The sequence below is a fragment of the Lampetra planeri genome, chromosome 38, assembly GCF_965212315.1.
Source record: "Lampetra planeri chromosome 38, kcLamPlan1.2.h2, whole genome shotgun sequence".
Lineage (NCBI taxonomy): Eukaryota > Metazoa > Chordata > Hyperoartia > Petromyzontiformes > Petromyzontidae > Lampetra > Lampetra planeri.
The window spans coordinates 2,620,356-3,197,071 of NC_136144.1; the positions used below are offsets into that span (position 1 = coordinate 2,620,356).

The window sequence follows — 576,716 nt, forward strand, 5'->3', positions numbered from 1 at the left end:
GCAGAAATAAGACTGTGGTGTTGCAGCGGTTTCTCATATAAAAAACTTAAAATATTATCTTCACTAGGCAATTCACGTTGAAAGAATCATATATTTAAACACAACAAAACTATTAATAGAAAAGTATTTTTTACGAGATAAATAATTTCTCATCTCCAGCTGCTTGGTGGGGCGGCACCTCAACGCCCCTACTGGACATCTGTAAAAAAGAGCTTTATAACTCATCAGATTCCTCTAAATTGAATAAATATTATTCTGATTGCTCGTCTGAGGCGTGGTGTGACTGTTACATGCAATTAAACAATTTGGGGGTTGATCCTCAAGTCTAAGCCAAGCTCCCATGGCTTGAACACACATTGCAGCTTGGGCACTTCTGCGTTAAATGTATTATGATTTGGTGCTGAGCACAATGCTTGCTGATTTTGCAGTTCTGTTTTTGTTGTTGTGTACAGCAGCTTTGGAGCATAGTGTCACAAAGTAGATGCACACAAGAGATAATTGGCTTGAGTGTATGAACAAAATACATTGGGATAGATTTTATTTTTGGTAATGTGCAAGATCACTACAGTATATCTAATAATATTTTCATCTTGTTTCAAATAATAACCACATCCATATCTCCTTCCATGAGCATGATTTAATTCGATAAAGTATGCCAATGTCTTCACCAGCATAGGGGAAAATTGCCAAGGCAATGCATTTTGGTTTTTGCATCAACACAATGTGGCCAATGAGTGCCAGCCCTGTTGTGATGATAATGCAGACTTTTCCATCACAATCCACTTCATGCAGGAGTTACAAAGATTGCTTGACGTTTGCCATGCAATTAGTGAAGAAGCAAACAACGCTAAATACATCCACAAACAGGGGAATGGCATAAATACAGATTTGTTTTTGTTCCTCACAATTCTGGCTATCGCCTGATGGAGCTGGTTATAATCGCCAGCAAAATGTCATAGTACTCGAATTGTAAATGTTGTGGGTTTACTCCCCAACACATCGGTGTGCTGAAGTAGTAACCAATTGGCATGTTTTGTTTACGTGACAAACCTTACTAATTGGCTGTGTTGGATGGTAGCGGGTTTAATGACGCATTTATGTTTACGTGATCTTAGCCCAAATAAATCCTTTATTATGGATAATATTGGTCGCGAAAACCTATGTGTTAAGCTGGGGAAGGGCAACACATCATCTACGGTGAATAGATTCCACCCTCCGTGCATATATCAGTCAATTCACAGGTATCGGCTCAATGGCCCAATGAAGTGATGGGGTTGCAAAATTCAAACAAAAATCCGAACTGAACTCTGGCGCCTCCAATAACCCACTTGGTCTCATTAACATTGACATTTTGTATTGACAGGTCACAATGTCCTGTGCAAACGTATTGGCAAAAAGCCTCTGCCCATGACACTTGAATCAAGTGCAGTTTGTACACTGCTGTGTACGTTGTGCTGGTCAACAGTTGTCCACAGCGATGGAATGGTGCTTTTAACTCCCAATTATTTGGTGATGCTGTTGCGTTGCCAGTGGTGCATAAGGAAAAGGAACAAAATACTCAACACATCCGTCAATAACACTGCCTTAAAATGAAAAGTATATGATTGGTGACGTGTCAGGCAATGGCCCTTCTTCACAGCACATAAATAGAGGCCAAAAAGACGATAAATAACAAGAGTTCCAGACCGCACTTTACACCATGGGGTCTAATAAGAAATAAAGTTTTATATATGCTATCTGACGACCAGCTTTTGAATTGGCGTTTGAATAGTTATCTAATACAGTCGTAAGCTATTGATTAAACGTGTAAAAACATAAATCAAACCAAATGTATACCTCATGTGGTTACAACTGTTATTAGAGGGCGGTACGCACTGTAATAAAATAATATATATATTATTTTATTATTTCCCTTCTACGTGACTTGACCGAAAGAACCAAGAATATGATGAAACATAGTTATATAATCGGTTTATGTAATAAAGTTTCTGTATATTTTGTATAATTAGAGCAATGATTGTAAAGGAGACATAATTAGGAATACATTAATGTGGAAGATGTATTCTTGCAGGCAAATGTATCTTATTAGACCATCCTTTGAGTACTTTGAAGTCATCTACCAGTAGGCTCGGTGTTTCTAATTTTCAAACTGTCCCATTGAGAAAATGCCATAATGATCTGGGTGCGAGACACTGCAATTATATAGCTTTAATAGCCGAGCCGTGCTGTGTCAAAAGTGATAATTACTTAAATGCTGTATGCAAATACATGCGTTGAGACCTCCATCCATGCCTTCATCACATCCCATGTCTTGACAGTTGTAACACTCTCCACTACACCTCCCCACGTCCTTCATCTCCAAATTCCAAGATATTCAGAATGCTGCTGCCAGTCTTCACGAGCCCACATCACACCAATGCTCCAGTTTCTCAACTGACTCCCAGTCCAATCTTATATATATTTCAGGATCACACTCATCCTGTATTTAAAATCCTTGATGGACTCGCCCCTATCTACCTGTCATTATACTTCCCACTATCCGCTCCAACAACCAATAATTTTCTTTAAATTCACCCAGTCAATCATTGCTCAGTGAGGGTCGCACGTTCTCCTCTGCTGCCCGCATGGTCTGAAACTCCCTTTTCTCAATCATCTGTTCTGCGGCTCCATGCCCCTGTTCATGTCCAGGCTAAATACCTTACTTTTTTCCTCTGCCTATGACTGACTTCCTCTCTCTACATTTCAAATATATGCCCGCTTTAAACAGCGTATTGAGATGTAATTGCATTGGATGTTATTTAATTCAGAGTTGTACTGTAACAGTTGTTTTAGTTTAAAAATGTTGTAGCTTACTCAAAAAATATCCTATAATATATGCATGCATTGTCTTTTATTCTCATTACACTATGGCCTGTAATCTGGAGTAATGAATATGTGGTGTTATAAATGGTTAAACACGCTGAACAAATACTCCACTGTGGAAAATAATTTATCAAAGGCCTTCCTAGAAAACCCAGGTCGAAGACTGTTTATCTTAAGAACGTGAAGTTACTGCTCTGAGCTCTGTAAATGCATAAATGAAACACTGGGAAAGCAATTGCCAAGTGTGTGTCGTGCATTACAGGAATGTAATTATGAGAACGATATATAGAATAGGTTGTATAGGTGCATCCCTGGAAATATAGTCATCCTATAAACGTGCAGAACTACGATACTTGCTCACACCGCACTAGAGGGTATTTGGCTAACTCTTCCACACTAACCAGATATGTTGGAAGAGGTATGAGTACCCACTATTCATGCCGACACACACGACCTGCTGATTGACTGTGATGTGCCCATTTGTACTGCTGGGTGGATAGAGGTGAAGGGGGTGATTTAAAAAAAACTTGCAGCATTGTTTCAACAGCAGAAATTATAAAAACCAATACATACATTGTAAGTATTAGTAATCAAATTATTAAATAGATTCCCACATTAATACAAATATTAATTTAGATTACAATCAAGGAAAACAGGAACATCACTTGAATTGAGTTTCAAACAATTCAGAAGTTCATAAGAGAAAATAGCAATAGGTGTTGGAGAACATGTGTGCAGAATGAAGGAGGGCTGGTTACTAAGACGAACATTGGAGTGCTTTCCATAAGTCCGTTGTCCAATGGCAAGAGCCCGTTGTCCAATGGGAAGACCTAAGATTAAATGATGGGAGACTGTTCAGGCAGATCATGGAGGTGGCGCGTCTACTGGACTTCAGATGTAGGATCTGGCAGAGGGAAGAAAGCGTCCGTGAGGTGCGGTCGCATCAATCAATCTTCAAGAATACAATAAGTGCCTAAATTTAATTAGTTGTTACTCAGTTGCCTGAATTTTTGTTCAAAGTGTAGGGTTACAAATATTGCACATTTACTAGGTAAATAGATAGTAGGTGCTATAAAGTGCAAATGTTACCAGTAAAAATTGTAATTGCACTAAACACATTTAGAGCTTATGTACTGGGAATTCCACTGAGACAAGAAGATTAACGCGTGGATTAGAGAACAAACTGCAAACTCGAGGCATCATGTTGATTAATCGACACATCGTGAGCTGGGATGACAGCAGGTGGACAAGATTGGTCATGGAATGGCATCCAAAGGCGGTAACTCACCAGAGTGGATGACCACTGCTGAGATGGGGTGGCAAAATTAGCTGATGCCCACGAGGGAGATGGATTGTGGCATCGCAAGAACTCCGATGAGCACGGTTGGCTTTGTACGGTGTGAAATAAGTTCAACATACATACAGAGATGGTCATGGAATGGAGAAACCTTCATCCAGCAGTGGATAAAACATGGTGAATTATAATAATGATGGGTTATGTTTTATGATAACTCATACTTAGCCATGACTGATGAGACAGTTTTTAAGTGGATTATCTGATGTAGTCTTGCAGGTTTGTGCGGGTGCTCTATCTAGTGAATACAAGCACCTGGTCATTGTTCTTAATGATACGAGGTGACAGAATGTTAACAAGATTGTCTGTGCAACATAACAAAAACATGGATCGATGCAGAGGTTTGAAAACATTTGCAATGTTGCTGCTAATCCAATTGACTTCATTTGTATTCATTGAAATTTTAACAGCAACCTGTAATGCATCAACCACATCGATCGCGCATGCAGAGTTCAATTAAAATGCATACTGTTGCAAAATGCTTGTCATATGATTTAAAATGTCAACCTGTCTTAAATGTTCTTATTATGCTGATTACTTGTCGTTCCATTGTTATCAATACTAAGTCCGATTAAGGCTCTTGAACAAGAGAACGTGGCACGTTTGACACGTTTGAATCTAAAGAATTAACAGTGTGTTTAGTCATTCTCTCATTAGAATGCCGTTATGTCCAGGGGTTATATAAAAAAACAGACTTTTACACAAAGTAATTGATGCGGCATAAAATAGTATGTCATTCATATTCACATGCTCTCGGGGAGAAAAGCACACTGAAGCTTTTAACGTGAAAACATTTATTTATTGTAAAGCAAAAATACAGCAATTTACAATACAGTGCAGTATTCCTCTTCATCTCTCCTAAATCCTTGCAGAAAAATGCTGAGTAAAACCTAATAAATATATACAATCCTTAACAGAACAATGGGAACCAAGTCAGTACATGGTTTCTCAAGTATATAAATGCAATATTCATCATCAGCCACTCAATCCACTGCTGGACGAATGCCTTCCCATGCTGCCGCCTCTCCTCACGACCCTGCAATGGAATTTAGCCACCCAGAACCTGGACGCAAACTGATAGAAAGGTATATTAATTAACATAAATATATATTTATTAATGTGAACACTAAAATCAATGTCACTGAGATGAACTTCACCTGCAGAATAATGATTATTCGAAAAAGCAAACTTTCTACAGCATGTGTGCATTGAGAAAACAGCTATTTGGATATCTAGAAGAAGATGCAGGAATAGGCCGGCAGCTATTCGTCTCGGCAATCGTTCACGTGCGCCTATGTCACGTGATGTAATTGAGAAAACGTATTCTTTGGATTGCAAGATGCTCCACAAAGTAAGATGCATCTCAAACGTGTGCCTTTTGTACTATTTCGTGAAATATTGTATAAATCTAGTATCACACGCACACTCATTGCCACCCCTATTTTTTATATATACAGCGGAAAAAATATGTCATTCATGAGAGGATATCGTGTTTTATTTTATAATCCCCATTCGAAGCTCTATAAAGAAGTGCAACACATGCTCCCATTCTGTGTACCACATGGGAAGGGCAAGCCGAGATGTGTTACACAGGCTCACCCTGTTGCTTGTCAGCTCTGTTTTGCCAGACGGTTTGTTAAATAATTGCGCAAGGTGTTAATGGCACCCTAATGGGGAATAGCCCACCAGAGGCACTCTCAAGTATTTGTCTCAGGGCTATGAGTGTTCCTACATTATATGGTTTGCAATTGTAATAACCGAAAAATTACCCCAAGCCAATATGCAGCCAAACGGCTATTTGAAAATAAATAAAGGTCTCCGATTGGTAGAAAAAGGCCTCCACGGTGATTGGTCGGGAGGCAGACTTTTAAAGTGATTTAAGGAATAAGATTTGAGCGAGAAATCGGAAAACAGAGAGTATAGCGATTGGCTAAAGGAAAAAAAAACACGGACAAGAAGGTTTGAGAAAGGGGTCTGAGGAATATTAAAGGGGAGAGCACGAGGAGTGGGGACATTCGGAGGAAGTTACAAGCTGGAAGAGAAGCACGATGCCTCGGGTTCTTTATTCTGGCTGTGTCCAAATAAAAGTTTCTCTTACTACTTCGTCGTCCGAGTCGTTACACAATCAGAAGGTATAAGTAGTGCTTCAAGCAGAATATGTGTCTTAGTGCTTCAAGCAGAATATGTGTCACCAATGGCCATTTTGATGGGGAAGCAACTTTGACTGGTCATTCTTAACTTTTTTTAGGGCTCCCGATTTTCAATAATTAAATAAATCATTGATGTTAACTTTAATAGTAATTGAAAAAAATGAATCCTAAACTCGAGTGATAATCAAGAGAAAGAATAAAAGTTATTTTTACCTGATTACATTAAATTTATAACATTCAACGATTTAACTGTCCACACCTTGTTAAAATAAACCGGTGCCTTGTCGATTATGGGGGGTTCTTGATCTGTGTAGGTTAGCGAAGGAAGGCACTCAGGACTAGTTCAGATATTATTCGCCACTGATGAAAGCCATGACCAGGATTTGAATTCTGCTTGCCATGTTCATAAGACTGCGCTAACTGCTGCACTACCTCTCATCCTATACTAAGTACTGTACATCCAAAAATACTGTCCAAGGTAATTGAATGAGGAATAGTCAGTTTATAGAATATGGGTGTTTTGTGAAAGCCCAGTATCTACAGCATTTGGATTTCCTATATTAAAGACCATTTCCATAGTAATATATACACTGAAACGATCAGTACTACTGTACTGTATTTAAATACAATTGCTTTAAAGTGTTATTATTTTGGGACGCCTAACGTTATTAAATAATTGTCAGTGTTGTGATTGAAACAAGTATGTGTTAATAAGGCACAATCTCCATGAAATTATCCAAAGCTCACTCAGTGGAATAAGACCCCTCCGAAGTTGGAAATGCACAAGCAATAGCAGAGCGGACTATGGTACGTGCGATTCTCAAGACAAATTGAGATATGGCTAAAATGAAGAGAAAAATCGGTATAAGATGAATTGCTTTCAAGATTCCTAAAATCCACAATGAAATGCCATTACATTTTAAAATGAAAGCTTTCGGTCAATTTGCACAGACGTCAGAAATAAACCCTTCAGTGCTGAGGCGAGAGGATGCAGCAGCACATAATTTTTATCCGAGCGACATTGTATCAACGAATTACTAATTTTTAACAGTAGTATTGATTGTCAAATGCATGCCTTTAGTAAGACTTTAATTGTGCATTGAGAAAACAGCTATTTGGATAATAAGAAAACCCATACAGCCACTTTGGTAAACGTGTCATACTGGGTAATTTAAATATCTTCTATGAATAGTAATTGCATCATGAATAATCAGAGCTGTATTGTCAACCGTGAGCCGTAATCAGCAGGTAATTGAGCATCCTATTGTGCTTTCTTTTAAACACCTTATAGTTCACAATACATGGGTAAAAGCTGTTTATTTATAACACTCTACATTATATCTTGACTTAAAGCTTTCGTGACTGCAGGAATTTATATTCTTGGGTCTTTCGGTAAAGTCACGTAGATAGGATCAAATAAAATAACAAACAAAAAAACGACGTTTCGATCGCAACACAAGCAATCGTCGTCGGGAGAAAAAATAGCGGGAAAGCTGCTGAGGTAGGCTGTTTTAAAGGTTTGAAATAGGTGTAGCCGTTTCAAAGCCCAAGGGTCATAAACGAAGTGGGCGGGGCTAGTGATGTTAAAGTGAGAAATTTGCATGTAAATGTAAGATCAGAGAGCTATCTCCACGACGACGAAGCTGTGGAGGTGGCCATTGTTTTGTGAGAGATTAGCATGTCAATGGAAGATCGTAGAACCTTTAAAACAGCCTCCCTCAGCAGCTTTCCCGCTATTTTTTCTCCTAATGACGATTGCTTGTGTTGTGATCGAAACGTCGTGTTTTTTTTGTTATTTTCTTTGATCCTATCTACATGACTGTACCGAAAGACCCAATAATACTCTATATTATGTTTGACTTTATTCACCCAGGAACGCCTCGCTGATTTTCAAGACGCTTTCCAGGATGGTCCTGTTGAGTTTCGCAGTATGAGGTAACAATTTCTGTTTCCCAATTAAGTAATTTGCCGATAAATATATTTTTTAAATGGCTAATTTGGACCATGACACCAGCACCAATGGCCTACTCCTCGGCCTCATCGCCACCCACAAGACTGGCCATCGGAGATTAACTGTGTGCCATGTATGCATAGAATGGCATACAACAAGCGACAACAGTGACATAGGATGCAGTAATTATTTTACCTAACTTCACTGGAGAGTCGAAGGTGGCTTGTTGTGGTGGTGCTGGTGCCACCTTGTGTCCAGTGTTGGTCTTAATAGGGGAGTGGCAGTGTAGCTTTTAGGGTGGTGACCTATGAACCCGGCAACCCAAGTTCGATTCCCACTTACGGCCAACACCAGTGACGATTATCTAAACCGGTCCTGCGCTTCCCCTAGGTCGACTCGGCCTCAAATGAGTACCTGGTGCGATGTGTAAAAACACTGCCACTAGAGAGAAACAAAGGCGGCCGGGCGTGGTGCTGGCCATCCACCTCTTGTGTGCGATTCTGGCCTCTATAGGTGCTCGCTAAAAGCACTTACATCAAACGTCTTTTAAGGCTATACGGAGGATCTTTGTTGTTTGTTTGTTATGAACAGCACTTGCCTCAGGAGTCGATATGCCTATGTAACGACAGGGTGCCACCTGTCGGCTTGGAATGGAAATCACGGGTATGAGCAAGGTTATGTAACAACTAATCAGAAGGGAGGCATTTCTGGGTTAAAGGTAAATGGTGGGGTTAGTCGGGAAGCTCCGGGAACCTGCTCGAAGGTTCTGGAAGGGGGCGTGGCCAGAGGCGAGGTATGGCCACGCCGAGAGGTATATAAGGGGGATGGAACTGAGGGTTCAGGGTTGTTGCAGGGTCCCGTGTCCTGGGTGCGTTGCTGCTCGCTGTCATCTCTCTCTGTCGTCTGGCCACATGGAAGATCCTCTGCACGGTTCCCATCGCTGTCATCGTCACACTAGTCAGCCAGCTGTGTGGTTGGATGTAGGCGATGGGACTATGTAGAGAGGTCGGCTGTGTGTAGCTAAAGTAGAAACGTCTATATATATATATTACCCTGTATTGTACCCAGTGAGAGGAGACGTATATATATTTATTGGCCTGTGTTGTGTGGGAAGCCGTGGTGTAATGGTTATCAGACTGCATTATGAAACTGGTTACCTGAATATCATTCCAGTCTTGTCTGATGTTAAACGGCAAACACAATGGCGCCCGAGGCGCCATAGTAATGCACATGGCAAGGTTGCTGTGTTGCTTTAGCCTGGGGCAGGAAATTAAATGCGTTAAGGTTTTGAGTTCATTTCTCAGGCCAGGTGATATTTACTTTTGTGTTACCCCACCTTAAAAGTGAAGTGATGCAGTTTGTTGGATGTGGGTGCTTTTATTCATTAAGACTGAATGTTATAGATGAATAAATAAGAGAGTAAGATGTAGCCAGGGGACTCAGGTTTCTTTGGTCGTTTTGACTCTTGAAATGGAGTATCATCGGAATGGTTTGTTAAACTTGTTGGGAGAGCTTTGAGTGCAAAGGTAATGAGCACAAGGAAAATCAGTCTGTCGGCGAAGAGAGTGGTTCAGACACTCCATTGGCTGAAAGTGCACACTTTCTCAATCAAGGCATACCCATTGTGTGGAGAAGAGGGAATTGAAGTTACCCCATTGGCTCTTCCTGCACATGTTGTCAATTAAATTACAATAATTGTGTGACTTATTTGGGCCCTGGAGTATTTTTAGACCAAAGACAGAGCATGGGCCACGCCAACAGAGTTTGCTGGCTGCCTGGAAGCTGCTAGACTTCGTGGTGTCCAGTATCTAGCAGCGGTAGGATGACCCTGCAATGCATAAACTGACCTCTGTGTTACTGCATGGAAAGGTCTAGTCATACCAAGCCAGAGACGGACCTCGGTATAAATGGGCGAACAGGAGGAAGGAGCGAGCACCCAAACAGCCGTGGTGGGTTCTGTGGGGGCTGCCTGGGGAGGTCATGGCGTGCATCTGCGTATGCAGGCTGAAGAGGTGCAACCGAGCTACAAGGGCACACGCGAGGGGCGACTGGTAAGTCCATTGATCTTCTGCCAATGCCTCGTTGGGACCTTCGGGTAAAAAGTGCACACAATGTAACCTGTGGCCAATGTAATGACTTGGGTGGGAAGCGCGGGGAGGGGGTGGGCAATGTACAACGCACAATGTCGCCTGCAAAATGTGAAGTATCATATGCATTATAACGTGGCTCGTCATCGTGCCAAGGGATTTAAAAATTATTCTGGACTTAGTTTTGGCATGTGTCTGCGCACACTCTGCACGGGTGACTTGGTAGTGGCTTTTTGTCCTTTATGTGAGGAAGTCATTGCTTGTACCCTTAACACCTTGCATCTAGGCATTGGCAAGGTAAGGTAATTTACCCTTTTTACCGGGTAAAAGGGTAAAGGGTAAAGGTGTCGACATGCCATGGGGTAAGGTAAAGGGTAGGGTAAAGGTAGCTCGGAAGAATTACCCGGTAGGGTAAAGGAAGCGCGAAGTATTACCTGGTAAATACGGTACCTTGTTGACCGCTAAAAGCTCCGTGGCGCAGTCTGTGGCCTCCATTTAATAAGTAATATTTAAAAAAACTTTTTTTTAAAACACGCTTTTATTAAATGTTACTAGTAATGGCAGAACTTCACGACTCCAGGAAGTGGCCCCGAAGCTTGCCGTAACGTAAGGGACCGTGGCCAATTACAGCCAACGTCAGTTGAGATTGGACAATTAGACCCAAGCCGAAACATAACATATACAAAATAATGTTTACAAATATATAATTTTTTTATGATATAATATATTGTCATCAGTATGACATAAGTATACCAAGTTTGCTGTCGATACCACATTAGGAAGTGGGTTAAAATTGAGTTACAAGATTTGAGGATGCAACAATGACGACAACGACAACAACAACAATGACAGCAACAGAGTGAGTTAAAAGTAAGTGTGTAAAATTGGAATAATCGAGAGTATTCTATATGAATAAAGCGCTCTACCTAGCATTTGCCGTTATAATCATTTTTCATGTGTAGTAGTACCCCAGTAATTACCCTGTAATCGGGTAATTTGTATGGGGTAAGGGTAAAAGGTAGGGTAAAAGGTAGGCTCGTTGCTTTTTACCTATTACCTTTTACCTTACCTGCTAAAGGGTAAAAGGTAGGGTAGAGTGATTGTATTGTGGTAAGGTAAAAGGTAAGGTAAAGGTAGGCTCGTTGTTTTTAACTTTTACCTTACCTTGCCAAGGCCTACTTGCACCCCTACCCTGTGACTTTCCTGGTGTTGTTTTGCCCATTGCCTTATTGCGTCACACCACGAACTACCTTTTAGTTCAAGCAGGGGCACAACTACCAATTTCAACGGGGGGGAGGTGGGGTTGTGCAAGATAAAACTGTCAGGGCCCCCTTTTACTGAAATCAGTACGGATGGGTTTTAACCCATATACAATAATATGTAGTTCTATAACTATATATATTATTTTAGTTGCACCGTTTCTTAGGTTTAGCGGAAGACAGTCTCATAGTAACAGTATTAGTAAAACATATTTAAATGTCTTGCTTTCATGCGTATGTCAGTTAGCAAAAAAGCTTGGTGTTCAGTAACAAACACGAGTAGTGCTAATATATTTAACGCTCGGAAATATTTTTTAATTTGTAAAATGTTTTTGGGCATTTATGGTTAATTGTTGGAATAAATGTTCTTCACACGTTTTGTTTATGTTTGATTGGGGCCCCAAATTGTGACCGACTGGGCCCTTATGCGTCGCATACGCTGCATACCTCACAGTTGCGACCTTGCGTGCAAGCCGTACACTTGCATCATAACCACAAATATCGGTGGTAAATGGTATTAGACTGTATTAGGCCTCCCTTAGGTCAACCTGGTTGCAAAGTAATTGTCATACTTGGTGTAGTGATAGTCATACTACCACAACCTGTACTATTAAGGAGTTTAAGCCAATTTCAGTACGGTTATTGCGATTTATTTTGGAAAGCCTCCATGAGTCTCAATACTTTCAAAAAGGTTCTGCATCGAAGTGTTGATGCTCATAATCCTATGACTATATGATCGTCTTTGCGTCTGTTTAATTAGGTAGTGGGTGGGAAGTGGTGTTTTAGTTTGTGCATGAGCTATAAACCCAGAAACCTGGGTTGATTATTGGCCATTGCTTACATTAGTAGCAAGTAACCTCTGAACCTGTCCTGTGTCCTAGTCATTGCCTAGGTTGACTACTGTAAACGAGTACATGGTGTGGTTTTTAAACATTAGTTCTGGGAAGATAAGCGTGGCTGGGCATGGAGCGGTCCACACTACCCGTGTAAGCTGTGTTGGCCTTCATTGGTGCTCGCTAACAGCAATTGCCCCAATGGCCTATGTAGACGACTAATATGTGTGTTAAGGTGGAAAGATGGAGGTGGGTAAAGAGATGCAGAGCTCATAAGTACAAGGTGTGAAGGAGGGGCCAACTGCTTGGTGCCATCTTTCAGCAAAGGAAACACAATTCACATGGTGACAAGAAAAGAGATGTGCCAGGTCGCCAGACGGCAAGGTACACTAATGAGAGACTCCAGAATATAAGCGACCAAAGAAGCGCTGGGTAGATAGACAGTCAACTTAGCAACGATGAGATGGCAGAGGTCGCAATCGGGTACCCGATACCCGTGCCCTACCTGATACCCGGTTTGCGACCCTGGTGCGGCCGGGTACGGGTAAGGAATCAAAACCCGTTTGCGACCTCTGTGAGATTGTGACATAAACTAGGCTGGCTTGTCAATAGGGTGAATGGCTTTTGATTGTATTGACTTCAATGCGATGAACAATTGTAATAGGCTTGAGAAACTGAAAACACTTTGCATATTACTCATCGAAAGAATAGTGTAGCGAGCACAACTGATGAAGCTCATTTTAACACATAGGCTGTCGCGACCAATATTATTCATAATAAAGTTTTTCGGATTAGATCGCGTAAGTATAAATGTATCAAAACCCCCCACCACCCGACACAGCCAATTAGTAAGGGATTTGTCACGTAAACAAAACGCCAAATACAATAGTTACTACTTAAGCCCACCGGTGTGTTGGAGAGTAAATCCACAAAATGTACTATTTGAATACGACGTTTCGCTGGTAATTACATCGAGTATCATCGGGCTATTTGCCAGAATCGTGAAGCAATCCACCTGCTTCCGGTCTTAAATAGAGCAGGACGACGTCATCACCTGAACCCAATCAGGTGCAGAGGCGGATGAATGGGGGGGGGGGGGTATTGTAATTATATAATAGGTTCTGGCAAATAGCCCGATGATGCTGGATGTAATTATCAGCTAAACGTATTCAAATTGTAAATGTTGTGGATTTACTCTCCAACACACCGGTGTGCTGAAGTAGTAACTATTTGGCGTTTTGTTTACATGACGAATTCCTTACTAATTGGCTGTGTCGGGTGGTGGAGGGTTTTGACGCATTTATACTTACGCGATCTAACCCAAAAACCTTTATTATGAATGATGAAGCTCACATCAGAGTTTTTGCCATGGTTATTTGGAAATATGTAAATTCCATTAAAAGGGTAAAACATTTTTAGATATATATTTAAAAAAATCATCCGTCAGCACAAAAATGGACCTTGAACCACCCCAGGAGAAGGGGGGTCCTGAAATGTCAGGCTTTTTACTGTGGTCCGACATTAATAGTAATAATACCGTTCATTCAATACGTTTTTCTCTGCTAAGCAACAATAAACTACCCATTTTTGGGATTTCAATGGGGGTAGGGAGGGCAATTGCCCGTATTCATACCAAACGTTGGAATTACCACTGTGCAGGCACATGAATTAGCTTCAAATTTATTTGCTTAAAAAATCTGATCCATTCTGACAAGATGCTGTAACACTTGACAGCCACTCATTTACAAAAATAACTCTGTCATCAGATTTTGGTGTATACAGGGTTCTTAATGTATATTGATCATATAGCTATGCTAATAGCATGTTATTCATTATATCAGTAGACAACATGAATGAAATGTTTGATTATATGGAGAAGTAAAGTGTGCTGGTGCTGGTGTACGTCAGTTCCAATTAGTCTTGGAGCAGAAGCACTGCTCTGCTCTTTCACTTTCCCGAGAATATTCAGCTTTGCGTTTACCTTTCTGCCCCTGTAGGCATTTAGGGTGCCTTTCCAAAACAGGCCACCCTTTGAAGAATAAACCAACCACACGTTCACAGGGACGGAAGGTGACGTGTTTATAATGCTTTATTTTTTCCAGCAGTGTTATTCATACAAAATTGCATCCCCTCAAAAAACTGTGGACACAGTTTTACATGGAGGCATGGGAAACCACAGACAAGGGGAAGGTAGCCAGAACTAGAGCCAACAAATGTCCCAGCTCTCTTGTCCAATATTGAGATGTTTGTGTTGCACTGCTTTCACACCTTACGTAGCCCACCGTGCTAATAAAACAAAGTGAGATGAAGCGGTGGCACAATAGTTAGTGTACAGCACAGTGAACTCTGTGGCATGATTTCAATTCTTAGCCATGGCTAACATCAGTAGTACGTCATATCTGAACCAGTCCTGGATCCCCCTTTCACCGAAGTGGCTTATCACGTGGAAATGTATAGCTGCCAAATACTCTAAACACATGTTTTAAAATGTGGAGTAAAAAACCGAAGGACCTGGAGAAAATCCATGCGACCATGTAAAAAAACATATAAACTCCATATATACATACGCTTTGGTTATTTCGGTAAAGTCACGTAGATAGAACATTAATCGATCACGACGTTTCGATCACAACACAAGCAACCGCCATCAGGTGGGTTGTCTCCCCATGGTTGGGGAGACAGCTTTGCCTGAGGGCTTGGTGTAACGTGCTCCAGCTCGCTGGCTAGGTGGTGCTAGTCGGAGATGCAATGGGCCCTATGGTGTAGTGTTTTGATGAGGGAATTCTTCTGGGCTGGATGGTGGTGGGAGTCAGGCTTTAGATAGGCATCTGTGTGGGTGGCTTTCCTGTAGATAGTGTCTCAACGAGCCATCAGGTCTCTTCTCGATCAAAACATCTAGGAATGGTAACTTGCCATCCTTTTCCATTTCCATGGTGAATTTGATGGCTGGGTGCATAGAATTAATGTGGTTGAAGAATTGGTTTAGTGCTGGCTGGCCATATGGCCAGATGAGGAACGTGTCATCTACGTATCTCTTCCACAAGGAACGACGTAGGGTGGATGTCTGGATGGCATCTGTCTAAAATTTCTCCATGAAAACATTTGCTACCACTGGCGATAAGTGAGAACCCATTGGGGTACCTTCCTCTTGTTTGTAGAATGTACCATTCCAGGTGAAGTAAGTGTGAGTTAGGCAGTACCTCACCAAAGTTGGCACATCAGAATTCAGTCCCTGTTGGAACAAGCCTTCAATGATTGTAATGGTGTCAGGCACAGGTACCTTGGTGAACAGAGAGACTACATCGAAACTAACAAGCACATCATCTGGAGACAGTGAGATGTCTTTGATTAGAGAAACCAAGTGAGCTGAGTTAAGTACAGCTGAGAAGACCACTGGCAAGAGCCAGTGGTCTTCCAAATATACAGGCGTCTGGTAAGGACCGAACCCACGACCTCCTGTATACCAGGCAAGGGAGTTAACATCTCACCACCGTGGCACCCTCTCGCCACCGTGGCGCTGTGGTTACCAGCGTGGTGAAGTATGTTCTAACAAACACCATGACTGGCATAGGAAGACCATCATCCAGTAGTAGATTGACAGAGGGCTGTAATTCTAAGACAAAAGACTTTCATTTAGCTTCATTAACTTCTGAGCAAGTGCTCCTGCAGGCTAGATGCTTACTATCTGTATGCTTATTTACCCAGCAAAGCCTTGCTTTGTCTCAATACTTTTTCAGGAGGGTTTTGCCAAGTTTTTGCAGTCTGGGGCAATGTTGTCAAGTACAATCCTAATTGTATAATTGGCAGGTAATTTTTAGCATTTGGATGTTTGGCGAATATCAGTTACCCCACTGGCTCAGATAAGAGTTATACTGTAATAATGAAACTTTTATTGACTCGGGAAAGATTCACTAAGTCTTAATAGTATTTTCAGTAGGATGCTACGTTAAGATGTCTGGGTAATCCCCTTAATGAAGGGGAAACAATCAGGGGAAAGAGTGGACCTGGAGAAAACTATGAAAGAACATTCAAAACTGGATTAAATCCACCTGCTGTACTGCCATTTCCTGGCCATCTGGCAGCACCTAAAGGTATGGGAGCTTCACAGATTGCATGATCCCCCAACCCCTTGCCTAAAAAATGCTGGAGTCCTGGCAGGTGTCGCCACACTTGCCTGATTAAAGCACAAGGGGAGAAACTACGCTGCAAATGTGATCCGTTTAGCATTGTTGATATGGAATAAGACGTATTTTTCAGCCATTTGTCAATTCACTGCTGGGTGAAGATCACCCCAAACTGTCAGTCATGGGGCTTGTTTTAGCCTGCTTCATTATGTTGGTCGGTGCTGGTTTGGTGAAGTGCGACGGAGTCCAGTATGATTTCAGAGATCACTCGCCACTGATGTTCGCTATAGCTGGAAATGAAACGTATCTATCTAGGTTTATAGTGCAGTGTTCAAAGCACTGCACCACCGCTCCTTCCATATTCGTAGCAATTCATATTCAGATTAAGGATATGCATGTAGACCTATCTTACTAAAAGTATGGCATACATGGCCTGCACAAAGTGCTCGTACAATAACGGCTTGAGAATTGTTTACCGTGTGGGGAAATTCCATGTCACCTTGTTATGGTGACTGCTTGGCTTTCATAGTGCCGCACGTTTCCAATTACCAATATATTTAGCCGGTCATCATCTCCAAACGGAGATGTATAAGGGGGCCTGTACGTACAGCGGAGTTAATAAGCTGCTGATACAGCTTCGGATGTCGGTGCCTGTGACATGTATGCCTGTGTAAATTTGTTCGCACTGTACGTGCATGCACACACGACTGCCTGTGTGTGGCCATAAGCCTGTTCAGTCATGCGTGAATGCATCTGTTGGGCGACGTGGCAAACCACGTTCTCAAGTGATTGTGCATTCTATCCCTCTCGTAATTCCACTGGGAACTCGTGCATTTTATGGTGGAATCATCACAAGCAAGAGAAATGAAAAACAATTTGTGTGGTATCCTTTTTGCCGAATACAGAAAATGCCATTTTGACGCATGAAATGTGGGTACACAAATGACAATGAGTGAATATCTTTCTTAAAGAAACCTGACAACTGCAATCATTAAAATAATTACTTTTGGCTCTTTGTTAATCCAAGGTTGGATGAAGGCCTCCCCACCCAGTGTTGGTTATAGGGGTCGTTTGACCATACTTTACAATGATGGTCAGTTCTGGTTGGTGAAGAGGTACGTATACATATTATACTAACAATTACAGCTCTGTCAATACACTGCTGGATGAAGGTCTCCTTATGCCGTGTCATTCATGGGAAATGCTTGAGTGCCATTGGTAAGGGGAGGGCGGCTCAGGACCGGTTCAAATACCACTCGCTACTGATGCTAGTCATGGCTAGGAATCAAACTCGGATTGCAGGGTTTATAGCTACGCCATATATTGCAACTGCAATACAGTCCATGGTAAGAAATCGTTATACAGTTCTGACACATTCCTCAAACAATGAGCGATGAATAGACCTCGGAGTGTGTACTATTTGTGGCTCGCCTATGCAGTGAATAGGTTCATTGCATTGAAATTTTGTGATCTCAGTAGTTGTGCGAAAAATCAAAGGAAGCTCGGTGTGGCGATGTGCGTTCCGGCACAAGCATGTCCGAGCTGTGGCACTGCTGTTATTGAGAGAGCCTTTTCCTGCACCCCACCCCTTGCCTTTTAATCAATATGGTATTGGCTTGCAGCAGAAGGTCGTGAGGGGCATCATGCATGCACATGTGCCATTTCCCTAATTATTTAACCCATGCTCGCTATTTATTTTCCCATTTTCCATTTATTTGGCTGAAGTTTGAGGGTTCATAATTGCATCATAAATCCATCGTAATAATTAATCTAAAATTCAGTGTGTGCATGTGTGTGTGTAAATGTGCTTTGATATGTGGTTCCTGTGCATTCATTTTCATTCATAGGCCGATTATTTTCTTGATGCAGTTTGAGAAAAAACTATCCAATCCTCACTGGGCACACATTGCTTTTATACAATAGCACAAACCATGCGGAGGTGTTCAGGTTATCTTCATATAAATGTAGTGACCGACTTCCGAGACAACGTGTAGAGGGCTTATTTATTTCTCACACTTCAGGCACAATCACTGGGCGACACATATATATATACATGTGTAGTAAGACCGAATTAGGTGCACACACACGCAGCTTGGAGGCAACACTATTTATTAAACGGTAAATAACATAACGCTGTACATGAGGTGGTGACCACCTTCCTCAACTCACTAACACTCTGGAACGCGACACAGACTGGACCAGGCAGGCAACGGCCTGCCTGGCCCAGGACGACGACTCGGGACTTGACGACCGATGATGTCTTCACTTCGGAGTACAGTACAACAGCCTCGCTCTGCGTTCACACCACGCTTATATCTGGTTTGGCGTGGCTGGCTCCGCCCCGGCGTGGCTGGCTCTCTTCAGGCCACGCCTCCCTTCCCAGGACACGCCTCACTTCCCCCACCTCTGGGAAGGTCCGGATCCCTCCACCACGTGACCCCCCAGGCACCCCCTTGGGGCCCCCAGCCTTCGTACAGGCCGACACAGTAGTGACCATTCTATGTCACTACATCACCCCCCCCTGTATAAACACACAGCCGTCCCCGGCTGTAACACAACTGTGAAAAATCGAAAAGGTGTGCCTCCGAACCAGCAACATCAATAAATGACCGGCGACCGATAAGAAATACAATCACGTAATATATACAGAATCGACGAGAGTAAAAGGGAACCGCATAGAAAACGGGGAATAAACAACAAATATACATGAAAACTGGCTAACCCACTTACGCTCCAGCACAGCCCCCCCTCGTTAGAATCACGCATGCAATGACAGTCACCCGTTAGCACCCCCCCGCCTTTCCGACGTGGCGTCACAACCAGTAGCACGCGTCGGCCATATCGGTGGGATTTTAACCCAGTCTCTCTCCAAGACTCGCATCGCAGCATATAGCTGTACCGACCGAGCTGAGACGACCCAGTCTCTCACTCACTGCACAACATGCACCCTAACAACTGAGGGATACAGTCTCAACGTAACAGGACAACTCCACTTGAACCTTACGAATCTCCAGCCCACTGTTTCAACGCGCCTCGGAGGGTCTCAACCTCCGAGCCGTCAGGTCAAGCTGTCAGCCATAGCATGACGGGACCATACTCCCCGAGCCATGTGAGCGCACAGCCCACAAGGCTAGACAAGCCACAGAGTGTCTCGATCTCCGGGCTGTCAGGTCAAGCCATCAGACACAGCATGACGGGACCACACTCCCCGAGCCATGTGAGCGCACAGCCCACTAGGCTAGACAAGCCACGGAGTGTCTCGATCTCCGGGCTGTCAGGTCAAGCCGTCAGCCATAGCATGACGGGACCACAACGTTCATGTTAGACACGCAACACTCACTGGGCCATCCTGGTCAGGACCTGCGCCCCAAGATAGGTGACAGCCAGCAGCACAATTCCAAATCCCTGGCAGCATGTCACCATCGCAATTTAACACCATCACAACACATACAATTTGAATTATGATCCCCCACAGAACTGATCCAATGCCGAACAGGTACGCACAATTTGTGACGATCCCGAATATTCAATGGTCACAACAATACACCTCACATCCCGTATCCGTACACATCATCTCCGAGACTCGCATTGCAGCATGCAGCTGTACCAACCGAGTGGAGAGAGCAACGCAATTTGACGGCAATTAACGGAAACGCACCCCCGATCCACGTAGAACACAAGGAGCATTCCCGCACAAAAGACATCATCTGTGCAACAACGGACAGGAACCAACCAGTGAGTTTGAAACAAACCGAACCTGTCATTTCAAAATCCCCTTCAACATTAACGTTGGGACTCAGGGCATTCGAATTTTGAGAGCAAAAAAAAACTAGACACAAATGTCCAAAATCGCCGAATTGATTAATACAGTATATGCAGTATACGAAGTTCGTACAGTCAATCATTTGGCGCAATGCTCCATCCAGTCCCCACATATAAACAACAACAATCCTAGACAACCGCAACAACAAACCAATCCTAAACCCCTACGCCAAGCATCAAAAACGCCACACAGCAACACACCACAACACCAAGCACCCAACTAACATCCCTATGAATAGCAAACCAAAAGCCCTAAGCCAACCTCTTCCTGGCCACAACATCACAACAACAATATAACACCAAATAACACTCGCACAATCCAAAATGCAAAAAGAACAGAGGGAAAAACCGTCCGCGAGGAACACAAAACCGGAGAGTCAAACTGAAAAAGTCCCTCCCAGCAGTGTCTCCAACGTCGAAACCCTCTGTTCAATCACGGGCCCCTCTCGCTCTCACCACCGATGCCCTCCCCCGCTCTTCTTACTTCAATGTGGGGAGGGAGGCCCGAAATCACAGGGCTGCAGCGGCGCGCCGCCAGGCCGGCGCAGCACACAAGGCGCAAAAGGCCGGAACGCCGCCACTGCGAAACCACTGCCGCGGTGAAAATGGCGGGAACGCGGCTGTGGGAAGTGCGGGAACGCCAACACGTTGAAATGGCAGGAACGCCGCCGCCGCGGGAACGCTGGCACGTAAAAAAATGGCGGGAACGGCGGCACGTTGAAATGGCGGGAACGCCGGCACGTTGAAGTGGCGGGAACCGCCGGCATGGTGCAAATGGCGGGAACGCCGGCGCTGTGAAACTGGCGGGAACGCCGCCGCAGTGAAATGGCAGGAATGCCGGCACCGCCGAAACGGCGCGAACGCCACAACTGCGTCATCTTGCAATTTCGCCATCACTCACCAACACCCGGCCACTCCCTTGCCACCAGCAGCTGGTCGAGTTGACGAGCGACGTCGCTCCAACTCGCCGTCGATGGCAACCAGCCTGGGCCCGCAGCCTCCTCCCATGCAGGCTGCAGTCGCCCATCCCCCGGGGCACACCACCGGGGCCCCGGACTCCGGGGTCGTCGCAGGGAGAGGCCAGGTGCAACCCACACCGTCCATCCGCACCTCCGGTTGGGTCTTGCACTTCGCTGCCAGCTTTTACACCATGGCAGCGAAGGGTACAGCTTCTTCAAATTAATCAGCGAAAGTTCGATGACCACTTCTACACCAAATGTAGTAAGACCGAATTAGGTGCACACACACGCAGCTTGGAGGCAACACTATTTATTAAACGGTAAATAACATAACGCTGTACATGAGGTGGTGACCACCTTCCTCAACTCACTAACACTCTGGAACGCGACACAGACTGGACCAGGCAGGCAACGGCTTGCCTGGCCCAGGACGACGACTCGGGACTTGACGACCGATGATGTCTTCACTTCGGAGTACAGTACAACAGCCTCGCTCTGCGTTCACACCACGCTTATATCTGGTTTGGCGTGGCTGGCTCCGCCCCGGCGTGGCTGGCTCTCTTCAGGCCACGCCTCCCTTCCCAGGACACGCCTCACTTCCCCCACCTCTGGGAAGGTCCGGATCCCTCCACCACGTGACCCCCCAGGCACCCCCTTGGGGTCCCCAGCCTTCGTACAGGCCGACACAGTAGTGACCATTCTATGTCACTACACATGTCTACGCATCGCTGACCCATCTACACAGCCCCATAGTCGGCGTCTAACTGATGGGAGCCGTGCAGAGGATCGGCTATGCGGCCGGACAATGAAGAGAGATGACGACGAAGATAGCGATGGCAGCCAAGACCCGAGACCCCACGACACCCCCGAACCTTGGGTCACGTCCCCCTTATATACTTCCCGGCATAACCAGGCCCCGCCTCTGGCCACGCCCCCACCTCTGGCCACACCCCCTTTTAGAACCTTTGAGCAGGTTCCCAGAGCTTCCTGACTGACTCTGCCTTTTACCTTTAACCAGTTATGCCCATTCTAGTTGGTTATTATATAACGCACCCATTCTCATGATTACCCATCCTCGTCAACAGATGGCACCCTGTCATTACATAAATATCAAGTGGATATATGTATTCACGAACAACTTTGCATGATGATAGCTGAAGCGGAGTGTTTATATGGTTGACATATATACGACTGCATGTTATCAGCCAGCAATGCATTCCAGGAAACATCAGATTCACATAGAGGCTTTTGCTGTTTGTCCCATTGTTCGCATATCCGAGTAAAAGATAAACGGTGTACATAGAAGCATGGAGAGAGTTGCACGCTTGGAACTATGTTGAGAGATAGAAAGCAGAACGCATGTGTAGTGTAATAGCGCCGACTGTTGTTCAGCAACGGCAACTGTGGTGGACGAACAGTACACACGACGGTGAGCATATACACGGGTGTGTGGGCAGGGCGGAGGAACTGGGGCAAGGGTCATGGAAGACCCCATCTTGAAGCCCCTGGAACCTGCTAGTGGGTTTGAGAAGGGAGGCATGGCCAGGGCAGAGCCAGGCCGCGCTGGGTAGCATTAAAGCAGCTGAGAGCGGGAGCTCGTGGCTGCCGGTTCTAGGAGTGGACTCGTCTCATCGTCACCTTTGTCGCTGCCGTCTTCACTAGATATTGCGCAGGCGGATAGTTGTTGGCTGTCTCGGTCGGAGCCTTCGGTGTTACACGGTGAAGGTTGAGTTAAGGCTAGGCTAGATGACGAGGGAGAGTGCAAGGGCGAACCTGTGAACCTGTAAAGGCGTTAGTAAAGAAGAAACTCCTTAAAAACCTTGTATCCCGCTCCGCTGACAATACACATGGATCACAGCATGTGTAGTATGGTTCCAGGGGGACTTGACACGTAGTTGGAGGCACACGCTTATTTATTAACACCAGCACGTAACTCGGAAGCTTACATTAACTGAAGGGGTATCGGCCCCTTCACCCGTTTAGCTACGGAACACAACAGCCTAGCTCACAGCTAGCTTACACCTAGGTTACGGCACCCCGAATACCCAGACCCCGCTCTTAGGAGAGCGTCGGTTCTGGGCTCTGGGGGCCACACCGCTGGCTTGCCTGGTCGGTCCTTAAAAGGACAGCAATCCCAGGGAGTTCCAGGGCCGGTCTAGCTGGTCTTCTTTCTTCACTGGTTACAGCTTAACACTCGACCCAGAGCCCTTCGGCTCACCGCCTTAAATAGCCATCTCCCCCCGAGGGGAGGGGCTGTGGGGGATCCCAGCGTACGGCGAGGACGTCGCTGCGAGCACCTGCTCCGCGTACCGACGTAGCCACGCCCATTGTGTTTGTTTGCCACCCGTGGCAAGTCTAAATCAGGCCGTCTACAACGGCTACAACGGCTCTACATCACCCCCCCCTGTACAGCTCGCAGCCGTCCCGGCTGCAACAAAATAGCAATAAAGATGCATCCCCCCCTTTGAACCCGTGTGTGCCTCACAAATGTTTAACAACAACAACAAGAAGAACAAACCAACACGACGCACCCCGACCGAATAAATACCCCATCCCGTAAAAACAACATATATACAAGAACCGAGGGCGGTCGCTCGCAAGGGTCGCGTTGGCGGCCGGCCTCACAAAAGTCTACGCATTCTGGCGGGCGTCCTGGCAGCGGGGCCGTCACAAGGGACCCCTATGGTTTGGCCAGTGGCGGTTGTTAGCAGTCCGGGTGTGAGGGTGTCCGGCTCTGCTGCAGAGCGACCCCCGACCCCCCCGGGAGGGGTTGGCGGTCGTGAGCGTGTCACTCCTGGTGCGCCTGGAGGTGGAACAGACGGTGTTAAGTCAGATGACTGCAGAGAAGTCGTACTCCGGGAGTCGGTGGACCCCTCACATGATTGGCCACGCGTGTGTGAGGTAGGAACATGGGGTGCAACGAACGGTTTTAACCTGGAGGGGTGCACAAACCACCGACGTTTCCCCCATCGGATACGCACACATTGTGGGCGCAAAACCTGCACCACCTCCACGGGCCCCCGCCACGGCTGCACCAGTTTAGACGAGGTTGCTAGCGGGACTTGGGGACAGTGCAACCACGCCTGGTCACCCGGCTTCCACTGAAGCACGTGCACCCGAGCCAGCCTGAGCCTCTCATTTGCCTGCTGGCGGAGTTCAGAGTTCTGCATGGCCGCCTCCCGCGCCTCTGTCAATTTAGCGACGTTGAATTTCACATGTTCGGCCAATTTGGATTTACTATGCGGCGTGGAGATCCGCAGCTGAGTCGGAACAGGTGGGTTAGGCCATACATCAGGAAAAAGGGCGAAAACCCGGTCGCCGCATGGGGAGCCATCCTGTATGCTGCCAAAACCCCCGGGATATGAAGGTCCCAATCGGTCTGGGATTCAGACACCTGCTGGGACAGCATGGGCGTGATGGTCCGATGCAGCCGCTCCACCATTCCGTCCGTTTGCGGATGATATGGGGAGGTACGAATCTGTTTCGTTCCCAGGAGCTCGCACACCTCGTGGAGAAGCTTCCCCGAAAATTTTTTACCCTGATCGGTCAGCAGCCGCTCCGGAGCACCTTTGTCGAGGACATAGCCCTGGACAAAGGCCTCCACGATGGCTGCTCAGCAGCAGCTGATTGGCGAGGGCCCAGGCCATAGGCCATCTCGTAAAATATTCTACCCCGGTTAACAGGTATCTATTCCCCCTAGGCGTAGCGGGGAATGGGCCCAGAATATCTAGTGCGACGAGCTCGTTAACTCGAGAAACTTTTACGGACTGTAAGGGTGGGTTAGACCCCTTGGCTGGTGGCTTCCTTTGCGCGCACTGGGTGCATGACCCCAACAGGTCCTCCACATCCCTTGCCATGCCCGGCCATGAAAAATCTAGTTGGAGTGTGGCAAGGGTTTTGTGGGTCCCTAAGTGGAGGAGTCGCTCGTGCGCAGCCCACACGACCCTCCCCCGCAACGCAGAATGCACCACCAGCCGGTGTCGACGGGATTTGCCGTCCCAGTGCATGAGAAGGCCCTGGACCAACCCCCAGGAGTCGACATTTTCACCCCCCCGCACAATTCCCCCGATGCGACGGCGCAAAGCGAGGAGGAAGATGTCCTCCATTTGGAGGCGCCCCCACTCCGCAACCGACAACCCCAGCAAGGAATCCCTCCCTTCTTGCTCGAGAGGACCGGCAACGGAAGGCGTATCGGCGGCGGCTGCTAAAACCGAATTAGAGCTGACATTCGGAGGTCTGCAACGCCCCGAAACCAGAAGGCAAGCGCACTCAGAGGTGGGTGGTAACCGGGACAGAGCGTCCGCGTTGGTGTGGCGAGTGCCCTTACGATAGGTAGTCGCAAAATCGAAATCCTGAAGGATTTCCAACCATCGAGACAATTGTCCCGATGGCTGTTGAACCCGCAAAGCATACTGCAGCGCCACATGATCTGTGCGGACGGTGAAACGCCGACCGTACAGATATGGGCGGTATTGTTGAATGAAGTACACGATTGCCAATAGTTCCCTACGGGTAACGCAGTATCTTTGTTCCGCCGGAGACAACACCCGACTGCCGTACGCAACCACATGTTCCACGCCCCCAATAACCTGGGAGAGAACGCCCCCGATGCCCGTGTTGCTTGCGTCTGTATCGAGCAAGAAGGGTTTTGTAAAATCGGGGTAACTCAATGGCGGAGCCCCGACTAGGGCGTCCCGGAGCGAGTGAAAAGCAGCGTCTTCCTCCTTACCCCAATGAAATTTGACTCCCTTAGCTGTCATGGCATGTAAGAGTTTTGCAATGGTAGCGAAATCAGCGACAAACCGGCGGTAGTATGATGCGAATCCGATGAAACTCCTGACCTCACCCACCGAGGTGGGAGTCGGCCAGGAGCTAACACATTTCATTTTGGCGGGATCAGTGGCAATTCCTGAACGGCCCACAATGTGACCCAAATAGCGCACCGATTCGCGGAGCAAGAAACACTTCTGGGGCTTGAACTTCAAATTAGCAGCCCGCATCTTGAGAAAAACGGCACGCAACCTCTGGAGGTGTTCCTCGAATGTTCTACTAAAGACGATGACATCGTCTAGGTAAATCAGACACGAATCCCACTGCAAGCCAGCCAGAACCAATTCCATTAATCGCTGAAAAGTTGCCGGCGCGGAATGTAATCCCATCGGCAAGCGATTAAATTGGAAAAGGCCCTGCGGCGTACGGAAAGCAGTTTTCGGTTTTGATTCGTCATCCAGAGGGAGCTGCCAGAACCCGGACAATAAATCCAATGTGGAGAAGAATCGCGCCCCTGCCAGGGCATCAAGCGATTCATCCATCCAGGGAAGCGGGTATGCGTCGGCTACATAAATTTTGTTAAGCCGACGGAAATCCACACAAAAGCGCAATGATCCGTCGTGTTTTTTAACCAGAACGATCGGCGCGCCCCAAGGGCTGGTGGAAGGGGATATGATATCCGCAGCTAGCATGTCGTCAACGGCCGATTTAACATGCTCCTTTTCGGCGGGACTTAACCGAAAGGGATTTTGGCGGATTGGCGCGCTGTCACCCGTGTCAATATGGTGTTTCAGCAATTTAGTACAGCCAATATCGTATTTATTTAGACTAAAAACGTCTGAAAATTCGCGAAGGAGGACTCGAAGCCTCTCACGCTGTGGACCGGACAGGTCCACCGATCCCACGCAAAGCGCATCGAGCCACCCCTCATCACGATCTGAATGCGGTAGCGAGGGAGAACCGGCGCTCACCTGAGCAACAACCGGTTCCTCATGAGGCACCGGCGTCGCGTGCGCGAGCACGGTCCCCTGAGGAACCACGGCCGTTCGCGACCCCACATTGAGGACCGCGATGAAGGGGTCCTCGTCCCCTTTTACCAGGGTCTGGGCCGCTACCAAGTCGGGTCCGTTGACCCCGGCCCTCGATGGTCCCAATAGAACCCCCCGATCCCCGACGCCCTCCGCAAACGGCCGGCGCAGCCTAAGAGGTACGAGCATTTGAGCTCCCGGTGGTACGCGTACCGTCCTCGCGACCAGCGCCGGTACCGTTGCAAACGCCGCATGGACAGTGGTAGCGGGGGATGACAAAAAGGCCATACGTCGCCCTGACGGGAGTTCAATGCATCCTTGGTCGATTAGTATACGAATGGGCATTTTGGCCAAGAAATCCGTCCCCAACAGGCACGGAACCGCCAGCAAGGAGGAGACCAATATCGGGCCGGATAATTTAATGTCCCCAATATAGATTTGCGCGCGGATCTGTCCGATAATGCCCAACGAACCCCCATTAGCAGCGTAACATGGGACATCAACAGGGAGCAAGGGACGACTTTGAATGGGGAGAATGTTGTAAATCAAATCGGACACAATAGTCGCCGATGCTCCCGTATCAATCAAGACCCGTACCTCGACCCCATCAATATGTCCCACAACAACCGACGACCCCGACGACGCGGCAACAACACGATGAGCCAACTTGGACCACTGGGTCGGTTGGATCGCACACCCCCCGGAGGTATGTTTTGGCGTGACAATGGATAATTTCTGACCCCCGTTAGTTGCGGTGTGTGAGTGAGTGGCAGGTGTGTGTGTGGGCCAATCATGTGGGGTGCCACGACTCGCCGGATTTTGCTGGGGAGACTTGGGTCGAGGCGCGACGTCCTGGCGAGGCGTCGCACCACGCTGCCGAGGAGCCCGGCATCCCGAGGCCACATGGCCCCGGAGGCCACAGTTGTAGCAGCGCGTGAGTGCTGCTGATGACTTGGGCTGATCGCGGTGGCTCGGTCCGTCCCGAGCTGGCCGTACTCCGGACCTCCACTCCGTCGGGCGATCCACAGCGCAGATGTCTTCCGCTGGGAGGGCGGACGCAGCCACGGTATGGCTGGCCGTCGCTTTGCTGGCCTTCCGACGTTGGGCCAGCAGGTTGGCATGAATGTGCCGGGCGGCCCTCAACTAACACATTTCCGCGTCGTCCTCAGCCAAGACGACGATGTCCAAATCATCGGCCAGCAGCAGCAGCTTCTCCGTGACCATGGCGTCCACCCCATCCTCGTCCATCCGTGGAAAAGCCGTTTTCGCCAGGGCCAGGAGAGCCGTGCGGTACGCCAGGGGCGACTCCTTGGCGCCCCGCTGGCGATCGTAAAACAGCTGACGACAGTCCGAGGGTGGTCCATAGACCGCGGCGAGGAGTTGCAGCGCTATTTGCAGCGTGGCGCGCTTCGCCCTTGGTGCCGAGGTGAGAGTGGCGAGGGCATCGTTGTCAAGCATCGCCGGCAGCGCACGCAACGCCTCGTCGTCGGTCCATTTCGCCATCTCTTGATGGGCGAGGAAGCGCCTCTGGAAGCCACCCCAGTCGCCTTCTCCTCCCACGAATTCCTTGAGAGGTGGCAGTCGCTGTTGCAGCGCAGCGTCCGTAGGCGAAAAACGCTCTCCGTCACTCCGTGCAGCTTTGGCGGGCTGGTCGCGTGGCAACGGCGGTTGCTGTGGTGACGTTTCGCTGTCTGCCGCTGCCGACGTGGCTTGTGGTTGGTGAGTATCGGCCACGTGACGTAGCCCCGCCTCGCCGTCAGCCTGCACTGTACTTATGGCGGGAACTTCAAACTCAGCGTCCTTGGAAATGGCGGGAAGCGGCATCTTATGCCGGCCGCCATCGGCCCGCGCAGCTCCACCCGCACCCAGCCGGGTAATTTCTTCCAGCGTCGCGGCTGCAGCATACAGCAATTCGGCCAGTCGAGAGTGTGCCAGCCGCAGTCCTTCAGGCGACGGTCCCCACTCGTCCTGACGCTGCGGTGTAGGTGGGCTTGGCTCCTGCTGCTCGGGTCCGCCCGCAGCCATCTCTGGCTCGAAGTCGGCCGTGGTTTCCTCCGCCTCCGTCTCTCTGGTACGAGCTGTGCGTCGCGTCTCCATCCTTGTAGACCCCACTTCTGACACCAGATGTAGTATGGTTCCAGGGAGACTTGACACGTAGTTGGAGGCACACGCTTATTTATTAACACCAGCACGTAACTCAGAAGCTTACAGTAACTGAAGGGGTATCGGCCCCTTCACCCATCTAGCTACGGAACACAACAGCCTAGCTCACAGCTAGCTTACACCTAGGTTACGGCACCCTGAATACCCAGAGCCCGCTCTTAGAAGAGTGTCGGTTCTGGGCTCTGGGGGCCACGCCGCTGGCTTGCCTGGTCGGTCCTTAAAAGGACAGCGATCCCAGGGAGTTCCAGGGCCGGTCTAGCTGGTCTTCTTTCTTCACTGGTTACAGCTTAACACTCGACCCAGAGCCCTTCGGCTCACCGCCTTAAATAGCCATCTCCCCCCGAGGGGAGGGGCTGTGGGGGATCCCAGCGTACGGCGAGGACGTCGCTGCGAGCACCTGCTCCGCGTACCGACGTAGCCATGCCCATTGTGTTTGTTTGCCACCCGCGGCAAGTCTAAATCAAGCCGTCTACAACGGCTACAACGGCTCTACACATGTAGAGATTAAATACGTAATTCAATCTGTTAATAAAAAGGAGGTGCGCTTGGGCAGGACAATTGCTGGAAGGGATGGCCGATGGCTAAAAATAATAACCGAATGGTAACCAAAAAATGTATGCGTCCAGGATGACGGAGCAATGAAATCCACTGTGTAACCGGCTAGCCCTATTTTTCTCCTCCCATGATCGTAACGAGGGGACAGGCTGGTTATTAAAAAAAACAATAGATGAGTTCAAAGGCAATGAGTGGATGCTCTGCGTTGTGTTCTGTCCTTGACACCAGACGGTTGTGGAACTGCAACTCTTTATTTCAAAGTGTTCTTCTGAGGAGTAATTTGTGCATCTGTAATTATGACCAGATGCACACAAATCGACCAAGTTACACAACACCTCACTGTTCAATCCCAGTACAGCGTCCACCCGAATCTGAATAGGTGCCCTGTACACTGAATTGATTATTCTAGTGGTGGGCGTGGCCTACTGTGCAGTCACGTGAGTCTATCAGTCCAATCCATGGTCATCATTAACTCCATTCATAATTATACGTGTGATTCATAGCATTAAACCCATACTGGCTACACGTGCTAGATGTATTACCTCAGGATCACGAGGGATGGTGGAGTTTTGTTGGCCTTCATCCAGCAGTGGATTGATCATGGCTCATGATAATGATGCATGAAAAATAAAGGTCTCTACTCAGATGAACGTCGGGTGAAGCTTTTTTCATTGGTGGCCCTGAGCTGGTGGAGGAAATTATACATTTTTATGGCCGGGATAACACTTACCTGCCCTCAGGGTCACACTCATTTTATCTCCCATGAAGGATAATGGGATAAGTCAATGTATAGGCAACCTAATGAATGGACAAGACATTGTCTCAACTTAAAAATCCAATAACAGTTTGTAATAAGCATATAGGCATGTCCTAGCAGCATTTGTTTAAATAAGAAAACTCTGGACTGGTTTCAACTTTCTGAAGCTCATGAGCAGGGTCTAGACTATTCATTGCTTAATTGCAGAGATGGGCTTTTTCTGTATTACCTATGGCCCTTCACGGCAGTGCATCGTGACTTTTACGAGCAAACATTTAATATTGGCTGCAATAGCACGTCGTTACTTGGATGTTCAAACTGATGAATGACCTGTTCGATAAATTCTCACTGCTACTGTGTCATGGGCTGCACTCAAATACCAAATCAGATCTGACATAATTACAGTCCAGCCCAAGGGGAATCGCTTGGCACTGGCCTTCTCCTGCTTGACTACAAACCCTATTATCATGGGACTGTTTGACTTCCCGTCTTGGCAATGCCAAATAAAATGTATAGGTTCTGTCCAATCACAAGCCGAGAGAGATGGTAGTGCTTGAGTGGCTTAACCGTCGAATGTTAGCACCTCCTGAGATCCTGGCTTCAACCCCCCAGTTTACATTTGAGGTACAATTTGTTGCGTGTGGTATGCTCTAATCTCGGCTCAGTCACCAAAGGTTCAACAATCCATTTGTCTCGGCCTTGCTGTGTGCTGCGTTGCACCACTATCTAAGTAGTTAACCTCGCATTCAATAAACCTTCAGAGCCAGGGTGAACATCTGACTCCAACGTATTTAATGCATGAACCGAGGTATAACTGATGGAAAAAGACAACACAAAATACAGCATCCATTAATACCTGCAATATCAATACAACGAATTAACACTGCAGCATTATAACATTCTTCTTGGTTCTTTCGGTAAAGTCACGTAGAAGGGAAGTAATAAAATAATAAAAAGAAAACATAATAAAATAATTCTCACGACGTTTCGGCCACAACGCAAGCAGCCGTCCTCAGGTGAAAACCAGGTCCGTCGAGGCGATAGAGTCTGAATGAAACAGCACACAGGACGGCTGCTTGCGTTGTGGCCGAAACGTCGTGAGAATAATTTTATTATGTTTTATTTTTATTATTTTATTACTTCCCTTCTACGTGACTTTACCAAAAGAACCAAGAAGATGAATCCCTGCAGTCACGAAAGTTTTAAATCGAAACATTATAACATTGTTTTAGATAACATGAATCTCAACTATAGGTCCTGGGTGGACACAACACCTACATTAGCACTGAATAGTTATACAAGAGAATAAGCTACTGTGTTAAATAAGGTCACTTTGTGTAATCATCTTACTGCAGCCTGTATGTACAGTGCTGTATATAATACTGAACTGTGGATGAGATACTTCTTCATCCTTGCTCTCAAGAACACATTAAAGTTACATGGGCACAAGTCGGGCTCGACTTATCCAACTACAAATAACATTCACGATAATGAAAGTGACAGGCTTCATTGTTAACTAGGCCCAATGATCATCATAACACTTTAACAGCATTATAAAGGCATTTACATCATTATAACGGCAATACCAACATTATAACAGCATTCCTAGTATTATAAAACATAAACGAACTTACAGACAATGCTCCTTAAAGTCCCGCAATGAGCAGATGCACCCGTCTTCACTGAGACGCTAATTGTGCCTCCATGTTGTACTCTGTGTAATGGCTGACACCCCCTCCTGGCCTCGTGACTTAGAGACTCTTAACCCAGAACTTCCTGGTCATGTGACCAAACTCAGCACCATTATATCAGGAAGTTCTTGTATAAACACACCCCATATCTGCTGCGGGGCAGAACAACATTTGTAATATACAGGCACTGTAAAGGTATATCCCTGCAATTGGCAGTTCATGCATCTGCTGCTGGAAGGGCCTCCACTAGACCTCTGGATAACCCCTTTTATATGGTATTTGGCCGACTCTTCCACACTGATGAGACATCTTGGAAGAGTTTAGAGTATCCAGACTTTACCCAACCTGCTGTTCAACTACTATTGTACATCCATAATACAGGTTTTTTTTGGGTTAGATCGCGTAAATATAGAAATGTGTTGTTTAACCTGCCACCACCCGACAGCTAATTAGTAAGGTTTGTCACGTAAACAGAACATGCCAATTCGTTACTAGTGTAGGACTTGAAATATGGCACGCCACGCATTCTCTTGTGCTGTTGCTATGCAAGAGAGCAGTGTACAGTGGGAGGTATTTGAGGACGGTGTTGTTGTTGTTGGGCGTGAGGGAGATGCCGTTAAGAGGTGCGACAGGTGTTAGGGGTAACCGGGGGACACAAGCCGGTGATTGGTTAAGAGGGTGAGTGCTTCATGACTGGCGCCGCTCAGGCGGGAATAACAAAGTGACGTGGAGCTGGGGGCCTGAGGGCGAGTGGTAAAGCGGGGGGGGAGATAATTGATTGGGACTGATTGGTGTGGATATAAAAGGATAGCGTAACGTAGAGACATGAGTCTTGGTTGAAGCTGGAGTGATGGTGGCCGGTGATAGATAGAGCAGAGAGTACGGTAACGGTGATAGATAGAGCAGAGAGTACGGTAACAGTGATAGAGAGAGCAGAGAGTACGGTAACGGTGATAGAGAGAGCAGAGAGTACGGTAACAGTGATAGAGAGAGCAGAGAGTACGGTAACGGTGATAGAGAGAGCAGAGAGTACGGTAACAGTGATAGAAAGAGAAGAGAGTAGGGTAGAAGAGGAGTGTACGGACTTTGGGAGAGACGGAGAGAGAGCGGAATCGCGGAGCGGAGCGAGCGAACGGGGAGACAGGGAGTGTCGTTAATGACAGACGGTGGAACGGAGCGAACGGGGAGACACGGAGCGGAAACGATGAGGAGGTGAACTCTAAGTGTGAATAAAGCGAACGGAAAGACAACCCGAGTATGAGTCCTACACTAGTACAGCACACCGGTGTGTTGGAGAACCAAGCCAGAACATTTACAATCTGAGTACGACATTTCACCAGTAATTACAACGAACTTCATCAGGCGACAGCCAAATTTGTGAAGTCCACCTGTTTCGTTCCTTAAATAGACATAGATGTGATGACAACACTTGCGTGCTCTTCTCATGCGAAGTGGGGGGGGGGGGGGGTAGTTAATGAATGCATATAAATGACTATGGGAATCCTTGGCTGTTTGGGTTAATTATATGGTAACCAATGCACATTATGCATGCACATTATGCGAGCCCATTGTTTTTGTCCTTCCTGTCGATTGTGTGTACTAAAATAGCCATACGAATGGTAATCCCTATTGAAGTATGGTGGTCTGTATAGGCATGCATTTAAACAATGTATTATTTGATTATTCACTTCCAAGTAGCACTAAGTCTGTCGCTAACCGAACTGTTAAAATAAAATGTATTTTTCTCAAGTTCGAGAGATTATCTAATTAGTCTTGGCCAGTAGTAACCAGTTTTGCGGCAGTTGAGAGAGGACAAGGTGGCTGCTACAGCAGTGGCTGTGATGCCGCCCATAGCGCCCGCATCGACACCTCAACTCGCCCAGCCGAGGAGCCCTACATTCGATAGGCAACCTGTGTCCGAGACGTCGCAGTCAGCAACAACTACCACCGTGGTCACCGCTCAGGGGACGCCAGGAATGGAGGAGCCAGTGCCGCTGACTGGTGAGAGCGGAGCACCACCACCGACGGGTTTCCATTCTCACAGGGCCAGCGGGTCCATTGAAGGCTCCACAGCCACAAACGGCAGCACCAGAACCGCAACCAATGAGATTGGAACGTCTGCGAGGTGAGGGCTTCAATCAGCCACATCGCATAGGCCATGTAGAAAAGTTCGTGGCTAAGGGAGGAGACTGGGGGGCATTTGTTCATTTGGTTGAGGCGGCATACACATATTTGGAGTGGACGTAACACGAGGCACTTAAGGCCCTTCCCACATCCCTTAGTTACGACGCTTTAAATGATATACTCCTCCATATTAGCGGAGAGAAACAACACCATGCAAGCAGCTTACCGAGAGATGCAGAGATTTTTTTTATCCCCCATCCAGCGCGAAAAGGCAATTCCAAAATCGCCGGTGGGAGGAAGCAGATTCAACCTTAGCATACCGAAGCGCCCTAATGGCTCTAGATTTGAAGCTTTCGTGACTGCAAGGATTCATATTCTTAGGTTTTTTCGGTAAAGTCACGTAGGTAAAACATCAAAATTAATAAAAATAAATTAAAATAAAAAATCACATTTTATTTATTTTTATTAATTTTGATGTTTTACCTACGTGACTTTACCGAAAAAACCTAAGAATACGCCCTAATGGCCTTGTCCCAAGCCGTCTTCCCAGGTCTGGATGCAGTGGCCCTGGACTTCATGGTGACTGATTGTATACTAGCGCTGGCACAAGCTTTAACAATAGTCTTGCCAGTCACGGATGAGGACAAGCAGACCTCCCTGTGGATTGCAAAGAGTATCACGGCCCATTAGGACGTGATGAGACCTCAACATATGGTCGCACAAGTAGTGGAACCATCATCTCATTGGGGACCAGAGGGGATTTAAGAGACACGAGGTATGCGGGAAGACGCTGAGATTGGGGTGGACGCTGGGCTGACTGGGGGAAGGAATGTTGGTGGCTGTGAGGGGAACATTTCGGGGACCTGCTCAGAGGACGCATCGTTGGGCGGCCCGTGAGCACCAAGCCAGGCCCGTGATCCCGTGACCTGTCACCGATGTGGCCACACGGATCATGTCGCACGAGGATGCCATATTGATACTGCTCCACCGGAAACCCCTCCACCAGTAAATATAGCCAGCATATTTCGTAGTGGCAATTCGCATCGCAGACTTTTCATACACCCTAACAACCGATATACTTGTCACTATTCAGCTGTCGCAGCCGCACTCGCACTTCCCACATTTTTCACCACAAAGGTGGCCGGCTTCAGGCACATAATGGTGCAAGTTGGCTAGGAGAGTGGTGGCAGCCAAAGCTGAGACGTCGGTAGTGGCGGGCTCGGTAGGCGAAATTAAGATTTGGATGCTGGTTGATACTGGAGCATCAGCGATTATTATATCCCTGAACGTTTTTGACATGTTTCCCCACAGCCCAGCGGTTGTGCCCTGTGCCATCGTCATACGTAGCAGCAAATGGGAGAAAAAATGGGGGTTTTGGGACAGGTAGGGACCCAAATTTGTATCGCAGAATTGACCATATCAGGTCCCGTACTCAACTCCAGCACATTGACGATTCTCTGTTTGCTGGGGACAAACTATTTGAATCAAATCCCTATCAAGATTGTAACTGACCAATGTTAAATTGAAATTCCGTCGGGAGAACGCATATATTTCTTGCGACCAGAGAACGATGCGAGGACGCTATCTCAAGTGCAGGCGGTCGTCAAGGAAAGCTCAGTACCTCCAGCTGCTCAGATCTTGATTCCCCTGTGATACCGCACACCCCTGGTGATGGCCCAACCCGACACACCTATTTTATTGTCACCGGTGATGGCGATCATGGATTGACATGTCTTAGCAGGTGCGGACACCATCCTATGTCGTCATTAGAAACTGTTTATTCAAGGTTTTGACCACAGCAAACACACCTATAACAGTGCATGGGGGACAGTTTTAGTGCATATATGGCCCATTCCAGCAGGGGGCAGGGAAGTCCAGACAGGGGTAATGGCAGAAGAGATTGATCCTGCATGTGAGGGAGGCTACACCCTGGCTGGACGCAATGACAGCACAGGATGCCAACTTATCCAAACCTCAATGTCAGACCCTATGGGAACTGTTACATAACTTTTGAGACATTTAGCAATGGACTGTATGATTTAGGCCGCACAGAGTTAATGTCACACCACATAGAGATGGGAGATATGTGTTGCACACTCGAGATGAAGGACGTGGGCAGGTGCTCCAAATCGAGGGCAAGCACATTTATTTATTGTGGTTCATATGAATCTTGGGAAGAACAGCACCGGCACTGTAAAATGCAACAGCGCGTGTTACACGCAGCAATCCTTCCGAGACGCCATTAACCATGTGGCTGGTCTTCACGTGCGGTTATTCATTAACCCTTTCTCTTAAACCTAATTTTACTACTGATAAACCATCCTTATCTTTGACAATCACATTTGCACATCACTATTCGAATATTACTTTAATCCTACGCTGTATGTCTATCTATACCATCCACTTCTATCGGTATCTTACACCTATTATATGTACTGTATGCGTACAGTATACGTACTGTATATCACCATTGTACAGCTTACTACTTTACATGTGTTCTATGCTCAATAGCATTGCAAGTAGTCATACTCTGGGTACATGGGCATGGTTATAGAATAAACAGTATTAGAGTTAGAGAATTACAATGACAGTAACTAATTACAGTGCGTCATCCCTTTACCATGCACAGTGCTAAAACGCCTCTAATTGCATAGATCACAAACGAACAATATAAAGCCAAGCTTAAAGTCTAAAACAAGTCTAGAACAAATCTAGAACATTTATGTAACGATCAAAAACAAGCTTTGGGTCCTTTACCTGTAAAATGCAACAGCGCGTGTTACACGCATCAATCCTTCCGAGACGCCATTAACCATGTGGCTGGTCTACACGTGCGGTTATTCATTAACCCTGCCAGCCACCTACAGGCCCGACTCAGACATTACATGCTGCTGTACACACATGCAGTGATGCATTGCGCAGCTCATCAGGACTTTCACAGAACCACACTTTACTCCCTTGCTGTACAAGGACACACTTAAAAGAGTGATCCATTCCTAATGTGCCACATATGCCGCCTATCCTTAAAAATTCATATCGTATGGGGCCGGTGGAGAAACCCCACATACAGAAGGTGATTAACGAGATGCTAAGGGCCGATATTATCTCGCCCTCCACGAGTTCATGGGGGGCACCCATCGTCCTGGTGGACAAAAAGAAACAGGTCCTTGCAGTTCTGCCTGGCTTTCACTACCTAATGCAGGTAACAATGGTGGATGATATCCGTTACTGTGGATTTATGATTCGTTGGACTAGCAGGAGTCAAATATTTCTCCACTCTAGATGTATCATCAGGATTTTGACAACTACCGCTTGACAAGGACTCTAAACACAAAACGGCCTTTCGGACACCACAATGATTGTTTCATTTAACCCCCCGCCCCCTTGGGATTACAAACATTCCAATTGCTGATGGAGCTAGTGCTAACGGGCCTCCAATGTGACATTTGCCTAACATACCTGGATGACGTATTAAATTGTATTTAGACGGTCCTTCCAGGATTACTTGCAGTGTTTGAGACTCTTTTTTCACGTATCAGAGAGGCACATATGAAACTGAAACCCTCTAAATGCCACCTTGGACAGCCCTCCGTGAAATATTTAGGTCACATAGCACGGCAGGGGTAACTACTTACCCTGATAAGACCCGGTGTGTAATGGAATGGCCCACTCCTGTATCTCTATCATATATTAGGAGATTTATTGGCTTTGCTTCCTGTTACCACCGATTTGTGCAAGATTTTGCGGCCATTGCAAAACCGTTACATGCACTCACAGCTAAGGGACAGACATTTCACTGGGGTTTGGAGGACAGGCCTTTTAAAAATCTGCAGATACTCCTTATGGAGGCCCTCGACAATAGACACAGGTGCGAGCGATGTGGTAATCAGAGCCATCCCATCACAGGTGCAGTCGGGCTGAGAAGTCGTTATTGCGTATGGCAGTTGGGTACTAACATTGGCTAAACAACGCGACTGCGTTATGAGGATAGAACTCCTGGCAGTTGTACACTTTCTACATCAGTTCCGCCCATATTTATATGGATGGAAATTTGCAATGCGAACCGATCACGCAGCATTGTAATATTCTATACGCATTGACTAACCTTCAGGACAAATGGCCAGGTGGATTGAGAGGTTGCAAGAATTCTGCTACGAAGTGGTCCATAGGAAGGGGGTACACCATGCCAACGCAAATGCCTTGTCGCAACTGCCCGAGGCTGTGGCTTGTGTTTGTGCTACGGGCTGACCCAGGTGTAAACCACCCTCACCGGTGTATACGCGGATAAGTGGCCCGGAGGCTCCTCTACTGATCAGGATTTAGGACTAGGTCAGGAAGATTGGATGATTGCAGATGGAGGATGACACACTGTGCCCCCCTCCACACCCTTGCAAAGTCCAGCACACCCTTAGACCGCCCCCTGACAGCTACGCCATTTGTAGACTATAAGGGGCTGCTTATGCATTGGGAAGTCAATACACACCTGTATTTTACGGTCATGCTGATTTCCATATGGAAACAGTTGGTGGAGGAGGTCCATGGCCGCTGCCTCCTACATTTGGGAGAGTGGAAAACACTCTCGATGATTAAGAGTCACTTTATGGCCGGGCATGATGGTGGATGTTTGTGCATAGACTGCATCGTGCTGAATGTACTCGTCAAAACCGCTGGCACACCCTATGAGTGCCCATACAGTCGGTAGAGGTTTCACGGGTCAATGAGCTGGTGGCCCTGGATATATTGGGACCTTTTCTTCGTACTGAGGGGAGTTGAATATTTCACACTGATGGCATGGTCCCTAGTAAATCAGACTGCTCAGTCGGTGGCAGAAGGCTTATCTACAGAGATATGTAATGGACAAGGGTGCCCCGGAAAAACATCTGACAATCAGGGTAGAAGGATTTATTTGAAATTGCTGCAGGAACTTTCCGACATTCTGGGCACAAAGAAAATATGCACTTCTCTATACCACCCTCAAACCGATGGGATGGTAGAAGAATTGAACCGCACCATCAATTCTATCTTATGTCAAGTGGTGAACGAGACACAAACTGACTTGGAATTTACATATAGGAGGGGTCCTTGCGGCAAACCTATTGGCTCCACACGTTTCGATGGGATATTCTCCCTTTTATTTAATGTACGGTCAGAAACCCGACCCCCCTATCAAACGCCAGATTTTGTACCTCCCAGCTAGGGATGCCAAGTGGCCAGTGGTTGTACGATGTGCCATGCAACAGTGGGGAAGGGCGAGAGAGGCGGCACAGGCCGCGGCAGCCTCCTCCTGTTCTGTGACACCCTTCCCTTTCAAAGTGGGTGACAGCGTGTGGCTCCGCTGCCCACAGGCCCCCTTGAGGACTTCGCCCAAACTGCACCGCCCGTGGCAGGGCCCTCTGAAGGTGGTTGAAGTTCACAGGCCTCAATGTGTGCATGTCCAATTAGGACGCCGGCGGTAGGACGTGCACCCTGCCCGTCTAAAGCTGGACCCGTCGAAGCCTGCCATGGGGCAGCCACCACCCGTTGACGAACACCCACTACATGTGTAGTGCTGAACTTTACACGGAAAACTTCTTCGTTTTCTGTCGTCACTTTATTTGATCAAACTCAGCACATTTCTTCACCACTCTCCAGCGCGTTCTCCGCTCGCTCGCCGCGCTCCGCCGGCCTCGCTCGCTCCATTCCTCCCTCTCTCTGTCTCTCTCGACTCCCCTTACGTCTTCTCCATCTCACTCCTGCCGTCGCTCTCTCTCGGCTTCTCCGTCTCACTCCGACTGTCTCTCTCGTTCCCGTTCCTCTGCTAGCCTATCCGTCCTCTCGTCACCTCTTCTTCCCCTGCTCCACCGCTACCCTATTCTACCTCTCATATTTTCCTCGTCTCCGTCTCTACTGCTACCCTATACTTCTTCTTTCACTCCACTGCTACCCTATACTTCTTCTTCCACTCCACTGCTATTCTATACTTCTTTTACTCGACTGCTACTCTATACTTCTCCCGGGCTGTCTCCATCTCACCCATTGTCCCCCAGCAACACCAGCATGTCCCGATATGACCCAACCCGCACGTGTTTACAATTACCCCCCTTGGCGCGCGTTAAACCAATACACATGTACCAACACACCGGACGCCGCCAGCATCTATGCCCCCACCTTCACCTATTCACTCTCCTTCACCACTACTGCCAAGGTCAGGGAGGTCACTTGCCACGACGAACCAACCTCTACTGTTGTGGTCATTCGTTCTGTTACACTGTCCTAAACTCCGTCTGTATATACATGCATATTGTCCAAATTGTACCGCCCATTGTCACTCGGAATAGCATAGTCGACATCAAAATGAGACGGTGCGAACGGGTATATTTCTACATGATACACATACACACACAGAAACAGGACTCCAGTTGAGCTCACATTGGTTTTGTTTATTGAGCAACAGGGATGACGTACATAGTCTTTTCCTCATTTGTTCGCGGTTACCCCTGATCCGTCGGGTTCATTAGGGTTAAGTGAAGTCGAAGACGACTTTTTCTACGGAAGGGGGGGGGGTGTCATGTAGAGATACACACAAGAAGTAATGTAGAGATACTTACGTGAGAGGAGGTACCCATGAGAGGGTGATGTCATGAAGGAAAAGGAGAGAGAAGGGGCGAGAGAGGAAGGAAACTTCCCGTGAAAGGGGGGTAAAGTGAGCGGAAGAGGTGGGGGCTCGCGGCGCTTTCTCAGCGGGAATTGAAGTGAGGACGCTTTCCACGTCAGAGCAATGTGAATAAAGTAACGTCGTGTTCACCCAACCCTGGACTGGTCATCTCTTTACACGTGTTTGTGTGTTGTTTGAAACACATTGTCATTATTGTGTTGATACACGTTTAGCTTCTTATTAGGTGTATTATTTGAGACATCAGGGGGTGGCTGAAGTGGTGGTGCAGAGGTTATCAATACTGCATTTTATCCCTAGTCACCTGAGTTTGAGTCCTGGCTGTGGATATCTGTGGCGAGTGATATGTGAACTGGTGCCCTCTCCTTTCATCAACCAGCACTGAACAGCATGGTGAAGTATGGTCACACAACCCCTATGACTTAGACGGCATAGAGATGTCTCATTCAGCAGTCAATTGACAATGAGCTGTGCATGATTGTTATTACTACTACGTCCTCCCCATTTGCTGGATTAAGTGATTAAATGTGTTTCGTAAAGCGTAGCGCCTCCTGTAGTGACTTAAACAATTGTGCAAAGAAAACCATCTGCTCTGGAGGCGGCACATGCCTGGCATGCAGTGGTTCGGAGGGTAGTTGGACCGAAATGGCTTGGAGGCCTTCATCCAGCAATTGATTTTTAACATTAACTTCATATGTATGATTATAACGTTATCTTTCGACATTGATATTTTATTGTAATGCATCTCCTTTGTTTCACGTCCCAGGTCTGCCCTGCAAAGGGACGTCTTCGTGAGCTCGGGTAAAGATAAATGTGCTGTAAAGATAAAAGTACAATTGCGACTCATAGCACTGCTAGTAAAGAGATACCTCTGGAAAGCTCCTCTATTGAGCTCTTATGCACATGCGTCTGTGTTGCTTTAAGGGAAAAAAACAAATGTGGACATTTACCCAAATGTAATGATACAGTGCTAAGTCATCGCACTGTCACGTTTCACTATCTGTATGTGCACGCATTCATATAGTGCAAGAGAGAACTGGTCAGGAGAGTGATAATGCTGCACTGCTGATAGTGTTATGCAAAATGTCCACTAATGGATCAGGCAAAGTGGAATGACGCCATGGATAAGACAATAAATAATAGCAATGCACAGAAAACATAATTTGCTGTGTTGCAGATAGCTCAGCACGTGGATGGTGACTTGGTCATGATTTAGCAGGTGTCCAGCTGATAATGCAGTCCCCGATATACCATTAACATCGCAGAGCCACGACAGCTCTCGTAATGGACGGAGCAATCGCATGATGCAATATAGTATCTGACAGCCTGCTGCTGATGAGCCTCATTTGATTATTGGTGTTTTGGTCACATCACATGCCACCATGCAATGTCAATTATTTGCTGGCTTGGCAAATTTGGCGTGTTAATTAGCACCACTTGTTCAATCCATCACCCAGATTGTTCAATGTCATGCTTGGGTGTGTGTGAATATAAACCTTAAGGATAGACATGTTAAGGTGTAGCCCAGAATTTGCTTGGGCATACCACTGCTAGCAGAAGTACTAATGCTATAGGGTGTTTTAGAGAGCCCCTCTAGAGTATATTTTGGCCTATTCTTTCATGCTGGCCAAATATCTTGGAAGAGGTGAGAGTACCCACACTTAAACCAACAAGACGCAAGCTGCCGATCGACAGTGGCATATCTACTTATACTGCTGGGTGGACATGTATGTGTAGTGGCAGAGTGCTGGCTGCTGACGAAAAAGGGGAACTGCGGTGTGCGGCAGTATTGAATTCAGCAGGCGATGATAGACACGAGAGGGGGACATCTAAGGGAAAGGTCACAGGTGGGGGCCCATCGCGAAGCCTCGGTGAACCCAATCGTAGGTTCCAGAGAGGGGCGTGGCCGGGGCGTGTTGTTAGAGTGGGATCTCCGTCGTGCTGCTCAAGTTCGTCGCATCGTTGCTGTCGTCTCGTCGCCATCATCGCTATCATCTTCACTCGATATTGTGCTGCTAGATAGTCGTTGGCTGTCTCGGTTCAGCACCGTCAGTGTTAGACGGTTAGTGTTATCTATAGGCTAGCAACAGTAACAGTGTGTACCCATGTAGAGTTGTGTATAGGCGAGCAACTGTAGAGTGTGTATCCACGTAGGGTGTGTATTATACCGATTGTGTTCGTTAATAAAAGTGCATCCAAGTCTTATCGTCTCCAAGTTAGTCACTACATATGTAAACAAGGTATGAAAGGTTGGGGAACAATATGAATCAGACTGTCTTCTAAATAGATTTATCTGTTCACATAAATACGTTTTTTACACCCAGGGGTTCCTGAACTATCAGTGTAGCCAGATCATTGTCTGGGGCCCATGTTCCGTGAGGCAGTGTTTGGAAAACAGTGGTGGCTGCTGGTGACGTCCAAATCAGGGGAGGCCCAAGAACAAGCCCTTGCAAAGAAACAAGTTAGTCTTACACATTTTTGAAGTCACGTTAGCAACACAGGTATCTATCAAAGGTGCCTACCTGTGTAGCAGTGCATCTCAAAGGGTGATAATGTAGTTGGGCAGACAGACAGACATGAGATTGGAGACGCTCACGCAGTTTTACCAATTATTGTAATGATTTTGGGAGCACTAGATTTCTTGCTTCTCGGAATGCGATTTCCCACAGCCACAACTCATTCCCACGCACTCACCCACGCCCAGGCCGAGTTTTTGGTTTGGTGTGCTGCGAAGATCGAGCCAGCTCAAATGTGCGGTGTCGTGGAAGCAAACGGGCTTAAGTGTTACGGTACACGCCACCACCAGCAGAACTAATATGCGCTCACCACAATTTTGGCTCTGTTAGGGAATTAAACATATGTTGCTGATTTTGCAGCCACATATAACACAAAATAAGAAAAAAACACATTTTTAGATGCGCAGTTCATTGTGAAGAAGCTCTCTGGGCAGGTCCATTTTATGTAAATGTAAACTTTATTTCTAATGTAACGTATTTATAATTCTGAGTGTGACAACCGTTCCATTCGTAATTACTATGGCTATCTTCAGCCCCGATGGTTTCCACCTAGTTGTTCCACGAACAGTCAGCTCAGATAGTTTCCACCTAGTTATTCACGAACAGTCAGCCCCGATGTCCATCTTGTCAATTAGTCCCTGAGCCAGCGCCCCGATCGGCACCTCGTTCCCCTTATATATCCGCTCGGCCCTGCCCCTATATCAGGTGTGTTCTTTATTGGATAATGAGTACAGTGCCTTCTGGCCACCTGACCCTAAATATCTCACCGCGTACCTTCTAGCACTTTTTCTGTACAGTCGCCTACATTACTACATGTGTAATAATCCTTCAGGAGACGGCTTCGGAATCGGTCCTTTTTATTTCACTTCACGATACACCTTGCTCACTCACTCTCCGTTGCTGGCAGACAACGGAGAGAGGACAGACCACCCACTAAGTCCCCGCTGCGCACGTGGCAACCCCTGGCCCCGTCCGCGCGTGACCCTGCTCTCCTCCTGCTCCAGTCTGCTCCCGATCGTTCTCCTCCCCTCGCTCTTAACACCTCCGTCACGTGGTTCCCCCAGCCAATCATCCATGGACAGCTCCGACCATTCTCGATGGTTCCCTGTCAATCCCGGGACCACGCCCCTCATCCGGCTCCCCATTAGCTGGGGCCCCGAATGGCTAAGCCCATCCCCCTGATGGCCTGTCATGATGACGCATGGGCCATGGTCCCTATCTCAACCCTTATTGGCTACAAGCAGGACCGGCAAGCCAATCCCCACGTGAACCCTCTGTGGCTGTTATTACATCACCCCCCCCCCCCCGGTGAAAAAAATTTAGCCGTCTCGGCTGGAAAAGGGGTGAAGAACCAATTCCGCAAAATCTTATTAGGGCACCAAGGTGCATTTAACAATTTGAGGGTGAACCAGCGTTTCGGCGCCTAACAACATTCAACAGTCACCCATAACAATAAAAAAAATCACAACATACATTAGGGCGCCCCTGCAGCGCGGTAACGACAGGGAATTATCAAAACGATCAGACGTTAACGAAACGGAAGAGATCTCGACCGCGTACGCGACGCGGGACCCTCTCCGCTCCCAGCGCAAGGTCGCTTTGCCTCCGGATGGACAGGAGGTGGCAGGCTCAAAGAAGAAGTCGGTTGTTGGTGCTCGGTCGCGTCCAGGGTGGGCCCCGTTGGAGGGGGCGCAGCGGGGGCTTCCTCAGCCCTCAGAACCTGTTCATCTGCAGGAGGCACAACACAATCCCCCCTGGGATCAACGGGCGTATCACGCGGCGTAGTCGGCCCAGCAGAACCCGGCAGGTCAGCTATTGGAGATGAAGGACCGACGCGCGCATCAACATAGGGTTTAAGTCGCGAGGAATGAACGTACCACCGACGTTTGCCGTATTGAACATGGATACTTTGCGAGTTCCGAATATCTACGAGCGTCACAGGCCCCCGCCATGGCCTGTGCAGTTTAGGGGACGTGCCCGCAGGTACTTGGGGGCAGTGGAGCCACGCCAGGTCTCCCACCGACCAAGGCATGCGAGTGTGCGATCGACGCGCGTACTGTTTGTTCCTTGCCTGAGCACGGCCCGTCGCACACCGGGCGGCCTCTCGCGCCGCCGTTACTCGTTCAAGCGAGTCACGCACGTGGTCAGGCAGGGAGCGGGACGGTTGTTTAGCCGGCGTACCCAGTTGCACATCGATGGGTGGAACATTTTCACGGCCATACATAAAAAAAAACGGTGAGTATCCCGTGGACGTGTGCGGAACCATGCGGTATGCCGCCAAGACGCCTGGTATGTGCAAGTCCCAATCGGTTTGCTTTTCACTGACCGTGTGACAAAGCATAGCGGAAAGGGTACGGTTGAATCGTTCCACCATACCATCTGTTTGTGGATGGTATGGGGAAGTGCGAACTTTCTTTGTACCCAGCGCGTCACAAACTTCCCTAAGCAATTTAGAGGAGCAATTCCGGCCTTGATCTGTGAGCAGCCTTTCAGGTGCCCCCTTGTCCATGACATACCCGTTCAAGAAAGCGTCGGTGATGGACGCCGCCGTTTGGTCGGGCAGAGGCCAGGCCATCGGCCATCGAGAAAAATATTCCACCCCGACCAGAAGGTACTTATTGCCCCTAGCCGACGGGGGAAACGGCCCCAGAATGTCGAGAGCCACTAATTCGTTAATACGGGACACTTCAATGGAACGCAACGGTGGTACATAGTGGTTCCGAGGCGGTTTCCTTTTCGCACAGTCATGGCACGAGCGGACAAAATCATTGATGTCCGCCGTCATACCGGCCCAGAAAAAATCCTTTTGCATCGCAGCCACAGTCTTTTGGACACCGAGGTGCATCAATTTGTCAGCGTGCAGAGCACGGAGCAGGTCGTAGCGAAGCGAAGTAGGCACCACCAAGCGTGGTCGGTCAGACACCCCGTCTGTGCACATTAGCAATCCCGACTTACCCCGAAACATCTGCCACTTCCAGCCTCCCAATCGCGATTTCTGTTTCCCAACCAATTTACGTAGTGGAGACAGCGAGGCGTCGGCCTCCTGCTCGCGCAACCAGACCGCGTGCGGCAACCGTAAGGTGTCATCGGTGTCCACCGACACCTGCTGGTCCTTCTCTTTCGCTTTCACCCCTGCGTCGTCCTCATTCGCTATCGCCCCCATAACCGGGCAGGGCGACGTGGGCGGAACGGCGCAGCGGTGCGTGCCCGTCAGGCAAGTGCAAGGAGGAGCGGGCGGCAGCCTTGAGAGCGCATCAGCATTCGCATGACGGGCTCCCTTTCGGTACGTTATATCGAAGGAGAATTCCTGTAACGATTCCAACCACCGGGCCAATTGGCCTGATGGCTGATCTAATTTGAGGGAATATTGCAAAGCCGCATGATCAGTGCGGACTAAGAATTTCCGTCCATACAGGTACGGTCGGTACAATCGAACAAAATGAACAATTGCCAAAAGTTCTCGCCTTGTCACGCAATATCGCGTTTCCGCAGGGGACAGAACCCTGCTGCCATACGCCACCACCCTCTCAACCCCGTCTTTGCGCTGCGACAAAACGGCCCCTATGCCGATATCACTAGCATCCGTATCAAGGATGAACGGCTGTGAAAAATCAGGGTAATCTAACGTAGGTGCCGTGGCGAGGTGTTCCCGAAGTGCCTTAAAGGATTTTTCTTCCTCCGCCCCCCATTTAAACCTTTGATTTTTACCAGTCAGAACGTGTAATGGTTTTGCCAACGTCGCAAAGTTCTTAACGAAGCGGCGATAATAGGAAGCGAATCCAATAAACCGCCGAACATCACCCACTGAAGTGGGTGTGGGCCACTCACGTACACACTTTGTTTTCAGAGGGTCAGTAGATACACCGTCCGAGCTGACAATATGACCCAGGTAACGGACGGAGTGTTGCAAGAGGTGGCACTTCCTCGGTTTAAACTTAAGGTCAGCCGCACGCATTCTTTGAAAAACTGTCTCAAGTCTTTGGAGATGTTCCTCGAACGTGCGGCTAAAGACAATTATATCGTCCAGATATATGAGGCACGTTTCCCACTGCAGTCCCGCCAACACCAGTTCCATTAGCCGCTGAAACGTGGCCGGGGCCGCGTTCAGGCCCATCGGCAGCCGATTAAATTCAAAGAGGCCTTGCGGTGTGCGGAATGCCGTTTTGGGTTTTGACTCGTCATCGAGGGGAAGCTGCCAAAAGCCCGAGGACAGGTCAAGGGTGGAAAAGAATTTAGCACCCGATAACGCATCCAATGAGTCATCCATCCTCGGTGAGGGGTATGCGTCCGCCACCGAGATTTTATTCAACCGGCGGAAATCAATGCAAAACCTCGTACTACCATCTTTCTTCTTAACCAAGACGACGGGCGCGCCCCAAGGGCTATTGGATGGCGAGATAATATCCGCCGCCAGTAATTCATCTACCGCCCCACGCACGTGTTCCCTTTCCGCGGGGCTCATGCGGTGAGGGTGCATACAGACAGGTGGCGATGCACCGGTTTCAATATGGTGCGACAAAAGCGATGTGCGTCCGAGGTCCAAATCATTCCTGCTGAACACATCAGCGTACTGCAGCAACAGCGAACGCAAGGCGTTCCTCTGTTCATTAGACAAGGACGAATTCTCTCCGCATAAATCCGCGATCCAGCGTTCTTGTGAACGATCATGCGAAGATCCATGAGCAGGCATCCGCACGCGCGGCGGTTTCTCACAAGAGGCGAAATCGGTAGTGGCGTGAGCCAGCACCGATCCCTCCGGAACAACAACGCGATCAGGTCCCCCATTCAAGACTTGCATGAAAGGCGCCTGACCCAGGCGCACAATCGTTTGTGCTGCCGCCAAAGAAAAAGATTTCGATACGGAATTCGATGGGGATAACAGCACGCCTTTCGCACCCCTTCCCATTTGAAGCGGTTTTCGGTAACGTAGCGGAATGAGCATTTGCGCTCCCGATGGAACTTCCACGGTAGCCGCAACTACAGCAGTAACTGCGTTACCTGTAGGCGCCTTGGCCAGCAGGGAAGGCAGGAACGCCATCCTACGACCCCCCGGCATTTCCAAACAGTCCTGGTCGACCCGTATTCGCAACGGCATCCGGCGGAGGAAATCCGTCCCCAACAAGCATGGAACAGCTAGCGAGCGAGAAATCAATACAGGTCCTGCGGCGGTGATATTCCCAATAGCTATGCTCACATCCACCTGTCCGCAGATACCCATACTCCCACCATTGGCGGCAACACACGCATCATTAACCTTGTGTATTCTCGACGCAGGAATGGACAACAAATGGAAAATCACATCCGAAATGATGGTAGCCGACGCGCCAGTGTCCACCAAGATACGGACGTCAACGCCGTCGATGGTACCACGTACCGTCGACGAGCCCGACGCCGCAGCCACAATCCTGCGAGCCAATTTCTTCCACTGTGTCGCAGAGCATGTCAATGGAGCAGAAGTAAAATTGGCTCTAGGAGTGTACGAATGAGTGCAAGTGGATGAATGATGTGACACGACCTGCCGGGTGTCCGTATTGTGCCGACTCGCCCGAGGTTGTTGCAGCTCCGCGGCAGGTAGAGGAGATGGAGGTCCCCTTGGCAGAGGAGGCGATAGCAGAGGTCGGCAGCGGCAATCACGGGCGAAGTGGCCCCGTCTACCACACTTGAAACACGCGGCCGAGTCGGCCGGCGGTCGGACGACCCGGCCCTCGCACGCGGTCGGCCCGTGTAGTCGCCCCGCTGGTCGCGCAGCCGGCGGCCTGGAATCCTACGCGGAACAGCCGCTGCCAACATGTCGTCGTTGCCCGAGTCGTCGGAGCAGTGGACCACCAGTCGCGGAGACCACCCCAGCGGCGGCCCGTCGATCTCGGGTTTCCCCGTCCACGCCGCCATCTGGTCCCATCGCTTGATATTAAACTTAGCGTCCAGGCAGCGCGCCACCCACCGCGATGAAAGCGGTTCGTGGCCGCACACTGGTAGCGAGATGTTGAGCTCCTGAGACAACTCCAGCATGCGGGAAAGAATGAGTGGATCCAAATGCTCGGCCGTTGCGTCGGGGTAGGCGGCCATGGCCATCGCCATTAATGCCCCCCGATAGGCCAACGGCGATTCCTCCGGTGCCCGGCGACGCGACATGAATTTCCTGGTGGCCGATGTCGGCGGGTCGTAAAATTCTGCCATCTCTGTGAACGCATCCCGCAGTGTCTTCTTCTTGGACGCCGGAATGGCGCGGAAGACCCCCAGAGACACATCATCGAGCAGCGTAGGTAGCGCTGCCAGCGCTTCTTCCTCCGTCCAGTTGACAGATCTAAAAGCCGACTCGAAGCGCCACGTAAAAGCACTCCAATCACCTCCGGCGGTGAATTCTTTTATGTGTGGAAGGCGATGTCCACGGTGGCAGGCGCGCGCCGCGGGTGTCTCCGGCCGCCGTTCCCGCTCTCCGCTCGGTGCAGGCAAAATGGCGTCCGGCGGCCGCGTGGTAGCAGGCGCGCCTAAAATGGCGGCTGACGACTCCGACGCAGCCGCCCCACCCAAGACGACGGTGTCCTCCCGCGTGGCAGGAGCAATGGCGGGGCCCGATTCCTTAGTAGGACCCTTTCCCGCGGCGTCCAGTTGATCGGCGATCTGGCGACCAACGGCTGGTGAGGACGCCACCGCGGTCACCAAACTGAGCAGAATTGCGCGCAGCGACTCAATCTGCTCCGCCATCAGCCGCCATTCGTCTCTCGATCCCGCAGTAGCCGCATCTTCTCCCAGTCGGTGCTGAGAGGCGTCGAGGCGAGCATCGTCGGCCGGCGGCACCAGGGCTGTAGCTCCCAACAGCTCATCTTCGTCCGTCTCCGCCTCTTCCTCCGACAGAGGCACGGGCAGGTTCTTTTTTCTGAGGTGTTTAGACATCTTGACGATCGTCCAAACAGTCACAGAATCACTTCTGACACCAATGTAATAATCCTTCAGGAGACGGCTTCGGAATCGGTCCTTTTTATTTCACTTCACGATACACCTTGCTCACTCACTCTCCATTGCTGGCAGACAACGGAGAGAGGACAGACCACCCACTAAGTCCCCGCCGCGCACGTGGCAACCCCTGGCCCCGTCCGCGCGTGACCCTGCTCTCCTCCTGCTCCAGTCTGCTCCCAATCGTTCTCCTCCCCTCGCTCTTAACACCTCCGTCACGTGGTTCCCCCAGCCAATCATCCATGGACAGCTCCGACCATTCTCGATGGTTCCCTGTCAATCCCGGGACCACGCCCCTCATCCGGCTCCCCATTAGCTGGGGCCCCGAATGGCTAAGCCCATCCCCCTGATGGCCTGTCATGATGACGCATGGGCCATGGTCCCTATCTCAACCCTTATTGGCTACAAGCAGGACCGGCAAGCCAATCCCCACGTGAACCCTCTGTGGCTGTTATTACACATGGATAATGAGGGTAACGGAATTAATCTATGCGCTGCTCCACCCCCATGAACCGTGATTACATCATATCCCATTCCTGTGGTCCTCTATTGAACTGCATCTGGACTTAAAATATGTAAGCAATAGATGAAAAGGAAATGATCATATCAAACGACCCGTTATCGGGGATTCTGAGGATTTTGCAGGCATTCATGTACACACAAATTTATTCCTCTACCATAAACATGCCTATCCTGGAGTGTTTAAGAGAAGTAAGCATTATTATTGTTGGTACTCATGAATGTATCTGTCATAAGGTTTCTAGGAGAGTTTTTGGTGCCGCTCATCTTCCTTGAGGGGTTCTGCGTTAGTGGTGGAAAATTAATATAGCACGGACCATTATCTCTGTAGACAAGCGCCAGCTTAGTTGATGCCTGACCGTAATTTTAACTCATGCTTGCGAGCGAGTCAGGTACCCTGCCACAAGCAAGCATATTTATCTGCCAAGCATTCCTTAAAAAATACAGTACAACAATGTACTGCTTACTAGACTTAATGTGCCGTTGCACACAAGATAAATAATCTGTAATAATTAAGCCCAAACATGCTTTTCGACCATCGTCTCTACATTTCCGTCAACTGTGTAATCTTGGCTGTCTACTGTAAGCTCGAAAGATAATATTGCACTGATGGTTAACAACACCACTGAGGGATATAGATTGCTTCATTAGCAACACCATATTACATCACTCTCGCACCATGCAATGAACATCTATAGTGATGTACTTCATCACACCCATTTATTGGCTTCTATTGCAGCAAGACTAAACGCCAATATAATAATTGTCCAATCAGTGAGAGTGCTATGATCAGGTGACCACATATTGTGGTTATAAATGTGGTGCAGTTGGGGACCGTCCGTAAATGACGTCACGCACCTGGGGGGGGGGTCAGACATTTGTGACGATGTGTGACAAGGGGGGGGGGGGGTTGAGAAATGTGACGTCACATCAAAATGTGCAACTTTAAATAATATAGACGACACGTTCTACTTGATTAAATAGGCGTTTTAATTAATGGTTTCTCCTACAACATCAGATTGCAGTGCCACATTAAATACGCACTACAATGACAATAGTTTAAAGCGATTTGAAGCATGTTTTTTTTGGGAGGGGGGGCAGAGCTTTGTGGCGTCATATTTGAGGGGGTCTGACTTTTTGTGACGCCGTGTGACGACGGGGGGGGGGGGGGGATCAAAAATCGTCCAAAATCGCGTGACGTCATTTATGGACGGCCCGTTGAACGAATTGCGTGTGTGAGTACATTTGGTATTAATGCCTTTCTGAGAGCAGAGGCTGTATCTGAGGTGCTTTGTGGTTATGATTTGTGAGCTTTACAGGAAAGGAGTAGGCAGTCTGCTTCATTTAACCAGGAGATCAAATAACCATTGAGCCTCTAAAACAACATTGCCTCTTTATAAGTGCGACCTGGAATACATAGACACTCAAAGCAGTCGGGATAAGATTCAGTACAGTGGGCAAACTACTATAATGCCACTTCCACATGTAATAGAGAACTTTAAGTGGAGGAAACTGTTTAATCTCAGACAAACCCGTATATAATTACTGCACGGTAAAAGATAGACAAAAAATCTGACCACCACAAGACATTCACAGCTTACTGATGGCCTGGCATAGGGAGCAGTATGGGCAAATGGATGAGGAATTGGAAAACGGGTGTTCGTGAAAAAAAGAATAATCACGCCACACTTTTTCTTTCTCCATGTTTTGCATGTATTATTTTCTTTACAGCTACTCACGTTTCCACCAATTCACTCACTGTTTTTCAATTTCCTAACTAAGGGATGGCTCTACATATTTGAACATTTTTACACTGCTAACTTTTGCTTTACTCGCATTGACATGATTGGGGAAATGTTTTATTTGCGATTTACATATCAATATAGAGCACAATCTAATCACATTTTAATTCGCATGTGTGAAAATAAATACACGCAATTTGTCTGCAAACTGCTTAATCCCTCTCACGCATTTCATCTGCAGATCACAAATATGCAGAATAGCAAGTGCAATGTGGAAGTTTATTATTGAAAAAATGTAATTGATTGAGAATATTGTTTTGAAATCGGTAATCTACCCGAGCCGATTTGTGCTGTAGCGAATGAAACATGTATGTTTGGATCGATTTACTTTGGCAATATTTTTCATTCCTCATGTGATAGTGCTTTTGTTTGTTCAATGTCTTTACACCATGGCGATATTTTGTTTATGATGGCCATTTTGGTTCCCCAGGTCACGCTTGCAAATAATACTATCCTGGTTTCCTCAGTTTTCACCTGGTTAAACAAAATAAATTAGAACTTGCTATGACTCTACCCTCAACGTTGCTGTCCTTCCCCCTCATGTTTGCCTTTGCAGATTCATGCTAATTTCTCCTTGTCACATTGATCTTTGAAAGTTTACTTTCTACCTTTGACTGACATTTTATTTTCATCTTTTATCTTTAAAGATCAGTTTCCAACATCTGGCACCATCTGGGAGCCTAACAAATGAACTTCACGCCAGACGAGACTACTTATAAATCTTGATCATGTTTGAGGATTCCCACTAGCCTTACCACGTCTACCAGCTGTCATCTGCTGAGTGACCTCACAACCTGATTTATCTATTGGGAGCAGTAGAGCATCAGGGGAACCACCCTCCATCCTTCTGTGGTCGTTTGATCTCGCTTACTTTCTGATTAGAAAAGTCAAAACATTTTCTGGATAAATATATTGATGATAAAATTCAAAGTAATAATAATACATCAATGCCCACACTTTACACCAAAGCATCCTCAAAGGTCATTTAACAAATTTGCATATTTGGTCTTAGAGATGAATCAGAATGTTAAACTATTTTCACGTAAGACTGTTAGGAAATATTTTGTATCCCATCAAAATCCTCCAGATTATTTGCATGCATTTTGATACAAACTGATTGTAAGCTATGTGGTGCTGTAGGTACCAAACTTACTCTCATGATAATTGTGGGAAAGTCCAAAGAACACCAGATAATATTCATGATATTTCAGTTTAACTCCATGATTATCAAGTAACATTTGCATCAAATAAAGGAGCTCACAAAAGTATGCTTTTGGCATTGCATCATTAATAAGCAATAACAAATAAGCAATAATAAAGCATCACTTGCCAGAATTTAGTTGGATATTCAAGATAACAATTGTGCTGTTGGCCTAATTAAAAAAAAAGTTCATATTTTTTTTAATGGATTCGTTTGTTCGTTAATTTCTCAATCCACTTGTCCTGATGAGGGTTGCGGCAGCAGCATGTTGAGTCTGGCAGTCCAGACCTCCCTTTCCCTGGCGACAGACTTGAGCTCTTTCTGGGGAATTTCCAGGCATTCCTCGGCCAGCCGAGCGACATAGTCCTGCCAGCGTGTCCTGGACCGGAACCTGGGTCTTCGCCCATTGGGACGTGCCCGCTAGAGTTCCAGGGTGAGTCTATCGGGGGGCATTCTTACAAGGTGCCCGAACGACCTCAACTGGTTCCTCTCGATCCGGAGGAGCAGCGGCTCAACTCTGAGGCTCTCCCAGATTACGGAGCTCCTCACCCAATCATATAGACTGAGTCCGAGAACCCTGTGGAGAAACCTCATTTTGGCTCCTTGTACCTGCAATCTCATCTTTTTGGTCATTACCCAAAGCTCATGACCATAGATGGGAGTGGGAACGTAGATCGACCTGTAAACTGAAAGCTTTGTTCGAAAACTCCACTCCCACTTCACTAGCACGGAACGGTACAGTGCCCGCAACACTGCGGATGCGCAACGATCTGCCGGCCGATCTCTCGCTTCCACTTACCTTGACTCGCGAAAGATACCCCTAGGCACTGAAACTCCTCCACGAAGGGCAGCTGTTCCCCCTCACCTGGAGAGAACATTCTACCATCTCCCAGGATTGAACCATGACCTCAGATTTGCAAGCGCTGATCCTCATCCCAGCCGCTTCACACTTTGCATCAAATCGTTCAAGTGCATGCTGGAAATAACAGACTGACAAGGCAAAGAGGACAACGTCATCTGCAAAAAGCAGCGATGCCATCTCCATGCCCCCGTATTCGATACTTTCCATACCTCGGTTTCGCCTTGATATCCTGTCTATGAAAATTTCAAACAGGAGTGGAGACAAGACGCACCCTTGGTGGAGTCTAACACCCACAGTGAACGACTTTGATTTAACACCAAGAATACGAACACAGCTCTCACTCCAGGAATAGAAGGACCGGATAGTGCACAAAAACGGCATCGGTACATCATACTCCAGCAGCACCTCCCACAAGATATTGCAGAGAACATGGTTATTTGCTTTTTCCAAGTCTACAAAGCAGAGGTAGACTGGAGAAGCATACTCCCATGACCCCTTACATATCTGGGAACTGAGCTGGTCCATTGTTCCACGACCATGACAGAATCCGCATTGTTCCATCCTGAATCTGAGGCTCGATCACCGGGCGGACCCTCCACTCCAATACTCTGGCATAGGCTTTACCTGGGATGCTGAGGAGTGTGATTCCTCTGAGTTGGAGTGCACCCTCTGGTCTCCTTTTAACAAATGGGAACTACTACCCCAGTTTGCCAGTTGAGAGGTTCTGTACGCACCTTCCATCTGACATTTTAGTGACTGGGCAAATCTCATCCACTCCAGCAGCATTGTCGCTATGAAGGCCCTTCACCACCGCAGCGACTTCAGCAAGTGTGATGGATCTGACCCCCCCCCCCCCCCCAGTTGTTTCCAGGGCTGCCTTCTGAAAGGAGGGCATGTCCACCGAGTTGAGCTTCTCAACGTGTTTCACCTCTTGACTATCTCCTGAGTTGAGGTCAATGTTACGCCACCCTTACTGAAAACAGCCTGGGCTACGTCCTGTCGACCCCTCCTAAGGCATCGGATGGCTTGCTAGAACATCTTTGAGGCTGCCCCGTAATCCCTCTCCATGGCTTTTCCAAATTCCTTTCAACAACTGATGCAACTGCTGCCCTCTTGGCAAGCCGGTACCTCTCCATCGAGTCAGCAGACCTTTTTCCGAGCATATCTCGTAAAGTCTTCTTCAACTTGACAGCTTCCCTCACTACTGGTGTCCACCAGCAGGTCCTAGAGTTGCTGCCATGACAGCCACCAACTGCCTTCAAGCCACAGCTTTGCACAGTTGCATCCACAATCGAGGTCCTGAATATCTTCCACTCGGACTCAATGTCCACGACCTCTCCTGGAGTGCAGGAGAAGTTTTCCCGGAGGTGGAAGTTGTCATCTTTCTGCACTGGGTCTTCCGCCAGACGTTCCCAGAAAACCCGCACTTTGTTTGGGCCTTCCACATCTATCTGGTCGGTACCCTAAGTGTCATATCCAACTTACCACTATGTGGTGATCAGTTAACAGCTTTGTCCCTCTCTTCACCCGAGTTTCCAGAATGTACGGCCTTTGGTCCGGTTCTCTGGTACCAAGTACACTTATGGGCATCCTTGTGTTCGAACATGGTGTTTGTTAGCAACATCTCACCATTCGGTTTCAGATCAGGGAAGTCATTCCTCATAATCACGCCTCTCTAGGTATCTCTATCGTTTCCCACGTGAGCATTGAAGTCGAACAGTAAGACTATGGAGTCAGTCGGTGGCACTCTGTCGAGCACTTCACTCACTGTCTCTAAGAAGGTTGAATACTCTGAATTGCTGTTTGGTGCATAAGCACAGAGACTCGAAGTCTCATCGAGGCGACCCTCTCATCCACTGGGAAAAACTCCAACTGAACACACCCAACCGGGGGCTTTTGAGGATCCCCACACATGCCCAGGGCCTCTCACCACGGGTTACTGTGGAATAAGAGAGAGACCAACCACGATCGAGAAGTTTGGTTCCAGTGCTCATGATGTGTGTGGAGGTGTGCCTGACTATATCTCGTCGGTACCTTTCCACTTCCATCAGCTCTGGCTCCTCCCCCCCCCTTAGTGATGTGACATTCTACATCCCAATAGCTAGTGTCCATCACCAAGATCCAGTCTGTTTGAGACCAATGGGTGGGTTTTATAAAATATAAATTTGAAAGTGCATTTTTTTTCAATTGAATGAGCTAAACCAGGGTTTGTCAACCAAAATTATATTTCAATAGCACTAAAACACGTCACAAAGCAGTTCTTAAATAGCCGCATGTTCCTCCGGAGCCGCAGGTTGCCGACCCCTGAGCTAAACAAATGCAAAATCCCATTTGATGAGAACACTTTTGACTGCGGTCAACATTATTTTGAAAAATCATCAGCTCAGGCACATAAATGTGCGACCTTTTTAAAGTGATAAGTATGCAGAATTTCAGCTAAAATAACCTTACCAATACAAAGAGTTGACAAAAAGTTTAAATATATAATTCATATTATAATTAACCTGAACCAAATAGAACATTCTTGATTAAAACATTTTAATAAGATGGTACATTTGTTTGCTTAATTAACGGCACAATTGAAACATTTCATTGACGAAATTTGTTTGTATTTGGTTAATTTGATTTGGGATGCTAAGATGAATTTGAAATTTTGCCTTTAAATGTGGTTAATTAGTTCATTGTACCTTAAATGATTGACCAACAATTGTGTCATTACATTGGAAACTAGGAGATTGCATTTTAATTGTTTAACGTCTCTTTGCCTCTGGTACTCTCGTCAAGTGTGTTTAAAGCAATATCGAGTGTTAGCTCAGGGATTCATATTCAAAAGAATCCCCGATTCACCTTTGAGCCTCATGAGTCATACACACTGCTTTCATCATCAGCCATCTTCTATCCACTTCTGTATGGTCTCTCTACTCTGTCAAAATCCCTCTTTGCCCTGTGGTGCCGCAAACCATCTCGAACTGAAACAAACTAATCTCATCGCCTCTATGAGGTAACATCTTTGTCTACCATCCTGTCACCACCTTTGACCATCAGCCATAAACTCTTCTGGCAATGTGTCCTGCCGAGCCATACTCACGGATTTATTTCTGATTTTGTTTGCTTCCTGGCTTATTCAGGCCCTTCCAGATTTTACCGAAAGAACCATAGAATACGAAATATAATCATACGGCAGTGGTTTAATCAACGGATTTCTATCACAACGGCAAGTGAAAAGCCAAACAGCTGCCGAGGAAGGCTAATCTCGTGAGAATACAGCATTGGTACATTTTAAGGATGCAGGTCTACATTACAATTACCCCCCCCCCCCACCCCTGAAATTGCTATCAGAATATAACACTTTAAGTGGAGGTTGTTGACTCCGTAAACTGGAGTCACGAGCCACCACTAGTAACAATCTGTGATACCAATACCTGCTAGAAAGTCACCTCTTCCAGAGTAAGCACTTTGCTGTGTATCATATCCACTGTCAGTGCTTTAAAATGAGCAATCCACCAGTGGTTGCGTGAACTAGAGGTCACGTGCTGAGCTGGCACGACGAAGATAATAACTGAATCCTAAAAATCATAACCATAGATGGTACTATGTTACATTTAACCCATTTTTATATTAACACAAGCTGATACAAGACTGGCCTATGAACATGGCAATTTCTGTCCTCTGAGAATCTCATGGTTGTTTGGGTCTTAATTTGTTGTGTTCAAGGTATTTTGGCAACGGACAAATTTTCGTGACATCCCCTTAAATAATATTTAATAATAAATGAAAGAGTTCGTGAGAAAAAATCTATTTGGATACTATTTTTATCTGACAGTGTTTGAATATTGTCAGTTTATACTATTTGTGTACTGTTGGTTTAAAATTCCATCATCCCAAATGTTCATATAATGAATTACAATTCAATTCAACAAAAATGGGGATTGGCCGATACGCCATTACACTGTCAGCTATACACATTTGCAGATTTAGAACATATATTTATGTCCAGTATTACAATTCAGGTATAACCATTTATCAATGTGTTTCTGAAAGGCCTTCCAACCTTTCAGTCACGGATTGTTGACCATACTTGACTATGCTCGTCAGTGCTGGTTGTTCAGAGGGAGAGCTCATGACCAGGTCATATCGCTCACCACAGTTAGCTGTGACTGAGTATTAAACGCAGATCGCTGGGTTCGTAGTGTAGAGCGCTAACCACTATTACTCTGCTCTCTTCCTGCACCCTAATGAAAATGAACACGCCCATGTTCATGAAACATGTATTCAATTGACTACCAACCATTTTTAACATCCCTATTAAACCATTTGAGCTGATTGTATATTTTAATTACCAATGCCACGTTAAAACAGCAGCACATTAATGGTACAAAGCATGCCTCTTTCATATTTGACATTGCCAAAAATTCAAAACTGTTCTACAATGTTGTGAAATATGTAATGCTCTTTATATTTTCTCTGAACAGCTTAAATTTATCTGCTCAAATAAAAAAAACATCTGTCAGGATTTGGAAAATTCGTATCTACTAAAAAATTGAATGGTGATATTTCAAATGCTCGGAATATTATTTTGTAAATTTCTTGACTGTATAGCCTGTTCTCGCAGAGTGTTTGTGCTAATAGATGGGCTGTTCTCCTGGTCAGCACCCTGTGAAGTTGTTGACATGATTTAAACAAGCTTGTGTTTTCATACAGCAATGTATTATACATTTGTCTGCTTGGTCACTTTTACAGGCACAATATATAAACATTTTATTTAGAAAATAAACAGCAAATGTAGATCAGGGGATAACGCTATCATCAGACTATGAAGCCAACACCTCAGAGAATCCAGTTGATTGTACATTGTAGCAAACGATAGATAAATTTAGCATAGCCACCTTGATATGAAAAGGTTCCATTGGACATTTTTGATGGGTTTAGGACACTATTAGATGTATACAACAAAGATTGCCACATATTACTGATTGCCATCTATTTTGCAAGATGGCATTTGCAACGAGAGTGTTCACCAATACCCACCATTCGCCACTAAGTGACAATGACCTCACCATGGCGCCTGTGCCAGACCAGGTGCACTTTTAGGCAACATGAAGTGTCGAAGGCTCGCTGACAGGAGGTTACATGACAGACCCAAGTGCCATGGGCTGGCTGACTGGGTAGATGCACCAGCTGTACCCCATACTGTGCAAACTTGCTGAATTTTAGCCGCCCCGCGCTCCGCACATTGTTGTGAGTGTTGCTCCTCTCCCCTCAGTTGTTGTTGGAGGGGCGACTGCCTCCAACTGCTCAGTAGCGTCTTTCACGAGCCTCCTCCATAGAGGCCAATCTTTACACCGCTGGTACCAGTCTACGGCAAGTCTACTCAGCTCCACATCCTCCCGTAAAGCATCCATCCATCTTTTTTCCAGCCCATGTCGTGCCCATTTAGCCCCCTCTATGTGGCCAAACATAAGCTTCTTGGGCATGCGGTGGCTGGCTTGTGGGCTACATGACCCAGCTAATGCAGCCTTGCCGACCGGAGGAGCGCACTGATGGGAATGTGTCCAGATCTTTCAAGGATTTGTGAGCTCCTCACAAAATCCAGCCTGGTTAAACCCAGAATGGATCGTAGGCAGGACAGGCTTAATGTTTCTAACTGGCGCAGATGTTCCATTATAGGGGTCCACCTTTCACAAGCCTAGAGAAGGGAGGGCATAACTGTGGCCGAGAAGACGCAAAGCTTCATGCGGCGCTGCAGACCAGGTAGCTTCCGCACAGCATTACGCTGCTGATGAATAGATTATGCTCTTCAACTAATTCTGAGTGAGACCTCTCCTCTTAACCGAAGCTGGTCATAAGCATACTGTAAAGGTATGGGAAACTCTCCACTCTCTCCAAAACTGCTCCATCACCAATGGGTAGCTGTGGGGTGGAATGTTTGATGGCACAAGATACTCAGACAGGTGCTTAGGTTTGGTGGGGCTGTTGGTAAGACCCCACCTTTTAGTGGCACACTCCAGGTTCAGCAGCAGCGCCTCCAACTCCTCATCCGAGTGAGCCGCAATCCCCAGATCATCAGCAAACATAACATGGTTGACCAATACGGAACCATCCCTTGACCACACCCAGGCATCGATCAGCCTCCCATTGTATCTGTGTAGTAAGTATTCAGGAGGCTTTGACGACGGGGTCGGAGGCACACTTATTTATTAATACCAACTCGTGTACAGTAACGGGTACACACACTTGAAGGGGTATCGTCCCCTTCACTCGTCTATCAGGGAGACACGACATCTAACCCCGCTAGCCTACGCCCGAGTCCTCCACTACGGAGCTATGGGAGGCTACCTATCCCAGCCCTGGTCAAGCTGGGATCCCGGCACCCTGAGTCTCCAGACCGGCTCTTATAAGAACGTCAGTCTGGGCTCTCGGGGCCACGCCACCAGCTTGCCCTGGTCGGTCCTGACAAGGACAGCGAGCCAGGGGAGCTCCGGGGCCTATTCTAGCTGGTCTTCACTCTTCGCTGGTTAAAGCTAATACTCGACCTCGAGCCCTCCGGCTCACCACCTTATATAGCACTCGGCCCCCGGGAGGGGCCCGAGGGGGATGTAGGTGCGGACGTCGGTGCGAGCACCTCCTTCGTGTACAGCCCTAACCACGCCCCTTGTGTTTGTTTCCCATCCGTACCCATACATCTACACAATTACACCTCTACATCACCCCCCCCTGTACAGCCCGCAGCCGTCCCCGGCTGCAACAAAACCACAATAAAGGTGCATGACCCCCCAAACCCGTGTGTGCCTCGCGTAATTTAACAAGAACAATGATAACCACAACAACAACAACAGGAAACAGGAAAAAAAATAACCCGACGCACCCCCCCCGAATAAATACCCCATTCCGCAAAACCAACATATATACATGCGCCCCGGACGCCTCCCCCCACCTTCCGCAAGGGCCCCCCAACGGCCGACCTCACAAAAGTCTGCGCGTTTTGGCGCGCGTTCTCGCGGCGAGCCCGTCACAAGGGCCCGTCCCGGCACGCTCAGTGGCGGTTGTTGACGGTCCGGGTGCGAGAGAGTCTGGCTTCGCTGCTGAGTGACCCCCGACCCCCCCGGGAGGGGTTGGCGGTCGTGGACCCGTCACTCCTGGTGCACCTGGAGATGGAACAGTCGATGTCAGGTTAGGCGAAAGCAGCGACGTCGGGGAGTCGGCGGACCCCTCACACGTTTGGCCATGCGTGTGTGTGTGCGAACCACGGGGCGGCGCAATGAACGGTTTCAACCTGGAGGGGTGCACGTACCACCGACGCCTCCCCCATTTGACGCATACACATTGCGGCCGCAAGACCTGTACGACCTCCACGGGCCCCCGCCACGGCCGTACCAACTTTGACGAGGTCGCCAGCGGCACCTGGGGACAGTGCAACCATGCCCTGTCCCCCGGTTTCCATTTGAACACATGTACCCGCCCCAGCCTAAGCCTCTCGTTCACCTTCTGGCGGAGTTCAGAATTTTGCACGGCCGCTTCCCGTGCCTCAGTCAATTTGCCGATGTTAAATTTTACGTGTTCGGACAATTTAGACTTCGCCTGAGGCGCCGAGAGCTTCAGCTGAGTCGTCACAGGCGGGTTAGCCTCGCGGCCATACATTAAAAAGAAAGGTGAAAATCCGGTGGCCACATGGGGAGCCATCCTGTAGGCTTGTAACACACCGGCAATGCGAAGGTCCCAATCTGTCTGGGATTCCGATACCTGCTGGGACAGCATGGACGTGATAGTCCGATGCAGCCGTTCCACCATCCCGTCAGTTTGTGGGTGATATGGGGAGGTCCGAATTTTCTCCGTACCAAAGAGGTCGCACACCTCGCGGAGGAGTTTCCCCAAAAAATTCTTACCCTGGTCAGTCAGCAGCCGTTCCGGAGCACCCTTGTCGAGGACATAGCCCTGGACAAAGTCCTCCGCGATGGCTGCTGCCGACTGGTTGGCCAGGGGCCAGGCCATGGGCCATCTCGTGAAGTATTCAGCCCCTGTCAACAAATACCTATTTCCCCTGGGTGTAGCGGGAAATGGCCCGAGAATATCCAGAGCAACGAGCTCGTTAATCCGGGAAACCTTAATGGACTGCAGCGGAGGGTTGGACCCCCTCGCTGGTGGCTTTCGCTGCGCGCATTGCGTGCACGACCCCAGGAGATCCCCCACGTCCTTTGCCATGCCCGGCCAGAAGAAATCGAGCTGGAGCATGGCAAGGGTTTTGTGAGTCCCCAAGTGCAGGAGCCGCTCATGCGCAGCCCATACCACCTTACCCCTCAATGCTGCAGGCACAACGAGCCGTTGGCGGCGGGATTTCCCGTCCCAGTGCATTAAAAGCCCCTGGAACAACCCCCACGAGTCAACGTTCGCCACCCCCTGACCAACCCCTCCGGTGCGACGGCGCAGAGCGAGGAGGGAGGTATCCTCCATTTGGAGGCGTCCCCACTCCGCAACAGACAACCCCAGCAACCAATCCCTCCCTTCTTGCTCGATAGGACCCGAAGCTGAAGGCGCATCGGCGGCGGCCACGAGGACCGAATCCGTGGTCACGTTCGGGGACCTACAACGCCCCGAACCCAAGAGGCAAGCGCACTCCGAAGTGGGTGGCAACCGCGACAGGGCGTCAGCGTTCGTGTGGCGGACGCTCTTACGATATGTGGTGACAAAGTCGTAGTCTTGGAGAATCTCCAACTATCGAGACAACTGCCCCGATGGTTGTTGAACCCGCAGGGCGTACTGCAGAGCCACATGATCTGTACAGACGGTGAAACGTCGACCGTACAGATATGGGCGGTACTGCTGAACGAAATAAACAATCGCCAATAATTCCCGACGGGTAACGCAGTACCTTTGTTCCGCCGGAGACAGTACCCGACTACCGTAAGCCACCACATGCTCTACGCCACCAATGAGCTGGGACAGCACGCCCCCAATGCCCGTGTTACTTGCGTCTGTATCGAGCAAGAAGGGTTGTGAGAAATCGGGATAATTCAACGGCGGAGCCCCCACCAGGGCATCCCGGAGGGCGCGAAAAGCAGCCTCCTCCTCCGGCCCCCAATGAAACCTGACCCCCTTGGACGTCAAGGCATGCAATGGTTTCGCGATTGTAGCGAAGTCAGCCACAAACCGTCGGTAGTACGACGCGAACCCAATGAAACTCCTGACCTCTCCCACCGAGGTGGGAGTTGGCCAGGAGCTGACGCATTTCGTTTTGGCGGGATCAGTGGATATCCCCAAGCGACCAACAATATGACCCAAATACCGCACCGATTCGCGGAGCAAATGGCACTTCTGCGGTTTAAATTTCAAATTGGCAGCCCGCATTTTGAGAAAAACAGCACGCAACCTCTGGAGGTGTTCATCGAATGATTTGCTAAAGACGATGACATCGTCCAAGTAATTTAAACACGAATCCCATTGCAAGCCCGCCAAGACCAGTTCCATTAACCGCTGAAAAGTTGCCGGCGCAGAATGTAAGCCCATCGGCAAGCGGTTAAATTGGAAGAGGCCGTGCGGTGTACGGAAAGCAGTCTTAGGTTTTGATTCGTCATCCAGAGGAAGCTGCCAGAATCCAGAAAGTAAATCCAGGGTGGAAAAGAATCGCGCCCCCGCCAAGGCATCGAGCGACTCATCCATTCGAGGAAGCGGGTACGCATCTGCCACAGAAATTTTGTTCAATCGCCGAAAGTCGACACAAAACCGCAGTGAGCCGTCGTGTTTTTTCACCAAAACGATCGGTGCGCCCCACGGGCTGTTGGAAGGGGAAATGATATCGGCGGCTAGCATGTCATCAACGACCGATTTGACATGATCCTTTTCGGCGGGACTCAACCGAAAGGGATTTTGGCGGATTGGCGCGCTGTCACCCGTGTCAATATGGTGTCGCAGCAATTTAGTACAACCAATATCAAATTTGCGTTGACTAAAAACGTCGGCAAATTCTTTCAGGAGAACTCGCAGCTTCCCACGCTGTGAGTCGGACAGGTCCACTGATCCCGCGCAAAGCGCATCCAGCCATCCGTCATCACAGTCCAAATGCGGTCGCGACGGAGGATCGGTGCTTGCCTGACCCACGAGTGGTTCCTCATAGGGTGCCGGCGTTGCGTGTGCAAGCACGGTCCCTTGAGGAACCACGGCCGTTCGCGATCCTACATTAAGGACTGCAATGAAGGGGTCCCCATCCCCTTTCACCATTGTCTGAGCCGCTAGCAAATCGGGTCCATTGACCCCGGCCCCAGATGGTCCCAACAAGACCCCCCGATCCGCAACCCCCTCAGCAAACGGCCGACGCAACCTAAGAGGGACGAGCATCTGAGCCCCTGGGGGTACGCGCACAGTTTTTGCCACGAGCGCCTGCACGGTCACAAACGCCCGACTCTCCGTGGCGGGGGAAGACAAAAATGTAACACGTCGGCCCGACGGGAGCTCGATGCACCCCTGGTCGATCAAGATACGAATGGGCATTTTGGCCAAGAAATCCGTCCCCAACAGGCACGGAACCGCCAGTGAGGAGGAAATCAAAACAGGCCCGGATAATTTAATGTCTCCAATGCAAATTTTGGCGCGGATTTGCCCAATGATGCCCAGCGAGCCCCCGTTAGCAGCATAGCATGGCACGTCAACGGGGAGCAAGGGACGACTTTGAACGGGAAGGATGTTATGAATCAAATCAGATATAATGGTCGCCGATGCTCCTGTGTCAATTAAAATCCACACCTCTACCCCATCAATATGACCGACCACGACCGACGATCCCGCCGACGCTGCAACGACACGATGGGCGAGCTCCGACCACTGACCCGATTGGAGCGCTCGCCGCATTTCAGAACAATCCGACACAACGGCCGTCGATTTGCGAGCCCTGTTCGTTTCAGCACGTGAGTGTGTGTCGGATGTGTGCCTGGGCCAAACGTGTGAGGTGCCACGACTCGCCGTATTTCTCTGCTGGAGCTTGGGTGGAGACGGCGCGGCGTCCTGACGAGGTGTCGCCCCGCGCTGACGGGGAGCCCGGCATCCTGAAGCAACGTGGCCTTGAAGGCCACAGTTGTAGCAGCGTGTGAGCGCCCCAGATGGCCTGGGCTGCTCCTGGCGGCTCGGTCCGTTCCGAGCCTGTGGTCCCGCAGATCTCCATTCCTCCCGCCGCTCCACCCCGCAGACCTCCACCGATGGAAGGGCGGGAGCCGCCATGACATGGCCGGCCACCCCTTTGGCAGCCTTGCGATGCAGGGACTGCAAGCCCCCGTGGATGTGGCGCGCGACCAGCAGGGAAGACATCTCCATGTCGTCCTGAGCCAAGACGGCGACGTCCAGCTCATCCGCGAGTATCAAAACTTTTCCGCCACCATAGCGTCCACCCCCTCCTCGTCCATCCGCGGAAAAGCTGCTTTCGCCAGGGCCAGGAGAGCCGTCCGGAAAGCCAGAGGCGATTTGGTGGCGCCCCGCTGGCGATCGTGAAACAGCTGCCTGCAGTCCGAAGGCGGGCCGTAGACAGCGGACAGCAGCTGCAGCGCCAAGTGCAGCGTGGCACGCTTTTCTTTAGGCGCCTGGGTGAGGGTAGCCAGGGCGTCGTTGTCCAGCATCGCTGGCAGCGCGGGTAGTGCTTCACCGTCCGTCCAGTTCGCCATCTCCTGATGAGCGAGGAACCGTCTCTTGAAGCCACCCCAGTCACCGTCCGCGCCCACGAACTCTTTAAGAGGGGGCAGTCGCTGCTGTAACGCGACGTCTGTGGTCGTGGATCGCGCTCCGTCGTTCCCTGCACACGTTACAGTGTGGGTGGGCTGTGAGCATGGCATCGCTGGTCGCATCGTTGTTGACGCGCTGGCCGGTGTTGATGATGTCACGGCTTGTGCTTGGCCCTCAGCAGTCACCTGACGTGGGCCGGCCCCGCCCTCTGCTCCCACTGTAGCGATGGCGGGAAATTTAACCGCGAGCCGCATCGGGGTGGCGGGAAATGGCGCCGCGCGTCGGCTGCCATCGTCGTCCTGCACAGCCCCTCCAGCCCCCAGCCGCGTGATCTCCTCCAACGCGGCGGCCGCAGCGTAGAGCAACTCCGCCAGGCGGGAGTGAGCCAGCCGAAGTCCCTCGGCCGATGCATCCCTCCCTTCTTGTCGTAGCGGCGTGGGTGTACTCGGCCCCGGCTGCTCCGATCCGACCTCGGCCATCTCTGGTGCTGATTCGGCCTAGGTGTCCTCCATCTGTGACTCCCTGGTACGTGTCGTCCCTCGTGTGTCCATCGTTGAACGATCACTTCTGACCCCAGATGTAGTAAGTATTCAGGAGGCTTTGACGACGGGGTCGGAGGCACACTTATTTATTAATACCAACTCGTGTACAGTAACGGGTACACACAACACTTGAAGGGGTATCGTCCCCTTCACTCGTCTATCAGGGAGACATGACGTCTAACCCCGCTAACCTACGCCCGAGTCCTCCACTACGGAGCTAGGGGAGGCTACCTATCCCAGCCCTGGTCAAGCTGGGATCCCGGCACCCTGAGTCTCCAGACCGGCTCTTATAAGAACGTCAGTCTGGGCTCTCGGGGCCACGCCACCAGCTTGCCCTGGTCGGTCCTGACAAGGACAGCGAGCCAGGGGAGCTCCGGGGCCTATTCTAGCTGGTCTTCACTCTTCGCTGGTTAAAGCTAATACTCGACCTCGAGCCCTCCGGCTCACCACCTTTTATAGCACTCGGCCCCCGGGAGGGGCCCGTGGGGGATGTAGGTGCGGACGTCGGTGCGAGCACCTCCTTCGTGTACAGCCCTAACCACGCCCCTTGTGTTTGTTTCCCATCCGTACCCATACATCTACACAATTACACCTCTACATCTGTACCAGATGGAAATTCCTCCTGTACAGCCATGAAAAGCTTCTCGAACTACGTGGTCAAAGATGTAAAATAATATGGGAGCCAGAGGAAATCCCTGTCGCACCTCAAGGTGAACAGGGAATGTCTCCGACTCCTGGCCACATAGCTTTACCTGGACCTGCCATCCATCATGAGGGCCCTTAATGATTGTGAGCAGAGAGTTAGGGACTCCAAAAGCAAGAAGAACTGCCCACAGTCCTGGCCTGTTGATGGTATCATAGGCCTTGACCAGGTCAATAAAGCAGAGATACCTCTGCTTTAGCAGATGGACAGAGAATATGGCATCCGTGCAGGACCGCCCTGGTATGAAACCACATAGGGGCTCCGCAAGCCTCTCCTCAGCATGCCTGGCAAGGGGATGTTAAATAATCCTTACCAGGACCTTTCCCGGCACACTAAGATAAGAGATGCCTCTATAATTGTTACAACTACGATTTCTAGGGCTGCGCTACCACTGCTATGCAGATGACACCCAAATCTACCTCCAGCTAACACCAGATTCTACATCAGCAATATCTTTGCTTTCATCTTCTTTAACAACTGTAATGAGAGAGCGCCACCTAAGGGACGACGAGGGGTTGCATAGTCACTGTTGGGTTACTTATAGCCAATCAGAAGGAAGGGTTCCATCTGGGCCAAAGGTAACGGGCGGAGCTCGTGGGAATGTACGGGAACCATCTGGAAGGTTCCAAGAGGGGCGTGGCTAGAGGCAGAGCATAGCTCCGCCGAGAGCAATATAAGGAGAGGCAGTGAAGGGACTCGGGGTCGGTGTAGGAAGCCTGGAGTCCGGACTGCATCATCGCCTACCTCTTCTCGCCACCTGCCATGTGGTGGGCTCTGCCAGCGAAGCCCGCTTCTGCATGTACATTATGCATGTACATTATGCGAGCCCTTTGAACTTGTCCTTTCTGTCTATTGTGTTTATTAAAATAGCCCTACCAACGGTAATCCCTATTTGAGGCGGTAGCTATCTGAACGGTTAAAGTTATTTTTTATTTCTTTCAATTTCGATAGATTCTCTAATTAGTCTTAGCCAGTAGTAGCTAGTTTTGTACAAAACTTCAACATTATCCAAATCAATTGAGTGTCCTTGTTGGAACGCGTGTTCTGCTACTGCTGACGCCTATCTGAATGCAGTCACACCATCACCCCGCACAGAAATCTGCTCTTATCAAGACGCGCATTCATCGAGCTAAGAAAGTGTAAGATGGCGACAGTCTGACTGAGAAGTGAAATTCGACATGCATGTGTGTCTGCCTATGCTGTTCCCGTGTCTGTGTTTTATCATTCGTTATTACCTGATGATGGTTGCTTGTGTTGCAACCGAAACGTCGTATTCTATTATTATTTGATTTTATTTTCTACGTGACTTTACCGAAAGAACCAAAGAGTAATTCCTGCAGTCACGAAAGCTTCGAATCTAGTTTATAATGTACGCCCACATTGTGCAAGAGCGCAGAAGCGTGGTCACCACATCTATGCCTCTATATAAGGAAATAAACAGTAAGACTTCTCCACAAATCTGTCTGTCGCCTGATGAAGCTAGTTGTAATTACTGGCAAAACGTCATACTCAGATTGTAAATGTTGTCGCTTGGCTCTCCAACACACCGATGTGCTGTACTAGTGACGAATTGGCATATTCTGTTTACGTGACAACCCTTACTAGTTGGCTGTGTCGGGTGGTGGTGTGTTTTAACGACACATTTCTATATTCTTTGGGTCTTTCGGTAAAGTCACGTAGATAGAAAAATAAGAAAAATAATAAATATATCACGACGTTTCGATTGCAACACAAGCAATCGTCATCAGGTTAAACATATAGCGGGAGAGCTGCTTATATTTTTCACTTGATGACGATTGCTTGTGTTGCGATCGAAACGTCGTGATATTGTTATTATTTTTATATTTTTTCCATCTACGTAGCTTTACGGAAAGACCCAAAGAATATGAATTCCTGCAGTCACGAAAGCTTTAAGTCAAGATTTGACACTTAAATATTTAAGCGATTTAACCCAAAAACCTCTATTATGAATGCTTATGATTACATTTTTTTAAAATTATTAGTTAATTATTTAATTGTTTATCACAAAAATACATAGTCATGTTGAACATACTTCTTGCATCGTATTGAAATGTTATGCCACACAATGGCAATTCATTGTTAACTGTTACATAATTGTATTGCTTTGCTTTTCATACTTAAATTCTAAAGCTTTGTTTCTATTATTACGAACAATACTTTAAACTTGTCATTCAACATAGATAATATATTTATGAGCAGAGCCATGCATCTACAGCTCGCAATAATAATGCGAGTTCCATCTGGGAAGCCGGTGCTTCTCCATGACTCATTCGGGAATTATATTAGATCCACATTCAAAAGGGCCCTGAATCAGAATCTTTATTTCGGCTGGAGGAATCCCGATGATCTTTGAAGCTCGTATTCACTGATGTCCAGTAGGGGCGGGTCAGCGAGCTACAACAACAACTGATCCAAAAAACATCTGAAAATCATTTGATATTTTTAAGGAAGAAACAATCCGTGTTGGATTGTTCTTAAACGAGAAGGGTAATCACGAAGTCTATTTCATGAGCACTGATTTTCCACTTGACGTAGGGTGACACATCTCTGTTGTGAGCCTGAAGACGCATACATACATATATTATGTAATGAAAATGAATCAAAATCTGAAAAATATCTAAAATGTTTCATAATTTTTTTAAACCAAAGCTCATCCCTAGCCCACTCCGTTAAACTTCAATCGTTTGGCTACACTTGCTGTCGATGACAAACGAGGAACATACAGCAACGCTTCCCCCAGAGAATATTCACAAGGCAGTATACTATAATAATAAGAATTAGTATACGTGCAACTATCTGTATACACTCATGTACAATTAGAATGCAATCTTAGCCTCACAATTCATTTGTCAGATTGCGGATATAAGCATCAATAATTGAGATAAATTACATTCCCATATAATGAACAACATAGAAAAAAGCAACAAAAAATACCAATGCAACAGTCCAACATTTTTATATTTTTATTTAATAGTCACTCTGAATCATGAAAATCAAATTAATTGATAAGAGGCAGAGAAGGAAGGTCACATGAGAGATTGTACATCTGTAACACATTGGTACAGATGTGTCTGTATCAACACGTTTCCGTGTGCAAATTAGTAAGTAAATTAATCAATTGGGATTAAAGATAGCAGTCCTTGACCCCCTGCTGGCAGAATGAGGGGGGTACCCTTTCAAATTCTGAGGATAAGATGTTAATCGCTCTGAGACACCAGTGTACAGAGCACGATTTCAGAATTGCTTTGTAGAGAAAATCGCAAACTGCTAGACGGTTCATTATATATATCTTTCTAAACCAGTTTACAAAGCTGCATGTCCTTATGCCGGTGTTGCTGCCTCTCGCTTCTTCCCATGGGGTGAGATTGAATTGCCGCTGTCATTGCCGCACAGCTCCGCGTGCCCTAAATTGAACATGTATTTCAGTCTGCCCACGCGGGCCGCTTTGCTTGGGCACTGCCAAATGAATGGAATGGCGGTGGGGAGCGACTGGGCACACATCCTCCCTTAACGCTCTCACATTGTGCCTCAGGGCTTGCCTTGTCAGCAGTTTTTGAACTGCTAAAGAGGATTTTAGAAAATGAGACGTTGTTAAGCAAACGCCTAGATTTTTTTTACAACTCAGTATTGTAGGAGGTAAAGGGGCAGCCCTGCATTTGCTTGCTCTTCCTATTGCTGTCGAAGGGCCTGCAATTGATGGAACACTAGAGAGCCCCTCTTAAGGGTATTTGGCATCGTTTTCCACATTAGCCAGACTTCTTGGAAGAGGTGGATGAACTAACACGCCCATAAAATACTGTATGGAGTATTGTAAATAAAAAACAACTTCCATTTTCTGTAATTATATTCTCCACGAGTTCTGCTATCCTGCATGTCTTTCTCATTTTTATAAATCCAAGTAAAGACCCTGTCTGTGGAATTATGTTGGTGAAGATCTACAGTATTTGAGTTGCATCCGTTTTTTTACGGATATAATTTAAAGTGTATGCAATAAAAACGATCCCTTGGAGGACAGTGAAACTTATTTCCCGCTAGAAAATAAATTAGAAATATCCTACCCTTGAAAATGATTGGGAAATTATTAGCATATTGCATAGTAGCTGACATATTTTAATTAATAAGTACATCTATTTAGCTATTTTACATGACTAAGTCACACATTTGTAGTGACGTAAATACGGTCACTGTGCTGTTAGCGCCAGCCACTATTCAGAGTGCTGCTGAGCACCGGGAACCTTCCTGAGAGGCTTGATGGACACGTGACCGGAGGCGGGAGCCCTTGCTTGATACTGCAAGATGCGTGGCCGAAGGCACGGCTGAGGGCGGAGCGAGGCCGCGGCTCGGGAAATAAAGGGGGAGTGCCGAGGGGATTCGGGGCTCGTTTCTGGCGATCAACTGGAGAAAGCTTCGCTCTCCGCTCCTCGTTTGTCCTGTAGTTTAGCTGGGATTTGTGGGTCAGGTAGCATGTGTGCTACCGATCCGTCCATACAATTTAAGCTCACATACACATTGCGACAGATAGCCACACCTAGCTAGAGAACCCGGAGTGTTACGTAGTTGTGTTGCCTACACGTTATAGTGTGTGCATCCCTCTGTACATATGTAATAAACGACTTCCACGACACGTTGAGACTTGCGTCCTTTATTGGTTATGACTGCTTGGCTCCGCACTCTCTTTCGATGGTCACCCTCTCTCTCTCTTGCCGCATGCACACGCTCTCTGCTCTTCCTCGCTTCCCCGTGCACCGCTGGTCGTCAGCGCGCCGGGAATCGGGAGAGCTTCGCTCACGGCTGCCACGTGGTCGGTGGCTGACGAGATGGTGGAGAAGCAGGCCGGACCCAGGCTTCCACACCGACCCCTCTCCTTATATCCCCCTTCAGAACCTTCTCGATGGTTCCCGCATGTACCCCTGAGCTCCACCCATGAACTTGGGCCCAGATTGAACCCGTAGCCCTGATTGGCTATGACCGATGCGGCAATGCCTATGCAGCTCTCCGTATGTCGGTGTGCTCTCTCATTACACATACACTACACATTGAACAGATATACATTAATACAGTACTAATGTAGTGCTCGACTCGACACGACAGCTTCTTGTCTTTCCTCTTCACTTTATTTCTCGTATTTCGATCAATACTCCTCCATCCAACATCGCTCAACGTTCCTCCAGCTAACACCGGTCCACGGTTCTCCTCCGCGCTCTCCTCTCGCTCGCCGCGTTCCACTGGCCGCAACTCGCTCCCCATCACTCCTCCGTCGACTCTCCTCTCCACTCTCTCCGCCACAGTTCGGCTGCTCTTTATCAGCTCTGCCGTCCCACTCTGTCGTAACTACATCAGCTTCTCTTCCCACACTCCAGCCGCTTTCTACTGGCTTTGTCGTCTCACTGCTACTCTGCACTTCTCCACTGCTACCCTACACTTCTCCACTGCTACCCTACACTTCTCCTCTGCTACCCTACACTGCTATTAGCTCTGCTGCTCCGACTCTTCCATCCTCTGTCTCCTCCGAGGCGCGAAATCCCGTCTCTTCCAAAAACCCCTCTCTTTATCCCCGAGCCAGTGAATCCCCAATTAATCTGGGGCATCCGCCGCGACGCCACTCGCCCCCAGTCCCTGTTGCCACCTGGCATGTTTTTCCCGATAATGCGGCGCCACTCCGCGACAACAACACCCTCTCTGCCAATCAGCGCCCTGCGTCCTTAATTACTCCCTGCCACCTGCTACCATCTTCAGACAGCGCGGCCCCACATCTCGACAACAACAACGACCAGCCAATCGGCGCCCCGTGTCCTTATTTGCTCCCACTGTATGCCGCGTGCGCGCACACCTACCTCAGGGCGTGACGCATACTTTCAGGCACTACACTAATATAATAGTTCAAAACCTTGTTATAAATATCAATGCTCTGTTTCCATTCTAGATTTGAAGCTTTCGTGACTGCAAGGATTCATATTCTTAGGTTTTTTCGGTAAAGTCATGTAGGTAAAACATTAAAATTAATAAAAGTAATATAAAATAAGAAATCACGACGTTTCGGAGGCAACACAAGCTTCCGTCTTCAGGTGGAACCGTCACAGCCACGACAGCTGTATCAAGTAAATGAGAGATTGCAAGAGCTACCACTCCGTATATATAATGGTTGGAGAGGGGGGAAGGGCCAAGTACGGCACACTTTTTATTCATATGGCAAGGTGAGGCTTAAGAGGGTGAGCCTTTGTTATGGAGAGGTACGGTTTGTGACTAAGCTTGGCCTACATAACAATAGTGTGAAAAAAGAAACAACCAAACATGGTAAAACAAGCCTGGCTGTCTATCAATAACCTGTAATAGTTGTCTGTCAAATAAGATTGGCCAAATAAGTGTAGTTAAATCTTTTTTGCATGGTTAATCACGTCTTTCCAATGATTACTCAGTTTGTAACTGTCATCACGGTTGAAATTATGTCTGTGTTTGTATATTTGTATGGCTTCGTGTACAAACCTTTGATGGTAACCAGGAGGTTTGCAGAGAACGTTGGTCTCGGAAAAGACAATTTCATGAGAGCCCACCGAGTTGTAGCAATGATCGGCAACGGCCGAAGAATCAGTTCTGCCGTGTTTCAGATCTGACTTGTGCTCGCGGACACGATCAGAAACATGACGTTTCGTTTCTCCAATGTAGCAATCACCACAAATGCAACTCAATTTGTAGACTCCAGGATACTGTAAGTCAGGAACGACATCCTTCACAGATGGAATCAGATCACGGATTTTATGCACTGTACTGAATCGGACTTGGATCTTATGATTGTTTAGAATTTTGGAGATCTTTTTGGTCACGCCTGCTATGTATGGTAACGTGATAGTTTTGGTCGGAGGTTCATGTGGCTGTTTCTGTGTGGTGGGAGAAACAGCTTGGCGGATAGTGCGGTCAGAGTATTCGTTCATCCTGAGGGCCCGGTTAGGCATTGCCTCACCCACACCTATTTTACCTGGAATGGCACCTTCTACAAAAAGAATGAGGATACCCCTATGGGCTCCCCCTTGTCACCAGTTATAGCCAACATGTTCATGGAAAAGTTTGAATCAGACGCCATCCAGACATCCACCCTGCGTCCTTCCCAGTGGAAGAGGTATGTGGATGACACTTTCGTCATCTGGCCACATGGCCTCCCAGCATTGAACCACTTCATGGACCACATCAATTCTAGACACCCATCCACCAGATTCACCATGGAAGTGGAGAAAGATGGTAAACTACCATTCTTGGATATTCTGTTTGAGAGGAGTCCTGACGGATCCTTGGGACATTCTGTCTACAGGAAAGCCACCCACACAGATTCCTACTTGAAACCGGATTCCCACCACCACCCATCTCAAAAGAATTCTCTCATCAAAACGCTATACCACAGAGCCCATGGCATTTCTGACCAACACCACCTGGCCGGTGAATTAAGACATGTACATCGGGCCCTCAGGATGAACGGATACTTTGACCGCACTATCCGCCAAGCTGTTTCTCCCACCACACAGAAACAGCCACATGAAACTCCGACCAAAACTATCACGTTACCATAAATAGCAGGCGTGACCAAAAAGATCTCCAAAATTCTAAACAAACATAAGATCCAAGTCCGATTCAGTACAGTGCATAAAATCCGTGATCTGATTCCATCTGTGAAGGATGTCGTTCCTGACTTACAGTATCCTGGAGTCTACAAATTGAGTTGCAGTTGTGGTGATTGCTACATTGGAGAAACGAAACGTCATGTTTCTGATCGTGTCCGCGAGCACAAGTCAGATCTGAAACACGGCAGAACTGATTCTTCGGCCGTTGTCGATCATTGCTACAACTCGGTGGGCTCTCATGAAATTGTCTTTTCTGAGACCAAGGTCCTCTGCAAACCTCCTGGCTACCATCAAAGGTTTGTACACGAAGCCATACAAATATACAAACACAGACACAATTTCAACCGTGATGATGGTTACAAACTGAGTAATCATTGGAAAGATGTGATTAACCATGCAAAAAAGATTTAACTACACTTATTTGAACCATCTTATTTGACAGACAACTATTACAGGTTATTGATAGACAGCCAGGCTTGTTTAACCATGTTTAGTTGTTTCTTTTTTCACACTATTGTTATGTAGGCCAGGCTTAGTCACAAACCGTACCTCCCCATAACAAAGGCTCAGCCTCTTAAGCCTCACCTTACCATATTAATAAAAAGTGTGCCGTACTTGGCCCTTCCCCCCTCTCCAACCATTATATATACAGAGTGGTAGCTCTTGTAATCTCTCATTTACTTGATACAGCTGTCGTGGCTGTGACGGTTCCACCTGAAGACGGAAGCTTGTGTTGCCTCCGAAACGTCGTGATTTTTATTTTATTTTACTTTTATTAATTTTAATGTTTTACCTACGTGACTTTATCGAAAAAACCTAAGAATATGATCTGTTTCCAATTATATAAACGTCAAATAGATAAGGTAACATTTTGATCAAATGAGCAGTGAGGCATTGCTAATCTCCTGTTACAGCTCGGACCCAATGGTGGAAATTCCACATTTTTATGGCATGGGCACATCTCTTCATAGGACAATATGTTGACTTTATCACAAAGTGGTACCTCTTTTATCGACTTCAGAGTGATGATGAGCTGAGTCAAACCCCAACCATGAGTGAACTCGCAACCGTCCGATTGTGAGCCGCTCGCTCTGCCACTGAGCCACATTGCAGAATTATAAATATGGTTACTGCAGGTTAATGTTGAGTCCTTCCTCTTCATATATCTATGAAGTGACTGCCATGATAAGACAAATACGTCTTAAAGCATAGGCGCTCTGGCATATACAGTACTCATTTCTAAGTCAAGCTGTGTCCATGTAAATACTCTTGATGTATCGTATGCCATGAGTAAGGATATAATTCAGTCTTTTATGAACCCAAGCAACGTGATATACCTCCACAGCTTACGGGATCGGGGATCGTGAATCTGCAATGGTTTATGCATGTTATACTATTCCCGTGTGTTTTGTCTACTTGACCTGCAGCATGTGAATGCAAACGTGGCCCCATTTCCTTCCAAATGGTTCAGTCCTCAACAGCTTGCTATAGCAAGATGGAGTGGTGGTGCAGCAGTCAGGCCACCCGAGTTAGATTCCCAGCCACAGCTAACACCAGCGTTGTGTGACGCCTGAACTGGTTCATACCCCCCCCCACCCCCCGTTACCAACCCGCACTTGTCACCATAGAGAAGTATGGTCAAACAACCTCCATGACCGAAGCAGTGGATAGGCCTTAATTCAGCAGTGGATTAAGAAAAGGCTGTAGATTATTATTATATCAATACAGATGCACATGTGGCATTTCAAAAGCTAATGAGCTGGAAGTGTTCCAGTATGTTAATGCATTATGATTGAATTCCTTCAATTTAAAGTAATATAGTTTAATGAGGCAAATGTTTACATTAAACATAACTCAAGAACCAGAGGTGGGACAAAGTCATTGTTATGCAAGTCCAAGTCGAGTCGCAAGTCATCAAATTCATGACTCGAGTCTGACTCGAGTCCAAGTCACATGACTCGAGTCCACATCTCATAGGTGGGACAAAGTCATTGTTATGCAAGTCCAAGTCGAATCGCAAGTCATCAAATTCATGACTCGAGTCTGACTCGAGTCCAAGTCACATGACTCGAGTCCACACCTCTGTCAAGAACTATTAACAGGATATTACAAAAATGGTAGTAAAACGACGTTACCTGTGGGTCAAGAATGTGTGAGCCAAGGCTCCCATAATTACATAGATTCATAATCTCGTATTTCATCTGTATCCTGTTCAGTTTTACCTTGAAAATCAGATTGCTTTATATCATTCATGTATGTAAATAAGTACAGCACTGTACTTCACATGTCGTTTTCAAAACATTAATATCTTTAACCCTCCAATTTCGCATAACCTTATTGCAGCAACTTTTGGCTAACCATCGAAAAAAGACTCACTGCATCGTGCAATTCCAGATGCGCTTCTGTGTCCATCTGAAATGCTCTTCCTTCCGATATTAGGAAGCCACTTGAGCTATGTACTTTTAAATCTTAATTTAAAACGTATTTCTTTCGAACTGCCTTTTGTGTTTAGTGTGTTGTACTTAACCTGCACCCCTGATTAGCACGGTTGACTACGGATGATGCAAAATAAGTTCAACATATATGTAGTGAGCAACTTCCGAGACACAACGTGTAGAGGGCTTGTTGCTCACACTTCAGGCACAATCACTGGGCGTGCAGAGGATCGGCCACGAGGCCGGACGATGAAGAGAAATAACGGTGAAGACGACGACGGCAGCCAAGACCCGGGACCCTATGACAGCCCCGAACCTACGGTCACGTCCCCCTTATATACTTTCCGGCATGGCCAGGCCCCGCCTCCCTCTAGAACCTTCGAGCAGGTTCCTGGAGCATCCCGACTGACCTCGCCTTTTACTTGTATCCCAATTACGCCCCCTGTTCTAGTTGGTTTTTGTATAACGCACCCATATTCGTGATCATCCCTCCTGGTCAAAAGATGGCACCCTGTCATTAGACATACATATGTGTAATTACAACTGATTTATTTCTGTGACATTCATAATGCAATGGTATCTCCAGTCACTCTACACCACCATAATAAATAGTGAAGGGTCAATTATAATTGAAAATGAATAGTCATGAACATTGCCACGTGAATGTGGCAGGGAAAAAGATCTTTCTCAAGAGCTTCCATTATCCACTTTGATGTTTGAATTTTGCTCACTGAACTCGGCAGAGGCAGGGTGCTGCTATATGAATTGAGGCAGATCAATATGGGGAACCCATTTCATTTGAGAAAATATATATTGCTATTGTTTGGTTATACTTCAAGATATACTTTGGCACATGCTCTTAATTTTTTTCATTTTGATAATTACCGGATTAAGATTTGAAGTTTAGACTTCACGTATCAAAGGTACGTTGCATATTGAATAAAATGTTTAATCTAGAATACACCACGATTCAATATGACTCAAATTGCAATGTGTGGTGAGATATACAGCAGGTTGTCAGACAACAGCTGACAATTGTGTGGTATAATTTTTAGTAAAATCCATGAATGCGAGCCAAGCACGGTGACACTGGGCTGCAAGGTGGCCAAGATGTGGAAATACAACAAGCCGATTGAATCCATATGTGCGACGCTTTTAGCGTGAAGCCCTATTATGTGCAGGGTTTCTCAGTGTCCTCCAGCATCCTCCCACAAAACACTCACTGCGTTAGCCGAACGTCCAAATGCAGGGCCACCCTCCTAAATACGCATTAATATTCAGTGAGGCTTTCTTGGAAAAATAAGTGACATCACTACATACACTATGCAGCAGAGGTGGGACAAAGTCATTGTTATGCAAGTCCAAGTCGAGTCGCAAGTCATCAAATTCATGACTCGAGTCTGACTCGAGTCCAAGTCACATGACTCGAGTCCACATCTCATAGGTGGGACAAAGTCATTGTTATGCAAGTCCAAGTCGAGTCGCAAGTCATCAAATTCATGACTCGAGTCTGACTCGAGTCCAAGTCACATGACTCGAGTCCACACCTCTGCTATGCAGTACTCTAATGCATAGCGTTTTAAATCTGTAGTGACATCGCGGGATGTCACTGTGTAATGCCGGCCCTAGAGAGGCACGGCGCGCGGTGTATTGACATCACGGACACCACTAGGATGTGGTTGCAGAACCGGCCCTAGAGAGGCACGGTGAGCGCTGATCGATAGCGCTGGATGGCACCACGCTTGGCGTGCAGTGCCGGCCCCTACAGGATGGGGTGTGGGAGTGCCGGCCATGGAAATTGGGTTACTAAGGGCCGTGGCACTCTGGTTGACCCCAGAGGACACGTGACCAGTTAAGTCTACACAGGGGCCCCAAGTGGGGGCTAGGGGTGGTCACGTGTCAGGGTCGAGATATCTGCGCGAGGATTCTGGAAGGTGGTTGTGGCTAAGGCCGGGGCCAGCCACGCCACAGAGGATATAAGCCGGGTCCCCCAGAGGGACCGGCTGCTGTGGTTCATCCTGAAAAAACCTTCGCCGATGTTCTACGTTTTCCGAGTCTCCAACACGTTTACCTGGACCAGAGCTGTGGTGTGGTCCATAGTAGCAGTTAAGTTGTAATTAGTGCGGTTAGCCTGATGGTCACCACCATAGGTTGCTATTCTGTTAAGGGGCAGTTACCCCGTGTGTTGGTGTTAAATCAATGTGTTGCCTCCAAGAGTACGTCTGCGACTCAGTTGAACTCACTACAAATGTACAGAAAAACCCCGCCATATGTTGCTGCATTATGTATTGTTTCGCATCGAGAGGTAACTTCATGAACATTTAGACTTATATATTCATCAATTGAATCGATTGTTGGGCACAACTTTGCGAAGTCGTCAGCACTATAAGTTGCGTCACGCTGGGCATGGCTTGAAGCGGGTTTCCCCCCACGAGGCACACGATGTTCCTTAAGTTTTCAGCGCGTTGGGATCTACGGATGAAATGCGCCTTACAAATATGAATTATTATAATTAAGTGCTATTGCCACCTAAGTAGTGAAACTCTTTCATTTCTTCTTGCCGACAATCATACTATTAATTTCCATCTTCTTCTCTTGATGCCCTACTTTACTTTGTATTAAATTATCTTTAACGAGGAAGCAGAGCTAATCGATCCCTGACTGTATAGGGCTTTCTCCATCCAGACTTTCAATTTACCAACCCCCACTTACAAGGTGCAGGATTACCAGTGTGCGCTACAAAACCTGTGTGCCACCGTATATTTTGGCAGACGTTTGTTTATGGATCACAGCACAGATCATTTGCTTAATCTGTTTAAGCGCCTGTGCTCACAATCCGTATTGAACTACATGCAGTTTACTGAAGGGTGAGCTGGCCTATTTCACTTGACTATTGAATGAATTGCTCTAAGGCGGCATAGCTGCCTGAGCAGCTTACTTGCTAATGCCAATACGATTGAATCGTGCTGCATTTCACTATTCAGATTCTGTGCCAAAGCAAGACTCCCAACCTTCCATTGGCGTTTTGACATCTACAGTTCCACAGTGGTTTGTCTGAAGGGCAATTCAACGTTCACAGTTGGTGGTTTTGAGCTCGGATGCACATGACGTGGTACTCCTCTCCGCTTGGCAAACTCAATCGAGTTGTTTAAGATGGACATCGCTTTGGCAGGGGTGAGTTTATCGATAGGACAACTACTGTTGTCCCCCCCTTTACTGATCCCAAAGAGATGAAGGGCTATGATAAATGTCCACAAGAAAAGCCACTTCATTGAGCTATCACTTGTGGCTAGGTCGCTTCTGAAAAAGAGCTTTATAGCTCAGTGGGCCTTACCTTGAAAAAGAAAAAGTAGTTTTTAGTCTAGTTTAGCTTTAGTTTGTTTGTTCCCTTCGCCTAATTGTAAATAAGCATATAATTTGCATACATCAAACATATGTACTGTATCCTTAAACACACGATTCAATCTAGGTGTCTTGAGCCTTTAATAATTAATCAACATTAACCAATACATCGATGCATCTATACACCCCGAATATACTATATACGTCATTGCACGTTCATGATGGGGTGGTGGCTCAGTGGTTAGTGCACTGCACTGTAGGCCCATTGTCCTGAGTTAAATTCCAGGCCACAGCTAACAGCAGTGGCAAGGGATATGTGAATCAGTCCTGGATCTCTCCATAACCAACCTGTCCTGATCAGCGTGGGGAAGTATGGTCCAACAACCCCCAGCATTGGGAGGACTTCATTCAGCAGTGGATTGACAATCGGCTGAATTTTTTTTTAAATCACAGTTGTCAACGAGTGCCCGTGAAGTCTGCGTAGTGTTGTGCGTGAATTTGAAGGTGTGATGTGTTGTCATTTTGTTATTTATATATATTAAGTTAAGAGAAATGGGCCGTTTCATTAAAACTATTAATATCTATACTCTTTGGTTCTTTCGGTAAAGTCACCTAGGTAGAAAAATGTAATTAAATAAAAAATAATATATCACGACGTTTCGATCGCAACACAAGTGCTCGTCCTCAGGCGGAAAAAATAATCCAGCAGTGGAACTGCTGAACCAGCGAGAGAGCTGTTACAACAAGAGGTTATTTACGTGGTGGAGGGCAAGCAGTCGGGGTCTGAGCTGCAAAGGAATTCCATCCCCGGACGCAAGCACGTCAGTTGTGTTAATGGGGGAGATTAGGGAGAGAGAGTTTAGGGAGAGAGATTAGCATGAAATGAGCTTGCATCACCGCATAAGAGTATCGTCCCCGCATATGCGCACAACAGCAGTGTTAATGGGAGATTATCACTATGTTGATGGGAGAGATTAGGCAGAGAGATTAGGTGGATTAGCAAGTTAATGTCATGTCTATGTGTAACATGCTGCTGCGCTACCAACTGCAATGTGAGAGGCAAGCGCGTCCACGCAAGAGAACCACCGCAATGGTGGTCGCACCAGTGAGACACACAGCCCATCACACAGCCAGAACCATCGATACATCGAGGTTAAGGGAGCAGAAGTGGCCATTGTTAGTGAGACCCCAGCCCATTAATGCAGGGGCACCTAACAGGGCAATGCAACTCAGAGAGTCAGAGATAACAGCCAAACAGTAGGGAAGAATGGAAGCACCACAGCAAGTTACGACTTTGCTTGGTTAATGACGTCCTTACAACGATTGCTCAGCTTATACCCATCTTCTCGGTTGAAATTGTCTCTGTGTTTCTATATCTGGATGGCTTCATGGACAAATCTTCGATGGTAGCCCGAAGGTTTGCAGAGTACCTTGGTCTCGGTAAAAACAATATCGTGCGAGCCCACTGCATTATAACAATGATCAGCCACGGCATTGGTTATGCCGTGTTTCAAATCTGCCTTGTGTTCGCGAAAACGGTCCGAGACATGTCGTTTCGTTTCCCCAATGTAACTGCTGCCGCAGACACAACTTAGTTTGTAGACACCAGGGTATTGCATGTCAGGAATGACATCCTTCACCGATGGGATCAAATCACGGATTTTGTGTACTGTATTGAATCGGACCAGGATCTTGTGTTTAAGATTTTGGAAATATTTTTGGTAACACCTGCTATGTATAGTAAGGTGATGTTTTTGATTGGATCCTCAGGTGGTTGTCTCCCCATGGTTGGGGATACAGCCTGCTTGCCCTCCACCACATAAATAACCTCTTGTTGTAACAGCTCTCTCGCTGGTTCAGCAGTTCTACTGCTGGATTATTTTTTCCGCCTGAGGACGACCGCTTGTGTTGCGATGGAAACGTCGTGATATATTATTTTTTCTTTTATTTCTCTACCTGCGTGACTTTGCCAATTTGCAAAATGGTGCAGCTGTTTATTATTTTACATGATGATGCCTCAAAATTTATAATAATGATAATAAATTAAAATTAACATGCTTTTAAATCTAAATGTCACGGAATCATGGATATTTTAAGATTGTTGATAATTTTTCGCATTATACTCTTTGGTTCTTTCGGTAAAAATAATAGATCACGTGATGTATTATTTTTCTACCTACGTGACTTTACCGAAAGAACCAAAGAGTATGGATTCCTGCAGTCACGAAAGCTTCAACTAAAGATTTTAATATCTAGTTTTAAAATATGTGAAAGTGCCCTTAAAATGGATTTAATCTGAAACTTAGTGCAATGTTAAAAGATTTCACTCAAACTTTTACAATGTCTCTGCAAATGCGTTTAAAAAAGTATTGCACTGAATGAAATCGTGGAAAAATTGCAAATTTGTCAAGCACAAATTAATCCATTTCTCGTATTTCGTTTTACAATTTTGATCAATTAGTTGATATACCAATGATATTTTCTCAAAAATATAATAGTTTTTTTGCAGGCTTTTAAGTATTAATGGTAGTATGTGCATAAAGCACATCTACAGTGATACACTCATACTTCTGTATTCTTCTCCAATTACATTAAAGGCAAGTGTTAGACTTGTACATTACGCGAATCATCGCTTAATATGCACTGGCATGAAAAAAGAAAGGAAACTTGTAATGTTAAACCGGGTTTCCCATTTAAACAAATGTACTGATATCAGTCAAATGGTCGAAGATGAGCTATAGAAATAAGTTGTGTCAAAAATGTTCTCATACTCTTAGGTTTTTTCGGTAAAGTCACGTTGGTAAAAATAAAAATAAATAATACAGTAAATCTAGCTGTGGCGGTCCCAACTGATGACGGAGATTTGTGTTGCCTCCGAAACGTCGTGATTTATTATTTTATTTCTACTATTTTTATTATTTATTTTTATTTTTACCTACGTGACTTTACCGAAAAAACCTAAGAGTATGAATCCTTGCAGTCATGAAAGCTTCAAATCTAGAAAAAAAAACATGTTCTCCATTCAAAAATGTATGAATGTTGTATGTACGATGAACTTATTTTATACTATACGTAGCCAACCCAGCTAATAGCAGGTGAATGAATGAATGTCCGACACTGGTGAAAGTCGTAATTCACCTCATGGAATTAAGTGAATGCAGAATATTTGTAGTTGAGGACATTTTTCTTGGAGGTGTAATGTTCATGTGCACTAAGGGTGCTAAAACAGTGAGAATAATAAAATATACGAAATGTACCATAATAATACATAGTGTTAATTTAATAACAATATGTTCATTTATGTAAAATGACAGTAATGTCACATTATGATTGCATTTTGGGGTTGAATGGCTGTGTATCGTTTAGCTCACTGCACTATGAACTCGACACGGCTAACATAAGTGACTTTATTGGTTAAAAATGGTCAAATAACCCCCATAACCGACACTGCTTGGGAAGGTCTTCATCCAGCAGTAGATAGAAATGGGGCTGCAGATTATTTTATGAGCTGCTATGAATTGGATTTCACGATTTGTAGTTTTAACCAAAGATCATATATATATCTGTTCCGAGTAAAGTATCTTGGTGGTTGTGGTTTATTTCTAAAAAATATTTGCTGAAGTTTCAATACGTTTTTTATTCTAGTATTATCTATATAATCAATATTAAACTAGGATTATTTAAACCCTGATCAAATTATCTCTGCCGTATTTAAATTGACCAACTGGATGTCTCTTGCGTTGTACATTGATTACATGTGTGCACTTATATCACCGTGAACCGAGTTTATTTTACAGTAAACATGACACAACCATAGACTAAACAGTGTGATTCATAAGGCATTGTTAAAGCGTTTACGGTGGGCTGTAAATCAGCATTATATAAGCCCAAAGTTATTAGCCAGTCCATCTTTCTCTTCTGTTTAAACATGTTTTTTATGATCGTTGCAATCTCTCCAACCCATTTTTTATCAGTAAAGGAAAACACAATGGTATTGTTTATATATCACACCATAGTTAATATATTTTTCATTTAAAATTTGAAAAATAAAAAATAATGACATCCCTTTGTCTTACATTGCTAGATACCCCCACCCCATGCTGTGCCGATCATGGGGATTTTTTGGTCATACTTCACCACCCTGGTTGGATAAGCCTTTGTGGGAGTGGTGGTCTGGGGCAGTTCAAAGATTATGTGGCAGTGATGTTGGCCCTGACTAAAATCAAACTGAGACGGCTACGTTCATGGTGCAGAGCACGAACCATTGTGCCCCCACTCCACCCAAATAATGTCTTGGCTAATGAAGCCAAAATGTGTGTCTGCTCCAAGTAATGAAATGAAATGAAGAGGAAAGCTCAACATGGGATAGGTGAGTGAATTTGAGCCAAACTTCTGTCCTTTGGCAGAGGACTAATGCAGACGAATGCTTTCACAGTGTGCAGAATGGCTATCTACTTTACAGGTTGTCGAATCCTGTCCATGACATGTGGAGGACTAGGGAGCCAGAGGAGGGAAGCACAGTTTAGATCCTGTCACATACACAAGTAATTCACAGGAGGTCTAAGAATGTAGGTTTACAAGTTTAGAATGGCAGTGGCATAGCATTCAGTGAATGGGGTTAAATGTTTACACCCATTTTTTTCATTGTCACGCTTGACTAGGTGTTCACTAAAACCACAAACAGGGTAGACGCCATTAAAAATAAGCCACCGAAACACTTATATCTAAGAGAGCATATGGGTGATGTAGGTTTGTTAACTGGGACCTATCACTCCCTAAAGAGGAAGTTTAATAACGACTTTTCACCACAACATAAATTGCATCCAGTGTGTTTGTGTGTGTTTGGGGGAATGCAGAATACTAGAATGCATGCTGCCCTTTGATCATGGAGGCCTTGATTTTATCTCCTGGTAATACAAAACACCTGAGGTAGTTGCTATCTTGTCCTTTTCCTGTGACTTCTATACAATGTCGGTCATTAACATTGGCAGTGCAGAAAGCAAAAGCAGTCGGGCATTGTTGGCCACACCAGACCTTAATGAGCAAAGTAAGTCTGACTAGATGCTTGCTAAACAGCTCCGGTGTGACAACAGAGGTCTATCTCCGAATCAATCGGGCAGCATTATCTTTTCATCGGTTGCATAATGCTGTGTGGAAGCTACCTGGTCTGTCGCTCCACATGAAGATTCGGGTCTTCTCGGCCAGTCATGTCCTCCTTTCTCTATGCTTGTGAAACGTGGACCCCTCTAATGGAACAGCTGCGCCAGTTTAGAAACATTCAGGCTGGCCTGCCTACAATCCATCCTGGGATTAACAAGGCTGGATTGTTTGAGGAGCTCACACATCCTTGAAAGATCTAGACGCATTCTCATCAGTGAGCTCCTTTGATGGGCAAAGCTGCTGTGGCTGGGTCATATAGCCCGCATGCCCAACCATCACATGCCCAAGCAGCTTCTGTTTGGCTGCAAAGAGGGGGCTAAATGGGCGTGGCACGGGCTGGAAAAAATATGGACTGATGTGATACAGGAGGATGAGGAGCTGAGCGGACTTGCCAAAGCCTGATACTAGCGGTGTCAAGATCGGCCTCTGTGGAGGAGGCTCGTGAAGAACGCTACTGGGCAGTTGGAGGCAGTCACTCTCCAGCAACAACGGAGGGCAGAGATGCGACGCTCACAACAACGAGCGGAGCGCCGGGCAGCTAAAGTGTCTCAAGTTGGTGTAGGAGACACTTCACGTGCCTTCAAAGTGCACCTGGCCTGGCACAGGCGCTGTGGTGACCACCATTTACTGGCAAATGTCGGCTGTTGTGGCTAAACATTATTTGTTCAACGGTACTGTATGCAAGGTTAAATGAGGGATCGTTGCCTTTTCCCTTTGTATGAACAGAATACATAGATATTCCATGACCTCCATCTGACATGCATCAATTAATCACACATTTGAGTTGAATATGCTGTATGTCATGATTTATTTTCCTGTGGTGTGGTTTTGTAGTGGGATCTACCTTGTCTTTTTGGCCAACTGCAGCCTAAATGTCAAAGGCTGCATGTGTCCACATCATAAAATCCCAAACACGATCCCTAAATTATTACATATTGTCCAATTTAATTATGATTTGGTGTGAATGCAATCTTTATAATGGGTCTCCAGTCTCAATTTGCAGTGCAAATCCGATATATTGGCATGAATCATATGCATAACCATGGTGCAAACGGTCAGGCTAATTCAACGTCATAGGGTAGTGTTTGGTTTGCATGTGCATCCCTACCCATTGGGATCCGAGGATGGAATGCACATTATAAATTTGAATTATTATTATTACACAGATGTAAATTGCATAACTGACATGGGCTATTTATTGAGGCTTGCTATATTGTGGGCATGCTTGAGCAATGGCTAAAGAGATCATTTTGTGAATTTATGCTCTACTCCTAATACCAAGGTTGCCGTGGTGTAATGGTCAGTACAAATGAATTGCAAACCCAGAGATCGCAAGTTCGTTATACTGGCACAGCAGTTTCAAACAATCAGAAAGTTTGCTATATCCCTCTGCCTTTGTTAACCCAACAGTACAATTGGGTATGCCACAGTTAGTCAATTGGCATGTTATATGTGGTGGGGTCATGTGTTGGTACTCTCAGTTCTTCAAAGACGTTTGGGCAGCATGGAACAGTAGGCACACACCCTCTAGAAGGGCTCTCCAGAGCTCCCTCCAGTTCAAGCCCTTCTGCTCGCAGTGGCGAGAGCAATTGCAGGGCTCCAACTTTACTTTTACCCTTTGACTTTTATAAATGCGGTGGTCCTGCCTGGATCCCAATGTTTTGGCAGCAAGGATTGATGGATCACATAGGTTTGTGAAATTCCCAAGCCTGCTGGACTGCGAGGTGGCCAATAATTGGCAATAAAGTGTTAATCCACCTGTGCAGACCTTGTTGTGTGTTATCTCATCGTATGTGTGTGGTTTCTCTGGGTACTCCAGTTTCCTCCCACTCAAAATGGAATTGGCCGATCGATATAGGATCCTCCTGAAACAACGTTCAGAATTGGTGATGTCTCCTTGATAAGTATAATATTTGATTGGTGTAATGTATTGTAAGAAAAAAATTGCGTTTACGATTTATACATTGGAGTGACTACAGGTGCCAATTCTGCACAAATATTGAATGCATATTTGTACAATCTTGTGTTGTATACAAATTGCTTGTGATGGCTATAATAAATGATCATTATATGGTCAAAAACACCCCTATGTGAGCATGGCAAATAAAATAGCAAAATAATGTAGGTTTATATATACTCTATATAAAATAAATCAGAATGCAACAACATTACAAGGCGCTGTGAAAAGCCAGTGGGAAAAGCGAATGTATTACGGGGGGGGAAGGCATGTGTACTGTAGATGTGCATAGGAGAAGATGCCGGTCTTAGGCCTAGATTTTTACAGGGTCATGGAGACAAAAGCAAAGGATAACTATCTGGAGTATGTTCCAGACGTCAAGGGCACCAGAGGAGTTCTGTCCCACTCAAAAATTTGATGAGCCAACACCCAGGAAGTGTTCTAGTTGGGCAGTGATGTACTGACACCATCAGGGAGTGTCCTAATTGGTCTGATGTCATGGACATACACTCGAAATTCCAAAAGGTTTGGCCCAAGTACAATAAACATGAGTAGCGAGCGATATCTGAACCGGTCTTGGATCCCTCCCTTCACCAACCCGCACTGGCCAGCGTGATCGTCAAACACCACCTATAGTGGATATAGTATGGAGAGGTTACCATCTAGGAGTGGATTAACAAAGGGATTTACATTTTTTTTTATAAACCCGGCTTCAAACTCAGGATATCAGAGGTGCTGACTTCGACCCATGATGTGGGCATTAGCAGCCTGAGTGACCCGACACCTCTAAATCATTGTTCCTGGAGATAGTAGATACTGAAACTTTTGAAATATAGGTCCTATTTCAGCTCCAATATGCACACAGTCAACAAAATATAACTACTATCAGTGGGCACCTGTGGTCATGACCAGGATCTCTCACATACATGAAACAAATATCCCACATATAGCCTGAACAGACTATTAGGGCAAGTGCTGTTAGCGAGCCTCTATGAAGGCCGGCACGGCACATGAAGGGAGTGGGTGGCCAGTACCACGCCCGGCCGCCTTTGTCTCCCTAGTGGCAATGTTTACTGCATACTGCACCAGATACTCATTTGAGGCTGATTCGAGTTCGAGGAGGTCCAGGACGGGTTCATATAATCGTCACTGGTGTTGATGGCCAAGAGTGGGAATCGAACTCAGGCCATCAGGTTCATAGCAGAGCGCTCCCCACAACACTCCCCACACATTTGCACCTTTGATTAGCATGGTTGGCTACGTACGGTGTGAAATAAGTTCAACATATACACACATTTGTCTAAAATTAATTGTAAATGTGTACATATACGTTTAAAATGATACGAGTAGCATCATACTTGAATAGGGCATTCGTTACAATATGAATGTTGTGATATAGCACCCTTTATTTTGGGACTTGTATTACATCTCAAACATTTGAAAGGGCACCCCCAGTGGCAGATATCCCTGGGTGGCACAAGGTGACTAAATACCTGGACTTTGAGAGGGCATTAGTCTGCTGGGTGACGTTACTATGTGTAATCTCAACTGAGTAATTTGCTGGCAATTTTTTTACATTTGGAAAAATGGGGCCATGACGCCAAGACACAATGGCTTCATACTGAATTGGAGACGGTGTGCATTAGTGATTTTGATCTGAAATCACTCAGCTGCAGACTGAATCATTGCATTAATCAACTCTGAATTTCAATGAATTAATTTGGGTTGCTGTTTAGCAATTCTTACAGGATATTACAAACCGGTGAGCATCTGTTTGTTAAGTGGACATAAAAAACATTACGTGACATTTGCAATGCTGGCCTCTTTTAATTCCATTTACTAACTACAAAATGTAAAATATGATGAAAATAATACAAAACTAATTTTGGTCACTGTGCAACTGAATCGAACTTAATTTGAAGCTTAATTAATTCGACCAAGGCACCCCTTATCTTTTACTCAGTTTTAGTTTAACACAGTTTTAGTTTTTTTTATAGTATGTATGTATTACGTTGCACTTTTTTGCACTGTATGCAGCCAACCGTGCTAATCGGAGGTAATATAAAGTTTGAAAATGGTAAATTTGTAGAGTGTCGAGTACATCCCTTATATTTTGAACGGTAAGAAAGCCACATTTTGTGACAATCCAAACAGACAGGTCCACGCATCCTGCTTTCTGCCGTGTATCGGGCCAGATGCTGCTGGTGTTCGAGTACTTTGTGGGAAGTCACAAGCGGTCCACTTGTGGACAGATTGGCTAGAAGAAAGGGCAATGTGCCATTCGCCACTGGATCAGGGCTGACAAGTCTCACATTTAGTAAATTTTATCTTCACAGCCACAACTTTTTTCCTAAAAATCTTTGACGTCCCCTTTAAAAAAAAACCTTTGATATTATTTGTTTCATTAGTTAAACAGTCTTTTTTTATTCTCAGAGCTGTAATTTGGTCAAATGAAATGAAAAACAGAATTGGTCAAATGATGGGCTTTTTTCACAGTTACTTTTGACCCAACTTAGATCATTCTCATGCTACACTTGAGAAGCTGTGGCTGAACCTGGAATCAAACCTACCATCGGTGGTGCTAGCTGTGGGCTCTGACCTCTGAGCCATCTTGCCTTCTAAGTCATTAACAATAACAGTAATATTTATTTCTTGGTACGGCTCAGCATAGAAAATACAATACAGCACATTTTACTATTATCTCACTGATATTTATTTTGTATACACAAATGACGGATGTGGGAATCTTATGAACAATGATGATAAAAACTAGAATAACTGTTACACGCCCATTCCTTAGGCAGCCTATTCTTTTTGGTGTTCATCACCAGCATAGCTGTTGCTTAATTGGGTAATATTTCATGCTTTACAACAGAGGCCATCTGAGTCACGAGGGTGTACATATATTATTTGGTACAAGGAGTACCGGAGGACTTCGGAGCATTGGGATTAGATGTGGAAGCTCCGTTTTCAGATGGATGTGATTACGCAGCACTTGTAAGAGACTGCATGCTCTTTGCAGTCATTACTGAATTAATTATTCATATTTTCTCTCCACTCCACTTGTTCTGCTGGCCAAAAGAAGTCCTGTACCCAAGGGGAGTTAGAATCTGCACAGTGCCCTGCCTAAGCATGTGCACACTTAACACAAGGCACACATGTACACAGCCCTGTCGAGATACAACATGCCCCCTTGGTGGGGAAGAATGTATAGGTATAATAATTAGCATAGGTATCATAATTGTATAACATTTCTCGAATACAACTTCACTGATCTCTTGAGATTCTTTTAGGAGAGTCCTGCATTGAGATGTTCGGTCAATTCCATTACTGAGTTTTTTGCATGTGAAATAAACCCAACCAGGCATAAGAAGGGATCATTTTCAAAACAGATGGATTCAAAACATGTATTTTTCGTACTAAGAATACTTGGCCAGCCTATAGCCCAGCAGGTATTTGGGGGTTTCACATGTCGGTATGAGCCACCAACCCTTGTTTCCAAAGTACTGGGTCATTGGGGTACACCACCACACCCAGTTCGTGCTACTGGTGAAGTTATGGACAGTCAAAACATGTACTTGGTCTAATTCAGTATCTCCATGTTGAACGATCATTGAGATGGAGCTCATCTGCATTGGTGGTCCTCAGCCAGTGGTAGAAATTCCGCATTCCTCTTGTTGGGCAATAGCCATTGGGACGACTGCTCTTGATGTCTCACAAAGTGAAGCTTGATTTGTTGACCATGAAGAAATAATGTGCTTAGAAATAATCACTGCTCAGATTTAAACTCGCAGCCTTGGGTTTATGTTTTATCAGTGCTGCCATGCAATATTATATACAGGGTGATGCATTTATAGATACCCCACTAAAATGCTGAGGAAAAATTACTTAATTATACATTGTGATTGAGGGCTGCTAAGCACGGCATCCTGTAAGTGCAACATGTGCTCCCCATCTTTCGCAGTTTTTGTTATGTTTTTCTTTACACTTTTATTCGAACCTGTGTCACAGAATTTGTGAAACAATTTGTGAATTCGAAGTTCTCCTGGGTGGGTGTGTGAGCCCACGTATATTTGAATCTCTATCCATGCTGCCACCTTCCTTCTTTGGTCCTCTAAGATATGGAGCCATCGCATTCACAAGAGACAAACAGTTGCTGAGAAGAAAGTAAGGGCTATCAGTGGGATATCTCCTAATATTTTAAGGTTGAAAACTATGAATTTCAATTTGGCTAAACGTTCATCAATTTTATATAAGATTACAAACAATTACTGCGACGAAATATCCAGCAGGAAATGGGCAACGGTGAGGTATGATGGCATGAGTGGTTGATGGCCTCTTGACCTTGACTGCAAGTAAAATACAAAGGTTATGAATGATGTTTTAACTATAGTTACTAATGGTCACATTTCTGACAGGAAATGCCATTACAATCTCCCATCGGGTCTACGTTAAAGTGCACTTTACCAAAGTGAATCTTAACGCGTGAGTATATGCATCTTTTATTTACATAGGAAGGTTTGTTGAGTTTTAACTCTCTTTTTCCAGGAGGTTCCTGCATTGGGGTATTTTGACAAATCCATTAATGGGTTTTTTGTGGGAAACCAAACAATACATACAACCCCCATAATACATGAGGGGTAACACTTAAAACCCTTCATAATCAACGTTTTTGGGTTTTTGGGTTTAGATCGCGTTATTTATATAAATATGTATATAAATAACGCGATCTAAACCCAAAAACGTTGATTATGAATAATATTAGTCGCGAAAGCCTACGTGTTAAACTCAAAACCCTGCACAGAAGAATTTGCCGGCCCTCTTTCAAGTACTGTCTTCTGGCCCAAGCCTACAACACCTGGTATTCTTAGGCAGTCTACAACTGTGTTAGCTTATAAGAACTGACTAGATCGGGAGCATTCAGGGTGCTTTGGTCATTGGCAATTATACTGTAATTTCCAAAACAGTAAATGTGTGCCATGCATGGCTCAAGAGCTCTGAAGAGTGTGGGATGTGGTGCATTATTAGTGCCACATATCAAACATGACATCGTAGAAAGATGATATTGTGGACTACAGGAAGATTTTAGCACAAATATTATCTCACCTGTAGAGATGAGACAGACCATCACTCTGTGCCAGGGGTCGGCAAACTGCAGCTCCAGAACCACATGCGGCTCTTTAATGACTGCTTCGTGACGTTCTTTATTTCCGACCACAATCTCGTATTCACCACAGTACATTGCGGCTCTTGAAACATTTCGTTTTTTACTGAATTCGAAAAAAAAATGGCTTTTGTTATTTTGTTTGCCGACCCCTGCTCTATGTAAATGTGGCTCTTCCCAAATAAAAAGTTACACTCTCCGTGAACTACTGTATTTGTAAATACTTTAACGTTGCCTTTAATGAGCGATGTGTCATTAATGCTTGCCATAAATAACACTGGCACCTTGGAAGCTTGGAGCCCCTAATAACAAACACAATAACGTAATCTTGTTCATGATATTGTAAACATGGTGGCAATTTTTCAATGACATTATATACATATCTTAGGGGTCAGTTGGTAATGGGAATACATATTGTGTGGTTGGCTCTTTTGTAAAATAAAGGTCAACGGAAATATGTTCATAGATTAAAGGATTCACTGTGTTTACTGCGTCGTGTTTATTGTGCTTATGTAACCTCCACTTGACCTTATCAGAGCTTGTTCAGTTCCATAACTTGTTTTGAACGTGGACCAAATATACGAGTTGAGTGGCGATAATATTATTCATTGTTTTGGAGGTTTGTTTTTTGGGCTGCAGGGTGGTGCAATTGTAACAGTTTTACACCACAGCAACAAAAGCCTGGGTTCAATCCATAATTTGGGCAACTTCCTCTTTGTATGTTCTCCCCCTGCTCTGCAACGGATTCTCCCGGGGTCTCTGCTTTTCTCCAATTGCTGAATATCAGACAATATAACCGATATTGGCCAAACATCCCAATGCTGGAAAATTACCAGAAAATAGCTCAGTAGGGATTACACACGACATCATTACCTCTACTGCTAAAACTTGGCAGAACCCTCCTGAAAGAGTCTTGAAAGTTGGTGAGGCTTTTCTGGGTAAAGAAGCATATAATAGTTTCCGTTTGGGATTTAGGCCATGATACCAGCATACAATGTTCTGCTTTTCATAAATATTGGCACATGGTCTTCAGCATCCACTTTACAAGACTCAACACATTTTGGTTAATTCCCCGTGCAAAAATCACTGAAGAGCAGCCATGTGATTTAAGATATTGAATTATCCCAAACTAGTTCGGTAGCAAGCACACTGATAAATAGGCCATCTTCCCACAATATAAATGTACTACTGTATATTCTGCCTTATACAGCAATGTTGCCAATTATGAAATAATTACCGAAAATGAAATGTCTTTGCAAACTTGAGTGCACTGTCACAGCAGAAGAATAACTTCCTAATCTGAGGTGTGATTCACAACCAAAATTTTAAAATAATTCCTCCTTGGTTTGATTAAAATTTGTGCCAATTCTGGAGTTTTCCCTTTTTACATTTGCAAGTGGTCAGAACGTTGTCATGCCCTACTCAGTACTTTGGAATCAGTACAGATTTGGCAGAATTGTGTCATTTCACAACTCCCCTACATTCCTACGCCGAATCTACACAATGTGTGATTCGCACCCTTAATACGACACTGGAAACGACTGCCAGGGGCTGGGCCTGAAAAGCAGTCTGTCCAGAGAGTTTTGAGATAAACTTTGAAGGCCCCGGAGTTACTTTCCGATCCCAAAGGAATGCACACATTGTGGTGCATGGCTGGTGTTCATTGGACACCGAACTCGAGGGAATGCAGGGGTTGAGTTATGCCACCTTTGAAAGGGGGCTGTAAGCCTTCTCGCATAATGCGTTTGCTCTCCTGCAGCCCAGCCGATTGACACTTGGTAAAAGTTACAGAGTGGTTGATTTTGGACACTGTATTCACAAGCATTGCAATGCTGGTTCAGGGAATAATCGATGTTTGAATACAACATTTCCCATGCGCCATATCCACACACCCTATACACACCAGAGTGCCGAACTGATTGATTTTAGGGTACGGTTCCGAACCGGTGAAACGTCACCCAAACCTAGTGGGTAACTCTCATCTCTTCCAAGATGCCTGACCAGCAGGGAAGAGTGGACCAAGTACCCGATAGAGGGGCTCTATAACTCTCCCTTGTGGACGCCCTTGTCAGCAGTGGCATGAGCAAGTGCAAGGCTGCACCTTCACCACCTTTATGTCGGTAAAGTGAAAATAAACATTTTTGCAGCCTGCGATGATGCGGTCGTTAAATTTAAATTCAGGGTCGAGTGATGCATGCGTTTTATAATGAAAGGTTTCCACTTGAATTTTAGATCACCGAGGTTCACCAATTTTATTGGTGCTTTAGCTGGCATCCATTTAGCGCCCAACACTCTGACCTTAGTTTTGTCAGAGATTAATTGCAGAACATTTTCCAGAATCAAGTTCCTCCTATTCATGATAGCCTGACAGCCTTATTAACGTTTAAGAAACTGGGACAGTGTTGTTTGTTAATGTAGCGGTGGAAAACACTTACATTTATGAATTATCCAGTGTTTTTACTTGGCTGATGAAAAGAGGAGACTCATAACACGTGTCCATTGCTCTTAAAGGAGCCCAGTGCTTGTAATGGTGTATGGTGGGCTCGTTTTAGGGGCTCTGCAATGTTTATTCAGATGAATGCATAGCAGCAAGTGCATTTATAATCAGGTTTATCATCATTATTATCAGCCATTATCTATCCGCTGCTTGTCATCATCATTCCGTTCAGTCAATGTCGCAATACATTTTATTGCTATGGGTCGAAATCCATCTTGCTCCCACGCATGAGCTTATCTCATCACTCCATCTCCTCGGCCCTCGTACTCACTGGTGCATCCTCGCCTTTGGCATCTTTGCAGCGATCCAAAGGAGAATCAGAAGGCTCTAAATCAAAACCCGACCATATTGGTCTTGGGCTTGACTATGATTGTCATCCCTCATGGCTTGATACATTTAGCAACACTTGATGTTGCTCATCCTTTCAATGAACAGGCCCCTGTCATGGTATTGTGGATGTTTAGTGTGATGGCGTTTTTGGGAAGTCATTGGTGACCATTCTTTACACATGAGAGCCCAGTTAAATCACAGGCTTTTGCATGGAGTTGTACCCAGTGTCTCAGCGGTACCAGCTCAGTGCCCTGACCTCTTAGCCACCTGGTCACTTTTGCTAATATTGATTCTTCAGGCTCACGATGACGTATTGAATACTGTAAGACTGTTTTTTTATGTAGCAAATATTATGTTAGTGTTACATTTCGGCTTATCGAGCCAACACGTGTACAAGTGAGACAAATATAATGAGAAACAAAAACAAATATTAAGGTAAAAATAACCAATTTAAAATCTAATCATATCCCTGCATCAGTTAATTTATTCTCCAGGGTGGTTAAACATCACACACTGCTATTTATTGTGGAGGGCCACATGAAATGAAATAAATGTTTCAAGCCTTGCTTTGTTCCTCCATGTGTTCAGAACCCCAAGTGGGTTCTTGTTAAAACGACCATAGTGAAGTGCTCAATGCCTGTTTGAAATTTTAAGCCAGTGGTGGAAATTCCATGTTCCTATGGCATGCGTGATTTAATCTACAAGACAATTACTCTTGACTTCTGGCAAAGTAAGTTACAATAATTGTATCACCACATGCTACGTGATTGGCTCTGGTCACTCTCTGGCTGAAATGTGAACTAACAATGTGCAGTGCATTGAATTACAGGACGTAGATAGCATTGTATGTATGTTGAACTTCGTTCACACCGTACGTGGCCAACCGTCCTTGCCTTTCAGACTTTCCGGATGAATGTTCCCCACGAGCATTTGTTTAAAATAGTCAACCTTGGGTCGGTATTCACTTTATTAATTCACATCTTTATAGTGTGGCCTATTAAACAAAATGCTCCTTCTTGTCCTGATGTTATAGGCATACATAGCCATCCATGAATAATGTGGGGCTCAATAGGTAAGATGTAGTATTGCATAGTCAATTATCCGTAGGCGTTTTCACTGCTTTAGTAAGTAGTTTAACTGCAACATATATCATTAAGTGGACAAACAAATAGGCAAACGAGTTGTGTTATCACTTAAATACTTTTAATGTATAAGCCTAGGGAACTTTGAAATTTACTTTTTTTGCATCATTGGTTAATTTACTGTAGCTTGGACCAATTTCAACATCAAAGGATTCCATTAATACAGTAATGCCAATAATCTACGGAGGAAACTTTCGCTGAGTCTCAAGTGGGAGGATATCTGAGTACCCAGAGAAAACACCCACACATGAAAAGTGACAATCCGAATTTCCATCTTCCCGTAATCTCACTGCACCATGATTACAACACCTGGTAAGCCCTGGTGGTTATTCATCCAAATACTAACCAGCTTCGGTCATATGTCGCTCTAAGATCAGGCCATTTTAGATAGATTTTGTGGAAGGGTTTAGTGAGCAAACTGACAGAACCCATTCTCTTTAGAATACATTTTACAGGAAATGTCACGTTTTGATGACTTTAGTGACCATCATCAATGGTCAATCCACTGCTGGAGCAAGGACTTTTCAAGTCACGGCCATCTTCAACTCAGTGATGTGACCGTTAGTGATATTGTGATACTTTATAATATATATAAAACATGTAAAATACAATTTGCGATACAAACTTTTATGTCTTAGTGCTGATGTGCATGTTTTGATATTTCTGTTCCACTCTTGTATAAATGAATGTATCTGTCCCCATATATTAGGTTTGCACATTAGGCCTGTATTGAACTGTGCATTTGGCACTCACTTGACCCCCGTCGTTCCTGTAAAATAGATTTAACGCCTCAAAAGGTTCTTACCTGCTGAAATAGCATTGGTAATGATGATTTTTTTTCTGTTGAAAGGCAATGCTAATGACGTTTGCACTGCATTGGCTTTGCTTTTGCCTGAGCACCAGTGCCAATGCTGACTTCCCTTATCTCGGTGTTTTAAAAAGAAAATAACTATTATCATATTTTGGTACTGGAAAAGGAGGTCCCATGATGTAGATGCTCACCCGAGCTCCCATTACTCTGATAGTGCATTGACTTTAGGCTGTACGCCTTTTGGCATCCTCTATTCTCACACAGTAGACGAGGCTCAAAATAAAGCTGTCTCTAGTGTGGACCAATCAGTTTCAAGGACAATGCATATATTATCATCAGAGTATCAATCTTGATTTCAAGCTTTCGTGACTGCAGGAATCCATACTCTTTGGTTCTTTCGGTAAAGTCACGTAGGTAGAAAAAATAATAGATCATGACGATTCGATCGCAACACAAGCAATCGTCATCAGGTGAGACAACCACAGCAAAAAAACTGCTGAAGAAGTCGAGAGAGCTGCCGTGACACGAGCTTATAAAGGTATCAGCGGTATTTGGGAGAGAGAAGGGGGGAGAGAGGGGGCAGGGCAGAAAGTGGGGCTCTAGAGCTCGACGTGAAACACTGGGGGAGATTAGCATATCAATGTGAGAAGGCCCAGCCACCGGAGGTGTGCCAATGACAAATCCCTAAGAGCAAGAGGTACACATGATGAGAGAGATGCACAGAGAATGAGAGACACAGAGAGTCGGAAATAACTGCTGACATATGCAGGTAAAATGGAAACATCACAGTCAGTTAAGACTTTACTTGGTTAATAACGTCCTTCCAATCAATGATTGCTCAGTTTGTACCCATCTTCTCGGTTGAAGTTGTGTCTGTGTTCATATTTTTGGATGGCTTCTTTAACAAATCTCTGATGATAGCCGGTGGGTTTGCAGAGTACCTTCGCCTTGGAAAAATCAATATCGTGTGAGCCCACAGCATTAAAACAGTGATCAGCAATGGCAGAGGTATTGGTCCTACCGTGTTTAAGATCTGCCTTGTGTTCGCGTACCCGGTCCGAGACATGTCGCTTAGTTTGTCCAATGTAACTGCTGCCGCAGCCACAACTCAGTTTGCAGACACCAGGGTATTGCATGTCAGGAATCACATCCTTTACATATGGGATCAAATCACGGATTTTGTGTACTGTGTTGAAACGAACCTGGATCTTGTGTTTGTTTAAGATTTTGGAAATATTTTTGGTAACCCTGGCTATGTATGGCAAAGTGATGGTTTTGGTTGGATCCTCAGATGGTTCTCTCCCCATGGCTGGGGAGACATCTTTGCGGATTGTACGGTCAGACTAACTGTTCATCTATTCTTATTATAGCTGTTGGTTGACAGTCAATGGATATTGGTTATCCATTTGAGTACAAAAACAAACATTGCATAAATGAACGTGGTGTTAAAAAATGACTTTGCATATTGAAATTGTTTATGTGGGCGTATACATGTGTAATAACAGCCATCGTGGGTTCACGTGGGGGATTGGCTTGCCGGTCCTGCTTGTAGCCAATAAGGGTTGAGATAGGGAGTGTGGGGCCGGCGTGATCACGGCATGTCAGCAGGAGTGATTGGCCCAGCCAATTGGGACCCCAGCCAATGGGGATCCGGGTAAGAGGCGTGGTCCCGGGATTGACAGGGAACCATCGAGAACGGTCGAGATTGTCCATGGAGGATTGGCTGGGAGGACCACGTGACGAAGGGATTAAGAGGGAGAGAGAGGAAGGATCGAGGAGGAGTCTGGGAACTGAACGGGGGCGAGAGCCACGCGCGTACGGGGCTCCGGGTGCCACGTGCGCGGTGGGAGCTGGTGGGAGTCCGCTGACGCTACGTTGTCTGCCAGCAACGGAGCGTGTGGGAGCAAGTGTACCGTCAAGTGAAAATAAAGAGGACTGATTCCGAATCCGTCTCCGGAGAATTATTACATTGGTGTCAGAAGTACTTCTGCGACTGTTTGGACGATCGTCAAGATGTCCAAGCACCCCAGAAAAAAGAACCTGCCTGTGCCTCTATCGGAGGAGGAAGTCGAGACGGATGAAGATGAGCTTTTGGGAGCTACAGCCCCTATGCCGCCTGTTGAAGATGTACCTCTCGACGTCTCTCAGCGTCGACCGACGGCAGATGCAACCGCTGCAGGAACAAAGACGAGTGGCGGCTGATGGCGGAGCAGATCGAATCATTACGCGCCATTCTGCTTAGTCTGGTGACCGCCGTGGCGTCCTCACCAGCCGTGGGCCGCCAGATTGCCGATCAACTGGACGCCGTGGGAAGGAGTCCGGTGAAGGAACCTGCGTCCGCCATTCCTTCTGCTACGCGGGAGGACGCCGTCATTCTGGGTGGAGCAGCTGCGCCGGAGCCGTCGGCCGCCATTTTGGGCGCGCCTACCGCCACGCGGCCGCCGGCCGCCATTTTGTCTGATACGGGTGGAGAGCGGGAACGCCAGTCGGAGACGCCCGCGGCGCGCGCTTGCCACCGCGGACATCGCCTTCCACAAATCAAAGAATTCATCGCCGGAGGTGATTGGAGTGCTTTCACATGGCGCTTTGAATCAGCTTTTAGATCCGTCAATTGGACGGAGGAGGAAGCACTGGGAGCGCTACCTACACTGCTCGACGATGTTTCTCTGGGGGTCTTCCGTTCCATTCCGGCGGCCAAGAAGAAGACACTGTGGGACGCGTTCGTGGAGATGGCGGAATTCTATGACCCACCGACGTCAGCCACCAGAAAATTTATGTTACGTCGCCGAGCATCGGAGGAATCGCCGTTGGCCTATCGGGGGGCATTGATGGCGCTGGCCATGGCTGCCTACCCCGACGCGACGGCCGACCATTTGGATCCTCTCATCCTCTCCCGTATGCTGGAGTTGGCTCAGGAACTCAAGATTTCGCTGCCAGTGTGCGGCCACGAACCACTTACATCGCGATGGGTGGCGCGCTGCCTGGACGCAAAATTTTATATCAGGCATTGGGACCAGATGGCGGCGTGGACGGGGAAACCGGAGATCGACGGGCCACCTTTGGGGTGGTCTCCACGACTAGTGGTCCACTGCTCCGACGACTCGGGCGACGACGACATGCTGGCTGCTGCTGTTTCGCACGAGAGTCCGGGACTGCGGCTGCGCGACCAGCGTGACAACTACATGGGCCGTCCGCGTGCAAGGGCCGGGTCTTCCGACCGCCGGCCGACGTCGGCGGCTTGCTTCAAGTGCGGCAGACGGGGCCATTTCGCCCGTGACTGCCGCTGTCGGCCTCTGCTGTCGCCTCCTCCGACGAGGGGACCTCCATCTCCTCCACCTGCCACGGAGCCGCAACAACCTCGGGCGAGTCGGCACACATCGGACACCCGGCAGGTCCTGTCACATCACCCATCCATTCGCACTCATTCTCACACTCCTCGGGAAAAATGTACTTCCCCCGCTACAGTTACGCGCTCTGCTACGCAGTGGAAAAAATTGGCTCGCCGGGTGGTAGCTGCGGCTTCGGGCTCGTCGACGGTACGAGGTACCATCGACGGCGTTGATGTGCGCATCTTGGTGGACACGGGCGCGTCGGCCACCATCATTTCTGATGTTATTTTCCATCTGTTGTCCATCCCTGCGTCGCAGATACGTAGGGTTAATGATGCGTGTGTCGCCGCGAATGGGGGAAGCATGGGTATCTGTGGCCAGGTGGATGTGAGCATCGCTATCGGTAATATTACCGCCGCAGGACCTGTGTTAATCTCTCGCTCGCTAGCTGTTCCATGCTTACTCGGTACTGATTTCCTGCATCGGATGCCGCTGAAAATACGAGTCGACCAGGACTGTTTAGAAATGCCGGGGGGTCGTCGTATGGCGTTCCTGCCTTCCTTGTTGGACAGCGCGCCTACAGGTAACGCAGTCACTGCCGTTGTTGCTGCTACGGTAGAAGTACCGCCGGGAGCACAGATGTTGATACCGTTGCGTTACCGTAAACCCCTTCGAATGGGGAAGGGTGCAGAAGGCGTGCTGCTATCCCCATCTAATTCGGCATCTAAATCATTTTCTTTAGCGGCGGCGCAAACGATCGTACGATCGGGTCAAGCACCTTTCATACAGGTGTTAAATGGGGGACCTGACCGCGTTATTGTTCCAGAGGGGTCGGTGTTGGCTCACGCCACTACCGACTTCGCCTCTTGCGACGCAGCGCCGCGCGCACGAATGCCCGCTGGTAGGCCCCCACACGATCGCTCTCAAGAACGTTGGATCGCAGATTTGTGCGGAGAAAATTCTTCCTTGTCGAACGAACAAAGGAACGCCCTGCGTTCATTATTGATACAGTACACTGATGTTTTCAGTAAAAATGATTTGGACCTCGGCCGCACGTCGCTTTTGTCGCACCATATTGACACCGGTGCGACGCCTCCCATCTCTATGCACCCTCATCGCATGAGCCCGGCGGAAAGGGATCACGTGCGCGGAGCGGTAAATGAATTGTTGGCGGCGGACATCATTTCGCCGTCCAACAGCCCCTGGGCCGCGCCCGTCGTTCTGGTAAAGAAGAAAGATGGCGGTACAAGATTTTGTGTTGATTTCCGCCGGTTAAACAAAATTTCGGTGGCGGATGCATACCCCTTACCGAGGATGGATGATTCGTTGGACGCTTTATCGGGTGCTAAGTTTTTTTCTACCCTTGACTTGTCCTCGGGGTTCTGGCAGCTTCCCCTCGACGATGAGTCGAAGGCAAAAACGGCATTCCGCATGCCGCAAGGTCTCTTTGAATTTAATCGGTTGCCTATGGGCTTGAATGCGGCACCGGCGACGTTTCAGCGGCTCATGGAATTGGTGCTGACTGGACTGCAGTGGGAAACGTGCCTCATATATCTTGACGATATAATTGTTTTCAGCCGCACGTTCGAAGAACACCTCCAACGTCTAGAGGCGGTTTTTCTAAGAATGCGTACGGCTGACCTTAAATTTAAACCTAAAAAATGCCACCTTCTGCAACACTCTGTCCGCTACTTGGGTCATATCGTCAGTTCGGACGGCGTATCCACTGACCCGCTGAAAACGAAATGCGTACGAGAGTGGCCCACACCCACTTCGGTGGGAGATGTTCGGCAGTTTATTGGCTTCGCTTCCTATTATCGCCGCTTCGTTAAAAATTTTGCGACGTTGGCAAAGCCATTACATGTTCTGACTGGCAAAAATCAAAGGTTTCAATGGGGAGCGGAAGAGGAAAACTCTTTTATGGCACTTCGGGACCACCTCGCCACGGCGCCAACGCTGGATTACCCAGATTTCTCACAGCCGTTCATCCTCGATACGGACGCTAGTGATATCGGCATTGGGGCCGTTTTGTCGCAACGTAAGGACGGGGTAGAGCGAGTAGTGGCGTACGGCAGCCGGGTTTTGTCCCCTGCGGAAACACGCTATTGTGTGACAAGACGGGAACTTTTGGCAATTGTTCACTTTGTCCGTTTGTACCGGCCGTACCTGTATGGACGGAAATTCCTAGTTCGCTCAGATCATGCGGCTTTACAATACTCCTTGAAATTAGATCAACCGTCAGGCCAATTGGCCAGGTGGCTGGAATCGTTACAAGAATTTTCCTTTGATATTACATACAGAAAGGGGGCCCGTCATGCGAACGCTGACGCGCTCTCAAGGCTGCCGCTCCTTCCTCCGTGCGCTTGCCTGACGGGCACGCACCGCTGTGCGGCACCGGCCGCGTCGCCTTGTCCGGTTATGGGGGCGATAGCGGATGACGATGCAGGGGCGGAAGCGAAGGAGGACAACCAGCAAGGGTCGGTGGACACGGATGATATCTTGCGGTTACCGCACGCGGTTTAGCTACGTGAGCAGGAGGCTGATGCCTCGCTGTCTCCACTACGGAAATTGATAGGGAAACAAAAATCTCGATTGGCGGGTTGGAAATGGCAGATGATCCGAGGCAAGTCGGGATTGTTAATGTGTACTGACGGGTTGTCTGATCGGCCACGCTTGGTCGTGCCTACTTCACTTCGCTACGACCTGCTTCGTGCTTTGCACGCTGATAAATTGATGCACCTCGGCGTCCAAAAGACTTTGGCCGCACTGCAGAAGGATTTATTTTGGGCCGGTATGACAACAGACGTCAATGACTTTATTCGCTCATGCCAGGACTGTGCAAAGAGGAAGCCGCCTCGTAACCCCTATGTACCACCGTTACGTTCCATTGAGGTGTCCCGCATTAACGAATTGGTCGCGCTCGATATTCTGGGCCCGTTTCCCCCGTCGGCGAGGGGCAATAAATACCTTCTCGTCGGGGTGGAATATTTTTCTCGATGGCCGATGGCCTGGCCCCTACCCGACCAGACGGCAGCATCCATTACCGACGCTTTCTTGAACGGGTATGTCATGGACAAGGGGGCACCTGAAAGGTTGCTCACAGATCAGGGGCGGAATTTCTCTTCCAAATTGCTTAAGGAAGTTTGTGACGCGTTGGGTACGAAGAAAATTCGCACTTCTCCTTACCACCCACAAACAGATGGTATGGTGGAACGATTTAACCGCACCCTCTCGGCTATGCTTTGTCACACGGTCAGTGAAAAGCAAACCGATTGGGACCTGCACATACCAGGCGTCTTAGCGGCTTACCGCATGGTTCCGCACACATTCACGGGATACTCACCATTCTTTTTGATGTATGGCCGTGAAAATGTTCCACCCATCGACGTGCAATTGGGTGAGCCAAGCAAACGGCCGTCCCGTTCCTTGCCTGACCACGTGCGTGACTCGCTTGAACGGGTGACGGAGGCGCGAGAGGCTGCCCGGTGTGCGACAGCCCGTGCTCAGGCGAGGAACGAACGTTATGCGCGTCGATCGCATACGCACATGTCTTGGTCAGTGGGGGACCGAGCGTGGCTCCACTGCCCCCAAGTACCGGCGGGCACATCCCCCAAACTGCACAGGCCGTGGCGGGGGCCTGTAACACTAATAGATGTTCGGAACTTGCAGAGTATCCGTGTTCAGTATGAAAATCGGCGGTGGTATGTCCACTCCTCACGGCTCAAACCCTATGTTGACGCGCGTGTCAGCCCTTCATCCCCATTAGTTGACCTGCCGGGTTCCGTCGAGCCGACCACGCCGCTTGTCACACCTATTGATCCCAAGGGGGACTGTGTTGTGCCTCCTACAGATGAACAGGTTCTGAGGGCTGAGGTGGCCCCAGCCGCCCCCCCTCCAAGGAGACCTGATCTGGACGTGACCAAGCATCCACAACCTACTTCTTCTTCAAGCCTACCACCTCCTGTCCATCCGGAAGCAAAGGGATCAGGCGCTGGGAGCGGAGGGGGTCCCGCGTCGCGTACGCGGTCGAAATCTCTCCCGTTTTGTTAACGTTTTATCGTTTGTTTTATTCCCTGTTGTTACTGCGCTGCAGGGGCGCCCTAATGTATGTCGTTGTTTTGTTGTATGGGTGACTTTTTATATGTTGTAGGCGCAGGGACGCCGGTTCACCCTTATATCGTTAAACGCACCTTGGTGCCCTAATAATATGTTTTGGAATTGGTTTATCACCCTTTCCCAGCCGAGACAGCTATTTTTTTTCACCGGGGGGGGGGGTGATGTAATAACAGCCATCGTGGGTTCACGTGGGGGATTGGCTTGCCGGTCCTGCTTGTAGCCAATAAGGGTTGAGATAGGGAGTGTGGGGCCGGCGTGATCACGGCATGTCAGCAGGAGTGATTGGCCCAGCCAATTGGGACCCCAGCCAATGGGGATCCGGGTAAGAGGCGTGGTCCCGGGATTGACAGGAACCATCGAGAACGGTCGAGATTGTCCATGGAGGATTGGCTGGGAGGACCACGTGACGAAGGGATTAAGAGGGAGAGAGAGGAAGGATCGAGGAGGAGTCTGGGAACTGAACGGGGGCGAGAGCCACGCGCGTACGGGGCTCCGGGTGCCACGTGCGCGGTGGGAGCTGGTGGGAGTCCGCTGACGCTACGTTGTCTGCCAGCAACGGAGCGTGTGGGAGCAAGTGTACCGTCAAGTGAAAATAAAGAGGACTGATTCCGAATCCGTCTCCGGAGAATTATTACACATGTAATTGTTCAGCTCATTATACTTCATTCAGCCAGTATGGTTATTTTTGAAAAATAATTTTACGTGGAGAATATTTTGTACTCATGAGAAAAGATGTCACTTTCAAAATACGTTTGTATTAATAATCATGTTCAGTTATGGATAATAACTAGGCCTCAATCGTCGACATCCGCATTTGGCCTAGGATAATCCGAGGGGTGAACATGTGCACAACTCATGAGGGTATGGAAAGTGTGAGACATTCCTATCAATACGCCGAGAGCGAAGATAATGCACTGTGTAGCTTCTGCTGTACAGCTCTCTGTTGTGTTTTCGGGTTGTACCGTCCATTGTTTGGCACAATATTTTGCTCCACTTGCTGGGAGCTTCAGGAATTGAATGTCAAGAACTAAATGCAGTTCAGTGATATTAGCGTCAGGAACTGAATTTAATTTTCTGAAGCTCTCAGAACGTGAAACGAAACGTCGGACATTACGTCGAACAACATGCCGTCCAACTCGAAAACTTTAAGAGCAACGTGCATTGTTACAGTTTTTTTTTTAGAAAACATTAGCAGCCCGTACGTCCTTTGGAAGTAACTCTCCCTTCCCTCCCACCAGCCAGCATTTTCTTTCCTAATATCCTATGCACTTTTTATAGCGTATAGCAAGTACATGTAAATTATACATCCAGATTTAAATTTGTGAGCCATATGATAGCTTCGGGAGAAGTGCAATTATTACTGCCCAGTGCGTGCATAGAATGATGCAGTTGTTCGCGATGTGGTCTATTGTTTGGTTCGGGCGGCCGCAGTGACACTGTATGTCATTTCTAATTTTCTAGTTGTTGAAGAGGTGTCCACAATGACCAGTTGCTGTTCTGAGGTGGTTGATGCAATACAGTATGAGAGTAGAATACGATCGTATGATTGCGTATCGTGCACATATGCCTGGGATTGACGGATGACGCTTGAACCTGTCTCAACTCTGGTATGTGGTTGACATCATTACGCAGATGTGCGTGGTGATGTTACCACTTGGCCGTGCGCCAGGCAGGCAGACAGGAATCCAGGCAGGAAGCCACCTAGAAAACTCTTTTAAATTTAGTACGAGTGATTGACCAGTAAAATCGCCTCCTGCTGGCAGACCAATGCCATAGGCTGCGCTTGCAAATGACTCATCCTGGTCTCTTGAGTTCTCACCTGGTTAAACAAAATAAAGATAAACACCTACCTTATTGTTTTGATTCATCACCCTCCAGAACCAATTTTCACAGGGAAGACAGTGCGATTGCTGAAGATGTTAACTAAATTAGACTTTATTAGTTAATTGATTACATCATAATGATGATTAGTCAATTACTTCTTTGTAATACTGTACTTTCTTTGCTTGTATACTGTATTTGGTATATTGGGGATCCGGGTTACTCTTGCAAATTTAGACTATCGTTGTCTCGTGAGTTCTCCCCTCGTAAAACTAATAAACTTTAACAGTAACCCATGAAAACGAGTCTTGAGACTCTGTGAGGTTTTCCTATATTTGCAAAGGCCATCACTCTTTCAAAATTGGACGGTTGTTTTCTAAAATGTAAATGTGCTGGTTTTGTTTCTTGCTTTCACCACATTCCCCGTCAATCTGTGACACTTATATCAATCACACATTTGTAATGATTCCCAAACTTTGGTTGTGTGCAGTGCTGTCATAACAGGGTAGGATACATTTGGGCTTCGGGCACTTGGCGGTTCCAAGATGCTTCAGCGAGGCATCCAATACCCTGAGTGTCAGCGCACCAATTGATTTTAATCTGTAATCGCACTGACATATTGTTCATAAGTGGCCTTAAGGGACTGCAACACTCCTTTTGTTCATGGAATGTATTGTATAGAGCTATACTATATGGTACAGCTACTGCTAATAGCAAGGTCCATACTTTCTCGAGGGAGGTAGGAGAGTGGGGAGGTGAGGGGCGAGGGGGAGGGATGCAGGGGTGCACAGCAATATAATTAGAATGAGACTTGATGGATACAATTGTATTACTCCAGTTTGGCGCATGCTCTAAATGGAATACCATCCACACACTCACTGTGTTGCATTATGGGTAAACATTTATTTATGTAGAACTCTGTTCAGTGTCCACTTGGAAATATTTTAGACCATATGCCTTTCCCCTTCCAGACCAAAATCATCGAGCAATATTTCTCTAAAACAGCAAAACTCTAAAGAGGCTTACATTTTCCAAACATCTTCGATCAGCTCGCCATGCAGACGCCGTGTCCACACCAGTGGCTCGTTCCTTCAACAGCGGGGACCAGAGCCGCCGTGGTGACGTAGGCACAGGGCCTCGTCTTGGCCTCTGCTGGGAATGAGGCCATAAAGAGGACAGAAGGCCGCCTCACATTCAAACCGAATACCGCTCAACTGGCAGGAATGAATTAATGCACCGCCTTCATCATTAGACCTCCTTTGCCAGTACCAAAATATAATAATAGGGGGTTTCCCCTTTTTTTCTGGCAACAAAACGGAAACCTTTTACAAGGAATCATGTGTGCATTAACCACAATACTTGTGGTCAAAATGCAGACAAAAACACACACTATGATAATATATGCATTGTCCTTGAAACTGATTGGTCCACACCAGGGACGGCTTTCTTTTGAGCCTCGACCAAATTGGTGCTAGACCAGAGGACGACAAAAGGCGTATATTATCATGCATATATTATCATAGTGTGTTTTTTGTTTGCATTTTGACCACAAGTATTGTGGTTAATGCACACATGATTCCTTGTAAAAGGGTTCAGTTTTGTTGCCAGAAAAAAAGGGGGAAAACCCCTATTATTATGCCCCGCCTTCACTTAATCTTTGCTTTATTATTGAGTGCCAGACAAACCGTATGCCTTTTTTTCGTTTCATTTAATTTACTTTAGTTTCATAGTTGCACTCCACATTTTATTTTTCGGACTTCTCTGCCTCAGGCATGTATGACAATTATAGCCCTGAGATGGTGATGCATTACTAGTTCGATGTTGCCGTGTGCTCACAATGCAGTGTGCCAGCAGCATTGAATAATATCGGGTGAATTTAACTGTGATCGCGAAAGCGAAAGCATTTAGACGCAAGAGGGTTTCCAGGCTTGCATTAGGGTGAGAGGCACGATCTCACTCATTGAGCAGGTCGATCTGTGAGGTATAACAAGTAGTTTGTTTTAGTATACTTAACATCCGAACTTCATCGGAATCGGCATGCTCCTGCTAAGTTTTCTTCAAAGCCGTAAAATGAACCACATTGCTCCATTTCTCATGTCCTTACCCTCGATTCTCATTCGCCTGCTCATTGACTGCAGCATTTGTCATTTTCTTTCAAATAATTTGCAGTTCTACTTTTTATTGCTTCTTTGTCGCCATGTCCTCATACACCTTCGACCCCACGACCTCCGCTGCACTTCACACCGTCATCTCGCTCCTCGCTAACCGTGCATCAGTGCTTGCGGAGTGATGAATTATGGTGATGATCGTAATCCCCTCCTCCTCAACTGATCCTGTAGTCCACAATGGAACTCTCTTTCCTGTTTGTCCCTTCACTCTCTCCTACTCTCTAAATACAGACGAAAGACCTATGTCTTCTTCATTGCAAGTGATTGTGTTTCTGTATTTCCCTTAGCTCTGCCTGTTTGCACACTATGGAAATACTGGGTAACATTTTTGTATATACTTTAAATCAATATATATATCTCTTTATCTTTATGATAAACGACATCATCATGACTTGACAGTGTTCATAAATGCCGTTTAAATTTCGATACCATAAAAAGTCCAATTGTGTTTCTCTAAATGTTCTCCAGTCTATTGAATGACATGCCACACCTCCGTGCATGTTGCGATGCCTTCACGATTGAATTGCCTCATTTATCTTGAGTTCAACTTGTTAGCCTTTTTTTATACAGTTCTACTATTTTCTTTAGGTCATTTCCATTAGTTGCATTATTACTATGTCATTATCAAAACTGATATGGCTAACTCCGAAGTATGGTAAAAAAAACGATTACCAACACAATGTGGGTAGTCTTCATCTAACAATGTATTGACAAAAGGATGAGATTTGTTCTATCCCCTACCCACATCCATCCGACTTTGACGACCAATGTTAATCAATGTATGTTTATATTATACTCTTTGGTTCTTTCGGTAAAGTCACGTAGGTATAACATAAAATAAATCACGTCGTTTCGGGCGCAACACAAGCGAAACGTCGTGATTTATTTTATTTTATACCTACGTGACTTTACCGAAAAAACCAAAGAGTATAGATTCTTGCAGTCACGAAAGCTTTAAATCAAGATTATGTTTATATTACTTCAGGCAACTCGCCAATATTATTTTTCACAGGCCACACCGCTGATGAGAGCCAAAAATTGTAAAGTTCTGACTGCGAAAAGGCTATTCGTTTGTGCATCTTATACGCTGATTTTATATTGCATGGTGCAAAAAACAATTGTCTTATTTTATTGACTTACCCACAATCCACCACAAACACCCTATCTTTTGTACCAGCATGACAGGCGCACGTTTTATCCTGACAGAAAGGATTCTGTGTAAGGGAGATGCATTACAGCTGGAAGGCAAGACAGGGGGGCTGTAATTGCAATGTAAGGCTGCTCATGTGCTCTACTTTTTAGGTCCCCAAGTTTTGGTGTCCCTTGCACGGAGTGGTGCTTCCATCCATTGGTGGCTGTGAGCCAGGGGTGGGAAATTCCAAATTCCTGTATTGGGGAAAGACAACCACTGTTGACTTCGAGAAGTGGCATGTATATAAACACACCAGGAGGAATCATAATTAGAGTTGACCCCTTACCGGGATTTGAACTTGCAACCTTCCGACTGTGAGTCGAGTACTCTGCCATTGCCACAAAGCTGGAGGGCTAACCTCCCTAAAATGTGTCACTCTTGCACCCTTTCTATTTCTGAGGTTTCCTAACTATAAATCCAAATCATGTCATGTTAGAGATTGCTTTAAACATTTGGCTGCCTAAATGTTACGATTGATATACTTTGCACAGTTTAAATATCCAACACCCTCTCTTGAAAACGTCAAAATTTTATCACTTTGTGTTTCTTCCATCAATGATAGGCTTCCTGTTGATCGCTGACGATAATGCTTGAAGATAAGCATTTGTGTTGCCCTGTAACACTTGTTCGTTCATGTTTCAATTAATATGTTGGCATCAATTTCAAAGTCTTAAGAAAAAGGAAATGTGTTTGGTTGATGAAATGGTTAAGCTGTGCAAAGTACTTTAAACATAAAAGGCAGGATTTTTTGCTAATGTCTGTCACTTGATTACAATTGATGATGGATTAGACGGAAATGGTTTGCCAAAGTGGTTCCGCCTTTCCGTCAGTAAGAGTCCCGGTCTTCATTGTCCAATTGATCAATCGTTGTATATCGATACTGAAACCATGATCATCCAACACGAAGATATAATCAATGGCATAAGAAACAATAGCACAAATCAAGCGATTGACACAACAAGCTTCGGATTTAACCGTTCGTGCGGTTGGCAAAAATCCAGACCGATTGGCTGCTTCCCCGATTCCCACAAGGTCACATGACTACACCATACTACAGAGCGGCGCATCAATGTGCATTTGAGGCCACGGCGCACACATCCGACCCCCCCCCACATCCGATTTCCCTGGGACTGCGCGTCTCTTTGTTAGTATGCAGGCGGCTCGGCTAAATGGAAAGGGCTGGCTTAAGCGTGGAAGCAATCAATATTTGAACCGCTGACCCTTCTCCCCCGTAGCCTCGCAGATGGACTGTTCCGCATGAAACATAAACGGAGCTTGCGTGCGGCAGCGCTCCCAGTGCAGCCGTTCCGTGGAGGCAGCGCGCTGGAATATAACCGCCTCGCGCAGCCGCTTCTCTTGTGCCAGGTAGGGGACTGTGCCGGATGATTCGATAGAACGCGGTGTGATGCGGCGACGTGACAGGAGGCAAGCGACGGCTGTCGTGCGCACATGAGCATTGTCTTGAATATAACGTGATGTGGAATTAGTAAGTAATATGGGCACGGAGGAATATTTCATTGCAAGTTATACACGTCAACTCTGTGTGGGTGTGTGTGATCATCATTACGCGTTGGTGTGTATGTGTGTGTAAGTGTGTTTGCAGGTTTGTGGGTGAGCTCTAATGTATGTATCTGTGTGCATGTGATTATTGCGTTATGATACGTAAAGCTTGTGTATAGTTTAAGCAATGATAGTTTTTTTAATGATTTTTTTTGTATAAAGGAAGTAATGATGTCTCAGCAAGCTGGCCTTATGAAGCATATGACATGCATCATAGATGGCAGGGTATTACATTATTTTAGTGTTAGTCTATGCAGTATACACTGTATTTAATATATTTAAATTATGATTAACAAGCATAAGCACTTTATGTAATTGCATTGCTGTGTTTTTAAAACAGTTGCACTTAGTGATTTCACAAAAATGCAGAGTAAGTGTGATATCTGTATGCACAAAGGGCTGCTAATATGAAAACTGATTAAATAGTTTTTTTCCAGAACACTGGCATCCTCCTGTAATTAACCGCAGATAATTCACTTTGGTGAGAATTTTGTTTTACTGTTATCTCCGTTTAAATGTAACTGTGGACATAATGACGACTGTACTGCACGTGATTCAAGTGCTAGGTAATAAGCATTCATCGCCTCTGTTGAGACAATAAAGCGAGAAAAGTGGGAATAATAACAATGGTGTCATTATCCTTGGACATGCAATGACTGCTGCACTGCATTACATTAATGGTGATTAAGCGTAAGCTTGCAAATAAATGGCCATCGTAATGCAAAGAGAATTCATTTGTTTTATTGGCAGCGTCACACCTATTATGCTGCATTTCATATGCACCAGTGATGATTTTGCTCAACATTTTCCACAATTGCTCACAGCATGGAGCAGTGCTCCTGAGAGCAGTTCTGTAACCCGCGTGCCAGACCGTGTAACTCGCATCTCAGAGACAGCGATTGCTCTCAGCGCTCTGCAGATAAGAGAATGAGGACAGTTGTTCGGCACCGCCCGTTCTGTAAACGGATTAAAGGAATGAATGTAAGACAACACAGTAATGTGAAGCATTGAGAATGAACACAGCTCGAAACCAGCCACATGTAACTTGAAAAAGAATATATATTGACAGTTATTATTTTCCATAAATTTCCTGAATGCACTTTTGCAGGGAGTACCGTATGCCCTTCAGCATATGCAAGTGTGTCGTGTTTATATATTTCATGAGAGGTGGTATTGGCTTATAGAAGCCTTCATCCAGCAGTGGATTGACCATGGTTGCTGGTGATGATATATACTAAGTCTTGTATATATATTTGTTTTCAGTCATTTCATGTTTGCATCATCTGTATCACTAAGAAAAGTGATACATTTTAATTGCAAAACAAATGTCAATGTTTTAAATCGTCAAAGTAAATCACAGCATAAAAATATTGGTTCTAATATTTTAACCAGATGCTGAAAGGAACCCACATGCATGATCACACTCACTCCATGCACAAACGCACATTCACTCATGAAAATTAGCACACTAATATATGCACACTCACACCTACAAATGGGAGTCTCAACACTTTAAACAACTTTACGTTTTCGATCGTATCGAAAGTATAATAATTAAATGAGTAATCTTCGCACTTAATCCAATGATTGGCTTTCTGTACTAGTTAGTAGCATTGTCGACCAAACAATACTCGTACTCAGTCGAATACTGCACGGGGTTGCCTCCCTGTCACCATCAAGGCCATGTAGAGAGAGCTGGCCCGATATGACAGACACTCGTGCAGATGCATGAAAGCATTTACATGTAATGTGCTTCGTAGGTTACATTGCTCACACTGTGCTTAAAACATGAAATTTAAAATAGTGTAATAATTTCATACAATAGTTATATAAATACAGAAAACTCTAAAGTGTCGGTGTAAATTGGAAACCATGAAATTGCTACATTTTGGGATGTCTTTAAGGCAAAGTGATAAACCATCAAATATAAATGATTATACTAAAATGTTACCTTTAGCATCTTAAGTGGTGGAAATTGCACATTCTTACGGCAGGGGTGAGTTGATAGGCCAATCACTGTTGACTGTGCATCTAGTGTTGCTTATTTTATTCACGCTGTAGGGATGAAGGTCTGAGATGAGCCTTGACCAGGGCATGAACTCACAGCCCTCTGATTGTGAGTCACGTACACGAACCACTATTACCCTCCCAGATTAATACTCAACGCACTTCAGCATATGTCACTACACGTAGTAGACGTTTGTTAGAGGTAGTTGTACTGGGACATAAATATTGCTATATGCGCTATATTCATACAGAATTTTGAAATAATTGATCACCGCTGAAAGCTAACATTGCAGCCTAGCTTATGACTGTTGTGCTCAAGTTGTCTTGTGCTGTGGAACTGCCGATACATGCGCATGGTGTTCACCTGGCTGTCTGAAAAATGTTTAACGTGCTCAAATGTCCTAATCATGCAATGCTTAACATTGCCAGTCCAGGCTAAGCTTAAAGGTTAGCAATGAGCATGTAATAATTAATAATATAAATCATAATAATAATTTATAGAACTTGGTCACTGCCAGATAAGGCATCTCCATGCGATGTTGGCCAAGACGGTTGATTGGTCATACTTCACCACACTGGTCAGTGTTTGTAGGTGGTCGGTAGGGGGGGATGGCCACTGATGTTAATTCTAATCAGGGTTGTGCATCGTGCTCAGGTTGGTGGGTTCAGAGCGCAGAGCATGAACCACTCTCCAAGATCCACCCCTATGAGCGTAGAGTGATTTTAGCTGCAATCACTGCGTGCCCATCTATACCATACGAAATAATCCCTCACGATTAAAAATCATTCACTCTGCCACAGTGACACTGATACTGTCCATTTATATCGCCCTGGGCATTGTTGAAGCGCCTCCTGTTCACGCATGCAATGTGTCTCTACTGTCACAGGTCTCAAAGAGCCTTTGAGGCAGCTGCAATATGCAAATTAGCGAAGCCCATTCAAACGTGGTCCAGCAAGAGAAAACAATTTAAATATCCATTTCTAAGCTTCCACATCGCAGCTTTAGCGATGGAGGATATCTGCGAGGGTGGATCGGTGTGCAGGGCTAGGACTTTAAGACGCATTTGCCGTTGGGTTGATTTAAATCGGACCCTTAAACATAAAGGCAGTGATCCAAGGCAAGGGAGGGCCGGTTTTATGCTGATGTTGTCTGAGAGAATGACAGCTCCATCACATTCAGTCTACACCTGTATCCTTTATACATTTATGACACTCATAAGATGTGGGCACTGTGGCTTGTTGTACGTTTATTTGCTGAAACTTCTGGAAGATGAAAGCCATGATTTTCTTTAAAAATGTACAGTATTTGAATACAATCGTCTATTTTTTTGTGAAACATGCTCATGGGACAATCATGCATGACACCACACGTTAATGTCCTGTTTAGAGGTGGTTATGTGGCTGATGGATGCTGCCATGGTGTAGTGGTTAGCACACTAGACTTGCAATCCAGAGGTCGCCAGTTCGATCATTCCATCTTCCGACGCGGCATTCGAAATGATGCGGCAAGTTTATTAAACCCCGTCTCCTCCGTCCACCCAGCAGTATGGATGGGTACAGCACAATCGACAGGTCGCATGTGATGGGATGCAGGCAGGGTACCCCGCCTCTTCCAGCAATTCTGGTAGGCATTATAGATTAAAATCCAAATACTCTCTAGAGGGGATCTCCAGAGCACCGTCTAGTGGAGGCGAACCTACCTGCTGTTGTGCGAGTGTGCCGTTGCCTACGGGCGAGATGTTACCTGTGGTCGAGATGTTGCCTAATTTGATCGACCCCGGAGAGATGAAAGCCGGAGTCAAGAGCGACTGAGATGTAAATTCATGACCTTCCAATTGCAAGACTCGCGGTCGTAGCACAGCATCACCAGGCCAGATGTGATTCTGTTGACTGCACAAACACAACGACATCCTGTAGATTTGATTACGTGTAAAATTTTCTTTTATGTAGGAGTATGTATGGCGGTGGAGGAATGGTGGATTTCATTCTCACCCATGGCTAGTTTCAGTGGTGAGTATCTGAATTGTTTCAGGGCTCCTCCTTCAACGAACCACACTGCCAGCATAAGCGAGTTTCGATTTAAAGCTTTCGTGAGTGCAGGGATCCATATTCTTGGTTCTTTCGGTAAAGTCACGTAGAAGGGAAATAATACAATAAAACATTTCTTTGGTATTTTATAATGTTTTATTTTAATTATTTTATGATTTCCCTTCTACGTGACTTTACCGAAAGAACCACGAATAAGCATCAGTGAGGTTTAAGTGTTATATGCATGTCGGGAACGGTGGCTCTGATATGGAGAGCCTGGCTCCAACCACAGCATTGTGGAGTTTACAGAACTTCGGTGGAGATGAGCATCACCTTTGAATATAATCGGCACGTTGGTATGTTTGGCATTGAGACAAAGGTAAAGCTGTGCTCGTAACAACAAATGCCAATTGAGTTTAGTGCCGAGGCTTCTAAATACATGCCATTTCTCAGTGTGGGGTAGGTATGTGCTCTCTGTGTTTGTGTGGTGTATATTTGTGATGACCACTTAATCCTCTGCCTTCACATTGAGCTCACAATTCTGATATATATACATGTTGAAAATAATAATAAAGAATAATATATCTAACTGCTTCTCCGTGATTTGCAATATTAATACACGGCCTATTTGTGAGGTAATTACGTTTTACAAAGCATGCAATCCAATTTGCAAAGTGGTACAGCTGTGTATTATTTAACATGATGATGCCTCAAAATTTATAATAACGATAATAAATTAAAATTAACATGCTCTTAAATCTAAATGTCATAGAATCATGGATATTTTAAGATTGTTGATCATTTTTAGTATTATACTCTTTGCTTCTTTCGGTAAAGATAATTGATCACGTGATCTATTATTTTTCTACCCACGTGACTTTACCGAAAGAACCAAAGAGTATGGATTCCTGCAGTCACGAAAGCTTAATTTTTTTCCATTTCATTTATTTGTTTCATTTATTTGGTATAGCCCTGTGAGCCATTCGGCTCTTGAATCGGGTGCAACCGCAACAAACAAAAAACAAAAACATGAACAAGAAAACATCTTAAAGTGACTATGCGCAAACAGAAAATTCAGGAAAAAACTGCAAAGTCTTCCAGAAAAAAAGCACTGTTCACCAACGCTGTGTGCAAAAATGCCAGTGGGATGTAAGTCAAACAACAACAACAACCACAAGACAACTTAGATTAAAGCCATCATTCTAACTCCGTACTACAACAAACAAACATGGCCAAACCAAAAAACTTTTCGAAATCACCAAAATAAAGCCATAAGTAAATCAAGATAGCATTTTTTTATTGTTTGGTATTCATCTATGCCAATATAATAGTAAAGTTAAGTACAAGGCTACTCTGCATTGCAGCTAAAAGTGTGTTTTAAGGGTCAAGACCTCTAATCATGCGTATTTGAAGTGCAACGATGTTAGTCATTCACACTTCATTTGTGTTACAGCACTAATTGAAAGTAGGACAAGTCAGAGACTGCCATAGCTATCACATAATGTGGCATTCAGTAACATTTTAAAGGTTTTTAGTGTTTCCATATTACTGCCAATTAACTTAACAAAGTAGAGTATTACACATTCAGAGGGCACTGCGTTAAATCGTAAAGTAAAAAAACACAATTACTAAAGCTTTATATTCGCTGAAGTGGGTATTGTCATAGAAACAATTAATGCTAGAGGCAAGGGATTTTGGGTAATTGCCAATTAGCAACTGATGAATAATTTAACAAAATTGCAATACAGTGCATGAATAACCCCCAGTTTTGGTAACCTTGTAAAATTTTAAAAATGAAAATGTCTTTTTTCACTTAAGGATGAGTATTTTTGGTACTTACCAACCACAACTACTTTCGTAGGTGTTGCCATTGCATTGTATAGCTCATGTATTGTACGGTTGTGCTCTGTGGGAGATTCCTCAGTACGTGGAGCAAAACCTCAGACATTGTGCTGAATTACAATCGGGAAAAATCCGTCGACACATCGGAGAGCTACTCGACTCTTATCACTGACATGGAGCGCAACACAACCACAACTCACGGGTGGCTAAAATGAGATGCCTTCAAAGCTGCTTTTGTTTTTGCTATGTCAGTCATCTTCACTGCTGCCAGTTGCTTGTATTGATGAAGTAGCAGAATAAATATAACAGAAAATCAATGTAATTGCACTGCACCTCGAAGTAGTGTAAATCTAGGTCTGGCAGCCTGGCACAGGATCGCCAGGGAGGGGGGCTGCTTCCCAGAGAGAGTCTGGCAGACACGACGGCTCGCGCGCTCAACGACCAAGTGTCACGTGCACTTATTGAGCAAGTCGGGGGATTAACAGACACCTTAATGTCAGTGGTATCAAAAGGTATTAAAGTTAGTGTACCCATCATGGCTGGGATGCTGCCATGTGTGATGGTAGAACACTGGAATTGCAACCCAGAGGTTGAAAATACGATCTCCTGGCATGTCAGTTTAAATAATGGTAACGTTTATTGAGTTCCATCGCCTCTGTCCACCCCACCCAGAAGCATAAATGGGTACAATGCAATTAGTGAATTGGCAGGTTGCGTGTGGTGGGGTAGAGTGTGGGGACTCCCACCTCTTTAAATATGTCTGGCCACACATCGATGAGTCAGCCAGAATATCCTTTCGAGGGCATCTCGAAGAGCACCTTCAATGGTGTGAGCGAGTGATCGCAGAGCGAACTCTGACCTCTTTACGTGTCGTGGCCAGGCATCTACCCAATTGCAAGGTGAGCAACCTATTAAGAAGATTACATGACGGTAATACAATTTTTGTGGAAAAAAACAATATCCCTCGCGTTAATGTTTCCAGGCGTGTGTCGCATTATGCAGACTTCTCCGCTCATCATTGTAAGGTTGTACATTGCAATTATGGTTGGCGGTCTTTCATCGCTTTGTCGCCATGGGTTGATAAAATAAGTACCACTTTGTGGGAAGATGATCGTGAATGCAATTTGAAGCCCCTGGCCCTTGCACTTTTCGTGTGTATTGTTTCCAATTGGGATGAAATCCCTCCCCATCTTGGTTTGAGAATGGGACGGTATCTATTACCGCTTTCATTTTTATGAATGATCTTAATGTATTGTTTAAACGTGTAATGGCAAATCCTTGCCATTATATTCACTCTGCTGTCAATAAACTCCGTCATCGCCACTTGGTCACCCTTCTCTTTATTCTCTCCTTCATCCCCCACAGCTTCTCGCCAAGTCTTGTAATTAAGCATTCCTCCATCACCAGCCCCTCGTTCCACTCCCACCCATTCCCCTCACGCCCTTCTCTTAAATGCCCTCAGCCCATGTCCCAACTCACCCCATTCTACGACTGCTGCTTCACCCAATCCATACACAATGTATGCCAGTGTCGTTATTTGGGAAATTCGCCAACTAACTACATGGAGAATGAATGAATGAATCACGAGACCAGGGGAGATGCCTTCATCTCGCAGTGGGTTGACCGTGGTAGTTGATGATACCGATGACCAAATAACGACCACATCCAGCTACAGCTACCTTAAAAATTTTAAATGAGTCGACATTTGCATTTTTGCAACAGTAAATCACCCATGGCCCTGCATTCACATTTTCACTCATCCCTGTTAGTAATCATCATCATCACTGCAGAGCCATGCTGCAATGTGGCCTCATGATTATTCCTAGAGCGAGAATGTATCGAACAACCCTCATATCTTTCTGTGAAGAATTGTCACATTTTTAGGTTCTGAAAAGATGTTAAATGATTCAGATCCCATTCTGTACCTCCTCATATGTTTGTCTATCAGCATATTAGCCTTCCAAATGTATGTATGTTGAACTTTTTTCAGACCCTACATAGTGAACCGTGCTAATTGGAGGTGTGGTGGAAGGAACGCGGAGGCGCAGGGGAAGGAACACGTATATTGATTGGCATAATTTGTCTAATCGGTTTCAAACTTTTAGGGTGCATCAGCAAAGCCAGGTTTGTTAAACCGTCGGAGCAAATGAAAAGTATTGTATGAAACCTTAAAGGTGTGGTGGCATGTTCTGTGTAATAAAATTAATAGCATTCCATTCCGTATTTACTCGTGTAAATGAAATATATTGTGTTAGCTTGGTCAAAATACTTTAGGCTTTTTCATTTCCTCTTTTCATGGATATGTTGATGTAGCCTATGACTAAACCACCGGGAAAGCAGCTGATCCATTCTCTTCTCATAAGCCAAGCAGAACGGGCCCTAGATTATACTTAGCTGGGTGATCACCATGTCTGTACAAATAAAAAGCCCATCCTGACCAGCGTGGTGAAGTATGTACAAATGGCCTTCATTGCCTGCCCAGCGTAAGGGGGAGGCCCTCATCTAGCAGCGTGTTAATATAATTCATTTGGGCATACCCAGCCAATGCAAGAGGAGTAATCTACTCCTTCAATTCTGCTGGATTGCAAAGGCAATGTGATTAGCTTTCCAGTGGCAGCACCGAGGGTAACAATGAGTAGGCGATGAATTACGTATTTTAAATGTTTTTCTTGCATTGTCAGGTGTTTACTGACGATAATGTATTTCTGTCATTGGCTGTCTCGCTTAAACGAGGTTTAAAAAAAAACATTTACTTGTATTGCAACTTAATTTAGTACTTTACCCACAATGTCTCAACAAGTTATCAGACGTGCTACAGAAACGATTTAATATAGTTTACTACAAATGCATTCATTATGCATGAAACACCCAGATAACTCAATTGTACCACGGAAAAATATATTAATTCTACATTAAACCCCTGGAAATGCTGTAAAATGAAACCAATGTTGTTAAAACAAGTTTGACGGATCACATTTTTGATCGATCAGGTAATATAGTGGAGATTTGTGTTTCTTGAATGAGCGTTTTACATTGTCTCAATGCATTTTGGCAATGTCAATAATAGGAGTTTCAGCACTTTGTAATGTGTATGGATACAGATCATTGTGAATGTTAATCCTGGCCAGAAGCAACTGTGGATATCAGCCCTTGCGCACCTCTCCAATATAAAGCACAGAGACGAAAGCTGAGCCAATGTCATGCTGCAGTGTCGTATTTCACTTTTTTATCATTAATCTCATTCTAAAATTATTTCAATCTGGATGACTTTGCAACCCCTTGAACGAATTTGATTTGTCTTTCCATTATTTTAACATTGTTTTCGTGAACTGCCATTGATCCTTTGTACAATTATTTAAGACTCTGTCTGGTACTCAACGGCTACTTTGAGGTAGCTATTAATAAGACGCCTATTAAAAAGAAACTGGTCGTCAAAAACTAAACATTTCAATATTTAATTCCCGTAAGGCCCCATGGTGTTACATCCAGTCTCCCACCCTTATTAACTCTGTTGCCATGACCTTTCTCTACGTGTGTAGAGTATTGTGAGTAACCAATGAGGGGGCCACTGCACTACACGTGCTACGAACAGGCACCATTGTGTGAAACGTCATCCATTTAATATATTTTGTTTTAAAGGAGTTTTATTGACCAATGTAACCAACAAACACATCCACGAGAATGAATGCCATGGAGATGGAGCGATGCGATCCGCTCGTGTGTAGGAATGGGATGGTTGACAGCAGCACTGCACCACGAGGGCTGCTGATGGCGTGGGGAGGCCTTCATCCGGCTGTGGGGAGATGACGACGATGGCTGATCATGATGATGAACCAAGACTTAAAATGTACTTTTTCTCGGAGATAGGTGCCATCGTTTGGGTTTTAGCAAGGGAGAGGAGAGTAATTTATGCTTAAAATTGTTCATATTGACTCCTATGCCTCAATTCTCAGTCATATTCTTAAACCATTCAAAACGAATATTATTGTCTTGCTAATTGTGGTGTTTATCTTTGCAGCTGTGCTTGCGAAGTGCCCATTCGTTCAAACTGAGTTGTGGTCTCTGCTATAAATGTTGCATATTTAGCAGCTTTGGTAAAAGAAAAATTGCCATTTAAGCCGGCTGCAAGAAATTCAGAAAAATATTGGCCATCTGCTGTTCCGACTTTGCGCCTAAAATACACAGTAAAGATAGTGCCGTCGAAGAGCCATTTCCAGAATGTGTCTTTACATTTAACTGTGGCCTATATTGCCATAGTGAGAAGACTAAACGAACCCAGGGCCACAAGCAATTAAAATGGAAATCTTATCTGTTTCTGTCTGGGAGTGCGATATGGCACTGAATAATTATGAGATAACGAGAATATTTACCAAAGTACAGTCGCATTCATATTTAATGCTTGATTTCCATGATAATTGAATTTGCCTACACATTGATTATCTTAGGTATATATAACTGCAGTACTAAGTCACATCAATGGCATAATCACAAAATAAATAATAAACAATACAGCGGCATGGTATTTCTGTGCAGTGTGGCATTTTGCTCGGTAGCGATGCAATGCTTGATGGTAGAACATTGCTAAATAGGTCTCTTTGCATAGCCTAGAGTGGTGTATTAGTGGTGTGTTTTTTAAAGGGAAGCTCAAAGTTAAACGCGCAGTGAGGCGGTGCTTAAATGCCATTTACAGGTAGCGCATAACGTCAGATTCTCCAGGGACAAATCCCCAATGTAAGTAGCGGACTTACCTTAGACAAAATAAAAAATCGTTAATGAGGAGTTATTATTCTATTATCCAAGGAAATAGCTCAGTTTATCCAAAACTAACGTCTAGATAAATTAGAATAGTGAGTGTCACGCGACTGCTATTATCCATTAAAAAAATGTTAAATCTGAAGGTGGAATTTGTGCAATTCACTGATTTTGTACGAAAAGCAGTGGAGAGGTGAAGGGGAGTAGTGTGGCAGTGTCGTGTTTTGTGTCTAGAAGAAAGTCTGCCTCGTATTGGAATGACTAAATAAACACGTGCAAAAACTGCAATGTAGTTCATCACTGTGTGGCTCTGTGACGTGTTCTCGGGTTGTACCGCGTGTTGTTTGGCACGATGTCCAATGTCTCGCTCCACATGTTGGGAGCTTGTTCAGGAACTGATTTTTCAGCAACTGTGTCTGAAAAATGTATTGTAGAATCTCCCAGCATGGCTATCTGTAAAAAAGCTTTATAGCTCATCAGATTCCTCCAGTCTAAATAAATATTCTGATTCTGATGCTGAAATAAAATGCGGTACTACCTGAGAACCGATCAGAGCGCTATACAGTACAATCGTGAATCTACTTAGCCATAATACATCACTGATATAAAGTTAATCTGTGTGACAAGAACACGCGTATTGTGCTGATGGATCAAGGTCATCTTGCATTCTGAAAAATTAAAGGATCTAAAAGATGTGATGATGTATTCCATCCACTTCTAGGTGAAAAATTCAGTCGTTATATTAAAGAGGCAGGGTGCCAGTTTTCAATCTGTGTGTGATGCAGGTTGAGTCAATAATTAATACTTGCCCATTAGTTTGTTGTTTCTCTTCGGGTGAGTAATGCAGATGATAACGCACTTGTAGAGATGGCTGGCGCGCACAGACGTAGTGAGCACATCGGGAGTGAAGCCTAACTCGATTCCCAGCCACAGTTAATGACAGTCACAAGTGATATCTGAACCAGTCTTAGGTGACTGCTTCATTGCCCCATACTGACCAGCATATCTAAGTGTGGTCAAACGAACAATGCTACCGACATGCTATAGGGAGGCTTTCAACCGGCAGTGAATTGACAAAGTGCTACATTTGATTTACTAACACACGTGCATGTATGAATATAATTTATTTTAGCTGCTATTTAGAGATCCAATTAAACATTGTATGCTACATGCACCAACCGAGAGAAAAATGAACACTAAACCATCACCGTCATTCACAATCCGTTTGATCATAGTCATCAGCAAGAGTCACTTTGAGTAATTATTTTTATTTTAGGACAACTCGGTCTTAAATGAGTGCCTGATGCGGTGTCTAAACCAAGGTCGCTGGGATGGTGATGGCCACACAACACCCTCGTGTGTTATTCCAATAAGATTACATAAACAAAACCCAGACATACTGTATTTATCAGTCAGCTTACGTCTATAAAAAGTGTGCAGCATATTAGAGGATAAAATTCAACACAATACTGACAGATCTCAGTACAATCAGTTCCTGCCACCTGAACACAGATGTCAGTTCCTGGACTGTCGTGGTCAAACTCAGACAGGTCGTAACACTCCATTCCAACCTTATCATGTGGTCACTAAAAACACTTGCTCAGCAATCTAAAAGGCAAAATGGGGGAATGGCTTTCTGTGTATGTGTGCACAAGTGTGTACATTCATGTTTATGTGTGTGTGTACGCATGCATGAAATGGCATAAAGTGCAGATTTGTGACCTGTTTTCCACATTCAAAAGGCTTTAGTGTGGGTGTCTGTTTAAACAAAGGACTTGCGTTTTGCTTTATCGATGTGCTGCAAATGTACACATCACTGCAAATGGAATATCCCAGTTGGAGTACACCAAAGCCCTGCACGTGCTGTATGGTGAGATAACACCATGGTGAACAAGGTTGCATGCTGGCGCTTGAAGTGGAATTGTTCCACCGAAACATAATGCGCGAGGGTTTGCCACTCATTTAGGTGTTTGTATTACAGCCGGCCAGCATTCATAGATTTGTGCAATAGCCAGCACCACTCCTAATAATTGTTCTATGGCAACTTATTGCTCTGGTGTGATCATTATGAATGTGCCTCACTCGAGCGGTGAATATGGTCTAGTGGTTTAAATTCAACAGCCGCCCTGGTGAATAATGTGGGTGCATTTACCAAAAAATACTCGCCGTCCGATTCACAGCGCATGTCAGAAATCCCACGACATTATTTGCAAGAGTAGGCAATTGTGTGCTAGTGTAATGGTCCAAGTTTGGGATCATACATAGGAATCATCACCCTACTTGGCAGAACCCTATTCTAAAATTGTCATGAGACTTTGTAAGGCTTCTTGGGTATACAAGCAGAATGATAATTGTAACAATGCAAGGCTATAAGGCTCCGGGATGGCTCAGAATAATTCAGTTGTGTTATTTGTAGCACTGAGCCAGTACTGCCGAGATGCTAGATTAAAAACATATTGGGATTTCACGTGCTCAATTTCATTGCACATCCACCATTACCATACTCTGGATTGTAAGATGCACAGTTTTCCCTGGATAAAAAAAACAAGATGGGAGTGCTTTTTATAATTAATCCATATCTGTCTAACTTCATTCACACTGGGCACAAGTTTGGGTTGGGTCATTCTTTTTGGAGCATCTTATAACCTGGAATAATCGGTATTAAAATGTGTTGTTCAAATCTACACAATAGAATACTTTATTGACATTCATCAAACCATTCCTTATAGAATGTGAAGAAGCACTGTCGAGTATTTATGGATAGAGGACTGTTGACTTGATTCCACATTAAGATATATGGTGTCATCTTCCAGGGCCATTCCCTTACGTGATGTTACTCTCTATTGACCAACAGTATATTTAGTTAACTGGGATATAGTAATTATTCAACTCGGGTACTTGGGTACATAGTTCAGTGCACTAACATTGCTCAGTGCACTAACATTGGCGACACCGCTGCACATTGCAATGTGACCGATTTGATAACATGAAAGTAGTTCACGTTTCAAGATGAAACCATTAAAGGTGAATCACGTGACTGTTGTTATCTCCCAGCAGCCATTTATTCACAACTTGAAAGTAGTTTATTTAAATGCTCTCCATGTCAATTAAATAGGCACCACTTAGAGTGAAGCTAGGGCTGCTTGCCCTATGAAGAAAGTGAACCCTACCATGAGAACATGAAATATCATGGGCACAGGGCTTCAGTGCACGTGAGCACTGGTGAAGTGTGAATTCAGTGGTTCACTGTTTGTGTCGGCAGTTAAATTCAGTGGTTCACTGTTTGTGTCAGCAGTTAACTATTCTCTTCCAGCTTGATTGGTTGAGAACAAAATACCAACTAAATGTATTTAAACAAATCAAGATAAAACAAATTAGTTATAATGAATAAACACAACAGTAAAACAAGAAATGCGTAGAGTAATCCAAGCTCAAATAGAAGTTGTCCTGGTGAATGTGAGATTGGTTTGAGAAACATTACATGTGGCACCGGTTTGCAGGAAACACTCACTGGCAACCCTCTTTTCCAAGAAGATTACTTTAATTCTGTGTGAGTGTGTGTTTCGTCTGAAGCGTGCTTTCAATTTACGGTGTGAATACACCGCATTAGGAGCCCGGGTGACTCATTGGGCCAAATTATCTCTTTATTGCCAGCCAAGCCTCATGTGACCCTAGCTCTTACCTAGACCAGGGAGGGGTGGCCCAGAATGCAAACCATGAAAGGCATTGACAGATCTCTTCTGCGGTAATCTTGACAGTCTGAGCCCAGTCATCCATAGCCCTTAGTTGTCCAGCACAAAACTATGTTGGCCATTTATTTATTATTTTGGCTCTTGCCCACATAAACACCATTGCATTATGTATTCCAGGCATGATATCTCGCATCTTTGTATTGTGATTCCGATACTGCATTATGCAGCCAACTCCATTTAAGTTGAATAAAACTATACCACATTAATCACCATCATCACGAACATCAGCCATGGTCTACCCACTGCTGGATGAAGGCCTCCTCATGCCGTCACCATTCCGCATGGTCCTGTTTGCCCTTATCACTCTGTATTGAGCACTGAAATGCATGACATTGAAGGCAAGTTTTAATCGGTCCTATACAACATAAACTTCGATTTAAAGCTTTCGTGACTGCAGGGATTCATCTTCTTGGTTCTTTCGGTAAAGTCACGTAGAAGGGAAGTAATAAAATAATAAAAATAAAACATAATAAAACAATTCTCACGACGTTTCGGCCACAACGCAAGCAGCCGTCCTCAGGCGAAGAATGAGAACATTATCAAGCTAGGAGCTTATATAGGTGTAGCGAGGAGGAGCGCCTTAACAAAAGAATGTGCATATGAAGAGGAATTTAGCTTACCAATGGGCAATGCATAGGAGGTGGGCGGAGGGGTTTCAAAGTCCCATTATGCCCATGCATTATGCAGGATCAACAGCACCACGGGGGGGCGCAAGGAACAGCGTTACCGAAAGAACCAAGAAAACATAAACTTCATTACCTTTAGCTTTGTTTTGATGACAATTATAAAATTTAATTTTCATTAAAAACAAAACACATTTTTTCGTACAAGAGTTGTAATCCTTTTCACAATAATAATGATTTCAACTCGTAATGTGCACAGTATTTGCTCTCCCTCGAAGAGAGAGAATGAATTGGAGGCATGCGAAAGGCAGCCACACGGTGAGCCGGTGCCAAATTCCCCCCAAGATCTGCAGTCCTCTTTGATTAAGGTGTAGTCGGCCAAATAATGAGTCTTCTTGGTTCTTTCGGTAAAGTCACTTAGAAGGGAAATAATAAAATAATAAAAATAAAACATAATAAAATAATATTTTATTCACAACTTGAAAGTAGTTTATTTAAATTAAAAATAATAATAAAAATAAAACATAATAAAGTAATATATTATAATGTTTTATTTATTATTTTATTATTTCCCTTCTACGTGACTTTGCCGAAAGAACCAAGAAGATGAATCCCTGCAGTCACGAAAGCTTTAAATCGAAATTCAAATAATGAGTGTTTACATTTTCATAGACACATTCACAAGGTGGTGTGATGACATAGTGGTTATCACGCTGCCCTGTACAACCCGAGTTTCATTTCTGACAATGACCACCAATTGGTGGCGAGTGATCTCTGAACAGGCCGTGTAACTCCCCATCCCCTTTCACACGAACCGACACTGACCAGCATGGTTAAAGTATGGTCAAAGAACTCGTACGGTTGACAAAGCATGGACTGGCAAAAAGGGCAGTCTATTTTAATATTATTATTCATAAACAGAGTTGTTTAAAAAATGTATTTAGTGCAAATTGCAGCATCGGGCAGTCGTGACAAATTGACAAATTTGCGCGAGATGCAATGCCGCGATTATTTTTTTTGCTGGATTTTTCTTCTGTATGTACGTGTAACTTTTTATCACATCGCAGCCTTTCTCACAATTACAGGAAAGCTTATGTTGATCGTGCATCAGCAATGAAGCCCATGCTTTTGTATGAGAAATGCAATGCACATTGTATGCCTGATGCACCCATCAGGCATGCGCTTCGTATATATATTTTCAGATTGTTATGTTTATTTCGAAGGCCACAGTGTTATTGGCATGTGAGCGTTACGTTATGGATGCTTGTGCATCAGTGCCCACGCAGTTTCACCAAATAATTTAATCAAATAATTGGTTAACCGATTGGGTGTTGCCAAATGTTGGAAAATAAAATTATGATAATCATACTTTATTTGAAGCTTTCGTGATTGCAGGAATTACTCTTTGGTTCTTTCAGTAAAGTCACGTAGAAAGAAAATAAATTAAATAATAGAATATAACGTTTCGATTGCAACACAAGCAATCGTCATCAGGTAGAACTAAATTTGAGAGAGAGACAAGACAGACACGTAGACACACATACAGACACACAAGCAGAGAGAGACAACACAGAGACACACAGAGAGAGACACACAACATAGACACACAGCCAGACACTCAAGCAGAGAGAGAACACAGAAACACAAAGAGAGACACACAACATAGACACACAGACAGACACACAAGCAGAGCGAGACAGCACAGAGACACACAGAGAGAGAGACACACAACATAGACACACAGAGACCCAATGCCTCTGTGTCGAGGTCTTAAATAGAGAGAGAGGGGGCAGAGAGAAAGGTGGGTCTGCTGGGGCAGCTGTTGGAGCAGCTGCTGGAGCAGAGAAATTAGCATGTCAATGAGAGAGCTGTGTGGAAATCCACCCCGCGGCGGCCGGGGGAGAGAAAGACCCAACAAGCCTTGTAAATTTTAGAGAGAGAAATTGGCAGTTTGAGAAAATAAACTTAGCACATTTTTGGAAATGTAATGCAACACAGATAGTCGGCTAACACACAGTTAACGCATAGCCTGGTTGATTACGTTCTCCAAAGATTGCTAAATTAGAAGTTAAGTCTGAAATTTGACAAACAGAGACATAGAGAGAGAGAGAGAAAACAAACGAGCGTCCTCGCCATAGAGGTGGTTCAAGTATTATTTGAAGCTTTCGTGACTGCAGGAATTACTCTTTGGTTCTTTCGGTAAAGTTAAGTAGAAATAAAATCAATTAAATCATAGAATACGACTTTTCGATTGCAACACAAGCAATCGTCATCTGCCTATTTCTCTCTCTAAAATTTACCAGGCTCTCATAGGTCCAGCAGAACCACCTTTTCTCTGCCCCACCCCCTTCTCTCTCTATTTAAGGCCTCGACACAGAGGCATTGGGTCTCTGTGTGTCTATGTTATGTGTCTCTCTCTGTGTCTCTGTGTTGTCTCTCTCTGCTTGTGTGTCTGTCTGTGTGTGTCTCCGTGTCTGTGTTTTGTCTCTCTCTCAAATTAAGTTCTACCTGATGACGATTGCTTGTGCTGCAATCGAAACGTCGTATTCTATTATTAAAATTATTTTCTTTCTATGTGACTTTACCGAAAGAACCAAAGAGTATGATAATCATGTCAAAATATTTTGCCAAATCGATGATTCGATGATCGTGGCTATTATACCATTTTATACATTGTAATGTAACTCCGACATAGCAACCCTACGTTTAATGCCTGTTTGTGTTAGCTTATGTCATCCCAAGATTATGTTTGTGATTTTTTAAACCTTTAAAAAATGTCGTCCCTGACGGTGACCTTTGCAAGTCTCTGCTATATTGACCCTGTGGATGTCACGGCTATTCCCGAGGGTGGCCTGGCTGACCGTGGGTGCCTCCTTGGCAAAGTGGGTCACTAACTGGGCGGTGTGGTCACGCTGCAGCTCGTCTAGCTGGCTGAGGCTGCCATGGGAACCTGGAACAAATCCACACTCCCGGTTCGTGAATGGTGCCGGCCTTGTTACAAATGTTTATAGGAACACGGCAAAGCAAGCGCAATACGCGAATCGTGGGACTGTTACCCTTCTATAAATGCTGTACTGTATAAGTTAATTGATTCATATGCATGTTATACTCGCTCACCTGCAGTTGACAAATCTCTGCTTGCCGATATTTGGCCCCAACTTCTCGAGGTCGACTTGGCCTAGACGAGTGAGCCAGCATCAGCACTGGGGAGACAGATGGCCAGGCATGATTTTGCCTAAACCGCCTCCTTGTATGCTGCGTTATCTTGAATAGCTGCTCATCAATAGTACTTGCCCCAGCAGTCTGTGTGACTCGACGGATTCTCTCTCTCTGCTGTGTGCGAGTCGTCGACGTCCGCTGGGGACGTCGTGTAGCGCGCACGCCACTCGCTCCACCGCACGCTAAGAACGCGAGTGCAATGTCGGGAGATTCGGGAAGGTAAATACATAAATTATACAGAGACAACAGGTGAATAAAACATTGCCGAAGAAGTCAAAACATCTATTTCACTGTTTTCAGAGACCACAATCAAGTGAAATGTAGAGTAATTAGTGTAATCTGAAACACATTTATTGCTGCTGTATGCCTGTGTTGGCCCCAAGCCCAGTGGGACGTGTGTTGTGACAGTCTTTAAACAACACAAGTGTTGTCTGATTACATTGCAGAGTGAGAATTAATACTATATATAGATGCATACCCTGGTTTGTAAGGCACACCGCCTGCAATCTGGCATCCCTTACATTTGAAGAAGCGATACGCTTTTCAATGCAAACATTTCCATTACATTTCCAAAATAACTTTCATTCTATTACAAACCTATCAGCCTAATGCTATCTAATATGATTGCAAAGAGCTACACACGGTTTGTACTGCAGATGCATTCATTTAGGCTGATTAATGACCAGCCCACAGGGGGAATGGGGATGTGGGAATGAGGTTGGAAAGGATTGGGCTTAAACACACACACACACACTTATGTTTGGCTACGATTTCGTTATCTTGCACTCAATTTCTATCTTTATACTCGTCCTTGTGATTCTCCGTCCTTGCTGTTCTTATTTGCACACTATCAACTCCACGTCCAGATATCTCCACGTTTCTGGAGCTCTTCCTTACGTGGCCCATCTGTCATTTCTCCTCTGCCCGCAATGTCGTCTCCTTCACACCTTCGCTTTCCACACTCTCAAATGCTCTCACTTGCTCTCACTTTATATTTCTCCATCTCTCCCTGTCACCCTCCCTCTTGGAATTAAACGGTATCCCATTTGACCCCTGTGACGTATCAGTTGTTGCGAGGCCACTTTGTGAGTCATATCCTCAAGCCAGAATTTCGATCTGCTTTGCCATCAATAAGCTGCACCAATCGGTTAGAGTGAACTGAGCACTCTTACTTAGGATGTAGGGTATGTTCATACAGTGGATGGGGCTGTCAAGATTACCTGGTGGGATCGTGAGAGTTGGCGGTGGCTTCGGGAGCCCTTCGTCCAGCAGCGGATTGACCATGCTGATGATGATCATTTTTCTATAATCAAACACTTTCACCAATTCGAGAAGCAAGTAAACCTTCTTAAAATTACGAGTATATAAGAAACGAATGATGTATGTCCAAAAATATGTAATCAACAACAACACATGACAAAAATCCCAACATGCATTGCATGCCAAGATGATTTCACCATTATTGCACACAATTTTTGCTTGGTCTTGTGAAAACTACAGGTTAAAAATGGCAGTAGAAGAAAATGTTGGCTACACTCCACTCATGAGTCCTAATTAGGATGAAACCCGTCTGCAGTTGCTTTGTTGCCCTGCTCTTCCGATTAGCACGGTTGGCTAGGTACGGTGCAAAATTAGTTCAACATACATACAGTACATACATGCTGCAGTGACGTGCGGTGAGGTCAATGGCTGGGGAGGCACTGGCTAGTGTCAGAGCCAGATTCACACACTGAGGGGGGCGTGGTCTCACGGAGGGGGGCGTGTTAGACACGCCCTCCTCAGTGAGGCAGATGTGATAGCTGCCTCCCCTGGTGCTTTTTCATTACAGTTTCATGACAAGACCAGCGAGCCTAAATATCTTTATACACATACGTTAACTAAGTTACCTGGAGTATGGAAGGCGAGGACAGGAAATGAAGGGGTTTACAAACATTACATTGGTGACATACTGAGATAGTAACAGGCACGCGCTTATTGCCCGCGCTCCATCCAGTTACTGAGGGGTTGTGCAATCGCTGCCTCAGCTCTCGTCTCTTCCTGTATTTGCAGCGGAGCTCCGCAAATTTGGCGATTTTGACTATCAAAGTGATTGGAATCGTAGAGAAATTACATTTATGAAACAGAACAGTGGAACAATCTTAATATTTATTTGATTTGATTATTTTTTTTACTTTTAGTAACAGCTATTTTCATTGGAGTATGGCAGGTGAGGCTGTGCCTCCCCTGCCTCCCCTGACCGCACGTCCCTGACATGCTGTACATACATAGTGCTGCATGCCTCAATTGCTGCCTCAATTACAAATTAGGCAATCTCAGCCCTTTTGAGTTGGTCGCCATAATAATTCCGCGTGCAGACCGCACAAGAACAAAGTAATCTTGACAAACAAAACATGATCAGATTCCTGTTCCATTTTGTTTCTGGTCTGCACGCATTTTCTGGCTGTTGAATGACCACTTCAGTTAGAGAAAGTGCTGCCACCTATGTTTTTGTACAGCTTTACTGTGGCACACTCAAAGGGGTGAATATATTTACCATGAATATTTATGCCAAAACACAGGTTACTGGACACAAAGAGAGCACATTGAGGATTTGACACTACTTTATACAACATGCATCATTTGACTGGAAATGCAAAACCTTGTTGGACTAGAGACATCATTTGGGGCACAAATTGGCAACTTTATCACAGAGGGAAGGATCGAGCCTCTGGGGAACCGAAGTGTTTTAAATTTTAAATTTAGCCGACTTGTAAATGACAGTAAGACACCATGAAAACACAAGAGATTTCAAAGCTATTGTAGGTAATAGAAGCAGAGATGATTGATAGATTTGTAATTGGAGAGAATGACAATACGGAATGTGTATGAGAGTTTACAGCAGCAGGGACATGGAGATTAACACCCTTTCAAACATAAGTCGAGATAATTAATGTGAAGGATACCTATGTATGTTGAACTTCTTTCACACCGTACGTAGCTAATCGAAGGTGCGATTTTACTTTTCCCACCTGGTGTAAAAAGTTCCATTTAATTTGATTGTCACAGATAAACCCCAGATTGTCTGAACCATCTCTGTGCCCCCACCAAAGGTAACAGAGGAAATGACAACAGGCTACTGCAATCCCAGTTATACTTCAATGTCGCCAAATAGAGGACGGAGCTAATTGCAGGCAAAAAATAGACCGTGAACATGAAACCAGTTCAGGATGTGGGAGAATTTAGACTGATATGAAGCGAGAGATCAAAATCGCAATAAGAGACAAGATGAAGAACAGGATGTCACCACTGTAAATAATCGTGCAACTCGCATGGCAATGAAAAGTCTGCTGAAAGTTGGGGTTAAAGTGGAAAAGCAAAGATGAAGCAAGCTACCTGAAGCTACGACCAACATGATGTGAAAAGTACAGCTATGTCAGAGGTGATGATGCAAAATACAAATAAACGTTGAAACACACGGAACTTTGTAAAAATACGAGGCAAAGAATGATATTACACGTCAGAAGAACACTGGAGAGTGCATATATTACAATCGCCAATTGGAGCATGAAAGCAGAAAAATTACCCTGATGATTGACAAATCACCAATGCTCACCCCTAGAGAGCAACATGGAACCATAACGCACGATGGAGATAGACCAGACAAGTGTTTCACGCCAACATGCCGGCAGTTGTCCTCCTCTCATCATTTGGGTCTCGGTCCTATACATATGTCGCTATTCATACACTTATATAAGTGTACACGTTGGGTCTCTGTGTGTTTATGTTGTGTGTCTCTCTCTGTGTGTCTCCGTGTTGTCTCTCTCTGCTTGTGTGTCTGTCTGTGTGTCCCCGTGTCTGTGCATTGCCTCTCTCTCAAATGTTCCAATCTTTGGAAGAACGTAATCAACCATGTAAGGTGCTGACTGTTGTGTTAGCCGACTCTCTGTGTTGGATTGCACTGTATTGTATTTCTAAGTTTTGTTTTCTACCTGATAACAATTGCTTGTGTTGCAATCGAAACGTCGTATTCTATTATTTAATTTATATTCTTTCTACGTGACTTTACAAAAAAAAGTATATCTATCTATATATATGAAAGTCAAAAATTGTCTGTTTGTGGGTTTGTTTGTGGGTTTGTGTTCGCGTGCTTGCGAACGATTTGCCTCTATAATGGTGGGGTTTACGTGAAAATAAAAATAGCCAGGTACCACGCCGTAAACCCTGCGGTGAACAAGCGCTATTCCTTTTTCACATCCGTCAACTTTTAATTAGTTTAATTATCGATTTAGTGCGATTTTTGTGCATTTACCTTGTGTGTATTTATTTATGACGCGTGCATGACCATACCAACTCACGTGCCTTCGATGGGAGTGAGGGGGACATTTTCTTTCACGTTAAAATGCTATAAAAATACACTAAAAGCTCAAGTTAATTCTTCACTGTGTGATGTCCCCCCCACCTCAATGCGTGCAGTAATTACTACTATACATACTCTTTGGTTATTTTGGTAAAGTCACGTAGGTATAAAATAAAATAACCAAAGAGTATGGATTCCTGCAGTCACGAAAGCTTCAAATCTATATTACTACTATACAGTCGCTAGATGCTACCACTATAGGCTGTATATATTACTGCAGAGCGGCCGGGGAGATCGTGGCTGGGGGGAGGGGGGGTCAGTGGTAGCAGCCCAGCCGCAGCCTTCCAAGGTGCCACCTCGGCCAGCTGGACAATCTAGGCGAGGCCGGAGGCTCTGCACGGGACTAGGCCTCACCACGTCACTCTGTCAGGTGAGTACTTTGTGTTATAGAGTCGATAAATACTGCTATAGAGTCAGCATGTATTGCTGTAGTGATAGCAGGTACCATCACAGTCGGTATGCACTGCTATAATCATAGCAGGTACCACCACAGTCAGTACGCACTGCTGTTAGATTTTTAAGAGTACTCTTGAAATGTTTCTTTGGCCTGGGCAACGCCGGGTACACAAGCTAGTTTAATATAGTTTCGAAAAATATTCGTGATAAAATAGCTGGGTGGTACATGGGGCCAATCTCATATCGGATCACTAAGCTGGCATGGCTGGGATTGTGAGATCAATTTCGGGAAGCCACCCAAGATTAGACTGCACTCATCATTGCCGTGAGATGATGAGCTCAGCCTGAAACCAATGACTGCACAAAATAACGACATTATTAAATAATTTTTTTGCTAAATGCAGATTATATCAGCTCTATGGTGTCATTGACATGACATGAACACTCTTTACAAGGCATTTAAAACGTGCCCCATGAATATCATAAACATCGTCCTCTTATTGTCTGCTAAAAGCTCTCATTAATATTGCAATATGTTGGCGAGTTTCAGTAGGGACTACGATCACTACTCAACATTGTAAAACATGACAGGAAAGCATTGTGCAATGTTATATACTGCAGTGTTTCAACAATCGCAATTATTATAAACATTACGTGAATCACGAACAATAACTTGCTACATTTAAATGCAATTACATTTACTTTCCAGTCGAGTATGAGTCCCTATTGCTAAATGTACAAGTGTCGTGCATGCATACGTGGAAGGTGTACCACTGCAACCTAAAGCTGTATGACTCCATACCCAGCACTTTTATGAATTTGAGGATCACGTGACATTTTGTTGAAGCATCTGGAACAATGTTCACTTCATGCATGGTCCAATATCTGATATGTTGTTATTAAAGCAAGTAAGACACACACATCCTTTTAATAAGACTCCTTATGGCTGTTGTTCCATTTTATGTTTTAAAAATAATGTGTGGGTTGTAATGTTTGGAGTCCTGAAAACACTAAGCAACATTCCTATTTTATAAATACTCAGCGGAATGGACCCTGCTATATCAGATCCTTTGCGACTGACCCCCAGATTGTGTTTATTTATACTCTGAAAGCAGAGCAACACATTTATTGTTATCACACATTAGAAGCATTAAAACCTCTGTTATGAGATAAGTAGCCTTAATCTTCTTGGTTCTTTCGGTAAAGTCACGTAGAAGGGAAATAATAAAATAATAAAAATAAAACATAATAAAATAATTCTCACGACGTTTCGGCCACAACGCAAGCAGCCGTCCTCAGGTGAAGAACAGGTCTGTTGGAAAGCATTCAGACGCTGTTTTATTTTTATTATTTTATTATTTCCCTTCTACGTGACTTTACCGAAAGAACCAAAAAGATGAATCCCTGCAGTTACGAAAGCTTTAAATCGAAATTTAAGTAGCCTTAACTTTGTAATGTTACGCTGATGTGTATGACACGTGAGCCTCGGCGAGGTTGGCTCATTAAGCCTCGGGTTGGCCTTAACCATATATGACCACAGGGAACTTCCATGGTTGACGTGTTGAGGCCCCCAATTTACACGCTGGGCAGGATTGTTGATTCTTTTATCAAATTTTACACTGCTGTCCACGCTGACACAGCATGTATGTTGGCTTAATAATGTAGAAATACTCTTGTATATTGGCCCACAGAGAGATTACAACACAGAACCCAACACAGAGGACTGAAACGAGCCACTACCATTATTCAGTGCACATTTGTCTTTTATAAAAGCGGCATACTGTGCAACCACATCTGGACGGGTAGTGCTATGGTAACCGGAGGGTTATAAGTTCAACACCCAATCAGGTGTAAACTTACCCTCTCACCCCACTGGCAGAGTAGTATAGTATGGCTGGCCCTGGTCCTGATGCAAGGAATGAAATGGGGTCCCCTGTCCAATATCACTTGGCAGCCCAGCACCCTCTCCGGCCCATCTGTCCCAGTGCAGTTGCACTGCCTGCTCAGCCAAAAACTTCATCACTGCACTGAGGTCGATAACGTTTGTTCCACTTGATGTGAAATTAGAAATACTTTCCCTTGTGATTCAGGGTGGAGCATTGGTCTGGTGAAGAGGTGTGCTGACGGAGTAACTATTTGGCATGTTTTGTTAATCATCATTGCTATCCTCAGACGGAACAAACAACTGATGATAAGTTAAGAGTTGGTGATCCCCGGAGAACAAGTGGGATCCCGCCCTTAACACAGTTACTGCTGTCGCCAAGTTGTGGCCCTCGCAGCGTAGCTGAGTCACAGAAGAAATCCCAGATGTGTTGGTGAGGCTGCTTCCTTTGTAAGGGGACTTATGTTAAGTTAAATTGTATAACTGAAGCGCTTCTGTGTGGAGGAACACGTTTTTCCATACAGATAAATACAAACATATATTCTAAGCATCTGTCTTGTCTTAGTTTAATTGGCACTTTTTGACAGTGGAGTGTTTGCTATGTATAATGCTGCTGTGGATTAATTGAATGGGGCTCTTTCCATCAAGTACCATCATATTATACATGCATGCAGACGCTTGGCTTAAGATATACACAGCCTCAGCTTAATTCTTTGCGAGGCCATATAAATGGGAATCTAAGGCCGTATGGTGGTCAGTAAAACATGAAGCCAACCGTTATTTATAGCAAATTCTCAAAGAGCCAACTATATATTATCACAGTCCAAACATCTGCTATTATTATATTTTCAAGTTTTGTACATTACTCATGGGCAGCAATACAGACGTGTATTGAAGCATTATGAATCAAAACCGGCCAAGAATGGGATGTGAGTGTTAATTATGCAAATGAAACAGTGGATTAATGGTGTTCATGAATTTAGCAGAGTGCTTATTTTCACTGATTATGAACAGAATACAATAAACAAACAGACAATGCCACTTTCATGGAGGGAATTCTATTTGTGCTCTTCTGATATCAAGTAAAGCAGTATTTTTATGGTTAATACATCCATAGAATTAATCAGGGCTGCTGCTGGACTTGAACCGTAAACCTCTGTAACAAGCAGTGATGTGCCCTATCGCGGGGCCATGTCACGGCCCGAATGAATGACAATGGCAAGGGGAGACCTCGTCCATTGTTATTAGATGGACAAAGAGCCCAAACCTATTATTCACAGTATGAAAAAAGCATGCAAAAATTGTTGCTCACTTTTAACACTTGATTTTACATATAATAGTTTTTCTTCTCTTAAAAATGTAAATTATACTTCACTGAAATATCCACAGTCCCTGTACAATCATTATATGTGGCGTGCCGCTGTGTCGGGAAATTTTTACAAAACAGGCATGGACACGATTGCTATCTCACCAACAGTCTCTGCAGCTTTGCAATGCTACACACAGGTACTATTTACTGCTGTATAATCGTAATGGGTTCAACTGAGTCGCAGGCGTAGACCTGGAGGCTACACCTTTTATTTAGTTCCAACACATGGGGTAACTTCCCCTTATCAGAATAACAACCTAAGGTGGTGACCACCCAGCTAACTACACTAGTTACTACACTAGTTACTACGTAACTGTTACTACGGACCGGGCCCGACGACTTCGGCACAGGTCCACGTGTTTGAGACTCGTTGAACGGAGATCATAGACGAAGAGTTTCTTCCAGGATGAACAACCACCCCGGTCCCTCTCGGGACCCGGCTTATATTCTACGCGGCGTGGCCGGCTCCGCCCTTGGCCATGTCCACCTTCCAGAATCCTCGGGAAGAATCTGAGTCCCACTTACGTGACCCCTCTAGCGCCTTGTTGGGGCCCCTCTGTCAACTTAACTGGTCACGTGTCCTCCCAGGTCAACCAGAGTGCCATGGTCTCGCACAACCTTATCCTTCGGTCGGCACCCACACACCCTGTCCTGTAGGGTCGGCACTGCACTTACAGCGTGGTGCCATCCAGCGCTATTATTCAGCGCACATCGTGCCCCTCTAGGGCCGGTACTGCAGCCACAGCATGGTGACACCCAGCGATGTCACTACATAATTATTCTATGTCAGGAATGCAATATATTTCCGGATAAAACATATATTGCGTTGAAATGCAATGTTAGTCAAAAAGTTGACCAATAAACAGCGTGTTGTTCTAACTGGACAAGTTCCACGATTAACGTGAACAATGAGCGGCGCCTTGCATCAAGCAGCACAGACGTCACCGAGTCCCTGCGTGTAGAAAGTGCGCCGCACAAATATACTGGTCCTTTTAGATTTGAAGCTTCCGTGACTGCAAGGATTCATACTCTTAGGTTTTTTCGGTAAAGTCACGTAGGTAAAAAATAATATTACAAATTAATGAAAGTAATAATAGAAATAAAATAAAATAATAAATCACGACGTTTCGGAGGCAACACAAGTCTCTGTCATCAGGTGGGACCGTCACAGCTAGATTTACTGTATTTACTTGATACAGGGTTTCTTGATACAGTAAATCTAGCTGTGACGGTCCCACCTGATGACGGAGACTTGTGTTGCCTCCGAAACGTCGTGATTTATTATTTTATTTCTATTATTACTTTTATTAATTTAATTTTTTACCTACGTGACTTTACCGAAAAAGCTGAGAGTATGCTGGTCCTTCTCTTGTTAAACAACCCAAACTGACCCTTGCTGATATTTTACAAACTAAAAATGAATAAATGTAACCAACCATGCTACTGGATGCCTGGAAAAACGGACACAATTTAATGGTTCAAGGTTTTCCTTAATGAGAACATACTTTAACGTCATGCAATGCAAACACGTAATGTATTAAATAATCCACAATAGTTTATGCGACTTTTTAATATAGCTAGGTATGCACCTAATTTAGGATATTGGAGATGGGGTTTGCGAATCACGAAGAGGTGGAGTCGGGTGCTAGGAGGATTTCTACATCTGATTTCAAGCTCAGGATTCCGTAGGGAAGGAAACACCAACACATTGTTCCTGCCTGTCATGAGCCCAGCGCAGGTCCATCGTGAGGCCTCATTGGTCACATTTCCATTGAGCACCATCAACCTTGACGTTTGTCCTCTGCCCATGTTTTGTGTTAATGACATCACAGCATTATTAGCATAATTTTTGCCACACACATTTAACCTGTGATTTTCACGCATGGCCAAGCATGGAGGTGGTTTCGTATGTTGGGCATGGCAAGGTGAGGTGGGTAAATGGATCGGTAATGATATTCCACAGACGTGGGCAAGAGGTAATTATGTTGGCGATTATAAATGCACTTTGTTAGATAAATACGCTATGAATTACTTAACCTTTATAAAGTACAGTATATCAGTAATTTAAAAAATGCTATTAATTTTTAATTAATGTTAAATTTACGTGATTTATTTATGTGATGGATGACTAAACTAAAAAATAACACGATTGTGATTTCCGCAGGCCGTTGGTAAATCGTATGCTGTCGTTATTTCAAGCTACGGAGATTTCCTAAATTAATCTGAAGATGCACTACATATTAAACTAGTTTAAAGAAGTCACGTGGTCCAAAATGTGTGCTTTTTACAGCCTGCGAGTGGAGAATCGTGGATTTGTTTTCATTGCAATCTTCCACACACCGTCAAGCCAAATCAGCTCTGTATTTCTCCGTGTAAAATAGGTTGCCGTAATGATCTTGTTGCCAAGTCATGATACGCCTTTGGTTGAGTCATTCTTGGTGTCAGGCATTGTGAAGGTCATTAGTGTTGGCTCCTGGTTCCCATTGTCCTCACCGCAAGGTTCAGCTTTAGCTTTCTCGCTTCTCAGAATTACCACGGGGGAACGAAGCACGGCATTGAAGCCTCGGTGAACATGAGCACCTGCACGCAAACGCGGTCGTTGAGACCAAAATATAATTGAAACAAATAAAAAAATGCGATGTAACCCTTGGGTCCTGTATCTTCTGTTAGAAGTGAGAAATAACAGTTTACACCCGATCGGCGGAGGAGAGTTGTGCTGTCCATTTCTACTCCGCAGCCTTGGCCAACTGCTCAGTGTTTCATGGGACCCGTGGTGCGGTAAATACAGTCGCGTGAAGCTCCTTTACCCTCATCGTGCATCCGGCCTTCCACCGCAACCACAATGCTTTGAACAACAGAGCATACACGACCTTATAGATGGGTCTTGGCAGTGAAGCATGGCTCAGGAGCCATCAGTTGAAGATTTTTGTTGCAACTGATAAATAACAAATGCAGCTGTGTTAGTCAGCCAAACATGACGGACAGAGTGCACCGTGTTTGAATGGTGCGGAGAGAAAAGTGTCCAAATGTGGACATTGTTTTGTTGGTCCACGGCTAGGGTTGTTAAAAAAAAATTTTTGCATTACCGGTATGCCCGTGAAAACATTTATAAGAAAATGGTTACCGGTTTCCCACACACAGATAGAAATGTCCCTCAATAAATACACTTTTTATCTGTTAACATTTTAATTGAGAAATGAAGGGCGTTGCATTTCTTTAACGATTAAAGGGTTTGTACCCTGCGGACCCTCATCTCTTATGTCCTGTGGAGGGCTTGTGTGCCTTCAGGCTTTAATTCGAATGAGTAAAATCTAAACTATTTTCAGTAAGAAATTAATATACAATAGCATTAAGGAACATTTTTTTTTCAAAAACAACTTTTTACCATTCTTCATGCTACCACATGTTATAAAACAGTCCCCTAGTGCTATAAATTAATAGGCCAAGAGTGGTACTGAATTTGAAATTGACACGAAGCAATTTTTATAAATGTTAAGAATTATGTATTCGTATCTTGTCCTTATCCTTCCTCTGTTTAAGTGACTTTGCCTTTTGAAAATTAAACTCACTGATTTTATACTACGTTTCATGGTAGAAACGTCACTGTTCAAATGTGTTCAGAGTCATGCTGGATGGTGGGTCGTAAATTAAGTTTCTGTGTTGGAAATCAATCTCTGGTGGCCGTATATACACGTGGTATATGTGTGTTGCAAATCTGATTGTCATAAACCGGTTGTAATATTTGCCAATTTTTATATCAACATTTTTACAGACATTGGGGAAGACATATTCATCATTTAATTGAATATAAATGCTTCACAAACGTTATGCTCTCAAAAAATGGGCTTAAAAAAATTATCCAGATAGATAAACAGAGTAACAGACTAACTCACACTTGCTCCGTTATAGTATAATAATGATGGTTTGCTTGCTATCCAGAGGGTGATTAGTTTCAGTCAGTCTTTTAGTGCAGCAGTTGACACAACGCACAAGGTTCATAATTCCTCAATGTTTGTCAACCCAGCAGTATGAGTGTGTACTCCAGTCGACCGGCAGGTCACGTGTGGTGGAGTAAAGTGTGGCCGCTTCCACCTCTTCCAAAAGGTTAGATCAGCATGGCAAAGTAAGCCCTCTGTATGTATATTGAACTTCTTTCGCACCGTACGTAGCCAACCGTTCTAACCTCTAGAGCTATCCTCTTGTGGGTTCCCTTCTGCCCATAGTGGCACAGGCAAGCAAATTGCAGGGGGGTGCGTCTTTGCATTTTCAATGAGAGTCGAGGGGGAAATTTCTCATGCAGTTAATTTTTGCTGCTGGCACCTTGAGATGGCATGCCACTGACCAATGAAAGTTTCACGCACCGCGTTGTTGGGACAGTTTCACGGAAATCGACTTTCAGAAATGGAAAACGATTCTTAAAACGATTACCGTTTACCGCTTGCACTTTAACAACCATACCTGGTTGAGAAGACAGCGGAAAAGCAAAATGCTTACTTTCTTTTCCTAGCCCTGCCAGCACCAAGAATGCATTTCACGTTACATCAACGCATATGCTCGCGTAACTTCTCCCACTTGACCTCAAAGCATTCCTCTACCTCCCATGACCCCTGTGCAAACCTCTGAATGTATCCACACAACTGGACATTAAAGAGTGCTGTCAAATAATTAGTCGATTGTGGGGATGAGATGAATCAACAGCAGTGGGAGGAACAGACTGCATCATTAATAAGCACTGCATCTGATAGCGAATAGCATTACCAAGTAGACATTTACAAATCACGTGCAATAATGCTGTAATTATAAGGTGTGTTTCCGGGGTTTTAGTCTGGCACAATACCAAAGTGTGGACATCAGTTCAGAACGGCCATATTTCTATGTTCATTGGCATGCACAGTCATCCTGTTGTGAGGATAATGACAGCAAACAGAACACTTATTTCTAAGTACGTGTCATGCTTTCCAGGTTACGATTGTATTCAAGTTGTTAACCATTTAAAAACCAGAGTCAAAGTATTAGGAGGAAGATTCTGGCTCAGAGCCAGTCGTGAAAATGTCTCAACACGATGGCATGGGCCAATCCACTGCTGGATGAAGGCCTTCCCAAACCATGTCGGTCATGGGGGCTGTTTGACCATTCTTCACCACGTATGACTTGGTGAAGGTGGTGAGGCGGGGCTAACACCCATGACCCTTTTCAGATATTGCACGCCACTGACGGTAGCCCTGGGTAAGGATTGAACTCGGGTCACCAGGTTCCTGGCACGACATACTCACCACTATTTCACCGCTCCTCCCCAACAAGCATTGCCTTAATAGCAACCGCATTTATACAGCTCCTAAAGACATGAGCATCCCGAAGTGTACAGGGCAAGCATATAACATAAATACAAGATTAATGAAATATAAATATTTGAAACTTGATATTTTAAATTCCCTGTATATTTTAGAGCATAATCTTTGCAATGCAGTGAATCTACAGGTAACTGTACAAAGTGTGATTAATTTGTTGAGTTTTGCTTTTGCTCATTTTCAAATGTGAGACTTCAGCCATGACACAACAATGATTAAATGTTGTGGATATTTATTAAGGATATTAATATCCCAATTCATAGCAATGAGTGCCCCACTCACAATCATATCATCGGTTCAAATCTATTTCAGTCTTGGATTGACTGTCTCCATTTCTCAAGCATGTCATGTCGCTATTTCATTATACCTGATGATGATTGCTTGTGTTGCAATCGAAACGTCGTATTCTATTATTTAATTTAATTTATTATTTTATCTTTAGACGTGACTTAACCGAAAGAAACAAATAATAATTCCTGCAGTCACGAAAGTTCTAAAATTAAGATTTCTCAAGCATGGTTGTTAAAAATGAGCACGGCTCTGTCATTTCCTTACAGAGAGGACATGAAGTGTTATAGGATATTATCGGGTGACTTGGAGCCTCCAGCACAGATCTGCAGTTATTTGAAGTGTTTCATTTGCCCGAACGCTGCACGTTGGATGTGTACTGAACTGTGCTGCTGCTTTCACGTCAATGTCCAGGGTCACCCTTGCAAAAGTTATCTCTGAAGTTCCAAGGGGTTCTCACCTGGCGAAATGCATTTTATTAATCAATGGTTGGCACTTGAAAACTGTATTCCCCAATAAATACGTATTCTACTTTTTAAATAAAAGTAAAATTTTTTGGCATTCTCTTCAGTTTTCATACCAGAGCTGGCTACGAGTTTGATGTCACGGCTCAGCAGGTGAAACGATCGGCAAGTCTCTTAAATCTCCCACCTCTATCCACCCAGCAGTATAAATGGGTACACCACATTTGGTCAATTGGCAGGTCTCGGTGGTGGGATCAAGCGTTGGAATTTCCACCTCTTCCAAGAAGTCTGGCCAGCATGGAAGATGAGGCCAAACCGCCCTGTCGATGAGGGCTGTTTAGAGCTCTCTAGTGCAGGCCTTCGTGTCAGCAGTGGAGTGCGCGAGCAGTTACCGAGCTGCACCTTCACATTTAAGTTTTTTTTAGAGCTGGCAAAAAAACAAGGGAATGAAGTGAGTTGGTACAAGCCTGTGTTCGTGGATGAGCTGTGAATGTCCATCATTAAAAGAGCAGGTATTGTAGTTTGTGAAAGCTGTTTATGCCAAATATCTCTAATTGTGCATTTGGGTAATGCGAAAGGAATCATCAGGGTGCTTTCTATCTCTCAGTTTTCACATAAAGCCAGGAAAGGTCACAGCCTGTGAGATTCAATAAAACAACAATCCTGTTTGTTCAAATGGATCCACCTCTGCTGGGTATTTACTGCTTTGGTTGAGGAGGTTAATGTGAGTCGTCATTATGCAAATGCGAATGAACACTATGGCTGAAATGCCGTTTTACAAAGCAAATCGTGCACTGCACTCGGAAGATATATGATCTTTGCATGATACTCGTAAACAAAAGTTAGCATTATCAGAATAGTGTTGTGTGATATTACTTGAAGTACACTCGACAAAATGTGTGTTGATAATTGGTTTTTTACCCTTCTATCTGGCAACAAAACTGACACCTTTTTACAAGGAGTCATGTTTGCATAGACCGCAATACCTGCAGTCATAATACAAACAAAAGAACATAACTCTGATAATGTGCATTGTCCTTGAAGTTGATTGGTCCACACCCGAGACAGCTTTCCTTAGAGCCTAGTCTCACATGGGTTGGACCAGATGACGCCAAAAGGCGCACAACTCAAAGACAATGCACCATCAGAGTATGAGAGCTCGGGGCAAGCATCTACAGTATGGGAACCTCATTTGCCAGTAAAAATATGATAATTGGTTTTTTACCCTTATATCTGGCAACAAAACTGACACCTTTTTACAAGGAGTCATGTTTGCATAGACCGCAATACCTGCAGTCATAATACAAACAAAAGAACATAACTCTGATAATGTGCATTGTCCTTGAAGTTGATTGGTCCACACCCGAGACAGCTTTCCTTAGAGCCTAGTCTCACATGGGTTGGACCAGATGACGCCAAAAGGCGCACAACTCAAAGACAATGCACCATCAGAGTATGAGAGCTCGGGGCAAGCATCTACAGTATGGGAACCTCATTTGCCAGTAAAAATATGATAATTGGTTTTTTACCCTTCTATCTGGCAACAAAACTGACACCTTTTTAAAATGTGTGTTTTCACGTGTTTTAATGACATGCACGGTAATATTTACAGCAAGAGGTTTTTGCCGTTAAAACTTAAGCACTGTTGCATCCCTCAGGCATTGAGGCGTTAATAATAATGCAAAGTGTGTGTCACATGGTACAAATAAGTAACAAGGGAAATAATATGGGGAGGGTGTGGTCCGTTTGGAAAGAGAGTAATTGAAAATTATAAAAGCGTGCAGCAAACAATTGAATGTGCCCAGCTTCCTATAAACCGGGACCCCCCCCCCCACACACACTAGTGGAAGGGGGAATGGAGGAAGATCCCAGCCACAAACATCTCTGTGGTCCAGCGCCAACCAGCAGTGAACAGGAGCAGTCCCAGGAAATGTCCAAGCTGTAGGCTTGGGCACCCGCTGGGGAGCAGGGACTGGCAAAGAAGCTCGAACAGAAGGGAATGGAAGAGGAGCACAAGAAGACTGCCTCTGACACCACCCGAAAGTAGGAAGGAGCCAGCAGGCGCCGGCTCGCTTCCTCTGCTCTGGCGACGGTGTCCGGCCGATGGTGGTCCACGATGTGCAGGGTCGAGCTTCACCTGAAGGCAGCTTGCTTGTGAATGTCGCCCAAAGCGGGTGGTGAACGCCAGCTAAGGCTAAAAGTGCCTTTTTATTTAAGGGTATGTGAGTGTTTAGGAATGCGTAGGCTTAGGTGTGGATAAAAGGGTCATCCTGTTGCATATCGTCAGCCCACCGTGTTGTCCCAGAGATATGCTACTGTGTGAAAACTGGCAGGGTGGCTTGTCAAAAAATTAGAGACCGCAACCCGATTGAATCCCCTCAGGTGCATGGTCTCGAATGCTTTCACTCGACTTGACCCACGATATACACGGGAGTGATCTGGCTGACAGAAAATATAATAGTGGCGCTGACAAAGGTGAGCCTGGAAAAGCAGGCAAGAGACTAGGTGCCACATGTGCAAATGGAAAATAAATATCATTGCAACATAAAGATAAAAGTTCGCGTGATGTGCCATTGAATCACGTGTAAATCAGTGCTCATCTGTGAACAGTCCGGAGCCAACTATGACGGAAATTCCACCTTCCTATTGTGGAATGAGCCCATTTTCTGGGGCGCCTACTGTTGACTTCTGGATAATGAGATGCACCCCAAACTCTGGCATTAAAAATAGAACTTTATTTAGCCAGTGCCAAGTCACGTGATGGACTCCATTTAAAATCTCACCTTGCAGTGTTGCCCCCCTTTGTGTCAGAGCTGTCCTTGGAGGTTGACCATCGGCTGTGGACATGCACAGTCCTTTTGTAAATCCACCGCTAGACACCCATAATCCGTGTGGACTATGAGATGCCACTTGACCATACTTCACCGTGTGGGTTGGTGCAGAACAGTATATCAGTTGATTTTGCGAATGATTGTGCAGTGAATTCAAAATCAGACGGGCTCGAGACTCGGTGAGGCTTTCATGGATAAATAAAGTCATTGTTGCCTGTGAGAGGTCACATTTGGGCTTCAAACGCACAGATACATGCAGAGACGTGTGCCTGAGTTTCCAAGGATTACTAACCTTTTCACCTGTGGCTTATGTGATACAGGGATGAAATGGGGTCATCAGGTTGGCTTGTAATACTGTTTTCCTAATGCTGTTCAATACACATCAAGAAGGGCATGCGTGCCATGGACTTCATGTTTGTGGCAAGTCCATTTTTATTTTGCCATCTCCTCAATAAACAATCTAATCAAATTACCTTGATTTTTTTTTTAACCTAGGATTGTATTACCCCAAATTCAACTCATGTCAATGGATATTGGAGGCTAAGCAGGTTTGAGCCTGATTATTACTTGCTAGGTGTTGTAGACGTTGGACTGCAAGGTCTGGTCAGGATATATCAGTGCTGAGTGTCACCCTCTCATATTTGTGTCCTCTGGTTGACACCCACATGCCAATCACTCACGAATGGAATGGCCAAACATCCAAATGCTGTACCCTCACGGAAATAGTTTTGAGACTCAATAAGGTTTTCCTGGGCAAATAAAATACATTCATGTATGTATGTATGTCGAACTTTTTTCACACCTCAGGCCTTCTAAAAATATTAATCTCGATGGATTCCTCACTTGGCTTTACATAAATGTAATTGAGTTGTGCATTTATATGCATGTTTGTCTTTTTTCATTTATGTATTGGAATTAGTTTTAATCTTTGTTACTTTTCATACAATTTGATTTTACCAACACATTTTTGTGATTTTTGTTCATATTTAATGTGAGTTTTTTTTCAATGCTGATTTTACGTTCACAGTACATTTTTGTGCTTTTATTTCAATTCCAGGATTCCCTTTTAAAACGGACTCGTGTCACGATCGATTCGTACACAGTTCTAAACAAATCTGATTGACTGTATTCAGTCTCCTGTGTAAGAAAAGCAATGAAAACATCACCAAAGGTTGTTCCTCTCGGAAAAAAAAACCACCAAGTCACTCGCATCACAGAGGATATTAAAAAGAAAAAAGAAGTTACCTCTAAATTGTTCATTAAAAGCCTCTGAGACGATTTCTGGCCTCGATGGAGCGTTCCGCTTGCGTGCAAACGCCTGAGTCAACGTCCCTTTCGTGGACATCCCCGCACACGGAGGGCGATTGACCCTGGCGTGCGGATGCATTCGGAGCTATTCATTCGCCACGTTAGCCGTCGCGTGCTTCCGTGGCTGTGCCCAACGTGAACGCACCAGAGGAGCAGCATTGTCAATCGCTTTCTCATCACGCAGCTTTGTTTATTTTTATAATTATTATTTTTGTGCATGTTCAATCTGACTAGAAGCAAGCATGAACAATTATTTGGGTAAAAACGTGTACATCCATACAAATCAGATTATTCCACTATCACCCGGGCCAAAATGTCCATAATTTTAATTTAAAATTGAGATGGATTGTCACATCATAGGGCTGTGAGGGATGCAGAGTGCATGTAGAGGCTTCATCCAACAGTGGATAGACAATGGCTGATGATCTATATATATAGCGCACACATTGCACTGAAGAAAAATAACGTGCTCGTGTTTAAAAATATAACTTCTTGAAATCATATTATATAATAATGCTGTAATGTATCGAGGTCTCTGCAATGGGATGTTTGGCAAATTACATAAATAAGTGTTTGCTTCATATGAGAGGAAATGTAATGATGAATTTAATTTTAGTTGTATTTTCATACATATATAAATTAATAGCTCCACGTCATCGTGAATTTGTGTTGCAGGCATCATGTCAAGAAGCACGATTAAATAAATACACATCCTGCTATAACTGCAAGAATGAGCAGTGCATTCATCTGTGTCGAGGCAAATCAACATGCTTCAATATGCCCCTCTTTAAGAATTGTAGAGTGCTCGCACCACAGTAGGGAAAATGCCCTTACACGGCATTAATTTCCTGTGCCACTCGGTCACCTCGTTCATTAAAAGTGTTTAGAATGTGAGTAATGAGTAGAAAGAAAAAACATACATGTGATCAATTCTGACCAGTCGTAGGTAGCACTTTTCAATCAGGGCACATGTAGCCATTGCTCAAGTGGTCGCTCTTTAGACAATGCCACTCATTTTATGAAATGTAATATTACGTCCAATATATAAATAAATATAACATATCATTGTATTATAACAAATTGTTTAATTTTTATCCATATTTTAATTTGAATCCTGGGATACATTAACGACGGAGAATCCCAGTGAAATCCTGAGAAAGCCTGCAGCTTTTTTTGACAAACTTAAGAAGATGTTTCCTTGAGAATGGGGGGCCCATAATGCAAGGAGAGTAGTGCTTCTTTGAAAATGATTCAATCAGAGAATGATGGCACTTGGGTAAATGTGTCCAGTTATTGCATAAGAACAAATATGACCATGTGCCCTATGAAACTATAAATACTGTGATTGAACGCCTTGGTGACAGCAAAGCAGTGATGCGGTTTGTCAAGTTGAGAAATGGCTTCACGGTTGTTTGCGGCAGAATTTACACAATCTGCTATCGTGACGAGCTTGCAGTGTTTCCTGGTCATGGAAGGGACTGTGACACAAATACTCGCAGTCAATTATTTTGTGTGGATTGATTCAAAGACAATTTTTGTATCTATCCCCGCTGGAAATAAAGTGCAGTGGGAAAGTAACGTAGTGTGCATGAAATGATAGGCACGGGTGCCGTCATACGCAGTGTGTGTTGTTAGATGTATGGTGATTTTGGGGGAGCGGTGGTGTAGCGGTTGGGACGCTGTGCTACAACCCTGGCTACCAGAGTTCGATTCCTGCTCACGGCCGACATTGGTGAAGAATATTTGTATTGGTGTAACCTTCTTACTCGCCCCTAGAGCTTCGTAGCTCTTTGGATTTCCCAGTCTAAATAAAGACTCTGATTCGGAACCGGTCCTGGGCCTCCTCTAGGTCGACTCAGCCTAAAACGAATACCTGGTGCGATGTGTAAACATCACCAATAGCGGACCAAAGACGTGGTGCTGCCCACCCACCCACCCCCTTGTGTGCTGTGCCGGCCTTCGTAGGTGCTTACTAACCAGCACTTGCCCCAACAGTCGATTAAGGCAATACGAAGAGTTTTTGTCCTGTTTTGGTGATTTTGGCAATCATGTTTGCTTTTGCATGAGATGTGATCAAATTGGATAAATATTTTGCATGGATTCACAGGAATAACTGTTTATTAAGAATTAAGTAATACAGTATTTATGAAAATATATCTTGGTGAGCATATTTATATGCAAATTTCTGTATTTTAACAAAGTATACGTCACTGAAGATCACTGAAGATTGGAAGTGACCTTGCTATACTTGGATGACATACTCTCTGGTTCTTTCGAAAGAACCAGAGAGTATGCAAGGTCACTTCCAATCTTCCTATGCAACATGCTCTGGAATTGTCCACCATTGCCGACCCCAGCTTAGGCTGGACACATGCGCATAAGAGCTTCACAGCTGATGGGATTCTTACAAGTTAAATCAAATGTCTATGTTGAAGTACTCTAACCATATTACCCCCTGGCCAGATAAACACATCTGATTATATAATGTAGTCACTATTCAGTCATGATCTATACACTGATGGATGAGGGCCTCTCAAATTATCTGCCATCCCTCGTGGTCTAACGATGCAAACGGAAGGGGAGTCAGGTTGTTGACATGAGAACATTTCCAAAATTGTAATTGGACAAATCAAGTTATAAACATTAATGGAAAATACAAAAAGCATTTTAGATTTACCAACGACGAAGTCTTTACCACAGTCAATGGACATGAATTGCAGGACATTATTGAAGAATAAAAAATTCATCAGCAAAATTGTATTGAAGATAAATAACCAAAAAAAGTATAAATAACCTCACGTACAACAAGTTCACTGAATAAAATAGGATATCTGTTGGAGGTGCACAATTAGGAAACACAATAGAAGATGTTTACCTCGGCAGGGGTCGGCAATCAATATAACAAGAAGAGCCATTTTTTCGAATTCAGAAAAAGAATTCAATATTTCAAGAGCTGTGATGCGTGTGAATACGAGATGGTCCTTGATAAATAACGTCACGAAGCAGTTTCTAAAGAGCCGCATGTAGCTCTGAAGCCGCAGGATGTAGACCCCTGACCGAGGGCAATTATTGAAGGTGATCCCGGTTCAAATCGATAACATAAATAGGTGAGCAAGAGCTGGTTGGTGTTTTTCGGAATTTTTACTTGAAATTAAAAAGCATTGTCCCAATGTGCCCACAAACCACCTTTAAAAATGTATATTTTAAAACATTTAAATAAATAAATGCATCACTTATTTTATAGGCAAGTTATATGTAAATACCGAAAGCACAAATTGGACATGAGCCTCACGGTTTTGCAACGTATATTTAATATCCATAAAACTAAGACAAGCAACACACAATGCAAAGGCATTATTAAACGGGATTGTTGTATTGAAGTTGAACAAAGTAAGCTACACAATTCAGATCAAAAGATTTATCAGACAAGGGGACATGGTCCAAATAAAGTCGCGTACATAATGCGACTTAAATACAACTCACGCCATATGTCTCAAAAAGGTATGTTAATGAGACACATCAGAACAAATGTGTGTGCATGAAAAGGTTGACTGATTAGGGCCCTGATGTGTATGTGTATTTAACTTTTTTCGCACCGTACCTAGCCAACCATGCGAATCATAGTTGTAGATGTTTGGCCAATTCCTTTACAGTCTATGCATGTGGAGAGAAACTGCGGTATCTGGAGAATATCCACCCATGTCATGATTAATGGTTAATGTAATAATTACTGATTTGCAGTCCCTTGCCAATCCACTGCTGGATGAAGGCCTTCCCACCCATGCCAATCATGGGAGTTGCTTTGAGCATACTTCACTATATCACCACACTACTTTGTGTGAGTTGGTGAAGTGTTGGCGGAAGAAATTGCAAGAACCAATTCAGATTCACCACTGATGTCAGCCATTGCCAGGACTCAAACTCTATATTGATAATGCAGAGTGTGAACCACCACTGTCTACCATGGGCGGCAGGGTGGCACAACGATAACAACTTGTGCCTCACAGCAACAATTCTGGTGTAGTGGACCACCCCGATTAGAGTCCAGCATTGTCCAATTATCTCTTGAGCCCAACGTGACTAGCGTGTGGCTTTATTATCTAGATGAAGGTTTTGCAGAGATAAAGATATTTTATATTGGACTCCAGAGATATTATTTTGCACTCAACCTACTCTCCAGAGGCATGACCTCTGTAGAGGATGTTCACCCTGCCACTTGCACGTTTGGGGGGAGGCTGTGGTGGGATGGTCCTGCGTATCTGAAGGCAGCCACCTCTCACTGCTGAGTTCCCCATGCACTCCTCTCAGTGCGCACATCACTGCCAAGGCGACTGCGCACTCTTACACACCACCTCGCTGCTGATGGTCTCCTTTTCGTCCATTTGCATGGCTCCTGCAGCGTGGGGAGAAGCTGAGGTTTCCTCACTTATTTACATCTGGCAGTTTACTATAATTTATGCAAGCGTGCCTGGTTCCGCTGATGAGGCACTGTATGTCAAAACCGGCCCAGAGTTTTTCTTGCACTAAATCAATGCTGCTGAAATGATGCACTCCTAGAAGGCCATGGGGGCGATGTGTTGTCTAAAAAAAACCCTGATATGTTGATGTGGAGAGACAGATGTGAGATGGAGGCGTATTGTCTGCTTATCTCTTGAAGATGGATCAAACCAGAGCAGACCTGTCCGTACTGACTGGTCCACGTGAATGAGGCACATACGGTGGCACGGTAGTGAATGGGGCATCCTTAGCCTGCCAACACTGAGTTGATTTCGGGGTTACTTTTATACTCCGGGTAATTATACCACGGCAGTTGAAACAACGGGGCACGTCTCTTAAATCCCCCTGCTTCTGTCCACCCAGCAGCAAATATGATTACGAATAAATGTGGGACATCACAATTAGATGATCGGTAGATCATGTGTAGTGGGGTGAAGTGTGGATATTCCCACCTCTTCCAAGATGTCTGACCAGTGTTGACGAGAAGATCATGATACCCTCAGGAGGATCTGGCTCCCTAGAGCTCCCTTAAGTGGGGGCCTTTCTGCCTGCAGGGCCATAAGCAAGATATTTCAGGGCTGCACATTTACCTTTTTAGCTTTTAATGTGTTTACGTAGATGCGTCTCCTATCTGCGTTTATGTTGGGGAGGGTGCACAATGTGAGACAGGGGTGTGACACATGCAAGACGCCCACGGCCTCCCAGCCTCTTGTGGATTGAGTCCAGGTGGCGAGTGTGCTGCCGTAAGGCCGGCCCTGTCACTTCACCGCTCGCCATCTGTAGATGCCGACCTCCGAGTGAGCGGGATGCTCTCCATGCTAGTCCCTCCGCGTTTTTGAATGCAAACGTGCAGTGAGGCGTGAAACCTCTAATTAAACAATTACACATTGTGGGATGAGCACAAACCTTTGGAACAGATTGCAAATTATAACGTGTATTCTGTAATGTATTGAAGGAGCAAGTGTGTATGACATTTCATTATTCAGGAGACAGCTGTTTTATTTTGTTAATGGCGAGAGTAAAAATGCTGCTGCAGAATGACGATACCTTTTTATAATTGCCTAAATAAAAAACCAAACGTCAGCATATTACAGAGAGATGTCATTAATCCAAAACAACTGAGAGAATCCCACTGGGCACATATTACTAATGACACTTCTCTTATAAGTATGCAGCTAGTTACTGCACTTGCTGCTGAGCCAGATCCCCCACTTCCAACTCCAGCATAAACAACTCAATGCCTTGGGCACTAACAGGAAAAATATATGATAAGTGACGTTTTTGGTAATGGCCATATTTCATGGCACTTCATAGCACCCCCAACCCAGAAACATTGTCACAATTCTGAGTATAGATTTGATTCAAGAATCAACATTTTTTTTGTCTTGCTCTTATCATCTCATGTATTGTGTATATATCTAATTCTACTATTAAAAGTAATCTATGCCTGCCTCGCATTTCCTGGCTGGCTGCTGGGTCGGGTCCTCTCCACCGCAACTGTAACTCCTTTGTTGGTGGCTGCTGCGACCCATTACCACGTGAACTAGCTGGGCAACTGACTAAATGGGATTTTCCACGTAACAAATCAACATTGAGTTCAATTGAAACAGCGGAAGCAATTCGTAAGACGTTTCATAGATCGCGGCACCGAAAAAGTTGGAGTATCGAACAAAGACAACTGACCCATGGTTCATTTGAAATTGCCAACACTTTAACATTTGTGCTCCTATTAATGTGATTCTTTCACCAGTATATTCTTTGACTTGTAAAGAATATAAAAACAACCTCAATACATATTGTCTTGGCATTTAAAATTACGTAAAAATAAGATTACCTTTAGTGCTCCGAGTACAGAATTGATCTACCGATAGATTCACCCAGACCACAGGAATGTGGAATTTCCACCGCTGGCTCACGGCTCTAAATGGGAGTCGTGCACCACTTCAATGTTCATATGAACAATAAATATGTTTGACTTAAAAAAAAATCCTAAATGTAACAGCATTTAATATTCATGGTTCTTAATTGATTCCCGCATGCACAATTCGTATTGTGGGTGATGGATCGATGCATCGTTGCGTCATTTCCTGAGAAACCAGAGGATTTACTGAAGGGCAACATCTGTCCTAATGTAGACATTGCACCATCTGAGGTCGTCATGGCAGGTGTGGTGGCACATGCCGTTAATGAACCAATTGGGAGTGGGGTTGGTGCACCATGTGACAAGAGCTATCATGTGGCACCTATCTACGGGATCATAGATAATAGTACAGAAAGTAGGTTGCCCATATGCAGTATTTAAGTGTTGACACTCCTATGTGTGGGTTTTCACTGGAGACTGGAGATTTCTGAAAACTCATAGATTATTATTTGGGTTATAATTGTAGATGATTATCATCCGTAACAGTTAAACATGTCAGATTAATGATAGTGACATCTAGATAACAAAATATATTGTAGAACGTAATAAACAACAGGTTTTGACCATACTTCACTCCACTGGTTAGTGCAGACTGGTGGAGGATGGGTAGTTAAGAGAGGTTCAACTCTCACCTCCCACTGTTGCTATCCATTTGAACTCGGCTCACCAGGTTCAGCACACACTGTGATACCTGCTGCACCACCAATCTCCTAATTGTATACCTGATGTCAAATAATGTACGGTCATTGCATTACATCTGTGGATATACGTGAGTAATAGTAGAAGTAGAAATAATAAGAATCGGATTCGTAGAGCGCTGTTCTGTGCTCGCATCGCTGAACACGGCCATGAACACTATCGAGGCGTGCTGTTTATATGCCTTCAACTACGCATACATCACACACGCATTTATTTTCAAGCCCTATGTGCTACGTTCACTGCTGCGTCATCCTAATCATCGTCATCGTTAGCATGATCATCATTTGGTGAGCAATCAGCGACATCTGTTATTGTAATTAGCCATCACTGCCGCGTCGCCGTGATTTTTTTTTAAAGTGGTTGTGAGTGTCGTTGATTTCCCTGCCACTACTGTTGACAACATTGCTGTCATTTGTGTCTCAATTGTCATGCCTCCCGAGAGGTGCGTTATGCACAAAAGTGCAAGGCCGCCCGCAATTACGCCCGTACGTAATGCGTGCACTTCTGTGCAGTGCCGCAACCCAGGAGTGCTCAGGTTCTGGACAAGTGAGTGGAAGGATGTAAACCACTCAAGGGCTCCACCACCAACACAGCCCAATTCCTGCCAATGTGTTTCACATCCCACCGTCCGGATGTACTTCATCAAACAACCCACAAGATTTTTCGATTTAAAGCTTTCGTGACTGCAGGGATTCATATTCTTGGTTCTTTCGGTAAAGTCACGTAGAAGGGAAATAAAAATAAATAAATAAAACAATAAAATTCTCACGGCGTTTCGATTGCAACACAAGCAATCGTCATCAGGTGTGAAAACCACAGCAAGAAAATTTGAAAAAAAAAACGCCACTTTCTTACCGAAAGAACCAAGAATATGAACCCACAAGATCCCAGACCTTCACAGTATTTGATTTGTTCAGGATTTATTGTGCTTTGCTGTAATATTATTCCATGAGCCAGAGAACCAGCGAGTCGTACCAGAGGTCGGTGAGTGGAATCGAAACATTCCTATGTATATATGTTGAACTTCTTTAGCACTTTACGAATCCAGCCGTACGCAGATAACCGTGCTAATTGGAGGTGCAGGCGAAGAACAACAAACTAAACACAAAGTAGATCTTAAGAAATTAGTTTTACATCTAGATTTCAAAGTGCATAGCTCCAGTGACTTCCTAATATCAGAAGGAAGAGCGTTCCAGACGTTCGCAGTAGCACATCTGAAAGCACACGATGCAGTGACCGTCTTTGCTCGATGGCGAGCCAAAAGCCATTGCGAGGATGACCGGAGATCACGTGATGGTTCATTCTCCTTGACGAGATCAGCGAGGTATTGTGGTTACTTTGTGGCAAGCACTTTACTTCGACCTTATAATGTATTGGTTCGGCAACCGAAATCCATTGCAGTTCGGCAACCAGAAGCCAATGCAGCTCAGCGAGCATTGGACATGGTCGGATCTTGCAGTACCTGTCACGACACGTGCCAGACGTCTAGTAAAGTAGTGAGTTGCAAAAATAGAGCCTTGTCGATACTATCTAATTAATTATACGTGCCTGGTGTTGTGCTCTATGCAGAACACACTTCGTGTTATTATCCAGGAGAAAGCTTACAGCATCTTGGGACGTATCTGCAGTAGAGCCCTATATTCGGATCTTTGGCACATTCCCCTGTTAGGAAGATGTTACATGTGGAATGAAACCATTGTACTCACAGAAAACCCACGCATGTAAGGGGACGATGTTGAGGGTCCACAGAGAGTTCCTAAGCACATTACCTTTACTGCCATCTTGCCACCTTACAGCACAACTGGCCACCTTAGGTTGTAGATTTTCACGAATAAGTGCTTGATCCACCAACCCTTGTCTCCCAAGTGCTGGATTCCAGGCGTGCAATTGCACATCTAACTATGAAGAGTGCACGTCTTGAATTTAGGCTTCTTAACACCCGTTTTTATTGATGTGCTGTTTTTGCCTTTAGTTCTATTACATTTGCTTCGTATAGGTGAAGATCGTTGTGTGCGATTCTGCTCTCTTCTCTTTGATTGTGCCATGCATTGCCGGCATATTTTTAATTTATATTCTTAGGTTTTTTCGGTAAAGTCACGTAGGTAAAACATCAAAATTAATGAAAATAAAATAAAATAAAACAAAAATCACGACGTTTCGGAGGCAACACACGTCTCCGTCATCAGGTGGGACCATCACAGCCGAATCAGCTGATCAGCTGATCAGCTGATTCGGCTGGTCCCACCTGATGACGGAGACGTGTGTTGCCTCCGAAACGTCGTGATTTTTGTTTTATTTTATTTTATTTTCATTAATTTTGATGTTTTACCTACGTGACTTTACCGAAAAAAATCTAAGAATATGATTCCTTGCAGTCACGAAAGCTTCAAATCTAGAAATATTTTTAATTGTCTTGTAAATGCTGTAAATGGCTGGATTGCTTAACAGATGGTGGTTTGATTCCCATTTCTACCTCATATATTCTTTGGGAATTAGCATCAAATTTCCAGTGTGTTGGCTGCTAATAAGATGTTAAAGACCCTTGGTAGTATTTACACAAGTGCCTTTGTCATAATTTGAATTCAAAGCGTGGCATTTTAAAACAGATAAATTGCTAAATTATTTGTCCACATGCAACCAACGATGTCCTTGTCTCCCCTAAAAGAAAAAAAAAAGATGATCTGCTTCATGTGGCTTTAAACTTAATTGTTGAGGAAAACAATAATGCATTATACTGCATTTGGCTGCCATGTGTAGACTGCCCCCCATCATAGGAATGTGGAATTCGAGCACTCGGAGCTACCACTTCCTGGGGCGAGGCGTTATCTCCCTTGCCTGCTACGCAGGATGTCGTGGGTTCAATCCTAACCCTGATGCCTGTATATTCGGAGTTCGCGTTGTCTCTCTCCCCATAGTTGCATGGATTTTTCTTTGGGTCCTCCGGTTTTGCCCTGCACATTTAGAAACATGCGCTTAGATTATTTGGCTGCAACTATAAATTCCCACGTGGTGATATCAACCACATCGATGAGCTATCGTGTGTGGCCAGGTTCCCTCTGAAAATGAGCTCATAGCTCAGCGGGCTTTACCTGGTCAATAAAATAGTTTCGTTTATCTAGGATGTGCACTGACCCACACTTGAAGGAAAGGGTTCGCAATATCACGGTGTATATTGTCTTTTTTTTTCCATAAGCATTACAAGATGCTATATTTTGGATGGAGGAGATAATCTTGTAGAACACTTTTTGGATTAATTTAGTTGGGGACAAGATGAGTATTTATGATGGATTACAACGCAACACAGATCAATGAGCATGGAATGAAAGTTTGTGTGTAAAACGCTAAATTATTGAGTCTGAAAACACTGCGTACAAATTATATAGGTGTACTGAGAGTAGTATGTGAACTGCAATGCATCTCAGATGAGATATTGCCTGCTGACTCATATTATTTAAACTCCAATCCACACAATGAGGAGATGTGATACAGTGGTTAGCACACTGCACGATGAACCCAGTGATCCGAGTTCAATTCCCAGTATTGGCTAACATAAGTCTTTATAACCTGAATTGGTTTTGGGCCCTTCCTTGACTTTGGCGTCTATGGTTAGACAACCACCGTGACTGATCCAACGTGGGAAGGCCTTCATACGGCAACAATTATAATTAATCATTACGTATTTACCCAGGAAATACAAATAATCATTTTCAGGAGGATCCTGCATTGGAATCTTTGGCCAACACCAATGACATTGTTTGTGTTTTAGTTGTGAAAGGAGAATGGATAACCTGAAGGAATGTGATAACTATTTTAAATAAGTGAGATATGAAATAATGCACTTGTCATGACCATGTACGGTTTTACTATGTTTAAACGAAGAGCCTGCTCTGGCCCATGGACTGACAGAGAGGCGCCTGAATTGCGAATCAAACCCTTCTTCACACCCTACTATCCAGCATATTGACAAAAAGGGAGTGTATAGTATTACTACTCCGATTGTTTACCCCACAGAAAATAAAGTAGAAAAAGTATAATTTAAATTAGCACAGAAAACACGAGTTAGGAGAAAAAATTGATTCGCAATAAAGAATGCAAATGAACCTGGGCATGGAAGATCACTCTAAGGGCTGATGCAGTTGTTTTACAAAGCTTGTGACAGCATAGCAGCGGAAAGAGGGAACATGTGAACGGTTCCCTGAGGTGGCGTCTCAACGATAAACCCCTGGCAGAAGTGGTAGTGAAGTGAATTGTGACTACAAGTGCATTGTGGTACGGCGCATAAACCTTCTCACAACAGAGGAATGAAATTGACTTGATAATATTGATGATGATGAAAATATTTCATAGTGTAGTTATTTTATATTTGGCTTTCAGAGTTCCAGGTACTATATATGAAATATGTGCATCTGAATCATTTTTGGCAAACAGAGTGCAATGCTGCGAAGATAATATTGCGAATTTCAAACACTCCTGAAATAAATGGGCTGAAATCCAAATGAGCAGCAAGTCCTTTATGGAGCCATATAAAGGCCGTTTTCAGATAATATTGTAATAATGTTACAGTTGCCTGATAATGTTTGGCTTCTCTATTCTAATTGAAAACAGTATTCATAAAACATGCAAAACATAACATAATGCACATAATATCCATACACAGCACGAGAAAATTGGCAAATGTAATACATTCCTCATAAATGCTATTGCGTAAAAAAGTTAAACGCCAACAAGAAAGCAATCGCCGTGCAATATTATGCACCTTGTTTTACGTATTGCATATGACATTGAATAAATATACTGTAATTTGAATACATATTTGTGGTAATATATTCATGTTGTTTAACAGCGGGCATCCGTTTCTGAAACTGATTTGAAGCATTTAACTGTGTAAATGCACTACATTGCACAAATTTAGTTGCAGGAGGACATACCGTCAATTTGCTAAATCATGCACACTCGAAAATAATCATTTATCGAAATTAGACAGCTCTCCAGATGGTTACCTTGAACCATTTCATCTTCTATATTACACAACTCATCTTGTTGGTCATTTACATAAACTTTTAAGAGAAAATGTAAAGTAACTCAGTATTTTGGGTAATGACATTTCTTCAGGGCAGGCTGTCTCACATTAGCTTACGCGGCATCGCGTCTCGTGCGAGCAATAACGGTGGTGAGGGTTTCTTGGGGTCAGTGCTCGCTCGACACAGGGTCCCTCGGGGTGCAAATTTCACCGGTCAGCAATGATAGTTATGTTATACCGATGAGCACAAATAATGATGAAACCACAACACGATTTCTCTGTCCTTCTGCTGCCTAAATTGAAAACTCCGCAATCTCAGCTATTTCGAACTGGTCACTGTGTGCAAAATGTGCACAAAAATGATGATGTCATATTGAAATGCAAAGCATGCATTGAGTCCTGTAATACACAGCGTTTCAGTTAGACACATTTTTTGGTGTCGCCTTTTGCGTGTATATTAGTTATCCATTGTTGTTTCTGTTGCATGTTATCAATGCGATACATTTACATGCGATAGTAATGGGGGCTTTTAAAATGGTTGTCACTACTTTATCGAATGAGATGGCTCACATTGTAAGAAATAGTGACGTTTCCATGCGTGTGAGTTATCATCGCTGAGCCATACGGCAGTGAAGGGAAAGTGGGCGGCGATGTAAAATATCAAATGGAGCTATCTACAACCACAAACTTCATGCAGACAAAGTTACGAAAATGGATGGCAATGCCTCACAAGCCAAGACGCTCGTAAAAATATTCATACAGAAAAATAATAATTATGAAAACAATTTATAAAGATGGAACAGCTAGACTATGATTTCAAAAATCATCTTAAAACCAAACATAATCGTTGTAATTAATTTAAATCAAACCCAAGTGTAGATGCTTAAGTGTGAAATTAATAATATCTTTATGCACACAGATGACAGTCTGATGATCTGAGTTTGAGTCAGTGTTCATCTCCTGTTTACAGCCATGAGCCAGTCGTGGATATTTCGCATTCTTATTGTGTAGTCGGTTTCCTTATTACACAGCAACTTTGGAATTCCCACAAAGTGGTACTGCTTTGATTTTCCACTTAAGGATGATCGGTTGTGTCAACGCTCCATCAGGATATTAACTCATAACCTTATGAATGTAGTTGAAGTACTCGAACCAGAGCTGAATGGATTTTACATTTCCATATCACTTCTGAAATTAGGGTAGTTGTAGAAAAATGTATAAAACAAAGCAGATGGGGCCTGAAACCAAACGGTGCATCAAATCACCAGCATGCATTAGTACGAAGCTTTAACATCACCGCGAGGAAGACCATCCTGGAAAATTGAAAACATCACGAACATCCCTCTTGGAAACTGCGGCACAACACCCTTTGCACCTCCGATCAGCTCAATTGGCTACGTACGGTGCTCAAGAAGTTAAAACATACATAGCCCTTGCAGGAATGGAACATCTTAGCCATAAGCTTAAGGGCAGGGAGCGTGAGTTTGAGGCCAGATGGTCACCCGCTCGTATTGAGCCCGGCGTGAAGGTATCACGCGGAGGGGGCCAGGGGGAGGAGACGGACTCTCGGTGCATCACTCCATGAGGTAGTCAAAGCCGTGCAGGATTTATATTTATGATAAGTTCACTCGACGTGTGTACGTTATTTGATTTGATTTTCTTTCTTTGTGTGCATTCTCCGCGCCTATCTTCCTTCCCCCCCCCCATGTTTATCCCTCGCCTTCCCTTCCCCTAAAATACCATGCTTCCGGTCGTTGTCCCCTACATTAGTAGGGTAGCGAGCCCACTTCTCTCGTTTTTCCCTGCCCCCTTGAGTACCGGGCCCCCGGCCCTTGTCTGCGGAAAGTTTGTGCCCCCCTTTTTTATCACTCGCGCTCTGTGTTGGGCTCCCGTTAAAAGAAAACATCCAAGGGCCTGTTGTAGATTGAATTGACAACATTGGATTGGATGTTAGAGGCGTGTGTGTTTACGCACAGGCATTCTCTAGGTTCCAGTGCATCATGGACTAGATTTATTTATGGAGTTGCATAGTGTATTGAGAATTTTAGATATAACATTTTAAGTAACAGAGAACTGCAACCAGCATTACCATAACACTGGCGCTGTGGCAGAGTGCTCAACTTTACATACTCCAGTCAATTATATTAAGAGCCTATGAAAGATAAATGGAGAGACTTCGACATTAGAAATTATAACTTAATGGAAAATAAAACGGAAATGAACTTAATGTCAAATAAGCGCATACATCAACAAACACAAAAGCTAAACACTTTTAACCTAAACTATACAAGAACAATTTTTAAGTATAATAATATCATATATTGCGGCAATTCATCACTTGTCGTGGCTACAAAGAGCTTAAATTCAGGTGTTATTCTCTGGCTGTAGAGATGACAATATGGCAGAGGGATCACCCCAATATTGGATGATTCAAAGTTTAAAAGTTAATGAGGGATCTACTCAGCCCATCATCCCTCCAGGGTCAATACAATAATTACCACTTTAAAAAAGTCAACATTGGTTATCCCATACTGGATAGACTGAACCCACCAGAGGATTGTGGATTTTTTTCTACTGGTTTAGGGGAGAAGAGCCCCATTCCACATACTGACGTTTACACAAATTAAAAATCACGATGTCCATCATTAACACTGCATTGAAACGGAAACATATTTACCACATGGACTATGATACCAATAAATATATAACAGGCTAACGTTTTAAGGATTGGCCAGTCTTCAGAGTAAAGGGCCATCGTGCAAAACATTTGTCCGTTACACACGTTAGTCTTTTTGTAGAGCAGTTATGAGTACAAATGGTGTGTATACAGCACCTGAATTCCACTGCGTCTCAATACTTTTTTGCAAAACAGCAGGGACGTGCATTGTGGGGAAAGAGAGCGGAGCGCGGTGTGAAGAGCGTTCGTGTCTAATGTGGCGAGTCGCTCTCGTCTGTGCCGGTGCACAACCACTGCCACCACGAGCGCCACCACTGCCGCCACCATCGCCGCCACCATCACCACCACCTCCACGACTGCCGCTATCGTCACAACCACCACCGCCAGCACCGCCAGTGTGGCCTCTTTCCTCAACTTTGTAGATACGCGGCGTGGTTAATCTACGCGGCTTGTCTCCACTGAATAGAAAGCACTTTGAACAGTGTGGTCATGAAAATCACCACCGGGGAGACAAAGTTTGCGAGGGCTTGGTTTTAGGTATTCTTCATGCTTGTTTGCAGTTCTGACTTTAATAGATACTCTATGAAAACACTTGCCCCAACAGTTTAAACAGCGTAAATCGTGATCTGTGTACGCCTGTGTGTGCAATGTGTCTTCTAGATACTCGCTGACACCACTTGCTCCAACAGTCCATATGTGGCACATTAGGAATGGACAAATCTTTTAATTATTTCCTCGTGCAGCAAGGGAGTAAAGTGTGGTTTTGTGAAGGTCCTTATGTGCTGTGCAGTACATCAATGCACGTGTGTACACCAGCATGCGATAACTGAGTTGGGCCTGTGGCTGGCTGGCAAGGTTATTGAGTCACCTGACCTGTACACCAGTCACGTGGTTAATGGCGACTCGATTGACGATTGCTATGTGTGACACACCTGCTGTTGCATTTTACAGGTAAAGGACCCAAATGTTGGTTTTGAAAGTTATAGAAATGTTCTAGTCTTGAATACTGTTTATTCTATAACCATGCCCATGCACCCAGAGTAGGACTACTTGCAATGCTATTAAGAATAGAACACATGTACAGGAGTAAGTTGTACAATGGTGACAAATACAGTACATATACAGTACAGATAATGGGTGTTAGGTTTCAATATATGTAGATGATATAGATAGACATACAGCTTAGGATGAAGGTAATATTCGAATAGTGAAGTGTAAAGATGATTAAACACAAAATGGTTTATCAGTATTAGGATTGAGTTTAAGGGAAACTGTTGTTGAGTAACCTGACCTGTAAGCCAGTCACATGGTTAATTGCGACTCTGTATAGGATTGCTGTGTGACACACGTGCTGTTGCATCACAATAAATGTGTTTGCCCTCGCTTTGGAGCACCTGCCCACGTCCTTCATTTCGAGTGTGTAACACATGGCTATAGGAGGATCTTTGTTTATCTTTTGTGTTCTCGAATGAAGGGAGCTGTGCTTGAGGCCTTCTGTCACCTGGAGTGGAGGTTGTGAAGACAGACATGGGAGTCCACTGGCAAGGAATGCTGTCGCTGTCCCTCATTGCCCTCATCACAGGTATGTGGCCATTGAGATTGTGAGCTGTTTTGAATGAAGAATTGAAACTCGGTGAGCCTTGCTGGTCGATGTATATTGTACATTTGATATTTTTAAAATAATGTTTGGTTCTGTATAAGTAGGCCTTAATTTCCACCGCAATATTGACGTTGAGTCTTCATTTGAGTGAGACGTATTGGGTTGCTAACCCCTCAAGAGACCCCATCACTTGCCTACGCCACTAGAGACGGAGGGGTCTCCGCTGGAGGGCACGCTAGAGAGCCCCTCTGTACGGTATGTTGGCCCACACTTCCATGCTGGCCAGATCTCTTTGAAGGGGTAGGAGTACAGTACAGGTAGTCCTCTACTTACGATGGAGATGCGTTACGACGACCCCATCGTAAGTCAAAAATATCGTAAGTCGAAGATGGCCTAGCCTACCCAGGAGTCTTAAAGAATGGTGATAATTTAGCAAAACAGAGCAATTTACAGTACCGTACTATATAAACTATATACTGTGTGTATTTATTAATTACAATACTGTATTGCACAGTAAAATGAAAAGTAAAAAAACAAGGTAAATTCTTAGCCTACCGATATGAACTGCAATTTAATAGAAAGTTTTTTTCAGGAAACAATCCTATCTGCATCACACAAGGCGGGAGATACATACAGTACATCCCGGCAGCATCCCAACGTACAGCATCGTACCTCGTACGCCGCTGCGTTTGCCTGCCGCGCGAAATTTTAAATATTTTACAATTTTGTCGTATCGCTATTGTAAGATCGAAATATCATGTCGGACCGTCGTAACTCGGAGACTATCTGTACTCGGATTTTCCCACGTGTAATGGCTGGCAGTTTATGGTCCTTCCTATCGTGTAGGATCAGCGGTCGTACAGTAGACCTGAAGCCAAATGCGTGGGTATCTGTGGAGAGAGGTGTTCGATGTGAGGCTCAAGATTCTGGAGTTGGTGTGATTTATGTCACATATGCTTGATTAAAGTGAAAAATAACAATGTTATACAGTTCCTCGATGTGAGTGCATTTCCCAAATGCATACCTATAAGTTTGCAACGGGTTATTGGGACATCTAGGGCAGTGCGGGCTAATTGAGGCGAAAGATTCTGCATGGTACATTTCCATTTCATCAAGTGTATTCCTTCAATGCATTTCCATGGCATGAGAGGGGGGGGGGTGGTACAAACCCCCCTGCTGAAGGTTCAGCTCACTCATAAATGATTATGTTATTGTGGTAACGACTGTGTTCCACACATTGAAATGACTGCTCGCACACACGTCCTGATCTGCTGTGGTATCCTTTTAATTTGCAAGCTTCATGTGATGATACACACACGGTCTGCGATAGTTGGAGGGGGCTGGACAAAGTGCATGAAAATTCGTACAAATAAGTGATGGGCATCACACCCTTATCTCGAACAGGCAGGGATGTGAAAGCTAGGACAGAATGCAAGAGAGACAAGCAGATCCTACCGTGAATCATTATTTTCAGCAATTAAAGTTCATTTAAATAGTTTACCATCGACTGTGTTTTTCTCCCACGACAGAGTTGGAATCTGTAGGTCTTCTTTGCTTTGTTTGCTTCTGCATATGTACATGTACCCAACAGAATGCCATGTGGGGCCCCACTATTCATTAATGACAAAACCAGGCCAGTTGTGGGGGGGGGGGACCCTCTTTTATGTGAGGCCCAGTGCAAATTGCCGATTTTGTTCCCCTCTGGGCTGCGCTGCCACTGTAGCAAAGCCTTCCAACAGCTACTGCACGTTTCAAGTTACGTGTCGCTAATAAATGTTGATATTTATTAGCGATAAAAACAGCAATAAATGGGTTCCTAGCCTGCGTGCACAGCGGACAGCGATTTTAGTGCTAAAACATCCATTCAAGACGACTTCATGGGGCGGATTCACCAGGACCAATAAAAGAAAGTGTTTGTTCCATAAAAACAAATGTCTGCTGCATTGCCAGCCATTTGGTCGCTCATGCTATCGTCAATGCTGTCTGTGCACTAAACTATTTATCAGCTGATCACTTGGTGATCGCACCTGACATACAGTGTATAATTACTGTGCGTATCGTTGTGGAGCACTCATTTCAAGGGATCGCAGATGGTGTTATAGGAGCACAGATGTAATATAGTCATAGGAAGTAAAATACGTATTATGGTTTCGATTTAAAGCTTTCGTGACTGCAGGGATTCAAATTCTTGGTTATTTTTTTTCTCTTCTACGTGACTTTCCCCTCTACGTGTTAAAAATAAAATGTATATGAATGTACTACAGTGTAGCATTGATGTGATGAACGAGTTGAGACCAAAGAATAATTTTACACGAACAGCTGTTCATTGTTTTCATGTGTGCACCTTATACAGCCTAATGGCAATCAGCAATACCTCATCAAATAATGTAATTTAATTACAATTGGGGGCATGTTTTGTGAAAGTGACAGCTTATGAAAGAAGTGAATTGAAAATAAGGATGTTAGAGGTATGTCAACAGATAATTGAGCTGTTAAAAGGATGTGTTCATGAAAACATCAGTGAACTTGATTATAGTTAAAACATCAGTTGCAGATCATTGAAGAATGCAAATTTCCATCCACGGATATAATGTGGAACTGCCACCTCTTTAAGAATTACAGATATCACACGATTAGAAAAATATGCAAGGTTTTTGATACACTGGATATGTTACCTTTAATTAAGACGATGTAAGAGCTAATTGAAAGCAGAAGATCATTTTTAACGTATTTGCATATAATGTTGCAGTCACATGTGAATCCTGTGAGCATCTCATGACAAACGTCACGGGATCCATGCACCACTCGCATGGTCGGCTAATATTGTAGATACAACTCAGTCAGATGAGAGACGTTTTTATCACCCATTCTCAAAATGGGATTTTATTCAATCTGACATCTGTGGCCTAAAGCTACTTAAAAACAACAATGGTGATGATGAAAACTGTTTAAGAGGAAAAGATGATGACAATGATGATAGTTGTAATGAAAAAAAGATAATGTTTGTATGTACGTAACCAACCGTGCTAATTGGAGGTGCGAGGGAAGAAGAGCAACATGATATAATGGTCATGATATATGCATTTAATGATGAATGATGATGACAAAATATATTATAACACTGCTGCTGCTGCAACTACTTATGATCTACCAACCCCCAAAACCACCAACCTGCCCTTATGCCATATTCATAAAGTTGAGTAATTGGTATCAATGTGATTCGTTTTATATCATGAATGAAGCATCACACTTACACGGGACAGCCTGGAACACACAGCCTGCGCACGAGTCTATCGATGAAATAGGAGCGATGCGTTTTGTGAGTTGCATCTTCCTGAAAATGCGTTGTGTTCACTCATAAACTTGAGCCATCAGCTGCAATTAAGTTATAATTAAACATGCACTGCAGCAGTGGAGGCTGCTCCGGCCCGGCAGTCAATCTCCCAATTGCCATTCATCATCGAGGTATGTTTCATAGAATCCCTGGAATGGCCATTAACACAAACTCATCTTTAAGAAATATCCTCGTGAAATATCTATCTTGATTCTTAATTAAAATCCTTGCACAAATCATCAAATGAAAGATGAATTTAGCTAGAACTCTACGGAGACATTATATTCACATCACAAGGAATTAATTCCTGGGTTTGCAAATGCGAGATATGGTGACTGACGTTGATGTAATAATCTTTCAGTTGATTTTAACAACAGTTTATGGGTATGTAATTGCAGTATTGTATGTAACTTTGTAGTATTAAGATAGTTAATATAGTTATTTATTTTATTACACTTTTGCTAAATATAAGTTTGAGAAAGTGGCTTTTGTAGAGCAACATGAGCTCAAATTAGTTTCTTTAGAAACCATTGGTTTGTTCTATTCTAGAGATGAAGACTTGTCTTACATGTTAAGTTATGATATTATCTAACACTATGCTTCAAGGACATAAGATGTACTCGGGCATTTCAGAATTTTTTGTGACGGGATATTCTATTTTAAACATGCTATGCTTTCAATTCTAATTCATAAGAGGTTATCATAGCCAAAGCCATTGATGTTACCACACCTTCCAATGCCCCCTTTTGCCAGATCTCACATCTGTATGTATGCTGAACTTTTTACGCACCTTACATATCCATCTGTGCTAATCCGAGGTGCGGGGAGACTGTTGCAAAATTAACTCCCATCCTCCAAGCTTTGCTCTTACCAGGGTCTCACCATCTGACTTCAATATCTACCCCTTGATTGCCACTTATAGGCAACCCACCTCGATTGGTTGTCTCATGCTGCATTTCTATAATCGAGAACCTGAGCCGTGCCATGAGATCCCAGATGACCCGGCATGACCCTGGTCTTGTCCTAACCTGTGGCTCTTAGCTCAGATTCTCCCCTCTGTCCCTCCCTCCACTGCCCGAAAGAGAAGCAATTGTATGTTTTATGCTCAGCTAAAATATATAATTTTTGTATTCCATATTCTTCTAGTTAAAACACTTCCCCAAAGTTGACCAATTTAAAAGACACCCTTAATGTGAGTATATTGAACTTCTTTCGTACTGTACGTAACCAAACGTGCTAATCGGAGGCGCGTTAATGGAACGCCTCTCCTGCATGTTGACCCTGGGACATCACGACTGTTTCTGATAGTGGCAGAGCTGAAAATGTGTGCGCCCTTGACAAAGAGAGGTACACATTCCTTAAAAATGTGGACCAGCGGCCAGAGTAGAGCTTGCAGACAGCCGAGGAAAACTAAGCTTGCCCCACTTGCCCTGTTTGTGAACCGGGTAAGCGGGCTCTTAAGTGGATGTAGGAACGCAGCGTCAGTAATGTGAGTTTTGCTCTGTTCTGTAAATTTGCCCCATCCATTAATATAATAGGCACAACATTAATTTTGCCGCAATGTCTTTGCAATGATGCTACTGGTAGTATTATGTCACGAGACGAATACAAAGGAACTCCAGCAGTGCAGTGCATCACCACATGACAGGCAAACTGATATTTTTAATTCTCAGAGATGGATTTACACCAAATTAAAAGATATCCCACGTTTTACGTGATTGGGTTTGTCGTGCAGTCATTGGTAACTGGGCTACGACGGTCAACTCTTGAAACCCAGCCTGATCTCAAGCGGTTGAAACTCAGATAAACACAGGATCTCAGCAGTGTCGACTCAGTGGTCTGACCCGCGGACCCTCCGGTTATCTTATTTTTAATACATGTTTCAAATGCTAACCATAATTATATGACACTTTAGGAGGAGGGGATGCAATTGCAAAATAGAGTAACGAGTGACAACCTAAGCATATGTTTATTAACCCAATCTCAGAACGTGTTGACTGCCCTTATGTTTACTTGGTAATTATGGGATCTCATTATCGGCAGCAGAGACACTTTCAGCAAGGGTCTAATTGGGGGGTTGCTTTCATTACGAGAGGCGGGTGGTGGCTTTTAGGAACGGACAGTTTCGCAGCCTCACGTAAGTGGTGCTGTACAGTAACGATTGAGTGGCTGGATTCTCATTCGCAGCACAACGTGCGATGAGCTTTCAGCCCTGTGCCGGCGTGCTCACTGATTGCACCTTATATTTTATTCGTGTGCATCAGTCCAGGCCTATACTTTAACATTTCTCTTGATAACACGGTATCCTCGGTAAACTGCTCGGAGCTTGCAGCCGTTTTCCTTTCCTCAATGGCTCCGTGGCAGCATTTTGTGAAATTTCTCAGCAATTGTGCGATGTATTTTGTCGACCGTTCAAAGTTCAGTCACAAGCTTATTTAAAATCTACGCTGAGGAACAGTGTATTGACCAAGTGTTGCCGAAGCACTTTGGTTGACTACATTGCTTTTGCAAGTGCTATGTAATGAATAAACACAATTTTTCTTGGAGACTAAAGGAGCCCGAATGGGTTCCATAATGCAGACTCGTGCAATTTCCATTCTCTCTCCACCTTTGTGCATACCAGCATCTTCGACAGTGACTTGTGACACAGTGCTGTTACATCTGCCAGCAGATTTACTTAAATTTCATTTATATAAAATAATGATTTTAATAGAAACCCTGAAATTCTAAATGCAATACTGTACTTTATTTTTCATGGAAGGGTAATTATAAAGTAATCTTTTTTTTAATTGTGGTTAATTAGTCAGATTTGTAATTCAGGTCATGCCACCTTTACACAATGGCTTCGTCTTGTGAATAATGTCATAGGATATTGAATGTCAAATGCAGAAAAGGGGGTGCATTTGGTAAAGCCCTACCATATTACGAGGCAGCTCTCGAAATCAAACTGATGACTGCAATTTGGCACAGCGGTGAGCCAATTAATAGGCTATGCAGCTGCTTACATTATTTGAGGAAATAAAGAGAAGTCATAGAGACTATGACATTTGAACACGAGAGATTGCATTCACATAGAATGTATCAAGGCTGGTTTGTTCCCCCTGTCTAAAGGGATGCATGTATGTGGAACTTCTTTAGCACCTTACGTAACCAATTGGAGGTGCAGGGGAAGGACAAACTAAACACAAAACGCAGTTCTAGAGAAATCAGTTTTCAATTTATATTTAAAAGTGTGTAGCTCTAGTGGCTTCCTAATATTGGAAGAGCATTCCAGATAGCCGCAGAAGCGCATCTGAAAGCGTGTGATGCAGTGACCATCTTTGTTCGATGGTTAGCCAACAGCTGCTTTGAGGATGACCGGAGTTTGCGTAATGGTTTATGCTTCTTTACGAGATCAGCAAGGTGTTGTGGTTCAACACCTTCCACCGGAACACTGGGCAGATGCTAAGTACAAATTATATTATTTACAATAATAGCTTTTTTTTATTTAAAGCTTTTTTCAAATTTTCTTACTGTGGATTTCACACCTGATGATGATTGCTCGTGTTGCAGTCGAAACGTTGTCAGAATTTTTATTGTTTTATATTTATATTATTATTTCCCTTCTATGTGACTTTACTGAAAGAACCAAGAATATAATAATAGCTTTGCCGGGAAGCTTTCTTATTCCCTCTACATTCAAGGAATGGCTCTGCTGCTCTTCCCACGTTGTAATCTCCTGGGTCATTACCAGCCATCACTCCACTGCTGGATGAAGGTTTCTCCGAGACTCTGTTGCCATCTCTCACGATTGTGCGAAGTAACGATTCGTCTCGCCACCAGCACGCGCGAGGACCTGATGTAATCGCTCTGCTTCCTGCATCTACCACGAATTATCACGTATTTTATAACTGTTGTGTTGCCTCATCGGCTCATGTGCTGCTTTACATCACTCCCTCAGGCACAAATGACAGCAGTAGACGATGATAGCAGCGATGCTGATGAGTGATATCAAGAATGGAACTGATATAATTTATGCAAATGCAGCCAAAAAAATGCATACGTGTGTTCATTTAGGAATAGCGTAATGGAGGGATGTGCTGTACGATCCCACCCTGGTGTTGAGGTGGTATTGTGCAGGGGGGCTGCAAAACTCTGCGCTCTACTCGCTAGTATTGTATTCCAGAGCTCACGACGAGTGCTGAACATGACCTGGCTGCGTAGTTTGGACTGTCTCCTATGTGCGTGCCAAGTCCCGTGAACGCAATATGCCGTGAGCTTGTCATTTCACCTCATTAGTGTGGGATAAGCTCGACTTTTTCAGCCACCGGCATTTCCACTGAACTATAGCCACACATTTGCGGGTAATTGACAGGCAGCGAACCACCACAAGATGCAAATGCCTTGGGCAGCATTTCCCTGAGCATCTGTATACTAAGAAATGCCCTCAATGTCATCGGGACACCAGCACGAGTCCCTGTCTACCGTTCCCACACTGGTTATGGGTCTGCAGAGGATGAGTGCTGAAACTCCCATCCCATGTTCTGGCAGTGTACACACAGCAGCTTTAATCTGGCGCTTTAATATTTAGGTCAGCATTTGTGAATCGTACACAGTGTTGAAATAAATAAATGCGTCCAATTCACGACGTTGATCACAAGCTGAGCTTTAATTTACCAGCACGGTACATGCAGGAAACAAAAATGGTGAAATAATATTTTTAAAGAGCTTTTTCCAGCTTACATTTGTGAACGTTTAAGTTTAAGGGGAACGTTTGTTATCCATTTGCTCAAGTTTAATAAAGTTATAATTTTGTTAACTATTTAATAATGCATGTTTTTCTAACCTGCTATTCTCATATTTTACAAATAACTAGCAATATTTATTCTGGGGCACATTGCGATGACTTTCAAAATGGCCCCGAGTGAGTTAGTTGATTCATTTCGTGTTATGTATTTTACACGTGCTCATCTGATAGCACACCCCTTGAGGAAATGGAGTGATGCAATCAGCTTGTGTGCGTGTGCTAGATAGATTTATATATCGCTGGAATGTGGCGGCTTGGGGAGGCCTTCATCCAGTAGTGGATTTATCATGGCTGATGATGATAATGATTTTTAGACACCAGTGAGTTTGTAGACAATCGATGCATACGAGGAGATAACACAAAAACTCCGTACAGACAAGCAAGGATTATGAGGGGGTGATCATAACATTTGTGTTTGCAATGACTAACCTTGATTAAAACGGTTCAATTTCTATATATTCTGGTGATGCACAGTTTTGGGTCAACCAATGGTGTACAAGGCTTCAATATTACCCAGAATATCTCTTTGTCTAGTTGTTTGAGAACTTCTGGACACTTAATTTCACAGTCACTAGAAAATGAGTTTCCTCGCAACTGAATATGTTGATAAGAAACACATTGGAGTCGCTGGGAACTCTGTCTGCAGAGTATGGGTTTATTTTTGTTTCCTCTGGCATATTTATAATGATCAATTTTTACAGCACGATATAACGATATTTTCCAAAAACAGTTTTTACTGTGAATCTTACATTATACGATATATAGCAGTATGGCTATATTGCAGAAACTGTGTCCTTGATAAAACCCGGGTTTATCAAAATATTTTAATTGAAATTCTGCATTGAAGACATCTTGAAGTAAACATCACTTTCCCAACTGCACAGATATAGCTTCCGATCTGCATTTGATGCACCGTTTGTTTAAAACTTTTTTCTTAAATTGTCTCCATGTGGAATACTGTGCTTTTCACATTCTACTCGTGATATTTCCATCGAAAGCATTTCATTATATCACCTCATTATTGGTCGGGGAAAAACTCCAGCAATCCTTGACAATACTATATCAACAAAACCAAACAATTCACAAATCCAAACGCACATCACACGTGTATTATGCTGACACACATATAATACATTAAAACAGATATATCCCCCACAATTCAAATAAATATCAGGGTCACGATAATAATGATTGATAATTTTTTTATGTCATTTCTGGTCTCATTCCTATTGCCACATGTTCTATTCTGTTTGTTCAATGAGCCTAAAGGTAACCTTTGCATATAATTTTCATAACGCCATGCTAATTGAATTTCACAGGAATGATTAAGTGAATGTATAGCAAATTCATTGCCTTCGTGAAAAACCTGATTGCCAAATGAAAATAAATTTAGTTCAAAATGTTACGTAAATGGGCAATGTTGCAAGACACACTGCTCACAATGTTTAACCTGGGAGCTGCACAGCTGATATAATGAATAGCCAATTACAGTCTTTCTTATTATACCTAATAGGTATTTATTGTTAAGTCAATCTCCCGTACGTAACAATGTGACCCATAAAATGCAAATGTGAATGGTGCCGTAATTACCAATCGAGAAGGCGGTAAGATTAGTGAGCGGGAAAGGTCGTGCGTTTGCGTGTGGTGATTTGGTTGAGGAAAATTGTACACTGTAAATTGGAAGTACTTGCACTGGGTAGTGTATGCCCACTTTTAACAAGATGAATATGGGGCATAAGTTGCAGGTGTATTTGGAGGGGAGGGCACATTTGTTAGCACTGCGCTGTCAAATATTTTGTCATGTACTTTTATGCAGTAGAATGAAGACTATGAAGTCAATATTGGTATCACATGACTGTACGGTGTTAAATTAAGTACATACTGTGCACAGTCTATTCAATTTATATTAAGGCATCTCTTAGGCTATTTATTGCAGCACCCATAAAATGTTGCACCCATAAAATGTTGCATCCATTTTCTGAGAAGTCTTAACGTTTTTCACAATAACTGCAAAACTCCTCAACAAATCGCGATACATTGCGACGCACATCTTTACCAGCATCAATGCCCCTACCAGTAACTAAATATGATTCCTTAAAATGTATTTATTTATTACAAAGTTACTATAAAATGAGGACAAACGTGCAAGATTGGCCTCCTATGTATGCGTGTGTCTAGTTTGGTGTGAAACGGGGTGCTGACGATGCTGGGTGGTCGTGCGGCCTCCTGCTTATTGCAGAGGTTGCGGTTCGAGCCTGGTGGTCACACAGGTTCATGCTGCGTGTGTAGTAATCAATATATATTTGCCATCTGCTTCACAGTTGACGTTATATATCTCTTCGCATCATTCAAAAAACAGTAGGCTATATGCACCGTCGTCACGGGACAAAATTTTACTAATTAGAAAATGTTCCACAAATTACCTTCTAAATGAGATAAAACCGCAAAAGCAACACATCACAGCCTTACTGGCAGACCTTTTCAATCTTTGAAATATAGCGCCTTTGTGATGGCCTTCTGCTATTAGAACGACACAAATATCCAATATCTTATCTTGTAATAAAACTATGATAATTATTTGTGCACATTTCCTTCACATTTGAATCCCTTTTTAAAATGAAGGCTCTCATAATGGACTGTCTTGCCAGCTATGTTTCACATACACTGGTACACAGTGTGGTGGATTTTTAAAATGTACGCTATTGAATGGGCTGGCAGCAGGGGTTTATCTGGTAAGACACCTGCCTGAAGGAAGCTCTGATCAAAGCCTAGGACTGCTGAGCAGGCCAAGTCTGAACTGATCAACATGCCTAAGGAAGATCGATATTTGAGATCGATGTCAATACTCTGACCTTGTAGATATCAAACACAATCAAAGATGTTGCATTGTAAAATACTTGCCTTTAAGTTTTGGCGGCCATGTTATGCTGTGAATTAAACTGGAATGGGGATTGCCAATTATTTCATACTTTCAGGAGGAAGGAACTATTCTATGAATCATTACAGATATATAAATAGAGGGCCCTTTGGAAAATGTTAAATAATTTCACGAGGTCACATTAGATTTATGAAACTGTCAATTATCATGGCCCAATCTGCCAGCATGGCATTTCATTGTACCTAAACCACCAATGTGTCATTTACTTGTGTCATTAGTGAGCTGGGCATAGCTTTAATGAAACATAGTTAATTCTCCCCTGAGCGAGTGAGACTTGTACCCATTTACTTGGCATATATCTAGTGGCTTTGCAAAAAATAAACAATCTGAAACGAAAATCGATATGTGGGTTGGTAGGTGTAGTCTTATTATGAGCGGGTGCCTTTCCCTTTCGACAAAGAGAAAACCCTTCGTTTGTGCTTCCTGCCAAGCAGAAAGATTCAATTTTAAACTCTACTTTCTGCCTGGTGGAATATATTGCTGGCACAGTGCAGAAATATTCCCCATTATTTTGCCAACTTTGACAATTTTACTATGGAGCCTCGTGAGAAAAACATCTTATGACACACAATTTTTGCCCACCACACTCCATGTAATTAAAGGAACTGTTCCACACATTCATTATAATTCAATCGCTGTTACCGTTGACAACCAGAGGACGTGATGGATTGATTGTGACACGTTATGGACACAATGGATCGCGATTATAGCAACTAAACAAATTTGGGATCCGGAACAGTTTCTCGGAAAATTAAGATTTTACTGAAGATTAAATTGCCACTGTTTCTGCAAGCAACAGTCATTAATCATTTCAGACTTCCAGCCCTGACACATTCATCAGAAGCGTGGGCAATGACTAAGACATTGATACAAAAACGTAAAGGTTTCCAAATAAGCATACACAGATGAATGTTTAAGTAGCACGGTACAACAAGGCACATGGGACATGTAAGTAAAAATACAAATCCTAATATTCAAAGTGTATCTGTGCATAATAAATGTGACTCAAGCAAAGGACCTCTATCTTGCACATACATACCATCATGAGTGAAAGGATTCACCTTCCTGGAAAATAAAATAATTTAGGGTAACGATTTGATGAAATAATAATTTCTGTTTTAACATGCAGTGAATCGCAGGCTTCGGGGGTTGAGAGAACTCAATACATGTAATGTACATGAATCTTACAGCATGCATTTTTACACACACAGACAATTTAACGTGTATGTTCTGAGCTGAACAATCAAATTACATTCATCAATGAAGCCGTGTGGTTGTACCCTAAGTACCATGACATTTTGATATTTGAAATATTACACATTTCTGGAAAATACATTTTTTGTCATAACATCTGGTGACCGCTTTTTCTCCGGTATTGAATTATGATGTAGAGTTCCATTGGATAATACTGTATATAGACTCATTTTTACGATCCAAATTGTCTCGGACCTCTGCTTATTAAAGTTGACACATTTCCCATTTTAACAAGCTTCTATTATTTAATGTGATATCAATCTAACACAAATGGATATGCTGGTAGATATTGGAATATTCTGCCCATTTTTGACATCCTTCCGAATCACATTCAAGAACTTTCTCAAGCTGAAGAGGCAATTACACAACCGGGATGTATGTGTGGAAGCTGGAAATAAATAATCGTAATCGCGCATTTTACTGAATCCGGCCACCTGGGCTGGACTCCTGGCCATGGCTGACATCAGTGGTGAGTGATATCTCAACCAGTCTTGCACCGCGCACCCTGCCTTTATCAACCTACACTGACAAATGTGGTGAAATATGGTCAAGCAACCCTCCATGGATGACACGAGACCTTCATCCTGCAGTGGATGAAGGTCTGTAAGTCATACGAACAAATTATTGTTATTACACTGCACAAATATGTCTTCAATGGTAAGCTATTATCATAGTCCCAGGATACTTGCCACGTCAAGATGACTGACATCAACCATTCTTACACAGATTTTGCACGAGGATGTGTACACAATTGCAGGTCATTCATGTGCAAGACCATGTTTCCTGTTATAGTTTTCTGTTGAAAACACCATCTTCTTATTCTGAACCCGAATATTAAGCTTTAAGCCCAAGTGTCGAATTGCACCATTAAGCAAAATGTGCTATCCCAAATACTGAATAATATTACCATAATGCTCCTTAACGACATGAAATGTTATTTACCCATAATAATACGTTAAATGGCTTATATTGCCTAACGTATGCTATTCATTTTGCAATGTAATTTTTGATAAGTACTTTAATGTGTGTGTTATTATTTGTGGGTCATAGCATAACAGTTTCAGCAGAACTGGGATATACATTACTGGGTTATGAACAGGGTGATTTGGTCATTGGGAAAAATAAACATATATAATCCAAGTTACCTTTGCCGTATTTTGCTTTGTTAGTTTACATTGATGTTCTGTTTTACTGTTGGTGCTGTGTGGGAGATAGGGATGAGTGAAGACTTGGGAACGAGTGGTGGATGTCACGGAGCTCAGACATTGGTGATGGCCCAAGTGGCCAGAGATGATTAACGTGAGAGTGAGCTGTGGTGGAGGTACAGAGGCGGCTGGTTTATTGACCGAGAAAACCAATTGGGTGTTTAGACATTGGTGTTCTTGGCTACATCGGCTACACCCCTCTTCGTCCACGGCAGGGTTTATGAGAAAGGGTCCCCATTTTATTCTGAGTGGTTAAATGAGATTAGTAAATCTAGTTGACCAAGCAAAATCGCAGGTCATTTTTCAGCACGGTAGACAAAATTATTGGATAATTAGATTACAGAAAATATGAGCCCTCATCTTTTTATGTTGGGGACTGGTGACACAGCAGTTAGTGCACTGTGGTATGGACCCATCCCTTTGCGTCCAATTCCTGGATTTGTTAGATGCTGATATTATGTTTGCATCCCCCAGGGTTAACTCACACTTAAATATAGGACGAGTATTTTGTATAAATATCAGCTCTGGGGAGACAATAGTAGCCAGGCATTTTGCTGGCTACACATTCAATCCAGTTCTCTTTATGAATGGCCAGGTAAAAGTATGTCAAGATAATACGTTTTTTTTCTTTTAAAGGGATACTTGAGTAATTGTAACACCGAGTGTTGTATGTATGTTGAACTTCTTTCAGACCGTACATAGCCAACCGCATTAAACACAGGTGCGGAGGAAGGACAACAAACTAAACACAAAGATTGTTCTCTTTCATGCAACGAATTAGAGTGCTGACTGAAACACCACAATCATGAAACGGGGTTGAGTGCAACTAATTAAATTAGTTTAATAATTTAACAGCAAAGCTCATAAAAGGAACATTCTGATTTAAACATCATGAACATTAACATCATAAAGCAAGCTATTTTCAAAGTGTAACAAATTAAAATGCAGAAATGAAAAAAATGAGAACAGAACCAACAAAATTAATTACAATGTGTAATAAATGACAAATTTATTATAAAATGAATGTCTCAAAGCATTCACATTTATATTGTTCGAAAAGTTAATCCAACGACCTCTTCATGTGCATTGCTTCCTTAAATAATGTTCACCAGTAGCCTCTACAGCTATGTGGGGGATCTTTGTCATCCGTGTAGCAAACAAAATAAAATGAACTCAAACTCCAGGCCAACTTGGCCCCAGAGATTGTCCGCTGACACATTTGTCAGTGCTCGTGAAGGAACAAGTACAAACCGAGGGTCATCGTAGCTTCTCGCCCTTGCTGGGGCACGTGACTTGTCACATTTCTCTGCGTGGTCCGTCAGGAAGGCCAACATTGTTCCAATTTGTCCATTATGCCTTGATCTCACTGTCCAGTTAGTAATGTGATACTTTACCTTGAAGCAGAAAGTAACCCCAGCAAACAAAACAAACAAAATTAGAAAAAAGAAACAAAAAATCTTTGACAATGTTTTACAATTGTGTATAGCCTTTTGTCAGTCCACTGCGAGATGAAGGCATCCCCACGCCGTGTAACTCATGAGGCATTGTTTGACCAAACTTCGCCACACTTTTCAGTGTGGGTTGGTAAAAGCAGGATGTGTGATTCGGGACTGGTAGAGATATAACTCGCCACTGATGTTGACCGTGGCTGGGTTTAACACTCAATTTCCCAGTCATAGAGCAGTGCAGTAACCAACCACCCTCCCATTCTCTTTTACCTTCGAAGTAGTTTCTGGATGAGCAGAACTCTTAAGTTTAATGTCCTTGAATATGCATTAACATGTACGTATCGAACGAGTCCAATTTTACTTCGACAATGTTAGCAAGTGCTTTAAGTGAATGAGTGATATTTGGTATTTATACAAAGCGACAATATTTAATTTGTTGATATGAAATAAATGTATGCACTAACAGCTTCGCAAGTGAGTCTCGCGATTGGGATGGTTGGCCAAGATATTCAATTTCAAGAAAATTAACGAGTTCAGGGAGGACACTGAGACGGCGCTGTAGACACAGGTACACACACGCCCACGTGATGTACTGTCATCCCTTGGTCAGCCCCCTCGGAGCCCAGTGTGTTGGTGAGTGTTGCAAATCTATGCGATCCACCTGGCATTGCCCCAAAAGTGTGAAATCACATGCTTTGGATCATGACCATCCTTGAATAGAATGGTGTTCCCGTCTCGTGAAAAATCCGTACTAGGCATGAGCTTTTCTCGTGCCACATAAGCTCACACTGTGGTCATTCCTAAAGCGTATTTCTTTTCAAAGTGTCTGCTGAAAGGCCTTTGATCACTGGCCTGCTTCTTAGCTAGGGGAACGTTTTGGCAGTAGAACTCCGCGAGTACAAACTAGAGCAGTTTACTCACAAATGTGTTTTCTGAATGTGGGAATTCTTGTGGGTTAATTTTTTATTTGAAATAATAAATATTTGAAAGTTAGTAATGCAGTATTCTTTACTCATATGCAAGAATGACTGCAGGAAGTTTGGCTCCTCACAGTGCATATCCATTTTGCATGTTTGGCTAGGCGCCCACCCCCTGCTCTATAATTTTTAGATATACCACTGTGAGTAGAATTCATTCGGCAGATCTGTCCAAGCTGTCAATAAAGCCTGTAAGATATCCAATTAGTGTCTAACATTTCTGAGGTGATGTGTTTACAACCATTACTGTTGGACTTGCCAATAGTGGTCAGACTCTTTTCACTCTGAAGACACGTACTAATGTTTATGAATACAGAATAACCTCGCACATCTTACTTGCTGGGGACTGAGGTATAGGTGGATTCGTGGACAGGTCGGATATGTGAATGTCAATGGTGAATGAGTTGCACTGTTCACCAACTCTGCACGGGGTGCAAGTGTTAATTGGTAAGTGCAGATATGTGATGGTCGGATATACGACGTTGTGCTCCATATTATATGTAAATCATGGCAATATGATATTTTTCAGTGAAAAAAGTTTGCTTACACTTTAAAATGCCTGTGAGATTATGGCAGCGTGCATGCGCATCAAGGCGCGCATTTGGCATGCACCATTCGGACACTAATAACGAACAACTCGTTGAGAGGCATGCACCATGTTGTGCTTTCCCAGACGGAGATTATAATTCTGTCATTATTATTCAGCTGTGTGTCTCATTACAGAGCTCAACTGACAGAAGGTGACATCTTCAAAGTCTAGTTGGTGTGTCAGCTCAGCTCATAGTACCCGCAATGGTTCGTAAATGAATACCACAAAGTTGGAAGACAGATGGTGGTTGGCATTTAGAGAGGGCTCATATCCACCATGGGAATATGGAATTTTCACCACTGGCTTAGAGACAGCAATGGAGGTGACACCACCAACAGCTTATTTTGGCCAGAAGAGACTTTGTCTTTTTGACTTTGCAGAAAAGACTCATTCATTATTTATTTTTCCTACAGGATGGCCCTGCTCTGCATGTGTGGCCAGTTCTCTTTTATATAATAGTTTTTACTTCAGAGGAATTTAGATTTTTCTGGATAAAAACGCTGAATATAAGGGTAGAGCTCTCTAAGCTCTTCCTGACCTACTGGACATCTGTGAAACCTGCTGAACATCTATGAAAAAGAGCTTTATAACTCATCGCATGCCTCCAGTATAAATAAATATTTTTATTCTGAGATTTGTGAACAGAGGCAGGGCCATAACCCAGGTCTGATGGCCCACATAACTCCGCAGCAACCAATTGTTCAATTCCTATTTGACGTATCCATTGTAACTACCACAAAAGCCCTATACTGTAAAGTTGATGCATGGCCAGAGGGACAATAATCTTGGGCTGAGCCAGGTTGAATGAACGTGGTCATGAAAGCGTTCGAGTTGTATAATTGTGGCTTGCTCCATAATCAATAAAGGTGATTTCTATGCCTGAAGCAGCTGTAGTTACCCGTTTTGCAAGGGTAATATACATGCCATTGCCTGAGCTAACACCCTTCTGAGAGCATTACTGGAGATGGATGAATGGCATAAATTATTTTGAAATGCCCCTGGCAAATCACTTAAGCTGGCTGCAATAGTGAATGTGCAGGTGGCCAGAGCACTTGGATGGGTCAATTGAAATATTTCACAATGTAATAGGCAATGAATATACTTAACTGTAACTCTCTGTATTGGGCCATTCATTTTTACAAGAAGTCACGTAGCGGGATACATTTATGGAAATGGAACTTTTAGCCAGAGCTGCAACTAATGATGGAGAACAGAGAATGGTTTATGTTGAAAGGGAAGTTCGGAGACAATGATGCCGCGTCTTCCTTGAAGACCGCGCTTCATTCATAAGGAGGCTTCCCATTGCCACCCATTGGTAATCTTGCCTGAGCCACCAACACAGCCCAGAAAAACAACCGGCATGGTTTGAGAAGCTGTCAAAATCCGCTCGATCCAGAGCTCTCCGCTGGGTTTTTGGGTTGTACCACTTCGCATGCTGGGAGCTTCTTCAAGAAGCTCGCAACACATGGAGCAAAATTTTGGACATCTCAGATAGGCGTCAGAGTCACACCATCATCCCGCACAGAAATCCAGATGTTTGGAAAAACAAAACATCCGAGTCAGATTTGGCATGGTACATGAAATACAGAAATTAATATCTGGTACAAAAGATGTATTACTGAAGCTATCAACAAAAGGTGTGTACAGGATTAACTGCACGTCTGGCAAATGTTATGTTGGGCAAACAGGACGAATGATCAGCACGAGACTAAAATAACATCAGAGAAATATTAAATACTCGCAAATGCCACTGTCAGCAGTAGCAGAACCCACGTGCCAACAAGGACACTAATTTGATATTGATAATGTTGAAGTTATGTGCAAAACTAGCTACTACTGGCCAAGAATAATTAGATAATCTATCGAAATGGAAAGAAATAAAAATAATTGTAATTGTTCGGATAGATACCGCCTTAGTGCTGCATGGAAGCGAATCATCAAATAATACATTGTTTAAATGCATGCCTATGTAGCGCCATTGACAGGCTGTATGAAGGAACTTACCTGTAGTAGCGGACATGTGGGTCAGCAGGGGGCGGTATGCAGGCCAGGAGGGATGAACAGGGCCGTTGGGCCACTAGCGTTCCCAGACCCCAAGAGAGGGGTTGGGGAATATTCCAGGGCCCCCTAGAACGTTCCAGAAGGGAGGCGTGGCTAGGGGTGGAGAGACCCTGGAGTGGGTATAAAAGCGGGTTCGACAGTTATCGTCAAGCCGAAGACCCGAAGAACCAGCTTAGAATAGGACCCTGGGAACCCCCAGGACCCGCCGTCCTTCTAAGGGCCGGGACCGAGTGGGCCAGTGGCCGGGACCTGAGGACCTTCCTTGGGTCGGGTCAGATAGCCTCCTCTAGCTCCCCCTAGCCGGAGGGTTGAGATAGAGAGTGGTCCCAGTGATAGAGGCCACGATAGCCCAGAGGCTGTACCTCCCCAGGTATCGGGTGGAAGGGGCCGTTACCCCTTTGTATTAGGGACCCTGTGTTAAATAAACGTGTTGCGTCTGAAGAACCGTCTCTCCTCGTCTTGGACCCACTACACCTATAAAGGGCACCATACTTCAATAGGGATTGCTGTTGGTACAGCTATTTTTATACACACAATGGACAGAAAGGAAAGATCAAAGGGCTCGCATTATGCACATGCATAATTTACGTTGACTCATTAATTAACACCCCTCCCACTTTGCGCAAGAGCGCAGAAGTGTCGTCACCACATCTACGTCTCTATATAAGGAACGAAACAGGTGGACTTCTCCACAAATTTGCTTGTTGCCTGATGAAGTTGTAATTATTGGCGAAACGTCGTACTCAGGTTGTAAATGTTGTGGCTTGGCTCTCAAACACACTGGTGTGCTGTACTAGTAACGAATTGCCACGTTCTGTTTACGTGACAACCCTTACTAGTGGGCTGTGTCGGGTGGTGGTGGGTTTTAACGACACATTTCGATATTTATGCGATCTAACCCTACCCCGGTCAGTTATTTGGCCAAATTGGTTAGAGAAGAGAAGCAGTCAGAAGGTGATGTAATGAAAAATACCTATCCAGAAATAAAATTACCACAGCATTATAGTGCGAAAGAAGTTCAACATACATACATTGTGTATGATTCCAACTGGTGTACAAATTAAATGTTTGCAGTTGTGTTATATATTTAAAAATAGGTTCGTCCCGCCTGATCACGAATACTATGCCTAACACTCTGATTACATCTATAATAACAAAAATTTTAAGTAGTTTGCATTCATTTTATTTTAGTCAATGGGATGAAAAATTACTTTAACTGCTTGATGTTGGCCCAGAATGAAGCTCTGTGCAAAGAGAAGAGATAAGAAGGGGATGTTTAAATTAGAATCGTGTACTTCCACAATTTTAATTCACCAGACATTCTTCTATTACAACTGTCTCACTTGTAAGTGGAATTGACTTGTTGAGTAAGGAATGCCTGTGCCGTGTTCTTCATTGCTTGGCCCTGAGCCATTTTCCCCTTCTCTTTGAATAAGAGGTCAAGGCATTTGTGTGTAGAAGATTTGAAATTTTACAAGCGAAATAATTTGTGTGAGGGTTCGGTGTTAAGTAAAATATAAGTGGGTATGTGGATTAAAACACATTGGGTATCCGCTGTGTTGCCCATGGGATAAGTGTACTTTGATTTCACTTTCCTAAACAATCGGTTTGACAGTCGGCTGTTTTGAAATTGAACGATCAAGGCATTCATCATCTTTAAAGTTGGGTCTGCTTCAATGTATTATTAAACAGAGATACCACAATGCATATTTAGTTAAATTTAAATTTCAGTTATTCTTCACATCAAGATTTTTAATTGGATTCGGTGTACACGTAATACAAAGATATGATACAATTGACAAAGCGAGAGTTTTATATTACAACTGTCAGAATAAAACACACTTGTTGAAGATGTGCTCTATGCTAAATTCAACGATTTAACGCAGACGCACATCAATCACATCAACACGGTCACTTCCAGACCCCACGTTAATCAGCTCACATGCACACTCTCTGTAGACGAGCACTGCCTGCGATTTTTCACATCCATAATGAATAAAATATTGCACCTCTTCGTTTGTCCAACATCACTGAGTAACAAACTCTGCATTCGGAAGGGTCCTGCATCGGAATTTTTTTGCCATTTGCTTGTTTAATATTTTTGTCGGGAGCAGTCATTTAAAAATGTATTCATAAAAATATGTAATCTGGAAAATCCCTTGATGGAGCATCTCGTTTGCAAATGTCCGCGGTGTCAATTCACACATACATAGCAAGCACATAATGACATGTATACACAACAACAGCCGTCATTCACCACTGAGTGGCGGTGACGTCACCGCGGCTCCTGTGCCAGGCCAGGTGCACTGAGGCCATGTATACACATACATATATACACATACAACAAACATCATACATAGTGAAATACATCCATACATTATATATACACATTAATAATTAAATGGTGCCCAGCATAACTTCATGTGGAATGTAGTTTATAGTTGTATAGTGACTAACTTGGAGACATAACTTCTTTGGAGGCAATTCTTTAAACACCGAGCACACTTTGTACACTTTAGACAATACACGTACCTCTCGCAGAGATAGAGAGGGGACGTGCCAAATCAGGGGAGTGAAGAGAGCCTGGAAACGGGGGCCCCGGAGGACATGTGACGCTGGCTCCGGTTCCATCGCGAGAGACCGAGGGGGCGTGGCCGGAGGCGGAGCGAGGCCACGCTCGGAGGATAAAATTGACGGGGGTGAGGCGATCGTGGCTGTCTGGCGGGGGAGCTGACCGTGCAGCATTGCCTCGGGGGTTGAGAGTTCAGTTTTACATAGAGACCCCTTTGGGGGTCTAGAGTAACCCCGAGTATTGTTAACCCGTAGCCCTGTTCATTTGTTCATAAATCGTGGTGCCTCCAGACTTCTGTGTGTGCCTCGTGAGACACACACTACGCATGCATGCATTGATGCCGAGACCTCAACATTCGTAATGTAGAGGGCGCCGGTCTGGTCCCCTCCAGGGCAGTGTAAATAATGGGCAAGTTTTACAATAAACGATCGCACCGCAGTTAGTCAATTGGTAGGTTTCACGTGGAGGGGCAAAGTTTGGGCACTCCCACCTCTTGCAAGATGACAGACCAGAACGGAACAGTAGGCCAAAAACCCTCTAGAGGGGCTTCCTAAAGCTCCCTCGAGTGGCGGCCCTTCAACAGCTGCGTGAAAGAGCCATTGCAGGGCAGCACCCATATTTCTACCCACTTACAATTAACCAGTTTAGAATCAGATGTCCGTTGAGCAAACGCCCAAATGTGAGGGGTGATCTACACCCCCCCCGCCCCCCGTGCGCGCAATTGCTCCAGTGACCACCCTCAGTCAACCATTGCTCAATAAGATGTCGCTCCTTCTCTGCTGACATCCATTTAGTCTGGAATTCCCTTCCCTCACCCGCCTGTCCTGCCGAGTCGCTGCCCCTGTTGACGTCTCAGATAAATACCTTTTCCTTCTCCTTTGGGCATGATTAAGCACTCTAATATAAACATAGATTATGAACAACAACAAAACTGAACAATAACTGAGAAGCGCACGACACAAAATGTGAGATGCATCTTTGGAATTACATTGAGACAGAAAGAGCAAAACAAAGATCAGAAAACACACACAAGTTGATGATATAAACAGTGTCATGGAAACTATGTTTCATGTCACGCCACAATTTTAAATGTTCATGAGAAACTCTTGCAAGGCAGTGCAGAATCTCATGTTAAAGGACAGCCCTGTGTAAGGTAAAATCCCCGAACTACTTCTTAGTTCCAATCGAGTGATCTCTTATCCAGACAGGGCATGCTGCACTTGTTCACGTGTGTTGAAATCAAGTCAAGTGGATTTGCTTTAAGCAGATGAGAACTCAAGAGATTAACCCGCACCTCCGATGAGCACGGTTGGCTACATACGATGCAAAAGAAGTTCAACACAATAATATTATGATTATTTACATTCATAAAGCGCCCTTAAACAATCGTTCTCAGGGTGCTAACATCCATACAGAGATAATGATAGCCTGGGTGCCAACATGACAAGAGCAACACAAATACAACTACAGCTATGAAGCAAATAGAAATCTGAAACAAGAACAACCGTGCACACTGGAGGGATAAAAAATATTGCACGAGAAAGATGTTTGTCGCATTGCAGTAAAAGATTAAAAAATATAAATATCTGCGGAGCTGAAAATTTTGCCAAATTTAGTGAATAGCAAATGTAATACGATGGGATTGTTTGTGCAGTTAGTAGTGGCTGAACCAAGACAGTCATCTCGCTACATCTGGGAAGCCAGCTTAATCACAGGCAGGTGAATCCAGAATCTCAGGAGTGCCGGCTCAGCACTCTGACCCCTGAGCCACCTGGCCACCTCCCCTCTGCACAAAACTAAACGCTCAACCCTTGTGTGCTCAGGAGTTGGGTAACATATTTAACCAGGCCCGGTGCTAGTGGTGCGCTGGCCTGGGCCCTGCACCACCAAAACCTTCCTTTGGCCCCCCACCCACGCTCATTCTGCTTAACGGTGAAGCGCGGTCACGGTGGCCCCCCACACAGCCGCTCTACTGGCCCCCTGATCCGAGAGGAGCTGGATCTGGGTGAATAGCTTATAATTGAAATACAGTATTTAATTAAACAACACTTGCACAACAGTTACAAGTGTAGTGACATAGAATTGGTCACTAAGTAGCATAGAGTTGGCTGCTTGCAGGGAAGGGAATCTGCAGCTTGTAGCAGCCCTGACTGACAGCAGGCCATGTGAAAGACCCGAGTGGGATCTAGGAAAAAGGTTACGGAAGGAACACGTTGAGAGCCCGCTCGTAGGTTCAGAAGGGGGGCGTGGCCGGGGCGGAGCGAGGCCACGCTAACAGGTTAAAAGGGGACCCCGAACGGGAGCTCGGGGCTGTCGTTTGGAGTGGGATTGTCGTCGTCGTTGCTTTTGAAGGTCGTCGCCATCGCCGCTGTCGTCTCGTGCCTTCGTCGCTGTCACCTCCACTTGATAATTGCGCTGCTAGACGAAGTTGGCTGTCTCGGTTCAGCGCCGTCAGTGTCAGACGGCTAGCGTAGTGTGTAGGCGAGCAACCAGGATAGAGTTGCTTATAAGCGAGAGACACGGAGTGTGTAACAGTGTACCAGTTGTAGTTGTAGTCGGCATATACGCCGTAGATACGCTATTTACGTCTCTACATCTGCTTGGTCTACTCCAGAGCGTGCACTTTTGAGTGCACGCCGGCCATCACCTAACGATCTATAGAGAAAGGAGATTTTACTCGTAGCCTTGACTCTCACTTTTGCAAGAAGCAGGTAAAGTTTTCTATCCATACTGTTATTTCGCATTTCTTTGCCACTTCATCCGAAAATAAATTATGCTTTTATACTTCATTAATGTTCTCACTGCTCACAGCAAGTACATTTTATTAATAGTTTGAAAATGTTCTAAATGTGTGTTTGTAATGAACATCTTAGAGAAGTAATGAGATGGATTACAAACACCTGACGGCTAGACTTAAATATTTTGTATCACTATTATTTTGTATCACTAATACTTTGTATCAATCTAATTTTGTGTCACTATTATGTTGTATCACTATTATTTTGTATCGCTATTATGTTTTATCGCTAATGTTTTGTATCACTATTACTTTGTATCAATACTATTTTGTGTCACTATTATTTTGTATCACTGTTACTATTCCTCTCAGACTGCGGTGCATGATTCTCACTGTATTTTAGACGTGGCCAATTTTACATGTTGACAAAACACAGAGTAGACACATTTTTAGATCAAAGAACATCCGCTTATTAAGATCCTTAATTCCTCCTGTGAATTTACACAAACATCAAAGTGCTTTTGAACTCTTCTGATCCCTTGAACTCCAGTATCAAACTTTCATTCCTAAAATCCTCGCCTCTTCATAGCTAGTAAGTTGCACAGTGGCACGAAGCAGTAACCTGGGTCACTCAACCTTAATGCTGTTCACTCATCTCTCTGTGACATTCTATGAGAGCACATCTGCTGTTGTCCATTCTCCTTCAGAACGTCAACAACAATGTTCTGTCTCTTAATTAACACAAAACAACCATTAGTGTCATCGTGGAGAATAAATGTCTCTCCATATGAAAACGTATCTTTTTTTTTACACATCCCACCGGACACACGGCCTTAGGCAGTAAATATTTTCAGCATTATTGGTTTATTTAATTAGAGATAACTCTGGACAGGTTTCGACACTCGGTGCCTCATCAGCAGTCAAGCTTCCTGAAAGCAATGCTGGTAACTGCCAAATGTTTACAGACAAGGACCATCTATGTTAGATAGGTGCAAATTTAAACATCATTATTATAACACGAAAAAATAAATTTTCATCATATTTTTACGTGGAGAGACGAATGTGGGAGGGAGGCATATTTGCTGTGTATTTTTTTGTCTCATACTCAGTCTTTTTTCACCCTCAGGTGCTTGTTACCAGGGAACTACTACACACCCTAATGCTATCGTTGAGAGGATGAACGTGGATTTTGGAGATAAGAGTGCTGAAAACGTAGTTGCAGTTACGAGGACACAACACTTGGCAAAACCCGATAGCACTTGGCAAGATGTCTTAAACTGAGTTCAGATCAGCAGAATCCTTGACCTGCATTTTCCCTGTCCATCACCACGTTATATCTGTTTATTTCCACATTATCTCGTGCCCTTTGGCAACAAGATCAGCACACATTCACACCTCAGGGTCCTACAGTTCTGGGCAATAAAGAGGAGCTGTTTCTGGCCCCTAACAGAACATAAAATTACTTACTCGTTTTACATTGCACAATGCTTTGAAGTTGTGGAAAATAACAAATCCAGTTTTCAAGTCGGTCTTATCATCCTTTCTGAGACTTTGGAATGCAGGTATGTGTGTGTAGCGGTTAGCGCGCTGTACTACGAACCTGGCAACCCGGGTTCGATTCCCACTCATGGCCAACACCAGTGACGATTATCTGAACCGGTCCTGGGCCTCCCCTAGGTCGACTCAGCCTCAAATGAGTACCTGGTGCGATGTGTAAACATCGCCACTGGGGAGACAAAGGCGGCCGGGCGTGATGTTGGCCACCCACCCCCTCATGTGCCGTGCCGGCCTTTATAGGTGCTCGCTAACATGGGGGATTTTTGTCTTGGGGGATCTTTGTCTATGTCAACATCGCCTTGCCAGGCACGCTGAGCAGAGGCTTGCGGAGTCCCGGTGTGGTTTCAGGAAAGGGCGGTCCTGCACAGATGCCATATTTTCTGTTCGTCTGCAACAGCAGAGATGTAGAGAATTCCAACAAGACCTAGATCTCTGCTTTATTGACCTGGTCAATGCCTATGATACCATCAGTAGGCCTGGGCTCTGGGTTGTTCTTCATGCTTTCGGAGTCCCTGACTCTCTGCTGACAATAATTAAGGACCTTCATGATGGTGGACAAGCCCTGGTAAAACTACGTGGCTTGGAGTTGGAGCCATTTCCTGTTCACCTTGAGGTGCAACAACGTTCTCCTCTGGCTCCCACATGATTTGACATCTATTTCGACCACGTAGTTTATGAAGCCTTAGATGGCTGTACCTGAGGAATTTCCATCTGGTACAGATACAATGGGATGTAATTCAAAGGGATCAATGGCTGGGTGCGGTCAAGGGATGGCTCCCTATTGGTAAATCATGTTATGTATGCTGATGATCTGATGATTGCTGCTCACTCAGAGGAGTTGGAGGAGTTTCTGTTGAACCTAGAGCTAGCCACTAAGAGGTTTGGCCTTACCATCAGCCCCACCAAAACTAAGCACCTGCCTGGGTATTTTGTGCCATCAGACACTCCACCCTCACAACTCCCAATTGGTGATGGGGCAGTTGTGGAGAGAGTGGAGAGTTTTCCATACCTGGGCAGTATGCTCAAACCGGCTCAGTTTGACACCAGAGGTCTCACTCCGAATCATTCAAGCGGCATTATATTTTCGTTGGATGCGTAATGCTGTGTGGAAGCTACCTGGTCTTTTGCTCCACACAAAGCTGTGGGTCTTTTCGGCCATGGTCATGCCCCCCCCGTCTGTATGTTTGTGGAACGTGGACCCCCCTAATGGAACATCTTCGCCGGTTAGAAACATTTTGTCTGGCCTGCCTATGATACACCCTGGGTTTAACCAGGCTGGATTGTGTGAGGAGCTCACAAATCCTTGAAAGATCTGGACAAAATCCCATCGGTGAGCTCCTCGGGCAGGCAAGGCTGCATTGGCTGGTTCATGTAGCCCGCATGCCCAGCCACCGCATGCCTAAAAAGCTTTTGTTCAGCCAGATAGAGGGGGCTAAACGGGTGCGGCACAGGCTAGAGAAGATATGGAGTGATGTGGTACAAGAGGTAGTGGAACTGAGTGGATATTGGCCTCTGTGGAGGAGGCTAGTGAAGGACGCATCTGGGCAGTTGGAGGCAGTCACCCTCCAGCAACAACGGAGGGCAAAGGAGCAATGCTCACAACAACAAGTGGAGCGCCGGGTGGCTAAAGCACAGCAAGTTGGCACAGTAGGGGGCACATGTTTTGCATCGGCCAGTCATCTCAGTTAGTCAACTCATGGCACCTGGGTCTGTCCCATGACCTTCTGCCAGCGCGTGTTCGACACTTTACGTGGCCTTAACCTGCTTATAGCCTGGCACGAGCCCCGTGGTGACGTCACTGCCACTTAGTGGCGAATGGCGGTTGTTGTTGTCTGTGGGGAGCGGTAGTGTAGTGGTTAGCCCGCTGTGCTAAAAACCTGGTAACCCGAGTTCGATTCCTGCTCATGGCCAACATCAGTGACTATTATTTAGTACCGGTCCTGGGCCTCCCCTAGGTCGACACAGCTTCACATTAGTACCTGTAGCGGTGTGTAAACATCACCACTGGGAAGGCAAATACAGCCGGGCTTGGTGCTGGCCACCTTACTCTCTTGTGGCGTGCCGACATTTATAGGTGCTACTCGGAAACAGGACTGACCCGAACAGTCTCTAAAGGTTATGGGGGAATCTTTGTCTTTTGTTTGCAAAGTCGTAGGATACTGGTGATTGCAGTGTGCTGCTGTCTTGGCTACTGGAGTTTGATTCCCAGCCATGCACTTCAGAGATTGGTATGAAATTGCGAGATTCATAGCACAGTGCAAGAACCACTGTCAACTCTCCTATAACCTTTGGCAACATTTTACCTGCTCAGGCAAAAATGTATCTCTTCTCAGCATAAACCGATTTAAAATGTGCCTTCATTTCCACCATGCAATGCATCGTAGCAGTTTTAACGTCTATTATCTTCATCCAAGTCGTTGCGTACAACACAAGGCTGTGAAGGGCACGTTATCGGAAACAAGAACAAATAGGGGGCAGAGTGTGCTTACTGGGCCGTGATTTATCAATGGCCAAATGAACCAGGGTTTCTGTTTGTTAGTAGCAACGACCAAGTGCAGGTAAACATTGCATATTCGCACGTAAACTATTCACAAATCCAGATTTGTATGGCATGGATTTGTGGGCACAGGGAAAGGGCGGAGTGAGGCAGCGAGATGCGTTCGAGATGTGGATTTGGTGCACAGAGTGAGCTGGACAAATAAAAGGCAAATTAATAAATCTAGAATGATAGTGAAGCAAGAACGATAGTGGAAATTATCAGAAGAAGAACGAAGACTAAATTGGAAGCACTGGACGAGGGCATGGGTTGGTGAAAAATGATGTCAAAGAAGGAAGAGCAGAAGGGAAAGGAAGGGGGGAGCAAGTCGGAGGATGGGGATGCCAGAGGAGCCGAAGGAAATGAAGAGGAGGACAGAGAAGAGAGAGGGATGAAGAAGCCACATCCCTGCTGTGAAGATGTCCACTTGTTCACATTTTATTTAAACATGCTATGGAAGTATCAGTTTGTGTTTAAAGTAATGAATGCTTAAGCATCTCAAGACACTGCGAGGCAAGAAAATGGACAGCACATTCTCACAAAATAAATGGTGGTACAAACTAACAACAAACGACACAAGCTGAGGGATTGAGCAATGGCGCGACCCCACGTCCAAGCCGTCTCGGGCAGCATGACGTTCATCGATCAGCAGGCCACGTGTCGTCTGGGTAGTGTGGAAGAGGAGTCCAAAATAGACTCTAGAGGGTCTCTCTAGAGCTTCCTCTAGTGCACGCCCTTCTGTGAGCAGTGGCAAGATGAATTTCAGGGCTGCACCTTTACCTTACATCTGGACTTAAATAAGCAGTGGAGACCACCAATGGAAGTGCATTTTAAATATTTGGGGCAGCAGAGGATGAGTATATACTTGAAAATGTATTTACAAGTAAATTTATTTATATTCTTTGGGTCTTTCGGTAAAGTCACGTAGATAGAAAAAATAATAACAATAATATGAAATGAAAATAAAGTTAATGAAAATTTATGAAAAATATCACGACGTTTCTATCGCAACACAAGCAATCGTCATCAGGAGAAAAAAAGAGGCGGAAAGATGCTGAGGCAGGCTGTTTTAAAGGAAAACCGCTTGGTTGGTTCGATTAAAGATGTCGAATCAGTGATGATATTGTTTTCCTTGAAACCATCTGCTGCTAGACCACCCAGATTGTATGCCTTACCAAAAATCCAATTAAAAGGTACACCACTTCGTCCTATCGTCTCCACCATTGACTCACCTACCTACAAACTGGCCCGATTTCTGTCTGAGACTTTACAACCATTTACTGGTAAGACCACCTTAGTTGTACTTAACTCAGCTCACTTGGTATCGTTAATTAAGGACATCTCACTATCTCCAGGTGATTTGCTCGTCAGTTTAGATGTAGTATCTTTGTTTACCAAAGTTCCTGTGCCTGGCATCATTGTAATCATTGAAGATTTGGTCCAACAAGGACTGAATGTTGAAGTACTGGCCCTGGTTAGACACTGCCTCTTGAACACTTACTTCACCTGGAATGGAACATTCTACAAACAAGTTGAAGGTGCCCTAATGGGTTTTCCCTTATCTCCAGTTGTAGCCAATGTATTCATGGAAAAATTTGAGACAGATGCCATCCAGGCATCCACTCTACGTCCGTCCTTTTGGAAGAGGGACGTAGATTACACATTCGTCATCTGGCCGCATGGCCGACCAGCTCTAGGCCAATTCCTCAACCACATCAATTCCATACACCCAGCCATCAAATTCACCATGGAGGTGGAAAATGATGGCAAGTTACCATTCTTGGATGTTTTAATCGAAAAGAGACCATATGGCTCAATGGGACACTCTACAGGAAAGCCACCCATATGGATGCCTACCTAAAACCTGACTCCCACCACCATTCATCCCAGAAGAATTCCCTCATGAAAACTCGACACCATAGAGCTTGATGTATTTCTGACCATCACCACCTCGCCAGTGAACTGGAACACGGACACCAAGCCCTCAAGATGAATGGATATTCAGACTACACAATCCGTAAAGCTATTACCCCAACTGTTGGGAAAGAACCAACTGAGGACCCAATCAAAACCATCACCTTGCCATACATAACAGGGGTCACCAAAAAGATTTCCAAAATCATTACCAAACAAGATCCAGGTTTGATTTAACACCATACATAAAATTCGTGATCTGATCCCATCTGTGAAGGATGTGATCCCTGACATGCAATACCCCGGCGTCTACAAACTAAGCTGTGTCTGCAGCAGTAGTTAGATTTGGGAAACTAAGCGACGTCTCAGACCGTGTTCGTGAACAGAAGGCAGATCTGAAACACGGTAGGACCAATACCTCGGCCGCGGCTGATCATTGTTTGAATGCAGTGGGCTCACGAAATTGATTTCTCCAAGATGAAGGTACTCTGCAAACCCACTGGCTATCACCAAAGATTCATTCATGAAGCCATCCAGATATTTCGACACAGACACAATGTCAACCGAGAAGATGGGCACAAACTGAGCAATCATTGGAAGGACGTTATTAACCAGTTTAAGTCATAACTGGCTGTGATGTTTCCATCCTACCTTCCGATGTTGGCAGTTGTTTTCGAACAGGGTAAATGTCTCACACTTACACAGCCGCCGTTGCTCGTGTCCTCGATGTGACGGTGGCGCTGGGATCTTACATTGACATGCTAATCTCTCCGATCTTACATTTACATGCAAATTTCTCACTTTAACATCACTAGCCCCGCCCACTTTGTTTATGACCCTTGGGCTACACCCATTTATTTATTGTTTATGACCCTTGGGCTACACCCATTTAAAACCTTCAAAACAGCCTGCCTCAGCAGCTTCCCCCCTCTTTTCTTCTCCTGATGACAATTGCTTGTGTTGCGATCGAAACGTCGTGATATTTTGTATTATTTTTCATTCACTTTATTTTTATTATTTTATTGTTATTATTTTTTCTATCTACGTGACTTTACCGAAAGACCCAAAGAATATGAATTCCTGCAGTCACGAAAGCTTTAAGTCAAGATTTTATTAATTTAATTCTTGCTTCAAGAACGAATATACATTCATCGTTGTTATTATGTGTAGCTGTAATCAGTTGTAGCCTTGAGGAGTCTCTGTGCCTGCATGGAGAAAAATGCATTTCACTACGTAATGCAGTAATCTGTCAAATATTCCTCCTATTCATGGAGATATCCTCTGGCATTTGTGGCAATAGATGAGGTTTGTCTCTTCATTCCAGCACTGCAATGTGATGTCTTCTTCGCAGATAAAGTCCAGAGAAGGGTTTTGTGCCACAGCATTGCTTTGTCTTGGCACTGTGGCCAGGCTGTCGCTGCTTCACTTTCACGCTGTGCTCAGAGCTCAACCCTGCGTCGCTGTGCCTCCCTTCTCTCTGAGAAGTCCTCTGCGTGCATGTTTGTGCTAACGTGGAAATCGGCAGCATCATGGCACAACGGGCACACCGTTGTTACAGATTCATTCTCACATTGCATGCTGGCTTCCTTCATCCTGCTGTGTGCTTTTCTTTATTCTCACAATTTCATTCATCATCCAACATTTAACTGAATAAATGTTTTACTGGGATGCATTATTTATTTTGTGGGTAATAATTAATGACATCTGGGTAACGGTCTTAGCTGGTGATGTAATGATTCACAGATTGATATCGATTCTTACCATTACTATGCATGCAAGGAATTCTGCATGTAAAAATATTAATGGTTAAAAATATCAGTGCACAATACCAGCTGTGAATATGTTTCAGAAATGTGGTCGTTGACAAAATAAATGAAGCAAAAACTGAGAAGTGCATCGCTAGAAGGAACGATGGCCGATGGTCAAGAGCACTGATGGAGTGGCAGTCGAGGGACAGAATGTGTACGAGGGGATGTATACTGGGGAGATGGAGCAATACAATCTGCTCGTTTGCAGGTGCTGGGTGGATTTTTGCATTGTAGGATCGTGAGTGATGGTAACATGTGGAGGACTTTATCCAATAGTGGATTCATCATGTATGATGATAATAACGAACTCGACTAAAAGAAGTTCACTGCAAAAAGGGTCTCATGCACGGAGGGGTAAGGAGTGACTTGACTGTCACATTTCATTGGCAGGTCTAGTTTGCATTCTCACTCTCTTACTTTTGTACTTCTATGCGAATGACAGCAGAACAAATCACTATTCTGTTATCAAAACGCTGCTACCATTAGAACCCACACATCCTGGCAAGGAGAAGCGGCTTCTCAATGAGCCAGCACGCCCTTTTCGTAGTCCTGAGATTCATCTTCATGCAGCAAGCGCACATGTTCAGGCCACACACATTCTCCGTGTCTGTCACTATTTGTTTTACTCGATGTGTTCGTGTCTCTCTTTTTCTGGTAGATAGATCTTCTTCCACCGTCTGCACAGGGCCCACGTAGTTTTACAAAGCAAAACAAGTCATAGAATGTTTGAGTGAAACCGTATATTATGGGGTACATTTTGTAGAAAATTTTGACTTGGACATTTTTTTATAAGATAAAAAAGTCATAGGCAGACAAGAAGCAGATTGTCTTGAGTCCAGACTTATATAGGGGTATGTAGTTGACAGCGCACGTGGCTGATAGGAGGGCCGTCCAGATTAGGGAGGCAGCAGGGAACAAGGAGCAACTGAGCAAAGGTTGACTGGGAGTTCCCACAGAAGGCCTCGGTTTGCCGGAGCGGAGATTACATGAGGAGGAGGAGGAGAGTGAGGTGAGAATGGAGCGGTCCAGCCTGCCACGGTCGTGGTAAAGGCAGCGAGCATATACGTGGGATCATAGCAGTGCAGCACAGCATCAGATTTGCCAAACTACCCTCTGCTGTCCACAACATAGCCCCGCAGCCTTTAAAACATGTTATGCATGCTGTTCACACATCAAACCACCAAGCTAAACCCCACTTTGTTTCTAATATCTTAAGAGATGTTTGAATGCTGAGTGATGTGGTCAGATGTTGGAATATTCCCACTGGTGGTAAAATGCTAAAACTCAGCAAGGCACAGGGAGGATCTTCACTACTTTTTTGAGTCGGAGGTCACACTTGTGTGACCTCTCTTTGTGGGTAATATCAATTAGGGATCCAGCGCACAACATATACAAATGCATCTGATTTCGTTCCAACATTTAGATGTGACAGTAAAAACGTAGTGCAGTTTTAAAATGAAGGTGAAGTGTTCATGTATGAGATTTGCTTTTGACTAAATCACGCTGAATGTGCCTGATCGCATTGGATCTCAAAAGCTCAGCAGGTTGTGCCTGGGTAGCGCCTGATTTGGTGATCAACTACATACCAGGAGGATTGAATCTTTCCATCCTATCTTTTGAGTGTTGTCCCCTCATGTATGTAGGGTTTTTCCACGTACTCCAGTTTTCCTCCCACAAGCCAAACCACTCATTCAGAGGATTGGTCAAATATCCGATTGCAGGGCTCTCCAGACGACGACTCTTGATACACCTCAAGACTTTTCTCAATAGATGACTATTGACGAATGTGTTGAGTTTTCTTGAGACTCGAGTGAACTTTCCCAAGGAATGAATTGACGTCATTATATTGTATGCAATCTGCCAAAGTGGAGCAGTGAATCGTGGTTAGGCCAGATGTCATACTGATTGGACTCAAAATCGGAAGGTTGTAGATTCAAATCCGGGTCGGAGAGCAGCACTACTTCCTTCATGTTGGCTAAACAGCATGAGTAGGACATTCGCTGTGATGGTTCTCTGTAGGGACTGCCTTCTGCCATAAAAATCTGTGATTTCCACCACTGGTTCAGGGCTGCCAACATAAATAAGCATCCTCCGTTTAAATATTGGAGCACTTTTACTTTGACCGTTTTTACTGATACGCACGCACCATGTAAGAAGATACAAGCCAACCTGGAAATGTACTGTACACTGGGGTGCTGGATTCCGAGTAAACAGCCTTGGAAGGTTTTCTGTTGTGTCTCGAGTTGAGTTGTGTACCTAAAATCAATTGCCATTTCCAATGTTTCACCAAAAGACTTTCAACAGCTTATTGGTGGAGTTCCCTGGGGATGATTTACGTAAAATGCAGCTGCTGTTGGATTTCGGTTTATGTAACACAATTTGTATTTAGAAAGCATCTGCATATGGCTGGTCCCAAGGTGCCCTACTTGGCTATGTGCATAATGTTCGGAGCATGTGTTCCCATTACCCTGGCTGCCCGTGGGACCCTGTGATTCAATTTGAGTTGTTGGTCTCACAACTCCAGGTTCACCGTGGATTCCTTCGTGACATTTCCTAAAATTCAGACTGGCCCGCTTCCAGCGACTATTGATCAGGTGTCGGCTGTGACAGTAACCTCGTGCTATTATAGAGGTTCACAGAGGTGGCACCCCCAGATTTAGTTACACCTTAAGTGATTCAGCTAAAATCAATGCCAGACAGAACATTCAAAGCTAATTTAAAATAAGCATTCTCTGCGCTATGTTTGTAAGCTCTCGTTGACAAGTTTTGTATTTAGCTGATAAAGATGACTGTGTACATCTGTTTACCAATAGCTAGCACTCTAGCGGTGGATAGTTCCTGCCACAATATATATTTTTCGGAAAGTTCCTACTCAAATGTCAGCTGTGCACGTCAGGGCGAGCAAATGTGTCGTGGAACAAGCGTGCAGACATCGCCCGTCACGGCGCAGCACTTGGAGTGCACTGCACGACCTGCCACTGCGGACATTGCAGCAGCAATAAGATATAATGGGAATTCTCATAAACTATCATGTTGGCCAGCGGCTGTGTGGTTTGTAATATAAAAACACATGCAGAGGCAACCGGGAGACGCGCAGGTCACGGCGCTCAGTTGGTAGCGCTCAACACTTGTACTTGAATCTGGGTTCCAGCCACCCGTCATAGAATTGAGTTCTCAGGTTTAGCAAGTTAATAACAAAATGAATACAACTTATAACATGCACATATTTCCTGATTTAGGTGAAACTTATTAAAAACAATATTCTACATCAGTGTAAAAACTCATTGTACGTTATTTTAAGCATTGTGGGTAATACATTAAATAAGGTAATATTCATTCTTCTGTCTTTTGGTTGAATGTGCGAGTAGAAAATGGGTAAAAGGTGCAGAGCCAGTGCTTAGCAACCATCACTAGAATTACAATAATTACCGAGCAATGTTGAAGCTGTCGGCATAGCTGAGAGCTGAATTCAGCAGTCACTAGGCACTAATATCTACAGTATCAAGGGTGCCTAGCACGGTCCTTCATATTGTCTTGCAACTAGAAATATTAACCCTATAAGCAGGTCAGATATAAAAATAAATTACATCTAACCTGGAACGTAATATTGTGATGAAAGTGAAGTGTAAGTACTGCATAAATAGTTGAAAGTTCACCGCTTCTACAGTAAAACAGTTCAATGTTGGAGTCCCTATCTATTGGACAAATGACAGCATCATTTCAGATCACACTAAATTGCCTTGGGTGGCAGTAATGAGATGGGGAAAGAGTTCCAGACACAATTGCATCTCAGAGGAAATAAGTTTTTAGTAAATGTGGGTGCCAAGGTATGGAGGCAGATTTTGTGACAGGATTAATTTCAATGACAGCAGAAAGACATTTTCTTACAAAATTACAGTTTGCTCTGAGCACATGGCACTGCTGAAATTTTAGATAAAATCTCAATTATCAAGGTTTACTTGGCAGAAAAATTGTTACATTGGGAATTGAAGAGACATGTATCCATTTCCAATCGGCACTTGTTTAAATATGTGGGTAGTGGTGGCGCAGTAGACGGCTCACTGTGCGACCATCCAGGCAAACAGTTCAATTCCTCAGCGGCAAGTGGTATCTGAACCTGCTCTGGGTCTTCCCGAGGTCAACCACCTCTGAAACAAGCACATCGTGAGTCGGCCGAGCCTCATGGCCATACCCACCCCCCGTGTAAAATACCAGTCTTATAGGACCTTTAATTATTGAAAATGTATAATTCGCTTAGTTCCATTAAAATTTCCATAACTCAAGGTGGCCGGTTGGCTCAGAGGTCAGAGCACTGAACTGGCATAGCTGAGCTCCTGAGTTTGAAGCTAGGCAGCCAACCGTGACTAAACCGGGTTATCTCGTGCTGTGTGATCATTGTCTTCACCCGGTCGATTAAAGAGATTTCAGAAGTACGTCTGTGCAATATTTTGTGGACTGTTCTCTAACATGAGGTGATACAGTGCTCTGCCAGATTTTTTTTAGTAAATTCGGCGTCTTACTACTGATGCTAGATACAATGGATTGAAGGATTGAGACAACCGAGAGGTAGTTTTCTATCAAAAGCTAAATGTGGCGCATTCAGCATTGAATGGTTTTAAAATACAAAAATTATTTAAAAATACTTTTTTTAAACACGCTTTAATGAAATGTACTGTCCTAGCTGCCCCTCCCCCTGCCCCCTTCCCCCATCGCCCCTCCCCTCCTTCCACATCCCCCGCCCCTGGGCGTGGCTCCCCGAGGCTTGCCGTGACGTAAGGGACCGTGGTGATTTACAGGCAACGTGAGTCGAGCGTCGACAATTAGAGCCGTAAAAAAGATTGTTTAAAAATACATATTTTTAATTTTCAATGATAGAATATAGTATTGTCATCAGTATGACATAAGTATTCCAAGTTTGCAGTCGATACGACATTGGGAAGAGGGTTGAAATTGAGTTACAAGATTTGAGGATACAACAGTCGGGAATGAGTTAAATAAAAGCGTGTAAAATGTAAAAAAAAATTCGATTTAAATATACGCTCCAAGCTTGGTGGTGTTTCATTTTTCACCTGAGGACGGCTGCTTGCGTTGTGGCCGAAACGTCGTGAGAATTATTTTATTATGTTTTATTTTTATTATTGTATTACTTCCCTTCTATGTGACTTTACCGAAAGAACCAAGAAAATGTAAAAAAAATCTATATATTTTTTTAATGATAGAATATAGTATTGTCATCAGTATGACATACCTATACCAAGTTTGCATTGGGAAGTGGGTAAAAATTGAGTTAGAAGATTTTTTGAGGATACGACAACAGACGGAGTGAGTTAAATATAAGCGTGTAATAATAAAATACAAATCAGCTTCTTCCAGCATTGTTTTAGCCATGGTTCAGTGGTTTAGTGATTTGGTGCTTTGAGTGGCAGATTTGTGCCAGAAAAGGTGCCACATGTGTAATCAAAATTAACTTGACTTGACTCTATTTGATCGATTTGGCGTGGAAATACTCAACTGTTAATGGAAACCCAATAAGTAACTGGACACCTAATGATAGCCACAATTTTACACTGCACACACCGACACGTGTTTGCATAGTTTCCTATATTTAACATTGTTACTCATTCACAACGTAACAGCCACCTTACTCTGCTGCAGGTATTTCTTGGTTAGAGAGAAGCATGTCATGTCATTGGGCTCTTGCCTGGTCTGACATCAAAGTTATTGATAGCTCGATTCATTATTTAATATATTGAGCAGATACCCTTTGAAAACAGGGCTCCTTCTAGATTTGAACTTTTCGTGACTGCAAGGGTCCATACTTTTTGTTTTTTTCGGTAAAGTCACGTAGGTAAAAAACGAAATAAATTAAAATGAAAACAACTAAATTAGATCACGACGTTTTGGGCGCAACACAAGCATCCGTCGTGATTTAATTTCACAGTGCTCCTGCCGATTCTGTGCCGCCACATTCTCTCGGAGCCAGCTTGCCCACTCTACCATAGCCGGCAGCATTAAATACTTGCCATCCCGCCTTTCGTTTGTACGTCAGTGGAAGCCTCATACTGCATGCACAGGGCTCCAACAGCTGTCAATTTGGTTGTAGACTTGGCAGGTGGACAGCGCTACGGGTGTCATTCCTGCCGTACCATTTTGTATGAATACCTCCTACGCTGTACAGTGATCATATTGTGCAGGTTATTGTACCATCACCTACAGTTCTATGAGGATGCTGCCACAGTGGTGTGATGGTTAGCATAGCTGGGATTGCAACCCAGAGGTTGCCAGTTGGAATCCATGTTCTGGAGCAACCATTAAAACAATGGTGCAGGTTTCTCAAATCAACCCACCGCCGTCCAAGCAGCGGTATACATGGGTGCGTTTGCGATTTTCATCTGCTTATTTTCATGGTTTGTATATTTTACTGCGCAGGCTCTACTGACAAGTGTGCATTTGAAACGTGTGAACTGTTCACGAGTTTACTTCTGGCAGCCAACTCTGTGCCATCACCATGTGATATTTTGTCACATTGTGATGGCTATGCCTATTCATAGCTATAGCAGCTTCAAATATACAAGCCGTGGATCGTGTCATTTCCACGTCAATAGAAGGTGAGCTCAAGATATGTTGAAAAGAGGATATATTGTCGCACAGATAGAGATGTGTATGTGGCAGAAGGATTCAATGCATCTGTGGGAGCCCTGAGCCAACGCTGCTGTAGGCCCTGGATCATTTCTAGGCAGTGTTCGCAGCCAAATTTTCGCCGAATCTGCTTTAATAATCACAGCAGTGTGCTTTTTTAACCAGCAATGCCTCAATGAGTTTAAATACATTTTCAGAAGGAGCTTGTTTTTTTATGTTTGGTCAATAGCTGCTAAAAAGTGTTTGGAGAAGATCACAGGTGCAGGGTATCACGCTTCAAAGTCCACACGGGCCGGTGGGAAAACCACTTCTCATACGCTACCTGGCCCCCTCACTATTTGACGTCACCTTTTGGTTTTCCACTAAATTAGGCCGAACAGCTTTCGTAACTAAAGTGAATAAACACTTAACTTGAATGTGGCGGAACACAATGTACGATTGCGAAGTAAGGTTGCTACAAGATGCGTGGTAACTAATGGAGTAGCTTGCAATGCAAGGTGTTCCAGAGCTGTTGCTTGGCTAAATGAGAGGCAATGCTGGCAAGGAGTTCCAGAAGGACTTTGCTTCATCATTTCACTGGCATTGTCCAAACATCACGATGCTGAAATATTACCTAGAAATTACTCAATTGTGGGAGTCTTAAGACTCAGCGAGGCTATCCTGGCTAAACATTAGTCATCCACTAACTGCTTAGTTGTTTCCTACATTAACATTAGTTTAGTTGTTTCTTACATTAACATTAGTTGTTTCCTACATTAGCTGCCCTGCCCATGCTGCTGACATACTTGGGCTACGCCCATCTCTAAACCTTTATACACAGTTTGCCTTTAGAGGCTAACCCCCCTTTTTATTATAATTATTCCACGCTTTTATTTAATTCACTCTGTTGTTGTTGTCGTATCCTCAAATCTTGTAACTAAATTTTAACACACTTCCCAATGTGGCATCGACTGCAAACTTGGTATACTTATGTCATACTGATGACAATACTATATTCTATCATTAAAATTAAAAATATATATTTGTAAACATTTTACACGCTTTTATTTAACTCACTCTGTTGTCGTATCCTAAAATCTTGTAACTAAATTTCAACCATCTTCCCAATGTGCTATAGACTGCAAAGTTGGTTTACTTATGTCATATTGATGACAATACTATATTCTATCATTAAAAATAAAAAAATAAAAATTTAAACATTCTTTATTATATGTTATGTTTCGGCTTGGGTCTAATTGTCCACGCTCAACTGACGTTGGCTGTAATTGACCACGGCCCCTTACGTTGTGGCAAGCCTCGGGGCCACTTCCTGGAGTCGTGGAGTTCTGCCATTACTCGTACGGTACATTTCATTAAAGCGTGTTTAAAAAAAAAGTTTTTTTAAAAAATATTGCTTATTCCTGATGACGACCACTTGTGTTGCGATCGAAACGTCGTGGTTTTTATTTTTATTTGATGTTATTCAGGTTAGAATCAGGCTACAGTCTACATTATAGACTGCCAGTAGACTCACCCAGCTTAATAACCAAGCTACAGTCTACATTAGTGTTTTTTTTATTCACTTAATTTTTTATTATTATTTTTCTATATACGTGACTTCACCGAAATAACCAAATAACAATAATACGTAATTTTAACTTAGATATATAAAGTTAGAATATAATTATTATTCCACGGTTGCACATGGCGATATGTTCAGACGCTAACTGCCAATGTTGAGGTCTGCTCTCCCAAACCGAGAGGGCTTTAGGAGAGAGTTTGAGTCGTTTTTCTCTTCCTCTGTTGAAGGAGCGCAGACTCCAGTGGTTTACTGTTGGGTCCATAGTTAATGGTGTTCTTCAATGTACATGTATAGTAACATGGATGTCATCATCAATGTACATGTAGAGTGACATGGATGTCTTCTTCAATGTACATGTAGAGTGACATGGATGTCTTCTTCAATGTACATGTAGAGTGACATGGATGTCTTCAATATACATGTAGAGTGACATGGATGTCTTCATCAACGTACATGTGGAGTAACATGGATGTCTTCATCAATATACATGTAGAGTAACATGGATGTCTTCAATGTACATATAGAGTAACATGGATGTCTTCAATCTACATGTAGAGTAACATGGATGTCTTCATCAATGTACATGTAGCGTAACATGGATGTCTTCAATACACATGTAGAGTAACATGGATGTCTTCTTCAGTGTACATGTAGAGTGACATGGATGTCTTCAATGTACATGTAGAGTAACATGGATGTCTTAATCAATGCACATGTAGAGTAACATGGATGTTTTTATCAATCTACATGTAGAGTAACATGGATGTCTTTATCAATCTACATGTAGAGTAACATGGATGTCTTCATCAATGTACATGTAGAGTAACATGGATGTCTTCTTCCCCGGCAGTGAGAGTGGCAGGGGAGAGTGCCGCTGGGCACAGTCGGCGCGTGCATCGCAACCACCAAGCCAGCCACTCGGCGTCCCACCACTCGCACCCCCACGGGCATCGCGCCTCTCGGCCACAGCAACACCACTCCTCTCCCTGCGACAACGGCACGGGACACCCCACCGGTGAGAGGGCCCACCCTCCCACGCACGCACAGGGACAGAACGCAACGCGGCCAGCAACTAAGAGCACGGTCGCGTTTATAAGAATGTTATAAGGACGTGAGAGAAGGGACTAAGGGAGGGAATTCTAAAGTGGAGCAGTGCAAAGGTAGAGGCTGAAACCCAAATTTCACGCGATGGGTTTTTTGTGCAATCATTTATTTTATGTTTATGTACGTATGTGTATCTGTATGTGTGTATGTATGTGTGTCTTTTGTATGTATGTGTATATCTATGCATGTGTATGGGGAGCGGTAGTGTAGTGGTTAGCGCGCTACGCTTAACCGGTCATGAGTCTCCCCTAGGTCGACTCAGCCTCAAATGAGTACCAGGTGTGGTGTGTAAACATCACCACTGGGGAGACAAAGGCGGCCGGGCGTGGTGTTGGCCGTGCTGGCTTTTAGAGTTGCTCGCTAACAGCACTTGCCCCAACACTCTGGTCAGGCTATACAGGGGATCTTTGTCTTTGTATGTTTCTATAAAGTGCATGTATGTGTATGTGTGTGTATCTGTATGTATGTGCGACAGCGATGTCCTCTGGCTCCCACATTATTTAACATCTTTTTCGACCACGTAGTTCGTGAAGCCTTTGATAGCTGTACCAGACGAATTTACATCTATTACAGATACAATGTGAGGCTGATTGATGCCCGGATGCGGTCAAGGGATGGCTCCCTATTGGTCAACCACGTTATGTATGCCGGTGATCTGGTAATTGACGCTCACTCAGAGGAGGAGTTGGAGGCGCTGTTGCTGAAACTGGAGCGTGCCACTAAGAGGTGGGGCCTTACCATCAGCACCACCAAAACTAAGCACCATCGGGCACTCCACCCCCACAACTCCCAATTGGTGATGGGGCAGTTGCAGAGAGAATGGAGAGTTTCCCATACCTGGGCAGTGTGCTCATGACCGGCTCCGGTTTGACAGCAGAGGTCTCACTCAAAATCAGTTGAGCGGCACTATCTTTTCGTCGGTTGCGTAACGCTGTGTGGAAGCTACCTGGTCTGTCGCGCCACAGGAAGCTTAAAGTTTTCTCGGCCATGGTCATTCCCTCCCTTCTCTATGCTTGAGAAACATGAACCCCCCCTAATGGAGCATCTTCGCCGATTGGAAACATTTAGGCTGTCCTGCCTACGATCCATCCTGGGTTTAACCAGGCTGGATTGTGTGAGGAGCTCACAAATCCTTGAAAGATCTGGGCAAAGTCCCATCGGTGAGCTCCTCCGGCAGGCAAGGCTGCATTGGCTGGGTCATGTAGCCCGCATGCCCAGTCACCGCATGCCTAAACAGCTTTTGTTCAGCAGGATAGAGGGGGCTGAACTGGCGCGGCATGGGCTAGAGAAGAGATGGAGTGATGTGGTACAGGAGGATGTGGAGTTGAGTGGACTTGCCAATGACTGGTACCAGCGGTGTCAAGATCGGCCTCTGTGGAGGAGGCTCGTGAAAGACGCTGCTGGGCAGTTGGAGGCAGTCGCCCTCCAACAACAACGGAGGGCGGAGGAGCAACGCTCACAACAACGAGCGGAGCGCCGGGTGGCTAAAGCACAGCAAGTTGGCACAGTAGGGGCCACAGGTGGTGCATCAGCCAGTCATCTCAGTCATCTCAGTCAGTCAACCCGTGGCACGTGGGTCTGCCCCGTGACCTCCTGCCAGCGGGCGTTCGATACTTCACGTGGCCTCAAGGTGCGCATAGCCTGGCACAAGCGTCATGGTGACGTCACCGCCACTTAGTGGCGAATGGCGGTTGTTGTTGTTGTCTGTATGTCTGTATGTATGTATGTGTAAAAATGCACCTGGCCTGGCACAGGCGCCGTGGTGACATCACCGTCACTTTGTGGCAAATGGTGAGTATTGCTATTGATGTGTATGTATGTGTATGTTCGTATGTTGAACTTCTTTTGCATCGTACGTAGCCAACCATGCTAATTGGAGGTGCGGGGGAAGGATAACAAACTAAACACAAAAAGCAGTTCATTGATGCCCAAGCTGAGACCATCGGCTCACTCACTACACTTGAGAAAGTGGTTAATTCACTGAGGCTGTACGGTTTAAAACTCAGGAGGTCAGAGGTTATGGCTCTGTACTCAGAAAAGTGCAGTGGCTCCCATTGTCAGCTGCCAACTTAGGGTCATGCCAGTATTTATGGAGAAATCTGTAAAAAAGTAATAAATCAAAAACATTTATTCCACGTAACTGTACGAAAGGTTAAAACAAAGGAAATGTATATTGTTTGGGTCTTTCGGTAAAGCCATGTAGATAGAAAAATTATAAAAAATATCACGATGTTTCGATCGCAACACAAGCAGTCATCATCAGGTGAAAAATATATATAATAAGACCCAAAGAATATTAATTCCTGCAGTCACGAAACCTTTAAGTCAAGATAGGAAATGTAAAAAACAGAGAGCAAGACAGGTAATATACAGAGAGTGGGACCCACTTTAATGTGGCTGGAGTTATCAGCAAGTGTGGAAACCCACTCATATTCACGCTTGGTATTTTAGTTCCAAATGTGATTTGAATTGGTGCCACAATTCCAAATCCAGCACCTAAAATAGAGGGCATGCAGTCATGCTTTGAACAGGGTTTGCGCACACACTCCATGGTGTATGATTGTGTTGGGATCCTGGACAGGCACAGGCATTCTGGCAATCCAGAATGGATATAAAACACATTTTACGAAGAAATATTGGCGGACATTATAGTGCAAATATATGTATTCTTTGTAGACATATACACACATATATACATAAAGGTGAGTGTGAACCGTGCTATGAACCCTGCGACCTATGAACCCTGCGAGTTCAATTTCTGGTGAAGACTAAAACAAAGTTTGGGGAGGCTGTCATCCTGCAGCAGATGGACAGTAATTGATTGAAAAAAGTGTGTCCACTGAAACGATCAAGGGGTGGTACCTATCTTTGTTGGTGGCCCTGTGGCAGAAGTAGTGGAGATTCTTCATTAAAATGACAAGACCAGTCTCTCCTTAAAACAATAACTGTTGTGACTTGATTTTCAGAAAAGTGGTGCGAATTTTATTGTCTTTGGAGAAATGGTGGGCTAAGTCGACCGATGAGAGTGTTTTGTGCCATCTTATACCATACATTCCGTTTACTTCTGAAATTGCAATGTAGAGATCATTAGTGTTGGTCTGATGCAGTAAAGAGGATCTTTTAATGAAGCCCTTTGTGGTATGGACACTGACTCCCAGGGTCATATCGGTGTGGTGAGTAACTCCACTTTTGATAGGGTGAGGAGAGGGGAGCAAGTCCCACTCCAGTCTACCGTGGCACCCGACTAAATTAACAGTCGCTGAAGACCAATGTAGTTATCTCACATGGCACTGAGGTACTTTAAATAGTGAAAGGATTAAGTTTCACAGAAGCCCATTAATTTCTGTCAACAGTTTCCAAATACCATTGTGGAACTATATTCATGGGAATGAGCCATTGTGTGTTTGTGCTTTAGTCTGAAATTCATATTTAAACGCTGCATATTACCTGCAGGTTGTAAAAATGGAAAACATGGTTTTTTTAAATCTATAATAGTCGATGTCTTGCGCAGAGGAGAGCTAATGAAATGTAATGGTCTGTCACCTAGTTAAACAAAATGCATTCAATTTAATTCTAATGGAAAAAACTTGCAGATTTCAGAAAACAACAGTTTTAGCATTCGGCAATAATCTACAACTGCTTTTGACAACCTAAAGTGCAAAATAACGATTGCATAGTGCATGGCTTATAAACGCACACAAGATAACATGGCTGGTGAAACCAACCCCCTTTGTTCACCCACTGCTAATGCTGTCCAAGCCCCAACGATGTAAACACAGCCAGTGCAGCTTTGGTAGTGATTATAGATGAGGGAGGATCAACTTGAATCCTGGAATGGACATGATACCCATTCATTCTTTTGTCTTTGATTATTCCAAAAAATACCAGCAACGGTTGGAAGTTTGAATGTCATCTTCATCATCATCATTATCATCAGCAGCAACCATTGTCAATCCGATGGTGGATGAAGACCTCCCGAAGCCATCCCCACCCCTCACAGTCCCATATTGCAGCGCTCCACCCAGCACCTGCACACAAGTCAAGCTCATGTCTCCATCTCCACGGTGGACGTCCTCTCAGGAACATTCCCTGCTCAGCCACTCTTCTCTCCCACTGGCGATCGTGCCTTTTGGAAACGGGTCTAGGGATGGCGTTTAATGTTTTTGGCAGTCACTCGGGTCATTTAAGCTTAGTGTGTTTTCTCATCGATGTCATGATCCTCATTCTATCGCTCGGTGTAATCCCATGCACACATGTCTCCATTCTTATTTCCTCACTTTTGAGCGTTTTATTCCGTATTCTTTGTCAATGTTCATGTTTCTGATCGAGATGTCAAAGCAGCTAAAACAGATTGATTAAAACATTTTGTTTTTGCACACTTCCCATCTCTACATCGATATTAATTGAATGAACGTCCCCCAGCTGAGCCCGGCGATCACTAAAAAAACGTGGAATGTTCCCCATTGGCTCAGGGCCACCACCAAATGGGAGGAGCAAGACTCCAATGCTTGAGCTGTGAGAATTATCCAAGTGATCCAGACATAAATCTGAACGTAGCTTTCTTCCCAGACATTACTGGTTGGCACTTCTGTTTCAGTGCAAAACGCCAGTAGGATGCTATCAAGCATGAAATGCCAATGGATGATAGGGTTCAATCAGTGCCGGCCCGAGCCTCTTGGGGGCCCTAAGCAGAATTTGATTTGGGGGCCCCCCTCCCACCATCATTTATTCATTCATTCATTAATTCATTTATATCACTTGTTTAAGTTATTTAATTGTAAAAAAAAACGATTCGGGGGCCCCCTGGTGGCCAGGGGGCCCCAAGCAGCCGCTTAGTTCGCTTATGCCTCGGGCCGGCCCTGGGTTCAATAATGGATCATCGTGTGTTTTGTTGTTGTTGATGGATAGAGTCAAACCCAGGATAAACATTTGATTTAAGAAAAAAACATGATCTTTACCTTTGAAAATACAAACATGTTACAACTCACCAAAAAAATTGTCTGGTCTTGTAATAATGCCCATCTTCTGCCTCACACCCCAATAATAATAAATAATGCGATTTACAAAGCACACAATATTTCACGGAAATAAATGACCACGACTCAGAGGTGTGGAGCCACGCTCGTTGCCACTCGAAAGCCAGGCATGTCTCTTGAAAGTCGGTGTGGATTGAGTGGATAGGGATGATGGCCACGTTCCAGACTGAGGGGACTAGCGTGGATAAACAACGCCTAAGCGGTCTCCATGTGTAGAGAGCAGGAACTCGGGAGTTGCGCTGCCGTTGTGGAGGAGGATGAGGAGGAGAGTTCCACTGTGAGCTGTAGCGCTGTGCGACAGCAGCGAGGAGAGATATGGGGGACAGCTGAGAGTAGAGGCACGGTGGTGGCGCAGGCAGGAGGAGGGGGGACCTTGTAGCTGACCCTGCTGGCGATGGTGAAGGGAGGTGAAGGAATCTAACCGAGAGTGATCGGCACCGAGGACAATGATTGTAATTAGTTGCTAATTTATTCAAGAAAGATACATCTCAGTAAAAAGACAAAGTTTAATACCTGGACATGGCTGACACCAGCGGCAGATCACATTTGAACCTGTCCAAGGGCTGCCCTTCACCATCCTGCACTGCCCAACATGAAGTGAAGCAAGCACCAAGACTGCCTGCATGAGAGGAGGCCGTTGTCCGGCAATGGATTGACAGAGGGATCTAAGTCATTATTAGGTAAATATCTCATTCTTAATACCACCCGATTTTAAATGGCTTAGTGCTGCTCTGAGGAAGAGTTCAGAATTCTGCTATGGAGATTGAATAAAATATTCAGAATGGGGGTTTTAAGTCGCATGCCTCTTCATCATTCATAGGAAAATTGCATTAACGTCAGCCTGCCTTTATTACATTTCCACAAAAATATTTTTGGGAGAAAAAGTAACATCCAAGGTGTGTAACACTGCTTTTAATTAAATGATATGGTGTTATTCTGCAGATTGTCGATTCAAAGAATGCATTTGTAGTTTAAAATAAGAACAAACACATTGCAATTACCATTAGAAACATTTATGGGAGCATATATTTATTCCTTTTCACTCCTCACACAGCCGAGCTTGGGCTATGTGCACTCGTCCAATTCCTCACTGAATGTAATGATAAACTGAAAAATAGTCATTCCATTGCCTGCTGCATATAAATCACAAAAGGCTAACATTAACATCCGCATTACAATATTATAAATTAACTCTTGCAATGGTTTGATAAAAAATGAAGTTTGGTGGTCGGGTAGGTTTGTTGTAATCCTGTGCTTTGGAGCCAGGGTTTGTAGATGTGCAGATGCCATTTTGTGTGTGTGTGACTCACAACATGCAGGTCTGTGAGGTGGCCTCCTATGGGCAGTACAGGAACAAGGTTGCTGACCTATTTCTGTCTAACTTTGGTTGTTATCGCTTCATATGTCGGCTTCCTCGCTAGTTGCCTTCTGGAACATTCTGAAAAAGACTATTGAAATCCATTGACCCTGAACTGTCGATATGAAGGCCATGATTATACTACGAGAATGTATTTGTTTTACATGATATAACTACGGTGGTGCAGTGGTTGGTCGCAGTGTTTTGAGCCCGGTGATCTGAGTTCTCGACTAAGACTATGATTCAACTAAGCATTTGGACAAAACTAACACTGCCTGCCCTCATCTAAATGACCTATCCACTGACAGTCACACTTTTACGCTTGTTCTGTCTGTCTCTGTCCCTTGCTCCACCCTGCCATGGCAGACAAGGGCCATCCCCTGGGTCCTGTGTTCCAAGAGCAGCCGGTGGACACGGAGTTTTTCGAGGAGCAGCCCGACAGGACCGTCACGCTGCACTGCTGCGCACGAGCCAACCCGCCCGCCTCTTACAGGTGCCGTCACGGGGCAGCAGCGCCGCCTCACACACACAGCCATGCACGGCACGCGCACGGCGTGCACTACAACGTCAGCAGCTGCCGCTGCTGCTGCCATTCGGCACGAAGTGGTGACGTCAGCACAGAATTTGAGCCGGACTCTGCACTTTGAGGCAATGTGAAGTGTTGAAGGCTCTCCCGCAGGAGGTCATGGGGACAGACCCAGGTGCTATTGTTTGACTCAAGATGACTAATAGATCCACCACCTGCCCTTCCCATTGTGCGAGCTTCTTATGTTTAGTTTTAGTTGCCTGGAACTCCGCTCGTTGTTGTGAGCCCCACCCCTCTGTGCTCCATTATTGCTTGGGGTTAATTGCCTCCAAACTGCCCAGTAGCATCCTCCACGAGCCTCCTCTACAGAGGCCAACCTTGATGCTACTAATCAGTCATCTGCAATTTAATTCATTTCCAAAGCCTCCCATAAACAAATCGGCCCGTTTTGTCTCGAGTCAGTGCCATGTCCATATCGCTCCCTCTGTCTGGCCAATGAGAAGCTGCTTGGGCATGCGCACATAGAATGCATTGGCACATGTGGTGCATGTGAATTGATCAAGTGAGCAAAGATTGTACGTGTGGTCCACAAAAAAGTGCCAGTTAGGTGTGTGTGTTTAAGGCACATGGAAAACGTGGCATAGGGTTAACGCTGTCAAATGTAGAGCGTGAGCTTGAAATATTCCCGTCAATGAAAATAATGTTTCTTGTGTGACCTCACACACATGGGGAAAGAATGTATGGATGGAATATAATCATATTTGTTATCCTGAGATGATTTAATCTGCTATGCACTGTAGTGGATTATTCCAGGTGAAAACACGCATAAATCAAGTTATATTCTGGAGCTTCTCATAAAAATTAAATATTTTCTGTCTTTGGTCGACTGGACTTCTAGTCAAGCTCTTGATCGGTTTCAAACTTCTGGGTCTCATCAGCAGTTAGGCCTAACAGCCTGGTAGCTTTACTGTGTCAGCACAATGTGTTTCAACACTGTTCTGTAGCAACTTCGCAGCCCTCATCAGTGTTCAGGGAATCTCTGTTGCAGCAAGCCTGCTTTTAACAGGAGGTGGCTATGGTCAGTAGATGTGTAAGTCACATGACTAGAATCAGCATGGAAGCCCATTTTACTGTATCACATTTCACCACCCGTAGCACATGGAGACCAACTGTGATCATTAATGCAATCCTTTTTTACGCAGCTAGGATAGATATCAAAATATTTAGACATTGTAGAAATGACACACACAGCTCCGTTGGTGCAGTAGACCAGTTTCCATCAATAGGAACATAAGTTTTACTTCCAGCCTGGACGACTCATCCAATTCTGGGTCAATGCAATCAACACCTGTGCTTGTAGATGCTTGTTTGTGATAATATCAGGCGACGCTGTCCGGTAGAATCTCTTTGATAACCTGCTGATGAGCCTGGGATAGATCAAAACCAATTGCTATTTGCTAACATTGGTTTGCAATGCCTATTAGTGAAAGGAATAATAGTTTTTTTTAAAATTGTGGTGATGATTCTGACAACTCACATTTTTGTTTATTATTTTACAATTATATAAGCTCTGTGTGTGTGCCAGGTATTCAACATTTTCCATGAATACTGTTGTAACCATTATATGATTTTAGGGGCCTAAGGTACCAATGTAACTTAGTACTTGTAAGTTGTTTTAAAATGCATACTTTACATATTTCTACCTTTCATCAGCCTCATGATCTTTATGTTTGCAATGTCTCTATAATGAATTACAGTTCTCAAAGCACAGACAATATTTCACAAGTAAAACCATCAAAGGCAGGCACAACACACAGAAACATTACATATGCAGTACTTAAAATTATGAAAACTAAATTAAGGATGTCATAAGCATGAAGGAAAACAACTCATCCCGATTCTTCAATATCAACGATGGCAACCGAGTTATGCTTCCAAAGTCGATCGCTATAAATGATGTTTCTCGTTCCTTTCTGCAAGGTCAGCACATCCTGATATTTGTTGTTTAACTTCAGTTTATTTTGGAATAGGCTTATTTTTGTTATGATTTTGCTTGTTTTCCTATGAAAGGCTCTTTGAACATCAAGACTCAATCAAGACTCATTCCAGGAGAATCCTGCCATGTTTTCATAGTAGGCGGGTAATCGTGTGTAATCCCGACTGAGTAATTGCAGGTATTTTTTAGCATGTTTTGCCAATACCAGTGACATCGTTTTTTAACCTATGTGAGGACATTGGAGAAATACATTCCGAGGAAGGTGAGAACATAAAAAGCCCAAGTCAGGAATCGAACACAGGGCTTTCTTGTTGTGAGGCACGAGTATCACTACTGTTCCACCCTGCCGCCCTCCCAGTGCTAATGCAACGGCAGTGTGTCACATCTTGGGAATATACCTCGTGTTGGCGCATGGTCTCTTGAAAGCTGATTATAATTATACGTTTTGGAGAAAACACTGATAGAATACAATGTGGATTATAGAGATGATAAATGCAACCACATTTGAATGTACTGTACAAAATAATGGGACATATGCATCATGAGAATGGAGGGATATATTACACTACCGTGGTTTCTTTTTAGAAGAGACGGTCACTCAAATGCAGCTGAGATGAGAAGGTTTTAAGCCTGGACTTTAACAGGGGCAGGGAATTGACAACACAGATGGCTAGGGGAGAAAGAGCAATCTCCCACAGATGAAAGGTTGATTGGGGGCTTTGACAGAAGGCCTTGGTTGCTCGAGTGGCGAGCGCATGAAAGGGGTTAGATTGAGATGAGAGCGGAGAGCTCGGCAGGGGCGAGTGCATGGAGGGTCTTGGAGACGGTGAGGGCAGCCTTGTTGACGTGGAGCTGAATCGGGAGCGAGTGCAGAGATTTGAGTATCGGGGGGTTTGGGGCGGGGCGGTCTCCTTTATGGGTGCAGCAGGTGAGGCGTCAAGCACCTTGAAGCAGGCTGCGGGGGTGACTCTGCATATTCCCATTGGACTTTCCCTGGAGCCGTGCTGCCTCACAGCCCAACTCATTCCAGGCACTAGCCAATTGAAGTCAGGATTATGGTTAGACCAGAAGTGAGACCCCCTCTCTCCACCGGGTCTTTTAGGCTACTATTCAATGCTGGCCAAACGTCTTGGAAGAGGTGGCAGTACCCACACTTTACTCCACCGCATGTGACCTGCTAATCACCTAATTAGTGTACCGTATACACTGCTGAGTGGAGAGGTGGGGAGCAGGGGGGCGGAAGGGTTAAGAAACTTGCCCCAAGTGATTGTTATAACCATTTACATCGAGGCAGAATCTTTCGCTTAAATTGAAACCAAATGAATTAGTTCACACAACACAGCAGCAAATTACTTATTCTGTGAATACTTCTCTACATGATGGCAACTCGGCAATATTTTTAAATATGCCATTTAATAGAATAGGGAATACATCATTAGACCTCCTTTTCCAGTACCAAAATATAATAATAGGGGTTTTCCCCTTTTTTCTGGCAACAAAACTGAAACTTTTTTACAAGGATTCATGTCTGCATTAACCACAATACTTGTGGTCAGAATGCAAACATAAACGTACTCTGATAAAATATGCATTGTCCTTGAAACTGATTGGTCCACACCAGAGACAGCTTTCTTTTGAGCCTCGTCTCAATTGGTGCTCGACCAGATGACGCCAAAAGGCGTACAGCTCAAAGACAATGCACTATCAAAGTAATGAGGGCTCGGGGTAAGCATCTACATCATTAGACCTCCTTTTCCAGTACCAAAAGCAGTCTCTGGTGTGGACCAATCAGTTTTAAGGACAATGCATATATTATCAGTGTGTTTTTTGCATTTTGACTGCAAGTATTGTGGTTAATGCAGACATGATTCCTTGTAAAAAGGTTTCAGTTTTGTTGTCAGAAAAAAGGGGAAAAACCCTATTAGAATAGGGAATGTCCAGGCATCCCACATGCCGTTGTTTCCCAATGCACTCCTGGATTTAAGGCCATTTCTCAAGACGAGTGTTTTGGGTTTATTTTAAAATCGGTAGAAATAAAACTTATTTTGTTTCAGCTTGTATATTCATATACTCACGCGTTGCCTCTAACATACTTTTGGGGTAAGGGCTGTGAGTGGGCGCCTACCAAGGCCTACACGGATTAGGAGTAGCTGGTGTGGCCAGAACCACTCCCACGCTGCCCTTTGCCTCCCCAGCGCTAGTGATTACCACTCCGGTTGAATTACTTTCTGACAGAGGCTTGGGACAGGCCCCAAAAACTATTTTATCTGGTTGTTGTTGATGAACAGGTATTGAACATCAGGTTCATAAAACTGTGTTGTAGTGGATATTACATTGTTCTTTACATTCACTCACAGGAAAGATAAATATAATTGAAATAGCTTTACAGATTGTTGAGGCAAGTGCTGTTTGTGAGTTTCTCGTAAGACTGGCATGGCACATGTGGGGATGGTGTGGCCAAAGCCTAACCACATTAATCCCCCCATTGCTGATGTTTACACATTGCATCAGGTATTCATTTAAGACTGAGTCCATCCAAGAGAGCCCAAAGACTGATCCTTACATCATTCACCACTTGATGTTAGCAATGGCTTGGAATCAAACTTATAATTGCCAGGTTCACAGTGCGGTACACCAACCACTATCACCGCTCCCGAGCCACACCACGCTTGTACGCACACACATCTACGCACGCACACGCATATTAAGGAGGAGGCTACTGGCTTCCATCCCTTTTTCATAATTAGATCTTTGCTGAATCAGTCAGACAAGCAATGTTCATAAATGCAGAAAATTTACTTTTTTCTGGGCTCACTGATGCAGTTCAGGACGTTGTGCTCATCGGGATTTTTTGGCAGAGAGTCGCTGCATGTTGTTGTACAGACAAAACGGTTGGCCAATCTCTCCGTCCTTTTGAAGGACACATGCACACATGGTATAATCATCATCAGGTATGAGTGTTTGCCAAAAGTCTGTCACTCAAAGCACGAATGGGTACACCAGTGCAAGAAAATGAAATCAAAACACAAAAATACGCATTAAGACTGCTTTTCCTAAGTGCTGTTAGCGAGCACCTATTAATTCTGGTATAGCAGGGGTCCCCAACCCGCGGGCCGCAGACCGGTACTGGTCCGTGGCCTGTTAGGAACCGGGCCGCACAGCAGGAGGTGAGCGGTGAGTCCGTGCTTGGCCCTCCCATTATTATATTTACCACTTCCATCCGCGCCTCTTTCCCGCACTGCGCACTTGTCTCAGTCACCGTTTTGGTAAGCCCACAAGCCAACCGGAGCCAAAATGAGTAAAAAAACAAACGTCGTGGGAGAGCTTCTTTGAAAAGGGGGAAAGACCCAATGATGAAACCCCACCCCCCCCGGGTCCGTGAAAAAAATAGTCTTCCACAAAACCGGTCCCTGGTGCCAAAAAGGTTGGGGACCGCTGTGGTATAGGACACAACGGGATGGCATGGCCAGCACCACGCCTGGCCGCGTTTTTCTCCCCAGTGCTGATGTTTACACACTGCATCGGATATTCATTTTAATGAGTCAATAGAGGAGAGGCCCAGGACAGATTCAAACCCCACCTGCCCACTTTTGTGAGTGCATCATAGCATGACATGATTTCAAGAAGGGTCTACCGAGACACTTGGTGAACTGGCAGCAATACCTTGTGAGCCCAGCCTACTTTACATCGCCACGCCCACTCAAGCACTATCGCCGACCCACACAGCGAGTGGATTCGCTCTCTCTGACGTTGGCCCTGTCGGCTCCTCGACGAGCCCCACCCACTGCTCAGGTAGCCCCGCCCTTTGGCCATACCATCAGTCGAGCGTGAGACCGGGATATTTTAAACTGGGAAATAAAATTCCGACTTTTTCATAAATTCTTCAGGACACGGGAAAACCTGGGAGCTTTAGTATCGCGTGAAAGGCATTCACTAAGAAAAAATCAACCACCTATAAATGTTGGCGTCGCTTGTAAAGACTGTAATGGGGCCAGTAACACACGCGTCTGTCATTGTCTCCTCAGTGCAGATACATCACACCAGGGTTACTAAAACTATAGCACAATGCGCTAATGCTACAGCAGCTCCCCCAGCACATAGAGCTACAGTGACAAACACCCCTAGATAGCCTCAACAGACTGTTGGGGCATGTGCTGTTAGAGAGCATCTATGAAGGCCGCCATGGCAAAACGAGGGGGTGAGTGGCCAATGCCACGCCCAGGTGCCTTTATCTCCCCAGTGCTGATGTTTACAGATTGCGCTAGGTACTCATTTAAGGTGAGTTAACCTACACGAGGCTCAAGCCAATTTCGCATATCGCTTCCCACTGGTGCGCACGACCGTACTGGGTTTGTCGCGCAGTGCACAAACCACTCTTTCATTGTTCTCTATGTGGGGACACGCAGGCAAAATGTTATTTGAATAAGTAATAACGTTGGATGTTTATTCAGGTATTTTCATAAAAATTAATCCACTTTAATATAGTGTGTGTGCACATGGTACTGTGCAGAAGGAAGGTTCACACAGGCCCAGTGACATCTCCATAAAATGATAAAGGAAGGAATTAACGAAGCGTCCGGGTGATTCAGTGGCCAGGGCGCTGAACCGGTACTTCTGAGATCCTGGGCTCGAATCCTGGTTTTAGTAAGTTGGCAGTCTTAGCCTGGTCACTGATGACTGCACATAGAAGATTTATCACATTACGTTTGGGATTTCACTTGATGTGGATAATTTTCCAGCTCTGAGAGTTATTCCATAAATGTGTCTGTAGCAGGGTGTGTGGTAGAAACTGTTACTTAAAGGAATCTCAGAAACAGTTCTGTGATACCGCTTTCCACGGACCATTCTCTAACATGGGGCGACACACCGCTCTGGAAGATTTCCAAATGGCTACTTTGATTTATGACATCAACCGAACAATTGGAACACAACTGGGAAGAAGGCTGAAAAAAAGTTTAAGCGTGGCACTTTAATATCCACTGCCATCCAATCACAGGCCACTCTTCAACGTGTGAACTTCATAACAAGAAGTGATCCGCGGCTCTCAGAGAGAGCCCTTGCCCTTTAAGCGCTGACTCCGGGGCTTTTCGCCGTGAGAGGCGGCCCGCCGCGCTGAGATCGCCCGAAGGCGCCGTACCCCCACCGTGCGTGCGCTCGTGCTGCTGCCAACTCCAAGTGACCTTTCAAAGTGACCCCTCTCTTACTTTTTGACATCTCTTTGTTGGCACTGTAATGCGCAGCGAGAAAGCTTGGAGAGATGAATAATAATGCAATGGCTATGGATTTTAACTCGTTTTGGCCCCACTTAGCTGAGCGGTTGGTGTTCCAGATAGCACAAAATAAATACCTCAATACAGTGCAAGTGTAGTCTGCGATGATGTTTTTTTGGTCTGGAGGAAGGAAACGTGGAAAGTAAAGTTCCAGTTTTTTAAGTTTCCCATGCGTTTGTCAGTCGCTATCTTCTCTAAGACATGAAGGGAGATGCAGCAGTAATTTGGGAGCAATCACGATCAACATTGGCTGGGTGGCACCGTGGTTAGAGTCTCCAACTCACAATCAGAGCTGGGCACCTTCAAAAAATGAGGTTGCTAAAGTAAGTACTGAGTTGTGAGAAGTCAGCAGTGGTTGCCATGGTGAGTCAACTTCCCATTGCTCAGCACCATGGGAACTGGCCGACGCTCGTTTGTGCACGAGACACTCTGTCCTTTGACTCTGAGACAAATTAAACTTCGATCACGGTTAAATGCAACCTCATGTACATTTGACTTGAGGGGGGAGCTGCAGTGCAGGGGTTGGCTCACTGCACTCTAAACCCGGCAAGCTGAGTTCAATTGAAGCCCGCAGCTGACATCAGTGGTAAGCATTGTCTTATCCAGTCCTTGTTCCCTCCTCCGCCAGCATGGTGAAGTATGGTCAAATACACCCCACGACTTAAATGCCATGGGGAGATCTTCCTCCAGCGGTGAATTATTGAGAGGTGGCTGTCAATGGTAATTTTCTACTATGATTCTCCACGATTTGTTTGGCAGTATAGTTTTAATGAAACATTTGAATTATAATCATTGAAATACTTGGCAATGTTGCTTGTAAATTGCATAATGTGCAAAGTTAGAGTGCTCCAGTATTATTACGACAACGCATTTATCAGGACATTTAATTTTCTTTGCTGTGTCGATAAATTGAATGAAACATTTGCCGAGATTTTTGTTTGTGCCAACCATGCCTCGGTTGCATGAAATATAACATTGTGTTGTTACGCTTCAACAAATCTGCAAGTACCTCTTCTTACCACTGACTGAATCAATTATTGGCATTAATATACAGTACATGTGTATTGATTCAAGGTCTGTTCAGGCCATCAGCTTTTCAGGGATAATTAATTAGGCCCGACTTTGCGGGACTTCAACAGTTGTTGTTGAGACTGGCTCCCGTCACAGGAATGTGTCATTTCTTGCCTCTAATAGAGGTAAGCACTGCCTTACACTCACTTGAGCAGAGAGACACTGACTTTGACAAAATCACTTCTACTTGCAGAATGGTTCCTGTGGTCTGAATGAATGAGCTCTTACCTGATGATATAAATTGGCTTCATGATCGACTGACTGAAAAGTTTATTTGAGGATTTTCGTGCAGATGTGTTAGATGTAGCTTATTGCACATCCGCTGTTTCCCCATACAGAAGTACGTGCACGAGTCAATAAGTTAAAAAGCAACAATTCTAGGAACAGCATAAGTCGCCTGGTGAATATACCTGATCATACATTGGAATAACGGTCACACCCCAGAGCATGTGCTCAAATGTCAATAGAATGGGTGCCAAGCAGTGGCTCACCAACTAGAGAGACAGCTGCTGTGCTAGGCAATCAGAGAAGTTGTCCGCGCTACATATTCCATGGCTGATGAGAACACTCAGTTGGATATAATGTGCCCACACCAAGATAAAACTGTAAAGTGATGCACGCCAACGTGAAAGGTATAATATAGAATTTACACCAAACATAAAAGCCACAATTCCCAAACAGGATCGTGGGATTCCAAACCCAATCATGCCTGGTGTCAGCGAGTGGCCTTGCAAGGTCAACAGCTTTTTACAGCCAAGATCACAGCAATATATTTAAGTGGCAGCAGCGTGACTCACAGCTGCGAGAGACACCTTGCCAAGGGAGATGTTGTGAGTTCTCTATGGACAATGTTGGCTATGATCTCCCGATTGAGCACACCTTAGTTGTAATTCAGAGGTCGCCAGTTCGATCCGATCTCCTAGCGTAGCAGCGGAAACAATGGCCAACTTTATTCAACATCTCCAACCCCGCCTCTTTCCATCAAGCGGTACCAATGCACCTCAGGTCGTTGCGTGGTGGAGTAATTGTGGCTACGCCTACTGCTTCCAGGAAATCTTACCAACGTGGAAGAGTAGGCCCATATATTTTCTAGAGCTCCCTCCAGTCGAGGCTTTTCTGTCTTTCCGTTTATTTATTTACTCATAACCCTTGATGGCCAAGATTCGTGGAATCAGTGGAAAGCCTCTGTTGGGGGTCTCAACTGGGTACACATGAATATCTTGCTCACACTAATCTGTGCAATGCATGCTTGCATCTTTACCTTCGGCAATTGCCATTATTGAGGAGACTTGCCAAACACTGTGACCTACTATTTACATGGTATAAGGCAGCATTAATCGTGAAGGTGGGAAGTGTATGTGTTTTTATTGTGCGTGTACATCGCTGCCAAAGTAGTGACTTATATTTCTATTTTGAAGAAAATTGTGCTGCATGAAAGCCTACTCGAATATTTTAGGCAACACTTGAACTATTCTGACATTAATCAATTCTACATCGTCATGATCATCATCATCATCTCATTTAACCACAATGGGGCCACCACTGATGTCTCCTCAGGCGTCAGCACTCTCCACGTTCGCCTGTCCCCCACAGTCTCTGTCAGCTGCTGTGCCGGGTTATCAGTCCGTGTCATCACATTTGTCACTTAATTCATCTTGAGTTGTCCTCTTTCCTCCAAATTGTCCATCTGTCAAGGAATAAACGCCTCGATTATTTTTGAGCGAAAGTAACAGAAGAAAGTAGTATTTGAACATGTTCTCACTGTAGTTTCACAATTTGTGGCAGGGCTTCTGATAGATTTAAGTACAGCACCATGCTCAAGTGGCTTTAAAACTATCGTGCTTTCAAAAAGTAGTTGATGTCCCAGTAAGCTCTTACTTGGCAATATAAATTGATGACTAAATGATGGACTGACTGACATTGCCTCTCTTAGGATGTAATTGCATGCTCGATGATGTGCGTGATGTAGTTGGTTGCAGATACTCTGTTTGACCTTCTAGGAGCCATGTGCACTTATTAAATATTAAAAGTAAATATCAATTGACACTTTGTATTGATTACCTGATGTGACAGTATTGATATAGGGTTGGGGCAGTGGCAACGTGGGGAGCACAACACGTTATAGTCTGACAAACTGAGTTTAAAGCCCGACCACTGACATTTAAAACGAGCGAGAGTCCATTGCGTACAGATCTTGTACTGGATTTTGAGAAAACTGCAGGCACAATGACACAGTTAATACAGTCGGCACAAATAGTAAACTAGCAAATATTCGTGTGCGTTCGTATATGTAAATGTGTTTCTGCGTGCAATAATAAAAAAAACATAGCCACATTTTTTTAAACTCGCAAATATTTCTGCAAATAGTTTTTCAGTTGTAAATAAGTAAACACGCGATTTGTAACGCACGCAATAATTCGTATGGGCGAGTGGTCGTGCGGGGCGGGGGGGTTGCCAAGCCCAGCGAGTGTCGCGACAGAGCCGGGGGGCCTAGAGGTGGTGGGGGCCTCGGGGTGGTGGGGGCCTAGAGGTGGTGGGGGCCTCGGGGTGGTGGGGGGCCTAGAGGTGGTGGGGGCCTCGGGGTGGTGGGGGCCTCGGGGTGGTGGGGGGCCTAGAGGTGATGGGGGCCTCGGGGTGGTGGGGGCCTAGAGGTGGTGGGGGCCTCGGGGTGGTGGGGGCCTCGGGGTGGTGGGGGCCTAGAGGTGGTGGGGGCCTCGGGGTGGTGGGGGCCTCGGGGCGGTGGGGGCCTTTGTGCGGTGGGGGCCTCAGGGCGGTGGGGGGCCTCGGGGCGGTGGGGGCCTTTGGGCGATGGGGGCCTCAGGGTGGTGGGGGGCCTCGGGGCGGTGGGGGCCTCGGGGTGGTGGGGGCCTCGGGGCGGTGGGGGCCTTTGGGCGGTGGGGGCCTCGGGGCGGTGGGGGGCCTTTGGGCGGTGGGGGCCTCGGGGCGGTGGGGGGCCTCGGGGCGGTGGGGGCCTTTGGGCGGTGGGGGCCTCGGGGCGGTGGGGGCCTCGGGGCGGTGGGGGCCTCGGGGCGGTGGGGGCCTCGGGGCGGTGGGGGCCTCGGGGCGGTGGGGGGCCTCGGGGCGGTGGGGGCCTCGGGGCGGTGGGGGCCCTCGGGGCGGTGGGGGCCTCGGGGCGGTGGGGGCCTCGGGGCGGTGGGGGGCCTCGGGGCGGTGGGGGCCTCGGGGCGGTGGGGGCCTCGGGGCGGTGGGGGCCTCGGGGCGGTGGGGGCCTCGGGGCGGTGGGGGCCTCGGGGCGGTGGGGGCCTCGGGGCGGTGGGGGCCTCGGGGCGGTGGGGGCCTCGGGGCGGTGGGGGCCTCGGGGTGGTGGGGGCCTCGGGGTGGTGGGGGCCTAAAGGCGTCCCTGACGAGCGGTGCGGGCCACCGCTGCCATGGCAACCAGGAGAGAGGGTGGCGCTCTGGATGGCAGCGGCTGGATGTTTATTTTTACACGTTTGGTATCGTGGCCTTTCACAATGAAGACAAAAGTGTACACGGTCTTTTATCTGCCCACGGCTTGGTAAAGCCCTCCCCACACCGTGTCACCCATGTGGGCTGCTTGACCATACTTCACCCACCACACACATCCGTGTGGGTTGGTGAAGGAGGGGACAAGGACGAGTTCAGATACCACTCGCCACTGATGTGAGCCGTGCTGAGGAGTTAAATTCAGCTGAGGTTCATAGCAGAGTGCTAATCTCTATGCCACCACTCCATCTCTCTGTGGTTGTAGTGTGCTATACAAAGTGTAAAAAAGAACATGAGCATCATATAAAGCAAATGTCAATTTATAACTGTCAGTGACATTCATGTCTGTAAAAATTCACCCCCTGGTGATTAGATGAAATGTTGCAACTTAGGGCTCTGATTTGATTAAAGGATTGGCTCTTGTTTGGATTATATTATTGCTCTTGTCTTTGTATCGTTTTATTTGCTCCATATAATTTGCATATTACGGGAATAGACTGCCAACGATTACGCTTACGCAAGCGGTTATGTGCATGTAAATTGTGACTTGAGAATCGATATTAATTGGCGAACCGATGCAACGCCTTACCCCCCAGTTACTCGCTAGGGTTTCGGAGCCCACGTTTATGCAGCGAGTTAAAGCGGCAGGCAGTTATTTTAGGGCAGCACTCGTCCACTCCATTAAACACTCGGAGCGAGCAGCCTACGGGGCGGAGTCATCCGCCACCCAGTGCACGCGGAGGGTCAGAGTGGACGTGACGTCAGCAAGGTCATGAAGCTCATCACATCAAACTCCATTTGTGCCAACACCTCGCCATCGCTTCCTTCCTTTGGTAGATCGTGCAGCTGTTGCACAGTTGATGCCCAACCTCCAGGGTTCAATCTTGCAGTCTCACCTCTACCAGCTTGCTGCAGGCCATTTGGTTGCCGACCTCTGTATTGGCCTGTCATGGTAACCTGCCCTCCTCTATGCTGCATACATGTGTAGCAAGGCCGTAATTATAATATATATTGGGGGACACACATCCCCCCCCCCAATATTCAAATATGCTCAAAATGTCCACCCCCAATATATTGCTATGAAAAAAAATTGCCATGTTATGTAAATAAAAACAACAATTTGCTATACCTTGGCCACAATATCTGGACTCGTCTTCATATAAATAAATGCGTAGATTTCTGTTTATACGATTGTGGTTATTAATCCCTAATCTCTGCCATTACATACAATGAAACAAGAAAAAAAGAAAAAACAGAGCAATGTAATACAATACACTATTCGACATTATTGTAAAAAATAAATAAAAAGTCCATCCCATGTGTTAGTGAATTTTTTAATATTTTAGGCAGGAAATGAGTTTTCAAATTTAGGTCTTTTTCTGGGTTGGGACCCCCAGACACCCTGGAAGATTTGGTCACCCCCAATGTTGACTCCATGGCTACGGCCTTGATGTGTAGTGAGCTCAACTGAGTCGCAGACGCGCTCTTTGGAGGCAACACATTTATTGATACCAACACAAAGGGGTAACTGCCCTTCACCAGATAACAACCTATGGTGGTGGACCACCAGGCTAACTACACTAACCACACTGGGAGTAGCTACAACGGACAGGACCCCAGCTTGGGTCCAGGTCCACGTGTTGGTGACCTCTTCTCGGACGTCGAATGGAGATCTTCAAGATGACAACAGCAATGCTGAACCCCGTTCCCTCTGGGGACCCGGCTTATAGCCTCACTGGGCATGGCTGGCTCCGCCCTTGGCCACGACCACCTTCTCGAATCCTCTAGCAGGATCTCGCCCCGACACGTGACCACCCCTAGTCCCCACTTGGGGCCCCTGTGTAGACTTAACCGGTCACGTGTCCTCCGGGGTCAACTAGATTGCCATGGCCTATAGTAACCCCATTCCCTGGCTGACACTCTCACACCCTTTCCTGTAGGGTTCGGCACTGCCACTCAGCGCTATGACTTAGCGCTCACCGAGCCCTTCTAGGGCCGGTACATATACGTGGTGTCCGCGATGTGAGTACATTGCACGCCGTGCTTCTCTAGGGCCGGCATTACACAGTGACGTCCACGATGTCACTACACAAGCATGCCTCACTGCTCAGGTCTCATGATTACCTCTGCAATACTTTCCTGCCAAGTTGATGAAGTCGTTCACCCAATGGCAAACTTAAACGCTCTTCGTTCACGTTATCAAGCAGTATTTGTATTTTTATGCCTCATGGCCTCTTTTCCAACACCTACCTTCCAGAACTTCCTTCAGTCTTCATCATTGCTTGATCAACTTCCTTCATCACTGCTTATTTTATTCTGCTATTTAACATTAACTTCGGTATGTAGCTATACTAATAGGCAAGACACTTATTTTCTACTTACTTAGTTTAAGTTTGGTTCTTTGACCCACACATTAACATGGCCATTACTCCTCTCTTGTACATTCATCTCTTAACGCTAAAGTTTGCAACATCTCCTCTCTCGGAGCCTTTGCGAGTTCAAGAAGAGGTTATTGTGAGTCTTCTCTAACATCGTAAATTTGAAAGTTACCGACAAGCGGATTATATTTTTAAATAAAATAACTTACAGACTAATAATGCCTTCACCATTAAACAGAAATATGTGCCGGTGCAGATGAGTAATAACGCAATACAGTGTCAAGCACAACAGTTAGCCGCAAGAAACTTTAAGATGAACTCACAAGGCCTCATATCCTTAGGTTGTAACAGGTTATTTTTCTAAGGAGTCCCTTCGGTGTATGGGGGGGGGGGGGAGTTTTGTTGTTTCTTATACAGTAATGGTGTTGAGCAAAATTGTGGCAATTACCAGGCAGGGCTTTTCATGTATGCCAACACCAGGCATGCAGGGTATTGCATATTTCTCCCATCATTTATTGTGGCTATGTTGGTGTCAATCTCTCTGGTATTTGTGCAATAGCGAAGTGCGATTGCCCCAAACCTCTCCTGCTATATACTTTTCCCTTGCAGGCAGTGTTGTTAATGAATGTTTTACTGGTAGGAACCCACTGGTTCCACCAGCCCACAGGAGATTATTGTGTCCGTCCGTCGTGCAGGGAGGGGCTGGGTGGGGATGGAGAGGCTGGGTGGGGAGGGGAGCGTGGGGAGGGGCTGGGTGGGGAGGGTGGGGCTGGGTGGGGAGGGGAGGGTGGGGAGGGATGTTGGGTGGGGAGGGTGGGGAAGGGAGGTGGGGAGGGGCTGGGAGGGACTGGGAGGTGAGGGTAGGGCTTGGTAGGGGGTGGGAGGGGTGGGGCTGGGTGGGGAGGGGCTGGTCACCCCGTGGTGTTCTTATAAAACTCAACGTTTAACCTACTCATGCCGGCTTGTGCCCGCCCTCACAGTCGGCCATATTTGCGGAATACACCATGCCGCCGTTGACCCTGGCCATTGACCGAGCAACCCAACGTTCCTACCAGCTCCCTCCGCAGGAATGTGTTTTTTTTATTTATCGGATACTTAAAGTATTTGTATTCACCAAAAAAGGTCTGAAAATCAGGTTTAGGTATGAAAGAATAGTTTGGGACAAATTTGAAAAATTTACGTCACAGGAAGTGATGCTTCTGTTATGGCGCTACGTCCGAATGTCACTTCGTATTTTCCCACCAATTGTGACGTCATGTTAATGTCACATGATGGACATTTTTTACGTGAAAATGTGAAATTGTTTTAATGAGGAATAATTATTATTTAATAGATGAAACTTTACATTAAATTAATTTAGTCACTGATCAGATTTTAAATTATTACAGTTAGTGCATAAACAATTAAGGTTATTAACATTAAAATCTAAAAAATACAAAATAAAATTGTTTGAGTTTAAAAACTCCATAATCTGAAACATTACACCCAAAGACAATTCTTATTACAAACATTACTCCAGTTTCGAACAGCCTTCTGTTTACACGAGAGTTGAACCCCGTTCTTCCAAAATGAATCATGTAGTCCATACCATCGACGTATGTAAGTCTACTAACTTCTTTCTAGCAACCTCCTGTATTACTACTCTTAGGTTTTTTCGGTAAAGTCACATAGGTAAAAATAAATAATAAAATAATAGAAATAATAATAGAAATAAAATAATAAATCACGACGTTTCGGAGGCAACACAAGTCTCCGTCATCAGGTGTGACCGTCACAGCTAGATTTACTGTAACCAGTGAGGCTTTTAGCCCCCCCCCCCCCCAATACGTTCCATTCATTGGCTACCACATTCAGATAACCCCTCCCCCCCTCCTCCCACCTTAACTTGTATTTAAGAACTTGTATCTTGGAATGCTGCAAGGAGGGTACAAAAAGCGGTGGAGCGCACGTGCCGTATGGAGGGGAGCGGGTTCCTGAGACCGGCGCTGGAGTGGCACGTAGAGGGCAGTGACCACGGGGGGACACGGACAGACCGAGGGGGGTGGTAACGAGGGGCTGAGATTAGACCCCGGGGTTTTTGCGCACTGTGCAGCAGTTGCAGGGTCTCGCAAAAGGGATGAAGCGATGGCGAGGCACATCGCCACAATTGGCCACGGTGACATCCTGGTCTCGGTGATTGCAGCATACCGTTGTTACGCCTTCGAGTGTTTGACACCATTTTACAGTAATGTTAAGAACTGACAACATTTTGAAGGTATTTTACCCGCTTAATTAAGGGAAATCAATCAGCTTAGTTTCAAATATATAATTTTTTTTATCATTGCACTCTTTGCCGCAGGGGTCTCCCATGTCACATAGATATTGTAACTCTACAGGGTGTATAAAGGAGAGATTTACTAAATTGATTTTAACTAATTTCTGTAGGGGGTAAAGTTAGATGTTTAGTAAGTATTCAGGATTTAAAAAAGTCTGACTTGAAGAGTGTTAATACACTCATAGGGCCCAATTCATGGCGTAACTTTATCCATCTTTCAGAAAGTTGGTTTTATTAAAGACGCAAGCACTGTACTGTAGAACAGGGGTTTAGTTGCAAGTTGAGTGTAGTATATGTACAGTGGTGGCTATGCAGCATTGTCGGTACTGTAATTGGCAATATATTCAAACAAATGCAGGTGACATGAGCGATTTTATGATCAGTCAGTGTTGTAACGTACACTATTTGAAATCCATCATTCAGTTACAGGTTTGGGTGTTCCTGGTAGTTGTGCAGACGATGAGGTAGCGGAGCACGTGGTGTTGGGTCGTGTTGTAAACCTGCCAAATGGTAAGCACATTGTTGTGATTCTAGCACGAAACGTGGTGCATTAAACGTGGAGCGCCACGAAGGTTCCCGCGGCGTGGGAAGCGCAGTGAGGGAGCCAGAAACGGGTGCAAGTGATGTCGAGAATTTGTTGAGACAGCAAGGAGCGTCTCCATCTCTCCACGGAGATAGGGATGAGCTGATGGACCATCTGTGCCACCGCAAAACACAGCGGTGTGGGATGATGCTAAATGTTCTGTTGTGAGTGCCTGAGGTTAAAGGGACTCTTAACATATGACCACCCTGACAGTTGAATAACCCGGTGTCGGATTTCATATAGACGTGTGTGTGCGCAACTATTTGTGATGTGAGAGTTGACGTTTGGGTTGGTTTTGTGTTACATTAAAAGGTTTTAAGAGGTTTTTTCAGCCCAGAAATTAACTGCATCCTGAGTGCTTCCTCCCTGTCCATCACGTTCCTCTGTCCCACTTTACACCCGATAATCCCACTGGGGCAGGCAACACAGAGTGTCACAGTCAACACATGTTTGTTATTTTTTGTTATTTTATTTGAACCTATCTACGTGACTTTACCGAAAGACCCAAATGATATGTTAAGTGTGATTATGTAAGCAGAGTCTAAGAATCAGTGAGGGTTTTCAAATAATTAGCACTTTATTAATTATGTCCATACATCTGTATTTAGTTTCTCTGTATGCCCCCCTCATTATGGTAGTTAATCGGCATTATATCAGACAAGCCTGCATGTGACAGTGGCATACCAACCCTCACACGCAGATGTCACGCGAACTCGATATCTTTGCCCAAGACCATGGCGGGTCTCTGATATTGATAAGCAATTGTCACTTTAAAGAGCCATACTCCAACAATTCATCTTTCCTTGCCCCCTCACCTCAAAGAACGCTCTGTGTCAAAATTGCTTTTTCGACGGAGCTGGTTTTACCCAGAATAATCACGGCACAGGCAGGAGCACGAGGACAGTGGTGGAAAACGAGTGACCCATGGGTCGTGTGAGTTGCACCCCATAGAATGCGTGGCCAGACTTACAGTACATGGTTATATATAATCCTAATTTACGTGAAACAAGCATTTAAAGAGGATGACCCAGCCTGAGTTAAATTTGAAGGGTCTCCCTTAGTGTAAGGTCGTGCCAGAGATCGGAGAGTGGAATAGAATTTAAGGAGTGGCGGAGTGGCAGCTGCAGCACTGGTGTCAGCTCCCATGCCCTTTTGAATTCAATCTGTCTGATAGGCACTCGCTTGGCCAGTGCATTGCGCTGCATTATCAGCCGATGGAGAGAGGCAGACACATAACCGAATTCTACGAAATATCTTTCCTGCATCGTTGATGGGAAATACACCAACGACTTCATCTGAAATTAATTAAGCACACAGCGAACACTTGCAAAGCACTACTCAACATCTACAGCAGCCATGATCAAGACAACGCATGAATACATATTTCCTTATGAAAACGCCCACCTGCATTAACTTAAAACGTGCATTGACAAAATCAAACATGAGCCCTGGTGCAAGGAATTAAATGCCCCCCCCCCTCAATTCCCCTTCTTCCTGGGAACCTCCAACTTGTGGGCTACGATGCAGCTGCACTGCTTGCACACTTGAAAGCTCCGCCACTGGTTTTACCCTCGCGAAAAAAAGAATGGTTCTTGTAAAAGTGGTTGCTTGATGCCGCATTGCACGTCATGTGGAACAGATGTCTGGATGGGAGGGTTTCCTGCTCCAGCCGCAGCATCGGCACGCCCCGTGCGGCTGCCTGCCGAAACGAATGCCTCCGCAGCCTCGTCGTGAGCCAGGACCACGAGCCGGGCTGCGCCGCCCTCTATGGCACAGCGCTGATGGCCAGCCTGGCCGTTTGCTGGCCACGTTGGAGTCGGAGGGATTGTGCAGAACCAGGGCAATGCTGCCAATAATACGTGGCGGGCTCAAGTGGCCATGGCGCGCGATTAGCACATATTGGCTGCACAGCAGCATACAATTAAAGAAGCGCATTCATCAGTGAAAAATAAATAGCTAAGTACACACTTGGAATTTGTGGGCGGGTTAAAATTCCACGAGCAGTGGCACTTTCCAGAACACGCCAGTGTACAAGGTATTTGCAGCATGTTGACAGGTCATTCGCAGTGTAATGCCAATATGTAGTGCGGCATGTTTTCTTTCATCAGCATTGCGTTGGAACAAATTGCTACTTTGCAAATTCCTTAGCTCAGAACTGCAGGCGATGGAGAAAGCTGCTTGCAGACTCCATCGCTAACGTCAGAGGCCGCGCGATTGACGACGGCGTTCCCAACATTTTCCTCCAGACTCTCCATGGCCCGTGACCCCTGTTCACCTCCCTGAACTCGCCTCACCCAACGTCTCTCGCCCTGTCTTCTGCTCGATCAGGCGCCAGCTCTCTTGGAGTTTCAGTCGTCCTCCGTGGCATTTCAGAGCTGTCAACGGGAGTCGATTGCCCGCGCCGAGTGAGCACACGGCTGTTCATCATCGCACGTGAAATATGTAAATGCTTTTGGCAAATTGGCATTAAATCCAATTATATTGGCAAATTAAAGTGACACAATTGCATCAGCCATGTGGGCGCGCTCGCACAAAACGTGAGCCATGAGAACGCTGTTCCCCATAACCGCCCGCTGCACCGCTACACTATTTTACCAATTGTCAGATACGTGTGCTGGGTAATGACTTAATTTGCTTCTGGACAGAGAGGGTTGGTGAATGTGAAGAGACAGACCTTGGCAGAGAGGAGGAAATGGAGTTTGGATAATGCTGCAGTAAAATCTCATTTGAGCTTTACTCAAGAAGAAAATATCTGGTTTGGGCCTGGATAGGGATAGTGCTTGGATCGTTGGACCCTATTGTACACAAACGGTTATCATCGGGCTGCCACTGCTGGGCTGTGTGGTGGGCAGCATGGAGCGGTGTAGCAAAAGCCAATTTTGTACTGAGCGCTGCAAGATATACGCTCCCATTTTTACCAACACCAGCGTGGTGAAAGGATTGGTCATATAACCACCATGACCCACGTGATGTGGGGAGCTCAGTATTGGGTTGATTAAAGGACTGCACACATGTTAAATGTGCGGAGAAAATGTCATGCTAGCAACTGGATCAATCTAGCAGGTGCATTCAAAGACTCACCAGAGATGCATTTAGACTGGAAGTCGGCGGGAATGACTGTGTCCACAATGTAGGTGGGGACTGTTGCAAATTCATTCAAACTAAACAAGCCACAGAAAGTCCCTGGATGTTACTAATCACGTAGGGTCATTATGTAGCCTAACCCAAAAATCAATTGTGAATTATGTCACGATATAGACCTTCTAAAGTCGACAAAGTTTTCGAGACAGTATCACTAAAGACATTATACACTGATACAAGATTCTTTAGACTTTATATTCCTGGAAATGACTCTTCCATTGGCTAGACTCTCATTGCTGACCTTCCCATACTGGCTCATTGGATTCCTCCGGTCTCAATGAAGATTCTGATTCATTGTCCCAGATGGTCGCGAGATTTGTCGCCATTCGCTTTGATGTATATATATCTTTATGTATTTATGTTGAACTTGTTTACTACCGAACATAGCCAACAGTGCTAATCGGAGGTGCAGGGGAAGGACAGCAAACTAAAAACCAAAAAGGTACGAGAAAAGCTCCAACAGTCACTTGCTTTAGTGATAAAATTGCTAAGTTGCCTTTAGAGATGCCTCTGCTTTCCTTTCGTACTCAAACACATGAATCGGATACTCATGTGATTTGGAATTACAAAACTCTAGGCCGAGCTTACTTCCTACCTGGACGGGACCCAGGGCTCCTCACGCACTGCTGTCCCTTGACAGGGTCGCACGGGAGGGCTTCCACCCCGTGTCTCACCGAAGACCAGGTGTTGCCCAGGCTCTTACTTAATACAGCAGTTGCAGGCCGAATCCAGGGCAACCGGATGCTGCGGATTCACAGGGACTGTCCGACATTTTTTCTACTTCTTTATAATGGTTAAATTGCAAAGTTATACCACTATGATAAATACTGTGTAATTTTGTAGTCATCGCCATAGTTTAACTTTTTGTGTGTAATCTATGGTGTAAACAGCATGGAACGTGACCCTGATAATGTGAAGGGTTTACTCTACTTGCTGCCTCCAGCCGGCTGCCACTGAGCTCGCCTCACAATTTGATGGGTGCAAGTTCAAATCCTGGGCAAGAAAATTACTCGGCTCATATGCCGTCTTGGGGTGATAATATCAGCAGCAATTTATGTGACGCAGACATTGGTCGTCTTTGAGTGAAAAGAGCGCTCGCGTCATATGAATATGCAGTTTCCATCACAAGTGGAGATGAGGGTTGCCTACTTTACATTTGAGCAGAAAAACAACTTTGTATTATTATTATTCCGTCATTTAATATCATTCATAGCATGTGGACATGGTCCATTTAATACCTTTTAGTGATGCAATAAATTAGCTTAGTAATGGGTTCAGCATGTATCATGTATATGCACACACACACACACAATGATTACCATGAGATCGTCATGCTATTGGACCAACCATTTATTCTGGTGATCATCAAAGATTCAAAGGAAGACTGGGAAAAAATAAATAAAGCAACACGTGATTCTCCCGTGCGTTAGAAGAAGTATGAGGTGGCGGAATGTTTTGTTTAAAGACCACCACCGTGCGTACACGTGCACAGACAGAAAGTGTGCATGCAATCAAGAATCTGGGCGATGTGCGCTGCCGGTATATAAGTACACTGCTGCTCTGCCTGGCGTGAATCAGAGCTGCTGCTGCTGCTGCTTCTTGTGTGGGGCTTGCCAGCTGGCACGGCATGCCAGCAGTGCGACCACCCACTGCTAGGGCACTGGCTCCCGTCTGGGGATGTCACCGTGTGCGTGCTGCCATGGTGGCATGCGACGCTTGGACGTGCAGCGTGGAGGTCGCTGGTTCGATTCCCTCTTCCAGCTCGGCGGTTGAAACAATGGGGGGGGGAGTTTATTACATTTCACAACCACTTCTGTACACCCAACAGTAAACATGGGTTCACCACGGTTAGGGTAAAGTGTGGGTACTCCGACGGCTTCCAAAACGTCTGGTCAGCGTGAAAGAGTAGGCCCGATACATGTTTAGAGGGGTTATCTTGTGCTCAACCTCGTGGAGGCCCTTCATCCAGCAGTGGTGTGAGAAGGCAATTGCAGGCTGCACCTTTACCTTAACAGTTAATGCTAATGAATCATTTAACTAAAATCAATAAGCCTTGAGTTTTTGGGATTTACGACCTCAACTCACACAGTAGAGCGGTGTTAATAGCATGCAGTTCCTCAAGCAGTCATGCAATTGCATTCTCCTAAACACACAAGCATGTGTTGTCGCATGAAAGTGTGATGAAACATGTTTCATGAAAATCTAAAAATTATTATTTATGCCTCAACAGATTGTGGCTAATACAAATCAAAACGTGAATGAGGTGCTTATTTCACGATCATAATTAAATCATGTGGAATCCGTCTACCCCAGGTTAACCTGCACCAACGCATCCCAGCGTTGTTCAGCCACCGTAACTCACACGCAAGGCACGCTCCGGTGTCCTGGATAAAATAGGCCAGATTCAGGCGCAGCCCTGCAATTTCTAGCTTACGTCACTGCTAGCAGAAGTAGCCGTATATATTTATCAACATTTATCATCAAAAAGGCAATGCTCGTGTCAAGGGTACTTGTGAATTTCCCTGGGCATTTGAATGTTAGTCACAGATTCTATCCAGTGTCGGTGATGACACCCAACGCCTCCCTCCACTCCCCAAAGGCAACACGAAACAATCGTTAGATTTTTCTATTTAAATTTTCGATGTCAGAATTCACGGTGTCCCCCGGATCTGTGTTTCGGTGCTGTAGATAGCTTTCTTATAGACCAAGTAGGCAACCTATTGGTCATCTTTCCTCTCCCATTCAAATATATCTTTCTTGAGTACGTGAATTGCATTGCATTTTGCAGAACTTGCGATTGAATTGCTTATCTTAAGTGCAATAGCATGCAACTTGCATTGAGTTTTTCTGCCTCGGGGCTTAGAGCTTGTACAAGGTTCATTGAATAAAGCAGTCTGAGCATCAGGATGTGCACATCGATGAATGAACACTCGGCACATAACAATGCAAAGATTCGTCTATTTAAATAGACTATTGCCCATGATACATACGCTAATTCACGCAGGCAATTATTCAGCAATCATAATTTATTCAAATGGTATGCACATTTTACATTTATGTTAATATGCCGAATTAAACCCTCTAAAAGCGACGTAGCACACTAACGAATTGGTAAAAATGAGGCAACGACAATCTATCCTTGAATAGATACATGGACCTCTATCGTGCCAATGTAACTGCGGTGGGGATGACTGTGAGTGACCTGTAGCATGACGACTGAATGGCATAGTGCGCCCTGAGCCTCAGACTGTCCACTGGTTTCATCGCTGCGTGAGTCCGGATCGAGTGAAACCTTCACGCCAGTCGCAGCCAGTCGTGACAGGGCTTACACCGCCGATCCTCTACGCTCCAGAACCCTTTTCATACCAGATGGGCCACTTAGGACTCCAGCACAGAACCGCACCAGTGCTTGCTCGGTGAATCTGATGGTTATTCGCTCTCCCGAGCCACCCTGGGGCACGGAGCGTAGAGCGCGAGATTAGCCTCGCCGCCGTGTACTGCTCGTAAGAGTCCCCGGCGTGCGAGGGGGGGCATCGGCTGAGGCTGCGCGATGACCCCCGCAGTGGAAACTGCTCCTTTCAATGACCGCTGTGCCCAACGTGAGGCTACAGGGGCACTCGGCAATGGCCGCACTGCTCAAATCCACGCACCATTTTGTAATTAACGTTAAACTATTACATCGGCTAATTACGAAAGTGTTTTTGAATTGACTTATAAGACTGTGCAGTGACGTTGCGTGCTTGGCATGAGCGCCGGGATAAGCAACGGAATGGGGACCAACCAATACAATTTCCCTCCCCTCTATATTACAGTTTGGTGCCTGGGCCCCTAAGAACGATTGTTTAAGTGCGCTTTATAAATTTAAATTATAATATTCAAGCCATGGAGCCCAGTACAGTTGCAATGCCACTGATCTTGGTAGCCATGCCACTGTGACTCTGCATTGAGACAGCTGCTTTTAAAAGGTAGAATTGGGAGAGAAAAAATGCAATATTATGACAATGATATTTACCCAGGACCATCCCACTGAGTCTTAACACTTTTTCTCAGGAGGGCCCTGCATTGAGATGCTTGGCCAATACCATTCACGAATGTTGAGTATGTGGGAGGAAACTGGAGTGCCCAGAGGAAACCCACTCACCATGAATGAGAGATACAGTAATAACACTCAAATGTCCACACACGTAGATTAAATCGACAGACAAGCTCAATGTATTTAATCTGTATGTGGATTGAGCCTGTTGATGATGTCGTCCACAGCCTCATGCCTACATCACGTGATTGTCATCCATCTAAGCACTAACCAGGCTGGTGCCTCCTTAGCATCTGAAATCCTATCAAATGTGGCACACGGATATTTATCTATCAGTTATAGATTTCCAAGTTTGACGATTAGAGTGGACTCCACGTGCTGTTAGCTTGGCTAATGCATGAGGTAGACATGATACATTTGTTGCAAATTATCATACAATTAGGGAAAAAAGTATTTGATCCCCTGCTGATTTTGTACGTTTGCCCACTGACAAAGAAATTATCAGTCTATAATTTTAATGGTAGGTTTATTTGAACAGTGAGAGACAGAATAACAACAAAAAAATCCAGAAAAACGCATGTCAAAAATGTTATAAATTGATTTGCATTTTAATAAGGGAAATAAGTATTTGACCCCTCTGCAAAACATGACTTAGTACTTGGTGGCAAAACCCTTGTTGGCAATCACAGAGGTCAGACATTTCTTGTAGTTGGCCACCAGGTTTGCACACATCTCAGGAGGGATTTTGTCCCACTCCTCTTTGCAGATCTTCTCCAAGTCATTAAGGTTTCGAGGTTGACGTTTGGCAACTCGAACCTTCAGCTCCCTCCACAGATTTCATATGGGATTAAGGTCTGGAGACTGGCTAGGCCACTCCAGGACCTTAATGTGCTTCTTCTTGAGCCACTCCTTTGTTGCCTTGGCCGTGTGTTTTGGGTCATTGTCATGCTGGAATACCCATCCACGACCCATTTTCAATACCCTGGCTGAGGGAAGGAGGTTCTCACCCAAGATTTGACGGTACATGGCCCCGTCCATCGTCCCTTTGATGCGGTGAAGTTGTCCTGTCCCCTTAGCAGAAAAACACCCCCAAAGCATAATGTTTCCACCTCCATGTTTGACGGTGGGGATGGTGTTCTTGGGGTCATAGGCAGCATTCCTCCTCCTCCAAACACGGCGAGTTGAGTTGATGCCAAAGAGCTCCATTTTGGTCTCATTTGACCACAACACTTTCACCCAGTTGTCCTCTGAATCATTCAGATGTTCATTGGCAAACTTCAGACGGGCATGTATATGTACTTTCTTGAGCAGGGGGGCCTTGCGGGCGCTGCAGGATTTCAGTCCTTCACGGCGTAGTGTGTTACCAACTGTTTTCTTGGTGACTATGGTCCCAGCTGCCTTGAGATCATTGACAAGATTCTCCCGTGTAGTTCTGGGCTGATTCCTCACCGTTTTCATGATCATTGCAACTCCACGAGGTGAGATCTTGCATGGAGCCCCAGGCCGAGGGAGATTGACAGTTCTTTTGTGTTTCTTCCATTTGCGAATAATCGCACCAACTGTTGTCACCTTCTCACCACGCTGCTTGGCGATGGTCTTGTAGCCCATTCCAGCCTTGTGTAGGTCTACAATCTTGTCCCTGACATCCTTGGAGAGCTTTTTGGTCTTGGCCGTGGTGGAGAGTTTGGAATCTGATTGATTGATTTCTTCTGTGAACAGGTGTCTTTTATACAGGTAACAAGCTGAGATTAGGAGCACTCCCTTTAAGAGTGTGCTCCTAATCTCAGCTCGTTACCTATATAAAAGACACCTGGGAGCCAGAAATCTTTCTGATTGAGAGGGGGTCAAATACTTATTTCCCTCATTAAAATGCAAATCAATTTATAACATTTTTGACATGCGTTTTTCTGGATTTTGTTGTTATTCTGTCTCTCACTGTTCAAATAAATCTACCATTACAATTATAGACTGATCATTTCTTTGTCAGTGGGCAAACGTACAAAATCAGCAGGGGATCAAATCCTTTTTTCCCTCGCTGTAGATACTCCACAATGTTTAAGGCTTGAGCTCTAAATATGGGGCACACAAGCTAGCTAATAGGTCACTTGTAAAGCATGCTTGACACAGCCAAATGACCTCTGAGTAACGTCGATGCCTCGTTGTACAAGGTGGGAGCCCAAGACTATCTCACAAAGCATCGTGGTCAATGGAGAAGAGTACATGGAGGGTAACTTGATATCTGTCGTGGTACACATCAACCTGAATCACAAGCCACTGGATTTAAAATGTTAAATTGAGTTTTTATTTTATTTTGCTTATTCCAGATGCCGCATTGCCAGTGATCGATGTTGCCTTAATAATGCAATCAAATCGATTTTTCATTTTTGTTTTCAGGGTTGCATCTTCATTTAAATCATGCTTTAAATCATTCCTTAAATTTTGCTTTAAATCATGCTTTAAACTATGCTGGCCTCCTGGTTGCAGAGAAAGAGCTGGCACAGCAACAGGGCGCTTCTGCCAGCCTCACCCTGTTTACTGATCCGGGGGTGGGTGGGCTACCTCCATTAGCAATCATCGTCAGCACAACTCTGGACTTGAACACAGTGCTAATGGAGATGAGGCTAACGCCTGCTCTGGTGTGACTGGATACAAAAGCAATACGAAGATTGGCTCGTACACCACGGTTGGCGACTTTAACATTTAATTGGCGATGCGCAGTGTATATTCGATGTGAAGGCTGCATGGAATATTTATTTGGGTGGGAACACATTGGTGGCAAAAAGTGTCGTAATGTATGCGGCCAGCACTGGTGACCTAATCGGCTCAGTATTTGAATTATTAATGAAGGCAAGATGTCTATTAGACAGGAGGAAGTGTTCCAGACAGTGCGTCATCGCAGAAGCAGTGCTGGCACACGCATGCATGCTGACCGTGGCTGTTCCTGTTGCCAGGCAGAGACAATGCCCTACTTGCTTAATGACACAAAAGCATTAAAATACTCTTGTAGGCACACACGCAAAGTATCATTCCTTTTAAAAAGCACTGCAGTCACTTCCTGCTTGAAGCAATTATTAAAGATGATCGCCGTGCAGGATAAGTAAATGAAGCCACTTTTTCAATCCCATTTTACACTGGCACACAAGTGAGAGCATGTAGTTATCTTACAATGATTTTTAATTAATGTAATGTATTGTTACTCCTCGGTTAAACACGTGAAAGCTCTTAGGCCATACTTAATAAAGGCATTGACTCCCAGCAGTGCAAACACGGCTACGATGTGCATATGGCACAAAGCTGCGACGGAAAAGCATTGTATCAAATGAGTCACTACGACAGTATTGTGCGCATTAGTTAATTAATTGGCTCTATAATTTTCATGTTTTCACCTCTAAGGCTGCGGAATGGTAGGAGTCTACCAGCATAAGACTGAAAATACTATATTCTATATTTCTCCACTGTCGATATTTTTCTATTAAAATTTTACTTAGAGAATTTGAGTGCATCATGGGACCTCCTTTGCCAGTACCAAAAATATGAGAATAGCTTTTCCCCTTTTTTCTGGCAACAAAACAGCTGTGTTAAGATGTTGAAAACACCAAACTGAAACCTTTTACAAAAAATCATGTCTGCATTAACCACAATACTTGTGGTCAGAATGCAAACAAAAACGTACTCTGATAATATATACATTGTCTTTGAAACTGATTGGTCCACACCAGAGACAGCTTTCTTTTGAGGCTCGTCTCATAACGGTGTTAGATCAGAGGACGCCAAAAAGCATACAGCACAAAGACAATGCACTATCAGAGTAACGAGGGCTCGGGGCGAGTATCTACATCATGGGACCTCCTTTGCCAGGACCAAAAATATGAGAATAGGTTTTCCCCTCATTACTCTGATCGTGCGTTGTCTTTGTGCTGTACGCCTTTTGGTGTCCTCTGGTCTAACACCGTTTTGAGACGAGGCTCAAAAGAAAGCTGTCTCTGGTGTGGACCAATCAGTTTCAAAGACAATGCATATATTATGAGAGTACAAATCTTGACTTAATGCTTTCGTCACTGCAGGAAAAAATATTCTTTGGGTCTTTCGGTAAAGCCACGTAGATAAAAACACAAATCAAAATCACTACGTTTCCATTGCAACACAAGCAATCTTCTTCAGGTGAAAAAGAGAGGGAGAAATCTGCTGAGGCAGGCTGCTTATAAAGGTTTAGAGATGGGCGGGGCAGCCAATGCCAATGTAGGAGCGAGTCGGAGAGAGAGATTTGAGGAGCGAGTGGGAGAGAGAGATTTGAGGAGCGAGTCGGAGAGAGAAAGATTTGAGGAGCGAGTAGGGGAGAGAGATTTGAGGAGCGAGTAGGGGAGAGAGATTTGAGGAGCGAGTAGGGGAGAGAGATTTGAGGAGCGAGTAGGGGAGAGAGATTTGAGGAGCGAGTGGGAGAGAGAGATTTGAGGAGCGAGTAGGAGAGAAAGATTTGAGGAGCGAGTAGGGGAGAGAGATTTGAGGAGCGAGTAGGGGAGAGAGATTTGAGGAGCGAGTAGGGGAGAGAGATTTGAGGAGCGAGTGGGAGAGAGAGATTTGAGGAGCGAGTCGGAGAGAGATTTGAGGAGCGAGTGGGAGAGAGAGATTTGAGGAGCGAGTGGGAGAGAGAGATTTGAGGAGCGAGTAGGAGAGAGATTTGAGGAGCGAGTGGGAGAGAGATTTGAGGAGCGAGTGGGAGAGAGAGATTTGAGGAGCGAGTGGGAGAGAGAGATTTGAGGAGCGAGTGGGAGAGAGAGATTTGAGGAGCGAGTGGGAGAGAGAGATTTGAGGAGCGAGTCGGAGAGAGATTTGAGGAGCGAGTGGGAGAGAGAGATTTGAGGAGCGAGTCGGAGAGAGAAAGATTTGAGGAGCGAGTCGGAGAGAGAGATTTGAGGAGCGAGTAGGAGAGAGAGATTTGAGGAGCGAGTGGGAGAGAGAGATTTGAGGAGCGAGTGGGGGAGAGAGATTTGAGGAGCGAGTCGGAGAGAGATTTGAGGAGCGAGTGGGAGAGAGAGATTTGAGGAGCGAGTGGGAGAGAGAGATTTGAGGAGCGAGTGGGAGAGAGAGATTTGAGGAGCGAGTGGGAGAGAGAGATTTGAGGAGCGAGTGGGAGAGAGAGATTTGAGGAGCGAGTAGGGGAGAGATTTGAGGAGCGAGTAGGAGAGAGATTTGAGGAGCGAGTAGGAGAGAGATTTGAGGAGCGAGTCGGAGAGAGAGATTTGAGGAGCGAGTCGGAGAGAGAGATTTGAGGAGCGAGTCGGAGAGAGATTTGAGGAGCGAGTGGGAGAGAGAGATTTGAGGAGCGAGTCGGAGAGAGAGATTTGAGGAGCGAGTGGGAGAGAGAGATTTGAGGAGCGAGTGGGAGAGAGAGATTTGAGGAGCGAGTGGGAGAGAGATTTGAGGAGCGAGTAGGAGAGAGATTTGAGGAGCGAGTAGGGGAGAGAGATTTGAGGAGCGAGTGGGGGAGAGAGATTTGAGGAGCGAGTGGGAGAGAGAGATTTGAGGAGCGAGTGGGAGAGAGAGATTTGAGGAGCGAGTGGGGGAGAGAGATTTGAGGAGCGAGTAGGGGAGAGAGATTTGAGGAGCGAGTCGGAGAGAGAGATTGAGGAGCGAGTCGGAGAGAGAGATTTGAGGAGCGAGTCGGAGAGAGAGATTTGAGGAGCGAGTCGGAGAGAGAGATTTGAGGAGCGAGTGGGAGAGAGAGATTGAGGAGCGAGTCGGAGAGAGAGATTTGAGGAGCGAGTCGGAGAGAGAGATTGAGGAGCGAGTCGGAGAGAGAGATTTGAGGAGCGAGTCGGAGAGAGAGATTTGAGGAGCGAGTGGGGGAGAGAGATTTGAGGAGCGAGTCGGAGAGAGAGATTGAGGAGCGAGTCGGAGAGAGAGATTTGAGGAGCGAGTCGGAGAGAGAGATTTGAGGAGCGAGTAGGGGAGAGAGATTTGAGGAGCGAGTCGGAGAGAGAGATTGAGGAGCGAGTCGGAGAGAGAGATTGAGGAGCGAGTCGGAGAGAGAGATTTGAGGAGCGAGTCGGAGAGAGAGATTTGAGGAGCGAGTAGGAGAGAGATTTGAGGAGCGAGTAGGGGAGAGAGAGATGGGCGGGGCCACTGGCGGAGCCATTGGGGGTGTGGTGGTACGTGCCCCCCCCAATGATCCGATCGAAATCCCTAATTTCGATCGGATCATTGGGGTTTATTAGTAATAAATCGGCATTTTGCGACCCCCACTGCCACTGTGTAGCATAGTATTACGTGCCAGGTACAAACTGAGCAATCACTGGAAGGACGTTATTAACCAGCTTAGGTCATAACTGGCTGTGATGTTCCAATCCTACCTATTTATGTTAGCAGTTATTTTAGACTCTCTGAGTTACATTCACTAACATAGCCAACCCTAACCCTAACCTTTAGGTGTGTTAGTAAATGGCGGCTTGCCACTACGTTGTCCGGGCCTTGGCCGAGCTTACATTTACAAGCAAATGTATCTCTCCTACTCGCTCCTCAAATACAGTATCTCTCTCCTACTCGCTCCAACATTGGCATTAGCTACCCCGCCCATCTCTAAACCTTTATAAACAGCCTGCCTCAGCAGATTTCCTCTTCTTTATCACCTGAAGACGATTGCCTGTGTTGCGATCGAAACGTCGTGATTTTGATTTTATAATTTTGTTATCTACGTGGCTTTACCGAAAGAGCCAAAGAATATTAATTCCTGCAGTTTGGTGTTTTTAACATCTTAACAGCTGTTTTGTTGCCAGAAAAAAGGAGAAAACACTAATCTCATATTTTGGTACTGGCAAAGGAGGTCCCATGATGTAGATGCTCACCCCGAGCTCTCATTATTCTGCACTGGTCAACAAAAAAAAAATTCTGGCCTGGACTTTTGCAGCTGTTTTAGACTAATTCCAGGGTGCTGATTCCAAATCTGATCTCAGATTTGCTCTATCACATCTCATTTTATGCTATCGGCATACCCCATTTTCATTTATTTTACCAGAAATTAACTCTGTCACTTATGATTGCAAGTTGTTGCGAGTCAGTGACTGCTTTAGTGTTAAAATATGGTGCTGTATTTTTAGGATAGTGTGTTTATAATATCATTTAATGTAGATATCCACATTTATTTAATATTTTTCTTCTGCAGTTTTTATTGAAAATGCAATATTTGATATCTCAAAAACCTGATGTGATAGACAAAAACTGATGCCAGATTTGGAATCAGCACCCCAAAATTACCTTAAAACTGTTGGAATACCTTATGCCAGAAAAAGTGTGTTGACCGGTGTAATGCTTGTCTTTGTGCTGTACGCCTTTTGGCGTCCTCTGGTCTAACACCGTTTTGAGACGAGGCTCAAAAGAAAGCTGTCTCTGGTGTGGACCAATCAGTTTCAAGGACAATGCATATATTATCAGAGTACGTTTATGTTTGCATTCTGACCACACGTCTTGTGGTTAATGCAGACATGATTCCTCGTAAAAGGATTCAGTTTGGTGTTTTTAAAATCTTAACACAGCTGTTTTGTTGCCAGAAAAAAGGGAAAAACCTATTCTCATAATTTTAGTGCTCTTGCTTCTGATAATTGTTTCTACATTATTTGCTTGTTACTTATTTTAGTATCTTATAATATGTTGTCATGCTATGCTTTTGTATTCCTTGAAACGTTGGTCTACATTGTAATTGTCTATTATAAGGCGGTGTTAATGATGAAGGTGCATGGAGCGTTGTATTGTGTTTATGCTGTTATCCACAACGGATGAGAGTGGTGGGTTTGGCCACGGAGTGAAGTCACAGATAAGAGGAATTGCCCTCGGATCGCCTGCACAATCTGCAGCGCTGCGTCAGTGGGGTTCCTCAACTGCCTCACATTCCACGTCCAGGGTGTCAATCGTTTCATACATATATACCAAGAGTTGGAATAAATAATTAAAGTGAACATCGGCACTTGCTCACCTCATCTCTCACCCCTGAAGATGAGGTGAGTGAAACTGCGACCTTGAACAGTACGCAACTGTTCAATGATTTGCAGAGGCTGTTGACGCCACTGCGGAGGTTTTGTCATCGTTCATCGTCATTTTCCACTGCTCGATGAAGGCCTATCCGTGCCGTGGTAGGAAACGGCCGTTGTTTTGACCGTATTTCACCGTACTTCTCCGTCCGGATCAGATAATACTCACCAGTGATGGTAACCGTGTATGCGAATTGAAGCCAGATTGCCAGGTTCGTAGTGCCACTGCACTCCCCAGGAGATCCTGTAACCTAACATCCCAAGGACAAGCGCCAAGGACATGGGTTTGAGTCCCAGAATCGGTGACAATTTGCTTTTTGGCAGTTACAAATTTACATTCTAGGTAATAAACATTACTGGCTGAAGGGGTCATGTTAACCCATTATATACAACAACGTCGGCGATTTGATGAATGCGTTGTGAATTAGAAGTACCAATATCAACCGAGTGACACTGCTTTCAAGTTAACCGACATGGATTTTACATGTATAATTATTAATATACTTATACCATTAAAAATCCTGCTTTATTCTTCACGTGTCAGTTGGCTCCTGCCGCTGTTCACCAAACCCCTGCCACTGCTCAATGGAGGGGTGGGGAGTGTGGGGGCTTGCATGGTCAAAGTCTATCGTTCTCCTTACAAGTGTGGCAAGTTGGAGTCTATAGCCGATGTACCCCCTGCAGCTTCTCCTATTATGCAGTCCTTTACAGGCTTCAACATATTGAGCATAGTTGCCAACCTTCCTATTGCAAATGTACAAACAGGCAGCAAGTGTTAGGGGCTGACTACTTAACAAACATCAACATTTCTTTTGAATATGTAGCATGTTCCTTAGAAAGCTCTCGTAGGCTCCGCTTCACGTTCCGAGTAGCACGTTCCGTGCCGTGTTGCGATGCACACCTTATGCAGTGTAAATGTGCCAAAATGACACTTGATGTCCGGTAAGAGGCATGGAATGGACACTGTAGAGCAAGTTCAAAATCGAAAACCGGACGATTGGCCACCCTATATTGGAGTCGAAAATGTTTTCATGGTCAATGTTGTCGTTCTGTGATATGACGTGAGGAAACCAGCATGCAGGTCCCCATGTAGCAACATTGCAATGGATCGTCGATGCTTCGCTCTTTAATTTCGCTGACACTTGGAGCTTAAGCAATGGAGCATCGTATTATTACCATATATAGTTTTGTTTGTCATAACGGCTGGCAACAAAACACTGCTTAAGATAACGTGGCAAATTGGTCTGCCGTACAATAGCGATGACTGCCTCATCTCATCTCTCTCGTGAACACGCGATATGCAGAGTAAGGCCACTTGCTCGCATAACATTAAAATCAATGTGCGTATTATCACCTGCATTTATTTACATTGTTTAGCTTAAATTTAATTGTCTCCACTAAAGTGAATTCCGCAAATGATCTTTAAATCCAGCATGCAGTAAGATTACCCCATTTTAAACCCCACCATAGTCGTGATGTTGCAGTGGCAATTTTGTTTATTATCGTTAATAGCAAGTTAGTAGCCAGAGATATTTGAAATACTGGTTTTGGTGATCAGGTTGAAGTAACTTATTGCACTTGACAACCTGGTTTAATTATAGGCAGCTGCCTTGATTTTAACATTGGAAATCAATGGAAGAGGCCAAATGGTCCGACATCACCGACCCCACCTAGGGTTGCTGCCTCAGATGCACAAAACAAACTGGTGCATTTCATGGGACAAAGAAGAGGGGAGAATGACATCTAAATACATTGTCATAAATGGTGCGTTATTATATTCTTGGTTCTTTTGGTCAAGTCACTTAGAAGGGAAATAATAATAAATAAAACATAATAAAATTCTCACGACGTTTCGGCCACAACGCAAGCAGCCGTCCTCAGGTGAAGAACAGAGCTGTCGGAAAGACAGCATCCGACAGCTCTGTTCTTCACCTGAGGACGGCTGCTTGCGTTGTGGCCGAAACGTCGTGAGAATTTTATTATGTTTTATTATTTTGTTATTTCCCTTCTACGTGACTTTACCGAAAGAACCAAGAATATGAATCCCTGCAGTCACGAAAGCTTTAAATCGAAATTTGGTGCATTATTACCCAATTGACAAAAGTTGCATCTTATAATGTCTCGTGAAGACTTCCCAGACCAACCGGCTCAACAAGAGGATGATCCTGGGAAAACACAACACCTTAGCAGCACTCTCTGCTCCGAGTCAGATGTGGTGGAAGATGCCAGTAATCGGTGCTTTGGCGCAAGATTTGGTGGATCACATTGTCAGGATGGCCAGGAGTTTGAGTTTTGACAGGAGCTCGGATTTCAGGTGTGAATTCTCCAACATGTAAGAACACTCCTTAAATAGGCAAATGTCAAACTTCTAATGCAGGACCCTGCTGACAAAGAGCCTTGAGATTCAGTGAGGGTCTATCTTACTTCATCAGTCGTGCCCTGAGTGACCAAGGTACTTCAAATAATTCCAATATCTTGGCCATGTTGTGGATAACTTAATCACATGACCTTATAAGCACATGACTGCTATGGAACTCACTGTGATATACAAAGGCAATCGAGTAATTGGATATCACAGGCAATGATAATGTAACAATAATTTACAGCCGATTATAAAATACAAGGCTGCCTGTAGACCATGCGGCCATATAATCCACACTGCAGTACCACTCCATCATTACCTCTTCCCATGTCCGTCTCTCTCTCTCTGTGCATTGGGCGCAGATAGCTGGCCCTGGGATGATAGTGTTTGTCTGCTGCCTCTGGTATTGTCCACAGGGAAACCCAGGTTAACAGTGAATTGAAAATAATGCCCTGGGTGTGTATTCAGAGCTTACGGACAGCAGCTCCCACTGAGAACATGTAAAATGGAGCGCTTTGCTCTACATATCACCAGAGATGATCAAGTGAGATCTCACGGTTGCTGGTGTTAGCAATGGATGATGCATGGTAATAGCGACGTTTTAAGTGAGAAAGCCATTGAAGCCACCACGGTGCCACCCGCAGTGAGCGCACAGCAGTTCCTCCAGAGCGTGCCAGAAGAGTTTGCGCGATGGTAGCAGTTGCTTATTGATCCTGGTAAAGCATTTGAGACTGGTATCCACAGTGTTTTGAATGTTACTTTATACAAAATGGAGTTCGAGGCTTCAACTTTTGAACAGATTTAATTTTGCTCATGTCGAGAATGATTTGTGGCTTTCATTGTTGTGCAATCAGGGCTTCCGTGAGGCATTTGCCACAGCCGGCCTCTGCCGTTTGGTGCGATGGGCATTGGCCCTCCACTTCCAGCAAATCGCTGCTGACCTTTTATGTATCATGATAATGCTGTGTTAAGAAACACAGAACAGCTTAGAATATTGTCAGACAGCCACAACAATTCTGTGATGAAACGTTATTCTCATGCCAGTTTTACATGCACGTTAGGTATTAATTCGATATTATATATGCGCATTAAGACAAACCAAGCGTTGCGGACAATACAACCGAACAGTTTCACTGCTCACAGAGGATCAAACTGTTGTCTCCTCACCCTAATAGTGATGTAGCAAGTGACCTCCACCCCATTTCATATGCATCAAGAGAACACGACTATACAGACCATGATCATCCCTGGAAGAACTGCCGGGAGTGGTTATCAAACTCTGAATAATGAACCTCGCATCCTCAGTTGGATTCTGGTGAGTGGTGAGTGAGTGGTGGTGAGTGAGGATTGGTGAGTGATATCTGAACCAGCCCCCCCACTGCCACAAGCCATCTTCACTGACTCACACTCACCGGTACGGTGAAGAATGCTCAAACAATCCCTACAACCAACAAGATATGGGGCGGCCTTCATCCAGCAGTGGGTCAACAAAGAGCTGAGAATGTATCTTGCGTTGTGCTTGAGTGATTGTTGTGCAATTGCACCAACACCTCATCCTGTCAGGTGCGTGATATTAAACCCTCCACTCGATCCCCGTGTTGCCAGCATCTGAATCGGCGCGAGGTGCAGCGTTGCGTTTTGTCCACGAAACGTGACATTTCCGTGTTTTTTAAGCTGCTGCGCGCAATTAAATATTGAATGGTGCTTTTTCATTTTGCGTACACGGACAGCAGCAAAGTTGTGTTTGCAGGAGTAGCACTACCGTGTCGTAGCCCACATCGGATAGTGACATTAAACGGTTAGAACTATGGATTAATTGATAAATATGTATTCTTAATCTCGTCACATGCATCGAAATGCATGTGTGAGAAGCAATGTTTTTCACTACGTATCACCACCCGTGCTCCATCCACTGCTGGATGAAACCGTCCCCAAGCCGTCGCCATCTCTCACCATCTAGAGATGTCAAAATACACCCAGCACCTGCGCACGAGCTGATGTCATCCTTTCAATTCACATACATTTCATGCACTGGGTTTACGTGACTCCTCCAGCCACTAGGGGCCGCTACGTTCACTGCAATGCCACACACAAATACCTATTGGATATAAGTGTGGCCTTCAAATTCCGACATGGCTAATTGTTGTACCACTATTAGGCAAAGCTGATATCTGTCCACACACAACTGCAAGTCGTCACGTATCTTTTTTCCAAACAGATAAGCAATCCTATGAGGGGAAGCGAACGGAGGTGCTGATGACGATTGTTTGTTGTGGTGGATGAAAATGGGAGTTGTGGAATGCTTGAGGTGTATTTTCGTCATTCTCGTCTCTTATAATGCACACATTGATCTCTTCCTAAGGAAGCATGACCTTAATTAAATAGAGTTTGACAAAATAGTAACTTAATCCACTGCATAATTGAACATCTTCCTCCATCGGATTAAATTCAAATCAGTCTCAAAATAGTTATCCGCACGAATACCAGCACATAATAGGAATAGGTAGAAGTGCAGCCCTGCAAGCGCCTGCTCACACCACTGCTGGCTGAAGGGCCCCCACTAGAGGGAGCTTTTGAAACCCCCTTCTAGAGGATTTCGTGGTATTCTGAACAACATTATAAAAATGTTAAGTCATTTACAGCCTGTAGTTAGTTGACTGCTGGATGAAGGCCTTCCCACGCTGTATTGAGTTGCTTGTGTGGGGGCTACTGCCCCCCGATTCCTCTCTGTGAGACATAACTCTCGGCTGGCCCCTTGGCCACCTTGGTCATTCAACCACCCTCCGCGTGCCTTCCCTCAAACATTGGTAAGAACTACCCGCACGCTACTGCTCAACCCCGTGCACACGCTAAAAATAGCACGGCAGCTGGGGGTCGGAGGTCGGAGGGCAGTGGCGTTGCTCGCACACGCGCGGCCGCCGTGGGCGGGTGATAACGTTCGTTTAAAGGGCCGTGGGACAGGTGTTTGCGGTGGGTGTGAGCCCTCACGCAGCACGGGTATCCACAGTCACAGAACGGAGCGTGCACCCGCGGAAGCACCGACCACCCACGTTACGAGCGCACACACACACCGTACCACGCGCTTCCCACACGCTCACCGAATCCACACGAGGCTGTGATTAGTTATTAACAATTTATTACCGGCGCGACTGTGAGCCACTCTCCTGAATCAATCGGAATCGGCAAGGCAGGATTAAAACTATCTCCCGTTGGTCTGAACCCCTGTCTGTTGGGACTTAAACCCATTTGGCTATTACGCTCAATACCAGCTCTCTCTCTCTTTTACTCACGGTTCGACGCTCCGGTGTGCCCGTCCTCGCAGCACTTCGACACGTCACACGGACATTCGATTAGCTGAACTGAAGAGACGACCGCCCCGGTGGCTGACTCGAGAAGCAAGAGCCCTTTTTGCCCTTTCCACTGCCCCTTTATTCTTACCTACTTCAAAGGTAACTCACTGGCCAATCAGCTCGCTGGGATTTCCCGCCAATCAGCTCGCTCTCCTGTATCCCAGCAACACTCGGACCGTTGATCTCAGCGACGTCCGCATCTGAGTCCGCCGCTAATCGCCCGACCAATCAGAGGGACGACCCCACCCTCCCGCCGTTCGTTGCTCCGCCAACCTACCTGCCTTGCCGACCCGTGTGTGTGGTGTGCGTGTTAACCGCGGTGGCTGGGCAGCCCCGTCGTGACCATGTAATTTCCACCCAAGTCACGGCGCCGCGGTGCGAGTTAGCATCGTAGGAGATCGCCCAATTCCCTGGCCGCAGGAAACCGTGAAGATTATCCCCATGAGAGGGCTTCTGGGTGAAATCCTGTCGGCCAGGTGACCTCCCCTCGTGCTCTATGTGGGGGGAAGGTGTGAGTGTGTGTTTATGTGGGGGGTGGTGAGGGGGAAGCAGCGTCGGCCCCGTCGCTTGGTGGCGGTGAGATCGTAGGTGGGGCGCCCGCAGAGCGGCTTCGCGGCGGCGGCATCACACTTGACCATACGTCACCATACTGTTCACGATGGCCGATGTAGGTCAGAGAAAGGGGGTGAGGGGTAAGGGGGAGCGGGAGGCGGGAGGCTGCCTTCAACTTTCGGGCTTGTCACATTCCCCAGTTTGTTAATCGGCGACTTTGAGTGGTCATGCGAATGCCGCGTGGGTTTCTGGCCCCTTTTGTGGATCAAAACAAGTGATACAGCATCAGCCACTCACAAGGAAAATCTGGCTGGTGAAAAATATAAGTTGTGATGTTCAAAATGAAGGGATTGGATTCATGAGAGGCCTTAAACGGTTTGTGGGTGGGAGAAAACCTAGGACCTTTTATTTTAATATAAACCTGCAAATAAGCCCATTTTAATTGAATGTTGTGGTGACAAGGGTGTATTCCGTCCCAAGACTTCTCTTGCTATGATCCACAGGGACATTAAAGCACGCAATATAATTTCTCCGTCGTGGCTGGGATAGTTTGCAGTCTCCACTGCCATCATCGTGAGAGGGCTTGAATCCTGTTTCCTGCAACAATTCAAGCCACTGGCTCCACGTTTCCTGGAATGGTGTGAAGCCCAGGAGCTTCTAATGTAGCCACTTCCGCTGAACTGATGGAATCTGGAAGTATTCATGATTTTATCGTTGACTTGTGTTAATTTTACATGTATTTAACTTCTTAATGATTAATTCAGATGCTGCTGTGTTCTCGTAATGTTAATAGTTATGCAATTTTTTATCTCAACACTCATATCGATTGTAAAACCTGAAATGTCGTGAAGATTACATGAAATATTAATAACCATCTGATAATTATTTTATTTTCAAAACCACTTATTATTAATTATTGCTCATGCAGTTCTCGCTAACTTGTAGCTTTGATTATAAACACAAGGGAACCGTGAATATCCATGACCAGATCAAATTCATGGGGTTTTTTGTAAGTTGTGTTATTGTGGGATGTATATAAAGTGACTACACACGTAGAGACGCACTCGGTCCCCTTTGAATTGTTAAATCACAAATGAATAATGTCCTGCCTTGTTTAGCATGTTCTTGGTTCTTGCGGTAAAGTCACGGAGATAGAAAATAAAAATTAAATGTAAAATAAATAAGAGCAAAAAACCCACGACGTTTCGATCGCAGCACAAGCGGTCTTCATCAGGCGGAGAGAAAATCAACCGCTTCTAAGGGCGTCCAAAGTGAGCAGAGCTGTGGTGCGTAAACAGCATGGGGGGGGTAGCCAGCGCCAATGTAGGAGCAAAGCGCGAGAAGTCGGAGTAAAGCGCAAGATCGAGGTGGAGCTGAAGGCGGGGGGCGCAGTCCAAGTGTGTTAGACTGGGGGGAGAGGGAGGGGGTAGAGATAGGGGGAGAGAGAGGGGGGTAAGAGATAGGGGGAGAGAGGTGGGGAGTAAAGCGCGAGATCGAGGTGGAGCTGAAGGCGAGGGGTGCAGTCCACCTCTATCTCATGCTTTAATCCCCCTCTCTCCGCCTATCTCTACTCTCTCCCTATCTCTACCCCCTATCTCTACCCCCTCCTTCCCCCCATTGTCTAACACACTTGAACTGCGTCTGTCTCATTGAGCCCCATTGCACCTCCAATTCGCACGGTTGGTTACGTACGGTGTGAAAGAAGTTCAACATACACATATTGCCTCTTAGGGCAGAAGGGGACTAAAGAAAGACAAAAATCAACACAGCCGTCAATAACACCATGGCCTTAAAGGAAAATAATATGATAAGCGATGTTGTAAGAAATAGCACTTCTTCATAGCATGCAGAGAGGCCATGGATCTGGAGTGAAATTGGAAAGTTAAAGTCAAGCAAGAAAGTAAAGCCCTGAATCTTAATAAACTCAATTTCAGATAAAACTCTCAGGCAGGCAAGAGAATCTCCCTTCATGGTGCCAATGGAGAGAGTTTAAATTTCACCTGTATCTGCTTAGGAACGCATCTCTCATACCGGACGTGGCGGTGGCATGTGGTGCGTGTATGCAGGCTGCACCATAATTCCTGCCGCTGCCTCCATAGGCTCACAGCGTGGTGGTGGTGGTGTTACTCTGCTACCCCAATATCCCTCATGCCTGGCGAGAATAGCCAAGTAGATTTTCTCTGGCTCAGAGGTTTACAACCTCACAACTGCATGGAGAAGTCATGACTGCATTACGTTTGTAGTGCTGAAACCAATAATAGTTTGAAGTTTACTATGAAGGGGACAACTGCATTGTTATTTGGGTCACGGTCCAAATTTAGCAAGTTTAATAAATTACAGATTACCTCATTGGGGAATATTACGTAGCAACATGGCCCTATACTGACAGACGAATGCCCATTTGCCGGCCGGTGTTGCGTACACCTTGTGCCGCACAGGGACAGCTGGCACTGGTGGTTCTCTTGGCTAGACCGCTGCAGGGTATTGGATTGGTTGAGGTGAGAAGTTATACTCTCTGGTTCTTTCGGTAAAGCCACGTAGTTAGAAAAAATAATAAAACAACACGAGGTTTCGGTCGCAACACAAGCGTCTGTCATCAGGTGAGAAAGAATGATCTGCTATTGCGGCTTCATATAGGCACAGGAGGGGGGGGGGAGGGGGTGGGTTGGGGGGGTTGGGGTTTTTGTAGAGTCGTGGCTGCAGGGGTTCACGGGGGAGAGGGGGGAGGGTTTGTGGCGTGCAGGGTCGGGTGGGGGCTGAAAAAATTGGCATGTCCATGAGTTTGAACGAATAGACAAAAACAGCACGGGTGTAAGAGTGAGAATCATAGCAGTTAAAACCTGACGTGGTTTATCACGTCCTTCCAATGGTTGCTCAATCTGAATCCATCTTCTCGATTGCTTGGGATACGACGTCTTGCTTGGGATACGACGCGCTTGCTAGAACTTGTATGGGTCGGGATGAGTCACCGGGTGCCCGCGTATACCCCGTTCACGACGCCTCCCCTTCCTCACCACCATCCTCGTAGGCTATCAACTCCTCTCAGCAAGGTAAAGTGACGTTACATTTGATTTTTATTTCAATTTATTTTAATTTATTTTTTCATTTATTTATTTTAATTTTTGTATGCATTTTAATAATAAGTAGTGTCTAAATTATTGTATACAACCCCATCAATGTATAATATGCCATATAAAATATAATTTCTTATACTCTGGAACGGATTATTTCCTTTCCCTTTATTTCTTATGGGAAAAATTAGTTTGGTATACGTCATTTTCGGTATAAGTCCTACCTTCTGGAATGAATTAACGACATACCGAGGTACCACTGTACCTGCAGGCTAGTTGAAATTGCATTGGTCATAAGATTGGGCCACTGACAACAATAGCCATTGTTCTTTTTAGATGTGAATGGCAAATTCTCCTGGCAGGCAGCAAATTGCCCATTTAGAATTTTCAAATGACCTTTATAGATGTAACTTTACTCATACTGTATAATGAATTACTGTGTACTATTGTGAACACTAATGATGACTTTAAGAGCTGATAATATGTGAGTGGTTTGTTTTAAAATTGATTCTCTGACATTTCGAAAGCAAAACATCTGCTAATTTACAGCCTTTGTCAATCTACTGCTGGATGAAGGTTTCACCACACAATGCCAATCAGAGAGTTTGATTTTACCATACTTCACCGCGCTGGTCAGTGTGAATTGGGAAAGAGGGGGGTTGAGTGGGGAGGAGTGGCTGGGTTCATAAAACAATGTGCTAACCATTGTAGCAGCAGCAGTCTAACCCAGAACACACATTATTAGGACTAAACTCACTTACCCAGGAAAGCCTCACTGAGTCTCAAGGTTATTTTTCAGGAGGGTCCTGGCACGTTTTTTGCAGTATGAGGCGATATATTATTGCGTTGTGTAAGCACATCTATGTTTTAGCTTTGGGAGGAAACTAGACAATGCGGAGGAAACCCATGCAGATAAGAGTGAGAGAACATACAAACTCCACACAGACAGGAGCCCGTGTAGGAAATCGAACCCAGGCACTTCCAGTTGCGAGGCGCGAGCGTCACCGCTTCGCCAACCTGCCGCCAAAAATAATTTTCACCTTTGCGTCAGCAAATCCCTGTTTTACTTAAAATGTTCCCTAAATTATTTTCCCTTTTAGCGTATTTTAATCACCAATCAAAAGCTGAGCACTTGTTCATTCTAAAGTAAATGCCAGGAGTGCGCATGCTCTGTGCACTTTTAATTAATTATCACCTTCTTGTGCATGACCTAATTTCCAATTTACTCGGCTCTATACAAAACAATTGCGCAAAACGTGCAAAAAACACTTGACATTTTAAAAAACATTAATTTGTGTTCAAACGGATAATGGCCGCACAGCTCGGTGGAAAGCTCCTCCGAGAACAGCTGCAGGAGAATAAAAAAACAGATGCTCGGTGACTTTGACTTGGCATAAAACACAACAGCGCCTCGTAGCAAGAAGGGCCTGGGTTTTGTTTCTTACTCGGGTGCCATTCTGTGTAGAATTTTTGTACGTTCTCTCCCTGTTCTGTTTGGGTTTTTTCCGTGTTCCCCGGTTTCTCCCATAACTGAAAGTTAATTTAATGTAACTGGTTTGGTTTTGGTGAAAAACCAGACATATTTTGGAGAATGCGCTCCTTTAAAAAGTTGTATACATGTTATTGCATGATCATTGTGAGCCAACTGACACCTGGGACACCCTGAAAATGAAGTGTTCCATCTCGAAGGATTATCCAGGTAGAATATTGGAATAATTAACATAAAAATAAGACACTCAAGAGTAACCAAGAAGAGGCAGTAGGGTGGTATCATGGTAGCAATTTTGCCTCGCATCAAGAAGCCCCTGGGTTCGATTCCCAACCCGTGCGCGCTTCTGCGTGCAGTTTATATGTTATCCCCCTCTTCTGCATGTGTTTCCTTCCATAGCTAAAAAAACCATATACGATGTAACCACTATTGGCCAATTCTGGAAAATTACCGACAAATTACTCAATTGGGGTGCTGCTGTGGGGAGATGTTACCTCCCCCGCCTGGTTTCCAGGAGTTCATGGGTTTGATCCCAACCCTGACGTCTGTATATTTGGAGTTTGCATGTTCTTTCCATGGTCGCGTGGATTCTTCTCTGGGTCCTTTGGTTTTTCCCTAAGGTGAGCTATCATTTGTGGCCAGGCCGCTTCGGAAATTAAAAACATAAAAAAAATAGTTACGTTTTTTTGGGATTGCAAACAACAGCAAGATCACCGCTCAAGTGTGAAAGCTTGGCAGGACCCTCCTGAAATTGAATCTTTTGAACTACCTTGCTAAGAGACTATGAACACCAATTGGAACAAACCAATGATGAAAACATACATTAATATCAAGTTCTTTTTTTATCTGGCTGGGTGGCATTGCTGGCAAGGCAATGGACTTTCTTGCAAGTTGAAATTACAGTTGGGTGTCAGCTCAATCCATTATCTCTCCGAGCCAGATAAAATTCATACCACTTTGTGCTCGTTGTGTGGGGAGGCTGACTTCTTCTTATTGACACTCCTAGGTCAGACCACAGGTGGAGATGCAGCCCCATTGCTCTGTGTGAGCAGAAGATGCTTTAAATGTCACGTGCTCCTCCTGGAGGGTGGATTACGGCAGTGGCCCTCCCCCATGGCCTCACCAAACACGCCTCTCTAATGCACCAGACATGCAATCCAGAGGTCACCGGTTCCATCACCTGGCACGGCAGTTAAACCAATGGTGAAAGTTTCTTAAATCCCCCGCCTCTATCCAGCACAACTGGTCAATTGGCAGGTTTTGTTTGGTGGGGTAAAGTGTGGGCACTTCCACCTCTTTCAAAACATGTATCTTGAACTTCTTTCGCACCGTACATAGCTAACCGTGCTAATCAGAGGTATCTAGCTAATCGGTGTGGAAGAGTAGACCAATGCCCACTCGAGGGTTTTCTCTAGAGCTCCCTCTAGTGGAGGCCTTTTTGCCAGCAGTGATGTGAGCAAGACATTTCAGTATTACGCCTTTACATCACTTTTACTTGTACTGATTAAAGTCACGTAGGCATGCATTATTGTTTAATTGAAGTGTGTCCATAAAAGCACCAGCGGAATAAGTGGCTCTGGCATGGACAACATGACATCATGCGTGTGCACTTGTAACAGAAAAACATGAAGCAATAATTTTATAATTAAATTATGCGGTGCCAGAATTTTCTACATTATAAAAGAGAGTGCGTGCTGCATTAACATGGTTTGCAAAGCTTTAGGCTAAAATAAATAATCCTATTTTAATACGCCACATCATTAGGACTGGTATTTTTTTCAGATGTTCATATCACTTACAAGAGAATATTTGGTGAACATTGTGTTTTCACATTGAGGCAGTTGTAGCGTTTAAAAGAGGATGTATAATGACTCTCCCCACAACCTCAGACATTTGGTTAATTATCACAATTTGGAGTTCAAATTCCCTTCAAGACTCGTTTGGAGTGTTTCCATTTCTTCCGTCTCATTTGTCCAGTTTTGCTCCTTCCATCATCCTAAATGTAGTAAATAGTAAATGATCCTCATGCACGCATCGTGAGCATAAGGGTTATTTTTAATTGACACATTGTTACGGGTGTATTTAGCAGCATGCACACAAAAATAATTGGTAGGCAATAGCAATTTAAAAATGTTTCTCGTATAATTACAGATAAACTCGTGAAATAATTAACAAACGGTAATACGTGGTCGCATCCCAATCGGTGGTTTCCCCTTGGCCGTGATTATATTCTATTTCGGATTTAAATAGGGCCCTTTGCAGGGCACTCTAAAATGCAAGCCAACGGCGGTCAGTGAGGGAGGTAAGCAATGAATGGAGGGACAGGGACTGGGAATGGAGATGGTGTTGCTGAGGTAGGTTCAGCAGAATAAGGTGGAGTGTGACGGTGAGTGAGGGTGTCTGATGGGTGCAATGCGGATGAGAGGCAGTGGGGTATGAAGTGGTAAAATGGGCATGGACGAGGGTAGGTGAAGGGTTGTAGGGGCAGAGGTCTGGTGGCCGGATAGTTGAGCTGATGGAGGAGCACAGCGTAGGGCTGGGGGATAGATGTGGTTATGTGCACATAGAAAGCGAGACGTAGGAGCCGGGTCAGGAATCGGGGTCGTAGAAGGAAGATGACTGGGGGCTTAGGAGTAGGTTAGAGGCAGGAAAAGGAACCGTTAGTGGTGGAGGCAGTGGAAGAGAAAAAGCAGTAGAGAAGAGAAAGCACTTGAGGGCCGAGCAAAAGGTGTAAAACGAGGGTGAGAGTCTGATGTGGAGTGGGAGTTAGTTCCAGTGCAACGGGGCAGGAAGAGAGAAAGAACAAAAAATCGAGACTGGGCGCAGGGAGGTGATGGAACAGTGAAACAAGGGGAATATTGAGATTGAAGGGAGCGTGAAGGGACATGTAAAGAGATGAGAGAAGAGAGGTAGGCCTGGGCAAGAGCGTGCAAAGCTTTAAATACTCGGGCAAGGAATAAAAAAAGACAGGAAGTCAGTGGAGTTGTTGAAGGAGAGGAGAGCAGTGAGGTGTGTATGGAAGGTTGAGTACAGTCCGGGCAGCTGCATTTTGGATGTGTTGGAGAGGGGTGAATGCGTAAGCAGGGAGGCCGACCAGGAGTGAGTTGCAGTAATCTAGACGAGTGAAGGCAAGGGAGTGTACGGGGAGTTTGGCAGTAGTGGTAGTGATGAGTGGACGGATTTTCCTAATGTTTTACGGATCGCAACGGCATCTGCGAGTGGTGTTGGAAATTTGGGAAGTGAAGGAGAGAGTTGAATCGAAGATAACGCTGAGAGTTATGGTGGTAGAGTTTGGGTAGAGGCTAAGGGTGGCGGGGAAAGAAATGGAGGGTGCAGGAGGGGGTTTAGTGAGAGGATGGAAAGAAAAGCACCAAGGTTTTTGGAAAGGTTTAGGGAAATGAAATGTTCGGTCATCCACGCTTGTATGGCTGTCAAGTAGGATGAGATGCGGAGGGAAAGATCAGGGGTGAATGATTTGAAGGAGAATTTAATTTGAGTGTCCTCGGCAAAGAGGTGATAGGAGATATCGATGGAAGAAAGAATAGACTCTAGGGGAGGTGTGTATATGGAGAACAGAAGGGGACCAAGCACCGAGCGAGCCCTGGGGAACACCGACCGTGAGGGTGGTGGTGTCAAAAGAGCAGTGGTTGAAAGAGACAGTCGATGAACAGGAAGTTCGGTAGAAACGGACCCAAGAAAGAGTGGTGTCAGAGATGCCGAGTTTGGAGAGAGTGGATAGGAGGATGGAGTGGTCGAGGGTGTCGAATGCAGAAGACAGATCGAGAGAGATAAGGACGGAGGATAGACCGGAGTGACGCGAGTTTGCCAGGTGCTTGTGGATGTGAAGGATGGCAGTTTCAGTGGAATGGAGAGGGCGGAACTCAAACTGGTGGAGGAGATACAGCGAGTGGGAAGAGATGTAGGATGAGAGGCGTTAGTGCACTAGGCGAGTTTGGAGAAATAAGAAAGCAAGGGAATTGATATTGAGCACGGTGGACTGTTTCTTCAAGGTTACCACGTGGCTCAAGGGTCGAAGCGCTGAGGCTACACCACTGATATCATGGGTCCAATCCGAGGAGATGTCTGCAATTAATACCGGTTTCTCATGTGTAGCGAAGTTATTGGTCACCAATGTTGGCACACGCAAAAAAACCCGTGGTATTAAACTGAAACTAAAATATTGGTTTAACCGTCATGCGACAAACAATGTCACAGTAAAGCTTATCAGAAAGTGTGCCTCCTACTTTGAAATTATGAAAGGCAAACAATACCTTCTGCAGGCCGTTCTCTGACACATGGGGCATACTGCTCTGTAAGCTGTCTCAGTTAATCATCTTCTGACGTAATTCCGATAGCACAATTGGGAATATATTGGGAAATCACATTTTTTGTTATTATGATATCAATTTTGTCCCCTTGCAGAGCATTCTATCACCCCTTGCTGGGGAATGGCCCACGGAAGGTGAAATCACGTAACTACTTCTGAGATCTCGCCAAGTGATATACCATCATCTTCTGTCACCTCGCCATGCAGACACCGTAGTGCCCACACCAATGTGGGCCACCAGAGCCATCGGCACAGGGCCTCGTCTTGACCTCTGCTGGGAATGAGGCCGTAAAGCGCATTCAAGGCCGCCTCACATTCAAACTGAATACCGCTAAGGTGGCAGGAATGAATTAATGCCTCACCTTCACTTAAACATGTTTTATGATTGAATGCTTTTTTATTTAATGTATGGCGTAGCCTCCTGTTAGAACACGCATTTGTTTATATAGATATTCTATTTCTGCTTAAAATTGGGCAGCAAGAGCTGAAAATACACAAATAAAACTCGTTTTAAAATTTCATCTTCAAACAACTCTACCCCAGTTGTAAGGTTTAGAAACTGAAAACAGTTAGAAGTCCTGTTGAGCCTTTCTACTTTACTTTTCTTGAGAGTTGCCAGAATCCTTTTGAAATGATAATTGAGCCCAGGAATGCATCACTAAGTGGATTATACGTTTACTTCTCTACAAAAGTTCTACCCACAATGCAATGTGCCAGCAACATTTTACTTTGAATACAAATTATTTAGGAAGACACATTCGATTGCTAAAGTGTTAGTCTGTTACTCAGTATCTACTAATGCCACTTTAAAACGGTTAATCAGGAAACTTTTTAAATGCAATTATTCTCAGGCTCCATGGTGTAAAGTGCAGTCCCCAACTCTTCCCAATTCTCTGTTGCCTCTTTATTTTTGCACCATGAAAAAAGGGCCATTACTTGAACTGTCGCCTGTCTTATACTTTTCATTTTAAGGCCACAATGTTACTGATGAAAGGTTTTTGTTGTTTGTGAATATGCACCACTGCCCAAACACTTATCACCAGGGATTGTCTCATCCACACGAGGGTTCTCGCAATTTCCCATACACTCAGCTACAGAGATGTTTGTTACACAGTTGTTCAACTTACAATGTTATATTTTCCACTTTGAGAGCAATATTTTAAGTCTAGCTCAGAGAATTCAAATAAGACATGGTCCTCGGCAGAACTTGCACTCCAGGAATAGCTGAAGTATAGTTCTAGATTTAGCGTAACATTGCGATTACATAGCATGCTAATGGAGACGTAAAACCGTGTCACTGTCGGTGCATTCATCTTGATAATTAGTCAATTGCCGTTGCGTTGCAACATTGCCTGGCGTGATGTGTATGACTAACATATGGCTTCATAGCATGTCAAACAAGGCATAGAATTACCCACTAAGTTATAGCAAAGGTCGCTCTGTGGCAGCTCCTAAGCAGGGTACCACGCGTAGCGCAAAGTGACATGAGCACGAGTAGCCACGAGTAGCCGATTAATTAAAGTGCCTGGGCAGAGTGCCAGCGGTGCTGTGGCTCTTGCAGCCCACTGGATTTCGGTGGCGGCGCAGCTGCAGTGGCTGTGAGGCATTGAGGTTAGTGCAATATTTAATGGCCTGACATTTTTTTTCTTTTAAGGTATTATGCCTCTGAACAATAACCTAATTACATTTCTGAGAAATCTATTACACTGATGCCTACCTTCTAAAGCATTCCACCCTTAAATACAAGAAAGTGGGATGGTTACTTAACCAAAGCTATTTTCAGATCACTCCATGTAATCTGGCAGATGGGGGGGGGTAAGAGGCAGCGAATAGGAGCGAACCGTGAGGAAACAGATGCACGAGTTTCGATTTAAAGCTTTCGTGACTGCAGGGATTCATCTTCTTGGTTCTTTCGGCAAAGTCACGTAGAAGGGAAATAATAAAATAATAAAAAGTCAAACATTATAAAATAATATAATAAAATAATATGATATAATAATACAACGTAATATAATAAAAATAATATAATATTTTATTATGTTTTATTTTTATTACTTTATTATTTCCCTTCTACGTGACTTTACCGAAAGAACGAAGAAGATGCACGAGTCTTCAGCAAGTCCCAGTCATTTGCCATCCATTTTATTAAGTGTATAATGATATAAGAAATTAAAGCCGTATTGTAATGGTGAGCGCACAATGGGACTTAGTATCTCGAGGTTGCATGTTCACCCAGCAGTATTTAGTGGGTAGGTCACAGTTGACGGGCATGTCACATGCAGTGGAGTAAAGTGTGTGTACTCCCACTATGTCCAAGATGTCTGGCCAGCGTAGGAGTTGGGCTTTGGGACTATTTAGAATCCAGAGGGACTATTTAGAGCTCGCGCTGATGCAGGTGTGAGCGAGGGATTGCATGGCGGCACCTTTACCTTTCTTGCAGCCGTAAAACGGCCGTTCTGTTCAAGAGGCCAATGTCAGCACATCTTCAGGTCTCTCCGCCGGTGGCCGCGATGAGCCGAGAGCCGCACTAAAGCCCTCGTGAGCCATGTATGACAGCGTCTGATTATACTGACAGCCTCGGTATGCAGCTTTTGGGGTGCACAAGGCATCGTGCAGCTTGAGGTTGGTTCAGATTTATTGCTCTGGATTAGCCCCCCCGCTGTGTCATTTTAATCTTGCTTTGCCACGTGGATTATAATTCTGGGTGTTCAGCTCTTGTATTACTGAGTCTTCTCTGCAAAATTGATGTTTAATATAAATGGTCTCTCACCTGTCAATAGAGATGTAAGTACAATGTTTTTTTTATGTTTGCATCTCAAAGGCCTCTCAATTGGTTTTGTTAACAAAACTAAGAATTGATACCAAAAGGATGTTCAACGAGACTTTATCTTGCTCTACTGTGCCACTACATATCAGTAATGTATCGTGAGCCTGTATCTCCTAAATATGAAGGCAAAATTAATTGTCGAAAGTGGTGTCGGTCAAAAATGCTGCATTCATCTGAGTTGTTAGTTGATGGCAGTTACAAATTGGTATTACTTCTGACCCACGCGGTACCTGAGTTGAATAGGTAATGAAACTCATCCGGTAGTGAAAAGTCGGATGTTGATGTTAGATTCTTTGGTTCTTTAGGTAAAGTCACGTAGATAGAATAATAATAATAAAGTTAATTAAAATTTTAATTAAAATAAAAAAAACCACTGATGTAGACTGTAGCCTGGTTCTTAATCGGAGTGAGTGTACTGGCAGTCTATAATGTAGACTGTAGCCTGGTTATTAAGTTTGGTGAGTGTACTGGCAGTCTATAATGTAGACTGTAGCCTGGTTATTAAGTTTGGTGAGTGTACTGGCAGTCTATAATGTAGACTGCAGCCTGGTTATTAAGTTTGGTGAGTGTACTGGCAGTCTATAATGTAGACTGTAGCCTGGTTATTAAGCTGGGTGAGTGTACTGACAGTCTATAATGTAGACTGTAGCCTGGTTATTAACCTGAGTGAGCGTACTGGCAGTCTAATGTAGACTTATTCTGTTTTTTTCAGTAATAAAAATAGAATAAAAACAAAAACCACGACGTTTCTATTGCAACACAAGCGGTCGTCATCAGGAAAAAGGGGGGGGGGGTTAGCCTCTAAAGGAAAACTGTTTATAAAGGTTTGGAGATGGGCATAGCCCAAGTGTGTCAGCAGCATGGGCAGGGCAGCTAATGTTAATGTTGCAGAGAAAAAAAACAACGCCAACGCAGCAAGTCTACACCAATCAAAGGGCTGCCAGGCAATCATTGCACCTCGCTCCACATACCCACACTGCTGACGGTGGAGGTTGACAAGAAATCACAAATCAAGTCATGACCCAAAGTGGTTGATGACATCTTTCCAATGATTACTGAGTTTATAACCATCTTCTCGGTTGAAATTGTGTCTGTATATATGGATGGTTTCACGAACTAATCTTTGTTGATAGCCAGTAGGCTTGCAAAGTACCATCGTTTTAGAGAAATCAATTTCGCGTGAGCCAGCCGCATTAACTTTAGAAACATCGTGGTTTTTGTTTTTATTTGTATTTTATTTTTTATTACTGAAGGAACCATAATAAGTCTAAATTAGAGACTGCCAGTACGCTGACTCAGGTTAATAACCATTGCTACAGTCTACATCAGGGGTCCTCAAACTACGGCCCGCGGGCCACATGCGGCCCACCGAGGACATTTATCCGGCCCATGGTCACTAATTGGGCTGCGCTTGTGAGCACTGATTGGGCTGCGCTGGTGAGCACTAATTGGGCTGCGCTGGTGAGCACTCATTGGGCTGCGGTGGTGGGCACTGATTGGGCTGCGGTGGCGAGCACTGATTTGGCTGCGCTGGTGAGCACTGATTGAGCTGCGGCGGTGGGCACTGATTGAGCTGCGGCGGTGAATAGTTCAATGGGCCAATTGACTCGACTTGCCCCCCAGGCCTAAGGCTGCCAGCCCTCCCCTGGCTGCGTTTGACTGGCTCTCCTTCCCTCAGCTCCCTCACTTGCCCCTCGGCTCCACTCCCAGTGATATTCCTGTGTGCTGAGTAAATGATAGAGGGGTAATAACAGAGTGATCTCTGATCTCTGGAGGGGCTGCCTGCTGTTTTCCCGTGCTGGTCAGTGACAGACAGCCGAGGAGTAGGAACCCCAATTTAAATGACAGTAAGTGCATTTATATTCTGATTGCTATTCAGTTGTATGAGGTTATATGTTGTATGTTGTGTAAGCCCCGGTTCATACTGTTGCGATCTCTGAGCAGTGCGAGTTCAGCCATATGCTTGTATGGCTGAACTTGCATTAGATTCGGAAGAAAAAAGGCACATGTGCCTTCTTTTTTCCTGCAGTGGAATCGGATCGCATGGGTCTTCTCCCCCATGCGATCAGATTCCTATGCGAGTTCGCAGATCGCACTGCGATCTGTGAACAAAACTGCAGGTGTAATTAACTTTTTAATGGCACCCGCACCAGTGTGAGCCTGGGGTAAAAGCGGAGTTCCCCCAATCAGACTGCATTGATGGGCAGTGCAGTCTGTATGTCTCTGTGTGGGCAAAGTTATTGCTGGTATATTGTTTTTGTAGCGCTGTATATATATTGGAATTTTACTAATAGCAATTTTGACTCCCTAGGAAACAATGATGTCAAGAAAGAGAAAAATTGACTCGGAGTGTAGGATATTCAAAGAACAGTGGACTTATGATTACTTTTTCATGCAGTACAAGGAAAGAGCTGTGTGTCTGATATGCCAGAATATAGTGTCTGTGTTCAAAGAATACAATTTACGTCGACACTATGAAACTCAACATAAAGATAAATATGATTGTTTGGTCGGAGAAGTGAGAAAAGATAAAATATTAAAACTGAAAAATACATTAACAACTCAGCAAAATACTTTTGTGAAGCAGAAGCAGCTAAATATTTCATCACTGCGAGCAAGTTTTCAAGTTGCCAAGCTAATAGCGTGCACTGGCAGACCATTCGTGGAGGGAGAATTTGTTAAAGAATGCCTTCTTTCTCTTGCCAAAGAGATGTGTCCAGAGAAGGCCGATTTATTTAGTACAGTGAGTCTTTCAGGACCTACAATTACACGGAGGATTGAAGAAATGGGAGACAATTTGCATCAACATTTGCAAAACTCCACAATAAAACTTTCCTATTTTTCCTTGGCACTCGACGAAAGCAATGATGTTCGTGATTCTGCACAACTTCTAATTTTTATTCGTGGGACAAATGACTATTTCGAAGTCACAGAAGAGCTTGCTGCACTGCAAAGCATCAAAGGAACAACTACAGGAGAGGATATCTATTAAAAGGTTTGCCAAACTGTGAATGGTTTGGAGCTGAACTGGGCTAAACTAGCCAGTGTGACAACTGATGGTGCTCCTAGCATGGTGGGGTCTAAGAAAGGAGTAATTGCTCGCATTAACCAAGAGATGGACAAACATAACCATTCTCATCCAATAGCCATACACTGCCTCATCCACCAACAAGCGCTGTGTAGTAAATCACTGAAGTGGGACTCTGTTAACTTCATTAGAGCTCATGCACTCAACCACAATTTCAGGAATTTCTGTCTGAGCTAAATGTTGACTATGAAGATGTTCTGTACCACACAGAAGTCCGTTGGCTGAGTCGAGGGAGAGTTTTGAAACGTTTCTATGACTTACTTCCACAGATTACAGCTTTTATACTTTCAAAAAACAAAGAAGTACCAGAGCTCAATGATGCAGAATGGAAATGGCACCTTGCCTTTCTGACAGATGTAACAGAGCTACTCAACAGTTTCAATGTGCAACTTCAAGGAAAGGGGAATCTCATCTGTGATATGCAATCACATGTCAAAGCATTTGAAGTAAAATTAGGCCTCCTCATCAAACAAGTGAAGGAGGAAAACTTCTGCCATCTCCCCACAACTCAAAATCTGTTAGCGGAAAAACCATTGGTTGCATTCCCAAACAAAACATGTGTGGATTCACTGGAAAAATTGCAAAAGGAGTTCGAATTTAGATTTAAAGAGCTTCATCTCCATGAACAGGACATACAGCTTTTCCGTAACCCATTTTCTATTGACATTGAAAATGTGGATACAATTTACCAAATGGAACTGGCTGAACTGCAGAATTGTGACTCTCTGAAAGACGCATTCAAGTCAAGCAGCCTTCATAATTTCTATGCATCTCTCCCCTCTGAGACATATCCTCATCTCAGGAACCATGCACTCAAAATGGCAACCATCTTTGGCAGCACTTATGTCTGTGAACAGACTTTTTCCAGAATGAAACATTTGAAATCTACAACCATATCTAGACTAACGGATGCACACTTGCATCACTTGTTACGACTAGCAGTGACAAATATGGAACCGGACATTGACCATCTTATTAGCCAAAAGCAGGCCCATAGTTCCCATTGAAATACTGGCAAGTTTGTTGATTTAACTTTACTTGTTCTTCATTTTAAATATTGTATTTGTTCCCGTTTTGTTTCTTCACTTCAAATAAGATATATGCAGTGTGCATAGGAATTTGTTCATAGTTTTTTTTAACTATAGTCCGGCCCTCCAACGGTCTGAGGGACAGTGAACTGGCCCCCTGTTTAAAAAGTTTGAGGACCCCTGGTCTACATCATAGACTGCCAATACGCTCACCAGCTTAAAAATCAGGCTACAGTCTACATTATAGACTGCCAGTACGCTCACCCAGGTTAAGAACCAGGCTGCAGTCCACATTATAGACTGCCAGTACACTCACCAAGCCTAATAACCATTGCTACAGTTTACATTATAGACTGTCAGTACACTCACTCCGATTAAGAACCAGGCTACAGTCTACATCAGTGTTTTTTTTTCATTTTGATTCACTTTATTTCATTATTCTTTTTCTATGTACGTGACTTTACCGAAAGAACCAAAGAATATGAATTCCTGCAGTCAGGAAAGTTTTAAGTCAAAATTTTAGGTTAGATTAATAGTCTTATTCCACAGATGAGGAGCTTCATTGGTAAACATGTAATCAATGATTTGGTACGTATGAACAATATCTTAATAAACGTGACAACATGTTGGCTGGTCGAGAGATAATGAAAACATTTTTGCCTTAAAACAACCGAGTGGCCAAACCCAAAATCAAATGTTGATCATGGAATGGCTACCTCCGTTGTAGGTTCTGCTACCGCTACGGCGTAATGAAGCTCCAAACAGGTGGAGCGAACTGTCGGACATTGTGCCGGGCAGTACGCGATGCGACCTGACAGCACAGCTGTGATGAGTGCACCGTATTTCTGCTGCTGTTTTATTTCATCTCCGGGAAATTGGCATCATCGCAGATGCCCAAATGTAATTGCACAGTCGCATATTTATCTTCTCAACATCCATGCATGTACCAATAGCAGCAGCACCAGTAATAGCTTCTATGAGCGACAAAGCAATCAACGCTTGTTGCGTAGGGTTAACGGATTGAGTCCAGTGGGCACCCTGATTAATACCGCGGGTGTATTAACCTTAAAGATACTACTTGCCGCCCGCTTCACAGGGGACGTTCAATATCCCTTGACCTCATTTGCAAGAGTAAGGTAGGCCTTTGTCTGTTAGCATCGTGGTTCAAATTTGTACGAAAAAGATAACGTGGACATTTCTCAAATTCAATGTGCATAATTCTAGATTTGAAGTTTTTGTGACTGCAAGGACCCATACTCTTTGTTTTTTTCGGTAAAGTCACGTAGGTAAAAAAAAATGAAAACAACTAAATTAAATCACGACGTTTTGGGGCGAAACACAATCGTCCGTCTTCAGATGGGGACAACGCAGCAAAAGCACAACCGCTTAAGTGTGTCTAAGAGATGGCTGTGACGAGGAATTATATAGTTGCAGGGGAAGGAGGGGGGGGGGGCATGGTGAGTGTGGGGGCGGGTGTGGGCTGGGAGGTAATACATGGAGTTCAAACTGAGGCTTTGTGATGCAGGGGGCGGAAGTAGATAAGAAAGCTAAGGTAAGCCGAGTGTGGGGGCGGGGTGTGGGCTGGGAGGTATTGCATGGAGTTCAAACTCAATGTGCATAGCAATAATCGCCCTCAACTACAAAACCTGGCAGGATCCTTCTGAAAAGAGTCACGAGACTCCGTGAGGGTTTCCGGGTAAACAAGTGGAACAATAATCATCTTACATCTTGACTTAAAGCTTTCGTGACTGCAGGAATTCATTTTCTTTGGGTCTTTCGACTTCAAAGAACCTATCTACGTGACTTTACTTTTGGTAAAGACCCAAAGAATTATAATAATACATATAATCTTATCTCCAGCATCATCTTCATTGTCTGTGGGAAGGGCACTGTAATCCCTGCTTGGGAGGCAGGGATTGGTGGATGGCCAGTAGTAGGGGGGAGGGGCACAGTTGGCAAACAGAAGATGGCGTGGTTGGCAAGCAGCAGCCAGCGAGCCACGCAGCAGCCAAGACGATGGTGGCAGAGGCGTAGTTGGCATGTCGACGGTGGCACCCCGATGAGCGGGCCGGGGAACAGGCTGCTCCTGTTGGCAGCCTGTTTTACTGCACCGTCATCTCCTGCCCATGTGTTGGTGCTATGGAGAATCGTGATGGATGGCTGTAGCTTGAAGAGGCACTCATCCAGCAGTGGATTCGCCGCAATTGATGATGACGATTGTAGCTCAAATCCCAAATCTTAAACCTACCAGCTGTTGAAATTGTAAGACAAAGCAACTGATCCAAGTACGTGAGGTTATTCAGGTGTCCTTTGTCAAGGATTTTGTTCTGCCAAATATAAAACTAAAATAAAATGTTATTTTATACCCACGTGACTTTACCGAAAGAACCAAAGAGTATGGATTCCTGCAGTCACGAAAGCTTCAAATCAAGGCCAAATATAATGTCTCACCTTGTTAAACAGAGGATGTGAAATCCAATTGATGCCCTGGCAGTCAGGTACGATGCTTTTTTAATGAACCTTAGTTCTCAGAGCAACCATAGAGCAAGGATATATATATAGAAAATTAGGTTTTTACTGACAATTCCATTCACGCAACAGAAATTGAAGGCATGCTGGGAGTATTTTTTATTGCTTGAGTGGCAAATTTTACAGAAAATAGCTCTCAAGCGCATTGTTACATCGAGACAGGTGAAGTGTTTCAGTTTTATATAAAGGGACACAGAGATTTGAACCCTGTTAAAAAATATATCCCCTACTCACCTCATCATTGTCCGCCTCAATCACTATCCCTCCTGCAGAGTTTTAAACCTGAAATAATGGAACTTTTTAACCTAATGGTCATATATAAGAGTGGCAACTCTGGTGGTAGGAATTTAAATTTGCCAAATTTTGCAGATGGTTTCAAATGTTGGAATTTCATTGCAGACGAATGCAATTTTACAAAGGGAGATGCATAGAGTTGAAGCATATTAAAACATTTCTATATGTATTGGACACAAGGGGATATTATTATTCTAGAGATATGCACAGAGTGGAGGTTGATTGTAAGGTTTTCTTGGCTACACTGGCTTGGCGGGAAAGAGATGGGTTCATCAAAATTCAGGGAGCATCATCTGCCTTGAACAGTCTTCATATAGGTTTCAAGTAATCACGGGTAGAATGTGCCGGGGTAAAAAAAAAAATCGGTGAAATAAATTATACTCTTCTGCAGCACACATCCTGCATGTGTGTGTGTGCTTGTGTGTAAACTCATTGTATGGATTGTCTTAAAAACCCAATAACAACACCCAATAAGGCAGTAGCAACAACATAATAATCGGTTGAATAGGGGTATATTTATTTTGTTGGTTTTATATTACGGAAAGGGTAGTCCTGTAGTGTAGCAGTGGCTCTTTGACTTTGCTTTGAGCTCGACAACCTGAGTTTAATCTCGGCTAATGTCAGTGGTTACTGATATCCGAACCAATTCTGGGGACCCCTTCTGGACCTTGCACGAGCCAACATGGTGAAGTATGATCAAACAAACTCCCATGGATGACCCAGCATGGGGAGGCCTTCATCCAGCAATGGATAGATAAAGGCCTGAAAAAAAAGTACTGCTACCAAAGAGTAATTAAGATGTTAGGCAATTTGCATAGCAAGATGTGACTTCAATATAAATTGCTGTGTCGACCTAACATTGTCTGGCCGGCCTTAGTCGTATCATGACTTACTTCAACTTTTGACCACTAATTGCTCACAGCTCATTAGGCATCGCCCCAGAGTGCAAGCGACTTCACCTATGGCCAACAGATTCTGACAGGTACTCGTAAATTTCCATAGGAGATTACCAAACTGTCCAGTCAACTCAGCCTCAAAGCCCCGTGGTATGACACGCAAAATGAGATGAAGCGTTCAACTCACTTTGCTGGTGATGAGTTCAAATCCCAAACAGGAGTCAGTTCATGCAATGAGATTGGGGTGGAATGATTCCTCCCCAGGCTGCTTGGTGAATCTTTGCCTTTCAAGATCCCAATTTGATTGATACTATGAGTCAATTTTTTTTACATAACGTTAAATGAGAGCCCACCTAGTGGCTGCAGGGAAGACGTATACAATTTAAAAAAACATCGGTATTAATCGGTGAGTCGATGAATAATCTCACCCCTAGTCGCATCCCCCCAGGTCTGATGAAACGAGGATCACTTTATAGGATGTTAATTTTGGCTATGAAAAATAATAATAGGTTTTACCCTTTCTGGCAATAAAACAGGTGTTAAGATGTTCAAACACCAAATAGAGTATACATTTTGCAAGGGATCAAGTCTGCATTAACCACACATCTTTGTGGTGAACATGCAAACATGCTCTGATATTACTATGTAACACAAGTTTTGTTCCTGGGTAGTAAGTGTTATTTTGTAATTGCTTACGTGTAAAAAGTATAAAAAATGGCTATTATTCCCCACAAACTTTGCTTTTGTGACCAGGACAGTGATATTTAGAAATTTACCCATTTTCAATGAGAAAACTGGCGAATCACTTTCACGAATCAGCCCCCAAATGTAGTCTCCCATCATGTTCTCGTTTTACTGTCCTTGGTAGCAAGGTTCAAAGTCCAGTATATCCTGATGGAAGCGCTCGCCTTGCTCCTCCGAGTACGCTCCCATGTTTTCCTTGAATTTATCAAGATGAGCATCAAGGATATGGACTTTGAGGGACATCCTACAGCCCATTGTGCTGTAGTTCTTCAACAGAGTCTCAACCAGCTCTACATCGTTTTCGACCTTGTGATTGCCCAGGAAGCCACGAACCACTGCGACAAGGCTGTTCCAAGCCACTTTCTCCTTACTAGTGAGCTTCTTGGGGAATTCATTTTGCACTCCAGGATCTTCTATATCTGTGGTCCGACGAAGACACCGGCTTTGACCTCTGTTTCAGACAGCTTAGGGAAGAAGTCTTGAAGGTACTTGAAGGCTGCCGACTCCTTATCTACAGCTCTGACAAATTGTTTCATAAGGCCCAATTTGATGTGCAGTGGTGGCATCAGCACCTTCCGGAGGTCCACCCATGTCTCCCAATTGAGTTTGTTCCTCCCCACAGAGAACTCGGTCTGCTGTGGCCAGTGCCGCCTGTGGTAGTGCACCTTGGTGTCCCTGCTGTTGTCCCAAAGGCAAAGATAGCAGGGAAACCGCCTTGGAGACCCATCAGGAATGCCACTATTTAGAAGTCTCCGATGACCTCCCAGCCGTACTCATCATACTTCAAGGCATTCAGCAAGGTCTTGATGCTGTTGTTAATCCTCTTTGAGGTGCACCGAGTGAGCCAGGGGAAGAGACGGGTACTTGTTACTATTATGGAGCAGCACAGCTTTGATATAATATATGCATTGCCTTTGAAACTGATTGGGATACACCAGAGACATCCTTCTATTAATCTTGGTTAGTAGTGGCTTTGCAGAGACTGGTCCGCACTGAAGGAATGTGGAATTGCGACCGACAGTTCAAGGCTACATGAGCAGCATTAATTTGAGTTTGGAGACATTGAATTACAAATTAAAGGTGAAAATAATGGTTAACTACCGGCTATGACATATGGTTCATAAACATGGCCATTAACAGCTAAAAACAAGGAATGAAATTATTTGTTTTATTATTATTATTGCATGGCATTGGACCACATCAATGGGCAAGCTGCTCGCTTGGTACCCGACTGTACACAGAGCGGAATTGCTTCCCAGTGTCACTCCTGGACAAATTGTTGCGCTCCAAATTAAATGCTCTACGCTTATATGGTTAAACAAGAACTATTGCCACCACTGTGCTGCTTGGGAGGGGGCATTTCATTTGGAATGCTTTTTGTTGTGCAAGGGCAGCTGGGGAAATTGAACTCTCCCTGCATGCGCGTGGGCCTGCGATGCAAAGTGCCAGACAGACTGATTCGAGCACAGCGAATAGCGCTGACCCATACGTAACAAGGTGGGTCCCAGGCGTGCGGTAATCTCGCCACTCTGGAGCTGCGGGCCTCGGTCTGCATGCAAATACGAGCGTGCAAACCTCTGCGGAGGACGCGGGACGTACCTGCACGTGTGCGGCGGTGTCCCTCTGGTTCTCGCTCGGGCTTCTTGAGATGGGAGGTTGCCACAGATTGTCGGGTCACTGATGTCGGTGCAGTTGATGGCTCAAGTGGACTCTGTCCCGTCAAGGGCAGCACTCTTGCGGTGTCATTCCTTCACTGAGACAGTGCCCCGAGGTGGTGGATAAATGATGGCAGCATTAGATAGAAATACTCACTTGATAGATATCGTGGGTAGCATGTTTTATTCGGTTGGCTTGGTTAGGCTCTCGTATGCATTTTTATTCCGTGTGTCTGCGATACAAATGCAGTTTTGCCTCATCGAATGAGAGGCTTTTGTTGCATGTTTTATTTGTGAAGCAGATGTTTTGCCAAAATATGGTTAATTCTGGAATGCTGCTGTAGTATTATATGAATCTCAGGGTTAAAACCGCATTTTCTTGACTTTAGCACATTCTAAACCAGGTAAATAAAAACTCTGCCACAGCAAAAGTTTATTCCAATAGCTGTCATTCAGAGTAGTACATGACTGCCTGCAAAAAATGTCCAAGTGTGCTCATACATAAGATGATGTATTTTAGTGCATTTTATAAATATATTTAAAATGTCAGTAACATTGCTGAACACTGGATTTCAGCACAGAATTCAGTGCAGTTTTCCTTGTCTATCAATCACCCAACAGAAAATAACGTGAACGCCGTGGGTACTATATTCAAAAATGGAGACTCATGGTCATTCCACAGTGTGTATCTGGTGAACAGCCTCAAGCAATGGATTGTCTGGTCACCAACTGTCCATGCTCACTCGTTGCCCAGAATCATCTCTGACATGTACTCCTCCACATCTCCCCAAAGCTCTTGATTTGGTATCACAAATTAACATTATTGTGTAAAATGTTGCTATTCCCCAAACCACATGATCATCAGGTTTTCCCAAATGAATATATAGTGGTTTAATCTGCTTTTGATTGGGGGTATTCTATCTGTGGGAAAATGGCATAGATTGGCTGACAAGGAAATAAAGTGTGGGCATTGTTGGACCTTGAGATGTTGAATTAAAAATTACTTCCGTGCACATTTACATAAAGAGTATCCCAAGGAGCAGATATTTGCATGTCAATGCAGCTTTATTCCAGGACTTTCACAAATACCCATTGATGTCAGTTTCCATAAAACATCTTTTTTGGGTCGTTTGATCACCACATGCGTAATGAAGAATAAATAATTTTCCTTCGTAAGATTGTGAGGTCCAAAAAAATCCCAGTCATGGTCACAGTGTCTTCCTGTGTGAACACGCATGGCCTGTGCTCACATCCCGTAGCAGCTCTGAGCGAATAGGGGGATTTTAATTTATTTATGGCAAGGACCAATCCTCCTGGAGAGTAAACTGAAGTAGTCTCATTTGCAAGGAGAGTTTCAAGACAACTTGGTTCTTTAGCCTCAGCAGCCTTAGCACCCTTGTAATTAAATCTAAGTCTCATGAATTAAATAACTTATGAATATTCATGTGCGTCTGGTCTGCATCTGTAGCTTACAGTACTCTTGCCAAACAACACAGTTAATAGAACAATGATCAATGCAAAAGAAATCGTAAAACAGTCACTGAAAATTGGCAATTATTACTAGTCGATGGAAATGCAGTTCAGAGGGGAATGATCGAGGTCATCGCAGCCCAGCCCAGTAACCAACAATAACGAGTCAGCAACACACCACTGTGCAAGGGTCTCCTGTTCAACTGGCTGTGGTACCTCAAGTTTGCTCGTGAGGTTTCCCGGGGGAACACGGCAATGGAAGGTTGAAAGAGATTCCAGTCAACAACGCCATCTGAGTTAATTGCGACTTACTGCTTGAGAGTCAACACAATCCAGATCTATTATAAGCAAAGCCACTTCTGGTAAAAGCATAACCCTGGTTCTATTTTAACTCTGGTTCTGGTTTCAGGCAAAGCTGATAATGCAGCATGAAATACTAAAAACTCAACACATTTGTCAATAACACTGTGGCCTTGAAAGGAAAAGTATATAATACTTGACTTTTCAGGAAATTTACCAGTTTCATATCACATGCATAGACTGAAATGATAGCAAATTGATGTTATCAGGCCTGGTCACTACTGGACAACAAAACTAAGACATTATATTTATTTGAATATATTTATTCCTGCCTCAGCAATCCGCCTGCTGTATTTTTAAATCCTTTATATTAAGTTCACTTGCTTGCGCGCTTACGACCGTGCAAATCTTTCGGTCGTTTTTTAACCCACTTCCCGTGATCCAATCGAGCTGACATTTTGCACACAGACTCGTTGTGCGTGACAATTTATTTTCGTGAAATTTTTTTTCCAAATTAAATTATATTTAATTACCAATTGCTTAATGGTGCAATGCAATCATCTGACCCATAGGTGGCAGCCATCTCAAGCCAGAGGACGAGAGGACTCTAGCCGCCACGCATATAAAGGATTTATAGTGAAAAACTTTCTTTTTATTGGTAAATTTTTTTCACCTGAAGACGATTAATTGTGTTGCGATCGAAACGTCGTGATGTTTTATTATTTTTCTATCTACGTGACTTTTCTGAAAGACCCAAAGAGTATTTATTTTAAATCTTAATTTTTGCTAAATGAAGTGCACTGGCCACTGCACCACACCTCGTCCATTTACGGTGCAAAGATTTGGTACAGTTACTGCTGCTTGGAATACTCTTTGGTTCTTTCGGTAAAGTCACGTAGGTATAAAATAAAATTAATTAAATCACGACGTTTCGATTGCAACACAAGCAATCATCATCAGGTGTGTTGCAATTGAAACGTCGTGATTTCATTTATTTTATTTTATACCTACGTGACTTTACCGAAAGAACCAAAGAGTATGGATCCCTGCAGTCACGAAAACTTCAAATCGCACTTGGAATATATACGTAAGTGTTAAAATATTGCTTTGCTTGAGACATGGCATGGTTGGGCCATGAAGAAAAGGAAATGCTCTCTAGCCAGCTGCCAAAAAAAAATGCTTTTCAAATGGAAATGATGCATAGGCGTTTTTCTGGGAACAATCTCGTAAGAGGCGACGGACAGGCTTAGAGAGATAAGTCCTCATAGCCTCAAAGAAAAACATATTTTGGGCACTGAAAAGTGTGAGAATCGGTGGACAGGCTTAGAAGTAAAATTTCCTTGAAAGTCAGCGCAAAGTATTTTGCAAGTCAAATGCAGACAAAACCAAGAGATTATATTTTATCGTATTCTTTGATCCTCATTAAATACCACTCATTCAGAAACTCAATGTTTATGTCATCAATATGCACGAGAATGTCACCGCTGCTGCAGCGCACTGCACTGCAATTGGTTCCTCTCCCTCAGATGTCCAAGCCAATCAAATGCTTTGATGAGAAAACGATACCCACGATTTACTCCACAATGCAATATTGCATTCGACCTATTACAGCATAAGGGAATGTATCACCCACTGGCTTTCATCCATTGTAGAGAATAAAGGGAAATATGGACCAATTCATGTTTTTAGAAGCTGGACAAAAGACCTCAGCACAGATTATTATTGAGAACAAGATATTAATAATGTATTGAATGTGTATTGCATAGTCCAGTGAGAGCCGGCTGGTATTCATATCCTTTCGGCAAGGAAGTGCTGGGTGTCCAAATATATACAGCGAGGGAAAAAAGTATTTGATCCCCTGCTGATTTTGTACGTTTGCCCACTGACAAAGAAATGATCAGTCTATAATTTTAATGCTAGGTTTATTTGAACAGTGAGAGACAGAATAACAACAAAAAATCCAGAAAAACGCATGTCAAAAATGTTATAAATTGATTTGCATTTTAATGAGGGAAATAAGTATTTGACCCCTCTGCAAAACATGACTTAGTACTTGGTGGCAAAACCCTTGTTGGCAATCACAGAGGTCAGACGTTTCTTGTAGTTGGCCACCAGGTTTGCACACATCTCAGGAGGGATTTTGTCCCACTCCTCTTTGCTGAACTTCTCCAAGTCATTAAGGTTTCGAGGCTGACGTTTGGGAACTCGAACTTTTAGCTCCCTCCACAGATGGGATTAAGGTCTGGAGACTGGCTAGGCCACTCCAGGACCTTAATGTGCTTCTTCTTGAGCCACTTTTTTGTTGCCTTGGCCGTGTATTTTGGGTCATTGTCATGCTGGAATACCCATCCACAACCCATTTTCAATGCCCTGGCTGAGGGAAGGAGGTTCTCTCCCAAGATTTGACGGTACATGGCCCCGTCCATCGTCCCTTTGATGCGGTGAAGTTGTCCTGTCCCCTTAGCAGAAAAACACCCCCAAAGCATAATGTTTCCACCTCCATGTTTGACGGTGGGGATGGTGTTCTTGGGGTCATAGGCAGCATTCCTCCTCCTCCAAACACGGCGAGTTGAGTTGATGCCAAAGAGCTTCATTTTGGTCTCATCTGACCACAACACTTTCACCCAGTTGTCCTCTGAATCATTCAGATGTTCATTGGCAAACTTCAGACGGGCATGTATATGTGCTTTCTTGAGCAGGTGGACCTTGCGGGCGCTGCAGGATTTCAGTCCTTCACGGCGTAGTGTGTTACCAACTGTTTTCTTGGTGACTATGGTCCCAGCTGCCTTGAGATCATTGACAAGATCCTCCCGTGTAGTTCTGGGCTGATTCCTCACCGTTCTCATGATCATTGCAACTCCACGAGGTGAGATCTTGCATGGAGCCCCAGGCCGAGGGAGATTGACGGTTCTTTTGTGTTTCTTCCATTTGCAAATAATCGCACCAACTGTTGTCACCTTCTCACTAAGCTGCTTGGCGATGGTCTTGTAGCCCATTCCAGCCTTGTGCAGGTCTACAATCTTGTCCCTGACATCCTTGGAGAGCTCTTTGGTCTTGGCCATGGTGGAGAGTTTGGAATCTGATTGATTGATTGTTTCTGTGAACAGGAGTCTTTTATACAGGTAACAAGCTGAGATTAGGAGAACTCCCTTTAAGAGTGTGCTCTTAATCTCAGCTCGTTACCTGTATAAAAGACACCTGGGAGCCAGAAATCGTTTTGATTGAGAGGGGGTCAAATACTTATTTCCCTCATTAAAATGCAAATCAATTTATAACATTTTTTACATACGTTTTCTGGAATTTGTTGTTGTTATTCTGTCTCTCCCTGTTCAAATAAACCTACCATTAAAATTATACACTGATCATTTCTTTGTTAGTGGGCAAACGTACAAAATCAGCAGGGGATCAAATACTTTTTTCTCTCACTGTAGGTACAGTCAATTTTAGTTTTGGGGAAATGTCAACAATTACATTGGAGGTGTAAAAATTTAACATAATGGCGACTTCTATTGTGAGTGACACCATTTGGTATTTGAAGTCGATTTACAGCAGGAAGTCTGCGTTTGGAATTCCCTGCAGAAATTCATGGGAAGTGGTGAGGATTGAAGCATTAATGCATGCAAACTGGTGAGAACTTTACCTGAGAATGAAGATCATCTTGTATCTTTCTCGAGGACCATAATGGTTGTGTTGGAGTTCTGAGGCAGGACTTGTGATGTTTTAAATTGCATCCCCCTTGGCTGGTTCTCCGTCTCTTTTTGGCTCTTCCTTTGCTCTCTCAGGAGGCCCATAATGACCATGTCTGGGCACACTGCCAGATGGGTCAAAAGTTAGGTCTTTGGGGTTAGTCGTGGAGGGTTTGTGCACAAAATTACAAAATACATTGGTGGGCCATTGCTCATCGACATTTATAAGTAACATCGTTTCCCTGAGAAAGAAGCCACGACAGTATGAATTAGATACAGGAGGTTTGAGTGGACATCAGGGAAATCACGTTCTGACTCATTTGCATGCTATTACTGTTTTGTACAGCTGCACAGTGAAGCATCCGTGTAGCCTCAACACTAATCCACAGCTTTACCAGTTACTCTGAGCCTCAACACAAATGTATAGCCTGCACGTGAACCCACAACCTCCACATTAACCCACAGTCTCAACACTGACCCACCACCTCAACACTGACCCCCAGCCTCAACACTGACCCACAGTCTCAACACTGACCCCCAGCCTCAACACTGACCCCCAGCCTCAACACTGACCCACAGCCTCAACACTGACCCACAGCCTCAACATTGACTCACATCCTCCACACTGACCCACAGTCTCAACACTGACTCACAGTCTCAACACTGACCCACAGTCTCAACACTGACTCACAGTCTCAACACTGACCCACAGCCTCAACACTGACCCCCAGCCTCAACACTGACCCCCAGCCTCAACACTGACCCACAGTCTCAACACTGACCCCCAGTCTCAACACTGACTCACAGTCTCCACACTGACCCACAGCCTAAACACTGACCCCCAGCCTCAACACTGACCCCCAGCCTCAACACTGACTCACAGCCTCAACACTGACCCCCAGCCTCAACACTGCCCCACAGTTTCAACACTGACTCACAGTCTCAACATTGGCCCACATCCTCCACACTGACCCACAGCCTCAACACTGACCCACAGCCTCAACATTGGCCCACATCCTCCACACTGACCCACAGCCTCAACACTGACTCACAGTCTCAACATTGGCCCACATCCTCCACACTGATCCACAGCCTCAACACTGACCCCAAGCCTCAACACTGACCCAGAGCCTCAACACTGACCCGCAGCCTCAACACTGACCCCCAGCCTCAACACTGACCCACATCCTCAACACTGACCCCCAGCCTCAACACTGACCCACATCCTCCACACTGACCCCCAGCCTCAACACTGACCCCCATCCTTAACACTGACCCCCAGCCTCAACACTGACCCCCAGCCTCAACACTGACCCATAGCCTCAACACTGACTCACAGCCTCAACACTGACCCCCAGCCTCAACACTGCCCCACAGTTTCAACACTGACCCACAACCTCCACACTGACCCACAGTCTCAACACTGACCCCCAGCCTCAACACTGACCCATAGCCTCAACACTGACCCACATCCTCCACACTGACCCCGAGCCTCAACACTGACCCCCAGTCTCAACACTGACCCATAGTTTCAACACTCACCCACAGCCTCAACACTGACCCACATCCTCCACACTGACCCACAGCCTCAACACTGACCCACAGTCTCAACACTCACCCACAGCCTCAACACTCACCCACAGCCTCAACGCTGACCCACAGCCTCAACACTGACACACAGCCTCAACACTGACCCACAGTTTCAACACTGACCCACAGTCTCAACACTGACCCACAGCCTCAACACTGACCCACAGTTTCAACACTCACCCACAGCCTCAACACTCACCGACAGCCTCAACACTGACCCACAGCCTCAACACTGACACACAGCCTCAACACTGACCCACAGTCTCAACACTGACCCACAGTCTCAACACTGACCCACAGCCTCAACACTGACCCACAGTCTCAACACTTTCCCACAGTCTCAACACTGACCCACATCCTCCACACTGACCCACAGCCTCAACACTGACCCACAGTCTCAACACTGACCCCCAGCCTCAACACTGACCCACAGCCTCAACATTGGCCCACATCCTCCACACTGACCCACAGCCTCAACACTGACTCACAGTCTCAACATTGGCCCACATCCTCCACACTGATCCACAGCCTCAACACTGACCCCAAGCCTCAACACTGACCCACAGCCTCAACACTGACCCGCAGCCTCAACACTGACCTCCAGCCTCAACACTGACCCACATCCTCAACACTGACCCCCAGCCTCAACACTGACCCACATCCTCCACACTGACCCCCAGCCTCAACACTGACCCCCATCCTCAACACTGACCCCCAGCCTCAACACTGACCCCCAGCCTCAACACTGACCCATAGCCTCAACACTGACTCACAGCCTCAACACTGACCCCCAGCCTCAACACTGCCCCACAGTTTCAACACTGACCCACAACCTCCACACTGACCCACAGTCTCAACACTGACCCCCAGCCTCAACACTGACCCATAGCCTCAACACTGACCCACATCCTCCACACTGACCCCGAGCCTCAACACTGACCCCCAGTCTCAACACTGACCCATAGTTTCAACACTCACCCACAGCCTCAACACTGACCCACATCCTCCACACTGACCCACAGCCTCAACACTGACCCACAGTCTCAACACTCACCCACAGCCTCAACACTCACCCACAGCCTCAACGCTGACCCACAGCCTCAACACTGACACACAGCCTCAACACTGACCCACAGTTTCAACACTGACCCACAGTCTCAACACTGACCCACAGCCTCAACACTGACCCACAGTTTCAACACTCACCCACAGCCTCAACACTCACCCACAGCCTCAACACTGACCCACAGCCTCAACACTGACACACAGCCTCAACACTGACCCACAGTCTCAACACTGACCCACAGTCTCAACACTGACCCACAGCCTCAACACTGACCCACAGTCTCAACACTTTCCCACAGTCTCAACACTGACCCACATCCTCCACACTGACCCACAGCCTCAACACTGACCCACAGTCTCAACACTGACCCCCAGCCTCAACACTGACCCACAGCCTCAACACTGACCCACAGCCTCAACACTGACCCACAGCCTCAACACTGACCCACAGCCTCAACACTGACCCACAGTCTCAACACTGACCCACAGTCTCAACACTGACCCCCAGCCTCAACACTGACCCACAGTCTCAACACTGACCCACAGCCTCAACACTGGCCCACAGCCTCAACACTGACCCACAGTCTCAACACTGACCCACAGTCTCAACACTGACCCCCAGTCTCAACACTGACCCACAGTCTCCACACTGACCCACAGCCTAAACACTGACTCACAGCCTCAACACTGACCCACAGTCTCAACACTGACCCACAGTCTCAACACTGACCCCCAGCCTAAACACTGACTCACAGCCTCAACACTGACCCACAGTCTCCACACTGACCCACAACCTAAACACTGACCCACATCCTCCACACTGACCCACAGCCTCAACACTGACCCACAGTCTCCACACTGACCCACAGTCTCAACACTGACCCACAGTCTCCACACTGACCCACAGCCTAAACACTGACTCACAGCCTCAACACTGACCCACATCCTCCACACTGACCCACAGTCTCAACACTGACCCACAGCCTCCACACTGACCCACAGTCTCAACACTGACTCACAGCCTCAACACTGACCCCCAGCCTCAACACTGACCCCCAGCCTCAACACTGACCCACAGTCTCAACACTGACCCCCAGCCTCAACACTGACCCACAGCCTCAACACTGACCCACAGCCTCCACACTGACCCCCAGCCTCAACACTGACCCCCAGCCTCAACACTGACCCACAGTCTCAACACTGACCCCCAGTCTCAACACTGACCCACAGTCTCCACACTGACCCACAGCCTAAACACTGACCCCCAGTCTCAACACTGACCCACAGCCTCAACACTGACCAACAGACTCAACACTGACCCCCAGTCTCAACACTGACCCACAGCCTCAACACTGACCCACAGACTCAACACTGACCCCCAGTCTCAACACTGACCCACAGTCTAAACACTGACCCACAGTCTCAACACTGACCCACAGCCTCCACACTGACCCACAGCCTCAACACTGACCCACAGCCTCCACACTGACCCCAGCCTCCACACTGAACCACAACCTCCACACTGACCCACAGCCTCAACACTGACCCATAACCTCAACACTGACCAATAGCCTCAACAAAAAACAAGGAATCGTCATAGAATAAGATGAAATAGTGGTCCACGTAAATATTAACTATTTATTATAAATACTTATTTCTGTTATAAGTTAAAGATAAACTTAAACCGAGTGTATAATTTAAGGCATGTTATTACTTTTTGGGATCTTTAATCAATTCATAGATTGATTCAAACAGAATAATTCAAAATTATTTAAATATGGAGTGCCTAGTTTACCTAGGGGCAGCCCTATGCCCCTCACTCACTCACCCCTCCCCTCACCCCCTCCCCTCACCCCCTCCCCTGCCCTCCCTTCCCCTCCTCTGCACTCCCCTCTGCTAGCACGGCACTGGATTCAGTTTCATGTCGTACGGTATTTTTTAAATGGAAATCAAGAAGGCGCCTGATCTGTGTTTTACAGCAATTTCCAGATTTCCTTGGACTTTATTCAAATTCATAATTTTAATGGCCACTGTGATCTCTGTGACAAAACCACAGCCTTTGTTATGACTGTGAAGCCCAGCATAGGACGGGGAATTGGAAATCCGTAATGGCAGCACCAGCGATTTGGAGCCAGACCTGGGATTTGAGAGGTGAATTGGCAATTTCGTTACAGAAGCAGATTTTGACTGCAGCTTTTCAAAAAATCAATATTGTTTAGAAAATGAAGTCAAACAGAACCTAGTTGCTTTCTGGGTTGGGTCGTCTTTGAAGCAGAGTTATGTTGTGTCTGCTATAATTGTGTGTAGACGAGGGGGCGGTTAGGTAGACATGCAAAAATCAGCAACTGCCCTCATTATTTCAACAAACCACAAGCCTTGTTAAATATACTGCCATTTGGTTATAGTACCATTACTTGTCACACATAACTATGGCAATAAATTATGGCAGTGGCTCACAAAAGCCTCTCTGAGTCTCATTACACTTTTTTTAGGATGGTCCTGCATGGAGACATTTGGACAATTCCATGAATCAGTGTTTGGTGTGTAGCAGGAAACAGAAAAAGACCCCCATAAACGAGAGGGTGTCACTCCACACGGACATCTCTCCTGGCCCCATCACAGCCCCACTTTTAGAATGCCTGGCAAGTTCTGATGGTTTCAATGTGAAGAAATAATCAGGCACAGCTCTGCTTAGCTTTTGAGATCTAAGGAGATCAGGGGTGTTTATGGTGGTCACGTCATAGAACTGAAGTGATGTAGATTCAATTTCAGAACGCCCAACGGCTGAGATGCACATTTTGTTGAGAAAATGACTGAGGGACCCTGAGATAATTCACACATAGATCCTTAAAGTATGCATCTTTGTATCCTTGTCACCTGATCAAAAAATAGATTTCATTGTCAAAGGATGAAGTGTTTTCATACCCAGGTACAGCCGTGCAATTGCTTGCCCACACTCCTGTTAGCGGATGAGCCTTCACTCGAGGGAGCTCTAGAGAGCTGCGATTGAGGGTATGGTGATCTACACCTCCATGCCCGCCATCTTGTTCCCTTGTTCCAACTGCCGTACTGGAAGATCGAACCGGTGACCTCTGGACTGCGCAAGTCCGGTGCGCTGCAAACCATCACACCAACACCACTGGCGTTCCATCGTACTCACGTTGTTCCAAGATGGTGCCATTCATACTCACAGCTGTCTGTGTCCAGGAATCTAATGTTCAATCTTTTGACAGTGAATTGAGCAGACAGTAAATTCCTGAGAAGTGAGCACGTTCAGCCATTTCTCAGTACACTGCTGGAGCAAACAACTTTACTCAGTTGAATAGAATTCAAAACAGTTTTTTGCCGATATGTTTTCAAATACAGAATTCTACAGTATTTTGCTGATTGGTATCGAGTCACAACATGACAACCTTTTCAATAATGTTGTCAAAATAGACATATTTCTGAGATCCCTTCTAATTGCCTCTCTTCCAGAATGGTGATGCTGCCCTTATTACTTACCCTGCGACAGAGATATGCATGGCAATACAAACTGAAAATGTTGTAATCTACATAGCTGCAAATAAGTTGAATGTAGGGGAAATCAAATGGTGTACTTATTGGTGATCGGGCAGAGACCATCAACTCACGACACCGGAGAACCGGTTTTAACCACGGTTCCTGAAACCTGGATTGGATCCAAAGGTTTCAATGGAGTGAGCTCGTTGCTTTCATTTGGTTATAGCTTTCTTAAGCACCCAGCTGCCTCTTAACACAAATGTAATTCTGAATGATTTGTTTTGTGCGATCATTAATGTGGCTGAGCCGTCAAACTCTGTCCGCTTCAGAAGCCGCTGTACTTCATTTGTGCCCTGCTGGCTGGCTCAGTGTTGTCTCAAACGGACCCCTCGGCATCAGGAGGTCGAGCTAGGCTTAACAACACAACACAAAACATAATTACAGCTGGTTTTTAATGTATGCTCTATAAAGACAATGGATAACATAGGGAGAATGCAAAACAATTTAATGGGAGGAAGTTAAATGATGGAGCGTTTAACACAGATCACAGTATAATTAATTGGATAGATGCTTGTTGGCAAGGACACACACGGTATGAACAGCTGGTATGTAAATATGGGGACACATAATCTCAATGCAAGATTAACCACAGGCAATGGCATACAGATGTCTAGTGAGTTATGCATTTGAACGAAAAGTCAAATAGTCCATTTGCTAGGACAGATATAGTTACCACCTAAGGTAGAAGTTAAAAGTAACAATGTATTTGTACGACTAATTAGAGTAATTACTCGATAAGCAACTCATTCTCTAGAAAGAGAAATTGGAACCACGAAAGTTACGCCACCTCTGATGGCACCGACGAGTGAAATATCTGTTCTGGGCGTTACGACGAAAAGAGCATTGGAGCACTGCTCATCTGCCTTGCCAGGTCTGAGCCAGTGATGGGAAGTCCACATTCCCATGTTAGGCGCAAGTTGTTTCATCGGATAATTAATCATTTGTGGCTTCCTAACAAAATGGTACTTTTTAATAGATTGGGAAGGTGGGTTGAGTTGATCCCAGGCTAGGATTTGAACTCACAACCTTCTAATTGTGAGTTGAGTGTCCTTTAAGTGTCCAACCGTATATATGTATGTATGTTCGACTTCTTATGTACCGTACGTAGCCAACCATGCTAATCAGAGGTGCGGGGGAAGGACAGCAAACTAAATACAAAAAACAGTTCTAGAGAAATTCGTTTTCAATCTAGATTTAAAAGTGTATAGCCCCAGTTGGGCAGTCTGGGCGTCCGTGGAAACATTGAGAGCAGTGAGGAGCAAGGCTCGTTCATCCACTGACTGAAGGCATTGCATAACTGAGGTGGTGAGAGGTTTTGAAGACGAGATAGAACCATTGTCTCCTGCTCCGTGGGAAGCATGGATTGAGGCCCATCTTTGTGCACTGATTATGTCAAATGGCGTTACGTATCGATTTATTGAGAGGTAAAGTAACAAATGAGTCGGTATAATTTTCAACAAATTACCATCATTGGCTTGGCGCTGCCATGTGGAAAGAGTAAGACCTGGAGGCTGTATACGCAAGAGGTGAATTGATGGCATATTGGAGAAACTTGCAATATCAACACGTAGTTTTATTATAGTTATGACATTTTAATTCAGGATCCTGCCAAGTTTTTGCAGTTGGAGTCGATGTTGTTATGTGGGATCCCAATTTAGCACTTTGCATTACATTTTTTGGCATTGGGATGTTTGGCCAATACCAGATACATTGTGTATGGTTTTAGCTATGGGAGAAAACTAGAGAACCCAGAGGCATACCATGCGGAGCAGGGTGGAGAACATACAAACTCCATACCAAAAGGTGCCCGAGTCAAGAATCGAACCCAGGCACTTGTGTGTTGCCGTGAGGCACGAGCGTGACCACGGCGCCACCACGCTGCCCGTCTGCAGGAAGGGATCACCGTGAGCACAGAAAGAAATGAGTGGGAGAAGTTGGGTCTGCCCCCCTAATCGGCCGCAATGTGATGACTGACGGAAGAGCAGAAAGAGATGGTGGTTATTCCTGACCAAGCAGCGCAGTGGGGAGAGCATTAGTTCAAATCCTGGTCGTGGATCGACTTAACCCTTCATCCCTACGAGGTGTATATTGGTTAAATATTACTTTGTGGGTAGACAGTGAGTGTCTTCTGGGTGTCCTCCCCCCACTTGAGGAATTTGCACCAATGGCGTAAGAAGGTGTACCGGCCTCTCATTAGTGGGAAGCGATTTACCGTTTTTTTTCTCAACACACACGTGCTCACACCCGCATCGCATCGTCTTATCGCAGGATTAAATGAGTGCCCCACCTGCTCCATGAAATTATAACAATGACTGGACAGTCAGCTACTTCTTCATGGTCACATTTACTCGAGAATACCTTTGTCAAAAATCGACAGTCGGTTATTTTCCATACGTGCGGCATAGACATCGCCAGCACGGGGCACGCGACCTAAACAGGATGATGGATCGAGTGCCAGAGAATTTACATAAAATCTATCAGACAGACCTGATCTTAGCACTTCACTGGCAGCTAAGCTGTTTCATGCAGAATCAGGCTATGTACACACGGGCTTAAACTTGTCTCCTGCATTATGCACTGCGCCATCTGACAGCCGGTGCAGTGGTCGTGGCGTGTGCCTCACAATCGGTAGGTTACCGGTTCAAATCCCGTTCGAAGATGGGCTCTGCACCTCCATCTCCCTGAGGGAAAAGTAAATACTGGACTCATCCCTGCTATCGGAATGATGGAAACATATTTCTGCCAACAACTGTTACCCCACTGCCCATTTGAGCATGTAGGCGATTGTGAATAAATCGTCTGGAAGCCAATTGCCATTACAGATAATTACAGTATTTACAAATTGTGTCTGTTTTAGAATACCGTCCTGCATATAAATTGTATTTAAGTGCGGTCGGTTTGATGATGAATGCGTATTGTTGTTTTGTCAGACTTTTCATTGAAATTAATTCAACTGAATTGAATAGAAAACAATGCATGCATGGGAATGTATCGACTGTTTCTAGACATCTGTCTGCTTACATGACGAAACCTTGACTCTGGTGATTCACAATTGGGGAACACTTCTGTGGTAGAGTTGGAATAATTCTTGCGCACACTACACCGTTTAATAAAAAGGTATTAAACGGTTTAATAACCGATTTAAACAACAGTGCTGAAAACAAGAGCAGAGAATCTTGCGAGTAAAATCACAAACTATCTGTAGAAAGATCAAAAGATTGCTGCCACGTGTGGTGGGGTGAATTCTGGGTACTCCCACTTTTCCCAAGACGTCTGGCTAATGTGGAAGAATCGGCCAATTACCCTTTCGGGGGTTCTATCGAGCTCCCATAGTGGTGGCCCTTTCGCCAGCAGGAGCACGAGGAAGGAATTGTAGCCCTGCACCTTCACCATCCACCCTCGTGAGCAGGGCAGCTGTGGATCTTCTTCACGGAGGGGCTGCGGTGTCCAGATGCCAGTCACACTTTATGCCATTGAAGTACAAATACATTTTTTTTGCTTAAATAAGCTTACAACACATTGGAATAAAATCCAATTTATATTCATGTCGAGTAACGTCAAAACATAGTCCAAAGCATTCTCACTTTTAATGAATCGCCTTATTAGTTTGTGCTTAAATTAAGGATGCAACAATCTTGCATGTTGATTTAAGTGCACATTGGCTGTGTAATTTATGATAACTTATTTATTAATGTAAGTCAGTGCACGGCTGGATACTGGATAAATGCTTCCTCACGCCATGTAAATGATGGGGGTAGTTTAGCCATACTTCACTATTCTGGTCATTGCGGGCTTGTGAAGAGGGGAGGGATAAAGACCAGTTCGACTGTAATTCGGCACTGATGTTAGCGGGGATTAAAGCTCTGTGTATGGCGACCTGTGCTCGCCGCGGCACCACAACTCCCACCCTTGTATTCTTGCACGGCATATCAATAGGAGTAATTTAATGTATACACACAACAGTATTATCTGGAAGTAAACACGATTTCAGTTAAGTGATGTTGTCATACAATATTGTTGTGATCTGCCGTCCTTCTTAAGCCTGGGTCAATACTTCACAGAACTAATTGATTTATCCTGCAAATAGGCATCTTCAATTATGTGACTCTGAAGAGACGGTATGAGATTGGATTTTCAATTAGATAATTCTGATTCAATAAATGAGTCGCGCAACTATTTCGTTGGCTTATACTGACCCAACGTTACCTTCATATTTAATGTATTATTATTGTGGTTGTTTACCCAGGAAAGCCTCACTGAATCTCTGCGCTTTTTCAGTCGAGTCCTGCCAAACGTTCTCAGTATGGGCAATGTTGCTGTTGAATCATTTGCAGTACATTTTTCAGCAGTGGGCCTTCTTTTCGATTAATGAAATCAAATTTCTGCGTGAACGAAATTTCACTACGGCACGCACCATGAGATCATCAAACAAGGAGGCTGCGTCGTCCATCCGCGACAGAATCACGGTGTCCCCGCAGTGCCGCAGTAACACCGCCACGTCGCCTCTCCACTCATTCCAACATGCAAGCAGGTCTTCTGGCACGTTCCCTCAAGAAGTTTATTATTTTTGTTTCAAATTATTAAATCCTTTTTTTATGTTCTTTTTTTCTATTGTGAAAAGTGATATATTTCGATTTAAAGCTTTCGTGACGGCAGGGATTCATCTTCTTGGTTCTTTCGGTAAAGTCACGTAGAAGGGAAATAATAACATAATAAAAATAAAACATAATAAAATAATATTTTTTTTTATTATTATTTTAATATGTTTTATGTTTATTATTTTATTATTTCCCTTCTACGTGACTTTACCGAAAGAACCAAGAAAAAGTGATATAGTTGTATATTCTTAGGTTAGGAGTAGACTTGGAATTTAGAGTATTAAATTAATGGGAAAAGCCGCTCCGATTGACTAAATTTTGTTTTACGCGTAATTTTTGAAAACCCCCTCCTCATTCGTAAATTGAGAGATACGTGTCCAAGTGGTTAGCTACGGGAGGAGGCCTGGGAACCTGGAGGAATCCTACGCAGTACAGAGGGAGAACAAACTCCACGCAGAAAGTTTCCAAAGACGGTAATGAAACCCAGGGCCTTGTTTGCTGCGAGGCATGAGTTTGCACTGCCACCCTGCCGCCATATTGCTTTAACGATTCGGGGTATTTCCATTCAGCTCCCCATGTCCCTCACAGACTCGCTGGACTGTTGCGATTTGATTTGTGTTGAACGTAGCGGCCATGCAGTGGCTGCATGGGTCGCGTGAACCCGCAACAACAAACACTCATCATCAACTCTGACAAAGATCATTGATTCTAAAAGCATTGATTCTTACAAATGCGATTCAATGGATGTATTGTGAGTTTAGAAAGAATCGATATTAACAGATGAATCAATGCATCATTACACTCTTATTATCGTCATTTGCCCTTGGGCAACTTTCTTGTATCCTTCCCCCAACGCCTTTGTCCACCCAGCAAACTGAGTGGATAACTCCACAGTTAGGTTGATTGGCAGGCTGGTGGCAGTGGGGTAAAATGTAGGGACTCTCCCATCCTAAAAGTGAACATTCTTCTTCTTGGTTCTTTCGGTAAGTCGCGTAGAAGGGAAATAATAAAATAATAAAAATAAAACATAATAAAATAATTCTCACGACGTTTCGGCCACAACGCAAGCAGCCGTCCTCAGGTGAAGAACAGGTCTGTCGGGAAGACAGCGTCTGAATGAAACACCCCATGCTTGGAGCGTATATTTAAGCTGGGTTGGAGGGGGAAGAGCGCCTTGACAAAATAATTTGCATATCAAGAGGAATTTAGCATATTTTTGGGAAATGCAGATATGGGATTAGTACTACTTGTGAAATGCGTTGGAGGTGGGCGGGGGGTTTTCAAAGTCATATTATGCCCGTGCATTATGCAGTATGCAGGATTAGCAGCATCAAAGGGAGGGAATAGGGGTAGCATTAATGCTACCCCTATTCCCTACTGCATAATGCACGGGCATAATATGACTTTGAAAACCCCCCTCCCACCTTCTACGCATTTCACAACCCCCCGCCCACCTCCTACGCATTTCACAACTAACACCTGAGGACGACTGCTTGCGTTGTGGCAGAAACGTCGTGAGAATTATTTTATTATGTTTTATTTTTATTATTTCATTATTTCCCTTCTACGTGACTTTACCGAAAGAACCAAGAAGATGAACATTCTTATCCCTAATCCTTTTTTTAAAAACAGTTGCTGAGCACAGACTCAAAGGCCCCAAAGGCCGAGCAGCAAGCAAACAAACAGCACTTACAATTTTGCAAACATATTAGTTTGCGCATTTCTCGAGTTGGGGAAAGTTATTCGAGACGGTGAGAGGGGATTTCAAAGTGGAGCGGTGCGAGGGAAGAAGCAGTAAGATAAGTGAGGTGACCTGCAGCATGGTGAGTGAATGGGTGGGGGGGTGGGTCAGTGAGTGAATGTGTGGTTGTGAGCTACAGTGTGGTGAGTGAATAGAGTATGAACTAGAAGGGAAGTAATAAAATAATAAAAATAAAACATAAAATAATTCTCACGACGTTTCGGCCACAACGCAAGCAGCCGTCCTCAGATGAATCCCTGCAGTCACGAAAGCTTTAAATCGAAAAGAGTATGGACTAGTTGAGACAGTCAGTCTGAGTGAAGTTCAAGGAAACGACAACCATGGTAGTAGCGATATTAGCGTGATAAGGAGATGACAGACTGGCAGTGGTGTTACTTCTCTAATGCTTGGATGTCTGATGTTCACGAGCATTTCCATCAAGAGGAGTGCAGTCTGAGTATCACCACTTCACGTTGAATTTGTTTTGCAATGCATTAAAATCTAATGCACTGTCGGCTATATATCGTCACGAGACAAAAATCGATCTTCACGAAATGGACTGTCTTACCAGCTTGTTTTCCTCATGGAGGCGTCTAAACAAGAAGCAATATTGCGCAAAACGGAGAGAAAAATACTGAAAGAGCACACATGCCCAGTAATGATGTTTTGAGGAGTACAGTATATTCGTGATTGATCATTCCCATCAGAAAGTGACACATGAAGAAGTAACGTGCTTGTGTTGCACTCCGTCTTACGGCCGTCTCTTGGATGAAGAGCGCACTCACACATGCCCCGCACGCAGCGATGTCGCCACCGCAGGCTCTGCCACTCGCTCATTCGAGGGACATTTAAGCCCACTCCGCTTGTGGCGGCCAGGAGAGCTGGGAGTAGAAGGTGCGCGGACACCCACACCGCGTCCCATCGCAAACCATCGTCCGCTTTGAGTAACCGCAATGGGTGGAACAGATGCGACGACCGATGTAAAATATTCTTGAAAACTCAGCCAAGGCTTTGTGCACTCTGTCTGTGAGGTGAATTGCATGCAGCTGCCCGCCTCTTGATTTCACCGCCCTCTGTTCTGCTTCGGTTTAATGGTTTGCATCCTGGACTTGAAATCCAGAGGTCATCGGTTAAACTCAATATTGTGGTGTGGTAGTTTAAGCAATGGACACGTTTCTTAAATCTCCACCGCCTCTGTCTACCCGCGAGTATAAACGAGCACGCCACAGCCGGTCTATTGGCAGGTCATGTGTGATGGGGTAACGTGTGGCAAGGCCGTCATTATAATATATATTGGGGGGGGACACATTTGAAAAAATCATATTTGCGATGCTATGTAAATAAAAACAACAATTTGCTAAACCCTGGCCACAATATTTGGACTTGTCTTCATATAACAATGCATAGATTTCTGTTTACATGATTGTGGTTATGGTTGTACTTTATGAATCCCTAATCTCCGCCATTACATACAATGAAACAAGAAAAGGTTAAAAAAGAAAAGACAGAGCAATATAATAGAATACACTATTAGTAATTATTATAAAAAAAAGTCCATCCCATGTGTTAGTGAATTTTTAAACATTTTAGGCAGGAAATGAGTTTTCAAATGTGTTGACTCCATGGCTACGGCCTTGACGTGTGGGTTACTCTCAGCTTTTCTCAGATGTCTGGCCAGCGTTAACGAGTAGTACAAATGCTCTTTCGAGGGGGCTCTTTAGAGCCGGTTTCATGACTCCATCTCCTCTTGGCTCCAATCAGCCCATCCAGTGGGAGACGTTCTTCTGGCAGTGGGGTGAGCAAGCAGTTACAGAACTGAATCTTTGTCTTCAAACCCGCAGTGTGATATACATACGTTGATTTTACTTGCCTTCATTTAACTAGGCGAGAGGGCATCGGGGTTTCCATATATAGTAGATCGTTGTTGTTATTATTATTGATACTGCATATTTGCTGCTGCAAATTCAATTTCCATGATCACCATCTCCACCTCTGTCCGCCATAATTTCCATCCCCTTACATTACCGCATCTTTGCATATAATTGCTAATTGCACCTGAAACCGAATTCAAAGTGAGTGTGCATCTCTGCTCAAATAAGCAAAGGGACCGGTGGTGATTTCTGTTGGGTCGCCTTGGGCCTGTGGTGAAATTCCACATGAATGTGGCGCGGTTCACTTGCGTCTTGCCGAAATAAATAGACAGGACAGGACTTTGCAAATCTAGTGTTGGATGAAGGCCATTCCAATCTGCCAGCATCTCTTTGATATAATCCATCCATCACCTGAACACGAGCTGATGTCATCGCTCCATCTCCCCTTGGTGGATACCCCTCGATACTTTCAATTTATTGGCTGCCACTCCATCATAATCGTCCCTTCTAAGATGTGCCCCGTCCAAGCCGCTTACTTCTCTTCACAGTTTTAATTGTGTCATTAGCCTGCGTATATTGTATAATCCATGTGCATTATAATATATAGTAGTCTCTTCCAATATGAATATGGAATTTCCTTCATTGGATTCGTGCCACCAAAGGAAATGAGGACCATTATACGCGTGTTTGAGCAATGAGACACTTCGGATTTTTTTGAATATTTAATGCTACAGCACATTAAATGCTACATCGCTCTAAGCAGTAAAGAGTGTGCGGTGGGGAATGTGGTGCTAATGGACGTTCAACTTTATTCTGCTCGGCAAATAAAAGTGTATGCTGTTGATAACATCGTTTAACAGTTTACAAGACACACTTTTTGTTCATTCGAGTTTCAAGGAACAGTTTTATCTTTGTAAATGCAAAACGTAAAACTGGGGTACAAATATCCGTTATTATCTGAGAGACTCCATCACAAAAACTCTCTCACCATTATACATTAGAAACAAGTTTTCCTGGCTGGCTGGCGGACGGGCAAACCAACGCGAAGTGGTGACGTCACCGCGCACATCTGCGTACAGACGTCACCAGTATCCCACACCGTTAAGCCGGGAACGTGCATCGGGCGACGTCATCACGCCTGCCCCCCACCCTCCACCCATCCGTGGATCCCACACAAATGCACGAGCAGTGCAAGTTATGGCGTCAAAAAAAAAATCTCTTCAACCGAATTTTTCGTAATTGTGTTTTTTAGAATCCACAATTAAAAAACTGGAACCCTGTAAGACAGACCATTAATCGTTGCCCGTGGTGCGTGTTCGGTATTGGATTGCACATCAGCATTGTAAGTCATGAAGGGGGGACAATGAAAGCCTTCATTTGAAGCATATATTTTGACCCCCGATTGGCTTTGAGAGTCATAATCCTGTGTGATCCACCAACCCATTGCCTTCGTAGCTCTAACTTTCCTGAGCGATATGGTCAAGTCAAAGCCTCCCTGCTAAAAGGAGCATGGGGCTTGGTCCATCTTTCTCGGTGTTCTCAAGCCGGCAATGGAAACGCCAAATATCTCATTGTCGACTCCATGCAATGTGGTACTTATGTGATTGATCTTGGCAGATGATGGGGTGAATTGACTTTGGACTGGCATTTGAATTCCAACATTCTTACTGTGAGTTGAACGCTCTATCCACAGTGACACCCAGTCAAATTTTACTTGGCTTACACAGTGTAGTGGCATCGTTTAGCAAAGTCCCCCTGTGGGCCTGTCCAACATTCACGCAGAGCACCCTCCACTCCCTCGCCTCTTGCGCCATTCCTCCTGCCGCCACCACGTGCACTCCATCTTCACTTGAAGTCTGCCTTCGCCATCTTGAGCAGTTGTCCTCTAAACCCCCTCTTCCCATCTCATTTTAACTTCCCTGATTATGTGTCTAAGCTACTGCTGCATCTTCTCATAATATGTCCAAACCAGCTCCTATTTCTGTGGCATACATCCTTCAGTCGTCCCATTTTCTGCTTGAAATTCTTCCAGCGATGACTCATTTGTTCTTCTTTCCCTTAAGGGAATGCAGAGCATGCGCCTGAAATGTGCTCATAACTGCTTACATTATTTAGTTTTTAGCATATCTCTCTCTGAGATCCTTGAAATGCATACGGTGGTGAAAATTTCATAGTTTTTATTCAAAATATCCAGAAATTTTGAAAATGTCTCCAATAACGTGGACTCGCCAAGGAGATATCGGGACTGCCCAAAAACGAAACCACACTACGGAGGGTTCAGGATCAAACAAAGGCACTTACGACAGTTTGCAAGCAAGGTCGTGCAGAGACAAAGCAAGTGTTTCAAAGGAGAAATGTCTCGCTGGATTTAACCCACTGCCTAAGCGATGAGGTTATTCCCATCACGTTTCTATGTACATACAGAGTATGTGTCTGCATCTTGCAGCGAGCCTCTTTATTTGGTTAACAGCAACTGTCATGGCCAGCTGTGCATTTCCCATTATTTTGACAAAGGTGTGGATATGAAGTTGAATTGTCAAATCCCCTTGTGCCTCGCATGCCCCACGCACACAGCAACTGAAGAGTGACTGCATAACCGAACGCGAACATAAAGTCTCACCTGACCATGCAGTTCAGATGTATTTTAAATGCATTTGGGAATTTCACTGCCTTGGACAAGTCGGGCCTAGAGAAGTTCTGTAGCCGATAAAGTCTTTAGTTCGGCTGGGGGCTGCTCGTTGCGTAAAAGTCGCCGTATCTTTTTAATGAGCTCACTCTTGCCGTAACAAGTGGTCATCGTTCTGTTTCATTTTATTTAATCCGTAGGACTCGGGCTATTTCTTCCCCACTCACAGTCATTGTTTCTCATTAGCGAATACAAGTGGGAAATGCATGGAAATTGTAGCTTGGCTCTTTTAGCCGACATCACCGAGCACAACATAAAGGCAGAACTGCATTCCCCCAGGTGGAAACTCGTCCCATAGATCTGCTGAACTTTGTTTATAGCGCTTGTGTTTTTTGCCCATTCCAGTACCGTTCCATAATTCCTCTACCCCACCTGTGTCCTTCCAGCAGTATACTTGGGTGGACCACGGTTATTCGATCAGCAAGTCACATATGGAGGGGTAAAGTGTTGCTATTCCCACCTCTTCCAAGTTCTCTGACCAGCCTGGGATGAGAGGCCAAATACCCACTAGAGGTGCTCTTTCGAGCAGGGCTGCACCTCTACCTTTTACATTTAGATAGTTGACACAAACAACGGTTAGACTAATTCTAGATTTGAAGCTTTCGTGACTGCAAGGATTCATATTCTTAGGTTTTTTCGGTAAAGTCACGTAGGTAAAAAATTATAATTAATAAAAATAAACACAAGCTTCCGTCTTCAGGTGGAACCGTCACAGCACGATAGCTGTATCAAGTGACTTGAGTGACTTGATACAGCTATCGTGCTGTGACGGTTCCACCTGAAGACGGAAGCTTGTGTTGCCTCCGAAACGTCGTGATTTTTATTTTATTTTTTATTTTACTTTTATTAATTTCAATTTTTTACCTACGTGACTTTACCGAAAAAACCTAAGAATAACGGTTAGACTACTCAACTCACGGTTGGAAGGTGTCGAGTTCAGATTCCTGCGATAGGAAAGTGCTCAACCTGTGGCCAGCTACAGGCTCCAGTGGCCGCCACGTTTCATTCTGTGCGTTAAGTGACCTCGTGTGAGCCCAGCCGAAGTCATGAAGCTAAAACTGTCAACAGTTTCAAATTGAAATTCGTTTTTTGTAAATGCATTCTCTTAAAAGCTCCGAGTCAGTGGTGAAAACGCCACATTCAAATGGCAAAAGCGTATCTATCCACAGGATGACTACTTTAAGGTGATACTCATTTTATCAACCTCAAATTGACACCTGACTGAGAACTGAATTCTCAACCTTCTGACGGCAAGCCATGAAGACATTTAGAGTGCATCATAACAATAGCAGTGCCCTTTATTTAGTCAGCAAAGCCTCACTGGGTCATAAAACTCTTGTTCAGGGAGGTCATACATACACATTCATAGGATGATTGGCCACTAATGTTGTATGCATATATGTCGAACTTCTTTCGCACCATACATAGCTAACCGTGCTAATCAGAGGTGTGGGTGAAGGACAACAAATTAAACACAAAAAGCAGTTCTAAGGAAATGAGTGTGTGTTGAAACCCGAGAGCCCAGAGAAAACTCACCATGTAAGTGGATAACACTCAAAATTTGACACGGAAGGCTTCAAGAATACATTTGCTGTACTGCAATTGTATGGCTACCTTGCAGCCAAGTCGTCTTGAAGGCATTACACTGGTCAACACACTTTTTCTGGCACAAGGTATTCCAACGGGTTTAAGGTAATTTTGGGGCACTGATTCCAAATCTGGCATCAGTTTTTGTCTATCACATCAGGGTTTTGAGATATCAAATATTGCATTTTCAATAAAAACTGCAGAAGAAAAATATTAAATAAATGTGGATATCTACATAAAATGATATTATAAACACACTATCCTAAAAATACAGCACCATAGAGTTAATTTCGGGTAAAATCAATGAAAATGGGGTATGCCGATAGCATAAAAATGAGATGTGATAGAGCAAATCTGAGATCAGATTTGGAATCAGCACCCTGAAATTAGTCTAAAACAGCTGCAAAAGTCCAGGCCAGATAAAAAAAGTTTTTTTTGTTATCCTGTGTCATCCACCAGCCCCTTTTCCTTCATAGTGCTGGCTTTCGTGAGCGATGTGGTCGAGTCAAAGCTTCCCTGCCTAAACGAGCGTGGTGGGGCTTTGGCCATCTTCTTTCGTGTCAGTGGTAGAAATTCTGCCGATCTCTGCTGGGGGCTGTTCTCTCTATCGGACAAACGTTGTTTAAGTTCATATTATTTGTTACACGGGTGATCTCGTTTAGCCACTGGCCTGGCTATTTTACACGGGAGATCCATGGTGCCTCCTGAGCACAGCGTGTGAAATTAAACTGGAGGACCTGGAGATAACGCTCAAAGCTCCACGCAGTACTCGATAGACGTTCTGCGCTGTAACCTCCTGGCGACCTCACAGCCCCGTGGGTTTTGAAGTCTCACAAATATTGTGATCCGCAAACCATTGCCTCCTCGTGTGTACTTGATTCCAGGCATGGGCCACCACTCATTTCTCACTCTCTGAGGTCTTAATCCAATGGTGGCTATTTGCGGTTCCTACGGCAACCACCGTTGACTTCCCCAAGCACATCTCAGCAGGTGGCTCTCATTATTATGAACCCTGAAAGATCACGGGCTGAGTCAACACTGATATTTTAACTCACGACCCCGACATGGTTGCCTGCTGCTCTGCCAAGTGAGTTTAAGCCGTTTCATCATGTCTGTGCATTAGAAGCTGGATTTGAGCACACCTTATATAAGCACAGTTGTTCTATAAGCAATGCATCCATACATTACACATGTTAAGATGAAGCAAAGGGTGACTTCTGATACAAGCACACCACTACAGATATAAGCACAGGTGCGCTTGCTCCCGACGGGTGTGCTTATATCTATCATGTGCCACGGTCCAAATTTGCCGAATGTACCTGTAATACTCAACTGGGATGAAAACGTCGCCACATCGGCCCTCCGGTGAAACGACTGCAGATTGTCTGTCAAATAAAGAACCTTCCTGATAGCCTTGCATTTTAAAAATGGCACACGTACCAAATGCACTGATGATTATTTGATTTGATCTGGCTTTTTGCCGTATTCATTTAAAAAAAATGTCCAATAGTAATAATAAAGGAAGGTACGAAAGGGAAGACTTTCATCTAATCTTGATGATTGCTCCTTTTGAGATGAGAATGGTGCCCAACGCGCAAATCGGCAATGTGGTTTGCAAAGGTGCAATCTGAATCGGCAAATGTGGCAAGCAGCCAAAGTGGAAGATTCCTGTAATATAGGCAGCAACACAAAACAGTGAGCATCCTCCCACCTCCCAGCGCCCCCATTGCACAGGGAAGAACGAGAGTGAGAGGGAATGCGTTGTTGGTTGCTGTGGAGGCGGAGTGCAGGACACAAAGAGGTGGAGATGCCATCACAGAGACAAGTAGACATTTAAATGTGGTGAAAGCAATTTCCTTGTCGATAGATGAATATATATAAAAATTGTGTGGGGATATTATGATGCGTTTAATAATGTGCTCACTTTCATGCAGTTAAGTGCGGAGAGTAGCAAGCATAATTTTGCACAAACATAACCAACTCCAAAACATTCATCCTTGCCACTGCCTTGCAACAGAAAAATATCAAATAAGCCATTGCAACGTTTTTGTCAATGGCCCTTCTGCAAAGTGGGCAAGCAGTCACTGACTTTTACCTAGAGATTGCTGATTATACTGATGGTTTACAAATTAACACCCTTTAATTGACAACTAAATTTGAGACTAATTCCCTGGAAATGAAATGTTGGAACAGCCTTATTCTTATCTCTATGGCCCCTCCATTTATGAAAAAGGGCTATTATCTGAAATGCCACCTATTATATATGTTTCTGTTTAAAGGCAATGTCATTGACAGATGGGTTGAGTTTATTGTTATTTGTGCTTGTGCACCACTGCCAACGCAGTCACCGAAATATTACGTTTTATTATTGAATAGGATTGCCACCTCTGAGGTATGCAAAACCGGGACATATCTTGGGAAGACAAAGAATATCTCACAAAACCAAAAGAGCGAACAACTCCACGTAAGTTCAATGGCTTGTATTATGCATTATTACCCAACTGACAAAAACTGAGACTTCTCATCTCCAAAAAATATTTATAGATTTCCCAGGACAGCCACCTCAACAAGAGGATGATACTGGGAAAACCAGCGCATGTGGCAACCCTCCATGTTGTTGAAGCTAAATGTGGAAAACCACGACAGAAACCCCCTCCAGGCATGAATTGTCCTCTGCGAACACGCGCATCACAATGCACGCCGCGCGGTAGGTGCCGAGCTCTTTAGCTCGGGACAGAGCTAGTGCCATGGTGGTGGTGAGGGAAGCCGCTGCAGTGGAGACACGGCTCACTCTGCCAGGCTGATCAGGTGATTAGAATGTTATCCCAAAACTGGAAGCGCCAACATCTTGGTAAAGATCGCTTATTCTAGGCTTACTTGTTATTTTTCTTCTCCAATTACCGCGTGATAATTGCAATGCATGTAAAGGTTTTTTTAGTTTGTTTTATAACAAAGACAACTAACATGCGGCTAAATATTGATTATAATGAGATTCCTTGCAGTTAATTTATATTTTAACCTGGAGTCTGTGATCGTGGCCTGGTGGCAGGGCATTTCCCGCTCGTTGCAAGTTCACAGTTCTAATCCAGCGGCCGCCCTGATTAGTACTGCCCGTATTTTAACCACAAAATACTTTGCGTTGTCTGCTTCACAGTGGATTCCTAATAACGGTTTTGGGTTAGATCGCGTTATTTACAGTAGATGTTAAAGTTCCAATTACGTTATTTGCAACAGAAAGGCATTGTGTGCCAGCGTTTTCCAATTTGAAAACTTACCCACAAATTACTTAATTGGGATGACATGCCAATCATTGTCCCCTCCTGCTTTCCTGGGGTAAAAAGCATAATGAATTTTAAAAAGCCTGCTAAGTATATGAAATAATGACAGGAATTTATATTATTTTGTGAATCCACTGTTGGATGAAAACCTCCCCACATCTTTCGGTCATGGGGATTGTCTAACCATACTTCACCTCGCGAGTCAGTATGGGTTGGTGAAGGTGGGTGTTGGGGTGCGGGACTCAGGGCTGGTTTATCACTCGCCTCTGATGTTAGCCGTGGTGGCAAATCGAACTCAGGTCGCGGGGTTCATCATGCGGTGTGCTGCCCACTGTGCCACCGCGCCCCCCTGCCCACAATGCAATTGGGTGCGTTACATGCGAAGGACGTGCAACATTTGCATAAACAGTGTGTTTGTAGTCTTGGGTACATTTTAACATAAGGACACAGTAATAAAGTACATCCTACAACGTCTCGTTAGAATTTAAAAAGTGTGCCTATCGTACTATTAGAGGTCCCACTTGCAAAAGAACTACAGGTCCCATGCCTCCACAGTCGATGTTTAATTACAAAGGATTCTACAGTGTAGTGTTTACATTACTCTGACTAAAAACTCAATTGGCCTCCAATGTGAGTGTGTTTTTTACATGATAAAATAAGCACTACGAACATATATCTATTCTAGTGCCATTCTTTCTCCAGCTGATGCCCTGTTGTGTTGCAAGTGTCTCATTTTGATAGGAAATATGTTCACTCAAACTGGGATGTAGGTCAATGGTAAACGTGCAGCCCTGCAATTACTTTCTCATGCCACTGCTGGAAAAAGGGCCTTCACTACAGGAAGTTGTAGAACCACTGGAAAGTATTTTGCCTTTTCTTCCACAAAGGCCAGATGCACGGAAGAGGTGGGATTACTCACACTTTACCACACCAGGCACGAGATTACTCACACTTTACCACACCAGGCACGAGATTACTCACGCTTTACCACACCAGGCACGAGATTATTCACACTTTACCACACCAGGCACGAGATTACTCACACTTTACCACACCAGGCACGAGATTACTCACACTTTACCACACCAGGCACGAGATTACTCACACTTTACCACACCAGGCACGAGATTACTCACACTTTACCACACCAGGCACGAGATTACTCACACTTTACCACACCAGGCATGACCTGTCAGTCAACTAGCAGTGCCATACCCAGAAGTTGGGGGAGATTTAAGAAACTTGCACCGTTGTTTCAGCTGCCATGCCAGGAGATCAAACGAGCGACCTCTCCGTTACAAGTCTAGTCTGCTACCCATTATTCCACAGTATTGTCTAAACATGGGATGTATCAATAACATTTGCAATTTTAGTTGCTGATAAATATCACACACGACAGAATTCCTGTATTTGACCCGTAATGTATTCATACGTAGCCATCGTACAATGCCCTCTGCTCAGTCGTCTTCAACATTTAATCACTGCCCATTTTCTGGCTTTAATAATGCACCACAAAATTGCCCAGAGACTGTGGAAATGAAGACACAAATCACGTGTGATCTGGATCAGCGGGAGACATGGTGACCTCTAGGCTATCCAGCCAGCAGTGTGTTCAGACCGATGTCTCTCTTGCCTGGCTTACATCTCGAATACAGTGGCTGATGTGTGGCGAAGTGGCTCAGAGGTCAGGACACAGATGGCGCAACTGAGATCTAGGTTTGAATCCCAGTTTAAGCCCCTCATGATGAAACGAGTTCACCAAACATAGAAAAATTTACTAAATTAAATCTGGGGTTTTGATTTAGTTTTGCCAAATTCCAACTCTATGAATTGAAAAATATTGGCTTGACTTTGTCACCCAACAATCTCATCGCGGAGCCTATGGAAGAGGGTCACACTTCACTGTGTATAGAATATTTTAAAAATACCAGTTGAAGGCTTTTCTGGAGAACTCCTGTGGAAAATATCTTGCTTAATCCAACATAGGTCCCAATTAACTCTCAGTAGATTACTTTCTGTACTTGGACAGCAAGAGATTGGGGAGATGGGTGACGGCATTTGGCACTGCTTACCCTTGACATGTTCATGTGCAATTTTATTGAAGGACTGTGTGTTTTATTGGTCTGGTCTGGGACTGGTTTTGTCTTGCTGCCTTGCTCAAGATTGCATTTTGTGTTTCAAAATCGGCAGGAATTGATGCACTTACGCAATTTGTACTTGTAGATGTTATTTATTTGTATTTACATTTAGTAACTTGCTTTGCTTTCCTTAAGTTTGCATTCATATTCGCTTTGTGTTGTTTGTTGTTGTAACTTTCTGACCCGCCCCTACTGGACATCTTTGAAAAAGAGCTTTACAGCTCATCGGATTCCTCCAGTCTCAATAAAGATTCCGATTAGGATCCTTAAAAAGGATTTTTAAAAATTATGCTACAGCTCACTTCACTATTCCCACGTGTATTTTGGGTCTGCCCGATATTATTTTGGTTTTGGTTGTTGCCAACTTTAAACAATCCCACTGCCTGGCTTTGTGGAAGCACCTACACCCCAGGGAGGTCATCTCTGAATTATTGCTTTAAATACCGCCGCTTCCTCTGACCTTTTGCAGAGCTCATCGTTTGATAAGTGATGCTGCTGCTTCACTTCTAGACGCTTGCAGAGGCAAGATTTTAGAAATGCAGCTATTTATTTCTGTCTCTCATTTAAAATTTCCATATTGTTGCATCCTATCCAAATCCTGAGAACTACTTTAATACGCTCATCCTAGCCTGCTTCATACGCTGATATTTTCATTTTCCCAGATATATTATATAGCCCATTAAATAAAGCTGATGCTTGAGGTTTTTGTGTGATTTACTCTCCTGCCTCTCTTAATACCACTGTCTAGTGATTGAATGGCAGCTTCTTATCAGATATTTTTGCTCATTTAAATGGGCTTGCAGTTTCGTGAATTCTTCCGTTGCTAGATCATCAGTAACTGTGCTGTAATTATGTCGCAGTGAAGGTGAACTTTTGTGCAGTGCGGTGCAATCTGCATCATTAAAATGTCCATTCCCCGAGTACACCTTGCTGTTGGATGATATGGTGCTCATCTTGTTTGGCACTGTGATATTTTATCTGCGTGTAACATTTGAAACCAATTTCCTATTGTAAAATAGAAAATAAAGAGCAAAGTGTCACCGAGACTGATTCAGAAGATGTCCTGAGTCGGGGTTGTTTGGTCACTTCCACCAGCGAATGGAGAACTCAGAGAAAGCTCAGCTCTGTTGTTTACAGGAGTAGGCAGGAATACATTGGTGACAAAACATTATGCCAATGAAGAAAGAGCAAGCAAGCTGAAACTTAACTTTCTATTTTACCATTACCATATTGTAATCGCAGTAGATAATGAATAGCAAATTAAATATTCATATCTTACAAACCTTTGTCAATCCACTGCTTGGTGAAGGAGGCTTTAACACGCCATCAGAGTTGTTAACCGTACTTCACCACACTGGTCACTCTATCCCAGGATGCATTTAGTATTTAAACTATCTCACGTGTCAAGTTGTCGCTTTACTAAACCTATACCTAAGTGTATGTTGTGTAACACAAACATAAATTATCAATCATAATATTGGCTGCAAAAACTGAGGTGTTAAATAAAATAACAAGTAAAAAAAATAACAGGTTTTTTACTGTCACTGAGAGGAAATAATGGATCTTGACATTTGTACAACTGATCTTCTATTATAAAGGTTTTTTGGGTTAGATCACGTAAATATATAAATGTATTGTTAAACATCGCAGATGGCCAGTCGGCCAGAATGCCACTATCGTCATTTCATCACAGTCATAGATTAAAAACATTGTTGTCAAAATAACCTCTTTTTTAATTAATCTCATGCTACTGCAGCAAAGCCAACTCACAGTCTATTGGACACACGTAAAAAAACCCAGAACACATTGGGACTTAACTACATTGGTTTGGCAGGCAAATAGAACAGAGGGCAATAATTTACACGCAACATCGTTAAACGGTATATTTTATTTCACATTGAAACACGGCAGAGATGATTACCACTTTGTAACTTTCACAGGTGACGTAATGTCACCTTGCTGAACAAACATACTCTTTGGTTCTACGTGACTTTACCGAAAGAACCAAAGAGTATGGATTCCTGCAGTCACGAAAGCTTCAAATCAAGATATTTTTGCTGAACAAGTTTTGTATTCAAGTTATTCTGCAGAAACTGAATTAAGGATGACAGTGTTCTTGTTAATGTTTCAGGGTCGTTTGCGATGATGATGAAGAATATGGCAAAGATGAAATAGTAAAAATATACATGAGAAAATTGTTACGGAGAAAAAGACCGTTTAAACAGACTATGCATTCAAATATAATGCAAAAGTATAAACAAAAAGAAAATATTAAACTGGTGCTTTAACTCAAACTTATGCAGCTGATGGAAGACAGGAACATATACAGATGTAACTCTGCGGGTGTATGGGTAGAAAGAGAGTGGTGGCATTTCACAATTACAGAACAATTATATGAGCTCCATTGACAATTAATTATCACACAACGATTCATTTGCGTAATCTGGTGATGATGCTGCAGCCCGACAGATAACTCGTAGCAGATTGGCTTGTGCAAAAGTCATCAGCAAAAATGCGAAAATATGGGGAATCGAGGCAGGGTGCGTAATTACTCTGTTTTATGATCGTGACTTCCAAGGGCAGAGTTTACTGGTGGCCAGGATTGTGCATCGCTTAGCAGCGACAAACCCCGGCATGTTTACTGCCAACAGACGCGTGGGTGGCAGCAAATGTTTCCCATAACTTTTGCTCACAAATCTGTGACCACCGTCAAGTCAGTTTTTACTGTGAAATTGTTTCCCCATTGGATGCTTAAAATTATTTAAAATTGAGATGTGTTGACAGTGCAATCATGACAAAATTGCCTTTTTTTGTACATGTGAGTTATTTTGTCTGGGGAACGTTGGGATTCATAACTGCGGTGCCCTCTATTCAAATTGCAAACACCTCGGTTTAGAAAAACGTCTTTGACAATAATCCTGTGATGATCCCACCGCGAAGGATATGATTTGAATAATGAAAATGTACAAATTGCAAATTGCCAGCAAGCGTGCATCACGCGCGCCATCATTTTTCCAGGCCACATTTGTGGAAAATTGTGCAGAAAATTTTCTTGGGTTGAACAACACTGTGTGGCCTATGTCTTAACATAAAATCCACACACACTTCTGGGACAACTCTAGTGGATCCTAAGAATTGTGACTCGTATTTTATAGTTTTTTTTTACTTTTTATTATTCAGGTCACACCAAAGTAAATGTTATCACAAATGCCCGAGTGAGAAACATGGCTTTATTTTCTCTCCTCCATTGACAGCCTGACGCCAAAAGTGGAAGCTCCTGCAGTTTGACCCTTAGGGACCAGTCTACATGAGGGGACAACTGCTGCTGACTTTCCACAAAGTAGTACTAATTTTATCAAACCTAGCAAGGACGACGAGATGAAAGAGATGATGGACAATCCATAATTCTGAAATTTTCAAGCTTTAACCTTCCTAATTGAAATTGAGTTTTATTTCATATTTTGGCAATACATGTTCTTATTTATTCAGGAAGGCATTATTGAGCCTCAAGAGGACAAATACTTTAATGTTTGGCCAATTCCTAAATAAGCATTTTACGTGTGGGAGGAATGCATAGTAGCTCATAAGCATTACCACTAAAAAATATCTAAATATATATTAATCAGCAATCCTCTTGGTGTTGTGTCATTTCCTGGCCAAACATGAACATGTCATCTAACACCTTCCATCATTATGGAAGCCCAAATGGCCAATAGACTAAAGCATATTCATCTATGTTTATGGAGATACAGAAATGTTTATTTTTAGAATTATCCACACCACTCTACAACAACGCATAATGAGTTTTCACACTTATAAGTTTTTTTTGCACTGCCATGGCCATGTTATACAGAGGGAGGTCTCTTGCCAATGACGTCTGGTAAACAAGCAGTATTTGTAAAATAAAACAGACTTTGATGATGAGGCCCAGAAGGTCAAAGCTGGTAGAAAGTTTACTTTCCTAAAAAATGCCACTGTTTAATGACAATCTACAAAGTCACAAGGTGTCACGGATCTTGAGCAAAGCCAGGAGCGCTCTGTCTCCCTCTGCTGCTGGATGGTTTAACGCCGGCATATCGTGTGGCAGGACGCGTAAAATCGCTCGCTCTCTCTCTGTATCGGTGGCATTGCGGAGGGACTGGCCATTGGCCAACTTCATCAGTGCCCACGCCATCTCCTTGCGAGACGTGCGAATGCAATCTCATCGGTGGAGAAAGGCCTTGAGGCTGGTAAACTAAGCCGAATGGATGTTTACATGATGATAAAAAGACGGGATCATATATTCATTCCATTAACATTTAAAGGCTTTCTCAGACGCTGAACAAACATGACAGAGTTAAACATCACTTATTTATTCGATCGATGTGGCTCTCTCTCTTGCCCGACGCATGCAGGTGGATGCTGAACAGCACGGAGATCGAGTATTCCGAGAGATTCAGTCTGCAGGGTGGTAACCTGGTGATCAGCGATGCGGAGCGCTCGCTCCACTCGGGGCAGTACCAGTGCGAGGCGAGCAACGTGGCCGGCTCCGTGCTCAGCAACAAGGCCACACTCCACTTCATCTGTGAGTGTTCGTTAACCCCAAGGGCCAGACAGTTGACGTGCAATTGCCACGGCTCGCGCATCTCTGCAGCTCGCACAGCCTCCACTCTCTGAGCTCAGAGAAAAGGTAAAGGGGCAGCCCTAGGGTTGCTTTGCTCCATGCCATTGCTGGCAGAAGGGAGCTGCTGAGAACCCCTCTTGAGGGCATTTTGGCACAATGGTCCATGCTGGGCAGAAGTCTTAGAAAACTGGGAATACCCACACTTAACCCCACCACACGCAACCTGCCGATCCACTCGCTGTGAGGAAAATCCATTGACACTTCTGGTTGGACAGAGGCGGGAGGATTTAAAGGACTTGCACCGTTGTTTTGAGCCCCACGCCAGGGGATCAAACAGGCGCCTTCTGGATTGCAAGTCCAGCGTGTTGACCATTCCACCATGGCAGGATCCATTCCTTTAGCAATCATCAGTGACATTGCTTTCACGAGTAATCTCTTATGCATCGTGCACATTGCATGTGCGTGCCTGGCCAGATGTGGTGATGCATGCTTGAATTACACCGCTTTAGAGGTGGCCTTGGTGGATCATTAAACAGCTTCCAATTACAAAATAGCAGTGACGCCAATGGTTCTCGTATCAGAGCCCGACTGACTGAGCCCTCTCACTCAGCTGCAGGTTTAACAACCACCAGCGGCATTCAACTTTACACCAGTTGGTAGTGCGTTCAGCGCTTGTTGTAGAGGTTCACGGTTTGAATTCCAGCGGCCACCCTGGTTAATGCTGCCGTGTGTGTCGTAGCCGTAATAATACTACGCGCCGTATGCTTCAAAGTGGACGTTGGAGATCCTGTAGTGTCAGTCGCAAGGGTAGACCATCCTGTGCTGGAGCTACGCTCAAAATTCCCCACGTGTGAAAGTATGGGTGGAACGATGCATCGATCCATCGATGAATGGTGATTCTTACAGGCTCACGATGCGTGCATAGAATCCTATTGTTCGTGGTCCCACAATGCCACAATCCATCTACCGCCGCAAATTAGCTGATCTCATCACTCCATCTCCACAGTCGTCGTCCTCTTGGGATTGTGTTCTCTCCATTCCCTGCCGCTGTATCAACCGGCAGACAATAGGCCATCATCTCAGCCATTGGCCATAACCCCTATCGGGATCTGTCCTGCCCAAGCCTAACTTACATTTCTTAAGAGTGAATGCGATATCCTTAATTTGGAAATTGACGGACGAGTACCTTTAGGGAACACCGTGCAGCATTCTAACAGCATGCCGATGAAGCGTAGCTCTAGCAATGTCTGCAAGTGGCCTGGTGTGGTGTCCAGCAACGGGGAGCGCTGCAGTGATCAATGCGGGACGGCATCGAGAACGCGGCCAATCTAATGAAGTGAACTCGACAGCAATGGGGGGTTAGGGTGCAGTTTTTTCGAGGAGCATACGGGCCAGTTTAACCAGCCACTCAGTCAATCAAATTGCTTATTTATAACCCGGAGAGAGAGAGAAAGATGGAGACAGCACGTTGCATTTGTCCGACGAGACCCGGGGAAACGGGCGTGCAGGATGGATGAGACCGGCGCAGCGAGTGTGGCGGTGGACAGCACTTTTGTGACATTTCCATTTCCAAGTGCAAAAACGAATTTATAGAAATCAGGTGATTTAGCATTTGTGATAAATGCAATTATTATTGAACATAAATGTATTGCCTTTTGTCAATCCATGACTGGATGAAGGCCATCCCACACTGTCAAGGACAAACACAAACACGAGGATCCATCCATAACCCCCACACACCCTCCCCCTCAGCCTCTGTCAAACCTACAAAGAGGAGCTTTCTGTAGTCAATGGGCACACTTGTGCACTCGCTAGAGATTGCCACCGTGGATGGCTGTCATGCAGAGGAGGAGATGTCGCTCACGTTGCCTGGACGTCATATTGCAAGGGAATCGGCAGGTTCCACTTTGCCGCTTTGGAGAGAAGCAGAGTGTGCCACGCACGGTGGCTTGGCGTGTTCCATGCGTTCATGTGTTGCAGCCACACCTGCGGCCCGCATGCTAATCGCGCCATGCAAGTGTGCCTGGGGACACAATTGTGGCCACTGCATCGCACGTCTATGCTACTGGGACGTTGCCTGGAGGTGACCTTGTGGGAGTGAGTCGAGTCCTGCAGCCGCTGCTTTCGCGCCGCACGGCACCGGCTCCCCGCTGCATCTCGTTCCCGGCCAGCGCTGAAGAATAGACAACAAACGACTCTGAGATCCGTTTTCTCTCGGTTGCATCGCGAGGACCACTGCAGCGATGATGGCTGGCTCACGTGCGGCCTAACGAGGGCGTCCACTCGGCCTGTGCGCCGCGCCTGGGTGTGCCATGCAGGGACGATGGTCACCAGGGTCTATACTAAAACCTGTGATGCCCACGTCCGCACGCGCACTCTTCTCTCCGTGGCGCCGATGTGGCTGGCAGACAGTTTCTCCGCACCGGTGGATGTCTGTTGGGAGATGCTGTAATCTTCATCTGCTGCAACCATGGCTGCTGGCTGCTGGCTGCTAATTTACAGCCCACGACATAGTCGGAGGAAAGTTACATTTGGAGACGCTGTCCCGCGGCACCACGCGCCAGGCTATTAGCTTCCTGGAAGAGCGCTGTCCCTGCCCGCATTGCTTGGATGGCAGCCAGCAGTGCGCTTCGGAGAAGACGGCCTTGGTTTGTTGCCGCACGCTGCGAGCTCCGAAATCTTACCACTGATGCTGGCGTCAACAACAACAACTACAACGACGTCGTTGCCGAGGCTCGATGCGACGATGCCGTTTGGTGCGAGCCGACGCCACGCAGCATGGTCGCGGCTCACTTGTTCCTCTTGCACAGGTCTACAGCGTGGAGGAGCTCGTGTGCATGTGTGAAGCTGCATCAATTCGCCTTGGGTTGTTGACTGTGTGGGAAAGCTGACGATGTGTGACGATGTTAATAAGGGTGTGCACCCTCGTGTGCAGTGTGCCACATTCTGCACCCGTCCGCTGCAAATGCACATCGGGATGTAGCATTTACACCATTTACATCATCATTTACATCATCATTTACATCATCATTTAGACCATCGTACAGAATATGGAGCTTGCACGTTCCATGCAGCATGTCAGGGGACGTGTGGATGAAACAATCCACACGGCTGGAAAATTTGCGGAGATTCTTAGCTCAAACCACCAAGGTGTCCGCCTGCTTATTACGTTGAGGTCAGCGCAACGGAGAATGCGGTTTGAGTCAATTTGTGTACAACAGCCTTTTAATATGGAACCGAAAACTGATTTGAGGAAGATGTATGACCTGCATATGAGATGAGGTCAAAATGTCATGGGCAGTAAATAGTTGGGTTCTTGATTAAAATCCCTCAACGTCGCGGTGGCAGGGTGGCTGGGAGCCACGGTGTCCGTGCGGAGCTGCAGGAGAATGAATGATGCTCTGTGTATCTCACGGGGTTTATTTAAACTTCCGGTTAAATAAAGGATACATACCTATGTACAGTAAGTGCATGCACAAACGTCATACAAAATATGGTTTATCGCGATCTTAACCCAAAAACCTCTATTATGGATGATATTGGTCGCGAAAGCCTCCTACGTGTTAAACCAAATATGGTTTAGCTCGGTTTTTTTTTGCCTCGCCCAGTTGTGAGCATTGATCATCCGGTCTAAACGACACGAAGTGAACCTCTCATCTGAAGTGGTGAAGAGTCTCCTGGCCATGCAACGTAGATCCTTGGAGGATGATGCGATGAAGTCCACCGTTCGCTTTGCCTTTGTGGCTCGATTCTGTGTCGGGAATTTTTAAACGCATGAATTCTAGGTTTAGCGATTCATTGATTAATATTCATTACACTGGTCAACAAAAAAAAACCATTTTTTTCTGGCCTGGACTTTTGCAGCTGTTTTAGACTAATTTCAGGGTGCTGATTCCAAATCTGATCTCAGATTTGCTCTATCACATCTCATTTTATCCTATCGGCATACCCCATTTTCATTGATTTTACCCAAAATTATGATTGCAAGTTGTTGCGAGTCAGTGACTGCTTTAGTGTCAAAATATGGTGCTGTATTTTTAGGATAGTGTGTTTATAACATCATTTTATGTAGATATCCACATTTATTTAATATTTTTCTTCTGCAGTTTTTATTGAAAATGCAATATTTGATATCTCAAAAAGCTGATGTGATAGACAAAAACTGATGCCAGATTTGGGATCAACACCCCAAAATTACCTTAAAACCGTTGGAATACCTTATGCCAGAAAAAGTGTGTTGGCCAGTGTTATTGAATCTGCCGTCGTGTTTAATGTGTTGAGTGTATAAGAGTTTACGTTTGTCGATGTATGCAAATCGTACGCGGAGTGAACGATGATGATATTACATTCAGGGTGACGGGTCTAACAAAACAGTGCAAACAAGACATGAGAAAACGAGAACGGCTATGAATGACATGGTTAACATTTTATGGAAAGGATTACATTTATTCAATCGAGTCGTGGCCCTGAATCAGGAGAATGAATTTAGTCACTGGGGTGGGGAATTATTATATCATGGGTACCATAAATATATGTATGTTGAACTTCTTTCGCACCGTACGTAGCCCACCAAGTGGAGGTGCGACCGTGAGTGTCATTGGTGCAGTTAGTTGTGAGAGAAATGCCGGGAATACGCATGGTAAATAATAAGAAGAAGAATTTACAGAAAATGTATATACACTACTGAATGAAGGCCTCCCCACCCTGCGTTGGCCATGGGCTATTTCCATCATACTTCAGCACACTGGTCAGTACAGGTTATTGACAACGGGGAGGGGGGGGGGGGCTTGATTCACGACTTCTTTGCATCCACATTGACAATCAGGAACGACAGCAATGAAGCCCCTGATGGGTTTTCCCATGCAGGAACGTCTGCGTCGTTGTTATTCCAAGTGCTAACATTTCTTGGCCAAAATTAATTTCTCATTTGTTTGCATGTAAGATGACACCCTTAATTCATACACCACGAGAAGCTGCCCGAGTTTATCAATTCATTTTAATTGCTGTATGTTTTCGACGTAATTAATTGACTCGCTGAATATTGCTGGCACTTTTGACTGCTTCTTTTCCAGCGTTTAATGAGCTAATGAGAACGTTGCATTACCTGACTGGCATGCCGAATTTCCCTACGTTACGAGCTAGTTAATATATCGGCAGCAGTAGGGTGAAGTGTGAGTAACCCGTTCATCCCTCGGCCCACGTGGCCCATATGGCCTGTGCGCAGAAGGCCACGTTCCTGTAGCGCTGTGAGTACTCGGCAGTGACCACTGGGTCTGGATTGGGGAATTATGGAAGCGCCAATTAAGCTGTATCCCGAGCTAAAGAGTCAGTTAAAATACATTTATTTATTTTAAAAAAAACATTGTATGAAGTGCATTTTAAAGTTGAAAAAAATCTGAGTGCCTAATAGAAAAGTAGTTGTCTTATTTATGTATTTAAAATTGAGGCAGAATGTAAGTGCAGGCGTTTGGTCTCACTGACCTGATGAGAAGCACAGTTCAGCATCTTATTGGCTGATTCAAACCACTCGCACGGAGTGCTTTTGGCCAATAGCAAGCTGTGTTTCCATTGCATTTCCATAGGGACAGCCCACTGCCTTCAATGTTTGACCGCACGAGCCACCACGGCATCTTAGGCCCCTTCAGGGACCTATTTCTTAATTTCCACTCAAGTCCCATGGACATCAGCTGCGCTGCATTTGCAAACCTCTAAATTAAACAGACACCATCTGGAGATCTTTCTACTGCATTCTCATAGCATGTGCCTGTATGTAGCTGTGATAAACAGTTAAACTGTAAGATCACACATTTATCATCATCACTGCCAGTGGGCATTGCCTAAAACGCATAAAAGCTGACCACCATAAGATCATAATAATAATGGAATATTATATTATCTGTCATGGGGATTGTTCGACCACACCTCACCACGCAAGTTGGTGAGGTGTGGCTGGGAATTGAACTCACGCGGCCAGGTTCATAGTGCAGTGTTGTGACCGCTGTGCTACTTCTCCCCCATATAAACAGATATCAGCACATCCAAATACATCTCCCGAATAACTTTTCCATTTACACAAGCTGCTTGAATTCGAACTCGCGAGCGTTCTACAATGATCAATGTGCACTACCTGCCGTGACTAATGTCATCCCCTCTTCTGATGTGTGCTGGCCAAGACCATTTAATACTTAGAACTACCATAGCTTCTAGTTATAACGACATACTTTCGATTAATAACTACAATCAACATGCTTTGCATTCAGTTCAGGAAGAGTGCATTGCCCCGTTTGTGTTTTGTTTATCATCGGTAGCAGTCAATGCGAGCAGGTGACCACTTACCGTGCAATGCTGGAAATTAAAATGTCACCCGTGACCTCACCTGCGTCTGGAAGATTTAGAGGGAGGCACAGCAGATGAAGACCTCTTTATTAGGGAACCCAACTCCCAGTATGAATCTCACGCGCTGCAGTAGGCACGAAGAGACCTGAGGTATGACGCGATCGTTTATGAACTTGAAAGCTAATAAAACCGGCTTAGCAATGCATCTGGTCTGGCTGCAGTCATTCCTTATTCTGCCACGCCAGATACGTTTTGCTGGTCGACGGACTTTGAGCGTCAGCTAGAATGAGTCTGCCATTACGCGAGATGAAAAGCATTATTGAACGCAGTGCTTTACTCTCTTGGCCGTTTCATTTCAGAAAGTGCTGCTTCCTTTTTAGTCGTCTCCACCAAGAGGCCAACATTTGCAAAATGACAAAATGCATCGTGCCGTCGACGCTACATTATTAGATTTCTGAGCGCTGTATAAGACAGCTGTCAAAATGTATGCCCATGAAAAAGACGAAATGCCATTCAAGCCTTTTCTTCCAAGAACCAGAGCAACATTGATGCACTAATCCATCGCGCTTTGTGGCATTCTTGCGCTGGAGCTCATGTCGCTAATGTCACGGTCGTTTCCAGGTTCGTCCATGCTCTTATATATATTTAACAAAGGTGAAGCACTTAAATTTTGCACAGTTATTTTATTGTGAAAATCTTATTCAATGAAACTATAGAAAATGCAGGCAATCTAACATAGGCCATTGCAAAATGCTCTCTAATATGCACATAATTATGGGTTCAAATTTAAACAATGATGAAAAATTCCTGCATTGCAAACTTACCCATGGACAGACGATATGGCAAAGCAGATTACATTTTATCTATAGCATGAGTTGCTTTTAGGGAACAACATTAGCTTCTCGGTGTTTTATTTAACACACACACCGAAAGTGTAGCTAACGCTGCCCTGCAGAGGTTTTTAAGTACATGACACACAAGCAGAATTTATTATTTGCATTATGCTTGTGCAATTGAATGTGTGCTTGTGCAGCTGTGTGTCTGTCCGGGGCTTTATAACCCAAACCTACAAAACATGAAAATTACTGGAATTGTGCTTCAGAATTTTCCATCTCGGCCAGGTAATTATTTGGTAAAATGATTGACTCATATATGTGCTCAGGTTTATACGTTTAAATATCAATCAGTGGTGATTAAAATAAGGACCACTATTCTGGAAAGTCAACGGTGGTTGTTCTCTAGAGATTCTGACCTTTGCTGCAGTAAAGTGGAATTTCCACCACTGTTTCAAAATGACCAATGTAGGTTAGCACAACCCCATGCTCTCTTGAGCAGGAAACCCTTTGACTTTTGACTTGTTCCTTTTCACCCGAGGCTCTCTCTGTTATGTGGTAAAGTGTCATCTGAATCAGTCCTGTCTGCTCTCGACAAAACAATAACAGTGTTTTAAGTTTAATAGAAACCTGTTACGCATCTGACACATACTACTGCCCATGGTTGCTAAAACAATGTCTCTGTAGGGAAAGGCCCACTGTTACCCAGGTATGCTATGATTAATGCACCACTATTACATTGTGATGTCTTCTTCTTGGTATTTCCCCCACTCGAGTGGGGTCTGCTTTCCTGGTCCCTTTTCTCCACTCATCCCAGTCCTGGACCATCATCTCCACATCCACTCCACAGTCCATGATATCCTGGTCTCACCACTTCAAGGCGGCCTCTCAGTCTCTGCTCTGGTGATGCCATGTTCACCACATTTCTTCTGATGTGGTTCTCCTGTCTTCTAACAGCATGTCCCCCTAGCCATCCAAGTCGACTTTCCTTCAGCTTGTCTGAGAAAGTAACGTCCACTCTTGCCTTCTTCCTCGTCTCGTTATATCCAACCTAGTTAAGTCTTGTGAACTCTGGGATACATCTTGTCATCTTCATTTATGTGCTGAGCAACATCTGCTGGGGTGTCGCTGGGTAGTGCCCTGGTTTGCTCCCCCATGCAAGACGCTCGTTACGGAATTGTCTAAACTCCCCCGGTGCCAATGCCTGTGCAAAGGGCACTCTTAGCTATATATTCTGACTTCTATTAGTCAACCCGTGTAGAGACGTAGGCACCCTAACAGCAGCTTTCTTAATCATCTCAATTCATAACTGTATTCACAAAAAAATATAAAATGTAAAATATGCAGGATATGCAGGATTAATGTAAAATGTTAATATGTCCAATTTAGATAACATTTCTGTAATGTGTCGTGCACTTTTTTTGCACGTGACTCCTTGGATATGTACATTTGGTCGCAGATTTGCCACCTGGAGTTTCATTGGTAACACATAACAAGGGCTTTTGTGTCCCCATGCAGAGATTCAAACTGCTTACATAACAGGCTTAGCAGCATGTCTGCTACCTGGGTGTCCTCTCCACCGTCATTGAGACAAACACTTTGTGTGGCAGGACCGCTGCAAAAGTTAAACTGTCGTCATTACAAAGGAATTTCTATTCTAAACGATGCTTGTTTCCTGCATTTGAAGAGATGTAATGGGATTTTAAACTGTGCTTTTGGGGAAATGTTTTTGTGTAAAATATATACGGAGGCTCCCAGTGAATTGGGATGGCCCAATGAAGCCATTTGTGTTTAATGAATCACCAAGTTGCATTATGTTAACCAAGCAAAAAACAGCATTTGGCATTCCGGAGTTGGTGATTATCTTGTATTTAGAAGACCCTATAGTTAATGAGCCCAGATATTTGACTTGTTCGTACCACCTAAGGTGGCAGGCACAACTTTAATGGTCCCAATTTTTGTACGCGGCTAATAACGGTGAATGATGTGATAACCATTTAACATGAGCGGGTTATCAAATAGTTCACTCTGATTAGCCATATAAATACAGCGGTACCTCACAGGTCGTGTTACCTTAGATGGTACCAATGTCTGCTCTAGCCCATTGAGGACGACTGTTTGAGGTTGCTTAGCGGTCACGGCGCCTAGCTGGGTTCGAGTAAATCAGGGGTGGGGAACGTCCGGCCCGCGGGCCGTTAGAGGCCCGCGAAATCATTTGATGTGGCCCTGCCAAGGCAACCGCAGGCGGGACTCGAAATTCAATCAATCTAGAAGCAAACCTGGAAAAGCAATTGTGAGTAGCAACATCATCAATACCAGCTAACATCACACGCCTCACCAAAGAGAAGCAGTTCCAGCCATCACATTAGGGGCGAGTTAATTAAATGTTTGATTAAATATAACAGGGAAATTTTTAAGTTGATAATTTTGTATGGCCCGCGAATGATGTTATAAATATCCAAATGGCCCTTGGCAGAATAAAGGTTCCCTGCCCCTGCAGTAAAGGCTTCAGCCATCTGTGCTGAATCCACGCTCTCATCTGTAGCCAGTTGGTGGTCTCATCCTGGTCACCAAAGACTGTGAGACATGCGTTAAAATGTGTTGGTTTTTTTGCTTAATCTAACATAATTCCAACTCGGAGATTTAATTTTTTTACTTTTATTGACATGCTATAAACCATCTTTGCAAGACCTTAAAAGGTGTGGCCCTGGTGGGTATCGAGGCCTTGTGAAGTAACTGCAGAAAGGGTTCTGTGACGCTGTCTTACAGGCCTGTTCTCTGACACAGGTTGATGCACTCCTTGCTTCAGGGTGTCATTTGGAATGTCTTCACCTCATGACATGGCACTGATATCACAAATTGAAATATAATTGTGGGGAAATGTATTCCATAAGAGGCAGTTTGGTGCAATATTCATTTAATTAATTTACTTTGCTGACCAAATGGCCCCGTGAGAGAGCACTTGACTCACAATCAGAGCATTGTCGTGAGTTTGTATCCCAACCCAGGGTTCACTGAGCCCATCTTCTTTCCGGGGGTTTACAAAATGGGAAGTCAAATCACTTTGTGGGACGTCAACATCGCCCTGATGGTAGACTGGCCCCCACAGCGGAAAAGTGAAGGTTCAACCACTCAATCAGGGTCTCCAAAGAAAAGAGTGCTGCTCGACACCTGCTTGAGAATGTAAACATTGAAACTTTCGAAAATGTCTTATAATTTTTCTACGGTCATAAAAATGAGTACTTCTTTGTGGGAATACAATATTGGTTATTATATGGATCGACCGGTCCTTGCCATAGGATCGTGAAACTCCCACCAGTGACTGAGTGCACAGATTACAATGAGTGGCACTCATTCCGGCACGGGGACACTCACCTCTCGGGAGAATATTGAGATAATCTCTCTTCATTTAGAAGGAGACCAACATCATCTTTCCACTCTTTCGGTTTTGAAAGTGGAGTACAGCTGACGTTTCTGACACCAAAACACATGCCAGGATCTCTCGCAGCATATTTAGAGCAGAGCATGGCCTTTGGTGAAAAGCCCCTCAGCTTGTAAAGAAATGTAACCATTGCCCCAGTGGCAACTGAGTTCAGCGCCAGACCCAACAACTGCCTCTGACTGCAAAAGCTACCTCATGCATTGATCAGCACAAGAATGACAGTGAAAATTGCTCGTGGGACAGAGCGAAACATGTAATTATCAAGAGCTCAAATAGGTGTTTTATTGATTGAGTTTCAGAGTCCATCGTGACTAGGTGTATGATTGCAAAAAAGGTGTTTAAACTACTCTTTGATTTATCTGCTCCAAAGCTTTCCAGTATAGAAGAGTTGTTTAGGTATTAAAGAAGCATGTCCTCGTGCATGTTAGTTCTTGCATGTTAGTTCTGTAGTAATTGTTGCCACCTTATTACAATTTCCTCCTGAATAACAGGCATATGATGGAGGGTTGGCCCCTCACACCACATGTGTCCTTCCTGAAGGTGCTCCAGTTTCCTCCCACATGCATATAAACACTCGTTAATTTACTGAAATCATCTTAACATAGTAACATGCAATGTAACCGGACCTTCCTGAAATAGATTCCTTGGACTCAATGTGGCTTCCTGGGTAACTGATTAATAATTATTATTATAATCTACCAATGTCAGGACCACTACTGCAACCTTAATTCTCACCTATACACAGGCTTGTTCATTTCCTCTGGGTTTACACAACTGAAAGTAAAATAAATTATTCCACTTCTCCATTTTCCAATTAACTGCAACTGAATGCACATATTTGAAGTAAGCAACACAAATCAGTGGCATGTAAATGTACGATGTAAATAGCGCTGCAAAACGCTTCTGCAGTAGGAAATGCCCGCTGGAGGTGAGAAAATATGGTAGATGTTGCTCTACACGTTTCGGACAGAGACCAAACACGAGTATTATCTATCCTTCGTCAGGAGCAGAGACCCTCTTGAAAGATCCTCTTGAAAGATACTTGGAGAGGGTCTCAGCTGCAGACGAAATCCCATATCATTATGGAAGAGGCCACTCAAACACTGTTGATATCCCACAAAGCTGTAACACATTTTATCTTTCCAATCATAAAAGTTATTCCTGCACAGCAGTCTTGATTTCTCCCAACCAGAGTTACAACTCCCAGCATTCCATTTGAGAGTCAGTGCCCTGCCAACGTGCCACTACCGAGTGCAATTTTTTTTTGTTTTGATCACAAGACGTTGGTGTTTTTTTTAAAGCAACTGTCCTAAGTGCATATTACGTGGGTCGGAGAGAATGGCTGGAGAGCGGTGAGGAGACGGTGTTATCTAGATGGACCAGGCTCACCGCGGCCTCCGTTGTATCCAATTGTAAAATAACTAAATAACGTCCGCCTCCACTTCTCCAGGGCTGCCAGACATTTCTGATGAGTGACGGGGCATTACGACTTTGTGGACAGCCCTGGCAAATTTGTATCGTTTTATTATTTTGTCACATTTTAGCTTCGTGATTGACACGGCAATTGGCATGAAATTCCCATGCTGATGTTCACACATCATACATGTATACGAATACCAATCAGTGCCCTAACAGTGTTTGTTAAAATTGTGGACGTTTTAACTACATACACATGTGAATGCGTCAATAGTTGAATCCTATTTTTGTTGCGATTGAAGTATGAGACATATTTGAGTTGATGTATATGTTGCACTATTTACGATTCTATACAATCTATAACGTGTCAATACGGTAAAATACCAGTGACGTTTACGTGGTATGCAGCAATAGCAACCACGTAAACGGTCTAGTTTTAACTCGTATTAACCCACGACACTGTTTCGTCGGTATATAAAAAGCAAAAACACCAATGGCAGCACAGCAATGGGCGCAGTCCACATAGAGATTCCAGTTATTGGGTCCGTCTGTGGGTTGAATGCATCTGTATGGAGATTTGAGTGTTGCATATTTTCTTTGGCTCCTCCAGTTCATTCCCCCCCACATACCAGGCACATACGGACGATATCGACAGAGGCAGCAAGTGGCTTATGGTGATTGTCTCCTCGAGCCGACTCGCACACGGCTCACACCGTAGAACTCCTCACACACAGTCGGACGAAGCGAGCGAGCGCGGGACGCGATGATCTGTGAACACGTGCCCTTGGCCACTTCGGCCTGCTATGTGCTCTGCTAGTGGCAGTCTTGTCCCGTCTTGTTTTTGGGCATTCATTTTCATTTTTTTCTTTTTTATACAAAAATACATTTCAGTTACCCATATTGTTTGCACCGATCACTGAGTTTGACCAAATATCCCAATGCAGAACTCTTCTGAAAAAGACGACTGAGACTCTTTTTGATATGACTTAGTGGCAGGTTGTATACATATCTTCAGTGAAAACTCACTGTAGTTTTCCTCAATTGAGTTTTAAAACTTGGGAATATGCTTTTGTTGTTTTATGTAACTTGCCCCAGATGACAGGATGTGTAAATGTATTTCATAAATGGCAGAACTTCGTAGCTGATTTAATTTTGGGTACATTGAAAATAACATTACAACAAAATTGACATTGTGTGTAATAACTTGCAAATAAAACACACCTTATGTTCATGGGTGCTGTGCACGCACCAGTAAAATGTCCACTGACCGTTTAAAATGTGCCTGCAGCAGATATACTGCTTATTCTTGGTAGGACATCTACTGGAGCCAAGACATGAATAAGAGTGATTTAGTTTGAGTGTGCACAGCACTTGCATGCCCTGAGAGGTGATGCTCTCACTCATCATAAGATGCATCTTAGAAGGCAGTGGTACATCTGCATTTCAGCAAATCTCAGACAAAGCAAATGAACGGCTAAATATCTTACAAATGAATGTATCATAGTCACTCTGCATTGATCATATTAAAGAAGAAAAGCAGGATGCCACAATCGAAACCAGGAGAAAATCCATTATCAAGTCATGTTAAGGGGGACTGGCTCGGGAAGTAATGGAAGTGGGGTTAAAATAATGGGTGGCCAAATTATTTCTGGGCAGTGGGATTGTGGCCCCTGAGCTAATGCACATGAGGGGGAGTGGAGCTGTCACAGGACGGGATTTGGAGTTCAGCTCATGCGAGCGAAGGGGGAAGGGGTTTCTGCCGCAACGGAAGGTCCTCAACTTGTTCCAGGAGAATTTAGCCTCATTAATTGACCGGTTCAGCAGCTTATTTTTTTTCCCCAGAGTGATACAATAAAAAATGCTTGCCTGTTTTTAAGTTTAATTGACAAAATCATAAATTATTGTTCATCGGATATATGCTCGGTAGTGGCACGCAGTGCACTATGAAGCTGTTGACCTGAGTTAGATTCCTTAAACAGGTCACATCATTGGTGGTGAGTTTTATTTTAACTGGTTGTGGGGCTTCACTTGACCAACCGACAGTGAACCAGCGTGGTAAAGTTTATGGTCAAACCCCTCCATGACTAACATGGCTTGGGGAGGCCTTCATCGCGGAGTGGATTGACAAAAGGGCAGTAAATAATTCATTTTATTATAGTTAGCAATATTGCGCTTGGGATTTTGGGCCTTGAGGCCTTGCTCAGCAACAATCATTATGCAACCTATATGAAGGAGTTCCACAGCGCTCATTTAGACTCTTTCCTGATTACTATTACCACTATTACTTCGCTTGTTTACCAGGAAAGCCTCGCCAAGTCACAAGACTCTTTAATCGGAGAGTCCTACCGTGTTCTTGCAGTAGGCGACATTGCTGCTGTGTATAATCCCAAATTAAGTAATTTTCAGACACTTTTTCAGCATTGGGATTTTTGGCCAACCACAATAAAATTGTATTTTTTTTTGCGATAATTCAAGGTTTAACCTTCAGTGATACATCCTGGCAATTGTTTAAGGAGGACCAACTGGTCTGAAGGAAGCCATTTCCCAAAAAAGCAGCCTACAACTCCGCATATTATTTGTGGTTTAACCCCGTGACCTGCTTGTTACACTGAAATATTACGTGTTCTGATCCCAGACTGGTCCTTGTGGGCCTGCTTTAAGTACATCGTGGCTCCTGTTGAAGATCAATCAAACTCTTGCTTAATTGACTACTTGAGCAGAGCGTACATGAGTTCTATTGCCACCATTGCCAGCTGCATTGTACTATCTGAGCTTAAGGAACATCTGAAAGTCAACGTTGCTAATCTCCGTTGCTTGCCCGCTCGCTCGCCAGATGGTGCTGTGAATACCAATGAGGCGGAGGCTGTCGCAGCATGATCCCCGCTGGCACTGGGCCAAATCTGGCTTCGCGTGTCGGCTTCATGGTAATAATTCCGTCAACCGAGCGCAAGACATTAAGCTCACAGGTGTTCCCATTGATCGTGTACTTGTTCGGGGAAAAACATTTGCTTTTTTCACATTCTTTGTCGTCTCGGCCTGCTTTGTTGGTGCAGTCAATTTATTGATGTAAATAGAGGAAAAATATATATATTTATATCTGACTTGCTAAGAAGATTTGTAATTCTGGTAGCTTCTTCGACCTTGAGTTCTCCTCCTCGTCCTCATCCTCGATCCACACAACTCCTGCAATCTGATCAACATCTCCTGTCTCTGCCATTGCGTCAACCCAATGACTGTCGTAACCCACAAGGATTGCAGCAACCCACAATGATTGCAGTATCTTTCCCTCCAATGCCTAAAGCCTGAATCTCCAGCCTTAGCTTCATCCAGACTGCTGCTTCTATGCCCCTGACACAAACTCATTAAAGAGATGGTACCCTCCTTCTCAAGACTATTTGCTCGCTTCCGATTCACCTGTCTCAAACTCCGTCATGAAACATTGCCCTTTCTCTGACTTTACAGCTTGCAATGTTGACCGCACATTGCATTCACGGTCCTGGATATTACGAGCCACAGCATTCTTCTGGGATCAATAAAATGACTACCAAATTGTGGGAAATCCGTAAACAATAGCTGTCCATCATGGGACCTCCTTTGCCAGTACCAAAATATGATGATAGGGTTTTTCCCCTTTTGGCGTCCTCTGGCCTACCACCGTTTGAGACGAGGCTCAAAAGAAAGCTGTCTCTGGTGTGGACCAATCAGTTTCAAGGACAAAGCATATATTATCAGAGGATGTTTTTTGTTTGCATTCTGACCACAAGCATTGTGGTTAAAGCACACATGATTAGTCCAATCAGTTTCAAGGACAATGCATATATTATCAGAGCGTGTTTTTTGTTTGCATTCTGACCACAAGCATTGTGGTTAATGCACACATGATTTCTTGTAAAAGGTTTCAGTTTGGTGTTTTAACATTTTAACACCTGTTTTGTTGCCAGAAAAAAGGGGGAAAACCCTATTATCAATAGCTGTCCAATCGAGACGCTGGCTAAAACTGTAAAATGTGGAATTGGCACCAGCTGAAGTCTGGATTGTGTCTTACCTCTGCTCTCATTTCTCCTCGACTGCCTCTTGCCACAGTCTCTCATCAATCTCTTCACGTTCGTAGGACACTCTTTCCAATAGACTGAACTTACAATCTTAAATCACTTACATTGTCCATATTTCTAACTTTTCCAATCAAATTTAGGGAACAGTCTTAGGTTGCGCAATGACTCCCATTAAAACTTGACTTTTAATTTAAGTGATTTATGCCTAGCCGTGACTTATGCAGCATGGATTGTGAATGTTGCCTGGGTAAATTTGCATGATTATTTGTTGAACATTGGAACATTGCGTGAATTCTGCTTTGGAACGCTTAACCTGTCGAGTGCACAGTGCCTTGGAACGCAGGGGACATCGTGAGAGCGCGATATATCGTCTGTTAGATTCCACCTCCTGACACAGCAGTGGAAATAATCGCTGTAACATGCGTACACCGCAGTCGATCGGCAGGTTGCACGTGGTGCGGTAAAGTGTGGGTCTCCCACCTCTTCCAAAATGCCTAGCCAAGCGTGCAAAGAGTAGGCCAAACACCCGCTGGTAGGGACCTCTCTGTAAAGCCCTCAAGTCGAGGCCCTTTTGTCAATGAACGAGCATCGAGGCATCTTGACTAAGCACGCTGCGCTACAAACCTGGCGACCCGGGTTCGATTCCCGCTCACAGTCAACACCAGTGACGATTATCTGAACCGGTCCTGGGCTTCCCCTAGGTCGACTCAGCCTCAAATGAGTACCCAGTGTGGTGTGTAAACATCGTCACTGGGGAGACAAAGGCGGCCGGGCGTGGTGTTGGCCACCCAACCCCTCGTGTGCTGTGCCGACCTTCATAGGTGCTCGCTAACAGCACTTGCCCCAACAGTCTGTTAAGGCTATACGGGGGATCTTTGTTTATTTTTTCTTTTGTATTGGCATCTGGTGGTATCCGGCATGTTGCTATGGTGTACATTTATATCTTCGTAAGCTGTAAAGCCCCTTTCCTTCACCCTCATTCCCCACGTGGACGTGTCCGCTCTGTGCATGGCATCTTAAAATGCGCTCTCGTCTGTAGACTTTATAAATTCAAATCGCATTGGAAACACATTCATGCTCCTTCACATTATCTCGTCACAGCAGCCACCGTCAGCGTGGAGTACGACAGCTTGATGTTCGGCTTTAGTCTCCTCAGGCCTCGTTCAAAAGGCCGTGAGAAAACCGCATCCTCTGTGGTGGGCCACCCTGCGGCTCCCTGTCTGATTCTGCCCAAAAAAAAATCACGGACAGGCAGGAGGGAATTTGCAGTCTCAACTGGGTCCCTTTCTAAACAAAGAACTTGTTTCGTGATGCAGTGCTTTGTACAATTTGTGCACAGTAAAAGCTTTGCTTCGGGGATGGTGAGGTTTTTTTGTGGATTTAGTCAAAACAAAATATAGAGGTGTGGTGCCGAAAGGACGCGGTGTAACAAGCGGCCTTGGAGGGGACGTTAAATCCAACCTCAAAATATTTGTAATTCTAAAACCACGCGAACAATTTGCTTGTAAAACTACTTGCGTGTTGACAAACGTTTAGTTTTTGTGAACGTAAAACTCGCCGAGTTTTCGTCTTACCCAAACAAACATCGGGCAGTTCTCATGCCGAAGAGCACCCCTTGCAATTCCACATTATCAGAGCAGGGATGAGGCTCTCGGTCAAACAACCATTGTTGCTTTCACTTGAAGTAGCGATCAAGTTAACCTGCCTGGAGGTATCATGGGCTGCTTTGAGCTTAAGACCTTGTGATTGTGTGCTGCCTGGCTGCGTGAAGGAAGATACGTCAATCACCACTGTTTGAAGCGGAGTACCTTAATAGCAATTATCATTATCATCTCATTTAACCACAATGGCCATGGGGCCATGATGTCTCCTCAGGCGTCAGCGCTCTCTACGTTCGCCTGTCTCTCGCAGTCTCTGTCAGCTGCTGTGCCGGGTTATCAGTCCGTGTCATCACATTTGTCATCCAATTCATCTTGAGTCGTGCTCACCTTTTCTTCTTCTGTCGTATTTAGTAAGACGATGTTGGATAATCCACATTTTTTTTTGTAAAGTTTCCCAACCACTGCAATGGTGGATGTGTTTTCTCCCACTTGGTTAAGGGATTGAAGTGTCTGGTGACATAAGGCATCTCTCATCTCGGGTTTATTTTATGTTTATCATAATGAATCTTGATTTGAAGCTTTCGTGACGGCAGGAATACAGACTCTTTGGTTCTTTCGGTGAAGTCACGTAGATAGAAAATTAATAGATCACGACGTTTCGATCGCAACACAAGCGACCGTCACCAGGTGTGAGAGAGAAAGCTCTTATATAGGCGTGAGATGCTTCCTAACAATTACTATAAGATTATTTCTCTAAACATGACACTGGCTCCTCACCTTGCTCCCATTCGCTCTGCAGAGCATGTGTTCAGCGAACATTCAACGCGTAAAATGCGTAAGACCTTTCAATGGCCACTTCCCGCCTGTGCTTGGTATTTTGTTCAGCAGTTCAGCAGTTTTGGCTTCGTGGGTGTTCTTTAATTTCCACGTAAAGCCTTCACAAAGCCTTTGAATTCAAGTGCTTTGATTTATACACCCATGTCAGCCCAGCTGAGAGCAGACTGTGCACTTGCTGCACTGCTGTGTGCAGCAGATTGATAGAGTGCACCACTCATGGAAGTAGTCTGGCGGCTGTGTAGACTTTTGTGGAGTTATGTGTTTGTCCAGGGGTGCAGCGATGCATCGATTTGCCTCGGAGTATTAATTCGCAAGGCTCGTGATACTTACGCCAAATCACATTTGCTTCGTTGAATGTTTTCAGTATATGCTGCTGTTCACCTGAATCCTTTAGCCACTCGAGGCCGATACTTTCACTGCGATGTTAAAGAACAAAGTAGATTATTGAATAAAATTGTAACCTTAAATCGCTCGGTGAGACAGCGGGGTGAATAATTATACCCAGAGCTACGGCGTGCGATGATGTTGTCGGGCAGTCGTGGTTTGTATTTTCAAGTAAGTGCCTTTTGAGAGATGAGAACCACATCGCAATCGAAACCAGTGGTCCTGCACAGGGGATTGGCACACACAAGTGGATAAGAGAGGCACACAAACTTAGTCCACATGACACCAACGCAGCGCATCACAAACAACGATGGCATAGAGCTAAACGACAAACTGTGGAAGGCACCAACATCCTGCAAGGCGAAGGCCTGTAAAGCATATTGACATTCGGCCTTTTTGAATTTAACAGGTGATGATAAAAATACGGTAAATGTTAACCTTTAATTTTAACGAACTATGTAAAATTGTCACCATGATTTTGTATTCATTATACTTGTAAGAGCTTCGTTAAATATCGACAGCAGAAATTATTTCCCTGAAATTTGGAATAAAACTCCACTAATCAAAATCCATATTATCCTTGCTTCCTAATATCCTCGTAACCTAAGCGATCCCAACACCTTCCTATTATTCGTGAACCACATTCTTCACAGTTTATAAATATTGGTGCGGGTAATGACTCAGAGGTGTTGGAAATCTCTTTCTCGTGTTCTAGCCATCTTGTGAATAAGAGGAAGTAACTGGCAAGTGTCAGAAGATCAATCCTATTCTCGGAGATGTTGTAAGGATAAGGGATAGTGACCTGAAAATGGGCAGCAAATCTGTACATCATTAGACCTCGTTTGCCAATATCAAAATATAATAATAGGGGTTTTCCCCTTTTTTCTGGCAACAAAACTGAAACCTTTTTTACAAGGAATCATGTGTACATTAACCACAATAATTGTGGTCAAAATGCAAATGTTTGTACAGTTAACCGCGTTTGTGAGCATGCCGATAAAGGAGTGCAGTGTGCGGATGGCAAACGGATAATTGGTTTTCTACACATTGCTCCCAAATATCAAATCAAATACGATGAGTTCCACTGTAAATCTGCTTGCATCGCTCCCAAACCCGATACGATGTATTCTCGCATGTCACCCACCTTAGCTTTACACATAATTATAGAGTGTGTCCCTCAATTGTAATGCAATGAAGCTGGCTGCTTCTCCCTGTGCTCTAAAGACGACTATTCATTACCTGTAACTGTAGCCTAACATCTCTTTAAAACCAATGTCGCGTGTGTGTGGCAGTGAGAATGATAAGGGTGGGCAGTCTATCGGTACAACCTTGTAATGCTTTATTTAAAAGAGTTGGTCGTCCCTCCTTTCACTGATAGAGAACAAACCCGATTGCTGCCTGCAGTGTTTGTGTACACTTCGTACAGAGTGCAATGCTACCTGAGCTACTGGAGGTCCTAGTCAGGCTTCTTTCGATTTAATTTTGCAGTGGTTCAGTCAATGCGAAGTAAAAGATTATTTTTCCTAAACGCCTGTTTTAATTTCTCTGAATATATAACATCTATACATGTTGCTTTTTGGGTTGCAGTGTTGCCGTCTGTACATCTTGACGCGATGTAGAACGCCGCTCGCTGCCTCTGCCTTTGTATTCATTTCTCTTCACTTCCGGGTGTTTTCTGCCTGCTTCCTCTCCTGTACTCACACATTTTATTATTTTATTGGCAGTTTTGTTTTTGTTTTGCTGCAGGGAAATGTTTTTTTAAAACTGGAATCAATTCCCAGGCAATCTGATGGGGCTTTATTCATTGCTATCCCAAGGTCACAGTGTTATTCGTGTGGTGTTGCAATTCATAATGGTGTCACTACTAGAAGTGTAATTCCAGAGGCGATGCAAGATTTTCCTCCTGAATAGCGAAAAAGGTAAGCGTTGCCCACAACGGATAAAGGCATGCTGCACATACAATGCATGGGTGGCTGTGGGGTTATGGTTACTGTAAGAGTATTGAGACACATTACTGTTGAGAACTGGCATTGAAATCGAAGTTACAAAGCTTATAATGCATGTTTTCCTAACCGATACTCCGATCCATATTTGTTTTTAAGTTTTTCCACGTAGTCGTTCACTTCAAAATTCTTGTCATTAACCCTTCGCAAAGAATATTTTTTAATGAAGGTGACAATCATGTTATGTGGTGGAGGGTTAATGATACAAATGTTGTTTTTTTACTTTTCGTTTTTTTATTTCTCCCTATTATATCCGATTGTACAATTGGCTTGGTGTCATGGCAATGTCATGTTTATATAAAGTCTCCAGCTAGCAGTGTATCACCCTGTGTCAGAGAACAGCCCCAGGAAATGAAGTCACAGAACTAGTTCTGAAGTAGAGCTGTGCTCTTCGACTATTTAAGTAACAAATAACTCTGCCGAGAATTGATTTAAAATCCGTGATTACTAATCAGAATACAGAAAACATGGGGAAGAGAAGTGTCACCTCTGTTCCCACGCGTTCCGCTGGACGGGCGGTGATGGGCGGGTCTCGGTAATGTCATCGGCGTCATCATCAGGCTCATCACGCCGGGCATAGCCCGTGGTTGGGGGGGGGCGTCGGTTTTTGTTCAAGGAGCCTGAGGAATCAACCAACGAGAAAAAGTCGTTGATTATATCATTTGTAGGCGGTGAATCGACCTCGTCGACGAATTATCGCAGCTTTGTTCTGCAGTCCTCTTCTGCCCACACTACGCTCACACTCACTTTAAGGTGGCTCATTGCTTTTAGTCAACCTGCATTTGGAGTTAAAGTTTTGGAGCTGACATAAGTTGGCTGACTTGAGGAATCGCAATAGAATCAGATCGAGTTTGTCGTGCAGACAACTGGTGACCGAGATGAGACGGTCAATCTCGCTAGATTTACGAACCCAGTACAGGTAGGAACAACAGGTTCCACACTGCCCACCAGGGATCATTTGTCTGTCTGTCGTGCATATGGGGAGGGGAGGGTGGGGGGTGGAAGGGAGGGGTGGGGCTGGGTGGAGAGGGGAGGGTGGGGAGGGGCTGGGTGGGGAGGGGAGGGTGGGGAGGGGCTGGGTGGGGAGGGGCTGGGTGGGGAGGGTGGGGAGGAGCTGGGTGGGGAGGGTGGGGCTGGGTGGGAGGGGTGGGGCTGGGTGGGGAGGGGTGGGGCTGGGTGGGGAGGGGTTGGTCACCCCGTGGTACCCTTATAAAACTCAACGTTTCACCTACACACTACACTATACACGACACGAAACACTACACTTATACAGGTAGGAACAACACGTTCCACACTGCCCACCAAGGATTATTTGTCTGTCTGTCGTGCACGAATGCGCTGTCCAACCAAGTTCCTACCTGCCCACTCCGAAGGAACGTGTTTTAATCACCGGTGCCTGCCTGGATTTTAACCCATGCTCACTGCAGTGATGACTGAGCGCCCTGGCATCTGAGCCATCCAGAAACTCAAACATCCCATTATTAAACTTTACTGTCTAGTGAGTTGATGATTGTAGACTGGGCCCTGAGACCTTGCAGAAGGTCATCATATGAAATTGGTTTTCCACTTAATCCCAGCCAGCCCCGAGCGGTCCGGGATGCAGTGTGTGTGCACTGTGTATCACATTACTTGATTGCCATGTATATACCCACGAGTCGCACAGCACAGTACATCGTCAAAGAAATTAGTATTTCAAGATTATTTGTAGAAAGCATAGCAGAGATATGAAGAGTGTTCTTTTTTCATTCGGCATAAGAAATAGGGGACGCAGGGAAAACGCAACTTTATTTTAACCCCTCCCCCCAGCCTTTGTCCACCCAACAGTATAGACGTGTGAGCCAGTCAGCTGATCGGCAGGTCGCGTGGGGTAAAGTGTGGGCACTCCGAACTTCATCCGAGACTTCTTGGCAAGTGTGGAAGAGTAGGAGCAATACCCTCGAGAGGAGCTCGAGAGATTAGGAGGTGCCCATCTACCAGCAGGGGCATCAGCAAGAAGTTGCAGGACTGCACCGTTACCTTTTCACAGATCCACCGTTAGCAACAGACGCTGCTCTTATGGGTACAAGATTTCAAACAGACAGGAGAGTAATGGTTAAACCTAGAAACACAATGTGTGCTTGCTGTTAATACACGTGGTGTGTGGCTGAGTGAACCGTGGAGTGGAAGGAGCATCACAGGGTGAGAGAGTTCGTTAGGAGGGTTAGAGAGCTTGTTGGAGCAGCGCAAGCAGCAGTGTGGAATGTGCTGATATGAGGTCGGAAGGGCGGGTACGGATAAGACCACGCTGGGGTTTGGTGATGTACAGAACGATATACTGGTACTAGATTAAGCATTGTTGACGACATGAGCAGCGGTGGGATTAATTTGATCCCATCTCCCACTCCACTGGCTTTGAACAGAAGATTTCAGAAGGGGAAACGCAGAAAATGTAGACGGGGGTTCTCTGCCGCAACTTCTCACACGGCGCCAAAGATGGTTTGGGAGTGACCTCTGATGGGTCACGGCAGATGCAGTGCCTTGGGTTTTGATGCGGTGTTGATGCTTTTAGAAAATCGGAAAGAAAATCATTGATTGCACCCTGCAGCAACGAACAACACTCGCAATGTTTAGAACTTACCGGAACTCTCTGGGTCATACGATGCCCCGGAAAGTAAAAATAACTCCAAACTTATGCCCGCTGTCAATAAAGTTATACAAATCTGCTCACGCACACGCAGCTACCGGATTATAAGATATATCGCCAATGTTTTCTTTAAAATATGGGGTGGGAGGAGTGCATTCATGGTGATAACAAGCTATTGTACGCATATGTGAATGCTCTATATTAAAGTTAATTGTTTTTCACAATACAGTTTAGAGATTTCAGCGTTCCCAGTCCAAATGTATAGAGTTTTGGGCATTTGTATCTGTCAGCTGAGTGGTTTGTTGTGGCATTCAGTAATGGGAGGGTTTCAAGTATTGCATAATGCATGAAATTGTCTACAGGCGGATGCAAATGTCACACGGCCAATTAGTAAGGGTTGTTTGTATTCCTTCTTGGAAAATATAAGACGTGTAAAAACACATTCACACATTCAGAGACACGTGCAAACACATGAGTACGCACACAAACGTGTATACAAACGTTCACGGGCACATACATGTAAGCTGACATGCACTGACTTTTTGAGCTTGCCTGGCACATTACTCAGCTAAGTTTATGTTGACATTTTGGATGACTGCTCTGAATTTATAAATGTATGAGTGCATGGATTTATGGATCAAAGGATGGCCACATTCATAAATAAATACATAAATAAGTGAACCAATTATTAGAGTGCAAACTTGAAGTTCGCACTTTTGCATTAATTTGCTATTTACATGAATGCCCCAGGCACGTGTCTGTGCACACAAACACATCTGTTGATGGAGTCACAAAATGACATGACTTTAGAGGCAAGAGGTGGAGTGCATTTTTTAAAATTTATATCGTCGCTGCTGTGCCTCCCAGCTGTTAGCGGCTCCGACCAGAGCAAGGAAACGAGCAGTTTGTGGAGGAAATGGGAAAAAGTTAACACTTAAATTTCGATTTAAAGCTTTCGTGACTGCAGGGATTCATCTTCTTGGTTCTTTCGGTAACGTCACGTAGAAGGGAAGTAATAAAATAATAAAAATAAAACATAATAAAATAATTCTCACGACGTTTCGGCCACAACGCAAGCAGCCATCCTCAGGTGAAAACCAGGTCTGTCGGGGAGACAGCGTCTGAATGAATTCCCCCGACAGACCTGGCCTTCACCTGAGGACGGCTGCTTGCGTTGTGGCCGAAACGTCGTGAGAATTATTTTATTAGTTTATTTTTATTATTTTATTACTTCCCTTCTACGTGACTTTACCGAAAGAACCAAGAAGAAGTTAACACTTGACTTGAAGAAGGAAAACAAGACTCACTAAACAATACAAAAAAAACTAAAAAAACATGTGGCAAAACAAAACAACAGTTTTGGCCTATCAGCCCACACAAGGTCGATAAAATAGATACCACCTCCTGGGAAGTCATTAGCATTATTTGTTTTACGCGAGTATGTGTTCGCTGTCCACACCCCCTGGGTAGTTGGGTCGGTGTCAGCCTCGGAGGCAGTCATCCACTCACGAGTTCTCTGGCTGAGCCCTCAGGTTTACGATGGCTGGGCACTCGTTCCTCGGTTCCCTGTCCTGCTCTCTCTTGTTCCTCAATACTCTCCTCCTGAGCTTCCCAAATTAATGTATTCCCTTCAGCCGTTTCAATACCTTCATAAATGGTTTAACACACGTGTAATCTACCATTTTTTTCAAAGTTGTCAACTGTTGTTTGGATATCGTTAACTAAAGTAATCTTTTTTAGTTCGTTTTTTTGGGAGTTGTTTTTGCTGCTGGAATTACTGTGTAGTTTGTCTTTTCAAGTTTGTTTTGTGTTGCTGCAAAATATGAATCCATGATTATTGGATTTAATCTTTTGAAAGTGGGGATTTCCACACACATGCATCGTTCTGTGTGGCACGGCGATGAGTGGGTTAACGGCTGTGGCAAGTGCCCATTACGAGACAAAAAAGCAGGATAGAGGAAACGGAGACCTGCACCCACTCGGCTGATTTATGGATTAAATCAGCCTCACGCAAGCTGAGGCTCAGCCCAAATTGGTGGTGATACAAAGCGAAGCATTTCTATCAAGGCTGGAAGCTTGGTTAACATTTCTTTGCCAGAGATTTGTTCATTCATCGTTAATGAAAGCGTATTTACCCACTGTGCCCAAAGAAAAAAGTGTTTTAATGAATGCATAATACCTGTCATGATATATGGATCTGAAACCGTAATTAACAACAGCATGGCACAAATAATGAAGAGTACACAGAGGCATACGGAGATGCATGCTTGGAATAAAAATGAGACATAAAGGAGAGCACGTGGATTAAAGAACATAACCAGGTTAAAGACATAATTGAGCATGGGATTAAATAGCTCCTGAACGTTTTTTTTACGTCTTCCAATAATAAAATGATATTAAATTCAAAAAAACAAACAAACACTTTCTAGCCCATTCCCAGTCCACTGCCCGGCTATGCCCCATCATGTCGGTCATAACATCTGTTTGACATATTGGTCTATGCTGGCGAGTGTGGATTGGTGAATGGTGGCGGCCAGGACTGGTGCAGGTAACACTCGCCACTGGTGTGAGCCACGGCCGAGACGCGAACTCAGGACGCCAAGTTACCACAACGCACAGCGCAAACCGCTGCCCCGTGGCTGCTGCCCCCTTTAATATCTGCCTGGTTCGATATTCATCAACGGGACGTTCTTCCTCGGGCCGAACCTTCTGGACAGATGACACCTTGCCACCCCAAAGGTGTCCGTTGTAAGAGCAGAAGGAGCCGCGGCACGTGGCGTGACTCAACCTCCTCCTCCTCCTCCCAGCGTGAGTTCGCTGTGCGAGCGAGCCCGAGAGAGCGGTCGCACCGCTGAATGGGCCCAGCACAAGCCAAATTTACAGCTTCTCTTTGTTATTGTTGGTGTTGTTGGAAACAACAATGCATTTGCACAAAAGCCTCGGGGTGTTTGGGAATTGCAATTCTAGCTATAATCACAGTATATCTGCCAACTCTTTAGCTCTTTAGGGGAGCATATCAAATTGGTTTGAAAGTTCCATTATACTGTATTTGTTGTTAATGTTTTGTTGAAGTCTATTTTTGAATGGGAATTAATTGGCGATGTTTGCATAAGAAATGGATACTAACATGTTAATATATTGAAAACGTATTCACATTTTAGGTGTTGGCATTTCCTCTGCGTAGCGTGTGCCACTCTCCGTGTGTGTGTATTTTTGAGGCCTTCATAGTTGCTCACTGACTGCACTTGCCCCAACAGTCTGTTAAGATCTTCTTGGTTTCATCTTATTGGTTCTTTCGGCAAAGTCACGTAGAAGGGAAATAATAAAATAATAATAAAAATAAAACATACTAAAATAATTCTCACAACGTTTCGGCCACAACGCAAGCAGCCGTCCTCAGGTGAAGAACAGGTCTGTCAGAAAGACAGTGTCTGAATGACACTGTCTTTCCGACAGACTGAATGACACTGTCTTTCCGACAGACCTGTTCTTCACCTGAGGACGGCTGCTTGCGTTGTGGCCGAAACGTCGTGAGATTTATTTTATTATGTTTTATTTTTATTATTATTTTATTATTTCCCTTCTATGTGACTTTACCGAAAGAACCAAGATGATGAATCCCTGCAGTCACGAAAGCTTTAAATCGAAATCTTCTTGGTTCTTTCGGTGAAGTCACGTAGAAGGGAAATAATATAATAATAAAAATAAACATAATAAAATACAATTCTCACGACGTTTCGACCACAACGCAAGCAGCCGTCCTCAGGTGTTGCTGCTAATCCTACAAAATGCACGGGAATAATATGACTTTGAGACCCCCCCCCACCTCCTACGCATTCCACAAGTAGTGACTAATCCCATATCTGCATTCCCATAAATATGCTAAATTCCTCTTGATATGCAAATTTCTTTGTCAAGGTGCCCTTCCTCCTCTAACCCAGCTTAAATATACGCTGCCAAGCTTGGTGGTGTTCATTCAGACGCTGTCTTTCCGACAGACCTGTTCTTCACCTGAGGACGGCTGCTTGCGTTGTGGCCGAAACGTCGTGAGAATTGTATTTTATTATGTGAAATTTTTATTATTTTATTATTTCCCTTCTACGTGACTTTACCGAAAGAACCAAGAAGATGAATCCCTGCAGTCACGAAAGCTTTAAATCGAAAAAGTCTGTTAAGACTAAATGGGGCGTCTTTGTGTATTTGTGTGTATGTGTGTATGTGCTTTGCACATGGACGTGTGTAAACAGCCCTCGGTCTGGGTTTCCGGAATTATTCCGATTACAATTTCTATTTTCCACTGTCAAAACATGGGTCATACATTATATGTAAATGCGAACATGAAGACCGAGTTGCACCAGCGTGTCGCACAATACCCGCTGTGCAGCCTATCGTCACGAACAATCTGTGGAAAGCACAGCACTTGTGCAGGAATAAGGTTTTAAATTATTTTTCCAGTTTCAGTTTCATTTGTATTTTCATTGTTGAGGTGCCTCAATGGCTCAGGGGGGTGCATGTCCTGTTCAATGTCAAAGCACAGAGACATTGCATTCGAATTTAAACTTTACAGACGTATCGCCCACGACGAAGTTATGTTTTCAAGTGCAATCAATTTGACTGTCACCGCCTGGCCTCTGTTGAATTCACACATACGTAGAAAAATAAAATTCTCCTTGTAAATGAATAAATCCCAATGAATTAATTTGTTTGGCGGCCGCAATTTTTGTATCACTGGGGCATGACAGAGCCGGGCGACAGGTAGACAGTTTACCCTCGCCCCCTATGTGAAAGGCCTGAAATGTAACCCCCCCTAACGCCCCGCCCCCCCCTTACACCCCCACCCCTCACGACCCCGTCTCTCCTCACACCCCCGCTCACCCCCCCCCTTACGCCCCTACCCCTCACGACCCCGCCCCCCCTCACATCCTCCTCACGCCCCCCCCTTGCGCCCCCCCCTTACACCCCCACCCCTCACGACCCGTCCCTCCTCACACCCCCCCTCACGCCCACCCCCTTATGCTCTCACCCCTCACGACTCCGCCCCCCCTCACCCCCCCTCACGCCCCCCCTCTCGATCCCTCTCCTATTTTTACCACGTTTTTTGTATCACGTTTCTGCAGGTTTGATCACTCCATCAGAGTAAATGTGCATATCATTAGCATATGACTTTGCACAAGAATAGAAAAGCATTGACTCTTAAGAGTGTGATTTGATACCTGTGTGTATTGCCTCATTTTCAGCCTGAGGAAATATTAATTAAGGAATCAATGCAATCTGATATCCACACTATTTGCCTCATACTATTTGGTTGTCATTGTGCGGGGTCATGATTGAAATGCTGAATAAATATGGCCGCCTTGTTTGCACTTCCTCGTTTTGTATTGCATATCTCGTATTTGTGGCGTCTCGTTCTGTCTAATTTGTTCTTTTAGCTCAAAGGCAACAACCATTGTAATTCATATGGCTACACGAACCCCACATCCCTGGTCTTCGCACGTGATAGGCTCACAAGTGACGACATCACATTTACCCCCCCCCCCCCTATTTAAGACTGACACAGGAGGTGGATTTCTCCATAATTCTGACTGTTCGCCTGATGAGACTGGGTGTAATTACTGGCGAAACGTCCACTCGAATTGTAAATGTTGTGGGTTTACTCTCCAACACACCGGTGTGCTGTACTCGTAACTAATTGGCACTTTTTGTTTACATGACAAACCTTACTAATTTGCTGTGTCGGGTGGTGGCGGGTTTAACGACACATTTGCGTGATGTGACCCAAAACAACCTTATGGATTTAATTTACATGGATGATGCAATACCTGCATTGTTATCAAAAGTTTGATTCATTCATTTACATAATCTGGTTAAATTAAATAATCATAATTCACAGCTCTTGATCTGCTGGATGATAGTCTCCACACGACCAAACTTCACCACACTGGTCATTGACGGTTGGGGGATATGGGGGCCCAGGACCAGTTGATATATGATCACTGACATTAGTCATGCAGTCCACGAACCACTGCACCACCACTTCACCCCAGTAAACATGATTTCGTTCTCAAGGTTTGGATAATTGAAAATACCTCTAAATAAGTGATTCTTGTTTTTGATTATCAATCTATTTAACAGCTTGTTCAATCGATCTCTTTATGCTGTATCAATGTTTCATATGATCCAGTTGGATTGTGCATCCTCCGTGTGTTTGCGGTGTTTGCGGAGAGCAAATTGCTGGATTGCAAACTCTTTTTAACAATCACGTAGCGAGCTAGTGTAATAGACCCAATTATTCCAGGAGACTGACAGTGTCAAAATTATAGTGCCAACTCTACAGACAGTTGGAAGACACTCACACATGGGCTGGAGCTGAAAATGATTCTCATTTGAAATGACGTCTCTCTGCAGCATTACCTGTTTAAGTTGCCACGTGTAATTCACCTGTACAATTCACAACGCGTTGCTTATTTCCAATGACAGCAGCAGTGAACAAATTCTGCGACAGCTGAGAGTTCTTCAAGGGACATGCAACGGTTGGCCATCCTTCCCTTGCAGGCATTGGTTGTCTCCGAAGTAACCTCTCAATTAAAACACATCGCAAAGTAAATTGGCCAAACATCTCAAGCAGAATCCTCCTTAACAAAGTCTAAAAAATGCATTAAAGACTTTTCGGATAAATTATAACATTGATTGTACCTCCTCTTTGATGCGTTTTCTGGCTGTACCACGTGTTTTTTTTGTGATGATGTAAGACGATTTACTCCACATGCCTGGAGCTTATTCAGGAACTGAAACGTTGGACAACACTGAATAACCGACGGCACAACTTAAAATCACCCGGGAGAACCACACGGCTCCAACGTGAACACCTGCGCAGAAGTTATTTATGAATTCTTGATAATTTAAGCCATTAAACATCCTGGATATTTTGATTAAATGTATCCAAGTTATATTTGGTGCCTTGTTAACATGCGCTCACAGTCCTGCTTGCATGGCTCCTGAAAGCGTACGCAATATTTGTTTATCATTGAATAATGAGGCCTCAGCGACCGTTTGCTTCAAGCTCTGCAAGCCTTTGTCGAGACTGCTCTTCCCCTGTGTTTTGCACGACACTAAAGTTGCTTCTTATTGAAACGCCTCAGTTTAACGGATTCCAAACCACATGATGTGTTGGACACGCAGACGGGACTTTACTTGATCTGTGGTGATGCAGACTGTGGTTCATTACAATTAACATAAAACAGATAAATGTTATGCCCAGGCTCGAATGTAATCCTGTGAACGATTCCCATTATGATCATCTCATTCCCAAAAACATCCTACATAATTCCTTTTATCCAAGCATTGTTGTTCACAGGACATCCAGTTGCCCTGATAAGAGGAATCCAATAATAAGGGTTTTCCCCTTTTTTCTGGCAACAAAACTGAAACCTTTTTACAAGGAATCATGTCTGCATTAACCACAATACTTGTGGTCAAAATGCAAACAAAAAACACACTCTGATATATATGGCATTGTCCTTGAAAGGGATTGGTCCACACCAGAGACGGCTTTCTTTTGAGCCTTGTCTCAATTGGTGCGAGACCAGAGGACGCCAAAAGGCGTACAGCTCAAAGACAATGCACTATCAAAGTAACGAGGGCTCGGGGTGAGCATCTACATCATTAGACCTCCTTTGCCAGTACCAAAATATAATAATAATAGGGTTTTCCCCCTATTATATTACCAGAAAAAAGGGGAAAACCCCTATTATATTTTGGTACTGGCAAAGGAGGTCTAATGAAGAGGAATCCAGTTATCAATGCACCAGTCTGCTATAATGGATTGGTCTCACTCGTGTGGTTAACAGATCCATCTGCTATTGGTAACAGGAATTTCAACTGCGTTATTTGTATTATCATTGCGTATGTGGCATCAATGGTGGGAGCCTTATGAGACTGCTGTGACCAATTTACAATATTCGCACAACACATCCAGTGTTCCTGAATGTATACTTACAGGGGTCAGGGGCCATAATAGCTTGATAAATATATATTTTTTGCAGTGGGGAAAGAGGTCATGACTCAGAGCATTTTTCGAGCTGCTGCTGATGCTGTAGAACGATGTCTGGAACATGATTTTCTGTCCTTCTATTCATTACCCCGACTCCAATGCTGAGTTGCATGGTTGATTTCGTGTTTCATACCCTATTTATACTGCACGCTTGACATCTTTCTGTGAACAAAAGCCCATCGGAGCTGTCTTCAGTCCTGCACAATGTGCATTAAATTAATGCAGTGTGTGTATCTTCTGCTGCTCATTGTGCCGTGAAGTGTGTGTGTGTGTTGGTGCTAGAGATATTGTGAATCTGGTTAGCAGTGATATTCATTTCTGTTTAATTATACATTGCTGATCCGATATGCAAGATGGGTGCACTGTGGCTTTTCGGTGCGGGCCTGTGCGCATCTGTGCTAATTTTGCACACAGTTTCGCAGGTGTTTTGCACACTCTACCGCGTGGACTAATACATAAATGCTCATTATTTGTGTTGGTTGAACAACCCAATATAGAACCGCAGAGCTTGGGCAATTGTTGGTATTGGTATTGTTTATGGCTGCCGTGTGACTTATGTGGTTTCCTGCGCCTCTGTGCAAAAAACCGTGCATGTTACAAAGCATACAGAACTTTGAGATACAATTTGCATGACGCTGTGCATAAAATATATTATCATTCTGCCTGCTAAGTTGGCTCGGTTAACGTTTAATGAGTTGTGGGCTCCGTGTCAACTTCACGTTCAATGTGAGATGAACGTTGCTGTCCGTGGTGCTGACCCGCCTGCTCTCTGCTTCGTGTCGGCTGTAATGGGTGACTGAGAAAATTCACACCAACAGCTGCCGTGCTTTCTCGTGCGAGTGTGGGTAGGGATTTTTACGTGCATGAGTGATATTTGCACATATGAGCTTATGTTTGCGTGTTGAATTTCTGACCATGCACTATATCAGTGCAACATGGTATCTGAACTTGTCCTGAGCTTCACATAGGTCAACTCAGCCTCAAATGAGTACGTGCTGTAGTGAGCAGACACCACCACTGTGAACACAACGGCAGGCAAGTGTCGGCATGGCCACACCGCCCCCTCATGCACCATGCCAGCCCTAGTCGGTGCTCGCTAATGCCTCGCCCCTATGCTAACATATGACTAAATATGGGATCTGTGTTTTAGTGTGTTTATTTTGACATCTCAATTTCTCCCTACTCAAACAAGCCTTGGGCAAGTGCTAATTTAAGTTCCACATTATAATGGTGGGCACCAGGGTATCCATACGGCAACTGTTTTCAAACTTGCCTGGGGCAATATTAAATGATACACACACCAGTTCGATATTACATTGTGTACCCTTTCTTCACTGTGTTGCATGGGTGCACTGTGGAGTTCTGTGTGTGCGCGCACCGTGTCCTTGGGAAGGAAGGGCAGCGGTGCCTGTCCACGGGATGCTATAATATCCAATAGGTTTTTTCGGTAAAGTCACGTAGGTAAAAAATTAAAATTAATAAAAGTAAAATAAAAATAAAATAATCAAGTCTTAGTTGATGCAGCAGTCGTGCTGTGACGGTTCCACCTGAAGACGGAAGCTTGTGTTGCCTCCGAAACGTCGTGATTTTTATTTTATTTTTATTTTACTTTTATTAATTCAATTTTTTTACCTACGTGACTTTACCGAGAAAACCTAAGAATATGAATCCTTGCAGTCACGAAAGCTTCAAATCTAGAATTAATATCCAATAGTTTGAATCTCTAATATCAGGGGCGTGTCTGGGCCATCGTCGTGCACAGTGAGTCTGGAGCGTGAGCAGTGCGGGGAGAATTGGATGAGGATGCGGAAGTAGGGGAGGGGGAGTACCGTCTGACTTTGCCCAATTCCTATCCATTGCTGCTCCCAGGGCCATACTGGAAATTACGCTGAACATCTCATTTCTGCATTCCGTGGGAACAGATGGGAGACGTGGGACGGATAATTGTTTTTGGCAATGCGGTCGGCTAAGCAAATGGGCTGTCGTGGGCAACAAACTGCAGAACTCGTGGCGAGAACTGAACGGTTGAATGGCTCCGCGAGTGGCGTGCCCGAGTACGCGCGGCGCTCGCCAGAAGAGTCGACACGAGTTGAGGAGTGAGTCTCACGGGCTGAGAGGATGCCCACTCGTGACTCGGTGCTCTAAGAGGGAGAGTCGAATGTAACGCCTGGATTGCAAGCTTTCACAAAGAAGGCTGCATAATTTTTAGCTCGAGATTAAAATGAGCAAAACGAGACACGTACGACGACTGTTGGAGGGCTGCGACTGACAAAAACGGCTGTATGTGTAGTTATTTATTTATGCCTTGGGAGATTATCGAAGGTGGATGTGAAATGACTGATGAAATGAGCAAGTGTAGGATAGGGTGCTTTTGGGAAGCGTAATGTGATGCCTTCTACTGGTGTGTGCCTGCAGAATAGTCGCGAAGTGTATATTACCTGCGATGACATTTGGATCAGAAACATAGATAATGACATGGGGGAAAAACACATTCTGAAAATGTGCAGGAAGCACGGAGAGATGCATGCTTTCAACAACGTTCAGAGACAAAGAAGGGACACAGGAATCATGGAAGAAATGCAAATCAGAGATGTTATATTGACTTTGTAAAAGTAGGCTTGGGTAAGAACTTTTTTTTATATCAAGGATGATGGCCGATGAAATAGACTTGTTATAGAAGAGCAGCCAAAGGAAAGAGGAGATGGAGCTATGACATGCACTTGTACGTGGGAGATGGATTGTGGATTTGCAGGACCGTGAGACTGCTGAGGGCATGGGAAAGCTTTCATCCAGCAGTGGAATAACCATGCCCGGTGATAGTGATAAAAACAAACATAAAATAAATTATGTTATTATATGAGTATAAAGAAGGGGCATATAATATAAACTTTGAGAAAGCGACCATAGAACAACACCAGGCATATGATGTGGACAACACAAATGAGACTGCGTAACCAAGATGAAACGAATAGAATGAAATCGTGACCCAGATTCGTGAAAGTTAATCAAAATCGCCAGGGGGTGAAATCTTCCATGGCGCGTCTGTATGTCTGTGTGTGAGGTTTGCCTGAGACGCACACAGACACAAACATTACCTTTTTCCTCCTTGAGAATCTCACCGAGCATCATAGAGCAGCCATGCGAGAGTCATGCATACATCACCTTCCAGACTTATGCTTCCAATCACAGAATCAGACGTTTTATTTATCCACGAGAAATCCGATGAGATATGAAGCTCTTCTTCACAGATCTCGGCATTTTTCACACATGTCCAGAATCTGATCAGCATTTTGTTTAAACAGACTTGGTATGGGTTTTGCCCTCTTGAGGCTCATCATTCTTGTGCTAAACAAATACGCTGAGCATATCAGATAAAGCGCAGCGCAACGTTTCAATCACCTAATAGATTTAACACTTTCGCGGCAAATATTGTCCACGAGATTTTTGGGTTAGATCACGTAAATGTGAACGTGTCGTACACTCCCCACAGACAATTACTAGGGTTGTCACGCGAAAAAAACGTGCCAATTTACTATCACCTCAGCACGCCGGGGGTGTGTTAGATAGCAAGCCCACGACACATGTCCTATTTAGTACAATATTTCGCTAGTGTTTGCAAGCAGCATCATCAAGTGTTTTGCCAGAATTGTGAAGATGTCTTCCTGGTTCTTTTTTTAATAGGGTAAGCTGATATCATCACTGTGCGCTTGCACATGAGAAGGACACGGGGGGTTAATGTACTCATATACATTTTATAATGAACTATGTATGAAATTATACATGTTACTGGTTAGGTTAGTCAAAGTTAATCAGTATAATGTCATGAATAGGCATGCAATTAACAGTGTGTTGTGTGTGGGAGCGGTAGCGTGCGTGTTGGTGTGGTTTTGTGTTGTTTGCAGTCCAAGTGTTTATGGTTTTTTTTTCAGTGTGGTGTTATGTGCATGGCACGTTAAGGTGGTGGCTGGGTAACCACACACGGTGCGTCTTTAGTGTGGCTCCCTTGGGCGTATGGCTACCTAGGGCGTATGGCTCCCTAGGGCGTATGGCTTCCTAGGGCGTGTGGCTACCTAGGGCGTATGGCTACCTAGGGCGCCACACGCTGAAGACCCCCACCATGTGTGGTTCCCCAGCCACAACCTTCATTTCACGGTGCCATTGGTCTCTTCCAGACATTACACTGCATTGCTGCTGGTAGCTATTTTCCATTCTGTGTGCCCCACATTATGCAGATACATTTAACCGGAGTTTTGTGGAGCTTTTATCTAATCATGGATTATCTACCAAGACCACACTGTCTACTTAGACCCTCCATGGACGTATCCCTGCTAAACATGACCCTCTCCTCTCTCCTCGCCTCCACATGCACGGGATTCATTGGTTTAGAGTTATTTTTAATTTAAAGCCCTTTAGTAATCTCCAGCTTCGATTAAGTCCTAAATATGCCATTTCGGTCTTGAGGGTTATTTGACCATGCTCCACCACGCTGGTCAATGTGGATTGTTGAAGTGTGGGGTCCTTTGACAAATCGCCATTGATGTTATTCAATGACCATGGCCAGGAATTAAACTCGGTTCGCCTGCATTTAAGCTTGGCGTGCCAATCACTCCTCCACAACTGCCCACCCGAGGGTCATCGTAATGATTAGGTAGGGCAGGGGAGGCCTTCCTTGCAGGAGGCATTGCAAGGGCGATCTTAGTTCAAATAGCAGTGTGAGATATTGGGCATTTGAATGTATTGAAGCCAGCTTGACACCATAAACTCAGTTTCACGTAATTGTAGAATTATTCACAGGGCAGGGTAATGCCAAAGAGCCACACCTTGTACCCATTATTAATGTCTTCAGGCCACTGCCGTATCGGATCTACCTCGAATTTATACCACAGTCACAGACCTTCGCTAACGCCGGCCGGCATCACTTACAAATCTTGGCTCAACGCTCACTTGACACGCAGCCAGACCAGTGCTCCGTTAACAGGATACTGAACTGCCAATGGAGCTGCAAGATTGGGCAATGGACCAAGCAGGGCAGGTGGGCGTCACGCAGTGTCCTGCCAAGACAGGCCTGGAGAGAGAGGCTGCTTGAGCCGCAGGCGCAGACTTGGCATCATTGTGGGCCTCTTAGCATTGTTAATGGCGGCTGCTTTCTATACCAGTCCCATTGGGACACCCGTGAAAATCGGGTGTTGTCATCTCACAGCGTCCAGTTCTTGGTTTTATACTTTAAAAGAAAAACAGTGCTGCCTGAAGGGCATCGCAAAAGCGTGTTGTGTGCCTTCAAGTAAATGTTGCCTTTAAGTAAAAGACACTGTAGTGGCGTTAACCAGATGAACCTGCTGTGTGCCGGTCCCGCAGTTCAAAGCCGAGCGTGAACAGCACGTGCAAGTTGCAGGCTGCAACTCTGTGGCCCCAGCATTGAGCACCAAAATATTATCTTCAAATAAGATGTTTGTATTCAAAAGCTATCGCCTCGTCAAAAAATATTTGATCGGCATGCTTATGGTGGCTATGACTATGATTGCTCATGACATCACATTTTCAGCAACCAGCCTATTGCCTAAGAAGTCACGCTGGCCACAGCAAGGAAGTTGTAGTCATTATCAGTATGAACTTGTCCCAGCCATCACGTCCCTGAGAGACCAGGCAGAATTAAACGAGGTCACCTTCAAAGATTATCATTACTCTGAGATGCTCAAGTCGACTGCCTGTGATCATGCCTTAAGGAGGTATATTATTAATGCTGTTTTTTTCTTTGGTTTTAAGCCATTCTTTATGTTTTTTTCTGTGCATATGCTGTGAGCATTAACGGTGGACTCAATGTATTCCCAGATCTCAACGCGTTTCCTGTGGAAAGGAGAGATCAGTCAAGGGTACGGGAGAACATGGGGGCCTACCTGCTCTGTGCTCCACCTCGACATTCGCCAGGTGATAAATAAAGCACCCAATACAAATACACAACGACAAATACCCCCCATATAGCCTCAACAAACTGCTGGGGCAAGTGCTGTTAGCGAGCACTTATGAAGGCCGAAACAGGGCACATGAGGGTGGGTGACCAGCACCACACCGCACCAGCAACTCATTTGTGGCTGAGTCAACCTACGAGAGGGCTAGGACCAGTTCAGATATTCGTCACCGATATTGGCCGTGAGCGGAAATCAAACTGAGGTCACCCGGTTTGTAGCGCAGCACGCTAACCACTGCACTACCACTGCAGCCAACACCATGGCTGCTGCCAGTGTGGATGTTTATAAACCACACCCTGTGCTCATGTAAGGCTATGTTGGTCAAGGAGAAAACCAGTTGAGATATCACTCGCCACTGAAGTTGCCTGTGGCTGGAAATCAAACTCATGTTGTTAGGTTTGCAGCATGGTGCAGAAAAACCACCGTGTCACCACTCCCCACACACTTAGTCTGTCTCAACGTTTGATGCATGTGGCTGGGAATCAAACTCATGTTGTTAGGTTTGCAGCATGGTGCAGAAAAACCACCGTGTCACCACTCCCCACACACTTAGTCTGTCTCAACGTTCGATGCATGTGGCTGGGAATCAAACTCATGTTGTTAGGTTTGCAGCATGGTGCAGAAAAAACACCGTGTCACCACTCCCCACGCACTTAGTCTGTCTCAACGTTTGATGCATTTACCTACTCACGTATTTCAGGAGGGTTCTACTATATTGGGTTTTTATTTTAAGATGTTTTCATCTTATAAGTTAATAACCCGAGTCAACCCAGAGAAGGACGAGGATCGGTCGAGAGATGCCCGACTGCTGATTTTGTGCGTGGCCGTTTCAGTGCGACTCTGCCTGGTGACATTGACACCGGCTCCTGACAGCGGTTGTCACATCGCCTCCAGTGCCTGTCCCTCCCCCTGCGAACACTTGACACGCACCACACAAGCGCATCGCGGATGTTTGTAGACCTCACCAGGTTGGCATTAAAGGCCGAGTGAGCACATGGCATCCCAGAACCCCGGGAGCACTTTGGTGACAACTTCCTAAACCACTTTTGTCTCCACTGCTCTCAGCAGCAAGTGCATTTGGATTCTGCAATCCACTCGTGAGGGTGACTGTCTGTGTGTCTGACTCGCTAGGGTGACTGTCTGTGTGTGTGTCTCGTGGGGGTGACTGTGTGTGTGACTCGTGAGGGTGACTGTCTGTGTGTCTGACTGTGAGGGTGACTGTCTGTGTGTCTGACTCGTGAGGGTGACTGTCTGTGTGTGTGTCTCGTGAGGGTGACTGTCTGTGTGTGTGTCTCGTGAGGGTGACTGTCTGTGTGTGTTTCGTGAGGGTGACTGTCTGTGTGTCTGACTGTGAGGGTGACTGTCTGTGTGTCTGACACGTGAGGGTGAATGTCTGTGTGTGTGTCTCGTGAGGGTGACTGTCTGTGTGTGACTCGTGGGGGTGACTGTCTGTGTGTCTGACTCGTGAGGGTGAATGTCTGTGTGTGTGTCTCGTGGGGGTGACTGTCTGTGTGTGTCTCGTGGGAGTGACTGTCTGTGTGTCTGACTCGTGAGGGTGAATGTCTGTGTGTGTGTCTCGTGGGGGTGACTGTCTGTGTGTGTGTCTCGTGGGGGTGACTGTCTGTGTGTGTCTCGTGGGGGTGACTGTCTGTGTGTCTGACTCGTGAGGGTGAATGTCTGTGTGTGTGTCTCGTGGGGGTGACTGTCTGTGTGTGACTCGTGGGGGTGACTGTTTGTGTGTGTGTCTCGTGGGAGTGACTGTCTGTGTGTCTGTCTCGTGAGGGTGACTGTCTGTGTGTCTGTCTCGTGAGGGTGACTGTCTGTGTGTGTGTCTCGTGGGAGTGACTGTCTGTGTGTCTGTCTCGTGAGGGTGACTGTGTGTCTGTCTCGTGAGGGTGACTGTCTGTGTGTGTGACTCGTGGGGGTGACTGTCTGTGTGTCTCGTGGGGGTGACTGTCTGTGTGTGTCTCGTGAGGGTGACTGTTTGTGTGTGTGTCTCGTGGGAGTGACTGTCTGTGTGTGTCTCGTGAGGGTGACTGTCTGTGTGTGACTCGTGGGGGTGACTGTTTGTGTGTGTGTCTCGTGGGAGTGACTGTCTGTGTGTCTGTCTCGTGAGGGTGACTGTCTGTGTGTGTGTGACTCGTGAGGGTGACTGTCTGTGTGTGTGTCTCGTGAGGGTGACTGTCTGTGTGTGTGTCTCGTGAGGGTGACTGTCTGTGTGTGTGACTCGTGGGGGTGACTGTCTGTGTGTGTGTCTCGTGAGGGTGACTGTCTGTGTGTGTGTCTCGTGAGGGTGACTGTCTGTGTGTGTGTGACTCGTGAGGGTGACTGTCTGTGTGTGTGTCTCGTGAGGGTGACTGTCTGTGTGTGTGTCTCGTGAGGGTGACTGTCTGTGTGTGTGACTCGTGGGGGTGACTGTCTGTGTGTGTGTCTCGTGAGGGTGACTGTCTGTGTGTGTGACTCGTGGGGGTGACTGTCTGTGTGTGTGTCTCGTGGGGGTGACTGTCTGTGTGTGTGTCTCGTGAGGGTGACTGTCTGTGTGTCTGACTCGTGAGGGTGATTGTCTGTGTGTGTGTCTCGTGAGGGTGACTGTGTGAGTGTCTCGTGAGGGTGACTGTGTGTGTGTGTGTCTCGTGAGGGTGACTGTGTGTGTGTGTGTCTCGTGAGGGTGACTGTGTGTGTGTGTATCTCGTGAGGGTGACTGTCTGTGTGTCTGACTCGTGGGGGTGACTGTCTGTGTGTGTGTCTCGTGAGGGTGACTGTCTGTGTGTGTCTCGTGAGGGTGACTGTCTGTGTGTGTGTCTCGTGAGGGTGACTGTCTGTGTGTGTCTCGTGAGGGTGACTGTCTGTGTGTGTGTCTCGTGAGGGTGACTGTGTGTGTGTGTGTCTCGTGAGGGTGACTGTCTGTGTGTGTGTCTCGTGAGGGTGACTGTCTGTGTGTGTGTCTCGTGAGGGTGACTGTCTGTGTGTGTCTCGTGAGGGTGACTGTCTGTGTGTGTGTCTCGTGGGGGTGACTGTCTGTGTGTGTGTCTCGTGGGGGTGACTGTCTGTGTGTGTGTCTCGTGGGGGTGACTGTCTGTGTGTGTGTCTCGTGAGGGTGACTGTCTGTGTGTGTGTCTCGTGAGGGTGACTGTCTGTGTGTGTGTCTCGTGGGGGTGACTGTCTGTGTGTGTGTTTCGTGAGGGTGACTGTCTGTGTGTGTCTCGTGAGGGTGACTGTCTGTGTGTGTGTCTCGTGGGGGTGACTGTCTGTGTGTGTGTCTCGTGAGGGTGACTGTCTGTGTGTGTGTCTCGTGGGGGTGACTGTCTGTGTGTGTGTCTCGTGAGGGTGACTGTCTGTGTGTGTGTCTCGTGAGGGTGACTGTCTGTGTGTGTGTCTCGTGGGGGTGACTGTCTGTGTGTCTGTCTCGTGAGGGTGACTGTCTGTGTGTGTGTCTCGTGAGGGTGACTGTCTGTGTGTGTGTCTCGTGGGGGTGACTGTCTGTGTGTGTGTCTCGTGAGGGTGACTGTCTGTGTGTGTGTCTCGTGAGGGTGACTGTGTGTGTGTGTCTCGTGAGGGTGACTGTCTGTGTGTGTCTCGTGAGGGTGACTGTCTGTGTGTGTGTCTCGTGGGGGTGACTGTCTGTGTGTGTGTCTCGTGAGGGTGACTGTCTGTGTGTGTGTCTCGTGGGGGTGACTGTCTGTGTGTGTGTCTCGTGAGGGTGACTGTCTGTGTGTGTGTCTCGTGGGGGTGACTGTCTGTGTGTCTGTCTCGTGAGGGTGACTGTCTGTGTGTGTGTCTCGTGAGGGTGACTGTCTGTGTGTGTGTCTCGTGGGGGTGACTGTCTGTGTGTGTGTCTCGTGAGGGTGACTGTCTGTGTGTGTGTCTCGTGAGGGTGACTGTGTGTGTGTGTCTCGTGAGGGTGACTGTGTGTGTGTGTGTCTCGTGAGGGTGACTGTCTGTGTGTGTGTCTCGTGAGGGTGACTGTGTGTGTGTGTCTCGTGAGGGTGACTGTCTGTGTGTGTCTCGTGAGGGTGACTGTCTGTGTGTGTGTCTCGTGGGGGTGACTGTCTGTGTGTGTGTCTCGTGAGGGTGACTGTCTGTGTGTGTGTCTCGTGGGGGTGACTGTCTGTGTGTGTGTCTCGTGAGGGTGACTGTCTGTGTGTGTGTCTCGTGGGGGTGACTGTCTGTGTGTCTGTCTCGTGAGGGTGACTGTCTGTGTGTGTGTCTCGTGAGGGTGACTGTCTGTGTGTGTGTCTCGTGGGGGTGACTGTCTGTGTGTGTGTCTCGTGAGGGTGACTGTCTGTGTGTGTGTCTCGTGAGGGTGACTGTGTGTGTGTGTCTCGTGAGGGTGACTGTGTGTGTGTGTGTCTCGTGAGGGTGACTGTCTGTGTGGGTGTCTCGTGAGGGTGACTGTCTGTGTGTCTCACTTCTGCGAATCTTGATGCTTATTTGACAGCTGCCTTTGCCCCTCCCTATTTTTCGTAACTATCTGAGAAGTTTGATTGATTCAGGGACAACCTTTCTACTTGCGCGGCGTGTTTCATCGAATGTCCATGCCCCCTTCCCCCGCAGTGAAGCTCAATGCAGCCCGTCAACACCCCCCCCCCCACCACTCGTCCAAGCGGCCCCCACTTGTTCAATCCACATCCTCGCTTGCAATTCAATTACGTCAGATTAACTGCAGAGTGACATTTACACGTCTCGGCCCTGGAGAGCGACAACGCCCCTGTTGTAAGGCCCCGATTAAGCGAGGGCGCTTCGTATTGAACGTTGAGCCGCTGCGTGGGGTTTCGCCGTTCTTCTAACTGCCGCAATGCAGATCTCCGAAGTGTTTTTTGTTATCGGATCGCACCGCGCACTGCGTGTCGGGGTAACTGGCGGTGCAGTGGGGGAGAGATGCAGAAGTGAGAACATGGGTTGGTCTGGACGATCCATTTCAGGCACACTGTGGCATCGAACCTAACAGTTCACAGGGCCCTGAGAGGCACAGCCTGAGAGTTTCCCCGTGGTGTGCGGTGATAACGAGCTCAGGTATAGAATAAGAGACGATTGGGAATCTCTTTAATCAGAGCAGCATGGACATCTGGGCAGCGTGGTGATGAGCTAAAACTTGGTTGATGGACTCCTGCCGCCACCACCAGCAGGGGTTTGTATCGAGCATCGCCACACCGTGCCCTGCGCTGTGCAGCCAACATTAGGGACCCTTGCTCATCAAGATCAAGTTGTGTTGACCTGGCCCAAATCCACAATTTCAAAGTTGCTCTCCAAAAATGTGGACAAAATTAGTAAATTTTATTCTAGAGCACAGTGTGTCATGCGCACTCTACTCCGCACCTGGTTACCTGAGTTGTATTCCCAGCAGTGGCTATATGATATCCCAGCTGGTTCTTGGGCCCCCTACTGCATGGTTTGGCCATGCAGTCCCTGTGAAGAGGACAGCATGGCGAGACCCTTCATCCACAAAGTGGATTGACAGTGGTGTTGTAAAAATAAAAACAAGTTTTACTCTGTAACTCAAGTAACTCAGGTCTCCCTCTGTAATGGACACATTTTCAATGTGATTTTTCATAGATATTGGATTGAATAGGGTATTGGATTGAATAATATGGTCCTGCCTAAGTCTCCACAATGGCCTTTATTGAAGCCTGTGTAAGGTATTGTCCACACGTTGGATCTGTCAACCAAATGTCGCTGATTCCATCTCCCGGAACAGCAACTGAAACGAAAGCCAATCTTCTACGATTCCCCCACCTGTGTCCACCACTTAGTCTATCGGCAGGTCACATCTGGTGGAGTAAAGTGTGGGCACACCCGCCTGTTCCAAGACTAAAGCGACCCTCCGGGGGGCCTCTCTAGAGCTCCCTCGAGCAGAGGCCTGTCTGCCAACAGTGGCATGAGCAGGCAATTGCATGGCTACACGTTCGCCTTCTTGTGGTGGGGGTATATGTGCAGATGTTGAACTTCGTTTGCACCGTACGTAGCCACGCCTACCAATCGAAGGTGGCACAAGTGTGAGAAATAGGAGCGTGTTGACTGCTACCCGTAGTCGTTGACACTGAAGGCTAAGGCATCCCTGGATCCCAGTCCTAAATAGGTCACTAAGGAGCTTGTTAGCGGCCCTCGGTTGTGAAATAATGTTGTGCTGGAACACTCGCGGGCTTAAAAGAATGATGTTGGCAACTCTTGTGATTTTTGGATCTCCCCTTGGCCCATGACACGCATTGCAGTGCCCGCAGGTACGCCGGCATGGCGGTGTCATGCGCAAGTTTGATAGGGCCAAAGAAGTGCCCCTGTAATGAGGCACAATTGCAAGTGCACGACTTTTGCAATGAAGAGGAAAACAGTGAGAAAAAGCTGGGACGATTCCACTGGGACGAGAATGCACGGCTTACTGCTCGCTCTCTTGAGCCCCGTGTATCTCTCTAATGGCCAATTAGCAACGTAACATGAATATTAATTATGTAATCAATCGTACATTGAATACCATTCCAATGCCGTGCCGTGCCTCCTTTGCATTTGAATGTTGCCGGGGTAAATAAGTGGCGAATTAATAAATCAATAGTACCCAACTTGTTGAAATTGTGCAAATAGCAAAATGTACTGCCATGACGTGCATTCTCTGTATTAATGGGCACGCAGCGAGAGTAAGAGTGAGAAGGGAGTGAAATAAAAACTGAAAAATGTGCAAAGAAGCATTGGGAGATGGCTGCTTCAAGACATCACTCTGTTCAGAAACGAGGTGGGCTTGGGCAGCAGCACCGTCACTCGGGGGGACGATGGCCGATGGTCAAGAGAGGAATAGCGGAGCGGTAGCCGAGGGACGGGTCGCGTCCAAGAGGATCTCCACGGTGGAGATGGAGCAGTGAAATTAGCTCTGGTGCAGGTGCTGGGTGCATTGCTACATCGTAAGATAATGGGGAATGCCAGCAGCTTGGGAAGGCCTTAATCCAGCAGTGGATTGATGATAGTTGATGATGATTATGATGATAAGAATGATAAATTAACTCAATTGGGCATTGGGCACCGATTCATTATCTCTGGCAGCCAATTGGTGAGCCGGCACCCAGTTCCCCACGAGCTCTGCGATCCTCTGTACATTTACGTTTCATTGGCCGATTAATGAGTGTCCATACATGTGGCGGGAAACCGGAGGACCCGGAGAAAGCTCACGTGTGCGAGGGGACAACGCTCGATCCCCGCACGGATGTAATAGATGAAGATTAGCCCACACTTGCTGTACAGCCATTGCCTGGCAAGCCAGGGTACGGCGTTCGCGGTGTGCGCTGCCTCGCGCAAGAGGGGGTTGCTGGCGGACAGGAGAGGAAAGGGCCACGTAGCCGCGTGGCTCGATTAAGACGATTGTCTGTCCGCTGTCTTCTCTACCAACATGTCCGGCGCTCGGGCACCGACCAAACGAACGAGTGCCAGACCGCCGAGACTCGATGATCGGCCCTTTATAATGCGCGGCCGGCAATTACACAGGCAATTTTACGTGCCCAGAGCTCCGTTAAACAAACCTTCACATCACTCTGAATGCTAAATGGGCGGCTTTGTGCTGCCAAGGCATTGGCTGGAGACATTGCGTCCTTTTCAGCTCGGGAGCTACCGTCAGGGTTACCGCTTTCGTTCATCCCGTTGGCCGTGCACCTGCGACGCATTCCTCCCGTGCGGAGCTCCACGCGGAGTCGAGCGCTCGCTCGCAGCGCCAATTGACCAGACGGGCCACGCTGGGCTGCCTCCACACACTCCTCACTCCGCTCCTCACCCCAAGTGTAGATTTACCAAATCACTTCCCTTCACCTGAACATTCCAGGACAGCAGCAGGGGAACCATTGTTTGGGGATTGCTGAGATGCATTCTTAAACACAAATAATATGAATTTTGATTTAAAGCTTTTGTGACTGCAGGGATTCATATTCTTGGTTCTTTCGGTAAAGGCGCGTAGTAGGGAAACAAACAATGTTTTATATTTTTATTATTTTATTGTTTCCCTCCTACGTGACTTTACCGAAAGAACCAAGAATACAAATAATATGTGCTTTACTTATTAATTTCGAAAGCAAATCTGACAACACGAGAGCCTCACGATTGCCAGTGAACAAGAGCGAGGGGGCCGTGGTGGCCGCCGTGACTCGGCTCTCCGCCAGCACTGTGCAAGACGTCAGGGGCCGCGGTGACGCTCACCAGTCGGCAGGCTGGAGCTGGTGAGGCTGGAGCTGGTGAGGCTGGGGCTGGTGAGGCTGGGTGAGGCTGGAGCTGGTGAGGCTGGAGCTGGTGAGGCTGGTGAGGCTGGAGCTGGTGAGGTGGGCAGGCTGGAGCTGGGTGAGGCTGGAGCTGGTGAGGTGGGCAGGCTGGAGCTGGTGAGGTGGGCAGGCTGGAGCTGGTGAGGTGGGCAGGCTGGAGCTGGTGAGGCTGGAGCTGGTGAGGTGGGCAGGCTGGAGCTGGTGAGGCTGGGTGAGGCTGGAGCTGGTGAGGCTGGGTGAGGCTGGAGCTGGTGAGGCTGGGTGAGGCTGGAGCTGGTGAGGCTGGAGCTGGTGAGGTGGGCAGGCTGGAGCTGGTGAGGCTGGGTGAGGCTGGAGCTGGTGAGGCTGGTGAGGCTGGAGCTGGTGAGGTGGGCAGGTTGGGGCTGGGTGAGGCTGGAGATGGGTGAGGGCGGGTGAGGTTGGAGCTGGTGAGGTGGGCAGGCTGGAGCTGGTGAGGTGGGCAGGCTGGAGCTGGTGAGGCTGGGTGAGGCTGGAGCTGGTGAGGCTGGGTGAGGCTGGAGCTGGTGAGGCTGGAGCTGGTGAGGTGGGCAGGCTGGAGCTGGTGAGGCTGGGTGAGGCTGGAGCTGGTGAGGCTGGTGAGGCTGGAGCTGGTGAGGTGGGCAGGTTGGGGCTGGGTGAGGCTGGAGATGGGTGAGGGCGGGTGAGGTTGGAGCTGGTGAGGTGGGCAGGCTGGAGCTGGTGAGGTGGGCAGGCTGGAGCTGGTGAGGCTGGGTGAGGCTGGAGCTGGTGAGGCTGGAGCTGGTGAGGGTGGAGCTGGTGAGGCTGGAGCTGGTGAGGGTGGAGCTGGGTGAGGCTGGAGCTGGTGAGGCTGGAGCTGGTGAGGCTGGGTGAGGCTGGAGCTGGTGAGGCTGGTGAGGCTGGAGCTGGTGAGGTGGGCAGGTTGGGGCTGGGTGAGGCTGGAGATGGGTGAGGGTGGGTGAGGTTGGAGCTGGTGAGGTGGGCAGGCTGGAGCTGGTGAGGTGGGCAGGCTGGAGCTGGTGAGGCTGGGTGAGGCTGGAGCTGGTGAGGCTGGAGCTGGTGAGGGTGGAGCTGGGTGAGGCTGGAGCTGGTGAGGGTGGAGCTGGGTGAGGCTGGAGCTGGTGAGGCTGGCCAGGCTGGAGCTGTTGGCCCCCACCGCACGCTGCCCATGTCACCGGACACGCCGCTACATCGCTCTTTAGCGAGGACTGCTGAGTTGTAGCCAGGCCAGTGCACTTCTCGCGGTGTGTGGTTGTAAGGAGGATTAAAGACGAGCCACAGCAGTGGTGCGAGTCTGGCCATGCAGCCCACACTGTGGACCCGATGGTAAACCACTCTGGTCTGCGCGCTTTCAGCGGAGGAGGAGGAACAGCGACACGAACTCTCTCTCCTGAAGCCCTCTTGTCGTGGCCAGTAGCAGCCTTCAATTGCGAAAAAGCCTCACGGAGTCCCAAGATTCCATTTGTAATCTTTAAACAACATTTTTGGTGGTACTGTATTAGCAGTGGTGTACCGGCACAGATAACGAAAACAACTCAACACATTGGTCATAAACACTGACTTAAAGAATAACAAAAGTAAAAATTAGGCGACGTTTCAGGCAATGGTCCTTGTTCACAGCACACAGAGAGGTAATCTGCGTACTCTACATAATGACTTTCATCAATCATTATTTAAATTGTTGTGCGAAGTTTATTTGACATCGAGATGAATGGACGTTGTGTGTTGATCGATATGAGTTGGCTGCTGCTGCTGCCACCGCTACATTATCCCCCTTTTCAGATGTTTTGGGATATATTTGTTTTTTATCACATTGAAAGTAATTATAACCAGTGATCAACCGGTACGAGCTAACAGTGATCCATTTACAAGACTAAAAGCAAACCATTAATAAGAGTTGACCATTGTCTGGCTCTCATGTACCTCGTGACAAAACTGTGTTACCTTTACGAAAACTGCTGAAGACACAGAGCAGACTGGATGGCTCTGTGCTAATCAAGTGTTCATCTTCAATTATGCGTTTAGCACTATGTAGGTATGTGCGATGCACTTCTTTCGCACCATACGTAGCCAACCACGCTATCCACGTGGACATCTCAGATCTCTAGGAAATAACAAATAAATTGCGACTCTTGCCTGTGTAAATATTCTTTTTTTTTTACGATTTGGCCGGTCCGTTCCCGTCACATTGTCTGTGACGTCCTGCTCTGCATATCGCTCCAAGTTGTGTGACAAGCGGCCTTGCATCAGTGCTGTACGTTCCACACGGTGGCATCGTGCCACCCGAACAACTGACAAACGAATTTCTATCCCTCAAATGTTCTACGACCCATTTCTCAACTCTTACGCAATGTGCATTGTGAAAGGTGAGTGTGATGAAATCAGGTGCGACTGAAAATTTTCTTTTGGAACGCATTACTTCCAGCAGTCGTTTATGATTGGGCTGAGCCCATCAGACTCTCAGCAATAACAATCCTTCTGGAGCAGGGAAACAGATTTTATTATTCTCACATTGGCCTCAGGGCTTGAACCCAGGCTCCTCTGGGGTGCTGGCTTGCTGCCCTTACAGGGAGCATGAGCCCCTGCGAGCCACTGTGGTCGTAAACTTTTTGATGTATTTTCCTAGCCCGCCAGTCAATCCACAGCAGGATGAGAAATGCGTTCCCGATTCGCTATTAAAACACCGACACTTTACAAGCTCTACACGTAGGTACTGCATTGTAATTAACTTTTCACAAGTTGTGAAGACCTTTTTTTTTCATTCGAGTGTGTCATCTAGTTATGATTGACTTATTAGGAATCAGACTGAGAACGTTCATTCAAAATAACTTGACAATAAAGTTTAGTGTGTGAGAATGTGGTGCTTAATTCTCATTTTGTAAATAGCTCTTCGGCTGAAACTCCCTCCATTCTCTGCCTTTTGTCCTGTTTCACAACATTCTCCCGCCCAGAACGTCCTTCATCAAGCTCGCACTCTGACCATGTGCCCAATCCACGTCATTGCCTCTGCTGGACGTCTTTCCTCCTGCACCTGCTCTTTGACATCCTCATTTATCTTTTTCTCCATCCAACTGATTTCCTCTGTTCGACACCACAACCCACATCTCAAACCTTTTCAGCACTATACACTTCACTCCACGCTACACTCCGCACTGCACTCCACGCTACACTCCACCACACACTCCATGCAAGGGTATTCATAGTCTGGGTGTCCTACATTAAAGGTGGAACAGTGGCTACTGTACGCTCAATCCCGGGTTGGGGGTTGATTCACCCCGCACATCCGATTAGCACGGTGGGCTACGGACGGTGCGAACGTTCAACATACAAACATCCCTCTGGAGTCGATAAAATATGCGTCAATTTACGGAAAGTCAGTGATGGTTTTGCTTTGGATAGACTAATCCTACCCAAAGACTTTCCACCTCTGTGCTCGGCATTATAAACATGAGATGAGCACCCTAGGACAATCCTTTGGATGGGAAGCCTGTGATTATTTTTGTTTTACTTATTAATGTCATAAAATGCAATTCTGCTTTGATGGCCCTACCTTGATGTTCAACCAACAGCCTTGAAGAGGACTTGCGTACGTGCGTTACATTCCCTCCCATAGATAAGCCTTACCTCCCCACTGTCGTCTCACTCTCCCCCTCTTCACGTGCTCCCCTCTCCAGCATCGAGTTCAGTTCCGCTGGGTGGGAGTTGGCCGCTTCTCTTCTGCTGCCCATGTCGTCTGGAACTCCGTCCCACTGGTCACACATTAGCTCCCTGCGCCTGTTCCAGTCGATGCCCGCCTTAATAGGTGCTCGCTGACAGCATCCGCGCCTCGAGTGTTGGAGGCCGAATGGGGGGGGGGGGATCTTGATCGTCACTCTCCGCGTGTGTCGGCTGGAGTAAATCTCATGCCGTGACCTTTTCACGACGGCGAACAGTACATTAAATGTCATGGTATTAATTTAATAAGAACATATTCACCGTGTATACATTATTCAGGTTGTTATTGTTTAATGGGGAGTGAAAGAAAGTCAAATCATGTGTTTTTGATGGAACCTACTATGATTGACAGCATGTGCAGGCACTGAACTATAAATTGCAGCGGTCTTCTTTATTTTAATCCATAAATCTACATTTATACTCTTTGGTTCTTTCGGTAAAGTCACGTAGGTGGAAAATGTAATAGATCCATGACGTTTCGATCGCAACGCAAGCAATCGTCATCTTCCGCCTGATGATGATTGCTTGCGTTGCAATCGAAACGTCGTGATCTATTATTTTTTCTACCTACGTGACTTTAACGAAAGAACCCAAGAGTATGGATTCCTGCAGTCACAAAAGCTTCAAATCAAGATTTAATCAACATTTCACAATAAAAAAACAAATATGGTTTGAAAAAATACATTTTTAGTTCACATGTTTCACTATTGGCAATGCAATTACAATTCAATACATTCCGTGTTTTACAATTACTATTAGGACTATATTATTAATTCTATGACGTTAGTTTACCTAGGGTCAGCCTCAAGACTATTTCACGAGGGTCTTGCCAACTTTTGCAGAAGGCTGCGACGTTGACAATGTTTCACCATTGGCATGTGGCTTGGCCCACATCGGTGACATTGTGTGTGGGGTTTTATTGTAGCTGTGGGGGAAACTGGACAACCCGGAGGAAAACCATGCAGAACATGAAGAAAATATACAAATCCCAAAGATAAAGATCCCTCGTGAAGCCTTAACGGATTGTTGGGGCAAGTGCTGTTAGTGATCACCTGTGTAGAAACTCCACACTCACTCACACTGCAGCACACAGGGAGAACATGCTAACGCCACACAGAAAGGCACACAAATCGGGAATCAAACCCAGGTGCTTGTTATGGTGCTGCACGACGCTTACCGCCCACTATCCTGCCACCCACTAGTCACACACAGCACGTTGACCTCGATGAAGTAAATTAAATTTGCCAACTTTTTATTCGAATAGGATTTTAATGGGATTTGAGTGCTGACTAGGTACGTTGAAAATATGGTACTCAGTTTTTATACATCGAGTTCCATTTTCATGTAACTTAATTTTATTTTCTGTTCAGGTTTTATGCACTTATATCAAATTCTTATTGAAGAAATCAGCGTTCCCTCGTTTAACAACGCTCCATTGCCCATCCTTCCTTTCCAAGTTACCCTTCTTCTCCCTTCGCATGCAGATTACGCATTGGTGCATTGGATCCATTGCTCAGGTTTGTGAGTATAATAGACCATTCTATAAGGAGGCAGGAAGATTACGGTAATTTAGAAAAATTTAGTAAATGCTTTTCTTAAATGTTAAATGAGACCACATTTCATTCCATGTTTCCCACTGAAGTGCATGAAGTGGAGAATTGCCGACAAATTTAGGCATTTTCTTGTGCTTGATATAACAAGCCCAAGGCGAACGCAGAGTTCGGTAGCAATCATAATTATCTTTAGTGATTATAATTCCACTGCCTCCCCAAGCCGTCACCACGCCTCGTGGTGCTGCGATGCAACCATCCCTCCAGCAGTGACATGAGAGCTGATTTCATCGCTTCCCAGCGGATGTCCTCCCCGACGCGCTAGCACCCGTGGCTGCCACTCCGCCTCTACTCGTGCTGTACAGCGACACGTGCTGCCCAAGTCCGCTTGCTTTTTTTAACGGTTCGAATTGTGTCTTTCACACTGCGTGTGTGTCCTCTTTCTCTCTCCACGTGTGCCTCTTCCGGTGCCTCGGGGTAATTCCAAGCGTGCATCTCTCTATGCTGCGTTTTGCACTTTTAAGTTTTAGTTTTCTTGTGTTATTATTGACCACGCTGTTTCTGAGCCATATACGTTGGTATTCTGCTTGTTTATTATCAAGATCCAGATATTCAAAGTAATCCAACCTCCTCTTGTCTGCCTATTTCTTTCATCATTTTAATTCTGGTCCACCTGCAATAGCTGTCCTGGTAGACATACTCATCGTAGTAATGTCAACTTGCAGCATACCGCCACACAGCATTCGCTCGCACTCACAGAGAGAGAACAACTCGGAGACTCGAGGAGGAACCACAGGCGAGCGGTAAGGCAGCCAGGCGGTGAGCCGGTGCCAACAAGAGCTCAAGCTCTGCGGTCCTCTATATAGAAAGATGTTTTCATCCATTTCATGAGTGTTCATGCACGTGGGAGGAAACCGGAGCACCTGGAGAAAACCGCTGTGTGCGAGGGGGCAACACTCTATCACATGTTTGCACGTAGTCACTTTACGATGTTTCTTGTTCATGTTTTTGTTTGTTGCGGTTGCACCCGATTCAAGAGCCGAATGGCTCACAGGGCTATACCGAATAAATTAAACTGAAAACTGAAACATACAGATGCTGTACCACCTCCTGACAAGCCAGAATATGGTACCACCGAAACGCACAGGGGAAGGGAGTTTCCTAACATTTGTGTGGTGGTCTACCAACCCTCGCTGCCATCGCCAGAGCGCTGCATGACAGGCGGCCACAGGCACAGTCACCGCTGCCTGGTGGCTATGTGTATATTTCTAGACATCTCCCATTGTTTAGCAATATGTTTTTAAAGTAACCTTTGTTTTGCTCATATTTATCCTGTCTCCAACTTTCCAGCCTCTTTATTTAGTTATTTTAACATATCCTGCAGAGTTAATTTCCATTGGATGTTATAATGACTGTTATCGGCAAATATTAGATGGTTCGGAATGAAAAGGGCTTTTTGAAATCTGATTTGGTCGGCTTAGTTTCTCAGCATAATGCAGACGCCAAGTCAGTTCATGTAAATTCATGCAAAAGAGAATTCAGCTGAATTTACATTGAATTGTGGAACATGGCAGAACATGTGGAGGCACATATTAGGTTTCGCGGATTTGCCTGCAGAGTAAAAAAAACCAGCTTTGAAGGTAATGTGTTCCAGAAACCATTTTAGATTTCTATTAAAAAAACTCTGCCATGGGAGTGTGAATTTTATGCCACCGTTTCAGGACCACCAGCGGAGATGATTGCATTCCAATTGCTCTCATGAGCTCAGAGACATTTGCCTTTGAACACTACTATTGCTCATCGACACCGATACAGCAGTCATAATGGGGAGTGGAACTCTGTGGGTGGTGACACGGCCAAGTAGTAGTCCGAGCCCCGTGGCCACCCTGGTTAATACTGCTGGTGTATTTATTATTATGTCTATATAGCCAGGAAGGCCTCACTAAGTCTCAAGACTTTTTCAGTCGGGTCCTTCCAAGTTTATCAGTCGGGGTGATGCTCTGGCGAGATGTTAGCTACCTCACCTGGTATACAGGCAGTCGTGGGTTCGATCCAAACCCTGACACCTATATATTTGGGGTTTGCGTGTTTTCTCCGTTTTTTCGTTCCACATTTAGAGTATTTGTCTGCTATATATTTCCACGTGATGATAATCCACTTCATTGGGCTGTCATTCGTGGCCAGGTCGCTTCTGATAAAGGACTCGATGGGCCTTACATGGTAAAATAAAAACAATCGTTTAGTTTATAGTAGTTTGTTGTGTTTTTGTTGCTGCTGTGTGATCCCAAATGAGTAATTTACAAGTACTTTTTCAGCATTGCAGAACAGTGGGGGAACTTACAAACCCTCCGTAGAGTCACACCCGAGTCGGGATTTGAACACAAGCCCTTCTTGCTATGAGGCACGAGCATTACCACTGCACCAGCCTGCTTCACTGTGGACAGTGAACAAACCTTGTCATGTTACTCAAAACAGAGGAGGCAAATGTGCTCCAGCGTCACGATCCAAATTTGAAAAGTACTCACAAATTACTCGATTGGGTAAAAACCACACCGCACCATTGCCCTCTACCGCAGAACTACTGCAGACTGTGCCGTCTGGGAAGCATAGCGCCTCGCGATAGCGTTGCGTTGTAAGCGTGACGCGGAAACCGATCGCTCGCTGACGATTGTAACCGTTTGCCTCGCTCAGGGGTCAAGTTCCAGTGGCTCTTTGAGGAGGACACCAACGGCTCCGCGGCGCCAGCGCCTGTCCGCCTGGACTCGCGACGCTTCGTGTCCCAGACGACGGGGAACCTGTACTTCTCGCACGTGAAGCAGCGCGACGTGGGCCGCTACAGCTGCCTCCTGCACCGCCAGATGGGCCCCGTGCTCAACAAGACGGTCAACAGCTCCTTCATCAGCTTGCAGCTCAAGAAGGACTGTGAGGCCTGGTTACTGTTTACCCGCGGCTCCATCAATAAACCTTTCGTTTTGTTTAGCGCCTCTCATGAAAAGGGTCGCCTTAAAGCGCTCTGTGTCAATTCCTAAATTATTAAAATAATTAAATATAGTATATAGTTGCATCGGAAAGAATAATAACAACCAGTAAGTACAAAATCTGCTCTAAGGAGTATAAATACATTGGAAAGGAGTGGATAAGATATGCACCATAAAAATGGGGTTTCCTAGCCAATACAGTGATCCATATTTGTGTTTGGGTCAGGCCACGTGGCTATTTCCTTTTTAAACAAGTGCGTCTGAAAAGCAACCACAGCAGTACCTGGAGAAAACCAACGCGTGCAGGGGGATAGTACGAAAACACGTGCTGCACAAAGAGATCAGAAACCAACTTGTACTGCCATCTCCTGGCCTTCTCGCAGACCGGCAGTGTGGAAGTGTCACATGATGCACTTTGTGAGTCGCATTACGATCTCCACCAATCCCACGTTACAGGGTTCCGCTTAGAGCACCATAGTAGCACAACAAACACTACAATAGTCAACATGGGTGCGGCTATGGGTCGGGTCCATATCTAGTTGGCTAATTTAGTTGCAGCTTGAACTTGAGGTTTGTGTAAGTATGTATGTTGAACTTCTTTTGCACTGTACGTGGCTAACCGTGATAATCGGAGGTGCTGATTGGTTGGCTTCTGTGCTCTTTCTGCACCTGGGGACTTTTCTCATTTTGACCGCTCTTCACGTTTGGTGTTTGCAGCGCCACCTCACGCGGCAAATAGCAGTGGCGCTGCTGCTGCTGCATGTGCTGCGTGTGCTGCGTGTGCTTCTGCGTGTGCTTCTGCTGTGTGTGTTCTGCTGTTGCTGCGGGCACTGCTGCAGGCGCTGCATGTGCTGCTGCTTGTGCTGCTGTGTGTGTGCTGCTGCTGCGTGCACTGCTGCTGCGTGCACTGCTGCTGCGTGTGCTGCTGCTGCGTGCACTGCTGCTGCGTGTGCTGCGTGTGCTGCTGCGTGTGCTTCTGCTGTGTGTGTGCTGCTGTTGTGTGTGTGCTGCTGCTGCGTGTGCTGCGTGTGCTGCTGCGTGTGCTTCTGCTGTGTGTGTGCTGCTGTTGTGTGTGTGCTGCTGCTGCGTGTGCTGCGTGTGCTGCTGCGTGTGCTTCTGCTGTGTGTGTGCTGCTGTTGCTGCAGGCGCTGCTGCGTGTGCTGCATGTGCTGCTGCTTGTGCTGCTGCTGTTTCTGCGGGCGCTGCTACGGGCGCTGCATGTGCTGCTGTGTGTGTGCCGTTGCTACTGCGTGTGCTGCTAATGTCGGGCTGCTTTGTCGATGCGATTGTCGTACAGCGGTGGGGAGCAGACTGGCCGTGCGTCTCGAGGTGCGGCCACCGCCTACAATGGACGTCTTGGTGGGACAAAAGCTGCGCTTAGAGTGCTTTGGGATGGGCAAGTGAGTACCACGATCTCCACGTCTCACCAAAAGAGCTCTCCACCAGTAGCATTTACTGCTGCATTATCCTTCATTGCTCTTTGAAATGACTATGCCCCATGCTCTAGACCAGGGGTGGGGAACGCGTCCGGCCTGCGGGCCGTATAAGGCCCGCATAATCATTTAGTGTGGCCCTGCCAAGGCAACCGCAGGCAGGACTCGAAATTCAATAAATCTAGGAGCAAACCTGGAAAAGCAGCTGCGAGTAGCAGCAACATCATCAATACCAGCTAACATCACACGCCTCGCCAAAGAGAAGCAGTTCCAGCCATCGCATTAGGGGTGAGTTAATTAAATGTTTGACCAAATATCACGGGATAATTTTTAAGTTGATAACTTTGTATGGCCCGCGAATGATGTTATAAATATCCAAATGGCCCTTGGCAGAAAAAAGGTTCCCCACCCCTGCTCTAGACGGAGTACCCTCACCTGTAAAAAATGTTTGGTTAATGAGACCCCAAGGTAAAAACAGGTCAATGTTTTCTTGTTTAAACAAATGCTGCTGGATTATATTGGTGTGGAAAAACCCATAGGCTGATGGACTAAACTATTTTTATTTCATGTGGTGAGGTGGAAGAGAAGTCCATTTATTCTACACTGAATTACACTTAATGGCACTTGTAGTCATGGTGGCATACATACAAATAAAGCGAGGTGTCTTCAGATAGACAATCACAGGATGGGTGCTGTGAAGATCTGACGGTTTCAGTTGTAGAATAGATTATTGGGCTGCATTTACATGAACAGTTGAAACCAGAGCTGCCCGCTTCACAAACTCGGCAAATGGACTCAGCAGATATTCCCATGGCAGCCTGGCCTGGTGAGCCGTAACTAGACCGGGTGGCTCACCCTAGCTGGGACGTGTGGCTCATTTTCCCGAAGGGGTTCCCGCTTTGGGCCGGGTTACCCTCAGAGCCCGTTGTGACGTCACACGGTCAGCGCGGAGGAGGCATCTGCGTGCGTCTCTCGCGTGGGTCAACTTCAGGGTCGCGTTTTTTGGCTAAAACAACAGCAGACGATTACATGTTAGCTGTGGCTAGAAAGCGAACCCAAGGCACCGTGCACAGCCATCTGAACTACTGTGTCCCCTCGCAGATGCTGAACCGTGCTGCAATAACGTCCACAGTCAACATACCCGTGTGGGAGAACAGAGTGAACGATGGCTTGGGTGGATTTGGAAGTGCAAAGAATGTAACAAATCAACAGCAGGGAAGGAGGACTTGAGCCTGGACTCGGAGTTGGGGGGGGAATCAGCAGTACAGACACCCAGGGAGAGGTGCTGTGTCAGCGAACGAGCAAAAGACCCCGCTAACAGCATCAGAGAGAATTCTGAAGAGCCTTTTGTGGGGTTGTGATGATGAGCCGCTCGTGTGCATCCTCGTGCGACATACCCAGGCGCGTCACCACGGCGCTAGCGACGCGCCAGCTGCTGGCATTGCCAAGTCAATGGCACTTTGAACTGCGCCGGGGAAGTTGCGTGACTTCCTTGCCTATTAATGAATGTCTCCTTCACCAAGCCGCCCAAAAACTCAACTGCTTTAAAGATGTTGCATTCACTGAGCATGGTGTTTAATAAATATTTGAAAGTATAATGATTAATTATTTATACTTTTTCTTGGCATAGATTATGATTTTTAATAGTTTATGTTTTTACTTCTGAAGTCCGTGGATTCTTGCATCTTTAATCTGGCAGGGCGATGCTGTGATCATGTTGCTTGGCTCGCGTTCGGAAGGTTGAAAGTTGAATTCAGTCGGGGTTGGCTCAGCACATCTTGGCTCCAGCGTCTCTCGATGATAAGCTCAAAAATGGTCATCCTGTGCATTCTCGCTTCCTCTATGTAACCGACACCCATTGACGCGCACGCCACATCACGGCCTCTTTTTCAATGGTGCCCTAGATTATATCAAGAGAAATAAAAAGCAATAGTTTTTTACATGAAAGTTTAATAAATCTTGAAAAAAAAATTACAATAAATTAATACAGTAAAATGTGAAAAGGGTTTAGTAAAAATGATGCATTGCACCTGAATAATAAATCTATTTAAATAAATATAACTTTAGAAGAGGCAAGTAACTACATTAGGCCAGTAGGGGAGTGAAAAAAATTGCACAATATGATGAAAAGTAAACACCAAGGTTTCGGCCGAAAGAAAAACTGACACCCACCATGGAAACGATAAATTTGGATGAGTGCTCATGGCAGCCTCACCCGCATCGTTTGTCCAGAGCGCCAAACGGGCGTTGCGCACTGCTCATCCCCAATGACAGCTCTGAGCCTGTGGTGGAAGTTCCACCTTTCTAAGGCGGTGGTGGACAGACCGTCTCTCGATCGACCACTCTGTGCTTCTAGCGCAGCGCCGGCTGTCGCCGTTGCACCGCCGTGCAGCTCCCTGGCAACGTGCGTTGGGGTCGTGCCACGTGTTGTGCGATGTCCGACGCTTCGCTCCACTTGCTGTGAGCTTGTTTGTTGAACCGAGCTGAGCTGCTCGCTTTTGTGGGGCCCGACGTCCACCCCACCGCCCTTCTCTGTCTTTCTCGACGATGGCACGCGGTTTTTGGCGGACCGTTGAACATCGTGCCCAGCAACGTGCGGCACGACAGTGAACGCAACTCGGGGGAGCCGCACTCGAACCCCGAGACGGGATGAGAGGCCGAGTGGACTCGGAACGGGAATGTTACGAGTGCTGTTTGTTGCTGGTCGCTTGGAATTTTGAGCCCTGGGGCCTGTGCTCTGTGACCATAACAACAATAATAAAAATAAGAACCACATTTGTTGGTCACCATGCCCGAGGCTGGAGGCGATGAACCGTGGTCTAAGCAACAGCGAAGACAACAACGAGCCGGCAACGTTCCGCTGGCCACGCCACGAGCAGGCGGCCACGCGTATGCACGGTGTGGTGGTGGCGGAAATTATCCCGGTCCCTGTTGCGTGTCGGGCAGAGGCACGTGATGTTACCTCCAAGTTGTCTCTTCAAAAGCGTGTCTGCTGCTGCGTACCTATGGGGACCCGGGATGAAATAAAATATTAACTTTTTGCTTTGATGCATTGTACACAGTGTAAATATAATAATTGCGTGAAGTTATATATATGCATACTATGGTAGGAGAAGTCTCATGAAAAAGCTCCGTTTAAAACTAGAGTGCTTAAGTCAGGCTTGCTCAATAGATTTAATGTAAATTTGTTGGCATGCCATCAATCACTGTGTTAAGTTTCGTGCCTCAGGCTTGCGGTGTTTACGCGTTTCAAAAGTGCTGACAATGCATTGCTGTAAGACCTGCAGCGAATTATTGACGATGCTACCTAACCATTATTATTTAAAGGTTGGTTTGTGTGTGTACAGCTTAAAGGAAGTCTTCGAGACAAATATCCCACAGCATTGGTTGAAACAAGAAAACTGTATTTGTTTTGACCTTCAGGATCTAATCGGCCTTGTCAGGCTTGTTAAACAATTGCTACAAGGTTTATAGATGTTGTTGGCAAGAACACTCCATGTTCTCTCTAAGCTAGAGGTCCCATTCTTGAATGGAGTCCACTGCTTTGATCCTCTCTCCACGTGCCTCTTTTCTCTGCCCATTCTCCTCTGGTTGCATCCACCGTTCTCATTGTCTCCTTCCACCACATCCTGTGATCTCCGCAACCTTCGAACAGCAGATTGGCGCAGTGGTAGCACTTGTGCCTCGCAGCAAGAAGAGCCTGGGTTTGGTGCCCGGTTTGGGCACCCTGCTATGTGGTTTCCCCCCTGTCCTGCATGGGTATCCTCTGGGTTCCCTGGTTTTCTTCTATCGGAAGAAATACATTCAATGTCACTGGTATTGATCAGACATCCAAATGATAAAAAATACCCTCAAATTACTCGATTGGAATTACACAGCAGCAGCAGCAGCATCATCACCCCCCCCCCTCATTACAAAACATCTACTTGGCAGCATCATCCTCAGTAAACTAGTGAACTCCTCCTCGACTTCCTCCACAATCTCCCCCTCGATCTCCCCCTCGTTCACCCTTCGATCTCCTCCTCAATCTGCCCTCGATCTCCCTCTAATCCTCCTGTGTCGTCCTTCCCCCGCACCTCCGATTAGCACAGTTGGCTATGTATGGTGCGAAAGAAGTTCAACATAAATGCGTACGTACAACGGCGTTATCTGCGCTGTGCTCCTCAGCCCCGTGCCCAACATCACGTGGCACCGCCCGGGGGCCCTGCTGCTCAAGGCCGGGCCGGTGCTGGAGATCGAGGAGGTGCAGACCTCCGATAACGGCACGTACCGGTGCAACGCCAACAACAAGCTGGGGAACACGAGCGCCTCGACCGAGGTCCTTGTGCACGGTGAGGCTGCAGTTTCACTACGGAGCTTTTGCCGGTGAATGGAATGCACGCTTTGTGACCGGTTTCCACTTTGTTGGTCTTGCCGGCAGAATCAGGCTTCCGATCCCATCACCTGCCAGCAGCAAGTCTTTAGCACTTGACGTTACGTCAAAGTGCACCTAACCTAGCATAGGCGCCGTGAAGACGTCACCGCCACTTAGCGGTGAACGGCAGCTGTTGTTGTGGTAGGGGCTCTAGAACTCCCTGAAGTGGAGGCCCTTCTCCCAGCAATAGCGTGAGCAAGCAATTTCCGGGCTGCACCTTTACCTTTTCATGAAAGTCGGTTTCCCAAATGTTTTGATAGAAAGTATCCGGCGTTGCCGTGTTTGTTTAATACCTTCCTTCGTTCATTCCTTCATTCCGATTGCCTCCTTGCAGCTCGCCCGCAGTGGACTCTAGGGATCGTGAACGCAAACATTCACATTGGCAATGACTTGTACTGGAGCTGCAACGCCACAGGGACGCCCACGCCCTTGTACCAGTGGCTTCGGAACGGAATCCTCCTGGAGTCAAAGGTAAGCCTGGGCAGCTTGCACTGGAGAGGAGGTGACCGGATTTCTCTTTGGAGCCTCAACACCACAGCCCTGAGCTCCTTTGGGCTTCGTTTGAGGCCGTGTTCCTAGTCACGGCTCAGCTCTGTCTCGGCCTCTAATGCAGCCCAGCTCATTAAATGTATTTCTCCACATTTATTTAAGTTGGACCCGACAGTATGTTTACAGTAACACCCAGGTTAACGTGTCATCACTAACGGCTTCCCAGTGAATGCCAGCAGTGTGGAGTGGCTGTCGGTGGTTTATTTTTGTATTGTGTTGCGTGGTTGGCAATAACAAAGACTGACGCCCCCCCCCCATGCCTGTTGGGCAAAATGTTCATATTCTTAAATAACTAATCCCCACTGAAAACAAATGTAATAGTGGATTTTACGACGTGACAAATTTTTTCCTCTTTGGAAACGTGAAACGTGCAGTCGCTTACGTGAAATATTTTCTCGGTGGGTTTTGCTTTTGTACAACCACATTAAGGTAGAGCTCATTCCCATAAGTATGTATATTTAGGCTGTATATTCAACTCCTGTGTCCATGGCAATGATTTCGGCTCTGCGAAGCTAAGCAGGCCCAGGCCTACATCGTGAGGCTTAACGATCAACGAGTCGATGCGTGTTCGCACGCTGCCGAGCTCGGGTGCGGAGCATCTGCGTGCGTCCGGTGTCTCTTGCAGGGCAGGATATTGGTGAGCCGTGATGATGGCCGCCTGAAGATCACCAGCGTGAACATGAGCGACGAGGGCATGTACCAGTGCGTGGCCAGCAACGAGCATGGCGAGATCTACTCCAGCGCCCAGCTGCGCGTGCTCGGTGAGACCCAGCTCCCGGGGACGACGAGCCCTCTGTGGCCTTGCACTGTCCCTGCTACGAGTTACACACTGCAGGTCACCTGTGAAGTTACACACTGCAGGTCACCCTGTAAAGTTACACACTGCAGGTCACCTGTGAAGTTACACACTGCAGGTCACCTGTGAAGTTACACACTGCAGGTCACCCTGTAAAGTTACACACTGCAGGTCACCTGTGAAGTTACACACTGCAGGTCACCCTGTAAAGTTACACACTGCAGGTCACCCTGTAAAGTTACACACTGCAGGTCACCTGTGAAGTTACACACTGCAGGTCACCTGTGAAGTTACACACTGCAGGTCACCTGTAAAGTTACACACTGCAGGTCACCTGTAGAGTTACACACTGCAGGTCACTTGTGAAGTTACACACTGCATGTCACCTGTGAAGTTACACACTGCAGGTCACCTGTGAAGTTACACACTGCATGTCACCTGTGAAGTTACTCACTGCAGGTCACCTGTAAAGTTACACACTGCAGGTCACCTGTAAAGTTACACACTGCAGGTCACCTGTGAAGTTACACACTGCAGGTCACCTGTGAAGTTACACACTGCAGGTCACCTGTGAAGTTACACACTGCAGGTCACCTGTGAAGTTACACACTGCAGGTCACCTGTAAAGTTACACACTGCAGGTCACCTGTAAAGTTACACACTGCAGGTCACCCTGTAAAGTTACACACTGCAGGGCAACTTGTAGTAGGAACACAACAAACCTCCATGTGCTTAACACAAATTGTCAATTTGATGGACTCGTCTCTGTTATAGAAATGTGGAATATTCTCCTAAATGCTCAGGAGTGTTGCTATAGATGAGCATGATCCAATGCTTTGCGTTTAGCTCGGATGTATCTGGCCGTGTTACAGGACACCTGTTTCATGCTGACCATTACAAATACATTGCACCCGTTTTCCTTACTTTCGATGTGCTGATTCATCCAGTTTGAGAGCACTTGATATGTACTGCCAATATGTAAACGTCATTGTTTCAACACAAATCCTCTCACCGTGACCGACGCTACTGCCCAGCTGGCTGCTGCCTCCAGCAACGACTGAGGCTCTGGCACACGAGAGCAGACCTTGAGTTGACTCGCGTGTATGTGACTCTGGACTGCAAACCCACAGCACCTTGTCGTCTGTCCTGTGACCAGTTATAGTCGTCTCATTAAACTGTCTCCAGGCGCACCAAGCGTGCCATGCTCGGTGGTAAATTGTGGTTAGTCTATCTACGCATGTTTGAGTATAGTTCAATTTAGCATGGTTGGCTACGTACCGTACGAAAGAAGTTCAAAGTACATCGTCTTCTTCTATTTAAAACATTTTTCATGCTTAATCATAAAAAAATATTACAACCCTTCATCGATCGAAAACTGAATGAAGACCTCCTCATACGGTGTTGGTCATGGAGGCTGTGTAACCGTACTTCACCATGCCCGCCAGTGCGTGTTTGTAAAGCAGGAGACCCAAGACCGGTTCGACGCACACCCACCCACTGATGTTAGCCGAGGCCGGGATGCGATCTCCTGTGGCCGATGCAGAGATCAGTAGCGCGAACCGCAGCACCGCCGCTCCTCCCCTGCAATCCTTGCTCTGCTTAATTGCGGAGCACTATAACTTTTCTAACTATATTATTATTTTTCATTATAGAAGCTTAAGATGCTCACTGACCAGCTGAATGTGCCATCACTCATCATTAAAATTCTATATAAATTCCGCATGGCCGAGCGTGGTGCAAAGCACTGCCTTTTCACTATTGCTGGCGCGTGCTAATCGCTCGCAATTAAATTCAAATTACAGTCAATTCACTGGTTCCTAATGGGCGACCGCTAATCTGAAATATTCCCAGACCGACAAAGGCTTCTCGCAGCTTCAGACGAGAGGTAGTCGATGGGAAATCAATGCAACAAAAGAGTGTCAAAACATGAGAAGTTACATTCATCAAATCTCGTTGTCAAATATTTTACTGGGTAGAATCGTGATCGCAGCCGTTGCTGCACCGTTGGAAAGTTGCAAGTTCAATTCTAGTTAGGGTTTGACTCGGCCGACCATCCCTGTGTGGTCCATAAAATGAGCACTGCCGTGTATGATGTTGTCAGTGGTTGTGTTGTGGAGAGACTGGTCCCTGCGATGGAGATGATGTCACTCGAATATCATAATTGTACAGCTTGCTGGAGCTTTAAAGTCATATTTTCTCACTCGACGAATGTATAACTCGTGCCAGAGAGGTCCTGACATTGCACACACAGTTAGCTTCCAGAGTTGTTTCGCTTTTGGGTTCTGTCTTTAAGAAAATGTCTGGTTAATGTGATGCAGAGAGCACATGGCATATCCAACAAGTCACGTCCATCATTAAAACTTTGTTTGGCTGTGCTTGCAACTTTAAATCCCTTCTTAATGGTGATTTTTACTTCGCAGAGTGGGTATATACAAGCATATGTAATTAATACTCTTTGGATCATTCGGTAAAGTCACGTAGGTAGAATAATAATATATCACGACGTTTCGATCGCAACACAAGCAATCGTCATCAGGTGGGACAGCCACAGCAAGCAAAAAATACCTATTTCAGAAGTTTTTTTCTGCTGTGGTTGTCCCACCTGATGACGATTGCTTGTGTTGCGATCGAAACGTTGTGATCCATTATATTTCTACCTACGTGACTTTACCAAAAGAACCAAAGAGTATGGAATCCTGCAGTCACGAAAGCTTCAAATCAAGATTAAATGTAATTGCTTGGTAAGTGTTGGAGTGTGTTTCAGTGTTGGAGGAATTGCATTCGTTTGAGTGAGTGTATGTTTTTCTGTGGTACATAGTGATCTGCTTGGTTTGTCGTGGCATGATAGAAGGAGCATGTTTTCAGTTATTTTTTTTAAAGGTGGAAGTAAATTATTTGTAGATGAAATCAGGAAGAGGAGGGGAGGAGGTTGCGACGATGGGTGGGCCACCTGAGCAGGGTGGAGGAGGGCAGGTGACTGAGATGGGAATCCGGGGTCGGCGACCAGAGGGACAATCACAGCAAGATGGTGGGACACTGCAAGAGTAGACCTTGGAGATCGGAGATTTAGTGCCCAGTAGCTGAGGGACCTCGCAGGATGGAGGAAGCAATGTCAAGGTGCAGTGACATCAACAGCAGTGGCCGTTTCACCTTGACTTGACTTTGACTTCACGCACTCTGCTACAGTCCGAGTGACTCGCGTCTGAATCCTGGCCACGCGCACCGTGCCAGGATTTAACACGGTAAAGTGTCCCAAGAGGGCATTGCAAGGACATTGTGAAGCCAGCAACACACGTGTGGTCACTTTTGTCTTTTCATGATCTGGAAAAGCCAGGCAGAATGGGGTATTTGATATTCATTTGTATATTCTAGAATCTGATTTTATGGTACGCATGTGGTCAATTTAATTTATGGTGCATCTAAAATGTGACCATCTCAAACCGCTGTGCGAGCAGAGAAGATGTGCATTGTAGCACTGAAGATGCTACGGGGAAGGGGACGTGACATTGAGATGCGTGGGAATTGGCCGTGGCTCGGCAGAAGGAGGCCAGGGATGCCTCGATCATGGCCTTCAACGCGGGGAGCGAGGGCCGCGTGGACACCAAGGGGGGGGGGCAGCTCCAGACAGCAGTGTCAGTAGAGGACAAGGAGCAAACCCATCTGCCCAGTGAGCGAATTATATGATTTGTTTCACTGGGCAGAGAGAAATAATCCCGGGGGAGTGCCGGGCACTCCGTGACTGCTGACGATTCGCGAAGCCGGTCTCGGTGCGTCTTCAGGTGAAGGTGTTTGCGTGAGAGTTTTCCCGTTGAATTGGTCCGGTTAAATATTTATACAAATTAATCAATGAGCTGATTAATCTTGATTCATTACTTGTTGAGCACAGTGTTAGGAACGATTAGTCTGTGTTGTGCCTCAGAGGAGGCTGACATACGGTCGGGCGCGAGGAAACTCGGCACAGCGCACACGCACGCACGTGACTCGAAGGCTCAATCCGGGGAGCCATGACTCTGCTTGAAATATCAATGCTGAAGGACCTTTAAAGTGTCATGTGCACCTCATGCATTAATCATCTCCGCTCAATTGTTTAGTTATTACTCATTTCATTATGGGATTTGATTTTCCTGTTAATTAATCATGTATTTTTCGATTTGAAGCTTTCGTGACTGCAGGGATTCATCTTATTGGTTCTTTCGGTAAAGTCACGTAGAAGGGAAATAATAAAAGAATAATAAAAATACTAAAATTGTATTTTATTATGTTTTATTATTATTTTATTATTTCCCTTCTACGTGACTTTACCGAAAGAACCAATAAGATAATCATCTATTGTGGCTTCACGCACACTTTGTTCTACGTTGTAATGTATAACGCTGCTTCATCATCATCATCATCAGCCATGATCTAGCCATTGACATCCTACACGGCCTCGCAATGCACCAATCCAAGTAGCTGCTACACATGAGCTGATCCCACGTGCAGGGGGAGTCCTTCAGGGTCCCCTCGTTCGACCGCCGCTCAGCCAGTCGTCTCGACCTGGGGACACGCCTCCTGCCCAAGCGCATCAACGCAAAGCACTTCATGCGGAAATTACTTGACCTCGTCAGAGACAGCGTCGTACAGAAATACACTTACATGTTGAAATGCAATGTCATTGTGTATTTTCTTCATATCATGATCTTTATTTATGCTGCAGGAATCTGATGATCTATGAAGCTCTTTCTCACGGATGTCCAGTCGGGGCAGGTGGTCAGCGTTCTTCAGTCTAGCACTGGGGAGACGAAGCCACATAAGAAGGCCGTCTCTGGTGTAGTCCAATTCAGTGTTAAGGGCAGTGCATATCTTAATTATCCAAGCATATTTGTTTGCATGTTTTACCACGTGATGCATTATCATAGGTGTCTATGTGATGTTTTTAACATATTAACACCTGTATTGCTATCATTGCCTTTTCTACGTCAGTAGATTTCCCTTTGCCTGACGGACTTAGGTGATGCTCTTTTTTACGTCTCAACGACGGACCACCAGGAGGGGACGCGACGACCGCCACCACGTCCAGGCGAGCCGGGGCTCAGGGCCGCGTTGACGCTGGCCTCCTGCCGTGTGCCGTGTGTTCCCTTGGCTGGCAGCGTTCGCCCCGGAGTTTAACCACAGCCATCCCACGGTGGTGCAGGCGGTGCGCGGCGGCTCGGTGAACATCGCCTGCGCCCTCCACGCCGCCCCGAGGCCCAGCATCTCGTGGGGCCGCGGCACCGAGTCGCTGCCCAACAGCAGCAAGTGAGTGGCGGCCCTGGGGAGGCAACGCGTCGTCCCTCCGTGGCCCCAGTGGTGATCGCCCGTGTTTGTGATTATATTTCATGTTGTCTGATCTCTCCAGGAGAGCCACGCAGAGTCGTAGGACTCTTTTGCAGGAGGGTCCTTGCTGCTGCTACGTTGGGTTTTCACATTTTCAGATGTTTTCAGCCAATGTATGAGTCTTCGTACAAGTGACTCAATCTATTGTCCCTCCATCTCTGCTCTGAAGAAGGGCCATTATCCACAATCGTCAGTTTCCCGTATATTTCCATTCCATGAGGCAGTGATGATGAGAATGGAGGATGCTGCCACGGTGGAATGGTCAGCGGTGGCCACCAGCTCGCTCTGCCAGCATGGCAGCTGAGACAACAACAACGAAGCTTCAATCTCTGCTGCTGCTGTCCACACAACAGTTGGTTAATCAACAGGTCACATATTATGTGCGGATAACCGTCAAAGGTATCCTGCCAGGATTGAAGAATAAGGCCCAAATACCCTCCAGAAGGGTTGAGTCGAGCTCACTCGCATGTGGGACGTTCCACCAGCGGTGAGGGAGCACATTGACGCCTGCACCTCGACATTTGCCAGGGGGCGGTCATGATGAGGGCAGTGGGCTTTGTTGTTGTTCTTTTTATTTACATCATTATCTTTATAGCTACACGACATCAGAGTATCACTCACCAAAGAGTTCCGGTTGTGATTGATTACTTGCACTCTTAAAGAGACTAGATAAAAAGTTTTATTCAGAAATGCAGAATCCGAAGTTGCTGCATTCAGCTCCGCTCAGAGGTCACACGTCTGCCCAGCCAGGCCCTGGCTATCCGTGAGTCTTGAGTGGCAGGCGCCTGCCCATATCCTTGCCCCCTGCACACAAGCCTGGGTGTCAGCCACTGCAACTGAAACCCCCTTTCATTGTGGACCTTGAGAGAGGCGCTCGTTTTGGGGTGACCCTGTCGGCAGCGTCGATTTTTATTTTATTCCTTTGAAGTGCTCATGCGCAGTCTGCCCGGGACGGAGAATGCGAGCGGGAGGATGATCGATGCGGTCTGTAATCTCTCGTGGAAATAATTAAACAACCTCCTCTGTGTGCCGCGGCCATGTGATTGCTCATCCCAGAGGTCTACACGTGAAGGTTAGAGACCTTTTGTCATCCGTCTGATGACCATGGGTGTAGTGACTCGCCCCCTCAACAGGATTTAGTTCATTGCCACGACTCGAGGGTCACGTTGTGATTCGCAAATGCGTTCTGTTTTGCCGTAGTGATGCGCATAGAATCCACGTTGCTGTGAACCTGTAGAATCTGCGGTGTGTAATCTGTTAACCATACGTTGTTCTAGATTCCAGACGTGGGTTTTGCCAAATCTTTGGGTATTTCGGTAAAGTCACGCAGATACAGTGAGGGAAAAAAGTATTTGATCCCCTGCTGATTTTGTACGTTTGCCCACTGACAAAGAAATGATCAGTCTATAATTTTAATGGTAGGTTTATTTGAACAGTGAGAGACAGAATAACAACAACAAAATCCAGAAAAACGCATTTCAAAAATGTTATAAATTGATTTGCATTTTAATGAGGGAAATAAGTATTTGACCCCTCTGCAAAACATGACTTAGTACTTGGTGGCAAAACCCTTGTTGGCAATCACAGAGGTCAGACGTTTCTTGTAGTTGGCCACCAGGCTTGCACACATCTCAGGAGGGATTTTGTCCCACTCTTCTTTGCAGATCTTCTCCAAGTCATTAAGGTTTCGAGGCTGACGTTTGGCAACTCGAACCTTCAGCTTCCTCCACAGATTTTCTATGGTATTAAGTTCTGGAGACTGGCTAGGCCACTCCAGGACCTTAATGTGCTTCTTCTTGAGCCACTCCGTTGTTGCCTTGGCCGTGTGTTTTTGGTCATTGTCATGCTGGAATACCCATCCACGACCCATTTTCAATGCCCTGGCTGAGGGAAGGAAGTTCTCACCTAAGATTTGACGGTACATGGCCCCGTCCATCGTCCCTTTGATGCGGTGAAGTTGTCCTGTCCCCTTAGCAGAAAAACACCCCCAAAGCATAATGTTTCCACCTCCATGTTTGACGGTGGGGATGGTGTTCTTGGGGTCATAGGCAGCATTCCTCTTCCTCCAAACACGGCGAGTTGAGTTGATGCCAAAGAGCTCCATTTTGGTCTCATCTGACCACAACACTTTCACCCAGTTGTCCTCTGAATCATTCAGATGTTCATTAGCAAACTTCAGACGGGTATGTATATGTGCTTTCTTGAGCAGGGGGACCTTGCGGGCGCTGCAGGATTTCAGTCCTTCACGGCGTAGTGTGTTACCAACTGTTTTCTTGGTGACTATGGTCCCAGCTGCCTTGAGATCATTGACAAGATCCTCCCGTGTAGTTCTGAGCTGATTCCTCACCGTTCTCATGATCATTGCAACTCCACGAGGTGAGATCTTGCATGGAGCCCCAGACCGAGGAAAGATTGACAGTTCTTTTGTGTTTCTTCCATTTGCGAATAATTGCACCAACTGTTGTCACCTTCTCACCAAGCTGCTTGGCGATGGTCTTGTAGCCCATTCCAGCCTTGTGAGGTCTACAATCTTGTCCGTGACCACCTTGGAGACCTCTTTGGTCTTGGCCATGGTGAAGAGTTTGGAATATGATTGATTGATTGCTTCTGTGAACAGGTGTCTTTTATACAGGTAACAAGCTGAGATTAGGAGCACTCCCTTTAAGACACCTGGGAGCCAGAAATCTTTCTGATTGAGAGGGGTCAAATACTTATTTCTCTCATTAAAATGCAAATCAATTTATAACATTTTTGACATGCGTTTTTCTGGATTTTGTTGTTGTTATTCTGTCTCTCACTGTTCAAATAAACCTACCATTAAAATTATAGACTGATAATTTCTTTGTCAGTGGGCAAACGTACAAAATCAGCAGGGGATCAAATACTTTTTCCCTCACTGTAGGTTCAAAGAAAATAACAAAGAACTCCAATGTTTTGATCGCAACACAAGCGGTCGTCATCATGATGAATTCCTGCAGTCACAAAAGCTTTAAGTCTGAGTTTTGCCTGTCTCTGTATTGTGCATTTGATCGGAGCCGGAAGCATCCCGTCAGCTGTGAAACAAATTCACAAGTGTCCAGCCCAAGCTGGGGTCGGAAATGCTGGAAAATTACGGATGAAATTACACGGGGAGATAGTCCGTGTCACAAAAGTACTCGCAAACATGGGATTGTTTTCATCATAGAGTACCACAGCCGTGCATAGAGACCCACATACTTACATAGAGACCCACAGACTGACAGAGACAGGGTTGAAAATGTTGTTTTTCTCGAGTAATATATGATGTCAAACGCTGATTCCGAGCTATTAAAACATCCAAATACAAATGTTTGTAGGCCGAGATAAAAAATCGCAGTTTTATTTCCAAATTTCCGCTTCTTATACGGTGGACCACCAGGACATCTTTCCAATCTTGCGGAACCTGTCCAGGGGTCCATGCAGTTATAATAATGGCATTTAAAGTAACCTGCACAGAAACGCCACCCTCCTTCAGCAATTTGTTTGGTAAATCATCCCTGCGTAGCGCTGTACTTTGGCTCAGGCTCTGTATTGCTTTTCATGCTTCTTCAGCAGATGGGACATCAGCCAGCCATTTACAGGGGGTGACTACTTCCTTCAACCTTGGAGGTTATGAATAGTCCATTAATCTGCCCGAATAACATATGTGAACAATCTACGTGTGTAATAGGAGGCTATATGGTTTATAATTCTCCAGGTCGGTTATTGTCTTCTTTTTCGAAACGAGTCATCATTGCGGAATAATTGCATAACTGATGTGTTTCATTTGTCTGGAAAACGTTTTTTTTTAAATAGGTCCAATAACTCTGATCCAACAGCTGGTCCTGTTTTTTTATGGTTACAAACAGAAGTCAGCACTGTACCAATTTTCTATGCAAATGTTTGTTGTACGCTTGCGTTAATATACTTTGTACGTATCAACGATTTAATTCTTAATTGAATGTCTAATCGTTGGATGACGTGTTCATCCTCGTTACTCAGCCGGTACACATTGCACCGCATTGCAGGAGAGAGACCGACATGCACGCTAGGATTCGATCCAGACCGTCAGTTACACTGAGTGGTTGTTGAAATTATTTTCGGTTTTATAAAATGTTACCTCATTCGTAATTTGGGCTCCTTCTTTCGCTTGGCAAGGTAAATTAGCCACGTTATCTGTGAGGATATCGAGGCTATGAAGCCGTCCGTTAGCCCCTGCGGAGACTTGCTCAACGTCGGTGATGTTGCCCTTGAATTGGCGGTGCGGGCGGTGTTGAGTTACGTGTTATTTGGGCTAAGTCGCTGCCAAACGATATAATTGTAATATAGTTTCACACTGTGTTTAAAGGCTACCTTATTCTAAAGGCTGTAATAAAGACGATAATTGTTGCAGCCCTTTGTCCATTGCATGCTGTGTGGGACGTGGGTTATTCTTTTCGCAATTATTCACCACTCTGGTGAGTGCAGATTAGTGATGAATGGGAGTGGGGCGGGGGGGGGGAGATCCAGGACCGGTTCAGATATCACTCATCACCACTGATGTCAAGCGTGGCCGCGAATCAAACTTTGGTCACAGGGTTCATGACGCAGTGCGCCACTGTTCCCCTTCCCCCGCCCCCACCAAGAGTGATCCCTGCTGGCAGGACGACTGAACCCATGTTGGTGATCACGCCATCACCTCTGGTGGTGAAGCCGCCGAGTGCTGGGCTACCGCCCGCCTAGTTACTGAATGCGCTCCTCTTTTCAATTTGCCTCCTCCTCCACCACCGAGCCCCGCGAGACTGCACAATCAAAATGCCACGTCTCGTTGACTGTGAGGTCTTGTGTCGGCGTCGCGTCCCTAGCCATCCCGCCGCACGGCCCGGCAGGCTGCACACATTATAAATGTATTTCAATTGTCGTGGGTGGCATTTGCTTTCCGATAATGACCTCATTATTGAAATGGCGGTGTTTTGCGCCATCACTACGGAGGTTAGTCTCAATGTAGGAGAGCTGCACGAGGCGTCTGGGTGGCTCAGGAGGCCAACGCTGCCCCCGCGTCTGAGTCATGGCACGCGCCCGCAGCCGTCGCGCGTGTGTGTGTGTGTCAAGGGCCCATTCAAAACAAAGCCGGGTTCTTTTATAACAAGTTTCATGGCCTCGACGCAGTCACCACTGACACAAAAAATACATTGAGCACAATTTATGGTCCAGTGTCTAATTTGGGCAAGGCCAGCTATGGAGGGGTTAGAATATACTTGGTGTTGTCAAGGTGACTTTTGAAAAAAGTACTCAGATTTTATAAAGTGATGTCATTCCTTATTTGGTGCTTTTTTTAAAGTTACAAAAATGTGATATCTCATTAATTTTATAATTGCTTTCTTCAAACAAACTATTCTACATTGATTTAACTTTTGCAAACATCAGCGCAGTGCTCTGACTGTGGGCGTGAGTCGTGATCTGGCTTCTCCTGCTGCCGCCCTCACATTAACCCAAGCTGCTCACTCCATTAATTTCCCCTTTGAACATATGTTTGTAAATCATTTCAGAATTCTATAAAAATGTAAATGTGTATCTAGCTAAATATATATAAACTGGGTAATGCTTCGTATTAGTAACCCAGCTAAACACTCACCAAGGTAAAGGAGCAGCCATGCAATTTCTTACTCCGCTGCTGGCAGAAAGGTCTCCACACTGGCCAGACATCTTGAGAGAAGTGGGAGCACCCACACTATATCCCACTACATGCAACCTGCCTGGTGTTACCCATTCATACGGCTGGACTGAGGCTGGGGGATTTAAGCAACGTGCCCCGTTTCCTCAACTGTTGCGCCAGGAGATCGAACCAGCGACCTGCAATCCCGAGGTCGTCCCTGGCCAGTGTGAAAGCGTAGGCCGAGAATACCCTGTGGAGGAGCTGTCCAGATCTCCCTGCAGTGGAGGCGCTGGTAACATCGGTGGCACGGGCGAGCTGTTGCAAAGGCTGCACGTTTCATCTTCGTTTCGATGCGGAGCAATGATTGATATCAGAACGACGCTGTTTGGTTGTGTGCGGCTATCCCGTAACGCGTGCTGCCACTCTGGGGCTTAAATCCCCATGCCGGGGAGCCATGGTGTGGTTAATGTAAGGAGACGTATTGCTTGCTGTCCCAATCAATTAAAAATAGGTTTTAAATTATGAATGTCTTCTTTGCGGTCACAATGACCGATGCAGGGAAATATAACAACAGCTCGCATTGCTTGAAGCGTGCATCGCCAACGTGTTATCGACATATGTTGGTGCAATAGCAAAATATAAGTGCCGTATATTTGGGCTGCCTGCCATCTCAGGTTGCCTCTGTACTTAAATGAAATCAAAGCGTCTGGAACATTCTGATGGACCCGTTGTGGTACGCACTCTCCATCGGACTTGAAATATCCTATTGATCTCCCTGGAATACCAATGTGCTGATGTCACTGGTAAACTAGTGACCCACGATAAATAAGTAATAATCCTCTAACCCCTCAAGGGTAGGTGTCAAGTTTCCGTTGCACAAGTTAAAGACACTAATAGCCCTTGCACTGAGATAATGCGCAGCGTATCGTGCGTTTAAACCGTTTCCACTGAGTGTTAACAAGCATTTCATACTTTGCTAAGTTATAGCATCTCATTTTTTCACAAAAGTATTTTGTACACACGTTTACAATTTAAAATATATATATAACGCTATGTATTACTGCCATTGAAAGTGTTCAATACCATCGTATGCAAATATTAGTTGTCACGTGAACGTGTCAGAAAAATGCATGTTGGAAAAATATTCATAATTAACGTGTTTGGGTTAGATTGCGTAAGTATAAATGTGTCGTAACCCTCCACCATCCGACACAGCCAGTATATTCTTAAATATCTAACCCAACAAACCTTTATTATGAATGATATTGGTTGCCAAAGCCTAGGTCTTAAACTGGAAAAATGTGTTAGAATACATGCGTATGTTTAATTTTTATTCCTTGTTTTTATGACAAAATAAATGTCTCTGCTTGAATTGTTGAAGAACGTGAATGCAAATGTACGGGGCTCGTTGTTGGCACAGCATTAGCGAGGAGAGGGGGGGGGCATTTACTTTGTTCTGGGGGACTCGACAGATGCGAGATTGAACTTTTATTAGGGGGTGTAGAGGGAGGAAAGGTCTTGTTTAGATGCAATATTGTAATTTTCTCAGCAGGAGCCTGGACAGAGGGTAAACGCCGCTGTGTGGCCGGGCTGCTGCTGCTGCTGCTGCCGCCTGCGTGTGCAGAATGACGATCCTCGAAAACGGGAGCCTTGCGATTCGAGACCTGGAGCGGTCAGACCACGGAAGCTACACCTGCTTCGCCATGAACTCGCTGGGCAAGGCCAACGCCACCGTGACGCTGCAGGTCAAGGGTAAGATGCTTGCCCTACCGCATCGGCGGGCACAGCACTCGGCTTTCCCTGCCGGGTGCCGGGACACATTCGTCGCTCGCACGCGGCGGTGGCTGCGCTGCACGTGGCCTCTCATCCAGCCAGCAGTGCGGAGGCAGCAGCGAGGATTGATGGATCACACACCGCTACTCATTTTCAGGAGAGTCCAGCATTGGAATCTTTTGCCCATTCCATTCATTCGTGTTTGGCTGAGGGTGGAAGCCAGAGTGTCCACACATATGAGGGGGTGGCACTGAAATCTCAACACAGAAAGAAATAATCAACAGATAGGCTCAATCCAGTGAGCGGAACAAATCTGTCTACGGGCCACAGCCATTGCTATGCTGCTGCCATCTCCTGGCATCTCACAGCCCTCGACTTCCCAGCAAGTGGGATTGAACAAAGCCCTTCACCTAATGTTCGTTGTGATCTCTGCTCAGATCAATAGGCGCTAACATTCCCATTCTTCCATTATCTTTATGAGCACTGTAAGTAATACGGTACTTCAATGGACCGTTAGCTTTTGCAATGTGAAACTCCAATTCTCAGAAGGATTGTCATTCTATGTTCAAAGCGCCAGTTCTGAAACAAATGCCCGTATGCGGTGGGACACGAATTTACTGAAAAACGCATTAAGTATATGTGGCGTTTGTTTTGTAATTTACCAAATCTTTTCCAAATTCCCTAAGCCAGGTGCACCGGCAGATTTCATGCGAATGCCAGGCTTTCAATTACCACCCCTCGCCTCGCGCGCACATTGCACGGAGAGACGCTTTATGAAAATTAGATCGCTTGGTCAAGGGCAAGCGCAATCCGGATTTGGCGCTGGTTGTACAAGACACAAATTCTGCTTACCGCGCGTGTCATTTACCCGTCGCTTTTTGCATGTTTGGCGGCAGGCTGAGGCATTAAGGGAATACTCTGCCGGAATGCGCTGCGGTCTATGGACTGGAACGCGGCAAGGTTGGCTGACGGCTCGCACAACTCGCTATCACCATTCGCGCCACGTCAGTCATTGCGGGAATGTCAGCTGAAGGACCATTTGAAGCCCTGCCTATCCTGAGGGTTTGCTGAGGTTGCATAATCAAGCTCGTGTCTGGGACGCATCGCAGGAAGAGGGCCAGCCATAGGTTCCAGGTTGAGAGAAAAGCGATTCACGACACACACTCTACTATTGCCTAACCGCATAGGCCAAGAAAGCTCATGCACAAATCGCCACAATAATTTATTTATACTACTTACATTGGGCCGTACTTTCATATCTTAATTTGTATGATTAATTATTTTGTTTGCAATAATTTAAAATTAGCAATTGATTTTGGTCTTTTATTGTCGGTGACAATTACTTATAAATGCCCATTATTATGTTCTTTCGTAATGTGCGTGAATGTTTATTGATGAGAACACGCAAAATATGAACCCAATTTTTATCAATTTCGATGAATTCAATTACACCAAATATCTCATTAACCGTCTAAGATCCCATTAAGATAATATTTTTGATTTACGCATCGGAGATATTTTGGTACGAAGAGCGAGCTGTAAGTGGAGGCATTGAGACGCTGACATGCATTGCCCGATTCATACGAATCACGATCACCCGCTTAATGTCAGCTACCAGCTTCTTTGACCAAAATCACACTAAATGTACCAAATCTCAGAAGCCAAGCAGGCTTTGGGCCTGGATGGTGCTTAGATGGGCAACCACTGAGTATAACAGGTGTTACAAATCTTGACTTCAAGCTTTCGTGACTGCAGGAATTCATATTCTTGCAAACTGTGGGATAGCCGACGATGGTGCATTAAAATCCACTGCCAATGCACTGTTACTGTTATTACACCTCCGATTCGCACGGTTGGCTACCTATGGTGCAAAATAAGTTCAACACACGCAAAAACAAAGATGAAGACATACATACACTGTGTGTCCCCGCGTCTGAGCTCCCTGCCTTCACCAGGCCAGAGTGGCCAGCGTAGTCAAATAGGGTCAAACAGTCCCCACGACTGGCATAGCCTAGAGAGGCCCTCATCCAGCAGCGGATTGACAAAGTGTCGTAGATGCACATCTACTTACTGATCTACTTACTGTACTCTTGGATGTCGACTGTGAACAGCTGTGAGCTCTGACAGAAGGGAGAGGAAGCATTGGCAAGGTGCAGTGGCATTGCCTCCATTGGCCGTGATGACCTCTTGACTTTACCTTTTTGTCATTTTTAGCAGGAATCAAACTGTCATTTTGGCGCGTGGCGGCTTAGTGTGACCCTCGCCAACTACCGGAGGCTGTGTGCCCTCGTTTTCAGAGCTTGGCTTTGTGCGCAGGCCTAATCGGCTAGAGCACCGCACAAGGGCATTGACGGGCGTCCTCCAATACTCGCTCAATTAACCCTGTCCCCGGGAGAGTGACCCCCAAGGAGAGAGCTGCAGTCGGTTTTACTTTTCGCTTGTTGCGAGCGTTCAATGGGGCTGTGTTATTGAATGAGGAGCAAACGCTTCAGGTTTTTTTCTTTACATTTCATTTGAAACATTTTCTCCGTCTAACCCCCGAGTTTGTGTAATAGCAGTAACAGCAATGCCGTTCGTTAACCCGGGAAAGTATTCACGATTTTCACGCATGGTCTCGTATTGCGATGTTTGGCCAAATTATTTTCTTAACGAGTGTTTTTTTTTGCACGTAGGAAGAAATTGTAGTGCCCCAAGCAAACTCCCATGCACAACAAGAATATTCACAAAGCCAAAATATCCTCTTCCTGAATTGTGGGTTATGAAGTCACTTTCTGGGCTGACATCTCACCTTGTGGCCCAGTGGGAGTTTAATAGATCTCTGTGGGATCCACCAACTTTGCTTCTAAGGTGCTGGATGAGAGACGTGGGCCATGGAGGCGCAGACTGAATCAAGTTTCCCATGATGCAACTCCCTCGAACCCATATCAATGTTTAATGGCTGTAATATTATTACTCATCTTCGTCTGCCGTCTTTCAACGGTTTGTCTCGTGTACCTACTAAACTCTGCTGTAGAAGTGTAATGATACATCCAGTCCGTCCATCAAGATTAATTCACGTGCCTGGGAATCAATGTTGTTGTTTTGACCGTGTCTTTGTTTCATGCGGCTGCCCCCCCCCCATTCTCCTGGACAATCGAGAGTTGACTTTGGGTGCAGGGCTTTGTCAATGGCAGAGCTGAGGACGCCTCTGTCAATAGCAGGGCTGAGGGCATTCGCCGGTTTATCTATGCGCACGTAGTTTATCTCGGCTTCTCAGACACCAGACCAGGATTCTCTGTCAATCAGGATCTCAGCAGTGCTGGCAGAGTACTGGCACAGTGCTTTAACGTTGGACTACAATTAGCCTGACCATAATCCCTCTTAAGTCACCCAAATGTATACAGTGGACACGCATTTTAAGGAATTTTTGGGAAATTGTCGGAAATCCATCTTCAAGCAAGAGACTGCAATAATCTCATATGATGGATGAGACTGCTCAGTTTCTCAGCCGTCTGGAGAATTTTTTTTATCTAACCAACGAAATGAGTATAGTTCACGTTCTGTCGGAGCAGACACGGGCCCAGAGAGACATTCTGATTCACAGGGAAGACCTGGGAAATGTCCAAGAATAAAATGAAAGATAATTTAAATATTTCACTAAGTGAGCAACTTGTCAAAACGAATATTTAAATTAATCATTGCGGTTGTATATTAACGGAACATTTTTCGTAAAATTAGTGCGAATATTTATTAGGTTTTGAAAAAAATCTCCTCCCAAGGACAAAAATTGCCTTCTGTGGTGATTATGGTGCATTGTATCCCATTGAGGAAAGGAAATGCTACTGGTCTGCCTTAATTTATGTTCAGTCCTTCGTCAATCTACTGCTGGATAAAGCTCTCCCCAGGCTGTCTCGGTAATGGGGTTATTGACCAGAGTTCACAACGCTGGTTTGTGTGGGTTGGTGAGGGGGGGGGGGCGCTTTAATTAATAACTCGAGGGCCATGATCTCCCTCGCAGATCTTCCACTGAGATTTGGTGAGCTCCTTGGGCCTGGCTCTTCCAGGCCAGACAGGTGGGAGGGGGAACATTTGGTTCCAGGGCCTATCTTCTTATCCATGCATGGACGGTGGACAATTTAAAAGATATATCAAGCAAAATCAAATTGCTTTGCTTCTTTGAATATTAGGTGTCGTTCCAACGTGAACCATGTTAGTTCAGATGAATGTATCTTATCCTACATCATTAATGTGAAAAAATGAAGTACAAAATTAAATACATTTAATTCATACGTACAGAAATGCATTGTTATCACATTTTTATAGTGAAACTACATATGAAATCTCAATGTGAATTTGAAAAATATCAACCATCTCAGATTTGTGACGACGTGTAGGTCATTTTAAGAACCAAAGGAATGGGTGGCATAGCTTCGTGGGCCTCAAGATGAATGAGTTTACAACAAGTGTGTTCAAACAAATTGGGGTCTCTGTGAGAAGGGCACAGCTGGGAAGCGGGGCAGAGAATGTGAACGAGGGGCAGCCTTTAAAGAGGTGATCCAGCATTGCAAGTATGGAATAACGAGGCGGACCAAAGCAGGCTGGAGCAGAGGTCGCAACCGGGTACCCGATACCCGTACCCTACCCGATACCCGGCTACCCGTACCCGGCCGGGTACGGGTACGGGTACCCATTTGCGACCCTGGTGCGGCCGGGTACGGGTACGGGTAGGCCGTGAGTCACTGGTGAGTAACCGTTTGTCACTCATTTCTGGTAGGGTACGGGTAGGGAACGGGTACTCGTACCCGGCCGGGTACGGGTATGGGTACCCATTTGCGACCCTGGTGCGGCCGGGTACGGGTACGGGTAAGGAAACAAAACCCGTTTGCGACCTCTGGGCTGGAGTGCGTTTGAGCATAATAATAACAACAAAAATCAAAACATCAATATGCCTCGAGATTAATATTTCTCTATTTCCACAATCACAGTGTAGGGGTGTTACTGTTGTATGTGTCGGAGTTATGAAATTTTGATGAAAATAATAAAAATTTATAATTTTCCGAAAAATGCGCAAATCGCATTAATTATGTTAATGTGTGTATTAACATGCATAAATTATGATAATGCGTGTAATGATATGCATAAATTATGATGGTGTGAGTAATCGTATGCATAAATTATGATAATCGCGTAGATAATCGTAGTAATTTATACGGATGCTTGCGATGATGTTAATGTGAGCAGTTGTGGTAATTAGGCTCAGCTTCGTTTATCCAGAGTTATGTCAATCAGGATAACACGATGATCAATGATTAACCGTTTACCGATTATCCTAGCGTGTGTTATGATATTTAGGTCTCCATTTTCATATCTCATCACAGGATACAGTTATCAAAAATAAGATGGTTTTGCATGGACTTGGAAAGAATCACTCGAACCGTTGGTGTTAAGCAATTTTATTCTAACAAGCATGTGACATTCTATCATGCAGGTCAAACATGCGTCAATAATTCATGAATAACCAAACACTTATGCATTTGCGATATCATGCATTCGATTAATATGAATAACTAAAATTCTTATGCAATTACGAGATTAAGCATTGACTAAAATGAATGAATAAACACTTATGCATTTACTAAATTGAATAACTCAAAACTCTTATGCATTTTCGATATTGTGCATTCGACTAATATGGATAACTAAAATTCTTATGCAATTACGAGATTAAGCATTGACTAAAATGAATGAATAAACACTTAAGCATTTACTAAATTGAATAACTCAAAACTCTTATGCATTTTCGATATTGTGCATTCGACTAATATGGATAACTAAAATTCTTATGCAATTACGAGATTAAGCATTGACTAAAATGAATGAATAAACACTTAAGCATTTACTAAATTGAATAACTCAAAACTCTTATGCATTTTCGATATTGTGCATTCGACTAATATGGATAACTAAAATTCTTATGCAATTACGAGATTAAGCATTGACTAAAATGAATGAATAAACACTTAAGCATTTACTAAATTGAATAACTCAAAACTCTTATGCATTTCGATATTGTGCATTCGACTAATATGGATAACTAAAATTCTTATGCCATTACGATATTAAGCATTGACTAAAATGAATGAATAAACACTTATGCATTTACTAAATTGAATAACTCAAAACTCTTATGCATTTTCGATATTGTGCATTTAACGAACTGAATGACCAAAATTTATTATGCAATCGTAACCTCTACCTCTCCACCAGGCATCTCATTAGTTCGTTTTTGTATCGATCACAATCGGCGACTGGCCGAGTTTGAAAACAAACATGACACACTTCATTTGCGGTAATAAACAGCACTTATTGTATCCCAGAGGCGAAGGTCTATGTGAGGGCGGGTGTGGGGAGAGCGAGTCTGATTTTTTAAATTAATTCTTCGGCGAGATTCTCTGACAAAGGGGAACTAGTTTGACAAGATTTTCTCTGTGTTTCCTTGAGTCTGTATGTGGGGAGCGATACAACCTCTCTGCCGTCTGTGCGAGTTGCAGCTGACACTTTCTCCGCGATGAGGTGAGCGGCGGCGCTCGTGCAGAAGACTTTGACTCTTTTTCTCCACGGCGGGATGACGAGTCGGTTTTGGTTGATGCGGGTCGATCTGGGTGTCGCTCGTTGTCGCTCGGTGGCGCGCGGTGGCGCTCGCTTGGCGCTCGCTTGGCGCAAGGTGGCGCACGGTGGCGCAAGGTGGCGCAAGGTGGCGCACGGTGGCGCAAGGTGGCGCAAGGTGGCGCACGGTGTCGCTCGTTCAGCGATCTCCGCCTTTCCTGCGGGCTGTTTGCTGGTCGTCACTCTGACGAGGAGCGATGCTTCGTTCGTGGCAGGGTGGACGTTGGCGTCTTTGTTGGCTTCACTCGCAGCTCGGCGACTCAGGGTAGCGATTCTTCTCAGGTGGTGCAGACCTCGGCTTGTAGCAGCACGTCGCTACCTCGCGATTCTCGTCATGCTGGATGACGAAAACTTCTTGACGATCTGTGGTGGAGTCGAAGCCCTGGCGACGAGATGGGGCTCAGAGCCCTGGCGATCTGTGTTGGGGCCCGTGGCCCGGATGATCTGTGGTGGTGGGGCCCGTGACCCAGACGATCTGTGGTGGGGGGCCAGGCCCCTGACGAAGTGTGTTGAATGGATTTTTTTCCCGGCTTATATTGAGAAAAATCCCCTCCGTTTCCCGAGTTGTTCAAAGTCTGTCATAAAACCTTCCTGTGTGTGACCATCTGCATCCGTGTGTGTGTCCGTCCGTGTGTTTCGCTTGCGTGTTTGTCCGTGTGTTTATTAGCTTTGAAGACACAGCTGTTGTCGTTCTGGAAGGGGGGGGGGCTCGTGACGGCGCCAACGAAGTTATACATTAGCCAGACCGATGATTCGCGTCGAGTTATATATATATATATAAAAGAGATATTCGAATCCATGTTTTTGTTACTGAATAATATTTGTCGCGACAACCTACGCGTTAAGCGAGCTTAATTATTTCCGCCCTCGCTCGGGGATCATTTCTTTTGTCTCACACAGCTTAAGTTGTTTTGGTTTGGAAGTTGAAATGCGACTTATTCCATTATGCCCCAGTTATGCCGAAACCGTGTTCCCGATGTTTCATCGTGACCCGATCTCTCATGGAGATGTTATTCCTTGCGTGTGCAATTTTTTGCTGTCCGTGTTGTGGGAAGACAAAGACGGTTGTTTCCACGGTGGAAGCGCCCGGCGCATGCGCTTATTTATTTATTTCTGAGAGTGTGTTAATTTCCTTTGAGCCATTGCCCGGGAGTTTTATTGGTGTCATTTCCCGGCTTTGTGCCTGCGTGTGGAGATCCTCTCGGAAAGACAAAGACGGTCGTGTTGCTGCTGTTGTTTTCAGGGGGTTGTTGTGTTTGGTTAATTTTGAGAGCCTTATTCACCGTTAGCTCCTAGGATATTCACTTTAATTCCGTACTTATTATTTGACTTCTTGTGATTATTTAATCTGATATCCCGGCTAGGAATTTTGTTTTGGAGCGAAATAGATGCCATAATTGTTCTTCGATGCTTCGGCCCGGCCGTGTAGAAATTCTATGAAGGTAAATAATGTCAGTATTTAATTAACAATGATGGGTCGCGATTCTGGTGCAGACTGTAGTCTGATTTTCAATTGTAGTGAGGATGGATACTGTTTGCTTACTTCATGGCTAAGTTGTACTAGTTTGTCTAACATGGTTCAAAACCCGTTTGTGTTTTTTTTCGTTAATGTTGTTCCTTTGTTAAGAATATAATTATATATTTCGTGGCCTGGTTTTGTACTTATCAAAGGGTTTTTTTTCTTTACGAAAGGATGTTTCTTTCAGAACCCCCCGGCTACCATTCCCCCCTCCCTTGTTCCTCTTGTGTGAAATTCGGGGAGTTTTTATGATCTTGATTACCCTTCTTTCATGCCCTCTTTCCTTTGAAATGAGGTGTGCGCACATCTGTGTTAGTGTGTGGGGACCTCTGTGGGAGTGTGGGGGCGTGTCCGTTCTCACGTTGCCCCGTGTCTATTAAAACAATGATATTATCTATGTTGGCAGAATAATTCTTAAAAAAATGTAATTTTAAATATTAAAAAGGGGGGCATATACACAACATTACGGAGGGGCTGTATACATAGGATCACACGGGAAACAAACACTGTGGGCGGGGCTTCGTGAGTGCACGGGGAGGTGCTCTCAATGACGTCTGCACAGGGCAGCCTGGGGGGGCTGGCCCCACCCCTCAGCGAGGGGTTTTGGTATAAAAGGGGATGAGCCGGAGAGCTCGGGGGAGAATGTTGAAGTTAAACCAGTGAAGACCGAAGATCGTCTAGCTAGAGCCCTGGACTCCCCTGGGTCGCCGCCCTTGTCAGGGCCGCGCAGGACCGAGCCAGCGGCGTGGTCCCGAGAACCAGAGCTAGTGCTCTGGGACTCCGGGTACCGTAGCCCGACTTACCAGTGTCGGGCCAGACAGCCTCCCCTAGCCCGTTAGTGGAGGACTAGGAGGTAGGTCAGAGATAGCTAGCAGTGTATTCCGAGCTAGCGGGTGAGGGGGCCGATACCCCCTCCAGTGTTGTATGTCCGCGGTTGTGACAACTGTTGCGGAATAAATACGTGTGCCTCAACCCCGGCGTCCAAGAGTCCTCAACGATATTACATCTGGTGACAGAAGTGAACGACCACGAACATGGACACGCGCCGGACAGCTCGAGCCGGGGTACCGGAGGCGGAGGACACCGCTGAAATTGTGGAGCCCGAGACGGCTGAAGAAGGCATCGAGCAGTCGGGCCCGGACGCATCCTTACCGCAGCATCGGGATGAAGGGGAGCCGTCAACAGACGGACTGAGGCTGGCTCACGCCAGACTGGCGGAGCTGCTGTATGCTGCTGCCGCCACGCTCGAACACATCACACGGCTGGGGGCTGGTGGACCGCCACGGGGCGAGGACAGCCGACGACCGGTGCGCCTTCCCGCCATTTCAACGGAGCACAACTTTGAATCTCCCGCCATCGCCGCAGCAGCTGCTGAGGGCGTGGCCGGCCTGAACCTCGGGTCCGACATCGGCCTCACAGGTGCTGCCGCATCATCACCAGCGGACAGAGCGTCACCACTGGTGCGACCGGCGATGCCATCCGTCGTTCGCGCCGAAGCCCAGCCGAGTAACGGGGACAGCGGAGTGCGAGCTTCCACGGCGGCCGCTGCGCTGCACCAACGCCTACCTCCACTCAAAGAGTTTGTGGGCGAGGAGGGCGACTGGGGCGGCTTCCTGCGGCGCTTCCTCGCGCATCAGGAAATGGCGCAGTGGTCGGATGCCGAGGCCCTCTGCGCGCTGCCGGCGCTCCTCGACAGCGACGCCCTCGCCGCTCTTACATCGGCGCCGAAGGACAAACGCTCCACGCTACAGATGGCGCTGCAGTTGCTGGCTGGGGTCTACGGACCATCGTCGGAATGCAGGCAGCTCTTTTATGATCGCCAGCGGGGTGCGAAGGAGTCGCCCCTGGCGTACCGTACGAGTCTCCTGGCGCTGGCGAAGACGGCCTTCCCACGAATGGACGACGAAGGCGTGGACGCGATGGTAACGGAAAAGATCCTCCTGCTGGCGGACGACCTGGACATCGCCGTCGTTGCACAGGAGGACACGGAAATGGGTTCCCTCCAGGCTGCGCGGCTCCTCCACGCCAACCTGCTGTCGCAGCGACGGAAGGCCAGCAGGGCAGCGGCCGGGCGTACGGTGGCTGCAGCCACCCTCACGGCGGAGGAAGTTTGCGCCATCGACCATCGACTGCAGCAGAGGGTGGGAGTACGGGCAGGCCGGGATGGAGCGAGCCGTTCCGACCATCCGTCATCGCCGCCTGTGCTCCCGCGCTGTTACAACTGCGGCATCCGGGGCCATGTCGCCTCGGGGTGCCGCTCTCCTCGGCAGCGCGGGACGACGCCTCGACAGGACGCCGGCCCTCCTCCCAAGCTCCATCAACATAACCCGGCGAGTCGCGGCACCCCTCATGTTTGGCCCACGCACACACCCGTCACACACTCGCACACCGCAACGAACGGGGGGCCGACATTGCGCACCATCGCGCCAACACGCACCACTATGGGGACTCAGATCGAACCCAGGCAGTGGTCCGTGTTGGCCCATCGCGTTGTGGCTGCATCGTCGGGGTCGTCAGCCGTGGTGGGGCACATTGACGGGGTTGAGGTGCGCATCCTGGTCGATACAGGAGCATCGGCGACCATCATTTCGGAACTAATTTACAATATTCTCCCTGTCCAGAGTCGTCCTTTACTGCCGGTTAACGTCCCATTCTATGCTGCTAACAGGGGCTCACTTGGCATCATTGGACAGATTCGAGCACAAATTTGTATCGGTGATATCAAATTGTCCGGCCCGATTTTTGTTTCCTCCTCGCTGGCGGTTCCGTGCCTGCTGGGGACGGACTTCTTGGGCAAAATGCCGATTCGTATTTTAATAGACCAGGGCTGCATTGAGCTCCCGTCGGGACGACGCATGGCGTTTCTGCCGTCCCCTACTGCGGCTCGGACGGCGTTCGCGACGGTACCGGCGTTCGTCGTTAAAACGGTTCGCGTACCGCCGGGGGCACAAATGTTGGTGCCTCTCAAACTTCGTCGGCCCTTCGCAAAAGGCGTTGGGGACCAGGGAATTCTGCTGGGGCCATCTAGGGCCGGGGTTAGCGGACCTCATTTGATTCCGGCCCAGACCATCGTAAAAGGGGACGGGGACCCTTTCATCGCGGTCCTCAATGTGGGGTCGCAGACAGTGGTGGTTCCTCAAGGGACCGTGCTTGCTCACGCAACGCCGGTGCCCTGTGAGGAACCTGTCGCGAATCACGTAGGCACTGTCCCTCTGCCGCATCCACATTCGGACACCGATGAAGGGTGGCTCGAGGCGCTTTGTGCGGGATCGACGGACCTGTCGGATTTAGAGCGTCAAAAGCTTAAGACACTGCTGCGTGAATTTTCCGACGTTTTCAGTCAGAACAAATTCGATTTGGGCTGTACCCATCTGCTGCGTCACCATATTGATACAGGTGACAGCGTGCCAATACGCCAAAATCCTTTTCGGTTAAGTCCCGCCGAAAAGGACCATGTCAAATCGGCTGTTGATGACATGTTGGCCGCCGACATCATTTCTCCCTCTACCAGCCCGTGGGGAGCGCCGATCATCCTGGTTAAGAAACAGGATGGCTCGTTGCGGTTTTGCGTCGATTTTCGCCGCCTCAACAAAATTTCTGTTGCTGACGCATACCCGCTCCCACGGGTTGACGAATCGCTGGACGCTTTGGCGGGAGCGCGATTCTTCTCCACATTGGATTTGCTTTCGGGATTCTGGCAGCTTCCTCTGGACGATGATTCTAAGCCTAAAACTGCATTCCGTACACCGCACGGTCTCTTCCAATTCAACCGGTTGCCGATGGGACTCCACTCGGCGCCGGCGACTTTCCAGCGATTGATGGAATTGGTTTTGGCTGGATTGCAATGGGACTCGTGCTTAATTTATTTGGATGACGTTATCATCTTTAGCAGAACATTTGACGAGCATCTCCAGAGTTTGCGGGCGGTTTTCCTCAAAATGCGGGCTGCTAATTTGAAATTTAAACCCCAAAAATGTCATCTGTTACGCGAATCTGTGCATTATTTGGGACACATCGTTGGACGCTCGGGTATTGCTACCGATCCCGCCAAAACGCAGTGCGTCAGCTCCTGGCCGACTCCCACCTCTGTGGGGGAGGTCAGGAGTTTCATTGGATTCGCGTCGTATTACCGACGCTTTGTCGCGGATTTTGCGACAATTGCAAAGCCCCTACACGCTTTGACGTCAAAGGGGGTCCGCTTTCATTGGGGACAGGAGGAGGAGGCTGCTTTCCGCTCCCTTCGGGACGCTCTGGTTAAAGCTCCTCCCATGGTTTACCCCGATTTTTCTAAACCCTTTGTGCTCGACACCGATGCGAGCAACACAGGTATTGGGGGCGTGCTTTCCCAGGTGGTTGACGGCATGGAACGGGTGGTCGCGTACGGTAGGCGGGTGTTGTCTCCAGCGGAGCAAAGATATTGTGTCACCCGTCGGGAACTGTTGGCAATTGTCTATTTCATCCAACAGTACCGCCCATATCTGTACGGTCAGCGTTTCACCGTTCGTACAGATCATGCGGCACTACAGTACGCCCTGCGAGTTCAACAACCATCGGGACAATTGTCTCGATGGTTGGAGGTTCTCCAGGACTTTGATTTTGAAACCACGTACCGTAAGGGCGTCCGCCACACCAATGCGGACGCTCTGTCGCGCATGCCAACCACCCCCGAATGCGCATGCCTCCTGGGGTCGGGTCGTTGCAGGCATCCGGGTGAAATATCTGTTCCGGTCTTGGCGGCCGCAGACGACGCAGCGTCAATGACGAATTCGATCGCACAACAGGGATCAGATTCCCTGTTGGGGTTGCCTGTCACTGAATGGGGGCGCCTACAGATGGAGGATACCTCCCTCCTCGCGTTGCGTCGTCGCGTCGGGGATGCTGGGCGGGGTAGGGGTGATGCCGACGCATGGGAAATGGTCACGGGTCTGCTAATGCATTGGGACGGGAAATCCCATCGACACCGGCTGGTGGTCCCTTCTGGGTTACGGGGTAAGGTGGTGTGGGCCGCTCATGAGCGCCTCCTCCACCTGGGGACCCAAAAGACTTGCTCCAGCTTGATTTTTTTTGGCCGGGCATGACAAGGGATGTCGCAGATCTGTTGGGGTCATGCCCTCGGTGTGCGCAACGGAAACCACCAGCACGGGAGTCTAACCCGCCTTTGCAGTCTATCAGAGTCTCCAGAGTCAACGAACTTGTCGCGCTGGATATTCTGGGCCCATTCCCCGCCACCCCCAGGGGCAATAGATATTTGTTGATCGGGGTGGAGTACTTTACGCGCTGGCCTATGGCCTGGCCCCTGGCCAACCAGTCGGCAGCAGCCATCGTGGAAGCCTTTGTCCAGGGATACGTCCTGGACAAAGGTGCTCCCGAGCGGCTGCTGACCGACCAGGGAAATTTTTTTTCCGGCAAACTGCTCCAACAAGTCTGTGAGCTCCTGGGCACGAAAAAAAATCGTACCTTTCCCTATCACCCGCAAACTGACGGGATGGTCGAGCGTCTGCACCGAACCATCACGTCCATGTTGTCACAGCAGGTTTCGGACTCACAGACCGATTGGGACCTGCAAATTCAAGGGGTCCTGGCAGCATACAGATTGGCCCCCCATGCGGCAACGGGATTTTCCCCCTTCTTCCTCATGTATGGCCGCGAACCTGACCCACCTGTTCTGGCCCAGCTGCAGATCCCCGCGCCGCAGGGTAAAACTAAATTGGCCGACCATGTTAAATTTAATCTTGCGAAATTGACAGAGGCACGGGATGCTGCCATGCAAAATTCCGACCTACGTCAGAAAGCTAATGAGCGGCTCAGACTGGGTCGCGCGCACGTGCTACAGTGGAAGCCGGGGGACAAGGCATGGCTGCACTGTCCCCAGGTACCACTCGCGACCTCCTCTAAACTGGTGCGGCCATGGCGGAGCCCTGTCGAGGTGGTTGAGGTTTTGCGGCCTCAGTGCGTACGCATCAAATGGGGGAGGCGCCGGTGGTTTGTGCACCCCTCCAGATTGAAACCCTTCGTTGCGGTGCGAAGTCCCACTCCACACACGCGTGGCCAAACATGTGGGGGGTCGACCGACTCAAAGGGTCCGTCTCCGCTGCTCTCGCCTGACGTGTTGCCGGCTGTCCCGCCCCCAGGTGCACCAGGAATGATGGGCTCACGCCCGACAACCCCTACGGGGGATGCCGGGGGTCTCGCGACGTCGAGAGGAGACTCACTTGGAAATGGACAGTTGCCACCCGACGGCCCGCCATCCGGGGTTGCCCCGTGTGACGGGCCTGCTGCAAGGACGCGCGCAAGAATGCGCAGACTCTTGTGATGCACAAAAAGAAAAAAAAATTATTTTTCACATGTTATGTTCACTGTGTGCGGCGTCGGTGGTGTGTTCCTGGCACATTGGATTGTACGAATGTTGTGTTCACGGTGTGTTGTGTGTGTGCTAGGGTTCCCTGCAAATTGTATATACGTTGGTTTTACGGATTTCGTATTTATTCGGGGGTGTGGTGCGTCGGGTTATTTTCCCTTCTTGCTTTTCTGGTTCTTGTTGTTGTTCTCGTTCGCGTTATTGTTGCAAAAATTGCGAGGCACACGCGGGGTCGAGGGGTTAATAAACTTTTATTGTCGTTTGTTGCAGCCGGGACGGCTGCGAGCTGTACAGGGGGGGGTGATGTAGGGGTGTTACGGAGGGGCTGTATACATAAGATCACACGGGAAACAAACACAGTGGGCGGGGCTTCGTGAGTGCACGGGGAGGTGCTCTCAACGACGTCCGCACAGGGCAGCCTGGGGGGGCTGGCCCCACCCCTCAGCGAGGGGTTTTGGTATAAAAGGGGATGAGCCGGAGAGCTCGGGGGAGAATGTTAAAGCTAAACCAGTGAAGACCGAAGATCGTCTAGCTAGAGCCCTGGACTCCCCTGGGACGCCGCCCTTGTCAGGGCCGCGCAGGACCGAGCCAGCGGCGTGGTCCCGAGAACCAGAGCTAGTGCTCTGGGACTCCGGGTACCGTAGCCCGACTTACCAGTGTCGGGCCAGACAGCCTCCCCTAGCCCGTTAGTGGAGGACTAGGAGGTAGGTCAGAGATAGCTAGCAGTGTATTCCGAGCTAGCGGGTGAGGGGGCCGATACCCCCTCCAGTGTTGTATGTCCGCGGTTGTGACAACTGTTGCGGAATAAATACGTGTGCCTCAACCCCGGCGTCCAAGAGTCCTCAACGATATTACAACAGTATGGATCACGACATGGACACTGACAGATAACTTGGAACAACAGCTGAGCAGAGAAAAACCAAGCATGGAGAGAGGAGCATGCTCAGAATTACACCGACAGAGCGAGTGAGCGACACGTGGACGAAAATTTGGGGACATCCTCTCGCCCGTTCAGGAGAGTGAGTGGGCTCGGCCAGGAAATGTCGCTCGCAGAAATCACGTGATCGAGAGTAGCAATGGATTCTAGATTTGAAGCTTTCGTGACTGCAAGAATTCATATTCTTAGGTTTTTTCGGTAAAGTCACGTAGGTAAAAAATTAAAATTAAGACGGAAGCTTGTGTTGCCTCCAAAACGTCGTGATTTTTATTTTAGTTTTATTTTACTTCTATTAATTTTAATTTTTTACCTACGTGACTTTACCGAAAAAACCTAAGAATAGTAACAATGGAGTCAACAGAATCAATATCCCACCAACTGTGGAGATGGAGCTTTGAAATCAGCTTATGTGCAGAAGCTAGCTGGATTGTTACATTTCAGCACCATTAGAAATGGCAACACCTTGGGTAGGCCTTCATCCAGCAGTGGATTGACCATGGTTGATGATGATAAAAAGTAACTTTCTAAATGGTTATCCAGGCCACCTCAATATCGGAGGGTACTGTAAGTAGTCATTTTACAAGCAGGCTATAACCATGTAATTTGGGGGATTCAAATACGAGCGATAACGATGTCCGCTCTAATTATCAATGTGCAATATCTACTCGTAGGTGACTTCATATGCCAGTTTGACACTGTTCATTAGGCATCATGTTTAAGCATTAACTCTTATCTGACGCCATGCTGCAGTCGGCGAGCTGGTCGTACAGTGGCCGCTTTGTGCCATGAAGAAGGCCAGTGCACATAACAGTACCCATTTTAGATGTGTTCCTTTTAACACAGCAGTGTTATTGAGGAACCTGTTGAGGTTTTCATCAATAATCAAATATTGCATCAATCATTAGTGCTTTAATCGCTGTCTCTTTTGATCGTCAAGATGCTCTGTTGAATCGTTCTGTCAACGGTGATTTCCCCCACTCGTCATTCTCGGTGCTTGAACCCCGGATCTCAGAGGTACCGCCACCTCTCCCCGCCTCTTTGCTGCTGAGATGTGGATTTTTCACATTTGCATAATTTTCTACATTTGCGTGTAATTGAAGTCGTGTATAAGGATTGTCAGATTTATCTCTTTCCGCGTTTATTAGAATGAAATGAGACTCGTACAAGAATCCGCACGTGTCATGGAAGAAGCCGCATTATACGCGTGCATTTGTTGAGAGGATTGGGACGCTACACGTGTCGCTGCACACGCGTGTGCTTGCTCGTGTGTTGAGCGGTGGCGTAAGGATTAGCGGGCTGCGCTACGAACCCGGTGGTCCGAGTTCGATTCCCGCTCGCGGTCAACACCAGTGGCAATTATCTGAACCGGTCCTGGGCCTCCCCTAAGTCTACTCGGCTTCAAATGAGTACCTGGTGCGATGTGTAAACATCACCACGTGGGAGACAAAGAGGGACGGCCGTGGTTCTGGCCATCCTTGCCCGTAAGGCTGTACAGGTGTCTTTGTCTCTGTTGTTGGCCCGTGTGCATGTGCGGACACTCATTGAGCTTTATCAGCGGACGTGCTAGCGCAGAAAGCTTAGAGAATAGCAGCACGGACAGCGACGAAAGCGACAACAAGGACGTGAATAATGATAACCCACACCCCTCTCTGTCAGTCTCCTGCAGCATGAAGGCTTCGCCATTGCCTGGTGGTCGTGGGAGTTGACCATACTTCACCGTATTAATCGGTATAGACTGGCGAAGGGAGGAGGGCGACAAAGACCTTTTGCGATGTCACTGCCACTGACATTGGCCACGGCTGGGAATCAAACCCAGGTGGCTGGATTTATATCGCAGTGAAATTGTAGAGCGTTCTATTGATCATTTGCACTTCAGCCTGGCGAGTGAGTGCCTCATACGGAGTTTGAACGTCATCACTGGGGAGACAAAAGCTGCCAGGAATTGCCTTGGATCATTGGGGCTGCAGTGGATAAACCGTGGACGATGTTGACAATGATGATTGTGGACATCTTCGCCTATAAACCCGACAGCCTCACCTCGCCCGTATTTATCCCCATCGCAGCAGACTCGCGATGCAGAGGCGGTAACGTTGACTCCCAGGGCGAGACGTGGAGGGCGCGGTGAAGCAATCTCCACATCACCTGTGGTGCGGCCGAGGGGGGAGGTGACTCCAGCACACCCACCCTGCCTGGCCAGCATGCACAATGCCATTCGAGGTCAACATGCAGCGTTTGTGGCCAACAGGTTTTGAGCGCGCACACATATAAGCCGATAATAGTTGTGGCTTGAATAAATGAGGCTGACGCAAGTTTGGCATTCGCAGTCTGTGCAGGTAACCTTTCAAGTACAAAAATACAAACATCTAAAATGAAGACCAACTCTTTAGCCTCATAGAATGTTAGGGAACGTACTGTTAGTGAGCATCTATAAGTGTCAGCATCACACATGGTAGTGCTATCCAGAGCAATGAAGGTTCGGAATGGGACTGGCCTATGGGTGGATTGGATTTTCTTAATCACAGCGCATAGCCGTTGCCATTATTTCAACAGAAGAACGACGCTTCGTCTTTCCAAGGTCCTGCTGTCTGTCTTGCTTTAGAATCTGAGGTGTGAGTACTCAGGGGACCATTAAGCAATGGATCAACTGTGTTGTCATAATCATGGGACACTTATTGAATGATTTTGTGTCTAACCACAAACACGACAATGGCTACCAGTGTGGTGGTACAGGAATGCTGACTGGGGCACTGATCAGCATTGGGATGGTTGGCCAATGCCAGTCACATTGTGTGGCGTTTCAGCTGTAGTGAAGGTCACATTGTCACAGAAACTGTCCATATCTGGGTAAAATCATAAAATACCAAATCCACAAAACATTTTCCCTGCGAGTGTTAAAAGGAAACAGTAATTTGCTTTTATTGACTCCATATATTTGCAGGCCCCATTAAGCCCTTGTTGGTTTTATTGAACACTGGATGTGGTGTTTATTCAGGGTGGTTGGCTCCATTAACCTTCGACAGCATGTTTACAAGGAACACCACTTGTTGTTGTTGTTGTTTGTTGATTGGAAATCGTTATAGGCAGAGGCCCTGTTAACCTAAAACCTACTTACTTGGGATGAACCCGGTTTTGCAGTGTCTTCAACTCGATGTAGCAGAGTATGCATAGAACCAGATTGATGAACTGCTCGTGCAGATATAACATAGTATGAAAAAATAAAAAAAGCCTTTACCTTTTCTGGCAATAAAACAGGTGTTAAGATATTCAAACACAAAATAGAAACCTTTTGCAAGGAACAATCTATTGACAAAGTGGGTTTATGGTTATGAATTAAAGTTGTAGGGTGAGGTGTTAGCGTTTGGGGTTAGAGGTTCGTGGTTTGGTTGGAGGAATAGTGTCAGGGTTATGGATCGCAGTAACCGAGGCCTCTCGCCACCGGCGGACTCCCAGCCGCGTCGTGCCACCCTGTGCACGTGCCATGCTTTGGCAGCGGAGGGCAACGGCGGGGGCACGTGAGGGTGGCGCCGTACGCGCTGTGGACTACACGCGTCGCCACCCCACAGACACGGCCACTCTCCGGGCTTGCGTCCGGCGAGGCACTCGCGAACGGCGGAGGAGGGCCTGGCATGGGGGTGGCACCCAGAGGGGAGCAGTGGCGACAGAGGGGAAGGCCTGAGCCAGGCGGTGAGAGACCGCAGGAGAGGACTTTGGGGGTGAGGTGTTGCTGGACCTTGGAGAAATAAAGCAGCGATGGGGAGATGTGGTGCTATCAACAGGGTTGGCCGTAAATGACCTCCCCATTTTGAGAATCAATAATGGGAGCCTGAAAGTACCAACTTGTCTTGCACTTCTTATTAGGTCGTGAATGTGTCAGGCGCATGTAAATTATGAATCCAATTTCAATTTTACAAGCATTTAGTGTGTCTTTTAATATAACGTTTGACATTACGTTACCCCACTCTGATGAATCCAAGGACCGTTATTAATAAATTGTAGCTCTGAGGTTGTGTGCCTCTTTAATGCCATGCATGATGATTTTTTTTGTAGTCCATCAAGAGCACCGTTTGTGTCGAACTGTGCATCCAGAGTGGTCTCGTGCGACGTGCATGACCCAATTCACGTCCATGGCATTAGTATTGTCACGGTGAATTGCTAATTTGAGGTGGCTTGGGGCTAACGCTTGCATCGGCCCACTAAGTCTGTGCGAATGAGAATCTGGCTCCAATCCCAACACCACCACCACCCAAGAGATTATTATTTTTTAGCTAGTCTCGTATTTAATGAATTTAATGAGCTCAGGTCGTCCATCGAGGATTAAAAAAAAATCCTAAATTACCATGTGCACTTGCTCAACGAATTCTCACCTCTGAGGGTGTAAATAACAAAGTCAAGGACAGAACAGAATGGGTTCTCAAGAGCACCACCACGAGGTGGGAAAGAGGACGATGCTGTCTGGTTGACCCTGCAGTAGTGCGTTCCTCAGGCTGGCACATCATCATCATCTCATTTCTTATTCCAAACCAAAAGTCCTGCTCAGATTTATCATTGAATCCGAGCTCCACGATTCTTGATCGGCCTTTCCTTTAAGCCCACTTAGCCAGCCCCGACGGCAGGAGGTCGCGCTTCTGCCATGTCGGCCACTGGGCTCCAGGGCTATCCTCTGCCATCTATGAAATTGGTTTCCTCTGTGCCCCATTCTTTTCCCAGTCCTCTAAATTCACCATGCACTGTGCCAGCAGGTTCACACCTCAAGCAGTGGCATTGGACGGATGTGGTTAGATCAGAGGCTGTCGGATGAATGTCCATTACTGTCATAGGCATGTGGCAGAGATCAAGCGAATGGCCTGCTTTCTCAGCAGTAGAGAAAGCAGCCCGCAAACAGGAATGTTGCAAGTTCATGTCCTTGCTGAGGTTGACTCAGCTCACCATACCTCCAGAGTCAATAAAATAAATACCACTTTGTGGTTAAGTAAAATGTGATTGTCCTATGGATATACTTGCCCTTTCCATACAAATGTGGAATTCCCACCACTGGTTTGTAGCTACCACTATATGAGGACGACCTCAATGCGCGTTTGAGTAGGGAGATTATTCACATTGACTTTGTATTATTAAATAGATTAGGGAGTCTCTTTAATTGCAGACTGTAATACATTTATCTGAAAGGCCAATTTAGTAGATTGATTAAATGTTATTCGATTGCACCAATTAAACAACTTCATCGTCTCGGGGTTTAATCTGCGTACAGGCCCAGTGTGGCTGTGGCTCTGCTGTTGCAAAGAGAATTCGTGAGGCTGCTGCCTTCCCCTAATGCCGACTACAAACTGCGAATCTAATGACAAATAATGCAACACAATAACGTTTACAAAAATGTGATTTAATCTTTCCATTAACCATGATAAACCCGTGAACTGCACTCCAGTTCCACAGTACATCGAAGCAAGTAATACTACACAGCACCAAACATATAAAATATTCTTATTAAAACTATATTTTATGCAACAAATTGTAAGGCAAAGTAATAACACGTTATATTATTGTTATGAAACGGAGCACATCGAAGGAAGTTACCAAATGGGACGTGAGCAGGAAATATTTGGAGTCTGCGTGCGTGAGATGAGTGAAGAGTGGTTATGGGGCTGATCATAAAACGATCAAAGTGGTGGCTTGCGCGTCATTCGTGAAGGCTGAGCAGAGTGGGATTGCGCTTTCTGTTCATACACAAAGCTGGGTTCCACTCGACGCTTTCTAACCAAAGGGGTTTAATGCGTATCTTTTTACACAGCTTCATGGCAGTGTTCTATTCGATTAAAAATATCCACTGTTGAAATAAATTCCTGGCCCCTGGGATGCATCAAATGTTGGGGCCAGTCCGGGAGGGGTTATTTTTAATTACTTTTCCCATTATGTAAATAAGTGGATAATCACTGCATCTAAAGTGCTGCGCCAGTGTTGCTATGTGCAGGGCATTAATGAAGCCTCGTTAGGATGAGAGTGAGTGGTGTGTGAGTGAGTGTGAGTGTGTGTGAATGGCTGTTTTCTGTTTACCAACATCGTTTTTTTTCCGTCAGGTTACGTTGTGCCCAATTATCTTGGCGTTTCAGAGGCACGGGACGGACATCATTAACAGTCCATGTACACGTTGCGAGTAAATATATTTAAGATGCCGTTTCCGTGCAACAGGAGAATCCTGTATCATGCATCCTATAATAATGAAACTGCACGTGTGTGTACACGTGTGTGTTCAGTGTATCGCCGCCCATGACCTCATCCACTGCTGAATGATGGCCTCCCCAAACTGTCGCCATCTGTTCGGGTCTTGCGATGCACCAATCCGCATGGTTTCTGCATACGAGCTGAGTTTATCGCTCCACCTCTTTGGTGGAGATCCCCCAAGGCTGCCTCTCCGTTGTTAGTCTCGACCACCGGACATCGTCCCTTTGAGCCGCTCCGCGTCTTGCCAGAGCTGCTCACTTACTCTCTTTAACAGCTGATTCAATGTCTCTAACTTCGTGTGTGTGTGTTTCTCACCACTGTGGTTCATGTACGGTCACATATCTCTCTCCCACTGGCAGTGCAGTCAGTAACCCTTTCCTCATTCACTTGCAACTCTTACTGCATTAGACACGGCAACGGCGGCACGGTATTCACCAGACTAGGGGACGTGGAGACTTTCGGGGTAACAACATGACGTCTTCTTGAGACCTTTTTTTTGTCGCTGCTCAACCCGAGCTTTGAATGCTCTCATAGTGCATCGTCTTTCTACTGTTCGCCTTTCGGCGTTCTGTGGTCTGACACCGGTGAGACTGGGCGCTAAAGACGACTGTCTCTGGTGCAGGCCAGTCGGTTTCAAAGACAACACATCTATTAGTATTAGAGCATGTTCTTTTGCATGTTCACCACACGCACTGTGTGTGGTTGATGCAGACTTAATTCCTTGCAAAAGGTTTCTATTTGGTGTTTGAACATCTTAACACCTCTAGGGTCAAATGTATTCTTATTTTTATTCGTAGAACGTCTTGGTCGGCACAACGCGTGGACTCTTTCCGAAAAGTCCAAACTTGTCGAGTTGCAAACAGAATTGAAAGAAAACAAAAATAGGGACATAGTTTAGCCTCCTGGATTAGCAGAGGCAGAACTCCATACTTCAGTTCTAGGACTTTAGTGCTTACCATTGTTGCTTTCTCATTTCAAAATGTGTACGTCGTATCTATCAATCGTGCATCGTGCTGTTCTAGTGACATCTCGGTAATATTGATTAACTCGCTATGTATTGATCCTGCATCTTAAAGTCGAGTTATTCTCTCACTATGAGTGCATCGAATTGAGCACGTGAGCATTATTTACAAAGCGAATGTTACGGGGCTGGGGCTGTGGCCCTGTGGTTAGCGCACTGCACTGAGAACCCAGCCACCTGAGTTCGATTCCGGGCCACAGCTAACACCAGTGGCGCGTGATATCATAACCAGTCTCCTTCACTCACCTCTGCTGACCAGCGTTGTGAAGTACGGTCAAACAAACACCGTCACTTGCAGAGTGTGGGCGGAGGCCTTCATCGAGCAGCGGATTGAACAGGGCTGTACATTATTGGTATTGTTTCGATTTAAAGCTTTCGTGACTGCAGGGATTCATCTTCTTGGTTCTTTCGGTAAAGTCACGTAGAAGGGAAGTAATAAAAAAATAAAAATATAACATAATAAAATAATTCTCACGACGTTTCGGCCACAACGCAAGCAGCCGTCCTCAGGTGAAGACCAGGTCTGTGGGGGAGACGCTGATGGCTGCTTGCATTGTGGCCGAAACGTCGTGAGAATTATTTTATTATGTTTTATTTTTATTATTTTATTACTTCCCTTCTACGTGACTTTACCGAAAGAACCAAGAAGATTGTTATTGTTGTTATTTGTTCGTTGCTATTGGTGGGCAACGGAGCTCGTAAAACCACGAGGCACCGTGTGGCAGCGTCGCGCGGCACGGAATGCGACCTTGATTTGAGTCGCCATCTGCGGCTGACACATCTCGTCAAACGATAGGAGAGGGGAAATGAATGCCAGCCTGCGAGTAATCGTGGTTATAATTACAATAACAGATTTTTGTTTTCAAAACTCCTAAATCAGCAATTTTATTTGCCTTACCCTCTGTGCAAATTGCACGCCTGCATCGTATTTCCATAGAAAGAGCTATTTGAAGTACATTTTCAAACGCATTCCAGATTAAATCTGACAATTGAACCTTATCTGGCCAAAAAACACCTCCGCAGATAGCCTAAGCCCAATTGATTTGAATACGGTATTCGGCCTCGGCTTTGATGGATGAGCCAATCAGCAGATTGTGACCCTGCTGTATCGGGTTAAGCAGTGTAACGTGAGGTTAACAGCATTGATTATTTAAAATTAAACACAAATTACCCAGGCCCAACAACCCGCTCATTGTGTTCCACGCAATAGCCGTGACTCGAGGAGGGACCTCAGCCATGCTTCATGCGCTGATGTAATTGCATTCGTGGAGGAGAATGAATGCTAATCGTCGCATTGGAATGTGCAGCAGCATCCCGACATGGGGATCTAAACATGAAAGAGAAGGACAGTGAGTTAACTTTTGCGTGGTGCAGAAGCCAGTGGAGGCATTCCCTCTGGAACCCATGTGTATTCCATGTGTGTTCATGTGTGTTCATGTGTGAACCCATGTGTGTTCCGACATGGGAATCTAAACATGAAAGAGAAGGACAGTGAGTTAATTTTTGCGCGGTGTAGAAGGCAGTGGAGGCATTTCCTCTGGAACCCATGTGTGTTCCATGTGTGTTCATGTGTGAACCCATGTGTGTTCCATACTGCTCGACTGGGGCGGCAGTGGCACGGACGTTAGCGCACCGCACTATGAACCTGGCGACCGCAGTTTGCATCTCCTCCACAGCCAACGTCAGTAATGAGTGATGTCCGAACCGCTACTGGACCTTCCCTTGAGCAACTCCCAAGGCCAGCATGGTGAAGTACTGTCAGGTCAAACGCCCCCTTCACCAACACAGCTTGCGGAGGCTTTCATGCAGACGCGGAATGACGTCATTCCACTTGCGCTGGTCGCCATCGAGTCATCGCCATGTAGGAACCTCCATTTGGAACTCTCGCGGAAGGCAGAATGACACCACCACGTGTTGGAGAACTGCCATTGGAAGCTGACATCACAGGGCGACACGACTTCCAAGATCACTTCATGGCCTCTTCAATCGCAACACAAGCAGTCTTCATCATCTCCGCCTGATGAAGACCGCTTGTGTTGCGATCGAAACGTCGTGGGTTTTTTGCTTTTATTATTTTCAAGTTAATTTAATTATCTGTTTTTTTATTTGCTATCTACGTGACTTCACCGAAAGAACCAAGAATATGAACGTGCAGTGTTTAGTTACTTGGTTGAGATAATCAGTTCGTGCCACTTGAAAACCCAGTTTGATTAAAGGTGGCTGAGACCTGAATTCAAATCCAGGATCTCTGCAGTGATCTGACAAGTTGTAAGCCCTCAGAGCTACCTGGCCATCTGTAACAAGTTTGTCGTTTTATTTAAGAGCATATTCCTGTGTTTTTCGGACTAAGACCGTTGAAGTAGCTTAGAATTGTATGAATCTAACTTTTGCAACGCGCCGTCAAACCGCGTTTTTCCACTCGCGAAGAGAGCGAGAGAGAGACCACTCACGAGGCACGGTTAGCCGGCACCAAATCCTCTCCCCCCCCCGCACACACTCCGTGGTCCTCTGCACACGACATCCTCATTGTCGGTGTTTGCACGCGGGGAGAAACCCAACGCGTGTGAGGGGCACCCCATCCGTCCGATGTGTGTGGCTGTACCACCTGTACCACCTTCTCCTGGCAAGCCACGGGATGACGACCTCGATGTTCTTGCGTGGGCACGTTTGACCGAGTCCATCATTGCGTGTTATACACGCGAGAACATCTGCACACTACACACTGTGCAATTACTTTTAAATCGAGCAGAAGGAAAGAGGCAATGGCAGTCTGTGGTAGCTTCATAACCATTAGACTTAATGGCCCCTTCGTTGCTGTAGCGTGCCGTTGTCAGTGTGCCACGGCATACCGAGGCGGAAAAGTTTCATCTCGAGCAAAGCTTCTTAAAAACACGATTTGTAGCATCATTGTTGAGAGGTGAGATTTTGCCCCCTCATTCCAGGCGTGTGCGTAATCCTTTCGCAGTGTAAAACTCGCGATAAAACTCCGCCCCAGTCGTCACCCTGGCAGCTTCAGCCCCCACCCTCCTGCCAACAAAGAAGATGAATTTGAGGAGCAGCGTTCGTATGCGAGCAATGAATACATTTTATACGGAAATAAAAAAACAAATTTCGTGTTTACAAGAGCTTGGCTCATGATCAGGAAAATATAAATACTGTGCACGGATGAAAACAAATTTTAGGACCTTTGGGGAAAAATAGTCTCTGAGATGGAAAAAAACATTGATAGGGACTTAAATTTAAGAGGCTGAATCACACATTATATTGCAATAAGCTACGTGTATATAAAAAAAAACTTTACTTTTATTGTTTTGATTTCCCCATTTTAAGAGCTCGGGGAAATCGTAATTGTGCTTTAAAGGGAGAAACACCCATCTGTGTCCCCGTGATGCACAGTATCACACCATGGTGCTCATCTCCGTCGGTGGCTCTAGGCGAGCGGTGGACGTCTCGTTGCTGTCGGCGGGAGGCAGCGATGCCGTTGGACAATGACCGCTGCCTTCCCGCAGAGCGACACTTGCGCTGTTAGTCACCCCAGAGGGTGGATGCCACGAGTCAACCCACGATTTCCAATTTTGAGTCGAGCTGCTGTCTGCCGCACTTCCGAGTATAGAAACTCAGCCGCACGAAGTAACGGCCACCCACCGAGCTGCTTCTAATCAAGCGAGAGCGCATGCGGACGAACGCTCCCGGTGGGAGCACATTGCAGCGATTTACAAGGACGTAACTTGATAATTGTTTTTTTACCCTTTTATCTGGCAACAAAACTGACACCTTTTTACAAGGAGTCATGTTTGCATGGACCACAATACCTGCAGTCATAATGCAAACAAAAAACACAACTCTGATAATGTGCACTGTCCTTGAAGTTGATTGACCAGATGACGCCAAAAGGTCCAACCCATGTGAGACTAGGCTCTAAGGAAAGCTGTCTCGGGTGTGGACCAATCAACTTCAAGGACAGTGCACATTATCAGAGTTGTGTTTTTTGTTTGCATTATGACTGCAGGTATTGTGGTCTATGCAAACATGACTCCTTGTAAAAAGGTGTCAGTGTTGTTGCCAGATAGAAGGGTAAAAAACCAATTATCATATTTTTACTGGCAAATGAGGTTCCAATGGTGTAAAGGACGTGACTTGTTTGTGGCGTTCACCTGCACTGGTGTTCACCTGCAGTCCATTGCTTTTGGAGGCAAATTGCTGGTAGATCACACAAATTCATGGGACCCACTGGCTTGCGAAGCTGGCAGAGGTCAGCGCTGCAGCAAGTGCAGCAAGTGGATTGGATCCATCGATGCAGAGCTGTACGTGTCGTCACCTCCAAATGTGTGAGGGTTCTCCAGTTTTCTCCCCTCTTGAAACCAAACAGTCGTTCATTTGAATTGGCCAAATATCCCAACGCAGGACCTTCCTGAAAAAGAGACTTGAGACTCACCGAGGATGTCTTAAATCTGTAACGGGCGTCATTTGCACGATTCAAAACCGATTTGAGGTGGGAGGTGATGGCGCCAGCTGCTTGGGTTTTTTGTGAGGACCGCAGCAGCTGCTGATCATGACGCACCGCCCGCAGGCATCGCAGAGCGCCGGTGTTTTAAACGTTAAATCACGCTAGCATATGTTGTATTGAAGAAACAGTCATAAATGTATCAGATCACGTTACTGTAAAAAAAAAGTATCAAGTAATCGGATTGCTTTTACATTCCTTCAGACACGACTTGGTACACGATCCTACGTCGCGTTATTTGTGGGCCTCTAAATTCTGATTGTTTTTTTTTTAAAGAGACCGTGGCGCGTGAAGGGGTTAACGCCGTTCAGCTGAGCAGAGTTAGGAGAATGGATTGAGCGTTGACGTGGTAATGAGCGCGCCGCTCGTGCGCTTGCCTGTTGCTCGCGTGTCTAATGAGGCTCCTGTGGGTCTCAGCCCAGCGCAGCGTTACTGGAAGCGACGGCTGCAATTTGTTTCACGAGCGAGCGGGTGGACGCTGTTAAAACCACGCGTCCGGGCGGCGGGAGCTGATTGAATAGATCGCTGAGTCTACAGTTAGAATTGTTTTTGGGAGATTTAGTTTTTTTTCCCCTCCCCACTCTTATAATATTGCAATTTAATTCGGGTTAAGTTGGGAGGGGGGGGTTGCTCTTGGTCTGCCAGAGGGGTCCACGTGGACGGTGCAACGAGCAAAGGGAAACTCGCGGCCTTGGCTGTGAATGAGAAAGGAGGATTAGGAATGTCGTGGCAGGATAGTCAGGGTGTCGCGGTCTCACGACGCAATGTAGCACGACGGAAACAGTCGGAGGTTATTATACGGAAGCTGTTGCGATGCTTGCACAGGTTCGGGAGCCCGGCAAGGTAGTGGCTCCCCAGTGGTCGTCGGTCACGAGGAAGACACGAAGCCAAATGTGGGAACCTGTCAGGAGGTCCGTGTGGACATCACCACAGATGGCACTGGCTGTGGTTATCTCTTGACCTCAACCCTGCTGTGTACGGCCCATTTGTCAATCCACTGCTGGATGAGTGCTTCCCCGTGCTGGGCTGAGACCACTGCATTTGATAATGAACATGTGGATACCTGCACAAGGGGACAATTCAAGACTCTCCACTATGTGTGGCTATGAACTCTACAGCACGGAGCGTGAAACTTTGCACTGCTCTAAATATAAATTTGAAGGCAGTGGGTGGGTGAGTGAGTGGGTGAGTGAGCGGGTTAGTGAGCGGGTGAGTAGGTGGGTGGGTTGTTGAGGGGGTGAGTGAGTGGGTGAGGGGGTGAGTGAGCGGGTGAGTGAGCGGGTGAGCAGGTGGGTGGGTTGTTGAGGGGGTGAGTGAGCGGGTGAGTGAGTGAGCGGGTGAGTAGGTGGGTGGGTTGTTGAGGGGGTGAGTGAGTGGGTCAGGGGGTGAGTGAGTGAGTGGGTGAGTGAGTGACCAGGTGAGTAGGTGGGTGGGTTATTGAGGGGGTGAGTGAGTGGGTGAGTGAGCGAGTGAGTGAGCGGGTGAGTGAGCGGGTGAGTAGGTGGGTGGGTTGTTGAGGGGGTTAGTGAGTGGGTGAGGGGGTGAGTGAGTGAGCGGGTGAGTAGGTGGGTGCGTTGTTGAGGGGGTGAGTGAGGGGGTGAGTGAGCGAGTGAGTGAGCGGGTGAGTGAGCGGGTGAGTAGGTGGGTGGGTTGTTGAGGGGGTGAGTGAGGGGGTGAGTGAGCGGGTGAGTGAGCGGGTGAGTAGGTGGGTGGGTTGTTGAGGGGGTGAGTGAGTGAGTGGGTGAGGGGGTGAGTGAGTGAGCGGGTGAGTAGGTGGGTGGGTTGTTGAGTGAGGGGGTGAGTGAGTGGGTGAGTGAGCGGGTGAGTGAGCGAGTGGGTTGTTGAGGAGGTCGTGGTCGTTCTGAACTTGAGTGCTGGCTTCTGGGAGCACTGCGCCCCTCCTGCGAGAGACGCCCAAGCGCTCGTGTCATCTCTGTCTTGCTAATACACCTCATGCTTTATGCATTAACATCATTGTTGGGGGCCGTCTGACCATATATCCATAAAGATAGCATGCACCTCAAGGGGATCTCGAGCATTTTAATAGCCTTGTCTTTAAATCGTATTTTTTTTCCATTTAACTCTTTCAAATAGCCCTGCTTCATTTAGGAAACAATGGTTATCGTGCGCTTAGAAACAATTAGTTTCTATCACGTAAATATTTAAAGCCTGCTGTTTTGTTCCAATGTTCTCCGTCCCGTTTTGGCGACGGGGATTCATGGTGAAATTAAACTGCTCTTTCGTTTTGTCTCTTTCATAATGTTCGATCAAATTTGAATTAGACTCTGTATGAATCCATGCCATCTCGACACTCTGTTGGATTTTCAAGGATGGAAAGTGTTCTTTCTGTCATGTTAATATCTGCAAAATGCACGTGTTGTAAATGAACACGTGATGTTAGGGGCATTCTAGGTCATTGTTTTCAAGCAGCAGGTGTTTAAGCTGCAAAACTCGAGGCCGGCTTTGAGTTTGAGTTTCCCTCGCAGCGATTCGTGTGTGGGCTTTAATTTTTCCACTTTCTTGTGCGCAGTTGACTACAGCAACGCATAACACAATTTGAAAATGTATTTCAAACACGTCAACATTCTCATAAAATTATTGTCTACGACGTTGCCTGCAGCAGGAGCTTCAAAAGCCATTCTGTTGTAGCAATTCTTCGTGACAAATGTCATCCGATGTTACAGTGCAATAGTGTCCCTATTGTGTCACGTGACAGGTGGGAAAAGCGGTGATGAAGTGGGCTGCACCCCGTGCTGTCGACCAAGTGACCCGAGTTTAATTCCCGGCCACGGCTGACATCGGTGGCGAGTGCCCTCTTCCCTTTACTAACCCGCAGTGACCTGTGTGGTGAAGTATGGTCAAATTACCCCCACGACCGACACAGTTTGGGAAGACCCTCATCCTGCAGTGGATTGACAAAAATGGCTTTACATGACAGTGTTCATCATTCTGTGGCCAGAGCACTTGACTCACATCGTAAAGGTTGCAAGGTCATTGACCCAGCCAATGGTCTCCCCGGAATTTACAGCAATTGTTCCAGAGATCTACGTCCTCATCATGGGAATATGGAATTTCCACCAGGGGAGATGAGCTCGTTTAAGCAGGTAGACACATTTACTTTTGATGGTGACATTTGGCCTGTGATTAAACCGAATTGGTCTCTGCCCAACCTCCAGTGATTGCACAAAAAAACCCAACATAAATTTTTACTTGTAAGCTAATCCAGCATACTCCATTTCTGAGGACTGACGTCGTTATAATTGCCTTGAGGCAAAACATTTTGTGCCAGGGCATACGCAGGAGTTGCACCTCGTGTAGATTAAGAGACCAATTGAAGTGACTTCAAATGTATTTCTGTGATGCCTTCCCTGGGCCATTTCCTGACACCGAGCGATGCACTGATTGTGAAAGTTGCGGATTAAAATTCCATCTTACCACACGATGAAAATGGCGCATCCTTAATAAAATAAAAAAGATTACAGCCGCTGATGGATGTAAGCCTCCCTCCCCACGCCAAGTGAGGCGTGTCGATTCGTTGACCACTCTTCTCCAGATCCGGCTGATAGGATGCAGTAAGAGATCTCACAGAAGGGAGGGAGCAATGCCATGATGGCCAAGATCACCTCTTGGCGAAGGTCCACACAAGTGTCCCCGCACGGCGAGCGTGCCGTAGACTCGGGGGGGGATTTATTCCGATCGGTGGCAATCAGCTCCGCGTCCCCTCCACCTCTCACTCCCCGCAGGCAGCGATGCTGTTGAGTGAGCAGCATCGCTAAAGTTTCACATTAGATTTTACTCGCTTGTTTGCCCGTCCTAGGACGGAAGTTGTAATATTTACGAAAAAATTGAGCAGAGTATAATTGTATCTTGTGTCAATGTAATGGCAGTGCATCTTGCACGAAAGTACGTCATCAAACACTTCACTGCATTTCGCTGTAGCACTGTATTAATGTCAGTGATTCTTGCACAAAACTATCTCAAAAACACCTCGCTTCATGTCACTGTAGCACTGTATATAACTGACCTTCAATTTGAGAATAGGGTTTCCCCTTTTTCTGGCAACAAATCAGGTGTTAAAACACGAAACTGAAACCTTTTACAAGGTTTGTATGTTTTTGTTTGCATTCTGACCACAAGTATTAATGCACACATGATTCCTTGTAAAAGGTTTCAGTTTGGTGTTTTAACAACTTAACACACCTGTTTTGTTGCTAGAAAAAAGGGGAAAAACCTATTCTCATGTTTTGATACAGATTTGTTCAAATTAACTGCTCTGATACTTTATTTTCTTCTGCTTTCAGTCGCTGGGGTTAAAATAAATTGGAATTCGATACAATATCTGGAAAATCACCGAGAAATGTCTATTTTACTATAATGTTGAAGCATAAATTAGACTTACCTTTTGTCTCAAGTGCTGAAGAAATCAATGAAGACACCAAATCCACTTTGTTGCTGCGTAGAATTATTTCGTAGATTCACTTTCAATAAAGAAACGTCAAACTTAAAGCGAATTTGCGAAAAAAAAATGTATTTCCGCTCGACCTTCCTCTGTGTGAGTGTAAAAATCCACGCGGTCATGACGTGGGGGGGGGGGTATGCGGCATGTGGAGTGACGTCACGCGCGTTACACACAAACAGACCTTCTTGGCTCATCATAGTAGTAATATTTCCCCCTCGAAGTGACTGAGAACTGCCGTGCACGTCTCTGGCTGTAACCGGCCCGGCGCAGCACGAGGCTTGCGCCACCATGGTTTCTGTGAACTCGCTTCCACTCCCCTCTAACACCCCCCTCCCCTATCCCCTCTGTGTGTGTTTTAACACGGTTCAACACACTTCTGGGTGGCTTACGCTATGCCAAACCAAATCTTAGATTTATTAATTTTCCACCATGTTTTACACTGGAAACTCAGCCCATTCCTGGTGCGAGTCTTTTCCACGGTGACCCCGTGACCTCTCTGAGAGCAGCCCCCTTGGCGAAGGGAGCTTTGCGGGGTGCGTGGCCCGGGTGCAGCTCCCAGGCTGCCCTGCCGGCCCGGGCTCAGCCCACCCACATTCCCAGTTCACGACTCGCGAGCTCTTAACCACTCAGAATCAGAAAGGGTTTTATTCGCCATGAAAGTTTGCACAAACAAGGAATTTACTATGGCAGGAAGGTGCATACATTCAACATGTAGGAATCTTAAAACTTAAATAAGTGGTATACAGTCTAACTATACTAAAATTACAAAGTCTAACTAATACTCAGGGGCTAAAGTATGTAAAATTTTGAATAAGTATACAATATAAAATGTAAACTAGCCGTAATATACAATCCTAAAATACAAAAATACAAATAGGGTAACATGTTGTAAATATGGCAAGGTGTAATTTTGTAGATAAAATGTTAAAGTAAAGTGTAAAAGTCATTTTAAGCCCTTTGGCCTTGCTGAAGAGGCCAACAGCGGATGGGAAGAAACTGTTTTTTTTCACTGAGATGCCGATGCTGAAATCTGGCATCACGTTCTGAACTCCCAACAGTAACGGATTGTGCTGCACTGCCCTCTGTTGTCCACCACAGAGCCCCACAGCCGATGTGGCTTAGGCATGGTGGTCACTATTCCGAGCACCATCCAGGCTCAACGCCGCTTAGCTTCCGAGGTGTGACGAGACCGGGCGCGTTCCAGGAGATCTTGACACTGGCCTTGCCGGAATCCCATTGAGAGGTTCTTCATTCCCACACGGCGAGATGTTGTATTCCACTCGGCGTCTCTTGTGAACATGACAGACGTGTCATGTTGGTGTGCCGAGAGAATGGATGCAACGGATCCGTGAGCGTGTTCGCAAGTGGGTTGGTGCATTAGCAGGCTGCGGGGCTGCCGTTGCGAACAACTCTGCCTCGTGCTGCTGTGGAGACAAACACTCTGCTGCTGAAGGTTTTTATTCCCTGAGAATGATTTGCACGCTCAAGAAAAGCCAGATCGGATCTGTGCAAGGCACGGTCGTCCATGACGGCTGGCGGAGCGAGGCTGCCCTCGAGATGACATCCCTGTCGTTCAGAATCGACGCGTGTCCTCAAAGTGACGTTCGGCACGTTGGGCGTTCAGTTTGAATTGAAGCGCGTCACATGGGGCAGGCGCGTGGGAAATGAAGCCCAGCTGATTGTAACACCATCACAAAGCGCGTTATTTCCACCCTCCAGCCAGTGTAATAATTATCAGTCTCAGACGAGGGCACAGGGGGCAGGAGAGCGGAAGCTGCCCACCCAAGCTACTGGATAAAGCCTCTTTCGGACACATTTCACCACCACCATAGCAGCCCTTTATCACTCAACTGTTTAGTGTTCACCAGTGTAATTGTTGACGTGGAATGTTCTGTTGGACGGGTCCATTGAGATGCCGTAGCGTTTAGGAGGAGATCCGTGCAGCTCCAAAGGGGAACAGCTGTATTCATTAATTAAATGAAGTGCACGTTTATTAAAGCAGGTGACGGCCCCTTCAGAGTCGATGTTGGTTTTTTGCACGAGCGATCTGGACATGTTTTTATTTACTCATGGATAATTATTTAGTTGGGGGGGGCGATGGTGCAGTAGCTCATGCAGCTCATGCACTGCACGACGAACACGGCCGTCTGAGTTATATTCCTGGCCATGGCTGACACATCAGCGGTGTTGTCTGAACCATTCCTTGCTCCCTCTTTCACCAGCCCCCACTTGCTAGCGTGGTGATGTAGGGCTTAACAACCCCCCTTGACAGCTGCAGCATGGCGAAGCCTTTATCCAGCAGTGGATGAGAAAGGGTTGTAAACTATTGCGATTTAATAATTAACTACGCATCATCCTTCCAGAGCAGACACCACCCGTACCACCACCTTTGTGGTGAGCGAGCAGCGCTTTGCCCAGTGCAGAGTCCGCTGGGCAGCGCGAGGCATGCGGCGTCAGCGTGCCACGGTCGTGCCGGCGGGGGTTGCTGCGGAGATGAAAATGCAGGATCTCATCGGTGGTGGCTCAGCGCTCTGACTCCTGAGTGACCCAGCCACTTATGGAGATTATTATTTCACATCAAGCGCATTGAGAATATTAATTATCCCCAACGAGTAGAGCGTGGCACTCGACTGCATTAAAAGCCCCGAGGCAATGGTGGAAATTTCCCATCCCTGTTGCCCTGCAGTCGGGGGCCGGTCTCTCCGCCGCGTGTCGCCTTCCCACAAATTAGCGCCCATTCGATCGATCCCAGATCGAAGTTAAGAATGAAAAATATGGGACAATTTAGAAACAAACCTCGTGGAGAGAAGTATCCAGTGAGTGCGGATGAGCCAAAGTACGGAACCCAAACCACATGCGTGGCTAAATGTCAGCATTGCTGCCGATTGAATAAGGGGAGAGAGATGGCTCTTTAGACGGAGAGCCCACGGACATAGCCTTGAAATGAAGGCTGAAAATAAATTAAAAGTGCGAATGAGACCAGGAGAGAAGGGCAAACAGAGACACCAGCGCATTATTCAACACGCATACTAAACGGCAACGAGATGTGTGGATCACCGCAGTGAGCCGCGCATGCCTGGCTGCCACAAGCCAACGGATTTTAAATCCCAGTGGATGTGTTCTAAATGAAATTCCCACGCCGTAGCTGTGCTGGCCACACGGCATTGCATTGATTCTTGAGGATCCCGCTGTGATGGATATTTCAGCGATCTGGCAACAGTGAGAGCCCAGCCCTGGCTGGTGTTAAGCGACCGAGTGTGTTGCATGCCCACGTACAGCGTTTCTCTTAATCCACTGCTGGATGAGGAGCCTCCCCCGTCCTCTTGAGTTTGTGCTGGATAAACGAGTTACTCATTTATTTATGGCTTTTTGTTTTTTCCCAGCAGGAAGGGTTGGCAGCATTTGATTGGAAGTGCATACTTAGTTTCCTCTTTATCTCATTTCAATTTCCATTGTAAAAAAAATGCATAGTAATCTAACATTATTTTCGTGAAGTCAAAAAATGAAGAAAGCCTTAGTTTATTTCCCGACAGAAATATAATATGTTCATATTGATCGTCTTTACGAGCATTGTCATGCTGCCAGGTCCGGACAGAGACAAGACAGAGACCCCCCGTGTAGCCTGTAACAGACTGTTGGGGCAAGCGAGCACCTATGACGGCCGGCACGGCACACGAGGAGGTGGTAGGCCAGCACTACGCCCGGCCGCCTTTGTCTCCCTAGTGGTGATGTTTATACTCCGCACCAGGTACTGATTTGAGGCTTAGTCAACCTAGGGGAGGACCAGGACCAATTCAGATAATCCTCACTGGTGTTGGCTGTGAGGGGGAATCGAACTCGGGTCGCCGGGTTTATAGCGCAGCATGCTAACCGCTACACCACCGCTCCCCACGGACACAGAGACACACACACAGAGACACACAGACACAGAGACACAAAGACAAAGATCCCCCATTTAGCCTTAACAGACTGTAGGGGCAAGTGCTGTTAGCGAGCACCTATGAAGGCCGGCACAGCACACGAGGGGGTGGGTGGCCAACACCACGCCCGGCCGCCTTTGTCTCCCTAGTGGCGGTGTTTACACATCGCACCAGGTACTAATTTAAGGCTGAGTCGACCTAGGGGAGACCCGGGACCGGTTCAGATAATCGTCACTGGTGTTGGCCGTGAGCGGGAATCGAACCCGGGTCGCTAGGTTCATAGCGCAGCGCGCTAACCGCACACAGAGACACACAGACACTCACACAGAGACACACACAGACACACAAACAGACACACACAGACACACACACACACAGACACACACAGACACACACAGACACACACACAGAGACACACAGACACACACACAGAGACACACACAGAGACACACACACAGACACACACACACAGAGACACAACACAGACACACACACAGAGACACACAGACACACACACACGCAGAGAGACACACAAACAGACACACAGAGACACACACACACAGAGAAACACAGACACACACACACAGAGACACACACACAGACACACACACAGACACACACAGACACACACACACAGAGACATACACAGAGACACACACAGAGACACACACACACACACAGACACACACAGAGACACACAGAGACACAGACACATACACACAGACACACACACACGCAGAGACGACCCGGTCAGTGCATGAACACTGTCAGCCTTCGTTGGAGAGTGGCCAAGGGTCACTGAATCCCACCCCCGAAGGCAGGCAGGGGTTGAGAAAGCGCTCGGAGCAATAGGTCGTACGACCAGAAAACCACGCACTCTAATCTGGAGCTCATTCAATTAAGTGCAATTATCGAATATGGAATTACTAGGTTTTATAATCGATTAATCGGCAGCCCTTTTAACTGAGCGTGCGGGAATTCACCACGGCGCACGCCGAGTGTGACGCGGCGATGGTGATGACGATGACGACGCAGACGACGGCGACAGTGATGACATCACCAGTCCCCGTCCGGCTCGACCTGGAGCCCTTCACGCGCTGCCGTTCCCCCGGTCCGCGTTCTTCGTCACCGCTTCGCGTGACCACCTGCAGCGGCTGCGATGAGCCGCTGCATCCGACGCGACGAACCGGTTCGCGAGCCACGTGGCCACGCTACTTCGAGTCGCAGGACACGCTGCATGCGCAGTGCGGTTAATACTAATGGGATCTCCGTGTGTAGCGTAACCATCAATATTCATGATGCCGTGCGTGCATAATGCCACGAATATGAAATGAAGCAAATTATTTGAGTTGCCAGTCGTGCCAAAGGACAAATAGCAAAACATTCAACACATTTGTCAACAAAAGTTATATTTTAAGTCAAATATATATTAGGAAACATATCAGGTGGTGTCCTATGCAGCGTTGTTGACGAATGTGTTGAGATTGTTGTTAGTTATGAATACAGATGAGATGAACATGGCACAGTGTGTTGTTTTTTTAGTGCCTATGACCAGATCGCCCAGAATGCACCCCACCTCGTCAAACCTCCGAAGCTGAGCCTGGACAGCGCTCGGGTGGATAACCCACAATGCATAGCAGATGTTGTAGTCTCCGGCGCTCGGTGATGAGCAAGAGAGGGTAGTGCATTACAGTCCAGTGTTGTACTGTACTTGTATGCTACCGTGCAGCACTCCCCGCCTCTCGAGTGTGGCTGGGACGCCACTAACGGGCGACAGTGTTGCGGCTGTCCCTTTGGATTCTAATTTCTGATCGACGAAGCTTGAAGCCCATATCCGACAGCCCATGAAATGCAGCCCGACTTACATGGATGCATGCCAGAATCTCGAGACGTGTGATCCTTTGTAGTGTACGGTAAGAACGCCGCTGTTGACGTCCCTAGATCAATGATCGGACTTAGTACCGAAGGCTTCGCTGTTCCTGCCCCACTGTGTGGAATCTTGTGTCCTTCTCTTTCATTCTGCTGAATTCATCATCAAGAGACGCTCTTAAACTCACACGATGTCAACGGCAGCCAGATTTGCAACTGTGATTTGACAGCTGTGAACTGGCAAGTGTAATTTATGTTTTTTGTGTATAATATTGAACATTTGCTGGGTTTTTTTCTCTCTGCACATTATTCCGTTACCTTTTTGGCACGTGGTTGTTTATGTTGATCTGCCTGTGTAACGTGCGCTGTCATTTTTTATTCTCCGTTGCTGACTCCAGCTTGAGCTGGGTTCTTCCAGCCAAACTCAAACGTCTGTGTTGAACACAGGGGCCAGTGTCCGAGAGAGCAAGGAGACCACTCGCTGTGTGGCAGGGCTCGTGAGGGAGTGGGCGGGGCTCGTGAGGGAGTGGGCGGGGCTAGTGAGGGAGTGGGCGTGGTGATGTGGGAGTGTGCGGGGCTAGTGAGGGAGTGTGCGGGGCTAGTGAGGGAGTGGGCGGGGCTAGTGAGGGAGTGGGCGGGGCTAGTGAGGGAGTGGGCGGGGCTCGTGAGGGAGTGGGCGTGGTGATGTGGGAGTGGGCGGGGCTAGTGAGGGAGTGGGCGTGGTGATGTGGGAGTGGGCGGGGCTGACGGAGGGAGAGGGCTATGATTAAGCCTCCAAGAGATTCCGATCAACCAACCCGATGACTGGCAAGAGCATGGGGAGGGCTTCATTCAGAGCGGGATTGACAAGCGACTATCAATTATTAAATAGTTAATTATTACAGGAAGAGAATCAGTCGACCCCCAGCTAGGTTTTAGACTTGTAAAATAGTGAAGTAATTACTAATATTGCCCCATATCTGCCCAGCCAATCACATTCTGGTGGTGTGCGCACAAAGACAAAGATCCGCGTATCGCCTGAACAGACTAGCACCTATGAAGGCCGGCACGGCGTGCAAGGGGGTGGGTGGGCAGCACCATGCCTGGCCATCTTTGTCTCGCCGGTGGCGATGTTTACACATCGTGCCAGCTACTTATTTGAGGCTGAGTCGACCTAGAGGATGCCCAGGACCAGACAGGATAATCATCACTGGTATTGCCTTTGAGCGGGAGCTTGGGTTGCTGGTTCGATAGTGCAGTGCACTAACCACTACACTACCGCTCCCTGCTGTCTTTGCGCACACGCACACGCGCACGCACACAGACCGAACGAGCATCACGCTGGCACCGAGCGGGGCGTCCGTGACGGTGGGCGGCCAGGTCACCCTGCAGTGCCGGGCCATCCCCGACCCGTCGCTGGACGTGGCCTTCGAGTGGAAGCTGCACGACCGGTCCATCGACACGGACGACAAGAACCCGCACTACTCGCGCGTGCGTGGGGTGAGCTGGGATCCGTGCATCACCACCGAGCCCCATGCCCACGATTCACGCATCAACACCAAACCCCATGGCCACTAGCATGGGAAGTAAAAGTGTGGGAAGTTCGATACCTGGCTGGGCATGAGATGCCACAAACAGGGGCTCCAACCACACTCCCCAGCATGATGGGACCCACGTTTCCATAGGAATCCAAATTATTAGAACGTTGTTAATAATTAACCTGGCCTCCTTCACTTACGGCTGAAATATGGTCTCCTGAAATTAGGGTAAGTGCCAAAACAGCCTCCAAATGTCACAGGATAAAGGCTTTATTACGTCATCATGGGAGGTGCTGTAGTAGAGAGCTCAACTCACAATCTGAAGCCAATGAATTTGATTCGCAGTCAGTTGTATACGTTACAGACAATTCAAAAGCATTCGACTTGGTCAAAATTTATGTGATTATGCAAGTTATCACACCGACCGAGGTCTGGATGAAAATATTTTCAAATCATGAAAACCATAAACAAAACTGGAAGAGCCACGTGGAGACGACATGAAGAAAACCGATTAAGAGGGAGGGGAGTCCAATATACGATTGCACACTGCAGAATTTAGAACATAAGTTTTGAAAATTGGTTTCGACGAGCAAATGAGTAAAACATTAACCATCTCAAATGCGTTGAAGTTGTGGTCATTACAACATCCAGTGGGATTGAACGACAGGAAATGTTTTAAGAACTTGATGAACAGATTTGCAAAGTTGAGACATCTCTCAGAGGGATACAACTGTAAAACACAGCAGGGGGCATGCACCCAGGGCGCATAGTGAAAGTGCTCCGCAGTCGAAACGATTCGGCGTACGAGGCCGACGAGACATTTTCAATCAACGTTTACTCCGTGCTACGACATTACGGATCAGAAGCATGGACATTAAACGAAGAGGAAAGTCTTGATATGAAGCATTGAGTTTTGTTTAGAGACCGAAGGTGCATCTTGTGGATTAGAGAATGTATGGAGGTTACCAACCTCGACATAACTGTTCCAGACACAAGTGGACCTTAACAGGACACCGCTCAGAAGGATGACTACCGATGCTCAAGGATGATGTCAAAGTGAGAACGCCCGAGGTCTCTTCCGCAGAGGAGATGGAGCAATGACAGACATCTGACAGATGCCAGGTGGATTATTGCATCGCAGGATCCTGAGAGGCGACAGTGGCTTTGAGAGGCCTTCATCTAGCAGTGGATTGACTATGGCTGATGACGATAATCACTTTAGCACCACTGCACCCAGGGAGCTCGCCAAATATACAAACAGAAAGTTGCATGTTCGTGACACTACGGGATGCATAGATTGACACCGCCGTAGATTCTACAGGAACTGCTCCAGCTTAAAAGGATTGGTTCGTGAGTAATATCGCCACGCTAAATCATTTCACCTCGTTGAATTTTCACGGTGCCAATCCGTTCCATCTCGATCCAACCACGGGTCTCGGAGTAAAGGGAGCAAGCGCGAAGGATACGGGGAAGAAAGAGTAGACGGGAGCAAGATCACACGAGCAACGAGCGGCTTTGTAGTTGACGCACAGGTGAATAGCAGCCCAGTGCAGGGACCCGGAGGACAGGTGTAATGCTTGATAAGTCGAATTTTTCGGCGGCTCTTAATTGTTTCCACTTACCGTGTTGACCACTGTTGGTGGTGGGAAGGGAAATCAAACGCTTCTGGGTGTCTAAAAGCTCATGGCGAGGTGGCTCCGTGCCTCTCTGCGTAAAGCCGCCGCGTTGCCGCAGAGTCGCTCTGAACGCGCACGGCGTCTGGGCTGCGGTGCCGCTGATAAGAGGAGCGGCGGCCGAGCGAGTGTACCGCACCCTGCCGCACCCCTCTGCATTCTGGGCGCTCCCTCTGCTCTCACAGCTGCTGCCGCTGCTTATCTCACGAGCAGACGTGCGGTTACGCTGTTTGTGTTAGCTTCCCTTTCTCTCCTCTGTGTGTGTGTGTGTCCCAGTCTCTGTTAGCGTGTCTGTGCATAGAATACATTACTGATAATGACTTAAGTCAGTGGAAGCTTTTAAACGCTTTGCAACTAAGTTTGAGACTTTGAATGCCTTCCGCTTTGTCCGTCGATGATGGGAGAGCGGTCACGATAACTCTGGTAGAGATGATGCAGTGTGAGTGAGATGCGTGAATATGAAGTCGTGTCGCTGTTTGAGACTACCCCTGTATAAACTCGACATTTCAGTCAAAGGTTCGCCCAAAATTTGATGACAAGAACTAGCGCTGATAGAATTTGCCTTGTAGGCCAAGGCAGCCACACTCCCCTACCCCCCTCCCAATGCCATCACCATTCCAGCCGTGGAGATGGAGCAACAAAATGCACTCGTGTGCAGATGCTGGGTGGATTATTATTACATCAGAAGAGAGGGAAAGATGGCAGCTTATTGGGTGGGGGGTCTTCCTCCAGCAGTGGATTGACCATGGCTGCTGATGATCATGAAGATTGGTCACTGGAGCATGATGTGACCATCAGATGAAGCCAATGCTAAAAGCTTCCCCATGTATCTGCAGCTTGGATGGTGCACGGGCATTCATGTGGTGCGGAATGTTAGATTTACTCTCGATGGAATGGGTGTAAATATAGGCTGGCAGCCAGACACACTACATTTGGCTCTGCATGAAGGGAAGGAATAACACAGAAGTCGCCACGTGCAACAAACCTGATTCACAATTTTATTCGGTCTGAACTATGATACTCAGCCTCCTACCATGTATGAGGTGGCACAGCCTGAGCACGATTGTGCACGATTGTGCACGTGTGTGTTACACGTGTGTGTTACACGTGTGTGTCACACGTGTGTGTCACACGTGTGTGTCACACGTGTGTGTCACACACGTGTGTGTCACACGTGTGTGTCACACGTGTGTGTCACACGTGTGTGTCACACGTGTGTGTCACACGTGTGTGTTTCTACATTCCTTTTTATGCGTGTGCACTGAGCTACCAATCTTGGCGACACAAGTTAAATTCCCGCTCACGGCCAACACCATCGATGATTGTCTGAACTAGTCCTGCATTTCCCCTAGGTTGACTCAACCTCAAATGATTACCCTGTGCGATGTGTAAACATCACCACAAGGAAGACCAAGGCGGCCGGGCATGGTGGTGGCCACCCACCCCTTCGTATGCCACGTGGGCCTTCATAGGTGCTACTCGTTAACTGCACTTGCCCTAGCAGTCTCTTTAGGCTATGAGGAAGATCTTTGTCTTGATGTGTGTGGCTAACAGGCAATCGTGGCAAAGGGTCTCTTAAAATATTGTGGGCCTCTCTTGGTCGATTCAATCTTAAACGAGTTCCTTTAGTGGTGTCTAAACACCGCCACTGCAGAAGCGCTTGGGATGCTGGCCGCCACACCACCCTCCTGCCTGCTGAGTTGACCACAGTCGGTACTTCATCACAGCACTTTCCTTGTTAGTCTATAAAGTGACACACACACGGCACAATTACCTTTGTGTGCTTCCGTAAGTTTTCAGGCAGCATAAAACGAAAATGCAAGTTATTGTACTTGTTTACCAATTGTACTACCAGTGTCATGGTGTGTTGTCCTTTCCCCGAACCTCCGAATAGCACAGTCAGCTACGTACAGGGCTCAAGGAGTTCAACGTACGTACATGGGGCAGACGAATGCCCGTTCAGAACGTTGTTGCAAGCGGTGCATCACCCTGTGTTATCGAACGGCTGCAGAAAATACCATCACAGAACAACTTCTCAAGTCGCTTGATTTGTATGCACACTTGCGGCGTGCCTATTGTTGCCCTGCAAAGATTGTTCATCACACGTCATTGAAAGTGTTATTTCTCAGAACTGAAATAAGAAAATTAAGTGACCACCCAAATTGTAGAGTATTGTAATGGTTTTGTTGTGCAGTCATTGGTTACTGCGCTGACAGCATCAACCCACTACACTTTAGAATCCAGCAGCCGCTCGTATTCTGAAAGTAATTTTCTTGGTCACGCCTCTGGTTGAGAATATCTTCTCTGAAGCTATTGCGACGCACGGCTGCGGCAGGCATATTCAGAAATAAAAGAAAACACCAGGCAGTCAATGAGATTGGAGATTAGGTGAGATTCCTTTCTTCACCTCCAGCAGTCGAAGACTGCTCATCGTGCGGCCTGACCAGGTAGACCCCACGTGGACCCCACGTGGATCTCGGCGTTTCTGCCTCAGTGCTCTCTCCCCGGAGCCATCAGGCCACCTCCAAAAACATCGGTCTCATGGTTAGGCCATAGGCCAGAGTAGAAGTCGGTACCACCTAAGGGACCAAATCATATCCATTTATTTACATGGCGAATAAGGGTCAATTAGTTTAACACGTAGGCTTTTCGCGACCAATATCATCCATAATATCGTTTTGGGGGATTTGCTCTCAAACACACCGGTGTGCTGTACTAGTAACGAATTGGCACGTTCTGTTTACGTGACAAACCTTACTAGTTGGCTGTGTCAGGTGGTAGCGGGTCTAACGACACTTTTGTATTTACACGATCTAACCCAAACAAACTATATTATGGAAGGGTCAATGAGTTTTTAACCATTTGAAATAATTGTTACATAGATCGCTGTTTATTGGCCACATGATGGAAATAGGAGCCACCAATGTTAAACCAACTTGGGTGGCACCGACGAGTGAGATTTCTGCTCTGGGCTCGTGGTGGGGTAAGCGCAGAGTAGCCCGGCGCGAGGCGTGAATCGGGGCTCTCCGCTTCGCCGAGGAGGAGGAGGAGGAGATGATCGTAGCGCACCAACTATCCCGACTACCCCGAGTGAGCGTGCCCCTGCACGCTCAGCCATGTAATTAAACGCTGCGGCTGAATTTACGCACTCATCGCGATCCTTCGTCCACGCAAACCGCTTGAATCGTTGCTCGGTGAAAATGCTTTTTTGGAAGATGTAAATTTTATCCGTGCGAAGAGTGCAGTCGGATGTCTTTGCCACGCTTCCTGTCTGCGCATGCTAAACAACCTGGAGGCGACACGCAGCCGACCACAACATTATTCGTTCCATCAATCAGCCCCCGTCTTTTATTTAATCGCACGAGATCCCCTGGAGATGCATTACTTCACTTGTTGTGCATGGTCGTGGTTATTTCATATCTTTGTATTTATTTATTAAATTAGAACCGCGACGCCGGCACACGTGGCCCACTCTTAACGTAACGTGCGCTGTGAAGCGGACAGTGTATTTAGTTTGTGCAGTACACCCGTGATATTAACCAGAGAGGCCGCTGGGTCCAACCCGCAAACCTCTGCAACGAGCAGCAAAGGCGCTATGGCGCAACCCCCCCCCCATCCTCCCCCTGTGTGCACCCCTCTGGGGTGGTACTGATCTCTGTTGGCAGCCGTGAGCCGGTGGTGGAAAGTCCCCGTCGCTATGGTGATAACCTGGTCCGTTTCCCGTTGCTATGGTGATAACCTGGTCCGTTTCCCGTTGCTATGGTGAGAACCAGGTCTGGTCCGCTTGCTATGGTGAGAACCTGGTGCGGTTCCCATGAGAGAATGACGGGATATGCACCGTATGCAGCCTTCTCCTGGCTGCAGTATGCAAACTGGACAGCCTTGTTACCTGGGGGATACATTTATCTTACCTAGAGGGAGACATCATTAGTATTGACCCAGGAATGCCTCGCTGAGTCTCAAGATTCTCTTTCAAGAAGGTCCTGCCAAGTTAAACATTTGCGGGGAACATTTTCAGTATCGGGATATGTTTTGGCCAGCACCAGTTATATTGTGTGTGTGTTTAGCGATAATAATAATTTAATTTTACATCGCATCATTCATACAATTGCAAACCACAACGCTGCACATCAATTATCCAGTTCCTTACAAAACATAAAATGTAAACCCCACTACTTAGCAAATATTCAAAAAGTATCCATAAATAACGAGAAAAATGCACTAAAAATAAAAAATAATCGCAGAGAAAACAAAGTAAAATAAATAAATCCATTCGGTCTCTATACCCCAGACTACAATCCCAACATTTCGCTGGAATTTGGAGAACCTTTCCTGGAGGGGTGCTGGAGTGGCCTAAAAGTTCAGAGCCAGTTGGACAATAATGTAAATGCCTCTTTTGCAGCGTGTATGGCAGTACAAATAAATAGGCCATCAGTTCAGATTTGAATAAGTACATTTATTTGATTTGTCGGATGTGTAGCAGGAGAGTGTCCCAGACTCTGTTGGCTGCACGTGTGAACGCTCGTCCACCAATCGATTGAATTTTTGGGGTGCACAGCAAACCTCCAGTGAAGTGGAGCGGAGAACCCGAGGTTGGGAAATAAACTGAAACGAGAGGGGAAAGACAGGCAGAGGCTAGCCCATGAAGATTTTTAAAAACAGTAAGAGCAATCTTGAAAGTTATTCTGGATTGAATAGGTAGCCAGTGGAGTGATCGTAAGATGGGTGTGATATGATGGCGCTTAAGGGTATGAGCAAGTACGCTTGCAGCTGCTTTCTGCACATATTGCACACGTTGGATGAGAGACAAGGAAAGACCATATAACAGAGCATCGCAGTAGTCTAGCCTGGAGGTAACAAATGCATTAATTATTGTTGCTCCAGCCGTATCGGGGAGACAGTTACGGTTACGAGAAATTTTACGGAGATGGAAATAAGCAGTTTTGCACGTTAAGGAAATGTGAGAAGAAAAGTAGAGGTTAGAGTGAATAATGAAACCAATATTCCGTGCCTCTTGACTCATGGAGATCGGATTCAAGCAGACGTACAGTGGAGTGGCGATGCTTAGAGGTAAGTGTTTTTTTTCCATCTAAGAGAACTTCAGTTTTAGCCTCATACATTTGAAGAAAATTTTCCGCGAGCCAGTCAGCAACTGCGGTCAGACAGTAAGGCGGTGGAAGTTGCGTTTATATCAGATCGACTGAAACTGATGTAAATGTGTGTATCATCTGCATAGAAATGGTGTTTTGTACCAAAACTGGAGTTGAGTTTGCCTAATGGACGGAGATGTGTAGTGAATAGAAGAGGGCCCGGAATGTACCCTTGTGAAACACCATCAAGCAGAGGTTTGTTCAAGGAAGAGATTCCATTTATAACGACGTGATACACCCGATCAGAGAGATGAGAAGAAACCCAAGTTAGAAAGGCTATGGGATGAAACTGCAGAACGCGCAGAGAAACGCTTGCACAACAGAGAGAGGACATACAAGCTCCATGCAGAAAGGTGCCCGGGTGATTAGCGTATGGTAACATAGGACCACAGAGACGAGGTGTTTACGAAGCACCAACAAATCTTTATTATGAGAGTATGCACTGTACATGTATTTACAAGTAGACAATTCACATCTACGCTGCCACCCGCTGTATATCATCATCAGTGTCATGCATTCTTCACATTAACGACACGTCACGAAGTTGTATTGTTGAAACTCGGATTTTTAATGGGAGTTGCAGTCAGGTTTTTATTCCTAGCAGGGACTCGGCTGTAATCGTGTAAAATGTCAAATGTTTCACCTTTATAATATACGTGGTTTTGTTACAATTTTACGATTGAAATCAATGAATCAAAGTTATGTTTCACAGGAAAATGTATTCAACCAATTCTTAAATTGGTAACTTGTTTGAGATATGAAGATGGTGCTTGGAACATCAATAATGGCATAACTGTTATCAATCATTCATAGCACATATTTTACTGCTGTTCTCAGATATATTATTAATAGTTGCACAGAGGGTTGTTTTAACCACAGCCGTCTGATATGATGGTCTCTGCCTTGATGTCATTGATTTATCTTCCTTCATTATTTCTGAAATCAATGCATTTTCCAGCAGGAAATTATGAATGCAGTCCAGCAATTCATATACGTTTCCCCTGCAGCGAACACAGTTTTACTTTCTGTTGCACGTATTCTGGTAGAACAAGCAATACAATTGATCAATTAGTGCCTTGTTTGTAAATTCGCATTATCATTAATACAATGAAAGTGGATATTTGATGACTACGCAAATATAACACTAAGTAATTTTAAAGTAAGTAGACTAATGTGTCAAACCGTAAATGGTTTAGTTTTGCTCTGGCATTAAACAGATTAACTTGAAATATAAATATTAAAGCACATCAATATTTATATTTTAGAAAGCCAGATAAGTGTGCTTAAGTATCTCGTTTGGCGACGCTCGCAATGCACTGTGGCTGCCTACCCTCTGTGAAGCCAGCCTCCTTCAAGATGCCCTGCAGCGGTTTGCACACTGGTTGGGTCTACAGTTGAAACAATGAGGCAATTGTCTTAAATCCCCCCTGCCGCCTCTGTCCCCACACCATCACAGACCACAGTTCGTCAGCGGGTTGCCGTCTGGGCCCTCTCTACAGTGGCCCCTCTGGAGCTCCCTCTGTTGGAGGGTGTTCTTACGGCAGTAGCGCGAGTAGTACGTGCCCGACAGTTATTGAAATAAGCGTAAGCATCGAATTGCTACTCTTTGGTTCTTTCGGCAAAGTCACTTCGGTATAAAATAAAATAAATTAAATCACGGCGTTTCGGGCGCAACACAAGCAATCATCATCAGGTGGGACAACCACAGCAAGAAACAATTGCTGAAGTGGGCAAAAGGGGGGCTGCTTGTAACAAGATTGTAACAAAATTCCGGTGCTGGGAAGTGAGCGGGGCTAGGGGGTAGGAGGCTGAAGAAAATGGAGATGCAGATATGAAGTCAAACTATAAAGCAATTAAGGTTTTACCTGCTTAATAATATCCTTCCAATGATTGCTCAATTTGTATCCATCTTCTCTGTTTAATTCTTGTCTATGTTTATATATCTGGATGGCTTCATGAACAAACCTTTGATAGTAGCCCGAAGGTTTGCAGAGCACCTTGGTCTCGGAAAAATACAATATCATGAGATACCTACCTGACTTTACCGAAAGAACCAAAGAGTATGGATCCCTGCAGTCACAAAAACTTCAAATCTAAATAGAATTGCTATTTAAGCTTAACGTGATGTTTGGCCCGGCCTCCACATATTCATCGGCTGATGACATTTCCCATCAGCTGGAAAGGATGTTTATTTTATAATGTGGCTTGGGATTGACATTTTTCTTACATTTTTGAGGCAGGACGTTTTTTTTCTCTCATAATACCCACGGACATCACTCTAGTCTGGGCCTTTAGGTGAGACTTTTTGCAGTAATTTATTCAAAAAAAATAAGTCGAAGGTAGTGTGGTTACGGACTTAAAGATAATTTGGAAGTAGAGGAATGTATTTATTTCCAAATACTGCACATAACGTGATGTGCACAATGTGGTAAGGAGCTCAAGGGACAGAATACAGGATAGGGTTTTGATGGACTACATCAACCAATTGGAAAGAAACTCAACGTGAGTGTCGCGAGTTTGTAAAGACGGGAGTAATGTCCACGGCACTGTGTGGGTCAGAGGCTGTGACCCCCCACTTCCTCGGCCAATTTCTCTGGATGTTCGGCCGTACAGGTGTACTGTGACTCTCCAGGTATTCTGTGACTCTACAGGTGTATTGGAACTCTTCAGGTATATTGGGACTCGACAGGGATATTATGACAGGATGTTGCAATTCTATGCTGACGCTTATTTTCAATCCTTTTTTTTGATGAGGGTCCTGCCAAGTGTTTTGCAGTAGGGGGCGATGTTGCTGCTGTGCGTGATCCCAATTAGTAATGTGCAGGTTCTCTTTGAAGATTTGGGAGGTTTGGCCAATACCAGTCACGCTGTTTGTGTTTTTGCTATGAAAGGAAACCAGAGGACCCAGAGGGAACTCACGCAGAACAGGGGGAGAACACACACACACTGCATTCTAATGCTCCCTCTAATGGAGGCTGTTCTGCCAACAGTGTCACAAACAAGCAGTTGCAGGGCCGCACCTTTATCTTTTACCAAGAGACCCCTCTGTCGTCGGCGACAGCTCGTAACGTAAATGTCCTCCCTGCTGCGTGCACAGAAGGAGACGGTGGGAGACCTGGTGATCAGGGACGTGCAGCTCCTGCACGAAGGGACATACACCTGCCTGGCCCAGACCGTGGTGGATACCGCTTCCGCCAAAGCCAACGTGGTGGTTCGGGGTGAGCACACGGCACCCGCCACGGAGCTTTGCGAGCTCTCGCGACGCACGCAAGCGCCGCCCAGAGGGATGAGTCTCATCGGCGGCCTGAGTTGGCCGTCCGGCCCAGAGGTCAGAGCACTGGGCTGCCATTGCTCTGCTCATGATTTCAAATCCGGGCAGCTGCCTGTGATGAAGCTGGGTTGTCAGGTGGCCAGTGTCAAGAAGCTGTTCGAGGTTCATTTGTAAGTGATTTAGACATTCGATTGCTTCGTCCGAGGGGTGGTGAATGGCAGATACACCCACTTCATTGATTCCTCCTCCTCTTCCCATGTGGGCCACTTGATCTGCCAGACTGCGTGGTCTCATAAACGCTGTGTTCGTCCTTCACACTGCACGTCACAACAGACTCACCGACCCGTTCACTCACTCACCCCCTCAGCAACCCACCCACTCACTCACCCGCTCGCTCACCCCCTCACCCGCTCACTCACCCACTCACTCACCCACTCACTCACCACCTCACCCGCTCACTCACCCCCTCACCCACTCACTCACCCACTCACTCACCCACTCACTCACCACCTCACCCGCTCACTCACCCCCTCACCCGCTCACTCACCCACTCACTCACCCACTCACTCACCACCTCACCCGCTCACTCACCCCCTCACCCACTCACTCACCCGCTCACTCACCTCTCACCCACTCACCCCCTCACCCACTCACCCACCCACTGCCTTCAAATTTACATTTGGAGCAGTGTGAAGTTTCACGCTCCGTGCTGTAGAGTTCATATCCACACATAGTGGAGAGTCTTGTATTGTCCCCTTGTGCAGGTATCCACATCTTCATTATCAAGTGCAGTGAGTTGATGGTCTCAGCCCAGTCACCCAATAATTGAACAAAATAAACAGCATCACGTAAAAGTCAGTTCTTCACTACTTTGGATAAATTCCAGGTATGAGAATTAAATTTCGCTTTGCTGTGAGAGGTTCAAACTGATACTTTGTCTCATGGCACGACACCCATAGCACAGTGACGGGGTGCTACTGGAGGAAAATGACAGATTTGTTTAAACATCATTGATGCCGAGTGGCCCGGTGTTAGAGAGCCAACCACAAACCCACAGCACAGTGAGTCACAAGCAGCTGGTGTTAGAGGGCCAACCACAAACCCACAGCACAGTGAGTCACAAGCAGCCGGTGTTAGAGGGCCAACCACAAACCCACAGCACGGTGAGTCACAACCAGCCGGTGTTAGAAGGCCAACCACAAACCCACAGCACGGTGAGTCACAACCAGCCGGTGTTAGAGGGCCAACCACAAACCTGCAGCACAGTGAGTCACAAGCAGCCGGTGTTAGAGGGCCAACCACAAACCTGCAGCACAGTGAGTCACAAGCAGCCGGTGTTAGAGGGCCAACCACAAACCCACAGCACGGTGAGTCACAACCAGCCGGTGTTAGAGGGCCAACCACAAACCTGCAGCACAGTGAGTCACAACCAGCCGGTGTTAGAGGGCCAACCACAAACCTGCAGCACGGTGAGTCACAAGCAGCCGGTGTTAGAGGGCCAACCACAAACCCACAGCACGGTGAGTCACAACCAGCCGGTGTTAGAGGGCCAACCACAAACCTGCAGCACAGTGAGTCACAAACAGCCGGTGTTAGAGGGCCAACCACAAACCTGCAGCACAGTGAGTCACAAGCAGCCGGTGTTAGAGGGCCAACCACAAACCCACAGCACGGTGAGTCACAACCAGCCGGTGTTAGAGGGCCAACCACAAACCTGCAGCACAGTGAGTCACAAACAGCCGGTGTTAGAGGGCCAACCACAAACCCACAGCACGGTGAGTCACAACCAGCCGGTGTTAGAGGGCCCAACCACAAACCTGCAGCACGGTGAGTCACAACCAGCCGGTGTTAGAGGGCCCAACCACAAACCTGCAGCACAGTGAGTCACAAGCAGCCGGTGTTAGAGGGCCAACCACAAACCTGCAGCACAGTGAGTCACAACCAGCCGGTGTTAGAGGGCCCAACCACAAACCTGCAGCACAGTGAGTCACAACCAGCCGGTGTTAGAGGGCCCAACCACAAACCTGCAGCACAGTGAGTCACAAGCAGCCGGTGTTAGAGGGCCCAACCACAAACCTGCAGCACAGTGAGTCACAAGCAGCCGGTGTTAGAGGGCCAACCACAAACCCACAGCACGGTGAGTCACAAGCAGCCGGTGTTAGAGGGCCAACCACAAACCTGCAGCACAGTGAGTCACAAGCAGCCGGTGTTAGAGGGCCAACCACAAACCTGCAGCACAGTGAGTCACAAGCAGCCGGTGTTAGAGGGCCAACCACAAACCTGCAGCACGGTGAGTCACAAGCAGCCGGTGTTAGAGGGCCAACCACAAACCTGCAGCACGGTGAGTCACAAGCAGCCGGTGTTAGAGGGCCAACCACAAACCTGCAGCACGGTGAGTCACAAGCAGCCGGTGTTAGAGGGCCAACCACAAACCTGCAGCACAGTGAGTCACGAGCAAGTGAGAACGGTGACGCGGTTTCTGCGTGGCCGTGGCGGAGTCATCCGGCCACTCACGACGATGTCCATTCCGTCTGTCGCTGTGCCCGTCCGTAGTCACTTCCCGTTTCACCTCAAATACTCGACCAGGGCTCCGCTTCCTATGAAACTGGACGGATAAGCAATGCCAATCCCTCCACTGCATTCGTTTTTTTGCGAGGTCAGCCGTGCAGTTTTTTTTTATCGGAAACTTTAACTTACATGAGTTTCATCCCAGCTGCTTTAGTGTGCGTGCAGCGCATGACGCTTGAGTGGATTATGACTTACGGTTGAGGCTTGCAATGGAATAGCAGCCAAATGGGACAACACATCCAAGAGGAAGACTGCTGCGGAGATGCAGTGAGGAGATCGGCTCGTGTGTCAGAAGCCAGACGGATTGTGGCATCGCAAGATCATGAGGGATGGTGGCAGCACGGTGATACATTCATTTAGCAGTAGATCGAGCAGGGCTGATGATGATAGATGACTCTGTACACGTTGTGGGAGCGGTGCCATCGATGTTAAACATAATAACATACGGTGAGAAAATAGCAGTGCTACAGGAGATTAGGAATATGTAAATGTCTGTAAATGAATTAACTAGGTAAGCTCTCCTTCACGAATAGTTGCCAAATATAAAATGCAACTTGCATGGGTACAACAATGCTCATGAGATGTGGCTTTGTGTAAATGTGGATCATAGTCTAGCAGATGCGCTATGGAGACTTGTAAAGCCAGGTCTAGTGAAAAAATATATAAAATTACGGAACAGAGAAAAAAACCCTGTTTTTTATATACATTTTACAGACTTGATCTTTCGCTCTGGGATTTTAGATGGAGAACACATGTTGGGATGAATTGAGCGTTATTCAAATGAGGGGAATTTACATTTAAATACCTCACCCTTATTTCTTCATAGAGCTCAAATGACTCATGAATAAACACGCAGGGAACACGTCTCCTTCGCTACTGTGGGCTTCTTATAAAAGGTCCTTTTGATTGATGTCAGCCGGCAGTGATCTGCGCTAATTTCTTGTGGCAGAAAAAGGGCCCGTCCATCTGCCCGCTGTTCACTGAGAAACTCTTGACATTCCTAGCCAACCGCATGAAATAAAGGTCTATCTCATTGAGCTTAGTTCGTGATCCCCAGCCTTTCTTTTTAACTAGGACCCCCTTTTATGTAAGCATTTATGTATTTTGTATGTAGTTAGTATGTTGTATGTAGGTTGAACTTCTTTTGCACCATATGTAGCCAACCGCGCTAATCAGAGGTGTGGGGAAGGACAACAAACAATACAAAAAGCAGTTCTAAAGAACTGAGTTTTCAATCGAGATGATGATTTAAAGTGCATAGCTCCAGTGGCTTCGTAATATCGGAAGGAAAAGTGTTCCAGGCAGTCGCAGAAGCGCATCTGAAAGCGCGCGATGCAGCGACCGCCTTTATTCGATGGACAGCCAAAAGCCGCTGCGAGGGTGGGCGGAGTTCGCGTGATGATGGTTTATGCTCCTTGACGAGATCAGCGTGGTATTGTGGTTCATTTGTGGCAAGCACGTTGTGTGTAATGAGTGCGACCGTGCATATGTAACTCAAGGTGAGTCCAAGTTATGCACTCGAATGCCATTCACCCCGTCCACCTGATACGTTAAAGAAGACGTCGTGGAACGCTTCAACCAAACCTGGGCCTCACTGCGCTCCTGCCTGACTGCCGAGCCCTGCCAACCCCATCCTTCACCATTGCTGCTGCACCATTGCTGCTGCACCATTGCTGCTGCACCATTGCTGCTGCACCATTGCTGCTGCACCATTGCTGCTGCACCATTGCTGCTGCACCATTGCTGCTGCACCATTGCTGCTGCACCATTGCTGCTGCACCATTGCTGCTGCACCATTGCTGCTGCACCATTGCTGCTGCACCATTGCTGCTGCACCATTGCTGCTGCACCATTGCTGCTGCACCATTGCTGCTGCACCATCGTCCGCTACTCTCATCTCATGTTCACCCTCCCCAATACTTCACTTTTCCTCCACCACTTTCTTGTTTTTCAATACCCTCTCCTTATCCACTCTTAACCTTTCCTTTTCTCCACTTATCATCATCGGTGATTTCAGCATCCGTGCCGATGGATCCCATCACCTATTACTTTTTATTCTTTTTCTATCTACCTGACTTTACCGAAAGACCCAAAGAGTATGAATTCCTGCAGTCACGAAAGCTTTAAGTCAAGATCTCTTCCTTTCCTTGGGCCTACCATCCCAATCAAGTACCCCCCTTCATCAGCCTCCCCGTCCGTGACATTCACCGTCATACACCTTCATCCGACACCACACACTTCTCTGCTTTCAGTCCATCACCCTGCCACGCACATTACACACCGCAGCCCCTCCCCGCTTGTTGACCTATCCACCACCCTTATCCACCTCTGCTAGCCCTGACCTCTTCGCTCCACCTGCACCACCCGCATCTCTCAGGCATCACCACCGGTCCCCTCGCTAAAAAAATGTCTCTGCCACAATCGCCACGTCGCTCTCGGGCCCTCTCCACAGGCATCCCAGCCATCTACGGTGCAGCTCAACAACCTGATTGGCGCTTCACTCATTCCACAATCCTCCAATCCTGTCTCAATTAAAATTTTGCACATGGCACGTGGCCTCTGACCTCGCCTATCTTTTTGAAGGCTTCCCTTTAGGCCGCTGTCTCCATAGAGGCAGTGGCCTCGCTGTAATAATCTAAACTCGAGTCACAAATATTCACCGTACGCCCTTTCATCATGTTGCTTCCTTTGAGCATCTCTTACCTCAAACTCGATTTGTCATCGAAAGTAACTCCTCAACTTCCGATCGCACCTCCACTCTTAACCTTTCCTTTCCTCCACTTATCGTCATCGGTGATGTCAGCATCCGTGCCGATGATCCCATCAAATTCCCTCGCGTGGAGACAACGGCACGTTCACAAATAAGGTTCCCCAACGCAAGCGTCGTGTCCATTCGACTTCCTTTTCTGTGACTCAATTGCCTCTCAGTACACCGCATTGTGAATAAAATGCAATGACTGCGTACCATCAACGTTGGTGAAATGGAAGGCAATCCCCCTCAAAGGGTTATAATGATTGATTGCGAGGAGACATGCACGAAGCCCTCCTGCGAGGCAGTGAATCATGCTGGACCGCGCTGCGTTCCATTTGGCTACATTTCATTATGTTTCATTGGGTTTCTCAAAACAGTGTTTCTCCGTGGGGCAGCATCCATCACGGGCTCCGGCGGCGAGGCCTGGCAGTGCCGAGCGATCACTGCCGGCTCGGTCACCGCTCGCCGAGTTCACCGGGGAGCCGGCCGGGGTTTGAGAGTCCCCGGGTGAACGGGCACCGCCGCGCCCCTCCTTCTGGCTGCGCTCGGAGGAAGCGCGGCAAGGCCACGCGTGCCTCCCGAGTTTTTTTTATTTTTTTCTTCGAAACATTTTTGGGTACCGTCTTCCCCACGCCAATTTGAACACAATTGTGCTGAAGGCATCCTGCCATTTTTACGACGAAGAATTCACTTGAAACGCTCGCAGAGCGGCGATGCACCGCACGGTAGAGAATGGGTCCGTGGAAGGAGATGTCGCAGGCTGTTTCTGAGATGTCTCCAAGAGACGTCAAAACAGGATGGGGGGGGCAGCGGCGATCGCGTTTCCCCTGGCAACGATAATTGTCGCGCCGATAATTGTAAGTCTCGGTGCTGGATTTTATCCAAATGAAAGTGCAGAAAACAAGCGTAATGCGATGGCATTGTGTCACGGGGCGGAGATCATCGCCTCGTTACACTCGGTGGACCTGGTTTAAACTTTGAGCAGCTGCCCAGATTCGGTGCCACAACTCAATGAGGCGTGGGGGGTTTTTGAGTTGTGCATCGGCTGGCACTCGCACCCAAATGCAACGTATGAACTAACAGAGGCTCGCAGAGGCGCGGTCAATGTCACACCTCTCCCTTCTGTTCGTAAACGCCTTTCCCTAAATGGCCAACTCAGGAATTTTTGTGACACATCTCAGGCTTCAGTCGAATATGAACGAACCCGATACACCTCGTGGCATATCCTGAGAAATGCTTTAAAGATGAACTTGAACGAATGTAGGTCCTTCCGTATTGATCATGGAAGGCAGCCAGATTCAGAGTTGAGGCCACGAAGTTAATCAGAGCAAGTATCATTTACAAACTTTCATCCACAATGCATCACAAAATGTTGGCATTGCTTTTGCGACCAACGTCTGTTCCCTGTTATTCGGCATTCCATCACGGACTGGATCTATTGCTTGGAAGTTGGGAGTCCAATTGCTTTCGATTGCTCGTTCACCTCGTTTAGATAATCCATATTTAACCTATTCGTGTCCCTGTGTTTTGGTCACTTTATTTACGTCTCGTTATACTCCTCTTTGTTCCTGTCGTGTAATTTGCGTTTGCGAGAGGTAGCGTTTGACCCTTTGAACCCAGGCCTCCCGTGACACGGAGACCGACCGCCCCGGCGCCTCCCGCCCCCCTGTGTCGGTGCCGCAGGCCCGCCGGGGCCCCCGGGAGGTGTGAAGACCGTGTCGGTGAACGCCACTGCGGTGCGGGTGACGTGGAGCCACGGGGCCGACCACCACAGCCCCATCACCAGCTACACGCTGGAGTGCCACTCGCCACTCTACAACAACAGGGCCTGCGTGCCCACCCGCACCGGTATGTGCCAGGCCCCCCCGGGGCCTAGCTCAGGGTCGCTCCGTCGGGCCATCGCGAACGCGTTCCAAAACTGAGGTCGAGAGCGCAGATGCGTTCGTCTGTCCGTAACGTGGGGTCACGATAACCCTCGTAGACTTGTCGGGTGATTGCAGTGTCAGGGATTGACTGGACTGTACTTCGATGCACTGGTCAGTGTGGGATTGCACTGAGAGTACAATGATACTGGGAGCATGGAGATAGAACACCGCAATGCATTATTTTACACTGCCCCATACTGCGTGCCACATCGCTTTGGAACCTGTAACACCTTGTGCATGATGGTCACCTGTCCAAGCGTTGTCCAGGCTAGGACGGCAGGGGTAGTGCAGCGGAAACACTCGCAGCAAGAAGGACCCGAGTTCGATCCCAACTCGGGTGTATTTTTGCACGGAGTTTGTATCGTCTCCATCTCTGGGTGTTCTAGTTTCCTCCCATAGCTAAAAACACAGAATGTAATTGCTATTGGATAAACATCTCAATGCAGGGCCGTCTTGATTAAACCCTTTGGCCTCAGTGTGGCTTTCCTGGCTAAATAAGCAATCATTATCTATTAACTCCGCTTCAGCTTCCGATATCTGATGAGATGGGGGCCGTTTTGGGTGATTCGGCCATCGCATCTCGCGATCCTCACGCTTGGAGCGAGCGTCTGCGCGAGCCGCGGACGGCCGGGCCCGCGGTCGTTTGAATCGCACGGCGCGGGCCGCTGACGCCACCGGTGCCGCCGCTCCCTCGCAGAGCCCCGCAACATCGAGGGGGACAGGGAGAGCGCCGTGGTGGGGGACCTCAAGCCGTGGGTGGAGTACGAGTTCAAGGTGGTGGCGCACAACGCCTGCGGCCGTGGAAACCCCAGCCAGCCGTCGCAGCGCATGCGCACGCCGGGAGCAGGTGGGCACATGGTGGATGGAGCGTGGTGGATGGAACGTGGATAATAGTGTGATTAATAGTAGAGTGTGAATAATAGGAGCGTAAGAGTTAGGTTGTGTGGAACATGTATCTCCGTTGTGTGTTATGTGTGGAAAGCGGCGGAGGTGTGTTGGTTACTACGCTCCACCATGAACCTAATGATCTCGGTGTGGTTCCCAGCTATGCAAACATCGGTGGCCATTGACATTTGTGCCTGTTCTGGGTCCTCCCTTTCTACCTCTTTGCTTATCTCTGTCTCTCTTTGTGGCCCTGTGTATTTTTTTAGGTGTGTCTCTCTGCCTCCCTGTCTCTGTATATCTCTGCCTCTTGTTTCTCTGCATCTCTCTCTTAGTATATCTCTCCTTTTCACGTTACCACTCCCACTATTGTAGTTACCGTGAATCTCATCATCACCATCATCGCCACCATCATCATCACTTCCAACAGTCACCAACATTCATTGCCATCAACTCACTTTCCATCGTCCCCATCTCCAATTGGCATGAAACATGAACGTAATTTGGGCAGCACTGCTAACACTTGGGCATTGTGTCTTACTGCAAAAGCCGCTAAGTTTGATTCCTGACTCAGGTGCCTTCCTGTCTAGAGTTCCTATGTTCTCCCCATGTCCTTCATGGATCTCCTCCAGGTTTTCTCGGTTTCCTTCCATAGCTAAGAGAACACACACGATCTAACTGCTATTGGCCAAACATCCCAATGATGAGAATGTTCCGGTATATTGCTCAATTTTGATTACACACCGCAGCAACATCACCGACTACTGGAAAACAAACGGGAAGGACTTAGTGAGGCTTTCCTAACAAGCCTAGTAATAATAATAGGTAACAATAATAGTCATCCATTCTAATTTGTCATCTCCATCACCAACGTAACCAATCATCATCACAATCATTCATGGTCATCCATCATAATCCAGCAGTCGTTACCAATCATCGTCATTGTCATCATCGTCGTCATCGTCGTCGTTGTCGTCGTCATCATGTTCGTCATCCTCCTCCCCTCCAGTGCAGCGCATCCCCAACAGTGGGTCTCGGGGTCTCCCCTCACTCATCCACACCCCTCACCCAGCCACACCCAGCCACACCCCTCACTCAGCCACACCCCTCACCCAGCCACACCCCTCACCCAGCCACACCCCTCACTCACCCCTCACCCAGCCACACCCCTCACCCAGCCACACCCAGCCACACCCCTCACCCAGCCACACCCCTCACCCAGCCACACCCCTCACCCAGCCACACCTCTCACTCAGCCACACCACTCATCCAGCCACACCCCTCACCCAGCCACACCCCTCACCCAGCCACACCCAGCCACACCCCTCACCCAGCCACACCCCTCACCCAGCCACACCCCTCAACCGGCCACACCCCTCACTCAGCCACACCCCTCACTCGGCCACACCCCTCACTCGGCCACACCCCTCACCCAGACACACCCCTCACCCAGCCACACCCCTCACTCAGACACACCCCTCACCCAGCCACACCCAGCCACACCCCTCACTCAGCCACACCCCTCACCCAGCCACACCCCTCACCCAGCCACACCCCTCACTCACCCCTCACCCAGCCACACCCCTCACCCAGCCACACCCAGCCACACCCCTCACCCAGCCACACCCCTCACCCAGCCACACCCCTCACCCAGCCACACCTCTCACTCAGCCACACCACTCATCCAGCCACACCCCTCACCCAGCCACACCCCTCACCCAGCCACACCCAGCCACACCCCTCACCCAGCCACACCCCTCACCCAGCCACACCCCTCAACCGGCCACACCCCTCACTCAGCCACACCCCTCACTCGGCCACACCCCTCACTCGGCCACACCCCTCACCCAGACACACCCCTCACCCAGCCACACCCCTCACTCAGACACACCCCTCACCCAGCCACACCCCTCACTCAGCCACACCCCTCACTCAGCCACACCCCTCACTCAGCCACACCCCTCACTCGGCCACACCCCTCACTCAGCCACACCCCTCACCCAGCCACGCCCCTCACCCAGACACACCCCTCACCCAGCCACACCCCTCAACCGGCCACACCCCTCACCCAGTCACACCCCTCACGAGCCACACCCCTCACCCAGCCACACCCCTCACCCAGCCACACCCCTCACTCAGCCACACCCCTCACTCAGCCACACCCCTCACTCAGCCACACCCCTCACTCAGCCACACCCCTCACCCAGCCACACCCCTCACTCGGCCACACCCCTCACTCGGCCACACCCCTCACTCGACCACACCCCTCACCCAGACACACCCCTCACCCAGCCACACCCCTCACTCAGCCACACCCCTCATCCAGCCACACCCCTCACTCGGCCACACCCCTCACTCAGCCACACCCCTCACTCAGCCACACCCCTCACTCAGCCACACCCCTCTCAGACACACCCCTCACTCGGCCACACCCCTCACTCAGCCACACCCCTCACCCAGCCACACCCCTCACCCAGTCACACCCCTCACACAGCCACACCCCTTACCCAGCCACACCCCTCACCCAGCCACACCCCTTACCCAGCCACACCCCTCACCCAGCCACACCCCTTACCCAGCCACACCCCTCACTCAGCCACACCCCTCACTCGGCCACACCCCTCACTCAGCCACACCCCTCACCCGGCCACACCCCTCACTCGTCCACACCCCTCACCCAGCCACACCCCTCACCCAGTCACACCCCTCACCCAGCCACACCCCTCACCCAGCCACACCCCTCACCCGGCCACACCCCTCACCCAGCCACACCCCTCACCCAGCCACACCCTTCACTCAGCCACACCCCTCACCCAGCCACACCCCTCACTCAGCCACACCCCTCACTCAGCCACACCCCTCACCCAGCCACACCCCTCACCCAGCCACACCCCTCACTCACCCCTCACCCAGCCACACCCTTCACTCAGCCACACCCCTCACTCGGCCACACCCCTCACTCGGCCACACCCCTCACCCAGACACACCCCTCACCCAGCCACACCCCTCACTCAGACACACCCCTCACCCAGCCACACCCCTCACTCAGCCACACCCCTCACTCAGCCACACCCCTCACTCAGCCACACCCCTCACTCGGCCACACCCCTCACTCAGCCACACCCCTCACCCAGCCACGCCCCTCACCCAGACACACCCCTCACCCAGCCACACCCCTCAACCGGCCACACCCCTCACCCAGTCACACCCCTCACGAGCCACACCCCTCACCCAGCCACACCCCTCACCCAGCCACACCCCTCACTCAGCCACACCCCTCACTCAGCCACACCCCTCACTCAGCCACACCCCTCACTCAGCCACACCCCTCACCCAGCCACACCCCTCACTCGGCCACACCCCTCACCCGGCCACACCCCTCACTCGGCCACACCCCTCACTCGACCACACCCCTCACCCAGACACACCCCTCACCCAGCCACACCCCTCACTCAGCCACACCCCTCATCCAGCCACACCCCTCACTCGGCCACACCCCTCACTCAGCCACACCCCTCACTCAGCCACACCCCTCTCAGACACACCCCTCACTCGGCCACACCCCTCACTCAGCCACACCCCTCACCCAGCCACACCCCTCACCCAGTCACACCCCTCACACAGCCACACCCCTTACCCAGCCACACCCCTCACCCAGCCACACCCCTTACCCAGCCACACCCCTCACCCAGCCACACCCCTTACCCAGCCACACCCCTCACTCAGCCACACCCCTCACTCGGCCACACCCCTCACTCAGCCACACCCCTCACCCGGCCACACCCCTCACTCGTCCACACCCTTCACCCAGCCACACCCCTCACCCAGTCACACCCCTCACCCAGCCACACCCCTCACCCAGCCACACCCCTCACCCGGCCACACCCCTCACCCAGCCACACCCCTCACCCAGCCACACCCCTCACTCAGCCACACCCCTCACCCAGCCACACCCCTCACTCAGCCACACCCCTCACTCAGCCACACCCCTCACCCAGCCACACCCCTCACCCAGCCACACCCCTCACTCACCCCTCACCCAGCCACACCCTTCACTCAGCCACACCCCTCACTCGGCCACACCCCTCACTCAGCCACACCCCTCACCCAGCCACACCCCTCACTCAGCCACACCCCTCACTCAGCCACACCCCTCACTCGGCCACACCCCTCACTCGGCCACACCCCTCACCCAGACACACCCCTCACCCAGCCACACCCCTCACTCAGCCACACCCCTCACTCAGCCACACCCCTCACTCGGCCACACCCCTCACTCGGCCACACCCCTCACTCGGCCACACCCCTCACTCGGCCACACCCCTCACCCAGACACACCCCTCACCCAGCCACACCCCTCACTCAGACACACCCCTCACCCAGCCACACCCCTCACTCAGCCACACCCCTCACTCAGCCACACCCCTCACCCAGCCACACCCCTCACTCAGCCACACCCCTCATCCAGCCACACCCCTCACTCGGCCACACCCCTCACTCAGCCACACCCCTCACTCAGCCACACCCCTCACTCAGCCACACCCCTCTCAGACACACCCCTCACTCGGCCACACCCCTCACTCAGCCACACCCCTCACCCAGCCACACCCCTCACCCAGTCACACCCCTCACACAGCCACACCCCTTACCCAGCCACACCCCTCACCCAGCCACACCCCTTACCCAGCCACACCCCTCACCCAGCCACACCCCTTACCCAGCCACACCCCTCACTCAGCCACACCCCTCACTCGGCCACACCCCTCACTCAGCCACACCCCTCACCCGGCCACACCCCTCACTCGTCCACACCCCTCACCCAGCCACACCCCTCACCCAGTCACACCCCTCACCCAGCCACACCCCTCACCCAGCCACACCCCTCACCCGGCCACACCCCTCACCCAGCCACACCCCTCACCCAGCCACACCCCTCACTCAGCCACACCCCTCACCCAGCCACACCCCTCACTCAGCCACACCCCTCACTCAGCCACACCCCTCACCCAGCCACACCCCTCACCCAGCCACACCCCTCACTCACCCCTCACCCAGCCACACCCTTCACTCAGCCACACCCCTCACTCGGCCACACCCCTCACTCGGCCACACCCCTCACCCAGACACACCCCTCACCCAGCCACACCCCTCACTCAGACACACCCCTCACCCAGCCACACCCCTCACTCAGCCACACCCCTCACTCAGCCACACCCCTCACTCAGCCACACCCCTCACTCGGCCACACCCCTCACTCAGCCACACCCCTCACCCAGCCACGCCCCTCACCCAGACACACCCCTCACCCAGCCACACCCCTCAACCGGCCACACCCCTCACCCAGTCACACCCCTCACGAGCCACACCCCTCACCCAGCCACACCCCTCACCCAGCCACACCCCTCACTCAGCCACACCCCTCACTCAGCCACACCCCTCACTCAGCCACACCCCTCACTCAGCCACACCCCTCACCCAGCCACACCCCTCACTCGGCCACACCCCTCACCCGGCCACACCCCTCACTCGGCCACACCCCTCACTCGACCACACCCCTCACCCAGACACACCCCTCACCCAGCCACACCCCTCACTCAGCCACACCCCTCATCCAGCCACACCCCTCACTCGGCCACACCCCTCACTCAGCCACACCCCTCACTCAGCCACACCCCTCTCAGACACACCCCTCACTCGGCCACACCCCTCACTCAGCCACACCCCTCACCCAGCCACACCCCTCACCCAGTCACACCCCTCACACAGCCACACCCCTTACCCAGCCACACCCCTCACCCAGCCACACCCCTTACCCAGCCACACCCCTCACCCAGCCACACCCCTTACCCAGCCACACCCCTCACTCAGCCACACCCCTCACTCGGCCACACCCCTCACTCAGCCACACCCCTCACCCGGCCACACCCCTCACTCGTCCACACCCTTCACCCAGCCACACCCCTCACCCAGTCACACCCCTCACCCAGCCACACCCCTCACCCAGCCACACCCCTCACCCGGCCACACCCCTCACCCAGCCACACCCCTCACCCAGCCACACCCCTCACTCAGCCACACCCCTCACCCAGCCACACCCCTCACTCAGCCACACCCCTCACTCAGCCACACCCCTCACCCAGCCACACCCCTCACCCAGCCACACCCCTCACTCACCCCTCACCCAGCCACACCCTTCACTCAGCCACACCCCTCACTCGGCCACACCCCTCACTCAGCCACACCCCTCACCCAGCCACACCCCTCACTCAGCCACACCCCTCACTCAGCCACACCCCTCACTCGGCCACACCCCTCACTCGGCCACACCCCTCACCCAGACACACCCCTCACCCAGCCACACCCCTCACTCAGCCACACCCCTCACTCAGCCACACCCCTCACTCGGCCACACCCCTCACTCGGCCACACCCCTCACTCGGCCACACCCCTCACTCGGCCACACCCCTCACCCAGACACACCCCTCACCCAGCCACACCCCTCACTCAGACACACCCCTCACCCAGCCACACCCCTCACTCAGCCACACCCCTCACTCAGCCACACCCCTCACTCGGCCACACCCCTCACTCAGCCACACCCCTCACCCAGCCACGCCCCTCACCCAGACACACCCCTCACCCAGCCACACCCCTCACTCGGCCACACCCCTCACTCAGCCACACCCCTCACTCAGCCACACCCCTCACTCGGCCACACCCCTCACTCGGCCACACCCCTCACTCGGCCACACCCCTCACCCAGACACACCCCTCACCCAGCCACACCCCTCACTCAGCCACACCCCTCATCCAGCCACACCCCTCACTCGGCCACACCCCTCACTCAGCCACACCCCCTCACTCGGCCACACCCCTCACCCAGACACACCCCTCACCCAGCCACACCCCTCACTCAGACACACCCCTCACCCAGCCACACCCCTCACTCAGCCACACCCCTCACTCAGCCACACCCCTCACTCAGCCACACCCCTCACTCGGCCACACCCCTCACTCAGCCACACCCCTCACCCAGCCACGCCCCTCACCCAGACACACCCCTCACCCAGCCACACCCCTCAACCGGCCACACCCCTCACCCAGTCACACCCCTCACGAGCCACACCCCTCACCCAGCCACACCCCTCACCCAGCCACACCCCTCACTCAGCCACACCCCTCACTCAGCCACACCCCTCACTCAGCCACACCCCTCACTCAGCCACACCCCTCACCCAGCCACACCCCTCACTCGGCCACACCCCTCACCCGGCCACACCCCTCACTCGGCCACACCCCTCACTCGACCACACCCCTCACCCAGACACACCCCTCACCCAGCCACACCCCTCACTCAGCCACACCCCTCATCCAGCCACACCCCTCACTCGGCCACACCCCTCACTCAGCCACACCCCTCACTCAGCCACACCCCTCTCAGACACACCCCTCACTCGGCCACACCCCTCACTCAGCCACACCCCTCACCCAGCCACACCCCTCACCCAGTCACACCCCTCACACAGCCACACCCCTTACCCAGCCACACCCCTCACCCAGCCACACCCCTTACCCAGCCACACCCCTCACCCAGCCACACCCCTTACCCAGCCACACCCCTCACTCAGCCACACCCCTCACTCGGCCACACCCCTCACTCAGCCACACCCCTCACCCGGCCACACCCCTCACTCGTCCACACCCTTCACCCAGCCACACCCCTCACCCAGTCACACCCCTCACCCAGCCACACCCCTCACCCAGCCACACCCCTCACCCGGCCACACCCCTCACCCAGCCACACCCCTCACCCAGCCACACCCCTCACTCAGCCACACCCCTCACCCAGCCACACCCCTCACTCAGCCACACCCCTCACTCAGCCACACCCCTCACCCAGCCACACCCCTCACCCAGCCACACCCCTCACTCACCCCTCACCCAGCCACACCCTTCACTCAGCCACACCCCTCACTCGGCCACACCCCTCACTCAGCCACACCCCTCACCCAGCCACACCCCTCACTCAGCCACACCCCTCACTCAGCCACACCCCTCACTCGGCCACACCCCTCACTCGGCCACACCCCTCACCCAGACACACCCCTCACCCAGCCACACCCCTCACTCAGCCACACCCCTCACTCAGCCACACCCCTCACTCGGCCACACCCCTCACTCGGCCACACCCCTCACTCGGCCACACCCCTCACTCGGCCACACCCCTCACCCAGACACACCCCTCACCCAGCCACACCCCTCACTCAGACACACCCCTCACCCAGCCACACCCCTCACTCAGCCACACCCCTCACTCAGCCACACCCCTCACCCAGCCACACCCCTCACTCAGCCACACCCCTCATCCAGCCACACCCCTCACTCGGCCACACCCCTCACTCAGCCACACCCCTCACTCAGCCACACCCCTCACTCAGCCACACCCCTCTCAGACACACCCCTCACTCGGCCACACCCCTCACTCAGCCACACCCCTCACCCAGCCACACCCCTCACCCAGTCACACCCCTCACACAGCCACACCCCTTACCCAGCCACACCCCTCACCCAGCCACACCCCTTACCCAGCCACACCCCTCACCCAGCCACACCCCTTACCCAGCCACACCCCTCACTCAGCCACACCCCTCACTCGGCCACACCCCTCACTCAGCCACACCCCTCACCCGGCCACACCCCTCACTCGTCCACACCCCTCACCCAGCCACACCCCTCACCCAGTCACACCCCTCACCCAGTCACACCCCTCACCCAGCCACACCCCTCACCCAGCCACACCCCTCACCCGGCCACACCCCTCACCCAGCCACACCCCTCACCCAGCCACACCCCTCACTCAGCCACACCCCTCACCCAGCCACACCCCTCACTCAGCCACACCCCTCACTCAGCCACACCCCTCACCCAGCCACACCCCTCACCCAGCCACACCCCTCACTCACCCCTCACCCAGCCACACCCTTCACTCAGCCACACCCCTCACTCGGCCACACCCCTCACTCGGCCACACCCCTCACCCAGACACACCCCTCACCCAGCCACACCCCTCACTCAGACACACCCCTCACCCAGCCACACCCCTCACTCAGCCACACCCCTCACTCAGCCACACCCCTCACTCAGCCACACCCCTCACTCGGCCACACCCCTCACTCAGCCACACCCCTCACCCAGCCACGCCCCTCACCCAGACACACCCCTCACCCAGCCACACCCCTCAACCGGCCACACCCCTCACCCAGTCACACCCCTCACGAGCCACACCCCTCACCCAGCCACACCCCTCACCCAGCCACACCCCTCACTCAGCCACACCCCTCACTCAGCCACACCCCTCACTCAGCCACACCCCTCACTCAGCCACACCCCTCACTCGGCCACACCCCTCACCCGGCCACACCCCTCACTCGGCCACACCCCTCACTCGACCACACCCCTCACCCAGACACACCCCTCACCCAGCCACACCCCTCACTCAGCCACACCCCTCATCCAGCCACACCCCTCACTCGGCCACACCCCTCACTCAGCCACACCCCTCACTCAGCCACACCCCTCTCAGACACACCCCTCACTCGGCCACACCCCTCACTCAGCCACACCCCTCACCCAGCCACACCCCTCACCCAGTCACACCCCTCACACAGCCACACCCCTTACCCAGCCACACCCCTCACCCAGCCACACCCCTTACCCAGCCACACCCCTCACCCAGCCACACCCCTTACCCAGCCACACCCCTCACTCAGCCACACCCCTCACTCGGCCACACCCCTCACTCAGCCACACCCCTCACCCGGCCACACCCCTCACTCGTCCACACCCTTCACCCAGCCACACCCCTCACCCAGTCACACCCCTCACCCAGCCACACCCCTCACCCAGCCACACCCCTCACCCGGCCACACCCCTCACCCAGCCACACCCCTCACCCAGCCACACCCCTCACTCAGCCACACCCCTCACCCAGCCACACCCCTCACTCAGCCACACCCCTCACTCAGCCACACCCCTCACCCAGCCACACCCCTCACCCAGCCACACCCCTCACTCACCCCTCACCCAGCCACACCCTTCACTCAGCCACACCCCTCACTCGGCCACACCCCTCACTCAGCCACACCCCTCACCCAGCCACACCCCTCACTCAGCCACACCCCTCACTCAGCCACACCCCTCACTCGGCCACACCCCTCACTCGGCCACACCCCTCACCCAGACACACCCCTCACCCAGCCACACCCCTCACTCAGCCACACCCCTCACTCAGCCACACCCCTCACTCGGCCACACCCCTCACTCGGCCACACCCCTCACTCGGCCACACCCCTCACTCGGCCACACCCCTCACCCAGACACACCCCTCACCCAGCCACACCCCTCACTCAGACACACCCCTCACCCAGCCACACCCCTCACTCAGCCACACCCCTCACTCAGCCACACCCCTCACTCAGCCACACCCCTCACTCGGCCACACCCCTCACTCAGCCACACCCCTCACCCAGCCACGCCCCTCACCCAGACACACCCCTCACCCAGCCACACCCCTCACTCGGCCACACCCCTCACTCAGCCACACCCCTCACTCAGCCACACCCCTCACTCGGCCACACCCCTCACTCGGCCACACCCCTCACTCGGCCACACCCCTCACCCAGACACACCCCTCACCCAGCCACACCCCTCACTCAGCCACACCCCTCATCCAGCCACACCCCTCACTCGGCCACACCCCTCACTCAGCCACACCCCTCACTCAGCCACACCCCTCACTCAGCCACACCCCTCACTCAGCCACACCCCTCTCAGACACACCCCTCACTCGGCCACACCCCTCACTCAGCCACACCCCTCACCCAGCCACACCCCTCACCCAGTCACACCCCTCACACAGCCACACCCCTTACCCAGCCACACCCTTCACCCAGCCACACCCCTTACCCAGCCACACCCCTCACCCAGCCACACCCCTTACCCAGCCACACCCCTCACTCAGCCACACCCCTCACTCGGCCACACCCCTCACTCGGCCACACCCCTCACCCAGACACACCCCTCACCCAGCCACACCCCTCACTCAGCCACACCCCTCACTCAGCCACACCCCTCACTCGGCCACACCCCTCACTCGGCCACACCCCTCACCCAGACACACCCCTCACCCAGCCACACCCCTCACTCAGACACACCCCTCACCCAGCCACACCCCTCACTCAGCCACACCCCTCACTCAGCCACACCCCTCACTCAGCCACACCCCTCACTCGGCCACACCCCTCACTCAGCCACACCCCTCACCCAGCCACGCCCCTCACCCAGACACACCCCTCACCCAGCCACACCCCTCACTCGGCCACACCCCTCACTCAGCCACACCCCTCACTCAGCCACACCCCTCACTCAGCCACACCCCTCACTCAGCCACACCCCTCACTCGGCCACACCCCTCACTCAGCCACACCCCTCACCCAGCCACGCCCCTCACCCAGACACACCCCTCACCCAGCCACACCCCTCACTCGGCCACACCCCTCACTCAGCCACACCCCTCACTCAGCCACACCCCTCACTCGGCCACACCCCTCACCCAGACACACCCCTCACCCAGCCACACCCCTCACTCAGCCACACCCCTCATCCAGCCACACCCCTCACTCGGCCACACCCCTCACTCAGCCACACCCCTCACTCAGCCACACCCCTCACTCAGCCACACCCCTCACTCAGCCACACCCCTCTCAGACACACCCCTCACTCGGCCACACCCCTCACTCAGCCACACCCCTCACCCAGCCACACCCCTCACCCAGTCACACCCCTCACACAGCCACACCCCTCACTCAGCCACACCCCTCACTCAGCCACACCCCTCACTCAGCCACACCCCTCTCAGACACACCCCTCACTCGGCCACACCCCTCACTCAGCCACACCCCTCACCCAGCCACACCCCTCACCCAGTCACACCCCTCACACAGCCACACCCCTTACCCAGCCACACCCCTCACCCAGCCACACCCCTTACCCAGCCACACCCCTCACCCAGCCACACCCCTTACCCAGCCACACCCCTCACCCAGCCACACCCCTCACCCAGCCACACCCCTTACCCAGCCACACCCCTCACCCAGCCACACCCCTTACCCAGCCACACCCCTCACCCAGCCACACCCCTCACTCAGCCACACCCCTCACTCAGCCACACCCCTCACCCAGCCACACCCCTCACCCAGCCACACCCCTCACTCAGCCACACCCCTCACCCAGCCACACCCCTCACCCAGCCACACCCCTCACCCAGTCACACCCCTCACCCAGCCACACCCCTCACCCAGTCACACCCCTCACCCAGTCACACCCCTCGCCCAGCCACACCCCTCACCCAGCCTGACCCCTCACCCTTTGCCTGGTCGGCAGGCAGCCTCCTAGTTCCACTCCCAAGAGTCTCACCACCACCACCGTCTGGCTTCAGGTCTTCCGCTTGGCCGTCTCCCACCTTTGCGACGTCGCCCCTTTGCCCGTTTCAGTGACCTGCCCTCCATCCTGCAAATATGTCAACAGCCATCACAACCTGCTTTTCCTGATTGCCTTCTTGAAAAAAAAATATAACTGTGAACCTCCAAGTTGCTTAACCCTATCCCCGCGTGCGCCCCTCCACGCTGCGTGTGGGTGATTAATCCTTGCGTGGGCGGATGTGGCGACGCAGTTCCCACCATCGTGCCCTCGAAGATCGGCGGAGGCGGGGGCGTCCATCGGGAGCTCACCATCACGTGGAAGGTGCGCGGCTCGTGCGGCCCCACCCTCCCCCTCGCCCTCCCCCCTCGCTCGGGCCCAGCTGCCCCCCGGGTCTCCCCTCTGCTTGCGCCGCTCGAAGTTTGCGTGCCGCGTTCCTCCAGCGTTGTCGTCGTTGTCGCCGCGCCCGCGAGACGACGACAATAGCCAACATAAGTGGATATAACAGAGCTACCTCTGAGAGCCCTTCCGGTGATCCTCTTCTCCACACCGTGGAGAACAGCGCTTGCCCACCTGCTCTCTATATCACAGTCATGTTAATTGCATGACAGAGCTGCAATTCAGCTCAATTACGAGCAACGGCTTATTCAAAGCGACGGTTTTCTCGTGACGAGGCTGAAGCCATCAAGTCGCTTCATCCGGCGGTTTGAGCCGCGGGCGGCTGCCTCGATGGGAGCCCAGCATCTCAGCGGTGCCGGCTCAACGCTCCGACCTCTGGGCCACCCGGCCGCCCCTGCTGCTGTCATCGTGTCAACGCGTCAAGCGGCCGGCGCGTTGCATTTCACCGATTTGGCCTCCTGCTACCTTCATCCGTTTTCTGCGACCAATGTGCAGCTGTCGACCGCTGCGATGTGACGAGGCGTTCTCTGTTCTCCGTGCCGTGGGTGTGTTCGGCATGCTTCTTGTTGGAGCACCACGACGCAGTAGTGGCTAGAAATCATGCAGTAGTGGCTAGAAATCAGGCAGTAGTGGCTAGAAATCAGGCAGTAGTGGCTAGAAATCTGGTAATTAGTGGCTGTAAATCAGGCAGTAGTGGCTAGAAATCAGGCAGTAGTGGCTATAAATCAGGCAGTAGTGGCTATAAATCAGGCAGTAGTGGCTATAAATCAGGCAGTAGTGACTGAAATCAGGCAGTAGTGGCTATAAATCAGGCAGTAGTGGCTATAAATCATGCAGTAGTGGCTGTAAATCAGGCAGTAGTGGCTAGAAATCAGGCAGTAGTTGCTATAAATCAGGCAGTAGTGGCTATAAATCAGGCAGTAGTGGATAGAAATCAGGCAGTAGTGGCTATAAATCATGCAGTAGTGGCTGTAAATCAGGCAGTAGTGGCTAGAAATCATGCAGTAGTGGCTATAAATCATGCAGTAGTGGCTAGAAATCAGGCAGTAGTGGCTAAAACACTCGTGTGAACATTCACGTGCAACGTTCGATTCATCTTAATCCTGAAGGCACCCAGCGGGGTGTTGGGTCCTGTAGTAATGCCTGCATTTTCATTCCTGTGAATTCCTGAAGAATGTCGACTTCATCTTTACTCCCACGTGCCTGCAAGCAATGGTGAACTTGCTATCAGGGCACAACTCCTTGACAAACTCGCCATGAGCCAGGAGTGCAAATTCGACATTCCTATGGCAGGGTCTATTTCTAGGATGACCACTGATTGCAAAAACATTTCCGAGAGGAATTTTACGTCTGGATCAACCCCTGGCCAGTATTTTTACTGTAGCAGTCTCCTGTTTAGAAAGCTGTGCACACCACCACCACCACTGCACCACCACTATGCCACCACCACTGCACCATTACCACCACTGCACCACCACCACCACCACTACACCATCACCACTACACCACCACCACTGCGCCACCACTACCACGTCGCCACTGCCTTCAGGAGTTATTTCAGTGGTTACTTGCTCCGAAAAAATTATTCATCCTCGTTACATCTATGCCTCTTAGAATTAAGAACATTGTGATGGGTATTTGGCTGGACAGCAAGGTCCAGTTGTAAATGCAGGGGCAGCCTGGTCGGCTTCCTCGCTCGGGCGATGATGACACACAACTGTCTCCGCTGCAAGCGGGACATTTCTGTTTGCATTTGGGGATGAGTCCGTGATTACTGCCGCTTGCTCTCAAAACAAATCACCGAGCCCCGGTCCTCCCAATAGAATCTCCGCTGCTGCATTCTCCTGGATGGGGGGTGAGCACGGAATGGGCGCACTTCTGCTATCTCCAAATCAGACTTCCCCAGTTCTGTAAATGGGAAATCCAGGTGGCGGAGCTGTGAAGGACCTTCTACATTCCCAGCTTCGCTTCACAGCCAACGCCCGATACAGAGTAGAGCTCTGCCCCGTTACCCCACCGCAAAAGAGATTAATCCTGGCGGCAAACATCGTCGGAATGAAACTCCGGTCCTATGGGTCCTTCGTGAGCATGCTTCGTCGCTTATAATCGACCCTCCCTCCTGGCTGTCAAGGGCGATGCGTATTTTTATCCGTTTAAAATGTAGTTTCCAAAGATTATCTGGCCCCTGTCAATGGAATGTAGAATTTCCATCACAACAAGCTCATGGCCAAGACTAGAGATGGACACTGCCCAATACTTGATTGAGTGCGGAGACGCATCGACTCACCCACATCTGTTTAATGTTTACGTACCTCAAGTACTGTACAACGATGAGTCTAAAAACAATCTGCCCGAGCCTGCTTACATTCCATGGAATTAATTATTCAACATTGATTTATGTTCGTGCAGTATTTTAGGTTTCCCATGCGACGCGGTTGCTTTTGCCCTGATTTCTATTCGCACTCTTCCTATGCTTTATAGTATTTGTTTCGCTGTTGTCACGTTGGTGACCCATGTTGCTCTCGAAGACAACGCTCTCCTTGGTCTCTCGAGTTACCACCTGGCCTCGACTCAAACGCCCCTTCTTAACGCCCCCATAGCCAAGCATGAACATGATGAGGCACAAGCATCGATTTGCGGTGTGGTGAAGCGGTGCGTGTGCCAGGGACAGCGCGTGAGTGATCGTGCGTACCGGCCTGTGACGTGGCTCAGGCGCGTTTTGCGTGCGGGAACGATGCCATCAATTTCCCCGTAAACCGGTGACACCATCTTGTTGCCGTGTTACGAGCTGGAAAACCGGAGGCTGCTCTCTTGGTGGTTACCTCGGTCCAACCGAGCGAAACCCCGCTGCAGCACGAATCTCTCTTGCAAGGGGAAATGTGGAAGGAAAATACAAAACGTGCAGGGATGATTTTGTAGGATTTAATATTTTATTTACACATTCCATCAGCCACAGTGCCTTCTGCGGAGCGCATCATTTCAGCAGCTTTGATTCAAAACAAGCTGATCTCTCGACCGGTTTTGACATGCAGTGTCTCATCGGCAGAGTCAAGCTTGAACCAATGCTGGCGGACTTCCCAACGTGATAGCCGGAGACTCGCACGAGTCGGTAGCGCTGTGTAGTACCGGCGCCGCCGTGCGTGGGCCGCCCTCCCAATGACCATGCCCCCCCCCCCCCCCGCCCCCCCGCCATGCTCCCACAGTCGGTGGAGCAGGAGTACCGCTTTGGCGATAGGTTCACCTACAACATCAGGTTCCGGCCCCTCGACAGCGCGGACAAGGTGTGGACCACGGTGGTGATCGGCGACGCCGACGCGTCGCGCTTCGTCTACAAGAACGCGAGCCTGGAGCCGTACGTGCCCTTCGAGGTCCAGATGCAGGCGAGCAACATCCACGGCGGGGGCCCCTACAGCCAGGTGGTCGTGGTGCACTCCGCCGAAGACGGTGAGCCGGCACGGTCCCCCGCGCGGCTCGCCGCTTTGCGTTCAGAAACGTTACGCAGACCGCAGGAGGAATCTGGTGGCTTGCGAAGCCTCTTGTTCGCAGGTGTCCAGTAGGGGCGGGCCAGAAAGTCACGGCGACACTTGTCGAGGGGGATTCGCGGTCCGTGCCCGAACAGGCCGCCCTGGTTAATACTGCCGCCGGTTGCATTAGCCTTGAAATACCCGGAGCCGTCCGGCTCACGGTGGACGTTAAAGATCCCGCGGTGTCGGCTGAAACGAGTCGTCCGTCGCGTGCCGGCGTCTTGGTCCGGCGGCCCCAGCTGCCCAGCCCCCGCACGGAGAGCCCCGGCGGGAGACGCAGATGGGAACGTGAGTGGGGCCTTGAAACCCCAGGCTCGTTTTGCATTCCCGGTAACCGCATGGACAAATAAAACTGGTTGAATCTGTTCCTGGTTTGGAGCGCATTCATAGCTGTGAACAGCAATAAACACTATTATAGATTTCGATTTAAAGCTTTCGTGACTGCAGGGATTGATATTCTTGGTTCTTTCGGTCAAGTCACGTAGAAGGGAAATAATTATATATAAAAAATATAAAACAATAAAATTCTCACGACGTTTCGACTGCAACACAAGCAATCATCATCAGGTGTGAAATCCACAGCAAGAAATTTTGAAAAAAGTGGCGTTTTTTTTTCTTAACGTCAGCACCACGGACAGCGATTTGGCAGTTGGTCAGATGGACGAGTCCATCTATGTTCGGAAAATTTTCTTGCTGTGGATTTCACACCTGATGATGATTGCTTGTGTTGCAGTCGAAACGTCGTGAGAATTTTATTGTGTTATATTTTCATTTGTTTTTATTATTCCCCTTCTACGTGACTTTACCGAAAGAACCAAGAATACTATTATAGATGTGAACAGCAATAAACAAGTTATCCTTTTAACTGAGCAGCAATAGGATCTGCCATGGTGGCATGGCCATCTACAGCACCACTCAACTCCATCTCCCGGCGCAGAAGTGCAAGTAATGGGGGGCGAGTTTCTTAAACCTCCCCCAGCCTCTACCCAGCGAGCAGTCCAGCGGTGTAGATGGTGGCTTCATCAGTGCATTTGGTGGGATACAATGTGGGCACACTCACTTCCAAGACGTCTGGTCATTGTGGAAGAGAAAGCCAAACACCCAAGGGATCTCACTTTAGTGGAGGCCCTTCCTCCAGCGGTGGTGAGAGCAGGCACTTGCACGGCTGCACCTTTGGCGCGGGCAGAGGCGTCCCCACGTTAACGAGGACGCCGCTGTTCACAGAACCGGACGTGGCTCCGCGCAGGGCAAGGGCGTTCCCCATCGCTCGCACGGCCTGCGCCGTCAATTACACGGAATTCAAAGTCACCTGGGAGCCCATTCTGCCCAACGCCACCAGCCGGCGAATCGTGGGATACGAGGTAAGGTAAACGCTCGACTCACCGGATTTCAGATTTCGCATTTAGTTTGAACGGATGCTGGCTCAATAAAATAAAAACACCTCTTCAACGCATCCTCCCCCGCGTCACGTAGACCGTGTGCCTGAAGGGCACGTCCACGGTCATGCTACGCAGATCCGACACGTGGACAATGACAGAGAAGCAGGAAGCGGTGCATGCTGGGAATTACACTGAGAGACAGGCCAGACACTTCGTATTGACTCTAGTGGGGTGGCTATGGAGGTGACTACGGTTTATTTAAAACTGTTTTTATTATTTTGGTAAAACCTGTCCAATGCGTCTTCTTGGTTCTTTCGGTAAAGTCACGTAGAAGGGAAATAATAAAATATTAATAATAAAACAATAAAATACAATTCTCACGACGTTTCGGCCACAACGCAAGCAGCCGTCCTCAGGTGAAGAACAGGTCTGTCGGAAAGACAGCGTCTGAATGAGCACCACCAAGCTTGGCAGCATATATTAAAAAAAACTCTCCAATGAGGTCTACTCGGAGCGTGTGCACAGCAGCGTCCTCGTTTGTCCCGTGCCACATCCGGCTCATCGGTCCCCGCGGCCACCGAGGCTCCATGAGATCCGAGGCTGAGCAGGAGGTTCCTACCCTTGTGGCTGTGTGCGACGCTCTCTGGTGGCCAGATACGCTACTGGAAATCCACGGACAACCAAGCGGCGGCAGAGAGAGTTCAGACCGAGGTCACCAACAGCGTCATCATCAGAGGTGAGCGGGGCGATTCAGGCTCATCGCCAACACACACTGTACCCACCAGATACGCGCAGCTCTGCTGCTTACGCCTGCTGAGATTCCCAGGTCTGATGGGCTGGGGTGCATTCCGATCGGTTTCGCGGTCCCATTAAACCACTTCTCATTTGTAGCCGGATTCTCGCCATTAATTTAGCTCTGTGGGTTCACGGCCACTTCAGAAGAAATCTCCGCTGCTGCTGCTGCTGCTGCTGTTGTGCGGCAGCAGCTTTGGCTCGATCCAACCCGAGGCCTCTGTCCCCCCACGCTCCCCGCTACGAGAGTCGCTCTGACCCGGCGACGCCACCGGCCCTCGAGCGTTCCACGCGACGGAGCCGGTCCCCCCGCCTCCTCCCTTCTCCGCTCCCGCTCCAGCGCCAGGCAATCCGACCCGCCGACTCAACGCTCGCTGTGGCCCCTCCTCCAACTTGAGACGTGCGGTGGGGGCGGTGGGTGGGGAGGGCGATGAAAGAGCGCGACAACTGAACGCGTGGGTCTCGAGGCGCGTGGCTCCGTGTGTCGCAGGCCTTGTGCAGAAGACGCTGTACCACGTGGATGTGCGCGGCTACAACACGGGCGGCGCGGGGCCCCCGAGCCCCGTCGCCAGCGTCCACACGAATAAGAACGGTAAAGAGCCCCAGCCACCACGTGCACACTCCGGGCCCAGCGTTACTCGCTGGGTGCACGGGCATTGTACTACTAGTAATGAAATAAGGGCTGAATTCACATCTTTGACAAATCGTCAAAACTCTTCACCTTGCCAAAGGTCACACCAAAGTTACATTTAATAAGCCACGATGTAGCCTTCATTAGGTCAATATTGGAATAAAAGTAAGCCCTTTAGCAATCAACTGCTAGATGAAGGCATCACCTGGACCATACTTCACCAGGCTGGAATGCCCGGAACTAGTTCAGATGATCACTCATCGCTAATCTTAGCCATAACCGGGTACTGAGCGCAGCTTGCGGTGTTCATAGCGCAGTGCGTGAACCACGGCATCACCACTCTCCTCCGATAGGAACACTGGGATCACATTAGGGATCACATTTGGGATGGAGCTCCTGGCACAAACCTGGCTGTGGGAAATCTCTCCGCTTGTCCATGACAACCTCTCTTCTCCCACTGAGGCGGTAGGCCAAGCCCAATTCTAGGCTTGGTGTTATTGAGTGTTGCTTGGTGGAAACTTCCGAGTGTATTGGCATACAATTGATGTGGTGTGCAACCACTAATGACTAGTTATAATGCTCTGCTCCAGTTTGGAAATATAGAATTGAAGTGAAATCCCGGTTGGGTGTCACGTAAGCCCCGCCATGATCATCCCTCCTGGGTGTATAAAATCAGTACTGTTTTGTGAGAAACACTAAGTCCTTTTCCTCTCCAGAATTGAGTCCCCCCCACAGGAATATGCCAGTGCCACCACTGCGTGAGGTCCTCCGCATGTTGAGGCGTGAAGACGGCTTTCACCGCAGCGAGACAGAGTGGGGACCATCTTCTTGGTTCTTTCGGTAAAGTCACGTAGAATGGAAATAATACAATAATAAAGCATAATAAAATAAAATAATTTTTTTATGTTTTCTTTTTTCTTAGTATTTTATTATCTCCATTCTACGTGACTTTACCGAAAGAACCAAGAAGATGAATCCCTGCAGTCACGAAAGCTTTAAATCGAGAGTGGGGACCGTTCACGTCTCGTTGGTTTGTTGTCCGCAGCTTCAAGCCAGATCCCTGAGGTCAGATACACGTTGAAGGACGACATCGTGACCATTGCCTGGAACCCGATCCACCCTCTGGACGAGTCAGCGGTCATCAAATACCAGGCAGGTCCCACGCGCGCGCAGTGGGGTCATGGAGCGGACATCAGTTTGTATTAGAAATTCTGTTGTCCATGCATTGATGAAGGCCATCCAGGGAGCTTGCGACCGAAATAACAATGACTCAACACGAGTCTCTGGGACAACACGAGTCTCCTCTGGCTCCACGTTTTTTGCGGCACCAAAATCCATGTCGGGTGTTTACAGTCCGTAGTGGTAATGCATGGGACTGGATTCATATTAGAAACAGCAAAACGTTGCTTCAGCATCATTAGCACATTCATTCTCGCACAGAGACTCATAGACAGGCCTGTAGACTGACACAGATACCCATAGACTCACATGGCCATAGACTTACTTACAAGTAGGCCCATAGACTTTACTATCATCAGCGCTTGCTCCACCATACGGGCACAACGAAACTTCGCGGGAGACATGCTTTGCTGGAGCCCAGCACTGGTGCATCATCAACATCATCATCCCATGATCAACATCATCAACATCATTAACATCATCATTAACATCATCATTAACATCATCATTAACATCATCATTAACATCATTAACATCATAAACATAATCAACATCATCAACATCATCGCATGATCAACATCATCATCATTAACATCATCAACATAATCAACATAATCAATAACATCAACATCCTCAACATCATCATCCCATAATCAACATCATCAACATCAACATAATTAACATCGTCAACATCATCAATATCATCAACATAATCAATGATATCAACATCATCATCAAAATCATCATGGACGAGTCCGCCAGCGTGACCATGCATCGCCACCCAAACCATCGCCGCGCCACCGATCGGCGTGCCAAGGTGTCTCACCGTGCGTGTCTCCCCGCGGGCCGCAGGTGCGCTACCACCTGAAGGACCGCCCCAAGGGCAAGGTGTACAAGGTGAACACCACCGAGACGATGCTGAAGGTGCGGCTGTTCGCGAAGGACGACTACCTGGTGTCGGTGCAGGCTCTCAGCGCCTCCGGGGAGGGACCCTGCACCGAGCTTTACATCCACCGTAAGAGGCTCTGCACGCGCCGCCCCTTCCGCCCGGCTCGCTCACTCGTTCGCACGCGGCGCCCGTACTGCTTGACGAAGACGAAGGTCCCCTGTGCAGCCCCCCGATAGATGGCCGGCGCAAGTGCCGCTAGCGGGCACCTGTGAAGGCCGGTACGGGCACGCGAGGGGATGCGTGGCGAGTGCCGCGCTGGGCCGCCTCTGCCTCCCAGGACTCGTTCAAGATAATTGTCACGGTGGCCGTGAGCGGGAATCGAACTCGGGGACGCCAGGTTTATAGTTCGGTGCGTTAACCACTACACGCGACCACTGCCAGCAAAGTGTCGCCTTGAAGAAAGGTCAACCATTGTCTACTGCGTCGAGCCGTAAACTCTGAGATGGCCACCCATGGCACGTACAATACACGCGCAAAGCTTTAACGTAAAATAATGGGTCTTGTTTGCGCAACATGAAACATAAACAGCACAATTCAATTACGCCGCCGGTCAATTTACCCTGAACGATTTGTGTGGGGAGAGAGGCCAGCTGCCTTTCTGGCCTGGGCCAGACCAGCTCCGAGGCTCGTCTCTCGTCTGCTCTGCGACTCGCATGCGGCGTTCCGTGCTTTTGTGAGTCTCCTTCCGCTGTGCTCTGGTTGCTTTGACGCTGCAGCTGTTGTACCTACGCTACTGTGTCCTGTCGCTGTGATGTACCGTACTGTCAGAACCAGACAACAACCTTGCGGACGAGGAGGCAGTGGCTACGGGTCAGATGGAAGGTCAGTCCAAATCAAGTGGGCCGACACTTTGAGAGGAGCTCTGTATACTTTGTTATTTCCAATTCTAATGTCTCTACCTCTGGGCCAACATACACTCTAAATTAGGTCCAATCACAACAAACAACTTGTGATATTTTTAGTTGTTTATTGACATTATCACGGAACCTCCTTTGCCAGTACTCTGGTCTAACAACGTTTTGAGACTCGGCTCAAAAGAAAACTGTCTCTAGTGTGGACCAATCAGTTTCAAAGACAATGCATATATTATCAGAGTATGATTTTTTTTGTTTTCAGACATAATTCCTTCTAAAAGGTTTCAGTTTGGTGTTTTAACATCTTAACACCTGTTTGTTGCCAGAAAAAAGGGGAAAACCTATTCTCTCATTGACGTTAATTTTAAGTTGTTTTTATTTACAGTTGCGTTTTTAATAACCTACAACGATGCCATCCACAAGAGGAACAATACGAGCTATGAGTTGCATTGCATAACAAATAATTGCTTAGTTTAAGCCAGGGCAGCATTTCAGCGTGAGAGTTGCACAGTAAGATCACAGCTGTAGGGGCCACCCCACGTCTTGTAAACTCTGCAGGAACCTCAGCCGCAGCTCCCATAGCGATCGCTTCAGCGGCGGCCTCTCCAGCATCACGGCCCCCGCAGTAGCTTGGAGACAATCGGTAGTTGAGCCACTGATGCGCCATCGATTGGGTCATGCTAGGGCAATATGGGAGAAATCTAAACGCTAATGGGGTCGATTGATCTGCCTTGTAGGTACTCTCCTAATGGGGCAGGAGTGGTACCTCCAGGAAGGTTGGCTCTGTGCCCCCGTAAAGTTGCATCACGGGATCGTGACATGATGGCCATGGCTTAGGGAGGACAATTTCCAGCAGGGGACTGATCATGGGTGATGGTGATAATGAAACAAAAAAAATCTACGATATTTTTTAAAATTGCACTGTTATTATTTATTTATAAATGTCAAAACACCTTTGTTATTTTGTGTTTTTCATTTATATAGAGCTTATGTTATTCATGCCACAGATCTCTCAGTGTCCCGACTTAATTGGGTCTCGGTCAAGTTGGAGAAATCAAATCCACACCTCCGATGTGCACGGCTAGCTACGTTTGGTGCCTACAAATGGTATCCTATTTTCTGAATCTAATTTTATATTAAAATGTCGAGCACAGACGATAATAGCAAATGGTAAACATCTCAAATGTACATTTCACATTCACATAAATTCTGTTAACACCGCCAGACCTGAAAATACAAAACCTCAAAGTGTTCAATTTAGAAATCACGCTTTGAAATGTGAACGATGGAAATAATCGTGAAATCTGAAATTTAATCTATGCCTTATTAATAGGCCATACTTTTCCAACAGGTATACAGAGCCCTCTCAAAAGAAATACCACTTATCATGTTTTGAAACTAACATACCTTGGGAAAATCCATCCACTAACATTTGCAACCAGGGATGTTAATGGCTTGCCTCATAGACCATCCATCTCCACAATTAACTCACCTCCCAGTTGAATGACGACTAACATTCCACGCAGCTGGTGTCGAGATAGCCTGGAAGTCAACGTCCCGAACAATGACGACATCGTTTCGATTCCCGCAGTGACCTCTGTGGGGGGACATTGCCAAAGCGTGGACATTTAAGAGCCCGTGACGCAATTTTCAAGAGCAGGCCACTCTTGTTCCGTCTTCTTTGCAGATCTAAAAAAAAAATATTCTCACCAAAATTACAAAATCTAAATTACAAAACCTGTCCTGCTGTGCCTGGCCCAATGAGCCCATCACCTCGACGGAGCTCCTTGCCCCGTGCTGGGGACCGGTGGCGCTCACGCGTGCTTCTCTCCAGCGACTGCTCGCTGCCCGCCGTTGCCTCGCCCACCCTCGACGCAGCAGGGCAGCAGGGCTGTGACGATGCGTCGATTCACCGCTCAATCTTGAGTCTCCAAACTGTTGTGCCTTAGAACCTAACGTAGTTGATTCGTACACGTTGAGGCCGCCTAGAATTAATTATTCACCGCGGATTTTTTTATTTTCTTAAATCAAACCTCGACCGTGGATGGTGACGATTCATGGAATCTGTTGTCAGTGAAGCGTCGTTACATGCCTAGAGAACAATCCCAGAACTAGTCGACAACTCGACACCACTGTTGGCACCATCTGCATCCGTCTTCTCACCGCGTAACGCATCTCCCAGCCGCCGAGGGCTCAAAGTGTGGAGCTTTGGTGCAATGCATGGCGCGTTCACCCTCCCTGCTCTCTGTGCGCGTATCCATCGCCCATCACCGCTGCCACTGCATGTTGCCTACCCCGGGCGCTCGCTCGCTCTTTCACGCTACAACAGAGATGATTGCACAATATTCTGCCTCTCATTAATATGTTTCCTCCATGTGCAATACGTTGCGTGGTTCATTTAACATTCAATAAACAATATTCAGTTATTACTGAATCACTATGACCGTGCCCAATTCTCGTCAGACATCAGAAGCTAAGCGGGGTACAAGCTGGATCTTGTTTGGATGGGCGACCGCCTCGCTCGTGAAGGGCGGCAGAGAGCAGTACAGCAGCAGCATCAATTGTTTTGTGCTGCCACGCCTATGCCCCCTTGCTATCGCTGTCCTGCTCTGACCAGCGTGGAGAAGTATGGTCAAATGAGACCCATTTGTCCACACACCGTGAGGAGGCCCTCATCCGGCAGTAGGTTGACAGCACTGTGCATGTTCAAAGAATAATTGCAAAGGATTGGCTGCTCACCACTCTCTTGCTCCCATAGAAGAATTCTCAGCAACATTGGCCTTGTTTCTGATTGGTTTAGACAATGTGTGACAGCAGCAGCAGTCGCCGTTGTTATTCTGTTGAGCCTGATGGGCAACTCCAAAAAGCAATCTCCGCCTCCACTTTGAGCTCATTGGCAATGAATGTAAGCACAGGTTTACAAACACATCACAGATGCTGGCCTACGATTGCTGCACAGTGGCTTGTTAAACATTTTATCTACGCCACAAAATACGTCCATTCTGCTTGCTCCGTGCATTTTCATGCCTTTAATAGGTTCCATTGATGATCCCCCGCCTGAATCAAATGTTCACGTAAACTGAATACAATTTGCATTGTGTGTCTTGGAGAATGTACGTGTGGTGCTGCGACCACGGAGCAACTCCGCGAACGCCGCGATTCCCTCCCGGCCCCCACCCTGAGCACTCGCGCAGCACAGCACCCACGTAGTGTCCTAGCGGGGGGTTGCCTGGCACATCGCGTTTTAATCCGCAGGGCCCCTAGAGGGAGAGTCCCGCGGTTTCCCGGTGCCAGGAGATTGGCCGACCCCCACAGGACAGGTGACATTGCGGTGCCCCTAAATTGGCTTAAAATTGTATGGGCGCAGAAGGAAAAAGTTCACTGGGCCAACCGCAATGAGTTATTCACCACATTGGGGGAGAGGCTGAGGGTGGAATATTAAGCAAGACGAGCAGACCAGTAGACTAGAACTACTGGGCATGGGAGATCAATGGGTGGGCGGAGCAGCAGCACACTCAGTGTCACCCCACTTTGAGGGCGCAGGTAAGCGCACGATTGGCTGCGCGGTATGACGTCACCCTGGGCCTTTGAAGTTTAGAGAATAAAAATGGGGGCCCCGGACGATTTTTTGTCTCTTGCCTTCAACCTCTGGGGCCGTCGAGGCCCACCCCCAGCCGTCCTGCCTCTTCAGGCCGCTCACTGCATCCGTGTGATGCCAGCGAGCGCTACTTCGAGGTACGTGGTAGGACGTTTGTGTAACTGGGTTCATAGAGTTCGGCTCGGCTTCTCGCGAAATATTCCCCCTCCGGGTAGGGTGTAATTGCGCCATTAATAAACTTTAGTTCGGAGAAAAAAAGAATATTTTTTTTATTAGCGCCGGCCTTTGTGTAAAGCACGCGCCGGCAGGGGCGCGTGCGTGCACGCCACCGCGTTCGTTTTCCGTGGTGGTGGTGGAGGTGGTGGTTGACGTGGGCGTGTGGGAGATAACCCTGGGCGGTGGTGAGCCAGCCCTCAGAGAGGGCGCTGGCGCGGTGGGGGGGGGGGCGATCACCTGATCGGCGGGGGCCCGCCGAGAGGCGGCCGACGAGGAGGAGGGGGGGGGGGACGTCGCGCCCCGCCCGCTCACAGGGAGCGGGGAGGCGGGCGACAGCCCCCCACATTCGCTCGTATGTCCGTCCCTATATCTGTTCTGGTGGCGGAATAATTGCAGAAGTAAAGTCAACATGATGGGCTTAATTGGTTGATATTATTGCAGCCAATGTAATGATTCACAATGGGCTTTTGGGTAAGGCCACGTTCTGTAATGATCAACATTATTTGTAGATCACCACCATCCGACAGCCAAACGAGTCGTTAAGTGTTCAAGCATTTGACGTGCTGGTTATTCTTCTTTGGTTCTTTCGGTAAAGTCACGTATAAAGATAAAATAATAAATTAAATAATAGCATACGACGTTTCGATTGCAACACAAGCAATCATCATCAGGTATAAATGAAATAGCAACAAAAATCTAACCAGAAAACTATAGACAGACATATAAGCGGACAGATATCACCAAGATACATAGAGAGAGAGAGAGAGTAACACAGGCACAGAGAGGGAGATCGTCTCTGTGGCGAGGCCTTAAATAGACAGAGGGGGGGCGGGGGCGGAGAGAGGGAGGGGTTAGAGAAAAAATTAACATGTCAATGAGTGCGGAGACGCGTGGTCAATTACGTAAGCTTGAACATTAGGAAAGAGGGAGAAAGAACACACTAAATTAAATAACTTAGCAAAATATCGAAATGTTATGTAATACAACACAGAGAGTCGGTCAACACACAATTAACGCATAGCCTGGTCGATTATGTATTTCAAAGATTGCTAAGTTAGAATTGAAGTGGGAAAATTCCAAAAAGAGACAAAACATAAAACAAGAGGAACGGAGACACACAGACAGAGCAGAACATAAGAACGACAAAAAACGAGTGGAGACAGAAAAAATACACTAAATACACAGGCCGAGAGAGAAAACAAAAAACCCAGAGAGAGAGAAAAATATAAACTTGAAACTTCCCCGTAGAAGTGGTTCGATCTTCAATTTGGAGCTTTCGTGACTGCAAGGAATTACTCTTTGGTTCTTTCGGTAAAGTCAGCTCATCCAGTGAGTTGAAGAACAGACAGATTTATCAGTTGAGACGAATTGTTGTGAGGATTGTGGGACCCTTCCATTCATAGCATGTCTGTCCCCGCTAATTGCACATTCGCATACATATGCGCGTGTAGATGGCTCTGTGGGTGGGGATTGCATCGTTGTCAGGACGCTGTGACAGAATCCCCACACTCGACACGTCAACTCTGAGCGGCTGCTGTTCGTGGAGCAGGCTGTGCTGTCCACCCATTCCATTGGGCCAGGAGAGTACTCTGACCAGCTCATTAATAGCAACAACAACAAAAAAACAAATCAAAGTAGGGAAGGAACTTTATTTCGTTGTAAAATCCACCGGTCATAACTCGAAGCTCACGATGGAATCTTGCGCTCCCCTTTATGACTTGGCATACAAAGTTAAAAGTATCGCAAATGTTACATCCTTCATTTACACAGGCGATGGAATCCCGTCAGCCCATTGACACAAAATAAGTATTTTATAAAGCGAAAAGGAAACCACTGTACATTAAAAAAACTACACTCAGCAGTATCGAATCGAAATCAAATCTAGACTGTAAAAAAAACACACACAACGTTGAAAACGACTGCAACACTCGCACGAAAAATGAAATGGAGAACAAACTCCGAACTGCGATCAAAGCCAATAATGTCACTCACGGTGTAGGTAACATCCATTCAAACTACAGAACAATGAACAAAGCTAGGTTTTCCAGCTGGAATTAATAGCCCCCAATTCCACATTGTTGGTGCATCGCCTCTTGCCAGGGTCACTCTGACGCCGCTGTTGGATTTGCAGCAGCGACAGCGTCCACGTGAACAAAGTGCCTGCTTTAACAAAGTAGCGACGGTCTGTTTAACTCGGCTAAAAGTGCATCACCATGAGATCACACGCGGTTAAATGAAGTGCTTTGAATTGATTGGTTGTAAATGTGTTTAAGTCGTGCAGATGCTCAGATATGCAGCAAATGTAATTGAAATGAACTTCATTGGCAGTGGATTTCCATGGCCAAAATACCCTGGGCTCTCTGCTACAACGTCTGATCGATACTTGCAGGCTGGAGTGTGATTCTGCTGCTGTCAGGTTCCTCTGTGGAATGACTCCCATGAGGCCGATTTAAATGTCTAAACTCTTTTTAATCAACCTGCATTCAAACCATTGTTAACGCAGCGGTAGCTTGAAGCATTTGTAAGATGTGTGGTGGCGTCTGGAACGCACGCCACAGCCAGGTGCTCGCTTGATTACGTTTGTGGCATTGCTTTGCAAGGCCCCTTGCACACTTGGACGGGGATATTTGGGCCAATTCAACAGCTAGAGAAAATACACGAGGCCAATTCCAAATGGTTATAGAGGATGTGTGCACAAAACGCTGTCCTCAACTGCAAAGCGCAACAGGAACCTGGCCGTGATGTTTTGCAAGTCGAGACGACGTCTCGTTCTTGCGGATACGTGGCGCACAGCAGTTCGCGGTGACTGCAATACCTCAAGAGCTAAGATGGCGCCACTATTAGTTAGGGGGTTAGGGGGGTCTCGTGTGGTGTTGTGTTCACACCACCTGGGTGTGTTCTCACCGCCCGGGTGAACACAACACGGGTCCACCCATCCCCCATGGCGACGCGCTTCGGCAGTCTATGAATTTGTCCAGATTTAATCGACTAAACATTGACATTAGCGATAAAAAGATGTATTCACCAGCATCGATTCAAGCAAGCCTGGCCCTGCTTATGAGCCATTGTATGCATAGGGTGCAACGATGGCGAGATGTTAACTACCTCGCCTGATATACAGGAGGTCGTGGGTTCGATGCTCACCCTGACATCTGTATATTTGGAGTTTGCATGCTCTCCCCGTGTTCGTGTGTTTTTTTCTCTGGGTCCTCCACATTAAGCACCACGCGTTTTAGAGTATTTGGCCGCTATAAATTTCCACACGATAAGCCAATTCGTCAATCTATCATTTGTGGCCAGGTGGCTTCTAAAAAAAAGAGCTATATAGCTGGTAAAATAAAAATAGTAACAAAAATAGTAGATCGAAACGGGCGCAGAGTTTGCTTGTATTGAATAAATGCTGATGAAATTGTGCACTCCCACAAGACCGTGTGGCTGATGTGTTGTGTAATTCATACTCGTATGTTTACGTGAACCGACAGAGGTATGAAGGAGACAATATCTTCTTATCTAGTATTTTACATTCTCCAAAATTACTCGAAGGATTGTTTGAGCTCATTGTTTTACGATCGATCGGGCGGGTGGGCGGGCTCCTTTAAAATTGTCGGCTGCCCAAGCAATGTTTTTCCTCCCTAAGAGGGGGAAGTGTCAGAGCCGGGCCTCTGGGGCTCCCCATCCCCTTCTGGGAGAGTCCAGGAGGAGACAGTTACAGCTGTGAGCGGTAACTGATCTAACCCTCGTGTGGGTTTCTTGTTGACATCGATTTTGTTCCTTCAACTATGGGCCACGTCTATTCATCTTTGACCTCAATTACGTTGGGAACGATTAATAGACGTCGCTGCAGTAATGGTGCATCAGTTGGGCTTATTATTATAATTGGGCTGGAGCTGTGGTGCACAGAGGTGCATGCGATGCGCTGTGACGAACACAGTGACACGAGTTCAACTCCTGGCCACGGCTAACAGCAGTGAACTCTGAACTGGTTCTGAGCCACCCCTTTCAGTTTCAAACACACAACACACAGACACGTGTCTTGTTTAGAGTGCTCTTTGTTGCTGACCGCTTAACGTTTTGGGCCTTGTGCTCCACGAGGTGGTTGAATTTTTTCAAAACGGCCACGGAAATGGTTAGACGTCGTTCTGGGGTGTTGTTGTAGAAGCGGCTTCATCCTTGCACGCAGCAGGGACACAACTGCACACACACTCGACTCTTGAGACGGTCACTGGTCTGGGGACCATCCACTCGCCACACCAGACGCCCGGTTCCACCACAGGCCGTTGCCTGGATTCAAGCCCAGGATTCTCAGCGGCACCAATTCAGCATTAAGCTCTGCGCAACCCAGCAGTGTCAACATTGGTATTCGTGAGTGGAGTAATTTCACCGACGTATGTTTGGGACTCGGCTGATCGGAACCAATGTAAGGCAAAGAGGTAAGCTGTTCTTTTTTTGCCTCTGCATGTGGACATTTGAATAGCGAGCATAGATAAAGCGTTCATCGTAAAGGGCGAGACCGCGTTGAATGTGGCGTATGCATAACGGTGACTACCGTCGTGGAAAATGTGCCTGACCTGGCTCCTTGTGCCATTGCAGGGAGTGGGATGGGGGGAGGGGCGAGCGATGGACGCGCCGTCTGGACTGCGCTGTGGCTGTGCGGACTGATGCAGGTTCTTCTGTGCACCTGGAGCGGAGGAGGCCTCTAAGCAGCTCCACCCAGGAGGCCGCGGCACACAAAAGGAGCCACATCCACCAGCACCCCCCTATCACAACGTGCACCGCGCTCAATGGACTCTTAACCCACATTAAAAGCACTCATTGCCATCGGCGGTTCTACATGAAGTATACAGTGTGTACGATTCATTGATAGTGTAACGTTTTGAGTTTGCTGATATTTTGCATATTAGTCCCATTTCAGATGTTTCATTTGCCAGTGCCGCCGGACATGGCAAAACCTAGTTGTGCTTTTTTGAAAAGGTCTGTGCCACAGGCGATGATATTTGGATGTGAAATCTACCGGGAGGGCATCGCGTGTGGTGAACCCACTTTGGTCAGTGGAGTCAATCCGTCTGAAGTGGTTCGAACTTGCGCGCCAACTCGCGGACAGTTAAGGCCACTGGGGGTGTATGAGCGCTTGCATCGGCGTGACATCGGAGTGAGCGCGCCAAGTCAGCTGGCTGGGTAGGCGAAGGGTTTCGGTGCTCGCCGCCCGCTGGCTAGGCCTCGGCAAGGTAAGGTAAAAGGTTAAAACAACGAGCCTACCTTTACCCTACCTTTTACCCTTACCCCATACAAATTACCCGATTACAGAGTAATTACTGGGGTATTACACGTGAACAAGGTTTGTAACAGGTAAATGCTAGGTCGAGCGCTTTATTTATATAGAATACTCTGGATTCCAATTAAAAATGGAGGCCACGGACTGCGCCATGGAGCTTTTAGCGAGCGGTAAACAAGGTATTTACCGGGTAATTCTTCCATGCTACCTTTACCCTACCCTTTACCTTACCCCTTGGCATGTCGACACATTTACCCTTTTACCCGGTAAAGAGGGTAAATGACCTTACCTTGCCGAGGCCTACCGCTGGGTGACGCCGCTGGGGACTTTTGTGACCCCTGGGACGTCACTTGAAGTGCAGGTGAATGTGTTCTAAGTGAGATAGCGCATGTTTTAAGTTTACATTATATCCAACAATTATAATATAGATAACGTAACCTTTTTGTATCTCCACATGACATTTGTTGAGCCCGATTGGCCTGCCAGTCTTCTAGACATGAAGCAGCATGGTTTGAACAAATACACGAGCAGCCTAGACGAGTGAGCTCTTGGTGGAGCGTCACGTTGGCAGCTCTGGGTTGCGATATCCCCGTCTCGGTGTTAATCTGGGCAATCTGGTCGTGTACGCCTCCTCCCCGGAACGGTCACGTTTAGTTTTGGGGCTGGCTGCCCCAATTGGAGTCGCTCGCTTTCGGGGCTAACGAGTGCAACCTGCCCCGCTATTTAACCCATAACTCGGTCGTCATTGCCAATGCTGTCCCTGGGGGGGGCGCTGTCCCTGGGGTGGGGGGGGGGGGGCTTTCCCGCTCCGAGAGTGTCTCTCTCTGCAGGCTGAGGCCGTCCGCTCGTGGAGGGCGGTGGAGGCCACCGCAGTTGACGACACGCGGAGGCCAAGAGGCTGCCCTGTGCCAACAGGACACCGCTGGCTCACGGCCTCGTTTTCACGTCGGTGCCAGAGGCTTGGTGGCGATGTCTGCAAGCAAGAAAGAGCGCCATTGTGACGACGGCTCTTTGGACGCATTGCGTCACACGGATAATCCAGTGCCATGCGAGTATTGGGACCTTTCACATTCTCCCAGGTCTTTGCGTGTTCAGGTTGGCGACCACCGTATTCAAGGGCGATGGCCGTGCCGCTAAATATTGTCCTCGCTTCTGCCGGATAATGCAGCTGTAGAGCGGATACCCTGCCTTCACGGATCTCCTCTAACAGTCTCAACGTGTCGCTTTAGGATGTGCCCTTTGTGGTTGGCCTCTGGGTGGCCACTGCATTCGATGAATAATTATTTGACATTGAAATGAAAACGTCACATGGGTGGCAATGTTGATATTTGCTCCGTCCTTTGTGCCACTGCTTCGGTGTCATTCATTGCCGCTCTTCGCCTTTGCACCGTCTCGCTTGTCCCTTTCGCTAATCTTTGCTCTTCAGTGAAGAAGTGCTGCCCTCTAGTGCACACTTTGGCTTCCGTCATCTGAAATTACAGTTGAGTACCGTGTCTTGAATTCACGCAGACTTTGATACTCACTCGGCAGCAGTGTTAGTTGGTGAGCACACGACATTTCGTGGCTTGCTCGCAGTGCCATCTCTGCTAGGCTCGTGCACCCAACGCGTGTCCCATTCCTTTAGGGCTCCCATAACAAGATGTAACACGATCTTTGTCCCTGGGTAGTAAGTGTTATTTTCAAAGTGCTTATGCCTCAAAAGTACAGAAAATGGCTATTCCCCACAAACTTTGCTTTTGTGACCAGGGCTTTACGTGAAGGAATGATACAAATGCACACCACATTTTCTCATTGCAAAGAGGTACATTTCAAAATATCACTGTCCTGGTCCCAAAAGCAAAGTTTGTGGGGACTAATAGCCATTTTATATACTTTTGAGGCATAGGCAATTGGAAAATAACACTTACTACCCAGGAACAAAAAACAATTTGTTACACAGTGTTATCCTTAATTCTGCCACCCCTCATTGTCTTTGCGTCTCTGTTTCTCTCTGTCTGTTTCACTTTGTTTCTGCCTCCATGCCTCTCTCAACATCTCCTTCTCCACGAGTCTGCCTCTCTCTGTTTCAAAACGTAAGTGTCTGCCTACATCTGTTGATGTGTCTCTCTCCACGTGTCCCTCGTGTTTGTCCCCAAGTTTGTCTCCAGTCTCTGGATGTGAGCGCCCACTTACCCCAACCAAGTCTGCTTATGGCCCCTCCTAGTGGTGAGGTGGCTCTTACCGCTGATTTGTTTTGCATGGTTTCATCCTCATTGAGTTATTCAGCCCTTAGGAATATTAAACTAAATTGATGCGTGTAGTTGAGCGGAGCGGTGCTTACATGGACGCCGGCTTCACACGAATCAATATCCATAACCGAACTTGGCGTTGGTCACGTGTAAATAGATTTTTTTAAGATTAAAGGTTTTAACAAAAGGGTACGCTACTTAGCTGGTACTGCTTATCTACAACAAGAACAAAAGCTTTTAATTGATGTACAAAACAATTTGATAATACTGTACTTAGCCAACGTGTACATTTCTGGGTGTTGCATGACGTATTTGTAAACTGGAACGTACACGTGGCATGTGACATGGCTGGGTGCGAGGAAACCGCAATGCAGACGCCTCCTCCCGAGAGGTGTAATGATGCTTTCCATGCCCCGAGACGCGTCCATTCTCAATGCCCCACAGCACGTGCATTGACTCGTGCGAGTTAACAATCGATGCGTGTTGGTGCATTCGAATACTAAATTAAAATTGTACCTGCATCCCACGCACATCCGAGTGTAAGCGCGCCAAGCGAACTTGTGCGAACGAGACGGCGGGGAAACTTAATCTGAATACAAAAATCGAGAGGAGAAAATAATGGATTATTTCAATAAATAGTGGCCCTGAATCGTGACAACTCATGGGGTCACAGGGGAGGGCTCGCATCGCTGAACTCGCTGGTGCCGAGATGGGCGGTAATCATTGGTGGCAGTGGAAGGAATCCGCTAAACTGCACGCATATGTTGTACAAATGCCGCGTGTGTATTACTGTGGTTGGGTATTGTCAGTTGATGATAATTATTTTACTTGAAAAAGTGTGATATCACGAAAGGTTATTTTACCTTTTTGCTCGGTATAGGTTTCTCATTTAACATCTATTAATCAATACTCATTCATGCTGGCTAATGTGGAGTGCAGTGTGCATAATAAACAAGCATGTTTATTTTTTTCTTCTAATGGATTTTTACGTGCCTACTTTTTTTATACCACAGGAGGTGATACAGGTAGGAACAACAGGTTCCACACTGCCCACCAGGGATTATTTGTCTGTCGTGCATCGGAATGCAGCCCACCCATGCACCCCCCCCACCGACCGCCGAGCAGGGCCACGATTGGTTGAGGATGTCGGGGAGGGTGGGGGGAAGGTAAACACGCCCAATCATCCAACTCTCCCCCCCCCCCCCCAAACGCCGAGCGGGGCCGCCATTGGTAGAGGTGGGGTGTAGACACGCCCACTCATGCAATCCCCTCCCCACCGAACACCGAGCAACGCCGCGATTGGTTGACGATGTCGGGGAGGGTGGGGGGGAAGGGTAAACACGCCCACTCATCCAACTGCCCCCCCCCCCCCCCGAACGCCGCGCTGCCCAACCAAGTTCCTACCTGCCCACTCCGAAGGAACGTGTTAAATAGGGACACGTGTGTGAACGTTGTAGCAGGATCATGAGCTGCCTTTGCGGTGCAACATCTTTCCGGGGATACAGGAGGATGTCGTGGGTTCGATCCCAACCCTGACGCCTGTTTACAGTATTTGGAGTTTGTATGTTCTCCCCGTTATAGCGTGTATTTTTCTCAAGAACCTCTGGTTTTTCCCTCCACATTTAGAAACGTGCGTTTAGAATATTTGGTGATATAAATTTCCACATAAACCACTTCGTTGAGCTATCATTTGTGGCCAGGTTGCTTCTGAAAAAGAGCTTTTTAGCTCAGCGTGCCTTACCTGCTAAAATTAAAACATAGTTTTAAAATAATTTAGTTTTCAGAGATAAACTCCGCAATGGGAGAGCTTGTTTTCGCTACAGGATTCAAACACGCCTCTGTAGAAGGCAGTTCCTCTTTTTTTAATAAAGCTCGCCAAATTGTGTATACAGGGTGTTTAAAAATGATGGACCCAATTTCAAAGCAGTATATTTCACGATGGCAACATGTTACAATTACACAAAGTTACCAACGGTTTAATGAGTTATCAAGTTTTACTAACCATTTTCTAAATGCTCCACGTGCCCTCCACCTGCTGTACGGACATAATCGAGACGATAGTTGAATTCGTCCCAAACGCCTCTCTTCTCACGTTTTCCTCTGAGGTGCGTGGTCGCCATGTGCTCTTCCCCTTACATCAACAATCTGCTTCCTCAAATTGTCGGTACCAACAACGAATGCTTTTTGACATTGGCGAATCAATGCCAACACGCCGTTGAAACGCACGCTGCACCGCAATCACGGATTCAGTTTTGCTGAACTGCAGAACGCAAAACGCCCCTTGTGTTGCGGGGTCGCCGTCTTGCGAATGACTGAGGCTGTTTGTGCGCTGGGAGAGGCATCGAACGGTCATCATTTGGAACTCTATGCCCCGCCCTTTCAAGTGGTAAGAGTTTAATTCATGGGCTGGTTCGTGGTTGCAGAGATATAGCGATTTCAAATCGGGTTCAAATTTTAAAACACCCTATCCAGGACAGTGCCTCGCTGATTACATTGTGTAACAAAATTAGTATTTTGTTCCTGGGTAGTAAGTGTTATTTCCTAATTGCTTATGCCTCAAAATTACAGAAATTGGCTATTATTCCCCACAAACTTTGCTTGTGTGACCAGGACAGTAATATTTTGAAATGTACCTATTTTCAATGAAAAAACGTGTGCATTTGTGCCATTCCTTCACATCAAGTCCTGGTCACAAAATAAAAGTTTCGTGGGGAATTATAGCCATTTTCTATATTTTTTAGGTATAAAGAATAAAAAAATAACACTACCCAGGGACAAAAAATAGTGTTATAGGAGGAATCCATTTCTGGAACGGATCAGAAAATCTGCGGCACAAAAATTCAGATTTTACGGATCACCACCCTCAGCGGACGACGAAAGGAGCCGCGAATTATAGGATGCATGGATTATTGCAGTTCTGCTGTAAATCGTTAGAAGGGAAAATGGGAAAAAGTCAGAGAATGCGTCATGCGAATGATGGAATGGCATGACAAACAATGGAAGTATGAGCACAAATGGGCATAGAAAATAGAACATGGACCTGAAATGTTCCCAGAAATAGACTGTCGAGATTGGTCATGGGTATTTCACTGAGACAAAATGCATAGCAACACGTGGTTTATTGATCGATTTCTAATTGGAGATATAATACGTACTGCCGATAAAATAACGGGGGGAGACAACGCCAGAAAGGTTGATAGCCGCTGAACGAGATGGCTAATGGAGAAAATAAGCCTGAAAGTGTCTGACCACCGCATCGATGGAGTGATCAGAGCAGGCCACGTGCAGAGGTGACTTGGATGGTGGGAGTGAGGCCTTGATCCAGCAACGCTGATTCTGATCACTTACAAACACAAAGAACACCCGTTTAGCCTTAACAGACTGAGCACTAACACATATGTACAGACGTATGTATACATGTTGGAATTCTTTCGCACCGTAAGCAGCCAAACGTGCTCATGGGAGGTGCGTCACGTGATGGACATGAGAGTTGACAGGTCGTGAAGGGATGAGGCGGTGCTGGTTGGGCTTCCTAGTTTGTGGGTTGCTGGATCTTCGTCATCTGCATCAATTGGGCTGTCATCAACAACATCACGATCATTATCATCAGCCCCATCTCTCATCATCGTCGCCATCGTTGTTTAGAGGTCGTGCGCAGTCGTCTTTGGTTTGTGCTACAATTCCTTACGTGCAATGATTGACGCGATTTATTTGAGATTGAAGATGTGTACGTGCCAAGAAGAAGGGGTCATTGCACAAACGTCCGCCATGAAGTATTAAGTGTAATTTTTTTTAGGCCTCGGTGTTATTGACGAGTGCTGGTGTTTCTGGGAGACAAAAGCATTCTGTGCAAAAGTGAACAGGCACGCGAGATGGCCAGCAGACGGAGCCAGCCACCCATTCTCCAGCGCTGCGATGTGAAATCAAGTCGATTTGTTTAACCAGTTGGGCACTCAAGAGACCAGGTTTGTCTCATTCCCAAGAGCAATGCAGATCACCAAAACGACAAAAGCCAAACAATTAATGTACAGCAACGAAGCAAAACAAGGAATCGGCACAAAGAGCTGCGTCGAAGGAGAAATGCAAACATTGAACAAACGCGAATCGTTGGTTAATGCGGCAGTGGAATCGCCTGCAACGCAAGTTCGCTCTAGAAACTCCTTGTTTCGTACACCGATCAGAGTACAATTACAATGAAATTAGAGAAACAGTAGGATTTGTGGATTACGTAGCCAGAAGGAAATGGTTGGTTCAAAGAAACGAAGATTTGGTCCGCAAAAAATAAGAGGAGTTTTGTAAAATCTTGAAATCACGGAATAGGTCGCGACCCAACAGGAGGCGACGAGAGCAGAGAGAGAGAGGGTGGCACGGGGGGAGAGTGACACGGGGGGAGAGTGACACGGGGGGAGGGTGGCACGGGGGGAGAGTGACACGGGGGGAGAGTGACACGGGGGGAGAGTGACACGGGGGGAGGGTGGCACGGGGGGAGAGTGACACGGGGGGAGAGTGACACGGGGGGAGAGTGACACGGGGGGAGGGTGGCACGGGGGGAGGGTGGCACGGGGGGAGAGTGACACGGGGGGGAGGGTGGCACGGGGGGAGGGTGGCACGGGGGGAGGGTGGCACGGGGGGAGAGTGACACGGGGGGAGGGTGGCACGGGGGGAGGGTGGCACGGGGGGAGGGTGGCACGGGGGGAGAGTGACACGGGGGGAGGGTGGCACGGGGGGAGGGTGGCACGGGGGGAGGGTGGCACGGGGGGAGAGTGACACGGGGGGAGGGTGGCACGGGGGGAGGGTGGCACGGGGGGAGGGTGGCACGGGGGGAGAGTGACACGGGGGGAGGGTGGCACGGGGGGAGGGTGGCACGGGGGGAGGGTGGCACGGGGGGAGAGTGACACGGGGGGAGGGTGGCACGGGGGGGAGGGTGGCACGGGGGGGAGGGTGGCACGGGGGGAGAGTGACACGGGGGGAGGGTGGCACGGGGGGAGGGTGGCACGGGGGGAGGGTGGCACGGGGGGAGAGTGACACGGGGGGAGGGTGGCACGGGGGGAGGGTGGCACGGGGGGAGGGTGGCACGGGGGGGAGAGTGACACGGGGGGAGAGTGACACGGGGGGAGGGTGGCACGGGGGGAGGGTGGCACGGGGGGAGAGTGACACGGGGGGAGGGTGGCACGGGGGGAGGGTGGCACGGGGGGAGGGTGACACGGGGGGAGAGTGACACGGGGGGAGAGTGACACGGGGGGAGGGTGGCACGGGGGGAGAGTGACACGGGGGGAGGGTGGCACGGGGGGAGGGTGACACGGGGGGAGAGTGACACGGGGGGAGAGTGACACGGGGGGAGGGTGACACGGGGGGAGAGTGACACGGGGGGAGAGTGACACGGGGGGGAGGGTGGCACGGGGGGAGGGTGGCACGGGGGGGAGGGTGACACGGGGGGAGAGTGACACGGGGGGAGGGTGGCACGGGGGGAGGGTGGCACGGGGGGAGGGTGGCACGGGGGGGAGAGTGACACGGGGGGAGAGTGACACGGGGGGAGGGTGGCACGGGGGGAGAGTGACACGGGGGGAGGGTGGCACGGGGGGAGGGTGACACGGGGGGAGAGTGACACGGGGGGAGAGTGACACGGGGGGAGGGTGACACGGGGGGGAGAGTGACACGGGGGGAGAGTGACACGGGGGGAGGGTGGCACGGGGGGAGGGTGGCACGGGGGGAGGGTGACACGGGGGGAGAGTGACACGGGGGGAGGGTGGCACGGGGGGAGGGTGGCACGGGGGGAGAATGGCACTGGGGGAGAGTGACACGGGGGGAGAGTGACACGGGGGGAGGGTGACACGGGGGGAGGGTGACACGGGGGGAGAGTGACACGGGGGGAGGGTGACACGGGGGGAGAGTGACACGGGGGGAGGGTGACACGGGGGGAGGGTGACACGGGGGGAGAGTGACACGGGGGGAGGGTGACACGGGGGGAGAGTGACACGGGGGGAGGGTGACACGGGGGGAGGGTGACACGGGGGGGAGAGTGACACGGGGGGAGGGTGGCACGGGGGGAGGGTGACACGGGGGGAGAGTGACACGGGGGGAGGGTGGCACGGGGGGAGAGTGACACGGGGGGAGGGTGACACGGGGGGAGGGTGACACGGGGGGGAGAGTGACACGGGGGGAGGGTGACACGGGGGGAGAGTGACACGGGGGGAGGGTGGCACGGGGGGAGAGTGACACGGGGGGAGGGTGGCACGGGGGGAGGGTGGCACGGGGGGAGAGTGACACGGGGGGAGGGTGGCACGGGGGGAGGGTGACACGGGGGGAGAGTGACACGGGGGGAGGGTGGCACGGGGGGAGAGTGACACGGGGGGAGGGTGACACGGGGGGAGGGTGACACGGGGGGAGAGTGACACGGGGGGAGGGTGACACGGGGGGGAGAGTGACACGGGGGGAGGGTGGCACGGGGGGAGAGTGACACGGGGGGAGGGTGGCACGGGGGGAAGGTGGCACGGGGGGAGAGTGACACGGGGGGAGGGTGGCACGGGGGGAGGGTGACACGGGGGGAGAGTGACACGGGGGGAGGGTGGCACGGGGGGAGAGTGACACGGGGGGAGGGTGACACGGGGGGAGAGTGACACGGGGGGAGGGTGGCACGGGGGGAGGGTGACACGGGGGGAGAGTGACACGGGGGGAGAGTGACACGGGGGGAGGGTGACACGGGGGGAGAGTGACACGGGGGGAGGGTGGCACGGGGGGAGGGTGACACGGGGGGAGAGTGACACGGGGGGGAGAGTGACACGGGGGGAGGGTGACACGGGGGGAGAGTGACACGGGGGGAGGGTGGCACGGGGGGGAGAGTGACACGGGGGGAGGGTGACACGGGGGGAGAGTGACACGGGGGGAGGGTGGCACGGGGGGAGAGTGACACGGGGGGAGGGTGACACGGGGGGAGAGTGACACGGGGGGAGGGTGGCACGGGGGGAGAGTGACACGGGGGGAGGGTGGCACGGGGGGAGAGTGACACGGGGGGAGGGTGGCACGGGGGGAGGGTGACACGGGGGGAGAGTGACACGGGGGGAGAGTGACACGGGGGGGAGAGTGACACGGGGGAGAGTGACACGGGGGGAGAGTGACACGGGGGGAGGGTGGCACGGGGGGAGGGTGGCACATGGAGGGGGTGGTAGTTCACCTCCGTCTCTGCTCTCAGAAGGTCTCGAGTAGAAATCCCTGCTGGGGTTTGACTCATCACCCCTCCGGGGTCAATAAAACGAGTAACACGTTGTGGGGATGTCAACAGCAGTTCTACTATGGATAGACTCACTCCGGTTATAGGAATATGGAATGTAAACGGGGGTTGAGCACCACCTCAATGCTTGGTTGTTGCTGTGACCAGGAGTTGGTGGTGAGACCTGGTGTCTGTGCTGTAACCTGGTGTCTATGGTGTGACCTGGTGTCTGTGGGGAGACCTGGTGTCTGTGGTGAGACCTGGTGTCTGTGGGGAGACCTGGTGTCTGTGGTGAGACCTGGTGTCTGTGGGGAGACCTGGTGTCTGTGGTGTGACCTGGTGTCTGTGGGGAGACCTGGTGTCTGTGGGGAGACCTGGTGTCTGTGGTGAGACCTGGTGTCTGTGGGGAGACCTGGTGTCTGTGGTGAGACCTGGTGTCTGTGGGGAGACCTGGTGTCTATGGTGTGACCTGGTGTCTGTGGGGAGACCTGGTGTCTGTGGTGAGACCTGGTGTCTGTGGGGAGACCTGGTGTCTGTGGTGTGACCTGGTGTCTGTGGTGAGACCTGGTGTCTGTGCTGTGACCTGGTGTCTGTGGTGTGACCTGGTGTCTGTGGTGTGACCTGGTGTCTGTGGTGAGACCTGGTGTCTGTGGGGAGACCTGGTGTCTGTGGTGTGACCTGGTGTCTGTGGTGTGACCTGGTGTCTGTGGTGAGACCTGGTGTCTGTGGTGTTACCTGGTGTCTGTGGTGAGACCTGGTGTCTGAGGTGAGACCTGGTGTCTGTGGTGTGACCTGGTGTCTGTGGTGAGACCTGGTGTCTGTGGTGAGACCTGGTGTCTGTGGGGAGACCTGGTGTCTGTGGTGAGACCTGGTGTCTGTGGTGTGACCTGGTGTCTGTGGTGTGACCTGGTGTCTGTGGTGAGACCTGGTGTCTGTGGTGAGACCTGGTGTCTGTGCTGTGACCTGGTGTCTGTGGTGAGACCTGGTGTCTCTGGTGAAACCTGGTGTCTGTGGTGAGACCTGGTGTCTGTGGTGAGACCTGGTGTCTGTGGTGAGACCTGGTGTCTGTGGTGTGACCTGGTGTCTGTGGTGTGACCTGGTGTCTGTGCTGTGACCTGGTGTCTGTGGTGAGACCTGGTGTCTCTGGTGAGACCTGGTGTCTGTGGTGAGACCTGGTGTCTGTGGTGAGACCTGGTGTCTGTGGTGAGACCTGGTGTCTGTGGTGTGACCTGGTGTCTGTGCTGTGACCTGGTGTCTGTGGTGAGACCTGGTGTCTCTGGTGAGACCTGGTGTCTGTGGTGAGACCTGGTGTCTGTGGTGAGACCTGGTGTCTGTGGTGAGACCTGGTGTCTGTGGTGTGACCTGGTGTCTGTGGTGTGACCTGGTGTCTGTGCTGTGACCTGGTGTCTGTGGTGAGACCTGGTGTCTCTGGTGAGACCTGGTGTCTGTGGTGAGACCTGGTGTCTGTGGTGAGACCTGGTGTCTGTGGTGAGACCTGGTGTCTGTGGTGAGACCTGGTGTCTGTGGTGTGACCTGGTGTCTGTGGTGAGACCTGGTGTCTCTGGTGAGACCTGGTGTCTGTGGTGAGACCTGGTGTCTGTGGTGTGACCTGGTGTCTGTGGTGTGACCTGGTGTCTGTGCTGTGACCTGGTGTCTGTGGTGAGACCTGGTGTCTGTGGTGTGACCTGGTGTCTGTGCTGTGACCTGGTGTCTGTGGTGAGACCTGGTGTCTGTGCTGTAACCTGGTGTCTGTGGTGTGACCTGGTGTCTGTGGGGAGACCTGGTGTCTGTGGTGAGACCTGGTGTCTGTGGGGAGACCTGGTGTCTGTGGTGTGACCTGGTGTCTGTGGTGAGACCTGGTGTCTGTGCTGTGACCTGGTGTCTGTGGTGTGACCTGGTGTCTGTGGTGTGACCTGGTGTCTGTGGTGAGACCTGGTGTCTGTGGGGAGACCTGGTGTCTGTGGTGTGACCTGGTGTCTGTGGTGTGACCTGGTGTCTGTGGTGAGACCTGGTGTCTGTGGTGTGACCTGGTGTCTGTGGTGAGACCTGGTGTCTGTGGTGAGACCTGGTGTCTGTGGGGAGACCTGGTGTCTGTGGTGAGACCTGGTGTCTGTGGTGTGACCTGGTGTCTGTGGTGTGACCTGGTGTCTGTGGTGAGACCTGGTGTCTGTGGGGAGACCTGGTGTCTGTGGTGTGACCTGGTGTCTGTGGTGAGACCTGGTGTCTGTGCTGTGACCTGGTGTCTGTGGTGTGACCTGGTGTCTGTGGTGTGACCTGGTGTCTGTGGTGAGACCTGGTGTCTGTGGGGAGACCTGGTGTCTGTGGTGTGACCTGGTGTCTGTGGTGTGACCTGGTGTCTGTGGTGAGACCTGGTGTCTGTGGTGTGACCTGGTGTCTGTGGTGAGACCTGGTGTCTGTGGTGAGACCTGGTGTCTGTGGGGAGACCTGGTGTCTGTGGTGAGACCTGGTGTCTGTGGTGTGACCTGGTGTCTGTGGTGTGACCTGGTGTCTGTGGTGAGACCTGGTGTCTGTGGTGAGACCTGGTGTCTGTGCTGTGACCTGGTGTCTGTGGTGAGACCTGGTGTCTCTGGTGAGACCCGGTGTCTGTGGTGAGACCTGGTGTCTGTGGTGAGACCTGGTGTCTGTGGTGAGACCTGGTGTCTGTGATGTGACTTGGTGTCTGTGGTGTGACCTGGTGTCTGTGCTGTGACCTGGTGTCTGTGGTGAGACCTGGTGTCTGTGGTGAGACCTGGTGTCTGTGGTGAGACCTGGTGTCTGTGGTAAGACCTGGTGTCTGTGGTGAGACCTGGTGTCTGTGCTGTGACCTGGTGTCTGTGGTGAGACCTGGTGTCTCTGGTGAGACCTGGTGTCTGTGGTGAGACCTGGTGTCTGTGGTGAGACCTGGTGTCTGTGGTGAGACCTGGTGTCTGTGGTGAGACCTGGTGTCTGTGGTGTGACCTGGTGTCTGTGCTGTGACCTGGTGTCTGTGGTGAGACCTGGTGTCTCTGGTGAGACCTGGTGTCTGTGGTGAGACCTGGTGTCTGTGGTGAGACCTGGTGTCTGTAGTGAGACCTGGTGTCTGTGGTGAGACCTGGTGTCTGTGGTGTGACCTGGTGTCTGTGGTGAGACCTGGTGTCTGTGCTGTGACCTGGTGTCTGTGGTGAGACCTGGTGTCTCTGGTGAGACCTGGTGTCTGTGGTGAGACCTGGTGTCTGTGGTGTGACCTGGTGTCTGTGGTGTGACCTGGTGTCTGTGCTGTGACCTGGTGTCTGTGGTGAGACCTGGTGTCTGTGGTGAGACCTGGTGTCTGTGGTGTGACCTGGTGTCTGTGGTGTGACCTGGTGTCTGTGGTGAGACCTGGTGTCTGTGCTGAGACCTGGTGTCTGTGGTGTGACCTGGTGTCTGTGGTGAGACCAGGGATTGTTGTTTGTATACAAACGGGAAATGTAGAAGTCCAAAAATAGAAACCTGGTGGAAAAATATATTTTCATACCCAAAAATGTATCGATAAAGGCTCTGCCCTATTAGCATGTGAATGCCATCTCCACCGATGAAGATTAATCACGCAGGGCGTGGACTAGGACGCAAGCGGAGTCGCTCTCGGTGTGTGTGTGATTCTGCTTTATATATTGAGCTCGCCGTTAATAATGTATCGATCTGAAAAGGGTAAGCTGTGTGCAATGAAATTGAATTTGTGTGCGTCATTGTGGAGAACATGGAATTTATATTACGCAAATTATACACCCCCCTTAGAAAGTAATTTGTCAGTAACAACTGAATATAAATAACATGCACATAATACTGTACAGGGCGATCCGTTAATAGATACCTCATTATAAAGAGGAAGAACTTCTAGATTTAATAACATTGTTTTTCAAAGCCTCTATACACGGTTCCCACCGAACTCGATGCCCCCATTAAATGTTTTAGCGCTTTCCTCTGTAGCCACCCCTTTCACAGAGTGTCATTGCCTGCAGGGAAGTTTTAAGAAAGAGGGGTACAGCATTCTAAACGAGCACAACCCCCTACATGCAGCAGCAGCAGTGTGCTCCCCGACACCGGCGACACGAGTTTGATTCCTTACCACAGCCAACATCAGTGGCGAGTGATATCTGAACAAGTTCTGGGTCCTCCCCTTCACCAACCCGTACTGACCAGCATGGCGAAGTATGGTCAAACAACTGTTGCACACTCCAAATGAAGGACGTGGGCAGGTGCTCCAAATCGAGGGCAAGCACATGTATTGTGGTTAATAGCAATCTTGTGAAGAACAGCACCGTCACTCTGTAAAATGCAACAGCGCGTGTGTTACAAACAGTAATTCTTCCGAGTCGCCATTAACCACGTGGCTGGTGTCCAAGTGCGGTTATTCACATGCTGCTGTACACACATGCATTGATGCACTGCACAGCACATCAGGACTTTCACAGAACCACACTCTACTCCCTTGCTGTACAAAGATATATTTAAAAGAGTGATCCATTCCTAATGTGCAACACAACGCACCATGCCCAACAACGCCTTCATTCAGCATCGGAGCGACTCAGCACTGTGCATTAGTAAATGGGTGATGCCGCAGTGCAATGGTGAGCACACCGTTCGGCGTTCCCGGCACTGCAGTTGAAGCGATGGCAACTTTGCTTAACTCTCTCCGCTTCTGCCCACCAGCGGGTCGAGCGGCCGGCCACGTTTTCAGTTTTCAGTTTCATTTATTTGGTATAGCCCTGTGAGCCATTCTGCTCTTGAATCGGGTGCAACCGCAACAAACAAAAATCATGAACAAGAAAACATCTTAAAGTGACTATGCGCACACAGAAAAATCCAGGAAAAAACTGCAAAAATCTTCCAGAAAAATCACCGTACACCAACGCTGTGTGCAAAAATCCCAGTGGGATGCAAGTGAAACAACAACAACCGCAAGACAACTTAGATTAAAGCCATCAGTCTAACTCCGTACTACAACAAACATGGCCAAACCAAAAAAACGTTTTCGAAATCACCGAAATAAAGCCATAAAAGCAATGTAACAGTGATCATAGGAACTGTGACCGAAATTTCACAATAAACGACATAAACAACATGTACCACCAAAACTCTGCAGCCATAGCTGGCTGCACGAGTCACTCCACAACAGCAGCAGGAGCATCAGCAGGAGACGCGTGGTGGGGTCGAGTGTGGGGCTACTCGCACGACTCTCCAGGGCCAGCGTCCACGTGAAGGCCATGGCACCCTGTAGGGGGGCAATGGTGAGCACACCGCCCTTCCGCTAACAGTGGCGTGGGCAATTGCAGGGCTGCTCCTTTGCCGGAGAGTGAACACGTGGCTTGGTGGTGCACGAGCACAAATAAAACTAAAACAACATTCGTCAGTAACACCGTGGCTTTTAAAAGGACACCGTGGCTTTAAAGGAAACATATATACAGTGCCTGTTCTAGGTAACGTTTCGGGCAATGGCCCTTCTTCACAGCACATGCCACATACAGTGACAATGGATTTATTACAAGTGCTCTCGATGCATGTGTGCACGTGCATCGCACGAGTGAGTGACCTTGGTCGGACGTTTCTCGACAACGAATCTGGGGGGGGGGAGGGGTGGGGGGCAAATCGCGTTCGCGGCGGGACCCCCGGTGTCGGCATCGGGAGGCGCTCTGAACGAAGCGACCCCGGCGAGAAGAGGGCCCATGCGAATAGAGCCATCACTTAACTCCCCGCACGCCCGCCTCTGCTGTCCCCCGCGCGGTTCCCACTGCGCCAACGCCGGCTCATTCATCGCTGCCAACTCGATAGGAAAATGCGATTAGCCAAAGTCGGGCTTAATGCCATAAATCCGCGTCGCGGCAGCCTTGTCCTGCTCACACTTCATTTATTTATTTCCGACCGCGCTAAGTATATCGGTCATCGTGGCGGCCTGGCCGCGCTCGTGTGCGGTGCTTGTGGTGCTCGTGACCCCCCCCCCCGAAATCGGCGGAAGCTTTTTTGGTTGGACGATTGGCGCAGGTTGGGGACACCTGAAGGGCCATTCCCGCAGCGTGACCTCGTTTACAGGGTGCGGGCGGGTGCACAGTGAGCGTGGAAGAATACGAATATTGGAACAAATGTATGAACGCTCAACAGAATGACTAAACGGTATTAGAGTTTAATTCCATGCGGAGCTGTGCGGGGCTGAGCTCTAGAATATGCCCCCCCCCCCCCCCCTAAACAACACCACACGGTCGTTGGGACCGGAGAGTGGTTTGTTGTTTTATTTTCTGGGAGCCCCAGAAAATAGAACACGCAGGGAAATGAATCGCTGATCGTCATGGTGTGAGTCAGTCTACCGTGCACTCTGCCCGAGCTCTCACCCCCATCGCAAGCGTTGTACCGACTAAGCTCGATCTGACTGTCAAGGCTTAGAAGGGGAAGCAATGCCTTCAGCAGGGAGGCAGGACATGGTGCGTAGCAGCAGCAACGCCACAGATCTCTCCCGTGCATGGCCATGCAGTGAAGGTGATCCCCTTGGAGGGTTGAGGAGGAAAGTCGTGTAAATAAACGTGTTTGGGGTTTTCAAAGTAGCCTAATCTGGTCCCCCCCCAACCCCCATGTATCTTATGGTTACGTTCTTTAATTCAATGCGCATCGGTGGTATCTTCATAAATAACGGCGCTTTGCTCCGCTTGTGTGCGTCGTGTCGTGATCTATATGCGTCAGCTGCTGCTGTTATCACATTCATCCACGCTGGTGGCACAGTCATTTTCCAATTTAATTGTTTTTTTTTTCAAATCTCTTTTTATGCCTAAAGTAATCATGGAAAGAAATGAACTGCTACATGCTAAGTAACAGTAATCTGATTAGATTCTGAGAATGGATTGTGCTATTTAATGACTGTTAAATTCGTTTTATAGCAATAGGTTACCATGTTTGTACCCCCCATGACTTCCCAGGGCAGCCCGTTGTCTGGGTCTGGCCAGCGCAAGTGCAGATCTCTGACCGGGTTCTAAACTGTTAAACTCGTTTTATTTTTATCTTACCAGGTAAGGCCCACTGAGCTACATGGCTCTTTTTTCAGAAGCAACCTGGCCACAAATAATATATCGACGAAGTGGAGTATCATGTAAAAATGCATAGTTCCCCAAATACTCAAAACGCGTGTTTATAAATGTGGAGGGAAAAACCGGAGGACCTGGAGAAGAATCGACGCGACCACGAGGAGAACACGAAAACTCCAAATACGCAGGCGTCAGGGTCGGGATCGAACCCACGACCTCCTGTACATCAGGCGAGGCAGATAACATCTCCTAGCCACCGCGGCATGCTGCGATGGCGAGCACACTGGACAATCTGGAGGCCTGTAGTTGAAGCGATGGGGAAAATTTCCGAAATCGCACCCATCCGCCCCTGTCCACCCAACAGTATAAATGGTGAGTCGTTCAGCAGGTCACGTGAGGTGAGGTGAAGTGTGGGTAATCCCACCTCTTCCAAGACGTCCCGCCAGCGTGCAAGTGTTGGCCACACACCCTCTAGAATGGGCTCTCTGTAGCCCGCTCGAGTGGAGGCCCTTCAGCCAGCAGTGTTGTGAGCAGGCACTTGCAGGGCTGCACTTTTGCCTTTTACTCAGTGACCCATCACACCCAAATTGTCATCGAATCCCTTGATATTTAGGAAACCTTTTCCCTTCAATCTCAAAAGTTTAGCTAGGTCGATTATGAAGGTGTTTGGAACTCTGCAACACCGTTACAATTACGTCACCATGATAGCAAACGAGTGAGAGAAGCACTGACACAACATGACTAAAGCAAAGCACGCACGAGCATTTTTTTTTTAAACACCAAGAAATATGGTCAAGAAGACATTGTGGTGGGACAGTTTGTTTTTAAGTCTAGTCACGTGATCGATGACTTTTTGCTCGCAGTCTCTCCTGAGTGGTCAAAAGAAAACTCATTTTCTCGAAGTGTTTTCTCCAAGTGGAGCCCAGGTCTCGTCAGGGAATTAGATGGCCACCTTTCAAGATTCGACCCGGACAGTCCGGGAATTGGCGTCTGTGTTTTTCGGGTGGCAGGAATGTATTTGTACCTAGATCTGGTACCGGCGTTGTTTTGTTGAACTTTGTACCACAGCGCGCTGCACAGTTTTGATCAGAGACCTCGGGCTGCATGTGTCACGTGTCTGAGTGTGGTCTACGGTGCATAAGGTGGCTTTTACCAGAGGTGGGACAAAGTCATTGTTATGCAAGTCCAAGTCGAGTCGCAAGTCATCAAATTCATGACTCGAGTCTGACTCGAGTCCAAGTCACATGACTCGAGTCCACATCTCATAGGTGGGACAAAGTCATTGTTATGCAAGTCCAAGTCGAGTCGCAAGTCATCAAATTCATGACTCGAGTCTGACTCGAGTCCAAGTCACATGACTCGAGTCCACACCTCTGGCTTTTACACGAGGAGCTGAAGACAAAATAACAGTCAAACAAAAACGGCACGAGGCTTATCCAAAGATATCAAAACCATACTGTAACATTAAACAATGATACGATCGAAATCCGACGATAACACAGAGTGCAAATAAAATTTCGATTTAAAGCTTTCGTGACTGCAGGGATTCATATGCTTGGTTGTATGTGACTTTACCGAAAGAATCAAGAATAAGAGTGCAATTAATCAAGTGCGGTGGAAACATGGTCAAGAGCAATCACACTCAGATGTTACAATCTATCCAGTTGATACAATTTTGCGTAACACTTCTCCATTTAATAATTTTAAGACAGGAAACATATGCATTGCCTTTGTTACAAGCTTCTTTAGTGTCTACATTTAAACAAAATACCCGAGTCTCTAATTTAAATGTCCTGCTGACCCAGCGATGCTCTGTTGACGTTTTACGTAATTAACTTACAACGATGCATACGATCGGAGACAGGTTTTTTTCTTTCCCGGTGAGATTTACGAGAATGTCACAGCACGGCTCTGCTGCCTGGGCCCCCCAACCTCTCTTGGTGGCCCTGAACCAATGGTGGAAATTCCACATTTGCATGGCGGGAGCTATGCCGCCGATTCTATTTTTTTTAAACGTCTATTCCGTACGTATCATCCTGGTAAAAATAGCGGCCTCTAGTGGCTACAGGATCACTTTGAACACATTAGAATAGAGCATGTGAAGAACAAAAAAACACGTTGATAAATCTTACACACACACACAATTTGTCGCCCGTATTGTTTGGCTTAAGAATCAATATTAATCGATGACCCCTGATTATTACCATGCAACTGATTGCGAACAACGGGGAGGTCACTGACGCTCAGGGCTGTTTAGCCGCCGCGTGTATTTAAACACGCGGCGAAATTGACGCCTGGGCAGGAACTTTAGCGTATCTCTGGCGGCGAGGCTGACACTGTGGTTTTACAAGCTCCTCTTTGTCCACCGCTTGTATCTCTTGGACCCTTAAGCTATCACTTTGCACATTGGCCGCCCATCCCATTGTGCCTTCCACTATCTCTGTTTTTCCGGGAGCCCTTCACTATTATCCGGCGCGTGTTCTCCTTTTCACGGCTCGGGGTTTCCCTTGAACCTTGGTCTCCTCCTATTATTTGGCCCTTCGAGTCGTAACTCTTTTGTTTTTTGTCCGGTCGGGGAGCTCGGGCACACATTTGGCCCCGTGTCACGGGTAACGAGGGCTCAACGAGGATTTCCAAAACTTCGTGTCTCTTCCACAAGCAGGGTCGTCCGCAGCGGAGTGCCGGGCCCGGGGCAAATCCCACTGCGGGGTCCCGGACGCCGTCAAACTCAACTGGAGGTATTGCTTCTGACGCCGTGACGTCAAAGTGCGGGGTCCCCCAAAGCGCGGGGCCCGGGGCCGTCACCTCGATTCGTCGTACCCTAGGCACGGCTCTCTCCGCAAGGCACGGTCTTATCATCATAAGCCTCGGTCTATCCACTGCAGGATGATCACTGGTTGCTTAGCACTTACCTCTTAATTCGCTTGTATTATCACTGGATACTTATTTTAAAACGGGTTTCAATCATTGCAAGAGCGAGAGGGGGGCAGTGATGGTGTCCGCAGGCCGGGTGAATAGACGAGCAGCAGTCGATAGTTGCCATCACAGCGCTGCTAATTCAGAGTTTGACAACCCAATGCTGAATTTGTGGAAAATAATCAAAGAAATCTATAAATGCATTCTACTGAAAATAATTCGACGTGACATTACCCTGCTTTTATTGCATAGATAGATGCAATAAAAAGAATAGATTAAGTAACAAAATGTATTTTAACATTGTGGTGAATTGAGCAACCTCCAGTGGCTGGAGGGAGTTGCGTCGGCGCTAGAATTATAGGGAATAAACATGCAAACACATTCTTACACTTTGTATTCACAGCCGTGGTTAACATTCTGCCTTCTCATGGAAGGAGTCTCTCTCCGAAGGACAACAATTGCCCAAAATGTGACACCTGTTTTATTGAGCCGAGATAAACGAATGGCTGAGAGCCCCTCTCGCGGGTAATTTTAGGCCTACTCTTCCACACTGACAAAGATCCCCAGCATGGCTTGTAACAAACTGTTTGAGTAAGTAAAGTCACCGAGAACCGAAAAAGACCGGAACGCCACACGAGGGAATGGAGTGGCCAGCACTACGCCCGGCCGCCTTTGTCTCCACACGCGAGCTGCAGAGAAGGGATCCAAACCTATGAAACCCTGATCGTTGCCTACAGCCCTGCAGTTGCTGATGCAGCGTGTGACCGTGGCTCGCAGTAGAGATTGCCAAGCTCTGGGTGTAGCGTGGGCGTCTGTCGGCATTGTAAAGGTGAATGCTGAGGCTCTGTGTCGCGGCGTGGGTTGTTGTTACGAGGCACAGCCCTGGAGAATGAGCCGTGGAATTTGGCGCATCTGCAATTGCCCGCTTCTGTGCACCAGTTTCAGGAAATCAGAGGATTCAGGGAAATGTATTTAGTTCCGAATGTCGTCCATATGGGATTTCCAGTTGGGATGCATCGGATTTCCACCCTTTAACGGCCACGTTTCCCCACAGTGCGAATTGTGGGAGGGGAGTTTCAGAGAAATAAATATTAAATATATATTCACGTATTCTTTCTGAGTATGCATTTCAATGTAAAGCTAATTAAATTAACTTTCGGTGAGTGTTATTTACAAACGGATTAGAAACGCAACAACGTTTTCATTTTGCAAGGATAGTCTGGAAGAAATAATTCATCCAAAAGAGTGTAAGACAATATTGTGCCTAAACAAGCAGATCTGTAGGCAGCAAAACCGCACAAAACAGATTCCGTTACCATGATGAACAGCACGACATAAGCGATAGAAAACACAGAGGATCACGCGAGTGAAATTGTACCGGCAAATGATTGCCAGTCACAGTACAGCCGCATGATATAACCACTCCGAGATGACGTCATTTAGTGGTCACCCTATCGTGGGACTGGTCCCTGTCTCGGAAATGTGGAATTTCCACCACTGCTTCAGGTAGATCAATGGAGATGAGCAATTCCCATCACCCATCGGGGCATGCACCATAGTTCCCCATATTTCAAAATCATGTACAATACTGTTCGCGATGGAGTGGAAGTGGAGTGGTTAGCGCCCCGGTATCTGAACGGGTTCTGGGCACCCCCATGACCATCTCGCCCTGACCAGCACGGTGAAGTCTGGTCAGACAACACGGTGTGGGTGAGGCTTTCAACCGACAGTCGATTGAGAAAGGTCTGTGGATTTACTGTCGCTTGATTCCTTAGCTGTAGCAACGCAGCTTGTGTATCTTGTGCTCCTGGTTTGCTGCCTTGCATCGCCACTGAGGCTCCATGAGGGCGCGCGGCCTGGTATGACGCACGGTTTAGAAACATGGCCGCGTCCACAAAAACACATCGAAGGGTAACTAACTGAAAGGTGTGCAGAGAAGCGTGGAAGAGATGCATGCGGGGTCAATGGCCTCATTGCAGCTGTGAAGAAAAGTGGGTGGTGCAAGGGCTTGGGCAGGACAGGTCGTTGGTAGGGATGGTTGGCCCGATGGTCACGATTCATTATAGCCGCAGTCAAGGAACAGAACGCGCCCAAAAATACATCCACGGGGGTGAGATGAAGTGATGACATTAGCTCATGTGCAGGTACCCGGTGGATATTATATCGCACGGTAGCGAGCGATGGCAACAGATTGGGGGAGGCATTCATCCAGCAGTGGATTAACTACAGCTGGTGATGATGACGATGACCCTTGCATATTTGTGAGAAGATACGAGTAAATAAATAATATATAATGCTGCAAGGAATTACCATGAATAGTTTATGCGTTCGACCAAAAAATTATTTCATTTTGATTTGGGTGAAAGCCCATTGGTAAAACATGTGCTGCACCCATTAACCAATGAGTGATAGGCCATAATCAATGATCAATATAGTATTCCATATTGAAAATATAAATCTTTGCCTGGGTAGAGCTTTATTATTTACAAGTAACTGCTGCGTGTCAATCAATCAAAAAAGTATTACGTCGGATCCATGGTGGAGAGTGATTCATCGCTATGACTGCAAACCGTGAACCAAGGGAGAGAATATAACAACAGGTTTTACCCTGTCTGGCAATAAAACAGTTGTATTAAGATGTTAAAACACCAGACATAATCCTTTTCCAAAGAATCCTGTCTGCATTAACCCACACACGGTACTTGTGTTGATCATGCAAATTAAAAAAGCATGCTCTGATAAGATATGTGCATTCTCTTTGAAACTGATTGGTCCACACCAGAGACAACTTTCTTTAGAGTCTAGCATCAGAGTGTTAGGCCAGAAAGGGTAAAACCTATTGTAAGACCTATTGTAAAACCTATTGTTGTATTTTGATGCTGGCAGGAAAGGTCCCATAATGTAGCTGCTCGCCCCGAGCTATAAATGCCCTGACAGTGCGTTGCCTTTGTGCTGTTCGCCCTTTGGCGTTCTCTGGTCTAACACTTTGAGACGAGGCTCTGTGGTTCTTTCGGTAAAGTCACGTAGATGAAAAATGACATTTAAAAAAATAAAAATACTAAAAATGTAAAACCAAAACCTCACGACGTTTCGATCGCAACACAAGCGCTCGTCATCAGGCGAAGAGAAAAAGGGGGTTAAGCCTCTAAATGCAACTGTTTATAAAGGTTTAAAATGGGTGTAGAGCAAGTGTCAGAAGGAGTGGGGGACACGTGCCGCGGGGCAGCATGGGACGAGGCTCTCAGGAAAGCTGTCTCTGGTGTGGACCAATCAGTTTCAAAGGCAATGCATCATCACTCACTACCCGAGCATGCTTTTTTTGCATGATCACCAAAACTACCGTGTGGTGGCTAATGCAGACAGGATTCCTTGAAATAAGGGATTTGTTTGGTGTTTTAACATCTCAACACCTCCAGTTGTATTGCCAGAAAGGGTAAAACCTATTGTTGTATTCGGTAAAGTCACGTAGTAAAGTTATAAAAATAAAACATAACAAAATACAATTCTCACGACGTTTCGGCCACAACGCAAGCAGCCGTCCTCAGGTGAAGAACAGGGCTGTCGGAAAGTCGGAAAGACAGCCCTATTATTTTATTATTTCCCTTCTACGTGACTTTACCGAAAGAACCAAGAAGATGAATCCCTGCAGTCACGAAAGCTTTAAATCGAAACCTATTGTTGTATTGTGATATACTGGCAAGGGAGGCCCCATGTTCAATGGAGAGGAACCTGCGGGCCGGGCACGACCCGCGCCTGCATCTCACACGGCCCTCAAACAACACGTGGATCTGTCAGTGCGAGCGTGCTAGCTGCGCTGATCGGGTAATAGAGCGCGGGCCGTGTGCGCGACCTCGCTGTGTGTCCAACGTGAGTGGGATCAGCCCAACGCCGTAATTATAATAAATAATGGGGGGACACATCCCCCCCCCCCCCCAATATTCAAATATGCTCAAAATGACCCCCCCAATATATTGTTGTAAAATAGATTTCTGTTTATATGATTGTGGTTATGGTTGTACTTTATTCATCCCTAATCTCTGCCATTACACACAATGAAACAAGAAAAGGTAAAAAAGAAAAAAAGATAGCAATGTAATACAATACACTATTAGACATTATTGGTAAAAATAAATAAAAAGTCCATGCTATGTGTTAGTTAAATTTTTAAGGTTTTATGCAGGAAATGGCAGGAAATTCGTTTTCAAATTAACATTTTTTTTCTAGGGGGGGACCTCCAGGCCCCCTGGAAGATTTGTTCCCCCCCCCCCAATGTTGACTCCATGGCTACGGCCTGGGGTCAGCCACTTCCACCGCAGCTGGGCACCCCCCCTCCCCTCCCCACTCGCGCTGCCGGCAGCGACAGAGGCCGGTCCCGTGCGTCAACGCGTGGCCCGCCAGAGGGGTCTGCAAGTCCTCGTTGGCCCTCAGCGACGACAAGGCGAGGAGGCCCCCAACATCCAGCAGTGCATTGACAGAGGGTTGATGACGATGCAGTATGATGATGCAGTATGATGATGATGATGCAGTATGATGATGAAGTATGATGATGATGCAGTATGATGATGAAGTATGATGATGATGATGATGCAGTATGATGAAGTATGACGATGATGATGATGCAGTATGATGATGCAGTATGATGCAGTATGACGATGCAGTATGATGATGATGCAGTATGATGATGCAGTATGATGCAGTATGATGATGCAGTATGATGATGCAGTATGATGCAGTATGATGATGATGATGATGACGATGCAGTGTGATGCAGTATGATGATGCAGTATGACGATGATGATGCAGTATGATGCAGTATGACGATGATGATGATGCAGTATGATGCAGTATGACGATGCAGTATGACGATGATGCAGTATGATGATGCAGTATGATGCAGTATGACGATGATGATGATGATGCAGTATGATGATGATGATGCAGTATGACGATGCAGTATGATGATTATGCAGTATGATGATGCAGTATGATGATGATGCAGTATGATGATGATGCAGTATGACGATGCAGTATGATGACGATGATGATGCAGTATGATGATGATGCAGTATGATGATGATGCAGTATGATGATGATGATGCAGTATGATGATGATGCAGTATGATGATGATGCAGTATGATGATGATGCAGTATGATGATGCAGTATGATGATGATGATGCAGTATGATGATGCAGTATGATGATGCAGTATGATGCAGTATGATGATGCAGTATGATGATGATGATGATGCAGTATGATGATGATGATGCAGTATGATGATGATGCTGTATGATGATGATGATGCAGTATGATGATGATGATGCAGTATGATGATGCAGTATGATGATGCAGTATGATGCAGTATGATGATGCAGTATGATGATGATGATGATGCAGTATGATGATGATGCAGTATGATGATGATGCTGTATGATGATGATGCAGTATGATGATGATGCAGTATGATGATGATGCAGTATGATGATGCAGTATGATGATGCAGTATGATGATGATGCAGTATGACGATGATGATGCAGTATGATGATGATACAGTATGATGATGCAGTATGATGCAGTATGATGCAGTATGACGATGATGATGCAGTATGATGATGCAGTATGATGATGCAGTATGATGATGATGATGATGATGCAGTATGATGCAGTATGATGCAGTATGATGATGATGATGCAGTATGATGATGATGCAGTATGATGATGCAGTATGATGATGATGCGGTATGATGATGATGCAGTATGATGATGCAGTATGATGATGATGATGCGGTATGATGATGATGATGCAGTATGATGATGATGATGCAGTATGATGAAGTATGACGATGATGATGATGATGCAGTATGATGATGCAGTATGATGATGATGATGCAGTATGATGATGCAGTATGATGCAGTATGATGATGCAGTATGATGATGCAGTATGATGCAGTATGATGATGATGATGACGATGCAGTGTGATGCAGTATGATGATGCAGTTTGACGATGATGATGCAGTATGATGCAGTATGACGATGCAGTATGACGATGATGCAGTATGATGCAGTATGACGATGATGATGATGATGCAGTATGATGATGCAGTATGATGCAGTATGATGATGCAGTATGATGATGATGCAGTATGACGATGCAGTATGATGACGATGATGATGCAGTATGATGATGATGCAGTATGATGATGCAGTATGATGATGATGCAGTATGATGATGATGCAGTATGATGCAATATGCCGATGATGATGCAGTATGATGATGCAGTATGATGATGATGCAGTATGATGCAGTATGATGACGATGCAGTATGATGATGCAGTATGATGATGCAGTATGATGATGCAGTATGATGATGCAGTATGATGCAGTATGATGATGCAGTATGATGATGATGCAGTATGATGATGATGATGCAGTATGATGATGCAGTATGATGATGATGCAGTATGATGATGCAGTATGACGATGATGATGCGGTATGATGATGATGCAGTATGATGATGCAGTATGACGATGATGATGCAGTATGATGATGATGCAGTATGATGATGCAGTATGATGATGATGATGATGCAGTATGATGATGCAGTATGATGATGATGGTGATGCAGTATGATGCAGTATGATGCAGTATGATGATGATGATGCAGTATGATGATGATGATGATGCAATATGATGATGATGATGATGCAGTATGATGCAGTATGACGATGATGATGCAGTATGATGCAGTATGATGCAGTATGATGATGATGATGCAGTATGATGATGATGCAGTATGATGAGGAGGAGGAGACGGAACTTGGTGCCTTGCGGGCGGTTCACCTACCTCGCAACTTTATCGATTGTTGTGATTCAGGTCACCATTTCATTCAAGATTCATTCGCTGTTTTTAACATTGTTGTGAATGTAGCAACCTCTAGAGGCTGCAGGGGTCACGTGAACGCATTTCACGCAACATATAAGTCGAAAAACATTGATTATTACACACGCGGTTTCGATGCACGTATCATCATCTTGAAAATCAATATTAATTGATGAATCAATGCATCGCTTATATTTCGTTACATAATTCACGCTGGTTTCAAAAGGCTGCAAAGCGTTCAGTGGCGCTCTCATCTGTTGGCGATCTTGAGCCAATTGTAGAAAAGTCGGGTTTCGTTTGAAGAAGCCACCCATCGTCAAAGACTGTCCACTCGCCCCTGTGATGGTTTAAGTGAAATTTCCGGCATCTTCTCATCAGCGTTGACAGGGAATCGCACTCTGTCCAGCAACAGTCGTGCGGACGTGGAGACTCTGTGAGTTGTAGACCGCTGAGAGCCCCGCGGGAACCGCCATCGTGTATACAGCTTCAGGCATTGTGTTTGATGCGGGGTAAAGTGGCTGTAATGGCAGGAACAAGTTCGGCTAACTTAAAAGTCATCTTTCCCGCACTCGCAAACGCCGCGTATGATTTAGAGTTTAGACAAAGCAATGATGCATTGATCTTTATAAGTGTCAAACAAAGTAAACCCGATTCTCAAATGTTTATGCATCTGTCTCTCCATTCAAAATAAATCCTTGTTTTACGTCTGCCTACTCACACCTGATGTGCACGCGGGGTCCTGTTGGGCGTCGTAATTCATCTTGCAGATTATGCGGTTGTCGGCATGAGAGTGAGTTTCGCAATATCATCGGCAGCTTTCAAATTGGGCTCACGATTACCCGAGCTAATGTGCCGAGAATTACATTTCATGGAACGCAATGCAAGATCCACGGCTTGTAAATCCACATTAGCAGCGAGTGCCCTTCACATATGCCTGGGTAAAAACAAACAGAACTATCACATTACATGCTTCGAAATTTAAAGTTCCTAACTGCGCTCGTAAACGATGAGAGGTGGTCGTCTCCATTAGTGGACTGGATGAAATTCCCCACTTCTATCGCAAGACTGCACAGCGTAGTACCACTTTATTTGGTGCTTTCGGTAAAGTCACGTAGATAAAAAAATAATAATAATGACGATCGTTTGTGTTGTGATCGAAACGTCGTAGTTTTTATTATTCTACCTACGTGACTTTACCGAAAGAACCAAAGAATATGAATTCCTGCAGTCACGAAAGTTTTAAGTCAAAATTGAGTACTACTTTATCAACCACGGCGGTGGGCTCGCTGATGAGGTGTTTGACCGGTGATGTCACCAGTTGGCCTTGCTGCAGTGGAGGACACAGGGCACGAACGGGAATGAGACAAGGTCGTCATTATAAATATGTTCAAAATGTCCCCCCCAATATATTGCTATAAACAATAAAAAAAATATATATATTCTATGCTATGTAAATAAAAAACAAAATTTGCTAAACCTTGGCCACAATATCTGGACTTGTCTTCATATAACAATCCATAGATTTCTGTTTATATAATTGTGGTTATGGTTGTACTTTATAAAAACCTAATCTCTGTCATTACATACAATGAGACAAGAAAAGGTAAAAATTTTAAAACAGAGTAATGTAATACAATTCACTATTTGACATTATTGTACAAAATAAAAAGTCCATCCCATGTGATAGTGATTTTTACAAATATTTTAGGCAAAAATGGCAGTAAATTTGTTTTAAAATTTAGATTTTTTTTGGGGGGGGGGGCCCTAGACCCCCTGGAAGATTTGTTCCCCCCCAATGTTACGGCCTTGGAATGCGATGAGAGGGATTCTGTGGAGTCCCGTGAATGATTATATTAGTGTAACAAAAAAAATGTGTTTTGTTCCTGGGTAGTAAGTGTTATTTTCTAATTGCTTATGCCTCAAAAAAACAGAAAATGGCTATTAGTCCCCACAAACTTTGATTTTGTGACCAGGACAGTGATATTTAGAAATGTACCCATTTTCAATGGGAAAACGTGGTGTGCATTTGTGTCATTCCTTCACATAAAGTCCTGGTCACAAAAGCAAAGTTTGTGGGGAATAATAGCCATTTCCTATACTTTTGAGGCATAAGCAATTAGAAAATAACACTACCCAGGAACAAAAATCGAGTTACATAGTGAATTATTATTATTATCGAGATCACAATGGTGATCGATGATGCCGCGCGGTCTTTAGCGGTCACGATACGGCGGGCTGGAACTTTGGGAATTTCCCACGAATCCCAACCGTTGAATCCCAACCGTTGAATCCCAACCGTTGAATCACAACCGTTGAATCACACCCGTTGAATCACAACCGTTGAATCCCAACCGTTGAATCCCAACCGTTGAATCCCAACCGTTGAATCCCAACCGTTGAATCACAACCGTTGAATCACACCCGTTGAATCACAACCATTGAATCCCAACCGTTGAATCCCAACCGTTGAATCCCAACCGTTGAATCCCAACCGTTGAATCCCAACCGTTGAATCCCAACCGTTGAATCCCAACCATTGAATCCCAACCATTGAATCCCAACCGTTGAATCCCAACCGTTGAATCACAACCGTTGAATCACAACCGTTGAATCCCAACCGTTGAATCACAACCGTTGAATCCCAACCGTCGAATCACAACCGTTGAATCCCAACCGTTGAATCCCAACCGTTGAATCCCAACCGTTGAATCCCAACCTTTGAATCCCAACCGTTGAATCCCAACCGTTGAATCACAACCGTTGAATCCCAACCGTTGAATCCCAACCGTTGAATCCCAACCGTTGAATCCCAACCGATGAATCCCAACCGTTGAATCCCAACCGTTGAATCCCAACCGTTGAATCACAACCGTTGAATCACAACCGTTGAATCACCACCATGGAATCATCACAACCATTGACCACCCCGGTTGGAGCAGTTCAGTGCTGAGCGCAGCGCCACCGTCCCCGCCAGCCCGCATGTAAATGTTGATGGTTCCCACCACGGCGCGCTCACGACGTGGCCGGGCTAAAACTGATGGAAGATGCGGCCGGTGGCGAAAGTTCCCCAGACGGCGTTTGGGTGCCTCCCTGACAGAGTGGCCTTGTCCCTCGCTTCATTGTTCGGGGACGTCTTGCTGACGCTGATGGATACGGCTCGGAGCCAGCAGGCGTGGACGAAGCGCGCATTAAACGCGCTCGGTCCGGAGGCACGGCGGGGAGAGCACCGCCCAGGGCGACACGGACACACACGTGGCGGCAATGGCACCCAGCGAGAGACGCAGAGGGAGCGAGCGAGACTTGCGCCCCTTTAAGGACTGTTTTCATTTTGATCGCCCTCGATCAGCGGCCAGCGAGTGACAGGTCGATTGATCAACAGATGATTTGACGGCTGCTTTGCGCAGCGATGCCGCGCGCGACACTCGCCGGAGGCCTCCGATGCAGTGGCCGTGCTCGCGAGCACGGAGCCAAGAGCTCAGACGTAACAACAACAACAATAACAACAACAATAACAACAACAAGACACTAAGGTGTGCAGCACTGCGTGTACTGTACAACATGCTCTCTCAGCCTTATCCAGACCACCAGCTCCAAAGAGATGCGTGATGTGACGGGTTTTTTTTGTCGTTTTAGAACACCCACTCTAAGAGTTGAGGAAATGAACTTTGAGTTAAATTTCGATTTAAAGCTTTCGTGACTGCAGGGATTCATCTTCTTGGTTCTTTCAGTAAAGTCACGTGGAAGCCTCGACAGACCTGGTTTTCACCTGAGGACGGCTGCTTGCGTTGTGGCCGAAACGTCGTGAGAATTATTTTGTTGTGTTTTATTTTTATTATTTTATTACTTCCCTTCTATGTGACTTTACCGAAAGAACCAAGAAGATGAACTTTGAGTTGTGGTCTAAGCATGTCTGAGCCCTTGCGGGCAACAGAGGGCAGCGCAGCAGAGTGCCATTGTGGCACTGTGCAATGTTCCAACGTCATTTTTCTCCCCGGCGTGCGGTCACGGCCCCCTCATCCAGCAGTGGAGTGGCTGCAGGGCAGTGCGGTGCGCTCTAGCAGTGAATGTCGAGTCTAACACCCGGCACCCTTTAATCTACATTGTCTTATGGTTGTTATTGTTTCACTTGCATCCCACTGGGATTTTTGCACACAGCGTTGAAATACGGTGATTTTTTCTGGACGACTTTGCTGTCTTTTCCTGGATTTTTCTGTTGCGTGTAGTCACTTTAAGATGTTTCTCGTTCATGTTTTTGTTTTGTTGAGGTTGCACCCGAGTCAAGAGCCGCATGGCTCACAGGGTTATACCTACAGTAATACATGGAACTGGAAACCCGCCTCTGCACGGGGTGGCATTGCCCACGGCGCTGCGAGCGTTTACACAGGAAACGGATGTGGAGATTTATGCAGAGAGACAATTAATTACTGATTTAATGCGGCTATTCGTTATTTTTGATATGTCATTTAAATTAAGTATGTTAATAAATTAAGGAGAGTGTGGTTTTTTTTGTTGCAAAAATTAATGCCGTCGTAAAGATAAAAATGCCCTTGTGTCTAATGAGAAAGGCTTAGGATGCACTGTCGGCAATAATTACGGAGCGAAAACACCGTCGCATGTGACGGAAAATGCTCGGAACGCCGCACAAACGAGCCCGAAAAATGCACGCCCAGAATAATTCTTGAACGCGTGGCGGGAAGGCGCACATCGAGAAGAGACGACCTCAGATGGAACCGTGATCACCGTGACGAGAACTAAGCAGGCGGTCGGGATGTGAGGCCACCAGAAGGAATGAGACGGAGGGAATTCGACAGAATTGCAAAGGAGTGAAGAAACGCGTGAACGGGCGGGCACAGCGACATGGAGCGAGAAAGAGAGCGTCGCTCTCACGGAGCAGCAGGAAGAAGTGGACAGACGAGCAGACGGCGGTTGAGCGTCTCAGGGGGTTGCTCGAGTCTGACAAAGACAAAGTCGAGCTTCTGGTGCTTGGGTTTGAATCCAGGTTTCAGCCACCTGTGCATAAACTGACTTCTCGTGTGCGGTGAGTTTTATGATTTCAGCAATTTCTCAAAAGACGTTATTTAAATATGCGTTCCCTTAATTGAGCATTTCCCAGCTCTTACTGGCCTTGAAGGGCCCGAGGGTGGGCCGATGTTTAGCACTCCTGGCGATGTGAATTACAGAAGGAATTTTCTTAGCCTCATGACACTGATAGCAAGCTTGTGAATATAAACTTTGATATTAAAAAATCTAAGTCAAGAATATATATGTTTAAATGATCCCGTGAGGAATGGCTATATTTATTATTGCAAAGGCGTAAGGGTGAACGTGTAAAACTAATTTGAAAAAGTTCACGATGGAGAGTGTAAAACCCCTTTACGCACCGATGGGGAGCTTATTCAACAATAAAATAAATGAATCTCCATCCTGTCCCTGAACATTCAAGTAACGTGTTTTAGTCTCTCGGCTTTTGAGATTCTCGACTTACATTATCTAGCAGCATCTGTTTAAGCAACACACATTCTCGGCTCTCTTTGCCTTTCTGATTCTCATCAGCAGTGTAAGGTTTGCTAAACAAATACTGCTGGATATCCATAAATAATTATTGGTATGAATATTCTCTCTGAATGACAGCGTTCTGTCAGCGAAAAAAACATGTAAAAACTCACTTTCGTTATCATCAGCCTACAATGCTATTTTAAGAGTGTGATGCTGAAATGTTTATTCAGATGGTCGTGTATTATCCGGCACGGGATTATCCGGCTTCCTACATTATCCAGCGGACCTGGGTCGGTCCGGCAAAACCGGAAAAAACTGCTTCAACGGTTGTAACCGGCCTGGCGATAGTCAAACACATATTGTCGAAAAACGAGTGGAGTTGGTACATCACCCAATGCAGAGTTTTCGAGATTGGAGTGGTAAGTGCGGTACAGTAAATGTTTTCGTCTATTTGTATGTTTATTTATGGAAATTTCACATAGTGAACACATTTAAAGCACTAAAGAAACATATACACAAACACTTAAAAACATAATGTTATGCAATAATGTGCAAAGATAAGCTATTTTTAATAATGATGTAGTGATTATCCAGCGTTTTAGAAAATGTGGCGCCCCCTTCCCCCTGAAGCCGCCGGATAATCGATGATCTATTGTCGTTGGACAAGGCTTTTAAAGAGAGAACCAATTAAACTGTCGAACTCCCGAGACAGGCAACCATCAGCTACCTATTCGTTATTTACGGTCTGGATTTGTGTTTATATAATTTTTTTGCAGAAATATGAACATTTTTTTATATTCCCAGAATAGCATGCGTACCCTTAAATTAGCAATTACATAAATGTGGAAAATGATGTTAAATGTGCAGGTCATTTTGTCAAGTTTGTCGTCTTATAAGCCTTATTTAACCAGCCTGACTCTGCTGCTGAGACCCAAAAGGTCAAGACTGGCCCGGAGTTTGTTGGCTTAAACACACGCTGATGGGTAATATTGGTCTATAAAGGCAGTAGGTCAATGACTAGATCATATTTACATTTGTACGTGGAGACAAAGCACAGAGTTCTGCTAATATATGCTTCTACGCATTATTGATGTTGCTTTGAGCCTCAAGCAGTCACGGTTTGGACACATCTGTATGCGTGCGATTGTGTTTCGTAACATTACAAAATCCACCCTCATATATTCACAAATAAGAGTCATCGTCCGACTTTTCACAAAGTGGCACCCGGAGCTAGTATGAATTGATATGGTTTGCTTGTTCAATAATTGCATGCCAAAAACATATTTATACGAATGTGAAGATGATGTAATAATGTATAGTGAGCATGCCAGTATTTTTTACTTTCCTTCCGGGATAAATAAAGCGCGCGAAGATGAAACCATATAATTGGGTAATTTTTGGCCTAAAACGGAACCTGAAATGTGGTAATGACACACAACTGGTATCAACGCGAAGCAGCCTCCACTTAACACGCAGAGCCACTGCACTCCCCACAGATGCTCTCTTTTTAATGAGCGTCAATGTCATAAATACGTAATGTGTGCTGTTGGGTCCACATTTGTAACATTTTACGGCATGTTTGTAAATAGAGTGCTCTGGCCTTAAAAAAAAAGCCATTCTCGGTGGCTATGTCCATAAAAATAACAAATTTTAGAGTTGGCAATACTCCATCAAAGCAAAGTTTGGCAACATTACTGGATTAAAGACATCAACATTTCACAATTTGTTTTATGAGCAGCCATCCAGGACTGGGCTGAGACTATCACACCCTCTTTACGTGAAAACTGGGTTTCAAACTCATTTACTGATGCCGGTTCTCTGCCCGGACACATAACATTAGCCCCCTGAGTCATTCAAACATTTCAATTTTGGAATTTTACAACGACAAAAATCTTCAGAATGTGAGAATGTATGTGCACTCTGTTGACAAGAGCCTTTGGCAATTTTATCCTGAGATTACGTAACCATCCTCCATTCCAACTTTGGTCGCACCCTTCTAAATCTGCTTTTAAGTCGGGCCTATGAACGTGGTGCTTCCAGAAGTGATGTTCAGTCATCAGTCATAGCATGGTCGATGAGAAAGAGTGTCTGTGGCCGGTGGTTGAAGTTGAATAACATGCATAGGAGGCATGAGATTCAGACTTGAACATTGCAGGCTTCGGATTTTCAGATTGTAAGAACAATTTCATATTTTTTTTTTATTCTCAGATTTACTTTATTTGCGTTATGTAACATGTAACGCATCTTCGTGCTCACAAAAGTCATGTCACCCGATGCTACAGCACATCAATTTTGGTGGAAAAAGCATGGAAGGTTGCATAATGTAAGTGATTTTATTTGCTGCGAGGTCATAACACCGAGGTCAGTCGGAAACCAAATATGTGTTTGATTAATCTAAATGTTAAATTTAGTGCCAGTGGTATGATGAATCCAAAAATTCGTGAGCACATCGCCAATACATACTATAAGGACCTGTTACAACCAAAAGTGAATATAAAAACATGAAAAGGGGGTCAGAGGGAAGGCTTGTGTTAGGGTTACGGTTAGTAGTGGAGCTAATATAAGTGGCTGTGTGGGCAGCTTGTTTGGGGGTAGCGATAGGTTCTGATTTACCTCGTGTGCTCCACTCCATAACCGTTTGACTCCCTGCCCATTACCATGTAAGCCCGTTTCATTGTTTACAGTGCCCTGGAGTGTTTGCTTGGTAAAGGTTGGGTGTGAATGTGTGCCACCGTATTTTTTGTCGAATATAAATGAGATTACACGAAAAATCCTCGATGAATAAATACGAATTGCAACAGATATTGACAATGGAAGTCATCATGAGCGTGTAAGCGGTCTGAATGTTGTTTAAATACTATGTTTATAATGGGGTGCATAATTATTTTAAAATCCAAGTGAAAATAAGATGATGCTCTTATTTGTTGGTGGCCGCGAGCTCACGGATGCAATCTGTGTAGAGCACAATTACTGTTGGCCTCCCACAAAGCGGAACTTTATTGACAGTTGAGGGATGATGAGCGGAGATTGAACTCCTGCCCTCTTGCTATGAGTGGGAGCGTTTGAACCGCAGCGCCAGCCAGCTGTATCATGAGTTGTGCTTTACACATTTTTATTTTTTACAATGACAAACTAATGGCATATTTGCCCCAAATGCATATTTTAAATTGTAGTCATATTTCCTGCCTCCAGGTAAATGAGATCATTGTGCCACAATACAGAGGAAATGATAATTCGTTTTTAATTGCATTAAGATTTAATGAGCATGCAGAGTGCAATTTCTCACTGTCAACATGAAGCTTATTGCTATTTGGTTCTTTCGGTAAAGTCACGTAGAAATAAAATAAAATAGAATACGACGTTTCGATTGCAACACAAGCAACCGTCATCAGGTGTGAATGAATTGGAAGAACGTGATTAACCAGGTAAAGTGTTAACTGCTGTGTTAGCCGACTCTCTGTGTTGCATTGCATTACATTTCTAATCTTGATTTGAAGCTTTCGTGACTGCAGGAATCTATACTCTCTGGTTCATTCGGTAAAGTCACGTAGATAGAATAAATATTAACATTTCTAAGTTTACTAGGTTTGTCTTCTCAAACTTCCAATTTCTCTCCCCCTGTCGCTCTCATTAACATGCTAATTTCTCTGTCCCCCCCCTCTCTCTATATACAATGCTTCGTCACAAGGCATTGTTTCTCTGTGTGTCTCTGTGTGTGTCTCTCTGCATGTGTGTCTCTCTATGTCTCTCTCTCTCTGAGTGTCTCTCTCGGTGTGTTTGTCTCTCTCTGTGTCTCTCTCTCTGTGTGTGTCTCTCTCCGTGTCTGTGTTTGTCTCTATGTATGTGTGTCTCTCTCTCTCTCTGTGTCTCTCTCTCTGTGTCTCTCTCTCTCTGTGTGTGTCTCTGTGTGTGTCTCTATCTGTGTGTTTGTCTCTCTCTGTGTGTTTGTCTCTGTGTGTTTGTCTCTCTCTGTGTGTTTGTCTCTCTCTGTCTGTCTCTCTCTGTCTGTGTATGTGTCTCTGTATATGTGTCTCTCTCCGAGCTTGCATTTATTCACACCTGATGACGGTTGCTTGTGTTGCAATCGAAACGTCGTATTCTATTATTGATTTTCTTTTCTTTCTGCGTGACTTTACCGAAAGAACCAAAGAGTAATTCCTGCAGTCACGAAAGCTTCAAATCAAGTTTGAACCTTATTGTTATAACGTTCTGGCCGAACAGAAAGCATTGTTTACCCTCTAGATGTACACGTTCTCGCGCAATAGCGGTGTGGAACCTTTCCTTACTGAGGGCCGAATGAGTCTACAAATACCTTAGACGGCCACAAAGTAATACGCACTTGAAGTCACATCTGTCACCGCAAGAGGCCCCTGAAGTGACAGGAGTGACTGAGTGCACTACAATTAAAACACACACCACTGCCAGGTTAAATATACCATTTGGTACCCGTTTAGTGTGGATAAGATGCTTGAAGTAATGGACAGATATTGTTTGCAAGTTGGTTTCAGGTGGTAGGCCTCACGTGTCCATGTTACCACGTGACATTAAGGTGTGGGCCAGTGCCTTAAGTTCCCCAGGCTCCAATTGACTCAAATTTATGAAAAAATAATAATAGGTTTTACCCTTTCTGGCAATAAATAAGGTGTTAAAATGTTCAAACACCAAATAGAAACATTTTGCAAGGAATAATATCTGCATTTACCACATATACTTGTAGTGAACATGCAACTCTGTTTTATTGCCAGAAAGGATAAAACCTATTTTGATTTTTTTTTACTTTTGTAGTGAGTCCAACTGAGTCGCAGACGTTGTTCCTTTTAGAGGCAACACATTTATTTGTAACACGTGACACTTATATTGTGTTTGTGTGTGTGTTATACGTGTAGTGGTGTTTACTACTCGCTGTTCGCAAACTGTGAGAGAACGGATCGTAAACAAGGGTTTCCCGCTCAATCAAACGGTCAGGGTCAAATGGGGTGAGGTAGGATCCAAACGCCAGATTGGGAAGGACCAATCGGAGGGTCCCACAAGGTGGCCGGGGATTGGACAACCCGGCCACGAACAGGTATAAAAGCCAGAGCGCTGAGAGCTCTTGGCCAGTTCTGCTACACGAAGACCCAAGTCGGCCGAAGACATCTAGGACCCTGGACCAAGCCCTCCAGCCCTTATCAGGGCTAGGGCTCAGTGTAACCAGTGGTCGGGGAGAGATCCCCTAGGTCAGGGGTCGGCAACCTACGGCTCCGGAGCCGCATGCAGCTCTTTACGGGCTGCTTCTTGACGATATGTATGTATGTATGTACAGTATGTACTCAGATGCATTGCGGCTCTTGAAATACTGAATTTTGTACCGAATTGGAAAGAAATGGCTCTTCTTGTTATTTTGGTTGCTGACCCCTGCCCTAGGTCCAGCCAGAGGACGTTGGCATAGCAGGGAGATTAGAGAGCCTGCAAGGTCCGGAGGCTGTGTCTCCTCAGGGTAACGGGTGAGGGGAACATATATCCCCTTTGTGTGATAGGGACTGTCTATTAAGACAATAAACAGTGTGTGCCATAAAGAAGTTTAGAAGTCCGTCCTTTACAACATTACACACGTAACACAAAGGGTAACTGCCCCTTCACCAGACACAGCCTAGGGTGGTGACCACCCAGCTAACTACTCTAAACAGAGGAGTTACTGCTACAAAGGGTCGGACCCTCACTCGTGTCCGCAACCACGTGGTTGCCTCGTAGGACGAAGAGCCTCAGCCAGAGACGTACAGCTTCCAGCTTATAGGTGTTGAGCTTCCAGCTTGTAGACGTGGAGCTTCCTGCTTCCAGCGTGTTGAGCTTCCAGCTTGTAGATGTTGAGCTTCCATCTTGTAGATGTTGAGCTTCCAGCTTGTAGATGTTGAGCTTCCAGCTTGTAGGTGTTGAGCTTCCAGCTTGTAGGTGTTGAACTTCCAGCTTGTAGGTATTGAGCTTCCAGCTTGTAGGTGTTGAACTTCCAGCTTGTAGGTGTTGAGCTTCCAGCTTGTAGGTGTTGAGCTTCCAGCTTGTAGATGTTGAGCTTCCAGCTTGTAGATGTTGAGCTTCCAGCTTGTAGGTATTGAGCTTCCAGCTTGTAGGTGTTGAGCTTCCAGCTTGTAGGTATTGAGCTTCCAGCTTGTAGGTGTTGAACTTCCAGCTTGTAGGTGTTGAGCTTCCAGCTTGTAGGTGTTGAGCTTCCAGCTTGTAGGTGTTGAGCTTCCAGCTTGTAGATGTTGAGCTTCCAGCTTGTAGATGTTGAGCTTCCAGCTTGTAGGTATTGAGCTTCCAGCTTGTAGATGTTGAGCTTCCAGCTTGTAGGTGTTGAGCTTCCAGCTTGTAGATGTTGAGCTTCCAGCTTGTAGGTGTTGAGCTTCCAGCTTGTAGGTATTGAGCTTCCAGCTTGTAGATGTTCAGCTTCCAGCTTGTAGGTGTTGAGCTTCCAGCTTGTAGGTGTTGAGCTTCCAGCTTGTAGGTGTTGAGCTTCCAGCTTGTAGGTGTTGAGCTTCCAGCTTGTAGGTATTGAGCTTCCAGCTTGTAGGTGTTGAGCTTCCAGCTTGTAGGTGTTGAGCTTCCAGCTTGTAGGTATTGAGCTTCCAGCTTGTAGGTGTTGAACTTCCAGCTTGTAGGTGTTGAGCTTCCAGCTTGTAGGTGTTGAACTTCCAGCTTGTAGGTGTTGAACTTCCAGCTTGTAGGTGTTGAGCTTCCAGCTTGTAGATGTTGAGCTTCCAGCTTGTAGATGTTGAGCTTCCAGCTTGTAGATGTTGAGCTTCCAGCTTGTAGATGTTGAGCTTCCAGCTTGTAGATGTTGAGCTTCCAGCTTGTAGATGTTGAGCTTCCAGCTTGTAGATGTTGAGCTTCCAACTTGTAGATGTTGAGCTTCCAGCTTGAAGTTGTTGAACTTCCAGCTTGTAGGTGTTGAGCTTCCAGCTTGTAGGTGTTGAGCTTCCAGCTTGTAGGTGTTGAGCTTCCAGCTTGTAGGTGTTGAACTTCCAGCTTGTAGATGTTGAGCTTCCAGCTTGTAGGTGTTGAGCTTCCAGCTTGTAGGTGTTGAGCTTCCAGCTTGTAGATGTTGAGCTTCCAGCGTGTAGGTGTTGAGCTTCCAGCTTGTAGGTGTTGAGCTTCCAGCTTGTAGGTGTTGAGCTTCCAGCTTGTAGGTGTTGAGCTTCCAGCTTGTAGGTGTTGAGCTTCCAGCTTGTAGGTGTTGAACTTCCAGCTTGTAGGTGTTGAGCTTCCAGCTTGTAGGTGTTGAGCTTCCAGCTTGTAGGTGTTGAGCTTCCAGCTTGTAGATGTTGAGCTTCCAGCTTGTAGATGTTGAGCTTCCAGCGTGTAGGTGTTGAGCTTCCAGCTTGTAGGTGTTGAGCTTCCAGCTTGTAGATGTTGAGCTTCCAGCGTGTAGGTGTTGAGCTTCCAGCTTGTAGATGTTGAGCTTCCAGCTTGTACGTGTTGAGCTTCCAGCGTGTAGGTGTTGAGCTTCCAGCTTCTAGATGTTGAGCTTCCAGCTTGTAGATGTTGAGCTTCCAGCGTGTAGGTGTTGAGCTTCCAGCTTGTAGATGTTGAGCTTCCAGCTTGTAGGTGTTGAGCTTCCAGCTTGTAAGTGTTGATCTTCCAGCTTGTAGATGTTGAGCTTCCAGCTTGTTGGTGTTGAGCTTCCAGCTTGTAGGTGTTGAGCTTCCAGCTTGTCGGTGTTGAGCTTCCAGCTTGTAGGTGTTGAGCTTCCAGCGAGTAGGTGTTGAGCTTCCTGCGTGTAGGTGTTGAGCTTCCAGCTTGTAGACGTTGAGCTTCCAGCTTGTAGATGTTGAGCTTCCAGCTTGTAGACGTGGAGCTTCTAGCGTGTAGGTGTTGAGCTTCCTGCGTGTAGGTGTTGAGCTTCCAGCTTGTAGACGTTGAGCTTCCAGCTTGTAGACGTTGAGCTTCCAGCTTGTAGACGTTGAGCTTCCAGCTTGGAGATGTTGAGCTTCCAGCTTGTAGGTGTTGAGCTTCCAGCTTGTAGATGTTGAGCTTCCAGCTTGTAGATGTTGAGCTTCCAGCTTGGAGATGTTGAGCTTCCTGCGTGTAGGTGTTGAGCTTCCAGCTTGTAGACGTTGAGCTTCCAGCTTGTAGACGTTGAGCTTCCAGCTTGTAGACGTTGAGCTTCCAGCTTGGAGATGTTGAGCTTCCCGCTTGTAGATGTTGAGCTTCCCGCTTGTAGATGTTGAGCTTCCTGCGTGTAGGTGTTGAGCTTCCAGCTTGTAGACGTTGAGCTTCCAGCTTGTAGACGTTGAGCTTCCAGCTTGGAGATGTTGAGCTTCCCTCTTGTAGATGTTGAGCTTCCCGCTTGTAGATGTTGAGCTTCCAGCTTGTAGACGTTGAGCTTCCAGCTTGTAGATGTTGAGCTTCCAGCTTGTAGGTGTTGAGCTTCCAGCTTGTAGGTGTTGAGCTTCCAGCTTGTAGATGTTGAGCTTCCAGCGTGTAGGTGTTGAGCTTCCAGCTTGTAGGTGTTGAGCTTCCAGCTTGTAGGTGTTGAGCTTCCAGCTTGTAGGTGTTGAGCTTCCAGCTTGTAGGTGTTGAGCTTCCAGCTTGTAGGTGTTGAACTTCCAGCTTGTAGGTGTTGAGCTTCCAGCTTGTAGGTGTTGAGCTTCCAGCTTGTAGGTGTTGAGCTTCCAGCTTGTAGATGTTGAGCTTCCAGCTTGTAGATGTTGAGCTTCCAGCGTGTAGGTGTTGAGCTTCCAGCTTGTAGGTGTTGAGCTTCCAGCTTGTAGATGTTGAGCTTCCAGCGTGTAGGTGTTGAGCTTCCAGCTTGTAGATGTTGAGCTTCCAGCTTGTAGGTGTTGAGCTTCCAGCGTGTAGGTGTTGAGCTTCCAGCTTGTAGATGTTGAGCTTCCAGCTTGTAGATGTTGAGCTTCCAGCGTGTAGGTGTTGAGCTTCCAGCTTGTAGATGTTGAGCTTCCAGCTTGTTGGTGTTGAGCTTCCAGCTTGTAGGTGTTGAGCTTCCAGCTTGTCGGTGTTGAGCTTCCAGCTTGTAGGTGTTGAGCTTCCAGCGAGTAGGTGTTGAGCTTCCTGCGTGTAGGTGTTGAGCTTCCAGCTTGTAGACGTTGAGCTTCCAGCTTGTAGATGTTGAGCTTCCAGCTTGTAGACGTGGAGCTTCTAGCGTGTAGGTGTTGAGCTTCCTGCGTGTAGGTGTTGAGCTTCCAGCTTGTAGACGTTGAGCTTCCAGCTTGTAGACGTTGAGCTTCCAGCTTGTAGACGTTGAGCTTCCAGCTTGGAGATGTTGAGCTTCCAGCTTGTAGGTGTTGAGCTTCCAGCTTGTAGATGTTGAGCTTCCAGCTTGTAGATGTTGAGCTTCCAGCTTGGAGATGTTGAGCTTCCTGCGTGTAGGTGTTGAGCTTCCAGCTTGTAGACGTTGAGCTTCCAGCTTGTAGACGTTGAGCTTCCAGCTTGTAGACGTTGAGCTTCCAGCTTGGAGATGTTGAGCTTCCCGCTTGTAGATGTTGAGCTTCCCGCTTGTAGATGTTGAGCTTCCTGCGTGTAGGTGTTGAGCTTCCAGCTTGTAGACGTTGAGCTTCCAGCTTGTAGACGTTGAGCTTCCAGCTTGGAGATGTTGAGCTTCCCTCTTGTAGATGTTGAGCTTCCCGCTTGTAGATGTTGAGCTTCCAGCTTGTAGACGTTGAGCTTCCAGCTTGTAGGTGTTGAGCTTCCCTCTTGTAGATGTTGAGCTTCCCGCTTGTAGATGTTGAGCTTCCAGCTTGTAGACGTTGAGCTTCCCTCTTGTAGATGTTGAGCTTCAAGCTTGTAGACGTTGAGCTTCCAGCTTGTAGACGTTGAGCTTCCAGCTTGGAGATGTTGAGCTTCCCTCTTGTAGATGTTGAGCTTCCCGCTTGTAGATGTTGAGCTTCCAGCTTGTAGACGTTGAGCTTCCAGCTTGGAGATGTTGAGCTTCCCGCTTGTAGGTGTTGAGCTTCCCGCTTGTAGATGTTGAGCTTCCCGCTTGTAGATGTTGAGCTTCCAGCTTGTAGGTGTTGAGCGTCCCGCTTGTAGTTGTTGAGCTTCCAGCTTGTAGACGTGGAGCTTCCAGCTTGTAGGTGTTGAGCTTCCCGCTTGTAGATGTTGAGCTTCCAGCTTGTAGATGTTGAGCTTCCCGCTTGTAGGTGTTGAGCTTCCAGCTTGTAGGTGTTGAACTTCCAGCTTGTAGATGTTGAGCTTCCCGCTTGTAGATGTTGAGCTTCCAGCTTGTAAATGTTGAGCTTCCCGCTTGTAGGTGTTGAGCTTCCCGCTTGTAGATGTTGAGCTTCCAGCTTGTAGATGTTGAGCTTCCCGCTTGTAGATGTTGAGCTTCCAGCTTGTAGGTGTTGAGCTTCCAGCTTGTAGGTGTTGAGCTTCCAGCTTGTAGGTGTTGAACTTCCAGCTTGTAGGTGTTGAACTTCCAGCTTGTAGGTGTTGAGCTTCCAGCTTGTAGGTGTTGATCTTCCAGCTTGTAGATGTTGAGCTTCCAGCTTGTAGATGTTGAGCTTCCCGCTTGTAGGTGTTGAGCTTCCAGCTTGTAGGTGTTGAGCTTCCAGCTTGTAGATGTTGAGCTTCCAGCTTGTAGATGTTGAGCTTCCAGCTTGTAGATGTTGAGCTTCCAGCTTGTAGGTGTTGATCTTCCAGCTTGTAGATGTTGAGCTTCCAGCTTGTAGATGTTGAGATTCCCGCTTGTAGGTGTTGAGCTTCCAGCTTGTAGGTGTTGAGCTTCCAGCTTGTAGGTGTTGAGCTTCCAGCTTGTAGATGTTGAGCTTCCAGCTTGTAGATGTTGAGCTTCCAGCTTGTAGGTGTTGAGCTTCCAGCTTGTAGATGTTGAGCTTCCCGCTTGTAGATGTTGAGCTTCCAGCTTGTAGGTGTTGAACTTCCAGCTTGTAGATGTTGAGCTTCCAGCTTGTAGGTGTTGAACTTCCAGCTTGTAGGTGTTGAGCTTCCAGCTTGTAGGTGTTGATCTTCCAGCTTGTAGATGTTGAGCTTCCAGCTTGTAGATGTTGAGCTTCCCGCTTGTAGGTGTTGAGCTTCCAGCTTGTAGGTGTTGAGCTTCCAGCTTGTAGGTGTTGAGCTTCCAGCTTGTAGATGTTGAGCTTCCAGCTTGTAGGTGTTGAGCTTCCAGCTTGTAGGTGTTGAGCTTCCCGCTTGTAGGTGTTGAGCTTCCAGCTTGTAGATGTTGAGCTTCCCGCTTGTAGGTGTTGAGCTTCCAGCTTGTAGGTGTTGAGCTTCCAGCTTGTAGGTGTTGAGCTTCCAGCTTGTAGGTGTTGAGCTTCCAGCTTGTAGATGTTGAGCTTCCAGCTTGTAGGTGTTGAGCTTCCAGCTTGTAGATGTTGAGCTTCCAGCTTGTAGACGTTGAGCTTCCAGCTTGTAGACGTTGAGCTTCCAGCTTGTAGATGTTGAGCTTCCCGCTTGTAGATGTTGAGCTTCCAGCTTGTAGGTGTTGAACTTCCAGCTTGTAGATGTTGAGCTTCCAGCTTGTAGGTGTTGAGCTTCCAGCTTGTAGGTGTTGAGCTTCCAGCTTGTAGGTGTTGAGCTTCCAGCTTGTAGATGTTGAGCTTCCAGCGTGTAGGTGTTGAGCTTCCAGCTTGTAGGTGTTGAGCTTCCAGCTTGTAGGTGTTGAGCTTCCAGCTTGTAGGTGTTGAGCTTCCAGCTTGTAGGTGTTGAGCTTCCAGCTTGTAGGTGTTGAACTTCCAGCTTGTAGGTGTTGAGCTTCCAGCTTGTAGGTGTTGAGCTTCCAGCTTGTAGGTGTTGAGCTTCCAGCTTGTAGATGTTGAGCTTCCAGCTTGTAGATGTTGCGCTTCCAGCGTGTAGGTGTTGAGCTTCCAGCTTGTAGGTGTTGAGCTTCCAGCTTGTAGATGTTGAGCTTCCAGCGTGTAGGTGTTGAGCTTCCAGCTTGTAGATGTTGAGCTTCCAGCTTGTACGTGTTGAGCTTCCAGCGTGTAGGTGTTGAGCTTCCAGCTTCTAGATGTTGAGCTTCCAGCTTGTAGATGTTGAGCTTCCAGCGTGTAGGTGTTGAGCTTCCAGCTTGTAGATGTTGAGCTTCCAGCTTGTAGGTGTTGAGCTTCCAGCTTGTAAGTGTTGATCTTCCAGCTTGTAGATGTTGAGCTTCCAGCTTGTTGGTGTTGAGCTTCCAGCTTGTAGGTGTTGAGCTTCCAGCTTGTCGGTGTTGAGCTTCCAGCTTGTAGGTGTTGAGCTTCCAGCGAGTAGGTGTTGAGCTTCCTGCGTGTAGGTGTTGAGCTTCCAGCTTGTAGACGTTGAGCTTCCAGCTTGTAGATGTTGAGCTTCCAGCTTGTAGACGTGGAGCTTCTAGCGTGTAGGTGTTGAGCTTCCTGCGTGTAGGTGTTGAGCTTCCAGCTTGTAGACGTTGAGCTTCCAGCTTGTAGACGTTGAGCTTCCAGCTTGTAGACGTTGAGCTTCCAGCTTGGAGATGTTGAGCTTCCAGCTTGTAGGTGTTGAGCTTCCAGCTTGTAGATGTTGAGCTTCCAGCTTGTAGATGTTGAGCTTCCAGCTTGGAGATGTTGAGCTTCCTGCGTGTAGGTGTTGAGCTTCCAGCTTGTAGACGTTGAGCTTCCAGCTTGTAGACGTTGAGCTTCCAGCTTGTAGACGTTGAGCTTCCAGCTTGGAGATGTTGAGCTTCCCGCTTGTAGATGTTGAGCTTCCCGCTTGTAGATGTTGAGCTTCCTGCGTGTAGGTGTTGAGCTTCCAGCTTGTAGACGTTGAGCTTCCAGCTTGTAGACGTTGAGCTTCCAGCTTGGAGATGTTGAGCTTCCCTCTTGTAGATGTTGAGCTTCCCGCTTGTAGATGTTGAGCTTCCAGCTTGTAGACGTTGAGCTTCCAGCTTGTAGATGTTGAGCTTCCAGCTTGTAGGTGTTGAGCTTCCAGCTTGTAGGTGTTGAGCTTCCAGCTTGTAGATGTTGAGCTTCCAGCGTGTAGGTGTTGAGCTTCCAGCTTGTAGGTGTTGAGCTTCCAGCTTGTAGGTGTTGAGCTTCCAGCTTGTAGGTGTTGAGCTTCCAGCTTGTAGGTGTTGAGCTTCCAGCTTGTAGGTGTTGAACTTCCAGCTTGTAGGTGTTGAGCTTCCAGCTTGTAGGTGTTGAGCTTCCAGCTTGTAGGTGTTGAGCTTCCAGCTTGTAGATGTTGAGCTTCCAGCTTGTAGATGTTGAGCTTCCAGCGTGTAGGTGTTGAGCTTCCAGCTTGTAGGTGTTGAGCTTCCAGCTTGTAGATGTTGAGCTTCCAGCGTGTAGGTGTTGAGCTTCCAGCTTGTAGATGTTGAGCTTCCAGCTTGTAGGTGTTGAGCTTCCAGCGTGTAGGTGTTGAGCTTCCAGCTTGTAGATGTTGAGCTTCCAGCTTGTAGATGTTGAGCTTCCAGCGTGTAGGTGTTGAGCTTCCAGCTTGTAGATGTTGAGCTTCCAGCTTGTTGGTGTTGAGCTTCCAGCTTGTAGGTGTTGAGCTTCCAGCTTGTCGGTGTTGAGCTTCCAGCTTGTAGGTGTTGAGCTTCCAGCGAGTAGGTGTTGAGCTTCCTGCGTGTAGGTGTTGAGCTTCCAGCTTGTAGACGTTGAGCTTCCAGCTTGTAGATGTTGAGCTTCCAGCTTGTAGACGTGGAGCTTCTAGCGTGTAGGTGTTGAGCTTCCTGCGTGTAGGTGTTGAGCTTCCAGCTTGTAGACGTTGAGCTTCCAGCTTGTAGACGTTGAGCTTCCAGCTTGTAGACGTTGAGCTTCCAGCTTGGAGATGTTGAGCTTCCAGCTTGTAGGTGTTGAGCTTCCAGCTTGTAGATGTTGAGCTTCCAGCTTGTAGATGTTGAGCTTCCAGCTTGGAGATGTTGAGCTTCCTGCGTGTAGGTGTTGAGCTTCCAGCTTGTAGACGTTGAGCTTCCAGCTTGTAGACGTTGAGCTTCCAGCTTGTAGACGTTGAGCTTCCAGCTTGGAGATGTTGAGCTTCCCGCTTGTAGATGTTGAGCTTCCCGCTTGTAGATGTTGAGCTTCCTGCGTGTAGGTGTTGAGCTTCCAGCTTGTAGACGTTGAGCTTCCAGCTTGTAGACGTTGAGCTTCCAGCTTGGAGATGTTGAGCTTCCCTCTTGTAGATGTTGAGCTTCCCGCTTGTAGATGTTGAGCTTCCAGCTTGTAGACGTTGAGCTTCCAGCTTGTAGGTGTTGAGCTTCCCTCTTGTAGATGTTGAGCTTCCCGCTTGTAGATGTTGAGCTTCCAGCTTGTAGACGTTGAGCTTCCCTCTTGTAGATGTTGAGCTTCAAGCTTGTAGACGTTGAGCTTCCAGCTTGTAGACGTTGAGCTTCCAGCTTGGAGATGTTGAGCTTCCCTCTTGTAGATGTTGAGCTTCCCGCTTGTAGATGTTGAGCTTCCAGCTTGTAGACGTTGAGCTTCCAGCTTGGAGATGTTGAGCTTCCCGCTTGTAGGTGTTGAGCTTCCCGCTTGTAGATGTTGAGCTTCCCGCTTGTAGATGTTGAGCTTCCAGCTTGTAGGTGTTGAGCGTCCCGCTTGTAGTTGTTGAGCTTCCAGCTTGTAGACGTGGAGCTTCCAGCTTGTAGGTGTTGAGCTTCCCGCTTGTAGATGTTGAGCTTCCAGCTTGTAGATGTTGAGCTTCCCGCTTGTAGGTGTTGAGCTTCCAGCTTGTAGGTGTTGAACTTCCAGCTTGTAGATGTTGAGCTTCCCGCTTGTAGATGTTGAGCTTCCAGCTTGTAAATGTTGAGCTTCCCGCTTGTAGGTGTTGAGCTTCCCGCTTGTAGATGTTGAGCTTCCAGCTTGTAGATGTTGAGCTTCCCGCTTGTAGATGTTGAGCTTCCAGCTTGTAGGTGTTGAGCTTCCAGCTTGTAGGTGTTGAGCTTCCAGCTTGTAGGTGTTGAACTTCCAGCTTGTAGGTGTTGAACTTCCAGCTTGTAGGTGTTGAGCTTCCAGCTTGTAGGTGTTGATCTTCCAGCTTGTAGATGTTGAGCTTCCAGCTTGTAGATGTTGAGCTTCCCGCTTGTAGGTGTTGAGCTTCCAGCTTGTAGGTGTTGAGCTTCCAGCTTGTAGATGTTGAGCTTCCAGCTTGTAGATGTTGAGCTTCCAGCTTGTAGATGTTGAGCTTCCAGCTTGTAGGTGTTGATCTTCCAGCTTGTAGATGTTGAGCTTCCAGCTTGTAGATGTTGAGATTCCCGCTTGTAGGTGTTGAGCTTCCAGCTTGTAGGTGTTGAGCTTCCAGCTTGTAGGTGTTGAGCTTCCAGCTTGTAGATGTTGAGCTTCCAGCTTGTAGATGTTGAGCTTCCAGCTTGTAGGTGTTGAGCTTCCAGCTTGTAGATGTTGAGCTTCCCGCTTGTAGATGTTGAGCTTCCAGCTTGTAGGTGTTGAACTTCCAGCTTGTAGATGTTGAGCTTCCAGCTTGTAGGTGTTGAACTTCCAGCTTGTAGGTGTTGAGCTTCCAGCTTGTAGGTGTTGATCTTCCAGCTTGTAGATGTTGAGCTTCCAGCTTGTAGATGTTGAGCTTCCCGCTTGTAGGTGTTGAGCTTCCAGCTTGTAGGTGTTGAGCTTCCAGCTTGTAGGTGTTGAGCTTCCAGCTTGTAGATGTTGAGCTTCCAGCTTGTAGGTGTTGAGCTTCCAGCTTGTAGGTGTTGAGCTTCCCGCTTGTAGGTGTTGAGCTTCCAGCTTGTAGATGTTGAGCTTCCCGCTTGTAGGTGTTGAGCTTCCAGCTTGTAGGTGTTGAGCTTCCAGCTTGTAGGTGTTGAGCTTCCAGCTTGTAGGTGTTGAGCTTCCAGCTTGTAGATGTTGAGCTTCCAGCTTGTAGGTGTTGAGCTTCCAGCTTGTAGATGTTGAGCTTCCAGCTTGTAGACGTTGAGCTTCCAGCTTGTAGACGTTGAGCTTCCAGCTTGTAGATGTTGAGCTTCCCGCTTGTAGATGTTGAGCTTCCAGCTTGTAGGTGTTGAACTTCCAGCTTGTAGATGTTGAGCTTCCAGCTTGTAGGTGTTGAGCTTCCAGCTTGTAGGTGTTGAGCTTCCAGCTTGTAGACGTTGAGCTTCCAGCTTGTAGACGTTGAGCTTCCAGCTTGTAGATGTTGAGCTTCCCGCTTGTAGATGTTGAGCTTCCAGCTTGTAGGTGTTGAACTTCCAGCTTGTAGATGTTGAGCTTCCAGCTTGTAGGTGTTGAGCTTCCAGCTTGTAGGTGTTGAGCTTCCAGCTTGTAGGTGTTGATCTTCCAGCTTGTAGATGTTGAGCTTCCAGCTTGTAGATGTTGAGATTCCCGCTTGTAGGTGTTGAGCTTCCAGCTTGTAGGTGTTGAGCTTCCAGCTTGTAGGTGTTGAGCTTCCAGCTTGTAGATGTTGAGCTTCCAGCTTGTAGGTGTTGAGCTTCCAGCTTGTAGATGTTGAGCTTCCAGCTTGTAGGTGTTGAGCTTCCAGCTTGTAGATGTTGAGCTTCCAGCTTGTAGGTGTTGAGCTTCCAGCTTGTAGGTGTTGAGCTTCCAGCTTGTAGGTGTTGAACTTCCAGCTTGTAGGTGTTGAACTTCCAGCTTGTAGGTGTTGAGCTTCCAGCTTGTAGGTGTTGATCTTCCAGCTTGTAGATGTTGAGCTTCCAGCTTGTAGATGTTGAGCTTCCCGCTTGTAGGTGTTGAGCTTCCAGCTTGTAGGTGTTGAGCTTCCAGCTTGTAGGTGTTGAGCTTCCAGCTTGTAGATGTTGAGCTTCCAGCTTGTAGGTGTTGATCTTCCAGCTTGTAGATGTTGAGCTTCCAGCTTGTAGATGTTGAGCTTCCCGCTTGTAGGTGTTGAGCTTCCAGCTTGTAGGTGTTGAGCTTCCAGCTTGTAGGTGTTGAGCTTCCAGCTTGTAGATGTTGAGCTTCCAGCTTGTAGATGTTGAGCTTCCGGCTTGTAGATGTTGAGCTTCCCGCTTATTAGTGTTGAGCTTCCAGCGTGTAGATGTTGCGCTTCCCGCTTATTAGTGTTGAGCTTCCTGCTTGTAGATGTTGAGCTTCCAGCTTGTAGATGTTGAGCTTCCCACTTGTAGATGTTGAGCTTCCAGCTTGTAGATGTTGAGCTTCCAGCTTGTAGGTGTTGAGCTTCCAGCTTGTAGATGTTGAGCTTCCCGCTTGTAGATGTTGAGCTTCCAGCTTGTAGGTGTTGAACTTCCAGCTTGTAGATGTTGAGCTTCCAGCTTGTAGGTGTTGAACTTCCAGCTTGTAGGTGTTGAGCTTCCAGCTTGTAGGTGTTGATCTTCCAGCTTGTAAATGTTGAGCTTCCAGCTTGTAGATGTTGAGCTTCCCGCTTGTAGGTGTTGAGCTTCCAGCTTGTAGGTGTTGAGCTTCCAGCTTGTAGGTGTTGAGCTTCCAGCTTGTAGATGTTGAGCTTCCAGCTTGTAGGTGTTGAGCTTCCAGCTTGTAGGTGTTGAGCTTCCCGCTTGTAGGTGTTGAGCTTCCAGCTTGTAGATGTTGAGCTTCCCGCTTGTAGGTGTTGAGCTTCCAGCTTGTAGGTGTTGAGCTTCCAGCTTGTAGGTGTTGAGCTTCCAGCTTGTAGATGTTGAGCTTCCAGCTTGTAGGTGTTGATCTTCCAGCTTGTAGGTGTTGAGCTTCCAGCTTGTAGGTGTTGAGCTTCCAGCTTGTAGGTGTTGAGCTTCCAGCTTGTAGATGTTGAGCTTCCAGCTTGTAGGTGTTGAGCTTCCAGCTTGTAGGTGTTGAGCTTCCAGCTTGTAGATGTTGAGCTTCCAGCTTGTAGGTGTTGAGCTTCCCGCTTGTAGGTGTTGAGCTTCCAGCTTGTAGATGTTGAGCTTCCAGCTTGTAGATGTTGAGCTTCCAGCTTGTAGATGTTGAGCTTCCGGCTTGTAGATGTTGAGCTTCCCGCTTATTAGTGTTGAGCTTCCAGCTTGTAGATGTTGAGCTTCCAGCTTGTAGATGTTGAGCTTCCCACTTGTAGATGTTGAGCTTCCAGCTTGTAGATGTTGAGCTTCCAGCTTGTAGATGTTGAGCTTCCAGCTTGTAGGTGTTGAGCTTCCAGCTTGTAGATGTTTAGCTTCCAACGTGTAGATGTTGAGCTTCCAGCTTGTAGGTGTTGAGCTTCCAGCTTGTAGATGTTGAGCTTCCAGCTTGTAGGTGTTGAGCTTCCCGCTTGTAGATGTTGAGCTTCCCGCTAGTAGATGTTGAGCTTCCAGCTTGTAGATGTTGAGCTTCCAGCGTGTAGATGTTGAGCTTCCAGGTTGTAGATGTTGAGCTTCCAGCTTGTAGATGTTTAGCTTCCAGCGTGTAGATGTTGAGCTTCCAGCTTGTAGATGTTTAGCTTCCAGCTTGTAGATGTTTAGCTTCCAGCGTGTAGATGTTGAGCTTCCAGGTTGTAGATGTTGAGCTTCCAGCTTGTAGATGTTTAGCTTCCAGCGTGTAGATGTTGAGCTTCCAGGTTGTAGATGTTGAGCTTCCAGCTTGTAGATGTTTAGCTTCCAGCGTGTAGGTGTTGAGCTTCCAGCTTGTAGATGTTTAGCTTCCAGCGTGTAGATGTTGAGCTTCCAGGTTGTAGATGTTGAGCTTCCAGCTTGTAGATGTTGAGCTTCCCGCTTGTAGATGTTGAGCCTCCGGCTTGTAGATGTTGAGCTTCCCGCTTGTAGATGTTGAGCTTCCAGCTTGTAGATGTTGAGCCTCTGGCTTGTAGATGTTGAGCTTCCAGCTTGTAGGTGTTGAGCTTCCAGCTTGTAGATGTTTAGCTTCCAGCTTGTAGATGTTGAGCTTCCAGCTTGTAGATGTTTAGCTTCCAGCTTGTAGATGTTGAGCTTCCAGCTTGTAGATGTTGAGCTTCCAGCTTGTAGATGTTGAGCTTCCAGCTTGTAGATGTTGAGCTTCCAGCTTGTAGATGTTTAGCTTCCAGCTTGTAGATGTTGAGCTTCCAGCTTGTAGATGTTGAGCTTCCAGCTTGTAGATGTTTAGCTTCCAGCGTGTAGATGTTGAGCTTCCAGCTTGTAGATGTTTAGCTTCCAGCTTGTAGATGTTGAGCTTCCAGCTTGTAGATGTTGAGCTTCCAGCTTGTAGGTGTTGAGCTTCCAGCGTGTAGATGTTTAACTTCCAGCGTGTAGATGTTGAGCTTCCAGCTTGTAGGTGTTGAGCTTCCAGCGTGTAGATGTTTAACTTCCAGCATGTAGATGTTGAGCTTCCAGCTTGTAGGTGTTGAGCTTCCCACTTATAGATGTTGAGCTTCCAGCTTGTAGAACGCAGCGACCTTGGTACCTCTCAGGGACCCGCCTTATATCCCCCTACGGCCGGGGCTGCTCCGCCCTTGGCCCCGCCCACCTTCTCGAGCATTCTCGTTCTCTCTCGGTCCTTCTCAAGAACTCTCCCCGGACACGTGATCACCCCCTAGTCCCCCCCCCCCAACCTGGGGGCCTCTATATAGACACTCCGTATCACGTGTCTGCCGGGTCAACCAGAGTGCCATGGCCTGGGGCAACCTTGGGCTGACACTCTCCCACTCCCCCTGGTGGGAGCCCGCACTACACGCTATGTGTGGTGCCCGCGCTATCTCAGCGCACGCCAAGCCCCACTAGGGCTGGTGCTACACCCGCTCACAGGGTGTATGCGATGACGGTGCATCGCGTAGCATGGCCCTCTCAGGCCGGCACCATACAGTGACATCCCTGATGTCACTACACTTTTATACTGGCAAAAAAGGTCCCATGTTGACTCAAATGTGTTAGTCATCATCACTCATACTATGATGGAGCAAGTGTTGCGTTTGTTATACTGTGCAGACATTTTTTTAAAGCCCATTTTAACATTTGAAAAACATCCCTGTTCACTTAAGTACAGTATTGATCTGATGCATTTTTGTTAAGTCAGTAATTTTTTTTTGTTTTAGAAACATTACATCCGGCTGACGACGTCATATTTGCGACACAAGTGTACAACGTCTGTGCAAGGTCACCATGGATCGACAGAAATTCCCACCCATACTCCAACACGACTCTCACAACACATTTTGAATAGGGATGTTTCAAAAATTCAAGTCACTTGAGCAGAGATAGAAAGACGATAAGGTAAGAAAACATTATTGTAAACATTTATTTAAGAATATTTGTGTCAATTTCGGTAAATAGATCAGTAATGTACTGTACACTTAACAGTCGTAGCCTATCGATTTATATCACTTTTGTACTTTTCTAACGTGATACGGCATTAACAATAGTTAACACAGTCGAGGTTCATTCAGCTCATCATCCCCATGGGGTTTAAAAATTAATACCACTTTGTGGTAAGTCACCAGTAGTTATTTAGGGGGACTGATGTCAGAATATCCATCGCTGGCTTCGGGCCACCAAAGCAGATGGCCACCACCGAACGAACACGTGTTGGGGACAATTTTACTTTTGCCCTTTGCAGGTGGCACCGAGGATTGTGCACTGCTATACTATGAACCCAGCCACCTGAGTTCAATTCCTGGATACGGCTAACACCAGTGGTGAGTGTTTTTTCCCGGATTTTTCTGTTGCGTGTAGTCACTTTAAGATGTTTCTTGTTCATGGTTTTGTTTGTTGCGGTTGCACCCGAGTCAAGAGCCGCATGGCTCACAGGGTTATCTATATATATATGTGGCACATTAGGAATGGATCACTCTTTTAATTATGTCCTTGTGTAGCAAGGGAGTAAAGTGTGGTTCTGTGAAAGTCCTGATGTGCTGTGCAGTGCATCAATGCATGTGTGTACAGCAGCATGTGATGACTGAGTTGGGCCTGTAGGTGGCTGACAGGGTTATTGAATAACTGCACTTGGACACCAGTCACATGGTTAATGGCGACTCGGAAGAATTACTGTTTGTAACACACGTGCTGTTGCATTTTACAGGTAAAGGACCCAAATATTGTTTTTGATCGTTATATAAATGTTCTAGACTTGTTCTAGACTTGTTCTAGAATTTAAGCTTGGCTTTGAATTGTTCGTTTGTGATATATGCAATTAGAGGCGTTTTAGCACTGTGCATTATAAAGGGATGACGCACTGTAATTACTTACTGTCATTGTAATTTTCTAACTCTAATACTGTTTAGTCTATAACCATGCCCATGTACCCAGAGTATGACTACTTGCAATGCTATTGAGAATAGAACACATGTAAAGTAGTAAACTGTACAATGGTGATATACAGTACGTATACTGTACACATACAGTACATATAATGGGTGTAAGATACCGATATAAGTGGATGGTATAGATAGACATACAGCTTAGGATTAAAGGAATATTCGAATAGTGATGTGCAAATGTGATTGTCAGAGACAAAGATGGTTTATCAGTAGTAGAATTGGGTTTAAGAGAAAACTGTTAATGAATAACCGCACGTGTATACGAGTCACGTGGTTAATGTCGACTCGGAAGAATTACTGTTTGTAACACACGCGCTGTTGCATTTTACAGAGTGACGGTGCTGTTCTTCACAAGATTGCTATTAACCACAATAAATGTGCTTGCCCTCGATTTGGAGCACCTGCCCACGTCCTTCATTTCGAGTGTGCAACATATATAAAAGGGAATATGTGTGTCTGCTCGAAATGTTTAGCATACTTCCCGACATGCAACAAACTTTTAATTTGTCATGTGGGTAGTTTCCAGACTGTACACAATGCAAAAAGTATAAAAATAGACTTTTGTATTTTTGGGGGGGGGGGGGGCGCAATAATGGATATATTTTGCACGGCAAGTGAGTGGTGACGTCACATCTGTGATGTCACCCGCATGCGGCAGCGTCACGCAGTATGCCTGCTGACGTCACGCATCCCCCCCCCACCCTCCGCGTGGGCCGTGTATTAATCCAAGACAAGAATCTTGATTTGAAGCTTTCGTGACTGCAGGAATTCATACTCTTTGGTTCTTTCGGTAAAGTCACGTAGGTAGAAAAATAATATATCACAACATTTCGATCGCAACACAAGCAATCGCTGAAGCAGTTTTTTTTCTTGCTGTGGTTGTCCCACCTGATGACGATTGCTTGTGTTGCGACTGAAACATCGTGATCTATTACTTTTTCTACCTACGAGACTTCACCGAAAGAACAAAAGAGTGCCAAGACAATAATTCAAGTCTCGCATGAAGCCGGCTAGTAAAGCTAGCACCTAATAAAAGAAACTGAAAACTGAAACTAACCCACACTGATCAGCAAGAAGTGCGGTCAAAACTTTTCATGACCACCACAATGTGGTGTGATCTTCATTCAGCAGTGGGTTGACAAGGGCTGTCCGCCATCGCTATACAGAACGGATACATCTCTCAATGCAGGGTGCTCCTGAAGAGACTTGTGACTCAGTCTGCACTCGAATCAAGAAATATATACCGACATGTGTACGTGTAAGTGGGTGTGCACTGGATTCACACAGACACAGCATACACACACATGTAGTACAATATAAATGGGCTTTGTTAATAAGGTACTTGCTAACTATCAGTTCAATATTGATTGTGGCCAGTAAGTGGCTGGAGGGCCCTTGAGTACCACGTGGTGACACTGCCCTGGCACCAACCACGTGGTGATACCGCCCTGGCACCCACACCAACCACGTGGTGGCTGAGCGGGTCGGTGTAAAGGGCACATTGATGATGGATTCACAGGTCAGGGACCCTTACTTTGTTCAGATAATTCTAGATTGGTCAATAACCTTCTTCTAGACATGACGTGGGAAACAGGTTTGATTGAACACAGATTTGCGTTGGCAATGTGTTTAGAGTGAGTGCATTGAGCAGTGTATGGACTGTGTTTAATTACTGCAATGGTTGAGGCGATTGTCATGAACCTGGAGACTTATAATGTACATCATTGTTGATTTAGCTTCAATAACATTGTACTTGGCCATGCACCCAGGTTACAAATGTCGCGGTATTCTGAGGGGAATGTCCTGTACTAAGTTGTACATTGATTTAAATGACAGGAATACCATTCAAGGTGGAATGTGCATATCGGTGAATGTTACATATTTTTTCGTGTTGTTTAAAGTTCATTACTGAAGTGCATTGGTAATGGATGCGTGCAATTAACTTGGTTTATCAGTTTGTGGAAATGCTTACGATGGAGAGTTGTTTAGCAGTAAGCCGGTGCTGTGTTGCACAGTAGCCACAAGGCTAATGGAGGCCTGACGCAGGCCAACTCAGTACACACAATGCCTGTAGTACGTGTTGTTCTATGTTACACACAGCACACATGTACACAGTTAACACACATCACACATGCACCATCAGCAATTGCTTTGCACCGTCAGCAATTGCTTTGCACAAAGCATATGCAGTACAGTAGTCATAATATAATAAAGTGTATAATGTGCAACTGTGTGGTGCAGCATTCCAGTTTGAGCCCATTAATTATCTGAAAATTTCCTTCAGATAAGAGGAATTGAGAGGCAATATAATCCTATAATCCCCAATTATTCGTAGCCTCTTTTACACCATGGTTTACTGTTGGGAAATACACCTCCACTCCTATTATCCACGATTATTTTTCAGATAAGAGGAGTTGACTGTAAAATTCATATTATCCGCCCTTTTAGTAGCTTTATTTTGTATTAACTGCCTAGTTTTCACAGTATTGGGCTATTTTACTGCTTGCGTAATGCCAATTGAATAATTTGCAGTTACATTTTTAGCATTGGGATGTTTGGCCCATGCCATTAAAATTCTACGTGTTTTAGCGATGGGAGGAAACCGGAAGAGGCTGATGGCAACCCATGCAGAACAGGAGGGAAACATGCAATCTCCACGCAGAAAGAATCGATCCCAGGCTCATGTTGCTGTGGGGCACGAGTGTAACCACTGCACCACCGTCCCCCCCCCCCCTCCCTGTTGTTACTGAGTGAACATCTCTGGAGGGGTGATGGAGCGCCAAAGGTGTGTGCTGATATTGAGAGGGGGCTATGAGAATGAAACGAGCCAATGGTTGAGGAAAGAATGAAGATCTTGAATCTGGACGGACAACCAGATTGAGGGAATTCATAACAGTAGCAGCAGCAGAGGAGGAGTGACCTACCACAGTTTGAAGGTTTCACCTAGAGGCCTAGGTTGTTGTAGCAAAGTGAATAAACAGGAAACAAGTGATATGAGAGGAGTAGGCCTGAAGAAAGTGTACAAGTGAGAATATACATAACATGGCAAAGTTACATGCATTGTTTAGTGTTGAAAAATATCAGTTCTAAATATTACATTTGTGTGTGTTTGCATTGCAACATTGAAACTGGTGAGCATTTATTTCACATCAGGGCCGTCTGTCCTTGACAACGCTCATGTGAATTCCTTTCGATCAATCACAGCGCCGTCAAACCCATATTACCTCATTCCAGTGAATCAGAGATATCGACTTTGGACAGACGGACTGATGGATGGACATTTGATTTCATACGCAGTTAAATATTCTCTTGGCCTAAGCTGTGTGCAGCTGTGAAGCATGACTTGTCTGGATTTTAGATTCCTACTTCACATGAGCATTCCACCCTGTGAATATATAGTAATTTCAAAGGTAAATTCCAGTGAATATGCTTTCATGGATCATAAAGAGGGAAGGGCCTATTTAATATAAAATAATATAATGTGCAATTGCCTTCACCACCAGGTTTCTTTAATCTCCCTCCGCTTCGGCAGGTCACGTGTGGTGCGGTAAAATGTGGGTATTGCTACTTTTCTTAAGATGCCTGGCCAGTGTGAATGAGTAGGCCAAATGCTCTAACGTTTGTACTTTTACCCTTTTCCCACTACCAATGGCTGTCAGGATCAAGGTTTTCCTGGAGCATTTCCTGAGGCAACAGAACACTTAAAAATTGTACTTTTACAAGTCTCATCAGCCAGGCACGGCCCATTTGAAGATTGCTCTTGTTTGGTTGGTTTTACAAGCCTTCCATCAACACCACGGACCCTTCAGTGCAGAGCAGCACATCAGTCTGCGTGCTGTTGTTTAGCAGGCTACTCATGACGTAACTGATTTCGTGTAAGAAATGGACCCTTCCCAGTGTGTTTATTATTTTGTTACCCATAATCCAAATCACCTGGAATGACCAAAACCACCCAGCATGCACCCTAATCTTATTAGACCTTAGACACTAGGGCAGGGTTGTGCCTGGATAGTGCCTGGATGGGTGCCCGCCATGCATGAAAGGTGTTCGAGGCTGTAGAGTTACATAGAGGAAAGTTCAGCAAAGCCACTTTTCTACTGCACATTTATGCTCCCACACCGATGCTCCCTGCTCTCACCAACCCTCACTGACAAGCACGATCAAGTATGGTCAAATAACCGCCACGACCCGCGCGGTGTGTGGAAGCCTTCCTTCAGCACTGGATTGCTAAAGAGCGATACGCATATACCCACCCAGACAGCGCACACTTTGGAAAAAGAAGTGAAGGTTTGAAACAATTGTGATTTGTATTTTAGTCATTTTACCTGAAGGTTTTTTTTCAAATATTTGATTTTGCCCTCGGCACCACCACTCAATGGCTTATTCCTGTAAACTATGCCACAGGCTTTGTAATGCCCACATACCAATCTACGGTTCCCTTGGTTAGTCTTTCTATCTCATGCCATCCCCATGACTGAGGGTCGATGTCCATGGCACACTTTCTATCTTTCGGTTTTCAGCAGCTCTTATGGAGAGTCCCGTCCGACTGCTCATATTGTCCAACCATCGACATACACAGAGACCCATAGACTCACTCAGAGGTCCATAAATCACACAGAGCTCCATTTACTCCCATAAGGGACCATAGACTCATATAGAGATCCAGAGACTCGCTGTCCTCATTATCCCACCAATTGAACAGTTTCCTTCTTTGTCCCTTTCATTACATTTTCCCAGCTGTGGCCCTCCTAAAATGTATCTATATATATATGCCACCATCCTCATCAGATTTCTCAGTAATTCCTGCTTGTAGTCATTCTATCTCGGCACATTTTCATTGTTCTTATCACACCAGCGACCTCTAGCCCTCGGAAGCTGCCGCCTCGCCGCTGCAGGATATACAACGTCGGCCCCTGGAACAGACCGGCCCGGTGGCGAGCCCACAAACCGCAGGGCCACGGAGCCACCTATAACAATAAATACCACGACCACAATTAGAATTAAACACAAAAGCACACCCGGTTGCCGCACTGCCACGAAATGATTTGCGGATGAAATATTTCATTGAGAGAGAGGAGCAGGCGGTCTCGGAGGAAGGGTCGCCTATTGAGCCAATGCAGCACTCTTTAATGGACACGATACATCACCGACGACATCTCTCATACATGCCGAAACAATGAGGCCTTGGCCCCCCCACAACTCTGATTTCCAGGTCCCACATGCGCTCAGGTGGCCACAGAGGTCAGCTAATTGCCAGCGCGCAGATATGATCACAAATAGAATTTGTTGCGTTGGCGGCCGCAATGATATTTAAGCTGTCACGCCAGCCCGCCTGCCCGTTATGGGACCCATTAATCACGGGAGACGGGAGTAGGCGGGACGGTGGAGGCGTTGCGGCGGGGGTCCCAGCTCATCGCTCGTTGGGGGGAGCCTTTCCTTTCTTCTGCCCTGATCCCTTCGCGCGCTGCCCAGCGCAAGAAGCCCACGGCGCAGCGGACAAGCCCCGAAGGATTTGGCCGGCAGTTAATAATTTTAATCCGTGTCATTGATTGCTGTGCCCTGCCAGGGTGGGCTCACTTTAACTACGGAGCAGTGCCCAGCTGCTGGACCTCTCCGCTTATGGGAGGTCACGTCTCGTAGCAGGGCTGGAGGAAGCAGCGGGCCGAGCCGAGCTGCCCTAATAGGAAGCCGTTCGTAATTCATGCAGAGTCCTTGCCTAATGATCAATTAACAGTTGGGCCTTGAATGTGTATGTATGTCTGTTTTTTATTCTATTTGTGTGCACTTTGTGGAAGGGCGGTGGCACTGTGGTTTGTGCACTGTGCCATGATCCCAGTAACCTGGGTGCCTTAACCAATCCAAGGTCTCGCCTAGGTCGACTCAGCCTTAAATTAATGCCCAGAGTGCTGTCTAAATATCAGCATTGGGGAGAAACTACAACGAGGCGTGGTACTGGACACACCACCCACTCGTGTGCTATTCTGACCTTAATAGGTGCTCGCTAACAGCATTTACCTCTTAAATATAAAAGGCTAAACGGGAGATCTTTCTGTTTTGTATACAGAGAATATAAATCTGCAAAGCCTTCCCAAGTCATCCTGGTTCTGCACAGATTTTTCCCGCTGTATTTTGTATTCGCATAACATGAATTTAATTATTTTAGGCAAACTTTATTTACACCAATGTGACAACCCATGTGAATTAAAGTTCTCTTGTACAATTAACATTAACATTACAGTAATAAATGTAAATAACAGTTATAACATTGCTGTACCATAATACATGAAGGAAAAACCTATTCTCAAGAAACATAGACATTAGATGTCACGCTTGCCTGCTCCAGACTCCAAAACAATTACATCTATAAACCATTAGGGACTTCATGTGAATGTCCCCATATTAGTATGCATGGGGTATGTATTAAAAAAAACACATGCATTGCTACTCCAACAAAACATGGAAAATCTCGAGCATCAGCCACTGTCTGTACACTGTTGGATGAAGGTCTCATGGTTTCCGTGATGCAACGATCTTTGTCATTCCTGCACATGATCTCATTGCTCCATCTCCACAGTGGTTGTCGGTTTGTTCCCTTCTTTGCCTGCCATTCCATCACCGGTCTTGACCATCGGCTGCCATCACTTCTCTTCACAGTCAATTCTATTGCTCTGCTCTGTGCGCTGATTCACACACTTTTCCTTCTGCTTGCTTGCACAATACAAATATCAGATAATTTCTTTCAGCCTTAAATATCTACTTGTGCAGGTTACATGTATGTTACAACGGACTTAGACTGGCATCCAGAACTTATCCCTAATCAGTTAGAAACCCGCAGTATTCGATGTCACAGTTCTTGCAAGTTCCTGGATGTCATCAGAAGAGCCACCTAAAAAAAACATCAATGTAAATAAAACACTGGCTTAGTCGTAAAATCATAATAACCCGAAAACTCAGCGGCCTAATCCTTATTGCCCTAAATTACCTTGTGGGCGTAGTCACAATCACGAGACGAGCGGCAGCGATTTTGTGTGAATTTATTCCTCGTGTGATTGATGCTGTGGTGATGTCTTAATAACAATAATCGCCTCATTCCTAACGCGGTAATCATGGAGTTGATCACCGGAGACCACATTCAATTAATACGACTGTAAATTCACATCGATGGTATATCGTAAACATTTTATAAGCAAGTAATAAAAACAATATGGACCTAATTCCATCTTATTAAACTGATGCCACCAGCTTGCGTTCTTCAGGGAAGACCTCTGTTTTATCGGCCTGTGTTGGCTGTCCTGAGGGGGTAGTCTGATTGGTTGGTAAAGAGTCGTTTGGAGCAGCACTGTTACATGGGTGACACCTTCACAACGCAATGTTCATGAAGGTGCCACATTGTAAAGCACCATTCCTAACTGGACACGTCACAAAATTAAGGAAAATAACACACCTGCTTCACGTATCTGTCCCTGCACGTAAAACGTCAAATCGTGTTTGACACATCCCATCAGCCGTGAAGGAGACGTATTCTCTCGTGATTTAATGTGTTTTGTATATTCGGATGTTGTGTATTAGATAATTTTGCATCATCCAGGACCCATATTTAGCAGAGAGGGTCCTTGCCTATAAACATTTGGCAATTCACCAGGATTCGTTCAAGCAATCCAGACTCTGCTGATGAACCAAACTGCACATAGGGCCGCACATCAAAAAATAAGCAACAATATAAAGGAGACGGGGGGTAAACACAAAAACAAGACAAAGAGAGTAATTTTGAGAATTAAAGTTACGGGGGGTGAATCATTAAACGACGAGTTATACTGACAGAAGATCGTGAGTTCAAATCCTCATCAGAGCTCAACTCATCACGGAAAGTGTGGAAGAGGTCCTGCGAAAAATCCCATTCCAGGCACACTGCTGCGTGAGATTTCCAGATGGATTCTTTATCTCATAATATGAATCCGATAGCAACGTTGGAATACATTGGGGAAAGATAAGCCAAATAACCAAAAAAGATCAAGACAAGCTTGTTCTGTGGTTAAAATTGACCTGCAATAGAAATGTGGAATTTCTACCACTATCTCGGGGCTGTGTATAAATAAATGAGCACTGCCCATTACTCTGCTGTTTTGTGCGATGGAACAGTGAAGTATAAACCATCTTTAAACGTGTTTTTTAAGTTGGTTTATGTATTTTTTGAGGCAGTCTGAACATGGGTAAAAAGGCAACCCGTTTATAATGTCCACATGAACAATACAACAACAAAAATGGAATTTGTTTCCCTCCTCCGGTTTTTTAAATCGTCTTGGGCGACGTGGGAATGGAGCAGCCAAATCAGCGTGGACCACCCTCTGCATTGCACATTAACCCTTTGTCCGGTTGAACGAGGCACTTTGTGTGTCGCTTGATCCATTCAATTAGCACGGTTGGCTACGTACGGTGCAAAAGAAGCTCACCATTTATTCCAAATTACATAAATTATCAGCCAATCCTCCCACGTCCCATATCTGCCTTCTAACATACAACATATCTCTTCCGCGTCTTATCCTATCATATTTTTATTTACGTGGCGCTAGACGCGGGAGGCATAGATTAAGTCTCCTTATTTCATTTAGTTTTATTCTCCGCAACGACGCTCGTGAGTTTTGTGTTGCTGCATCTAGAATCGGCGTTGACGGCGGCAAGGGGGCTCAGGATGCTAATGCTGCGTGCGTGCCGCAGACCCCGAGCACCGAGCCAGAATTTGCATCTCGGCAGCCGCGTGTGATAAAAGGCTGTCTCGGGTGACTCGAGTTGATTGATATACCCAGCTCGGCAATAATGAATGCACAATACTCCTTATAAATTTGCTATTTCAATTATGCATGACTAGCCAGCCTGTTTCTATTTGTCAAAAAGTCAACAAAAGTGCTGCCTTGTTCGAATGAGCCGTGCTCGTTGGCAACCCTGAGCCAGTGCTGGAAATTACCCATTCTCATGGCAGACGCCAGTCTCTCCATGGAACAACAACCACTGTCGGTGCTCCTGCTAGCAGCCACGGTGGGACGATGGGGGAAGAGTCGTGGGACGATGGAATTTTATCTGGCGGCCATCCAAATGCGCGAGTCAAGTGCTCTCACCGCCGCGCCACTCGACAGATATTTCTCCACTTGGAGTGGAGCTGGGACGATTGATGAATTGAGTTGAATAGTTGACGATGAATCGTCATCGACCACCTTGCTTGTGGTCCATGACTTGGGCCCTTTTAAAAATGACAGCCGCCTCAACACCCTGCGTCGCGAAGACAGTCAAACATACTACAAACCCATTTCAGCATGATGCGGCTTCACCTCCCATCCAGCTGCACATGGGGGTAGAGTCGTGACTGTTTTTGCAACAATTTTCATACTCTCTGATAGGTCGCGTAACCAAACCATTCTCCGGCAGAGTAATCCATCACTTCAATAATTGGATATCCCAGTTCTCGTGTGGCTCAACCGTACGCTGGAAGAAAGACAGGGAAGCCCACGTTAAACAGCACGTCGGGACGCATGCGTGTTGCTGCAAGCAAGCCAGCTGAAGAGAAGCCACGGAGAAGCAGTGTTATTTCGATTTAAAGCTTTCGTGACTGCAGGCATTCATCTTCTTGGTTCTTTCTGTAAAGTCACGTAGAAGGGAAGTAATAAAATAAAATAAATAAATAAAAATAAAACATAATAAAATAATTCTCACGACGTTTCGGCCACAACGCAAGCAGCCGTCCTCAGGTCGACAGACCTGGTTTCACCTGAGGACGGCTGCTTGCGTTGTGGCCGAAACGTCGTGAGAATGATTTTATTATGTTTTATTTTTATTATTTTATTACTTCCCTTCTACGTGACTTTACCGAAAGAACTAAGAAGAAGCAGTGCTGTGTTGTCTTGTTGGTCACTCGCCAATGCAACATCACTTCGCTATGAGAGTGTGTGTGTGTGTGTGAATGCAAACCAGAATAAATGTTCCTTAACCTTTGCCTTGACTCGCGTCTCACAACGGGACGCAATTAGGCACACGCATACATTACTTGGGAGGCTTTCTGAAAATAATCAATCTGTTTGGAGCACCTCATTGCGGGTGTGCATTAAAGGTGGCGGGCTGTATTTACATGGCTATTGTGCCGCGGATTTTTCTCCAGCCTCCGCCGCTGTTGGGAAATACGCGGACACAATGGGGCTCATAGGAGCAACGCTCATTGTTCCATCAATCAGCCTCAGTGTTCATGAATCTCTCCCACTGCAAAATAGCCCTGCCGCCGCGTATGACACTCGCACAAAAACCGAATAGGACTGTAGTGTGCGATACCTGTTTAGAATGTGTTCAGACAAAGAAATCAAGCGTCTGCCTTCACGATTTTAAAAGGCATCATCTGTCAGTGTATAAAGCTTACTCTTGAAATGCGACTGAAGCCACGCTGAATTGTGTTTGGTATTTAATCAGGTAAGGTGCACTATATTGATGGCCATTGTCTCATTCATTCTCTCTTTGCATCGGAGACGCAGCCGGAGGTCAGCGGCCAAGGGGAAGGCGTACAGGCAGATTGTTGGTGCTACGAGTGGGTAAGAGCACGTGTTGATTAGGGGACCGCCGTGGGAGATGACGGCAGGAAGGACGACGAGGCGTGGTGGCATCAACAACATTGGCCATGGTGACCTCTCTGACCTTGAATCTTTGGGAGGAAGTCCTGAGTTGCAGTAGCAGTACTATGCAGGAGCGGCTCTATTTTTTAATGACACGCTTTTTATTAACTCACTCTGTCTGTTGTTGTTGTTGTATCCTCAAATCTTGTAACTCAATTTTTACCCACTTCCAAATGTGGTGTCGACTGCAAACTTGGTATACTTATGTCATACTGATGACAATACTATATATCATAAAAAAACGTGTATTTTTAAACATTATTTTTTATATGTTATGTTTCGGCTTGGCTCTAATTGTCCACGGTAAACTGACGTTGGCTGTAAATCACCACGGTCCCTTACGTTGTGGCAAGCTTCGGGGCCACTTGCTGGAGTCGTGGAGTTCTTCCATTGCTAGTACGGTACATTTCATTAAAGTGTGTTTTTTTTAAAGTTATTTTTTATATTACTTATTAATGTGTAATTTTCTGCGGGCCCATTCACATTTGCCATGTGCGCTGTGGCGACGGACGCGGAATTGTTTGCTTCTCCGAAGCTGTCATCTTCAATTTACAGCAAAGAGCTGTTTGCGTATTAATTACTGGACAGTCACGGGAATACATGTACGATAGCGATCCATTGGTATGCTACTTTACTCTCGATGTAGTTACGATTGCTCATATTCCATGCAAAGTGGACTCGGCCACATGAACATCACCCAATAATCGTTTGAGTTTTTCAGCTCTCCGAAGGAATGAGAGGAAATTTACGTCCTAAATATTTTAACAACAAAACAAATAGTAGAAATGGCACGTGACGTGGTGTAATGGTTAGCGGCACACCCAGCCCCCAGCGCGACGATGTATAAACAATGTGTACGTTCCTGATGACGTTTTAACTGTAACGAGAGCGAAATGACCCAGTAATGCTTCGTGTAATCTTTTACTGATCACAGAGTCACGATTACGGCACACGAGGTGATGGCATGGCCAAAATGCCTCTCCGCCACATTTGTCTCCCCTCTAGCAGGTGTACCCGTTCTTCGCACGGAAATTCATAGTTTAGTCCTCGTATATTATATCCATTATCCCCCCCCCCAGCCGCGCATTCGTGCGGGATACACGGCCCACGCGGAGGGTGGGGGGGATGCGTGACGTCAGCAGGCACACTGCGTGACGTCAGCAGGCACACTGCGTGACGCTGCCGCATGCGGGTGACATCACAGATGTGACGTCACCGCTCGCTTGCCGTGCAAAATATCCATTATTGCGCCCTCCCCCCTCCCAAAACACAAAAGTCTATTTTTTTTATACTTTTTGCATTGTGTACAGTCTGGAAGCTACCCACATGCCAAATTTCAAGTTTGGTGCATGTCGGGAAGTATGCTAAATATTTCGAACAGACACATTCCCATATTTCCCTTTTATCTATATAGATTATACACAGCACCAGTTACTCATTTAAGGTTGAGTAACTGTACAGGAGGCCCAAGACAAGTTTTGATTTCAATGGTCACTGATCTTAGCCATGGCTGGGAAACGGACTTAAGTCACCAGTTCATAATAAAGGTTTTTGGTATAGATCTCCTAAGTATAAATGTGTCGTCACCCTCCACTACCCGACACAGCCAGGAAGGTTTGTCACGTAAACATCGCGCCAATTAGTTACTAGTATAGTGTCATGTATAGTGTAGTGTATAGTGTAGTGTATAGTGTAGTGTATAGTGTAGTGTATAGTGTAGTGTATAGCGTAGTTTACTACTTCAGCCCACTGGTGTGTTGAAGAGCAAATCCACAACATTTACAATTTGTACGACGTTTCGCTGCCACAATCTGGCAAATCGCCCGATGATGCTGGATGATGTAATTGCCAGCGAAACGTCGTACTACTCAAATTGTAAACGTTGTGGATTTGCTCTCCAACACACCGGTGGGCAGAAGTAGTTAACTAGTTGGCGAGATGTTTACTTGGCAAACCTTACTGGCTGTGTCGGGTGGTGGAGGGTTGCTAAACATTTATACTTAGGCGATCGAACCAAAACACCTTTATTATAAATGATATTGGGCGCGACAGCCTACTTCTCAAGCCACCAGGCTCATAGCGCAGTACGGGAACCACTGCCCCCCGTGCATAAATACCATCCACACAAACTTATCCACACACATACACCGGTGTATACACGTTCACAATAATGCTAACACACTGAACCAAATTAAACCAATGGTCAATTTGTCTCCGTGCTCAAATAAAAAATGTGGTGGCACTCATCGAAATTAGTGGCCCTTAACTTCTGGTGGAAATGACACATTTACATGGTGTGGTGCCAGTCTATCCAAGCCACAACTATAATTGACTTCCTGCACGGTGGTACTGATTTTATTGACTTTGGATGGATCACGACCAGAGGTCGCAAACGGGTTTTGATTCCTTACACGTACCCGTACCCGGCCGCACCAGGGTCGCAAACGGCTACCCGTACCCGGCCGGGTACGGGTAGCCGGGTATCGGGTAGGGTACGGGTATCGGGTACCCGGTTGCGACATCTGATCACGACAGACTGAGTTGGAGTTGAGCCAGAATAACGACACGGGATTACTAATCCAGCGTGAAGTAATCTGATTACAGTACAACGTTACCAGTCGCCCCCCAACGCCGCAGAGGGAGTCACGCTTTCCTGCGGCACACTCAGCCATCCGCACTGGCTGAGCAGTTCTGTAAAAAAAAAAACTAACAACGGCAGAATGTTATTGAGCTGTAACTTAGAATGAAAACATCTGAGCGGGCGCGACAGAAATGGAGGGTGAAAAAAGATAGATATGGACTGGAATTTGTAATGATCTGGAGGTGGCTTTATGCCTTAGAGGGCTAATGCCAATATCCATAGCACGGAGTCAGCAGTGCTGAGAGGTGAGGGTCGAATTCTGGCAGTCACTGGCAATAAAGCAACTCGGCTCTCAAGAGTAGCGAGCTGGTGGTTTGGTCACTAAAGACTACCCCGAATAAAACCATCACTCATGTTGCTCATGATACCGAGTGCTGTTATTGTAAATGATGCCAGCATGGTTCATGAGCTGATGAATATCATTTGATGGCCGAGCACTGCGAGGTGGGGTGGTGCTCATTTCCATTGATGTCCCGAAGCCATTTGTGGACATTCCAAATTCCGACGAGAGGGGCGAGAGAAGGGACATGTGCATCGGGGAACAAACACACAATCGCGATGGGATCTTCTGGCTGTGGTGGCACACGTCTCTAATCCAACGCATCGGAGTTTGGGTTGGTGGGTAGGGCTGAACGATTTGAGAAAAATATCTAATTGCGATTTTTCTGACAGATATTGCGATTTCGATTTGCGATTACATTTTTAAAGTCAAGCTTCAGTTCAACATTCACTGTGTGATAGATTTAAAATGTGTGATGGAGCATTACCACATGATACCATCAAAATATGAACTGCTCTATATATTTAATGCAAGGATGAGAACTTAAAAATATATTAATTGCTTCCAACATGTAATTATTAAAATATTTTAATTGAAATAGAACAATCAAACATAGAACAATTGTTAAGTTAAAAAAATTAAGGTATAATAATAAATGAAACAATTCCAATAAGAAAGTAACAGGACTTTTCAAATCTCAAAAAATTGCAGCCATTACGAATTTACTAATCGCATTGTTTCAAATTGAGATTTCGATTTGATATCGATTAATCGTTCAGCCCTATTGGCCGATCGCATCGCATTGGAGGTGGAGTTGGTGGGGCTCTGTAACATGCGGCGCAGAGGTGACGATTCGGAGATGGCGGGACAGCCCAGCCACATGGGTTCCTGACCTGCTTGCAGATTCCGTGCCATTCCTTAGTATGCGCGCATTTTCCCCGAGTTGTCCTGTTCTGTACCTCGCGCGTAATGCTCATTCAGCAAATTGGTTCAACGTCACAATTCAGGACCATGGAAATAATATATACTGAGACTCAAGACGTTATGCTTCCCTGGATAAGATTGCTAGTATTGTCCTCTGAAACCCCACTGCTGAATTAAGAGCTCCCCACACCATGTCGGTCGTGGGGGTTGTTTGACCATACTTCACCAAGCCGGTCGGTGTACGTTGTTGAACGCGGTCGCCCAGAACCGATTCAAGCACCGTATCGCTTGCCACTGATGTTTGCCGCAGCCGGGCATTGAACTCGGGTTGCGTGGTTCACGGCATGGTGTAATAACCACTGCACCATCGCCCACGCCTCCATAAACCATTGATTATTATTGCAAAAGTGATGAGAACACGAGCTGAAATACAAAAATGAGAATACAAATGAACCCGAAACATAATAGCCATAATGTGAAGCATAAATACTGTAATGATGCTTCAGGCTTTTGACTCATGCTGTGCTCTTGAGTCAGCAGGGGCTGTCCGCATAAGCCATTGTCCTGTCGGGGCACTGCGCTAGTAACTATGATGGATCACTCCAGCAGACCTCTCCTGCAATGAAAACCCCATCCCGGAATTGGATATTGGGGTATGGATACCTTCATCAGTGTCCTTGCTTACCTGCCTTCCGTCTCTTATATACCGTCGCAACATCACAGCTCCCCTGCCCGGACGAGCAAATGGGACGGCTCTCATCTTTCACAGCGGAGCTGAGCCATTGGTGGGAAATCTCCACATTCTGATGCTGGGGGAAGAGTCTCTCCATTGGACGTCAGCCGCCGAATTCCAGGGGAGGCAGCCTCGCTGTGGGAGCGATTGCCACGGGTCGGAGTTGGCGTCCCACTTGCGAACGTTTCCCGGTGCTTCTTGGCCAGATTACAGAGAGGATCGGTGAAGTTAACACATCCCCCCCCCCACTTCATGACGGGTAAGAGGACTTCTACTACACTATAGTAATATTACATCTTCACAACCGCTGGCCACTGACCACCGTGCCTCCTCTGGGCACTCTGCAATGTATGAGCGGTAAGTGGCTCGGAGGTCGAGTTGAGCAGTTGGGGCAGTCGAGAGTTCAAATCCTGGTCGGGGTTCAAATTTTCGAGCATTAAAATGTTGGGTCGGGGCACTCCACTACAGGATGCACGACACTCCAGTGAGTTGAGCGTTAAAAGAGGGGTGTGTTTTTAATGAAACTAGTATTCATTTGAAGCCATCACAAAACAAAATACTGTCCTTTATTTAACTGTGATAAAATGCCCTTTATTCATAAAAACCTCATTGAGTCTCACGACTGTTTCAAGAGAATCCTGCATTGGCATGTTTGGCCAGCTCCATTTAATGAGTGATGTACGTGTGGGAAGAAACTAGAATACCTGGAGAAAGCCCTTGCATGCAGGGGGGTAAGCACTCAAAGCTGCAACAGGTGGGTCAATACCCCGCTTGCTTTACTGCTATCGCTCAGGTGAGCAGTTTGGGAGGCGCACAGAACAGTGCGATCCCAGCGTGATCCACCAACCCCCACATTTAACTTGGCTGGATTTCAGACGTGGCCACGGGCATCTCGCCCGGCTGCATTAAAACTCCCGGCTCGGTGATGAACGCATCGCAGGCTGAGCGCGCGCCGTGACATAACGGATGGCCGTAGCAGCTTGTTATTAACTTTCCTGGGTCAGGGGTGACCCTTAGTGTCGGCGGTCAGCGTCCAGCCGCGGCGGCCAAACACAAAGGAGGTATTGATCTCGCGCTCTTCGCCGTGCCTCTCGTGCCGAGCCTCCCGCACTCGTAAGGGATTGATGCTCGCCCCGTATCTGATGCCGGGGTAACATCCATCGCGGCCGATAGATAAGGCTCCCCTATCGACGGGAAGGGAAATGCCCGGGGGGGGGGGGTTGGATGGGACAGTGACGTCAAATAGTACACGGGGAGGTGAATGGGAGAACAATAACACGCGTTGTTCGGCTATTAAGAATAGGGGAACAAATCGTAACGCTCAGGATTAAGTACAAAATAAAATGAGACAACTGTGGAGGCGGATCAAGGACTCCCCACGCCGTGCCGGTCAGGCGGGGCTGTTTGGCCATACTTCACCACGCTGGTCAATGCGTGTTGGTGAAGGGGGAGAGCACGGAACCAATTCGGATATCTCTCACCACTGATATCAGCCGTGACTGAGAATCGAACGTTGGCGGGCGGGTTCAACACGCGGTGCTCAAACCACTGCACCACATCTCCACCCTGACAGTGGGACACACGCACACACGTTTTAAATAACATCTCAGCACACGTCATTAGCACTCGTGTATTCGTTACAACAACAGACATGTGGAGTTGGCTGATGTTTCGGGCAGTAGGCCTTCTTCAGGACAGTTTGAGGAGAAAGTTCAAGAGTCACGTGTTAATGTCTTCAATCTGTGTCAATGCAGCCCATCATCCATCTGGGGTTGCTAAAGAAGTTCCACTCAGCGAGCCCCATTTGTGATTAATCTACAATGCTTTGTGCTCAGACAATACTGTCTTAACCATAGGAATGTGGAATTTCCATGATTGGCATGGGACACAACGAAGAGGTGCACCGTTCACTGCATGACCTGCGCTGCGGTGCTCCCACGTGACACTTGCAGTGAATTCCGGCCTTCTCGGGCACGTGGCTGTGTGCTCAGGGCACTCAACGCACAGTCAGAGTCCAAACCCCATCAAGAGGCCTACTCAGCCCATCACCCTTCTTGGGCTGCCAATTCAAATCCTGCTTTGGAGGAAGTCAAGAGTATACTAATAGAGTTTTTCCCCTTTTTTCTGGCAACAAAACTGACACCTTTTGCAAGAAATCATGCCTACATTAACCACAATACTTGCAGTCAAATGCAAACAAAAAACAACACTCTGATAATTTATGCATTGTCTTTGAAACTGATTGGTCCACACCAGAGACAGCTTTCTTTAGAGCCTAGTCTCATATGGTGTTCGACCAGATGACGCCAAAAGGCGCACAGTTCAAAGACAACGCACTACCAGAGCAATGAGAGCTCGGGCTGAGCAGCTAGGAGGTCCCATGAAGTCAAGATTAGTCATCCTATAAATAAATTCCACAATCTCCGACCCTGACTTAGGAACGAGGAATTTGCACCACTCGCAGAGTTCATCTCCATCCATCAATGGAAATGAATGCTTACCGCAGTGTTCATTCAGCCACTTTCGCTCGACTTGACTCTAGATCATGATTGTCTATGTATGTGTTTGCGTTACGAAGTAGCTGTGCCTAATATGCGTCTCCACAGCCCTTTCTGTCAAATGAGATGTGTGACATTGGATGCATCCGGGTCAAATATTTCAGAACACAAACACATGCATTCACATCTTAACCGATCCATCTATTTCTTTAGCCCATCTGCTGTGTTCATCTCTCACGAATATTATCTGTTCAACCACCCTTTTATCAGTGTTCCCATGCGCCCTATCCCTGCACCCATCTACCCGTTCATCCATCCACCTCTCGGTGCATCCATCCACCCATCGATTTAGTTTCACTTTGCTCCTGTAGAGCAATGCTCCGCTGTGTGGTGGACGACTAATTGTTAAAATAGACGTATGTGTAAGTGTTGTAATCAGACCACGAGCATTCCCAAGGCCTGGTAATGTTTCTAGGGCTATGAACTTGTGGCTTTTGCCCATAGGACCTCAAACAATTATTGGGACAGTGCCTATCGCCATGGTTAGCTCTGGTGGTGGAAATTCCACAATGCTATGGCAGGAATAATTTCACAAAGAATGACAATTGTTTGCTGTTGATTTCCCACGCATTGGTACCTTTTTATTGAGCCCCTGGGAGATGGTAGGCTGTGAGGATATCCCCAGTCGGGATGAGAACTTGCATCTTTTCCACTGTTTCTGGGGCCCTCTGCCACGGAGCCACCTGGTCTGGTCATCACTCGATGGTGGTGCTAACCCGTAGTGATTAGGGTTGACAGCTCCTGCATGGCTCTCGCTTTGCTGCACTGCTCTGGCTGTGATCCGTGGGGGGCTGGAAGCCTCCACTGCAGATTTCAGCATCTGTCTTGATTACTTTCCGTGCCTTTCCTTCCGATGGTCACAAGCAGTGTGCATCAGGGCTCTCACAATTCATCAGTCTATCGATTCTACGATCACGATATGGGCATTGAATCACACGAAGAGGAATCAATTCCACAATAGATCCCATCCGCGGCCCTCTCCGCGGCTGTTATCCTCCGCTCAACATTTTCCTACCCATAATGCATAGCCCAGCGACTTCCTAATACCGGCTAGTTTTTTGCGGATAAGAAGAGTCATGCAGAAAATCCACCTGATTACCCGTGGGTTTTCTGAGATTGTTTTAGCCCACGGATAATCCTGCGGGTATAATCGTATTCACGATTTCAATTTTAAGCTTTCGTGACTGCAGGGATTCATCTTCTTGGTTCTTTCGGTAAAGTCACGTGACTTTACCGAAAGAACCAAGAAGACGTATCCACGATATATGTCCCCCATATCACCACAGATATCCTGTATAGCTAATGCGAATGATAAAAGTGGGGATGGAGTGGCGGTGCAGTGGTTCGTGCTCTGTGCTGTGAACCTGGTGACTAGTTCAGTTCTCCTCCCAGATTAGCACGGTTGGCTACTTACAGTGCGAAACAAGTTCCAACATACAAACACAGACATGGGTAGGCGAACCCGCTGTTGCCGTTCTTTTTCTCAAAACATTTCAGAAAATTTCGATTTCAAGCTTTCGTGACTGCAGGGATTCATCTTCTTGGTTCTTTCGGTAAAGTCACGTAGAAGGGAAATAATAAAATAATAATAATAAAACATAATAAAATCATTCTCACGACGTTTCGGCCACAACGCAAGCAGCGCAAGCAGCCGTCCTCAGGTGAAGACTTGGTCTTTCCCTTGAGGACGGCTGCTTGCGTTGTGGCTGAAACGTCGTGAGAATTATTTTATTATGTTTCATTTTTATTATTTTATTATTTCCCTTCTACGTGACTTTACCGAAAGAACCAAGATGATTTCAGAAAATGTTTCCCGCACTCAAGGAAGCATTAGGCCGATGGTGGAAATCCCACATTCAGACGGTACTATCCCGTCACTGCTTGGGACGCCCACCGTTGAATTCCCACAAAGCGCTATGCGGTGCACACACCCCTTGCGGGGAGGCCGCGTGAGCCGCGCGGCGTTGCTTTGTAACCGGCTCGTGTCCACGCGTCCCTGCTGGGCCGACGGGACGCGGGCTCGCCGCTGCGCGCGCTCACCGTGAAAAATAAAAAAAAATCAATTGCCGAGGCCCCCTGCCGACAGCCGGAGTTGGCGCGCGCGTGGAGATGGGCGCGAGCTCTCCGAGCCGGCTTCGGCACGCGCGTGGCCATAAAGCTCGCACACCGTAAACGCGGCGAGTTTATCGTGCGCCGCCGCCGCCGCCGATCTCGCGAGGGCAGATGGAGCGTCAAACCCCGGGGCAGATGGGACCGCTATTTCATTTGGCTGGAGCAGCTGTCTGCCGTCTGATCATATCCCCACTTCCTTCCTTTGTGCCATCGCCTTTCACGCGACGTGGAAGCCCGCGTCTTTAAAGAGTGGATCGCTGATTAGCCTGCCTCATCAGGCGGGATCAAAAGCTGGCATCGGACTTAGCCGTCTCCGGCGACATTGAGCTTGTGATCTTATCGCACGCAGTTCAGCACCTCCCTCCTTGCGCACACTTAGACGCCAGAGAATGAATTCAAAGACTGCGCTGACATTCAGTAGTGAGAGCCTGCAATATTTGCGCCGATGTGAGAAAACCCACAAATGTTTTCATTTGGGTACAAATCAATGCACGTGGCTGGCTGCAGCTTGTTGCCTGCGATGTTAATCCCAGCAATGAGCCAACGCTTCGAAGAAATTCAGTTAAAATCCGTGGCTTACACCCAAAATAACACTCGTAATAATGTAATTTGTTTATCCATGAGAGTCTAATTGAATTGTCAGATTCCTGTTTTAGGGAGTGGCTTGCCAACTAATTACCGTGATGGTCTGAGCATGCTCACCAGTGACCATGAGGGTTCGAGAGGTGCCCTGTCCACATCTAACGAGGCTCAATCAAGTCGGGTCCAATCACAGCCTTCAATCCGAAATCCAATTCCTCATATCCAGTTGCTTGACGGATAAATCCATTCCAGATCAGATTCTCGGGATCAAGTTTGACAATTACATATTTTTGAACGTTATATTTATTAGATGACAACAGAAAAAGTTAGCTAGTTACTATTTTTGTTGTTTGTTGTTGTTTAAAAAGTCAGATGATCTGTCCAGCGCATTTCGTTGCTCCCGCTCACACTTTGCCGTATTATTGCTGAATATTTGAGCTTTGCGACTGAAACAAAAATGTAATAGCGTGCCATATGATGCTCACGATACGGCTCGTGGCGTCGTGCGCGAGTGCGGTTCGTGAATCGGTTCGTGGATAAGAGTGTGGTGTTGGCCAGAGGCTACACCGCTAATTGTGGCGTCTCGTGCTGCCCTCCACTCTGCGGCCTCCCATGGCCCCCCGCCTCTCCACGACGAATGAAACGCAAACGAAATGAAGTTTGTCCCACTCGGTGGGGTCCGCTGTCCGACGCTTGTCTGTCCACATTCATCAATCCATCGCGATCTCGTCCTCGTTGGCAACTCCTCCACACGCCCTCGCCACACGCCCTGCTCATTCTCTGTCCCTCAACTTTCAGTTTTGAACTTGACGAGGCAGTTATTTCAAGCCACACGATGGCTGTTTCATTTTTAGAATATTCCAGCGGGTCGTACATGTGTCCTACTGTACTAATGTCCCATATACAGTACTAATACATCCGGGGGTATATATATATTTTTCCAAAACATTATATAGATTTGTATTTTGTTTACGCTTGTTTACCCAGGAAATCAGAATATGTATTTATACTGGAGCAATCCGATGAGCTATAAAGCCTCGGTGAGTTTCAATTTCAATTTTTCAGGAGGGTCCTGCCAAGGTTTTCCGCAGTAAGGAGCGACGCTGCTGGTAAATGTAATACCACTCTTTGGTTCTTTCGGTAAAGTCACGTGGAAAGAAAAAATACATGAAATAATAGCATGCGACGTTTCGATAGCAACATAAGCAATCATCATCGGATACAAATGAAAGAGAAAACAAACCTAGTAAACTTAGAAATATAATGCAATACAACACAGAGAGTCGGCTAACATAACAGTCAGCACCCTACCTGGTTGATTACGTTCTTCCAAATATTTATAAATTTGAGAGACAAAACACAGACACGGAGACACACAGACAGACACACAGAGAGAGACTCACACAGAGACACACAGAGAGAGACACACAAGCAGAGAGAGACAACACAGACAGACACACAGAGAGAAACTCACACAGAGACACACAGAGAGAGACGCACAATATAGACACACAGACAGACACACAGAGAGAGACTCACACAGAGATACACAGAGAGAGACACACAACATAGGCACACCGAGAAACAACGCCTCTGTGTCGAGGCCTTCAATAGAGAGGTGGGGGGGGGCAGAGAGTGTAATGTGTCATACCAACTGAGTAATATTGTCACATCTATTTCTGCCTTGCGATGTGTGGCCCCCACCAACCGGAGAACCCAGAGTAAACCCATGCAGGACACAGCTCACGGATCATACGGTGCGAAAGAAGTTCAACATACATAGAGAGGGAGAGGACATAATGTGCCTGAGTTAGGAACGGAGCCTCGACCCTTTATGTGAGACGTGTGCTTCAAGTGATAGTGCTGTTCATACTGGGGGAAAAACCAGCGTGGATTTAAATCTTCCACAGGGAAGGGGCCGTCTATAAATGACGTCACGCACCTGGGGGGGGTGGGGGTCAGACATTTGTGACGATGTGTGACGAGGGGGGGGGGTTGAGAAATGTGACGTCACATCAAAATGCGCAACTTTAAATAAATATAGACAACACGTTCTACTTAATTAAATAAACTTTTTAATAAATGTTTTCTCCGACAACATCAGAGTGCAGCGCCACATTAAATACGCACCACAATGACAATAGTTTAAAGCGACTTGAAGCATGTTTTATTTGGGGGGGGAGGGGCGCAGAGCTTTGTGACGTCATATTTGAGGGGGGTCTGACTTTTTGTGACGCCGTGTGACTAGCGGGGGCGGGGTCAAAAATCGTCCAAAATTGCGTGACGTCATTTATGGACGGGCCCGAACATCTAACAAGCAAATTGTGTTTTGAGACTCCCAGTACACTCCAAATCCTTAGTGTATTATAGATTAAGTTTTTGGAAACAACTTTGACAAAATCATTGATTTCTCTCCCATCAGGTGGCCAGACATCGTCCAGTTAGCCGGTCCGAAGATGTGCCCACGTTGGTGGAACCGCATCGTGCTCCATGCACCCTCGGTGCGACCTGATCTGATCTGAATTGACTGAGAAAAAAACACCATGATAAGCATGCGGTGGTGGAACCTAATCGGGGTTATCTTGGGTCTTAAGCCCTTAAGCTTATTTGACAGACACTGAGTGAATCTCTGACTTGTCTGCACATTTGAAGGGACTGAAATCTACTGCATGTGTCAAGCAGAGAGTCATAGGAGGCCCAGTGAAGACTTGCGATGCCAATTCCCGATTTCACATTTTGGAATGTGTGTGCATATGTGTGGGGGAGCGGTAGTGTAGCGGTTAGCGCCACGCTGCGCTATGAACCCGGTGACCAGAGTTCGCTTTCTGTTCACGGCCAACACCAGTGACGAATATATGAACCAGTCATGGGCCTCCCCTAGGTCGACTCAGCCTCAAATGAGTGACTAGTGCGGTGTGTAAACATCACCGCTGGGGAGACAAAGGCAGTCAGGGTTGGTGCTGGCCACCCACCCCCTCGAGTGCCATCCAGGCCTTCATAGGTGCTCGCTAACAGCACTTGCCCCAATAGTTTGTTCCAGGCTATACGGGGATCTTTGTTTTGATACACGGCAATGAGAAAAGTGTTTTTGCTTTGCGGAAAGTGACCCACAATGCAATTTTCCACGGAAGAACAATATTAGTTTGTGTACCAAATTGCTTTCCCCTTGAACAGGGCTACATCATTCTTGCCAATAACATCTGGTGACGTCGCAGCATGTGCTGGACAAGCCCGACGATGCTGATGAGACCCAGAAGGTCGAAACCGACTCTAAATTTGCTTCCTTGTGTAATGCGGGCGTAAGCGACCTTCCGGATGTGACGTCACGAGGAGGCGGAGCCAGGTGACGTGGGTGAAAGGTTGGGGTCCTTAAGCGGGTAAACCGGAAAGAGGAGTGAGTCGGGTTGTGAATGGAAAAGGGTGAGGCCACGAGGGCGAATGAGAGGAGGGGGGCACCGCCGGCGAGCGGGAGCCGACCCCAGAGTACAGCCAGGAAGGCTGTGTGTTAGAGGCAGCGGTGTGGCTGCAGAGAGTCGCAGGAGCGACGAAGAGAGAGAAGAGTACAGCCAGGAAGGCTGTGTGTTAGAGGCAGCGGTGTGGCTGCAGAGTCGCAGGAGCGACGAAGAGAGAGAGACAGCACGAGTCTGTCAGAGCGCTGCGGAGTAAGCAAGAGCGAGAAGAGCAGCAGCGATTACAGCCAAGGGGGCTGAGAGTGAGTAACAGCAGCGGAGCTGCTGTGGGGCTGCAAGAGCGACAAAGAACAGCAGCGGGGCTGCTGATGGTGACTGGAGTGACATCGGAACCAGCACTGAGAGAATAAGAGAGACAGCCGTGTGGGAATGCAGTACGGACCAAATAAAGGACACTGAGCCAGAGATCGTGGTCAAGTCTTTTATTACACTGGTGTCAGAAGTGAAACGGCTTGTCAAGACGGCTCGGAAGAAAGAATATTCCTGTGCCATCATCTGCTACATCATCCGACTTACGATTGAGACAGATGGCGCAGCTGGAGACCTGGAAAATCGTGCTGGCGAAACCGTGTGAGCTCACCACGCCGACGACGGCAGTGGGGAGAGCCGATGGTGGTCTGCAGGCCGACGCCTTGCCTGCGCTGCCAGCGCCATCTGCCACGCGGCACGAAGACGCCATCTTGGGCGTGGCAGGGGAGAAACGGCGGGAAGCCGCCATCTTGTCTTCACCGCGGCGGGGAGACGCCGCCATCTTCAACATCGCGGCGGAGAGGCAGCCTTGCGCTGCCATCTGGAGGTGCCGCGGGGAGAGCAGCCTGCTGTGAGCTGCTGTTTTGCGAGGGGGAGCTGCGAGGAGAGGACGACGACGCTACAGCTGCTGGGGCGGGAGCTCTCCCGTCCTGGCTCGGGTGCGTGACAACGGAGCAGTCAAGTCGCCGAACGAGTTCTGCGAGACGACTCAAGTTGCCGCCCTGCCGTCCTCTTCTTGCTGCAGCCCCGGGCGGGTCGTAACGATACGCAACCGGCCTTTACACACACCTCACCCATCTTTCGAGGGCCGGGTGGGGGCGATTTTGTTTTCTCTCATGACTCGATTGTGCGGAGCGCGGTTCGGACTGTGAGTATGTCTGTGTAATAACGATGAACGCGCTATCTGCTTGTTGCTCGGTGTCAATTAAAGTGTGTACGTGTGTTGAGAATGGACGGAGAGTATGCTGTGCTTGCTGAGTGTTAAATTGTGTGTGTGCGCTGCGGTGTGGAGTTGTTATATTGATGGCGAAGTTAATTATTAACTCGGGAGCGTCGGGTATCTTGCGCTGTATCATCTCGTGGGTTACCTTGTGCGATGTCCTTAATTGGAAAATATATATATTTTTTTTTGGTGTATTGTGCTGCGAGGTGCTATGTGCGATGTGGTTGTTGCAAGAGAGAGAATATTTGTGTTGTTGCTGCAATGTTACGACTGGATTAATGGTGTGTTGGTTACCTGCAGATCGGTTTGCTATTGTGCTTAAATGTGCGCGTGTGATCGCGATATGCTGACTGTATGTGCTGTTACACCGTTCTGTACGGTTATGGGGTGCGATGCATTGATTGACTATTGGGATTGGGATGTTATTAATTGTGCGTACCTGTTTGGAAATTGGTAACAAATTCGAGGGGGACCCTATTATTTGGTCGTATGGATGTTATGTACACGCGATTTTGTGTATATTATGGGTAACGGCGCTTTGTGAGAGAGAGAGCGCGCTTTGAGGGTGCGTGATGACGCCGTTGTGGGTGTCTCAAAGGTTAATGCTAATGGGACCGTAATTGGCGCCAAGTTGCGTCGCGTATTCGGTTGGTCGCATGCAGCCACGAGTTGCTTTGCGAGTTGGGTTGTGTAACCAATGTGGTTGGTAAAATATTGGTTAAAAATTCCCCGATATGACTGCTGCGCGCAGCAAGCTGGGGCTGTGCGTCTATCGTTGTTGGGATTGTTACAATAAGACGGGGGAAGCAATTTGTGACCCCCAGCAAAGGGAAGCTGGGGTGCACGAATGGAGAAAACTGGCCACGTGTTCGCACGTTGGGCCGCCATTTTGCGCACACGCGGGGTATGGCGTCGATGCGCTTTGCGGAAAGGGCCGCCATTTTGAGTGCGCGCGAGATATTGCGCGAACGCGCTGGGCGAAGGGGGCCGCCATTTTGAGCGCGCGGGAAAAACCTCGGTGGGGCAAATATTCCATCTGTTATGCCTGCCATTGTTGATTGGGTGATGCACGAGTGGTGGTCACGTCGGCCTATGGCTGATGGCTGACCTGACAGCCCGGGGCGAAACCTCCGTGGTATGTCTTAAACTAATGGGCCGTGTGCTCATATGGCTCGGGGAGTCATGCTTCAGTTGTGCGGTGGCAGACTGAACCTGGTGTGCCGGGGGCTCACGGGTTTTGGGTTAGGGCGTTATTGTCTCTATGAGAACATTACCCCGTGGGGGGGGTCGTTGATATCTGGCCTTGCCGAGGGATTGATCTTCCCTTGGCTATGAAGCACATTTCAAAGATTGATGGAGCTCGTCTGACGGGGTTGCAGTGGCAGACGTGTCTTATATATTTGGACGATATCATTGTCTTCAGCCGCACATTTGAGGAACATTTAACACGGCTGGAGACAGTGTTCACGAGGATGCGCTCTGCGAATTTAAAATTTAAACCAAAGAAATGCCACCTACTGCAACGGTCCGTCCGTTATCTGGGGCACATTGTGAGTGCTGAGGGGGTGTCCACGGATCCGGAAAAGACGGCGTGCGTCCGGGATTGGCCGACTCCGGCCACCGTGGGGGATGTTCGGCGGTTTTTGGGATTTGCCTCGTATTACCGAAGATTTGTGCCGGGTTTTGCGACGATTGCGAGGCCCTTGCATCTCCTTACGGGTAAAGGACGGAAATTTGTTTGGGGACAGCCGGAAGAGGCGGCCTTTCGGAGTCTGCGTGATCTATTGGCTACGGCTCCGACATTGGATTATCCCGATTTTGATCGCCCTTTCATTCTTGATACGGACGCGAGTGACACAGGTAATGGGGCGGTATTATCACAGTCTAAAGGGGGCGTAGAGCGCGTCGTGGCGTATGGTAGCCGAGTCTTGTCGCCTGCGGAAACACGCTACTGTGTCACTCGTAGAGAACTTTTGGCGGTTGGTTTTTCCTACGGCAATTTCGACCGTACCTTTACGGTCGTTCTTTTATTGTGGGTACGGATCATGCGGCCTTGCAATATGCACTTAAAATGGACCAGCCATCGGGACAGTGGGCACGTTGGTTGGACACGCTACAGGCATTTTCCTTCCAAATTCAACATCGGAAGGGAGTGCGCCATGCGAACGCTGACGCACTTTCCAGATTACCAGGGCGCGCCCCTTGTAAATGTGCATCGGGGACGCATAGGTGTTCGCCGATTCTAAACCCCCCTCAGCCGCTTACGTTGGCCGTCGAGAAGTCGGATACTCCGATGGAACCGGGACCGACTGACGGGGTTTTGAATCTGCCGCGGTCTGTCTGGATTCGGGAACAAATGATGGATGAGTTGTTGTTGTCCATGCGGAAGCGGTCTATGAGGGACAATGGGAGTCCGAGTACGGCTGTGGGGCCGCGAACCGCTCTCCGAGATGGTCTGCTTATGTGGCGAGAAGGGTTCCAGGAAAGCTGGCGTGTGGTGCTACCAACGTCCTCGCGATTCGAGTTGATGAGAACTCTCCATTGTGACACACTATTGCATTTAGGGGTGCAGAAGACTTTGTTGACGTTGCAACGTCATTATTTTTGGCAAGGCTGGTGTGTGTCCATCGCTGATGGGATAGTAAGGGAGGAGCATGGCCGAGTGCTGCTCATCCCCGAAATGGCACTAGCTGAGAGTATGGTAAATGGATGTTGCCGTGGGTTGACGACCACGGTGAGGGTTACGGCGAATTAAACGTTACCGCTGGGGAGCGTGGCTCTCTCCACGCGAGGGTGTGCGATTAGGGGTTGTTGGTTTGTTGAGAGTGACTGTGGGTACATGCTGTGTACGTCTGAGGTCTGTGCTGGTCCTCAAGGGAGGACTGCTGGTGGGTAAGAGCAGAAATTTTTTTGTTGTTGTTGTTTTCACGTGTAAATAATATTGCTGTTAAAATGTAAATACTGGGGCGTCCATCGCGGTTATTTGGGTAATTATTGGGGTTTTCTTAAGCGGCCCGGAATTACATCATCTCCACTATCCTGGGGCCGGGTGGCTGTCGTGTACGACATGCGGATGTGCGTTGTTGTGCTTTGTGCTGTTGTTGTTCTTGTTGTTATATTACATGCTTAGTGTCCTTTAAGGGGGAAGGTCGGTTCACCGCATTACGCTTTGGTATTGTTCAGCCGAGGTCGGCTGGGTTTTTTCTATGGGGGAGGGTGGTGTAATGCGGGCGTAAGCGACCTTCCGGATGTGACGTCACGAGGAGGCGGAGCCAGGTGACGTGGGTGAAAGGTTGGGGTCCTTAAGCGGGTAAACCGGAAAGAGGAGTGAGTCGGGTTGTGAATGGAAAAGGGTGAGGCCACGAGGGCGAATGAGAGGAGGGGGGCACCGCCGGCGAGCGGGAGCCGACCCCAGAGTACAGCCAGGAAGGCTGTGTGTTAGAGGCAGCGGTGTGGCTGCAGAGAGTCGCAGGAGCGACGAAGAGAGAGAAGAGTACAGCCAGGAAGGCTGTGTGTTAGAGGCAGCGGTGTGGCTGCAGAGTCGCAGGAGCGACGAAGAGAGAGAGACAGCACGAGTCTGTCAGAGCGCTGCGGAGTAAGCAAGAGCGAGAAGAGCAGCAGCGATTACAGCCAAGGGGGCTGAGAGTGAGTAACAGCAGCGGAGCTGCTGTGGGGCTGCAAGAGCGACAAAGAACAGCAGCGGGGCTGCTGATGGTGACTGGAGTGACATCGGAACCAGCACTGAGAGAATAAGAGAGACAGCCGTGTGGGAATGCAGTACGGACCAAATAAAGGACACTGAGCCAGAGATCGTGGTCAAGTCTTTTATTACACTTGTATACATGATGATGAATACATTTGGTCTGGAAAACTAAAACGGATTGTTAGTTATCACTAGAGTCGCAGAGTTCTGCTTATATGTGCTATTACCCATAATGCCCCACAGCAACACGTCATCATTAGTATGGATCTAGAATACGATCGGTAAAATTCACCATCAAAATGCATTGCTATGTTAATGTCAAGTCTCCGTGCTGGGGGGTGCAATTTCCATCGCAAAATCACCGGACTTCCCATGAAGAGGTGCCGATTTTATCTACCCCAGAGGGATGACCGGCCGAGCCGACACCCAACCGGGACTAGAACAGCTTTGAGTCGGCGTCTCTGCCCCGCGCCACCAAGCCGGATGAACAGGGGTCTGCTCGCGACATGGACACCACGAGAGCGCGTCTGTTACGCGAGTGTGCCTCGTGTCGCTTCTATAATGCGCTCCGCTAAAGAGCGAGACATCTGCCGGCAGCGATGTGTCTCTTAGCTGAAGCTGCCGAGTCAGCTTTCGCTGCACCCCTTGCGAGTCGCGGACGACAATGGGACCAAACGCGCGTGTAATTGCGTGTATTAGGAAACCGTTTAAGCCATTGCATTGCGTGACATTAGCACACGGGCAGAAGGATTTCTTAACAAAAACCATGCACCCCCAGCTCAGCAGGGAATTTGTGTATAATCCAGTTTGGGAGGCATCATGACGGGCTAAGTAGCCTCGTTTTCAGCATGATTACAGCTTGGCTACCAAAGTGCCACGTTTGCAATGAAGTGGGCGTCAAATACCATTCGATATTATCGCTCGCACAAGCAGAATGTTCCGTATCACGGTCAGGTCAAAGGACCAGCTTCACATCTTGACGAAGGGCCACTTTCGTCCTAATTGTTTGGTCAAAGTTTGTCGACGTTCTGATCACAAACAGTGGGGTGGGATAACCAAACCGATGTGTTTTTGTAATTTCGCCAATAAAATGTGCAGCTCTGCAGTTTGTTGCCACTGCGAGAGGAATGGCCTCCATTCTCGAGCGGATCTGTTGTTCTAGATTTGAAGTTTTCGTGACTGCAAGGATCCATACTCTTTGGTTCTTTCGGTAAAGTCACGTCGGTAAAAAAATATAAGTAAATTAAATCACTACGTTTCTATTCCATCACAAGCAATCGTCATCATAAAATGTAACTGTTCATAGTTGTTCCATCTTCTTTACCGGGTACTAGTCAATTTTAACCGAGTTAATTGCATCCTCAGCGTTCAGCAGTGCGGCTATTTAGTTTTGTTTTGAGCGCCATCATCTGCTTTGTCCGCAATTGTGTTGATGCTTTGCTCTCCAGCTCACCTCCATGCACCGCATCCACTTCTAGCCCCGCCCACTTCCCCCCCCCCCTGCCCAGTCTCACGTCCCAGCCCCGAGCGCACACGCAACGCTCCCCCCTCCCCTTATTCCCCCCTCCCCTTATCCCCCCCCCCACCGCCCTCTCTCACTGATATTAACGTCTTAACTCCGGCATCTCTCCCACTTCAGTAAAAACAATTTCTTGCTGTGGTTGTCACACCTGATGATGATTGCTTGTGTTGCAATCGAAACGTCGGGATTTAATTTATTTTTTCACCTGCGTGACTTTAGCGAAAGAACCAAACAGTGAGGATCTGTTGTCCTACCCTTCCACGCTGGTGAGACGCCTTGATAGAGGTGGGGGTACCCACACTTTACCCCACCACACGTGACCTGCCGACCACCTCTCTGTGGAGTAACCCCTTTGTGTTATTGCGTGGACAGAGGCAGGGGGTGGGGTGGGTTAAGAAACGTGTCCATTGTTTTGAACTGCTGTGCCACGAGATGGGATCGAACCGGCAATCTGTGGATTGAAAGCCCGGTGCGATGACCATTAACACCATCATGTTAATGAAATATGAGCGGAAGTGTCTACATGCTCAAAACATTGGACAGTGCTCAACTGCATTGGCTACCTGAAATTAGTGGTAAAAAAAACAATGCGCATATCAACTCTGGCGAGATGAGGGGCTTGGTAGAACCCCCATGTCCAGGAGTTCAACTCATAACTTCCCCGCTGTCAGTCGAGTGCTCTAACCAGTGCTGCCTGCTGTGATGGCCACATTTGCTCAACTCTCTGAGTCGGTGCTTCTTAATGGCGGCATGGCCACGCATTCGCTTTTGAGAGTGCATGCGATGCTGCTGCTTCACCTCCGTGCGTTGTTAATCTATGTGCCACCAGACACTGTAAGAGGTGCTGGGAACGACACGTGTAACAGCAGCCTGAGCAATTGTATTTTCCACAGTAACAGCACGAAAGTGTTGAATACTGTTGACATTTTCACAGTTTGCAAGTGTGCTTGACAGATGGCCTCATCGCCATCAGGGCTGAAGTGAAATGCCAGCCATTGGGTCCAAGGCACAATAAAATGCCCTTTTGGCAGGCAGACTAACTCACAAGTTTTCCTCTAGGGCACACAGAGCAGCAGTTGCACGTACACATACAATTGGTCTATTGTTCGTTTAAAACTTTACCAATCGTGGCGCAATCTTTTTTTTTTAAAGATTGAAAAATGTAGACCACGTTTTCCGGAGGGAAGATGATGGCTGTGGGTCGAGACGTGTCATGGTGACGTCGCCAAAGGAAGAAACGTGTCCCACAGGGGGTTCCGCACAGATAGGGGCCGTGGAATCGGTTTCTTCGCAGGTCCCAGCTGGATTGTTGAATCGCACGGCCATAAAATATGGTGGAGGCTTGGTAAGGCCTTCCAGCAGTTGAATTGAGCATGGCCATTAACGATGACGATTGCGGTGGCAGCTATACGTCTAATTTCTTTACAGAATTGCATGACTGCATTCATTATAATTATTTTAATTGTGCTAGGGTTATTTGCCAACATTCATGCTTTTCATATGAAACATTGCCGCGCTGGACAAAACTGTTGATCCTATGGTAGGACCCATTCAGAGCTCAATCCCCGACTGGGATTTCAACTCGCAAAGTGACGATTGCAAGCACGAAGCTGTGGTCACTTCGCCCGGCGGTCTCGTGACGTCCCCTTTCCAGAATGCGTCACTTACCTCCACTTACCTCCACTTATCTCCATCCTCCGCTCCATCGTTGAGTAATAACATTTTGAGTGTGACACTCAAAGTGAGGTAGGAGTGTGACACACGCACAAAGTGAGATGGGAGCGTTGTGGCTTTGTGTTGATGAGCAAACTGCTCAGCGTAACGCATCATTATTGTCTTGTGAAGGCCACCGAGAGTCGATGACTGAACACGGCACCCACACGGCGTTCTGCTCTTTGGGCCCCCAAGGGAGGGATAGCACAGGCCCTCAGAAACCTGGTGAAGCAGATCTGCTCTTAAAAAAAATGAACATCACAAGGGTTTCATTGCTAAGGGGTCCTCTCCAGATGGTACGCGGTAATTGCCTCGAAGTAAGCCAATGGGTTCTCGCCATGGCGAAGCAAAACACACGCGCAACGTCTCGCCGTTAAATGAGTCCATGCGCGCGTTTCGATCTGCGCTGTTTCCACCAGCGTTCAAACGGCGCAGATGTCCATCATCGCTCTGCGTCTCTCAAAGCCACGGCTCGACTCCTGCAAACGCGCGATAGTTTACGCCGGCAGTGAAGGAAGCGCGCGGCATGTTGTGAGTCGGGGAACAACATCTAGCATCATGGAGCAGCACTCTTCGCTGTCGGTGGCTCTGAGTCGGCGGTGGAACATTCCACATTCTCGTTGTGCGGACCATTCTCTTTGAAGGACAACCAATGGGTGACTTTCCACAAAGTGGTTTTACCCTTCGCAGATTTGAACTCGGAACATTCTACTTGGAGGTCGAGTGCTGTGGCACAGCGTCTCGCACGTGCTGTGCGACAGCATTCGACAGGGCAGATCATTGAGCACCACGTCCCGAGTTTTAGATGCATCTACATTACTTGAATACAAATACCCAGCGTGATGGCAGTGGTCAAGATCCCGTGATATAATCCCCTGTGCCGTGCTGCAATGGAATGGCGGTCACTGGGAGCTGCGTTGCTCGCATGAATACGGGGGACACAAACTCACGTTTTCAACTCGGGGGCCTGTGTCCTTTGGTGACCCTGAGGTCGTGTTGGAAATTCCACATTCCTATGGTGGGGGGATTATCCGTCCCCCAGACAACCGTGTTTGACTTGTCACAAAGCGATACTCACTTTATCAAACCTGGAAGATGATAGCCAAGTCGACCCTGGGCCGTGATTTATATTTCTACGTAACTTTGAATCCCAGCGAATGTAAGGAAAGGGAGCACCCCTGCAATTGCCCACGCCGCTTGCTGGCAGAAGCGCCTCCGCAAGAGGGAGCTCTAGAGAATCCCTCTGGAGGGTATTTGGCCTACTCTTTCACGCTGGCCAGACGTCGTTGAGAAAGTTGGACTATACCCACACTTTACCCCGCAGTATAAATGGGTTCACCGTGGTGAACCCATTTATACTGCGGAGTGGACGGTGGCGGGGTGGTGGGTTGAGCCGGCGACCTCTGGGACTGCAAGTGGAGTGCTCTGTTCACCGTTACATCGCCATGGCGGCGTTCCGATGAATGTAAAAATGCGCTTATTAAATCCTTCATAAATCTAGGTCCGGGTTGTGTCGCCATGGCCTGGTGGCGCAGCAGTTGTTCATCACGCTGCCTGTGCAAGCAGCAGCGGAGCGTTACGCCAGGGAGCGGGCCCTACACCAGAGGCAGCACCGCGAAGCCCGAGTGGATTCATCTTCCCAAAGACAACCGCGCGGCAGTTCTTGTTTATCGGTGTTGAGGAATTAAAACTCGTCACGCACTGCGCTGGAACACGCTAGGTAATGCATTAACACATTGATAGACCTCCACGCTGTCTCTCCACGTACAACGTGTTTACGTTCAACGGCCTGCTGTTAAACCCGCAGCAATTGTTTACAGTTAATTGCGTGTAATACTAGCACTATTCCGCTCAATATAATACGGTTACAATTCATGATGTTGGATGTCTAAAGTAAAGCTTATGGACATTATATACACAGCGTGGTGATGTCATGGGTCGAACCTCTGCGGAGAAATCACCTTGCTGCCACCCTTCTACGTGGCATGAGCATCTCATGGTCTTCAATTGTGAAAGGAACCTCTAGATTCGGTTCGACTTTCTGGGTCTGAGCAGCATCCAAGCAAGCTGAGCAAAAGGTTAATGGGCTGATAGAGTAACTGATTTATTGTCGTGTTGAGATATGTTTATTTATCACCCTGAACACTCACCGCAGTGCATAATGAGTTTTATAGTGAGTAGTGGGGAACCCTGTGAGGACGTGTTCGCTTCGTTGTACATCATATTTGACGCATTCTTTTTGATCGCCAGGGTCTCGTCAGCAGTGTCAGGCTAGATCTGTGGTCTGCAAGCGAGATAACAAGAAGAGCAATTTTTTTCTAATTTTGTAAAAAAAAAAAAATCTATATTTCAAGAGCCGCAATGCATTGTGGTGAATATTAGATGGTGGTCCTTCATGAAGAACGTCACTAAGCAGCCCTTAAAGAGCCACCGCATGCGGCTCAGCAGCTGCAGTTTGCCGACCCCTGGGCGAGATGCAGTTTGTTCTTGCTGTGGTTGTCCCACCTGATGACGATCGCCTGTGTTGCGATCGAAACGTCGTGATCTATTATTGTTCTACCTACGTGGCTTTACCGAAAGAACCAAAGAGTATGAACGAAGCTACCAAAACACCGTGGTTTGTCCTGAACCATCCGGGTATCAAATGGCAGGGGCGACCTGAGCAAGTGGGTGGTGATACCTGAGCATTAGGTGGGGTTAGCAGGTGAGTGGGTGGGGCTAGTTGATGAGTGGGCGGGGCTTTGTAAAAGTGGGCGGGGCTTTGTAAAAGTGGGCGGGGCTTTGTAAACGTGGGCGGGGCTTTGTGTAGGGAGGAGGATGGGGACAGCTCCCCGATGTGACCCATTTGGGACTCCCAGAATTCTGGTCGCTCTGCAGGTGAATGCCCTGCCTCTATTGGGGTGCTGCTGTTGCGGTTAGAGCACGCAACTCACAAATGGAAGAGAGTCCTGGTCAGGGATAGGCCCATCATACGGCCGGAGTGGATGTGACGATAACCACTTGGCAGGATGTAGACGGTTGTTTTTGTGTTGTGTGACTGGCCACTGCCAGGCAACGTGCAGTGTGGCTCAATCCCACCAATCAGAGATGAGCGCTGGCCAACGCTCCTCGGTGTACGGGGACACGCAATTTGCATGCAATGTGCCGTGCAATAAATGTAAATGTACATTTGAGATGTTTCACAATTACGCGTCCCACGCGTGATAACGAGGCACCGCAGCATCTATCAATAATAGCGGCAGCCTTCGGCAAAGTAGGGCATCGCGTCGCGTTAGCGACCGTCTCTCCAATAGACTTCCCATTACAGACACCCACCACGCAATGCCAATTTGTCTGCGAAGATTGATGTGTTGATTAATGCACTGCGGTTAGAGGTGTATTGTCTCCTTAGTTAGGTAAACTTATATTCTCCACAACGACGCAAATGGTTATGATTATGTTGTATTTTTGTTTTATATCGTTTTGTGCCAGCATTGGTTCAAGCAAGCCTGGCTCTGCCGATGAGACGCTGCATGTCGAAACCGGTTCAGAAACTCTGAGCCGGTTTCGGCTCGTGTTGAACCAATGCTGCTTTAATATATGCCCTCCCAGAAGGCCGTATCGCTGACGAGATGTGTAAAATAACATGTTACATACAATGTGGATGGGGCACATACGTGGATGCATATTGTCTGCTTATTTATTTTCTGGTTCGAGCATTCAACTCACAATAGGAGGGTTGCGAGTTTAATTCCTGGTTGGAGGCCATCCCAGACCATCATCTATCCAGGCTCAACGAAATAAGTACAAATACACCAAAACCTGTGCCGCTGTGAAGCTCTCCGATGTGTTTTTGGGTTGTACCGCGTGCCGTTCGGCACATTGCACGTTTCATTCCAACAACAATAACAGCGACCACTGCCATTCACTACTGAGTGGCGCTGACATCACCGCATCACTCATGCCGGGCTCGGTGCGTTGGCGAAGTGGGGAAGGCACGCTGCTGGCAGGAGTTTACGGGATGGACCCAGTGGCCATGGTTTGACTGACTGAGATGACTGGCGGATACACCACCTGTGCTCCCCACTGTGCCAACTTAGACACAAAGACAAAGATCCCCCTATAGCCTTAACAGGCTGTAGGGGCAAGAGCTGTTAGCTAGCACCTATGAAGGCCGGAACGGTACACGAGGGGGTGGGTGGCCAGCACCACGCCCGACCGCCTTTGTCTCCCCAGTGACGATGTTTACACACCGCATCGAGTACTCATTTAAGGCTGAGTCGACCTAGGGGAGGCCCAGGACCAGTTCAGATAATCGTCACTGGTGTTGGCTGTGAGCGGGAATCAAACCCGGGTCGCCAGGTTCATAGCCGCAGCGCGCTAACCGCTACACTCGTATACATGCACACAGACACACACAGACACCACGTAGACACACATACAGCATTACAGCAGCTCGTTTCATCGCTCCGTCCTCCTCGTCAGATGTCCTCTCAAACGCGTTCCATTCCTCGGCTGTCGCTCTGTCATTCATTGTTCTGAGTGGTGATGCGTCCGATTCCGCAATGACGTAATTGATCTGCGTCCGTTCTCCTACCCACGTGTTCCTCTCTCTGCCTGTCAATGGAATTCTAAGCGTGCATCTCTCCATGCTTTGTGAGCTTTTCAGTTTTTGTGGTTAATAACCACGTGTTTGAATCGTGTATCATAGCAGGTAGTACACACCGGTCAAAGAAGTTCTTCTCCGAGAACATTCCTCGGTTACTTTTTAAATTAAAGTTCAGCTGTCCGTAAAACCCATCAGTGTAGCGGACTTTTACAGAGGGGTATTTTGTGGGCACGCTGGCGATGTTTCTCTGGGTTATTCCGTTGTGCTCCCAGACAAAACAAAAACGACATTGACCATTCTGCATCACAGAGATGAGCCCATTAGCATCAAGAACTGGCGATACCAGCAACAGCAGCAGCACCTGGCAGTGCTCCATAATCGAGGAAGAAAGTGAGCTGCTCCGATTCATTCCTGAAGCTCCCACCACGTGCAGCTAAACGTCAGACATCGTGCCGAACACAGTATCAGATGGAAAAAACAACTTTACGTAAATATTCTTAGGTTTTTTCGGTAAAGTCACGTAGGTAAAACATTAAAATTAATAAAAGTAAAATTAAATAAAAATAAAAATCACGACGTTTCGGAGGCAACACAAGCTTCCGTCTTCAGGTGGAGATTACAAGAGCTCTTGTAATCTCTAATTTACTTGATACAGCTGTCGTGGCTGTGACGGTTCCACCTGAAGACGGAAGCTTGTGTTGCCTCCGAAACGTCGTGATTTTTATTTTTATTTTATTTTACTTTTATTAATTTTAATGTTTTACCGACGTGACTTTACCGAAAAAACGTAAGAATATGAATCCTTGCAGTCACGAAAGCTTCAAATCTAGAACTTTACGTAAAGTAATGTGGTTATCCGACGAGATGAACGTTCCGCCACGGTAGCGATGTGAAATTTCCACCTCTGGTTCAGGACAGCGATCACTATTCACAGCAACCAAATAGCACATTTGCGCGGAGACATGCACGCGCTGCACGCATGTTAACCTCTTAGACCCCCCACTGCATTGCGTGCACAGCCAAAACCGTTTGGCAGTTTGTGAGGTTGTTGGTCAATGGGCTGAGGCGTCTCCAATGCCACCTGAGGGCCTTGTTTAATCTCGGGTGCTAGACCGGAATTCAAAGCCAGGCCCTCCGTGGTGCTGACTCGGCATGCCGGCACGGGCAAAACACGAGGTCCCCGACCCACCTCGCCTGCCCGCTATGAAGGTTGCGTTTCCCGGAATGTTTTTTCCCCGAGATGACGTGTCCCGCGCTCTCGGTGTGAGGATGCAATTTACGAATGCGTCGATCACCGCACGCGCCACGCGGCACTGTGAAGTGACGGCAGGGGGTCCTGCGGTGAGCCCTGCACCGGCAGTGTCACCGGACTCCGTCACCGCTCCGTTTAAAATGGCACTTCGGTATCTTCTCATCCGACGAGGTTACCCCGCCCGCCTTTCATTCCAAACGTTGCGTGCGGTCATATATGTGTGCCTATGTATGTGTCTCTCTCTATGTATCTCTGTGATATCTGTCTCTGCTTATATGTCTGTCTATATGTCTCTGGTTCTGTGTTTTATCTCTCTCTCAAATTTAGCATTCTCAGGAAGAACGTAATCAACCAGGTAGGGTGTTGACTGTTATGTTATCCGACTCTCTGTTGTATTACATTACATTTCTAAGTATACTAGATTTGTGTTTCTATTTCATTTGTACCTGATGATGATTGCTTGTGTTGCAATCGAAACGTGGTATGCTAGTATTTAATTTATTATTTTCTCTTTATACGTGACTTTACCGAAAGAACCAAAGAGTAATTCATGTCTTAAGGCTGCGTGAGTATTCCAGCTGTCAGTCCTGACGCGCGGTGATATTGAGAGACGGCCACTCCTTGCAGGGTGGGATTCAAGTTCAAGTTTTCAAGTTTCATGTATTAGGTATAGCCCTGTGAGCCATTCGGCTCTTGAATCGGGTGCAACCGTAACAAACAAAAAAACAAAAACATGAACAAGAAAACATCTTAAAGTGAATATGTGACTGAGTGCAAACAGAAAATCCAAGAAAAGACAGCAAAATATTGCAGAAAAAGCACCGTACACCAACGCTGTGTGCAAAAATCCCAGTGGGATGCAAGTCAAACAACAACAACAACCACAAGACAACTTAGATTAAGGCCATGACGTAATTGGTGATAGAGGTGGTGCCACCCGATGCTGGGCGAGAGCCGCTTGTTACAAGCGACCTGCACGTGACTCAAGAAGGCACGTGACTCAACAAGGCCCTGTGGTCGTGCAAATTGTTCCCCATCTGCTCCCTGGCGTGGCGCTCAGATCCCTGCGACCGGCACAAATGGGAGTCGCGTCACCTCGGAAACGCGACGGCAGTAACGCGCGTGAAATATAAGGGGCCGTCCATAAATGACGTCACGCGATTTTGGACGATTTTTGACCCCCCCCCCCCCATTCTCGTCACACGGCGTCACAAAAAGTCAGACCCCCCCCTCAAATATGACGTCACAAAGCTCTGCCCCCCCCCCCCCCCAAAAAATATAAAACATGCTTCAAATCGCTTTAAACTATTGTCATTGTAGTGCGTATTTAATGTGGCGCTGCACTCTGATGTTGTAGGAGAAAACATTTATTAAAAAGTCTATTTAATTAAGTAGAACGTGTCGTCTATATTTACTCAAAGTTGCGCATTTTGATGTGACGTCACATTTCTCAAACCCCCCCCCCCCCCTCGTCACACATCGTCACAAATGCCTGACCCCCCCCCCTCCCCCTAGGTGCGTGACGTCATTTATGGACGACCCCTAAGTGGGGGGGACTATTGCCGTGCATCTCGGGCCTACGAGTGCCTTCCCTGTCGAGCTGCCCGTGGTAATGTCCACGGACATCCTGGACCCAGACCCGTGGGGAAGTAGTTCTCGTCACGAGAGCCTTCCCCGCCCATCGAGCACGTGAAACCAGAGCCCGCCGCCATGCATCCTGATGGATATGGGAAGTAACAATGACAGTTCTAGATTTGAAGCTTTCGTGACTGCAAGGATTCATACTCTTAGGTTTCTTCGGTAAAGTCACGTAGGTAAAAAATAAAATTAAAAGTTAATAAAAGTAATAATGGAAATAAAATAATAAATCACGACGTTTCGGAGGCAACACAAGTCGCCGGCATCAGATGGGACCGTCACTTGATGCAGTAATTTTAGCTGTGACGGTCCCACCTGATGACGGAGACTTGTGTTGCCTCCGAAACGTCGTGATTTATTATTTTACTTTATTTCCATTATTACTTTTATTAACTTTTAATCTTATTTTTTACCTACGTGACTTTACCGAAAAAACCTACGAGTAACAATGACAGTGCATATATCTCCTTTCTGTATCATCATCATCATCATCAGCCATGATGGACCCACTGCATGGTGAAGGCCTCACCAAGTTGTTGCCATCTCTCACATTTGCCGTCATACACCCAGATCGTGCTTCACAGCAGCTCGTTTCATCACCCCGTCCTCCTCGCCAGATGTCCAATCGAACGCGTTCCATCCCTCGGCTGTCGCTCTGTCATTCATCGTTCTGAGTGGTGATGCGTCCGATTCCGCAGTGACGTAATTGGCCTGCGTGCGTTCTCTTACCCACGTGTTCCTCTTTCTGGCTGTCAATGGAATTCCAAGCGTGCATCTCTCCATGCTTTGTGAACTTTTCACAGTTTTTGTGGTAAATAACCACGTGTCTGAATCGTGTGTCATTGCAGGTAGCACGCACCGGTTAAAGAAGTTCTTCTCTGAGAACATTGCTCGGTTACTTTCCAAGTTCAGCTGTCCGAAAGCACTCCAGCCTGCTCCCACCTGCCTCTTTACTTCATTCTGACAATGATTTTTTACGGAATGATCTTGTGAGGAGGGATTCATGCTTTATTCTACATTATCTTGAGGTGCAGTTCAGTTGATGTACCCATTGGATAGGATCTAGATAAGATGTTTTCCTTCATTGTCTTTTATCCGAAAGCACTTGTTCTGAACCCAAATCTCACCACCTCTTCCTCTAGTCCAACACGGAGCTAAGAGCCATTGCGTGGGTTACCATGACATCTCTGTGGTATACCATTCCCAGCAAATACCATCACAGCCTTACCGTCGACTTGCGCCGATCCTCACCGACTGACACGTTGAGTTAACAGCTCCGCAATTCATTAATGTGACGTAAACAACGTTTAATTGGTTTTTTTGCCACGCGGGCGGTGTCCAATTATCTGTAGTTGTCATCGTTTTTTTGCGTAAAAAAAAAGTTAAAAGCGCTTTGCGACCAGCCAGCCGAGCGCTCGCGCGCCCACTTACGCTTTTAATTAATCGTCGTGGCGCGCGAGCCGTGCGGCTGTCCGCAGTAATCAGGCCGCCTGTCGGATCGCGCGGCCCCGGGAGGAAACGGGCCACGGTGTCACGCCGGGAAATAATAATAAGGCGGCTACGGCGGCAGCGGAGACAACGCGCGACACGACAGGCTCCATTAACACGACATTCGTCAGGGTAGGTCACGCGGGGCCACGGATACACAGCAAGCCACCAGCGGCCTCCGGGCAGTGGCCAGGTGAGATTCCTACCCAGATCCGTCGTTTGCTTGCCCCCCCGCCCCCCCCCCCCCAGCAAGGGAAGCGTCGGAGTCATCGCAAGGCTCCCGTGCCGCCCGTGGAAGTGAAATGCGTGAGGATTCGTCACCGACGTTCACGACGTACGCTTGAGCGCAGTGCGTACGCAGCGTCTGGGCGTTTTTGTTTTGCGTTTCAGCACCGTGAAACTAAACTGCAATCCGTCTGGCTGTGCGGCGCGGAGCGCATATTTCAGGGTGAATTCTGCGCGCGGTGTGCGGTGTTTAGCGCGGCTCCGCGTGGCTAATGAAATGTGCTTTTATTTTTACAGATTGCGAAAGCTCAATCAATCGAGTCAATTAGTGAAGTTAAGCTGCCAGTCCCCTGGAATTACACTGGGTCACGTTGCATGCGATGGCGCAGAATTGAGGTGGACGTTTAATGTATTATTTCTTTCCGCTGGAGTACCCGGTATTGATCGGCTGGTGATGACCTCACCTGATACCCGCGCATCACCTCACCTCCCGCCATAGCATGAAGCACAACCTCCCTGGCGATGTCTGTCAAATTCTAATTCTAGATTTGAAGCTTTCGTGACTGCAATGATTCATATTCTCAGGTTTTTTCGGTAAAGTCACGTAGGTAAAACATTAAAAGTAATGAAAGTAAAATAAAACAAAACAAAAATAAAAAATAAAAATAAAATTCACGACGTTTCGGAGGCAACACAAGTCTCCGTCATCAGGTGGGACCGTCACAGCCAGATACGACCCATCGTGTCGACGATAAACTCTCCGACGTACAAACTAGCCCGTTTTCTATCAGATACTCTGCTCCCCTTCACAGGCAAGACCTCTTCGGCAGTACTCAACTCAACACAATTAGTCTCTATGGTTAAGGACATGGTACTATCTCCTGATGACATTCTCGTCAGCTTTGATGTAGTATCTTTGTTTACCAAAGTCCCAGTACCGGACACCCTAACAATAATTGAGGACTTAGTCCAACAGGGATTGAATTCTGATGTACCTGCGCTGGTTAGGCATTGCCTCACCAACACCTATTTTACCTGGAATAGCACCTTCTACAAACAGAATGAGGGTACCCCTATGGGCTCCCCCTTGTCACCAGTTATAGCCAACATTTTCATGGAAAAGTTTGAATCAGACGCCATCCAGACATCCACCCTGCGTCCTTCCCTGTGGAAGAGATATGTGGATGACACTTTCGTCATCTGGCCACATGGCCTCCCAGCATTGAACCACTTCTTGGACCACATCAATTCTAGACACCCATCTATCAGATTCACCATGGAAGTGGAGAAAGACGGTAAACTACCATTCTTGGATATTCTGTTTAAGAGGAGGCTTGACGGATCCTTGGGACATTCTGTCTACAGGAAAGCCACCCACACAGATTCCTACCTGAAACCGGATTCCCACCACCACCCATCTCAAAAGAATTCTCTCATCAAAACGCTATACCACAGAGCCCATGGCATTTCTGACCAACACCACCTGACTGATGAATTAAGACATGTACATCGGGCCCTCAGGATGAACGGATACTCTGACCGTACTATCCGCCAAGCTGTCTCTCCCACCACACAGAAACAACCACATGAAACTCCGACCAAAACTATCACGTTACCATACATAGCAGGCGTGACCAAAAAGATCTCCAAAATTCTAAACAAACATAAGATCCAAGTCCGATTCAGCACAGTGCATAAAATCCGTGATCTGATTCCATCTGTGAAGGATGTCGTTCCTGACTTACAGTATCCTGGAGTCTACAAATTGAGTTGCATTTGTGGTGATTGCTACATTGGAGAAACAAAACGTCATGTTGCTGATCGTGTCCGCGAGCACAAGTCAGATCTGAAACACGGCAGAACTGATTCTTCGGCCGTTGCCGATCATTGCTACAACTCGGCGGGCTCTCATGATATTGTCTTTTCCGAGACCAAGGTTCTCTGCAAGCCTCCTGGCTACCATCAAAGGTTTGTACACGAAGCCATACAAATATACAAACACAGACATAATTTCAACCGTGATGATGGGTACAAACTCAGTAATCACTGGAAAGATGTTATTAACCACGCAAAAAAGACTTAATTACACTTTTTGGACCATCTTATCTGACAGGCACTATTTTAATTTACTTCACCGAGTGTTAACATCCCCAGTTATTTTTAACAGTACTCTCTTCATTTTTCAGCCTGCATTGGTATAAACATGGACATTTTCGTTCCTTTGTTCTATCATGTGTATCAGACTTCCCCTCCCCCCTTTCTGCCCATTGTGTTGGCGTGCGCAGCAGCCGCGTCCAAGCCGTCGCCAAATGTTTTGTTGGCTCCCTCCCCCTCCCACCCCCCTCCCTCCCGATACGTTCCATTCATTGGCTACCACATTCTGATGAACTCCCCCCCCCTCTCCTCCCCCCCTTCAACTTGCTTATAAGGGATTACATTTTGAATCATTGCTTCACTTGATGCAGCTAATCTGGCTGTGACGGTCCCACCTGATGACGGAGACTTGTGTTGCCTCCGAAACGTCGTGAATTTTATTTTTATTTTTTATTTTTGTTTTGTTTTATTTTACTTTCATTACTTTTAATGTTTTACCTACGTGACTTTACCGAAAAAACCTGAGAATATGTCAAATTCTAATTTCACATCCCGCCTTTAATCTTCACGCACTTGCCAATCCCGCACTTCGGAGGCAAGGCTTGGTGGATGACTAGATTTGTGAAACTCCCAAATCAATTGGGCTGAAACGTGGCCACGAGATAGGGCGAGCGGGTTTGCGATCCGAATGCTTGCGCGTTATCCCCTTGCATGTGTGGCGTTTATTGCATATTCTGGCAACAATGTGTGTCCAGGAGCTGAGAGACGGGTCGTGTGGTTCTCTGTTCCTCCTCCGCTGAAGCAGCGCATGCCACAGTGGTTTGCTGGACGAACCGTACTTTGAGTTGCATGGCCCCAGTTGCTGTGTCACCTTTTTCACAACTAATACCGCCATCCAGGTGAAATGGACGTTGGTAATTAGAATCTAGAAATGTGTAGGTTTTCTCTGGGTTGGCAGAGCTCCACTCCCCACCCCCTACTCAACAACCCCCCACCCTCTCCATCTCTCCTCCCTGGCTCCTCCCCCCCTCTTACCTTATACAATCTCTTGTCACAAGCAGCTCTTTTGCCCACTACAGCAATTAGTTTCTTGCTATGGCTGTCCCACCTGATGACAGAATCTTGTGTTGCTTCCGAAACGTCGTGATTTGATTTATTTTTATTTTGTTAAAAAAAAGTATTTTTACATTATTTTATTTTATACCTACGTGACTTTACCGAAAGAACTAAAGAGTATGGATCATTGCAGTCACGAAAACTTAAGATCTAGATTTTCTCTGGGTTCTCTGCTTTCCTCTGACACACAAAATACCCCTGCCAAGGAAGAATCCAGACATCCCAGTAAAGGACTCTTCTTGTTGATTAATGCAAATATGACCTCAGATAGGCTCTGAAAATAAGAATTTTATATTTTGGGGGCACCAAAATATACAACTTTGTTGTTCCACGCAATTGATGAATTACATATTTGACTTTTTAATTTTAAGCCTAAGCTGAACCTAACTTTGGTTTAACACGTAGGTTTTTGCGACCAATATCATCCATAATCCAGGTTTGTTTGGGTTAGATCGCGTAAATATTATTAAACCCGCCACCACCCGGCACGAACATTTAGTGTTGGAGAGAAAATCCACAACATTTACAATCTGTAAATGTACAATCTGTAAATGTTGTGGATTTTATCTCCAGTACACCCGTGTGCTGTACTAGTGTAGTGAAATGGAACACGTCACTATGGCGCGCAGCGCTGGTTGCTGGCAGAGAAGGGGACCTGCTTTTGTAGCAGCCCTCTTTGCCAGCAGGTCACGTGACAGGCCGTAGAAAGGGAGGTGGGGCAAAGGTGACAGAGGGGGGCACGTGGGGAAAAGCCCGGGAACCTTCTAGTAGGTTCTAGAAGGGGGGCGTGGCCGAGGGCGGAGCCAGGCCACGCTGGGTGGATAAAAGGGAGACCCCGAGCAAGACTTACGGCTGCTGTTTGGAGTGGAACCCGTCGTGCTGCAGGAGTCTCCGTCACCGTCTTCCCCTCCTCGGCGTTGTTGGTCAGGCGGCCTGTGAGCTGTCCTGACCGTAGTTACTCGCTGTGCCTCTGAAGGCTCTAATAAGTAGAGTGCCTCCTATCATTAGTGTCTCTGAGTGACTCACTACACTAGTGACGAATTGGCACGCTCTGTTTACGTGAAAAACCTTACTAATTGGCCGTTTCGGGTGGTGGCGGGTTTAACGACACATTTATATTTACGCGATCTCACACAAAAAACCTGTTTAATGGATGAACCGAACTTCATCCGTTGGTTTTGAAGGGTACTGAAAGCGAATTTGACGTCGTATTTTTTGACAACTCATTTTTTGGGGTTACGCGTGATGAAAATTCAATACAAAGTGAGCAATTCAATAATAACTGGAAACCAGAACTCACCGGAGCAGTGGATTGATGACATGGCGTGAGCAGGCCTTCATCCAGCAGTGGATTTACTCAGGGCCGTTGATGACAACCGGCAACGCGACCAATCCGTGCATGGACATCGCAACGTTTCGCCTTCAGAGCCAGATTAAGCCAATTTCAGCGACGGGCAGTGTAAATTCTAGATTTGAAGCTTTCGTGACGGCAAGGATTCATACTCTTAGTTCTTTCGGTAAAGTCACGTAGGTAAAAATGAAATTTAAATTAATAAAAAAATCTAAATTAAAACAATAAAATCACGACGTTTCGGAGGCAACACAAGCTTCCGTCTTCAGGTGAAACAAAACGTCGCCCAGCTGTTGGTTACCAGGCCGAGCCGATCGCCGAGTCCCCGGATCCACGCGGTCGCCCCCCCCCCCCATACACACGGGAAGCCGCTTCTCTGCCTCGGCAAACCAACATCGTCTCGCACAGCACACATCTGGCCCACGCCACTATGAAAAAGGGACGTTGCCTAAAACGTCGCGATTTTTTTTCTTTCATTTTTGGGGGATAGTGTTAGATTTGAAGCTTTCGTGACTGCAAGGATTCATATTCTTAGGTTTTTTCGGTAAAGTCACGTAGGTAAAAAAATTAAATTAATAAAAGTAAAATAAAAATAAAATAAAAATCACGACGTTTCGGAGGCAACACAAGCGTCCGTCTTCAGGTGGAACCGTCACAGCACGATAGCTGTATCAAGTGAGAGAAATTCCAAGAAACAGTGTTTGTATATATACTGGTTGAGGGTGGGAGGAGCCATTAATTTTAATTTTTTACCTACGTGACTTTACCGAAAAAACCTAAGAAAATGGGGATAGTGTTATTGACGAAAGTGTTAAATGTTATCTGTATATCGGTGCTTGTGCACCAATGCATGCGATATCAAGCAACAAGATGTAGCTCATTTACGGATGACAAACTGTATAATGCTGCGCGCACACGCGACACACAAAACAATCCGGCCATAAATTACCCGCGAAATAAATTAAAGTAACAAAAATACATTTATACTTCCCTGTGACAGAACATGCAAATAGTGACATGAAATACACCCTTCACAAGTTTTACGATTGCTTCCGCGTCGCCCATTAATTTGAGCCCCGCGTCTGTGCGAGATGTTTCTCATCGGCCTGGTTGATGTACTGTCCACCGGCATCGCCTGGCTCTTTGGGGAGTCCCCAAGGTCCGGAGGCGTGGGGGTGGTGACCCACAAGCACCCAGGCGCACATTTGTCCCCATTTGCTGGACATTCAAACTCCCATCAGTCCTAATCTCGTTGCTGGCGCTGCTCATTCAAAATATGTCAGAGCCCCGCTAAATTACGATCCAAACGCTGCTTTATGGCGAGATTAGGAAGTTTGAACCACGGCTCTGTGCGTCATCGTGTGGATATGTCCACCCCGCGCAGGGAACAGCGATTCAGACGCGACGCGCCACTGTGGTGGTCACGGGCGCACGGCTCCCCACGTCTGAAGGTCGTGAGTTCAAATCCTGGCCGCGGGTCGATTCAGACCCGAGTACCTCCGGGATCGATATATTGTGAGGACCGCTCTGTGAGGACCGGTACGACGTCGCGTAACTGACGTTATCCGTGGGCTAGCCGTCGTGTTCTATAGACGATCACATATTCGACCGTTTGACATAGGGGCCGTCCATATATGACGTCACGCACCTGGGGGGGTTGGGTCAGACATTTGTGACGATGTGTGACGAGGGGGGGGGGGATTTGAGAAATGTGACGTCACTTAAAAATGCGCAACTTAATGAAATATAGACACCACGTTCTACTTAATAAGACTTTTTTAATAAATGTTTTCTCCTACAACATCAGAGTGCAGCGCCACATTAAATACGCACTACAATGACAATAGTTTAAAGCGATTTGAAGCATGTTTTATTTTTTATGGGGGGGGGGCAGAGTTTTGTGACGTCATATTTGAGGGGGGGTCTGACTTTTTGTGACGCCGTGTGACGAAGGGGGGGGGGGGGAGTCAAAAATCGTCTTAAATCGCGTGACGTCATTTATGGACGGCCCATACGTACGATGTGATGGCCTTAATACATACTCGTGAGCAGAAGTTGTCCCATGATCCTGTGCAGGCGACAAGGGATGTCTTTGTGATGGTAATACTAGTTAGGTGAAGTTATCCATAACACTCCCCAACACACCAGCGTGCTGTACTAGTAACGAATTGGCACGTTCTGTTTACTTGACAAACCTTACTGATTGGCCGTGTCGGGTGGTGGCGGGTTTAACGGCACATTTATATACTTCCATGATCAAACCCAAACACCTCGATTTTGGATCATGTTGGTCGCAAAAGCCTACGTGTTAAACTAGGTGGAGTTATGTTGTTGTGTGTGTGTAGGCCAAAGACAAATATCCCCCATTCAGCCCTATTGACTGTCGGGGCAAGCGAGCACCGACGGAGACTGGCACCCAGCCCGGCACCCAGCCCGGCACCCAGCCCGGCACTCAGCCTGGCACCCAGCCCGGCACCCAGCTTGGCACCCAGCCTGGCACCTAGCCTGACACCCAGCCTGGCACCCAGCCTGGCACCCAGCCCGGCACCCAGCCTAGCGCCCAGCCCGGCACCCAGCCTGGCACCCAGCCCGGCACTCAGCCTGGCACCCAGCCTGGCACCCAGCCTGGCACCCAGCCTGGCACCTAGCCTGACACCCAGCCTGGCACCCAACCCGGCACTCAGCCTGGCACCCAGCCCGGCACCCAGCCTGGCACCCAGCCTGGCACCCAGCCTGGCACCCAACCCGGCACCCAGCCCGGCACCCAGCCCGGCACCCAGCCTGGCACCCAGCCTGGCACCCAGCCTGGCACCCAGCCTGGAAACCAGCCCGTCACCCAGCCTGGCACCCAGCCCGGCACCCAGCCCGGCACCCAGCCTGGCACCTAGCCTGGCACCCAGCCTGGCACCCAGCCTGGCACCTAGCCTGGCACCCAGCCTGGCACCCAGCCCGGCACCCAGCCGGCACCCAGCCTGGTACCCGGCCTTCATGGGCGCTCACCCATCTTTTTAGCTGTGAAACTAAACGTGGACTCTTTCCCCGTGTCTCGCTGCGTATACGTGTGGCACGATGGGCTCATTTGAAGCTAGGATTGCGGACGAAGTGATGATATTATCGGTTTTATTTTGCATCCAATCAGGTAGCGAGAATTGTTGATAAAAAAAGTCTCGAATCTGCCCCCATGTGTGCCGCTGGACGGGGGGCATTGGCCAGGTCTTGGTGATGTCATCACCATCATCGGCCCGATCACGCTGGGCAGGAAGCCCTGTTTCTGTATCTCAACAAATATATATCGTATATTTCTTCGATATGATTGGTGTAATGCTGCTGAAGTGACCCTGAATCTCAAAACCGGACAGGAATTGTTTTGCTTGAACAAACGCTGCAGGATATTATTGGTCCGGAAAGCCAATACCCTTTTGGACAAAAAACATACGTACGTTTGCTAATGTGTGGAGACACAGACTGAAATTCTGCCGATATTTGCGCTCCCTCGGCATAAAACGCCTTCCGACTTTGTCGTGCCGCTTGAAGCGCGCGCGGCGCGGGACGCGATGATGAAGCTGATGATGATGAAGACGAGCGACATTCAGCGGCACTCGCCAATTCGATCCCGCGAGGTTCGCACGAAGGTCATCTATCCTGTACAGTCTGCCAGGTAAGGCTAATGGATGAGTGTGTCGCTTCTCAACGCTGGCGTGCGCGCGGCATTTTCAATATGCTGAGCGGTATTGCTAAAACGCAATACCGCCCGTGCGGTGATCCTCGAGTGATTCATGGGAGCGTCTTTGCGGGCGCATGGGTCAAGGGGCCTTTCCGTCACCTTTGGATTCAACGGAGAATCAAGTATTTTATATTTTTAAAAAATGTAGCAACCTTCACAGCTGTTCATAAGGTTAGTTAGTTTTATATATATATAATAAAACAACGCAGCTCATTACGCGCTGCTGAAGGGGAATATTGTAAGTGCTGAAAGACAAACTTCTCTCCTAGATCTCCACATAAACGTTGAACGTCTTTAGTGTATTGCTCGATTGCCTCGCGACGTGCGTTCACCAGCAGCCTTTGTTCAAACAACTGAACTTCGGAGTGCGTTCATAATAAAGCGGTGGTCGATTTCCTCAGGATATATCCACGATTGCGTGTGTATGTGTGTCACAGTGGTGGGGAGGTTGGTGCATTGACCTCTGACCCCAGTGGCCTGGGTTCAATCCCTTGTCATGTACTCCTATGGCAGGCAATTTGTACCTGAGCCTGACCTGGGCCTCCCCGAGGCCAGCGCGGCCTAATTTGGGTTTCTGCTGCAGTGTGTCAACATCAGCACTTGGGAGTCAAAGGTGGTCCATTGCAGAGCGTGTTGGTCGCAACACGCTCTGCAATGTAATACTCGATCTAATAGGTGCTCGCTAACTAACACCGCCTAAAGCAACATTTATAAGGCTAAGAGGTCTCTGTGTTTTTTCACAATACTGTGCATGTCTCCGTACTATCCACACACCAAAGAGAACACTCGCAAATACTCCAGTCACCAATTCAAACTTGACTTGGAGCTTTCGTGACTGCAGGAATTACTCTTTGGTTCTTTCGGTAAAGTCACGTAGAAAGAAAACATAAACTAAATAATAGCCTACGACGTTTCGATTGCAACACAAGCAATCGTCATCAGGTACAAATGAAAGAGAAAACAAATCTAGTAAACTTAGAAATATAATGCAATACAGCAAAGAGAGTCGGCTAACATAACAGTCAACACCCTACCTGGTTGATTACGTTCTGCCAAAGATTGCTAAATTTGAGAGAGAGAGACAAAACACAGACACGGAGACACATCGACAGACACACAAGCAGAGAGAGACTCACACAGAGACACATAGAGAGAGACACACACATAGGCACACAGAGAAACACCAATTCATATTTCAAATTGACTCTTAAAATTGTATATAATCCAGTGTAATAAAAATTTGCATTCCTTTGTCAATCAATTGCTGATGGAGGCCTGCCCCCTATACGAGCAGTGCGAGTTGCTAGACAATGCCGGGTCACTGTGGGTTGGGGAACTGATGCGAGCTTTGGCAGAGAATACAACTCAGGTTTCTCTCGTCACCATGTGGTGCGCCACCACCCCCGCTGCCTCGTACACTCAGCGTTGGAATTATTGTAAATATTTTCGCATATTTTTGTTCTAATTCGCAACAAGGCTGAAACCATCAACTCCGATTAGCACGGTTGGCTACGTACGGTGCGACAGAAGTTCAACACACACACACATACATCAACTTGCCTTTCTGCATCACCCAGTTAAATCGCTGCCATCCGGCCATGTGGCTCAGCGGTAGAGTGAGCGGTTCGCAATCAGAAACTTGCCAGTTCACATCCTGGTCGTGGGGTTTGGGTCAGCCCAGCATCCCTACACTGTGCGGGCAGTCAACAGCGCTGGAAGGGTGGATGATCGCGGAGCGTGCCTCGCCTGCGGGACACCGCTCGGATCATCCTCCACGCTTGGAAGCCGTTCAGCAGCAGCAGCCAAGGGAGGGCCACTCCGGTCTCAAATGGAGGCTGCTCACGCCGTCCTCCTGGTGTTTGGGACTCGGCGGAGGTTTCGCTCAGTGCTGCTGCTGCTGCTGCCGTGCCATGTGACAGGTCACAGCTGCTTCTGGCATTTCAGCGCGCGCACTCCCGAGTCACCACCTCGTGGCCCGCGCGGTGAACCGTGGGCGCATTTTCCTGCTCCACTGGGGATCCACCGCGGCGTTCCGTGCTGGTCCCTTCGGATGAGAACAAAAAAAAAACCGATCTCGCCTCCCGGGCCTCGCGCGCCCGGCCTCCTTCCCTTTTACGGCCGCGCCGTGATGGATGCGCGGACACCGATCACTGCAGCTGTCGTTTGCTCTCCTAACGATATCGGCGCATGATACGTGCGACTGTCATGCTTTAATGCGTCTCTTGCGCGGGGCGGGCGGGGCGCGCTCGTGGAGCAATATTAATACAGAAGCGCCGGGTCATTTGTAACGAACTGACGGAATGAATGCACGCCGCGTGAGCCAGACGAATCGAAGAGTCGCGGATGATTTTTTTTTGTGTTTAAATGAGCGTAGTGCAGTGCTCGCCCTGTTGGTGGTCCTGAGACTGAGGGGGGGAGGGTTCCACATTCCGATGACTGGGATTGTTATTTCGAAAAGATGACCAACGTCGCCTTCTCACAGACTGGCACTCATTTCATTGTTCCCGGTAGCGTCGGTGCCTTAAAGTGGACGCTCAGCCGAAAATTCTACTCACATTCTTAGTGGTCATACGAAGGACATTCAATACAAGATTCAAGAGGCGCATTTTTTACCTACGTGACTTTACCGAAAAAACCTAAGAATAAGATTCAATACAGTTTTGTTTCAGTAATTTAGGACCCCTTTTTTATTCCTCTGAGCCTGTTGAGATCCATTGGGCTCTCGTCTTGATTCGACGCAAGAACAGTGAAGAACAGCAGAATCGCGAGCGGAGAATGTGAATGTCATGTGATTTTGGACGATGCCACAGTGGAATGGTGAGCACACCGGACTTGCAGTCCAGAGGTCACCGGTTCAATCTCCCGGTGCGGCAGCTGAAACAACGATGCAGGTTTCTTAAATCTCCCTGCCTCTGTTGACCCAGCAGTGTGAATGGGCTCACCGCAGCGGATCGATCTGCCGGTCACTTGTGGCGGGGTAAAGTGTGGGTATACTCCAACTTTCTCTTAAGTCGTCTGGCCAGAGCGAAAGTGTCGGCCACATCCCCTGGAGCCCCCTCTATTGGAGGACCGTCTGCCAATCAGTGACGTGGGCAATCCGTTGAGATTTAAAGTTACGTAGCAATGTAAGTCACGACCGAGGGTCGACTTGGCTATCATCATCCTCCGGGTTTGATCAATTGAGTATTGGTTTGTGACAAGTCAACACGGTTTTGTTGGGAGACGGATTCTCCCCCGCGCCACAGGAATGTGGAATTTCCAACACTACCTCAGGGCCACCGAAGGAGATCATTCTGGAGACAGACGCTTGGTTTCGAAACGTGTTTGTGTTCCCGTATACAAGCAATGTGGCTCCACCCATGGGCTTCCATTGGGTGGGGTCCAGGGGCAAGACATTTGGCCAGCATGGAAGAGTAGGCCAAATACCCTCTACACAGGGTCTCTAGAGCTGTCTCTAGTGGAGGCCTGATAGCCAGAGGTGGAGTGAGCGCGCCATCGTCTACATTGCCTGCAGTGGAGCACATCGGCGGGCCGACGCGGTTCGTCCGTTTCTTCAAGACGCGAACCCATCCCTTGACGCCGGAGAAATTAAGAATGTTCCTCGGCGCGCCCCAAATCACTGGCGACGTCGGGAACGAGCAGACGACGGCGTTTGTGCCGGGCCGGCCGCGCGGATGTTTCAAGCCGGGCCGTGCAGACGGCGTTGCCTCCGCGTCGCTCAGAAGCGTTATTTAATTTTATTTTCTCTGCCAACCCGTCCGTCCGCAGTGACCTCCACGTGGCCAGCGCCGGGGCTGCTTTGCTAATTGACGGATGGGCTCCCGCGAGTCGGGCCGACGCTGCCCTTTGTCCCGCGCTCACTGAACCGCAGCGGCAGA

General features: G+C 46.8%; 1 protein-coding gene across 2 annotated transcripts; it reads left to right on the forward strand.

The window, feature by feature from the left end:
* The first annotated feature begins 112,338 nt into the window (after positions 1-112,338).
* Positions 112,339-473,714, forward strand: LOC144731194 (contactin-2-like). Of its 2 annotated transcripts, XM_078612167.1 has the most exons (26): positions 112,339-112,400; positions 165,389-165,496; positions 206,281-206,445; positions 213,294-213,420; positions 307,903-308,072; positions 345,518-345,613; positions 361,814-362,044; positions 363,398-363,500; positions 367,701-367,864; positions 368,282-368,418; positions 369,122-369,257; positions 374,422-374,569; positions 381,904-382,031; positions 420,804-420,979; positions 430,938-431,058; positions 438,115-438,279; positions 439,054-439,203; positions 451,969-452,039; positions 455,318-455,558; positions 456,863-456,999; positions 457,672-457,753; positions 458,300-458,401; positions 459,486-459,592; positions 460,472-460,634; positions 461,337-461,390; positions 469,827-473,714. In XM_078612167.1, exons 2-26 carry the CDS (start codon positions 165,442-165,444, stop codon positions 469,934-469,936), a joined length of 3,339 nt encoding a protein of 1,112 aa, XP_078468293.1. In that variant the 5' UTR covers positions 112,339-112,400; positions 165,389-165,441; the 3' UTR covers positions 469,937-473,714. The 2 variants fall into 2 exon arrangements, with proteins under 2 accessions (XP_078468293.1, XP_078468292.1); XM_078612166.1 differs by lacking the exon at positions 469,827-473,714 and having other exon boundaries at positions 420,804-420,970; positions 461,337-465,412.
* Positions 473,715-576,716: the final 103,002 nt, after the last annotated feature.

Bases quoted from the DNA above. Each gene is read 5' to 3' on its own strand.
- LOC144731194 (XM_078612167.1), top strand. From the start codon at position 165,442: ATGGGAGTCCACTGGCAAGGAATGCTGTCGCTGTCCCTCATTGCCCTC. The intron at 165,497-206,280 runs GTATGTGGCCAT...CTTCCCCGGCAG, and splicing joins CCTCATTGCCCTCATCACAG to TGAGAGTGGCAGGGGAGAGT. The intron at 382,032-420,803 runs GTAAGATGCTTG...GCACGCACACAG, and splicing joins CGTGACGCTGCAGGTCAAGG to ACCGAACGAGCATCACGCTG.